Source organism: Anopheles maculipalpis, chromosome 3RL, assembly GCF_943734695.1.
Source record: "Anopheles maculipalpis chromosome 3RL, idAnoMacuDA_375_x, whole genome shotgun sequence".
Lineage (NCBI taxonomy): Eukaryota > Metazoa > Arthropoda > Insecta > Diptera > Culicidae > Anopheles > Anopheles maculipalpis.
Genome location: NC_064872.1, coordinates 90408006 through 90868255, shown reverse-complemented (window position 1 = coordinate 90868255; position 460250 = coordinate 90408006). Strand labels below are relative to the sequence as shown.

The 460250-nt window shown below is 46.1% G+C and overlaps 29 protein-coding genes and 4 non-coding genes across 41 annotated transcripts; 11 read left to right on the top strand and 22 right to left on the bottom strand.

Annotated features, from left to right (window-relative positions):
• Nucleotides 1–347: 347 nt before the first annotated feature.
• Nucleotides 348–22766, bottom strand: LOC126561698 (lysophospholipid acyltransferase 6). The gene is made up of 5 exons (XM_050218002.1): nucleotides 22483–22766; nucleotides 2523–2746; nucleotides 2104–2443; nucleotides 1892–2030; nucleotides 348–1822 (listed from the first exon to the last, which is right to left on the bottom strand). Exons 1-5 carry the CDS (start codon nucleotides 22579–22581, stop codon nucleotides 348–350), a joined length of 2277 nt encoding a protein of 758 aa, XP_050073959.1. The 5' UTR covers nucleotides 22582–22766.
• A 1860-nt stretch (nucleotides 22767–24626) lies between these two features.
• On the top strand, nucleotides 24627–25606 carry LOC126562775 (DNA repair protein complementing XP-A cells homolog). Its single transcript, XM_050219357.1, has one exon. It carries the CDS (start codon nucleotides 24630–24632, stop codon nucleotides 25467–25469), a length of 840 nt encoding a protein of 279 aa, XP_050075314.1. The 5' UTR covers nucleotides 24627–24629; the 3' UTR covers nucleotides 25470–25606.
• A 461-nt stretch (nucleotides 25607–26067) lies between these two features.
• LOC126563601 (protein tumorous imaginal discs, mitochondrial) lies at nucleotides 26068–28233 on the bottom strand. The gene is made up of 5 exons (XM_050220246.1): nucleotides 27932–28233; nucleotides 27617–27828; nucleotides 26926–27533; nucleotides 26570–26849; nucleotides 26068–26493 (listed from the first exon to the last, which is right to left on the bottom strand). The coding sequence occupies exons 1-5, from the start codon at nucleotides 28161–28163 to the stop codon at nucleotides 26068–26070; spliced, it is 1758 nt and encodes a 585-aa protein (XP_050076203.1). The 5' UTR covers nucleotides 28164–28233.
• A 1985-nt stretch (nucleotides 28234–30218) lies between these two features.
• LOC126563091 (uncharacterized) lies at nucleotides 30219–33998 on the bottom strand. Its single transcript, XM_050219706.1, has 3 exons — nucleotides 33756–33998; nucleotides 30451–30652; nucleotides 30219–30366 (listed from the first exon to the last, which is right to left on the bottom strand). Exons 1-3 carry the CDS (start codon nucleotides 33961–33963, stop codon nucleotides 30219–30221), a joined length of 558 nt encoding a protein of 185 aa, XP_050075663.1. The 5' UTR covers nucleotides 33964–33998.
• Nucleotides 33999–38648: 4650 nt separating this feature from the next.
• Nucleotides 38649–175487, bottom strand: LOC126563475 (titin). The gene is given in 45 exon segments (XM_050220120.1): nucleotides 38649–38874; nucleotides 38945–39250; nucleotides 39425–39724; nucleotides 40165–41492; nucleotides 41570–41711; nucleotides 41777–44560; nucleotides 44639–44731; nucleotides 44799–44828; nucleotides 45734–50854; nucleotides 51172–55944; nucleotides 56138–56338; nucleotides 56427–61706; nucleotides 61900–62100; nucleotides 62189–68627; nucleotides 69843–71749; nucleotides 72035–79489; nucleotides 84074–84148; nucleotides 84770–85094; nucleotides 85164–90913; nucleotides 98816–98945; nucleotides 99599–100971; nucleotides 100974–101336; nucleotides 102669–102855; nucleotides 102919–103090; nucleotides 103170–103404; nucleotides 103481–109327; nucleotides 109396–112194; nucleotides 112270–113646; nucleotides 113718–113947; nucleotides 114021–115782; nucleotides 128737–128889; nucleotides 141050–142601; nucleotides 143446–145209; nucleotides 145831–146400; nucleotides 146974–147353; nucleotides 147729–149586; nucleotides 151633–151793; nucleotides 153101–154682; nucleotides 154752–154943; nucleotides 157101–157865; nucleotides 157960–158124; nucleotides 159330–159680; nucleotides 160287–161606; nucleotides 161685–161807; nucleotides 175248–175487. Coding segments are annotated over 45 exon segments (68334 nt in total). The 5' UTR covers nucleotides 175476–175487; the 3' UTR covers nucleotides 38649–38689.
• LOC126562391 (titin-like) lies at nucleotides 80831–83550 on the bottom strand. Its single transcript, XM_050218895.1, has 5 exons — nucleotides 83362–83550; nucleotides 83050–83154; nucleotides 81528–82582; nucleotides 81314–81362; nucleotides 80831–81129 (listed from the first exon to the last, which is right to left on the bottom strand). The coding sequence occupies exons 2-5, from the start codon at nucleotides 83102–83104 to the stop codon at nucleotides 81077–81079; spliced, it is 1212 nt and encodes a 403-aa protein (XP_050074852.1). The 5' UTR covers nucleotides 83105–83154; nucleotides 83362–83550; the 3' UTR covers nucleotides 80831–81076.
• Nucleotides 175488–177647: 2160 nt separating the features above from the next.
• Nucleotides 177648–187775, bottom strand: LOC126561534 (SEC14 domain and spectrin repeat-containing protein 1-B). The gene is made up of 8 exons (XM_050217742.1): nucleotides 187540–187775; nucleotides 187270–187465; nucleotides 183434–183547; nucleotides 182473–182647; nucleotides 180160–180798; nucleotides 179328–180087; nucleotides 178576–178792; nucleotides 177648–178486 (listed from the first exon to the last, which is right to left on the bottom strand). The coding sequence occupies exons 1-8, from the start codon at nucleotides 187707–187709 to the stop codon at nucleotides 177767–177769; spliced, it is 2991 nt and encodes a 996-aa protein (XP_050073699.1). The 5' UTR covers nucleotides 187710–187775; the 3' UTR covers nucleotides 177648–177766.
• On the bottom strand, nucleotides 183872–183944 carry Trnar-ccu (transfer RNA arginine (anticodon CCU)). Its single transcript has one exon. It is a non-coding gene; the product is annotated as a tRNA-Arg (tRNA).
• A 6401-nt stretch (nucleotides 187776–194176) lies between the features above and the next one.
• On the bottom strand, nucleotides 194177–194963 carry LOC126563043 (protein G12-like). The gene is made up of 2 exons (XM_050219652.1): nucleotides 194887–194963; nucleotides 194177–194814 (listed from the first exon to the last, which is right to left on the bottom strand). Exons 1-2 carry the CDS (start codon nucleotides 194887–194889, stop codon nucleotides 194218–194220), a joined length of 600 nt encoding a protein of 199 aa, XP_050075609.1. The 5' UTR covers nucleotides 194890–194963; the 3' UTR covers nucleotides 194177–194217.
• Nucleotides 194964–195379: 416 nt separating this feature from the next.
• Trnal-aag (transfer RNA leucine (anticodon AAG)) lies at nucleotides 195380–195461 on the top strand. Its single transcript has one exon. It is a non-coding gene; the product is annotated as a tRNA-Leu (tRNA).
• Nucleotides 195462–196329: 868 nt separating this feature from the next.
• LOC126563046 (protein G12-like) lies at nucleotides 196330–197012 on the top strand. The gene has a single exon (XM_050219654.1). The coding sequence runs from the start codon at nucleotides 196380–196382 to the stop codon at nucleotides 196977–196979; it is 600 nt and encodes a 199-aa protein (XP_050075611.1). The 5' UTR covers nucleotides 196330–196379; the 3' UTR covers nucleotides 196980–197012.
• Nucleotides 197013–197739: 727 nt separating this feature from the next.
• LOC126561384 (titin-like) lies at nucleotides 197740–203375 on the top strand. The gene is made up of 4 exons (XM_050217495.1): nucleotides 197740–197807; nucleotides 198217–199971; nucleotides 200843–201073; nucleotides 201376–203375. Exons 1-4 carry the CDS (start codon nucleotides 197741–197743, stop codon nucleotides 203373–203375), a joined length of 4053 nt encoding a protein of 1350 aa, XP_050073452.1. The 5' UTR covers nucleotide 197740.
• A 1081-nt stretch (nucleotides 203376–204456) lies between these two features.
• On the bottom strand, nucleotides 204457–204528 carry Trnae-uuc (transfer RNA glutamic acid (anticodon UUC)). The gene has a single exon. It is a non-coding gene; the product is annotated as a tRNA-Glu (tRNA).
• Nucleotides 204529–205604: 1076 nt separating this feature from the next.
• On the bottom strand, nucleotides 205605–209641 carry LOC126561193 (uncharacterized). Its single transcript, XM_050217140.1, has 3 exons — nucleotides 209598–209641; nucleotides 205974–206035; nucleotides 205605–205888 (listed from the first exon to the last, which is right to left on the bottom strand). The coding sequence occupies exons 1-3, from the start codon at nucleotides 209639–209641 to the stop codon at nucleotides 205605–205607; spliced, it is 390 nt and encodes a 129-aa protein (XP_050073097.1).
• Trnae-cuc (transfer RNA glutamic acid (anticodon CUC)) lies at nucleotides 207642–207713 on the top strand. Its single transcript has one exon. It is a non-coding gene; the product is annotated as a tRNA-Glu (tRNA).
• A 3113-nt stretch (nucleotides 209642–212754) lies between the features above and the next one.
• LOC126562755 (leucine-rich melanocyte differentiation-associated protein-like) lies at nucleotides 212755–215039 on the bottom strand. Of its 2 annotated transcripts, none has more exons than XM_050219332.1 (4): nucleotides 215009–215039; nucleotides 213645–213743; nucleotides 213416–213559; nucleotides 212755–213343 (listed from the first exon to the last, which is right to left on the bottom strand). In XM_050219332.1, the coding sequence occupies exons 1-4, from the start codon at nucleotides 215032–215034 to the stop codon at nucleotides 212755–212757; spliced, it is 858 nt and encodes a 285-aa protein (XP_050075289.1). In that variant the 5' UTR covers nucleotides 215035–215039. The 2 variants fall into 2 exon arrangements, with proteins under 2 accessions (XP_050075289.1, XP_050075290.1); XM_050219333.1 differs by lacking the exon at nucleotides 215009–215039 and adding an exon at nucleotides 214019–214118.
• A 1227-nt stretch (nucleotides 215040–216266) lies between these two features.
• Nucleotides 216267–217640, top strand: LOC126562499 (germinal-center associated nuclear protein). Of its 3 annotated transcripts, none has more exons than XM_050219020.1 (4): nucleotides 216267–216328; nucleotides 216403–216599; nucleotides 216661–217411; nucleotides 217545–217640. In XM_050219020.1, the coding sequence occupies exons 2-4, from the start codon at nucleotides 216532–216534 to the stop codon at nucleotides 217632–217634; spliced, it is 909 nt and encodes a 302-aa protein (XP_050074977.1). In that variant the 5' UTR covers nucleotides 216267–216328; nucleotides 216403–216531; the 3' UTR covers nucleotides 217635–217640. The 3 variants fall into 3 exon arrangements, with proteins under 3 accessions (XP_050074977.1, XP_050074975.1, XP_050074976.1); XM_050219018.1 differs by having other exon boundaries at nucleotides 216267–216332; nucleotides 216403–216588; XM_050219019.1 differs by having other exon boundaries at nucleotides 216270–216328; nucleotides 216403–216588; nucleotides 217545–217634.
• Nucleotides 217641–218008: 368 nt separating this feature from the next.
• Nucleotides 218009–357711, bottom strand: LOC126562462 (carbonic anhydrase 7). 3 transcript variants are annotated; one of them, XM_050218974.1, is made up of 7 exons: nucleotides 357708–357711; nucleotides 227278–227318; nucleotides 221165–221209; nucleotides 219992–220156; nucleotides 219174–219312; nucleotides 218758–219091; nucleotides 218009–218408 (listed from the first exon to the last, which is right to left on the bottom strand). In XM_050218974.1, the coding sequence occupies exons 2-7, from the start codon at nucleotides 227306–227308 to the stop codon at nucleotides 218064–218066; spliced, it is 1059 nt and encodes a 352-aa protein (XP_050074931.1). In that variant the 5' UTR covers nucleotides 227309–227318; nucleotides 357708–357711; the 3' UTR covers nucleotides 218009–218063. The 3 variants fall into 3 exon arrangements, with proteins under 3 accessions (XP_050074931.1, XP_050074932.1, XP_050074930.1); XM_050218975.1 differs by lacking the exon at nucleotides 357708–357711 and adding an exon at nucleotides 335601–335604; XM_050218973.1 differs by lacking the exon at nucleotides 357708–357711 and having other exon boundaries at nucleotides 227278–227394.
• On the bottom strand, nucleotides 242798–244417 carry LOC126562090 (protein yellow-like). Its single transcript, XM_050218507.1, has 2 exons — nucleotides 244014–244417; nucleotides 242798–243941 (listed from the first exon to the last, which is right to left on the bottom strand). The coding sequence occupies exons 1-2, from the start codon at nucleotides 244385–244387 to the stop codon at nucleotides 242798–242800; spliced, it is 1518 nt and encodes a 505-aa protein (XP_050074464.1). The 5' UTR covers nucleotides 244388–244417.
• Nucleotides 253040–268849, top strand: LOC126561989 (opsin-2). Its single transcript, XM_050218390.1, has 5 exons — nucleotides 253040–253252; nucleotides 253335–253494; nucleotides 255023–255208; nucleotides 267566–267696; nucleotides 267772–268849. Exons 1-5 carry the CDS (start codon nucleotides 253048–253050, stop codon nucleotides 268728–268730), a joined length of 1641 nt encoding a protein of 546 aa, XP_050074347.1. The 5' UTR covers nucleotides 253040–253047; the 3' UTR covers nucleotides 268731–268849.
• Nucleotides 257196–258627, bottom strand: LOC126562173 (filaggrin-like). Its single transcript, XM_050218607.1, has one exon. It carries the CDS (start codon nucleotides 258621–258623, stop codon nucleotides 257196–257198), a length of 1428 nt encoding a protein of 475 aa, XP_050074564.1. The 5' UTR covers nucleotides 258624–258627.
• LOC126562923 (uncharacterized) lies at nucleotides 262802–263522 on the bottom strand. The gene has a single exon (XM_050219524.1). The coding sequence runs from the start codon at nucleotides 263511–263513 to the stop codon at nucleotides 262803–262805; it is 711 nt and encodes a 236-aa protein (XP_050075481.1). The 5' UTR covers nucleotides 263514–263522; the 3' UTR covers nucleotide 262802.
• Nucleotides 280264–281462, top strand: LOC126562809 (uncharacterized). Its single transcript, XM_050219391.1, has 4 exons — nucleotides 280264–280434; nucleotides 280520–280794; nucleotides 280979–281149; nucleotides 281223–281462. Exons 1-4 carry the CDS (start codon nucleotides 280269–280271, stop codon nucleotides 281409–281411), a joined length of 801 nt encoding a protein of 266 aa, XP_050075348.1. The 5' UTR covers nucleotides 280264–280268; the 3' UTR covers nucleotides 281412–281462.
• LOC126561405 (neurexin-4) lies at nucleotides 285808–305609 on the bottom strand. Of its 3 annotated transcripts, none has more exons than XM_050217528.1 (9): nucleotides 305522–305609; nucleotides 300134–300253; nucleotides 292285–292481; nucleotides 290431–290572; nucleotides 289995–290365; nucleotides 289408–289928; nucleotides 286956–288505; nucleotides 286137–286796; nucleotides 285808–286066 (listed from the first exon to the last, which is right to left on the bottom strand). In XM_050217528.1, exons 1-9 carry the CDS (start codon nucleotides 305601–305603, stop codon nucleotides 285876–285878), a joined length of 3834 nt encoding a protein of 1277 aa, XP_050073485.1. In that variant the 5' UTR covers nucleotides 305604–305609; the 3' UTR covers nucleotides 285808–285875. The 3 variants fall into 3 exon arrangements, with proteins under 3 accessions (XP_050073485.1, XP_050073486.1, XP_050073487.1); XM_050217529.1 differs by lacking the exon at nucleotides 292285–292481 and adding an exon at nucleotides 291113–291309; XM_050217530.1 differs by lacking the exons at nucleotides 292285–292481; nucleotides 305522–305609 and having other exon boundaries at nucleotides 300134–300208.
• LOC126562711 (L-aminoadipate-semialdehyde dehydrogenase-phosphopantetheinyl transferase) lies at nucleotides 295142–296070 on the bottom strand. Its single transcript, XM_050219278.1, has one exon. It carries the CDS (start codon nucleotides 296068–296070, stop codon nucleotides 295180–295182), a length of 891 nt encoding a protein of 296 aa, XP_050075235.1. The 3' UTR covers nucleotides 295142–295179.
• On the bottom strand, nucleotides 306954–309152 carry LOC126561827 (chromatin assembly factor 1 subunit B). The gene is made up of 4 exons (XM_050218159.1): nucleotides 309005–309152; nucleotides 308722–308914; nucleotides 308143–308656; nucleotides 306954–308069 (listed from the first exon to the last, which is right to left on the bottom strand). The coding sequence occupies exons 1-4, from the start codon at nucleotides 309137–309139 to the stop codon at nucleotides 306968–306970; spliced, it is 1944 nt and encodes a 647-aa protein (XP_050074116.1). The 5' UTR covers nucleotides 309140–309152; the 3' UTR covers nucleotides 306954–306967.
• Nucleotides 309706–313540, bottom strand: LOC126561817 (uncharacterized). Of its 2 annotated transcripts, none has more exons than XM_050218145.1 (4): nucleotides 312236–313540; nucleotides 310150–310628; nucleotides 309907–310072; nucleotides 309706–309827 (listed from the first exon to the last, which is right to left on the bottom strand). In XM_050218145.1, exons 1-4 carry the CDS (start codon nucleotides 313523–313525, stop codon nucleotides 309777–309779), a joined length of 1986 nt encoding a protein of 661 aa, XP_050074102.1. In that variant the 5' UTR covers nucleotides 313526–313540; the 3' UTR covers nucleotides 309706–309776. The 2 variants fall into 2 exon arrangements, with proteins under 2 accessions (XP_050074102.1, XP_050074103.1); XM_050218146.1 differs by having other exon boundaries at nucleotides 312245–313540.
• Nucleotides 311118–312243, top strand: LOC126562670 (vacuolar protein sorting-associated protein VTA1 homolog). The gene has a single exon (XM_050219233.1). It carries the CDS (start codon nucleotides 311183–311185, stop codon nucleotides 312113–312115), a length of 933 nt encoding a protein of 310 aa, XP_050075190.1. The 5' UTR covers nucleotides 311118–311182; the 3' UTR covers nucleotides 312116–312243.
• Nucleotides 313800–319244, top strand: LOC126561864 (integrator complex subunit 14). Its single transcript, XM_050218213.1, has 2 exons — nucleotides 313800–314042; nucleotides 317586–319244. Exons 1-2 carry the CDS (start codon nucleotides 313845–313847, stop codon nucleotides 319242–319244), a joined length of 1857 nt encoding a protein of 618 aa, XP_050074170.1. The 5' UTR covers nucleotides 313800–313844.
• Nucleotides 314851–317424, top strand: LOC126561708 (dnaJ homolog subfamily C member 2). The gene is made up of 2 exons (XM_050218014.1): nucleotides 314851–315221; nucleotides 315309–317424. The coding sequence occupies exons 1-2, from the start codon at nucleotides 314857–314859 to the stop codon at nucleotides 317176–317178; spliced, it is 2235 nt and encodes a 744-aa protein (XP_050073971.1). The 5' UTR covers nucleotides 314851–314856; the 3' UTR covers nucleotides 317179–317424.
• Nucleotides 324648–328457, bottom strand: LOC126562060 (homeobox protein homothorax-like). The gene is made up of 7 exons (XM_050218472.1): nucleotides 328160–328457; nucleotides 326160–326310; nucleotides 325821–326090; nucleotides 325670–325754; nucleotides 324994–325607; nucleotides 324814–324879; nucleotides 324648–324728 (listed from the first exon to the last, which is right to left on the bottom strand). Exons 1-7 carry the CDS (start codon nucleotides 328444–328446, stop codon nucleotides 324648–324650), a joined length of 1554 nt encoding a protein of 517 aa, XP_050074429.1. The 5' UTR covers nucleotides 328447–328457.
• Nucleotides 357712–380704: 22993 nt separating the features above from the next.
• Nucleotides 380705–394708, bottom strand: LOC126561645 (E3 ubiquitin-protein ligase AMFR-like). The gene is made up of 9 exons (XM_050217922.1): nucleotides 394131–394708; nucleotides 391169–391261; nucleotides 389837–389920; nucleotides 389577–389657; nucleotides 385968–386123; nucleotides 382326–382416; nucleotides 381916–382261; nucleotides 381042–381839; nucleotides 380705–380980 (listed from the first exon to the last, which is right to left on the bottom strand). The coding sequence occupies exons 1-9, from the start codon at nucleotides 394674–394676 to the stop codon at nucleotides 380707–380709; spliced, it is 2469 nt and encodes an 822-aa protein (XP_050073879.1). The 5' UTR covers nucleotides 394677–394708; the 3' UTR covers nucleotides 380705–380706.
• Nucleotides 394709–405610: 10902 nt separating this feature from the next.
• On the bottom strand, nucleotides 405611–417678 carry LOC126561238 (mucin-12-like). The gene is made up of 4 exons (XM_050217189.1): nucleotides 406968–417678; nucleotides 406514–406901; nucleotides 405880–406445; nucleotides 405611–405814 (listed from the first exon to the last, which is right to left on the bottom strand). Exons 1-4 carry the CDS (start codon nucleotides 417669–417671, stop codon nucleotides 405611–405613), a joined length of 11862 nt encoding a protein of 3953 aa, XP_050073146.1. The 5' UTR covers nucleotides 417672–417678.
• Nucleotides 417679–460250: the final 42572 nt, after the last annotated feature.

Below are 460250 nucleotides of genomic sequence, written 5' to 3'. Positions count from 1 at the left end.
GCTTTGGAAAGCTCTGCTTGTATGACGATTCCATGATTCGTTAATCGCTGTTTTGTGCATGTCCGTCCAGAAGCTGAACAGCTGAACCTCTCCATAGGGATTAAATTCCCAAAGGGACCAAATACCGGAACACACACACATACACCACCACCACTACCACAAATCGTGCGTCCAATGTACGTGCGTGTGCGTGTGTACGAGCGATTGAATGTTGTTGTCTAGGAACTCACTTTACAGTTGAAAATCGATCCGTCAATGGGGCTGGTGATGGGGATGTAGATGGGAAGAGTATTTGGCTGCTGTTTCGTTGGTTGGTAGGTTGATCTGTTTTTGGCTGGCCATTTAGTTTACTTCGCATGCCCATTGCTCAACACAGCCGGCAATACGTTCGCTTGCTGGACGGCCGCATTCAGCGCATCGATTTCCTTCTTCAGGAACGCATTGCTGCTGCTGGTGTTGGTGGTGGTTATGGTCGTGGTGATCGGGTGGCCATTTCCGGCATTAATGTTGCTATTGCCATCGGCCGCATTGCCATTCAGCCCCGCAGTAGAACCGTGCGCCTTCCGTGGAATGTACAGACCACCGTTCGTTTCGTCCGGCATGCGCATCAGATCATCCTTTAGCTCGACGAACCCCGTCACCGTCTTGTCGATAAAGTCCTCGATGTTGCGCGTCTCCTGCTCGAACTTCTCCTTGATACGTTCGCGCGTCAGCTTCGAACCGCTCTTACCGTTGGCGGTCGTCGAGGTGGCGCTGTTGAAGGTGTTGTTGTTGTTGTTGGTGGTAAAGATGGTGGCACTGTTGTTGTTATCCTCTTCGGACAGGAAATTGTCAGTCTTTTTGTGGTTGCCATTGATGGTGGTGGTGGTGCTGGTGGTTAGACAGAACGGGTCCACTACGTCGTGGATCACCTGTTGCTGCTGCTGCTGGGAGGTGGAGTCAACGGAACTCGGATCACTTCGGCGGCCATTTTCGCCACCCCGAAATCGAATCCCCCCAGTACCATTGCTACTTTCCATCGATTCTACGGGTACGACGGTGGTAGTGGTGGCCCCGATCGGTTTTAGCAAACTGCGGCCTACCGATTCATCCGACCGCCGACTGCCGGCGCTGGCCGTCTGTTCGTCCGTGTCGGCTTTAAGCTTGGTGCGCGAACGGGCACTCGCCGACTGCCGGCTACCCTCGCCCCGCGGTACGTATTTCGATAAAATAAACACAGTGATCAGAGCGACTAGATGAAGGCACATAAACACATTCAGGTACATACGAAGACTAGCCTTAAACTCGAGCAGCACGAACGGAAAGGTGGCGTAGCCCATGAAGACGCGCGTTACCAGACACGTCAGCACGTCGTAAAACACGCGTGACCCGGCCGTACCCTGGAACGCTGGCCGGAACAATTTGCGGGCGATGCGTGCCGCCATTACGATCAGCGCCCCGGTTGCGAACGTCATGTAGTAGCCGGGATAGAACCCGTGCCACAGTGCGCTCAGACTGAAGGTGAGCACCGTGCCGTAGCGCTTGGGCACACGCTCAAACACGACCATGCGCAGCCAGCGGTTGGTGCCGGCATTCCACGCATTGATGCAGTTGCGGAAGTTGGTACCGAACTCGAACTCCAGCACCTGAATGTTGGACAGCATGTCCCAGCGGGGCGTAACGCCATCCCGCTCGTCGTACCCGTTGAAGCCGAGCCCGGAATTGTTGCAGATCGCGTCGGCCATCAGCCAGGCGAAGTAGTACTTGAAGCGGACCGCAGTTGTGGCCATCATCATGTACCACAGGGAGTAGAAAAAGCCGGAACTTGCGATAAAGCCGTCATCTGGAAGTGGGAAAACATCTCATATGAGCCGGGAATTGTGCATTCAGGATGGAAAATTCTTCTACAAACCTTTCATCGTTTTGATCGGGTATATAGTGGCGAACTTCACGAAGATCAGTGCACACACCAAACTTGCAATCACCTTCTTTACGACCGCTTTCACTGGCGATGGTTCGTGAACGATCTTTTTCTCGATATCGTACTTTGCCTGCAAATTAAAGAATAAACGATCGAAAATCAATCTCTGTCTGCTAATTCCCGTCGTTACAAAAGCCACTCACATTCGCCGATGTCTGCTTCATGATGTGACAACCCTCGATAAAGTCGATGTAATCCTTGTAAAACACCAACGGACCCGCCATCAGCCCCTGGAAGTGTAGCGTGTAGGAGAAAAATTCGAGCGGCGACGGTAGCTTCCGGATCGCGTGCTGCTGCTGGCTCTGCGTTAGATCCTTCATTTCGCGAGTAAAGCCATCATGAATGCTGAACGCCAGGCTGGTCACCTTCTGCGTGATGATCATCAGCGGACCGGTAATGTCGAGCGAGTACGATCCATAATCGTAGTACTGCCGGTGTAGATGAATGCAGGATAGATAGAACAGTGCCACGACCATGACGAGTCTGAAAAGTATGGCAAAATAAGTTAGAGGATCGGTTGGCGGTTATGACCGGCAGGTGCGAGGGAACCGTACGCTCTTACCGTTGGACGATCTGTGGGTTCTGTGTGCGTATGACGACATAGCAGACGGCTGGCAGACCGGCAATGTGGATTGCTTGCTGACCGAAGCAGAAGTAACCGAAAAACAGACCGATCACTAGCCCGATTGCGTGTCGGGTGCTGGCTGACACCTTGGACGGGTGTAGGTAGGAGCGGAACGCTGACGCGAGAATCAGCGCCAGAAACTGTGTGATGAGGAAATTAACCTGCAATTGAAGAGAAAAAAGGATATTGTAAGGATAAGTGATTGCCACAAGCATACTTTACTATTTACCATGAAACAAAGTTTACCGGGTGAAAAGACAAACAAATCGAACTATAAATCAATAAACGATCGTAAATCCTCTTACATAAGATCAGCTATAATCAGTTAACGATCATCAATATTATCGAAAAAAAAAAATAGTAAACATATTTGTGCGCACCAACAAACCGTTGCCTGCTACAGTAATTACGATGAAGAACCTGCGTTCAAACATATCCGTAAACAACAGCAACAAAAAATCCAAAAGGAGGTCCCCGCTTATCAAATTCGCCAGTCGCGACCGGTTTTTATCAGTGTCCAACCAACATGCACCAGACACAAACAAACTGATTGCATGTGTCCCGGGCTTTCATTAATACCCGTCACCCGGAGATAGTGTCCGTGTCTCGCGCGATGGGTTCAACGAGAGTACGCGAATCGATGGTTTGCAAGCCAATCACGGCAAGCGCATGATAATCCGCGTGATCTCGTCTTGCCGAGCGACCAAAGGTGGAGCACAATCAAGCTTGATGAGGATGGATGGGATGTACAAAGAGATGGCATCTATCAGACCGGTCAGACAAGCGTATATAATCCAATTGTGAGGGATTAAGCCAATTCAAGTAGTGGAATTATGTTGTTAGTGTACCCGGTTTGATCCAGCACCTCTTCTCGGCAGGCAGTGTTGATATATCAAGCTCTAAATAACCAAAAACCAAGATGTTCTCTATTATGCTTTAATTTGTAGCTAAAGCTATGCATGACCTAGATTGGCTAATTCCTAGCACCAGAACTTTGGCTGGCTCGATATCACCAACCGATTGGCCAGTTTAAAAAGCGCTCTTGGCATCAGCAAACAGAAACAAAAATCCTTACTACTCTCGGGGTACCATCTGGGTGAAATTGGCAAGCGATGAAAACAAAACTCTAATCAAAAGCTTAAGGCTGGGTTTTGGGACGTGAATCCGGGTCAAGGATTTAACGCTGAACACGTGTGTATGTGTGTGTGTGTGTGTGTTGGTGTATATTTTTCATGCTCTCGGAGGAGTTTCGGTTGCGTGGTTTTAGTTGCAGGTTTTTACTAGTGTGTTAAATAATTGGGTCATCCAGAAGGAGGGTAGGACATTGTGGTTGAAAAATTGGTTGCTCAATCAGTATTTTGAAGATGCCGGGAGTCGGTTGTTTGAGGAACAGTTTATTTGCCACCAATGATCAGAAGTTTTTTGGTTAGGATTTCCAACAGCTTTTCGAAAGCAAAACTTGTAGCTTTACACCTTTGTGGGAAGTAAACAGCAACTACTTCCATTTATGTAACTGCCTTAATGTTGGAGCATCATCGTAATGCATTTTGAGATGTTGCACAAATCCAGTTCTAGTGCTGCTTACGAGTACGTGTGCAACTCGAAAGAGAGAGCAGATGTGCTCCAAGTGCACCGCCTCCCCGTCACGTAATAGTGGATTAGATTTCTCCTCACAAGTCTGTCTGCCGGTATCGACCTTGACCATGAACCATGTGGATGGTACACGATCGGTAAAACGAGTTTAGAGAGATCCCTATTAGACGTAGGCCGATCCAACCACCATACACACACTTGCTCCCTAGATGTGATAATGATGTAAAGGGCCAGTTTTCCAAAACGGATGACGGCAGCTATCTCCAGAGTGCAGCAATTTGGCATGCGCGATCTGGAGAGAGACCTTGGACGGTTCGGTGCGCACATATAAGTAAGCACGTGCCTGAAAGCGTGTTTTCCTACCAGCTGCTTGCTTCATAATGCATTGGACGCGTGCTCGGGGGAAGGTTGACCGGTGCGCGATTTGCCACCGACACCTTGAGCCAGTGTTGCAAGTGCTTCGGAAGCAAGCGGTTTCACCTGAACAGAAATGATTCATTTAGTGTGCATAATTCATTCTTTTAGTGCTTTTTCTTTGTTTTTGTTTTAGCAAAAGAGATGACTTTACGGTCCAATTAAGTAGTAAAGAACGAACCAAGGTCATTGCTTTTGCTCCTCGCTTCTAACAAGGATACAGAGCAAGCTGTCATATCCTTTAATTGATCGTCTCGGCGTTAAAACTTACCCGGCTAGCCAACTTACATATTTTATGACACCTAGCTCGACGAGATAGCCTCGTGTCCGTTGGAGCAGATCACCTTCACCGGACTGGTGGTCATCTAAGCCCTCCATAACGATGGGGATATGATGGATGAGGTGTTCTCACCTAAGAATGTGACTACACACGTCACCCAACACGCTTAACACTATCACTTGTAAACGCTACAACCGATTAGCTTAACACGCGCACTTTACCGGCTTACACCGAACGGCAGCCGAAAACATTATTGGACAAACTTTTCCATGATCGATTCGAGACCAAGCTAGTGCGCAAGCGGAAGCTAGGAAACTGTACGAGAAGCAGAGGCTCTAGTGTTTGGTACACACACGGTGTGATTTATTTGACATTTATAGAGCGACAAAGCGGCAATAAGGTCGAGGAGCAGTAAGTATTAAGAAGCAAAGTTTTCCATTTCCAGGATCCGGATAATCTTTCGGGGTAGGTAGGGGAGCTAGAGATCAACAGGGGATTGGATCTGCTCGACGAGATGGGAGAAGGTTTCGTAATCGACACCGAACAGTAGTACGAAAACAAGCGGCAAGCTAAAATCCGAAAAAAGAGCTTCATAAAGGGAGAAGCAAAACAAAAAATGCGTACTGGAAAAGTTAAACAAACAAACTACAACACGGCGTGATAGGCGAGAAGGAGTAGAAGAATGTTGGAATGCTGGAAAGTTGGGAACGTTGTTTGCCAAACTGGCTCGATCCGGAAATTCGATCCGAAGATAGGGCACAAAGACTAGCTTCAATAAACTTCCCTTTTTCTCCTGGTGGCCGTTTCACAGGGTGGTGGCAGCAGCAGCATTAACAATCGGTATTCATACACCGAACATGACTTTCTCGCTATGCCGTTTGCTGGTGTTATCGTTTCATCTCGTATCTGTCATTAAATTTTGGAACTGGGACATGATTTATCGTGCTCAACTCCAGAGAGACAAACCGAGTAATTGTAATTAAATATCCATTAGTGGTTGCAAAACAACGCAGAGTCTGAAGCAAATAAACCTTACAGAGATTTGAACCGGAACCGTTTTTTTTTTATAGGTAGATGCATATTATTTTAAAACCATCATCCCATTGCGCATCGTTTCCCCCGATCTAAACCACAACCCCTCAAGGTGAACAGGCATGTTGGCAAGCAAGCGATGCTAGGATGGCGCGCCAGACAGGTGAAACATTTCCCAATCACCCATCGACATAAATCTCCTCCGGGGGTATTATTGACGGCTCACAAAACTAACCCTCGCCACCGAAAGGCAACGAAATAAACGCCACTCGAAATGTGTATTGCATTTTTAAGTGTATCGACACGACCCGATCGGGGACGATTGGGGGGGGGGGGGGGGGGTTCGGTGGGAGCCGTCATCATTAAAATGATGTGGAAATACGTACCAACGCCAAAAAATATCGCAGCGGTGGTAAAATAAAACATTTTGCCGCCTTGTAGAGCGCGCGCCTAAACACCACCGATACTACCGATACCACACACCACCACCACTGCCTGATACTGTCGAGGGCACGTATTCGACCAAAATTGTAAAGTGCAAAAATAGCAGAACAAAAACGGAGAAGAACGGCACAAGAACTTTCCAACGAAAGGGGTTCGACCGTTTCGTCCCATTCGTTGGAAGGGCGTGGGTACCAAAAACGCCGTACCAACCAAAAATCATGAAACACACTTACGCCGGGGTCCAATAAAAATCGAAACCAAATCATACACAACCACCCACAGCCCAAACGGTACACATATAATGTCGATTGCGGATCAACTTTCGATGAAAGGTTAAGCTGCATTATTATTATTGGTCCGATATGGGAGAGAGGGTGCACGGTACAACAGCGAACTTCCTCATGTCGATCAACGGATCGGTGCGCCCTGTGCCTGATGGGAATGAATTATTGGCGCTCGTAGAAAACGAAATTTATAACCTGCTACGCCCTAAAAAAGAGGACCTAAAAGACGAGCGGAAGGGGATGACGTGGGGCGAGATGATGTAGAATTCACATACACTAGCAACAAAGAGAAGAGAAGAGAGAGACTTGGAAAACAAATTATACGCGAACGTGTTTAAATTATTGGGTCTAAATCCTGGTCACGGCATCAAGCAATTCTCCCCTTAAATGCTTGTGCTCTAAGCTGTCCTATAGCTGGATGTTTGAATCATTTAAATGATGCTTATCAAACGTATGAATCCTGGTCATTGCACCAACACCCTTTAAAACAAAGAACATTTTGGATCATAGACAATGCCTCAGATTTGTGAACCTTCAAATTTGTTCAAAATTCAAAATTGTTCAAGAAACACTTTACTAACTTACTGTTACTTGAACTCCTTTGCAGGTATTTAAGATTCTAGACGATAGTAAATAAAAATTGCTTTATTCATAAACACTTTCCTAAGCAATTGGGATGAAAACACGGTAATAAAACGGAAGCAAAATAAAATAGGGAAAAATAAACAAACAAAAAGCTTCTTTTCCTTCACACTTCCTGCCAACATCAACATTCCGTTTTATTGCGCAAATAAAACCACTATAAACTAATACACAATAGCTACTGCTTTGCTTCAATAAGGAACCACCAACACCCACCCACCCTTGAAGGAAATGGGAAAATAGTCGTCGAGTAGAGAGGGGTTTTTTTTAATACAAGAAGAAATTTAGGCCATTCCGTCCAACGATTCTGCTCGGCATAAAAATAGAAGCTTCGGCAGCGCAACACACACCCAAAGGCGCCTGTTGTCACAAAACACGGAAAACACGGCCACCAGAACACATTGAATAACTATAATGATAAATAATTTCACGCGAAACAATTTGCGAAAACAAGCGCAGAATCGATTTTCTCGCAAAGCAAGGTGTTATATCAATTTTACCCGTACTTTTTCCTCTGGCAGCCGCTGGGTGTGTGCGGGAGTGAAGGCAGCCGCTTTTTTGCACAATTTCTACCAAGTGGGAAATTGAATTTAAGCTTTTCCTTCACGTACACATTTTCCCTGGAGAACACGTACACATTTTCCCTGGAGAACACACACACAGTGAACGACCGAAGAAGGTCCTTGGCACTGGTTTGTGTGTATGCTCGAAGTAGTCATATAAAGCCACGCAATAATTGCGAAACTAACCGATCCACAACATCCTACAATCATCAACCGAACAAAACGTACCTCCTTTCGTACAATAAAAACCAATGAATGGAGCAAAAATAGAGTGTCTTATCCCCGGCCGTCATATCTGTGTTGCGGATGTTATCGAGCGTGTCCCAATTGCAGGGCTACACGGGAGGACACGAGAGAACCAGACCAAGGATCTTAATTACTTTTGTTAATCTAATCGTAGCCCTCGCCTCCCTCGCCACACAATTCTCGTTCCCAAATTTCGCCAATTTCGCGTGCACAGTGCGAACCCTTAAAAGGCGAAACGAGTATAGCGAGTATGACCCACATACACACACACACACATACAATTAAACACACCCACCCACCTCAGAAAATGCGTCAGAACGGCAAGGATAACGTTTGCTTCTGTTTGTGAGCCGGTGGTGGTGGTGTATCACGTTCGTTTCATCTATCTGTTGCTCTCGGTTCTGCACCACTCCACTGCCATCTGACGCTTGGAATCGGGTGCCAAAATGGCGCGCGGGAAAACCATCGTAACAGTGTCGCCATGTCGGAAAGCTTGACCGAGAGACTGACATGCTAGCAGCCATTTACAGTGTGGTCTCACATTTTAAGGACGTCAAACGACACCGTGCTACTACGGAATTCTGTAAACAGAACGTAACCAACCAAGAAAGACACTCCTGCACAGTATGGAAGCCAGCAGGACCCAGGACAGAACACGCTTGCAACTGCCAAACAATCGCCATAAAAGTCACAACTTTAAAAAAAGAACAAACCATGCCAATGACGAACGTCCGGACGGAGAAAACGCCCCGACGGATGACGATGATGACGATTACACACTTGCCACAGTCAAAAAGTCAACAGTTCAAATCATGAGGATGGTTTTAGTTCCAGGACACGAGGACACGCTCGTCCCCTCGCTCGTCCTCGTGCATATCGTTCGAGTGAGCAAATAAAAATATGAAATGACAATAAACCACCCGCACCCGGGATCGTTCTGCCCACTAAAGCACCAATAACCATATAAATGTAAACGACATCATTTGTAATATGCTGCGAGCTGTGTATATCACTGCACAGTTATACTGTTTCGGTGTGTCGTTTGTGGCACATGTGGAATGACATTTTCCGACCAATTAATGTTTGATGCGAGGACCATTGGATGGGATATTTTCTCCACAACGAAGCACACAATTCAAACATTCGTCCAAAAGCTCCAAAAAGTGGACCAAAAAATGTAGAACATTGCATTCGGCCATAAAGTATTCAACAGGTGTTAACAGCGGCCCACCATTAACTCCTTATCCATTTCAGTTCGAACACGGTCCCTCCACCATCACCCGGTGGTCTCCGGTGGGACCAATTTCGGGGCCTCAATTAAACCTATCTCTTATCGAGCACACGGCAAAAAAATCGGGCCGAAAGCAAGACAGAAATATGGGAAGTATTTAGATGCCACTTTTCGAATTAACATTCACCCATAACATCGCACTTGTAGGACCTCTCTCTACTGTCCGCCCGAAAATTGCGTGCCATATGGTCGTAAAAGTTCATCCGAATCGAGCCAAAAAAACGCCACACCGAATGATAATTAAGTTGCGAATGGCAGCAAGAACACGAGGCCGATACCGTCTGGTTTTGGTCTGCTAGCACGGCACCTCACCTCGCACCACACATCGCCACAAAGTGCTTTCGGGTGCGGATCTTCGAACTGTGTGTGTGTCTTCGGGGTGTCAAACGTAATGACATGTTGCTTTCAAACATCGAACAAATTACTATTCATGGAATGGAGTTAGGCTGATAGGAGTCGTTTCAAAGGGATTTCGGAGGGGGGGGGGGGGGATATAATTCATTAGCTTGAAGAGTCGATGAAGGGGGAGGGACATGCTACGAATAGCCCGGGTTAAGTTAAATGGACTGTTTTTGACCCGTCTTCTTCGCCCTTGAGATAGCGGGAAAAAAAGGGAAAAGGGTTTCCCTTCCCTTCCGAACGCCTAAAACACATTGGTGGTGGTTGTGGTATTATGCAATCTTTCATACGTCCAGCGAACCGAGAAAGAGACGGTTTGACTTTGCACAGTATCAGGAGTTCAAGGATTAACTCGAGCTTTTCCATCTCTCTAGTTTATAAAAGAAAAAGCTTTATTTTTTTGGGAAAAAGTTCTCCATAAAAGGAGATAGAGCTCCACAAGTAGAGCTGGAGGAGATTTTGGCAGGATGAGTTTGGGGGTTTTCACCGTTCGCGGAGGTCAAAGATGTCTGCCATTATCAGACGTACATCAACAGAAAACAGAGACGCGCTTCTAGCATTTTAGATCTTTCACTTTTCCAGAGAAAAAAAAAAGCGAACCGCTTCATCGTTTGTCCTCTGTGAAGTAGCGTTCGTTTTACTCACTCTGAAATTAAACTTGTGCTTTAATTGTCGCAATTCCAGCTCGCGCCTGAGATAAGGCGAGATGAGACTGACTGACACAGAGAAACGAGCGACACATTAGGTATTCCAGTGCTGCCAGCAGTTAGCGTTATAAAAGATTCTATATGATGCGTATAATTTCGCGACTAAAGTCTCCGACTGCTGGCTAGGTTTCAAGCTCATTCAACAGATGCAGACAGGCAACAGTCCCGTGAAAGTCACCACAAACTTGAGCAAGTTGCTCGCCAGAGTTACCCGGCGAGAGCATGGGAGCAAATATGGACCGAACCGAACGCAATCGGTCTAGCGCGGCCCTTGTATAAAGAGGAAAGTTTCATTTGAATTTTCTTCACGTCTCCGTACACCCAGCAATGCGTTTTCCCACCGCAACGTGCGAGCGCCCGTCTCGAAACCATCAACGTATCGTACCGACCAAGTCCATTTCCAATTTTCCATTGGAAGTTCTTGCGTTGTGAGTTGGCCACAGAAGCAAAAAGGACGACGCAAAACAACAAACCAGCCAAAGAGTTCGGTACACTCAGACAAACAACGGTGGCTTTTCCTAGGAAGGAGTCTTTCGGTGAAGTGTAAGCGAGCTGAAGGGATGATAAACAGAGCGCCCGGGCACAAGAGCTCACACAAAACCGGGGCATACCGGTGTGTGTGCCCGGTAAGTGAAGATGAACCGTAATAAACGCAATAATGAAGATTAATCCGGTGACTGAAGGCGCGGTAAGGCCGCAGTTTCCTTGTACACGTGTTGATTATTGCCGTGCATGAAATAGCTACCACACACCTGCAAAAGGGACGAGAAACTCTATCCATAGAGCGGTGGCCTCCCAAATGGTGGTGCGGTTGCTAAATGAAATCCTCCAAAGGATCAACCTCCGGGGTGAAAGTTTTTTTCGTACTACTTCTGGTAGAGCTACGATGTCCCAAAACTTCACAAAAGAGGGAGAGAGAGCGAGAGAAAGAGTGTCGAATTCCATGGTCCCACGGTCATCTATCATCAGCAGACGGAGTCCTGATTGATAGCGAGTGGCAAGGATTCTTATTTGATAGGTTTGATAAACTTTTGGAACCTTCTTTCTAGGAGATAGGAAGCGAGCGTGGGGAAACATAAACTTTGGGTATTTAATTTACCCGTTCTGGAAACAGATAGGGTCCAAAGTTTTAAAATGATCCGATGGCAATCACACTCACTTAAATCACTGCTCCATGCATTGAGAGCCAAACGCCTGGGGGGGAGAATTGTTTTAAATTGATTTTCTTGTCACGTGACCTTCAACTTCAAGTAAGGACTCTCCTTCAAACAAACATTGGGCTAAGGAGGTTGAGATCTTGTGTCCTCACAAACCAAGCACAAAAGCGAGGTGTGTGTGTGTGTGTTTTTTTTTTTTTCATTTCAAAAAAGGCTTTTCTCCCCCAGGATGTGAGGAGGCAATCCCTCACTTTGGATGCAAATCGATTGACCTATTTTAACAATCGATAGTCCTCCTCGGTGCAGAAGGCTCTCTCAGGCTGGTCTCTGGTTGAAATGTGCTTTTACTGTGAGCACCAGCACGAAGCACGAAGTGGACGGTAACAATCGTTCCCAAGTGGATGGGAAGGTCACAGGGTTTTGATTTGAATCGTATTTAAATAAATACGACTCTCGGGCTGCAATGAAGGACGTTCGAAGCTTAACGTAGCTGGAAAACACACGCGGTCGTGTTAAATGGTGCTTATCATCAGAAGCACAACGGCCAGATTGTGAAACACTTGAAATTTAATATACTTAAATGTGCTTTTTTCAACGAAACATCGCAACCAAACACCAGAGAACACGCTCATTTGCACCTTTCCTCACCAACGTCAAGTCACGGAGGCGCAATCGCTTCTTGCTTTACTTCATTTTCCGGCGCGGCCTAGAAGCCCATTAATTCATCGTTTCTACTCAATCCCATATCCGTCCATCCATCTGCGAAGGACACCGGCAGTTACACGGAAGAGCCCATCAACAGTTTTGTTTTCCAGCACCGCACCATTCGTCATCAGCGGACTCCCCAACGTTTGTCCTGCTCGCTGTGTTTTTGCCCGCCTTGGATTTGATTTCCTTTCCATCCACCGTTCTACTCTTAGGGCGCAGAGAAACACGCTTTTGCTTCGACATTTCCCGTGTGTACACACCATCGGCCCATCAGCATTTAATCGGGTGACATTGATGAGGTTGAGGTTAGAAGGTTAACGAACAACATTAGACTGTGCGCGCCTGTGAGCGTTTTTCCTTCCATTTCGAGATGAGATTCCACGGCAAAGAGGAACAAAAAGGAAGGAGCGGGCGGGTGTATGCGAGTGGGCATGGGAAAAAAGTGGGCATAAATTTGATTATGTCATATGCTACAACACATATCCCTGTACTCCGTTCACGTCGATGTGGTGGAGGAGGATTGGCTGAAAATGCATTCCCTCTTTTTCCGAACGATGATATTTCATTACGCGAAGAATTTTAACGGGGAACGTTGTTGGAGGAACCACACACAAAAAAGGGAGAGAGAGAAATAGCCCCAACGAAAAGGTCAAAAGTTAACCGATTTTCCATAACACCTTCAAACTGTACACACGAACGTCCATAACGAATGTGTCAATGTGGAGAGTGAGTGTGTTTAGATTGGCCCTGACCAAGAACTCGGGGAGAGATGGAACCTTATGCCAAGCACAAGATTTCACAGAGAGGCGAAAAATCAGGGATGGAAGGAAAAACATGCCGCTGGTAACGTTGGCCTGGCCTTGGCTTTTGCTTTTTACACGAACTCCGATGGATGGATGGACGCTGTGAGACGTCCTTCCGTTCTGAAACATTTGCACTGCTGCTGTGTGTACTAATTATACGTCGTCGTCGTCGGACATTAGGGAAACGAAAATTCCTGAGGAAGTACAGATAATAAAACAAAAAACGAGACTTAGCCCTAACACTAGACCTCGGCTAGACTTCGAAGCGTCCAAAATAGAAGGTTCAGTTCCGCCCATGAATAGTCAACTCGACGGCTAGAGTGATATCGTCAGTGACCGGAGTACAGCACAATCGATGTACAAACTTGCTCTTTGCTCAACTATAGTTCCTTTTTTTACCAAAGGTACTCCCCCCAAAAAGGTGTCGGGACGCTGTCCCTCGTCCAGTGTTTCGTCCAACAAAAAAGCATATGACGTTAGCAGCTTTTCCAATGGCAATAAAAATGATCCTTTGAAGAACGGAGAACAAAATAACGACCCAAAAACCAAAACCCCAAAAATAAATCCTTTTTGTTTAATATGGGGTGTGGCACACACTCACAGACATCACTCAACACTCAAAAATGCTGCTTCTCGCGGCTGGCCCACCCGAAAAATTGCAGTTGTTGTCATTCAAAGGCACCAACCGAAAAGCAAAGGAAAACACGTCGATCAATCGCACATACACACCACAGATATAAAAGTGCCGCAATTCGGCGGATTGCTTTTTTTTGCCTTGCCCTTGCAGTTTTCCGGAGTCTTTTTCTGCTTTTTATTTCAAATTTGGGGTTTCCCCACAAACCGTACTACTATGCGCTTTTTGCAGCTTGTTTTTTTTTGTGTTAGTGTTGGAGTTGGTGCTTTTTTGTGGGGGTAGTTTTTTTTTTAAGACGACATCTCTTTTATCGTGAAGGACACTCACACACAAACACAATATCAAAGAAGGACGAGTTGGAGTGGAGTAAATTTTTAATCATATTCTTCAGCATCCGCAGCGCAAGGTTTTTTTTCCTTCGGTAGGAGCACACACCCGCATTTCTAGGGATATAAAATGACACATTTTAAACCCCTCCGCGTACGATTACCCGTTACGGCTGCGGCCGTCTAGAAGAAGGAATAGTTTGCTGGTTCAAAAAAAAAACCTCCATGTAAGATAGTGTGTTTGCTCCATTCCAAGATGAATCATAAAATAAACCGATGAGTTAGGTTTGCTTTTTTTTTTTTGGGGGTTGAAGAAAAACCTAAATAAAGAAATTTCCATCTCCAAGAAACCTGCTCGCTGACGTCAAAAAGCCGGCAATTTTCCGGCTTAGGGCAAATTTTCCAAGCAACAGCAGCCAGCAGCTTGCTACTGGAGAGTTTATTGACCAAAAAACAACCATTAAAAGCTCGAATGGCATTAAACAGTATCAGGAAACCAAGAAAGGGCGACAGAGGGTGAGAGAGAGAGAGAGAAAGGCCTTTTAAATGTCGCCGACTCGGGTGGCTCAGCCCAACCGACTAGCGAGCGGTTGAGACGTCTTGATGAATATTTAACGACGACTGGAGAGGTACTGCTGCTGTTGGCGGAGTGCGGCACGCCAATGTCAATAAAACATCGATTTGGTGGCACGTTTAAACACATTCCACTAAGCAAAGCGTCCCACAGTATCATCTGCACACATTATCTTCTACCACCGTTTGGAGAGCGGGAAGCAGAAAGTAGCTGGGCAATCGCCGGGTGATCGTTAGGAGGATACGACGACTGCACTCAGGCACAGGAAATTAAACAAAATGCTTAAAGCAGAGGGACAACACACGAAACTCGAAAATTGCTCCACTGCATTAGAGGACGCTTCTCACACCGTCACAAAACAAGCGAAAATCGCCAAAGAACATAAAATAGACTAAACATCCTAAGCTAGAGCACAAAGCGCCAGGGCACATGGGCTCAGTTTTTCCTTCTGCTTTGGGATCTTTTCCGATCCCCTTTCCACAAGGGCACAAAACGGTAGCGAGCGCGCTGCTGGGTGGCTTTTTCTTTCGCTCGAACGAAGCGATTTAGACAGCTTATCTACTTGAAAAAGCCGGTCAATCCAAGCCGGACATGGTGATTAGCCAGGGCCTGGCTGACATTGATTGACGGAACGCTAAAAGGGATGGTAGGGGGAAGGGGAAGGGGAGGGGGGAAACGATTTGTTACGAAAGAGAGGAGGCATTTAGATTAGGTCCGATAACGTATGTTTCCGACTAATTATTTGTTGCGCCTAACCAACCAACTAAGCCCACCATTCGAATCAATCGGAAGAGTAGCAGCTTCTATCGAGAGGCAACCTTTGGCTGATAGTGTTTTTACCGAAGTGTTAATGAATCAGATAATGAATACACATATTTTTAGCGCCGCTTTGTGCTGTGACAAAGGCGGCAAAATAAGTCACAGGAAGCACCGGGAATGGTATGGAAGGCGAAGAGCTAAAACACACCGGAAAGAATTGGGTTGGAAAATTTCATGTATGACGACGCATGCTAAAATCAACACATCATACACACACAAACACACACACACAACCATCCCGGGTGTGTGTGTCGTTTTGGGGGCGAAGCGGTCCGGAACAGTGCGTGTGAAATTTGGCAGCTGGATTGCAGTTTTCCGAAGAAGCTTTGGAGGGGTGGAGAGCACCCCGAATTTGGGTGAAATTGTGCAGCGAATAGTTGACGATCGTGTATTAGTTTTACGGGTTTTGCGCCCGAGGGATTTGGTTGGGTTGGTTTCGCAAGATTTTAGGTGGAGGGCGCACGTTACAAAACAAACACGTGACTCGCGGTTTCGAAGCGGAGAGTAGACGACACGCGTCACACGTGTATCGGTTTCTTTGTTGTAATTAAAGGGTAGCCGTTTAAATTTATTAAATGCGTGCTGGAATTGAACACAACTTCGGCAGGCAATTTTCGAAGGGGGCCTGTTGTTTAATTAATTGAAAAAAGGTCGTAAGTATTGAGCTCTAAGCATTGGTAAAGTAAGCTCTAAGGTCATGATTGCTTTACATTGACTTACTAATCAGCTCTAGCTTGGGTGGCCCACTTGAGAAAAGGGTTTAGCAACATGACTCGATCTAGGTTCAATTTTCGACCTGGCAAAGCACATATGCACAGAAGTTTTCATACTATTCGGCTATGAAATATTCACGAAACAGAGAGCAGCTTTCAGAATGCAAGCTAAAAAGGAAGCAAAACAATACAAAATTTTGGTTTGTTTTGTCGCAAATAAAATATGTCTGTCTGGCCATCTGCTTCGAGTTCGAAAACACTAATCCAAAGAGTCAGATTTTGCACAATTAGCAACAACTCATTTTCCAAAAATCACGCCTAAAGGTTGCGTGCGTCTATTTACTTCACCACAGCCAACGACAACCCAACAGTTCACGTGGAAACGTTCTCTGTCCTCCTTTTCCATCCAAAAGCATCCATACATGGGGCACGTGCAGACCACTAAACAACTAGTTTGGCACCAGAAAACGCCGAAAACGAGTGAAAAAGCGTTTGAAAAAAATATAAATAAAATACCTTCCACTGGGAAGGTGTGTTACGACGACAGTTTTCGGTTCGTTACGCAAAATTCAAACACTCGTTGACATTCAAAACGTTGTGACCGTCGCCCGCCCCAAAGAGGGACTCCTTATTGCCGCCGCTTGTTTTTTAGCGGATGATGTCATCGATTAAATTGCGCCTCACACAGCACACACACACACACACGATGAATCAAAACACCGAAATCCAAACCCCAATTCCCCCCAACCTGGTTGGTGACACCGTTTTTGATAGTCTGTGTATTAGTGGTAGGTCCCCACTGGAAATGCAAACCAAAAAACGCAATCACGCCGCTATCTTCCAGGGTCCACTTGAGCAAATTGAAGCAAATCAAAGACGTTTGTTGGGGAGGAACTGCACATCAGAGTACAAACTGGCACGCTTATCATAGAGAAGGCAATTGAGTGCACTGTTGTATTGTGAATGCACTCATTGGCCCGCCAGTTTCAGCCAGATTGAGTGCGTATCTACGATCAACAATTTGTAAGAATTGATTGTTTCCTCATTTACTCAAAACTTCCCGTCCACTGTCTAAAGACGAACCAAACACTAAACCTCGCCACGCGTCCCTAAACTATTATTCTCTAATTTCCGCGAAGAAATAAGTACACAAACCGTAAACTAAACCTGGACCGATTAATTCGACGTCGATGACTTCCACGCGTATACTAAACGCTTTTTCGATGAGTTGACCGCACCAGCAGCACACACCTTTTCATTCCAGGGGGTGGTGGCCCTGAGTATGTTGGTGGTGGGGGTGAGATCGTTGCGTTTGGAAGCAAAAAGCAACCAAACCCATACCAACCCCCACAAAATCCTGTGTGTGTATGTGTGAGACTGGGGGTTAGCGCTTTGTTTTGGAACGCGAGATCGGGTGGCGCGCACGCTGACGGCCTACACAACACACCGGCCAACCCCTTTCGGAAATCGCGCGCCCAATGCCTCCCCATCGTTCTGAGTCAAGTCTTACTGCGGCTCACTACTGTTGACCTATTCTCCGGTGGGTTTTGCTGGTGTATTGGTGGTGTCGCCGCTGCCACTGCCGATCGAGTATTTGTCATCAGTGCACTGTTTTGGAGTGCGTCGGTGATTGTAGTACAATTTTAAATAAATTAATCGGTTACATTTGGACCAAATGGTGAACGATGGTGCATCCGGTTCCTCAAAGCAACCGAGTTGCATTGTAATGCAGTGGACCATCAACCGTAAACAATTAGTCAGAATATTAAAAGCAACAACCTTCTTGCTGCAAAAGAAGCAGGAGCTTGACAAAGTCCAAGGTGACATTGGCAATAAAGTTCACAGCAGCAGCAGCAGCAGCAGCAGCAGCAGCAGCAGCAGCAGTGCATTTGTTTTGTTTACCTTCGTGAAGAAAAATAGATCCATAAAATCGCACTTAACTTCACTCACCATCGCTACAAAATGACGATCTTACCGTTAATGTGTTAATGAAACATCCTCCATTTGTCTCTCCGATTTAAAATGATCGTAAGGTATGGGAGGATCAAGCTTCAAGGGAAGATCAGCAGGAACAGTAATGGAGTTCACATTCCATGACATCAGAGCTCGCGTAAAGCAGCTATCTTCACGTGCCAACCATTGGCCTCCTCTAACACCCTGCACAAATCCACGTGCACGGGAGAATGCAAACCTCCCCACCAGCCGCTACTGCTGTGCTTACGCATATATCAGTAACGTGTGAGCATAAACAGAGGGGTGAGATGCTGATGACGAAGCATCAGTAACAAACACAAAATCAGCTGACCACTAACAGGGCCCGCGCTAAAGTGGCCTGATGTTTTTGTTTAAGCGAAAACTTGCAAGGCCTTTAAAGCGAGCGCTGCTGAAGCAGAAGAAGGTGAATCCCCGTACTGATGAACTGTTATTTTTAATTCAATGCCACCACAAAAAAGCGTACCACGCACAGTCGAGGTTCACAAACTCAGCAAATACTAAAAAAATGAGCTCCTCAGCTTGGTTCTCTCTCTCTCTCTCTCTCTCTCTCTCTCTCTGTATTTCTCGCAACTCTTTGTGGACGATAATATCCGAGGCTGCTCCTAGCAGCCAGCCACGTGAATGTAACGTGGTGTTCATGGTAATGTAGTCACTGCTGAGAGAATGGTATTGAAGTGAATGATGAATGGTGATGATGCTTTTTTTGGTGATGTAATTTGATCTCGCTGTAACGTAAGAACGGATTGTCAAGCGAGTGACCCCATCGTCATCGCGTGGCGTGAGGCGAATAGATGACTAAATTATTTTTCACAAGCGGGCTGGTAAGTGCAAGTGATCGTGCAACAAATGAATCAGAGGAAAAAAAATCGCTAAGTGGTTAATAAAAATCTCCACAAAGTCACACATTAGCGTATGTCTTCTGAAGAAAGCCGTAGTAAACATGCAACTGTAGAACAAAAACTAGACATAACGATCATCCAATTAAAAATATAGGGTTATAATCGAGATTATTATAATTTATCTCGTGAGGTCATTTGAAAAGCGACAAAACAAAAACGTCGGTCGTTTGTAAACATTATTATTATTTCAAGGTTAATCAAGCGGATGAATTAATCTTTTTTGACATCGCAAATTTGAGAGGTTCATCACAACGACTTTGCAAGACGCAAATCCTTTCCCTGGGTGTAAGATTTTGGCGCTATCCTTATAGCTTACTTGGGTTAATTCTCTCCTATCTGGATAGATTAGCCATGGATACGTGGGACGATGGAGCGGCCCGATGGTGTAGGCGACAGCGGCGCTGGTCTTCATACGGCAGAGGACCGGGGTTCAAATCCCATCCAGACCGTCCCGTGGCAAGTCGAGTAAGCCATTCGATGGCCGGCGAGACCTTATAATTCGTTAAACCAAGGAGAAGAATACAAATCGATATTTATCTTATCGCGTATAAGCTTCCGACCCCATTATCGATAGGACTTCGGGACACCCCATCATTACCCTAGTACACCCAGCACTTACAGAACTTTAGTCTAGCTATTGTAAAGTTTATTGCTTAACAAATTCGATCAGACGTTATCTATCCGTGTTTATTTTTACATTTTTAACGCTACATGCCTCGCTTGTCAATTTGGACAACTTCAAAACCCTGATCACAAATCGGGCGAGCAGAACAGTAGTTACAACGCACTCTATAAAACTGTGGCGCCACTTGTTTGTCCCTGCCCGCATGCGAATTTATGTGGCGCTCGGGAGAGCTTGTGGAAAGTGTGTGTGTTCTCCCTCCAACCACAAGCCGGTTTTAAATCGGCCAAAGGAGTGCAAGAAATAGAAGGGGTAACTGAAGTTCGTTTTACTTTAAATTCAGTGTTGGCCCACATTTTGGGCTGGCCTTTTTTGTTGCCGAACAACCGAACGTAAATGAAGTACCATCACTGTTTTTCAGATATTGCCAACTAGGTGTGTCAATGTCGGCAAAAATCGAGAGTAATTCCTTGGCCCCTCCAGAAGAAAAAAGGTCACGGGAGGAATAGGCAAACAACCCCAAGGAATGCACAACAACAAAGTAAGCGTGCTATCGAAAGCGTTTCACCGGAAGCTTTGTGAAGACGGGCGCTGATGGCAAGGGCTAAACAGATTAATCATGACCACATGCGAATGCCATCGATGGGAAAGAAGCAATTCCCAATCAATCCTTTCCTTCGTTCGTTCCTTTGTTGGCGGCGTTTTGTAACGCTTTCGAAAGGGAAATTTCTCATCTACAAGATCTCGGTTTGGATGTTTGGAGTTAATTATAAATTGCCACTCTACAGCAACACAGTGAGAGCGTTCATTGTGTGGCAGCATGTTTTTTTTTCTTTCGCTGTTAATTCTAGCTCTTCATCAGAACAGGATGTGCTGGGTGGTAGCGTATCATCATGACGGTTGCGTGTGAGATTTGGTGGAGAAAAAAAAATGGAAGAAATCATCCAACACCACCGCCGCCGCGCGTTGGGAAATATTCAAAATGAAATCGAAAGCATGACGAGTTTTAGGGTTTTTAGGGGTGGGTTTGGGAAGATGTCTTCGCACGATCCTTCTTGTAAGTCGTCGTTGTCAGAACTTTGCTGCAGATCTCGAATGCAAACAAAACAGAAAGGTCACAGACAATTCCACTCGTTCGCGCGGGTGGACGCATTGCAGTGGCGGATCTGCGATGACTGGTTCTTTTGTTGCCAGCACAAAAGCAGGGGAAACAGAACAGAACAGACGACAGTGACAGACAAAATGGTAAGCGGCTGAAACGCACTAGCGTGTGGGACGATAAAAACGCGAGCGCTTTTCATTCGTCTTGGGGCGATGAAAGGACACACGATTCCCTTAAGAGGCTTATCGTTGCAGAAACTACTGCTTGCGCGGGGGTGCTTGTCTTGTAGTGTGTGTGTGCTTGATGCTCCTGCAATTTCGTTATTCGTCGTAGAGGGATTAGCGTGATGCATAAATTATTCGATTAGTATATATAAGTATATGCTTCTTACTCTCTGAGTTGGTTACCTCCTCGTAGGAGGTGGATCGCGCGGTCAAGAAGGTCATTTTTATCAACCCATTTTTGACGGAACGATCACAACTGAATCGCTACTTTTTCACACATACGTTGACTACTACACTACTACCAATAAACAACTTTTGACATTCTTCTTTATCACTGTGGGGTAGGCTTTTTTTGGGGATGGAATGATTAGCGTATAAAACATTCACACCGAGGGCATGATTTTTCGCTTATCACGAGAGGGCTTTGGCGCAGTAAATACGTTACTCTTCATTTCTGTACTCTCACTTATTCCCTTTTTAGCTACACACAATCGCACAATTTTAGCAAGGTCATTGTCCCTAAAATAAAAAGGGGAAGAAAAAGAAATGGCGTACAAAAAGCATGATAAACTTATCAGTCGTTGATTAATTTATGACAGTTGATAAACTTGTCGCGAATAATAAATGGCGCAACCTATTTCGCTAGCAGAACCCCAATTCGGGGCACGACCCTAAGGGGATTGCAAAGTCATTTATCTCGAAAAAAGGGAACGATTAGATATAGTAAGACAAATTTGTCACATCTTTGTGTGCGTTTGTTTTTAGCGAGCAAGGATCGTGATGAATATTTTCCAACCGAAAAAATTAAAGCAAAGAGGTGTGAAGATAGGCGCCCTTGTAAGGCAGCTGCGCTAGTAGGAAAATGACGATCTGTGCAACGGAAAATCAATGTCAATTTTTCGTCCTCTTCATTCCGTGATGAGCATTCGAACACCGGAATTTCCACTGACCAAACCACGGGTGAACAGAGCAGCAGAATGGCATCATCAGTGTCACACACCGCCCCGACTATTGGGAAAAAATCGATGCCGGTCAAGTAAGCAACACCCTAAAGATAGCAATCCCCGGATCGGGAAAAAGGGGGGAAAATAGAAGATGTGATGCAAGTGGTGTGTACAGCGGGAGTCAGAGAGCAAAGTGAAAATGACACCCCATTGGGAAACCGTCCCACACACACACACACACACAGACACCGGGGGAGAAAAAAATGTTTCCGAATTCGTGTTGCTCTTCTGATCGCAAACGTAGAAGAAAACTCGCGCGCCATCCTCATCAGGTCACCCCAGCCGAACCGAGGCGAAAGACGGTTTAATTATTTCAACTGTACAGTGACGTCCACTAACACACACATTGACACCGTGCGGCGCGCTTTTCCTTTCGTGGCTCACTATGATTAGGGAAAACTCTAAAAGCTACAGACACTTACCAAATCCACCGACAGGCCGCACATGTCGGCAAGCCAGGTGAACACGCGACTTCCATCGTAGTAGGCGTTCGCCCCAATAATGGTGGCTATTTGTTGCATCTTTTTGCTTCGGTGCCTTTCCTGTGCGTGGCTTCTGTTGTTGCTGTTGTCGTCGCCGTCTTGGCCGTGGTTGAAAGAATGCTCGCTGCCGTCAGCGAGTCTAGGCCGGATGCCCACGTACCGACGGACCACCTTCACTGGCCGACTGTTTCTTTCCTTCTGGGTCTGTTGGGCCGTCTATCGACTTCACTACCGGGGGATGTATTGCTTTGGGTGGGGAGAGAGGGGGGTTTCGTGGCGGGGGATGGCGAGCTGGACAATGACGACGGTTGGGTGGGTGGTACGATAATGCACACCCCCCGGTTCACCCGTTTTCGCGTTTGACACACACACACACGCACCAAAACCGGCTCAGCGAGATCGGATGATTTCCGATGACAAGCAGCGATGAATAACACCGCACCGCGCTGTACCCTCCTGCCTTTCTTACTCTCTCTCTTTCTCACTCTCACTCACTCCTTCGCTCTTGCACTACGGCCGCTAATCTCGCGAAAAGAGTACCGACTGCGGTGCTCTATTTATCTTCGCTTCGTTCCGTTCTCTCCCGCGCGCGACTCAGAAAGCAGGTAGGTAAATGGCCCCTCGCGACTACCTCGAGGACACAACAATGGAACAAAGCCTTCCGCAAACAACAGGAAACTCTTTTTCACACACACACGCACGCACTCATACACACACGTTGGTCACCTGTGCAACCCAATTACGCTGGGTGTAGGAAGAATTCTTTTTCCAGATTCACAGAATCTTTTTTATATAATAATGCACACATCAGCCAAACCACCCTTCTTGTGGTTGATCTCTCTTTACACACATACACATACACGTGCGCACCTGCTGCTTTTGTTGCTCCAAACTCCAAACTCGCGAAGGATGATTTGTTGGGGGGCTTTGAACCTCGCGCGGACGTCTTGTGAAAGCAGCACAGACTCCTTATTCTGCTGGCTGTCTGCTCTATCTGCACGCACACACGCACTCACTCCCCCACAATCACCATCCCAATGAGGGGGAGAATAATTTGTCACTCTTTGCTGTGTGTCGCCGCGGTTCGTCGCGGGCCGTCCTGGTCTCGGGGTAGATCTGGCAAATTTGGCCGTGACACATGCGCTTACTACGAGATGCTGCAGAACTGCTGTTGCTGTTGCCGAGCTTAAACGACGATGGACGCTGATGGAAGAAAGAGGAGCGATACAGGGGGAGGTGGCCGGTGCAAATTGACCGCGCTCTCGAGTACGGTGGATAAATAATGCCGGAACGCCCGCAACACTACTACCACCGTTCACGGTATTCTGGCTCTGTTTTCACGTGCGGTGCCGTTGTTCGTACATTAAACTACCGAAAATAGTTCATGATTTCAGCCACTGACGATTGGAAGCGGAGAACGTTTACAGGTTTACACCCGTCTCACAGTACTCACTGATGTTTGTACTTTGGCTGTTGTGTTGTTTGCTCGGTTCCGATTGTTTCTGAGGCGCTGGCTACAACTCGCACCAGCATTTGGTATCGCTCGATCTCTCTCTCTCTCCTTCTCTCTCTCTCTTTCATCGGTTTGACAGTTCAGTTGACAGCACTGTGGTTTCGCGATGTCGCAAAAAATCGTTTTTATTGTTTCTTAGATGGGCTGCTTTATTAAATGCTTGTGGCACAAAAATACAGCAATTTAATTTTGATGTAACGGCGTTGCCTCTAGATTTTTTTAAATTTACGCACAAACATTAAAAACTACAGTGAGTGGAATTGTATCACGCACAACTTTTGACGTTTTCCGTTCGTCGATTAGTTTGACAGCTCAATACGACCACGGACAAAAGCGCACAAAATTAACAACGTACCGCACGTGTGGGCGATTTTATTTGTTATATTAAAGTTTTCATACATTCCAGATCTTTTTGTCTATTTTGTACGATTCCCGGGTCTTTTCGTGTGTACCAATTCAAGTAAATCAACCGGCGATTACCAGCTTTTGCTTGGCAGTGTAGTTGAGCGAAGTTTGTTTATGCGTGTTTCGCAGTACTACTGATGCCTGCCGCTCGTTCCGACACCAAACAAAAATGAACGAAACGAAAACCTTTTCCTCGAAGGAGGAGAAGAACTTGTCCGACTATCAACGCCGCCGCATCGAGGAAAACCGTCAAAAAGCGATCAATCTCCGGCAGGCCCGGCTCCTAACGCACCCATACAATTCCGACAAGAAAACGGCGGAAACGGCCGTCTCGGTAAACAACGTGATTAAAGTATCCGGCACAAAGTACGTCGACAGTGGCGGTGGTTTTCTGATTGAACAACGAGCTAATCCGGTAGAGAAAGAAACTGACGAGGAAACTGGACCCGTCCCGGAATCGGATGCCGTTCCAGTACCGGTGGAATACGATGAATGTTTGGAGTGTGGTGATCGGTTTGCCGATTCCTATCTACTGAGCACATTCGACTATTCTGTGTGCGATGCGTGTCGAGAACCGGACGGTCAACATTCGCTCATCACGCGTACCGAGGCGAAACAGGAATATCTGCTGAAGGATTGCGATTTGGACCGGCGTGAGCCAGTGTTGAAATACATTAGCCGTAAAAATCCGCACAATGTGCGATGGGGCGAGATGAAGCTGTACTTGCACCTGCAGATCGAAAAGCGCGCGCTGGAAGTTTGGGGCACCGAGGAGAATCTTATGAAGGAGAAGGAAGAACGGGAGGAAAAGCGCGAAGTGGCGAAAGTGAAGAAGTACAACAAACGGTTGAAAGAGCTGCGGATGGACGTGAGAAGCAGTTTGTATGATAAAACAGTTCAGGCACATGTTCATTCGTACGGCGAGTCGGAGGTGTACAACGAGGTGGACGATACATACACACGAACCTGCGAGTCTTGTGGACATTCGGAAACGTACGAGAAAATGTAGACAGGTGCTCCGATCTCCAATCATCTAATGTTTAAAGCTACTAGCGCCTATGGGATTAGATTTACGCTCTTGAAAATTTGTATTGTTAACGTTTCTCTTGAAATTATCATTAAAACAGATAATTTTAGTTCCTCCGGAAGAAAATAAGCTCTTTAAACTGACTCAATTTACTCGCAGCTTTCTTCTCCCATTGGTTTACTTTCCCACCTTAAAGGCTAACCTAATTGCTGCTACGCGTCTTGGCCGCTTCCTCCTCGTCTTTTGTCTTTGGCGTGGCGATGTCCTCACCACCGGACGACGTTGGAAGCGGTTTACGATCTTTCAGCGCTTCACGCACTATATCCGTTAGCTCTTGCGGTTCCGAATAGCACACCTTACCACCTGGAACGGTCCGATTGATATGGAAAGATTAAATTAAACACGAACAACCATCGGTAGAAGAGAAAGAATCAAACAACGATCGTTAAGGGTGGTTGTTGTTGGTTGTTTATTGATTCAAATTTCAACGTCTTTTTTGGTTGGATTTTTTAATCTATCACCAATAACACCCCTTAACACCGCTTAACAATCGTTGTTTGACGAAGGCTGCGGCGGCGGTTTAGGCCTCATCGAGCGGGCTTGTCACATCCTTGTAGCCTCCCCGAGCTACTCTTTGCCGTTCGAGTGCTTCCAGCCGTTCTCGTTCGTAACGGGCGTTCGTCTGCTGGTTCGTGTAGTACACAAACCAACCCATCACAAGCAGTGCCCCAAGGGCGTAGTAAAAGCGTGAATCCAACCGCTCCTTACGATATTCATGCGTATCGGTTGGATCGTGCGGTTTGTATGTATCGTAACCTTCTTCATCACGAGCGCCCTGCGTATGTTTGTCGGATACGTTCGATGAGGACCATGAAGAGGATGACCGAGAGGAGGATGTGGATGAACTGCTGCTAGAATCTGAACCGGAAGTGGATGACTTACCGTCCGTTTTAAACGTTACGCCCATGATCTGTCCTGGTGTATCATCTTCGAGTTCTGCATATGCCTGTAAATGGGAGCAAAAAACAGTTTTCCAACGTTAAGAACGAGCGACAATACATCCTCCCGGCCCGATCACGTACCTGTATAAGCGCCTTTTGCTTAGGCGTAAGCTTAGTTGGAATTTGAATTTTCAAATGTACATAATGATTGCCGCTGCCGTAACTGTTCACCCGCTTCAAACCCTTCCCAGTAAGTGTGATTCGAGCGTGCGACGAGGTTCCGGGCGTAATTTGAATCGTCTGATCCTCGTACACACCCTGGACGCGTATCGTGCCACCGAGTATCGCCTGTGAGAGTGAAATGTTCGCGTCCGTGTGCACATCAGCTCCATCCCTTCGGAAGTAGCGGCTTTTTTCAACTCTATTTGGACAGGGGAAAAACCAAATCTGGATTACTTTTCCACGTCCGAAATTTTTTTTTCCACTGTTACACGTACCTAAATGTAATGAAAATCTCCTTGCTTCCAACGTTCATCCGAACCGTCTGTCCATCCTCGATTCCGGCCGGCACCGGCACAGTTACCCGCTTTCTCTGTACAGTCTGTCCCTTGCCGCCACACTCCAGGCAAGGGTACTTGATGTACATCCTCGTGCCCTGACAGTAGCGACAGGTCGAGCGCATCACAAACGGTCCCGTTGAAATCGTTTCCATACCGGTACCGTTACAGTACTGACACTTGCCTGGCTTGGTGCCCGGTTCGCACCGTGAGCCCGTACACTTTGGGCACGTATCGACCACATTCACATCGATGTCCTTGTTAACACCCCGTGCCGCCTGGGCAAAGGTAAGATTCATCATGACCTCCTGTGCACCGCCGAACCCAAACTTGGAATCGCTAAAATCGTCAAAGCCCGTCTGAAAGCCACCGTCGCCAAAAATCTTCCGGAACAGTTCCTCCGGATCGATTGTCGAACGGAACTGCCAGTTTTGGGAGAATCCTTGCGGTCCCGCACCCGGGCCGGGACCAGCACCCGACCGACCCATCTGTTCGGAAGTTTGTCCGAATGTGTCATACTCACGGCGCTTCGTTTCATCGCTCAGAACCTACAAAGAAATCGAGTCACATTAGGTTTTCTGTTTCATTATGTAATACGCCTTGCGGATACGTCGCGGACTCGCTAGCTCACCTCATACGCTTCGGAAACTTCTTGAAATTTCTTCCCCGCATTCGGATCGTCCTTGTTTGTGTCGGGATGGTACTTTTTCGCCAGCTGATAGTACGCCTTTTTTATTTCCTTCGGTGACGCGTTTTTTGTCACCCCGAGCGTACTGTAATAGTCCTTTTTGTGCAGAATGTTAGAAGTGTAGAACGACCGCGTGCTCTGCAGTGCTGTACTGTCTGGAAGAGGGAGTGTGGTAATGGTTGTGGTTAGAAAAGAAGCATTTCAGACAGGTGCTCTTCGGAGAATGATGTAATAGGGATGCAATTTGCCGCAACTTACATCTGGAGGAACTCGGCGACGGTCGCTGGAGACGATGGTTGCTGGTGGTCGCCGGTGTGAACAAGTGTCGGCTGATGATGGGTTGCTGGTTCGCGATGATGCAATTGCACGCACCCACCGCGGCAACCGCTGGAATGGCCACACCAATCGATGTAGATCGGGCCGGGAATCTGTTGTTTAGAAAGCCAAAACCTTTCGGTGAGAAAATTTGCAGTATTCCACGCGAACCCATTTTCTCCCGGAAGGTTCGATATTTTTTCGGTGTGTTTTTGTCTGTCGGAAGGAACTGTCAAATTGGATTTGCTCATTTTGACAGGAAAGCACGAAGTTTTCCGAACGGAGGGATGTATGAGAATGGGAATCCTTTTTGTACAATAAGCAACAGTTTGCTTCCAGTTGGTGATTGTTTTGGTGTTTTTGAAAAAAAAAACTGATGAAAAACTTTATTCAAAGTCTTTTTTTGGTATAAGTACTAATCATTTAACGAACATAATGAATAAATTGAAATGTCGATAAATAACGAACGCCCATAGTGCAAAGTTATATGTCTACATTGGATAGTTGAAAGGCTCAGTTTTTTCAACAAACAAAGAATTTTAAATTTTTTATGCATTTCCCCGAGGCTGTGATGCAAATTACTATTTGCAGTGCAATATCTGACAATCTTTTACGATGTTAGACAGGAACCTGGAGCCAAATGCTCGGCTGTTGAGCCGCCGGTTTGAATTTAAAAACCGCAACAGCACCAGGATGCTTGACGTTGTGATAACAAGGATAACGATGCATACCAAAGTTTTTTGAATGTGTTTAGTATTCTATGCAGCACGGCGTCATTCATTCGAGCGCAGGAGACTGATCAGTCGTCGTGGTAGTACTGAAGCGTCATAATTGTTCGCCTTTTTTCGATAATTTAGTCTAGTAACGAGGGATTGTGCTACGCTGTGAACGTGTGAAAACATAACAGGCCTGCCTATTGTGGGTATAAAAACCAAATACCTCTTGGTTCGGAAAAAGCTATAGTTAAAATCACTTGTGTTAATCCTGCTTAGTCATTGTGGTGGAAGTGCTAATCGTTGTCCCTTGTAATAAACAGGAGCTACAGGCTGGTTATCTTGATAGCAGATATTCTAAACGCCCGAAAGCTGTAGCAGCGAAAGAACATGTGTACCATTTTCCGAAACAAAATGGTGAACAGGTAACATCAAGTTGAGTGCCGATTCTGCCAACAACGTGTGGGTGGGCGATTATTGTTTCCGTATGGCCATTCTTATCGGTGAACGGGGAAGGAGATGAATACATCGCTAGATGTGAACAAGTGTGAGTGAAAGTGATTCTAGATGGCATGTAGATAAGGATTTGCTTAATGCATGTACCAATTCGTTTGATGCGCGCTGTGATTTTGGACGGTCAATGGTTGGATTACGCTCATTAAATTAGTTGTTTCGGTATGGTTAGAAGAAAAAAATTAATCGGCGATAAACAGCGATCTTAAGGCGCCCTGCTGATTAATCAGTGCGTGTGATAAGTGAGCATTTGTGCTATGGTCGAAAATGCGTGCGAAAAAGAAATCTCCCCGAACCACGTGGTTTGGTATATCTCTCGGAGGGTCAGTGGCCTGTTTTGTTGAAATGGAAGAGAAAAAGAAAAGTCCTGAGACCACGTGGTCTCGGTTTTCCAGGCACGCCGGGTTTGTTCAAATGCGTGAAAAAGTAATCTCCTGTAACCACGAGGATTGGAGACAAAATTCGGTTCTTTAGCGTCAGTGTGGTGAAATTGGTTTTAAGCTGTGGCACGTATGCGTGAGTGTTTTAGTTTTAGCTAGTAATTATGTGCAATTAGTGAAGTAGTGTTTTTTTAATTAGTGTGAGTGAGTGTGATGTAAATAAAAGTGTCTTTTTTTGTCCATTCTCTGTCCCTCCCTCGAGATGGGATTGGTTAGTGTTTGTGTATATTTGTATATAGTTTATGTGTGTCGATAACCGAGCTGCAAGTTTTGCAAAATATGAGCTCCTATCAAACCTTAACCTTTATTCTTCTTATCAACTTACGCGCATCCTTTGCCAGCGGCCAATCTGCAAAACATACAGAGAGCAACATATCATCAGTTTCAGTAAAAGGTATTTATTCCTTTTATTTGATTTCCTATACACTTAAAACCTAAACGATTCCTCTTTATTGGTCGATTGCTTTCGGACTATGTACAAGGCAATAATTTACAACTAAACACCGGGGTAATTCCCGCTTATCGTTTCCTCCCCCCTCAAATACGAATACGCAATTTAGGGATTCAGTCTCGCAGGAACGGCCGTTGGTATCGATTGCAGTCTAATCGCTTGGCCAGTTGCTTGCAGAACTGCACGTCCCGCAAGTAATCGCCAAGGAACACGGACAGCAGGTACCACTGTTTCATGCCACTCGATTGCGATTTGTAGTTTCTATGAAATGGAAAGGAAATGCTCTAGTTAATAACCGTATCATGTGCGAAATGTTATCAAAATTCGCATTCATCGTTAAATTACTTCAAAATGTCCTCCCAGTCCGGTTGGTAGTTGTCTAGACGAGCACTGCTGACGGCATGAATACGGCACGGTTCCTCCTCGATACATGCTTTCGGTCCGAACTCGTGAAGAATTTTCCTTTCGGCCTGTACCACATCGATCGCTAGTCGTGACAGTTCCTCTGGATGCAGAGTCTCTCGGCGGCTGCGAGATTGGTAGGTTTCTGTGGGGAGAATGACAAAGATGAGAAACAAGTTGATGAAAAGTTCAAAGGCCTGTAGACATTTCCGTTAAGCTATGCTAGGTTGATCGAACCAGTTTTGGATTGATTTCTTCCTAAACCGGTAAGAAATTCTACATTTTTCTCATCTCCCCGCTTATTCCCCGCGTGTATTCACTTTCATTTTCCGCTGCATGTATTGCGTTTTAGCCACCCAAACGATGGAAAAAAGCCCAATTTGGAATTGACTCCGAAACCAATGCTGCTGTTCCTAATGTCGTGCCACACTCACACAGTTTAGTTCGAGCATCGAGTTTAAAGCATATTTATGCAATGCGCTTTTATTTTGATGCGATTACGTGATGCTTTTCGGTTGAGCAGCGTTGCCAGCTGTTGTCGCTTGCGTTTGCTCTTGGTCTTCGAAGATTCGATGCAAACGGTTTTAATGAGCAGCAAAATACGCCACATAGGGTAGGCCGGGTTGCAGTAGGAACAAAGCCCACCACCAGGAATGGAGAAATTAGTGCTGGCTAGTTAAAACGCCTCGAAGCGCGCTGAGTAGTGAAGCGCTGTTAGATTTACTTTCTTTTACAAAACAAAAAAAGGCCATTTTTGTGCGCCAATAAGGAAATGACAACTGATTTTTTTCCACATTATTACACTTTTCCTTTACCTTAGCCCTTCTTAAAGTCACGTGTGCGAAACCAATTCAATGACGATCGGAAGATCGGTAATGCTCGGCGATGTGGATTTCGTTTAGTTTTCAACGGGTGAATTAATGAATAGCGAGAGAGAGAGAGAGAGAGAGAGAGAGAGAGAGAGAGCGAGAGAGAGAGAGAGAGAGAGAGAGCGAGAGAGAGAGAGAGAGAGAGAGAGTAGGAAAGAGAGGCTTCCTGTAGTGAGCCACCTGTGCGCCTTAATGGGTGACGATAATTGACAGATCGACAGCGAAGGCATTAGGAGAATGTAAAAAAAATGTTGCAAAAACCACCGGCGGTAGCACGATTAATGGATCCAATTTTTTACTCTGCCTCCAGGGAATGGAATTTCAACTCCAGTGAGTGTCCGATGAAAAGGAGATACTATTGTCCCCGTAATCGATCCGGAATGTTCGGTATAAACTTTAGCTATCTTAAGTAGAGAAGTCTTCATTCAAGTCGCATCGCAAGTATGTGTAAACCATGCCAAGTCATCAACTCCGATTGGGGGATTCGTCTTGATATAGTACTAACCGAACTGATCTTTCATGCATAATAACTTAGCTATCAAAACTCATTTGGATCGTTATCCCTTGTATTAAACCAACAATTGAAGTAAGTCATAGAAGCCAGAAAGGTCGGACGAAGACCTTCTGGTGTAGTAGTCCTTTAGTGCCCTACCTTCAACCCACCTTGAAGCTTTTAAAGACCCTGACATGGCGGTCTTAGCTCCTCCAATGAAAAATAAAACATCCCATTAAGCTTCCTCCTACTTATGGCTGTCAACTGACCGTGAGTTGCAGAAGGACACACTCCACCACAAACGAGACTTCACAAAAATTCGTTCTCCTACCCTTATTTGCTCCATTCCAGGAATCCGTTTCCCTGTGCTGAGTAATTGGGCCCACAAATAAAAGAAAAGCAAATTGCCCAACTACCGGACGACCTTCCGTTACTTTCGGCTGTGGACTCTCGACAGGGGTTCAATTCACACCCTTGGGAACTCTCGGGATCATTACACAGGGTGTTGTGTGCCGATTTACAGTTATTACTCCTCACAACTGGTCAGTGAAATATTTTAACGAGTTTTTTGTTCCACTCTTGCGCGGAACCATGTCTCAGTATGAGGCATACAAACACACATCCAAACAGAGTATGCACATGTTTCATCGGTTTTCATCATCGCTCTCGACAAGGGGCAAAATAAGGCCACGCAGTCGGGTCATATCAGAGGCTGGCTGACCGAAATGGCTCGCTTCCTGCGTACGGTACGAAAATAAAAAAAATTTACGGTAAAATGTTTCGAACCATCAACGACCGCTCTCCAGTTTGCACGGACGAAGGTGAGTTTCAAAATATGGCTTCGAAAAAAAAAAACCCGGCACACGCCCAGCTCACTGGCAACGGTTCGTGGAGCACGCGGAATCGATGCATCATTATCGCGATCTACCGCATGTCATTTCGCTGCAACGGGACTCGAAGTTTCGTCCACGAACCGAAACTCCCCTCCTGCAGGCGGCGCGACCAACCGCAAACAAATCGCCTTTTTGTTGTTGTAGCTGCTGTTTAAATTTACCACGATGCGCCGTATGTACCGCGAAGAAAAGCGTAAGTAAGTGAGATGAGCGATCGTTTTTGTGTGTGCGTGTGTGGTTTTTTTTTGCTTGTGCGCATCTTGTGAAGCCATCAAAATGTGGGTCAAGTGGTCAACCTCGGTTGGGCTCCTTCGGCGCAGTAAGTCAGTGAGGCAAACACGAAACCCCCAAAATAGTTTCTTGCTTCTCCTGAACGCTGTTGCTATTTATAATGGCCGGTAAAAGTTCAAAATAAAGCTAATATATAAGAGCAGAGTGGACAGAAGACTGTGCGCTTTAAAACTGGAAATGTGAAGTGGACGATGATAGAGAGATTCGACTATTGAATAAGCCATCATCGGCGATATGAGATGCGTATCGAGGATCGCCGGTTTACCTTGAGGACAAGGTGAGATGTCAGAAATTGTTTGATCGATTGTAGCATCTGCTGATGCAATGCCCAAGATACCGAAAGTGGTTCTGAACATGATTAGTGCTTGTTTTGGTGCTAGTTTATACACAAAAAGGGCACCACTGGCAACTTCAAGGAAAAGCTGGTCTTTTTCAGCTCGTCCCTAAGGCCGCGTTTGATTAGATTTCTATTTTCAACAAGCTGTTCGTGCTTAATTAGTGCTAACCTTACAGCGCTTAAATTTGGCGTGCACTACTGACACGGTGCGTTAACAAAAAATGTCCTTACAAGAGTCTGAAATGCGAACCTCTAACCTCAGGGGCAATTACACGACCGCAGGCGAGGCATCGAAGCGTGTAGATCACGCTGTCTATTGTTCTATCGCGTGCGATGACCTTCCGTGGCGGAGTGGCGTTACTTACTTGGGTTTAGTGAGTAGGCAAGTTTTTTAGCAAAGTTTGCCAATCGAACGGAGAGAATGATCACGGGGAAGCCGATCAGCTGAACCGGCAGCTCGAACAGTGGCTCCTGAGCTTGCACCAATGATCTTCGCTCGTTGAAGTCGCTTGAGGAGAGTAGAACGAAGAGGAAAAAGTAGGCAGCGACCGGTAGTATGTTGAGCAGCTTCATCGTTAATGGCAACACGGGATGTATTTGTCTACGAATACGCACAAGAACACTACTGGCGCCACCAATCAGCACTGGTTTAAACAAAAAAAAAAAAAGGCACACTGAGGTTTTGGGTGACAGGAAATAACGCAATCCCGGCTGATGAGATCACTGGTGGGTTTTGTTTGGTTTCTGCACGAGTTTGTTTTCCTTCACCTTTCGCTCCACGCAGATGCAAATATCTGTCACTAGTTTATGTAAGCATTGGCTGCGTCGTCGTCATTACCGGCTGCAAAATAATGCAATCCCACTTATCAGGTCAGGTTATCTGATTCGCGGCACTAACTCTCGCACACATACACACACACACAAGCACGTTAAAAAAACCCACTTGCTTAAAAGCAGAAAGATAAAGCAGCAGGATCGTCGTTTGCACCACTGTCCGCGTCTAAATCGTCGTTATGCGAAGGGAAAATGCGCCTTAAAGTTTGACCGTTCGCGCTTATGCGTTTATGCGTCTGGTGGCACCGTTGGCCAAGTGGATACTGACTACGGTACGGTGCCGCTGTGTGCCCCGAAACCAGCGCAACGAAACCGAAAACAGAGTAAAAGCAACGCAGTAAGAAGAAGCGGGAAAGGTTCGTCGCTTTGCTCTCTCGCGCAAGTCTTTTGATGTAATGCTGCTGCCCATTGAAACGCTGTTGCTGCTGCTGGAAGGGGAGAAACCGAGGCGTTTGGAGCGGAGAGCTTTTATGAGAGGCTTGTTTTGTTGTTGCCTGCCTTTTCTTCTTCTTCTTCCTCTTCTATTCGGTGGGGCTTGTTCCCACATCAGCCAACCGCAGCAATAGTGCATATGGGGGGGACGCCTATCGCCAAGGTATGCTCGCATGCACTCCATGTGCAGCCGCAGCCACCTTCGATGGCGACTGTGGATGAAAGTGTAAGTACAGTGGTGGATAAAACATTTGGTGCACTAGTGTTAGTTTGCGCATGTGTGATCGTTTGTTTAATAATTTGGCACATTCTAGAAGCGGGAAGTTAATTCGGGGATATTTTAAAAGCGCATAATGGAACTTAATCTTTCACCCTGCACTGTAAACGGTACGCATTGGGTTAGGGGTTACTGCTTCGATTGGGTGGGTGAGTTCATACTTCAAGTAATGGTTGGTCTTTCTCGCATATTCGCCCTACTGTTTTGGAGCCTTTTTTTTTCTTAGTTCAGTCAGTCGGTCGGTAGGTCTTGCTAGCACGTTTAGTCGTCCCCCTTTGTGAGCAACCTACGACACAGTTCGCTACAACCCTCCACATCTAGGTGGGAGAAGCCGGTTGAGTAACATGTGTACTTGCTTGCAGATTGAGCCAATCCTTCGGACCGGTCCAGCATGCCCGAGAGAGGTATCTTGGAGCGCTCCCTCGCAGACCTAACCAAGCTTTAAAGTAGCACCCAAACAAAACGACCTCGACGATGATGACGATCTGTTTTTTCCCTGTTTATTGTCGTTGTCTACACAAGTACTAGCGGTGTACTTTCGTGATCTCCAACAATCTCGTTCGAATTCACCAAACGAAATCTGGATCGTGTGAAAGAGCGCGAATGAGGGAATTTGTTTGCGCGCTCAGAATATAGCGCGCCTTCCCCATGTTGGCGGGTTGAGCAATTTGATGCGCCTAACGAGCGTGCTTTAAGGGGTGGCTTCAGTAAGAGAGTCAGGTTATCTAACTTCTAGGAAGTCTTGGGATGGAGGCAAAAATGTCACCCCTATTATGGTGGTAAATCATCTATTGATAATGGCAATTTAAGAGGCAGACTGTTGAATCATCAGTTAATTTCTTTTTTCTGTGCAGCAAGCACTTGTTTGTGTATGTCGTTAAGGAAGGTGGTTGCAGTCCTTTTTCTGTAATGTGTTACAGACGAATTTGTACACGCCTGAAGGTATGCAATATGTTTATTCAGCCTCTATGTATGGGATGGAACCTTGAAGAATAAGTAGTAATGAATATTTAATTTGTGGCATGAATTATCCATAAATATGAAACCCCTTCGAAACATAACACAAAAATAAAACAAAACACAACATAATAACAAGACAAGAAGAAGAAAAAAAGCAAAACAATCAATCAACGGTTTATCGAAAAGTGGGTTACAAGTGAAGCAATTGTAAGCATGTAAAAGAAGGAGTTGTTAAATCATTGCTTACCCGTTTACATCGCATCGTCTCCTAAACTGTACATCGACCTAAAACATTCGGTTGGGAAAGATGACGAAGAAGCGAAAAAACAAAAATCCTCACCACACCGTGTCGAACAAATTATGCATATAATAAACGCACTGTCTGAAGAGTGGCGAGTGTGGGGTGTCCTCCCCTGTACGACGTCGACGAATGGGGCCCTATCAGTTTAATACACGATTGGTCCGCGCATTATGACACAGATTATATTGTTGTTGTACGCCCGCTTATGTAATGGATTGGCTGACAAGTCTGAGCTATTTTTCGCCTTTCGCCAACACTCGTCTTCATGCGAACGATGTGCTTAAGTAGTTTTGTTTGGTGTTTAGTCAAAAGGTGGATTGATGCTACTACGCTTCAACGCTGCCCGTCTCGTGCGGGCACTCGCTATTAGATGGGACAATGAAGCAGCAAGAAGAATGCTAAAATTGAACCACTAGCGAGAGGGGAGCGAATGGGTCGATTTGGTGGGCAGGTTGTTGATTTAATTGAAAATTTTTCGATTAACCTTCTCCCCGTGCCTGTTTGCCTACGTGCACGTTCGATCGCGCGCTTCGGAGAAAGAGAGAGAGAGAGAGAGCGAGACGGTGTGTATGCATCTGTGGTTAGCTACCAAATACCGCACGCAAAAAAGCGGGCTGTGAACCAGCGCGCGAAGCATATTATGCAATAATTGCCACACTATTAGCGCGCCGCATAACCACGAGCATGAGCATGATGCACACCGGTGCCCAGGACCAAAACCAAAGGTGATAATGTGCTGTACAAATAGTGCAACAACACCAACTATCAATCCGTATCGGTACATCGCTGTGTGGGCGAGGAATTTTGCTCGATTTTCGTGCGTGACATTGAACTTCTTCGATTTGGGTCACACGCCTCCGTGGGTTTGTGGTTGTGTGTGTGTGTGTGCGGTTGCGCAACAGGTGGATAAGCAGTCAAGTAGTACGATATCGTTGGGCGGGTGGGTCGATGTGTCGGAGTAGGTTAGTGGTGCAAGTCACGTAAGCTAGCAATTGCCGGTTGAATGTTTACCACTTTGACGAACCTGGTGTTGGGCGTGTGGGAAATCCCTCTTCGGCATGAACTCTTCGTCATGTGTCATGTCATCACGACCTTCTGTGATTGTAGTGAGACGAAGCGAATGGATTGTAATATGATGAGTAAAGAGAAGTTTTTAACTGCGCTCTCGTAGCGTTAAATGATGGTCAAGAAGATTACTGATCGCCTGAAATTATGCAATCTACCCGATTCGGTGACTCTTTCTTATGAACGCGTTAAAATCAGGACAACCTCCTTTGAATAATAGTTTAAAAAAATATTTTATTCAACACACAGTGTAAAAATCGTTTCAACATGCTATAATAGCGTTTTGCTTTGGTTCTTCAACGAAAATATAAACATGACAGAAATAGAAAACATTCGTTTCAAATAAACCATCTCTCTCCCGTTCCTGCTTTCTGTGTTTCCTTTGTTCAATGTTTCCCCCTTACTGTGGTCGTTTAAGAATTCAACATTAGATCAGATAGATAAATTTGATAAAGAAAGTAGAGTTGTTCTCGTCTCGGATTTTATGCTTTTCCGTATTGATTCGTTAGTTTTGTTTTTTTGTTTTGCTCTCGCTTAGCCCCTGGCCTAATTCCAAACCCGGCCCGATGAGGGATAACATTCGCACCAATGTTATCCCCCTTCGGACGCGAGAAATTGAATTCGATGGGACCATGCAGTCCAGTGGAGTAGCAGTAGCAGTACGAAGCAGTACAAATGTGTTCCAACGCAGCCAGGCAGCAGATAGGTCCTGCTCGTTGCCCTGTCGTGTTGCTGCGTTGTCGTTGCCGGCGCATTATACCGGCGAAAATTAGTCGAGTGTTGTGTTGTTTTCCTCTAATCATCTATACATTTATACGATTATAGTAAGCGTCTAATCACTCCCCCCCCCCCCCCACTCCATGCACAAGGAGCTTCACCTCCGGGGATAGTGGATAAGGTGATGCTGTGTGCACAGTAGTGTGAGAGTGTGCCTTCGCCTTACCATTTTTCGCTTCATCTCAAGTTTCTACATATGTCGTGCAATAGTACGGCCTGTCCTCCGTTGGGACAGATTCACTGCTGTTGCTTTAATTTGCTCTTGTATCACAGTTCCATGAAGATTCTTACAGTTTTTCCCCGACCTATTGTTGAGTTTCTTTTATTTTGGGACAGGTTGGGACGCAAGGGTAGCATAGGACGTTCGTATATAGACATCTTCGGGTTTGAGCAACATTTATACACACATGCACATAGCGTTTAATAACGGTTGAACGGTCCCACCAGTATGATCTGGGTTGAGAAGCATGGAACGTGTGTTCATCACATCCGGATGAACAAAATTGTAAGGTTAATTGAAGGGTTGCGTCTATCGTGTCACCACTTCTCCTCATCTAATCATTAGCAGCAATATACATCTACGTCAGCGCCGTCTAATATGTAGCGGCTGACGATAGTTTTTATGGGAAAGTTGTAACTGGGGTGCGCTCTCTTTACTTGAAGAGATTCTTCGCGTTGACCCATAGTTTGAAGAAATATTCACTTCGCCTCAGAAGCTTATGGCGAGCGTAGCTGTTAATGTCTGCCGTCATGTTGTGTTCCCGTAGCCAGGACGAAGTGTTGGTGCCGGTCGGTTCTGAGAAGTCTCGCGTTGTTTCATCATGTACATCATCCGGAGCTGTAACGATTGGGACGATCGGCATCATGAACAAGGACCATCTCGGACAAGAACACAAGTCGATACTCACCAGCACCGAGCTGTACAGTGTACGGTTCCTCCGATTCTAGCGGATCACTGATGCCGACCTCGTTGCGAGCCATGATGCGGATCAGGTAGTCTTCGCTTTCCTGCAGATCCTTAATGTTGAAGGATTGACAGTCAGCCGCAACGCGCCCAACTTCCATCCACATCGTTTTCTTCGCGTTGCGGATGGCGATATTGTAGCCCTCGATCGGTGCACCACCGTCCGACTCTGGAATGCCCCACTCTACGATGTTGATGTTAGGTCCCAGGTAGCGTACCTCTAGTGGACCAGTTGGTGGAGACGGAACAGCTACGGGCGAGGAAAAAAAGAGATCGTCAGTTCAATTCCATTTCGAAGTCGGTTTAAAGAAAGAGGACAGTCAAGAAAATTAAGAACAGAAACGTATGCAAGATGAGATAGCATATAGAACATAGAGACAAAGAGAAAGGTAGTATATAAAATGTGGATAGGTTGGTATCTTACTGGCATGTGTCTTTAACACAACGCTCTCCGACACGGTGGGCGAACTTAGTCCGACCGCATTCTCCGCAAATATCCTAAACACCAGCTGAGTCTTTTCCTTCATATTATCCACACAGTACGACAAACAGTTGGACTCGAGCGTCTTGATCTTGGTCCACTGCTGTGCAGTTGTCAGTCGCTTCTCGATTATGTATCCAGTCACGTCGGAACCTCCGTTCGTTTCCGGTTGTTGCCATTCGAGCTTCACGCTCTTGCTGGTGACGTTTGTGATGCGCAGATTTCTTGGTGCAGATGGTGGAGCTGTAGTTGTAGTGTTGTTGACACACGTGGCACATGAGGACAAGTTCGATGTGGACGATTTGAATCGTGTGAAAGTGTTGAGAATAAAGTTAGAAACTTTGTGGTTTCAGATGTCTTAAGTTCGGAGTAAATTTTGAATTGTGAGTAATTTTAGTTGCATTTGCTTGTTTTTGTTGAGTGTCAGTGGGTCAGTGGGTCAAAGAGGTTTACATTTTGTGGTTTAGAGTCGGCTAGAGAGGTGGTCAGTAGGTTCAAATTTCTGATAGAATGATGTATACGATGTTTCTTGTTTAATTTCTTTAGATGAAATGATTCTAATGGTTGTTCTAATTTAAGGACATTGTACGTGGGACAATTGTTACAAACAAGCCAAGGCCACTAGACAATCATTAGCACACAATGCATAAGATCTCTGGTATTCGTTAGTTCATCATACTTACTGATTTCCTTTCCGGCCACAATGGATTCCACCGTCTGAAGTGGTTCACTCGCGCCAACCTTGTTATGGGCGGTAATCTTAAAGTCGTACGCCTTGTTCATTGCAAGATTCTCGATCAGTAGTGAAGTATCGGAGGAGTTGGTTGATCCAGCCACCTTCCATACCTTCTTCTTCGCTTCCTTTACCTCGACAACATACTCAGTGATCTTGCTGCCACCGTTCGATTCCGATGGTTGCCACATAAGCGTGAATGAGTTGCTTGTCATGCCCGATGTCTCAATGGGGCCACGCGGTTGCGATGGCGCTTCGATCGTTTGCTGGATCTTTACCGTCGCACTCTCCAGCGGTTCAGAACAACCGACCGGGTTCTGGGCAATGACGCGGAAGTGGTACTGTGTGCTATCGAGTAGCTTCTGGATGCAGTAAGACTTGATGTTACGCTGTACATCCGCCACCTTGATCCAGGCGTTCTTGTTCGCATCGTCACACTTCTCGATGGTGAATTGCGAAATTTCCAAACCACCATCATCGGATGGTGGTTTCCACTCGATGACCACTGCCTCGGGGCTAAGTTCGCGCACCACGATTGGTCCCTCCGGTTTGCTCGGCTTGTCGATCACCTTCAGCGTTAGCTCGACCGTTGCCGAACCGGCAGAATTACGCGCCTCCACTGTGTACTTGCCCGTGTGTGAGCGATCCAACGAACCGATTACAATGGTCGACGATTGACCAACGGTGACGAACGTGTGCTCGGCAGTGGAAGTCAGCTGCTCCTCCTCCCGATACCAGATCAGCTCCGGTGCCGGATAGCCGGTAAATTCGGCCACAACCTTCCACTCATCGCCTACACGCAGCTTCTGCACGATCTGCTTCTTCTCTACGGTTAGCGTCGGTTTTTCCTCGATCACAACTTGACAGCTGCTCTCAACACTGCCCACCTCGTTGGTAGCACGGCACGTGTACATGGCGCCACTCTCAATGGTGGTCGATTTAATCTGATATTTTGCAGAACCGTTCTCGTACGATACAACGTCCTGCTTGAGCGGTTGTCCATTGCGGAACCAGGCGACATCCGGTACGGGTACACCCGTCACGATGCAGTTCAGTGTGACGGACTGGCCAAGACCGACGTGCACATCCTTCAGGTGCTCGCTTACCGTTGGAGCTTCCTTCTGAATCGGTGCCACAATCTTGTAGTAGGGCGAGTTCGGCGATGCCGGACCCTTGCCCACCTCGTTGACGGCTGTGACACGGAATGTGTACTCGGAATTCTTTGTCAGCTTCGTCACGGTTGTAGTCGTTTCGGTAATGTTTGTAATCTCGGTCCATCTGGAAAAGAAAGAAAGAAATATCCAAAATTTTAGATATTGTAGTACAACTCCCTTTCAGTAACTGCTGGCACTTACTTCTGCTGGTTGTTTTGCTGGTACTCAAGCACGTACTGCGTGATTGGGCTGTTTCCATCGTCGCTCGGTGCCTTCCAGAACAGTGTAATGGAATCGTCCGTAATGAGCGTCGCTTCCGGTGTTTCTGGAGCTCCCGGTTGTTCTGAAAACGGTTCAATACATTGTTAGTTTTACTGGCAACGCAAACGTACTGGGTCAAAAACTCACTTTTGATGACAAGCGTAAAGATAGCGCTGGCATCACCGCACTCATTCGTCAGCTTCAGCATGAACTCTCCAGCATCGACCTCAGCCGCACGCTTTATCGTCAAGCTAGCGGTCTCCTCGGTAACGGTCGAGACGAATTTGACCGAAGGAATGATGACTCGCTTGTTGACGCGCCATTCCGCTTCAGGCTTTGGTGTGGCGTTAAACTTCACACTGAACGTAACGTCTTCATCCTTGCGAATGACAAACGCTCGTGGACCGTCCTCGAAGATTGTCGGAGCAACCTTGATGATTTCGACCTTCAGCTTGGAAGAAGTTTTAGCATTCGATACGGTACACGTGTACTCATCCTCATCCTCCTCGACGGTGTTCTTGACGATTAGCTTGCGAATGTTTTTCTCCACAATGAGCTCGTACTTGCTGGAGGCAGTTATGATCTTGCTGTGGCGATACCACACCACATCGGCTGACTCGGAAAGTTCCACACTGAACACGGCGTCATTGTCGCGCGTGGTGAGGGTAACCTCTGGCAGGCGGCGTACAAAATCGACGACCGGCTTCTCTACAGTGAGCCGAGCCTTGGCACGCTGTTCACCTACCACGCACGTATACTCGCCGGCGTCCGCATCGACCGTCTTGTTAATCTTGAGCGTCTGTCGCTTACCGTCGATCGTTAACTGCACGTGTCCATTGAACGACAGTTCATCCTCGTTGCGGTACCAACGAACCAGTGCATCACCCTTGGTAAGCTCCAGCTCGAAGATGGCGTCTTCGCCACGAGCTACGGTAACATCGCGTGGTGCACTGATGATCTCCGGTGGAAGCTCAATTACCGACACCTCGGCCGAACATTCCTGATCAGCCAGCGCACAGGTGTATTCGCCTTCGTCGTGCACTGAAGTGTTACGTACGAAGAGCACACGCGATTTACCCTTCTTCGAGAACTCATACTTGCCGGTGGTTTCGACCAGCTTGCGGCCTTCCTTATACCACGTGACGTCTGCAGTCTCGGAGGTAATTTCAACCTCCAACACGGCGTGCTCTTTCTCCTTCGTTTCGACATCCTCAAGTTTACGCAGGAACTCGGGCTTGGCCTCAATGACGGTAAGAGTACATTCGGTCTGTTGATCCTTAACCGTACAGCGGTACACACCCGTGTCGTTGATTGTTGGGTTCTTAATGTTAAGTTTGTGCACCTTACCCTCCTGCACGATCATACGATGATCCATTCCACTGAGCTCTTTGCCGTTGTGGAACCATTTGGTGGAAACGGTATGTGAAGTTTCACACTCCAGTGTAACCGCCTTACTTTCCTCCACCGTGATTGTCTTCTTGAGCTTCTTCGTGAATGTAACCTTGTCGACCTCCACAGTAACGCGTGCACCATGCGATGCCTTACCGATCGTATTGGAAGCGATACACTTGTAGTTACCAGAGTCCTGTTCGGAATCTGCGTTGTTGATCAACAACTCAATGCTTTCGCCGTCGTACGCCTGCTTGACGCGTTTGGACGGTAGCAGCGTATTATTGTTGCGCAGCCAAAGGATCTCCGGCACTGGATTACCCGTCACTCTTGCCGGCAGCTTGATCGTAGCACCTTGTGGTACACTCTGCTCTTCGAAACGTTCCAAGAAGAGTGGCGCCTGTGGATTACCAACGTTGGACTCGTCCACCGTAAGGAAGGCACTCGTTTCGACGCTTCCAGCAGGGTTCTTTGCCTTAACCGTGTACTCGCCAGCATTGTCGTGTGTTGGTGCCACTAGCGTTACGGTGTACATGTTACGATCGGCTTGCGTAGGTACGTCCAATGCAACACCATTCTTGAACCACTGTACTTCCGGTGCTGGATTGCCGACGATCTGCGTGGACAGAATTACTGTCTCGCCCTGGCGGATCGTCATGCTCTTGAGCGGTTCCAAAATCTGAGGCGGCTCTTGCACTCCCGTCTTCACCTTGACCATGATGTCCAGGGACGACTCACCTTCACGGTTACGTGCGACCACCTGGTACGAACCTTCCTGTACCTTGTCGATGCCTTTGATGTGAACCACCGTGCAGTACATGTGCATATCCGACTCGACAACAACCTGCACATTGTCCTTGCTCTCTATCTCCACCCCGTTGTAGTACCAGAGAATATCCGGTTCTGGTACCGCCACGAGACGACACTCTAGCAGCACATCAGTGCCCGCATCGACGTACTGTGCCTTCGGTTTGCGTGAGAAAGTCGGCGGGATGCCTTCGAGAATGTCGGCTAGCGATGACTCACGAGACATGCTCTTGCGCGATAGCGTGGCAACGTCCGATCCGTGATCCGAGCTGAACGAATCAACGACCAGTTCGGTTGCACTAGAAGCAAAGCCAGCTATGTTCTTCGCGACACACGTGAATGTACCAGCATCTTCTGGGAAAACTTCGCGGATGATCAGCGTGGCCACGTTATCATCGTCGTAGTAGATCTGGAAGTCTTGCGACGGTTTAATGACGGCCGTCTGACGGAACCAGGTGATGGAGGGTCTCGGGAATCCTTCGACCTTGCACTCGAACTGCACCGTATAACCATCCTGAGTGGTGATCGGTTGCAGCTTCTCGATAATCTTCGGAGCGAGCGGCTTCTCACCAGGGCCTGGTTTCTCGAACACCGGCAGCTTGTCGATCTTCTCGTTCAACGTTTTCTGTACGTACTGTGGATAGGTGACTGCGTCCATCAGGTACTCCCGGCGGACGAAACCGCGCTCCTCGCACCAAGACCGTTTAACGTACCACCATTCAGAGTTACTGTGCTCTGTAGAATTGATAATAGAGAATTGTTTCAGAATTATTACAATTCAAGACAACTTTACATGCACCCCACAATACTAACCAATCACATAGACCTTCTCGCCTTCGACGATGTGAAGTGCTTCCTCGTTTTCGGCTTCCACGGCCTGGATACAGTACATATCATTGGCGTCTTCTGCAAATGACACACGGGAAAACAAGTGAGATAAAAACGCTTCAAAGAAGCAAGCCAGATAACTTACCTTCGCGTACAATTTTCAGCGATGCCGTTTCTAATGCAGCCATACAATGATGAGATGAGACAGAAATTATGAAACGAAATAATTACATTAATTTGCGAAAAAGACACATTTTATGCAATTTAAAAATGCAAACTGTAAATCGGAGAAGTAAAACTGTCAGTATCAATGCAAGAAAACTCAGGTTTTAGTGTACAGGTGAAGTAGGAATGGTAATAGTAGTAGAAGTAATAGTAGCAGTATTGTGAATAGTGAGCAATAGTTGCAGTCGTTTCTAGTCTACCAGGAACGCTGGGAGAGAGAATTAATCCAAAACCAATCACCACACGATAGGATTCACTCCGAAAGGATAGAGATAGAGTTGGAAGTAATAGATATAGAGTATAGGTATTGTAACAGGAAGAAGAGTAGAGAGTAGCCAATAGAGCAATAGTAGTAGCTGAAATCGAGCGTAATTATACAGTTGTGTTATGCGTGGTAGCTGTGCATAGTGCTGATGTGTATTTGCTTTGTACAATAGCTTGTGTTGTGCAAGATCCGAGTGCAGGTTTTGCTCAGTGTATGCTGAAAAGTAGAGTAGAAGTAGCGTTAGGCAGGCTGTAGACAGACTGGTGATGGTCGTTCACCGTGGTGCCACAAGTGAAAGATATCTAAATAAAAGTTTGCCTTGTGAAAGAAAGTGTTCCAGCTGGATGGAGAGTCGTTCAGTTTGCTAATATTTATAAATAAGCTTGTAAAGGACAGCATAGGAGCATAAGAGCTGGTAGCGATAGAAAAAGAAATGCTTTCACTTCCAAACCATTTGCCAGCAAGGAAAGAAAGTGTAAAGTGGAAATAATATAAGAAGAATAAAGACAGAGAGAGAGAGAGAGAGAGAGAGAGAGAGAGAAGGAGAAAGTGTCAAACGTCATAACGAAGTAATAGGAATTGATAAAAACCTTCAGAGTATGTTGGTAGGACTTTCTTGGGCTGTTTCAGTGTGAATGATTCTTCTTCGTGTGTTGTGGTGGTGAACTGTGATCTGTTGCGTTGCGTCAGATCGAGAGAGATTTCCTCTTCGTGGTGCATGATCAGGTTCTCGAGCTTTTCGCGCCGTCTGCGCAGCTCGAACACTACGTTTTCGGTGTCTTCGTCTTCGTAGCGATAGTCTTCCTCCACGTCCTGCTCACTATCGTCGTAGATCACCTCATACACAACCTCGTCATCCTCATCCACCTGCTTGATGATCGTGATGTGAGCCTCGCCAGTTTCCTCACCGTAACTGTACGGCGCTGGCAGCTTCACCCGGCCGGACATGGAAATTTCTTCGCGCGCGTACGAATCGAGCTGTATCTTGAACTCTTGCTCAATGTCCTCGATGTGCTTAGTGCGCTTCGGACGGAACGTAACATTTTCGGGCTCAATGTCCTTGAATACTGGACGCGGTTGGCGTACCTTTTTGATTTTCTTGATGCGAACCTCCTCTTCGTCGAGGACTTCGCGACGGAAGGCAGGCTTTGGACGGGGGCGCTGTTTGCGCACCACGACGTGCTCGGTGATTTCTTCCTCTGCTGGTACTTCCTCCTCTTTCGTGATCGTGATCGAAGCCTCAACGTCTTCGGGCTGCTGTGGTACGGACGGTTTTCGGGCCACCTTGAAGGTAGCTTCAGCCTCCTCTGGTTCTGTAATGGACGGTGTCTTGCGGGGCAGGGACAACTTCGTTTCTACTTCTTCCTCTTCCTCGACGGAAGGTTTTGCTTTTGGTTTGCGTTTAACCATCGTTATCTCGTCGACTGTTTCTTTGGTCGGTTTTACGATGTCCAGATCGATCTTTTCGTACTTTTCAAGCTCCGTTTTAGGCACGTCCATCTCGAGAAGTTTCTTGGTAATCTCATCAATATCGTCGTCCTTCTTTTTCTTCGGAACTACCTTCTTTTTTGGCTTTTCCGACTTCTTTTGCTCCACCTTAACCGGTTCCGGTTGAACTGGTTCCGGCTGCACTGCTTCCGGCGCGGCGGGTTGTTCCGCTTCCCGTACAATCTTGAGAGATGCTTCAGCTTCATCGGTAGTGTATGGGGCCGGTTTTGGTTTCAGTTTGATTGATTCCTCCACATCTTCTACCTCTTCCGGTTGTGGAACGGCCGGTTTCAACAGCACAACCTCTTCGGTAGCCGTTTCCTCCACAACTGGAGTTGGTTTCTTGGGTTTCTTCAGCGATACTGTTGCTTCCTGTACCGTCTCTTCCCCGGTCGGCTGCTTCTTAGGCTTGATCTTAAACTCTACCTCAGTTTCTTCAATGGCTTCGACCTTCGGTTTGCTCTTCTTACGGGGCAGTTTCACCTGTGCACTGTCTTCTGGTTCGATCGTCGATTCAACGGCTTGCTGCGGTTGTGGCTGATCTTCAACCATCACCTTTTCGCGCTTGCGAAGATCGACATCCACACGTTCGTACTGCTCAAGCTCGGTTTTCTCGATCTCCAAATTCAGCAACCGCTGTAGCTCGGCATCATCGTCAATGCTCGCTTTCTTCTTCTTCACAACAACCACCTTCTTCTTTGGCTTCTCTGCCGGCTTTTTCTCCACCGTTTCTGGCTGAGGCTCGACCGGTTTGAGCGACACTTTCCGAAGTGGCATCACCGGTTGAGGTTCCTCCACGATGGGTTGTATCGGTACCGATTCCACTACCGTTGGCAGTTCCTCAGACGGTGCTTCAATGACAGCGTCTTCTATGATCGGCTGCACATCGTGCACTTCTTCGACCAAAGGTTGTACTGGTACGATCTCTTCTTCGGGAGCTTCCGCTTCTATTGGTTCCTCAACCACAGGCTCTACGGTTTCTACATCTTCGATTGGCTGTGGTTCATCGTCGACTACTTCTTCAATGGTCGGTTGCTCTACTGGTTCCGGTTGTTCTACCTCAATCTTAATGATTCGCTCTACACTTACGGTTTCTTCCGGTTTCTGTGGTGTCGGTTTCAGAATGATTTGCTCCTCCACTTCTTGTGGGGCTTCGGGCAATCGTGGCTTCTTCGCAATCTTAAACTCAGCCTCAACTGGTTCCGGTTCCACCGGTTTCTTGACGATCTTCTTTGGCTTCAATGTGACCTCAATCGGTTCCGGTTCTTCAACCTCTGACACTTGAGCTGTTCGATGTTCTTCAACTGTTTCAACCGTTTTCTCTGGCTTCTTGATGTCCACATCGACTTTCTCGTACTTTTCAAGCTCAGTTTTTTCAATCTCCAGATTCAATAGACGCTGCAACTGTTCATCGTCCTCAATAGAAGCCTTCTTGGGTTTCTTCACGACCTTTTTCTTGATCACCGGTTTCTTTTCTTCAATCTTTTCCGGCTCTATCGGTTGTTCCACCGGCTGTTGTGATTCCACAGGAATGGGCTTTGGCTCGTCTGTTTTAACAACAACTGGCGGTTCCTGTACGGCTGTAACAACTTCCTCCGGTACTGGTTTTGATACCGGTTCGGTTGGCTTCGTAGGCTCAGCAGCTGCAATAACAGTTACTTCCTCAGGTACAAGTACTTCTTCCACCATTTTGGCTTTTTCAACAACTGTGGCTGGCTTTGCATCGACCGGTTCTTCAACCTTAGCCGGCTCTTCGGCTGGCTCGGGTATAGCTGCCGGTATATCTTTCAGCTTTGGCTCAAGGTCAATCTTTTCATATGTCTCCAGCTCTGTCTTTTCGACCTCCAAGTTCAGCAAACGTTCCAGCTCTGCATCTTCTTCCGGCTTTTTCTTCGGTTTTTTCACAACCTTCTTCTTGACGATCTTCTCCTTTTGCTCCTGTACTTCTACCGGGGCTTCCTGTTTAATCTCCGGTGCGGGTTCCTGTACCGTTTCGATCGGTTTCTCTTCTGGCGCTTGTGGCACTGGGAGAACCTCGGTCTGCTCCACTACCGGTTGCGGAAGAACCAACTCTTTTGGTTGTTCCACTTGCACTTCCTTGGGTTTCTCGACTTCCTTGACAGGTTCTGGAACAATTTTCTCCACTACAGGAGTTGGTACTTCGACCGGCACTGGAGCTTCTGGTACTTGCACAGGCTCCTCAGGTTTAGTCTCTTCCTCGGCAGGCGTCTTTGGTTTTTTGATAACCTTCTTTATGACCTTTTTCTTGGCTGCTTCTGTGTCTGCACTATCTGGCACATCTGTTGGAACCGGCAAAGCCATATCACGATCACCTTCACGATCTTTGGGCTCGGTGTCCGGCGTTGGCTTGGTGAAAGGTTTCAGCTTGATCTCTTCCTTTTCTTCTTCCGGTTTCGTAGGAACCGGCTTACGGAACTTGAATTCATCTTCCGGTTCCGGTTCCGGCTTCTTACCCTTTCCTAGAACAATCTTATGCTCAGGCTCTTCTGGAACCTCAGGTACCTTAGGTTCTTTGGGAATCTTCGGTTTATCTGGTTCCTGCACAGGTTTTTCTTCCGGTTCCGGTTCTGGCTTAACGTATGGCTCGAGTGGCGTTTCATAGTCTGGAATATCGGTCGGGGTAAATTTCGGCTTTTCAACGCTTCGTTTTTTGGTGTCCAGCTCTTCTTCTTTTGGTTTTTCTTCCGGTTTTTTCTTTGGTTTAACTTCTTCCACAGTTTCCTCCTTCGGTTTGGTTGGCGTTTTCTTCAGCTTAACCTCTTCGTGATGTTCCTCGTCCGTTTTCAACTTACCCTTACCCATCTGCAATGTACGCTCTTCCGGTTCATCCTTTGGCGCTTCCTTCGGCTGCCGTTGGTATTGTGACTTTTCTTCGTCCTTCGGCACCTCTTCCTTCGGTTCCTTTTCGTACTTCTCAATGTCCAGCGTTTCCAGCCCGGGTTTTTCCTTCTTAATAACCTTAATCTTCTTAACTATCTTCTTGGTACGCTCCACCTCGTCCTCTTCAATGCGCGACAACGTGCCCACGCCCGGTCGGGTGTCTAGCTCCACAATCTCAGGCTGCTGTCCCTGGACGGTGAATTCCACCTGTTCGATTCGGCTCTTGAGCAGCACCTTCGGTACGGCGACTTCTTCGACTTCTCGCTTCTCTGGTATGACGGTTTTGCGCAGTTTAACTGTTTGTGGTTCTTGTGTGTCAGTGATTTCTGGTTTAATCGGTTTCTGTTCCTTACGTTCGATCTTAATAGGCTCTAGCTTAACAATCTCACCCTTCTCCGGCTTAACCTTCGGCTTGCCATCCACGTCCACTTTCTCGTACTGCTCCAGCTCCGTTTTCTCAACCTCCAGATTCAGCAAGCGTTGCAGCTCTTCATCATCGTCGATCGACTTCTTAGCTTTCTTCGTCACCTTCGTCACCTTCTTAACCACCTTCTTCGGAGCTTCGGCCGGAGCAGTTTCAACGGTCGCCGCCGGCTGGATCTGTGCTTCTTCCGTTGGTTCGACACGCAGCTCTTCCACTGGTACTAGCTTCTCTGTTTCCAGCTGTGGTTCCTGTACTGCGGCGGTCTCCTCCACGGGTTGCTCCAGAAGTGATTCGGCTGGGGCTGCTGCAACCGTCGGTTTGCTCTGTATGGCAGGCAGTTCGGTTGCTCCCTCGGCTACATCCACCGGTGTCAGTTGTTCCTCGTTCAATGTCAGCGATGCAACTGTATCGGCTTCCTCTACGGAGACGTCAAATTGATCATCCACCGGGGCCGCTTCAAGCAGAGGCTTTCCCTGCACCGTAGGAACTTCCGTTGCATGTTCGGATACATCGCTTGGTGTTACCTGGACGGTGTCTAGCGCCAGTGACGGCACATTGTCTGTCTCTTCAACCTGTTGTTCAAGAACTTCTTGGATAGGAGCTGCTTCAAGAATAGGTTTACTCACGATTGGTGTTTCCGTTACGACGGAAGGTATTTCGGAGGAAGCTGCTTGTTCTTTCTGCGGAAGCTCAGCTGCTACGGCGTCTGTCTGTTCCACCGTATCTTCCAGAACTTGTTCGATAGGGGCAGCCGTAAGTTGAGGCTTCAGTGATACCTCGGGCTTCTCAAGAGCAGCTTCGGGTACGTCGACCGGCTCCACAACATCTCCAAGTGTTTCAGTTTCGACAAATTCATTCGTTTCGAAGGTGTCTTCCTGTAAATCAACAGTGTCTGCACCTACGGTGGTTAATAAGAAAAGAAGTTATTGGTATATGATAAGAGTCTGGCGAAGATGGACAGAAATAAAACCAAAGAAACCATTAATCAATAATCAGTTGGCATTAGAATAATAAAGTAATGCCCTGATGATGACACTTGATTGATGGTTTTCTTTATCTTTGTTTTTTAACAAACTCACAACTTAATTAAAAGCTCGTAAAACGTTAGAAAAAAAGCAAACTTAATCTACACAAACGTTCTATAAACATTAAACTCTATCCATTGTAAATCGGCTGCATAGTGCAGTGCTTACGATGGTCAGGTTGAATACTTACTGACTGGTCGCCTGTCTTCAGTGTGTGTGGTTTCGAGTGTCTGTTGGGTAGCTTCGTGTCCAATGGCTGGTTCGAGTGGCGCTAATGATTCTGTAGGTATTTCTTGTAATGAGGTGATTTGGTGTTGTTTCTTAGCTTTGCTCTTAATCTTTGTCTTCTGCGGTACAGAAGGTGTCGGCACTTCCAGCTCAGCTGTTTCAGGTACAGGTTTTTCCACAGGCTGTTCCTTCACGTGCTTAGTTGGCTCAAACTCTGTCTTCTCGTAAACCTCAAGTTCGGTTTTCGAAATTTCCTGATTCAGCAGTCGCTCGATGTCAGCGTCAAGTGTGTCCGGTTTAACAATCTTCTTGATGCGAACCTTTTGCTTCACACTTTCCGGTTGCACGTTACTGTCTTCTGGGGTCACTTGAGTCACTGTAACTGTTGCCTCTGGAAGCTCGTCACCCTTTTGTATGGTGACTATCTCGATGAGCTCTTCCTTGTTATCTTTCTTCTTTTTTATGATACGCTTTTTCACTGTTTGCTGCTCGATCGCACCAGTTTTCGTTTTGATCTCTGTTACTTTGACCTCCGCGGGAAGCTGTTCGATAACGAAGTCTACTTGCGGCTGTGGAGAGAGATCCAGCTCTTCCGGCTTTTGGAACTCATCATCCATCATCGTTTTCGGCACGACGGCGTGTACGATGTCGGAAACGTCTTCTGTAACATCAGCCACAGTTCGAGGAATTTCTTCCTCAATCGGTTCATCTGTACGATCCTCACTGTCTGGTTTTGGTTTCGATTTAAGTTTTTTAATAATTTTCTTTGACTTTTGAGGGAAACTCAGTTCCGTGTCTGGCTGATCGGGAATTTCCGTACTAGCTGGTAACGCCATGTCTCTGTCAGCTTCTTTACCAGGTTCATCTTCTTTCGACACTGATTTTTTGAATGGTTTTAGCTTGATTTCTGCTGGTTCTTCATTCTCTTTCTTGCCAGTCGGAATTTGGAACTTGACATCATCTTCCGGAACTTCAGGTTTGGGCTTACCCTTACCCATAACCAAAGGCTTCTGTTCGTCTTCCGTATCCTCTGGTGTTTTCGGCTTACGTTTGGGTTTGGGCTTTTTCTTCGCTTCTTCTTCCGGTTCATCCGGTATCGGTTCAGGCGCGATGTATTCTTCCTTTTCTGTACCAAATTCCGGTATCTCAGTCGGTTTATACTCTGGTTTTTCAACGTGGCGCTGTTTATCATCCTTATCCAGCTCGGTTGGCTTCTGCTTTGGTTTAATAACGGATCTTTGCTCCTCCGGTTCGTCTTCTTTCTGTTTTTTTGGCGTTTTCTTTAGTTTAATTTGCTCGATGTCATCGTCCTCCTTCTTGAGTTTACCCTTTCCAAGCTTCAGCATTTTCTCTTCCGGGTTTTCATCCGACGTTTCCTTCGGTTTTCGTTGATATTTGTGAGCTTCCTGGTCAAACTCTTCTTTGTCGGGCTTTTCCTCCTCGTAGTCCATGGATTCCGGTGCTTCCAGTTGAAGCTTATTGCCTTTGGTTGTTTTGATTTTTTTCAGTTTCTTAAGCCTGTCTGTTGTCTCTTCCTCTTCTATCCTCGACATTAGACCAATGGCTTTGACTGGTGTCAGATCAGTGATACCTGGCTGCATCGCTCCTGGTGGGTACTGCACCTCGACTATGCGACTCTTGAGCAAAACCTTCGGTACTACCATTTCCTCTATTTCTTTACGATCTGGCACCTTCACTTTTCGAAGTCTTACCATTTGTGGGTGCTCTTCAGGCTCTGATATAAGCATCTTCTGAGGCTTTTGTTCTTTACGTTCAATTTTTTGAGGTACCAATGTGGGTTTGGGCTTTTCTGGTTTGGGTTTGTCATCGAGCTCAATTTTCTCGTATTGCTCAAGTTGCGTCTTTTCGACCTCCAAATTCAACAAGCGTTGAAGCTGTTCGTCTTCCTCAGGTCGTTGCTCCTTTTTAGGTTTTTTCTTCACCTTCTTTTCTACCTTTTTTAGCTCGGCTTGTGTTTCTGGAGCTGGTTTAGGCTGTTGTTCTTGCAGTTTCTTTAGCGATTTTTCCTCATAAGTTAAGAATGATTTATCCAGCTGTTCAAGCAATGCTTCTTGAAGTTGAGGTTCAGTTACTGTTACTTCACGAGCTATATTAGATTCCGTAAGCTCATCATCGAACATTTCTACCGTTTCAGGAATGCTCGTTTCTTCAGACGGTTCTGCAGTTGATAAAGCGGAGGCGATATTTGGTTGCTCGTTGCCCATGGATTTTCTACTGATTTTCTTTTTAGTGGTCGCTACAGTCGGTTCCGCTTGTTGTTTGGTAAGGGTATCGTCCAGTATTACAGCTTCTTCCGGAACAACAGTTTCCTCCACCGACTCAATCGTTTTTGGTACAAGAGCTTCTGCTACTTGATCGACGGCTGAAGGTGTTGACTTCTTTTTCTTAATAGTTTTCTTCGGTGTTTCAGTTTCTTGTGGCTGTGTAATCGAAGATTTACGAACAGTTTCAGGTTTGGGTAGCTCTATCATTTCTAAAATAGCCATCTCCGCTTCGGGTCTCTGTAAAGTTTCTTCGATCAGTGATTTGTGACGTTTTTTAAGTTCCACCTCAATTCGTTCGTACCGCTCTAGTTCGGTCTTCTTGACTTCTAGATTAAGCAACCGTTCAATGATATCATCAACTTCATCTGTAGTTTTGATAGTTTTAACCTTTTTCTTTTTTAACTTGCGAGGCTCTTTCGGTTGGATAAATGCTTCTGTGTCCAATCGCTCAACAACAGCAGGCAGTTCTGGTTGTACTTCCGATTCAGTAATTGTGATAGTTGTTTCGGGTTGTTGGCCCTCTTCTTCGACCGTAATCACTTCTACAAGCTCTTGTTTGTCTCCAACAGTTTTCTTGACCGTGCGTTTCTTCGTGGTTTGTTTCTTTACCTTGCCACTAATTGTTACCACTTCATTGACCATGATTTCTTCAGGTAGCTCCTCAACAACAGGGCGTTGCGCTTCCGGGATCTCGGAATCAAATTCATCAGCTTGTTCGTATGGTACGACAAGTTCATCAATTGATTTGGGAAGCTCTGAAATTTCTTCCACTAGATGTTGCTCGTCCATAGCTTCCACTGGAGATTTTTGTGTTTCTTCTAGTGGTTTTTTGGGTTTTACAGGTTTGATTTTAGTCATTTTCTTTACCACACTCTGTGATGAAACTTCTGAAAGTTCGGCAACGTCTGGTTGCTCTTCAACAATGTATTCTTCAGTTTGTTTAGTTTTACTCTTGAACTCAACATCAACCTTTTCATATTTCTCCAACTCAGTTTTCTTTACTTCTAAATTCAGAAGTTTTTGAATAATGTCATCCGTGTCGTCACCCTTCTTTTTGATGGTCTTAACCTTCTTTTTCTTAGGTTTGACCACTTCGACAGTAGGAGTCTCATCGGATGTGGTTATTGTTGTTTCAGGAACAGTTTCCTCTTCTGTCATCGTAACCGTGGTCTCTGGTACCTGGTCATCCTCTTGTACAGTGACAATTTTTACCTCCTCGACCTTGCCAGCCGTCTTCTTCTTGATGACCTTAGTTTTGGTGACTTGTTTCTTGGGTTTTCCTTCCTTGGTGACGGTTTCAACAACCTCGACATGTTCTGGAAGCTCTTCAATAACTGGCTGTTCCAATGGAGCCTGTTCAAACGTCAATTCGGTCACCTCTTCCTGAGGCACATCTTCGCTAGTGGACTCACCCTGCTTGAGCTTCTTGACCTTTTTCTTGATAACCTTGGTAGTCTTCGTTCTGAGAGTAGCCTCCAACGGTTCCGGATACTCATCCACAACGGCTTCGAGAGGCTTCAACTCCTCTTCGGAAGGCTCAGTAAGTTCGTAAGGTACTTCATGCTCGCTGACGGTGACGGTTGTTTCTGGCTGCTTGCCATCTTCCTGAATAGTAACTTCCTCGGTCACCTCTTCCTTGGGTCCGACGCGTTTTTTGATAACCTTCTTTTTGACGATCTTCTTCTTGACTACGCCTGAATCAGATCGGACTTCTTCGACGACGTCAGGATGCTCCTCGATAGTCGTTTCCTCTACAGGACGCATTCGCTTTGGCAAGTCAACGTCGATCTTCTCGTACTGTTCGAGCTCGGTTTTATGAACCTCCAGATTAAGGAGTCGCTCAATGATATCGTCAGAGTCATCGGTGGTCTTGATAGTCTTGACCTTCTTCTTTTTGAGCTTGGGTGTCGCATCTGTAGGCTTTGAATCGGGAACATCCTCCTCGGTGACAGTGATGGTAGTTTCTGGAGCCATGTCGTCTTGCTGAACAGTGATAACTTCGATGTGTTCCTCCTTCTGACCAACGCGTTTCTTGATGGTTTTCTTTTTTGTGATCTGCTTCTTTGTTTCTCCAGCCATAGTGGTTACTTCTTGTACGGAGACTTGTTCAGGGAGCTCAGAAACAATAACTGCTTGTTCATGAGTAGGTACAACATGTGCTTCCACCGGAAGTTCATCATCCTCTTCAGCAACAACAGATTCAGTGACCCCTTGAATAACAGTAACTTTAGTCTTTTTAGATTTAGTTTTCTTTGAGACTACTGTACTTATTTCAGCCGTGTGATCCGTTTCTTCCGGAATCAATTGTACTTGTTCGACTGCTAAAGTCTCTGATTGTTCGTTTGCTCGTGTTTGTGTTTGTTTCTTCTTAGGTTTATGTTTTGTGACGACTTCCTGTACGTTTTGAGGTGTTTCTTCAAGTTGTGTGGTGTGGAGTGATGGTGCAGATTCTGTGAGACAAGTAGATAAATTAGTAATGGTGGTAAAATAATTGGTGTGTTGTTGGATTGGAAATGTAATGAAGAATGTTATGGAATGTGTAAAATACTGTGAAATGTTTTGTAATAAAAATGTAACAAAGACAGTGTTGAAATCCATACAAACTAAAAAATATTAGCGTTGTTTTTATTGAATTATTGTTACCTTCTATTTCCTCTATCAGAACTTCCGATGGCATGTGAGCAATTGTATGAGTGTCACTTTCATCGAATGTTTCTTCGATTACTGCACCGTGTTCCTTAATGATCTTAATGTTTCGGGACTTAATGAATGTCTGGTTGTCGTCTGTACATGTTTCAAATGTAGTGATGTATTCAGGAGAAGTGTGTTCTTGCGTGTCGGCATCTAAAATAATATTTAAATTGTTGTAAAATGTGTAATGGCGTAAATGGAATAAAATTTGATGCAAAAACTAGTGTAAGTATTCTCTTACCCTGTGTATGAGGTAGAATAAGTGATAGTGAGTGTATGTCTTGTGTGTCAAGCTGTGAAGTGGTAATGTGTGTCTGCTTCTTAGATTTTGCTTTTTGTGTGGATTTGATGTCTTTCAGGAGTTCACTAAAAGTTGATACAGGCTCTTGAATCTCTTCGATCAAAGGCTGATTTAATGGTTCAGTTACAGATATCAAATCGTTTGAATCGAGAAGTTCTTGAACTATGTTATCAGTGTCTGCACCCTTCCTTTTGATGGTCTTAACCTTCTTTTTCTTAGGTTTGGCCACCTCGACAGTAGGAACATCATCGGATGTTTCAGGAACCGTTTCCTCTTCTGTAATCGTAACTGTGGTCTCTGGTACCTGGTCATCCTCTTGTACAGTGACAATTTTTACCTCCTCGACCTTGCCAGCCGTCTTCTTCTTGATGACCTTGGTTTTGGTGACTTGTTTCTTGGGTTTTCCTTCGTTGGTGACGGTTTCAACAACCTCGACATGTTCTGGAAGCTCTTCAATAACTGGCTGTTCCAATGGAGCCTGTTCAAGCGTTAATTCGGTCACCTCTTCCTGAGGCACATCTTCGCTAGTGGGCTCACCCTGCTTGAGCTTCTTGACCTTTTTCTTGATAACCTTGGTAGTCTTCGTTCTGAGAGTAACCTCCAACGGTTCCAGATACTCATCCACAACGGCTTCGAGAGGCTTCAACTCCTCTTCAAAAGGCTCAGTAACTTCGTAAGGTACTTCATGCTCGCTGACGGTGACGGTTGTTTCTGGTTGCTTGCCATCTTCCTGAATAGTAACTTCCTCGGTCACCTCTTCCTTGGGTCCGACGCGTTTTTTGATAACCTTCTTTTTGACGGTCTTCTTCGTGACTACGCCTGTATCAGATCGAACTTCTCCGACGACGTCAGGATGCTCCTCGATAGTTGTTTCCTCTACAGGACGCATGCGCTTTGGCAAGTCAACGTCGATCTTCTCGTACTGTTCGAGCTCGGTTTTATGAACCTCCAGATTAAGGAGTCGCTCAATGATATCGTCAGAGTCATCGGTGGTCTTGATAGTCTTGATCTTCTTCTTTTTGGGCTTGAGTGTCGCTTCTGTAGGCTTTGAATCGGGAACATCCTCCTCGGTGACAGTGAGGGTAGTTTCTGGAGCCATGTCGTCTTGCTGAACAGTGACAACTTCGATGAGTTCCTCCTTCTGGCCAACGCGTTTCTTGATGGTTTTCTTTTTTGTGATCTGCTTCTTGGCTTGACCAGTTCTAGTGATGACTTCAGTCACTTTCACCTCTTCAGGAAGCTCTTCAATTTCCAGAGCTTCCACGATAGGTGAAGGCACAATGGGTAGAATGGAGGCTTCCTCATCGAGCTGTGGATATTGTTCTGGCTCAGTGCTCATGATTTCCAGGTTCAGGAGCTTCTGTACAATATGGTCAGTATCTTCACCCTTCTTTTTGATGGTCTTAACCTTCTTTTTCTTAGGTTTGACCAGTTCGACAGTAGGAGTCTCATCGGATGTGGTTATTGTTGTTTCAGGAACCGTTTCCTCTTCTGTCATCGTAACCGTGGTCTCTGGTACCTGGTCATCCTCTTGTACAGTGACAATTTTTACCTCCTCGACCTTGCCAGCCGTCTTCTTCTTGATGACTTTAGTTTTGGTGACTTGTTTCTTGGGTTTTCCTTCTTTGGTGACGGTTTCAACAACCTCGACATGTTCTGGAAGCTCTTCAATAACTGGCTGTTCCAATGGAGCCTGTTCAAGCGTTAACTCGGTCACCTCTTCCTGAGGCACATCTTCGCTAGTGGGCTCACCCTGCTTGAGCTTCTTGACCTTTTTCTTGATAACCTTGGTAGTCTTCGTTCTGAGAGTAGCCTCCAACGGTTCCGGATACTCATCCACAACGGCTTCGAGAGGCTTCAACTCCTCTTCAAAAGGCTCAGTAACTTCGTAAGGTACTTCATGCTCGCTGATGGTGACGGTTGTTTCTGGCTGCTTGCCATCTTCCTGAATAGTAACTTCCTCGGTCACCTCTTCCTTGTGTCCGACGCGTTTTTTGATAACCTTCTTTTTGACGATCTTCTTCTTGACTACGCCTGAATCAGATCGAACTTCTTCGACGACGTCAGGATGCTCCTCGATAGTCGTTTCCTCTACAGGACGCATGCGCTTTGGCAAGTCAACGTCGATCTTCTCGTACTGTTCGAGCTCGGTTTTATGAACCTCCAGATTAAGGAGTCGCTCAATGATATCGTCAGAGTCATCGGTGGTCTTGATAGTCTTGATCTTCTTCTTTTTGGGCTTGAGTGTCGCTTCTGTAGGCTTTGAATCGGGAACATCCTCCTCGGTGACAGTAATGGTAGTTTCTGGAGCCATGTCGTCTTGCTGAAGAGTGACAACTTCGATGAGTTCCTCCTTTTGGCCAATGCGTTTCTTGATGGTTTTCTTTTTTGTGATCTGCTTCTTAGCTTGACCAGTTCTAGTGATGACTTCAGTCACTTTCACCTCTTCAGGAAGCTCTTCAATTTCCAGAGCTTCCACGATAGGTGAAGGCACAATGGGTAGAATGGAGGCTTCCTCATCGAGCTGTGGATATTGTTCTGGCTCAGTGCTCATGATTTCCAGGTTCAGGAGCTTCTGGACAATATGGTCAGTATCTTCACCCTTCTTTTTGATGGTCTTAACCTTCTTTTTCTTAGGTTTGACCAGTTCGACAGTAGGAGTCTCATCGGATGTGGTTATTGTTGTTTCAGGAACCGTTTCCTCTTCTGTCATCGTAACCGTGGTCTCTGGTACCTGGTCATCCTCTTGTACAGTGACAATTTTTACCTCCTCGACCTTGCCAGCCGTCTTCTTCTTGATGACCTTAGTTTTGGTGACTTGTTTCTTTGGCTTTCCTTCCTTGGTGACGGTTTCAACAACCTCGACATGTTCTGGAAGCTCTTCAATAACTGGTTGTTCCAATGGAGCCTGTTCAAACGTCAATTCGGTCACCTCTTCCTGAGGCACATCTTCGCTAGTGGGCTCACCCTGCTTGAGCTTCTTGACCTTTTTCTTGATAACCTTGGTAGTCTTCGTTCTGAGAGTAGCCTCCAACGGTTCCGGATACTCATCCACAACGGCTTCGAGAGGCTTGAGCTCCTCTTCAAAAGGCTCAGTAAGTTCGTAAGGTACTTCATGCTCGCTGACGGTGACGGTTGTTTCTGGCTGCTTGCCATCTTCCTGAATAGTAACTTCCTCGGTCACCTCTCCCTTGGGTCCGACGCGTTTTTTGATAACCTTCTTTTTGACGATCTTCTTCTTGACTACGCCTGAATCAGATCGAACTTCTTCGACGACGTCAGGATGCTCCTCGATAGTCGTTTCCTCTACAGGACGCATGCGCTTTGGCAAGTCAACGTCGATCTTCTCGTACTGTTCGAGCTCGGTTTTATGAACCTCCAGATTAAGGAGTCGCTCAATGATATCGTCAGAGTCATCGGTGGTCTTGATAGTCTTGATCTTCTTCTTTTTGGGCTTGAGTGTCGCTTCTGTAGGCTTTGAATCGGGAACATCCTCCTCGGTGACAGTGATGGTAGTTTCTGGAGCCATGTCGTCTTGCTGAAGAGTGACAACTTCGATGAGTTCCTCCTTTTGGCCAACGCGTTTCTTGATGGTTTTCTTTTTTGTGATCTGCTTCTTAGCTTGACCAGTTCTAGTGATGACTTCAGTCACTTTCACCTCTTCAGGAAGCTCTTCAATTTCCAGAGCTTCCACGATAGGTGAAGGCACAATGGGTAGAATGGAGGCTTCCTCATCGAGCTGTGGATATTGTTCTGGCTCAGTGCTCATGATTTCCAGGTTCAGGAGCTTCTGGACAATATGGTCAGTATCTTCACCCTTCTTTTTGATGGTCTTAACCTTCTTTTTCTTAGGTTTGACCAGTTCGACAGTAGGAGTCTCATCGGATGTGGTTATTGTTGTTTCAGGAACCGTTTCCTCTTCTGTCATCGTAACCGTGGTCTCTGGTACCTGGTCATCCTCTTGTACAGTGACAATTTTTACCTCCTCGACCTTGCCAGCCGTCTTCTTCTTGATGACCTTAGTTTTGGTGACTTGTTTCTTGGGCTTTCCTTCTTTGGTGACGGTTTCAACAACCTCGACATGTTCTGGAAGCTCTTCAATAACTGGTTGTTCCAATGGAGCCTGTTCAAACGTCAATTCGGTCACCTCTTCCTGAGGCACATCTTCGCTAGTGGGCTCACCCTGCTTGAGCTTCTTGACCTTTTTCTTGATAACCTTGGTAGTCTTCGTTCTGAGAGTAGCCTCCAACGGTTCCGGATACTCATCCACAACGGCTTCGAGAGGCTTCAACTCCTCTTCAAAAGGCTCAGTAACTTCGTAAGGTACTTCATGCTCGCTGATGGTGACGGTTGTTTCTGGCTGCTTGCCATCTTCCTGAATAGTAACTTCCTCGGTCACCTCTTCCTTGTGTCCGACGCGTTTTTTGATAACCTTCTTTTTGACGATCTTCTTCTTGACTACGCCTGAATCAGATCGGACTTCTTCGACGACGTCAGGATGCTCCTCGATAGTCGTTTCCTCTACAGGACGCATTCGCTTTGGCAAGTCAACGTCGATCTTCTCGTACTGTTCGAGCTCGGTTTTATGAACCTCCAGATTAAGGAGTCGCTCAATGATATCGTCAGAGTCATCGGTGGTCTTGATAGTCTTGACCTTCTTCTTTTTGAGCTTGGGTGTCGCATCTGTAGGCTTTGAATCGGGAACATCCTCCTCGGTGACAGTGATGGTAGTTTCTGGAGCCATGTCGTCTTGCTGAACAGTGATAACTTCGATGTGTTCCTCCTTCTGACCAACGCGTTTCTTGATGGTTTTCTTTTTTGTGATCTGCTTCTTTGTTTCTCCAGCCATAGTGGTTACTTCTTGTACGGAGACTTGTTCAGGGAGCTCAGAAACAATAACTGGTTGTTCATGAGTAGGTACAACATGTGCTTCCACCGGAAGTTCATCATCCTCTTCAGCAACAACAGATTCAGTGACCCCTTGAATAACAGTAACTTTAGTCTTTTTAGATTTAGTTTTCTTTGAGACTACTGTACTTATTTCAGCCGTGTGATCCGTTTCTTCCGGAATCAATTGTACTTGTTCGACTGCTAAAGTCTCTGATTGTTCGTTTGCTCGTGTTTGTGTTTGTTTCTTCTTAGGTTTATGTTTTGTGACGACTTCCTGTACGTTTTGAGGTGTTTCTTCAAGTTGTGTGGTGTGGAGTGATGGTGCAGATTCTGTGAGACAAGTAGATAAATTAGTAATGGTGGTAAAATAATTGGTGTGTTGTTGGATTGGAAATGTAATGAAGAATGTTATGGAATGTGTAAAATACTGTGAAATGTTTTGTAATAAAAATGTAACAAAGACAGTGTTGAAATCCATACAAACTAAAAAATATTAGCGTTGTTTTTATTGAATTATTGTTACCTTCTATTTCCTCTATCAGAACTTCCGATGGCATGTGAGCAATTGTATGAGTGTCACTTTCATCGAATGTTTCTTCGATTACTGCACCGTGTTCCTTAATGATCTTAATGTTTCGGGACTTAATGAATGTCTGGTTGTCGTCTGTACATGTTTCAAATGTAGTGATGTATTCAGGAGAAGTGTGTTCTTGCGTGTCGGCATCTAAAATAATATTTAAATTGTTGTAAAATGTGTAATGGCGTAAATGGAATAAAATTTGATGCAAAAACTAGTGTAAGTATTCTCTTACCCTGTGTATGAGGTAGAATAAGTGATAGTGAGTGTATGTCTTGTGTGTCAAGCTGTGAAGTGGTAATGTGTGTCTGCTTCTTAGATTTTGCTTTTTGTGTGGATTTGATGTCTTTCAGGAGTTCACTAAAAGTTGATACAGGCTCTTGAATCTCTTCGATCAAAGGCTGATTTAATGGTTCAGTTACAGATATCAAATCGTTTGAATCGAGAAGTTCTTGAACTATGTTATCAGTGTCTGCACCCTTCCTTTTGATGGTCTTAACCTTCTTTTTCTTAGGTTTGGCCACCTCGACAGTAGGAACATCATCGGATGTTTCAGGAACCGTTTCCTCTTCTGTAATCGTAACTGTGGTCTCTGGTACCTGGTCATCCTCTTGTACAGTGACAATTTTTACCTCCTCGACCTTGCCAGCCGTCTTCTTCTTGATGACCTTGGTTTTGGTGACTTGTTTCTTGGGTTTTCCTTCGTTGGTGACGGTTTCAACAACCTCGACATGTTCTGGAAGCTCTTCAATAACTGGCTGTTCCAATGGAGCCTGTTCAAGCGTTAATTCGGTCACCTCTTCCTGAGGCACATCTTCGCTAGTGGGCTCACCCTGCTTGAGCTTCTTGACCTTTTTCTTGATAACCTTGGTAGTCTTCGTTCTGAGAGTAGCCTCCAACGGTTCCGGATACTCATCCACAACGGCTTCGAGAGGCTTCAACTCCTCTTCAAAAGGCTCAGTAACTTCGTAAGGTACTTCATGTTCGCTGACGGTGACGGTTGTTTCTGGTTGCTTGCCATCTTCCTGAATAGTAACTTCCTCGGTCACCTCTTCCTTGGGTCCGACGCGTTTTTTGATAACCTTCTTTTTGACGATCTTCTTCGTGACTACGCCTGAATCAGATCGAACTTCTTCGACGACGTCAGGATGCTCCTCGATAGTTGTTTCCTCTACAGGACGCATGCGCTTTGGCAAGTCAACGTCGACCTTCTCGTACTGTTCGAGCTCGGTTTTATGAACCTCCAGATTAAGGAGTCGCTCAATGATATCGTCAGAGTCATCGGTGGTCTTGATTGTCTTGACCTTCTTCTTTTTGGGCTTGAGTGTCGCTTCTGTAGGCTTTGAATCGGGAACATCCTCCTCGGTGACAGTGATGGTAGTTTCTGGAGCCATGTCGTCTTGCTGAAGAGTGACAACTTCGATGAGTTCCTCCTTTTGGCCAATGCGTTTCTTGATGGTTTTCTTTTTTGTGATCTGCTTCTTAGCTTGACCAGTTCTAGTGATGACTTCAGTCACTTTCACCTCTTCAGGAAGCTCTTCAATTTCCAGAGCTTCCACGATAGGTGAAGGCACAATGGGTAGAATGGAGGCTTCCTCATCGAGCTGTGGATATTGTTCTGGCTCAGTGCTCATGATTTCCAGGTTCAGGAGCTTCTGGACAATATGGTCAGTATCTTCACCCTTCTTTTTGATGGTCTTAACCTTCTTTTTCTTAGGTTTGACCAGTTCGACAGTAGGAGTCTCATCGGATGTGGTTATTGTTGTTTCAGGAACAGTTTCCTCTTCTGTCATCGTAACCGTGGTCTCTGGTACCTGTTCATCCTCTTGTACGGTGACAATTTTTACCTCCTCGACCTTGCCAGCCGTCTTCTTCTTGATGACTTTGGTTTTGGTGACTTGTTTCTTGGGCTTTCCTTCCTTGGTGATGGTTTCAACAACCTCGACATGTTCTGGAAGCTCTTCAATAACTGGCTGTTCCAATGGAGCCTGTTCAAGCGTTAATTCGGTCACCTCTTCCTGAGGCACATCTTCGCTAGTGGGCTCACCCTGCTTGAGCTTCTTGACCTTTTTCTTGATAACCTTGGTAGTTTTCGTTCTGAAAGTAGCCTCCAACGGTTCCGGATACTCATCCACAACGGCTTCGAGAGGCTTCAACTCCTCTTCGAAAGGCTCAGTAACTTCGTAAGGTACTTCATGCTCGCTGACGATGACGGTTGTTTCTGGCTGCTTGCCATCTTCCTGAATAGTAACTTCCTCGGTCACCTCTTCCTTGGGTCCGACGCGTTTTTTGATAACCTTCTTTTTGACGATCTTCTTCGTGACTACGCCTGAATCAGATCGAACTTCTTCGACGACGTCAGGATGCTCCTCGATAGTTGTTTCCTCTACAGGACGCATTCGCTTTGGCAAGTCAACGTCGACCTTCTCGTACTGTTCGAGCTCGGTTTTATGAACCTCCAGATTAAGGAGTCGCTCAATGATATCGTCAGAGTCATCGGTGGTCTTGATTGTCTTGACCTTCTTCTTTTTGGGCTTGAGTGTCGCTTCTGTAGGCTTTGAATCGGGAACATCCTCCTCGGTGACAGTGATGGTAGTTTCTGGAGCCATGTCGTCTTGCTGAAGAGTGACAACTTCGATGAGTTCCTCCTTCTGGCCAACGCGTTTCTTGATGGTTTTCTTTTTTGTGATCTGCTTCTTGGCTTGACCAGTTCTAGTGATGACTTCAGTCACTTTCACCTCTTCAGGAAGCTCTTCAATTTCCAGAGCTTCCACGATAGGTGAAGGCACAATGGGTAGAATGGAGGCTTCCTCATCGAGCTGTGGATATTGTTCTGGCTCAGTGCTCTTGATTTCCAGGTTCAGGAGCTTCTGGACAATATGGTCAGTATCTTCACCCTTCTTTTTGATGGTCTTAACCTTCTTTTTCTTAGGTTTGACCAGTTCGACAGTAGGAGTCTCATCGGATGTGGTTATTGTTGTTTCAGGAACCGTTTCCTCTTCTGTCATCGTAACCGTGGTCTCTGGTACCTGGTCATCCTCTTGTACAGTGACAATTTTTACCTCCTCGACCTTGCCAGCCGTCTTCTTCTTGATGACCTTAGTTTTGGTGACTTGTTTCTTGGGTTTTCCTTCGTTGGTGACGGTTTCCACAACCTCGACATGTTCTGGAAGCTCTTCAATAACTGGTTGTTCCAATGGAGCCTGTTCAAACGTCAATTCGGTCACCTCAACCTGAGGCACATCTTCGCTAGTGGGCTCACCCTGCTTGAGCTTCTTGACCTTTTTCTTGATAACCTTGGTAGTTTTGGTTCTGAAAGTAGCCTCCAACGGTTCCGGATACTCATCCACAACGGCTTCGAGAGGCTTCAACTCCTCTTCGAAAGGCTCAGTAACTTCGTAAGGTACTTCATGCTCGCTGACGGTGACGGTTGTTTCTGGCTGCTTGCCATCTTTCTGAATAGTAACTTCCTCGGTTACCTCTTCCTTGGGTCCGACACGTTTTTTGATAACCTTCTTTTTGACGATTTTCTTCTTGACTACGCCTGTATCAGATCGAACTTCTTCGACGACGTCAGGATGTTCCTCGATAGTTGTTTCCTCTACAGGACGCATGCGCTTTGGCAAGTCAACGTCGATCTTCTCGTACTGTTCGAGCTCGGTTTTATGAACCTCCAGATTAAGGAGTCGCTCAATGATATCGTCAGAGTCATCGGTGGTCTTGATAGTCTTGATCTTCTTCTTTTTGGGCTTGAGTGTCGCATCTGTAGGCTTTGAATCGGGAACATCCTCCTCGGTGACAGTGATGGTGGTTTCTGGAGCCATGTCGTCTTGCTGAACAGTGACAACTTCGATGAGTTCCTCCTTTTGGCCAATGCGTTTCTTGATGGTTTTCTTTTTTATGATCTGCTTCTTGGCTTGACCATTTCTAGTGATGACTTCAGTCATTTTCACCTCTTCAGGAAGCTCTTCAATTTCCAGATCTTCCACGATAGGTGAAGGCACAATGGGTAGAATGGAGGCTTCCTCATCGAGCTGTGGATATTGTTCTGGCTCAGTGCTCTTGATTTCCAGGTTCAGTAGCTTCTGGACAATATGGTCAGTATCTTCACCCTTCTTTTTGATGGTCTTAACCTTCTTTTTCTTAGGTTTGACCAGTTCGACAGTAGGAGTCTCATCGGATGTGGTTATTGTTGTTTCAGGAACCGTTTCCTCTTCTGTCATCGTAACTGTGGTCTCTGGTACCTGGTCATCCTCTTGTACAGTGACAATTTTTACCTCCTCGACCTTGCCAGCCGTCTTCTTCTTGATGACCTTAGTTTTGGTAACTTGTTTCTTGGGTTTTCCTTCCTTGGTGACGGTTTCAACAACCTCGACATGTTCTGGAAGCTCTTCAATAACTGGCTGTTCCAATGGAGCCTGTTCAAGCGTTAATTCGGTCACCTCTTCCTGAGGCACATCTTCGCTAGTGGGCTCACCCTGCTTGAGCTTCTTGACCTTTTTCTTGATAACCTTGGTAGTCTTCGTTCTGAGAGTAGCCTCCAACGGTTCCGGATACTCATCCACAACGGCTTCGAGAGGGTTCAACTCCTCTTCGAAAGGCTCAGTAACTTCGTAAGGTACTTCATGCTCGCTGACGATGACGGTTGTTTCTGGCTGCTTGCCATCTTCCTGAATAGTAACTTCCTCGGTCACCTCTTCCTTGGGTCCGACGCGTTTTTTGATAACCTTCTTTTTGACGATCTTCTTCTTCACTACGCCTGAATCAGATCTGACTTCTTCGACGACGTCAGGATGCTCCTCGATAGTTGTTTCCTCTACAGGACGCATGCGCTTTGGCAAGTCAACGTCGACCTTCTCGTACTGTTCGAGCTCGGTTTTATGAACCTCCAGATTAAGGAGTCGCTCAATGATATCGTCAGAGTCATCGGTGGTCTTGATTGTCTTGACCTTCTTCTTTTTGGGCTTGAGTGTCGCATCTGTAGGCTTTGAATCGGGAACATCCTCCTCGGTGACAGTGATGGTAGTTTCTGGAGCCATGTCGTCTTGCTGAACAGTGACAACTTCGATGAGTTCCTCCTTCTGGCCAACGCGTTTCTTGATGGTTTTCTTTTTTGTGATCTGCTTCTTGGCTTGACCAGTTCTAGTGATGACTTCAGTCACTTTCACCTCTTCAGGAAGCTCTTCAATTTCCAGATCTTCCACGATAGGTGAAGGCACAATGGGTAGAATGGAGGCTTCCTCATCGAGCTGTGGATATTGTTCTGGCTCAGTGCTCTTGATTTCCAGGTTCAGGAGCTTCTGGACAATATGGTCAGTATCTTCACCCTTCTTTTTGATGGTCTTAACCTTCTTTTTCTTAGGTTTGACCACTTCGACAGTAGGAGTCTCATCGGATGTGGTTATTGTTGTTTCAGGAACCGTTTCCTCTTCTGTCATCGTAACCGTGGTCTCTGGTACCTGGTCATCCTCTTGTACAGTGACAATTTTTACCTCCTCGACCTTGCCAGCCGTCTTCTTCTTGATGACCTTAGTTTTGGTAACTTGTTTCTTGGGTTTTCCTTCGTTGGTGACGGTTTCAACAACCTCGACATGTTCTGGAAGCTCTTCAATAACTGGCTGTTCCAATGGAGCCTGTTCAAGCGTTAATTCGGTCACCTCTTCCTGAGGCACATCTTCGCTAGTGGGCTCACCCTGCTTGAGCTTCTTGACCTTTTTCTTGATAACCTTGGTAGTCTTCGTTCTGAGAGTAGCCTCCAACGGTTCCGGATACTCATCCACAACGGCTTCGAGAGGGTTCAACTCCTCTTCGAAAGGCTCAGTAACTTCGTAAGGTACTTCATGTTCGCTGACGGTGACGGTTGTTTCTGGTTGCTTGCCATCTTCCTGAATAGTAACTTCCTCGATCACCTCTTCCTTGGGTCCGACGCGTTTTTTGATAACCTTCTTTTTGACGATCTTCTTCTTGACTACGCCTGTATCAGATCGAACTTCTTCGACGACGTCAGGATGCTCCTCGATAGTTGTTTCCTCTACAGGACGCATGCGCTTTGGCAAGTCAACGTCGACCTTCTCGTACTGTTCGAGCTCGGTTTTATGAACCTCCAGATTAAGGAGTCGCTCAATGATATCGTCAGAGTCATGGGTGGTCTTGATAGTCTTGATCTTCTTCTTTTTGGGCTTGAGTGTCGCATCTGTAGGCTTTGAATCGGGAACATCCTCCTCGGTGACAGTGATGGTGGTTTCTGGAGCCATGTCGTCTTGCTGAACAGTGACAACTTCGATGAGTTCCTCCTTCTGGCCAATGCGTTTCTTAATGGTTTTCTTTTTTGTGATCTGCTTCTTGGCTTGACCAGTTCTAGTGATGACTTCAGTCATTTTCACCTCTTCAGGAAGCTCTTCAATTTCTAGAGCTTCCACGATAGGTGAAGGCACAATGGGTAGAATGGAGGCTTCCTCATCGAGCTGTGGATATTGTTCTGGCTCAGTGCTCATGATTTCCAGGTTCAGGAGCTTCTGGACAATATGGTCAGTATCTTCACCCTTCTTTTTGATGGTCTTAACCTTCTTTTTCTTAGGTTTGACCAGTTCGACAGTAGGAGTCTCATCGGATGTGGTTATTGTTGTTTCAGGAACAGTTTCCTCTTCTGTCATCGTAACCGTGGTCTCTGGTACCTGTTCATCCTCTTGTACGGTGACAATTTTTACCTCCTCGACCTTGCCAGCCGTCTTCTTCTTGATGACTTTAGTTTTGGTGACTTGTTTCTTGGGCTTTCCTTCCTTGGTGATGGTTTCAACAACCTCGACATGTGCTGGAAGCTCTTCAATAACTGGCTGTTCCAATGGAGCCTGTTCAAGAGTCAATTCGGTCACCTCTTCCTGAGGCACATCTTCGCTAGTGGACTCACCCTGCTTGAGCTTCTTGACCTTTTTCTTGATAACCTTGGTAGTCTTCGTTCTGCGAGTAGCCTCCAACGGTTCCGGATACTCATCCACAACGGCTTCGAGAGGCTTCAACTCCTCTTCGAAAGGCTCAGTAACTTCGTAAGGTACTTCATGTTCGCTGACGGTGACGGTTGTTTCTGGCTGCTTGCCATCTTCCTGAATAGTAACTTCCTCGGTCACCTCTTCCTTGGGTCCGACACGTTTTTTGATAACCTTCTTTTTGACGATCTTCTTCTTGACTACGCCTGAATCAGATCGAACTTCTTCGACGACGTCAGGATGTTCCTCGATAGTTGTTTCCTCTACAGGACGCATGCGCTTTGGCAAGTCAACGTCGACCTTCTCGTACTGTTCGAGCTCGGTTTTATGAACCTCCAGATCAAGGAGTCGCTCAATGATATCGTCAGAGTCGTCGGTGGTCTTGATAGTCTTGATCTTCTTCTTTTTGGGCTTGAGTGTCGCTTCTGTAGGCTTTGAATCGGGAACATCCTCCTCGGTGACAGTGATGGTAGTTTCTGGAGCCATGTCGTCTTGCTGAAGAGTGACAACTTCGATGAGTTCCTCCTTCTGGCCAACGCGTTTCTTGATGGTTTTCTTTTTTGTGATCTGCTTCTTGGCTTGACCAGTTCTAGTGATGACTTCAGTCATTTTCACCTCTTCAGGAAGCTCTTCAATTTCCAGAGCTTCCACGACAGGTGAAGGCACAATGGGTAAAATGGAGGCTTCCTCATCGAGCTGTGGATATTGTTCTAGCTCAGTGCTCATGATTTCCAGGTTCAGGAGCTTCTGGACAATATGGTCAGTATCTTCACCCTTCTTTTTGATGGTCTTAACCTTCTTTTTCTTAAGTTTGACCGCTTCGACAGTAGGAGTCTCATCGGATGTGGTTATTGTTGTTTCAGGAACCGTTTCCTCTTCTGTCATCGTAACCGTGGTCTCTGGTACCTGGTCATCCTCTTGTACGGTGACAATTTTTACCTCCTCGACCTTGCCAGCCGTCTTCTTCTTGATGACCTTAGTTTTGGTGACTTGTTTCTTGGGCTTTCCTTCTTTGGTGACAGTTTCAACAACCTCGACATGTTCTGGAAGCTCTTCAATAACTGGCTGTTCCAATGGAGCCTGTTCAAGCGTTAACTCGGTCACCTCTTCCTGAGGCACATCTTCGCTAGTGGGCTCACCCTGCTTGAGCTTCTTGACCTTTTTCTTGATAACCTTGGTAGTCTTCGTTCTGAAAGTAGCCTCCAACGGTTCCGGATACTCATCCACAACGGCTTCGAGAGGCTTCAACTCCTCTTCGAAAGGCTCAGTAACTTCGTAAGGTACTTCATGTTCGCTGACGGTGACGGTTGTTTCTGGCTGCTTGCCATCTTCCTGAATAGTAACTTCCTCGGTTACCTCTTCCTTGGGTCCGACACGTTTTTTGATAACCTTCTTTTTGACGATTTTCTTCTTGACTACGCCTGTATCAGATCGAACTTCTTCGACGACGTCAGGATGCTCCTCGATAGTTGTTTCCTCTACAGGACGCATTCGCTTGAGCAAGTCAACGTCGACCTTCTCGTACTGTTCGAGCTCGGTTTTATGAACCTCCAGATCAAGGAGTCGCTCAATGATATCGTCAGAGTCGTCGGTGGTCTTGATAGTCTTGATTTTCTTCTTTTTGGGCTTGAGTGTCGCTTCTGTAGGCTTTGAATCGGGAACATCCTCCTCGGTGACAGTGAGGGTAGTTTCTGGAGCCATGTCGTCTTGCTGAACAGTGACAACTTCGATGAGTTCCTCCTTCTGGCCAACGCGTTTCTTGATGGTTTTCTTTTTTGTGATCTGCTTCTTGGCTTGACCAGTTCTAGTGATGACTTCAGTCACTTTCACCTCTTCAGGAAGCTCTTCAATTTCCAGAGCTTCCCCGATAGATGAAGGCACAATGGGTAGAATGGAGGCTTCCTCATCGAGCTGTGGATATTGTTCTGGCTCAGTGCTCTTGATTTCCAGGTTCAGGAGCTTCTGGACAATATGGTCAGTATCTTCACCCTTCTTTTTGATGGTCTTAACCTTCTTTTTCTTAGGTTTGACCAGTTCGACAGTAGGAGTCTCATCGGATGTGGTTATTGTTGTTTCAGGAACAGTTTCCTCTTCTGTCATCGTAACCGTGGTCTCTGGTACCTGGTCATCCTCTTGTACGGTGACAATTTTTACCTCCTCGACCTTGCCAGCCGTCTTCTTCTTGATGACCTTAGTTTTGGTGACTTGTTTCTTGGGCTTTCCTTCTTTGGTGACGGTTTCAACAACCTCGACATGTTCTGGAAGCTCTTCAATAACTGGCTGTTCCAATGGAGCCTGTTCAAGAGTCAATTCGGTCACCTCTTCCTGAGGCACATCTTCGCTAGTGGACTCACCCTGCTTGAGCTTCTTGACCTTTTTCTTGATAACCTTGGTAGTCTTCGTTCTGAGAGTAGCCTCCAACGGTTCCGGATACTCATCCACAACGGCTTCGAGAGGCTTCAATCCCTCTTGATCAACATTTACAGTTTGATGGTCGTTTTTGGATATGGTCACCGTTGTCATTGGTGCCTTTCCGTTTTCTTGAATAGATTCGGTTATTTGCTCTTTGTCATCGACAGTTTTTTCGATAACACGCCTTTTCATTTCTGTTTTTTTTATGTGTCCGTCATCAATAACTTCCTGAGTTATTTTCACTTCGACTGGTGTTGTTTGTAGTGTTTGCTTTTGCTGTGTAATATGTGTGTTTTGTGTTGTTTCAGTGAGTGAAATTTGTTCTTCTTGTTCTGTGGTTGCTTGACTTGTGATCTGTCTGCTCTGTGATGTAATGGTGCGTGTTTTGTGGCCAGTGTGATCTGTTGAAATAGTGATAAAGTAGTGTAACGTAAGTTAACAGTGGGAATGTACCAATATTTGTATAAGAGATAAATTTTATAGTTAGATACGGTTCATATTCATGATGGATTGTGTACATTTGAAGCCTTTTGTGTGTACGTGTAGGTATATTTACATCAAGAAATATCATTGATAACAGTTTATGCTTACAACAAAGGTTACGGTTGTAGGAATGTGTACATGAGCACAATGGTAAATGTGCTAAATAATAAATAATAAATGTGTTTTTACCACCCAGTACTTACCCTCTGTTATCACAGGACGACACTCCTCGTACGTGAGCAGAGCAGATTCCGTCAATCTTGCGAACCGTTGTTCTGGCTCTTGGGCAAGCTCGATCCGATCTGTGCACTCGCCGAGAGTCGTTTCGGAAACATTGACCGTTTGGTTAGTGATAAAGGTAACAGACGCCCGTCTGCCAGACGCTTCAAAGTCCACGGCAACGTCGTTCTGTTCATTACTAGCTACTTCTAAACATTCAGGTGCCCTCAAACCTTCCTCCATCGTCTCGAAGGCAAACTTACGTGGCTGCACGGTTTCTTCGAGTAGCTGTGCCGTATCGGATGTGAGTGGTTCAGATTGCAGGGGTACAACTGTCATATCGGTAAATTTCATAGACGCAGTTTGGGTCTCTGACTGTAGACTGAAATCGGACCTATCTAGACCCTCGCCTAGCACTGTTTCGGTTGTAGTCGATACAAACAAATTAGATACGGTACGTGTTGCCTGTTGAGCGGTGGTTTCCTTCGGTGTGAATAGTTTACTGCACGAGTCTTGGCTCACGGTTTCCGTAGTGAATGCCGCAGGAAGCTGTTCTGTGAGGCTCGGCTTTACATTAGCCACGTTCTCTTGATTTAGCGCTAAGTTACTCAAAGCAACCGATACATCGACTGTACTTTGAACGGGTAGCTCAAGTGCTTGCATGTCGAGTCTGGGATACTTTTTATCCATAGGCAGTGTTGCTGTCAGCTGCTCTGCTCCCTCGAATACGGTTATTTGTTCCACGGTAGTTTGGAGATTTTGTTCTGATGAGAAGTGGGCTTCCGTAGGTTTAGCATAATCAGACAAAAGCGAATTCGGTTCTTGTAATGTTAATACCTGCTCCACAAGAAGAGATCTCTTAATTGTTTCGTCTGACAGCGTCTTTGCCGTTTGCTCATTGAGTTCAAGATTCTGTTTGTACTCGGTTATGTTCTCCAAAACTAATGTCTCAATGATAGTCGTTTCATCGATGGTGTCGCTCTTGATAAGTGCCTTTGATTTTCGTGTTTGATCTCGTTGTACATCAGTTGCACTTTGCAGCGTCTCCACTTGTTCCACTGTGAGAGACTTCAAAGCGTCACTCGGCACAAGTTTCGCTGTGTGACTCTCAATTGCAGTGACATCAACGCCTTCCTTCGCTTTCTGTTCTGTGATAACTTCGGTTATAGTTACTCCAGTTACTGCGTCCAAGCTCGTAGCCGCGCGGTGTTCTTCCGGAGCTAGTAGTTCCTGCTGCTGTGCTAAATCTTCGTAAACCAACGTTTCACTTACGATAGTTTGTTCGTACTGATCTTTGATCGTAGTAGCCTCTTGCTTTTGGCCAGATTTCGTAGTCATGTGTGGCGTGTCATGGCTCACATGCACTTCTTCTACTATAATGGACCTCATCGGTTCAGCGCCCGAAAGGGCTTGAGCATGGAAATCTTTCGTGATGGCTTTCAAGTCGTACCCTTCCTTTTCTCGCTGTTCAACAACAACCTCAGTTATCTGCAATTCTGCATTCGGCAAAACGGCTGTTGTTGCCGTTTTTCCAGTCGGGCGATCGTCTGGCATCCAATTGGCGATGCCTTCGAGTATTGTAGTTTCCGACTTGATCGTTTCTTGCAAGCTGTCCGTTTGTGGAGTAGCCGTAGCTGTGGGCATAGCTGTACGCAGTTCATCGAGGGCATCCGATGAATGCACCTCTTCGATTGCAACGGATTTCAATAAACCGGCTGTAGTAAGAAGTGCCGTGTAGTCCTTCGCAATTTCTTGCATATCGAAACCTTCTCTTTCCTTGTGTTCGGCAACTACCTCGGTGACCACTAGTTCCTGCACCGGTTGCACATCAACGTTAGCAAGCTTTCGTTCTGGCGCCTGATCAGTTGGTTTCTCCGATGCCATCTCGTAAACCATGGTCTCTTGCACGGTTTTTTGCTCATGCTCCAATTTATTTACCAAAGCACGACTCTCAGCAGTTGATACGTCCTTTATCTCACCAGGCATCTCAACTAGTTGAACCTGCTCCACCGCAAGCGACTTGAGGATCTGCGATGGAACAAGGTGCGCCGAGTAACCGCTAGCAATTTCATGCACATCGAAGCCTTCCGACTCTTTCTGCTCACATACCACCTCCGTAACAATCAACTCTTCGCGAGGCTGCATCGAGGAGAGTGCAGTTTTTTCTTCTGGTCGCGTTTGCTGCTCGAAACGAGCAGTTGCTTCTAACACGACCTGTTCGGAAATGGTGGTTTCTTGACGTTCATCACTGCGCACGGTTGCAAGCGTGGTGGATATTATTTCTTTGGCCTCAATATTGCCGGTACCACTAGAAAGAAACACTTCTTCTACCGTGATTGATTTAAACGGCTCGGTGGACACCGTTTTTGCCGACTGTTGTTCCAGTAGGTCTGCCACGCTATATCCTTCTTTTTCCTTCTGTTCCGAAATCACTTCCGTCACCAGCAACTCGGTCTGGTACGGCACAACAGCTTCAGCATGCTTCATCGCCGGCTGTATCATTTGTTCAAGAGTGTCCACATTCTCCAGCACGACTGTTTCCGCTATGACACGTTCCTCTCTCTCGTCCGTCAGCGGTTTTGCGTGGGACGTGAAGGGAGTTTCAAGGAACTGCTTGACATCGTCTATCGGCAGAGTTTCTTCGATGAGTGCCGATCGTAGCGTGTGCGATGGAACTTCCTTTGCGTTGTAATTGCTCGCGATCTGCTGTACATCGTAACCTTCTTGTTCTTTCTGTTCGGTAACGACTTCCGTGACGAGGAGCTCACTGATGGCTTCAATATTGGAAGTGGCGGACTTGTGAGTAGGTTTCTGTTGTTCATCAAGCTTCTCGATACCCTCGAGTACGAGCTGTTCCGTGGTAGTTTGCGATTCTAGCTGTTCCTTGCGTACGTTCGCTGTGAGATGTATCGATCGTAGCTCCTCAACATCTCCAACAACGTCCGATGTCTGCACCTCTTCCACGATGACCGATTTGAGAGTGTGTGATGGAAGCATTTTAACAACGTGCTCTTGTGCTATATCCTGCACCGAGTAGCCTTCCTTTTCCTTCTGTTCCACCACTACCTCCGTCACAAGCAGCTCACTCATTGGTGTAACATTCGGAAGTGCTTGCTTTTCGGACGGCGTGAAGTCCATCGTGTAGTTGTCGATAGATTCCAGCACAAGTGGCTCGCGCACTACTGTCTCCTCCAGCTTGTCGTCCGTGTAATTAGCGGATGTAACTTCAACCGTTTGATCGTCTTGTAGCTTGTCAACATGTTCTTCTATCAGCGTTTCCTGAACCGTTACGGATTTGAGTGAGTGTGACGTTACGGTCTTTGTTGCCATATGATCTCTTGCCAGTTCAGCCACGTTGTAGCCTTCACGCTCTTTTTGTTCGCTTACAATTTCTGTTACGATCAGTTCGGCATTAGGTACGAAGGAACGATCGGCAGACTTCGCTGTTGGTATCTCATCCACCGGCAAGTGCTCCGATCCTTCGTAGACAGTCGTTTCCTGCACCGTTGTCTGTTCGTACTGTTCGCTACGCACGGAAGCTGAACTGAGCATTTGCTGAGCAGACTTGAACTGATCGATTGTGTCGGAAACGGATACTTCTTCGATCGTTACCGTCTTGAGCGCATGTCCAGCAACTGGCGTTGCCGTGTGATCTTGGGCAAGCTCGGCCACATTGTAACCTTCGCGCTCTTTTTGTCCCGTGTTGATTTCTGTCACGATCACTCCGATCTGTGGTTCGTATAGAGACTCAGCCGATTTGGGCGTTGGCTTAGGAGTCACTTCCAACACTGGCGTTTCTTCAAACGCAATCGTTTCAGACACGGTAGTTTGTTCCTGCTCGTCGCTTTGTGCTATTGCCCTGGTCACATTGGCAGTCAGTTGGCTAAGTTGTGATGCATCTTCATTAGCAATAGTTTCCTCAACGAGCACCGACTTGAGTGAATGTGACGGTACCTGTTTGGCAACGTAATCTTGAGCAATTTCTGCCACACTGAACCCTTCTTTTTCCTTCTGTTCAGGCACAGTTTCACTAATGAGTAATTCATTTATTGGAATCACTGTTAAATCTGCCAGCTTCTCCGTCGGTTTAACCACTTCCGCCATGCCAGCTGTCGCTTCGTACGCGATAGTTTCCGAAACCATCGTTTGCTCGAGCTGATCGCTGCGCACGTTTGCCATGCTTTCAACTGACACGGGCTGGTCCATCTTGTCCAGACTTTCGACCGTTTCAACCTGTACCACTGTAACCGATTTTAGCGTATGTGTTGGTATGGACTGAGCGTGTGCATCTATGGCGACCATTTGTTCAACCTTGTCTTGTTCCTTCTGTTCGATCATCACTTCAGTAACGGTTATTGGTGTGTTAGGTTCAAGTGCTGGAACAGCTTGACGCATGGAGACAGTTTCATGTTCGTACTGGTTCACTGCTTCTAGAACGAGCTGCTCACTAACAATCTTTTCCTCTAGTTGATCACGTTGCAATACAGCAAGCGACTCTGTGATTACAGGTGCAACAATGCTGTCCACAGAATCGACCGTTTCAGTCGTCTGCACCTGTATGGATTTAAGTGTATGTGTTGGTACGGAACGTGCAGTGTGATCTTTTGCTATTTCAGCCACATCGAAACCTTCCCGTTCGCGATCTTCAGCGATCACCTCCGTGATGGTGAGCTCCGTGCAAGGCTGCAAAAGTGTTTCGGCTTGCTTTTGTTCGGGTTTCATATCTTTTTTAAGCCTGCTAACGTCTTCCAGGACTAGTTGCTCCTGTACCAAAGTCTGCTCCAGCGAATCTCCAATCTTGACAATTGCTTCGGAAATTTGCATTTTGGAGGTTTCCAGTGTTTCAGCACGGCTCGATATCTGCACCTCTTCGATGAGCACGGATTTGAGCGATTCAGCTGGAACAGCCTTCGCCGAGCGATCTTTAGCAGGTTTTATGGTATCTTCCTGCTCACGCTGCTCCGAAATGACTTCCGTCACAGTTAGCCCTTCGACGGGACGCTCAACGTTTGTAATGGCGGTCTTCTGTGCGGGTATTTCAGGTGCCGTATATTGAAGTGTACCTTCAAGTATAATCGTTTCTGATACAATGGTTTCCTCGAGTTCGTCACCCTTCAAGCTAGCCTGGCTGGTGCCTTGTGGTTGCTGTACATCTAAACGGTCCACTCCTTCACTGGTTACCGTTTCCTCAACAAGAACCGTCTTAAGCGAGTGGGTTGGAATTGGTTTAAGCGTTTGATTCTTTGCCAACTCCTGCAATTTGATTTCATCACTCGCCATTTGGCCACTGATAACCTCAGTCACAATAAGTTCACTTGCCAAACTGGGCAGTTGCAGTTCTGCTGTCTTCGCCTCCGGCTTTACCATTTCCTCCTGTGATCGGAGTGTTTCATAGATGGTAGTTTCGGACACTATTTTCTCCTCGTGCTCACCGGAACGTATTACACGTGCCAGCTGGGACGATGGAGTGACATGCTGTAGCTCAGTTGTAGACACGTTGGCAATTGTTTCCTGCACTAGCACTGACTTCAAACTATCAGGAGCAGTTGGTTTTAACACCTGATCACCTGGCATTGGCTGTGGCTGGAAAGCGAACTCTCGCTCTTCTGTTTCGTGTTGCACAACCTCGAGCTGGTGTTGTAGATTAAGCTGTGTCTCAGCAACGGCCGAAGGTATTTGCATTTTGGTCGGTAGCTCAGCTTCCTTTTCATTCGTATCTACCGTCGCGACAGTGTGCGACTGCACGGGTACAAAGCTGGCGGACGCTTGCTCTGAACGATCCACAGCTTCCGGCGAAAACCGACCGTGAGTATCGGCTGTCTCTATTTCAGTTACTGCAAGGTTCTCGATAGGCTCGAGAAGCGTGGCAGCAATAGCTTCGTTTGGCCGAGGAGCTCCCTGGTGTAGAGTTTCCTTCTCGTGAATAAACTGTAGAGTTGATTCGCTTACAGGTTTGAGGGCGGTTAGGGTAGTATATGCCATTGCAGAATCTGTCAATTCGAACGGAGCTAGAGATGCTTCTGCTTCATTGCTCAGTACCTTCGACACAGACACACTCGTACGCTCGAGGAACTCCACATTTGCCCGCTTGGACTCAAACGGTTGAGCCTCGAAATCTAGGGCAGTGAGATTGTCGTTAACCAGTTGCGTTGTGAGTTGGTTCTCGAACATTGCAACGGAATCGGTTGCTTGGTAGGAATTTATCTTCGGTGCAGCTGAAAACTCAACCTCGGACTCTTCAATTTGTTGTGCTGTTACAGACAGCGGCTCTTTAGTAAGGAGCTGTACATCGGCCCATTGCTGGGGCGGTAAACGTCCCGGTTGATATGTGTCCTCTTTTTCCGGTGCGTTCATGACCTCGGTTGTGTAGGACTTTTGCTCGACGATCGCAGGACGGGCACTTTCGGTCGGTACGACTAGCTCCGGATAGTAACGGCTTGGTGCATCCTGCGTTATGGTCTCTTCGGTCTGTATGGATTCCGAAGGAAGTATCTGGTAGTGTGGTTGTACGGAGGGAAGTTTTATATGCCCGTCGAATGTTTCTTCCTTATCAATACGGCTTACTTCCGTTACTTGAAGGGATTCCTTCGACAGTATGTTCGAGGAGGCGTGGCTAGGCGTTGGACGTTGCAGAACCGGTAATATCCGCTCCGACTGAGCCGATACGGTTTCTTGCACAATCGTAGCATCGTGTGTCAAAAGCCGCAACGTAGCACTGCTAACATTCTCGACTATTTTCTCCAACACTGCTGTAGAATCTTGCGGTGTAGACTCGCTTACAACGAGCGGTTGCACGGGCACGAAATCAGCTGTAGCTAAAGCCTCCTGTGGCATTGCAGCCGAGCTCTGGTCTAGCGAACTTTCCTGCAGACTCACCTCGGAAACCTGAACCGGCTCATTCAAACCGAACAGCTTGTAGTGCGGACTAGTCGCCAGGCGTGTACTGTCCAACAGCATCGTGTCAGACTCACGCTCGGACAAAAAGATCTCCTCAGTAACCAAGGCCGTTTCCGGCACGACCTTTACCGTAGCACTAGTGCCGGCGGCAGTCTCAGGCTCGATCAGATTCGACACCTGACTCAACACGGTCGACTCGCTCGTTACGGAAGCTACCTCGAGCGGGAGGCTGTGCGCTTCTCGTAAGGGGGAGCTAAGAAAATCGGGAGCAAACTCTTCCACGACTTGCTCCTCGCCGGGCAACAGAGGCCGCAGTGGGTGCAGGGGTTGTTTGCGACGTTGTTGCGACAGGCGCCTGCGTTCCTCGATAGACTCTTCGCTGTCGACAATCTCTGTCTCTTCTTCGTGTTTGTGCTGTTGCCTCCTGTCGGAGCGAAGTTTCTTGTGTTTTTTCTTCGTGACAGTGGTGTTGTTCGTGGTGATGGTTGTAATCGCAGTGTTGCTGCTGGTGCTACGAACGTCTTCTCTGAGATCAGGTGTTTCTGTGGAATCATGCGAAGTTGGAACAATAGGATTCAGTGGAATGTGTGCAGCATAGCCGCGCAATTTATCGAACAATAATTTTATGTGGACTATTATATACCGAAAAAAGGTGTAATACAGTTGAGCGTGCAATACGAATAAGTGGGTGTTTTTTGGTATCCGAAAAAAAAAGTATGATGTGTAAGAGTAGAAGAGTTTGCTGTGTTGGTGCAAAACAGTGTGTTCAATTGAAGCCTACCGAGAGTAGGGAAATAATTTTTGAAACGTGAAGTAAAGACAGAGTTTGTGAAAGATAGCTTATCATAGAGACAGAAACGAAAGTGGACAGACGGAGAAGAAACAAGAAAAGATTTAATTTCGTGCAGTGCAAATAACACTACCAAGTTCGATTCCAATTCAAGAGAGAGAGAAAAAGACAGAGCGACAGAGAAATAGTGAAGAGGGTTTGCATCTAACTCATTCACATTATCACTAGACAGACAGGCAGGACAGAGCAGCCATTCCGGTGATCCTAACGAATCGGATGCGCAGGCTTCAAACAGCTCGTACAGTACTAGAAACTAGTTATAAAGACTATATGGCGAACAGGCATTTTGCTGATCAACTAGCATCGGCGTACGTAAGGTTGGCATTTGGGCCACCCTTGCAATGCAAAACTAGAACAGGGTAGAACAGGCAGATGTATAGACGGTAGCTTAGAAAGTAAAACGATAGACGATGAAACAAACATTCCAAAACATTCCATCAACAACACTATTCTACTATGGCCCGAGGAGAGACAGATTCTACAGGTACGTAGGCATTCCGAACTAGTTGGCATCGACAGAGATACAGATTTCTAATCGTTTCTAATCGTAGGATGCAATCAATTTTTCAGAGGTATTGAAAGTGCTAGTAAATATAAATTATTGATTGTACTTACCAGTTGCGGTAAAGATGACAGTTTCCCTGTGTTCCTTTCGAAGCAGGACATTTACTACTGAATCAACGCTATAATGGAAGCCAATGCGTTAAAGAGAAAGCTAAAACAAAACTCAATAAAACGGTCAGTTTGCACACGCTGAAGCATAGTTAGAGTTGTAGAAGACGGTGTTGATATAACGACGTGTTGTACTTTATTATATCCGTTATGTTGCCGCTCTTTCTGTGTGACGAGATTTGTCTACGTTTTAGGAGAGGTACTAGCAGCGAATCCATCCACGCAACGCACAATCCCTCACAGCTCTCTCGAAAGCAAATCACACATCGCAGTATGGCTAACTACTAAGTAGGTTCTGTATGGAATCTAATCTATTCGTGTGTGAACAATAATCATCTGTTCCGTTTATTTAACAATTAAAAAAGTGTAACGAAAATAAACTTTCACTACCAATATACTAGCATTCTACGAGCTAACTCAAACCAGGGAAGAAAAGGTATACGAAAAGTAGATAGACGGAGATAGAGCAGGCAATGGCACGGATGGGCCACAAGTTCAGCAAAGCAAGCGGGCACACAGGCAGGGCGGTTGGCATCACACACAACATAATACAAGTGAGGAAAGAAGAGCAGGGCGTGCACAGATAAGGGGGTAGGCGTATGGGACGTTAAGATTGCAAACCTTTGATGTCCAGTTCCTTCATCGTTCGGACGGTGGTTTCTGCGGGGCATAAAGGGCGTTGTAGATAGATCATGCGACAATTGCAAGAGCAGGTGGTTAGATTTGTCGCAAAAGAAAGATGGCGTCCGTTGGTTTCAGTGATAGATTTAGAAGAAGAAAAAATAGAAGACCAGTTATTACAAAAAACTGTACGGCGGAAGCTGACGTGGGCATCATCAATTACCAGTTGTGCGCACTTCACTGGATGAAATCAAACGCGATTCTTCGTGTCTCTAGAATTGCAAAAAGATATTATAAGCAGAGCAGTTCGCAAGATTAGAATAGGGATGTTGCGAAAGGGAATGGATTTGAAAGGGCTTTGGAATCAAGTGTTTGCTCCAAAAGTTGGACCATTATGAGAAGGGCAAAAAGAAAGAATCTAGCGTCGTTTAGCGCACCTCGAATGCCGTCTCCGTTTTCCATTCCTGCACAACAAAATCGTCCGGAGAGAAGTGTGCGATGATCTCCTCCACACTCGCGTGGTTCACCTCGATCATACGCATAAACGCACGGAAACCGGCCGTAGCTGCTAGTTGCGTCTCGTCCATGTCCGTCTCGGTGAGGATCTCCGTGACGATGTTAGCATATCCTTCGCGCTCGAGCAACAGTACCATTGCGGACTGTGATTCAGGTTTCTGCAAAGCAGGGAAGTGGTTTGCCTGGTAGAAGCTGGTGATCTCACTGACCGTTACACCGTGCTTCACCATGAACGCGATCGTGGCAAGTTCGCGAAGTGGTGCCTCGCCCGGCCCAAATTCACTGGCCTTCAAGTTGGTGAGGATTTCCTTCACTTCGATAGAATTCTTCACACTCTCCACATCGGAGACGTCGAGCTTCTCGTGAATGACCATCCGTTCGATCTCCTGTACCGTTTCGGTGGTGACAATCTCCTCTACCAGCGTTTCTACGTGCTCCTTAAACTTTACCGTCGCACGGTCTTTGCTGAGCTTCACGTCCTGCGTCATCTCGGAGGTCGTGCTCGTGGTTAGCGTGGTAGTCGATTCCGAGCTAAACTTGATTTTTTCCTTCAAGGATGCTTCCATCTCCTGCTTGACAATCTCATCGATCAGTTGGGTTTCTTTCTGTTTTCGCTTCTCCTCCCGCTTCTTGCGCTTTTCGGCCTTCGCACGGCGCTCTTCCTCAGTCTCCTCGACAACCAACTCGATTTTGTCAATCGCCTTGCCGTTCTTGATACCGGCACGGCTACCACGTTTTGGACTGCGTGCTGCATCGAGCTCTGCCTTCTCGTCGTCGGTCAACGTAGGCACAATGCTTTCGATCAGCTTGGCGATGGATTCGGTAGTGCCAGCCTCGTTCATGGCTTTGCACTTGTAGAACCCAAAGTCGGATACCTCCACAGGGTAAATGGTCAGTGTGGAGGTGTTTTCACTCGTGCGAATCTTTGTTCGATCGTTCGCTATGATGATCTTTCCATTACGGTACCAGAGTATATCTAGAATATTAGAAAACAGTGAGTTTCGAGTAACACTCTGTCTGTTTTCCTATGTGTTGATCGAGTGGTGTTTTCGTTCAACGAAATGATTTCTGGTGTTGCCGTGGTGTGCATTTATGTGTCACTGTGTTCTTTTTTCAGATGTGATGTGATGATGTGAATTAATCTAATCAGCTTCGTTCTTTTTCAAAACAAACCTGCCAGTAAAAGGATCACATAATGCAAAGGATGTCGAAATGTTTTCTTTGGACCTGTGACTGGAGATGGTCACGCAGATATCCTGCGTGATTTCAGTATTGACTGGTATCGATCGATGAAAGTCTAAGTTGTTTCGAGTAAATGTCTTGCTGTCTGCTCAGCTGCTTGTTTGGCGGCATATAAATGTTTCGATTCTATGCTGGTACTGTTGTTTTTCGTGTTATTTTGTCCGGTATCAACTGAGTGTCATAGAGAAACGATTGTCCTACCTGGCTTAGGATTGCCCGCGAAGTGACACTCGAAGTAACCCTTCTCACCAAGCATGGCGCGCGAATCTTTGATCTCAACCGAGTACGATGGCGTAGAGTAGGAGGCTAAAACGTTGTTTGTTACGCAATTTGCATAGCACAGTCAAGAGGCAAGAAATGCAGAGTAGGAAAGATTCTCATTAATAACTAGAAGCATACACTGCAACATAGTTTGGAGTTGTTAAGAACGAAGGCGCGCGTTGGCTATGGATGTGCGAAGCACTAAAATTCATGCCTAGTGCAACTGGAAAGTGTACTCTGTGCTATACTCACCTAGCAGTGTATGCCTTGATGAATAGTGTATACGCTCATGGACGATGAAGATGAACTAGAGTTCTTGTTGGTGAGTGAACACTTCTAACTACGTTTACTATTTACACAACGATTTACATTATCACACTAAGTATGGCATGCATGAACATGAAAACAAGCTAAACACACGTGTAGGACAGGATGCATGCATCTTTGGCCTGGTCTCATCTTGTAGGTGGACTGTCACGACAGTACGCTTCCAACTGCAGAAACTCATCCAACTCTTCAGTGCTACTTTCTGCGTGAGAAGAAAGTTACGTGATGTTAGTAGACAGAACAACATGAAAACAACAACATTGTTAGAAAACGTCTTAAAGATGTTCAATGAACAAACATTGGATAGTAAGGTGTTGGAGTGTTAGACAAACGAAAGAAGCACATATCTATTCAGCCGAACAGGACAACAATAAAAACAGATAACAAGAGGGCTTTTAACACCCAACTACATGCAGTCTACTTGAAGCATAGTTGAAGCAAACAGTAATAGTTTATGGTGGCCACAACTGATAGATTGTGGTGATCGCTATTCGTTCGATGACGAACGTGAGCTTGTGAAATTGAAAATGTGCATGATAGTGAAGGTGAGAAATAAATTTTGAACTGTTCCAAGTATACCGCGACGGAACGAGGTGGTACCAACGGACATGTTGGTATCGAAAGGGTGATGTTTTACCTTGCAATGCTTCCTTCAGTTCCTCCATATGTTGCACCCATTCCGGTTTACGATACGCTTTGGTTCCGACAATTTCTGGAAGCGTACAAGGGAAGTAAAGATTAGGAAATTGCAGTACTGGGCACCGTCATGCATTAGGTGTACTAGGTGTATTAGGTTAGGTGGTTGAGCTGTTGACTTTCATGAAGTACTGTTTTATTGATCTGGGCAGTTGAGTGAGTGCGTTTTTTGAGGGTGAGTTCTTACATACTGTTTCTAGAACATGGCGCATGTAAGTAGTAAGTGATTGATATAGTTCGGTAGTGTTTTATTTGATTATATTGAGAGGTAAGAAGGTTTTTTCGGGAATAAAAGGAATAATAGGAGGAGGAATAAAAGAGGGTTATCGAAAAGAAATAAAGAGAGAAAATAGAAATTATTGCATTCAGTCCATACATATGTACTACTCTACAAGCTGTAAGGGAAGAGATAGAGAAACAGATCAGATACCATTAGAGCATGTTAGAGAAGACAAAGCATCCTACAGAATACCAGAATACAGAACTGTTATCTACAAAGTCTACTAGAACCATAAAAAAGAAAAAAGCAATATTAGTGAAGCATATCTACAGTAGCCATCATCCCCACCGTCCAGTGATGATGGCGCTTTCCCCGGAGTGTGTGTCACACTCGAGGTTAAATCTGCGAGATAAGTACCTTCGACTACCAATTCGGCAGTTGTCATCGCCACTCCTAGCGCGTTGTGTGCTTCGAACGTAATTTCTCCCGAGTCATCTGGATAGATGTCATTGATGATGAGTATGGAGGTGCCATCGTCAAAGTTCTCAATTTGGAACTCCTCCGATGGGATAATCTCCTCGCCTGCCTTTAGCCAGCGAATCTGTGGCTTCGGATGGGCGAGTACCTTCACCTCGAGCTTGGTCAACTCGCGTTCCTGGGTCTGTATGATCGTGGGCAGTTTCTTGACAATCTGCGGCGCATACTCGATCGGTTCCGCGTACTCTTCGAGTGTTGAAATAGACTGAGAGTAACAGTAAACATTGGAGAGTTAATTATTAGAGGCTTAATTAATGGTGACATCGGTACCCACCTTATCTGTCAACAAATCTTCTTCTGAGCTGCGGAACTGCTCCGAGTCGGGCACATACTCGAACGGCTCCACGTTGACTGTAGCACGACATATGGCCTCGCCGATCTTATTGCTGGCCACGCACGTATACTCACCCTTATCCTCCGGGAATACTTCACTAATTGTCAGCACACAGCGTCCAGTGGAGTCTTGCTGTACCTGTTTGTCCTTCGTTTCTCGGATCAGCTGCGCGTTGTGGTACCAGTGAACCTTGGGCAGCGGCATCGCCACCACCTGGCACTCGAGCGTTAATCGTTCTCCATCCATAACACGCGTCGGTTTGATTGTCTCCAAAAACCGCGGTGATATGTATTCGGTAATCTCCTCAGTTTCGATGGTGTCCAGCGTTTGGACGGTTGCAGTGGAGGTTACCGAACCGGCCACATTCTCCGCCCGGCACGTGTACGCGGCCGTGTCTCTGCGGGTGAACGACTCAATAATCAGAATCGAGCGATTCTCCTTCGTGACGATGCGTTGTTCATTGGTTGATTGGATCGCGGTACCCTCTTTGAACCACTGGAACGTTGAGGTAGGATAGCTTTCGACCGAAGCTTCCAATATGCAAACCTCCGCTTCGGCAATCAGCTTCGGCACTAACGGTTCGATGAACCGCGGCGCCTTGGCTTCTTCAGTATCGGTGGCATCAGAGATGGCAACGGACGCAGATGACTTCGCCTGTCCGGCCTCGTTTGTGACGGTGATCTCGTACTTGCCACCTCTTTGTCGTGTCACACGACGAATTTCCAGTCGGCTGTAGTACTCCTCGGTGACGATGATGACTTCCTCCTCTTCTTCAACGATTTCTTTGCTATTACGGAACCACTTAACTGTGGGCTTTGGAAGCCCGGTGTATCGACATTCGAACACAAGCGTGCTGCCCGTCCGTACAACCTGTGCCTCCAATGGTTGCACGATCTGTGGTGCAACTGCGGATGGTTTTACCCGCTCCAACACTACCGACTGAATGTAGACATTAGCCTTACCCACGGCTTTACCGAATTTGTTCTCCGCCACCACGGTAAATACGACCGGTACGTTCTGCTTGGGTCGGTTCACCGTTAGCCGGACGTGCCCAGTGCGTTCTTCGTAATATGTTTCGATCTCTACTTCTTCCTCCTCGATGATCTCGACGTCATCACGTAGCCAGCGTACTTTCGGCGTGGGAATACCCGCTACTTGGCACGTCACTGTCGCGACTGTTTTCTGTTCATTCAGCTCGATCTTCAGCGGAGCTACAAAGCGTGGTGCCTCACCATGCTCTGGTTTCTCCTGTACGACGATGTTGGCCTTGCTGATTGCCACACCAGCCACATTCTTGGCCTCGCAGGTGTAGATCCCTACGTGATATGTTTGCACGGTGGCGATCTCCAAGGTGGCCACATCCTCCACCACGTTCATGCAGTACTCAGAGTTGGCAAACAGAACCGTATCGTTGAAGTACCACTTCACCGTTGGGAATGGAATACCCTCGATACGGCAACGCAGCTGAACTGGTTTATCCGGCTCGCAGATCTGTGGTTGCAATTTCTCCACAATATTAGGAGGCTGCACTTTCGGTTTAGTAATCTTCACCGTTCGCTCCTGAATCTTTGTCTCTGCGACTTGCTGTTGGGTTGTTTCGATAAGCTGACGTTCCTCACGGATTTCTTCCTCGGCAATCTTATCCGTTACTTCTTGGATACGCTTTTGGGAAATTATTTCTAGCTCCGGTAATGGCTGACTATCATCGATGAAAACTCGACGCTGGCGTTCCTTTTTGACGATATTAGATTGTACGCGAACTTCCAGCTCTTTGCGGAACTCAGTTTGTTCCTCCATCTTAACTTCTTCGATGGGCGTCGGTACTGGTTTGCTCTCTGGAACAGGACGCACAAGCGTAATGCTTGATCTAGAAATCTCCTGCACTTGCTCTTCCTCTTCCTCGTCCTCTTCCTCTTCATCCTCGGGCTCCATCGCAAAAGTGCTGAGTTCTTCCTTGAACACAACGTGCTTCTTGTTGCGTGACTTTCGCTTCTTAGCCGTTTCACGCGGAGCTAACTCAGGGATAAGGTCCAGCACTTCCTCTGGCACAATGTCGACGATTGTCTCGGCCACCTGTGCCGGTTCTTCGGGCTCCTCGAATGTTATCGATTCTTCTACCTCGGCAATACCCGACTCTGCGGGGAACTTGGGTTTAATAATTTGTTTCTTTATGCGTTTCGTCTTCTTCATGACGGTTTCCTCGATCTTCACATCACGAATGGGTTGTAGTTCGTGAGGAGCTGGCACCTCTTCTACCAGTGCTTGTTGTGCGGAGACAGGCTTCAACACGACTTCCTCCTGCACCGTTTGCTCTGGTTCAGCACGTTTCGGAATTGGTTTCAGTGTAACTTCTTCCTTGGGAACTTCCTCCTTGGGAAGTGGTTTCTGTCCACGACGCCAAGGTGCTGGTTTCGGTTGTTCAGGCTCCGGAAGCTGAGGTTCTCGTTGAATAATTGTTGGTTCTTCGCTAGGTTTTGGAGTTTCTTCTTTCGATGGTTTAGGAATTGGTTTGAGTACTACCTCCTCCTGTGGAGTTTCCAGCAGAGGCTTTCGCTTGCCTTTAGGCCATTCCTTAGGCTCCTCTTCTTCGGTTGGTGGTTTATCTTTCTTTCCGCGACGCCATGGAGTTGCTTCAGCCACCTCCTCCTTTGGTGCAGATTCCGGTTTCTTCGGTTTGAATGTAACTTGTTGTTCTGGTTCTGGTTCAACCTCTTTAGTGGGTTTTGGAATAGGTTTCAACAGTACCTCTTCCTTAGGTTCTTCTGCTGGAGGACGTCGTTTACCCGTGGGCCATTTCTTTTCTAGCTCTTCCGTTTCAGCTGGCTTCGGTTTAGGAGTTCTTCTCCAAGGTGGTTGCTCAGGAGCAGTTTCCGGTCCTTTGGTCAACTGTTCAGGGATGTGCTCCGTTGTTTCTAGTTGAACAACCTCTTGCTCCGGAATTTCAGGATAAACTGACTTTTCTAAAGATTCTGCTTCATCAACTCGTTTGGGTTTTTTAACCTTCTTTGGAACAATTTCCTTCACTGCAGCAACGGACAACGTGTCGGACGGAATATTTTCGATTTCCGACTTTTGTGGCACAGGTTTCAATGATATCTCTTCCAATGATTCTTGTGGCAGTTCTTTAGCCCTCTTTGGAGTTGGCTTAAGTGTAACCGTTTCCAAAGCCGTTGGTTCAGGAGCAGGAATTTCTCGTTTGGGTGTTGGCTTCTTACCACGACGCCATGGTGGAAGGTTGGAGTCTTCTTCTGGCAAAATAGGCTTTTCCAGTTCTAGTGCAGGTTCAGGTTTGTCGTCAATCTCTGGGATTGGTTTCGGTTTAATGGTAGGCTCCTCTGTTAGCTTAGGCTCTTCCTCTTTCGTTGGTCGAGGAATAGGCTTGAGAACCACTTCTTCCTTCGGCTCCTCTGGAAGTGGACGCCTCTTACCGGTGGGCCATTGTTTTTCCTCAGGAACTTCTTCCTGTGGCTTTGGCTTTTGTTGTCTACGCCAGCTTGGCTTTTCCGGCTCTTGTTCAGGTTGTTTGGGCTTAACATCATCCATTTTTTCAGGAAGCGTCATCTTTTCAGCTTCGGGAACTTCTGTTGGAGTGAATTCCAGCTTCTCGAACGACTCTTGTTCTTGAGGCACAGACTTCGGTTTTTTCTTCTTAACGATCTTAATCGTTTTTTCTTCTATTTCCTCGGGTTCAATCGGAGTTATTTCCTCAACTACCGGTTTCTTTGGAACTGGCTTCAGAGAAACTTCCTCGACAGCTTCTTTGGGAAGCTCCTTCTTCTGACGCGGTGTAGGCTTCAGCATAATCTGTTCAACCTTTTCCGGTTCTGCTGGAGAAGGAATAGACTTCTTCTCTAGTGGCTTCTTACCACGGCGCCATGGTGGAAGGTTGGAGTCTTCTTCTGGCAAAATAGGCTTTTCTAGTTCTAGTGCGGGTTCAGGTTTATCGTCAATCTCTGGGATTGGTTTCGGTTTAATGGTAGGCTCCTCTGTTAGCTTAGGCTCTTCCTCTTTCGTTGGTCGAGGAATAGGCTTGAGAACCACTTCTTCCTTTGGCTCCACTGGAAGTGGACGCCTCTTACCAGTGGGCCATTGTTTTTCCTCAGGAACTCCTTCCTGTGGCTTTGGCTTTTGTTGTCTACGCCAGCTTGGCTTTTCCGGCTCTTGTTCAGGTTGTTTGGGCTTAACATCATCCATTTTTTCAGGAAGCGCCATCTTTTCAGCTTCGGGAACTTCTGTTGGAGTGAATTCCAGTTTCTCAAATGACTCTTGTTCTTGAGGCACAGACTTCGGTTTTTGTTTCTTGACAATCTTGACCGTGTTTTCTTCGACTTCCTCAGGTTCTGTTACTGGAACTTCTTCTATAACAGGTTTCTTGGGAATAGGTTTCAGAGAAACTTCCTCGACAGTTTCCTTCGGGAGCTCCTTCTTTTGGCGCGGTGTAGACTTTAGCATAACCTGTTCAACCTTCTCAGGTTCTGGTGGTTTTGGCAACTCCCGTTTCGGTCCCGGTTTGCGTCCTCTCATCCATGGTGGAAGTTGCGTCTCGGGCTGTTCTTCCACGACTGTTTGAGGCTCTTCCAGTGCTGGTTCCGATACAGGTTTCCTCTCTTTGGGTCCTCTTCGCCATGCTACGGGCTGTTCGTTGGGTTTCGTATCTTGTTGAAGCTCTTGTTCTGTTTGCACTACTTTGAGCAGGGCACTATCTTCCTGTTCTACTATCTGTACAGGTTGAGAAGGAACTTCTTTTGGTCCTCTTCGCCAGGGAACTGGCTGTAGCTCGGCTTGTTGCTGTGGTGTCTTAGCTTCTTGCTCTTCTGAACGATCCACACTTAGCATGGCAGAACCTTCAACCTGTGCATAAGGTACACGTTCTGGCTCGGGGCGTTTTCCTCGTCTCCAAGCTACACCGGCTCCCTGGTCAAGGGTAAGTTTTTGTTGCTCTTGCTCTATCGTTGTTTCGTCTCTTTCTACCTTAAGCATAGCGCTTTCGGTGCTCTCTACGTAATGTTCCTTCCGGGGTCCTTCTTTTTGCCGAATTTTTTCATCTACTTGCTGTTGAATTTCGAGGATGGAAATGTCCTCGTCGTGTTGAAATTTTTGAGTATGGTAGTCCACATGATCAATGTCTTCCTGCTCTCCGATAATCGCTTGAACCATCTCTTCCATGTGATGCTCGGTGATTTCTTGCTGTTCGCGTTTCACCGTTTTCAGTTCGATCTTTTCCAGCTGTTCCCGCTTCACCTGTGGCTTCTGAATTTGGGTCGGCTTAAGCTGCACCGTTTCTAGCTTTTCTTTTTCGATTTTCTTACGCTCCTTGGTGGTTTTCTTCAGCTTCACCACCTCGGCCGTCCATGGTTTAATATCTTCACGCTTGTCGATCGAAAGCGATCGGTCACGCGATGTACGTCTATCCTGCGATGCACGTCGCCAGGGAGCAACAGTGGAGGTCGGACCTCGGGATAAGCTTCGAGACCGTCTCCAGGGCAGACTCTCATCACCTTGCGGGACGAACTCGGTGTCCACCACCTCGCTCACCCCGGTACTACTATCGTACGATCCATCACTTAATTCTTGGGCCGCTGCGGTAGTAGCGGTGTATGACGAAAACTGTTGCGCCTGTTGCACATCCTGTTGCTGTTGAAGCAGTACGCCATCGGCACCGTGCACCTGTCGCAGCTGCTTGCGGCGCTCTGAACGGAAGGAGGAAAAAGTACGAAAAAGTTGACGGTTTAGCAAGCGGATCAACGCTGTTCGATCGCATCGAGGACAACGTTAGTCAATGCTTAGACTTTACCAAAGCAAAGGAAAAACGCACCCACTAGCACGGGCAGTTGACCGGTAGTGGGGACGTAAAGTGTGTTTTTGGAGGGATTCAAAATTTATGAAGCCAACAACGCACCGATGCCAAGCAAGGATGGAATGCTAAGCGTAAACAGATGGCGTTCGGAACACGGTACTGTGTTTGCCGCCATCCATTCTGCGTGGAGTGTCTTACTGCAGTTTGTTATTTTGCACTTTGCGTAGCATCCGAAGGTGTAGCAAAAGGTGAGATGGTAGGCTATTTTTAGTGGCAGGAATTTCTGGATTAGATCATCAAGGGGTTGGCGCAGATCGTGGTGGGAAATATGGCCGCGTTTGCAGTGAAGCGGGTTCGTCATGGCTGATGGAATTTAATGGTTCAGGCTTTATTGTACCTGTACGCGCTATGAATTCTCGGTCATGTGAGGACAACGTAGAAGAAAATAAACGCTAGCTCATGTCTGACTCAATCAACATGCCGTAAGTGTTGAGGGCTGTTCTACAGTGGAATGCATCATGGGTCTGACTTGGTTTGGGAAAAAGTAAAAATGCGTGGGATTACTTTTAATGCTCTTCCCCTTACTTAGTAAAAGAAAACAATCCTTAAATTAACGTTCTGTTCTTGCCAAGGCAAATGAGACTAGATCAAGTTGATGGCCTTTTAGCAACGAGAAGCTATTAGTCATGGTCCACAAATGGCGGTAGCCTTGGAAAATGAACAAACTAGTTGACGACATTGACGGAGGCTAGTTTGTGTGTCATTTGTTTTGTTTACCTCGTTGACGACACAACAACAGCCGCAATGATTCACTGGTCCACCGAGTGTAGGAAGCATTCTGTGAGCAATGCTTAGTAATCGTAACAAATCCGGACACCCTTCTAGATACTATTTATGTCCTTAACCTCGAACTTTGTCACAAATCATGGTAGTAACATGTTGTTGAAGTCACGTGCAACCTTTTCGATGACTCTCTGTGCTACTGAAACTTGTACCATCTCACACTCACATAGCCAGACTCGAAACTATTGTAGCTTGAGCTATCGGCGCTTTAGTTATCAATTTTTCAGGTTATTAAATCCCTGTGAAATTCGAAACTATGAATGAACCATTCAAGATTCTTGTACGCCTCTGTATCGTTTGTCAACGAGAGAGAAACACACACACACACACACACACACACACACACACACACACACACGTCTTGTGGGCGGATTAGTTTGATGACAGGGAGCCATATAAATAATTTTTCATTTCAACAAATTATCCCCGCCACGCCAAAGATCGGCTTGGACTTTCCCACTCAACTCATAGATGGCCGTCAGCGGCTGCTCGCACACATTCTTCGCCTCAATTAAAGCTAATCTTGTAAATTTTGTTAGACATTTATCACTCCTCGAGCGGACCAAACTTCCTGTCTAGTGAAAGTACCCAAAGAATACCACAAAAACAAGACAAAATCAAGTGCGACACGAGTCTGTTTCATATTGCATCAAAAATAAGTTGCGTTTAAACGGTATCGTGTGGGGATCCTCGGATAACGCGGATATGCGGGGATTCGCCCACAAACTCTGCATGTTATCAAATGTTTGCGCAATTGAAAGTGAGTGACAAGAAGATGTGTACTAGAAGCATGTACCGGTGATTGGTTGTGTTCTTGTTGCTAGAGCACGGCAAGAGTGCACCCAACTGCGAGAAATGAGGTCATAAATCGTCCCACTGTGCAGACAATCGGGTGTTGAAGGCGACGCATCCGTGATACAGTGGTACGCACGACACAAAGTTGACAAGCTCTGACAGCATCCGAAATACCCGGGTTAAACCGTAAGAACCGGTTCGCATAAAAAAAACAAAATCGAGGGAGAATTAGCCACAATGGCTGTCGAACCGTTTCGAAAGTAACCGGGGCGAATGCGGTGTGTTTAATTTTAGATACTAGCTCCCGCTTAGTGGCCACTCTCACGAACCGTTCTGTGCTCACCGGAGCAGATTATTCCGCGCCACGATCGCGCCATCGGGGTTTGAGCGTGAGTGACCCTTATTAATTATTTTCGGCATTTCTTAAAATATCTCACTATAACTCTGGCACAGTGTGAGCGACCGGATGAGTTGCACGGTTTCTGCAGGAGCGCTTGCGCAGAGCGGGACAACATTAGGCTTCAGTGGGCGAATGCCAGGCGCTCTCTTTTCAACCGATCGGACACTTTTAGTCGACTTGGTGTGGTTAGCTCGGTTGGACGGGTTTGTGCAACCGGTTCGGTCCAGGCAGGGGCCAAGGGCTTTGAAACGCTGGATCGAACATTTAGAAGATTAGGACCCGGGGCAGACACAGCGGGCCCGAGTGTGTAGAATTAATCAGAGTCTCGGAGAGCTGCTACTAATCGCGTGACGTTTACAGATTCGTTTATCTGGCGTCGTGTGTACTCAGTGTGTGCTAGCGTATTGGCTGTGTAGGCGGAGGTGACGCGAATGACATGTTTGTCAACACCGTTGTCCTGTGAAAATGTGAATTGTTTCCTAAACCCCAAAATTCTGTGTCACCGCAAAAGCCGGGTTTAGGATTTCCTGTTTGGGAGTTATTAGTGTACACAAGCGAGGAACGTAGCAAAAGGTGAAAGGCATTCACAAAATACTGAAATGAAGTGAGCGCGAGTGTTTGTTTTTGTGTCAATTGTTTTGTTATAAATGTATTACTCTCCAGTTCGATTTTATTGCTTACTTACAAACGTATAAAAACATACAATAATTAGTTATTCGATCGCGCGCAGTATAGTGATACAATGGAGGATTGGAGGAGAAATATCTTAGTGTTAATGCGCGATGAAACCGTCCTTAAAGTGAAAAACACCGTGAGCGTTTTATGATTAATTTGTTAATAAATAAATCTTAACACTAGCTAAGTAACACGGCAAGCTGTAACAACAAGGGGGGAAAAAGCGTTGGAACCAATCGAACCCGAACATCGAATTCTGGTCCACGAGACTAAGCCTAATAAGCCTATTTTGTTCGTTGTGAATTCGACCTCAGAACTTTAGCGACAAGATCACACACATCATCTGGTTGGTAGCGTAGCAACGAGCAAAAAAAAACAAAACAAAGAAGCAGCAGTAAAAATGATCGCGGCAGTAGCAGCAGTAGCTGCATACAGCTGTCAGAAGATGCAGCGGCAATGGCGGTAATGGCGGAACAAGATTCGCCATGTCTGCCACAAGTTGACAAGATAAGTATTTCGTTACAGAAGCATTCGTATTTGTTACCAAACAATTTGCTGCAGCGTTAATTTATTGTCCTGCCTCGTTTGAAACGCACAAAAAACAGCACACAAGATCTATTACATTTCCCGGATGGGGGCGCCAGGTTTTGTAACCCATGCACAAAAAGCTTTGACTTTCGTAGAACATTCGGGGTCATTCGCCCGGTTTGTACGCGCGGTCACGTCAGCGCAGCAGAGGCTGTAAAGGAGCGGGTTAAAGGACGTCGAAATTTTGTAAGAAAAACACACACACTCACACACACACAGACACACACACGCATCAGAAAGCATAACGAAACAAAGCGGCAAGACTATTTTTAGCAATTTTTTTTAATACAAAAGAAATTTTGGCAGTTTGCGTGCGTGTGTGTGCGTGTGTTTGTTGATGCCATTGTTGATGGCATAAACAAGTGCAAGAACGCATTCAAACTGCAACCATCTTGAGGACGCTGCAGCAAATTGTGGTAAAGTGGTACCTGTTACCCTTAAGATCATCCTTATTAATGCTAGAATTTTGTTTCTTTTTTGAACAGGATACAGGTGATGGCGAGTTGGCGCCAACCGAACGTAAGGAGGCCCTATTGGAGGCTAAAGATTGCAAATTGTTCTACTATTTTACTGCTTAATCAACATTTGAAACTTGAATTGGAAGTAAGGCTCATCTCGTCAGGGCAAGTGCATACATCAGTGCGTTCATCGCAATTCTACGAACAACGGTCGTCCTAAGCAAGGGGTGGGCAGGTGTGACAACAATAGCGCACGGCACATCATCGTCCAAAAACAAACCAACTGAGTTAGCTCTAAAGGAGACGCGCGCGCGTGGGTTGGTAGCATCATCATTGTTTGCTCCGATGGAATGATTCAACCGGCTGAGACATCCCTCGGGACAATCCTCATTAAGTAACACGATGATTCAGATACGAATTCGTCTACAGCTACCGGAAACCCGGAGAATATTCTAGAATATTTTCAGCTCCCTGCTCACGAGCTCACGATCGAAGTCTAAACAAATCGAACATCGAAAATTGATTGCTAACGCTTTGAAGTTCAAATCCCCTGCTTTCCCTTAGATCTCTTTACTTGAAGGCTATGGAAGATATCTATCTTTCATTGCCACGCTCCATACTACTTCAATTTCCAACATCTCGCATTTCGTTTCTTCCCTCCCTTGCTATGCTCAGTACCCGGATTCGAACGATCATTCTCACGGACGTGCAGCACTTGTTGGCGTCCCTCCCTTTTGTCAGTACCCGGTTTCGGGATTCGTTTTGGTGAGGGGTAGGTTGTGTGCTAACGAAATCTATTTTAGTAATGAAATCTTTATTGCTAATTATTCAGCTCGAAGAAGCACTAGAACGCCGCACAAAGTTTGAAGCATTTTGGGGTGTTTTGTGTTTTCCTTTTGCTTGTTGGGAGGCAGAGTTACATAAGTTGTTTCCTGCGCGCGCTATCCTTCTTCATCCTGTCCTAGAGTTTTACTCCACATTTCCTCATCCTCAACTGCTTCTGTGCGCTGTTTGGTGCGACTTTGATGTTTGGTGAAGGAGTACTCTTTACCTCTCTATTTTGCAAACTTCCTTAAAATGTATCTTCCACCGAAAAAAGATATCGATCAGTCTACGCTTCAAGGTAAGTAGGAACGCGTAATAAATCCTGTATAGTTCTGGGTTTATTTTCGTTTCATACGCAGTAACGTAAATTAATGAACCGTGAAAATACATTTCCAATACATTCCAACCGAAAAGAAACCGAAAGCAATCGTTAATTATTGTCTATCTTCACTCATCATCCGAAAATCAATCGAAAGAATTCTTGGAAAACAAAAAAAAACACATGAGTCTTGCAGTAAAACAAACAGATTAAACACCTCCTAGCTTCAAACCTCGAAGGTCAGCATGATTCAACGCTCCAGAAGCGGACCCAAAATCTGCGGCAGTCTTCCGGGACGCGATCGCTTTTCCGTGTGCAAACATGCTTACCACATGTGGTGGCCATCACCACCGGCAGCAGAAGGTGATGTGGCCGTTAAACAGAACGCCACACGAAGCACACGGCGACCTATAATTAGAACGATCTGCCGTGTTCGTTTGCCGTGTGGAAAAAAAACAACAAGTCTCACGCTCGGCGTGGGGTGCAGCCAAAAAACCAAAATCTCATCAGGTTTGTCATCAGCATCCGCTCACCTTACGATGGTGGTAGCGCAAACGCACCATTGGGATGTGCAGGAGATGTGGCAAGCGTGGCGTACCGTGAGATGCTGACTCAACTCCTAGCTGTTGGAATATTCCAAACGCGTGTTGTGCCTCACACCTTTACAACGCGCGGAATCGCATCCGAAACTGCACACGGCACGCATCAGTATCTGACCACCGACTCTCCAAGAAGAGGCACGGCACGGTGGCCATGTATAATTAGGGTACGGTATCGCATATTTTTCTACTGCTCTTGATGTCGCGATTCGCCATTTTGCGATGCATAACAACGCCGTCCCTCAGGGACGTTGCAAAATTCTTCATCCAAAAGTCAAAATGCACCTTCACGCCAGGCGCGCGGCCATGAGCATGTGACGTCGGTCGTTCTTCTCCCCACTGAATGCTGCATGTTTGCGAGACATTGTGATGGACGCTGGCTATTAATCTTAGCGAGCGCAAACGCATGGTTTACGGTGGAAGATACTGAGGATATTCTGGGGGATTTTTTTTTATTTGGTTTAATTTTTACGCCCTCACACCACACACAGAACGAACGAGCGAGCGATTGATGGGTCGACGACATGTGAATATGCAGAATGATCGTGTATCCGTGTAGGTGGTTCTAAGGAAAATGGGAAAATCGTGTACACATTGCAAGTGTGAACGTGTGTATATGAATATTTTTTTGTTAGAAAAACGTTATAGTTTGATCGATTAGAAAGCAGAAGAATTGATTATTTAATCAATGAATTTTCAATGGAAACCGAACCAAATAATTCCGGACTTTGCTATACTTGATATGCCAATCTCGCAACGGATGGTGTACAGGGATGGATTCGTACACTGTCGGGGTAGAATTTTGTTTTTTTGGCGCTGTTCACCAATTAAACGGAGAAGTTAGGCAGACCGGGTTGGAGAAGGCGTTTACTATTGGAATTTGGAAATGGCCACTGAGTCGAAACCGGTGCCGGCTCACAAAACGATTCCTCGCTGTGTAGAACGCATGTATGCGTCCATGTGTGTCATTCGATCTATCTTCATTTGCTAAAAATAGTGAAGACACTGGGTTGGGAAGAAATGCCCTCCCCCCAGGGGGCGGGATCTCGTTCCCCATTTCGTATCGTATGTGCTCGTGTGTGTTTGAATGTCTGTGGTTTGTTGTGCATGTGTAATGCTTGATTATTGGGGTGAAGACGAGGTTACAAGAACTTTCAAGCCCTCTTATCAATATTCGTTCGTTTGTTTTGTGGCTGGTGTGATGTGACGTTACGGCTTTATCCTTGGGCGCCATATTGACCAAAACGCTTCCTATTGGCGTTTCCCTCTTTTTTTATTGTGTTAATGTTATCCTCAAGCTACAAAAAACTAAGCTGGCCTAATTATGTGCGGTGTATATAATGTGTCAGTTAACTCGATCATTAAAATCAGCAAAGCTTATATATCATGTAGGAAGAGGACACTGCCTCCGTAAGACGTATAAAAAACAGCATCAAAAAAACATGGCGCGGTATTATAAATATGTAAATAGCTATTCTCTGCAACTCTTTGGCCTTCTTTCTCTCTTTTCCAACCGAACAAACGTTTTTCTTCCTATATCTGAATGTTTTCATATTATAACTCATGTTTGCACGAACTTTTATCCTCTGATGTATGCACTTGCACTTCTTGTCCGTGTATCATATTCGTTAGAATTCTAAGCTTTTGGATTTTATCATTAAGCTCTCTAAGTGATTTGTTGGTAAATAACGACAAAAAAAATAAATCGACGAAGCCTCAAAATAGAAATAAATTTGTAGGAAAAGTTGTTAGAACAATCACTGCATCCTTTTGGTTTCCTTTGCCGGCAATGCTCGCTACTAGTCCACAAGATGGTATCACTTTGTCGCGATGTCTACCTTGTAGAACGTTTTTTTCTTTTTTTTTTTTTGGGTAATAATGGTCTCAGCTAGGAGCGGCTCCAGAGAACTCCAGAGCTTCCACTGTTACCACCGCATAGTAAAGCGCAAATGCCCAAACACGTATATTTTGGGGGGAAACAGTAAAGGCTAGGCTATAACAAAAAACAGGGTAGCACAACAGCAAAACAACAATCTGATATCCGTCCACTTAAATCGTTATCGTTGAGACAGGGATCTACTGACGGTTAAATAGGGACATTTATGGAGATTAAAGTGTTCAAGAGGCTTGTATAAAATAATGTCAGAGAGAATGGGATGTTATCAGCTTGGAGCTCTTGCAGCTTGCGCGTGACAGGACTAAATTATTTACTGATGGTGTTTTGCTGTTTCTGTTTTTTTTTTTTTTTTGCAGGTTGGTTGGTTTTTGTTTTGGTTCTACTGAGTATTCTTACTTTTGACTATTAGTTTGGCGGACGTTTCGACCTGCCCGGCGGATGTGGTCACACGGCAGGTGAAGGTACCGGAGTCTTCCTCGTAGGTCGTCCCGATCAGCAGCACGGCATTGTTGCCCTCGTTGATCATCTGTGGATGATTGGATGGAAAGGAACATCGGAGGATCATTAGGAACAAGTCACATAAAACGGTAAGATACAGACACACACAGAGGGAGACAGACAGGCAGTTATGGAAGATCAATTAGCAATCACGGATCATGGTTCATGAAATTTGATTGAAACATCTTTTGGTAATGATTGGCATTGGGACGTTTGCCAAGGATCGTTTCGAATTTCAGCAACCTTTTACACGAACACGCGTAGGAGTGTTGACGGACAAACATAAGTCATAAGTTGTCTGCCAAGGTAATTAAATGGCGACTAGCTGCTGCTTGGCAGGGTTCCCATCAACAGCTGTCCCGGTTAGTTACCAGAACAGGTCGACGAAAAGCGTGAAAAATTTAATTCATATGGAAAGTGAGGCCAGTCGTAACGAGAAGGCTGTGACTCTCTGATTTGGTGGGTGTGACATTTAACAAGATCATCAAACACGTGCGCCAACAACATCTGATCGATGAGCGCTATGGTTCCAGCATGGAACGCTCCCAAAGACGTTAATTAAGACATATCATTCACGCTGTCTATTCTGCTACTAAGTCTACTAACGAACGGTCATTAGATGCGCTGTTGTAGCGCCCACTTGCTCGATAAATCAACGTAATGAATATCACTGGGGCTTACCTGAAAATCGGGAGACTCCGGAATCAGTAGACCCTCGCGCAACCACTGGACGGTCATTTTGGTAGGTTTGCCGACGATCGTTGTCTTGAACTGGGCCGGCGAACCCTCGTCAACGATGCAATCCTTCATCTCGCTCAGCTTCGGCCCGGCGTCGGGCATCTCCGGTGCGACCACCTTCAGCGTGGCGGTCGTGTGAACCTCACCACCCGGATTCGATGCAATGCACAGGTACTGACCCTCATCCTCGGGGAACGCCTCAGTAACGATCAGCGTGAACGCATCCCGATCCTTGCCCATCTGGAAGTACTTCGAAGGCTTAATCTGCTTGTCGCCCTTGAACCACTGTGCGGTAGGTGTCGGTTTGCCGGTAACTCTCGTACGGAACTCGACCGATTGTCCCTCGGGCACGGTTTTATCCTTGAGTGGTTCCACCAACGTTGGAGGACGCTCTGTACCAGGCGTGGCCGGTTTCTCAATGATGGGCGTAACCGGGGTGTCCACGGTACAGACCGCATCACATCGTGCTTCACCGGCACCATTGATGGCCACACACTCGTACTTCGCCCCGTCCTCTGCGTACGCCTCAATAATCAGCAGCGTGTAGTTGTTGTCCTCCTCGAGCATCTTGTACTTGATGTTCGGCGTCAGCTTCTGGCCATTCTTCAACCAGTACACATCGAGTGGCTTTGTGCCGGTAACTTTTGCATCAAACCGGGCCAACTGTCCAGCCGTGACCGTCGTGTCACTAATAGTGCTTACGAAACTCGGCGGAATCACACCACCACGACCCTGCTGACGACGCTGTTCAACCACCAGATTGGCGCTACACTTCGCTGTACCTCCACGGTTCTCCGCAATGACGGCGAACACGGCCGAATCTTCCAGGAACACCTGTCGAATGATCAACACCGACTTCGTACCGAACGTGTGGATCTGGAAGTCGGCTGAGTTGTTAATCTGGAAGTTTTCGCGGAACCATCGCACCGTCGGCATGGGTTCACCGTCGAACTCCACCTCAAACCTAGCCTGCTCATTTTCGAACGCACGGCACGGCTGAATTTTGCGCGTGAACACTGGTGGCTTGGTCGGCTGCACCGGTCCTTCCACTACGCGTTCCTGCGTCGTACCCTTGTGCTCCATTTCGGTCGTCTCGGTGGCGGTGATTTTGCGGATGATTTCCTTATCATCGTGCACCTCCTTCTGGATTTGCTTCTGCTGGGAGATGTGCACTTCCTTGCCCTGGACGGACGTTTCTGTCGGCTCCGGGATCAGCTTTTTCTTGGGCGCCTCAATCAGTTCCACATTTTCACTTTCCTTTGTTTCCTCCCTGAAAGGTGCAACAGACAAAAAAATGAAGGGTATGAAGAGCATTTGTCAAGATTTTCCCACCATATCTTATATACTTACAGCGTCTGCTCGTATGCACTAGCCATGCCCTTTGCGAGCGATTGGCTCACAACCTTCTCGCCAGGGATCGCAAACTGATGCTTCTCTTCGCGCATCTTCTGCTCCTTGGTAAGCTGCTCAGTCTCAAGCTCAGCCAGCTTGCTGTAGTACTCCTCGCCCTTCTTCTGCTTGACCGTCTTTTGCCATTCGGTCTCGCCGTCCTTCTTGGACTTCGCCTTCTGCACTACCTTGGTGACGCGCTTCTTCTTCGCCTTCTCTTCCTGCAGCGTCGTTTCCAGATCCGTCTCATTGCGTTCCTTCTGATAAGCGACTAGATCGTAGTCGTACCATGCTGTTAATCAGATAATTAGGGTTGGAAAAACGGATTGGGTGATGGTGATAACAGAACACGCATTTGGCGAACAGAGACCGCACACGGACGGGAACATCCTGCCTGAACAGCAGGAAGAACCCGACCGTGTGACGTTTCGTTGACATCGATAACGTAGATATTATACAGTACAGAAACACCGTGCCACATGATCGCTGCTTTGGAAAGGAAATGGGAATTGAAGATCCAAACGCGGGAGGAAGATTGCGTGCATGCAAACATGCCTTCAGAAAGAGGGAGTTTACCGCAGTTAATATTCGGTTAATGGAAGAGTTGGGAAATAGTTACCAACAAGTTAGAGACTCGGGTGATATTAGACGTTCAAACACCTTGTCGTTGTTCTCGGTTCGCCCCTTGTGGCCCTTACCTAGCAGCTTTACCTCAGTGAACGAGAACAACCCAGATCGAACAGATGTGACAGATAAAACCAAATAGTCAGTCAATAGCAAGCGAGAAATGCAAGGTGGACGACTCTTACTCACAAGGGTGCCAGGTATGTACAAAACAAGCAGAAGTAAAGATAGAAATAAAATTAGTTCGATACGTCGGCGGAAAAGAAGCACAGCACAGTGCAAACGCGTGATAGAGCTGAGGCCTTTTGTATTTTTTGGTATCCGATGAGCATCTTCCGCACGGAAGTCAGCGACCAGTAGTGCACCCGCAGCCACGTTGTGAGTTCCACGGAATCTTCTTGCATTCATGTAAAACGTCTGGATCCGGAAGCTGCTTTATGCTAGATCTGCTGATCATTAAGGGAAAGATTGGGAGCCATGGTTCTTCGGGAGGAAGCTCCCAAGAAAGGAAGTTTGGGAAAAGGGATCGGGTGCTTGAAGGAGTATATTGTTTGAAATGGAGTAGATTTGCTGTTGCTGGTTCGTATCGTACGTGGAATGTTGTACGTGGAATCTGTGCTCGTTGTTGCCCGGTAGAAGGCCTTCCTTACAGGTTTGACGTAAGAAAAAGGGAGGCACAGTGCTTGTAACCTCTGTGTTAGTGTAGTAGTATGGAGTTTTCGCGCTAAAAGTCAAACTCCCATTCAGTAGTAGAGAGTGACCTCTACCTCTAAAGCAAAAGCACCAGTCTTCTGTGATCGATCTTTCAAGTGACCAGAGTGAGTAGTAGAGAGTAAGTGTGTGAGTGATAGAAGTGGTAAGTGGCAAAGTAGTAAGTAAAGATAGAGTAGAGTAGGCGATAGGTGTCTCTTTTATGGCTGACAATGGCCGCGAGTGAGGAAGTAGTTCGGTGTTTTGGTGCAGTGAGATCGTTTCAATGGCCGTGTCGGTGTATACTTACGTCGTGGCGAATTCTTCAGTACACCGCGGTAGTCATCGCGACGAGGAGTAATCTTCAGCTCGCAGCTAGCAACGGCCTCACCGACGGAGCTGCGGGCGATCACCTCAATCTTGCCGGTATCATACTGACGCGTCTTCGGAATATCGAAGTGATACATGCCATCATAGGTGAGCTTGTAACGTTGACCCTGCAAGCAAGCATTGTGTGAGATTGGTACTGTGAAGTAGAGTGATAAACTTCGAAACCTTACATTAACGACAGTGTGTCCATTGATGAGCCACATCACGCGCGGCTTTGGATGTCCTGTAACACGACAGCAGAATCGAGCCCATTCACCTTCCTCTACCTCAATCGACTCTGGACGACTGACAAAGGCTGGTTCCTTCTTCGGTTTTTGAGTTTCGTCGATCACCTCTGGGATACTGTAAGAAAAAAAAATGGATAAAATTAGTCTTGACGACTATTGATTGTTGTGTGCAAACATTTCCTTGAAAGGCTTACTTCAAGTTCCACAAGGCTTCCATTTCGCGAATCTTCTGGATACTCTTCATGCCCTTTGGCAGCTGAGAATCGTAGACGATGCCTGGCTTGCCGGTAGTCTTAATGATTGCACGCGTTTCGTCCATGCCGTACAAGTTCGTGGCACGGCAAAGATATTCGCCGCTGTCCTCCGGGTAGATCCATCCGAAGTTCATCGCAACGTATCCAAAGTCGTAGATCGGCGTGAAACGGTTCTCTGTACAGCAAAACAAACAGCAAACATTTAATCAACACTTGTTTCATTTGATGTTATCAATGTTATCAATACTAACTGTACGGCAAAGGTTTGCCATTGTAGAACCATTCCACCTTCATGTCCGGATCGCCGACCGGTGCCAGCTGGCACTCGAACTTGGTGGCCTGCATCTCGACCAGGTTGGTCTGATCCTTGATCTGCACAACAAAACGAGGCGGCTGCTTGCGGTCCGGATCGAACAGATCGTCCTCGGTGAGGAAGATTTCCTCGGTGTACTTCTTGATCGTTGCTTCCATCTGCATGAGCGTTTCCGACTTCTGCATGCCCTTCGGGATCTGGTTCTGGAGCACAATCGACGGCAGCTTCTTGCAGCTGATGTGGGCCTTCGTTACATCTTCGCCATGCTCGTTGAAAGCGCGGCAAGTGTAATCACCTGCATCCTCCGTGTACACCGATAGAATGTCCAGCGACACGAAACCCATATCGTAGATCGTACGGTAACGGTGACCGCTTGGCAGTGGTTTGCCGTTGCGGAACCATTCCACACGCAGTTTTGGATCTTCCTTAGGCTCAACGCGGCACTCGAAGCGAATAGTTTCACCCTCATCGATCGTAGCCGACTGGATCTGTGACACAAACTTCGGTGGTCCGAAGGTACGCTCTTCTTGCGTTGCCAACGTTACCTTTCCACGTTCTAGCTCCTTCAGCTTGGAAGCGGTCATGCCTTCGGGCAGCTGCGAGTCCAGCACGATACCACCACGGGCTACCACAGTCACCTTAGCGGTGGTGGATGCAGTTCCCCACTTGTTGGTGGCACGGCACTCATACACGCCAGAATCTCGCACATACGCGTAGTCCATATCGAGCGCAATGAATCCGAAATCGTTCAGCATGTGCACACGAGAACCGGTTGCAAATGGCTTGCCATTATGATACCAATCAATACGGAGCGATGAGTCGCCTACTGGTTCAACGCGACAGTCGAAGTGAACTGGACCACCCTCGGGTATGTCCACGTTGTCCTTGATTTCGACGACGAACTTCGGTGGGCGACCTTCTTCTTCGTCAGCCAGCAGCTCTTCGCGCTTGTGCAACTGCTCTTCCAACTTCTGGATGCTTTCCGTACCAGTGCGGAAGTTCGAAGGGAGCTGCGGCTCCATAATGATACCCTGTCGGCCACGCACGGTTAACTTACACGAGACGGTAGCCTCTCCGTGGCGGTTAGTAGCCTTGCACGTGTACAATCCCGAATCACGCTGGTAGCATCCAGCAATCTCCAGGATAACAAAACCAAAGTCGTTGATCGTTTTGATGCGCGATCCAGCCCACAGGGCCTTTCCGTTGTGGTACCACTCGACACGCATGCTCGGATCGTTGATCGGTGTCAGGCGACACTCGAAGTGGGCCAGAGAATTCTCGGTCAGCGTCATGTCCGAAGGTGTGGTGATGAACTCTGGCGGCTTACCCGTATCGTCGTCGGGCGAACCAAGTCCACCATGCGGAATGCCGAGACCTTCCAGCTCAGCGATACGCTCGATTGTTCCCTCCATGCCCTTGGGCAACTGTGATTCAAGAATGATGCTACGCTTGCCCTGTACACGCATGGTCGAAGTAGTGACGGCCTCACCATACTCGTTCGTCGCACGGCACGAGTACTCACCCGAGTCCTCGGGATACACTGGAGAGATTTCCAGAATAACAAATCCAAAGTCGCAGAACGTCCGGAACCGCGAGCCAGTCTTCAATGGCTTGCCGTTCCAGAACCATTCCACCTTCAGTTTTGGATCGTCGGTTGGTGTCAGCTTCGCCTCGAAGTGAGCACTTTCACCTTCACGCAGCGAATCGATGTTAGACAGTGGTGTTGTGAAGACTGGAGCACGACCGCCCTCAGTACGCTCACGCTCGTCACGCGTACGGATTAACGAGTCCTCCAGCGTCTGGATCTTCTCCAGTCCACCCTCCATTCCACGCGGCAGTTGCGAGTCCAGGATAAGGTTAGCCTTCGAGATACAGCGCAACGTAGCCTTGGTGCTGTCCGAACCATACTTGTTCGTAGCACGGCACTCGAACTCACCCGAGTTTTCTTCGTAGCAGTACAGAATATCCAGTATGACGATTCCGAAATCGTGGAAAGTGCGGTAGCGATGACCATGTGGCAGCTTCTGACCATTCCAGTACCATTCTACCACCAGCTCAGGATCGTTGATCGGCGTCAAACGAGCCTCAAAGTGAGCGCTCTGTCCCTCGACCAGCTTCGTAATGTCAGTGATCTTGGTGGTGAAACGTGGTGCCTCGCCAACTGGCGATCCGGCAGCAGTCTGCTTCACGCCCGACTGGCTTTCGAGCTCGCGAATTCTTGCCAGCGAGTCCGGTTGGAGCGATTCCAGATACACGCCACCCTTTCCGAAGCACTTGAGCGTGGCGCGGGTGGTGTCTTCACCGTATTTGTTCGACGCACGGCACACGTACTCGCCCGAATCATGACTCTGCACGTACGCAATGTCCAGTAGCACGTAGCCAAAGTCCGACACAGGCTTGATACGGTTCGAGTGGCGCATCGGCTTACCGTTATGGAACCATTCCACCTTCAGGTCCGGATCGTTCACCGGCACAAGCGTACACTCGAAGTGAGCCGACTGTCCATCCTTCAAGCCCTCCAGCGATTGGAGCTGAGTGGTGAAGCGCGGCTTTTGTCCAGCCGATTTGTCAACACATTCCAAATCAACGCTGATTTCAGCCGTTCCCCAACGGTTCGTAGCGCGGCATGTGTAGCTACCCGAGTCCTCAATCTTCGTGCCAAGGATCTCAAGCACCACCATTCCGAAGGCGTACACCGTGCGCACACGGTGGCTAGCCTCGAGCTGCTTGCCATTGTACAACCACTCAATGGTCATCGACTGATCGCCGGTCGGAATGAGAGTAGCATCGAAGTGCGCAATCTCACCCTCGCCGACGTTCTTCAGCGTCACGAATTCCGAGGTGAAGCGCGGTGCATGTCCAGCGTCCGATTCAGCCTCTCCACCTTCCGGACGACGGAGTGAATCCTCCAGATCCTGGATCTTTTCCAGACCCTCCGTGCCCTTCGGATGCTGAGTACGCTCGATCAGGCTCTCCTTCGTGGTGCAGTAGACGGTCGACGAGGTGAATGCCTCTCCGGACAGGTTGTACGCCTTGCAGGTGTAAATACCCTGATCGCGTTCGTACACCTCCGTAAGGTCGAGCGTGACGAAACCAAAGTCACTCGTCATCTTAAACCGTGATCCATGCTCCAGCACCTTGCCGTTGAAGTACCATTCAATCTTCAGGTTAGGATCGTCCTTCGGTTCGACTTGGCCTTCCAGATGAAGTGCTTCTGCCTCGTTCAACCGGAACTCGGACTGCAACTGTACCGTCCACTGTGGTTTCGGGAAGGCAGATTCCGGCTTCGATTCCTGGCGACGGTAACGGTTGGCCAAAGATGCTTCCGTATCTTGAACAGCTTCCAGTCCTGCCTTGCCCTGAGGGTGTTGCGTGTCCAAGTACATTGTAGTGGTACTGGTACAACGCAACGAACCCGAAGTCGATGCCGATCCCTTGCTATTGGTCGCCTTGCAAGTGTAGATACCGGAATCCTCAGCGTACGCACCGGTCAGATCCAGTGAGACAAATCCGAAGTCGTATGTTGTCTTGAAACGAGCTCCCGTTGGTAGAGGCTTGCCATTGACGAACCATTCGATCTGCATCGTAGGATCCTTGGAAGGTTCCACACGGCACTCGAAGTGTGCATTTTCGCCCTCCTTGATCTCCACATTGTTCAGATGACTAACAAAGACTGGCGATTCGAACTGATCCTCTGGTACATCGCGCAGGTTGATACGCGGTGCCTCCAGATCCTGGATCTTCTGCACGGACGACGGATGCATGGTGTCACCGAGCAGCCAATGGCTGGCGTCGATCTTGAGCGTTGCCGTAGACACAGCTTCACCGAGATTGTTCGTAGCCTTGCATGTGTAGATGGCCGAGTCGTCCGCGCGCAGTCCGTTGATCGAAAGCGTAACAAGTCCGAAATCGAACGTGCTGCGGATACGTGCTCCGGTAGTGATGGCGATACCATTTTTGAACCATTCGATGCGCAGGTTTGGATCGGCACGCGGTTCCACCTGAGCTTCCAAATAGACATGTTGTCCTTCCTGCAGCTTGTCGTGGCTTTCCAGGTGAGTGGTGAATACTGGCGCCTGCTGTGGCGTCGTGTCGACAAACATATCCGGTACACGGTTCATGGCGGCTTCCTTCAGCTGAATCTTCTCCCAGGCTTCCGGCAGTAGCGGCTCTCCCGCGATCGATGCCTTCGACTTGATCTTCATCGTTGTGGACGAAACGGCTTCACCTGCGCGATTGATTGCCTTGCACATGTACACGCCCGAGTCTTCCGCCACGACCGAATTGATGTCCAACGTGACGAATCCAAAGTCGTTCGTAGTCCGGAAGCGCGATCCCATCTTCAGCTCAACACCGTTCACGTACCATTCGTACTTCATGCTAGCATCACCCACCGGCACAACGCGTGCCTCGAAGTGTGCATGCTGACCCTCCCAAAGATCTGACGGGCCGGTCAGCAACTGTGTGAATATCGGCTTTTCAAATGCTGCCTCCTGATCCTCGGAACGCTGCTGGTGCGGTTGCTCCAATGCAATAATCTTCTTCATGCCCTCCGGATGCTGCGAATCCATCTGAATGCTTGCCTTCGTGCGGACACGCATGGAAGCGGTCGTGACAGCCTCACCCAACGGGTTGATGGCGCGGCACATGTACACGCCCTCATCCTCTTCGCGCACGTGTTGCAAATCCATCGAGACAAAGCCGAAATCGTGCTGTTTCGTGATGCGCGAGCTGTCCTCGAGCGCCTGCTCGTTGCGGAACCATTCTACGCGCAAGTTCGGATCACCCACCGGGATCAAGCGGCACTCAAAGTGTGCCGTTTGTCCTTCAGCAACAAAATCGATGTTCTGCAGTGGTTGCGTAAATACTGGACGTTGCTTGGTGACCGCATCCTGTACCTCCGGACGACGGAATGGACTAGCGCCCTCGAGCTGCTTGATCTTGTCCAAACCTTCCGGATGCTGCGTATCGGAGATGATCGCTCCCTTGGCAGTAACCTGCATCTTGATCGTCGACTTACACTGGCCCTTGGCATTGATGGCCTTAACCATGTACTCGCCTGCATCCTCAGCAACAACATGCTGGATGTCCAGTGCGACGTAACCAAAGTCGAACGTAATGTGGAAGCGTGAAGCGGACTGTAGTGGCTTGCCGTTGTGGTAGAACTCGATGCGCAAGTTCGGATCGTGGATCGGTTCAACCTGCGCCTCGAAGTGGGCCGTCTGTCCTTCGTGAATCTCCGTTGTGCCACGCAGCTCGGTAACGAAGCGTGGTGCAGTGACTTCCGGTTCGTCCAACTCCAGACGCGAGGGGCGAACGTGCGCCTCCAGCTTCTGGATCTTCTCCAAACCATCCGGATGCTGCGAGTCGAAAATGATGTTGCGCTTGTTCGTGACGCGAATGTTGCACGTACTGACCGCCTCACCGACCTGATTGGTGGCTTTGCACATGTACGTTCCACTGTCCTCGCCATATACGTACAAAATGTCGAGCGCCACATAGCCAAAGTCGTGCGTCGTACGGAAGCGATGTCCGGCGCGGATTGCCTTACCGTTGATGAACCATTCAATCTTGAGGTTCGGATCGTTGATCGGTTCCACGCGACACTCCAGGTGGGCGTAATCGCCTTCCTTCAGATTCTCCAAGCTAGTCAGCGGAGTGAGGAAGACAGGTTTCTGCTTCGCCGGTTCAACATCTGGGGTGTGCGGTTTCTGGTAGCTCTCCAATTCCTTAATCTTTTGCAGTCGCTGTTCATCAAGCGTCTCCAAATATAATCCGGCATTTGCTGCAGGGATAGATAAAAGGAACGCATTACTATTTCAAGCATACATTTAATCGCATGATGGTGCTTACCTGTGACTTTAACAGCGCATGTCGTAACAGCCTCTCCAATTGCATTCTTAGCCTTACACATGTAAGTTCCCGTGTCCTCAGCGTGCGCATAAAGGATGTCGAGAGCTACGAAACCGAAATCGTACGTCGTTTTGAACCGGTGGCCCTGCTGAATCGGGCGTCCATTGCAGTACCATTCCACCTTCATCGTTGGATCGTTGACCGGTGTCAACGTCGCCTCCAAATGTACCGGCAGTCCCTCACCAACACTCGCATTCTTGAGTGGTCGGCCAAATTGGGGCTTCTCGGCCACATACATCTCATCTTCTCCCTTGCGACCGTAACGGGCGTCACATTCCAAGTACTGGATCTTTTCCAGTGCACCTTCGTGCTGCGTGTCACGCACAATTCCAGCCTTCGGCGTCACATTTAGCGCAATGGAAGACGTTTCCGATCCGAGATGGTTCGTTGCACGGCACGTGTACTCACCTGAGTCCTCGGCGTACACCGTCAACACATCGAGAGCAGCAAATCCAAAGTCGTAAGTCGTACGGAATCTGTGACCGGTGGTGAGCGGTTGTCCATTGTGGAACCACTCAACCTTCAGGCTCGAATCCGGATACGGCTCGATGCGGCATTCGTAGTGAGCGCTCTGTCCCTCAACCAGATTTGTCGGGCCATGAAGCTTGGTGGTGAACTTGGGTGGCTGAGTAACGGCCACCTCTTCCTCTTCACGACGTTGGAAGCGGATAGCGTCCTCGAGCTGATGGATCTTCTCCAGTGCACTCTCGTTCTGAGTTTCCAGATCCAGCGATGCCTTCGATTGGACGACCAACTTCGCAGACGTAACAGCTTGACCAAGGTCGTTGGTTGCACGGCACGTGTAAGTGCCCGAGTCCTCTGGATTAACGTACTTCATGTTCAGAGCAACGTAACCGAAGTCATGCATGGTCGTGGTGCGGTTCGATGCCTCAATCGGGACACCATTGCGCAACCATTCTACGCGCATCTTTGGATCACCGACCGGTACGAGACGCGCTTCAAAGTGAACAGCCTGGTTCTCTGCCGCTTTAACATCCTTCACAGGCAGCGTGAACACTGGAGCCTGGGTGATAACCTCATCGACCTCAGTATCACGCTGGTAGCGTGAGTTGTCCTCCAGATAGCGCAAGCTGGTCAGAGCATGTTCGTGTTGCGATTCCGAGTAGATGCTCTTGCGCGTATGCACCACACAAGTAGCCGAAGTAACGGCTTCACCCAGTGCGTTCACCGCACGGCAAGTATAGGTGCCGGAGTCATCAGCCAGACAGCCCATGATGTCGAGCGCTACGAAGCCAAAGTTGTTCGTTTCGGTGAACCGAGAACCAGTCTTGACCGGTGCCTCATTATGGTACCATTCGACACGCAGTGTAGGATCGGAAACAGGAATCAAACGACACTCAAAGTGAGCTCGCTGTCCTTCCTTGATTTCGATGTGCTTCAGCGAAGTCGTGAACGTAGGCGCTTGGGTCGTCATCTCGTCAAGATAATCCGACCGCTGCTGACGTGCCTTCTCCTCCAGATACTGGATCTGCTCCAGACCCATCTCGTTCTGGGTGTTGGTAAGAATCTGCTGCGATCCACGGCACACCAGCTGCACGGCGATTTCATCAACACCGACCAAGTTGACGGCACGGCACATGTAGGTACCGGTATCTTCCGCGATCAGGTCGATGATGTCCAGAGCAACGTAGCCAAAGTCATGGATCGGGCGGAAACGGTGACCCACCGTGATGGGCATACCGTTCTTGTACCATTCCACCTTCAGATTTGGATCCGTGACCGGTTCCAGCTTGCACTCGAAATGAGCATGTCCACCTTCCTGCGCTCGGTCAATGTTCTTTGGTTTGGTAAGGAAGCGTGGCTTGACGTTTACAATCTCATCGACGTACTCGGTCTTGCGGTAACGAGCAATATCCTCCAGGTACTGCAACTTCTCCAGTCCGGCAGGGTATTGCGTTTCCAAAATCAAATCCTTCTTAGCCATAATACGCACGGAGCAAGAGGTGACAGCCTCACCAAGCGAGTTTCGCGCTTGGCAAGTGTACACACCAGAATCAGCCGCATATACACCGAGCAGATCTAGCGCGACGTAATCGAACTCGTATGCCGGTCGGAAACGATGCCCAATCTTAACCGGCATTCCGTTTACGAACCATTCGACACGCATAGTCGGATCGCCAACGGGTTGCAGACGGCACTCGAGGTGAATGTTGGTTCCCTCAAACGTTTCAATGTTGTGCAGGGAACGAGCAAACTGTGGCGGCGACATCACCGTAATGTCCTCAAGCACATCACGACGCATACGCGATGCGTCCTCTAGATACTGCATCTGCTCGACGGACATCTCACTCTGCGCCTCAGTGATGACATCGGAACGGGTAATGACACGTACACAAGCAGACGTGTGGGCCGATCCGAGCTGGTTGGTAGCACGCACGGTGTACTCGCCAGAGTCAACCGCGGTCGAATGCAGAATGTCCAGGGCAACGAAACCAAAGTCGTAGTAAGTCTTGAATCGGGAACCGACCGTAATCGGGCGTCCATTATGGTACCATTCTACGCGCATAGTTGGATCGCCGAGCGGTTCCAGCTTGCACTCCAAATGAATGTTACGTCCCTCGCCGACAGGTTGTGGATCCGACAAAGGCTGAGTGAAAATCGGTTTCGACTTGCACAGCTCCTCAACTTGGTACTGTGGTTCAACGAACTGCTTATCTACCTTCTGTTGCGATCGTTCGACTACATGATGCATGCTCGTTGTGTCGATAGCAGCGCGAGCTGAAAATAGAGAGAGAAAATAAATAATGTAGGGAACTATTTCTTCACTCAAACACAACCAAGGTTGACACTCACTTTCAACCACCATGGTAGCTTCAACCTGCGCCTGTCCCGAACTGTTCGCAGCGACCAGTGTGTAAGTTCCAGAGTCTTCCGCACGAACGTCCAAGATATCCAACGCTACGTATCCAAAGTCATGATACGTCTGGATGCGGTTAGCACTCATCAATGGACGACCGTTGTGGTACCATTCAACACGCATCGTCAGGTCCGACTGTGGTTCCAGACGAGCTTCAAAGTGAGCACGTTGTCCCTCGACAATGCGGTTCGTACCCTTGAGCGGTCCAAGGAATCGTGGCTGAGGTTGGACGACCTGTTGTTCGACCTGTTCCTGGGTGGTGCGCATATAGCGTGAGGAATCCTCCAGATATTGGATCTTCTCCATGCCCATGTGGCTTGTCTGTGAATCGACAATGATGTCCTGGCGGGTCACTACCGTCAAACGAGCGGAAACGTGCGCCTCACCAAGAGAATTGTAAGCACGGCACGTGTAGGTACCGACGTCGTGCACGGTAACTTGTTTGATCGTAAGCGCAACATAGCCAAAGTTACAGAACGAAGTAATGCGCGAACTTGCCTCCACTGGATGTCCATCCTTAAGCCATTCGACGCGCAACGTTGCGTCGCCGACCGGTTCCAGGCGGGCTTCGAAGTGTGCAAAGCCACCTTCGCGCACATTGAGCTGGTCCGTGATGGGGCTCTTGAACTCCGGCCGCTGAGTGCTCTCCGGAGTTTCCTCGTAGAACTTCATGTTCTGGTACTTTTGGTACTGTTCCATTTCTTCGATTTTCTGGATATAGTTACGCTGCTCTGAGATGCCCAAGTCACCGGTAACGGGCGCCTTGCTCACTACAGTAATCTTCGATGTGCTGATAGCTTCGCCAATGCGATTTACTGCACGCACCGTGTATGTGCCGGCATCTTCCGCTCGCAAATGCATAATGTTCAACGAGACGTAGCCAAAGTTGAAGATGGCAGTAATACGCGAACTAGCCGTAATGGGACGTCCGTCCTTGTACCACTCAACGCGCATCGTAGGATCGCTGACCGGAGTGATCTGAGCTTCGAAATGAGCATTGCGGCCTTCCTCAAGCTCACCCAAATCTTGCAGCGGTCTGGTGAATCCTGGCTTCTGGTTGACCACTTCTTCGATGCTCTCGGTGCGCACGTACCTCGAGTAGTCCTCAAGGTGCTGAATCTGATCCAACGATGACGGATGCTGTGGTTGCTGCTCGATTGGTGGGCGCGGCTGCACGCTAAGCATGGCACGCGATTCTGCCACACCAGTCGAGCTGGACAAACGGCACAGATATTCACCGCTGTCTTCCATTACAATCGTCAGCAGATCTAGAGCCACGAAACCGAACTGGAACGTCGTGTTTGCTCGAGAGCCTATAAATGAGAAAGATGAGTAAAATTAACCAAATTGTTTTCACCAGTTTTTAAAGCTTCACAATACATACTTGCTTGAATAAGATTGCCGTTCAAGAACCACTGAACGCGCATCGAAGGATCAGATACGGGCTCAATACGAGCCTCGAAGTGAACTTTTCCACCCTCAACTTGCGCAACGTCGTTCAGCGGGACGATGAACTTTGGTGGTGGATAGGTGCGTTCCTCCTCCTTGGGTGGTGCATGCGGAGCAGCTCGCTCCACATGACGCAAGTAGATGATTTCTGGTTCGGGAACAGCTCTATAGCATAGAATAATGGTCAAAATATGAAAATGTTTTTCTTTTGCTCGCATTTCCATTTTGAAATACTTACTCCGGCTGAATCACTTTCGTTGGTCGTGGTAGATTGAGACGTTTCTGCTCTGGCGCCGGTCCCTTCGGAGCTTCGACGAAGAGACGGGCGCGGGTCGCCGTGGTACCGGCCACGTTTTGTGCCGTGCACTGGTACCACGCGGCGTCCGACGCCTTCGCTCTCGGGATGTCCACGGTAGTGCAACCGTTCTCGTCGTTGCAGATCTGCACTTCCGGTCCTGGCACGAGCGGAATTCCATCCTTCTGCCAGGTAATGCGCGGTAACGGTGTTCCGATGGCACGTGCAAACAGGCGCACCGGTTCACCCTCCTTCACGTTCACCGTGGTGAAGCGCTCGACGAACTTCGGTGCAACCACCTGTTCACGTTCACACACGACCAGTTTAGCCTGAGCCGCTACCTCGCCACTCTTGTTACGTGCCACACACGTTACAATGCCATGATCGAAGCGATTGGTGCTGGTGATCATTAGCGAATGATTGCCAGCCTCGTTGACGAGAATCTTGTGCGTTGCATCGTCCGTTACCAGGTTGCCGTTAATGTACCAAGCCACCTCAGGGTACGGCCGACCAGTCACGCGACAGTCGAATCTTACCATTTTACCCTCGGTCGTTTCGGCGTCCTGGATCAGCGTCACAAACGATGGCGACAATGCCTTAGTTGCCTCGGTCGAGGTCTCAATGACCTGCTGCTGTTGCTGCTGCTGGTAGTGCTGCTGCTCCGAGAACGAGGTAGCACGTTCAACTGCCACCTGTTCCTGGGCGGCTTCGACAGCCAGCACAGCGGACGATACCTGGCAACCCTGTGGGTTTTCGGCCAACAGTGTGTAGTGCCCAGAGTCGCGTGCATTGACGTTCTTGATGCGCAGAGTTGCCTGTTGATTGGAGTAACCCATTTCGTACTTATCCGCCGACGGGATAAGGCGCTGACCGTCCTTAAACCAGGACAGACGCGGACGTGGATTAGCCAGAACACGCGTACTGAATACTGCATCCGAACCCTCGGAAAGCTTCGAGTTGCGCGGCTTCTGGCCAATCTGAGGAGCCGAAGCGGGACCCAGAGCATGATCAAGCGTCGTGATTAGCTGCGCGTCTGTTTCACCGGCATAACGCCTTGTGATCGATTCCCTGTAAGATGTCTCACGCAGCAACCGATACTCGAACGTGTCCACCTTGAATTCCTCCTCCATGTGAGAATATCCATTGGTGTACTGTTGTTGCTGCTGCTGCTTCGTAATGCTAGTTTGCTGCTGTTCGCGACGTACCTGCTGAAACTGCGGAGTCGGCATGCCCTCCGGCTGAATAAACACCGAGCAGATCGCTTCTCCGACAGTGTTGCGTGCCTTGCACGTGTATTCGCCCTCATCGCCCGGTCCGATCTGGTTGATCAGCAGCGAGACGGCTCCGGTCGCCGGATTGTAACTCAAGCGATGTTTCGTAGAATCGAGAAGGGGTGCGCCTTTTCGAGTCCACGAAACTTCCGGCTTGGGATTACCCTTTAGCTTGCCCTCGAACAGAGCGTTGCCGCCCTGGGCGAAGCGAGAGTTCTTGAAGATTTGTTCAAAGACCGGCGGTGAGTAATCACCTGGCCCGGCGCCGACCGGAGTTGGAACCGCCATACCGTATGTTGGCTGCGGTTGCAATGGTACTTGCTGCTGTGGTTGCTGCTGGAACGGAGCACCTCCAGTTGGTGTCTGGAGACTGGGCTTTATCGATGCCAGCGGTGTAGTACTCTGCTGAATATAGCCACCATGTTGCTGTTGCACTGTAGAGGAGAAATGAGGGGAGGTAATCCAGTTAGAAGACGTGGAAAAAATCCATTTTACTAGCATCTGTCACTGCAATAAAAAGATCCCCTAGATAAGGAAAGTATCACCACCAAAAGCAACCGAAACCCCTGGCCCCTGTGGAGCGTCTTTGGTTTGCGCATATGTTTAGAGCTATATCTGCAATCTCAGGTGTGCCATCGCACAGAAGATCGCAAGGTGTGCCAACTAGGTCGTTCAAGTTCACGTACATTCACCTTAAGTTCGACACACCCGGTCATGAATGAAAAAGAACACCACTCGCAGTGTGACAGGATCTTGTTGACTCTCTTGTCACAGTTTGTGGGTCAAGGTCACACCACCTGTAGAACATGTTGCCTTACAGTAATTGGCATCGGATAATTATTACTCCTTATCGTCACACTCCACGATCTGACTCCCGGATTTGTTGTTTTTACTTTCGCGCAGTCTCTTCAACCCGGATGAAGAATGGCCCGTGTGACAGAGGTTCATCACACTGAAACGTTTTTCACCACCAAGAACAGCTGCAGTCGGTTCGGCTTCACATAAATTACACTGTACAGACCGGGAAACAGACCATCTGTGTGATGTAATTTTAGGCAGATCTGGCAACGCGTCGGGAAATGAGATTACGCAATGCGAAAACCCGTGTTGCCGTTTGACTATTTTTAACCTGCAGCGCGACCCTTTTTCCTTGGTCGATTCGTCCGAGTGCGTACGTTCGACGGGTTGCGCCAACCCCCGGATGTGATGACTTGGCGTTGGTTCGTGCCAGCGGACAATCCGGACCGGTAGCCGTTTTTGTGCGAGAGAGGCACTGTCCGAGCAAAATTATTTACATACGAAGTAACATTCTTGTTTTCTTTTCAAACAGTAACACATTAAAGATTGCTACGATCAGATAAATGATATCGATTGACAGTAGTTAGTGCGAGAATATCCAGAAGAGCGAGTTACGAGAACACTTATACGGTTGACCTTATTTACACAAATAAAAAAACGATCCCTGACAGCGGTCTCCCATTTCGAGATCCACATTTTCCTCTACCGTTCACTGAGTACAGCTTACGCAATTATATCTCTTATTCATGAGCGCACGTTGTGTCACCTTTTCCCTACCGTTCTATCGCGATAAGTTAATTTCTTGCACTGAAGCAGAATGCACAAATATTATTCCGATTGTCTACCATACGATGCAGATAAGATGACGAAGGTACACCGTAATAATGACAGAACGGTGCCAACTGGTGCTAGAAGTGACTACAAACTAACAGTATCCGATCCAACCGCTCTGCTGCTGCTGCTTCTGCTGCTAATGACCGATTAAACATAGCTTTGCCCCGGCTCGGTAAAGATCTACTCCGGATAGTTTTGCGCTAAAACGGATAGATAGCGTGTGAGCACCTGAGCGATACAGTTACTGATCTTTATGGCACGAAATAATCAGTGCAGCGTGAAATCAGCTACCTCCAGAAGATCTTTGAGGAAGGTTTTCTGGAGGCAAAGAAAACGAAGCTATCTAAATAAACTTACTCGTGATGCATCAGCAAGCTCAGCACCGAAGCGGACGGTAAAGGCGTGCGCTTGATCTGCGCAGCGCAGCTTCGAAACCCATCCCTTTCTGTAAGGTTCTAGTGTAAGTCGGATTTATTTGTTTATTGCATTTGGATTTTTTTCTCGTTCTGTTCCTTCTTCGTAATCAATGTTTGGCTTTTCCATTTCCGGACGTTGAACAACTTGGCAAGGCACTAAGGCCTCAAGTCACTCGTGCGTCACTTTCGATGCGTACCATCACGAACGGACGTCACTAAATAGGAGCTCGAATGCACCAGCGTTTAGTATACACGGTCAGTTGCAACCAACATTAAAGCCAGATGAACGCTTCGAACAACGATGAACACAAAAAAACTGACAGTTCTAGTTAGCTAGTTCTAGCCGCAACGCTTACACACCGGAGAAGCTTCCAAATAGGGGTCTGTCTTGTTTGTCAATGTGTCTCGGCTGGACGAAAATGGATACTGCGGACAAGTAGAGTTGCATTCTATTCGAATGTCATCACACCACATAGGGTAGTGGAAAATTTGTTCTAAATCATGTTTGGTACGGAAATAGGTTTACACTTTCTGTATGAATTAATGTTAATGATTGGGGGTGAATGGGGTGAATAAGATGTCGATTTTACTTTCTTCGTGTCGTTGAATATCCGATGAACGATAGGAAATAGTATTATCATAACATCGATCAATTATTTCCAGTCGAATGATAAATCAACAACCTCTTCGCGCATCAGTCGATCTAATCCCATTCGTACCGATTTCATTACGAAATCAGTTTTCGTTTTCATTTCAACTGGCCCAAAGTGCTTGCGATGGATTAATTTAATGAATTCTTGGTGAGGTGCATATTAGTAACCAGTGGACCGTTTGCTGTGGCCACGGTTTTACGGATATCCATCCATTTTCCACTCGTTCCGAAGGGGTTCCGGAAAGGGAATAAGAACCCTCCTATAAACGAAGGAACATGCAATTGGAAGGAGGTCATTCGGAAGGGCACAATAAGTTTCGGACGCAAATATGCACTCATTCACGCACGCTCGCCACAAAAACCTCAAGACGCTTCAGCGCCTTTCACTGGGTGATCATATGGGTTTGTGCAGCAGTCTTCAGTTTGCGCACAACTGATGAGTAGCGGAGTGTACAACATCCGTTAAAGTCTGCATTAATTTTCTACTCGCATGGATGGCTGCCGGACGGTGCGAGACCTAGTGTGCTCCCTATGCCCTTTTGGATTGTGGCTCATTATTGTTCGCTTTCATCCATTTTCTTTAACTTGTGGCTTCTTTTAAAATCGATCATTGAGGGTGGTTCATTCACTCTGCATGACTGATAACCGCAAATCGGGTTTCATGAAGGTTTGCAACAAAAAAATGGATACGCTTATGCAGCGTATCATGTGGATATTTCAGATGTCCAGAGCTTCCGATGCTCTTAATACATAAAACTTAAATTAAAACTTCTAAATTGATTGTTACTGCAACTTCCAGTACAAACTGGGAGAAACGCTTAAGTGAGGCAAATTGTTGACTAGCATGAACAATCAATCACACGTCCATAACCTTAACGATCTTTGGACAACGTTTGCCATGTCCATGCCCAGCATCCATGTCAATAAGGCGAGAACAATAATCTGTTCGCCGTATGCACGCCAGAACACGCTGCAGCAGCATCGTTACAACATGTCGAAGTTCGTCAAAATGATAGCCGGGCTTCGGGTTCACCCTTCTCGGTGTCCGGTCCGTAGCTCGCCACCGCTCTAGGGAGCAATTAAGCAGCCCGGTCTCGTGCACCATGATGACGGACGCACGATCAAAACGATCTCTAATCAACAGTTCTAGTCAAAACGAGGCCGTTAGCGCGTTACTGCTGACACGTTTGCTGACGATTGCCAAATATGGCCGAACCGGTCGAGGGCAACGCCAGCGAAGGCATGTCGCGTCCGTAAGAAATTGGAGTCACGGATGGGCATAAGTGAAAAAAGGGTTTTTTCCCTCTTTCGCTCTCGCTTGATGTTGCCCACCTGCTACCAGTCTTGACCTAGAACTGGGAGCGAAAACTTGGACATCCGTGATCAGGGCGGCCGCCATCTCAATGGTATCGTTTGGATTGATTAGTGGCAATCGGCAGTATTATCAGTGGGGGAGTCTTATTTTGCCATGTTGGTAAGAGTCGATAATTGTGCTATAATAATACTCTCCGAGGAAGAAAGGGAGCAGTCTGACATTCCAACTGAAGGTAAACAATTATATTAAATCATTAGTAAAACCCACAGCTGGCAGATGCTTTAAATTCTACAGAATAGTACAACTAGAAAGGGAACACAGTTGAGTTGGCATTGTTACAATTCTAATTTGACTCGATTAGTGTATCTGCACTCTCTGCTATTCTTAACTATGGCGTCATTTGTCAAAAGTGTCAGCAGGCTTTACGTCTAAACCTGCTACCGGTGTTTAGTGCGAGGAGCAAGATCATCTCAAAATGTTATGCCTAATAATTTGATCAAGTTGTTTTGCTCCAAAATCTGTCAGAATGAAATCATTACGGAGAATTTCCTAGTCGAACATTAGCCCAGAGCGCTGAGTGGGTGAGTTATTCATCATACGGAAATGAATTCCTCCACGTCCTCCACAGCAGTGGAATTTGTCGGGATCGAGCATTCTGCAGGGAGGCACAGGCGGGAAGAATCGTTTGCCCCCGGTTGTCTTAAAAATAATCTTAATTTTTTGTTCATGTTTTACTGTACGAGGTGAAAGTGCCTTCGTGAGAAGAGGATATGATTTTATTATTCGCCTTCGCAATTCTTTTTATTTGTTTCCACCATCCTCTACCGCCAACATTCCTCCACGTTTCGATCAGACCACGCAACGCCCACGCATACTTGTATTCAAAATACCGACAACGGCGGTGCGATAGAAAAGAGAGAGAGACAGAGAGAGAGAGAGAGAGAGAGAGAGAGAGAGAGAGAGAGAGAGAGCGCGCGCGAACCTGGTGGGACATATCATTCAACTTGGACGGTAGTGCGGGCAGCGAAATTCCTGATCCTGCGCGTACGGTGGCTTGTGATCTTTATGTGTGTGTGCAGTTTTCGTGTGTGCACTAAAAATAACGTTTTTCAGCGGAGGCATATTTTTAGCACATTCGCGGCCGTGCACAAGGCAGCCCCAGTGTGCTCAGTCGCCTCAGTCTCACTGTCACAGCACGACTGGGCAATAGCGCTGCGGGCAGTGACAGATTCCTGAACCGGGACATGAGGCGTTGTACTAGATTGTCCCCACATTCGAGCAACTTTCCCCATTGGAGGCAAGAATCTCATCAGCATCTCCAGACAAGGTCTACGCTTGGCAGGATTTCTCACAACAACTGCACGATCACAAGACTTCGTCGCAAGTTTGATGAATGAAAGAGGATACTTCTAATCCGCACCTTCATCACGCACATACGCACACACGGTACACGGGGGCATTGTAAGCACGTTATGTAATCCTCGACTAGCACCCTATCGATCGTTGAAGAGGATCCATTCAACTAACCTCGCTGCTGAGTGACTTGATGGCTTTGCTGCTGCAACACCTGCTGCTGCTGCTGATGTTGCTGCTGCACGGAGTGTTGCTCCGTGCGGCTGGTAATCCGCTGCTGCGAGCTGCTAAATTGCTGCTGCTGGGAAAATTCCTGTCGCTGCACAAACTGCTGCTGCTGCTGGCGCACCGTCGTCGATGATTGTTGCATCATCATCGACGACTGCTGCTGCTGCTGATGTTGCTGCATCAGCTGCTGCTGCGGTTGCAGCTGGAACGGTGGCTGATTCGGATTGGGTCGTTGCATCCTTCAGAATGCACGAGAGTCGCTATCACGCGAGCACGATAAAGATTGGACGGGATTTTCGAAGGGGTTTGTTTTTTTTTCTGGGTTTCTCTCGGTTTTTCTTCTTCTTTGTACAAAAACACACACACACACAAAAGCGAATCAAACTTAACGAAACTCGTAAAACTCAAAACTTATGCAACTAAATCCTCTTCGTTTTGGGCAAAGGCTTTCTGTTTTCCTTAAACTACTCTCAGTGCCTTCCCAAACAAGCAATCAATCACATAAATTTCACACCAGAACCACCGCCAACAATAGTAACACTTTCTTCTTTTTTTTCTTTTCGTTTGTGCCTTTCGCTATTGGGCACCACTTGGCTTGTGTTGGGGCTGCTTTATTGAATTGGGCAAAGGGAGAGTAAGGTCGGAGGCTTCACTTGTTTTGCTCTGCGTACGTATTTATCACTAAATTTCGCTTGCCTCCCGTTTTTTTCTTCTACGATCAAGACGTGCTCTTGATGATCAGACTCAAGTTATAAGTCCGCTGAATTCCACTGACTCAAACTGCTGCGAAAAAAAAAAACATCATTTAAAAGAAGACATACATTTTTGGTACCCAAATGTGATGAAATAAGAACTCTCACGATTCAATTTCACAAAAATAATCACAAAACACACTAAAATTAAAAGGGCAGCTCGAAAAGACTCCTCAACCGATCACTTGTTGCTATCCGCAACCAAAAGGACCAGAAAGTCCTAAGAAATTATGTTTCAATAAAAAAAAAAATCATAACTCGTATTTTTGGCCACACTTTGCACAATTTCCTTTTTAATCATAAGAACAAATTCATCTTCTTGCATCTCCACCCATATCAGTGGGCCATATAGCACCAGTCACCAGTCACTACGGTCGCGGTGCGAAAATTTCTCTAACACCCGTTAGCAAATGGGACTTAGAAGAATTTTCACACTCGGCCCACTTTACATAGGCGCGCGCGCACGGCCCGTCACACAAACACCCAACACGAAGGTCCGCGGGAACGGGCACCCCGGACAAAATACGCCGTTCCACCACCGGGCAGGGGTACGTACGATTTTTCTTTCCCGCACACACGCACAATCACTTTTCCACACACAGGCGTAGAACCGTAGCTGGGTAGGAAGGAAAAACGGTTCAAGTCATCCCCGAGACGAATAACTGAAGACGTCGGTCGTTTTTGAAGAGCGAGCGAAGAGTGAAGCTTAACGCTGCAAAAATCGTCGCCACAGCCCCGGGACAGGATCCGAACGGTGGCCGTCCGGTGTGTTGCGCATGTTCCGCGCACAGACCGATCCTTGTGCGCCGGCGCAGAATCTTCCGAAGGGTGCGCCGAACGGTGGGATCGATGCCAAAAATAATGACACTTTTTCACGGATGTTTTGTGTTTCTTCTTCGCGTGCTTCGTTGTTCTTTTGGTAATGGTTTGGTGATGGAAAAAAAATCCCTGGTGGCCAGGAATGTGCCGCCAAATAAACGGAGCGAACGACACATTTTCAACCCAACCAACATTGGGAAAAGAAGATCGAAAAACGCAACACTCACGGAGACGCGATGTATTACCCAGTTTTCCAACGCTGTGTCCCCATCGGCCAGGGGTGGGTAGGGCCGAACGAAGGGGTAAAGGAGCCGTGCGAAAGGAGGAAGGATGTGTAGAGAAAGAAGTGTTCTATGTGCGCCACACGCCACACCTCAGCGCGCTCGAACGTCGAGCATGGGAATGATGCTGACGGATGAGCCACGATCGCTCCGAGCTACGCATGCGCGGCCGTATCGTACTCAGCAGCTCCAAAACACTCCCGGAGAAGCGGAGAGAGAGCGCTTTAAGGCGTTAAGCAATGGAGAAACAGCCCTTTGAGAGATAGGGAGATAGAGCGAGAGCGAGTGTGTAATGGTTGATGAAAATTCCTCCCCAATACTCTTCGTCCAGGGAGGGAGGTGTTCGCTTTTCCCGGAGACGCACTAACACTAAAAGAGGGTGGTTTGTTTTTACTTTTTTATTTGTTGCTCTTTCCAAACGTAGGAAGGAAGCGTGGGCAAAATAAGGCGAGGAGAGACGAGGACGAAGAGTTTGAATAATTCATCGCACACTTATCGTGCGTGTCCGTTTGCCTGGGACGTGGCCGTGCATCGTTAAACTAAAACACACCGCGCTGCTAAATGAAAAACACGAACACATGCCATGGAAAAATGGGAAAAGCCAACAACAGCGAAACAGAAAAAAACAACAACCACCCGTTATCCTAAAGGTGCGGCTTGAGATGGCTTTTTTGTTCACGAGAATCGTTTGTCCGAAAGACCAATCAGCACCGCGAGAAGCCGGTTGGTCATTTTTTTAACACCTGCCGCCACACGGACACGCTCAATTGATAATGATCCGGGCGGCTAGTGGGCTGTAAAATGATGGCTTACGGAGGATTAGGATGCATTTTAAAGTCGGAATCATTGTTGCGGACCGATTGATATCCTCCTCCGTGGGTGGGGTATTCAACCTGTCCGACGCGGGGAGCGGGGGGTTGGGGGCGTATCAAGTGTCGCCACAAAAAATGATATGATAAATGGGTGAAAATGAGCATTCTCGCACCACGCAAATGATTGTGCATTTCACAATGTGGATTGAAAGGGAAGAAAAATCAAATGGATGCTCAAAGATAGATGAAGATTGTTCATATCCTATTCGAACACTTTGGGGACATTGTACTCCTCCTCAGATAATTCAAGAGTTCTAGGTCAAGATTGCTCCAGAGCACCCTTCTCTAAACTACAGCTAGAAGATGTACAACTTGGCGACAACAATTTGATGCTTATCGATAGGTCAGGGTGGTTCAATTCCCATTCCCAGAGTACCAGAGAAGTTGTATATTGGGCATAGTATACACATATTTTCAAACTCTAATATCTGAGCATGACTATTAGGACAACTCCTCCATAGTCATCCCGCACATTTTAGGCCAAGAATTCTTCTGAGCTCCATTATCTAGGGTTCAACTAGGAGATCCTAGTCTGTTTTGGTTACAGACGGGATACGTTGATGCTCCAATAGGCCTTTTTTGATTTTTTGGAGGATTATTTGACTGTTAGCTATGAAAACTATCCAGTCTCTTGTTTAAGTGTAAGATTTCTTTAGCTGACATCTCATAGAACATTTATGTAGTGCTGGAATAAAGCTCGACTTAAGCAAATACATTATTACTTTGGAAGGTTTTAAGTGAAGTGATGAAATTCTATTTCCCATATCAAAAACCATCATCTTCTCTTGTGAGCTCGGAAAAAACCCGGTGAAGGACGTCTTATGGACAACCTGCGCAGCGCGCTCTCTCGCACGTAATACTAACAATATTTTATGTTATTAATAAACGTGACACGATCCCGCTGAAGAATCTGCTGCAGCAACTTCGTTGACCACTTTTTTTTTTGCAAACATGCAACGTGCAAAAAACCAAATTAGCAAACCAGGCGTGGAAATATTTGGAAACCAAAATACCTTACACCTTCATCAGCGTGTGCTCCACCGTGTTTGGATGGAAGATTTATTCTCCCACCTCGATCGGTGGTTATTCCTTCACCTTTAAGGTGTGGCAGTGCAAGAAGACGATGATGATACCTGTTAGTCTGTGGTTGGTGTGTTGTGAAATTTTCCTCCCATGGCACACACGCACACCAGCAAGAGAACAAAACTCCAAACATACACAACGATCCGTATTGCGAATGTGGTGTTGCGCGAATCATTCAAGAACAGGTGAAAATCATCGTGACCGAGGTTGGCTGTTGTTGTTTGCTTTTCCTTGGAGAGAGGCATTCCTGCGAGATGACTTCACAGCCACAGTCACGAAAGGTCTAATGAGTCAGCAGCTGCAGTGGCCACTACCGCCACCGAATATCGGTACGGTGCGAGGATGCTCCGCGAGGATCATGATTCGTTGCGCTGTCAAAACATGGTGTCAACGAGTGGGCCTCTCCGTTCTTTGCTTCACAGTCGTGCAAGAGACAACGCTTAGTCAGTCGGATCGTCGGGGATGGGAAAACAGAATGGGTCGGATCGAAGAGCCGGTAGTGATGGGGTAATATTTTTAGCCAGTTGCATGTCATACACATGCTGACACAATCTCTACACTATATAGGGGAGATGTTGATGATGACGGTGAACGCCTTGTACGATGGTAAAGTCTCACGAACGCTGCTAGGAACGACAACCTGTGGTACGGGTTTCCACCTACGAAGCGTACCCTTTAGAGCGGTTGGGAAAATTGGTTTGGACCGGTGTCTTGAGATGAGTCAACCGAGTCGGAACGTTTCCTTCTGATTTAAGACACTGCATTGAGGAAATTTTACGCTGAGTAGAACAGACGTTTCTGGTTCATTAAGACCAGAAGGTTGTATATTAAATTAGGATATTCTTTTGGCAGTCGAGCACCGACTAAATGTCAGCACCGCAATTCGACTTCCGTTGCTACTATTTAGTCTAATTTGCCCTTTGTTTACAAAATAAAACAACTTTGCTAGTTTTTATTTTTCCAAAATCCTTGATGCGCTTTTTTTCCACTCTCGCCGCTCGGAACGGACACTGAAATATGACTCGAAACGTATAAACAACAATCGCTTCTATGTCAATTCCTTGGCTCCGGTCCACGAGCTGATCTTTCAAGGTCCGCTACTCCTCCCATCTCGTTTTAGGTGGGCGGACAGTTGTACTAACCACATCGAGAGGAATACTGGCGAATTTCACAATCGTTGTTATATTCTCGGTGTTGTACCCCATCGCTAATTCGCTCCAAAACATTTCCACGCTAGAAGCTCCTGGCGCGCAACGCGTGTGTAGATGATTTCATCGCTCCCCCGATCGTAGCGATGCTCTGCACAAAGTGTGGCATATTTATGGTGAAATGTGTAGCCATTTTGCCCAGTGCATCCTGTCCGCGCCAGCAATCGTTTCATGTTGGCAATCGTTTTGCGAAACTGCACGCAAACACGATCCCACGAACGATCGTTTACGGCAGTTTAAGCACACTGATGGATGTTCCTTTTGTTGATGCGGGTGCAAGTCTTCTTACCAGCAAAACCCCATTATCCGCACATTGGTTGAGAGATGCGGCCAAACGCTATCATTGCAAAACACATCACACGTACTTGATAGCTGTGTATTTAATGGACAGTGATACTTGGCCAAACAAAACGGTTCGACACTGACACTTTTCAGAGGGAAGCAGGAAGCAGAGGTATCAGGTTTAATGGAAGCGCATGCTACCGAGGCATCGATCATCGTCATCGGCTTTCTTTCAGGCGGTCGAGCTAGGCTTCAAATGACTGCGCACTAGTGTCATGTAGGCTGTCAGAGTTTCCGTTTGAAAAGATCATCAAAGCAAGTGTGAAAAAATAGATTCAGTTTGTTGGGAAGATATTTATGTACACGATATTTTATTATTCCACCCTATCCAGAAGCTGGAAAGGCTTGGAAACTCTTAATTTTAGCTGTTCCACGTTACCACGCTGGAGTTCCAATGTTGCAGAGAAAATGACAGATGACATGGAGAGGAACATTGCATTGGATACCTGAACAGAACAGGTGGCTAACACCTGACGTTGTATTTTACGCAGATCATAAATAGTTTGACTTACAGCTAGGAGGATGTTGGATTGAATCATCGGTGTGACTGTGAATGGTGAAGAATCACAGTTTAATCTAGGACGAGACACGTCAGTTCGGTGAAAGAAGGAATGAGAAAACATCTCTTAATTCAATCATGATATAATGATTCATTTCTACGTTATTCTCATGACGTGACTATGCCAAAGAATGCTTTTTTATTTCAATACGTATTGTGTGGCTTTAAATTTACTTCACGTAATCTAATGATACGAAAGAGAACTTCAAGAAAATTGTATCTTACCCGTTTCATTGTTTCGTATTCGATTTTCAACTCACATCAAGCTCATATAAATCAATCACAAATTAATCTCCCTCCCAATCGTATATAAAAAGAAACATTCAACAAGAAAGACGATCGCTGATTGAAGCTGCTGCCTCAGTAAACATGTTACAGATCACCCAGATCATCCGCCACATCCCGTTCGGTTGTTCGGCAAAACTGTAACCATAAAATCAAGCAACCAAAACACTGCCCAAAACACGAGCCAACAAACATCCAGAAGACTGCTTACTTTCTTTCGAGCCCGAGGTCTGCGAAAGCAAGGCCAATGAAAACAAAATCAACAAAAATAATTCACAAAAAATGGGTAACAACTTGCGTGACACAGTTTCGTGCCATCTTTCCCGGTGCGTACCACGACGGATCATGCTCGCACGCCACAAAATCAACAGCCCGATACGATGTGTGGTATATAAATATTAAACAGGCGCAAATAAAATTACACTACGCGGAGAAAGGTATCAGGCAAAAGGTGGCCACCGGCTTGTTGATCTGTACCGCACCAGGGCACAGTGGATCCGAGGATTTTTAGGGGTTAAGGTCTAATTGTTGTGGTACGCTATGCTTTATGGTGGGAGTGTACCAGTAAGGTATGTCCAGTGAGACAAGGTATAGGGTGAAAACGACTACTTGTGGCTCTGATTTATGGCGACACGTTACGGGGCGCTGACTTTTGAGTGTGGGCGTGTGGAAATTAGGCTTCACTACCGAAGGAGGAGAGTTCGAAGGTATTGAGAGGGCGAGTGCATTTTCGTCTATTTTCTCTAAACTCAACTATCGAGATGTGTCTATGTATGTGCTGTTTTGTGAGAGGGAGCGTTTTATTATCATCCATTTTGTGCGACAGCGGTTTAAGCGGGTCTGTACAACAATTGCTACGATTTGCGGAAAGTGATACGATTGGTTCCACCATTTGCCACTGCAATGAGAAGACATAAGAGAAAAACAATCGTCGTTTGATATTTCCCATCCGGACATTGCTAGATTCTAAAAGGACGAAACGGAATGATGGATGGCAAAAAGATGGCTCCGAAAAGACGATTTCCCTTTTTATGAGGACAAGAAGGAAGTTTTGAACCTAGATGACATAGAACAGATCATGCAGAGAGACTCGAAAACGATGAATCATGCACATGCAAGAGGAAAGCTTTTTTGTGTAGAAGATCCGAAACATTGACACACTCACACGACACCGCACCCAAAGTCCTCCCCCAAGTATGAAAGCAAACAAAGGATGCAAAACCGAAGAAGACATTTTCTCCACGAATATGTATGCAACAGAAAGAAGGTTGCGAAGTGTGAAAAAGAAATATGTAAATGAACACCAATTTTGACGTTTTCTTTGCGTTGATGGAATTGGATCGGGTCGGGATATGCTTTTGCTCGAGTTGTGCTGCCTCAATTTTAAATGAAATGAATGATTCCGCACTCGGTTGGCACAGCAGCAAAACTTCAAAACGCATTAGTTTGCAAATGGTTCAATGGTTCCGTGAGGCGTTAGTGGCGACATGTGATTTTCTTTTTCGTTGGCAAAGTTAGTGTTTTTCACCACCTTTCAGTGGATGGGTTTTTGAAAATTAAATTACATTCCAATCCCCCTGTCAACACTTACCTTCGCACGTCTGTATTAAGCAGATCGACCGGTACGTCTTCTCGATCGTGTCCGTTTCCTCCAGCATCGTCGGAACCGGACCGTTCGTTTCGCGATGGTTTGGTTCCGAGTGGCCGTTCGGTTTAAGCTCCTTGTAGCACAGAAATGATGCTTCTACACGGATCGGAAAACAAGAAAGAAAAGCAAAAACACAAATGAATTAGAGAAAAGCAAGACGACTCGCGACAACTACAGACACACATTCTGCTGTGAAAATGTTGTGTGGGGGGGAAATTTCACAACTTCACGAAAACTCTAGACGAAAAGACATTTTTACACATGATTGTGATAAAGAAGGAGGTGGGAGATGGTTGAATTATTTCACTACAGGCAAAAGACATCGCTCCGGACCCACCCAATTTTCCCACCCGCAATGGGTAGACTCATAAGTTCTAAGTGATGAAAATATTTAAATAACTCTTAATTAAGATAACAGTGCACTCTGTCTTATAATTCTTATTTAAGAGCGCTGTTTAATGAGCATAATTTACTACATTATTGTATTTAATTATTTAAACTGATATAACATTTTATTCCTGGTCACGGCACCCAATTTGCTTTCATCTTATACAAACACAATTACATACAGCACCTATTCTTTATTTTTCGTTTCAGTGGAGCATTGTGCCGTGGGAAGAAACGCCTTAAGGTATGCAACATGCTTTCAATTCGACAAGATGGAACATTATTTGAAGTCTTATTCTTTGTTCACCTTTAAGCAAAATATGTTTCTTTTAAATATATTGATCCTATGCCCGCTTTTCCATCAACCTACTTGGTGGCGCCCTCACAAGCGGAGCGAATTTTATTCTGATCACTTTCAGTACACTTTTTCGCGTTTTGGGATGTTTCACCGCATAAAGTGTCAATTTATGGCTCCCTTTGCACGTTCTTACGAATGGGGTCGGGTAGAAGCCCAAGGGGAGGGAGAGCGGGGCAACCGAAAAGGGAGGAAAAACATTACCGTAGCACAGTAAAACGGATGCTGCTGCGTTGTTGGAAAATCCGTCAACCAGGAGAAGCAAACGAAAAGAGCTAATTTTAGAACTGGTTTGTGTTCTCGTGCCGTTTTTCCTGCACGATTTTTCGGTAGGTGCACGGTAAGGTGTGTGGTAGTGATGGTAACGGACGGTGATCGTTTGCGTACGAGAGCCGTACGTGCGTAGTGGTGCAAGTGTGCATGTTTTACGCTAATCCGGTCGGTAGGTTTTGTTTGCTGTGTAAAAGTTGGCCGACCTAAAACTACTTCCCAAAAGCAAAAGCACAATACACACTATTTCCATCCGGATCGACTAGCGTGTTGGGTGGTTAGCGTGCAGTTTTGCAGTGATGATGCTTGAGAATCTCGAGGCTTACTGGCAATCGAACGGCGACAACGACAATCGGTGGAAATAAAAATAGAAAAGCCATCTCTCTTTCCAACTCTCGTGATTCGTAGCAAGGTTTTCCTCTTTTTTTTGTTGCTTTTCTCCCTTGCCGCCATTGCGTGTACGATCAAGCAAATGTTTTTGTGTTGATCGAGGAGACACCAATTTTCAAGACACCAATGAACTAATTAAGAGCCATTCCGCTCAGAAGCATGCGTGATCAAGTTACGCATGACAATGTTATGAAATAACCATTTATCAAGTAGGGTCGATGATTGGGGCGAAATAGATAGAGCAAAGCAGACATGACACATTAGGCAACAATAAGTGATAATGGATATTTTATTGGTTAGAGACCTTTAAGTATCGAATTAAAATGTCTTCTTGAGGTTGCTGAGAGAAAAAGCAGAGTGGTACTGCTTCTCGTAGACCATCATCAGAATGGAAACATCAACAGGTGGGCTCACGGGAGGAATCTCTATCAACATTTTTTTTTTGTCTTTAAGTTCTACAAGTATCCACAAGATTAAGACATTTAAACCACGTGCTACAAGCTCTTGTTAGCTTGTTCCCTCAGATAAAATGATCTTCTGAAAATCTTGTACATCTCAGGATGTACAGCTAAGAGACTCAAAAATAAAAATCTAGAACAACCAATTAGGAACTATTTCAATGACGTACTTTCGTACAGAGTCATAAATATCGACGTGCTGGAAGACATAGCTACCAACGTCAACTTTACTATAACTAACGTCAATTGAATTTTCAAACCTGACCAGCTTCTAGCGCTTTTTTTGCGCTAAAGATTGCTTTTTGCAACTTACTCTCATCGATCAAGCAGTGACCCTAGCGCTGTCGGCGATCCTCTGACAGTAATTTGTCAACATACACATGGCATGGCATCGACACTTGCTAACGGATCGACAATCAACAACAAACCGACAAAGCAAAAGCACCTTTGCTACCGTTAAAGTTTCCCCACGGACGAGTTGAAATTCCTTCTTGTAACGACATTTCCTATTTCTCGAAATGATAATTGCCATCAGTGACATAATCATTCTTTCCGCACACTGTGCGTGTATGTCGGGTAAGATTTTCATGATCGAGTGTAACTTGAGCCTGGCGTAGCATGTGAGCTAGTTCTGCATTTTGTGTTCTGGTGGAAGTTTTTTTTTTGCATCAAAACGGACACACAACACTTTATTTATACGACTCCTCTAGGCTACAAGTTTTCTCTTTTTTGTTGAACAGCAAGACTCGAGAGGCGTCCCATTGATAGGTTGCCATCAAGACTTTTGTCACTTTATCGCAGCCGGTGGCGGGGCACAAACCATCGGGTGCCTTTGTTGCCTGGGGACGCCTGTACAGCGTTTAATGGGTGAAAAGCACCGACATGCGAATAATTAATTCACGCAACTGATCTCACCTCCAAACCACCCAGATCGAAACCACCGTGAGGCATGTTTTTTGCAGGATTCCATCTTACTTCCTAGATTTGCCGGGCTTGCCCAAGCATCTGTTTTATTTGAAAGATTAAAGAAATCCTAAATCATTTTGGGCGATTATTTTACGATCGTCGTCGGTCGTGAGATTCGCGGTATGACATTCGAGGAACGTATGCCGCTTCTTTGTACGTACAGCAAAGCAACAGCACAGACGACTTTCCTATAATCCCAAACGAGAGCAGTGAAAGATTTATATTCACTGTAAGAAACTTCTCGTGACCAAAGAGTATAAATGGGCAAATGGTTTCGATGATCACCACCTAGAGGGCGCCACATTACGGTGATCTTTACAAAGTTTGATCGAAGATGCTGCTCACGCGCACATGTACATACGCAGTAGCTAGCATGATCAGCACAATAGGTGGCCAATATGTTTTAAAAATAAACCCTTCTTGCCAACTTCCTCACAATTATCGGGTTCCTCACCGATAATCCCACGCGCTTGTACAACCAACACAGACATACGCACGCACTCTTTTTAAATGTCCCTGCCAAGAGCGGAATTTGTCAACTTGCCAAATCGAAACAGAAATCAACTCGAGGGAAGAAAAAAACACACACACACACACACACACACACACACTTCATATATTGTGGCTATTTAATTAATGTGTTTTTGTTTTACCACCCTGACCTCCAGACCAGAGGTTTCGACATTCGGGGCCTCGCAAAGTCCCATTTTTCATAATTAACCTACCGAGAGGGCGTCATCGTCAGAATGCGCGTCTGTGTGCCCATTGCGATATCTGTTGGACTTTGCGTTCGCACTTTCCTTAATTGAACGCAACTCAATTTACGCCGGATGGGGGAAAAATTGGCTAACTGCGGCGAAAAAACTTGCCGCCAACGTTTGTACACATTCCAACTGACAACAGTTTGACAGGCGGTTGTCACGCATGAATTGTGCTCCAATATTGACCTTAAATTGGTTCATCGCTCTTACCTTTTGCGTTAGCAAAGGGTAAAAGGAAAGATTAAAGGGAAACGGTGTGCGCACACCCACATATCCACCGCTTCAACCCAAACATGAATGATCAATGGCGCCGGTGCAATCCACCCTGTGACGGGGGATTACGGTAATCGCATTGTAGGATGTCAAGGTAAAGGAAATTGCAAGATCGGACGAGGTGTGGCAAGAAATGTGTGACGCAGGCTCGGGGTAATCGGCTTTCCACAGGGGGGGTTGAAAGGTAGTGTCAACGAAGGGAAGATGGCAACGATACTGATCACCTAGTGCGCAGGATTAAACGAAGTATCTACGAAGATTCTCGAACATGCGACGAAGCGACATGTGCCGATTTACTCTCTTTCGCTCTCTTTCGAGAACTGGAATTGCCTAAGATTGCGGCAGAAAACAACTTGTTATTGTTGTCATCTTGAATGTAAACAAACATGGCGGTAACCGGGTGTCAGGTTGTCCTAGTGTTGTTTGTACACAATTGCGAATTCTTCAAAACGCCGGCTAGACACTAAACACTAGCCACGCATGCGTCTAGAGCAATTCTATTCAGAGTCTGCGCGTGTACAGATCGTGAAAGATCTTACCAACATTAGCATGCCACGGTAGAGCGATGTCTCTCTGTGGACACTAAACAGCTGATGTGTGCTGTGTTGATCTTTTGCCAGCTCAAGTTGTTCTCTCTTTTACGTCTTGCGAGCGCTGATGACTAACACACTTTGTTGTTCTCCAACACTCTTCGGCTGGTGGATTCCTTTTGCATTTTCTTGCGAGTATTGTGGTTTTCTTGTGCTGTTTTTCCTTTTCGTGCAAGATTTTCCTGTCCCACTGCCAAAAATAGCTCTATTGGAGTTAGATGCGTGGCATCCGGATCGCATTTTCACCAGCGACTTAAGAGCTTCTAGTGCGAATTGGACGTGTCTGGCTGGTGACTAATGCAGATCGGAATGCGAGTTAGATTGAGTCTGGAGAGAATCGAAAGCCGAATTTCAAACCAAACGAAATCTATACAAATTTCATTCAAATATGGCAAGGTTTTCAAGCCAATAAATGCAACTGGAGAGAGATCCACCTGGGAACCACAGACAAATTTCTCCACCAAAACAAAACAATTATCGTCGTTAAAGCTGACGAGTTGCTTAGGCGGCAAGTCTTATCACGATCATCACAACACGAAGGCATAAGTTTAAGCGACTACCACTCTTACCCCCGTACCCCGTCTATTCGACGATCCATTGACACGCATCACATTACACTTTCCGCAGTCTAATGATACGCATGTATATTTGCAAACGCAAAATGTAAATCGATGCACCGGGGACTGGGGGTTTTCCTCTGCTTCTTTCCTATTAATTAGAGCGGCTTATCACCGGACATTGCACGGCAAAGAAATCGCAATGCTGTATGCAGCTAAATGGAAAATCGCGCAGTCGATGTGCGCGCATTTACAATTTTCCAGCTCGCACCCCCAGGCTGGCTCGTCATAAATCAATCACACGGATGATTCACCTCCCTGGCCGAGCTGGGGATATGCATAAAAAATGACTTCCTTACTTTAAATAGCATTTTTGCTTTTGCTGTTATTGCTTCTGTTTTCCTCCGTACCGAAACGGCATTATCATGATGATGATGGTCGTGCAGGAATGAGGTGTTAAGTTGATTATGCCAAGCGAGGGAAGTCGATTTCTTAAACGAGTTTTTTTCGTATTTTATCTTAGAAGAAAAACTGAAAAGAAGCTTTTCATCCAGAGACTGTGCATGCTGCTGCTTGTCAATCAACATGTCGTGATGAAAAATAGTATCAGAATGTAAGGCTCGTGAATCAGAGAGGTATCTAGACACATCACCTGTACCCAGCAATTGGTCACTTCTCGAAAAAGGTGTCAATGAGTAATTGTTTCTATTTCAGGTTTTGTTTATCGAAGTTCCGTTGTAAATCGCGCGATGAATCAAAGGATCAAAGACCATGATGCCATGCGCCAAGTTCTAGAATGTGCTCACGGGTATTATCTTTTTTAGCTCATCTAAGATTATTCGTTTACTCAGACTCAGATCAAAGCATCCTTCAAAGAGTACGACTCAAGATCACGCCAAAACTGGATTCAAATCCGATTACGCGTTCCATACGCAGCAGTTTCTACTTTTAAGACTAATGGTCTTTTAAATTATTTTCAAGCAATATTTAGGCATGTCAAGTGTAAAAGTTTTTTTTAATTTTTTTTATAAAAATAAGTTTCTTACTAGGTATGAAAATGGTAGCGCAAACAAATCTGTTCCCAAGACCGATAATCATTTCCCATTGTGTATAGTTGATAAAATGTAAGTGCCCCTAGCGGAGGCTAGCTAAACTGATCGCTTGCTTTTCCGACCGCACAGTAGCTTGCAGGCCGGTAGTGCTTCGTTTTGGCTCTTATTTTCATAATTCAACTCAAAAGTTTTAAAAGAGAAGAGAAGATTTTCAAAGTAATCATTTCATTGATCTTTAAGTGATCTTTTCACAAAGAAACTGTACAAATATTAATGTGCAAGCATTTAGTAGTATTTTACACTTTCGCTGGCGAGACCTTTAACTCGTTTAGCTTGGTGCAGAGCTCTTCTATTGCCATTTCTATTTTTATACGCAATAAAGCTGTTCAATGGCACAAGCTTCCGGACGCTCGCGTCTACTAAGCTCGATTAACTAGCGCTTCGCGATGCAGATGTCACTAGAATATTCAAAGAGAAACGCCAAAACGTATGCTCTGACGAGCTGCAAAACAAATGATTGATGAGCACATAAGCTCATAAATCATGCTTTCCCACATTGCACAACATCATGTCTGGTGCGCATCGATCAAACTATCGTTGTTTATCGACAGCTAGACGAAAATCATTATTCATTGCTATAAGAAAAAAAAAAAAAAACATTGCCATTGGTTTGTTTCAAATTCATTATTTATTTCCTGTTCATTTCGTACATTTCAATTTATGTTGCGTTGTGTTTTACATAATATAAAAAAAAACAACCTGTATTTACTTTCACATTCGTTACGGTATATCGTGCTCCAATGATAATGTGGCAAATCCTTTAGCGATGGCAGGGATAAAGATGATAATGGGATGAGGGATAACAATGGGAGGAAGGCTGGGATATGATTTGATTCGAGTTAAATACAGTTGAAACATAAACATCAAACACGATTTTCGATTGGTGAGAAGAACAAAAACTGGTACAATAACACCACTCGCATCCAATCGAAACGAAAGTTTCGACAATTCGTAATTATTAAACAGTTGCTTCCTTAACACAAATTTCTTAAAGCCTTCCTGCCAACGAACGTCACGCATCGCTGCGGGACAGAACACGGCCACGGCATATATCGTTCAAACAGTTCGGGATTGTTATCATTTCAAACATTTTTTTTTACTATTTTTTTGTTAAAAGCGTGTAGCCTTCCGAGTGAGGAAAGCACAGCAGCAACGACGGCTAAAACATAAACAGAACAGTGTGTGGTGCTGAAGCAAACAGACACGATCACACGTTCTCACAGAAAGAACAGCTCTGTTCGGCGGGCGTTCTTTTGAATCGTAACAAACCCGTTAAACAGATAAACAAAAAAATAAATAGAAAACCCTATACATATAAAGATATAGAAAGCAAGACAGGTGATCAATAAAAGCAACACAGCGTTTACGACTACATGATCGAGTAATTGCCCCGTGTCCACCTAATTGCGATTAGGTTACAATTTCAAAAACTCAAAATTGCACTTCTTATCATTGAAGCGTGATCATTCGATTCGAGCTGTTGTGTTCGCGTAAAGGTGTCTCGCGAGAAATCGCCCTCTTTTTTTCGACCATGAAGACGTGATGATAGTGCCCGCCTCCCCATCTACTGGGATGAATCCTTTCGAGAGGCTGAAATTCTATCCGATTCGGTCGATTTACTGATTCGCTCTCCAATCGCTGTTTGCCACCGACAGCTCGGCACAGGTGGCCGCGTAGCCGAGATGATTCTCGGCCAGGCAGCAGTACCGGCCTGCGTCACCTGGGAAAAGAAATCGTTCTTTTAAAGACATTTATGTCGTAAAGCTTCTCCCCGGCTGTTGGAACATTTGGTCAAACCTTCATAGGCCACCGGCAACGATAGACGGCAGACGCCGTTGCGATACTCGGGCACAAACTTGTAGCCCTCCTCGATCGGTGCCTCGTTCTTCGTCCAGCGAATCGATGGTGCTGCATCGCATGCTACGATGCACTCGAAACGCGCCGGTTGTCCACTGACAACTGCGATGTCTTTCAATGGCTGCAACAGGATGTGGAAAATCAATGCGATTAAAAGCAATGGCTATAATTTTTGGAACATAAATGCCGGATACTTACAGCGACGAACAAGGGTGTTTTGGTAGGAACTCCTTCCTCCTGGTGCTTCACGTTCGGCGTGCTAGTCGTGGATCGATTAAAGCCCTGAGCTGTTGGATCTGGATGCACGCAAAAGTGTGGTACGTACGGGATTAGCTCATTGCAGGAGGTTGGAGGTGAAAATATCGAGCGATGGCTTACAGAGCGCGTAGCAAATACACACACACACACTCACACACTGTTATATATGCACACACACACACATGGGTAAACTCTTAAGTTAACAGGTGGCAGTACGGAAGCAACATGATCATGCGCAATAGCTTGTGGATCGATTGGGGACGATCGGGCATATACAGTGTGTTCCAGATCAACTCATACTCGCGTTTGGTAGTGGAATCGAGATTCATTAGAAACTACTAACTCGCAGCACTGTATCGTTTGGCAGTTACTATCGGTTTTGACAGCTAAAAGCATAAAGTACGGCACTTACCTTATCATCCATATTGGCCCTTGGGATTTGCAAACAAAAACACACGTCAATTTCAAAATTTGCGTACATAAACATAGCAATAAAAATCATGCAAATCCTTGCCCAGATCGGCGCAGATACCAATGTTGAAATCCTAAGAATGAATATCCGAACGAAACACGCGCTGGGAATAGTGGATGATTTCGCGGAACCGATACATCATTCCCCATCGCACGCTGCGTCTTCTCGGCCTGAAGCAAATCTTCTTGTGTGGTTTCAGTTCAGAACAATAAAAGCAACCTCTCGCACACGGTCTTTGCTTGGCGTGTAGTTCAGGCGGAAAATGCTCATGTCCCAACAATTGTGCCAATAAATTATCATGATTTTCCCTGGCGCAGTTCTGATAGGGAAGAAGGAGAAGACGTGGATGTTGACGCTGTCGCGCCTTTCGAACGTTTTGTGAACAGCACCACTCTGGTCCCATTTCTCGCCCGACTTCTTCGTGTCGCTAGGTGTTTTTTAAATGGAGGAAGGGAAGCGTTTGGCCGAGAAAACACTAGCGCACGGGTGGTATAGGATGCTGAAAATACTTTCCGACCGATTTTTCCGACCCTAGTTGCCAGCAGCTGCTAGCCGGAGGGTTTTCTAGCGATGTTGTTGTTCGGTGTGACTGTTTCCTTATTGCTTAATGTGCAACCGTACCATCATATCATGTTTCTATTACCAGCGATTCGTTCGACAAACAAGAAAAAAACCTCGTGATGGCGCGCTGGCTCAAATTTACCAAGCGAATTAGAGGTAAAGCAAATGAATATCAACTCTACTTCTACCTCTACCTTCAAGATTGAGTCTTGGGAGATATACCCAAAACCCCCCAAAAAACCTTCTTTTTAATTGTCGTTATGTAAGTGTTTTAGGAGTGAGAGCATCAAGGCATCACAAGTCCCGTACGTCACACAATTTGCGACACTAGACACCGACGCTGGCGACGCATCTGGCAACCGTTGTGACAATTTGGTCGATTCTCGGCGCCCGTCAGTAAGCTGATTTACGCAAAAGATCGTCCCCGTCGTTCGTTGCAAGTTGTCGTTTACGGCTATTGTTATGCTGTGGCTTCTTCCTGCTATTTTACCCTCTCCTTCCGAACCTTTCACGGCTGTCGACAGTGTGATTAGTTAAGAGGAATCCACTTGACAGCCCGCTTCCCGTCCGACGACGACCCGAGAACCGAGGGTGAAAGAGTTGAATGATCTGCCAGAATTCCAATTCGCAATCCATCTCTGCTTTAAGTTGCCATGTATTTTGGGGGTCACAAGATAGGATTCCTTCGATTCCACATAATGTCCACCGGCAGGCTAACTTTTGGCGAGTGTGATAGTAACGTATTAGTTGGACGACATTAAACATGCTCACAGTGATAAGCATTGGAGGGAAAGCAACCATTTTCCTTCCAACATTCACATATCCTAAGCGGACCTGCATCTGCAATGCACATAGAGCCATTACGGTAGTAACGGTGGTAAAATTCGACATTCAAAGCGCTATTCATTTACGGCACGCTTGTGGCATCAGCAGTGGTGCGACAACCGTGTACTATTATAGGAGGCACATCAGCAGCACAGTCTGGGACAATATTGAGATAACTTTAGTTGGAGCAAACTACCTGGTGTGGCGCAATAGCTGTTCCGGTTGCTAAGCCCGCGAGACGGTGTCGACCGACCACTACCTCCTCCGTGGAACGCTGGCTCAGGCGTAGCAAACGGAACCGGTCCATATCGTGCACTGGCGTGCATTTCTGTTGCCGGAACTGACGCTGATCGTACGCCGTAGTACGGTGTCGGTCCAGTTGGAGGACCGCCGCGACTACTGGGACGATAGTAGTCTCTTGTGCGCTCGTGCTGTACCGGCACCTCGATGTCACCTGCCGCGAACTGGGCCGTGTTTTGGGTGTAGCGCGGATGCTTTTTACCATTACCACCACCGGCACGGCCGGCCACAATGCGGTGACCCTCTCCCGGAAATATGATGCCGAACTCGTACCCGAAATCGTACTTGAAGTAGATGATTCCGGTATCCGGATCGACGTGTTTCGTGCCTGATCGAGCACCGGTGATTGATACAAAGAAATTTCACACAGTTTAAATTAAACACGTCCCACATTCCATGTATAGCACGAATAGGGAAAATAAGTTGTCAACGATAAGGTTATATAATTCGAAACGCTTCAGAAAAAGTTAAGGTTGAATTAGTTGGCAAACGTAAGAGTCAGAAGAGACAAGGCGACAAATCATAAAAATCAAAAATAAAACTCAGAATCAAAACGAGCAAAACAATGCATTATTAATGGGAAAAAGAATGAAACAAAACTGAAAAAAAACACAAGCCCCCTACCATTTGCTATAGCTAATCGATGAGACGAGCATATAAAAACACACGAAAAAAGGCAAACTCAACGGACGAAAATAAAAACAATCACTTCGAATGAAAGAAGTGATTCTGATGTTCATCGAGCGAACAGTAGTGGGGCCTGGTAGTGATTGTAGTAGTGGCGAAGGTAGTAATAGTTATGCAGTAAAGACAACAAAATTGAGCAGAACACTCTGATGTAATGGCTAATGGATGTAGCTACGATGAGAAAAGAGGCTAAGAAGAGGCAGAATTATATAGCAGTAGTTAAGGCAAGCGCAAGCAAAGGACATCACACCGATGCGGATGGGTTGGATGGATGGATGGGACCCCCGAACCCGTCCCCTTTCCTTACCATTCCATCCTAACGCAACGGGGCGAGATGAGATGAGGCAAAATATGATTTTTCTCGGCGGGCAGAGCACGTTAAAAATAGATGCTGCCTCTCTCTACACTCAGACACACACGCACACGAGAAGCTAGTCGCCGGCTGCTATCCAACGGCTGACGGTTGGAGGAGTCTTGGAGGAGGCATTCGATTCGGAGCTTCTTACTGTCCCTCCGCCGCTCTCGAGCGGAGAAAATGTATAGCAAAACAACACAACCCTACTGCTGCTGCTGTACGCCGTGATCTAGAGCGTAGAGCAGTAGAATGGGTGCGATCTTCTTCCTCTTCTTCGTCTTAACGCTGTCGAACACATCCCTGTGGGACGTACGGCAAGCAAGAGAACGGAACAGAACATGACTTTTGGGAAGAGGGGACGCATGAGTCGACGAGTGGACAAACATTCAAATCCGTCTGCCACTGTTAACCGCCAACCTCGATTACACGTCTGTTGTTTGCATTGCGCCATCGACGATCCACCGGTCCACACGGAAGTTGCGAGAAGAGGGTTTCTATTATTTTTGTGACGATGGCCTCAAGTTTTATAATCGTTTCTTAACCTGTGCGCTCAGAGCCATTATGCAAGCGAGCGAGCGACGTATACAAGTCTGCTTTTGAAACTGGGGAGAACTTGACAAAAAACAATTTGCACAAAACTTTGCCTCGAATCGAACAACATCCTCCACCGTTCCTGTCAACGCAGAGCTGCCAAACAGCTGCCTGCAGAATCAGGTGTGTGTGTCTGTGCTGCAGAATATTTACGTAGGTAACCCAATAAAGTTTGGAAAACTGGATGCAAATGGATGGAAATATGTATCGGCGAGGATGGGAGGTACTCACCATATTGCGATACTCGTGACTCCTCCCGGTAGACCTGTGGTGGGGCAGCAGTAGCCTGGGGTGGTGTCATCTGTTGCTGGGGCAGTTGTTGGGGCAGTTGCTGGGGCGGTTGCTGCACCATCGGAGCAGCGTACGCGTTCTTCAGGATCGGCTTGATCGGCGTCTTCTTGATGTCCGTCATTACCTCATTGTTGAAGTGGTACGCCTTCGTTTTGAACGTCTGCGCCATACCGTCCGCCTGCTTCTGGATGTAGTTGATGGGCGCGACCCGGTGCGCCTTCACCGCCATATCGTCGCGCGTATTCGGCACCGGAGTGGTGGCCAATCGCTTCGACGCGTACCGGTCCAGTGTTTGCGTCTTGAGCGTTTCCGTCGTCGTTGTGGTTGTCGTTTCAATCTGCGTGCTCTGGCGGGAGAGCGAACTGCTGCGCTGATGCTGACTAGTCTCCAGCCCAGCGGACAGCTCGATCTTGGTCGGCATCTGCACCGGCAGCGTATCGAACTCCATCGGCGTTTGGATGCGTTCGTACTGGCGTGGAAGACTGGTCGAGCGCGATTGCTGGAAGTTTGGTCGCACGCTACGATAGTGCGGCTCATCGCTGTCGGAAGGATTCGGTGTCCACAGGGGACGGATGCGTGTACCGTCGCTATCGTAACCATCGCTGTCACGATACTCTCCTGGTGTGAAGCGACCCGGTTTCTGCATGAACATAGACGACTGTTGCTGTTGCGATTGCTGCTGTTGCTCCAAGCTGACGACACGTTTCGTTTGCTGCATATTCAGCACACGGTTGCTGCTTTCGGTCATCTCCTTCAGGTGCAGCGAGTTGGACGTCTCGGTAGCGATCGTGTTGTGCACTGGCTGAGCCGTCACCGATGTGTAGTATTGTGCTGGCATTGGTTGTGCTACCGGCGGGAACGATTGCTGCTGCTGCTGCTGCTGCTGGTAAGACTGCTGTTGATAGGTTTGCTGCTGGAAGGATGAGGTCTGCTGTTGCTGGTACGACTGGTACTGTTGCTGCTGTTGCTGCTGTACGTAGCTGATCGGTTTTGGTTTCTCAATCTTTGGTGCATCGCTCGGTACATTGACTTGGCTCGCTTGAATCTTGTCGATAGGGTCGAATACTGACGGTGGTGGTGCAGCCGGACCCGACGCGAACTCCTGTTTCGGTGGCGCAAACACCGGATGGACCGGTTTGTAACCCGCCAGCGGTGGAGCGGTGGCGTCACTCTCATAGTCCGACAGGAATGGCTGGGCCGGACTGGGCGTTGGATATCCGTTCTGCTGCACCGGAGTCTGAGCAATCGGTTCGGGTTGTTGCGGTTGCGGTTGCGGCTGCTGTAGGGGCTGCTGCAAAGTCTGCTGAGGCTCCACCACGAGCTGCGGTTCTGGAGCTGGCTGCTGCTCCGGTACCGGTTGTACGGCGGCCGGAACTGGAACATGCTTCAGCGTTGGCAGCGGTTCCTCGGTTGGCAGTACCTTCACCGGCTGCAAGTCCTCGGGCAGATCGTTGTTCACCAAGAAGCTGCTCTTGCTCTCCTCAACCGTTTCCTACAGTACGAGCGAAAGATGGTCCAATTCAACGTTACGTAGGGGAAAGATTGTGAAAGACACACAAGGATACAATGTAACGATGCACAGGCAACATACGGAAGAAGGGATAGAAACGACAGATAGGGAAGCAAAAATGTAGAATAAAAATAAAATAAAAAAAACAGAAAGAGAAAAAAACGAGACAAGAGATTAGTAAATAGCGAGCAACGTTGTGCCGAGCAAGCCAATTAAAATAAAGCTACACAGCAGCAACAACAGTTCGGAACGAAAGGAATTTCACATTGACACACAAATTTCGCACAACGTGGCGCGCGCAACACCACCGACGGACGCCATGTTGCGTTTGTGTCGTTCGTTTGGTTAAGGGCGAGGAAGCAGCAGCTCAACTGCCTGGTCTTTTGACGGTCGATCGTGAAATCGAAAAACAGAAAGAATAAAAACGCTAAAATAAACATTGACATAGATCGATTAGCTCGTAGTCACAGAGTAACACGCAACACGCACACACAGAGTATCGCCATTGTGACGGTCATGGTCCTTTGCAGAGATGAGGCTTTTGAGGGACACATCTCACGGGCAATGGTACCGCCTATACGACCGTCCTAGTTGGGGATTAAACATTAGACGACACTTACACTCACACTAAAGTGCACCTAAGAGAAACAATGTTAATCAATTAAGGAAATCACACAAAACTTCACGAATTTCGTCTAAAAACAGGTGACACTGAATAAGGTGAGCTCTGGTCAACAAGAAGCATTTAGGAATGGAACAGAATAAGAAACTGTCACAAACACACACAAAGACACACTTAATACAACATGCGGTTTTTTTTGCGAACCTTTTGAACGGTTTCCGACGAGGAGATGATCACTTCCTCGGATTGTTGCTGCGACTCCTGTTGCTGTACCTGTTCTTCTGCAGCTGCCGGTGGTTGAGACACCTCCTGGAACACCTGTTGCTGCTGTTCTTGGATGGTCTGCTGTTGCTGCTGCTGCTGTTCAACCTTCTGCTCCTGTACCTGTACCGACTGTTGCTGGACGACCTCACTGACAATCGACGACGAGTGAGACTCTACCTTGCTCGAGCTGCTGAAGCTTTCGATCGTCTGCTGCTGCTGTTGTTCGAATGAAACAGCCGCCGTCTTTTGCACAACCTCCTCCGTGTCGGCCAGATAACCGTTCTGGCGCCGGGCTCCGGTACCGTCCAGGTCACTCTCGTACTCGCTCTCGGTGGCGGTGAACGGACTCTTGGTCTTGGCACCCTGGCCCTGCTGCGGCTCTGTCGGCTGCTCGAGCGGCGCAGGCGCTCCTCCTGCGGTGTCCGATTGTCCCGACGATTGTTTCGACTTCTTGCGCGGACTGGGCGGGATAATCTTGACACCGCCGGCCGGGACACGCTCCGGCTCCTTGTCCATGCTCTCCAGCAAGGACTGCTCAATCTGCTCCCGGTAGTAGGAGCTCTTGCGCTCGCTCGAGGCCTTCGGAGCGTAGCCCATCGTTGGCTGGGGCCCTGGCTCGAGACCTAGCTCCGCGATTGCACCGTACCCGAAGTCTGGCGGTAGTGGGGCTGCCACGGGCAAACGGACGCCCTGGACCATACGCGGTGCCTTCAGTTCGCCATACGCAGCCTGCTGCTGCAGGAGAGATTCTTCGAAGATTTTCTTCGTTTCCTTCACCGATTTCTTCTTGTACACCTCTTCCTCCTGCTGCTGCTCCATGTAGAACTGTTGTTGCTGCTGCTGCTGCGACTGCTGTTGGTACATCTGTTGCTGCTGCTGTTGATATACCTGTTGCTGCTGCTGCTGTTGATACAACTGCTGCTGCTGTTCCACCTGTTGCTGGTATTGTTGAGGGGGCTGCTGAGCTGGCTGTTGATAGCCCAACTGACCAGGATACAGTGGCTCGACCGATGGTTTAGACGAGAACGAGAGCGGCTCCTGGTAAGGAGGCAACGAAATCGGACCAGTAGGTTCCGGTGCTGGCGGTGCAAAGTTCTGCGGCTGCGGCTGTGCCGGAGCGTACGATTGCTGAGCAAGCGTAGTAGTATCCAGTAGTGGAGCAGCAGCTGGAGCAGGGGCACCAAGCGAACTGGGCGTAATGGTCGGTGGTGGCAACGGCTTGAACGGTTGTGGCGTCTGGTTGTAGGACGGTCCGGCCAAGAAAGCTGGAGTAGCTCCAGCAATCGGCGTCAAGGTGCAACCAGGTGCTGCATTTAGCGGCTGAACAGCAGCTGGAACCGGTGCAGCCATTGTTGCGGGTGCTGGTGCTGGTGCCGGAGCTGGAGTGAACATCGACGGTGCAGCAGACGGAGCTACTGGAGTAGGCTTGAAGGGAGTTATCTTCGGCGGGAAGCTCTGGGTCGGTGGCGGAGCTGCCTGACTAGGTACGAATGTCGGCACCGGGGCTGGGGAAGGCGCGCGGACTGGTGCATCCACCGCTAGGGAAGGCTTGAACGGTTGGTACTGCATCGATGACTGCGAGTACTGCTGCTGTGCCAGCGTCGATGACGCTTGGAACTGCTGCGTCGAGGAGAAGGATGAGTACATCTGGGTCGGGGTTGGTGCGTTGGCGACAGCGAATGGCGCTGGCTGCTGGTAGATCGGCTGAAAATCGGATCGAATTGAATCGGAACGAGCTTTAGCGGTGTTGTGCTCTGGGTGCGTTTTCGTTTGCTTGCGTGCGAACGGAAGTGTCGAGTAGTGGTGTTGTTGCGGTTGTTGTTGTGGTTGCTGTTGTTCAGTGGTGGTGGTAGTGGTGGATGTATGCTTGGTGAAAGAGGATGAGGATGAAAAGACAGTCGGCGGAGGTCGATACTGTCGGTACACTTGCACCACCGGCTCTTCAGCCGCCCTTCCACCAAACGACCCGAACGCTCTTGGAGTTGACCACAACCGTTCCATTGCGATCGCGTCGGCCGACGGCCGGGGAGAGGTACTTCGGGCACGTCCTTCCGGCAGGCTCGTCGGTCTTGGCCGGTACTTCGGTGTCGATACGATTGTCGGAGGTTTAGGGAATCTCGGTGGTGCCGAGCCATCCCCATCCGACTGAAACATCGTCCCAATCGGGGGCGTTGGGATCGTTTCCGGCTGTGGCTTCAAAAAGTCCACCCGCTGCTTACCCTCCACAGCCGGCGGATAGCTCTTCATACCTTGACCGGCAGTGGGGGGCGAGGGCGGCGAGGGCGGCGGCTGCGGAAGATTACAAGAAGATCCCTCTGCACCTACCAACTGTGCCGTGAGATCACCGTTGGCCGGCGTTGGCGACGGCGGCTGCGGCTGCTGTTGCTGCAACAGTGGTTCGAAAGACTTCGGACGATCGCGCACAACGGTGGTACTGCTGCTGATGCTGATGCTGCTACTCTCCCGTTTCGATTCGGACTGAGCTGGGAGCCGAACGCTCGGTGTCGTCGGTGGCTGAGCCGGTGCCGGTGCGTGTTGCGCCAGTGTTAGTGTGATCGGTACGTCGACCGTCGTCGCAGTCTGCGTTGCGTCCGAGCGGGTCGCGACATGCTCGGTGTTAGTGCCCATGTTCTGGTGCGCCGACGGGTCAGCCATCGGACTCGTGCCCTCGGTCACCGTCGGTACCGTGGGCGTTTGCGTACGCTGCGAGAAACGCACCGGCAGATCGGGGAAGCTGATCTTGTGCTCCATCCGCATCGTTGCCTCTGTCGTACGGCGCGTCTCCGTTACGATCGTCGATTCCGTCGTCGGGCCGTTCAGCTTCGCCTCACTCGCGTACTCCTGTCGGGCACTGAAACCACCGCCCTCGCCTTCGAATGCCTCGTCCGAACGGGGCTGGCGGGTGCGATGGCCACGACAGCACGAGCGATGTGCGCGAATGCGACGACGAACGTGGACGATTGCGAGTGAGGTGACATTTTGCGATTGCGAAGTGCGTGTTTTATTATTATTATTTTGGTCGCCCGAGAGAGTGTATGTTTTGATTTGTCGAGATATGTGCAGAAGGTGTCGAGGTGGAATGGCGCGATAACGATGAAATTGATACACGAGAACGGTTCGCAGATGAGCAAACGCAACGATAGCATAGGAAGATCAGAACAGAATAGAAAAAGAAAGAGATATATGTAGATGATCGATTATGAAAGGATCCAACCGCTCGTCAGCGTTTGCTGGTGCTTTTGTATCGAGGATTGCTGGGAAGTCTTCACATGAATGGCGTATCGACTACTACTTGCTAATGGATTTGGCATTTTGGAAGGATGGCAATGATCTATCACGGCAACGTGATCCTAAGCAAAGCATACACACACACGCGCGTACCCCCACGCTACTAATGCACTAAGAAAGCACACACAATCACACTTCCACACAGTGGTACACCGTCTAGGGCGGGTGTCCTGTATTTACCTGTTGCTGTTGAACCATGTCCACAAACGAAACATGCTTCTGGGGCGCGGGCTGTGGCGCCGGCTGTGGTGCACTTTCACACTGCAGCACGGCAATGTCGGCCGTGCTTTGCGCTTCACCGCCGGCATTGTTCGCCACCACCATGTATTTGCCCGTGTCGGCCATATTGATCTGCTCGAAGATCAGCTTGAAGCAGGAGCCCACCTGCTGCAGTGCATAGCTGCCTGGGGCGAGCGTTTCCTGCACTGGGCGGCCATCCTTAAACCACGTGACTGTTGGCTCGGGTGTACCGGACACTTCGACGTCGAGCACGACCCGATCTCCGTTGCGGGCAGTTTGGGCCTGCAGACGTCTGCCAAACACTGGCGGAAAGATGGATTCTGGGAAATCGGAGGGTTGGACACGAAATGTACACCGCAAGGGAAAAGCACCGTGGAACACCAAAGAAAGGGAAACAAAAGGGTAAAAATATGAAAACGGAAATATGGGACGTGACAACGAGAGAGATATACCGACAAGCTTCCTGTGCCTCAGTGATCAGATCCTTTTTTGCAGAACTTTTGGATAATTGGGTCCAAAATGCATTCATTCCACACAAGGTTTGAACGACCGTTAGGAAAGATTCAGAAAATATTTGAGGTCTTTCTAATTCTCGACAAAGGTGGCATTTGAAATAGCCGTTTGCAACAACAGGAAACCTTTCAGACTCTCCGGACATAGTGATCGTTTGGAGTAAATGACTCTGGGGGGCTTACTTTTAACTACGAGATCCGCCGTAGTAGTAGAAGCTCCAGCCGCATTCGAAGCAGTGGCCGTATAGCGGCCCGCATCGAGCGGCGACACATTCCGAAGTTCGACGACGATCTTGTTCAGCGAATAGGACACCTGGATTCGTTCGCCATCCGGCTGCAGTTCGACATCGTTCTTCGTGACGTGCACTTCGGGCGTCGGGTATCCATCGACAATACCCTCAATGACGACGTCAGCACCCTGATCGACGATCTTGCCATTGAACGGCGTCACAAATCTTGGCGCCATGTTGCGTCTCGCCGGCTTGCCCGTGCTGATTTGGCCAGAGTTTGCAATGATCGTTTCGAGGTTTGGAGCGACACCCACGTACGAGGACGCCTCGTGCTGTACGGTCGGTGGTTGGTCGTTCACCTTATCGTAGCGCTGGTGTTCCGACGCTTCGGCAACTTGTGGTGCCTGGTTACCTTCCTGGTGGAACGAACGGTCCAGTTTCGCCGATTCGGCATGCACCTCCGAGTGTGTGTGAGCCACACCGTTCTGTTGTACGGTGGCCATCGAAGAAGCCGAGTAGGAAGAGGACGAGCTGGTCGTCACATGCTTCTGAAGTGTCACACAAGACGAACCGGTCGTGTCGATCTGCTGCATCGATTCGACCAGCGGCAGAACGGGCACCGGCATTGGATTTGGACCGTATGAACCAAGCTGCTCGAGAAGTTGCACGATCGCAACACACTGGGCATTGCCTGCTTCGTTCTCCGCGTAACAGGTGATCTTACCAGTCAGCTCCGGGCGTACCTCGGGGATGGTGAGCACCTGTCGGTCGCCACTGGTCGACACAAGAAAATCGTGTCCCTGCACTGGCTGATCATTGAAGAACCAGCGAATCTTTGGCTGCGGTTTACCAATCACAATGCACTCGAACTTGGTCGGTTCGTGCTGTCGCACGACACGATCGGCAAACAGCTCCCGGAACGTCGGACATACCTGACTCTCGGTAAGGAAGGCGGGCGTGCTCACCGCCTCAAATTCGGGTGCATTGATCGTCTTCACAATCAGGTTGGAGAAACACTTTGCCTCACCGGACACGTTTGCGGCCTTCACCGTGTACACGCCCTTATCGTCCGGTAGTACCCGTTCGATGATCAGCTTCACTACACCATCGTCTCGCACCACACAGTGTACGCGCGGTGACACGGTCACATCAGTCGGGATCTCGCGGTTGTTCACGAACCACCGGATAGACGGGCGCGGATCTCCACTAACCGCACACTCAAATTGCACCCGTTCACCTTCGTCCGCGAGGATGTCGCTGAGCAGCCGCTCAAAGCGCGGCGGAGCACCGACAACCGGTAACACCCGCTCGGCCGGCTGACGTACTGCCGGTTCGGCCGTGTTCAGCGGCGTAACCAAAACCGAGCTTTGGCTCGACGCCTCACCCGCGCTATTAATAGCGACCACCCGGTACACGCCCGCGTCCTCGAGGAAGGCCTCGCGGATCACCAGCGAGCAACGGTCGCCCTGGAACAGTAGCTGAAAGTCGTTCGACTCTTTGACCGGTCGCTCACCGTGATACCAGATCACTTCCGGCTCCGGTTGGCCCACAATCACGCAGTCCAGCCGGACCGGTTTCCCTTCGAACACTGACACATCCCGCAACGGTAGCTGTACGGCGGGCTTCACTGGCTCCATATCGCTTGCTAGTTCCGAGTCGCTGGTTTCGTTCGGTAGCCGACCCTTCACCACCACATTACACGAGCAGCACTTTTCACCGGCGATATTCTTGGCGGTCAGCGTGTAGACACCAGCATCCTTCAGGAATGCCTCGTCTATGACCAATTGCGCTCGGCCGTTTTCGTAGAAGAACTAAAATGAAGAACGGGACACATTCAGTAGCGAACTCTCTACTGCCCCAGGGGCAACCATCATCATCATCATTGATCGTCGCTGTGGTCGTAGCAGATCGGTGTAGTGGTCGTAGTCACACATCGTTGCGCCTGTCGTCGTAATACATGTTGGTGGTCGAGTGTGTTCTTCGGAAGCATACCCGGCAAGTCCCAACGAGCTACAAGGAGGAGGGGGGGGGGGGAGGAGGAGGACTCGAAATGTTCCCGTCTCACTCGCCCAGCAGCTCTATGCGAGTTTAAACCGAAGGCTAATCCTCCTTCAAGACGATTACATACAGATTTATAACTGTGTACAAACGCACACCCATGAACACGAACCTCCCCATTTGGATCATGTGGAATGAAAAGATCCCAAACCCCTCGGCGGCAGATGAAAGATGAGCCGAGGCAGCCGAACGCGCGGTGTAAATGAACGAAAGAGGGAAGACTCAGAGGAGTATTTTCGAACCGTTTTTCACATTTCCACCATCCACACTACGGGACACTTATTTTCATGTTCAGGTTTGGAAAAAATAAATCCTCATTCCCTGGATGACTGGATGGATGCGATGGGCCGAGTTCATTCAACCGACCGATCTCATTTTTTAAAATCTGCACTGCACTCAGTTACAACGCCACGTAGGTTGTGCGAAATTTATGTGGACAAAAATTTGTTTTCAGTCTGGCGGAACAGGGCGGCCCTTAAGAAAAAAAGTGTTTTCGCGACTATTTGAGGATCACAAGAAAGGCAAGCTGAATAGCGCCAAGAAATCAAGGACACGCACGGGTGATCGTGCAATTGTTGAAGCAGTAATTGCATATCTTGAAGTTCAAGGTGCTTTAAGTTCATCAGGATATCTCCAACAAATTGTAAAGTGTCCAACGAAAACTGCATCTCTCATTCAAGTGATGCGCGCCTCAACATAGTGCACCGACACAAAAACAAACCTGGAACTGATCTCGTGAGGTTCCCTCGCTTTTTTTTTAATCTCTGCAAACTTCACGACTGCGCAGACAACACACCCTTCGATTCAATACCAGTCGGTGTCATAACATCGCTCAGTGCCACACTAAAGCAGTAGTCTACTCCTGCGTGTATTGGTTCACAACTTGCCTCCCCCCATCTAACACTGTACTGTTTCGACAGTTTGTCACCAGTTCAATCTGCGCCAGTATTTGCCAGCCTATACCCGGGAGCATGCGCAAACACATGTACACGCTTACACTCGCACACGATCGAGTCCCGTCCGGCATCTCCGGCTAGACTGAGAGGGCAAATTATCTATTTTTAACCATTATAATTAAAATCTACAGAATTGGAACATATTGTGGAATAAATCAGGATAAAAACTCGCTTGTTGTGGGTACCTTGATGTGAATGATGTTGGAGTAACGAGCCACCAGCAGTCAGCAAGAATTGTACATTACAAAACATCAATAGACGGAGCGCAAGAAAAAAAGGGAATTGTAGATAGGGAAAGCTGTCAAACTTATGCAGGGATGACTGGCTAAGAAGAAATGCTCTATGTACAGCTAGCAGCTAAGAAGTATCACACCAACACACACACAAACGCACAGACGGTAGGAATCGGTACAGTTGCAAGAAAAGGGCAAGAGAAAATTGGTGGGAAATGCGCGCGGGAAATGTGACGCGAATGCGCTAATTCGTTTGACAACCCGAAACGATGTCCGAGCTGGATGACTTAATTGAGGCGCAGGCGGCGAATCCCGCACAGGAATAATGTACACACACGCTTACACACACTCTCCGTGTACACTGTCATGGAATGGGAATGGAGTTTCACAACATGGTCTGGGTAATTGCGCTATTAAAATGCATTTACGTGTTTTCCTCCAAGTGTGTGTGTGTGTGTGTATATGGGCGTGTGTATTGGAATATTCCACAAAACATTTTCTTTTTACATCTGAAACTACAACACTGTTAAAACCCCAAACCTAATAGAAATAGATTTATTGTGACATTTAACGAGTTCCTCCCAACCCAGCCCACTGTCATGATACTTACTTTAACCTCACGGTTGGTGAAGTGTTTGCCATCGTGCGTCCACATAAGCTCCGGTTGCGGTGTACCACTGACTTTAGCTTCGAGCCGTATCTTCTGTCCCACACGCGCCATCACATTGGACAACGGTTCCGGGAAGTCAGGAAATTCGGTCGGTTCCAGCGCTGTTCCAGGGGAAGGAGGAAAATGGAATCATAAGCTTAGCATACGGGATTAATGAGCCAACATTTCACGCGTTGTGTCGGGCTTTGAGGGCGGCTTTTGACCAACAGGTGCGTGCAGCTGATCATGCTGTGTACTAACGCCATTTTATCTTCGACACGCCACCACCTACAAGATGGGAGAATGGTTTTGTACTGTCCTAGCGGAAAATATTAGCACAAACGGGCGTGTACTTTTTAGTCCTCAAAAATAGCTCCAAGTGTTCGCGTACATTAACGTTCGCTTCGTTCTGATCGCTTAGAAAAATGGTTCGAAAGGGATTTCTATTTCTCGAATCAGACAAAACACCCTCGAAACCCCTTTTCCTGTTATCGCGCGGAAAATTATATTCTTCCACACACAGTGCATCACACGGTCGGTGACCGTGGCTTATGGCTTAGACGGCTACAATGTTGCGACCCAAGTGCAGCTAAACTTCGCCGACGGCCCCTTGAGCACACCGCGCTCGCACGGGTATAGGAATGCGATCGAGCGTGTAATTTCAAATGAAACCGAGAGGATCGGTTCGTGCAAGAAGCTACCGACGCTTGGTGCGTGGTACGAGCTAGCTCTTAAGCACGCACCGCTAAGTAGCTTCCCATTTACCTCATCTGTCTTCTTCAATTGAGTGCAGAGAATTATTGCAAAAGATTAACGCACCATTAGCCGCGATGCGTGTAATTTGTTTGACGGAGCATCGCTAACGAGGCGGGTGGTATGCTCTTCTCGTTCCTTTACTGTTGCCTAGGATCTCAGCAGGATTTGCGGTGGATTAAGAATTTTAAGTGGATAAACTAGACGCAAGTCAAGTGCTAATGCGTCTCCAAGGGTGCCACTTTGTTTCCACTTTTGGATCACTTGATGCAACATGACGGTATTTTCTACGGAAATGATATTATTTGCAAAAACATGATTGAATTTAATTAACGGATAAAAAAATATATGAAAATATCATACAATGGAGCCACATGGTCATTTGTACGTAAAACACTAGGCGTCTCCATCGCCACTTCTCTAAATATTTTCTACCTATCGTAACCATGGAAAAAAAATCTGAGTAATGATCACTTCGCACTAAACACACAAGATTGCACACGTACTTTCTGAATCCTTCTTTCCCACTGTCCCCATACATCGCTTAATCGAAGCAAAACACATTCTCACGCAATACCAACTGCTGGCACCGTTATCCACCAGCGCACACTCGAAGCTTGATCAACAATCTGATCGAGCACACCGATGAGTCAATTCGGCACATTTCAATACTTACGCTTGACCGTGAGGAACGCACTCGTTTCATCCGATCCGCAATCGTTCACCGCCCGGCAGGTGTAGTGCGTTTGATCCTCGAGGTAGACCTGCTCGATACGCAAGGACGCCACACCCGAAGCCGGATCGTACGTCTGACGATAGTCGGGTGAACCATCAATGCACTGATCACCCTTGTACCAGTGCACGGTCGGCGTGGGTTGACCACCAACAACACAATCGTATTGGAACGGTTGTCCCTCCTGTGCAACACCGCCATCAAGCAGTCGCATCGTGAACGCGGGGGCCGTACCGGCGGGCTTTGGTGGTGGTGGAGGAGCTTCCGTTACGAGTAGACGTGCGGTAGTGTCAGCGATTCCGGCTTCATTTGCAGCACGGCATAGTATGTCAGCACTATCCGCAGTGACGGTTTCGTCAATCATCAGCGTACACACACCACTAGCTGGATCGAAGCTGGTCCTATAGTCCGGATTACCCTGTACGCTGATGCCGTTCTTGTACCACTCGATCGTTGGATCGGGAACACCCGCTACTACACATTGCAAACGTACGCGTTGACCTTCCTGTACGCTAACGTCAGCCAGAGGTTGAATCACACGTAAGCTCGCTTGTGGCTCGCTTCTGGACAGTGTCGATGTGGTTATGACTTCATGAATTTGTTCGTGCACCTGCTCCTCAACGGTTTGTATGACCAGTGGAACTTGTGGCTCCTGGAGATACTGTTCTTCGTCGATCGTTTGCACATCGAAAGACTGTTGCTGGTGTGGCAGCCCGGTATGCGAAGTTGTGGTGGTAATTTTCACATCCTCCACTACCGTTGCTTCTCGCTCCTTTTGCAGCGCCAGTTCCTTTTCTCGCTGGAGCTGCTCCATTCGTAGCTGCTCCTGCTCCTGTTCGCGTCTCAACTGCTCCAGACGTTGCTGCTCTTGCTCTTGCTCGCGCTTCAACCGCTCCAGACGTTGCTGTTCCTGTTCCTGCTCTCGCTTCAAAAACTCAAGTCGCTGTTGCTCATCCTCTTGTTCTCTCTTGAGCTGCTCCAAACGTTGTTGCTCCTGTTCCTGCTCCCTTTGAAGCTGTGCAAGCCGTTCCTGCTCCTGCTCTTGTTCCCTCTGCAACTGCTCCAAGCGTAGCTGCTCTTGCTCTTGTTCTCTCTGCAACTGCTCCAAACGTCGTTGTTCCTGTTCCTGCTCCTTTTGCAACTGTTCCTGTTCGCGCTGCAGCTGGTCCAAACGTTGCTGTTCTAGCTCGCGTTGCAACTGCTCCTGACGCTGTTGCTCTTCGCGCCGTGCCTGCTGCTCTGCCAGTTCCTTCGAACGCTCGTACACTTCCGTTTTGATCTTGTAGAACGTTTGGAACAGCTTCGTATTTTCCGTATACAACGTGACGGTCTTGTCGGATCCGTATAACTGGATCGATAGGTCAGCGATTTTCTTCAACGCATCTAGCTGGCGTGTCTCATGGGTACGAATCGTGTTGTCCACCTGTGCAACTAGATCGTTAGCCACGTCCACGTTGTTCAGTATAGTGAGCTTGTTGTTAGCATTGATGAGTTCCGCGTTCAGTGTGCGATAGTGGTCCTCAATCTGAGAAGGAAGGTAGCGTGTATTAGTATTGCAGAAAGGGTTTACTAGCGATGTAGCTAAGGTACTAACCGTGGTAATAATCTCGAAATACTCGATCGCGATACTATACAGTTGACGATGATCCTCGAGCTTTCGAAGTAGATCAGTCCATTCGTTGCGTATTTTGTGCGTTTCCGATTCGATGTAGGGGCTTGTCTCAGGATATTGGCGTACCAATTCCGTGCCTGAGTTGATAAATGCATTGATTCGTTGCTCAAGATCCTAATTAAATCAGACGAAGATATAGATTAAAGGTTAGTAGACGATAAAGGATCAAACGTTGATATATTTTGCAGAGAAAAAAAAATCTTTTACGAACGACTATTTTATGCAACATTCTCAAAATTCAATAATTCTCCCTAATTAACATCTTTCATACTATAAAGGCTTTTAAAATACTGCCAATTCATCATCTAATAAGTCATCCAACAGATTGCATTGACAAGACGTGGCTACCCTCGAACTATCATTTTTCGATTTTGGCAAGCATCCCTCCAACCTCATCCACCCTTCAACTCATTCGCTCACGAAATCCGACACCCAGCAGCCTCCCTTCAAAAGGGGTGGGCGTAGTAATTAAATGTCACGCATGATCACGCGACGCAAGAGGGAACCTCGCACGTGGAAACCCGCAACAGGTGCGCCGATCGCTAATTGTTAGTGACAGAGAAATGAGCGCTTGATGGTGTGCCCGCGACCCTAGGCGGCGACTCATTCGTCATTCACAGATCGCGCACCGCCGAATACGTCCAACTGTCTCATGCAGCCCATGTGGGTCGTCCCAGAACAAACAAATCTTTCGATTCTATAAATATTTACATAGCTCCGGTTGTACACGTCGCCGTACACTGTCCCTGTCATCGGGCGACGATCGTAGCAAAACACATGCGCGCATCACCGAAACGTTGGTTTGGGCGCGCTGCTGCATCGTGCGTTGCTGGGAAACGTTTCGGGATGAATGTTTGTGGTGGCGTTTTGGGCGTTACCGGAACATCGCGCGTGTTGGGATTTCAATTTTGAGACTGTTGGAAAACCAAAACATTGTTGCGTGTCGTACGGTTGTGAGTAGATGTTGTACGCCCGTGTCTAAATAATACAACACTTCTCCATCAACACCGGGTGGGTGGGTGTTTTTGATTTCCAATCAAAAGTAGCTTTTATTTTTTGGCAGATCTCCCGATTTTATGCCCGTGGTTGTAACGATACAAGTGCTCGAGATGTTCGGCTTTAGTGCATATGTATGGGGAAGGTTATAAAATTGCTTTTTCTTCCCTAAACAATGATGAAAGGCGTACGTTCTCGGTACTGTAAACATAACACGCAAGTCTGCTTTGTACTTTGACCCGGCACAACCATAACATAACCTCAGCTGTCCCGAGAGACGTAACAAAAACAAACGCCACCCAATTTGCGCAATGTTGTTGCGCTCGGATCGTATTGCAGTGCAATTCTGTCGAGAGTGTACCATCATCCTACTAAAGTAGACAACATATTTTGCATAACCCTTGTGCGACTATCGCCGTATTTGTGTGTCTGTGTGTGACTTTAGCGCCAACCATTTGCTCCGATCGCCTTTATTTTATTCGTTGCTATCTTTAGCGGAATAAAATGTACTTGCCCTGCTTCTGAGCTATCGATTGCTTCATCCACGGCGATCACTACGTTTCGTGTTCTTAAAAATAGGCAACCATGCCAAGGAAAGCGTCGCCGGGCCGTGCCCATCAATAATTGGTCCAATCAACAGCTGTGCGCCGATCAGGAGAACATCCTTCATCGGAACCGTGAACCGTGGTTCTCCATCTATTTCTAACCCTACCCCGTGTCCGTTTACACCTACGCGCCAGCAGGCTACGAGCGGGTGGGAATACAATTTATGACATCCAAAACATGCGAGGGCAAAGTGTTGGAGGTTTTGTTTTCTTTGCTACTGTTCTGCCGAGATGTTCCGTGGGTCGTTATTTTTTTGCTCCCTTCCCTTTCCTTGGTGGAAAAATCAAAAACATTAAAGCAACTCCCTGGTTCAACACACTCGACCGTCTGCACCCGGTAGGTTTTACTTTTGCCACCGTTGGTTGGTGTCGGCAATTAGTGTCACCGAGAGCGCAATTCGACTGCAAATTTGCGGCTATACGATCAAAGGGAAGTGGATGGGAAGATACTACAGACATGTGGCTGGCGCCTGCCTTGGTTGGCAAATGCAATCTGCGAGATAAATTTGCACAATTAATCGCGGTCAAATGCGACCTTGTCCTCAGGAATTGCACACTGTTGGTACATCACCTTGAATGTTTGTTTGTGTTCTCTAACGTTACATCAGTAAAAATCATTGAAAATCTCTTCACTCGTTATGTTATGTAGCCACACTGCTATTGAACTCACCTGCAAAGCCGTTGCCTGTTCCTCAAAAGCAATCCTGGATCGCTGAGCATCAGCCAAACTTTCACCATACTGGCCACGTCCACGCTCCAACCGATCGCACTGCGCCCGGATCGCGGCACGCACTTCACCTAACTCACGATCAAACGACAACACACTGTGCTGCTTCTTCAGCTCACAATTTTCCGACTCCGTTTGCGACTCAAAGTACGTGCGCAAGTTCTCCAGCAGCGTAATGATCTTGTCCGTATCGAGCTCGCGTGCACCCGGTGGCTCCAACGCTTTCACACGCTCAATGATCTGTTCACTCTGTTGCAGCAACCCGCGGAAATATTCCATCGTCGCCTGCTTAAACTGTTCGTAGCCCTCTGCTATCGCTTCCACACTGCCCGGATCGGTTACCGTGTGCTTTGTACCGAAGTACTCCCGGATACTATCCCGGCACTGCATAATCGACCGTAGAAAATGTTCGGTCGCATCGGACAGCTCACCAAAATCGGCCTCAAGTGAGAAAAGCTTTGTCTTGATAGAGTTAAGATTGTTCTTCACTGACACAATGTCCTGCTCGGTACCGGCATCAGCACCGGCCAGCTCCAGCTGGGCGATTGTGTCAAAGCGCTGCGTCAAATCGGCCTCAGCAATACGGACATCCTGCTGCAGCTGAGCCCGCTTGCGACCGATGAACTCGATCAGATCGGACGGGTTATCGAGCGCGGTACTAAAGATTGGATACAGCTGCTCCTCCAGCTTGGATGCCACAGCCAATGTCTACCGGAAGAACAGGAAGTAGTGGAAACAATCGAGAAAAAAATGATGAAGATTAAATGTTCAAGAACTCTTGCCATGCGCTGCCGTGACTTACCTCCATGTTGGCAGCCATGATTTCCTTCAATGTTGTCTCCGTGCGTCGTCGACTGTTCCAGCTTTCCCACTCATTACTGACGGCCGACTGACGGTCGGCAAATTCGGCGAGTGTCCGCTCGACGCACTGCGCTGCGCGAGTTTTCTGCAAGTATGCGTCCCCGATCTTAGTACGGACCACAGACCGAGGGAAAGAGAGACAAATAAACACCGTTAACTGTACGTGAGTGTAATGGAGCGTAAGCAGGAAAGCCGAACCACCCAGAGTAGCCAGGAATAACGATATTATGTTCGCTTTCTCTCGTGCTCTCCTATGAATGGGTTTTGCGGCTGCTGACACCCGTCACCCGACACCCGGCCACCCGCAATAGTGCGGGTGGCCGTACCGGAATGATAGACCACCAAGCAAATGGCCGATAGTGTGCGATACAACGTACCGAACAGAAGGAAACCGCGTCAACTGACGCACTGAACACGAAATTCAGAGTGTTCGACAATTTTCTGGAGCAGCAAAATCTGGGCTAAAGCAACAATGCGCAGAGCAGCAATGCAAAAAAACGCTTAATGCGTATTCGTATTCGAGAAGGTATCACTTGCAGCAACTAATTGGGTTGCTTGTAGATTTCTAATATCTGGAGACTTTAATTAATTCAGCCAGCTAATTTTAGCTCAATAATTCTCCAACATTCATACACCTCACAAATAGTAACGGACACGTACAGATCGTTTAGCACCTTTTTCCTGTGCATCTAATGCCAAAGTTCGTGCCCGAACACACACCTTACATGATACCCGGGTAGTACACGAGATGTAGTGTGTTATACTACCGAAACATGAGACTACCCTGCTGACATCCATTCCTATTTGTACGCGATCGAATTACAAGCGCAACCAGCGTAAGAATAAGCAAGAAAACGTCATGCAAAGAGAAGTAGAAACCGCCTCAAACATTAATTTTGCTACATTTCCCATCCCATCGCTTCGCCGTGCCCGATGAGAAGGAAAGCATTTAATTTATTTTTACTAACTACTCGGCTGCGATATTTTCCACGACTTTGCCCGCGTTTGGCTCATTATTCAACGGCAGTCATCCGTTAAAACCGCAAGACCACCATGACCGTTTCGAACCCCACAAACACACCACACACACATGCACATGCACAAACGAAGCAGCAAGAAAATCCACCATCGAGCTTCTCCAATCGAGCAATCACTGCCGGTCGGTTTGGCAATGTTCCAACAACTCCCATCTTTTCCTTCGCACCGAAAATCATTATTTAGTATCGTTTTGTTGTCATTATTTTTCCCCATGCACTGGGATGACAGGTGTTGATCCTGTTTTGTGTCACCCAGCCCCACAAACACACTTACCTGCTGCAACTGATCGAGACACTGTGCGCCTAGCGGGCGTAGGCTTTCCAGCGTCTGGCGGATGTTCGCGATCGCGGCCAGGATGAGCGAATGATCCGCCGGGTTGTCCTTGAACGTGGCGAACTGGATGGCGTGGGCATCGAACTGGTTGCGCAACGTTTCCGCTTCCTGGTGGAAGCGGATGTACAGCTTCAGCAGGTCAACCCGCTCGATGACGCAGTTCTTTAGCGCGATCCAATGCTGGCGAAGCAGATCGATCTTGTGTTGCACGTCATCACGCTGACCATCGGCAAGATGCTCCAGGCTGGGCGTCAATCGTACGAGCAAGTTATTAATAGCGTTTCCTTTGATCTGGAAGGCAAAGGCATACAGGAGAAGGGAATGAAAAGCAGTCGGATTAATGAACAGTTGTCAAGTTTTTCAATGTGCTGTGTCTCGTCGCCAAAATTTCTCTGAAAAGTCTTCTAACAGTCATGTTCACAGCTATATCAACATCTGCTGGGGCGATGATTGGTTCCACCATATGTACATTTCCTTTTGCCGTTTAAACTTCCTATTTTGTTCTTGAATGCGTTGTCAGATGATGACAGTAATTTATAACGAACATATGGACCAATATATTTGATCAATGTTTTTAAGCAAACAGTAGATAAGATTGCGAAGATGTTCCATGGTGTAACAAGTCGTGACATTAAAATTATGTCTTATCTGTTTCAATTCTCTAGTCCCCAATGACATGCTTCTCAATAAAATAAGGCCCAATCCAATGAAATATGCGTAGAAAAAGTGAATGCAGCTGACACCGCATTCGTAGCAGCTGTCATCCGCTATCGACTGTTCACTATAGCCTGCACTAACACCCTATTCATTAACTAAAATTTCAAACTATAACTACATCTGTTTTGTACTGATCGTCATCAACTTTTTATGCGCCTTACACGTCACCAACAAACCCACCTCGAGATCATTCAGAAACTGGTGATGAAGCAAAAGACAGTCCTTCGCTTCGCCCAAATTCTCGCCCATCCGATGAATCGCACTGCCCCGTACAATGCGCTCTTCACGCGCTTCCTCCAGCCACGCAAACAGTTGTCCATAACGCTCCAAGAACTCGTTCAGTGCCTGTGCCGTCCGTACGTTTCTTTCGCTTTCCTCATTGCAATAACGTTCGAAGTGTAGTTTCCTCTGCTCGATGCGTTCGATCATGGCCTGTACACCGGCCACCTCGGGTTTAGTACGACCAACATCATCCACCAGCGAGTATCCCATTTGCAGCACTTCCCCAATCGTCTCGCGAATATCCTGCAGCAGTTTCTGATGAGCCGGCAGGTCATTGGATGACGCGGGTCGCATGGTTGCTTCGGCCACTTCTAGCTCAACCTGATCCAGCCGCTTAAGAATTGCACTCGCACGGGTAAAGAAATTACGCGACTGACCCAGCAGAGACTCCCGATGATCGATCTCTTCCAGATGCTCCGAACATGCATTCAGTACGGAGTACGCTTTGGCGCACGCTTCGTCACCAGCGAAACATCCGCTCGTAAGCAGCTCCTCTGTAGTTTTTGTTATCTTGAGCGCCTTGTCGCGAAGCAATGCCGCTTCTGGTTTGAGGTTTTGGTATGTTTCTAGCAGATGGTCTGCCTGCTCGGCCGAATCGCCGAGCGTAAACGAACTCAGCGTTTGGCTGCGTACGCGCGCAAGACATTGTTCGATCTCGTCTAGCTGTTTCGCGAGAATTGCTAGCGTGAGACACTGTTCTAGCTGTGTCTTGCGTGAAATCCACGCCTGTTCGAGTTGATTGCGCCGATTAGAAAGATCTTCTAGCCACGATTCCACCTGACCGATCGCTTGTACAGCATCCAGCTTGATGTGATTCGGGCGGGAATCGAGTGTTCCAATCTCTGACAACACTCGCAATCTGTCCAACATCTGCTGACCTGCCTTAAGTGTTGTCGCTACCGCACCGAGCATGTCACCGCGCAAATCGCGGAACGATTCTAGGAACTCTCGCACTGCGTCGATTTCGATTGGGATCATCGTGTCGTTGCAGGCCACCTCTAGCGAGGACATTTTGCCGTACGCTTCGCCCAATCGCTCAAAGAAGGCCACGTTAAGAACGACGATCTCTCGGCGTTCGGCCAGCATCTGCTTTATGTCGTGCCAGACGGCATTCAGCGAGGAAGCCATCTCCTCAATCAGTGTCGGATTGGGTCTTTCGTTGGATGCAATCTTTTCCTGTATTTTTCGATAAAATTCTTCCAGTGGTGTCGGCATGTTCTAAAATGGGAGAACACAAACAAAACCGGTTAATAAACACAATCAGTTCCCTCGATGCAAACGGCTTCTGATACTGACCTGTATCTGTCGTAACAGTTCATCATGTTGATTCTGAAGCTTTAGTGCATCATCCAGACTCGGGCCGAGAAAGGTGAACTTTGGCAGCAAATCTGCAACCTTTATGTACAATTTTTCTCCACTCTGTAACGGCAAGATAAAAGAACGAATTAGTATAGCTGCATATAATACTCATATTAATTAACCTGTCCATGACCATCAATGCGCAGTAGTGGCAAGCGCTTCCCACATGAATGTGTCTTAGCGATTGACAGGTTCCTCCTTCGCAAAAAGAAAGAGGTTAATTAATGCACAGACCGATTTCAATGCATTCTGATTTCATCGCCAGCAAACAGTTCTCATTGCACAAAGACAGGCAACGCAGTTATGCAACCATCTGAGAAACGTGAGTCTGTGACGCGCAAAAAATGTGCTTTTGGGGGCCATTTTTTGCGGTGCCAACGATCGGAGGCAACAGCGTGTAATCCGATCCGAATTGGTCCTATCTTTACAACGATTCGCCTTGACCAAACAGCGAACCCAAGGCACCCAAGCGGATGCGCCCCATACGGATAAGGTTGCCAATGCACTTCCCCGTGTGCCGTCGTTTGACAGCGATTTGTTTGTCACCCGCAGAGTGGCCCTAGTGGCGACGATGCTGACACACAATCCCTCTCCGGGCAGATCGTATTGCGGTACACCTGATGAGAGCGCCAGCCACATCCGATCGGCAGTGGGCTTGACGAGACGGGTGAACAAAAAACCGTCCCAAACGCCCTAGAGCGACGACATTTGCGTTTCCTTCCGAAATATTGGATGTTAAGACAGCAAAATTGTGGAGATTGTTCCGCGCAGAGTTTACTGCAACCATAACTCATAAGCATCTCCCGAAAGCACTCAGTAGGTGAAAGGCGGAGCAAAAATAATTGCCCAGCTCTAAAACCTTCCCTGGGCGACATAGACCTTCGGCAGGTCGGGACATTCCGTCGTTAATAGTTTTGTCCGCTCGGCGAATGCAGGTCAGCACGCACGGCCAACGAGCGGGATAATTTGTCGCTCTCCCCATAGTCTATCAATTTTGCAGTTCCATTTCACCGATTTGCACCGCTCGATTTCCACCTTTAGGCCACCGAGCCCTCACTAGTATGAGTTGTTGACTTTTCGTCGCGGAACGTTGGTCACGCTCAATCAGGGCAAAAGCTAACGCTTCGAAAGAAAAAAAAACCTTACGAGCACCAATAATTTGACACAAACGTTTCTATGCTAGTTTGATACGGAAAATTGAAAGGGAGGAGAGGGGATGGGGAAGATACATACTAGCTGAGAAGAAAGTGTGTCTGAGATGTGAAAGCCTACCGAACTGTTTTCTCCAGCGCCCTCGGAGGTTATGATCTCGTAAAACATGTTGTCGTCAACTAACGTCGTCATGGTTGGTTTAAGAGTCCCGAAAAACGACTAGAAAATGAAAAGAAAAGACCCAACGCTACCTTAACTAGTGCCAGATGATTCCTCCGGGGGCTTCCCCGTGGAGTCATCGAAGCTTCCTAAACATATGGAGCGGATACGTTGTCTGTCGGCTTCTGTAACTTCGGCCCCCAACAACGACTGCATAACAACAACAATTCACACACTGTTCTATGCTCACCGTTAAAGCATGTGTTTATAATTATCTGTCTTCAACGAGGCCCGCCCACACGCAGTGACTGTTCATTCACAAAGACCAGAAAGTAAAGCGCAACGACTCGCCGCTCGTTCGTTCTTGCTTTGCTGCAATCTTTATCGATTCTCTCAAACATCACTTCTTTTCTAAACATGTTTAGAAGCTTCTGGTGGAGGTTTAAAGGGTTTGTGGGGGACGTGTAAACGAACCAAATGTTGAATACTGATGGAATGCTTCAGCACAATAGACGGTGAAAAGCCAAAATTGAAAGTCTTTATCTGTTTCACTTTCTAAGCCGGGCGCATCCTTTCAAAGGCCACCTCGGTTGGTGGTCGGGCAAATCAATCACAACGATTGAAAGACAAAATAAATTCCCGGCCCAGCGCGCACACAGGGAGCCGCATGCGAGTGTTATGCAAACCACGTCCGGCACTCCTCGGACAGCTTTGGTTTAGGCCTTTTTTGTTTTTTCATTTAGCTCGAACGGTATTTCTTCGGTAACTTACAAACCGATCCAAAGGCACGATTAAACGAACACCACCCAGCAGGGTGCTTCAAGCATCCACTGGGCCGGTGCCCACGGTCACGGTTGATCCCGCTATCCAAACGGCGTGAGGAACCAGCTCTTGCGGCAGTTGATAAGGTGTAATGGGGCATTACAAGATGTTTACTTCATAGTAGCTTTTTTCATTTCTGCTCACTCTTTTCTCCCCATTTCAGTCGCAAGTAATGTCTTTGCTTTGGTTGGGCCCCGTTGGGCTACAAAATATGTTTCCAGAGCGTCGACCTTAAAAAACTTGAACGATAAAAAGTGAGTCTAAATTGCGCAATTACAAACACCGGCTGTTTGTGTATGTGTGGAGATGATTTTCGAAGCAGTAGTTTATCGGTAAAGTTTAATAATTGAACCATCTCGTTAACGAATCAATTAAATGTTCAATTTACTGTTGTTCAAGATATTCTGTTACATGCTCTTTAGTTCCGGTGTTTTTATCCCATTTTGGCAGGAAATTGGATTCCATAGGCCATATACTAATTTTTGTTTGATAATGTCAAGCGAACCTCAAGACTTCTCATGTGAACGAACGCTCAAGTTAAACGACATGATCCAGAGCAAGATACAGGTAGGATTTATTCGCCATCTTAAAAAAACTGGATCTATAAACTTCGCTTCTTCGTGCAAATTTATCCGGGATCTTGTACCACTGCTTGCACCTCGATTCCACGATACTTAATGCCCTTAAGTTAAAACAGCGCAAAGGAATGCACCACATGGAAATATTTATTGCTCCGATTACATTTCCGATAGGAATTAATGGGATAATTACGGGTTTCGGAGTAATGGAAAACCGGAAAGCTATCTCTTTGGTGAGTTGAAAAAGAGATCCAACGCTGCTCTGCCAGTGTCCCCATCGGGATTCCCATCACACTGCGAACACCCGGTTGCAAAAGGTCAGGACACCTCACAGATCAAATGCCAAGCCTCCCCGTGGCTTTTTAGTGATCCTTGAAATTCTACGCAAGCAATTTAAATTTGTAGAACAACGCCACGAAGGAATCCCTCGGCAGTCAGGCCAAGAATTCTCGGCACTCGTGAGTCGCCCCGTTCCCAATTACCGTTAAACATGCTTCCAAGTTGTACAGCAGCACGTACAGCAACAAACCCGTTTACATCCGATCGGTGTAGATGAATTAAAATTAGATCCACTGAACAGGAGAAGGCGAGCGACCGGCGGGAGCTGTGCAGTGGCAAGCGGGGCTCGAGACTCGCGGGATCACTCGAGAAGCGCTGATCATCCACCCATTGCGGGACGTCATTCTTATGCTAAGCGCGAATCTACATCGGAACGAGGATCGTGTACGATCGCGGTTCGAGAGAAAGTGTAGAGTTACTGATCTCACCGTGGTTGGTGGAGGATATATTGAAGAATGAAGGTTATTTTTACGCCCGTACCCTCACGGTATGGTGATGGCGATGAAAAATTACAAACGCGAAACAAAACCCTGGAGCAGGTAGGAGGAGAGTAGGAATTTTCCAGCGTTCGAAAATGAAATTCTAGAGCGGCTTTCACATGAACAAGATGGTGCAATTCGTATGTGAGGATTGCCGTGCTTAATAGGGCAAGGTCGCACCTGACTGACGAGATGTTTGGCGTTGGGAGATCGAATTCATCTTTGCCGTTGGAGGGCCGCATTTTCTCATTTTCTCACCAAGTGTTAGGTGAAGGTGATGTAATCCGCCAATGATAGCATCATTGAATTGGAAATAATAGTTGTGTTTCCCAAGCGCTATGGTAGTGACTCTCCTTTAAAGCAATACTTGTCACTGACCAGATTGAGGTAGTCGTTGATTAGAAAACAGCATTAAGCCATAACTACAACCGAGTATAACCATAAAAAAGCGCTTTGAATCGATTATGATTTAAAGTCAGGCTTGAGGCGATCGTGTCTTCCAACAGTGCCTGAAGCGACACCATCCTCCAGATCTTCGGCACGGTAGCCGTCTTGGGAGAAACGTTGATGAATCCGTTGATTCGCAGCTATACCAAATCAATCATGTTCTCTCACCTCTCATCCCAAGTACTGCTACACTCAACCTGCAACAGCCATTTGCCAATCAGGCGGCTTTTTTGTGTCCGTCAACAGCTGCACGTTTTGTTGTTGCCACCATTTCGCGGCTAGGTGGCGAGGTGTTGCTGAGCATTAAAAGTAGAAAGCACTGCCACTGATCGTGCCCTCAGCGCATATGTTTTTACACTTTCAGGTTCGAATACACGATCGTCGAACCCGGGTGAAAGAAGCGTTGCGTATGTGTGTGTGTTTTTATGTTAAAATTGTGAAATAAGAAGATTTAGATGATTTGATCGTTTTTTGGGTGCACGAATCCCATATGATGTTCCGTTGGTTCGGTATATGCAGCCAATATGTCGCGTCTTGCGGGCCCTAACTCGCATAATTCATTACGAAAACTTCCACTTCATCCCGATTCGCTAGTTACCATGGTGCATTGTGGTGGCCTTTTCTACAGCAGATTTACATACGGAACACATGGGAGCATCACGCAGCTGAACAATTCCCATCACACGGAATCTGGTTCCGATCACAGTGGCGAAGCAACAGCAGCCATTCGGCGCTCTCGGCTGGTGTAAGCGGACGGTAAAACGTAAAGATTAATTTTAGAACGTTGCAACACTTTTGCCACGAAGGAAGCGTGTAAAACGGCCACCATGACGTCATTTGCCAAACGGTGGCCAAACAGTGGCCAAAGCAATGGCTTCAGAAATTGCACGCATCGCTGCTGTATACAAAGCACACATCCACACAGAAATGGGTGGATTTAGGAGTTTATGGAGCATTACAAAGTAAGTTAAACGAATGCCTCGCTTAAGGAGCCCGATTTAAAACAAACAAAACGCCGGCAATAATATACGAGGTCACGGCACAGCTACGAAATTGGGACAGTTCCTTTTAACCGCGCGGCTTTGCATACAACTCGTGACTTGCGAAAGAGTCTGCATTTAAACACACATACAGCGAGAGGCTCCAGATCAGCTGCCACACACACATATATATATACATTTACCACCCCCAAAGCCAGCTGGAAGAGCCTCGGCTTGACTTGAGATTGCTTACCCAAATATGGGCAACGCCGAATGGATGGCAAGCAAAAGACAAAACGAGCCTGTTTACCCGAAAACCACGACCTCGGATGGTTGATACACTTGGTATGTGGTGTGGTGTACAGTATGAATGAACACGTGGAGGGAGAAGCTGTTCTCCCTTACTCTGATCGCAGGTATCGTGTGTCAAAGCGCCAAGACTCTGGTACCACCACCTGTAAAGTCATCGCTTGTACGGCACGAAAGAGCAAGAGTGAAAGGGTTCGAGAACAGGTTCAACCGATAACGACCTTTGTTTACAAACACACACTTTTTTCGGCGTCTGAGCCAACGAGCGCTACCTACTGCGGATTATTTGCGGTCGGCGGTTCAAAATGTCACAGATCCCGCATTAGATGCGCCATCTGTTGTATTTGCCCAGCGTTGTCCGTCAAACTGTTTGTGACCTTCATCCTTTCTCCATAACTCAAAGCATGGTTTTTTTGATTAATGAACACCTTTAGTGCAAAGACAACATCATAGAGCGCTTTCCCGGGTACGATCGATCGGTGTGACATGTAAGCTTGCACGATCATCTGCATAAACCTAGGACTTGTCGAATGCAAACTTCCATTTCTCCGTTTTCTTCCACAGTTGGTGGACATTGCCAGCATTAGTTTTCGCACCCTCAACTCTCTAGATAGCAAGCCTGGACGAAGAGGACGTGCCGTCATAGACTCACGATACTACTTGGAGATCATAGGCACACACAAAAAGCGCCATGTTTGGTAGGGTGCTGTGGTGACTAACACGAGAATACACTACACGCTTTAACAAGATGCTCCATCCTCCAATGCCTGGAGTGGATAAGTCTGGACACCCTTGGCCCTCGGGTATGGTCAAACGGAGCGCGCGAGGGTGGTGTGAATTAATGCCTGTGCGCTATTCTTGCACAAGACAACACGATGGGTAACGCAAATGAACCCTTATGTTATTTTTGTGCCTCCTTTTACCGTACATGTGACGCGCTGTGTTATGTTTTGCGATAGCTACGTACAAGCAGCCATTATTTATGAGCTACACGCATTGTGGTGTCTCGCCTGTCGATTATTTATAACCGCTTGCGGAGAAAGAGCGCACGTATATGACCGGAACAGCGGTGTACTTACTGTTGGGCCATTTATATTTATGAGTCGAACGCTCCTTCGCCCTGTCAAACATCGTCTTCATTGCAGGCAAACAGAGCGCTGCGCTTATTAAATTTTAGCTCTCGTAAAGAAGCGTAAATTGACATTCGATTAGCATCGGAGTGTTAACCAACTTCACCACCAGCCCTGTCGAAACCAACAACCATCCTCTGAATGATACATTTAAACTTCAAAACCCTCGCATTGCACAACAGCTGACCTATTACCAAGTGCGAGCATTAGGCCAGCTTAAAATAACAAACACACATTTGATGATCAATTACTGTGCCGATCCACATGGCCACTTGTTACCGGCATGTGCTCCACTCCATTCAATCTAAACTCCAGCAACCGCTCCTAAACTCCTCCAACACCAAAATTCGGCCTCCACAAATCTGCAATTGGTTCACCAACCAACAACAACAAAAAAAAAACCGTTTCCTCCACTGATCTAGCTGTCTGGAGCTGGGCCTCCGGGCCGGAAACGGTACATTCTTGCCGTCATAATTATAAGCAAGAAAGAGATTGAGCACAAACCTTCCACCGCCACGGCCAGGCAAAACTATTGGAGCACAAAAACGCACTCCGTTACGGGGTATTGGTGCTGCCCGATCATCCGAACAGGCGTGATCATGAATTTGGGACATTGGGTTTCGGGCGGGAAAATCGACGAAAACCTGCTGAAGTTTTCTTCTAAAGAGTGACCTCAAAAATTAAGTCCCAGAACGCATGGAAATTTGTACGTCTCGCTTGGAGGGGGGTACGGCTCGCGGGGAGGGGAGAAGGTTTCCAAGATACCGGACAGTGGTGGGGTAATCGCTCAACTGTCGATCGGTTTGAAACGATTTACAAAACTTCCTTCCCCACAGCGTAACCAGACTTTTGCCACAGCGTTTTTACTGACACATTTCACCGTGGCAGGTACTGTCAGCATTTGTTTTTGTTTAGTTCCGTATTCAGGCGCAAAATAAACACATTTAATGCGTTCCTATTGCCGGTCATGGCTGCCAGTATCCGAGTCGAATGCTAACCCGATTTCTATGGGCACGGATGCAAACGATTCGAGTGCGGTGCGGTTTTTTTTTTTGTTGTAGCGTAGGAGAATTGGCCCTAATCCTGAATTTAATGTCACGGGTTTAACAAATTTTACGGTTGTTTTGGTCCCACGGATAATTTTATGCTCGTACATCGAGTTCGAGCGGACATGTTTATTTTACAAACTCCACAACTGCAACACGGTACAATTTATTGTACAATAAAGCAACAATTTCTGCAACAAGTTTCCCTGCTCGTCCGCGACCACTGGAAACAGGGAAATTTAATGAGACTAGGAGCAGGAACAATTTCGTCTACCGCTTTCGATCGCACGCACCGCAGTTGTGCGTGCCAGAGGGCCAGAAAACCGTCACGACTCCGTGGGCTGCTGTGTTGTAGCATGCAACGGGATTTTATTTTGGGAAAAATCCTATGGAAAACCACCAACGGTACCAACCGGGGTGACATCAGCATCGTCTCCGGATGGTTGGGTGGAAAAATAGCTTCAGGGTGCTCTTGAGATTGCGTTTCTGTGCGATGGATGTCTGTTTTGCAGCTGGAAAGATGAAAACATTATTTGTTTCTGCTGCTTTCAAGTCGTAGGAGGAGCGCATACATTGTTTCCTTTATTTTACTTTAGTTTATTAACTTCTTGATGGTGGTGGTTCGGTCTGTGGTACCGTATGAAAAATTGCAATAATTTGAAACGCGCCCAGAATTGAGGCCCGTTAAGTAATTTGGTGGCTTGATAAAGCAGCTTGCAAATATTGCAGAACAATCATCTTGGCTATCATTATTATCTAGCTCATAATTCGGCGAAAAACGATTCGTAACCAGTTATACACACATTTGCTTGTAGTAATAGGGTGCTGCTACTGACTGTTTTCCGACCCACCTCCCGAAATAACGTCTTCACCCCGCAGTAGCTAATGGCCAAATCCATCTGGCCAATGCAAGTAAATTAGCAAAACATTCGCAAACCCACCACACGGGCACCTATGGCTTCCCGATGCTTGAAAATGGAAAACCGAGGATTGATCTTAGCGGATCGCTCGAACCACAGGGGCGAGCGGGCAGCAAGAAGTATGCGAAAATCCTCTACCATTAATAACAAATAATACCCAGCCAAGCTAAACAGTTGGTCGAGGTCTCTACAATGTTTACGCAAACGTTTGACTGCCTACGCGCTTGCCTTACCTCAAAGTCCGAACAGCTCAAAGAAATGTCGAAGAAAATGGGAAATTTATCGTTACACATCTGGGCGACAATCCTTTGCCACCCGCCCTCATCTCACTAGGAATGCTGGCGGGTGATCTGGTGTGCCGAATTGAACCGCATGGAATAAAATTAGATCCATCCATTGTAAATTGTTTCACCACAAATATAAATTCAACTAAATTCCACATTCTTTCCAACGGGCAATGGGGCTGACTTCATCCTCATGTAAAATAAAATCAGCACCGATGGAATCTCTTTTTTGTAAATAAATTTTGCTTTCTCAACCAGAAACGTGACAATCGAGCAGAGGTGTAATCGGAATGCGTGATTTAATTAATTTATAGCAATAATCAGCTAACGTAACCCCGGGGGAAGTGGTAAAATCCTTTGAAGCGGAACAAAATTTTTGTGAGTCGTAGAGACAGATAGAGAGAGAGAGAGAGAGAGAGAAAGAGAGAGAGATGACTTTCTATGACTTTGGAACATAATTTACCTTTTCCTTTTAATGTGCATATTTTTACTGAATTTTATTTACATTTACAAGTATCAATCGTACCGAAAATGGTACAAGGTGTTTACAGCGTGGTGAGTGCCATGATGGCGGTAACCATCTTGGCAAGCAGATACCAAGAGAAATTTTGGAAAATATTTACTTACGGAATTCGTGTGGATGATCTGATAAGGAACTTATCATTAATATTGATCATAAAATACCATAGCATAGCCGGTAATGTAATTCTAAGCTGAGTCAACAACTTGTCCGGTCTGAGTTGAAATCTTGACTTGGCAAAGTCGGTGAGAAAGCAAAGAAAGGTGAAATGAAAATTTGCAGATCTCTTTCATAGTACAATAGAACACTTTCCCCAAGTATTAGTAACACAGAAGCTTTTTGCACTAAATTGTATGCAAAATATTGCCAAAATAAATCATCATCCACCATCAACAATCATCATCTCCAACAGTGAACTATACTATTAACGATTTCTATTTGAAAATTTCTCACCCTAATGTGTATTTGCATCCAACATTTGTTAGCCATTTTTCGCATTAAATCCCTTTCTCCTGCCTTTGGTGGAACGCTGACGTCAAGCGCGAGTGTACCCTATCGGAAGTCAACGCTTCGAATCGCTTCTGGCCTGATTTTTGCATCCCCAAATCTGAACTGCGGAGCATGATAATTCCAGAGGAGCGATTATTCCTCGAGCCCTGGTACAATTGCAGTCGATCGCTTTTCTTCACTATCTCTCGACGAAGCAGCAGTAACGAGTCGAAATCTGCGCAGAAAACCTTACACCACATCTGAGCATAGTGGTCCAGACTGTGGTGAAGCTGTTGGGGCAAATGTGGCAACATTGTTTACATTCTCTTTCTCCCGATTACCCTGCCGAGTTTTGCGGTGCCCCGTATGCTGTGTTTAAGGGTAGTTTTATGTGCAGAAGTAAAACGAATCGAGAACCCATGGGCCCAACGCCCAGACAACATGACCATAAATTATGCCCCGCGTCGGTTCGGGGGAGGATGCCTCAATTTCATTCGCGAATCTTTCGCCATTTTTGTTCCATGGTCTGCAAGGCCTCTTGGAGCTGGAATAGGCAAAGTATAGAGGAGCAAGAACAGAAGTAGCGGGAAAATTATGATTTCAAACACACTAAACAATGATCTTTCGTTGTGCCCAGCTTCTCCAAGAATTAAGAGTTTAGCATTGGGGAACCTTTGGCAAACCCAAACCGATGCGATCTTTGCTCTCCGTTTTGTGGTTTTCGGTTAACCACGAACTGTGAAGAGTCTTTCCTCCAGAAAAGGGCCAAAATCTCGTCAATGTGCACAAAAACTTGGCCATCCTCAGGCACTATCAGCACAGCTTCCACATGAGAACTCATCGCTCCGTTACAGAACCCTTCCTTGACACCCGATTTCTCCTGCTCGGCGAAATATCTCCTTCTCGTTCGCCTTTCGCCTGAACATTAAACTAATAATACCACACCGAAAAACCGGCTTCTAGACTTGGCCACACTCACAAACACAAACACACAGGGTCAGAAATCTTGAAACCCTTCCACCGATTCGGATTGATTCCGTTTCGCGATCATGTCTATGTGTGTTTATGCACACGGTATATATGCATATTCGCGATTAAGAAAACAGCACAAAAAAGGGGCCAAACCCATGCCGAAGGAACGAGTTCTTTCGCTAGTGGTGCCGGCTGGGCTTTTAGCGATTAATGGAGTGTTCATGTTAACTTCCGACGAACCTTTACCTGTTGGCAGAGTGAACAGCCTGATCGGGTGGGATGTGTTATAAATGAGCATATTAGGGTCTGCATTTTGTTGAAGAAATCTTCAAATAGACTCATCACACTCCCTACACTATCGCTTAAAGGGCACACATTAGAGTGATAAAGTTGGACTTCATCAACGAACAAATTAACCATTCCGAAGCACAAACTTTTCCTTTGATTGCGTCGTAAAATTATAATTTATCGAACTTAATGCCTTGCCTGCTTGCTGTGATCGGGCAGATCGTTCGTCCAATTAGTCGGAAGTGGTTCATTGCAACGGGTGGTTAGTGCGGTGTAAAGCTTTTACTGCCACTAGTTAAGCCACAGGAGAGCGCCCAAGACTTGGCCCTCTTTTTTCCGAAAAGGTAGAATTCAGGTTCACCTGGCTGCGAAGAGCATAAACTGGTAAACCAAGGCATGCTTCGGCTTATCATAAAACCTGGTGCAATTCATCTTTCCAATCGTCACCCAGCTAAACACGGTACAGTGTTCCTTTTTTCAACCCTTTATTTTTAACAAATAAATACGATCATTACGGAGGAGCTCGGATCTCTCAAGCGAACATAAAAACCGAAGAGCACGTACCGGATCACGTTTGAGGTGATAAAATTAAAAGAAGTTCTTGCTCTAATTTTAATTATGCCAGCTGTTTTACGAGCACAGTACCGCTTTATTACACGCTTTCTAGGAATGAACAGCATGAGCTTGTCCCCCCATGGTGTGCGTTCGTTGAATGATGAAGCTATTCTAATCGAGCAACGGTAGATTTAATTCAAGTCCAGATAGTGTGTATTAGATATTTATTCTCTTTTTTGTCCCTCTGTTGCTCGCGATTTGTGTCTTCGATAAGACCTCCAACATCTGATTTTAAACGCCGGCGCCAATGTTGTTGCTTCTTTTTTGCATGCCATCCTAGCTCTAATTCCATCGATCCGCGGGCCTTGCGCTCATGTGTTCGAAGATGCAATTAAAACGTCCGCTTTAATAACAACCCGATCTAGAAGAGGACGCATTAGTATGCAACGCACCCGTGTCAGTCCACCGCACACAAACACACGCCGTACGTCGGATGAAGGTTTGTTCATGCGCACGGTTTAATAACTCGTTCACAAACATCGCAACCGTGGCGTCATCCACGCTTCCGAGAATGTGGGCCAGAAGGGATGAACGATTAATCGCGCACGGAATGCGAAACACACGAAATTCGCACTCAGTTTTTAAACCCGATGGCCAAATATGTTAGATTGTATGCAAACAATGAGACATAATTGACACGCACGCTGTATGGCTGTCAACATGTACGACAATTATTTGAATTGAATCCGGTGATAAAATTGAATTTCTCGGTATTGTTTGATGATATTTTTAAAGCATGTTTGACACATCATTTGTATTAATCCTAGCTTCGTTTGGAACTTTGGATACTTTAGAGAAGATAAGGGAAAGGGGTATAACTCCGCTGACCAGAGTTTTGGAAGACTAAAAGAGGACTCACCCAACACTACTGGAATAAGACTAATATTTCGACCAAAAGATCTCCAACCCCACTCTGAATATTTCGATGAGCATAGTTAGTACTGCCGATGTTTATTCATATAATCTCATGATTTTCTTAAAACGTACATGAAATGAAGACTTTAGTACACGAAAATCCCAAGCACCGATTTATTGTTTTTTAGCAGTAAAAAAAATACCACAGCCAAGGTATTTGCACTTTCCTTACATTAACATGCGTATCAGCAATCAGCAATGCAACCGAGAAAAGTAAGTTGTCGTTTGTCAAATCCGGTCATTTCATCCGGCCGCAATTGAGCCGCAAACCGTCGCATCAAAACCTAACCCCAACGTGGTCAGAATTCGAATTCCATCCACAAACAAACCACACTGTTGACGACCTTGACGGGGCGAGTTCCATTAACATACCGGGTGTGAGTCTATGCCGTTTGTTTGGAGTCTTGTTTGTACTCTTTTGCTGGCTTCTCATACAATGTCTGCCGTAGGTAGACTTCGGTAAATCTCGTACACCCGTTGCATGATGAGAAAGCATTACACTTTTCCTACATCACACGCTAGACTGCGTACGCAAGGGTGCGAATCTGCAACGTCGGGAACCGAACGAAAGAACACACAAACCAATTATCAGCGAAAGAATTAAGCAATAGGCAGCATCGACGAGCTACTCCCCATAGATCACTAATTGATTGTAGCGTTGGAACGAACGAACGATCAAGATCCAAAGAGAAAAAAACGTTGAAAATCTGATGAAGGTATCAGGCATGTTCTTCTGTGCGGCACGCGATGCATCCTCAAGATGGGTATTCTTCATGCTAGTAATTCTGCACGTTACCTCAACCATGTCCACAGCTTTACGATACTTTAGGGTAATTCGCTAGATATCCTATCTTACTTCTCCAGCAGGGGAATAGTTCGCAGCAAGTGCGAAGCAAGCAAACCGAATGATTGATGATGCCTGCCGCTATGATCTTCGATCTTGTGCGCTTGCGTACACTGGCCTCGATGTGAACTTTTCCTTCTCCATCAGAAATCTACCCCCACCTTTACGGTACTCTTGGACCTGGGTCAGAGTTCTACACAAAGCTACCCTACCTTAAGAATCGCCACCACCAGCTGCAGTGGACCACCCTGGAGCACGATGGTGCTGATGGTAGTCGCGATCGTTGCACTCGCTCCAGATGCTGATGATGTTGCTTCGGTGGCCATGTGCTGAGGTGAAGTCATCGGTCCGAGCGTTTGAGCGAAATCTTCGTTCAGCTGTCGCTGCAGCTCATCGAGCGAGGAGTACTGCCCGTCTCCACCCGGTGGCCTCTGCTCCATGCTTATCGTTATCTGCTCTTGTATGAAGGTTGCACAAATAATGCTAGGGCACCCCACGCACTGATGACTACAGTTTACAACAATTTCAACAAATTTGCCACCAAAATCAGAACTTTCGCTTTTGTTTGCTTGTCGTATTTTTTTTTTTTTACACACCAGAACGGAAATTCCTCAATATATGAGAACTTTTTCGCACTCACATTGCATACATTTTAACACACACAAGCACGCGCGTAAAGCTACGAATACAGTTGGTATTATATGTCGGAAGGGATCTTCTATAAACTAAATTCTTTCGCCGAAAACTAAAATTATTCAAATGCAACGCTGCAAGGAAGCAAAAAGGTAATCAAAAGTTAACACTTTAAAAAAAAGAAACAAAGAAAAATATCAAATCGAGCGGAAGTAGCAGCACCGCAAACACCCGCTGTACACATCTAAGCTAAACACGCACAAACATTCGGACCGCGACAGGACGGGATGCGCACGCGCATCTTAAAGATCCGTCGGATCGCACCTCTGAAGTACACGGATGTTGTTCCCGGGCGTCTATCTTTTTTCTCGTCGGAACACATTTGCGTTGAGTTGAAAATTGAGAAAACTAATCTTCTTTCCACCAAGCCCTTGTATTTCATACTTTTTCACCCGCTATGTTCAAATAACCGGCTGGGAGTTGTCGACGACGCCACAGGCGCTTCCACATTTCATTCACACTGGTCGTCCGTCTTCGGGTTGTGCGTAACACTTCCACCTCCGACCATAACAAGCTTCAACAAGGGATAGCTAGAACGTTTGGTCGAATTTTTGGAGATTGCTGAACGATACGTCATTGGGCAAGAATGCATCCAGCGTCCTGGGTTGGTCAACCGGTCACAGAACGATCGAAGTTGCACACACGTTCTTCACCAGAAATCACTTTCCCGCACGATACCGGTTAATGTAATCGATTCGAATATTCATCTCAGCGTCATCACTCTAGACCGAGCATAGCTTTAGAACATCACTTTCACTCGTCCCCAGCCAGCATCCCCACGCACACACAAACACGCTCACACCCGGCACCTTTACCTGTATGGTGTATGCTGGTCTTTTAGCTAGATCTTCTACCGTGGCATTCAGTGCGATCCTCACTGGTCGATTGCATCCGAGAGACTGTGCGTCCCCTTGGTGTTGCTGCGTTGGGAGAGCTGCTCAACATGGAAGGAGTTGGCGCGCGCGATCATACAACGCGCCATCAACATGTATTCTCTCCTCCTCGGTTTTTATTTTTTAATTTTTCGCTCCCGCACCTTTTCTTTCGCGCCACAAACGCGTTACTATGTGCGCGTTCTCTTCGGTGAATGTTTTCCGAGGTTCTCTTGCGAGAAACGTTGTGAGAATGGAGAAAATAAAACATTATTTTGCTGGTCAGTCGGGGCACTTTTTTGCTCTCTGTTTTCTTTCCTTTTCTTGTTTTGTGTGAGATTTTCTTTATCCAAGATGCTGGTGTAAACAGACGAAATAATAGAGCAGATTAAAAAGTCATCTTAAAAAACAGATGAAAAGTACTTATCTGATTCTGGAGATAGCTGCAATAAGGTAGATTAATTTGAAAATTTAAAATATGCGAAGAAACATTTGATGCTTTTAAGATTATTTAAATCGATAGTGATTTCCTTATCATTTCTTATCACAAACATTACTATGACCAAGCTATGATGAGTCATAAAAAATCATTAAAAAAGATTCACCCTTCCCATTGTGTTTTTTTAAAGCAACATAAGTTTGACCATTACCTTGCATATCTTTAGGCGAATTCATCATATGCTACGATCATTGCAGCCTCACAGGCGTAATCGATTGCTCTGGTTGAAAGGAAAGAAATGTAATGGAACGTTTTTTTTTTTTCGTTTGACGTACATCCAGATGGAAAAAGCATTAAATTATGCTTCAAATGTTAAAAAGCAAACACAAAACCACGCATTATTAACATGCAATTTCAAACGAGACACTTTTATTTCACGGCCAAAAACACAACAAATCAACATGCGCTTAACAGAATTATCAAACTTAACTGCTACACTGCTACACTAACTTACTGTTAGCAAACGCACAAACACCACACATTGCTTCATGCATTCTTCTTTTATGTCACAAGCAATGCATCTTCCCCGCATTCCTCACATTTGCTGAATAAAAACCTAACCAACCTAACTAATTCTTGGTTGTCTCTGGCAAGCTGCAATTGTTGCAATACCGGCAAGTTATGGAATGGCTTTTAACATCAAACAATAGACGATCGGTTTCCTTCTTCAGAGACAACTCTTCACCGTATGCTTGGTGATGATGTTCTGATAGTAGTACGTTAACCCAGAAATGTCTGTCGGGCCCTTAACCGGCTCGAAACGGGTAGAATCGTCTGCTTCCAGCTTAACGCTACTGGTACTCACATTCCCGCTGTCCTCGCTGGTCGGTGTCACCTGAGTGCTCTGGAGCTCCTTCCCCACTATATCCACGCTGCCTACCGACGCCAACAGGTTATTGTTGCGGATGTCATTTTCAATCTGCTCCAGTTCTTCTGGTGTCAGCGAAAGGGCCAGATTCTCCCGTCGATTGATGGAGTTCAGTGCGGAGCTTGAGGCCGAGCTAGTTGCAATCGGACTAGGCTGAGAACAAACCGTCGGTACCGTGTCGTCTGAGTCGGGATGGGAATCAACACTAGCCGAACCGTGCGAAATGCCCGGAGTAGGGAAGCTGTGCTCCGACTCATCGAACGACAGGTTCGCGCTCGAAGTCATCACCACACCCGAAAGTAACTTGATCGATGGGAATGCTTCCGGATCGGGATCCTCCGCCGAATCGTTTTCCAACGAGCTTTGCCGCTCAATCGATTCTACACCCCACCACGGTGAGGCACGACACTCCGAAGCGGTATGGTAGGACGAGGACCTTGACTGTGGCGTACAGATACAATCCGATCCGGCCGTCACAAACGATCCATCATCGGTTGACTTTACACTTGAGCTCCAATCCTGAAGATGACCGAAGAAAAAAACCGGGAAGGAAACAAGCATATAAATATTTCTCTCATGATAGCTCACAAGTAAGACCATTCACTCACATCACTTTGATTTCCACTGTCGTTGCGTTTGCTGGCCGCGTCCGGTGCATCCGCACTGGTCAGCTCTTCCACCTCGTCGTCAAATCCACCCTGCACATCGCTTAGCACACTGTCTAGCGCTTCAGCCACCTGGGCAACCTCCGCGAGACGGGTCGAGATCGCTTCACACGCCATTATGTTATCACTTTCGGTAATGATGTTCTCCGGGCTGGCCATCCTGATTGGAAAGACAATTTGACAGTGTTAGGCTAATTTCTATCTAAATATACACGACAAATTGCCCGGCTAACTAACGTTCACGAAATGGAAACAAGTTCAGTGATAGCGCGACGAACAACAACTGAGCAACGCAACATCCAAAACATGTGCCGCTGCTCACCGGTAATATGCTGGGTTACATAAAGCATGAACCATGGAAGAGTGCGAATTTAGAATTGGCTAAAATTATACCACACATTATTGTGCACGACTTTTAGCGGCAATTTGAAGATAAAATGACTTCTGCGAGAAATATTCTACTAAGACATAGTCTCCAAATTCTAGCCTATTGTGTTGATTTCGCAGACAGAATAAACAGGCAACTTTAGGTCCCAAAATAGGCGTTAAGCTGTACTACCTATCGCGGTCGCAAGGAGTCTTTTAAACCACTATCCCTGCATGTACCAGCCCACTGTCTTAGCTCATTAGCTCGCGGCAGAAGATGCGACGTTTTATTAATAAATCACCGTCTTCACCTTACACTACACACTTACGCATCGAGCCGGTCGTCCAGGAGAAATGGTTCCCTCAGTCTCGTCTTGAGCAGTCGTCCGAGTCGCACCATCCGACCCACCTCGAGCAGAAGACGCTCGCGCGTGGCTAGGTACTTGCGCAGCCGTACCCGGCGTCTGCCCTGCTCGGTGATCTCCCCAATCCGCAGCACGCACTCGTGCAGCTCACGCAACTTCACGCACTGCTCTTCGACGCTCCGGTGAAAGACGGCCGATACGCGCAGTCGCGTCATCTGTTCCTGTGCGACGGCCTGGAACGATCGCCAGGTGCGCTGCAACGATTTGGTCATGGCGATGTTTTGCGACGTTTCCAGCTTGCACGATTGGCGCAGGGCGAGCGAAGCGTTCAGCAGCTGACAGCCGTAGTTGTACGTGCCCTTGGCCGTCTCCTGAAGTGTTTGATGTTCATCTTTCTGCGATTGAATCTCACGCACACTAGCACCCACGTGTGCGTGCGATCGTAGCATCACCTGATGCAGATCACCCATCCACTTGACGGCGGTACGAGCGTCCTGTTCGTACTTGAAGATATGCGTGATCTGGTCCAGGGTAAGCTTTTGCAGCTCGACACTGTCGGCGAAGATGCGCGACCGGGAGCGAGTCGCATCGAGGATGTCTCTCACATTGCTGATATCCTCGCTATAGTCCACATCAATGTCTCGCCCAACAGCATCCTTTACCGGCATCAGCAGAACGTCGCTCAGTTTTTCGCCCTCCTTAATGATCTCTTTTTCCATCATTTCTAGAAGCAAGAAAACGATAATGTTATTGCTTGTTGTTGTCAAGGCTATACCAACTCCACACATGCGCTTACCAAGCATTCGTTGGTTTTCGTTAAGCTTCTGCAGATTAGCACTAGCAAGAGCATAATCCTCGACACGCTCCCCCATAATCAGCGATTGAAAAACCTCACTCGTGCGATCGAAATACTCAGCCACCAAACGGAAGAACCGTAGCGACGTTATCAGCACGTTCCTTCGCCGTTCCAATCGCTGCGCAAAGCTGCGACACACAAAGTCCATCCACTCACGCTGCGACTGTAAATCACGGTACGCCGCTGTGTCCTTGCGACGGGGAAAGTGATCAATCTTGTGCAGCAGCTCCGCATAACAGCCATATGTCTGCCAACACTGTAGCTCCAGAATCTCATGCTCCAGGCGAAGCTGATCGGCCGTACTAACATCGTGACCGACCCGGAGCTGCGCATTAAGCATCGATTCAGCCGTAGTAAGTATCCAACTGGTCACGTGTGACACGCCTTCCTCCAGTGTGGCCAACTCCTGCAACACTTCCACCGTCCGCTCAAGCTCCGTCCAGGCCTGGTTGGTGGCGGTTTGCTTGCGATCGAGTGTGTTCAGCAACCGTTCGATCTGTGTCTTCCCATCGGTTAGGTCCTGCGGTACTGCTGACTTCGCACTATGGAGATCACTTAAGTGGGCCAGCAGCTTTTTGCCTACACGGTTGGGCACCCCGTGTGTGCGCACACAGGTGAATAAACGGAAGCGAAACAAAAAAGAAGGAAAGCGATTTTATGATTATTCATTCAAATTGCTGGAGGTTTTAATTTTCCCACTCTAATGCTTCGATGTTGATGTGTATTACTCGCATTTGATGTGTCTGTGATACTTTATAAATCTCGGGATGGAGTATTTTCTGTCCCAATAAAATCCGACAGTACAATCAAAGGCCTACGTTCAGAAGCGTTCAGAAGCATGGTGTATATTTAATTATATAATTTATAATTTTATCAGCCACTTCAACCCATTGCTTCCGTCCACACCCATAAACCCACTCCCCCATTTCACTTTAAACTGCTCCATTTGATGAGGTGCGATTTATTACAACTATTGTCTAAACTGCTGTTCAACTTAAGAGAGAAAAAGAAAAACCAATTTTGTTCTCTGCTTTTCTCCATTGGCCACACTGGATAGAAAGCAAACAGTGAACTTGCAAAGTGTTTCGGGTTCAAAATTAGATAAAGCTTTAATCTCACTGCTATGATACAAATGCAGAAATTGTTGGAATTCCAATGAAATAATTTACTTATTATTGTTTCAAACATTTTCTCTTAAGCAATTAGCTATCAACCTGTCCAAAAAAGACCCATTGTTTGACCCCATACACAGGCTATCTCTCACACACACACACACGCAGGGTCAGATTGACCATTAGCATGCTACCCCTCCGTTATGGAAATTCTTCATGCGCGGGCACCACACGAAACTGACCCAGATCTTGGCACGGCTCAGAGGCGGTTGTGTAAACTCCCCACACAACTTCAACCGCACCGCAGTTTGTTTTGGGAAGGCACGTCATTTGCTAAGTGGTCGTTTTATTTGATAGGGAAAGCAGAATTTCATGTGAACCTTTCCTAAACCTGCAGCCATTTATTGGAGCTCGAAAAGGTAGTTCCACCGGGAGAGGTTCCCTTGCTACCAGGTGTTTGGGAAACGATTCCATTGCCACCACCGATTAAGCAACTTCGTAGCATTAACGATGTGCTAGAGAGTGCTCAACACTCCTTCAGCCCAACAGCCCAACATTAGTTGCTGGAGTTACTTCATCATAACATGATACGCGCGAGGCACTCCTTGCGGAAGCAGAAGATGTCTACCTTTGTGACATGTATGGCTGGTTGCTAATGATGGTAACGTTACACACAGAGCAGCAGAAGCAGCAACCTCTCGCAAACGAGCGGAAATGATAGATCAGTCGATCGACGATCGGTGCTTTCGCGCACAGCTGCCTACTTCCGGTGGGTACGGCCCCCCTGTCATCAGTGACGCGAGAGAAATTAAGCCTTCATCGACGCATCTCTCGCATCGATTGTGTTCAATTAACAAAACATGGCTACGGGGAAACGCTCAACAATGCGTCCGCTCCTCTCTGCTGGGTTTCGGTAAGCAATACGGGAAGCCCTTCTGCCTGAGCATATCAATCTTCTCGGGGAGAAACTTATGAATATGCGTCCCAGTGTTACTTCCCTTTCGTCTCGTTTTCTCGTTACACAAAGCTGCTTACTCACGCCAGCTCCACAAACCGGTGATTCCGGTGTTGAAGTTTGAGAAGATGCCGGGATGAAAAACCTCAAACCAAAACAGGATCCTCAGACCCCCTAGACACTTACCGCCGTCCATCACGAGGGAGAGAAATTTTTGCACATCCACGTTAAGCTGCTGGCAAGATTTGAGGGCCGCCGTCGATTCGCTTGCCCGCACGGTCCGGTTGTCCAGCAGGATGAGGTGCAGGTTTTCTAGGTCGCCCATAGCTTTGTCGTAGGATTTTCGAAATTCTTCGATACGCTGTTGTGCGGTGTGCGAGTGGGCGGGCAGCAATAGGGATGACCCGGCCCGGCGAAGTACGAACAGATGAAAGTCAAGGAATGAAAGAAATACAACAGCAAAATAACAGTGAACATTAGTTAAACCGCATGACAAGAACCATCAAAACCGATCGGTCAAGTGGAAGATGAGACGAACACATACATACATACGAACACACACATACGCGGAGCCATATAAAATATACACACTTGCGATCGTCAATAGAGTGAGAAGCTTTTTTATGATGCCTCGTTTGAAGCCGGATTGAAAATGGGAATTTTATCACCGATCGGGTGTTGGAGATTAGGGGGTTAGGCTTATGGATGGGCTGAAGAACCCGAAACGCTCGACTTGCTATTGACAGCGATCGGAATCGGTATAGAAAGTTCTGCGCAGGAAGAGACAGGAAGTCGGACACCTAATCTCCACAAGAATCTTACTCAATTAGCATCGGAATGGTTATATTAAGGGCATTCGAAATTTTTCGTTAACGTTAAGCTTGTTTCATTGGTGATCATTGAAAGGCAAAGAAGTAACCCTGCATTATAAAAATTTAAATACGTTACGGTAATTAACTATAAACTCTTTATAAAATAATTCCATCATGCGATCATCAACCGTAAAGTACTGGGTCCCTTCACTCTCCGAACGCAGCGTAATTTAATAATTGGGTGAAGATTATTTATTACTATGACACGCGGATTCAAAAAAGGAGTGTTCATGGACAGCATGGTTCATGGGTTCGCTGTCCCCAATTTGACTTACCTCACGGGACTGTATCCACTGCTCGTGATTGTACGCGATGATGCCGCCAAGTTCCTCCGGTAGCTCACTCGTGTCGAAGTACTTCACCAACCGAGACTTTGAGATGATGGTTGGCTGGGAAGAGAAAACATACAATTAGCCAACAAGCAAACAGTAATCAACAGCAAAGCAAAATGAGACAAACAATGGCAGATCGCAATCAGCAAAAAAACAAAAAAAAGGATACAGATGGAGAGGAGAGAGAACTTTTCAGAAGAATAAACGTCATTTAAGTGGGGTAAAAACAAACACATAAATCGCGCGCGCATAAAACTGTATTTTTTAGACGTTAACTGTATTTTTTAGACGTTCTCCTTTCCTCGTTAAGAACCCCTGCAACATTCATATGTGCTGGAAAAGTTTAAAAGTGTCTCTCCCTCTCTCTTCCTCTTTTCTGCCTACCCCAGGTGGGACTCGAACCCACAATCCCCGGCTTAGGAGGCCGGTGCCTTCTCCATTAGGCCACTGGGGCGTGTTGAAGGACGATCATTCCGAGTGTGTTTGATGCGGCATTCAAACTCCTCATTACGACTCCTGCCCATAAACGACCGCGACTAGGTAAAGATGAGCCTCCATGGCATGGGCAATTTCGAGCAAATTGCACACCCATTCAGCGCGCAGATTAGCACACATTAAAATTATCCACTTTTCTCCTCAAAAACACCACGTGCCTTAATAGCTCACAACGTGTCTTGCTCAAACGCCCATTGAGAATCGCTAATTTTCGCTCAATCGATGGGCAATTATTTCAATTCGATCAAATACCGCTCTGCACGCTTTGTTTTGTTTTTCTCTTTTTGTGTATGAGTGTTGTGTTTTTTGTTTCTTTCCTCTTGCATCAGGGAAAGAAAAAAATCGATTACGAAATTTGCAACAAACGTGAGCCGCTATCCTTTCCATCGTGCTGCGAAAGGAAAAAAAAACCTCTGAACCAACAAAAGCAACACTTTCCGTTTCAAGTTGAGCCAACAGGCAGGCGTGTTTAGTATTGCAATTGCTTTCTCCCGCGCACTTGTTTTGTCTCCTCACGGTAAAAGCTCGTTTGACTGAGAGACAGGCTAAACAGTTCCTCGTTTATTGATTGCCCTCGGTACGAAAAACCAATGCCGTGCACTTAAAAAATGCAGGTTAGCTTTGGCGTTTGTGCAGCGAAGAAAACCACCATGCAAGCGACTGCTCTGGCGACTCTGAGAGGCTCTTTAGTTCAGCGTGTGTACGATTTCCCGCGCCATAAGAAGCCTAAAACTAATCACCACACACCACACACAAGACTGTTTAAGAGTCCCGCTGGAAACGCCTAGGAAATGATTTGCTTTCCCGCAAAGCTTTTGTACACAGAACGGGAGAAAGTGCAACGGATTTGGAGGATCTTTTTCAGCGTTATTTACGTTTGGTCGCTTTTGACGTATGCGGCACGCTGGAACCGGGCGAAGAAAATCGGCTTACCGGAACCAATTTCCAAGTGGCTGGAAGGGCACGGGAGCAGCTATGGGAGCTCGTCCATAGTTCCAACAGTAATTGGCCGCATGTGGATAATAATGTCTATTGAAAGACAACAAACAGCAGATAAAAGAGCAATTGCTGGCCGAGTGTTTTGAAAAGGAGGAAGCCGCTGTTGGAAAATAGGCGAAAGCAAACGAAATATGATTTTATTGCCTTTAAAAGATCTTTCAAACTAATATTGAAGCCATCAAACTGCTCATTTCTTCTGTTGCTGAAATGTTTTTCTGCAAGCTTCACTATAAATACAAGATCATAAGAAGCTTTGGAGTAGAAACCGTGACCTGAATAAGTCACAAATGTATCATCCACAAGTATCAGTGTAAAAACTCCGAATAATGATATGCTAGCAGAAAGCAGTCATTAATGTATTCACTCTGTCAATCATTAAAAGCATGAGAGTCCCCCTTTTTTGCCGCAAATGCTTGGAATGCTTCAGATGACTTAGTTCTCTATCATTCTCTCATCGTTAACCCGCAAGGCTACATGTTTCCGTCAACACACTGCTCTACCGCTTAATGAAGCTCGAGAAAAGAGCAAAAAGAAACAAGCTCACCATGGTTAAGCTAAGGCAAATGAAAACATCACCGTGAGCATTTCACGCATTAGCCACTGTATGTAAATGCTAAAAAGGGAAAAGGCATGCAATTATTATGCGACACTCACGCCAGCCAGCGTCGTATGAGTAGAATCCGTCGTAAGCAGCGCAAAAACCAAAAACAAAACCAAAGTCCAATATCTTCTGGATTGAGTTGGGGCGTAATAAAGCTGAGACGCCTTTTAACGCCTTCCGACGCGTTTTAAGAAAGGGGAAAAACCACTGCAATCGGCACGTACGGGTCACCATTCCCTGATGCGGTTTCAGGTCAGGCGTCAGGTGAAGGGGGGGCAAGAGAGAGAAAAACACTCGTGAAGGGAAAATGGAAATTATCTATCACCCCACACACATCGTACGTGTGTGAGCCTTCGCGTCAATTGCAGACCTAATGGGAGGCCTAATTAGACTGGCAGTTCGATGCACCTGTGAAATGTGGCACCCACAGGGAGTGGGGTTAATCTGTACGAGACCGTGGGTAAAAAAATCCACCCAAAAACGGAAACCGAGGTGTTGAAGACGATTCGCCCCAATCGACACTTCTTGCAGTGACTGTCTCTATGCATCCAACCCATGCATGTGCACCCACAGTATCAGCACATAGCGCGTGCTTATCGAGGTGCATTGCTGCGGCCTTGGGTTTTTGGGCATGGGAACATAAACAGTGCACGTGTTGATAGCACTATTTCAAGCATCAGCTGCTAAGCTGATCTCCCGTGCGACACAGCCATTATAACATCCCAAATCCAGTACTACCTCCGGTAGCTCTACGTCTCGATAAGATATTAGTACCCCCGCTAGGGAGTTTCGATAAGAAGACCGATTATTGCGCTACAACCGGTGCAATAATCTGCACAATCTGAGGCACACACAATTAATTACCTGCCCGCCATTACGAGCTACCTTTGATTGGTGTACACAGTGGTCGTATTACCGCACCGGGTGCAATATGAGCAGGAAACAGTGCCCCGCCTGAAAGAAGACCTAAACGAACACTCTGGAAAGTGACATTACCGGACCGTACAATGCGCCACCGTAATTGCGTGTTTCGCTAACCTCAGGTCAACAGGTATGGAACGACCGATAAGAGCAGATCCTTGTCAACCGCGACCGCTGATCATTGACGATCGATCGAACGCGAAAACACGGTATCGTGCTTTCAATCGCCAAACAAACACATTATGTCATACAAGCGCACACCCTCTGGGTGAAGTTGTAACTCCGCTCCGGGACACACCCCACATTCGGTGCGCTGACAGGTACCAGTTGTCACACTAGAGCCGTTTTTTGGGTGGCAAATGGCTAGAGTTCAATGTCACACTGGAAGCTCGGCACCACGCAAAGAGAGATGTTCTGCGTGGGCCTACAACACACTCGAACAAGCGTGTGCCCCGGTCCAACCCGGCCAATGATAACCGCTATCTTTACGATGCATGCAAAAGATCGCACACCATATTGACAACTACACGGTGCAAAATGAGTTTATAATTGCCGACGCGATTTTGGCACCCCAAACCTAGATCTCTGCAGAGAAGGGCACGTGCAATCAATCACATACGATCGGTCGATGTTACGATTCGTCAATGTCAACGAACGTCAACGTTACCTTCCTCCCTATGGTGGGGAAGATGTGCCAGTTGTTAGCGTTATACTGGAAGAGGTACTAATAAGATGCACGAATATCCCGTATCGATCCACCTACCTCACCCTTCCGATGTTGTCGGGCACAGTTTTCCACCCGGTTCTTGTCCCAGAAGGCGTCCGGACGTATTACGAGAAAGCTGTTCATCTGCTCGCTCAACAGCTGCTGGACGTGCCGTATGTACTGGCGAGTGGAGCGCCAAGAACACTTTTGAGCGTCGAGAATTATCGCCAGTCCACTGCTGACCGTTTCGGGGCTATGAAATAGAACCATCAATCAGCACAAAAGCTCCCCTTTGGTTGTTGAGAGCGATGCTCTAAGGACACGTACCTTAAGCTGGCCAGCAGATACTTAATCGTCGTCTCAAGAAATCCCTTCATCCACGGCAGATTGTCGTAAAACGGCACCGGTATCACGACTAGCGGATGTCCATCCCGATCCCGTCCACCCGGCATGTACGCTGTTTGCGTATTGAGCGCGTTCAGTACGTCCGCCTCCATATTGACTCCGTCGGAAGGGCTCGTCAATGCTGTGGCCGCTTTCACCTGCGAGCCCGGAGTGTACACGTTCACGATCCCGCACCAGTGCACGCGTCCACCACCTATATCCTAACACCTAACCAAACACTGTCACTTTCGAGCACACAGGCAGGCGGCACACGTTGCTGTGTGAGCACAAACGGTCGTAGCAGACTAATGCTGGACCACCATCACCCTTAGCCACCACTCATTCACTCACACAACCGTGAAACATGATCGCGTTGCGTTTCTCTTACTGCATTCTTCAAACTGTACACATTCCACTCGGTTCTCCTACGCAGCACCACTTCGATAGCTTCGTTCTCTGCACGCCTGGAGAAGCTTTCAAATCGCAACACAACAGACTTGGGACACCATCACTAAATGGGACTGGCTGCGGCATCTGAGGCCGGAAAGAGCGGCCAGGTGGGAGTTATGGAGAGATCCGTTATGTTGCAAATCACTGGCACGCTAAAGCCTTCCAATGGTGGTTTTGTGGTCGTATGTAGATGATTTCACTGTGTTTCGTTGCGTTGTACATGCTGTTGGCCCAGGGGAATTTGTTTTTTGTTGTCACTGCTTTTGCTCCTTCAGCTTTCGGCTCGGCTATTTTGTACAAACGGAACAATTCACGCTATTGTTGTGCGCTTGTTGCTGCACATTCATGTTTGTCACCATGCTATACAACTATGTCAACACACTGCAAACGAAAACAAACGAGGCGCTTTGTGAGTTATGGAGCCCTTACATTCTCCTCGTGCACGTTTGTGGTAGGGCGAGCCTAACCGAAAGCCACAACCACCTGACAACTTTCAACCATTCACTTCCAGCCAACGAACTACACCTTAACGGATATTCAATAAAACCCCGATCCTTCTTAATCGTCAGAAGCAGAGCCTACTTATGACTTCGACTGGCAGGCTCACAGACACGCTTCCTCAAAAACATACCCGTGATCGATCGTCGATTTCCTGCGAGACTCCTATCCACTGCCCCACCAAGAGGGACTGTTCTTTCCCTTAGACTCTCTACAAATTTCTGTTTCGCCTTGTCCAAGTTTTGCCGTTTCACTCGCTTCCTGTTTTTTAGGTCATGCATGCAGAAACATTCTGCTTGATTGCTGCTGTTTCTCTGGCGCACAGAGGAAACCATGGCTCGGCGGACAGTCGAATTTCCCACCGGGGGGATCGTTGCAACAAAAAAAAAACCTGAAAATTAAACCCCAGCGAAAGGAATGGCAAAACGCACACACTAGGGAGTTTACTTTAAAATCACCCCGTTGTCATAGTAACCGGCAGTGTGAGATGTGGTACGGACCGTACGACAGACAGGCATTTAATTATAGCCAAATGTGAAAATTCTACCCAACAACGAATGGGAGGATATGTCTGTGCGGGTAATTGAGACCTTGCCGTTGTTGTTGGCTTGATCTCCCCGTGCGATAACTTTCTCTTTCGTAGTGATTGTACTTATTATTAAACCGTTTATGTGTATTATCAGCTGGCAGAAGATAGTTTTAAAATCCACTATTCTCTTGGCTAACATAATTCGAATAACGCTTGAACACGTTGCGCAGGAAGATCATTTAATTAATTCTATCATGAAATAAGACGCTTTATATGGTCAAAACCCGTTATGGCGGATGCTTCCATAACGCGATTTCTTCCCGTTGGCGACAAAATAGCTTTTTTTTTGCGTAATGCAGAATACGCTCCGGCAGCAAATGCGGTCACTTCCAGTGTACGGCGAAGAACCGTTTGCCGGAACGTCAATTCTTAGCATTCAGCCCAACCCTGCCCATGGACACTGACTTCCGTGGCAAGTGCAATCAGATCGGGGAAATTATTACCCACCTAGCCGTGTTGCAAACGACCAGTGCGACTGGACACAAGGGAGAGTCGGCAAGTGGAGCTCCTTTTTCATCAGCAACTCTCCATCTTGTTGCTACAATATCAAGAATTGCATTATAAACAGTAAGGGTTGGTCGCAGAAAAAGGAAAGAAACTCATTATTCCTCTTTCACCGGGAAAAGTGTGTCAGAGCTCTCGCTGCACGGACTTCCTGGACGCACTCCGGACAAAACCGGGTGGGAGATCGCATGGGGGACTCCACTGTCAACTTGTCGAGAATTCATAAATCAATCGAATTTTCTTGCGGAGCTAAAGGAAGTGCGAAATTACGTTAAAACGTATCTTGCTTTGTGGAGTCAGATAGGCTGGATACCCAGCGGCGTTCAGATATTGGAACCAGAAATCGAATGTCCTGCGTGTCCTCAATATGCCACTTATGGGTACGGGAACTCTGCACCCTCCATATCCATGACTTGTTTTGCCAAATGTATTAATTTATCATACATTTCAAAGGTAAAAGGTGTCCTTCCATACCCCAGGCACACCGCTGAGTGCCATGATGACTTGCCCCTTTTTTCGGAGGGAGGAAGCGCATAAAAGAAATCATGAAAGTTCATCTCCTCGACCTCTTTCGACGATGCACTCGATGGGTTGCCATCTCTTCTGCCGATTGGAATTCCTCGGTGACACCATCAACACCCCACGATAAAACATTCCAATAACGACACGAATGCGCTTCAAAATCCGAACGTAGAGGGTAGCATATTCGCAACTACACGGCTGCTCGGGCTGAGGCAAAGAAAAATATCCCCAACGAACCAAATCAATCGTTGAGATGGCTACAACAAAAAAATGCAAATCGTGAATCACAAGCCCAAAAATCCCAAAAAGGTCATGTTCATGAGGTTTGCTTGCTGAGACCGTCGAATTGATGAGCACTGGTATTTCTTCCCTTTTATTTTATATGTTTTTTTTTTTTTGTTTTGGCAATAAGGTACCATACCGTTACATTCAAGATGTGTCTACGAGTCTTCAAGATGTCTGATTTGTGATCCTAACATACGAATGCCTTCCTCTATTCGTTGCTTTTTATGCAAATGAGTGAACTTGCATTTGAGGTCTCGGACAGCGTCGTATAAACGCGCGCATATCGTAAAGAAAATATTTTGTTTGCTTTCGACATTGACACCACTATAGGAAATGGGAGATGGTGCCTCTTCGCACCCTTAAGTAATGCTTGCCCACCGATTCATTGGGCTCTAGCGATACGTCTAACGCGTGCAGGCGCATTTCAGTGTCAGATTACGTGACAAAGTGTCCGTGACTCAAGACGGCGTGCAGCGACGAGGGAAGTTAAGTGGGTACGCCTAGGCGGAAACCGTTCAGAACCTGTTGGCCATCAGGCAAATCCATTTCCCTTCTAAATGTATCACCTTGGATCGATTCATTTAGATACTCAGCCAGGCGAACAAAGCGTCACTTGTGTAGCTCCAAAAGCTTATTCTGATCCAAAGCTGTCTAATTACTAATGGCCCATTTCACAGAACGGAAGAATAGTCACTTATCTGACTTCAGAGCGTCCGTAAAAACAAACGAAACCATTCTGGGGTGTTGTTTTTGTGTGCAAGAGTGTTATCAAATCGTTGAGATGCTAAAGTTTTTCATCGCACTGTCTCCTACATTACCGTTCCCATCCGAATGCTGAGTGTTTTCGAGGTCTTCTGTGGGGCGTTTTATCACTGTTTTACAGCACATTTAGACAAACGATAGAAACACATATTTCAACACCACTTTCTGTGTCACTTTTATCGTGTACTGTGTTTAAGGTTGGCACGCTTCCTTCACCAGGGGAGTGCAGCTTTTTGTCTCGAGCGTTGGTTAGGCTAATTGAGTAGATAGATATGGGAAAAGGGGTTGTATGCACACTGGAAGCCGTTTAGGCAATGGTGTATTCTGGAAGTAAACAAGCAGATAAGCTTGAGCCATCCAATCAGCTCATGCTCATTGCTCGTCTCTAGTATTTTGATTTATGAAGCAGGTTTCTATTCCTCTCAAAGTTTATTGTCCCCTAAGCAAACCTACAGAAGGAGAACTCATCCCTCACTCATGAAAAAAGAGGAACGCATCTACTATCAAATGAAGCCATCTAATGTAACAACGCCCGCCCAAACTGTATCACTACCGGATGACGATCATCTTTTCCCCTCGCAAACGGTCTGCCATCTGCCCGATCAGTGAATTCAGCTCAAAGGGAAGTGTCCAGCTGTGGTCGGTGAAATGTGATGAAAAGAACTAGACCACACTTCATTATGCTTCCTCCATGTTGTTTTTGCGCTTCGTAACTGTTCTGCGCTCTTTCGATTCCTTTCGGTTTTGGCCAAACGTCAAACAAGCAACAGGCATGCATGGGGTAGTGTTCCACATTAAAAGCATGGATCGTCGCGGTCAGAAACAGGTTAAACAACCCCCAGCGCCGCCCGGTGGTTATGCGGCATGTTATCTCAATGCTCTCGACGCTGGTGACGCTGCTGCTGATGACGCTCCACTTTGATCGTAACTGTAAAAACCTGTACCAACCTCTTGACAACCTTATAGCACACAAAGCCCCTCTTGTCGGAAAGGAGCCAGGGAACAATGCACGCCAAAAGGGCACGTCCGAGCGTTTTCCTCGAACCGTGCCGTTGGGAGATACAGTAATTAATTCTTCATCGTATTTCGGTGTAAGTGTGGCAATACACGCGATCGTGTGAGGCGATAGAAGAGCTAGTCGGGATCACTACAAAAAAGATCCTCAGGGATGAGATCCCTCACAGCAGAACGGAACACGGCGTTCTCGTCTAACCAGTTATGCATTCAATAGTTTGCGATCTAAGCGATCCGACGAAAGAATAGCTTGTCAATTAAGGTTGTGTCTGTCTGCGGTTCGAGGATCGTTTGGAAAGCTTCTCCGGGAACTCCAAAAGAACCACTTGATTTTGGACAAGCATTAAGTGGCTTTGTGGCATGGTACAGGAAATGGCGTTTGGGCGATTATGCTAAAAATTCGATCCACTACAACGGACCGCGATGATCGATGGGAAAATCGTGTCGGCGCAGTCTACACGCCATCTTGGGCAAGCTAATTTTATGCTAAACATAATCATTTCCCTTCGGAGATTTTATTTTTGCTTGCTCCCGCACAGTAGCAATAGTGGGAACGATTGCGCTGCCTATGATATCTCTCCCCGGGCTTTTTAATCCCCTTTCGGGATCAGCAGAACTCACTTGTTCTCGGCACGCCATTTCGCTCGAACGCAATTAATTGTAGAAAGTTTGCGTTCGGTTCGTCCATAATCTCTTCAGCGATGGTGACCTCAACACACAACCCGGCCCCGAAGAACTCTAACGAGATCGAATTTGCATTCCTGCTTCACCCGGTGCGAAGGGTGGCGCGAAGGACTGCGGGTCGGTCGACGCAGACCTAACGGTCAATGATCGCGGGAGCTTGTTGCCGCTACGATAAGGCGCTCTCTTTCCTCCGCAACCGGTTTATCAAATTAGCCACGCCTGTCACTGCAAACACCCCGCTAGCCGTGGTCCGTTGGATATCCTGCAGTATACTCTACGATCTTTCGTCGCGGATCTGCGATCTCATTTTACGATCGGCGTCGGGAATGCAAAAACCATCATAAAAAAGCAAACTTGATTCGTGTAGACCAAGGTGCGAGTGACGAGTTGGGAAGGGATAAAACTGCAGCAGACATTCTGAAATGGAGCAATCTAAGGCGCACCCGGTCTTGGTGGATCAAATCACACACGCCACAGCACAGTCACATACACACACACGTACGTGCAAACACAACCAGATCGCTTAGGTTGACACGCATCGATCACTTACAGTATGCCACATGGTACGGGGCACTCCCTAAAGCGCACAGGAATTTCTTGGATCAAAGTTGAACAGCTCACGTACTGCGCAAGATGTGAGGTCATAAACCGCAATCGCGATCGTACACAACCTCAACTCCGCTCAATTTGACTGCTGTTACACGTACACAACCGTACACACCTTTTTCCTTTTTTTTTGTTGCACCACATTTGCGAAACTAAGTGCCGCGATCGAGTTAGGAAACAACGATCAACACGAGACACCACCGTCACGCGACCGTCGGAGATCGCGGTTGCCGAGCTTTTGTTTTGAGTGGAGCAATGCGTACAACCCGCAAGCCTCGATCTCCAGCCGAATGAAAGGGCCTCTCCACGTACTGTTGCTGGCAAGCTGGCTAGCTGTCTCTTGTGCACTGCCTCAACTGATCGCTTTCTCTCGTGAGAGCCTCTGGAACTCTGGTGCGTGAGTGCTTGGGTTCGCGTCTGGCATAGCCTGTGCGGGCCCACTTTAGTTCTCTGAAACCTGTTCTCTGTTTGCCTTTCGAATTTTGTTCCTAAGAAGCGTTGGAAAAAGTAAGACGAGCGAATGACGAGTGCGACCTTGCGGACAGCAAGGATGTCCGGCAGATGACACAAGTGCACCGGCGCTCTGCACCTGCTCAAGGACGTTAACGGTTTTGCATCCCTAATATGGGGGTTAAAAACAGTACACCTTGCGTTTTAAGGGGTTTGATCACATAACAACATTTATTCGACAGCCTACAGACAACGCCTTAGTTCCAGCCGAAGAAAGCCTGGAAGCGGCTGATGATCTGATCAACGTCGACGCCGAAGGCGCGCAGCTGAGCGGAGAAACGGGTGACGTCCGGGTGCTGGATGACGGCGGTGAATCCGGCACGACGGGCCTGGGTCATGCGGTACAGCTCTCCGAACTCGCTGGCTGGGTTGGCGATGAAGGTGCGGGCCAGAGCCTCGGCTCCAGGCAGATCGGTGACGGCACGGATCTCGTCCATCATGGCGTTCCACGAGCGGGAGGCCGGCGACTTGGCGTTGACCGAGCGGGTGATCGGGGTCAGACCGAGCATGGCGGCGATGCCGTTCAGGTAGTCGCGGATGCTCACGCCACGGACCTCGGTCCAGGCGCTGATCTCCTGCAGCTCCGGGGTGCTGATCAGCACGCGCCAGGCAGCATCGGTCTCATCCGACTGCAGGAAGCTCCAGATCTCGCCGACCTGGGCGTCGGTCTGCACGTAGCGTTGGTAGATCGTACGCACCTCATCCATGTTCAGGAAGGGGAGCAGCTGATCGACCTCAGCGCGCAGGTTCTGCCCGAAGGCAGCACCGAACAGGGCCAGCAGGATGAAGAATTTCTGTCAAAGAGTATTGCACTGTTTGTTAGCCTGTTTAACCCCGAAAAGGAAACGCCGGTCGCCCGCACTTACCATTTTGTTAGACAAGCGAGCTCAAGGACTACTCTGAATGCAAGCGCAAATGAAAGGTGACCTTAGGATAGACAACTCACCCTTTTATACCTGACCAGGATCGTACCAGCCTGTGTGACGCTTGGTGATAAGAACGCTAGCAGAGAACGCTACCGTATTGCAAATATCGTTTGATAACATCGTGTTACGATAACCGACGACAAGGGGGCCCGTTTTTTTGGGTGAGTTGAATAACATGAGCAGAAACAGCAAAGAAACAAAAGCAATCGAATGGGCAAACAAGAGAAATCCATTCAGGTTTCGCGATTGTTAACATCAGGACGATCTAACGCAGGTTGAAAGTTTCTAATTTGTTGTTTACTGCAGCTCTGCTGAGCGCATGGTAATATTTTGAATAAGTGAACAATTTTCATGCGTGCCGTTTGTTGCTAATTGTGTATTCGGCTATGATTAACCCAACCCCCACGCAATTTGTACGCACATTCTTCACAAGGGTAGCGTGGCCGAGCGGTCTAAGGCGCTGGTTTAAGGCACCAGTCACTTCGGTGGCGTGGGTTCGAATCCCACCGCTGCCAAGCTTGCAAATAATGTTTTTTGCACCTTTATTACTAATTATGAAGTGTAAACAAAATAATTTTCAGATCTATGCTCCTAAAACCGTGTAATAATATTATCATGCAGTTGGATGGATGTCATTCTCGTTTATTCTTCGATGATCGTTTTGCTCTTAACCATTCTTAGGAGATCGGTTGCTAAGTGTTATCATCAATTCTATTTCTTTGTATTGCTGGGTAGTCGAGCATAGAAGAGAATAGTCGCTCGCAAGATCGCAAGAAATGACGCCAAAATATTATTCAAATTCTGATTCAAATGCTGAATTTGTTAAGTACTTACACATCTTACACGTAATGTCATCTTTATGGTCGTTGCTGTAATCCGCTTAACAACCGTTATAAAAGGTCAAAGTACTTTGTGAATAATTTGTCATTAACAGAACTTTCTTCGTACTTTTGATCGGTGCATACGTCCCCTTTAACCTTGGACTTTACAACCACCTGATTGCAGGCCGGGGGTGCACTCTTATGACGTAGATGCGATTTGATTAATCAAATAAGCCAATGTTTTATTCTTAGAACCCGATTAAAGACCTCCTCGAAGTGTGTCGTCAAACGCAACACTCTAACGCATATACTGCGGTAATGATTGCTGTAACAAGCAACTCCGCGATAACGTACCGCTATGATTGATGGGCACCGCAGTCGGATAGCCAAGGCGACGTGCTGCTAGCATCCCAACAGCCCAGGACCAACAGCAGCACTTGTGAAGCCACCCCTAAAGAAGGGAATGATATCGTTACTTATCAATGTAATCGACGACAGCGATCGTTGTCGTATCGGTTATCAGTAGCGCAAGTGTGGTATATAAGCCACCCCGTGGGCAGTAGTCAAGCAGATTCAGTTGACTTCCGAGTGCTTCCTGAGACTGTTGCGACAATGAAATTCTTCATCCTGCTGGCCCTGTTCGGTGCTGCCTTCGGGCAGAACCTGCGCGCTGAGGTCGATCAGCTGCTCCCCTTCCTGAACATGGATGAGGTGCGTACGATCTACCAACGCTACGTGCAGACCGACGCCCAGGTCGGCGAGATCTGGAGCTTCCTGCAGTCGGATGAGACCGATGCTGCCTGGCGCGTGCTGATCAGCACCCCGGAGCTGCAGGAGATCAGCGCCTGGACCGAGGTCCGTGGCGTGAGCATCCGCGACTACCTGAACGGCATCGCCGCCATGCTCGGTCTGACCCCGATCACCCGCTCGGTCAACGCCAAGTCGCCGGCCTCCCGCTCGTGGAACGCCATGATGGACGAGATCCGTGCCGTCACCGATCTGCCTGGAGCCGAGGCTCTGGCCCGCACCTTCATCGCCAACCCAGCCAGCGAGTTCGGAGAGCTGTACCGCATGACCCAGGCCCGTCGTGCCGGATTCACCGCCGTCATCCAGCACCCGGACGTCACCCGTTTCTCCGCTCAGCTGCGCGCCTTCGGCGTCGACGTTGATCAGATCATCAGCCGCTTCCAGGCTTTCTTCGGCTGGAACTAAGGCTCACGATAACCGGACTAATAAATGAATCAGCTTTGATATAAAAAATGCTCCTCTTCTGTGTCCATTATTTTGATATTGTTGGCCTTCGTGGAAGAAAAAACGGATTCCGTTCCGAAGCACATGTAAACAAACAATCGTTTTGACAACTGTCGTCGTCTCACGAAGCGCAAAGTGGTCGTCTCGGATCTTTTCGGATCTATTGACAGATGCGCAGGATCCGACGCGATGGTGAATTGCCGGCGCATAGCCAGGGCGCAGCGTATATTTAGAGTTCCCCTCCGTTAAGCGAGACGATCGAGAACGAGCGCTGTTCTTGCCGCAGTTTTCGACCAGCTTGCGCTGCGGCGGTATCGAGCGTGGATCCGCGATCAGGTTCGCTTTGTCCGCGCCTGGCTGCGTGCGTGTGTATGTGTGTGTGTGTGTGTTAGGGAGCGCACCCATTCACGGTTGCGTACAGTAAAGCGACGACGACAACGACGACCAAGACAAACGAAAATGTGTGTGATATACAAGTTCTGACGCTTACAAAAAGTGAAAATTCCTTACCGATTTCGATACCACGCTCTCGTGCTCACACACGCACTGTGATTTAACGCCAAAGAATTCTGCCCCAAAAGTGATCGAAGTGTTTTAGTGAGCTAGCACAACGCGCGATAGTGGTTCGATGCAAATCAAACGATCGTGCATGTATACGTGAGCAACGGAGATCATCAATTCTTTGTCGATCGAGTCTCTACAAGTTCAGTCTCTTATTCACGATGGGAAATCAGCCCACCAAGCACACTGCAGCAAAGCCCAAGAAGGCAGTGCACTGGAAATCGGCAGGTAGGTCTCCTATAAGCAAGTGAGCCACGACGAGCCTTTCCCTGCTTTGATATAAGCTTGATCCGTCATCTCGAACGCAACTGAACGGGGTTTGGATTTTCAGTTGGGCGTCTATTTTTAGCGAGTTCGTTCTTCGAGCAACGAGATACGCGACCATTCATCCGCCCTTTTCCTTACTCCTCCCCCGTTTTCGTCGTGTCCTATCGGCTATGGTTGCGGTTCTTATTTCTCTCCCTGCCAAACCGTTGACCTCACTGACACAGAACGTGTAATTCGAATAATTTGCCTGGTTTTCTCTTCTCTTCTCGCTTTTCGCGATATCTCTGCGAATTATCTCAGTCTGGCGATTGTTTCCACTCATTCATCTGTTCTTAATTTCGTTCCCTCGTTCGATCTCGCTTGATTCTAGAACCACCGGCGCCACCTGGAAAGCCGGCACTTGTTCCAGGCTCACCATCTTCGGCACCTGACATCGTAACCATCCGCTGGAGTCGTCCTGCCACCGATGGAGGCTCACCAATACTCGGATACGTGGTGGAACAGAGGCGGACCGGTTCACCACACTGGGTCCGCACCTGTCCATCGCTCGTGCAGCAGACAGAACTGTCACTGAGCGGGCTGGAACCTGGCTGGCGGTATCAGTTCCGTGTGATGGCCGAAAACATTGTCGGACGGTCGGAAAGCAGTGAACTGTCCGATCCGCTAACTGTCACCCTGCAAAGGAATGCCATCTCGGCGCCCCGCTTCGTCCACGAGCTGTTCGATGGGACCGCCGTCGAGAACGAGAAGGTAGAGTTCCGTGTGCAGGTGGTTGGTACACCAGCACCCCAAATCAGCTGGTTTAAGGATGGATTCGAAATCTACAGCAGTCGGCGGGCGAGGATCGTCACCGAGGCCGACGTCAGCGTACTCGTCATCCATCAAGCAGCACTAACGGACGAGGGTGAGATCAAGTGTGCGGCCACGAACCGTGCCGGGCATACGGTAACCCGTTGTCATCTCACTATCGACGCGTATCCGAAAATACGCTTGCCACGTCAGTACGAAGATGGTCTGCTTATCGAGGCGGAGGAGGTCGTGCGTATGAAGGTGGGTCTGGCAGGACGTCCGCCACCTTCCGTCGAGTGGAGCCACAACGGTGAGCCGTTGGAGAATGATGACCGACATGAGATTGTCACCACGGATAAGAACTCAACGCTCAAGATAACCAGCACAAAGCGTGCCGATCGTGGAGAATATCACATCCGCGCACTCAACAAGTTGGGGGAAGATAATGCATCCTTCCTGGTGACAGTAACAGCTCGCCCAGAGCCTCCCGGACGTGTAACGGTGGCAATCTCGTACGGGAAAACTGCCACACTCAGCTGGTCCGCACCGGAAGACGATGGTGGATGCAAGATAGGGAACTACATCGTTGAGTACTATCGGGTCGGTTGGGACGTGTGGCTTAAGGCGGCCACCTGCCGTCAGCTCACCGCCACCCTGAGTGATCTGATCGAAGGCTCACAGTATCGGTTTCGTGTGAAGGCAGAGAATCCGTACGGATTGAGTGATCCTAGTGAGGAATCGGACATTCTGTTTGTGCCTGATCCGAAGCGTGGTATTACAGACGCCTCAAAAATGCAACACCAACCATCCACTTTGCCACGCAAGCGACGCGATAATTCTCAATCACCGCTTCGGGAAACAACCTCTAGACCCAAGAAAGCTTTTACGCCGGAACCTTACGGACGGGATGAAATTATGCGCGAGATGTCGTATGGCACTCCGCTCGATCTGGGAATTGGTCATGGCTACGCTAGTAACGCGTCACCTGTTCCAGCTTTGGTCGTTACGGAACCAGCCCCACTAGCCGAACCAGAATCAGAGTCGGAATCCATTGGTCCCGCAACGACGAATGTGGGTCGTACCTCAACCGTTAGCACACAGCAATCGTCCCTGAAGGCGATGCAAAAGTTCTCCAAAGAACCTAGCCCACTCTCGTTGAAGCTATCGGATCGAGATCTGTCGTCGAACGGTAATAGCTCCGATCAGATGGGATCTGGCTCGGTAAGCGGCGCCGAAGCTCAATCCAACCAGCAGCCAAGCCAAAAAGCGGCCATCCACAACAGCTCGGAGTTCATGTTGGTCCTCTACAACGAGCAAGAAGCGAAGAAATCCACACGTAAGTATAATCATCATCGCGGGTGTTCTAGAGATTCGATTGTTTATTTTCTCCAGATGCTACTGGTTTTGCGTTTGTATTTTGTGTATTTCGGCAATCAACCCTTATTGCGCTGCCCGTCCAAAGATCAGCGTTACCAACTGAAGGCAACGTCGATGATGGTGGGAAAATTTCAATTGCAACACATTCCAAATACTATTTCGGTTTCGCTCATGGTTATGGTCTACTGATGCTAATAAGCTTTGGGATTGTTGTATGGTGCAGATGAAAATTTCTTCTCTGTTGGAGGATTTCTTTATTTATCAAAAATTTTATTTTGTTTAAAAAAATGGCTTTAAAAATCGACTGCTAAAGACCGGAAATGTAATAATAATCCAAATGAAAGCCGTTTGAAAGGTGGCGTTACGTTGAACGAAACCAAAAACAATGGAATCGTTTTCAGTTCTACTCGTTTGGCAATTGGTTCAACTACTTGCACTAGTGCGAAATAGAATTAATATTTATTGCCCATTCTACAAGTAAAATTACCTTCAAAAAACACCTCCACAAACCTTTTTGTCATTGGAGATCGTGGTGTTTGGTGGCTGCATGGGAACTTTAAAAAAAACCCCGTCACAAAACAATGGGGCGCTTAGCTTAGACAAGGCGATTGTGTGGCCTTTATTGAATAGAGATATTTCCATAAAAAGATCATCAAAATCGACACCTTACAGTAGTGCAGTTTGTACAATGATACTGTTTTGTCGGCTTCTTTTTTGTCACAGTTTTGCTTTTTGTGTTGTACACCATTTGTAGCTCTGTGTGCACTGTCGGTTTTCATTGCTCCCCCCGTTACAAGCGACACGTTGTATAGCAAATTTATTTGTTACAGCAAGCAACAGCACCGCCGATGGGTTAGCAACTACTGGATCCGTACCATCGGGTGCAGTGAAATCGCCTTGGTTTCGTTGGAGGTTTCAGAAAGATAGGTACTTCCTCGAAAAACTTCTTACACGACGAGGTTACCCGGGTGTGGTATCACGCATGTCGTTGCGATGCTCGCGAACCGGGCCCGGTAAGCAGTTCATCCCTGGCCGTAGAGAAGTCTTCAGCATACTGCTAGGTGGTAGAAAGATGTTTTAATAACGAAATGCTCCGCACGCTGCATGGATCGATTCGAAGCGAGTTTACGAGTTGGACACGTGTTGACTATGTCTATTACATATCCCAAAGCAACCTGTCCACTTAGTTCCTCCACAGTTCTTTCAATCATTCATCTATTTTATGCCTAATTCTACATTGCAAGGAGTTTGTACTTGTTTGCCGCGCACTCATTTTGCACCTTCAATAATGTTACTTAACCAAATGGAAGTCGTTGCTATTCCACATATGAATAACATGTTGGATCTCTACAACCTACAACAGGTAATTCTACCTTCGACTTTGAGCTGGATGAGCTGGTGGCTCCTCCACCGCCCCTATCACTATCTGCACCGGAGCTTAACGTGGAACCTCCGCCTGCACCAACCATGCGTGTTGGTGTTAGTTCGACGGAACTGCTCTACGAACGTGCTATGGCACGTTTCTATCAAGCCGTGGCTTACGAAGAATCAGAAAACCAGCGTAAAGAAGCAGAACAGGAACAGGCCATCCGACGCCGCCAAGCCGCTGTCCAAGAGCAAACGCAAGAAGAGAAGAGTAATGTCACAACCACAACCGTCAGCAACAGATTGGCCGATCGTAGAAGTAGCCTCCGGAAGCGTCTCTCGGGGGATAAGGATTCGATCGTAAAGCAGTCCAGCTTCGAGCAGGACCAAGTTCTATCACAGCCGCAGAACCAATCTCAACAACAGCAGCAGCTTTCACATTCCACCCTAGCTGAGGACACGATCGATGAAGAACCGGCGCAAGGTGTGGATCAGACCGAATCATTTACGTCTCAGCCTGTCGGATACTCCGAAGAGGAAGAGTCCGCTTCATCCTCGATGAGCTCAATGATTGAGGAGCTGAAGAGACGTGAACAGCAGCAGAAATTGCTCGAACAGCAGGTTCTCGTGCTGCCGAAACGACGCGGCTTTATGGATGATGATGAAACAGACGAAGAACCGTACCATCCCGGTGGCGAACGCATGAGATCACCGTATCGTAATCCAGATCCAAGTCAGGCGATTGAGATCCTCACCAAACCGATGCCCCTGCCGGATCCCAACTTTGTACCGAAACCTATCCTCAAACGACCTTCGACGGAGGTACTGGCAAAGGCAGAACAAGTCGCTAGTAAACAATCGAACAGTAATCTCCAAATCGGTCCACCGCAAGCTCCAAAGCAACCAACTCCGGAGCGAGAGAAATCTCCTGCAAAAACACCTACTCCACCTCGCAAGATAGAAGAAGCGCCACAACCGGTAGAGCCGAAGCAGGAATCCAAACCGGAAATAGAGTATCCTCTTTCCCAGAAGCAAGCACCAGAGGGACAAGAGATCGAGCGAGCGATCGTCTCCGAAGCAGCTCGTCAGCGACGTCTCGAGTCACGTCAGAACTCCATCGAAGAGTCACGTGCGGTGGCCGATTTTTATAGCGATATGGTACAACAGATCGAAAGCTCAAAGAAACCTCGCAAACTGCCGCTCTACATGAGCCCTGATGAGGTACGCCGGCTGAATGAGCGTGAATACTCACGAAACTCTTCACGAGCCGGTTCGCGATCACCACTCCCACCGGAAGATGCGCATCTAATGCGTGGCCGTACTTCAAGATCACCCTCGCTATCTTCCGACCATCCGATGGTTGTACAGCGCGGCAGTAGACCAGCCCGGGAGAGCAAGATCTTGAGACAACGATCGGCTTCAATTGAAAGTGACGCCACCCCTAGACCACCTTCCGTCACGAGAGACACTGTCGGCAGTCCGGTGCAGGTGCGGGACGAAGAAAATGGACGTGTCAGTAGACCGACCGACAAGAAACGAGGTACGGGAGTAACTGGCGCAGCGGTTAGAAATCGATCACGATCAAATTCAGCCATTAGAGCCGGGGCACAGAATACAGCAGCGCCATCTAAAGTGCCATCAACAGTGGCTGCTGCTCCTTTGGCGAATATAAATGCCCGCAGCCTCTCCAAACAGCAACCTACTCCAGAACCTGCCGAACCGGAGTTACCAAAATCCAATCCCACCATCCAACCCGCTTCCGATGCCGCCGAACCGGAGCCAAAGGTTCCGATCGTCAAGGAGGAGGAAGATATGAAGCCTACCATATCTTACCTGACAGATGTGGCTCTGTTTGTGATTGCTTGCTGGTTGTATTTGTTCAAGAATCCCAAACTAGCCATCCCTGTCATCCTGCTGATCATGTATCGACACATCCGGGAGGCGGTCAAGGACAAGATTCCTGCCTGGATGCGACGAACAGAGGCGACGACCAGCTGAGAAAGCTGTTGCAATATCCTTACCGATAAAGACATTGTTTCCATTGGCCCAAGGATCGCGTCCTCGTTTCGGGCACATGTTTTTGTTTCTTAGTGTTCCGTGTAGCCAGCACTACCAGTTGGGGACCAGCCAAGTAGTCATGGGTGACGCTTTTACGATGCCGGTTCCGTGTTCCGCACCGTGTTTCCGTTAATTTGCTGCACCAGCTCACTTGGGTAACTATACTTATGCTACACTTGCTAGTGCCTCTTCCACAGGGAATTGCACATAGCGACAAAAAAGAAGGTCAGAGACCACACCCTCCGTCGACGATAAGGAATCTCGGTCTCTGTCACTCAACTGTCCCAAAAAAAAACATTTACGCTTAACTTAATATTACTCGACATTAGACGACGTGCTTTCGTTGCACGCTCACATCACGCACGCATACACAGACAGCCAAGTACTACACCGGGTTTACTATTATGTTGTTTTGCACTTGGAAAGAGCGAACAAGCTGACCAGGATCGTGTGCATTCCCAGATGCAACCGGTCTCGGTCGAGTGCACCGAGTGTCCCGATTATGCTCACAAAGGCACGCACACATTCACACAATCACACTCCACATGATTATTTTTGTTACCTCAAATTGTTGCACTTTCGCATGGCATGGGAACCCGCGTTTTGATTCACCGTGAACCACCACGGGCTCATGTTTTTCTTTGGTTTTGTTCTGTTCGGTCGACATTACAACAATTGCGCTGTTGCGCTGTTGTTAGGTTGAGGAAATAACGACGACCAACAAGATTCCCATTACTAGCCGGCCACTAGCTGTTTTACCATACGTGTATTTGTACTTTGTTTACGTTTAGAATGGATGTGTATGTATATACGTTTATGAAAAAGCAAATCGATAGAAAATCGGTTAAAATAAACATAACAAAAAAAGGATCGTTCACATAAAAATTCCCATAAAAAATATCTTTTTTACATTATAAAAATATTGAATGAGAATGTTTTTGGGATAGTATGTTTCTTCAAAAGACGCACCAACGTCCTGAATGAGCAACTCGAATAAAAAAAGAGAAAAAAAAAGAAACTCTTCCCATACCGGGAATCGAACCCGGGCCTTCTGGGTGAAAGCCAGATATCCTAGCCACTAGACCATATGGGATGTATGAGAGAGAAGCTTTATGGTTCAAACAGAATTGCTATCATACGTGCTAAAATCATTTTATATGTAGAATTACCCACTTAATGCTCAAGACCTTCAGTCAGCATCTTTAAAAATGCATATAAATGCAACACCCACCCAGTATTCCACCCAATATCCATTGCATTAGTAAAAGATGAAATCGGAAAAGGAAAACTCCGCCTAAATGTAGGCAACACAGCAAGCCAAAAAGCTGCACGGCATCTTTACGCTGCTACTGAAAAGCTTTCTTCGTAAGCTTTTACAAACGTATCCTCCTAGAGCGAAAACTAATAATTTCTTTTCACGTGCAAAATACTATCAAACATCCAAAACACAACAGCCTTTAATTGATTTACTTCGATATATTTGTAATAGTACTACAACCTTTGTTCGTTGTAAAATTATTGCCTTTCCCTAAAACCATCAAATCGATCTGCGTGTTAATGCAACATTTCAAGAGCAAAACTTAAAAATATCTACCAAGTGCATGTCGTATTAGATACGAACAATGTTTGTTTTTCTGAATGCTTGTGTGGTTTATGAATTAATTCACATATTTCGCTAAGCTTTAATACATTGCCTATCTTCACTCGGTGCGTTTGGTCTGCTTTAAGCTGACGGTGTTGATGTGCCTTTCTTTCCATCGTCACCAATTTGCTTATCGTTTTGTTTTGGTGACTCATCTTCTTATTTACACTTCTACCGGACATTTCACCATATTGAGAGCAGTAACAAATCGTTCCCAGTGGACGAGCTGTTGTCTAGTGGTGCAGTTAGTACACACGGACTCATCTATCTTACGGGCTAGTAAAAATTGTTTTGGAGAAAAAAATGTCCCTAACACCTTGCGCACGGCTAGGGACAGCTATCACAATCGGGTTGCTCGCGGGTGCTTTAAGACATCCGTTTCGAGCTATTCACATGTTTTTTTTTTTGCAGGTGCTCACAACCCACGTAACTATGTGTTTGTCACATTTCGCGTAACCATGACATAGCGGGGTGTGTGCTGTTTCAATTCCAAATAGTCTCTTCTTCGGATCGGATCGGCGAACGTTCTAAGCCGATCCGATCAGGAACCACGGTAACACTACCGTAACGGCAATGGCCGCAACACAGGTAACACAAACAACGATCATGTTGGACACGGCTCCGGCCTGCTGTTGCTTCGTTCGATTTAGCTCACTGTCTGTGATGAGTAGCTGATCTTCGTACGGGTCTTTGGTAAACTCCAGTACCTCCACATCGTATCGGAACTTCACCTTCGACGACTCTCGGCGCCAGAATAGATGGCCCGAGTCCCGTCGATCCAAACACCAGACGGGTTCGGGGGGTGGAATTGCTATCAAAGAAAGCGAAAAACAAAACACATTGATTAGCTTTTCTTGGAGAATGGAACCCGAGGGTCACATAAAGTGGTCCCTTACCTGAGATAGTCATGCTTTCCTTGCGCGCCTTTGCAGCACTCTGCGCGTCAGTGAAGTACTCGCTGCCGGACGCCGAAAATTCCGCGTACAACACACGGGCTGCCTCTAATCACGATAGCGCGATGTTATCGATTCCGGTGCTTCCAGCCTAATGATGGTTCGTGACGGTTCTACCCCAGTACTCGATCGACCTTTGCACGCGTGAGGCTCGCGGAAACCGAAAAAATCCACCCCCGTCAGTACACTTGACGCGCGCTGAATTTCCTACCACTTCACGCCGTCTGACGTCTGTGACGTGTTGAGGAGTTGATGGGTTCACGAAATCGAAATCCGTGGGGTCGATAAATCCAGCCCGTTCGGCAACTCACAAATTGCAATTTCTGCTGATAGTGACGATAGTGTGGGGGCACACAACTCACAAATTTGGTACAGTGATTTGCTGTACCTGTAAGGGTACGAGGAAGATGGAGAGAGATAGTGTGCGCTCGATCGCGGTCACTCTTTTGGGCCCAAGACGTACTAGATGGCTTTCAACTTCAGGGCCGCGTCCGTTGATGTATCTGCTGTAAATGAGGGACATAAAACGATAGAGAAAGAGAGAGAGAGAAAAAAGACACAAATTAATATGCGTCGTAATCTCGATGTAAAGCGTTTGTTTTTGTTTGATTCCATAAGACCGATTCCGATTTTCATCAGTGGTTTCTTCCCGCACAAGGGAGAGAGTTTTCTTTAAAGCCCAATCGCATGTCACTCCATGTTTATCACAAGTGGTTTCGAAAGTAATTCGCTCATGAATTCCAACCCCAGCAGGAAAGATCTGTTTATTTTCTTCTCGTCAAGAGTCATTTGCATGCTACTGGGAAATGAAAACTGGGCAAACCCTCTCAAATGCTGAGCTTTACTTCGAGACGCAGACAAAATAAACAAACCATTCACAAAAAAAAACGTACTAAAATGCATCAAAAATTCAACTGAGACTCAGTGTTTATACTAAGGTCGTTCCAAGTTCTTGATTGATGATCCTTTCTACTAGCAGTACTTCATAATGAATTTTAATGATGTGTAGAATGATAATACAACATTTAGCAGGAAGTTGGGACTGTCTGGAGCTCCAAAATATCCCTCGATATCTCCGCATCTGTTCAAATAAACAACCATGCGTCACCTCCATTTTCCAAACGACACAAACAGACCACATCTTTCAGCTCAGACCATATTCGTATAAGCGCGCTCTAGCTTTGTCTCTCACTTCCGGCATGGCGTCTACAATGGCGAAGCACTCAGCGCAGGATGTGATAAAACCGTGCAAATAACCTAACCTTTGGCGCAACAATAATAGATTGCGCAGCAGAATCTGCAAAGGGGAAGCTGTAAAGACGCAATATGTGACCCCGAATATTGTTCCTCGGTTGTCCACATGTGTTCATGTCAAAAATGAAACGTCTATGACAGGTTTGTAGTTATCGTTATCGAGCTATTTATAGCGTAAAAGATGTTATTGGCGCTTGTGATGAAGGTTGGCGTATTTCCCGAGGGCGTTGTGTTAAATATTGTTTTCAGATGCATTACTTACACCAAATACTTCTTTTTTTAGATAAGAGGATGTACGTTGAGAAGATCACAAATTGGTTCTGGTGCGTTGCAATATGTGTGTTTGCCAAGTGTAATTCCCATATTGTCTAGTGGTTAGGATATCCGGCTCTCACCCGGAAGGCCCGGGTTCGATTCCCGGTATGGGAAAAGCTCTTTTTTTATTCTCTTTTGCTCTTTTTTGTGTAAGAACCTGTCACGTCCTCCACACGCTGTTTACAAGCAACCGAACGCATCAAATGGCTGCCTTTTAACTCAAATAATCCCATTGGATCGAGGTCACTTGGAAACAAAACAACAACGATTGCCACAAATAACAACACTTCAAGTGGGTTACGTTATTCCCCATGCTCATACAGAGACACTCCACGTTCCTCCGCTAATCGAACATCGATGGGAGGAACAGAAATGCGCGGTGCATTTTCAGTTATTGCATTTTCATTGTCACGACTTATCGCGTCGCTCGTCGATAAAGAGCTTGATACTGTGTGTGTTTGAAGAAAGCAACAGAAAAGAAAACGAACCCAAGAAATGCGCCTCCAGTTTTTTGCTACATTTTTGTTTTAGACAGCAAAAGCCTTTCATCCACCTGCCAGCTGTTCGTTTTAGAGGGTGCGCTTTCTTTTTGGAGGTAACTTGTAGCGAAGGCTTGTTTAGGCGATAAACGTACACTTGTGTTGGACACATTCGTGCAGGTCAGGGTTGAATTCGCACGTTTAGGCGTCGATAGAGGGATGGATTTAGTGATCACGCTGGACGGACTCTCGGTGTTCGTTGTAAATTCGAAAACCCCGGTTTCCGTTGCGTTTCGGTTTTGTGTACGCGAGGGCAGGTCAAGTGAAGTCATCGAACGGGTAAACTAATGCGGGTTTTTTTAGTTCAAACGCGTTCGCGCTTTGGTGCATTTTTTGCTACCGCTGCCAGGCCCCCTCGGTTCGAACATATTCAGCAGGTCAGCCGAGCGGCGGTCGTTGGAAATCGCTTCGGTCAGCGTAATTGAGCTCAATTGGTTCGTTGATGGCCGGCACATGGTACGGCACGTTACCCGGCGTTTTATGTGCCCTTCAGATCCTCAACAACCGGATCGATCGACCGTTTGGCGATCGGTGATGGTCGGTTCCGATTAATTTTGCGTTGTGCGCTAGTTTGACCCAGATCGCGCTGAGCTAGCAGAGTGCCAATTCGAATGAGATATGAGAAAGGGTTTGATAAGAGGTTTGTAAATAGTCCAGCGATCTGTTTTGGAACCCTAGTTGATGTGACATTTCGCACAAAACACCCTACACCACGTGCTAGACAAGGGGGGAGAACCTTTTAGTAAGCATAATACAGAAGGAAAGCACCCCAGCATCTTCCACATCATCAACAAGTTGAAGCGTTGAGTTGAGGCATGTGATTTATGCCGCGCATTCCGGTCTCTGGACCGTATCATCTGCGCCAGCTGTTTATTCAACACTTGTGGTCCAGTGGTCAACGAGATCACACGCTCGTAACACAACAATTCACGATGAGCCCGGGGTTCCAGCGGTCACCAGGGTGCCCCCTGTGTCCCAATACCGCACACAAGCGGACGTTGTTAATTACGAATTGCAAACGCGTGCGTGTGCCGGAGACTCAGGGCATGTAGGTTGATAAAAATGTCCATAAACACACTAAAGCCTGCTCGCGCACTCTTGATACTCGCGTTACGCAAATACGCACACACGTAGTGGGCAACGTGATAAGCTTACAGCAGTCCATACACAGCACAGGATCTATTTAATTGCTTAGATTATTTTACTGATTCCACTATGTGGTCTATGGTGCGCGAAGAGGGCAGGGCTGTGGTTTTTATCACTCGCGTAGGAAGGTCACAAGATTTACTGTAACGCAAATGTCGCCTTCACAATTCTGACGCCTCAGAGTGACGTTTTTATGGTTGCCTAGTAACTAACACCTCGGATAAAGCACGCGTTACTGTGGGATCAGATCAATGATTGATCACAATAACGAATCCAGAGCTTTACATGATCTACAAATTAAACACCCACCAACAATAGCTTGAAGCTCACCGAGAACTGCTCCGACGAGTTCCCCATCACTAAGGTGGCTTCAAGTCTCCTCACCCTTCCACCACTTCCTGCCCTCACTTACATTTTGATCAATCTCCTGCAGAAAGTAAATTTCCCGACACCTTCGCGTTCGCTCGTCGTACGACCTCACCACACACCATACGGGATGATACTGGCCCAGCTCTTAGGTCAAACGCGTCGAACTTGGACGAAGTTTATCAATGACACCGAGCAAATGCACGGGAACTTTACACCTGATCCACCGTACACCAGACCAAACCCTTCCAAGAGCGAGAGCCGCCGCGCTCAACGACGCGTCGTACAGTTTTGCGCGCGGTTTGCTTCAACGTAGAGCGCCCCGCGAACGGGGTTTGATGATTGCCGGAGTTACGGCGCTTACGTCACGCCAACCGTTGCGTGTCCCACAGACACACACACACACACACACACACTACAAAAGGGAAGCGGGCTTTATTTACCTTCTGTTGGTAATTTTGCGCCAATGGAGGGAGCTGTTCGAGACCCCCGCGGCAAACCTTAAAATGTGCGTTTGTTTGTGTGTGTATGTTCGCACTCGTTCGTTGGATTTGTTTGTTTGTTTGTTGCGTGGTGTTGGGTGGAGTTTTTAAGAGGGAGGGGGATAATTTTTTGGGGTTGAATTCACCACTTTGCAGTCTCGTTTGTTTTCTTGTTGCACGCTAATGACTGCGGTTCGTCAGCTGGAATATGAAAACTGATGCGCACAGACACTACACGAGGGGAAAGATCACATTACGCGGAACCGTCCAGGTTTCGACCGCCAGTACGGTTTCGAAGCACTTCTTGAACCAAACCTACCGGTTGCTTGGATTTGCTGAAAACCGGTTTTCCAACTCGCTGGGCCGGTAATCACCCACTCTGGTTGAATTTTCTTTCCCAACTGGCCAACTGGACGCCTAATATTTCAACCCGCTGTTCCTGTATTTCGTGTTTCTGCAAGCGTGTGTAGGCACACCAAACCCAGGGTAGGTCACGCTGTCAAGCCTCGTGCAACTCTTTCTATCGTATTACAACGGACACTCTTGGACGGCGAAAAGGGCATGCAGTTTCAAATTTGCATTTACAGACACGCACTTGCACTCCCGGTTCGATAGGTCACGGTGGTTTTCCGTTTGTCGCGGCTATTACTTTCATCACGGGTTACGGGAAGTTTAAAAATCGATTAGCAGTTAATCGATCACAGTTTTTACGTTCCATCCCTTATTTTCCTTCAAATTTTCAAAAACTACGCACTTGTCTACACTCCAGAGATACGGAATCGCACGGCACACAGTTATACACGCTGCTGTCCCAACGGCCTCACAAACCGAAATGTCCGACCCGATTACGTCCGAGTCGCTGGGGAGCTTGTGATGTGATGTTCGCGAGCGTGTCACTGTGAGCGTGCGTATTTTTTCCGCGCATTCTTCTCTTCTCGGCCCCGTAATGCCACCCATGCATCGGGACGCGCAATCATAGCCACCACCCAACCACCTAACATCGTGATCGTGAGTGTGAGGTATTCGATCGATCGATCGATTCGCGTTGCAACCGTTGGCAGCAGACAAAGAAGGCGGCTGCATGCGAATTGATACATCGCATGAAGGGCACGTGAGCATCGAACGCGAAGGGCAACTGACAACGGCAACGATACGATCCAGCCCCGAGTGTGTCATCTGTGAGCGGTGATCGCTTTTGGAAAGTTGATGCTATCACGCCAGAACGTGGTGGTGGGATATGGTCAGACAATCAGGTGGCTACTTTGTAATTTAAATTGGCAACACTGCCAACCAACCCGAGGTGTTTGGTTTTTTAGTGGTTGAACAATTTATACAGACAGTGCTGGTCATAATTGTACAAATGGAGGGCTACATTTCCACTATACATTTCCTGGTGTTTTTTTTCCACTTCCGAATTTAGCTTTCTTTGTATGTTTGATCCCAAAGTAGTAAGTGATCATTAGCATCAAATTATTGACAGTCGAAGGCACCCATTTTTGATACTAATTCACCGTAGTAGATAATCATTGCCAAAGAATTATATCGTGAACTCAAATTGGATGCTACGGAAGCAACAACATACACTTTACTCACCTCTTATTAGCACCTAGCCGAGAATTGAAGCCACGCTTTGGAAATATTCGAGATTTTCAGCGACAGAAAACGTATTTGGTCTACTCAATCATCATGAACAGAGTGAATCCCAGACCGGATGATATCAACACCCGGATGACAATTATTTACCGGTGTGAATCGGAAAAATCCACCTCTATTCGGATGCCACACGTCGAACCTATAGCCGGCTCAAGTCTATTCCACAGTGCCAACCATACATCACGGCCACACGTGAGCACGTCTTGCATAATTGCCCTCCGTCGCTGTCATTGCCGACGAAGTTAGCGAATGCGGAATAAAGCATGCACTACGTATATGCACATCACGACCTTAAAAATAGCATTAGCTGGATGGAATAGAACCTCCTCAACTCCTTTTTGCGGTACTTGCGAACGAACTGCGTTCCATACACGAGCACGTGCCTACCGTTCTATAGCACCTGTGGATCGATGTAACGTTTTCCCGATGGAACGCACGAGGCCACCTTCCCTCTAGAGGAAACGGATTCGATTACACCATCCACGGGGATGGCTAGATGCGATGAAATATCAGCCACAGTCAATTCTTCAGTATCAGGAGCGAACCACGGTCAACACACAATCAGCAGCCACCCGATTGACGTCACTTACATCAAGAACTTTCTTACAATAATGCACATCAGAGGCAGGACATTGACCGGGTCCGCAAATCGTTCTAATCGATCGAATCCAAAACATTACCATCTTCAACTAATGGGAAAGACAGCTGGAGATGGTAATGGGCAAATAGGTCATGCTGGTGTTGTTCATGTGTGTTTAAAAAAATATATATATTCCTTTAAATAATCTGCACGCAGCTCTAGGTTTGGGTGATTTGGTGTGCGTAAAGCATTCTGTATGCCTGAGGTCAATTATTTATTACAAATCTTAGCTGCCTCGTTTGTCCAAGGCCTCTCTGTGTGTTCTTGCCTATTACGTGCTACGCGTAGGACTGAAAACATTACAACATAATTTGTCCGCGAGGTGCGTGTTAGGAATTTTCCGATTGTGTGCCACCATTCCGACGCTTCCGATTTTTCTTCTGTGTGGTGGCCAGCTTTGGTGCAGGTCTAGTCATCGTCGTTGTTGCGGTTGTTGTCACCGTCGCAGGAGAGGGGGGAACGTTTTCCGTTGGAGGGACTGGTGCAGCTGGGAGCAGTACTGGCTGTTGACGGCGTCCCACAGTCTCGAAGATGTTGTACGGTCCTTGGTTGAGGTTGTAAGTCTGTTTGAAGGTTTTGGCCTGTGTGCGCTGTGCTGCCGTTACTTCGCTATCGTCCAGATGGCGCAACTGTGGCAAAATACTGATCACGAACAGCCGGTAGTCGTTGTGTTCGAGGGTAGAGTTACCGTTGAAGGAGGAGGTCGCACCCGGGTTACCCATCAGCGATAGGTACTTTAGCGATGGACAGCATTCTCGGATGCGGTAGATCCAGTTCTGCAGGTTATTGATATCACAGTGGTTGAGCCATAGCAGCTCCAGGTTGGGAAGTGTGGGCAACGTCCGCTCGTCCGGCTGTACGTTCTTGTCCAATATGAGCGTGTTCAACTGTCGGAAGTGCGTCAGAAAGGATAGGTCTCTGTAGGTGGGTAAAAAAGGGGAGCAGTAAGTTACGTATTCCAGCTGACTTCTTATCTCTAGCTTATCTTACTTGATTTCGTTGTAGCTCAAATCCAAAATAGTAGTTGTGCGGGAGAATTTCTCTGCGATTTTGCGCGGGATCTGGGACAAACGTTCATACGCCAGCGAGAGTCGTTCTCCATTCTGATCACAATCCTCGGATCGGCTTGAATCACTGCAACAGAGATGAAAGAAATAAGAATTAGCATTAGCCACCTTTGCGTCCCCATTTCTCTCGTCCCCACCGAACAAAAACCCACCTTCCTGCGCTTTTGATCGACATCGCGTCCGATGACCAGTCATAGCTCAGATACAGCTCATCGTCCTCGTCCATAGTGGAGTAATTGTCGACGAAAAATCTGGAAACAAAACGCACGGAAGGTCTTTCTATCAGTCCGCCAGTCGCAAGGCACAGTGGTTCCACGCTTTGTACGGTAGGAACGGGACAATTTGTTTTCTGATAACAGCACATTCAGGCACACGAGCTACACAAATTTGATGCTTCAACGCGCCATTCGGTGCGGGAAACGGGGTTAGTCAAATTGATCAACAAACAAACTGTTTGGACACAATATTGTTTAGGGTTGAATGATCTTAAACATCACTCGTGTACGGTTGAAACGTGTAACTTTACATCATTTTGGGGCGTAGGTAGATGACCCTTTCAGTTAACTTTTGGGCAAAATTTGCGCAACAACTTCATCTACACACTCGGTCCCGGTTCACGGTTGAAAGGCGACTGAAGAACTACTTCATCCTCACGCTTTTTCGAGTCATCTTCTAACGTGACTGGTGAAGAGATGTCACAAAACAAACAATATAAAAACGAGAAAACGACCCTCTCTCGATTGAAGATAACGTCGCGGTTCGTCACATTGTCGACGGGCTTCAGGTTGGTTAAGCCGGTACTGCATCCTACCACGAGTGGCCGGGAGCGATGAAAAGCGCATGTGAAAGTACTTCAAAAATGATCACGAAAAAACAAGAACTCGATGAGGCCGGTGCGTGGTGGCGTTGTGTTGTAATCTTAGTAGAGTTCTTAGCATTGGGATGTACCGATTAGACATCCTTTCAAAAGCATAGAAGCAAAAAAACTAATGTGACTTTGATGATGGTGGCGATGATAAGAAGCTGCTCTGGGTCAGCTTTTTCTCACGAGTATTACGGAAGGACTTTGGTTGTGTACAATAAAACCCACCAAGAAGTACACAACGAGAATTGGTACAAGCTTTACGAGCAATGTAATACGATTTAGTTTTAGATCACCTACACACCTAACACCATGCACGTAACCACACTCCAATCTAACAACATCTGAGGTGTGGATGCTGTACCACCTCTCTAAACCTTCCGGTTGCATTACCCGTCTTTACAGACTTGCAATTAGCTCCACCCTCCACAGGTCATCGTTGCATATTACAACGCTTGGAAAACTCCAACAAAAGCGTCGATTGAAATTAAGCAAAACGCATTCGATTAATGTGACGCACAATATGTTCCCTCCCGCACACAAAGAAGCCGCCTGTTTGCGACTTAAAAATGGCCTCGTGCTCCATTTTTCCCCCGTTTCTAATACAAGCACTTGCACAAAATGATTCCCACATCTATGGCTCCTCTAACTTACCGCTCATTGTAACCGATGGCCTGCATTTTTAACACGGTTAAATGATTTTTTTCTATTTTACTAAACAACGATTTATGTAGCACGAACGTTACACTAGTTATTTTTATCGATCTTTATCAGAAAAACTACCACACTTTGCTCAGCTTAGAAAACGCACCGTTAGTCGTCAGAATATCTTGAAAGTAGTCAAACGATCGTTTCCCAAGCATAACTACACAGAACACTCTAAACGACGTATAATCTGAAACCACAATTGTAATCGGTAATTGGGTTGTGCCCGATTGGTTCCAATAGTTTTGCCGCGATAAGCGCTCCGCGGGCCAGTTCTGTCGCGTGCTACCACTCTGACTTGATGCCACAGGCTAAGTGACGCAGTGCAGAGAACTCTAGAGCTCAATCTTTGCATACGGACGATGTTTACTACTGTTTGTGTGAGAGTAGCTATTTCCTGCTCCCGAATCCCCATTTTCTCCTTCTGCAAGGAGCTCCCGAAGGAGGAGCACGCGGACCGATCGATACAACGACAGCCTTGATCCTCGATTTGCTTTGGTGTTTTCCTTTCGTTTTCAATATTTATTGACAACGTTTTTTTTTTAAGTTTTGATAAACCGTATTGGAACCCATAGTATTGCCGTTCCCAACGTTAATCTACTAGAGTCTCTGCTAAAAGCTTCTGATCTGTATGTGTATTAGAATGGTGAATGTATAGTTGCAATCAGTGTGGAAAATGTGGAGTGAAGGCTAGGAACTATAACTAAAGCTAGCGATTAAATGGCAAATGCAACATTAATTCAAATAGAATCAAATATTTATCATATTTAAAAAAATCCCTTCGAAACGTGGAAACAGTTTAAACCGACCAACTTATGGCAGCTCTACTTAAAAAAAGAAGGTTTTTTTTAATAAATCCTGACCGTTTTTTAAAGATTTTTGTGACTCTTCGTTACATCAAACGAAACAGTTTAAAAATTACCTGTATGTAATGGAATTTTTGTCGCTGTACGAATCTCGATCTATTGTGAAGCACTCAACCGCTGCGTATAAACACAGCACAAGCCAACAGGTTGTTTACATTACTTCTATCAAAACAAAACGAGCGTCGCGTGTTTTATTTGCAATAAAATTCTGCTTGTAATATCTTTAAAAATTGTGTATAATTTAGACTTTAATATAATTCACAGCGTTCATATTAGTAATGCTTTGCTAGTTCTCAAAGAAAATAGTTTCCTTAGCCTTGCATAGTCAATAAAACGGTCTAAAAATGAATGTTTTCATCCGTGGGACTTGCCAAGAAATGTGTACCAAAGCGGAGATCGACCTGTCGGTATTGTTTGGTCGATACCTTAGTTATGTTAGTACTCGACTCTATAATGTTACAAATCTAATGATTACAGGCGAATCCGCGAAAAGCTGGTGCATTTCTTCGAAACTGATCCCGATGCGGGACGTCCCGGCGTACCGGATCGGCATCGAATGGTGAAGGAGTTTTCCCGATCTGCTGCCGACCGGCGACAACCAAAACCATGGGAAATACGCACACCAAGCATGCTACTAGAAACCGTCCACTATTTGCTTACAATGTATTACAGCTGTACAAACGCGTTCATGTTGCTAGACTTTTAATTAATACTCCTTTCTTTCTTTTTTTCCAGTGTGCTTACTGACACCCGGCGTCCGTACTACCAGCGGTTTGAATTTATTTTCGACCGAATGCGTGCCATCCGACAGGAGATGGTCATACAGAATCTCCCCGCGATGGAAACGCTACCGATACTGGAACCGATTGTACGATTCCTCGCCTATAGCGCCTACCATCTTTGTGAAGTTCCGATAGCAGAGTTCGATCCAAAAATATGCTCCCAGCATTTACAGGAGTGTTTAAAAAAAGTGCTCCGTTGCTACGAAGAACTTGACCAAGCATCCATTACCGCCTCCAATTCGAACCGCTTTGAAATGGAACGCCTGTATCTTTCGTTCAACATCGGTAGCACGGAAGCAACACAATCGGCCATTACACGATACGGTGCAAGTGAACCAAAGCTACGGCTTCACATTACCACACAGCTGGAGTGCCATCGGGGCAACTATTTCGCCGTAATGCAAAACATGTTTCAGTACGCTCCGCTAGAAGCGGCCCTCGCATCATTACAGCTTCCCCAGTTCCGGCGACAGATTCTGCACCAATTCTCGATCGCGTACCAAAGCCGCGTGCAAACGGTACCGCTCGAATGGTTGGAAAGCATACTGCATTACGAGGGCCGCGAGCGCACGTGCCTACTGGACGACTGCCGCCACTATAACCTTCAGCTGGTGGCGAGAGACAATGGACAGCGGTCCGCCGACGGTAACCGTAACTGGGCGGTGAAATTCGAGAAGGCAACGTTTGATGGTCAACGATGCGCGGTAAGTTGTTTTACGATCATTTCTACCTCGTCTAATCAATTGAGTTGAGCTCCGCCACCGATGCTGGAGACAGTGTTTTGTGTGATCGCGTTCTGTACCGCTATTCCCTTGTTCCGCACAATTGTTTTTTTAGATTCCACCACGAAAAGTTACTCCAATCGAAGATGCATTAGAAAATTGTGGAAATATTTCGAGGATGTTGCTTGACGGGTTTAACGACTAGTACGGGTACCATGGTGGGGAATTATTGTCGATAAAGTGTTGATACGGCTTAAATCGTCGTATTGGTGACGCGTGGTGTGATATTTGTAATAAACAAAACACAGTACTAACCCTTTCTTAATTTTGGTCCGATGACCATTTAAAAAGGTAGGCTTTTTTCTCTTCAATTCCTTCAATCGTTTTAGGCTAATTGTCCTAAGCATTGTGTCTATTCTATAATGTCCTTAATTGCGAGCTGAATGTGTAGAATATTTTGTAGGTTTAAAATTTGCTCCCTTTTTGTTAATCATATCACGGTTCAATTGCAGCTCTGGTAACGGTGAATCGAACTTCGTTTATTTTTCGGAACTAACACCAACGATTTCGCTGGCCTTTTACGTGCTTGTGACGGTCTATTCACTATATTTACAACAATTGATGATCGCATTATCTAGCAGTATCGATCCGAGCAACAAAACACGATCCATGTCAACGCTAGTGAAGCACCTAATACTGACCATTGCGTTGTGAACGGTGACGAAGCTGTATTTCGAGGATGTTTCCTTGAGTTAGGATCCTTCGGAGAGCTTATCGCTTCATCAGACTTTGGTGTATCGATCTTGTTAGTGTCGACACCTTCCGGTTCTTCTGGTGGATGTTCCTCGTCCAGATCAACCTCCTTGATCATCTCGTCCGTGTTGTAGAGCACCACTCGATCGCCTAACGGCTGTACTGGACGGAAGTTGTGAGTCAGTGGGTGACCCTCCTCGTTTTCTAACGCACGGAATGCTTGCACCTAGACGAGAGATCAAATTGTTGTGTAAGCTCGCATTCTTTCACCTTACAATTGCTAAATTGTTATCCCATGGATACCGATCGTCATTTAATTATGTGTAACGTAAGAAGTGATCGTGACCTGATGATACTATGACGAGGTAAAAATAGGATATAGCGCTAATTACGGCGTCACAGTTACATCGTAGTCATAGGACCACCACGACCCAAACAGACAATCTTGATTTGAATCTTTTTATAGCTAAATGCTTGTTGATAGACTGGGCGTAATTTAATTAACAGCGTGCTACTAAGCAAACTGTTGGCGCTTGCCGTGCGTTCGATTTCGCACGATCGACCAACCGACTTACCTGTGCGTGAGACAACAGAATCGGTTCCTTAAAGTCGATCCATGTGACCACCTCACTGCAGGGCGGTGTCGTCAGCGAACCATCGTACGTGTAGTAGTGCAGCAGATCCTCCGCGATCAGTTCCTTGAGCGAGGGTGGTGTTTCGAAACGCGCCGACAGATGGCTTCCGGTGACGTTACCAAGCAGTTCGATAAATTCCTGATACATCGGATTGTCTTCTGGTGCAATTTCGTAGAAAAATGCCAGCACAGTTAATCCGTCGGGATAGTTGAGTGCTGTGCGGGCGTTCTTGTAATTCTGCTTGTAAAACACAATGTGTAGCTCCATGGGAAAGCTGTTGAAGGAATTAGTGAACACTTAGATAGAATAATATCCGAAGTAGTGTAGTAAACCACGAAAAAGTAACTCCCACTTACCGATGGTTATCGATCATGTCCTCGCTGCCGAAGGTATCATTATCGCCCCAGTGGAAATGAAGCTGCGAATATTCGTACACCCCGGAAAGCGGTCCACCGGACACGGTCGGCGTCACCTCCGACTCCATCGTGACGACAACTGCAACCGTAGAGAAGAGTAGACAAAAAGTCGAACCCGTTTTAGTGATGTGTCGGTTGTGTTTGGAAAAAGCTAATGATGCTAATTCGAAGCACATCACGCTAGGCGTGACCGTCATTCTGCACAATGGCACGTGGCGCGATCGCAGACGCCATCAAAGATCGGCGAAGGATGTGTCGGATTGTGGTGGGTTCGTGGTTTGACATATTGATTAGCAATTTCAGGGTTGACAACTTCATACTTCAATCGTACCGATCCGCATCGGACATTGCTACTACATGCTCCATTTTGAAGTTAGATTCGCAAATTAAACACTTCATAAATCGCATTTACGGTGTATGATAACACTACACGCTATCATCTTTCCCTGACGATCGTCACACTAACCTTCGTTGGCCAACTGGTAGCACACAACACACTTGGCGCGTACTAATTAACCTTCAGCATATTGGTTTCCGCGACAAGGCACACCTTTTAAAAATGACTAATTTAGGCTGGGTTCTAATTAGTTTTGGAAGTTAACAAAGAAGGTCTTTCGTTGTAAAATAGTGAAAATATTTCACATAAAGGTGAAGTTGCCTTCGGAATGTATATCGTCTCGACCACGGGCGATTGTTCCGCTAACGAAGAAACGAATTCACTACTTCGTAACTTCGTACCACACTCTTAAGCCCCTTACCGGTATGGCCGTTGTTGGTGAGGTTCGTTTCCCGTGGTGCGACATCGAAACCCTGAAACACTAGCGGTGGTAGGTTGACCTTCTTCACGTCCAGCGAGTTGATGTTGATAGGACTCTGGTGTTTACCGGTGCAGGTATTGTACTGTTCACCCCAGTGGGACGGTCCTGATGGAAGATGGCAGAAGATAAGAATTTCTATTAGAGAACGGGATACAATTTTGTTCGGAAAAATGCATTGCAATGGTCTTTTGTCACCAGGACCCACGTCATAGGAGTGACCACCTCTCACGTGAAGCACGTGGAACTAACGTTAGCTACAAAAATAGTTTAACGTGATTGGTCTAAGCTTCTGTTTTCCATTAATCATTTTATACTCTTTGTAGCATTCTCGCACTGATCCACAGCGATGCGCAAGAGCCTAAGTAAACGACCTGTGCAATATGGACCGGGCCGAGAGTGGGCAACTCGAATCAATTATTCATAACTCGTACGCGACACAACATCGACAAGTGTACAATTCAATTATCCCACGCAAATGGAGCACATGTGGTTGGCAGTGGCCGCACATCAGCGGGAAAAGACGCGCCGTTGGTCCGATTGATCCGATTGTGAAAGCAGTACAGTTGCAGCCGGGGCAGGTGCATGACAATGCAGTCGGAGGACTTGGTGTGGGCAATATTTGTACTACCTGTGCACAATCGCACATCCCTCTTCCGGCGATGGTGTTGTGTGGATCGAATCCATTTATCTGATGATCATTTCACGTGAGTGAGACCTTGGATGAAATATACTGGTAATGGTGTATGTACCAGTAGCGTGTGCCTCAGCGCCAGTCCTACGGGAAACGGGGAAGGCTCCCACCAGACTCTCCAGGGCGCTCTAATGGACGCGCGTTTGTTTCCTGGTGGCGTTGTTCCACCGCACAGATAGTATTATGTCAACTGGGTGGAATTAGATTTTAATGAAATAATTGAGCATGGCCGCGGAATTGCTAACTGTAATGCATTTTTTATACTGTCACACCATTCTCTGTACCGTGCGTGTTACGATGGGAAATGATTCCAATCGGGTGTGGGCACTCGCTTTAAGATGATTATCGGCCAGGGGACAGTCATTTAATCGCGCGAAAACGTCAAATTTGTAGGCAAATTGTTTATCCGTGTTAAGGCTTACCTTTATCGCCATCGTATCCAAAATCCTGTGCATGACCATAACGGACTGTAACAGAGAAATGAAGAAGGAAAAGCAAACGATTACAAAAGGATCAAGAAGATGGAAAATTGATGCCCAAGAACACGCCATCTGCGTGATGGTACTCTCTGTTCGCATAGAAAAATGAGCCGCAGTTTATGACGAATGGTGATGGTTTCTGCATGATCGATGTTCACTTCTTTTTTACTATTATTACACGTGTTACGTCCAGCTAACACAAAGCGGTTTCGGTTCCGACAGTGGTCATGGATTTATGGCATGGCCACATCCAATCTCGCTTAAAAGCCGTGACGTCGTATCCCTTGTGGTCGTACACAAAGATATTGCATACTTTTGCAGCACTTGCATTGCATTGGAGCAGAGGGCATGCATAGTTCGCTTCGCCTCATACCACGATTCCAGGGTCGGTTAAGAAGCGAGACATCCGGAGATTTTGTGGAGCTTAGCTTAGCACCTAAGAAGTAGTAACTATTAAAGTTGAGGCTTTCTTTGGTAGCTGGTACAACCATGCTCCGGCACCTAGTTCCCCAGTTTGGCGCTCCCTCCCCCCGGTCCCTCCAGTTAGCACCGTATTACGTCGGTCGCTGCAGCGTGTGGAAATTGTGTTTACCCGACGCGCGCTCTCGGTGCAAAACGCGCGTATTGGAAAAATCAATTTGACTTCCTGATTCGTGCCGCTCCCGTGAGTGTCGTGATCATCGTGTCTCTGCTGAATTTGGCTCACATGCACTGCCAACTGTTTGTGGTAACAATTTTCATGTACAAAACCTGCAAACCACAATCAGCGTGCGCGCTGCCGCATGTGATGAAATTACCACCGCACATGAGCGTAGTTTTTTCGGCCAGCTAGCTGCCGCGTGCATGACGTGGCTCGTGATCGTCGGCATAAACATGAGTCGTGCTGATGGAACACTTGGATCCGTGCACTAAATCTCGCGTCATTTGACCTCGGCAACACTGGCCACTAGAGGTTATTGATTAACCCTGAACTTGTGTGCGGAACATCCGATCCGATCCGTGTGTATGAGGCTACTTCTATTGCAGACCTCGGGATAATAAAGCCATCCGGTACATTGATAACACGCCACTATGTGCTGGGCAGTGATATTGATCCCTTTTCTGCTCGTTACCCTGCTTTATTGATTTAATTGAAAGCGAACCATGAGAAGCTGGGGCACGTTCCGGCAAGACACTTGATATCCTGATAGGGTTGGGACGCTGAAATCCGAAAACGGAACTACAGAACCGTGCTCGTTGATGATGATCACCTCCAACAGTGGTTAGGGAATAGAATGGATCACACTGTCCCATGCAGAGGAACCGTGGAAGGTTCAAAGTCAATGCACGCGCTTAAATATTGCCCGCAGATATGCTGGCCTTTCTCTGGCCGTTTGCAGTAGTTGTTGCAACGCAAGATCAAGTGCAAGTGCAAACGTCTCCCTGGACGTGGCAATCCCAACGCCACTAATTGACAAGGGCCACCCAATCAGCCGCTTGTTTTATGGACGTTTCGATGTTAAACATTACCGTAGGCGTTTGATTGCATTTTGTGACCATTCCGCACAATTCCGCGCGGAAAAACGACACTCGTTGTGCTTCCGAGCAAGCGGAGACAAAGTCCGCCAGCGAAAGGGAACCACCGCCCTCACTACGCTGATACAATTGCTTCTAATGACGAATTATTAGCGCAATTGACACTCCATCGCTGGCTTATTGGGGCGTTCGCGAGCGTGATGCGGGTTGGATCTTAATGACCGTTACAAACGTTTACTTTCTTATACGGCCTTTCTTTCCTGAGTCATAAATCAACGCGTCGATCATTGCGGTGTGATGAGTTTTCTGCCCAAGTGCTGGACAATCCACAGCGATGTCACACGTTGATTCCGTTGTGACGAAAGCTAAGCAAACAAAGTAAAGAACCTCAAAGTTTTGGCACGGATGTAGGCGGTTTTGTGTGTCGGTCGTTAGGGCCCTAGAGTCAACAAAGGCCCACCTACTCCATCGTATCAATGGTGCATCGATAATGCATCGTTTAGGAAGTATCCGGGAAGGGCGGTCAACTTGTAGCGCTACTTATGGAGGAAGTTGAATAATTTATTCATACGAACTCGGGTGTACAACAGCTACACAGAGTGCTACAACAAATGATATTCGAAATTTAGATGCAATCACGCGGCAGTAATTTGATATGCAATCTCTTTTATAACGTCACCACTCTTCTGTATGGCTATCTTAAATGATTTATTTATTGGCTTAGAAATAGTAATTTGATAGTGAAATCAATAATTTTGCATCGGGTGAGTTCTCGCTTCTAATAGACTAAGTTTATGTCACGGGATCAGGAGAATCATTATGTCATCTTGGATCCTAAATAAAGAACTAAAGAATTCGATAAAAATCCATATGTTTGATCAGAATACTTGACAATGCCCTTGATGCTTCAGGTACTTGCTGATAGCATTGTGACACCCTGTTAGCTTACTTTGATAGTGTAGTTGAGTTAAGTCAACTTAAAACACTGTTCTCCTTAGCTAGGTTATGTCATTGTTGACTCTAACGCTCAACAACTTATTGCTGAGAAAAATTTATACATTTTAATATCACATCTGCCTATATTATGTCATTCTCCACCATTTGCTACTACTACTTGGAGTACTGAGTGCGTATCGTGTAAACTTTTCCAACCTTGAAGTACAGCTTTAAGATGCAACCAGTTTACTTTTCTTGGGATGCAATCGAAAAAGTGCAGCTCTTCTTCAGTTCTCAGCAATTCGCCGGATGATGATGGCGCAATAAATCTACGTTCGCAAGCCAAGAGGATTGTGCATTTTTATCCCACATAAATTTTATCAACAACAAATAGTTGATGACTGGAAGTTTCGCAATGTTATTATTTTCTCAACCTCCTGAGAGGTGTCAAAGTGTCAACCCGATTGGTGCATTTTCCAGTGGGAATGCTAAATCATAAGTCTCTCCCCTGCTTTAACTTGAAAGGGCTTCTGTGGACCCCGTAAGCCTCAATGTGATCAGCTCACAAACAATGCCTTCATACCAGATGGAGAGCGCGCCGGGCTTGAAACGAGGGAAAATAGCCAAATGATTTAATGTGGAAAACGTCGCTTAACCTTCCGCGGCCTCAGGTTCAATGTCAACGGTGCAATCGTTTAACGTCCATCCATGTACGGTGGATAGAGGTTATCGAAACGTCACGCGCCAAGAGGATTTGCAAATGCTGTAAGTCACGCGAGAAAGATGAAAAATTGCATCAAAAACAACGTCTTCGTAATGATGCGCTAAAATCCGGAAGTTGGCAGTACGATCCGTATATCTTAGAAGCAAAGAAAAACAGCTGACCGCATATCCACTGCTGGACTGAGGAATTATCAGTGTCCCTTTTCGGGGCCGGTGTGGGGAATCACCGGTAATTGTCGACAAATGTGCGTCATCAGTCAACATCTCAGCGCCGGTTGTGTCGGTTTAATGGGCTCTGATTTGGATATTGGTTGCGGATAATATTTTTTTTTTGTTTATCTTCTTCATTTATTTATTCAGCGTCCTTTTACGATGAGTTGTGGCCCTCGTTGGTTGATTGAAAAATATTCCCGATCCAGTAGCAACTGGTCGAAACTGATAGCATCTGAATGCATCTCAGCTCGTGGGAGGTACAAGCTCTTGTCGGTCGTTATGTCGTCCTACATATTACGTTGCGTTTGCTTTTGTAGCTTTAAATCAACCGAACTCTTCTCATTACACACCGAAGCTTTGGATAAGACACTGCATGGGAAATTGAATTCTATTCCAATATTTTTTCTAGCATCCCTTATCCATTGGTAATGGCATTCTCTAGTTCAAGTTCAAGTTCAAATTTTCAATTCACTACATAATCGTTTTTCTTCCTGCCTAACTTTGTTCATCGCACTTTACATTCCCCAAAAAAAATATTATGTCACGGTTTCTGGCATCAGATGAGAGCAAAAACTCGTCTCCGATTCTAACAACATGTGATGGAATCGAACCACACAGCTGGTTCTGATGACGGTAGGTGGACTGTTGCCCAGTGCGATAGTGTGTTCTAAGTGCCGACCTGCAATCATTGTACGCGATGAATATTCACATGTGCTATCATCGGCAGGAAATGAACGGTGCGGTGAAATAAAATGCTAAACGGGTGATTTTTATCCAATGCAACACAAATGAAGCAAATTTTGAATAGTGATCAGCTGACGATCATGTGATTGACACACGCATTTGTCTCATATGGATGGGTTGGTTTATAATTATTACAAATTTTTAATGGTTAAAGTTTTGTTGAGATCGTTAGAGCTTATGGTCTTGATGCATGTGATCACTATTTTAGCAGACGATTTGGTGTCAAAGCGACCTGAGCAAGGCTAATGGCGCTTTGATAGTAAACTGTCACGGAGATAATCACCAGAATTCACACAAATTGTTTAATTATGAGTAAATGTATCATCCTGCTTGGTCACCTTCTGTAAGAATATCCACAGAAAACATTTAGTAAATATTACTACATTCAGGCCCTAAAAGATCACACACGATCTTTACTTTGAATTCTCAAGTGATCGCGAAATTTAACAGTCTCTTCGATACTGCAGTAATATTTGTAGAACGATAGCGTGATCCAAAATCAGCTGTCGCACGAGAATTTCATTCAAGGAAATTCCTATTTTTCGTTCGCGTTCGTGTGACTCACCTTGGAAAATTTTGTCTTCAAATAGCGTAGCGCTTTTCTGAGCTTGCTTGGGACAAATGAACTTCAGAAAATTCGAAAGGAAAACACTTGGTTTTCATTTGTCCCGAACGTTTCAACCGGCCATTAAGAGCAATGCTCACTTTAAAACGATGTTTTACTACCGTGTGCCAGCAGTTTCGTGCGGCTCATGTTTCGCATTATTATTTGTAAATCGCTGACCGGTTGCTCGGCTTGCCCAAGTGGCCCAGTGTACGGTAGGTAGGCCAAACCTTCACTCAAAGTCTCGATCGAGTCTGTTGACAAAACCCTCCCCACAAAACAAAAACCTGAAACAACCAGAATAAAGCAAAACCATCTCGCAGTTGATTCTTGACGCTTCTTTGGTGCAAATTATTTCTGGGTGCGGTATACACCGAGTACTCCTCGAGTTGCCGAAGCCTATTTATAGGAAAAGTATCGTAAATAATTAAAGCTGTCAGCATTTGAGACACCAACACAGTGATGGCTTCGTCGCACAGTTTGGTACGGTCGGCGCATCGATCAGTGATCGTGATGCGCCTGTCAGGGTGGTGATTATGTTTAAATACTGCTCAATTTCCTTTGGGATAAGCCGCGACGGTATCAGCTGTTTGTGGTGGCAGTATGCTGTGGGGGTCCCGTAGAAACCAGTGGAATTATGTAAAAGCGAGCATCCACCTCCTCGTGGTTCGAGGTGATCCGAGCTTCGACCACTAGATCACCTCATGCGTTGTCAAGAGCGTGCATAATCCCCGTGCGTTTATTATCCCAATCGTATTATTTGCAAACTTCCTCTCCATTCTCTGGTCAGACACTCGCGGACGCGGTGTAACCACCAGTCAACTAGCTTCAATTGAATGAAATTTTTGCAAGGCCTCCAAATCCGGCCTGGTTCGTGTGGCGTGGCGCGGTACTGTCTGTGGCTTCTATTTCGGTTGCACGTTTAGATGCGTTATGTGAGGTTAGATCTCTTTTTGGGACCAAGCACACACACGCGTGAAGGTACGGAAGAATTTAAAGTTTCCGAGTGTCCAGCTACGGAAGATCTTCTTCCAAACAACAAAGGTCACACAAGTGTACGTGCACAATCGGTAGCAGCTATTTGTTTTGCATATGGACGACATTTTTCCGGTTCGTTTACTGTTTACCTCCACTCCCCTTGGTAAACTCTCTCCAACTGATCCAACACAATGGATTCGTGAAATAAAAATAAAATTTAAAACTCCGACATCAGATGTTTCGGTTCTCGTCCACCAGACTACTACACCCTGGTGGACCTTCCCAATAAGCAGGAACGGAGTGCGACAGAAGCCCGGAGTGTGGTGTTAAATTGGAAAATTACCTGATAATACCAAAATTGATGCGATTAGCATAACACCACCGCTACTACTGCAGCCACTAATGCCTCTTCTTCGGTGGCTTCTACTACAATGGTTGACACTGGCCGTTGCCATCGTGTTCGTCGTTGCCGCACCAACCATCATCATCATGCTGTGTTGTCTGAGATATGATGCGGGTTGTGTGTGTGCCGTTTGTATGGAGATCTTCCTTTAGGATCTTTAGTCACGATCACGAGCTAGTGCTATGAAGCCGTGATCACACACTCCAGAAATCAGTTGAATCTTCACTCTGCAATGACAACAATGAGATCCATCAAAACAATATCAACATTCACTCACTCGTTTGAAGTTCACTTGAGTCATTTCCTCCTGTTTTAAGTGATGAAATGTACGTCTTTTTTCGATTCCGCCACTGTAAATCGTTGGCAAAATAGGTGGTTGGACGATGATTCGCGATACGATTAATCAATAAAATCAATTTATTTCTTGCCGTCACAACCATTCCGTACAGACTCGCACGTGTGGTCGAGTCGCAAGGTGGTGGCCCCTCAAGTTCCTGCCTAATGGCGAAGACGCAAGTGATGCACCCCACCCACATGCAATTGAGGGAGAATACATATAATCGCACGCACATCGCACACTTTCACTCACTTCGGAAGTCAATTCGCACAATTCACCGTTACACATACAAGCACACACACACACACAGGCACACAAACTCTTTGCACAATTGAACCATGCACGAGTTCTGGAGGAATTGGTAATATAGCGGTCAATTTTGAAGCTCCAATCGTTTGCAAAATGCAATTTTCAACCTCATTATGTATGCCTGCCAGACTAAGCTGCACGTATCGCGAATGTCCGCCTTTCGCCTGGTAGCGTATTTTTCCTTCAAACAAACACAAACTAATCGGGCGAGAGGGAAATCACACTGTCCAATCACACATATCCCTTCACTAAAAGTGCAATTCTATTTTGCATGCCCACCTGTAGAGTACTAAGCGCTGATCACCGAACAAGAGATCAAGAAGTTGCGGGAATGTCCCCTGTGTCGCGATGTGTCCTAGCTCTGCGAAGTCCAGTGAAGAACTGAGCCGTGTCTAGCGGGACACTGTCACTGATAAAGTGTCACACGCTGCTGCGCGTTCGAGCTCCCGCTTGCTTTTCCAGCGAACGAATCTGATTTTTCTCGCGAGATGTCCGCCGTCTTCTCTTTCGCTCGCTATCGCTGCAAACAAACAGAACAATGTACGTTTGCCGTCTGGATTGAATGAAGCTGTCACCGCGCGCTGCAGAATAGGTCTTCGGCTGCGCGCTAACGGGGGACGATCGTTGGCCGAATGACCGACTGCGAGTCCCCGTCCGGTACAGTGGGCCGGCACGCAATGGATTCGCCATACGAAGCGATTTGAGAAACACTGCCAGCGGTTCTTATCGTGCCTTGCACAGGAAGAAGCATTGTAATCTTCCTACAAAGGAACAACATTTTTGACATAGTTCACCAAACAGGTTCTGTGCTTATCTGTCAAACATTCTTACCTCCGGATGTGCGATAGCAACTTAAATTTCCGTCCCATTTTTATACAAGCATTTTATACAGCATGATGATGTATTCTATCCCAAATGGATCCACGATCAGTTATCTTTAGGGGATCGGGGATCGTCATAAGCAGCTGTGACATCGCAATGCTCTCTACGTTGGCCGTTAACGGCCTCGGCGAAGCTTCAACACACGGCAGCAAAAATTGGAGTATCCGGAAAGCTGATAATGTATTTGTGGATTGTTGCAATTATCACGTTTGACGTATTTTCGCACGAAGCGAAAGCATGAGCGTTGAAGTTTTTTTGATTGTATGTTACCAAAATACCTGTCGTCTGCCTGTTCAGATCGAACTTCCAAAGTAGTAAGAGTTGCTTACACTGGAACACCCATGAAAGCACTAATCAGGGACTGTTAGCGTGACTCATACCGTACTCTGGTCTAAATGTAGCTTCAGTCTTTCCTTTTACTTCAAGATTTTTTATCGTGAGGTAGCAATGTGGTAAATTAATCTTCAAACTGGGTGTTCCATTTCAAATCGGTTCTCTTTTCTTCCTGCTCATGACTCCACACAACCCACAATCCATTGATGGTGCTAATTTTCAAATATATTATTCTCCATTACCTCTGATAACTGATGAAGATGTATCTTCCGCTGGTTCGATACATCCGGTTAACAACAAACTTCAATACGCATTACATATTGCCCATTGCAAAGCAAATTCTCCCTCGCAGGTGGATTGGACCGTAAGTGCGATTGCTTTTACTAGCTGCGTCAGCTGTTGCATTCGACCCGTACGCTCGTGTACGTTCGGTTAAATGCTCTTCGCGGCCTACGGTGATTTATATTGTTTTCGTTGCATCTCTTTCACCCACAAACCCGGTCGGTTTACGGCTTGTCTCACAAAGACACATGCGTCACCCAACAAAGTGCTACATTTCCCACTCTTGGGAAACTAACGTGGTCGCTTCTTCGACTACATCCGCGCCAACATTGTCCCCAGCCTGTGTCCGGTGGGAGGTTGTTGTGTCCATCGGCACATTAACAACGTCACACAAGCGGGAAACGGATGACCCCTCCGAGGGGATCCTCTTTGGGGAGGGAGGCTAAGAACGTTAAAAATGCAACATGCAGCACCTCTGCCACCCCCAGTTCTCTACGCCTTTTACGCAAATAGATGAGCGTGCACGTGGAAATGCAAACAGGACGACTCCGGGATACTAGCTTATATGCCACGATGTCAATTCCTCGCTGTCTTCCACTGCCCCTTTGCAGCACAATTGAGGAAGAGCAATTTAATGCAAGTCCACTGGAAAATTGGACGGAACTGTCCTATATGAATAAATGAAATGTATGTCCTGGTTTGTTTGTGGCACCGGGAAGGTCAAGGGTATGGTTATATCCACTAACTATCAGTGAAAATTAATGCAAATGGGTTCTTTGCAGTTCTTTGCAATCAATGAATTTTCATTATGACTAGGAAGGACGTATCATGGAAAACTTCTCGCTCTGTTTGAATATTGTTTTAAAATAAAACTTAATTATTTAATTTCGTTTTAGGGTTAGGAAAATATTTTTGTTTCTATTAATTTGAATTTTTGAACAACCCTGTTCCGATTGCTTTTGCGATAGTGTTGCATAACAGATTGCATGCAAACGTTGTACGCAAGAAAATCGCTTCGATGCAACAGAATTTGAAAAATCTGAACTTGTGGCTCCGTTCATCATGGAAATGGACTTATTTATTTTGCTATTCGGGAAGGATGATCTGGTCATATTGATTAAATTCATGCAATATGGAATTCTTTAAAACCGTTTGACTCTCAGCTCCCATGCTCTTTGATTGTAAGTAGCGCTTTCCCAATATTGTGAACATGATTTCTTTACATTCTAGAGAAGTTTTTTCATGTTTTCCCACGAAAACGTAGCTACATACTTTTTATGTAGCTACTAGCATGCTGGTTGCGTATAGAGAATTTGCTCGACCAATTTTTCCCCGAATTTTCACCACCAACTCTCTCAACTAAAGTCTGAAGAACTGAAAGGGTTCCTTGTTCTCTTTTTGTTCTCTTGTTGTCCAAATTCGTGTTCTTCAGCAACGCGTAGAATTCATCCTAAAGAAGCTTGTACGAACATCAAGGCGACAAGCCTTAGTACGAAACCTAACACGGGTATCACAGTATCTGATTACTTGTAGCTTATATTCATTTAAGCAATGCTTAAACAGTTTAAACTAGTCGCTATTGCACATTGAGCGACACCGAAAAGTGCTTCGGTTGGATCGTACACAGCAGTGCACACATTTTTGATGTTTTTCTTTAATGGCAAACCAGCGTTGCAGATTGATTTCCTCGAAGTACCAATCCTCAGCTTGCCGGAACTGCTATAACGCACTGTACAGGATACAGAATTTGTTTGCCATCTCGTTGGTTCTGGGAAGCCACTAGCAAGCACAACACCACCAATCCAATCGGAAAGTGGCTTTGCTCATTAAAATCGTTCAGAATAACCATTTAAAAGTAGAATTCCGTGGTCCATCTTTTCGCTGTACCTTTTTAAGTGCAATACAAATCCCGCTGAAGCAGCCCGAAGCCCGAACCGAAACCTTAGGATTCCCGGCAAAGCGTTCGAGAAGGCGCGTTTCCGAGCCGACCGGTGTACTTCTGTCAGATGATTGTCTGCTAGAATACGGCTTGACTCAAATTAATTATCAATAGTATTTGTCTTTGAGTCACTGCGCCAAAATGATGGAAGAAAATGAGGCATAAAGTCACGGGAAGGAGCAGCCAGATGAAAGTTTTCGGTTTTTTCCAATTTGTTTTCTGTATCATTAGCCTCGGTTCTACTTTCCCTAGGCCTCTCCGTCCAACATCGCCCGCCTTATTATCGTTTGTCCACCCATCCAATCATCAAGCTACAATAACTTGATGTTCGATTTGTTGCGTCAAGGGATATGTTCCTGCCGGACGACTTCTTGTCTTCGCTCCGGGGACGTTAAAGTTTCGAGCATGTCTTTCGAACTCGCACGTCGACGACACATTCGTTACGTTCGAGAATGGGAGCAAAAAAGCACAATCACCACCACCGTGGGAATCGGAATGGAAATTAGACGCAACAGATAGCCACCTCCTCGCCACCGTCTGTCTCGTTGTGGGTCAGGAAATCGTCCATTTCCTATCCGTTTCCCGGTGTATGGTGGTATACTGTTTATGTTTGTGTTTGGCCGAGTAATGGACTAAGCTGACGAGTAGGTTATGCAAGTCCAGTGTGTGTGTGTGTGTGTGTGTGTGTGTGTGTGTAACGACATGAAGCCATGATAGGAGGAAGTTATTTAGTAAATACGTACCTCTCCGGAGACGTTTGTACACATGGAGACAGCAGATGAAGCACTGGGGATGCATTCGTTTGATTTACTGAACCATAAATCATTTAAAAGTGATCAAACGTAATATGATTAAGTCCAATCGGGAAATTGATGGATAATACTAGAAAATGCTTCAATCAAGACTTACAGTTCCTAGAACTATTGCCAAGAACTCTGTTGCCATTATTTGGTAGAAAATTTTCTACAACAAATCTTGCAACATATAAAAAAAAATGATCACAAAATGATTGCAGCTAAGTGAAATGCTGAATAGTTTCTCAAGTGCTCACCACTTTACCGTATTTACTTTCCTAGCGCACATAAAACGTGTTCAATTTTTAATGAACCATTGGTAGTACACACTTGTTTGCCACCACGCCTTCCCTCGCTAGAGGATTGGTGAGGATGTGGATGCGCCAAAATTAAATTATCCAACATTTTCAACACCAACCACATTCTTTTTCCCGCTTTTTCACCGTCCAACCCCTGTAAGTGGAGGTAGCGAATGTAGTCAACTACTCTTTAACCCAATCGGAGTGTAAGGGCGTGTGTGAGAGGCGGCGAGAAGCGATCGATCTATTTACATCCTCCATCCCTTTGGTAGCTTCTTCGGCGGGTAAAGCTTCTCCCACGTTTCCAAGGCAACCAGGGCACGCCAGATCCGCCAGAGGGCGAAAGATTGTTTTCTAAAATGTGATCGATTGGAAAGCATTAACTTTACTTGCTCGGGAAACTAACTTTTCCCCTTTCCCCCCAACTAAACCCGTTGCAGACGAGGACTTTTTGGGACACAAGAATTACGACGCGAGTTTAGTCAACCGGCGCACCGAAGCAAACTTTCAACCCAATGCAAGAATCGTTGGTCGTTTGCGATTCATTTGTGGATTTACGTTTTTCTCAATAAAAATCTTACGTTTTACCCTTCGGTTTCCTTTTCTAATCCCCCTTTTTTGTAATCCATTTTAGAGCCGGCCAGCAGTCTAGTGGCGTCGCTTTACTTTTCCCATTTACACTTTCGCTCGTTATCAGCATTTGTATTAGCTAGCTTAGCGCCATGATACGTGATTTCATTTTCTTTACTATCTGACCTTCGCACTCCTTTTTTTCTTTTTTTGTTTCCAATTTGATATTTGGGTTTGTTTTTACCAATTTGTTTCATTTTCGGTACATTCGTACGAGTCGACTTTTGCATTTCTCCCTTCAAATACTGTTTTAATGAATTAATATGCTTCCTTTCCCTATTTTCCACTACCCTTTTGTGTGGTTTAACCTAATCCAATCTCTTTGGAATTGGATTTCTTTTCTTTTTTCGTTGCTCCTCTTACCCAATTCAATTCCTCTCCTGAATACTTTTCATTTCACTTCACCGATTGTGGTTACGGGGGGCTGTTGGGGTGTTCTACATCCGTGTAGTCATTTCCGTCTCGATCCATCATAAAGGTGATTTCTTGAATATTTTCCTTTCCATTCCACCGTGCTCCGTGATTGTCTTGCTTCGATAAAAACACCCACACGCATTCGGTATTCCGAAGTTCTGTGCCATTTTCTCATCTACCGCGGATGTTGCGCCTGTAACGGCATCACCACGGTGGCTTTCTCCTCCAAGAACTCGCTCTATTGCTGGGCAAATGTTGCAAAATTTGCTTTGATTCCCACCCAGTGTTTACCTTGGAGTATGCTAATCACGAAAGATGTTAGCATCTCTTACCTTACCTTACCTTCTTCCTTCCGAGCGTTATGGTTCGTTTCGGTTTGAAGAAAAAGTGAGAAATATGTTTGAGAAGAAGTTACATCAGTTTCAAGAAGAGACACAGGGCCCTAAAACTCACAATCGGAATAAGGATAACCTTTTCGATCGATTCTGCACGGCACATTAAGAGACAACAGGTGGCGAGGCTGCCTGTGTGAAGAAGCGAGCGAAGAAAACAGCTGAGACGGTTTTTCCGATTTAGGCAAACAGTTGGCAAACTCCTTGTGGCATAGTGATTGTCTGAAAGAATCTTACACAATCCTCCGTACGAGCTGTTTGCACATCTCTTGTGCCACCTTCGCTCTGACCCGGTTGCCCTGGACGATGACCTGAAGCATTTCAGGATGCGAAACACGGAGGAGGAAACCGTAATGCAAGCAGGGTGGGAAACATGGTAATGAAATTTGTGCCAATGCCAATGTCAAATGGCGGAGTACCCATCATTGATACCGGAGCCCACTAAACGATTGATCTTTATTTCCTTTCGGTGTTTGTGTTGTAGGGTTTGTCGACAGTCAGAATGACAGGCGAATTCTTAAGCAGTACGAAACCCTCGGGACCGTTTCCTAGCTCACCCGACCCCATTTCGGTGGAGCTATCCGGCAGATCATCCATTCACCCGGGTGTACCGCTTATTCAAATTGACGTCCCAGTAGAGTGTCCCGCGCTCGGCGAATAATACAAAAATGCGCTCGTCCGCAACAACGCAACATGACAGCTTCTTCGGTTCGCAAGGTTTTTGAAGCATTTCCTTTCGGAGGCAAAGAATTCGAAACCAGCAAACCCCACAGTAGCTTCTTTAACCGACTTCTGCTTGTTGCTTCCTATCAATGGACGGGACGGGAGGGGACTTTGAGTGAGTCTAGAAGCTCTTGAAGCAAATCTAAGCAAAGAATCCTTCAGCATCCTTTCCAATGCCAAGGCGAATAAGGGTTGATGCGTTTTCCGAAGCTAGTGACCAGCTACTTCCGGCTGCCGTAGCTTACCTTCACGCCGGTAAGTGTTCAGGAGGACTTCGCTTCGTAGCTCCCAATTTTCTTTGCACGAGTTTGTCTTGGAACAAGGACACTCGAGCGATTGATAGCGTGTTATCACGATACAATGCTGGGAGAGCAGGCAACTCGAGAGACTCGGGAGAGAGCGCACAAAAAAAAAGGACGAACCAAACCAGAGATCCTTGGGCGAGCGAATGCGATGGAGCAGCATCCACCGTTCGCTCTTTTGCTGCACCGGTATGGCGCTACGAAGCGAAGGATATCCGTCGGAGTAATTTACTCTCTCGTGCGGTCCCGCTTGCACACACTCGCCGGGTGGATCAGCCGAGTCGGAAAAGCGTGGAAAAGTGCCGTGAAGGATGGACGGACGCTTCCGACCAGCAAGAGTCTGCAAATGCTTGACTATCGCTGCTGCTTCTGGTGCTAGATATTCGCTGACGTTGGACATCATGCAGTCAGTTCGCAGTCACGCTTTCGCGCGCAAGGATCACACTTGCCTGACGCGTTGTGGAAGGATCGCCTTTATTACCGTTTGTGTTATGCGGTAACGTGGTGCATTAATCTTAAGCACATAAGCTCGGTCGTGAAGTGAGCACTGATTTCGAGACGGTAACCCGAACCGCGTGTTTAATCTGTGGCGTGGTAACAGCTGCTAGTTACTGCACACAATGGATTCCTAACCTTTCAAAGGATGCGTGGCGTAACGAAAATTAATATTCAAAAATGTCATCATCGTGTAGAGCGTAGTAAGTGAGGCAAAGGTGTCGACAGGGTAAAGGTGAAATTGGTGAAATCGGCAGAAAGTGGCCAACCGCAAAGACGTGAGCTAAAAATTGAGAGCTTTCACATGCCGCCACTTCACACGTGGATTTAAACGCTTTGGTCTTCGTCGATTAAGCTCTCGGTGATAAAGGCGCACGTAGGTAGTAGGTCGTAGCGTACGTGGTTGCCGTTGAAGTGTCAAACGATCGTGTTCTCAACGTATCCGGCTCGTCAGCGGAACAAGAAGGAGTTCTTCAAGTTGACACCCCATCCTAACAAAGTGTGGTGAAGTAGCAGACAAGGCTAAGGTTTACCCTCCGCAACAAGGTGAGAGGAACATCATTCATTCTGGCTGGCTGACTAGGACAAGAGTGGGGCACCCGTCAGCCCTCCCTCCCAATGCTGACCAGGGTAATTCTTTAGCCACAAGTTTAATTTTGCTGTTCGGTGCTAAAAATTGCTAGGCTCAATTTTCGGCAAACTCGATTCGAACCTCCAACCTCTCAAGCATGTGTCAACGCAAGACCGTTCATGTGCCTTTTTGGCTTGAAGTCTTGAAGTGGAAGATTCGGTCCAGATTCGTTTGTTCTTTCCGGCACGGTGGCAAGCGATGATGCTCGAATGAACTGCCCTCGGTTACTATGTGACTTTCGTGGAAATGGATACATTTGATAACGATCGTACCGTTGTGTTTACGCCAAACAGCTTCACTTACAGAATGTGACATTATTGACAGTTATTGGACGGACATACGCTCATACGCACACCTCCACGGGCAATCACTTCCTGCTGCCAGTCCTTTCTGGAAATAGGCATTCCGGCAGTAGTGTCAATATTACTCCACACTGTTTTTTCATTCATTCGCCTTTTTTAATGCCCAAACGTTAATTCTAATGTCCGCTAAATAAATCAACAGAAATCCTGGAATCATCGGGGGCCCTTTTAGCTAAACCGACCAGCAACTTTACACAATAAACGTGTTTCAATTGCAAGCCTCAACGCTTAATCCCATAAAGCGTAACGTGCTGCGCGCCACACTAATATTTCTTGTCCCGAGTGGCGAGAACTTGGAGCAAACTCCTACGTTCATTGTTCTTTTAGTAATCAACAGGTTGTGAAGGTTGTCGGAGGTATAGATTGCGCTGCTGTCGGTGATGATCAGTTTAATTATTTTTACATTTTATCGACATCGACACGGAGTTTTTTTCTCTTCTTCTTTTGATGCTTAAAGCATTCGCCCTCGGTGCTTGCTCGTTAAACTTTCGCCGAGGGCTCGTTAGGCATACAGCCAGCCAAGCAGCAATGGTCGAGACGTTGTGTTAGTGTGTCGTTTGAAGATCGCTTGCAGTCTCCTTCTTCCCTGCAAATTAAATCTCTTTCGGTACATCGGAGACGTGATGTCACGGCTGTATACCCTGCGAAGGCAGCGACGTATCTCCGACATCGCTCGTCATCTTGCTTGGGCAGTTCGGGTTAAAAAAGTTTGTACTTCTTGCGGGATAAAGTGATAAACGGTAGGTTGTTGTAGGTTTTTGAGCTCGACAAAAACCATTTCCAACCCTTTAAGCTAACCCTCTTGAAGTATTTTGACGCCAATGCATGCTCAAATCGATTGTCAAGTGTTTCGACATCACATCAAAGCGGCGTCTTTTGCTGCATATTCTCTCAGCGTTATCGGTTGAATTGTGAAATTGGGTACCAGAAAGGAAGGTTACCACTAAAAAACAATTTTAAATCATGATTCCTTTGACGAGGAAAAACACACATTCGTTAACTTTGACACGATTGGATGCTGTCGATGATATTTGAAGTGCTCGCCCGTTGGAAACTATCAGCTGGAAAGAAGCAATACACAATCGTTTGAATTTGCTCAAACACACATAATGTTCGCTTAGCAGAAGGAAAAACCAACAAAAAAAAAGATACTACCAGCCCCAAACAAGTCAAAACTACAGCAAACAAGCCGCAACATGAAATAGGAAACTTCAGCAATCATATCGCGTTTTATTGCACAGAAAATAATGAAAATAAGTGCCAAAAACAACGACACATTGAAAGTTTCGTGTGCCTTCCAGCTCCAACTTCCCTATTAGAGGGTAGTAGAAGCAGATTGTTTCCCTTCATTTATCATTTTTAAATTGGAAAGTGATTCGAAGCAGTTTTCTAACAAAACCCTAGCAAACCTACTCATGACTGTCCTGCGGCGTTCGAGGAACTCTGGCGTTGCATTTCTAGAAGCAGAATCCGTTCCCTTATCGCATCGTTTTCTCGCTACTTACAAGTGTTTCACAGCTATGTTGTTTATATTTTTCATATTCTATAAGAAGATTTTCTAAACATCTCGCTAATCTCCCCTCGGTACGTTAACCTCACACCCACCAAGCGCAGTCGTTCTCGCTTGCAGATAAAATTGGACGCCACTTTGTTCTCGGAAGTGATATTTTAAAATGAAATGCTTCTCATGTCGTCCTTTAACGGTGTGTTTGGAAATTTAAAAAAAAACGGGAAAGTTTCTCCCGCTCTCCCTTGGTAGTTGCTGGTTCCCCCCCCCCCCCGCCCTCCCAAAAAAAACAACAATAAAACCATTTGAATTGCCCTTTTTTACGTTGCTCGACTTGCTGTTTTTGCGAGATCGAATCTATTTTTACGACTCTAAGTGAAACAGAGTCGTTTGTGGTGAGTAGGTCGGTAGGTCGGACTGTTACGTCCATTTTGCCCGAAAGTCCTGATTTTTTTTTTGTTCATTACCCGAAAGGCACCTCGAAAGGGTTTATAGAATTAATCTTTTCGCTCTAGTGCTGCAGAACGAGAAATCTTTCGCTGTCATTCTTGATGCTTCGGTCTTATTAAATTCTCTACCGTTTTTTTTTTTATTACTCCTATTGCAATTTGTACTTCTCCACCAGAGCTTACAGCTTCATTTATGGTTGTTGTTTCCTTCTTTCAACCAATATTTTATCATACTTTTTACGTTTTATTTGCGATGAACAATTGATTGCTGCACATCAGCGTCCAGGATGTTGGCGTTTTTTTTATACATTTTTATTACTAAATGAATAAAATAAAAATATCACAAAAGCAAAAGTGTCCCAAGCGAAACCAATCGCCTTATCATTCATCATGCTAGATTGAATCATTGGTGATTGTCCTCAATTTTTATTCCAACCCCAAATGCAGCCCGAAACAATGACGCTGCTGTGGCGAGGGTTGTCGAAAAAAATTGGGGGCACGATTATGTTTCGTCCCGTACACACGACAGACACGTTTTTCGCTCGTAATGTTTTTTATCGGTTATTTCCTCCTCCGCCTCACGATAAGCCTACTCCGGATGGACAAAATCAAACTTCAGAGTCCAATAGGATAGCACAACAAGTCTAAGCTGTGATGTAGTGTGGCGTAAGCTGAACAGCAGCTTCTCGTATGCTCTGCCAGCCCTTGGAGGACTTGCTTTTCTTGCTTTGGCGAGAAAATTTCGAACAGCTTTCCAAGGACTCAGCAACTGCTTTGAGCCCTGCTGGCAAAGTTCAACCACACCACAACTAGCTTCCAGCAACGCCCGAACAAACGAGACTTTCGTTTGCCTCCGTGTTCTATTGAAAGTCATAGTATAAATCATACGCCAAAGGAGAGGAGTTCTATGAAAACTCTACCCTTAGTCAAGCCACAGAAATAGACGGCATAACCTATAAGAAAGCCCCGAACACAGCAGCCTGGTGGGAAGAGCAAACGCTGCTGCTTTTTCTCTGTCCCGTGTTTTTATGCAGCACGAACTTTGGCTCTCCGTTGCTTCTTTATCTTTCTTGGAGCGACAAAACCGACCCAAAAGTAAGTAAAAGAATATGTGTAATGGCGTTCCGTCCATCCTTCTTCGCGTACGTGTGGTATCCTTGTTGGCATTTAGAGGCAGAGAGTGTGTATACACTCGCATAGGATTCATTTTCATATGCACTTTCTTTTACGCACGCTACGATCACGCAATGATAGCACCGATAGCGCTAGTACAACGTCACTGTCACTTTGAAGATGGATTTAAGTCGCTATGCTGCTTTGCAGCAAGGTCGTGCTGTGGTTTAGAGGGTTTTGCTCTGGAGCACGTTTCCTAAAACCGCTTTTCGGTGTTACCTGGTTCTTGGAAAAAAGGTTCTCCATCCCTCCAACCCGTATGCGGAACGGTAAACGATACAAGGATAACTTTGACACTACGATTGTTGTCCTCGAAACAACCCCGCCAAGGTTAATATATTTCGTATGAAATAAATTATTCAATTACGATATCAAAATACCAGATAATTCATCCTATCTCCGCATCCGCACCATCCGCAATACTATTCGCTACACGCTTTATTATAGATGAAAATTCAATCTTCTTCCCGGAAACGTAACGCCTCCGCCCGGCTAACCCTTAAAAACTTAGTGGGTGTTTGTAAATACCTTCAAAAATGGAGGAGCTTCTACAGCGAAGTACCAAGCATTTCCGGAAATAAATCTTAAAGAAACAGCAAGGTTTCATTACACGCTCATGTTCGTCAAATTCGCTACACCAAAACAAAACTCTAAAACTGACAACTGTGGTGTAGTACCACCGGATCAGGTTCAGAAATAAGGCTCTTTTTCTTCATGCCCAAATCCCCGGAATGATACCGAGTGAAGATGATATGACATATTATCTTTCAAAGCCAAAAGATTAATGAAACATAAAAGGATGTGGAAATGTATGCGCCCTTCGCACTTCTTTTTGTTGTCTTTGTTCGAGAAAACGCGCTTTATTTGAACTCAATTTCTTCTGGGGGTTTCGAATTCGACAAAACGGCGGGAAGCGGGATTGGCTTGCTAACCGCAAATATTTCTCAACTAATGAGTTTTTTTTTGTTGTAGGAAAATTGCATTCCTGGACAATGCAATGCAATAGACGAAAGCAAATGAAAAATTGTACTGCATTTTAAAAACTTTCCTACAGGTCATCCATTATTTCCGTAAACCACTCGAAGCAACGTTATGGCATAAAATTTTGCGAACCGAACCCAAGGTTGGTGATCAATCAAAAAGCTTATGCCAGTGTAAGTGTGTGTATGTGCGTGTGTGGTGAGGTGCAATGAAGGACTTTCATTTTATGACCAGAAACCACAACCAATTCAAGCATTTATTTCACATTGCGACCACAGCAGAATGCCGATGCCTGCGGACTATTGGAGCAATCGTACTAAAGTAATTGCAGTAATGGCTTAATGTAAATTTTAATCGATCAAATAGTGTGCAGTCGTGTTTGTCTGTAGCTCCAATTGCACAGGTTCACGCTCATCTTCAATTGTCTCCTTAAAAAGCTCATCACCGAGTTACGAACCGGTGCAATGTTTCAAAAGCTTACCCTCGAGGGATAGCTATTAAACTTACCCGAAAAGTTTGATTGCATGTTATCCATATCACCGTGAATCCGCTAATTGCTTTGCACTCTAAACTGCAACCCGCGCTACCTTTATCGCATTAACAAACGTTTCTATCGTGCGATGATTTGCAAAACTGCATGGTCTCTGCATCTTCCCGTCTCGTCAGAATCGTCTGCTCAAGTGCTGTTCGCTCGCTCGCGGCAGTAGAATCAAAAATTTAAATTAACAAAAAAACACTCAAGTACTGTAAAGCGGGAAATTTTGAACGGGGACGGTGATAGTAACCACAGGCAGCCGAGTCGCAGAGCGTAAACTACACGGAGTCCATATTTTGGACGACACCAGCGTGGAGTGATGCACTTGACAAACTCCACAACGCTAAAGACCTGCAATAATGCGCATAAACTGCATATCTGCATAGTAAGCAACCTTCATTTCCGCAACAAGGTCGTCAACAACATACCTCGTGGTCCGCGAAACCCGGTGGGAAGCTGTGTATAATTCAGCACAGTGAAGAGAAGAGATTTTTGTTGAGTTGAAAATTGGATTTTTCTCGTTCCCGATGGACCGACCTGATGGGTTCAATGGTTTTCCGAAGGATGGAAAAGGTATTAACTGAATCAACGCCACTTCCACCCACAAAGCTGCTTTGCCGAAATGGATGAATTTCACTATCCGATTGTGTAGTATGCGAACCAACGATAACAATCCATTCGTGTGGAGTGTGTGGCGTATAGGACTATGAAGGTTTCTTTACGTCCAGCGTTCGATCAGTGTCGGAGAAAAAAACGCATGTCGAAATGCATGATTTGCTGTGCAATCCCAGACACAAACACACGTGCACCAGAAGAGGGAATTTTCCGCCTGTTTTCTTATTGCGGATTTACTTCCAATCTCGCCTCCAATATGTGCCAGATGGAAGGTGGAACATCTTTGTCCATTCTGACAGTTTACGCTGTCGTTTGTAGCACGCAATAATGTCTTCCTGATTGCACCCTGACATGAACCATCGTGTACCCGTTTGGAAAACGATACACATTCTCCATTTCCTTCCCATTGCCCCGATGCTTCTGACCGTCACCGAATTTCTCAATTTGAAACGAATGCAACTCCTCCTCGAAATGATTAACGTTTGCGAGCCCCGCCACCACCAGCAAACTTTCGGTCCAATGAACTGCTGCTACGATACGAAGAGAGCAATAAGAACCATACATTGTTCGCTGCATTCACAAGTCCTGATTAAATCCCCGTCCTCCGTCTGGACTTTATCTCCTATCCTGGTTATAACTCCTGCACACTAAGGGGAATATGTAGCTACGAGTCCCTGTTGGGAAAGTTTTTCCGTCCATTATATCCCTTTTGTTAAAGAATGTTTCGGATGTTTCCTTGGTTTGTCCTTAAAGCGGCAAGATAAGAAAAGTGTTCCATTTTAATCCTTAAGTAGTGGAATGTATTACACCAAAAAATAATGGCTAGCCACGGTCGATTGCGCTCCGATAGTTCGATTGGGTTTTTGGGGGAGGAGGATGGGTGATAAAGTTTTGGAAGCCCCCGTAGGTAGATAAATAAGGATCAGTTCGGGGATTGGCCCTCGTGTCGAAGTAATGATTGTTTTGGCTTCACACCCGTCCAGGTCTGGAAAGCTTGTGCACGAACTTTCGTAGTCAGTGGACAAAAGGGATTGACAAAATAAAAAAAGGGGCATTCAGCGTCTGTTTGCCTGCCTTTACAGCTCCAACTCACACTCGAGCTGGGCGGCATCGAACGCCAAACTTGGCGGTACGCGCGGATCGCACACGGTGTTCTCGATAGCCTTCCGTGCGTCTGCCATCAGCACGCGGAAGTTAGTCTGCGTGTAGTCGAGTTTGTCGTACAGGAAGACGGGCAGTTTGTTGCTCATCACCCACAGCGATTGTTGTGGTTCGCGGTCAACCTTCAGATCGTTCGGGAAGGTCAGCTTCTGTGCGTTCTTCTCCACTACGCCGAGGTTATTGCGGTTGTAAGGCTTGCCAAGATCCCAGCAACCGACACCGGACTGCTGGACGAGCGTAAAGAACTGCACATTGTTCTTTCCGACACCGGCCGTAGATGATTGGCCCATGCGGCCACGGGTACCGACCGGTTGGAATGCCTTCGCTGCCAGTCCGAATCCTTCCCAGACCGTTTCGTTGCGCAGGATGGAGGCCGGAACCTGGAACTCCATGAAGCTGGACATGGGGTGGAAGAGTAGCATGCGATCTCCCGAACGATGGACCGGAGCGAGTGACATACCGAACACACCATCCGACCACTGGAAGTTGAGCTCCTGATAGTTGTAGTCGCTGGCCAACGGGTTCGGGTTGTAGAGATGGTTCGTCGTACGCCAGCTCTTGAACTTGCGCATATCGAACACGGTAATACCGTTGCGCCACACATCAGCGACGTACGCGAACGCATCGTCACACTGGCCATCTCGTACGTCCACCACGATGTTCGTGTGAAGCGAGTCCTCCTTCACCTGTTCCGCTGGCAGTACGTACGTGAAGAGAAGTTCATCGTTTTGCAAATCGAATGCCATAATCTTCGGTGGGCAGACCTGCTGCAGGTTGGTCAGAGTGTCGGTAACACCCGCATCCAGCACCCAAAGGCGATCGCACTCATCCACCTGGATGCGATAGACGGACATCATCTTGGAGCAGTCTGGGTTGCGTGGTGACGTATGGTAAGTCCAGTCCGGGTATGGCATCAACGGTTGGCTACGATCTTGGGCGGGCAGTGGAAGATAGGACAGAGTAGCCGGCACACCAGGATTCCAGCGTGGTGTGGTTATGAACAACCGATCGCGGAATCGATCCACTCCGAGCGGTAGATTGTTCTCCGGGATGAATTCTCTGCGTGGAGAGAAGCAACACATCAGTTCAATCGTGTAGACTACAATGTACCCCACAAAGATCGTTACTTACCGTGTCCGAATGGCGTTATTACGCAACTGCAGCGACGGGTACATGAAGTCGATCACCTTCCAGTGATACACGGTGTCGAAAACGTTCTTACCGACATCCTCGAGGAAGTCGTTGGCTGCCCGGTTGCCACCACCTTCCAGTCCCACCAGCGGACCTACGTACGGTGTTGCCAATCGTTCCTGCTGCTCGCGTTCCCGCTCACGTTCACGCTCCCGTACCGTGCCACGTTCTCCATTAGCTGGCGATGTACGGGTAAACGAACCATGCTGTGGTCCCTTCTTAAACGGTGAATAGCTATCAACCGGACCGGTTATCACGGCCAGCACTAGCAGCACCCCAGCCAGCGCCAACCACAAGCGGCTCCCGGACGTCATCTCCTTGCTCTTCTTTCCAACAGACCAGGGCTGTAGATGAAGAAAGAATAAGAAAGTAATTTATTTCGTAAGATTTCCAACGAAGAAAAGCGCTTGACGACGTGGGAAAAACTTTAAGTTCTGTCGATCCACGATACTCATTAGCTGAAAGTGACGGTACTGTTTGAACGTGACAGGAGACAGCAATATCTGCGGGAGGTTTTGAGATAAATGACCGTACAATTTTGCACGTGCTTCCAATATTTATCATCGTCTTTCAGGGAAAAGGGACCATTCACCTGTTTACCGTACAACAGCTGTGACAATCAATTTGAACTAAAAATACCTATTTGCTGTTCTCTGGCACCTGGCTAACTTGCCAATGCTACAACTCAAGGGAAAACATAGTGTCAAATTTTATGACCTAAGCTCTGCATTCTTTCGCGTCCTCCTAGTGAAATGAGTTGCCGGAGGTGATTGATTCCGCTTAGATGGCTCGGGATGTTGTTAAAGATTTATTAAATTGGCAAATTTTAAACTTCCATCAACGTTCGGCGGGGTGATGAACCCTTTTTTTACCATCCTTGCCATCATAACGTGACCCAAAATAAGGCTAAAATAGCATCGGACCATTCCGGTATCCTTTTTGTGTGGGGATTTTAGGGAACCCTTGAATGGGTCGACTCCAACTGGAAGGTTATATTGCTGCAACCCCGTTGAGTGAGCACAGATCATATGTAAGCCACACGCCTCTTATACACCCCCTGGAGCTTCAACTGCACGGCGATATGGTAGACGCGCTCCATTTTTCACTGCCAGGATTTAATTTCCAGCCAGGTTCCACCCGACGACATCGGTTTATGACTTTCGCTGGGAAGAAATCATCACCATTCGTCTGAGATGGCCAGCTTTTACATCCTTTTCGGGGTTGAACAGAAGAGTATAAAAGCTATAATTACCTTCCGAAAATATGCGGGGATGGCTTTTTTATCGTTTGCCAGCAACTAGCGAGACATTTGCCCAGCAGCCGGCCCCCTGACTAATTCATACCGCCGGCGTGTTGTGGTTTGATGCTGCAGCATTCCACCCATGGATCGTTCGACGCATTTTTCGACCGTCATTTTAAACGCGGTAATGACGACGCCCCCGTCTATCGTCCGACGCTTTGACATCGAGTTGAGGTGAGTTTGATGAAGCGCTGGCGGGGCATACGCTTCAGAAACGTGTTAGCTCTAGTCATGATCCTGTCGATCGACTTGACTTGAGGTTGAAATTTAATAAATTAACACCATTACAACGGGAGAGTAAATAATGGCGGCGCACTTTTGGTAATAAAAAAAGCGCACCATGGCGACTACGCCACCGATACCGCAAGGAATTCTGGAACTGGACAGGCTTCGTTTGGCTGCCTGAAAGTTTGCACTCATAAAGATTCAATTTTGATTAATAATTTGTTTCGAAATAGAAACAATTTTCATTGCATTTTTGGTGCTTGCTTGCCGCGAAACGCTCATGCATGGTAGTGGTGTAGGAATGTTTGTTTGTTTGTTTTGTGTCCACATGTAGCAGAGAGCTCGCAGCAACTGTGTTGCTGAACTTGTTCGGGTCTCATTAAATATTGCAATCTCAAAAACGGCTCTCTAGCTGAAGGTCGAATGAGAAGAAAAGAAGGACACCCCTGGGAGTCCCGTTTCTTGCCATCAAGCGAACCAGAAAAGTGCTGTTATGGAGAAACATGTCAACGACATAAACAGTCTCTCCGCCCGAAACTCGCCCGTTACAAAGGACTTAACAGGCTTTTGGGAAGTTGAATTACACGGTCGGTAACTACGCAAAATTCCATGAAAATATACACACCGAGGAAATGCGGGCTGGCGCGTTTGCCTTTTTGGGATATCCAAAATGCAAGTTGTGTTTTTTAGTTGTTTTGTTATCCTTACTGGCAGATTTGCATGCAGTTCAGGCAACTTCCCGTTCCTTCGCACCCATCCACACAACATGGGCGACTGGTTTGTTTGGACAAAGATGTAAGATGTTGTTTTGTTGGCATTTATTTGAGCAAATGGAAGATTTTTTTGTTTGTTTGCTTCAACAAATGCTCGGTCTGTAGAGTGATTGTTGGGCCTGGAAGCTCTACTGAGCACAGACCATCCCACAATGCCAGTCGGGAAAGAAATCAAAACGCCGAGAATCGCCGCAACAACGACCGGCAAAGGTTGATTCGGTTGTGCGATGTTCAGCATACTGGAATATTTTCGGGTAACCATCCTCGCAAGGCCGATGATCCAACGGTAAACACTGCGGCAGTTACGGCGAACGCTGACTGATAGTGTATTTATTCAACGGAACATACGCTATGGAGCAGTAGCCAGAGTTGAATACCGGATGTGTGCTGGATGTGATCTTCCTGCGACCACCCATCATGTGGACCAACCATGGGGTGGAGTACATCGTGGTTGGATATAATCATTGGGGTTCGGCGAGATAGTGAAACATGAAATTCTGACACAACACGCCTGGATACTTGATAGGCGACCGGTGCCGAGCGAACGATGCTTGGTCGGAAATGGAAAACCTTCCGGAGTTGAAATTAAGCATTATGCTGTGCACCATTACTTTCCCATAATTACACGGCCCTCGGTTGCAGGGTATGGGAGAGATAGCCTGTCCTTCTTCTTTTTTGCGAAGCACTAGACTCGTCGGGCCGTACGTTAACCAGCTGTAAGATTACTTACAATTTGGTGTCGTTAAATTTGCGTTCATTAGGGGGCGCTTGTTGCTAGCGAGCTCTACGCCAAGAACAGGACGGTGTTCGCACCATCGTTGCGCTTCATAACTCCCGATAGCCATTTATCCGTCCGGCCACAAAAGTACGATTCTAATGGCATCCATTAGAACCGGTCTTGGGTACGGCTGGACAAAAGGCGAGAGCTAAGAAAAGTTTAATTTGAAAGTAAAATCTTCCTCTGAATGAAAAGCAACACCAAAAACCCGATTTTTGGGAAAGCAAAGAGGCGATAAGGTGTTGGGAGCAGTGCATATTTTACTGTACCATGCTGCATACGAAATTCCCTCCCGGGCTACGGTGCACAGCTGTGTGTAAATTCGTGCAAATTACTGCAGCTTGGCAGAGTTTGACCAGTAGATGCATACCATTTTTTCGCTAGTTTCATGCTTATTTTAAAGTCTACTAAGCGGTGGCCTTGTGACGTGGAAGAACCCGCGCTCAACCTGATCAAAGTTTTACCTCCCCAAACCGTGCTAGAAGCAGAAACAGACGAAGGAAAAGCAGCACAAACTTCTTTAACGCTCCATGTACCACGCACGCACGAACGCGTTCTACGCTCGGTGTAGCCGAACTAGGTGGCCTTGCGCCCAGATATTGGCGGCCGTTTTTTGGACTAAACGCTTCGATGTGGTTGTTGGTGGTGGTGTGCCGTTTGATAGGGAAACAGGTCGGTCGCCGGTACCACTTCAAAAACACGTCAGTCCGTCAGGCACACCGAAATGTCTTGAGTAAGGTCGTGACTCTAATATTCGGGGCATGAGTAGCGGCCGACCACGTCTACTTAATCTTCTAGCATCTAGTGAAGTTTCTTTTATTTTTCTATGGTGGATTAAATCCGAAGCTTTTAACGCATTTACCCAGCAAACGGATCCGTTGAAAGTGTCCCCCTTTGCAAACTCTCGGAACGCTGGTACAACGAAAGCACAACCTCAAGCAATTAGTCGTGCCACAGGTACTATTTCGCGTCTTTAAGGTGTGGTGGCACATTTCAAGGTGTGCAATAAAATCAAAGACTTGTGTCGGAATCTAAATCCAACAGTCGGCAGGCTCCTATTGCACACATGAATCCGTTCACTTTATACATGTGCTTGACACGGGGGTGGTGAGGGCCACAGTGACATAAGTGTGGTAGAGTGTCAAAATGATACACAACCTGCGCCCCCACAATGATGATGCTCCTGCACAATGAAGTTTCGGTCCAATTAATCCTGTGCGTGGTTGAGCAGTTTCGGGTTGACAATGGTGAGCGCCACCGACACCTAGGTATTGTTTATAATGTCACGGGAAAATGCACCCGTGTCACAATTCTTCTCGCCGCAGTAAGCATCAGCAATCGCTGCCAGGATGGCAAATGCTTTTATGTTTTTACTTTATGCAAACACACGTGCTTCTACAATCCTGTGCGCAGGTGCTCCGGGAAAGCCACCGAATAAAGAATCCAACAAAAAAATTAACTCTTTTTTGCATTAATAATCCAGCTGTTGCACCTGCATCTAACGGGTAGTCTGTACCGGACCTAAACAACACTCTTCCGTAACACGGCACCGGATTACGCTTCCGACGGGAAACATATCTGAACCCCGCCAAAACATTATGTCGCCAACGTGTGTGTGTTGACTTAGCAATTAGAAACTACCGCATCAAGTTCATTTCTCACAGTGTGGGTGAAAAACGAAACCCCCCGTTGTGCCCTCCGAACGCGCCAAAGTCCTAAAACGGAACGACAAACATGGCAGTAAACCGTCGAAACTGGTTTTGTGCATACATAATGTCTGATGCACTTAGTTCCTGCATCGCGTGTCTGGCTTTTTGCAGGTTTTAGTTCCGTTTTGATCGTCTCCTTCAACTACTGCACAAGCACTCACACACACATGCACACACTTGTTGAACAGTTCCGGATGATTCTTTAGGAAGAGTTGCTGCTATGTTCCGGTCGTATTTTCCATCCTTTGCGAAGAACATGTTAGGGGGATTACTTTTTTAAAGAAAACTTCTTCATTCTTGGAGGACGTAATATCACTTTTCGAGTAAAAATAGGGGTCCCTGCACACAAAATGGTGTCTTTTTTTTGCAAAACTGGTTCCCAATACCCATACACGCGAAAACGATTATTCTTGCCACACGCAACTTACGCTGATATGGTTTTTTCTCTAACCCGGTCAACCTATCCGCTTGTCTAGTACTAGTTTACTATTTCTCTATGGTCCCACGAAAGTGAGAGCCTTTATACACACACACTCACACGCACGTGTTTTACACACACACAAGATCTGTCTGCGGATCGTGTGACCGATCGCGTTCACAACGCACCTCCAAATGATGCAGCCAGACCAGTTGGGCTTCGGTTTTAAGCTCGTTTGACCGAAACGAGTAGCCTCTCGTGGTGCGTGCGTTTGCAGATATTCCCCCCGCTCGTACCTTCCCTTCATGGCTAGCGCCGACCTATGACGCCATCGAACAATCTTGCAGCCGTAGATCTACTAAGCATGAAACCCGCCGGCCGAATATATCGGCGTTGTGATCGCTCACTTTCGTTGGACCAATTTGCTACAGTAGGTGCCATAATGGTAAGGTTCTGCTGAGCGCGGGAAGTACTGTATTGGAGCTAGGAATTAAAGCATACCCCCCACACACACGTTTAGCAACAGGGTAGTCTTGTTTGTTTTGTCAAAAAGGAAGGAGGTTTCAGTTGCTTGAGAAATCTCTTGCTAAGATTGCCTCTGGAAGTTAACCGTTGGCCGTAACTTAATTATTTTCTCAGCTGACTTCGTTTTTCGTAGTTTTGTAGTCGATTTGCTGACCAATTATTGGGCCGTCTTGCCGGTGGAAATGCTAACTACCCACGGCGATGGTCAGTAAGTAATCTGTGTGTCAAAGCCACCACCCCGGTACAGACGGCGATGACGGTGCGCAACTGTCAATCGGGTCTTGTCAGCGTCAACGATCGCAACATGCTGCTTTAGGGTAATAATCTGCGTACCGCAATCTCTAGCCCTGTTGGGGGCAAATATTGGGAAACCATTCTTTATGATGCCTTACCAAAAATTCATAACCTGTTGCCTCTCTGCTCTCTGCTCTGTTCTGCTAATCGGTCGCTTTAAGAAAGATCTCGGAGCAATTTCGCTTCCGAAAGAGCTCGCTGTTCATTTTTCATCCCCTTGACTATGCGTCGATTTTGATGTATCTCCCCTTCAAACCCCCGTGCCTCTTGAAGGGAAGCTGAAAGTGAGACAAAACGATATCAAAACTAATCAATCACCAGCAAAGTTCGTTCGTTACACCTACACTGTGCGGGTTTGTTGGTCTAAATGCTGTATTGCTTTCGTAGAACACTCTTGTCGTCGGGGTTATTATCTTTTCACCTTTTTCAAAGTGCCATAGTTATGACAACCCCGAACCCCGGAGGCCGAAGGGTCATGGCTCTGGTGGGTTAGACGTCAGTAGACTAGCGGTCTGTTTGACAAGGGGTTAATAAGACTACAAACTATCCGAGACGAGACGGGTCACGAAAGAATTTAACCACCGTGAAGCAATGATAAATTGTTACCCTCAAGCAGAAGGCCACCGGCTACAACTAGAACATGGCTTGTTAGCCGTCCGGTGCGTTAGACGTGCCACAACTTCCCCCTTCCGTATGGCTGTGAAGTGTTCTGATTTATATCCAACAACATTTTATTGGCTTTACGCTATCGAAGCACATGCTAAAGCGACTTCCTATTGTTTTGCGTATTATGTTAACAAGTAGCATTTCTCCTTGCTCTGCTGTCTATTAAATCTGCTCCAATATTGTCCTGCACCCACCAGTTTTATGTGCCATTTTTGGTAGCTCTCCTGCCACTGCGCACACGTGGTGAAGATTTTAATGAGGCGTCTGTACTAGCGAGTTTCTTCCGTTTGCTAAACCATCACTTTGCGGTTGCCCACCGGTTCATTATACCCCACGGACTTACTTTTTGCCGGTGGAGGAAAGTTTGCCCGGAAATCATACGGCACGCATTTAAATATCGGAGCATCGAAGCTTGCACAGCAGAAAGCAGGGAAAGTAGTAGTGTGTCGATTTACGTCAACTGAAACGTCAGTCCTCCGATGTGGTCAACCGAATATAACTACTGCAACGCTGATGAGTAACCGATGCAGAAAGTGCAACAACATAATGATGATGACGGGTATAGCACAACTTTTCGAACCAGCTCGAGTCTCTTGAGAGAAAATTGTAGTTCCGAAAAAATGTCGAGAAACAGATTTTACCCCATTACACCCAAACCCGGATGTAGCGGAAGTTAATTCAATCCTCCACGAATTGGACGTCAAAAACCGAATATGGCATACAAACAGAATTAATAACAAACGAAAAGGGATTAGCGAACGGAGGAGATTGGTAACGGCCAGAGAAGCTAGGGGGTAAAGTTTCGAATGATGCGAGCTTTTCAAACAAAAGCTCTACTTTGCTCTTATCACTCCCACAAGGAGGGGGAATCCTCCAGCGAATCCTCCCATTTGGTTTGAATGCTGCTGTGTGATTTAAATCTTCCCTTGATGTCCCTTTTAAACGACGAAACGCCTGTCACACGACCGTTATCTGGGTGGTTCTGCCCCTGTGAGCATAGCTGAGCTATTATCTCGTTGAATGAGCTCTCTCTCTGGTCCGTCGAGTGGATGCCGTTACGGTACCGGCGTCTTTCTTTTCCCGACGATTAGTTTTTTCCCTCGTGTCCCCTCCACTGTGCAAACTATTTCCATCAGCAGCTGATGTATGGCAACAAAAGGAATGTACACGACCGGTTGTAATTGACTGACAACGTGAAGCATAAAGTAATGGGAAAGTTAATTCATTCTTTATCAACAAAGTCTCCCGGCAAGGAGGATTAGTAGCAGGAAAATATGAGAACAAGGAAAATCTTTTCACTAATTCAAAAAAGTTAATTGAAAGTACATTCAACAAATTGCTTTAAGCTTTTTCGAAGTCCTCAGGACTCAGCAAGTTCAGCGCAAAAAAATCAAAATCAGGATTTCTAGTCATGCTTCTCTCAATAATTGTTTCCAACGAAGGCATTTTCATGGTTCATTATCTTTAATCATAAAACAATAAAATGATGATTCTGACTCACTGATCCGATGAATTGTGATACGTACCGACGAAATCCATCCACATTCACATCTAATTCAACCAATGTTCCTGTGGCCCCCATATGTGGAAACTGGAGAAGCGTTGTGGTTGTTGGTATTCAGTAAAAAGCTCGCCAACGAATCCTGAAAAGAGTAGGCAAAAGGAATCTGTCTGAATGTGTGGTTTTATTCTTCTGCCTCTTTAATCATCTTATTAAATCAGTTTTAAGAAGCGTCAGCAAAATGAATACCTGCACCTGGTTTGGTCTTATTTCATCGGAAACCAACGAGGATTATGTTATAAATGTAACAAATATGCTAATGGGTGTTACGGGTGTAACCGATTATTATCCTGTTGCGTGTTGCATGTCTGAAGCACAATTAGTAACTTTTACATTTTGTCGTTTTTTCTTTTTTTTTTAGGAGCTTTGAAGCAAACTCATCGGCAAAACTGGGCTAGAACATTATGGATGCTCAGCTTCGTTAATCCTTCCACCGGGAAGCCAAATAAATGCTTGGATCCTTTCGGACGAGCATCCGCTGTATGGAGCAGTGCGACGTAGAGGAGAGTCTAAGCAGAAGAAGCGCATCAGCAATTGACACCTTCACCGTACGCTCTTCGCCAAACGCCTTCCAAGTGTGGTGGTAATGTTGGTGTAATTAAAAGAGTTTTTACGTGAAAGATTACCACACGGACGAACGAGAGCGCGCGCGTGCTTGGGAGGAAAAATTAGCAAAGGCATTACTAACAATTCCCAAGTCCCCCTATCCACACGCCTTCCGGATAATGAACAGTCAACTGTTCAGAATGTCAACCAGCGTATGGACCGTTGTCGTTGTGCTGTTGGTGATTGGAATTGCGTTTGCCAGTAGCAGTGCCAGCTACAGCATGGTGGATCCTCAGCGTGTCCTCAGCAGCGCTGGCATAAGTCTCGGGGCAAACGTCGGCGGTGGCGGTACGGTCGGTGGCAGTGCGCTCAACGAGCTCGTCGGTAAGAACGCTGCAGGGAGTGCCTGCATTCATCAGAGTTGCTTTACAAACGCTCAACGAAACGTCCTTCCGTTCTTTTGCAGACACGACGCTACCGAAACCGACGGAACTTTTGCGAAATATAGTCGCCATACCATCCGTAAGCGTAACACGTGAAGATACCGCTGCTGACCTAACGTCAACGACACCATCCGTGTACAATGAAACCAGCGGCAACGCCACTGACAGCAGCATCCTTTGGAGGTGAGCTGAAGCCTGAATACTTTGAAACACGGTGGCGAAACAAGGGAGTCACGGATCTTTAGCTTGCAATACGGGAAAATGGGAATTTAGCTAGTCCTTTCACTAATTGCATGAGATACCGGGAGGGACTTATGGCGCTTCCGTGAAGTCGTCGGTTCAAAGTCCACGCTTCGCAACCGCCGATTTCGGAAGAGTTTTCAAACCGGTCCTTATCGAATTGATGCTATCTTCTAGGTAACAACAGTCGCTATCGACCGCTCCGCCTACGACGGAGACATACCGTTCAAAGTTATCCCTGTGTAATGCGATGCCTTCGCTCGAAACCCCGCCAACAAGAAATTATGCGTTTATTGGTTTAATTTGGCACCGATGCTTTGGAAAAAGTTTAGCAACAATCTAACCATCCTTCGTCAATAGTGAGAAAAACGGGAAAGTTTTTCAAAAGATTTCGTTTTCTGATACTTTGACACAAACCAATAGCCGCTCGCCGGAACAGGTGTGGCGTTACATTGGATGTAGTTTCGTGAGACGAAAAAAAAAGTCCTGAAAGAGCTGCTGTATATTGCTAGCCCACAACAAATCGGACCAAGATTTGTGCAAAACAAATTAACAACTTGCACAGATACCGGAGTTACCCACGAATTGGGCTTCAACCTTTTTTTTATAAAACCAAAACATGTTACATGACGTCGTGGGAAGGATATTGGGCAGGCGGTCCGTCCCAAGGACGATTAAAGTTTTTTGTTACATCGCAGCGCATATTTCCCATTAGGGTAAAGAAAACCACCTAAAACAAAGGTACCGCAATAACGATGTGAAACACCAGCTTTTGCGTGAAGGGATTGTTGTTGCACATTTAATATTTTATGATGGTAGGATCTTCGGCACCAACCGATGCGGTGTGTGCACCATTAGTAGTGGTGGTGGTGGGTCGTGCAACCCAGGGGGAGAGGTGGACGTTGGAGGTATTTATTTTTAGATAGTACGGGCGTTGTTACGTTTCCATTCCATTAATCTCTCGAATGTCCTTCCGACGCTTGCCAACCATCCGTACACGAGTTGCGATATTGCGATTCGTTTTGCAATGTCTATAATTCGCCACTATAATCCCCTTCACCTGTTCCATTGTCCATTTTCATCTTTTCTTTTGTGTGTTGTGCCGACACAGAAACAATTTCAAGAGACATCTCAGCGAATGGCGACGGAGCAAGGATGAATTCTTGTGAAACACAATCAACGCACTAGCATTACCAAATCAACGCCGCAAACACGTCGAATAGTCGAATGGTGACAGAAGTAACTCCTCTGCTGCCACCTTCTAGTCTCTTGTCCCGATTGTCGTTTGCCTCTTGTAATCAAAATTTATTCCTAAACCGAATCCTTCCTGTTCGTCGTCCGATTTCGTCCTCAATCACGGAACAGGCAGGAAATGTGGTACCAATTTGGTGGAACGCCCGCGACATATTTTTCATCAAACGCTCTCGTGTTATTTTCTTCTTTTCCTTCCTTATATCCTTCCCTCGCACAGCAAATACATCGCCCGTTCCGGATACGCGCTACCGGTGGATCCACTGTTTGTGGCCAAAATCAATCCCTTCTGGCTTCAGTTCGAACCACCGTCCGCCGGTGAACATTACGGGCTGGCCGTGTTCTACTTCCTGATGATGCTGTTCGGTGTGATCGGGAACGCGCTGGTGGTCTTCATGTTCTACAGGTAAGTGGCCAAAGACTCTCCACCTTCATTCGTGCATCTATCTTATCATCCTTGTCAACGTGCGTGCCCCGTCGCTTGGTCCCTTTGGCGACGGTTCGTTTTATTGCAATGAAGACAAATTCACCTACAACCGATTGGTGGTGGTGGCCGGTTTTGATGATTGTCGTCGCTACGCAGAAAACGCGCCTGATGTAACGGATACAGATGTTGTGATGAATATTTATGTAATGGTCGCAGGACGACGCCACTGGGCAAACACAACGCGTCCGTTACAGTGTGCAGTGTTTTTTTTTATGCTTTCATTACAATTTGTGCTGCGGTGGCAGTGGCCAGACAAGGGGACTGTTTATTCGCGGGTGTCTGTTTATTTAAAGTGGTTGCTCGTGATTGCAGGCTGGCAATTATATGAATTTTTGAAGAACATTACCGAATGCAGTGCAAGCTTAAGCAAACACATTTTAGATTGCAATCCAACAACAGTCCAACTGGCACAGTTAGATGCAGTTGTGTGAGAGTCGGGACAAACAGGAAACAATGATCATTGCCAAATGTAAATGTTCTATGCAATATGGATGGTTCTGATGTTTGCAATCAGTAGTATGCATTAACACACCCTGTTTACTTTCCCGGAACTATTTATAAAAAGGTTCTGCTTGATATTGATACACGTTTTGCCCGGAACATGCCAGGAAAGCGCTTTCCAACGATGGAAAGTAATAAAGGGCTCCTCCTTGAAAAAGTTATTTTCTTAAACGCCTGAAAGTAGGCAAGTACTCGTCTTGGTGTGAAATATTTCAATTGAAAAATATTTCTCTTTCTCTCTCTTTATCACAATACTCCAATTATGAGTAAATTCAAGTGCAAAAGCAAATGAATAAAACTGAATTTTCTCCTGTTTGTTAGTCTGTTGTAAATTTGCATTCTTCATCTGCTTCTTCTCTACCACCCATCCATCTATCTAATAATCTGTTGATCATAACAATCCCATGGATTAAGTTCCGTTTTACGGACAACATATCATGCCGACAAGCGGGGGCCCATTGCAGAGAGAAAGAAAATGCTCGCCTGGAAAAGTTAGTCTGGAAAAATAAATTTTCCATACAAGTATAAATCTGCACCGAACACGGAAAGCACGACAAACACGTTTCGCTTGCGGCACCGTTGAAAGGCTTCAGACAGCAGCAGCACCACACCAGGCAAATGAATGAACTGCTCAATGAAGTGTGGAAAATTTTTCATTCCTTTGTCCGTGCTTTTTATAGATCCTCAATTTGTAAACTTTTGCATAAGCCGCCCGCCAACAAAACCTGTGCAAGCCAACAACCCACCCGTCCTGGACGTCCCCTCCCCCCTATAACGAAGCGAATGCGAACTTCTCTCGAACGAGTGAAAAAGTGAACACGAACAAACTTCTTGGCAAAGGATCTCCCGAACAAACAAACAAATTTCATATTTGCTCACTTCGTGTATTCTGCTGCTGCTGGACCGAGGGAAAAGAACGGTCAGAATTTAGTCCTTATTCCCACACACGCACGCGCTTTCCGCCGGCTTCCCTTGCTTCCACCAAGTTACAATCAATCAAATCGATTTTGAGGCTCGGAAAATGGTCACCGGTCAGCAGCGCTTGTAACAGCACAAAGCCCTCGATATGTCTTTCGACTACAATTTTATCTTAATTTCTTTCTCCAATTTCACGCCCGTAATGAAATGTTTTGTGCGATTTCATTTCATTTTTGTATGCTTTTTTATCTTTTTTCTTTTGTTTTTGCCATCTTTTTTTATTTTTCATTATTTTTTTTTTTTGCTGTGGTCTATATACATTCACACTTTGAACTTTTGTTCTTTTTTTTTTTGGTTGATGGCTTGATTAGTAGTAACTTAGTAGTAATCCATTAGGTCCCAATAACACCGGGTATGTGGTTGTGTAGAGATGAGATAAATTATATGTGTGTATAGAAAATTTGGTGTGTCAGCTACGAAGCAGAATTCACTCGATCAGCTCCGGATCCGTCGTCGGATCGTTGAGTGAAACTTCCTCCACTTGGGCTGGCGCACTCGGTTCATCTTGCTGCTTGCGATTTCTTCGGCAACCACGCTTTCCATGTTCACCCATTTGTTGAGTATCTTCTTCGTGATGATGGTGCCGATGATGGTGATGATGTCGTCCACGGCCACCATGTCGCTTGAGGAAGTACGGGTTCAACTTACGACGTAGATACTTTCGTACCTGTTTCTCCATCTCCTCATCTGTTGGGGCTTCTGAATCGGAGTTCGACGGTGAACTAGATGAGCTTGTGCTGGAATCACTGCTAGTGCCGCTGCTCGAAGATGAGCTTCGACGATGATGATGTCGCTTGCGCCACTTTCCACATGGGCGCCCTTGACGACCCAAGCCTTCCATCATACCGGCGGGACAGCCAGGTACACTGAATGGGTGACCTTTTCCAATGCGTCCACCCATCCATGGTGCGGCCATCGGTCCAAAGTGACGGGCCGATAGTTCGCGCCTATGGTGAGCAGCACTCCACGGCCCCGGTCCAAAGGCTGGTGGTCCGAAAAAACCACCCGGGTGCTTCATATGTCCATGATGTCCATGATGTCCATGGTGTCCATGGTGTCCATGGTGTCCATGATGTCCATGATGCCCATGAGGTCCACGGTGTCCATGATGATGTTCCGGGGCAGAATCCGAATCCGACTGGTGATGCCGATGGCGTCCATGTCGATGATGACGGTGACGATCATGTCGACCATGCCCAACCTTCCATCCATGCTCTCGCTCGAGCTGATGCAAATGCTTTCTGTATCGCCGATATCGTTTACCGCAATGTCTCGCATCATCAATCGCCAAACCAGCGAAACCTTGGACTATATCCTCACCACCACCATTCTCCACCGTTAGGTCCGCTTCCTTCGATGCTGCCAGCGTAACCACGTCGTCAATATTCGTTAGCTTTTCCGCCGGCTCCTCGTGCAGCCGATTCTTCACCGGTCCAGGCAGCAGCCCTATCACGAACCGATCGATCATCAACGGTTCCAGCAGGGCGGAATCAAACTTACACTCCATCGACAACGACTTTAGACGGGCATACCACTCCTTCACACTTTCGCCACGCTGTTGCTCGGCCCGATAAAACTGTGCCCGGTGCCGAAAGATGGCAATCTCCGGTATAAACTGACGAGCCAGCGCACTGCACAGCTCCTCGTAGCTCATGTCTTTGGCTGCCTTCGGATGGCAGAGACTGCGCAGCGTTCCGTACGTCGACTTACCGATCACACTGATCAGCACCGGAACACGATCCTTTCCTGCGATCCCATTGGCCCGGAAGAACTCGTCCAGTATCTCTTGATACACATTCCAGTCGTCCGTCTCGCCGTGAAACTCGGGCAGGATAGTAGGCGTCTTTTTAGCCATGATTCTGTTCGTTGCAGACACTTCTCTTCACTAGTAGCGCTTGAAGGCGACTGTCTCGGGGGTTAACTTCTTGCACGTTGTGTGTTGTGTTGAGACTCTGGGGATTGTTTTCCTTCCTCACGTATTTGCGTATTTGCGTCGGCTGTTTGTTGCAACAATCGAATGTTAACGCTTCTCTGATGCAGTGGCTGCCCTTCCAGTCGGCTTATATACTCCTCCGGTGGTGGGGGCCACTTACAGCGGTCTCCTATCTATTTTGTTTTTGTTTCTCGATTCTACCGGCAAAACAAATACAATCACATGATTGCGTGCCCTGCGCACCACCACCCACCCATCCCACCAACTCCAACCTTGGCAGCGATAGTTGATGAGTCATCGTGTCCAATTTCACCACACACATACACAGGTTGCGTCACTCGGTCAGTGTGTGCATTAGTGTTTAATCTCATTTCCTGAAATCAACCCCAACTCGGAAAATAGTGGCGTTTCGAGGGGGGAGGTAGATGATGCTATTAGTAGAGGGGGAGCTTAGATAATAACCGGCTTTCTGATGTCATAATGAGGTGGTCAAGGGCGACGGGGGGGGGGGGGGGGGGGGGAGGTCAAAGCGTGATCACTCAAGTAGGAGTGCTGGCAAATCGCGATCGTTCAAGTTTTCTCGCAACACTTGCAGTGCAGTAGTAGTAACTCAAGCTTGTCCTAACATGTTTCAACTTGTCGAGACTATAGTGCCGGCTTATCGCAAGCTGGACGTCATATGCACTTCCCATTGGAGCGTGCAAACCTATCGTATGAGTCATTCAATTATCAGTAGTGGACAAACGTTCAATACGTTTTTTTACAAAAAATGCTTATGACAACATGAACAATATTAAAATACATTACCGTTATGACTCATCATCGAAAAAATACACACGACAAACAAATTCCTTCATGCGTAAACACAATGATGTATAGAAGATTGAATAAGTTCTGCACATTTAAAGCAACCAACAAACGGATCATCATCCATCATTACACCAATTCCAATTCGTGCCATTATTTCCCCCGGTTTAGAGAGTAAAGTAAAGAAATTTTATGGCAACTACATACTACAGCTTAGGGTAAATGACATTAGCTCATCATCATGCTGACAGTCGTCTATGGAACAGGGGAAGGGCATATGGGAAGGGCACAACATAACACATACACATACACATAAACGTTTTCGTCAGTCAGTGAGGCATCAAATAGTCTTCTCACACCATTCTTCGCACGAAGTGTCACGCCATTTGATCATGTTATATTTAAGGCAGAGATTAAATCGTCACCAGCATAATTGTCATAAAACTTCCCCGTGGAGAAGTCATCTCCCTGGGAGTGGTTTGTTCATTAGATTTGTTCTGCTTAGTTGAAGATCATTTTTGGGAAAATGAAGATTTTAAGGACACAGTCCGCATTGGCAAACAGCTTCACGTACACCAACCGTCATCCCTCATCACGTAAAGCACATTTTCTTTCACCAATTTACATTGAAAGCGCCTCCAACTCCCCCCCACCCCCCCCAAACTCCGTCAAAAATTTAACACAAATTATTTTTATCGTTTCACACACTTGCTGCTGACCCCCCCGATCATCCTGTAGGTGATCGTTGGGCGCTTTTATTAACGTATTTGCTTAGACTACATATTAAGTAACTTATAATTGAATACATTATGGTTATTTTTGTTTGCATCGATTCCACACCTAAACCACACTTTGCGCATGCATTCACAGAACCATCTCACAGTGGGGCCTCCTACAGAGGGCTCATCAACGTTGCTTTAACGCAACAGTACAATATCAAAACATTATCAGTCCTCGGTCGACTGGACCTTCAGTGCACACTCCTTATTCACGGCCAGCTCCAGCGCCAGCTCGAGCGTTAAGCCCTCGTTCTCTTCACACAACCGATCCATGATCATGCCACTACGTAATCCGGTCACGAACTTATCCAGCAGCACCGCTTCCAGATTCTCGCCGAACCGGCAATCGACCGACAGCTTTTTCAACCGCCCATACCACGAGGTCACCGATTCGAGCGGTTCCTGGCGCGAATTGTAAAACACGGTACGCTCGCGGAACACGGCCACCTGGGGCGAGTACTGTTTGCGCAGCAACTCACACAACTCCTCGAACGTTTTCGTCTTGGGCAGTGCCGGATGGCACAGATCTCGCAGCGTTTTGTACGAATCACTACCAACGACCGAGATGAGCAGCGCCGTACGCTTCGTCTCCGGTATTTCGTTCACCTCGAAGAACTGTTCCAACCGTTCCTGGTACACGTTCCAATCGTCGTACCGTCCGCAAAACTCCGGAATCGAACCGACCATTGCCTGCATCTTGAGCGGCTTCTAAAATTTCCTGAATAGACGTGTACGTTCAAGCGCGTGCAGCTGTCGTACTAAACAGTTCCGGACGAGTGTGAAATACGTTTATAAACCGACTTGTATGCGGACCTCTCCCCCTCCCAGCTATGTGACTATGTTGCGTGGCTATAGGTGTGTATGTGTGTGTGTGTGGCGCCATGTCCCAACTGGCATCGGATGCATGCTCCACATACACACAGGATGGTGGCCAGTGTGAGTGCGTACGACCTTATGTAGGAAACAGCGAAAATGACATCATCTCACGGTTTGAACTTGAAGCAAAATCGATGCTTTGTCGCGACGTGTAGCCCATTACACACATACCAATGTCGATTCCGGCCGGCATTCGGGGAATTCTTAAAAAAAAAAACACAATTTGACTCAACTGACTCACAAGCCAAGGAAAATAGGGTTTTGCCAACCTTTTTCCGACGACTGCTGTGCGGAGTTTTACAGTAAACTATATCTTATCTTATCAAGGGATGGATTATTCTTCCCTTAAAAAAAGTCTGTAAAAGCAAACCTCTGTACAGGTTGATGCTCTAAAGGTTTTTCACGAAACTGTACCGAAACCGTTCCGAAATTATTGTTACACATAGGAAACGGAAAATAGTTGCATTTGATAGTTGTCATTGCAACTAATAATAGACTTTGACGATGTGCATCGATGAGATCAACCTGATGTTGATGATCAACCATGCAATGAGTCAGTGTGCAAATTGCACAACTAGTCTTAATTCTTCTAAAAAGTCCACTCTCCATAACTGTATCGAAAGTAGTTGGCGTTCTAGCGAATAATGACGAAATTTCTCCATCATTCATTACCATGTCCAGCTTATCGTGTTCGTGATACGTGTTCCTGGGGTACTTTTACTTGTAAATAATTAATTATAATAATGATTAATTTTATCATTCTTCTGTCGTTCTGTTTAATGTCATAGCTCAACCACCTTCAATAGGTCTGGCGATTCAGTGGTGAGGTCTAGCATAACAAACTTGTTGCTGATACCACGAAATTGGATGCTACGGGAAAACGGTCTGGAAGGGATTTGAACCCTGATCCTATCGTGTGAAGCCCGATGCTGTTGTCACAACTGGGACCCCCCCCCCCCCCCCTCCCATATTACTAACGTATGAAATGAGAAAGCGTCGTATTTGTTTAGCATTATTTAGTAGCCTATGGGAAAAATATGCAGCACACTAGATGACTATTTGGGTTTATGGATTGGAAAACCATTTTTGACGCTTTGCTAGTCGGTTACATATGGGACAATTAAAAAGCTAGCCAGAAAAAGCGTTTTTCTCTGAACTTGCTACAAAAGACAAGTCCCCACACCACCAAATGTCGGGGCTACTTTCTAAAGGCAAATTGCGATTTTTATGACCTTCGCTAATTGCGTATTTTCCCAGTATGTCGGTATTCAACTGGGTCCAAGTAGCTCTACAGGTACTGAATTGTATGAGACTGCGCCGAACTCATACCACCTCTAATCCATCCCTTTGCAGTGCAGGAATCTCTGCTAACGTGTGCGTGAACTTCGCTTCAAACCTGTTTGCGGGTGGGTGATCGTTGAAAATGTTTGTCGGTTTCTTTCTGTCGTTAAATTGGCGAAGAAAAATGCTAAGCTAAGACGAGCTAAGAAACGAGAAATGTGCGTGTGTTTGTAAAAATAATTCTTATAAGCATTTATTAAATACTCTCGCGTGATTTTTTCTTACACATCTATTCGAACAGTTGTTTTCTTTTCTTTATCCTTAAAACCCCCCTCCAATCCCCTTTCTCTCACTCTCTCTAGTCCCCACCCTCATCTTCGTGGTCATCCGCATTACGTTTGGCTGCATTCTTTCCTCGTCTTCGGTTCCGTGTTCGTCCCTTCTTCTGCGAACCATCCTCACTCGGTGCGTCATTTCTACCGCCGCAAGCACACTTGCAACAGTTTCCACCGCTTACCACTGCAGGGTGAGCAGGGGCCGGATTGATGTAGGCCGATTCCCGTACGGCACACTCCTTGTTGATCGCAATGTCAAGCGCCTGTTCCAGCTGCAGCGTTTCATTCTCTTCACACAACCGATCTAAAACCTGTCCCGGCCGGAGTCCGGTGATGAATTTGTCCAGCAAAATCGCTTCCAGGTTGGAACCGAACTTACAATCCACGGACAGCTTCTTCAGCCGGCCGTACCATTGCGTCACGTTCTCGTCCGGGTTCTGGGTGGCGTTGTAGAAGTGTGTCCGCTCGCGGAAAATGGCCACCTGAGGACTGAACTGTTTGCGTAGCAGCTCACACAGCTCCTCGAATGGGCGATTCTTGGGCAGCACCGGGTGACACAGATCGCGTAAATTTCGGTACGAGTAGCTGCCGATGCAACTGATCAGGAAGGCACTGCGCTTTTCGGGCGGCACATCGTTCACTTCGAAGAACTGCTCCAATCGCTCGTAGTACACGTTCCAATCGTCATACTCGCCGTTAAACTCTGGTATGGAACCAATCATCTGTCCCGCCATGATGAATATTACGACGCCGCTTGCTCGTCGGCAGTGACCGTATTGCTGTGCTTTCACGATTCGACCGAGAATGAAATGGAACAAACGTGCGACGATGTTTCCTGGTATATCTTTATACCCGTCGACAGCAGCCTAGTGTGCGTGTACAGTAGAAAGACCATTTTACATCCACAATGAAACATTCAAAAGCCGGCAATCGCTATTTTGTATCCGAGCAAACTCACGCACACATACTCGCGCGCTTGCTGACTTCGTAAGAAGTAGGCAGTAGCCGTATTTTGATGATTCATGTCGTGTGATGTCATTTTCATGCATTTTTGTTGCTCTGACTGCTCTGACGCATATCGAAATGTGATAAAAGGCGATAGCAAAACATAGCACGACAAAAATGATATTATTATTGCGTTGTAATAGCCTCAGTTGTACAATAAGGCAATCGGAAATGCAGATGCAAATGAGCGCGTATTAATCAATGAGCTTAGTTAGCTGAGCTCAGAGGCAACAATGCCACAAGTCTTCACACGGCAGGACCGGGCTTCAAATCCCATCCGGACCATACCACCGTAGTAAGGACCATAATTATCCAACTACGTAGTATCTGAACAAGAAGAATCATTTTCTCTACTCTAATGTGCTCAATTACTTCACCTGCACTACTCATAATGGACACATAATGGGCGGCATAGCCTTTTTTCCCGCATAACATCGGGAAAGGGTAGTTCGATTGATCCGTCTATTTATCTATCATCACCTCATCTCATCCTATTACTTGATTGGGCCACCCCCAAGATTATGTATCGTACCATACGCTTCCCCTTCCGATTTTGCTTAGAGAAAGAGGGTAAGGCTAATTGTTATCATGCATTGCGCTTTCTTGTTTTGTATCGTGTTCTCAGGTATTATATTCGTAGGGGATGGGTGTTGGTAATGTTCTCTTGCAGTTTAGTTGATTTCAACATACCTTAAGTGGTAGTTCGTGCGAACGGAGAATCCCCCCCGGTTTTCGCTTGTGATTAGTTTCCGAAAGGTGGCCAATATAGCTCAAGTGTTAGTACGTGACACATCAGAATGGCATATCCGGTGATTGCTATCAAACTGTGGCGGATGGTGCAGGCGGAGGGATTTAACATTCCGATACAGCTGATTGCTAGCATGGCTATTGCGCTCGGGCTGATTAACTGTTGGCAACAACCGAAGGGTATAATTCTACCGAAATCGGCTAAATAATGTGTTTGAAAAGTGTGTGTTTTTTTTATTGGAAAAATTGGATTAAACTAAAAATTATTTCTTAATTGAAAAAAGACATAAAAGAATAACGTGTATTCGTGTTCGTGCGTCACCCATTTATGGACAATTTATTTTTGCCAGTGCAAAATGAGCTTATCTCAACGCGAGACATTCCACGAATTTGCAAACTAAAGATGGTCGGGTTCTCTTCAGTGCCCAACAGAAGGAAACGTGTTTATTCTTGTTTTGTTCTGCAAATTCGCTTTCGAGCATCGAGCAGCAACCACAGATGTGTGGAGTGAGTGTTGCTACACCAACACTGTTGAACATGCACTAGCGCACTAATACACAACGCGCGCGCATCGATTGATTGAGTTGGTGTTAGTGTATGGCGGCAGTATCACACCACTGTAAGTTGAGTGTATAAAAGAAGCAACCATATCTGCGGCGAAACCAGTTCGACTGAAACATTCCACCAGAAGAGTGCTGCCGCGTGCAAATTGCACCTTTGTCGGGACACCCCAGGCCTGGGGCTACCCGTTCGGGCTGTGCCGGTATAGCCCTGGGCCATGGTTGATCCCCCCGGGTGTGAGGGACAGCTGCCTGTGAACTGCACCAGTGTGAGAATAGTGGAACATCCGGGTGGAATCCCGTAATCTTCCCGCCCCATTATGGAGCACGTGACATCATCGGAAATGTGATCTCGTGTGACCGTTGACTGCCGGCAACGCTCGCATGTGCCCCACGCGCCCCTCGTTACCGTTTACCAAGACGTCGGTTGTGTAGGAACGTCCATTCCTCCTCCGGCTTCTTGTGCGTGGTGTGTGCCGTGCCGAGAAGAAGACATCGTTACCGTTTTGCCTCGTGATTGAGCGTGTGCTGCGTGAGGAAGAAGTTACAGAAGGTCCGCGGGATGATGCCCGCACGCAGAAAAGCCCAAAGTGCATTCATCATCGTGACCCAGACGTCGTGTATCGGTGGAACACAAGATGGACGGGGCGTCCTTTTCGTCCGGAGTAACTAGTAAATCGGTTTCATGGATGAGTGAAAGATGGCTTCCATTTTCCATCTTGTCAGCCTGCAACAGTACATGTGTGTCTGTGTGTGTATGTGTGTGGACGACTTGGCATCATCATACCTTGTGCCTGGTGAACTCTACACAACCAACAGCACCTCCTGGTGTGTGGTGTTATAACCACTGTGGAACAACGAGCCTGACGCGTCATGGAGATAATGCTGCTGCGTCAATGTATAAGCTGTGGCCTGCCCCGCAGCAGACCTTCCTTCTACACTCCCCGCGTTCATCCTGCCGGTTAATGAGTGCCTCAAGTTCCGGAATTAGTGTCAGATGGGGCGTTACATTACGTTTGCCTTGGTGTGCGTGCCTGCGCACACTAGCAAACACGGGAACAGTTGACAGTTCTTTCGGGGACTGCCAACAATCAACGCTTCTGATGAAGTTCGCTCGCGTGAACTGTGTTTAGAAGCAGGCGTGCCACGGGGACACGCACTACAAAATTTCCCCCAACATGCGGAATTTCGCCACTGCGCGGAGTTCTTCACCTTTATGCTAACCGAAATGTTGGCAACAAACCCCAACGGTCATCGCGCCTCCGGGAGCGTATGTACCTAGAAGAAGAAGAAGAAGAAAACGCATTGGGAGCTGCTGATGGATGGCGAAGTTAATGGCTGAGAACATCAATCAGGACCATACGGCATGTTCAATTCTCCTCCGTGTGTGTCGTGCAGAAACGATCGAGGTCGTCATCCGTGTGTTGCGGCGCGCACCCGTCGATGGAACTACCAACAACCTCCGGAGAATATAGCTGCCATTCCTATCCACCCTTTGGCGGCTTAGAAGTTTCTGCTGCGCAACGTGACGCCTGTGAAGGGAACATGACGAACTATGCCTCCCCGTCGGTTGGCTGACCATTTGCAACTACTACACTGTGTACCGTTCGCCGAGACAACGCTTGCTGTGGACGCACGTGTGTGTGTGCGAGTTTGATTCCCCGTTCGATGTTGACGCTGCTGGACTGACGTAGTTGGTGTGTATTGGTTGCGGATGTCCGTCTGGAGTGGGTCGAATCCTCCACCATCTCACCACCGTGTTTCTCAAAATTCCGCGGCATGTGCGGCCTCCAAGAGTGCGTCAAACAACGACTTTTATGACAAGTGCGTTACTTCGAGGCAAAATAATTCTAGAATTGGGTAGAGCGTACTCTTGGAGGGTGCCGTTTTGGATGCAAGCAGTGTAGAGAACCCTCGAAGTCCTTATAACATATCGTTCCAGGGTACGCCCTTGGGACGTCACTTAGAAAAGAGCAAATAAATATTTGTTCGCCAAAAAAAAGATCAGTGGTTTATATTGTGTACGAAATGATGACATGGATTTGTTGATTCTTCGTTTCATTTTGGCTTATGAGGTAATGGAACAAATAGGAACCTTGGCATTACTGGTTGAATGAATTTTTTTTCTAATGAAGTTGTATTAAAACTCTTTCTATTGTAATTTCGTTGGGATAAGGTTATGTTTGGGGTTGTTCTTAAATTGAATAAGATACCTTTATTCCTTATTTTAACGTTTACAACCGGTTCACATTTTGCTACGATTCTCGTTATTTCTTTGTCATCTGTGTGGCTATAGCGCAACTCGCTCGAGCATGTGAATTTCCCTTACAGTAGCGCCATCTAGTGGAAAGTAGCATTTCTATGTTCTTTTCAAATATTTCGCAGAGAATGCTTATTCACAGCATCTTCGATTGTTTTGTTCCTCATCTGGTTTTAATCCAATCTTTTCGGACACATATTTTCCTCCTTCTCAGATACCGCTCGCTGCGTACACCAGCGAACTATCTGGTGATCAATCTAGCTGTGGCGGATTTCATCATCATGATGGAGGCGCCCATGTTCATCTACAACAGCATCCACCAGGGTCCGGCTCTTGGCTCGGTTGGTAAGTATCCTGGAGCAAGAAGAGCAAACAGCGTTTTTCACTAATTCTGCAACCTTTCCATCAACACTCTACCAGGTTGTACGGTGTACGCGTTGATGGGAGCACTTGGTGGAACGGTAGCAATAGCCACACTAACAGTCATCTCGATCGATCGCTACAACGTGGTCGTTTATCCGCTCAACCCGAACCGATCAACGACCAAGCTAAAGTGTTACATCCTGATCGCATTCACCTGGGCGTACGGACTACTCTTTGCCGGCTTTCCAGCCCTAGAGATTGGACTGAGTCGCTACTCGGCCGAGGGTTATCTGACGGCGTGCAGCTTCGACTATCTCGATCGCACGTACAAGGCGCGTGTGTTCATGTTCGTTTACTTCGTGTTCGCCTGGCTACTGCCGTTCATGATCATCAGCTACTGTTACGCCCGTATCCTTATCGCCGTCATCAACGCAAACGCCATCCAGTCGAGCAAGAGCAAGAACAAGACGGAGGTTAAGCTGGCAGGGGTTGTCGTCGGCATTATTGGGCTGTGGTTTGCCGCGTGGACACCGTACGCGGTGGTCGCGATGATGGGTGTGTTTGGGTACGAGAAGCATCTGACGCCACTCAATTCGATGATACCGGCAGTGTTTGCTAAGATAGCGGCCTCTATCGATCCGTACTTTTACGCGATGAACCATCCCCGCTACCGGCAGATGTTGGAGCGCATGTTCTGCAATCGTGGTGCCGACCAGGGCAACTCGCAGTACCAAACGTCCCACTACACACGGGGTGCTTCCCGTGCTGGCGATTCGGATGGTGGCGGCGGCGGGGGCGAAGAGTCGGGTGGCGTTGGACGTGCACCGGGTGGTAATACTGCTTCGATACGGGGTGGCACCGGAAGAAGCGGACGATTGATCTCGGCCAAGGGTATGGCAGGGATCAATGCGTGTAGCGGAAACGGTGGCGGTGGTGGTGGTGGCGGCGTCAAGGCGCTCAAGAAGCAGCTCTCGAACGGCGACGAAACGTCGCTCGAGGTATCGCTTGAGATGTAACAGTGCTGCCGGCGAGGAGTTCAGCTCCTTCGCGTGACGGACGACTACGAAAACAGTGCCTTCGTGTAGAGTAGCGGTAGCAACAGAAGAAGAGAAAAAAATTCGACGACGGGTGGTAGTTATGGTGGCTGGTGGACGGAAACGAGGCGATGCTGTAGAGGGCATCGTAATCACAGCAAATTACCGGAATCTGAGGGAACCGCCGCCTCATTAGGGTGCGAAGAAATGCAAGAGTCCTTGAACGACCTCAACATTGCGGAGGTGGTGTGGAGCAGCAAACGAAGGATAAAAAAGCGGGATAAATGAATGGCATCATTTTTCGCTTAAGAAAGACGCGTAAGTTTTATCATAACGTGTCCCATACGTACGAGTAAACAAAGTGTCAGTAAATGGCAGCAGCAGCAAAAAAAAAAAACTGACAACGATACGTGTAGCCAGGGATGAAGAAAAAAAGCGAGAACTCAAGTCTGAACGTAAACGCCGAAATGATTTATAGAAGAAATGTATCGACAGTCGCCATGGGCGAAAACAAGTGGGAACTATAGTTGTGAAATTGCAACTTGTTTTTCAACAATCCCGAACCGAGTATTAATGTATAACGCGGAAAAAGCGCGTCAGTAAGAGATGAAAATACCGGAGAAGGTATCTTCCATTGTGGCGCCGTCGCCGCGGCTTCCGGTGATGGATGTGCTTTATTGAGAAATCACTAAAACCATAAGCTCACCCAACGTTCGAGTGAATGGGTCAAGCAAAATTGGTCATAAAATTGGCCATTGCTTTTTTGGCACCCATCGTACGTGGTCGCGGGAGACTTTTTCCCCCCAAAGATAAACTTTTCCCGCTTACACACAGATTGATTGTTAGTTGCAGTGTGCCGCTACCTACGTTATGCCGCTTGTGATAGGTTCTGGTTTCGGAGGACCAAACAGTGAAGGAGAGCAGAAGTCGAAAAAACGAAGAAGAACGTAGAAAAGACACACAATAGAATGTTTGTGAATCTATTACGCGTGTTCCCTCCCCCCGTGTCCTTTCTCATCGGCGTAATTTATCGTCAGTTGCCAGATAAGAGCGGGAAAGATACATGGCCAATCTTGGGTGAAGTGTAACGGAAAAAGATGGCGCTTCGCAGTTACCAAAAAAAAAAAAAGAAAGTGTAAAAGAAACACGCCAACTCCCCCTTAACACAGTACCAGTGTTGGGCCAGTGAGTCGGGGGGCTTTTGAAACGAGCGACAGCCACCCTTGGCGGGAGGTGACGTGGGTTCAAAACATGATTAAGTGGTTGTTTTTGCTACCGTGCAAAGTTCAGCCGGAAGTTATCATGCTAAGTGACATCCTACTCGGCTCGGCTGTACCGCAAGGCTCTCGGGTTACCGCGGGTTAAGTGTGGTGCAAAGTTCAGCTAAAAATCTTGCCTAGTTTCCTACTCCCTCTCCCACCGATAATAATTTCTTCCTACACCCGTCGATTAAACCATCGCAATAATGTTGAAATGGTTTGCTTCTGTTGCTAGTGGAGAAAAACACTTCTCTTCTCTTCTTTGCCGGTCATTCACGCAACCAGAAATGCGGAGGGACCGTTACTGGTCGTAAATTTTGATGCCATCGTACTATTTGTTCGGAAATATGGTACCTACGCATGATGGTTCTCGGAATTCCGACCGACCGACCCGCCGTGATCTCTGAGGCTCGACTGCTGTTTTGGGGATGAATATTCATTCCCTAGAGTTCGCTTATCGATTAAAGGGAGACGCCATATGATCCTGTCTCGTTGTCGTGCGTCATGCGTGTGTGTGTCTGTGTGTGTTCAGTGTAAGTTGCTACTTTTCACGTTGCGATATTAGTTAAAATTCTAGAGATCACCCATTAGAACAAACACACTAGAAACACACGAGCAACTAGATTGTTAGCAAGAGCAAGGTGGTGTTAACCGCCATTAATATAGGTGTTATATTTTCCCCACGCAAGATCAATTATAGAACAAGGTTAAGACAAAGGTTTTAAATGTCCAAACACAAATGTTCAGCAACATGCAAATGTGCACAACGTTCGTTACTCAACCCGATATCTCTGTTAGTAGAATCTCACTAAACACAGAAAAACACATGCCAGGAAAGAGAGACTTCCTGACTGGATCGTTGCCCAGACAACAATCCATGTAAGCTTTAATCTGTAGCTTATAATGAAGCTTTTAGCGTAAGTAAAAGCTTCCCGCTGAAAGTTCGAGTGCTTACTCTCGCGCACACACACACACCGATACAGCTGGAAAATCGAAAATGGCGCAAGCTTTCAGCGGAGGAAGGCTTTGGAGAGAAATTTTTTGTTTTCATTGAAATGTTTCCTTCCATCCGGAGGTGGTACGGTGGAAAATAAAATTTTACAACCCCCATTTCCTCGCGATTATAATGGGGTAGTTTTGGAAGGAAGGAAAGGAGAAAAACACGTTACTGAAAAAATTGTGCCTTAATTTTACCCAATTGGCTGAACCTTTTTTAAACAACCGGTAGGCTAGACAAATGACGAATGATGTATGTTGTTCGAACTACACAGCAGAACCACCATAACTACAGCAACCGATACCAATCTTTTATGTTTTTGGCTGCATTACACACTGTCCTATGTAACAGATACATTTCTTGTAGAGACGCTATTGAGGGACGGGAAAAGAGAATGCAAGTAAACGAGCTTAGTGATGCGAGAATGGAATCGAAAGTATAAAATTGTGGCAAAAGAAAGTACAAAGCGATGGTTCGTGTGTGCGTGTGTTATGGCGTTGAGGGTGTCAAAGAAACTGTTTCACCGCACTGTTCTATCATCAAATCCAGACCTATAATAGCAAAGCAAATAGTATAAAATAGTAACCAAACATATAGAAGCTATTTTTATGTTTACGAAATGAAACACAATTCTTCCATATACATGACATAATAATGATGGTACATAACAGAGTCAAACAAACCAAAAAATAATAATACCAGCAAACTGTGTAACTGTGTTAGACGAGACAAGAGAAGTTATGGCAAGCAAGACACGTGTTTTGCTGACTTTGTTAAAACAAATATGAATGTATTGTTAGTATCTAGTGCAGTCTAGCTGAGAAAGTCAATGATATATTTTGAAAAACAGTTAAAAGTGGTCATTCACAATGCACTAAGCAAAGACCGTTTAATCGTCCAAGTTTCATTGTAAAGCCCGAAATTTTTTATCAGTTTAGTTTAATTTTATTGAGATATTTTTTAAATTTAATTGAGTTCGAGTAGTGTTGCTCTTTTTTACCGATTAATTTGATAATAATCTCAACTTGCTGATAGTTTCTACAAGCGACCAGGCGCCTCCATTTAGTTTTGCCTCGCTTTATTGGTACCATTTAGCGTGGAATTTTCGCTATCACCTCCTCCAACCAATCCGACACGAATCCCTTCCCCTAAAAAACCTAATCTTGATGATAGTCCTTGTTAAGGAAGGCGAAAATTAGCGTCAAAATATTTCATCCAATTATCGAATGCACGCCACAAACAGCAAACCGCACGCGCTCGTGTTCAGGTGCAAGTTGTAAAGAAAATGATAGCAACTTCACACCTTCCTCGAAGCAAACCACAGGACCCCTTGCTTAATAAGGAGTACGTGCCACGTCAAGTCACGACATGCAACAACATCACGACATCCTTCTGCGCTCTAGGCAACCGAAGCGCCAACAGCGTTTGACGGCGTTTGACTCCAAATACCGGTGTATGCACGAAATTATTAGCATACGATGGCCAAGTGGTGACGTAGTGACGCAGGTCACAGACTGGCCAGTGTTAAAATTCAAACCCTACTGGCATCCTCAAGCATTGTGTATACAATGCTAAATGTGTGTGTTGTATACGCCGTCGATTTTGACACGTAGGCACACGCGCTCGCCACACACCATCTGTTTTTCATTTCCGCACAACGGAGACCGTGTTTCGTTCTCTTCAACTCATTGTCACGGTAAAGAAGTGATATGAGCGAGCAACGTGAGCAGAAAATCGCTCCCGTTTACTCACACACAAACACTGACAAAGCACGCGTTAGTAGAATACATCATGACAGTTCAGAAAACATGAACATCGACGGGCGCGTTACTTTCCAGCTAAAAACGTAAACAAATGCTGTTCGCTCTCTATCCTTCTTCACACACGCTCTCGCGTGCTCGCTCTCACGCGTGCTTATCTCTCTCTCATCGATCGCCGTACTAAGAAGAGTGCGTTGGTTCTCTTAGTAGGCGTGCAGCCAGTCTCACTCTGCAAACGTCGCGCAACCGAGAAGGACGCCATCGCTCGCAGGCAGGCATCATCAGCCAGGACAGCGCTAGAAGAGTGAAAGCAACTTTTGTCCCCCCGGGGGTAGGTTAATGCCACCAGGAACCAGCTATTACGAGCCGCATCACCGGTTAGTGTACTGTTGAAGTGCTTCCATGTTGTGGGGAGGAGGCACTTGAAAAAAGTCGTCCGCCAGCTTTCACAAGAGTAGCTTGCCCGTAGTAGGCTGTGTTTGCATGGTTAGTAAGTGTGTGTATGTGTGTTACGAAATGCGAATAATGGCTTGACAGACACGAGCAACAAAAGCGGAGGAAGCCGTTCACTTACTCGGCAACTAACTTGTGTTCGTCCGTGTTTGTTAGCTGTTCGTGCGTAAATCGTAACATCTTTTTTCGAGTGCCAAAACACCCTCGGCCCTTCGTGATACACGGTGTTTTGTAAGTGGTGGTTGTCAATCGCTTCCTGCCATTCCCTTCGGCAAGAAAAGGGGGTGTGTGTTTTGTAAAAGTGCAAAAATTTGCCCATCCTCTCACTGTGTGTGAGCAGCAGCGGTGAGCCCCGAGCGCACGCAGCAGCCGTGAGATGTGAGAGCGTGAGATTGTGTCGTATTGGATGCGTGGCTAGTGTGTGTGTTTGTTTGGTGGAGAAAATGCAATCGCAACGTCAACGCAACCGCGTCTTCTGAAAGGGAGCATATGGAATGATGCTGCGTGCAGGAATCCTAGTAACGCGACGCCAGCTTGACCGCTTTACGGCTTCCAACTGGCGTTGCTGCTACCAAGGCTGTGAATACAACCCGGCCGGCCATCAGTGAGGGGGTGTAGTGTTTGTGTGCGTGTGTGTCTTCAGGGTGTAAAACATCTTGCAAAGGAGAGCTCTCCAACCACCGATCAACAAAAGGCAAACGGAACTGGTGGACACTGGAATGCCCACCATTCGCTGCAACTGGACATAAGGATACAAACACTCCGGACCATAGTGTGTGATTCCATCTGGGAGCAAACATCCTCACATCAGCAACTTCAGGTTAGTAGTAGTACATACACAATACCGCCTTCTAGATCGCTTTTTACACACAAAAGCAGTTCACCTACTTGGCATCACGGCGGCTGTGCTGGGTCGTTATGACAATAAATTGTCTGATGACAGTTGTCGTCCACTCCCTCCCCCCATACCCACAAGTCCTTGAGCCAATTCGACCGTACTGTAAAGCTTAAAGTTTTCCCACTGAACCTCCCAAAAACTCGATGCCAAATCGACCTTACGCTGCTCGAACGTCGACAGACGGCAAGGGGCGATTCCGGTGACCTGTTTGCATTTCAATTAGATTCCTTTTGTTGACGCCTCCGGAAGGACAGTGCCGAAAAAAAGAAATCGGCCAAAAATCGGTTGTCCCCACACACGCCCACCAAAAGTTCGGTATTTGCAAAAGACTTGTCGGCGACTGTTTTGTCGTTTGGGGGGATTTTTTAAAAATATTTCTAAAAGCAAAGGTTCCTCAGTAGGAGGTACTTTCGTCGGACTGCGTGCAATAGGACTGTAAAGTCCAGTCGAGAAGGACCCATTTACTGGGTTTTCTCGTTTAGGTGGAAAATGTATCTCGCCATTCGACAATTTCATTCCATTTCCCACACGAGAGAATCGAGAATCGTGCCTGAGCAAAACGGAAATGAAATTAGAGCTTGAAAACAGCATGTTGTAATCGATTGGCTGAATTGTGTTCTGTTGGAACAAGTGGAACAAGATCGTTCCGGATTTATTGCTAACTGCATACGGTCTCTGACCGTGGCAGGTTGGTGCGTTCATGCATATTTAAAATTTAATTTAAAGCTAACACAGAACATGGCATCACATTCACATCCTTCCTGTACGGGAAAACGTCCTCCAGAGAGGAGCGAATTGTGGATCGATGATTTGATTAGTTATGATAAATTTCCTTTCCCTTGATTGATTGTGTTTATTTGCTATTCCCTGTTCCCCCAACAAAGCGGGAAATTTTCAATAATTTACTATTTCTACTTGATGGTTCGATATCTTGTTCTTGCGGCTAGCGGATGAAGTGTGTTTGTATGGAAAACTATTGAAACTTTGGCACTTATTTAATACCTTTCTTGATGAAAAATGCTTTGCCCACGGGCTATCCAACTCTGGGTGAATGTTTCGCTGAACTTTTCCGGCAAACGTTTGATCAACCGTGCTGTGCTGGCCGCCGATCCTCATCGTCGGCAGGCCTGACCGGCAAACAAACCGAGCGAATATTTACAAAACAGGCGCAATAAACAGTGTTGTTTGGACCTCTGTTCCGTGCTGGACCTTCCTCATGTCCCCGGCCGGTCTGATACAGAAAATTAAGCAATCGCCCACTATTTCTGCCCTGCTGCCTTATTTCACATGGCGAAGGTTGTGGATGTACGTTTGTTGATCCCGACCGTTCTCTGCCCGTTCCATCCTAAACTCACAGCAAAACCACAAAAACACCCCAAAGCAAGGTGCTAGATAAATCTTTCATGCTGATAAAAATAAACTCCAAAGCGAAACGAACGGAGGAACACAATCCGCGGTTCGCTCCGGTTCCATACCATTCGGTCATTTGCGGGATGGCCATTTTAATCCACCGACAGCCGTCTGCTTTATGGCTTACTGACTGACTCACTGCTTTTGGTGGCCACAGCCGACGCATTTTTCATCTCATCTGCGCCATCAGTTTTATGGGTCCACTGGCCACTGTGTGAACGTGCTGGGAGTTTTTAATTTTGATACTGAAAAACTGGATGATCGTCGGCGGTGATCGTGCGGTTGCTTTCAGCTAAGTAGCAGCAGCAGCAGCAGCAGCAGTTCGTCATAATTTATCATGCCCCCGTAGATAAATGTATCAAACGGAGATCTGTGTGCGAGCTGGGAAAATGGAATAAAGGGGGTGGGTATGGAGCTCCAACTCTTTGCGGGAGAGAATTCGTTTTTAATTAATATCAATTATGTTACATCCCACCATGTGTTGATGAAGACTTTGTTTTAGGATCAGGAATTAGATGAGAATTTCTATTGGATGCGCTGTCTCTCCCTTTTTAACCTTCTTCTTTGGCACAAAAAAAAAAAAACTCAAAAGATTGTGTGTCTGCAATTTTCGGTCACTTGACTTGAGACATCGCTAGTCCTACGTACGAAGAGATGGTTCAGATGGCATTCCAGAGCAGGTTGCACGATTCCATAAAAAAAAACAACTTCAAAAACTTCATGAGTCCTTGTATAGTTATATAAATTCCACAAAGCAAAATGTTCGGATGCTCTTTAGTGAAATTATTTTCTAGTTCATCAATTAAAACAACTCTTAGTAGGCCTGAGGCCATTAAATGGCTATTAAGTCTAGTAGACTTATTGCTGCGGCAGCTACGTGGTATCAGCAAGCTTAACAAGTTATTAGATGGTCCGGATGGGATGTGAACTACCGAATAGCTTCTATACGAACCTGAGAGATTGAAGGGTGACAGTACTTAGAAGGAATGTTGGTTGGTTGAGGAGTTGATGAAGTCAGTTGTCGAGCTCTACGATCGGTAATGGATGAAGATCACAGAACTGAATACTGTAGGCACATCTAGGTTACGTGGGTTGGTCATGTTATGTGAATAATATCAGACAAATCAAGTCATCGTGAGGACATGGTCTCATGGCTAGAGAAGAAATGTTAGAATGCATTGCGGTGAAATGTATGTTTTAATTTGAAGGTAAATACTCTTAAAGGAATGAAATGCCGCATCCTTCTCCACGTCTCCAGAAATTTCATTCCAATTCGATGTGATTGACTTTAGGCTCGAATTAACTGTACTCAGTCGATAGTTACCATCCTGTGCCCGTTCAATGCCTACACCTTTCACTCCCGGCAGCAACATTGTTGTGGCTACGACTTTGTTGTTTAATCGATAGTCGTCAAACCGAACGAGGGCGCCTTTCGATTCCGAACACACTCTCTCTCTCTGAACCAAACCACCTACCTTCTTGGTGGCAAAATGTGCAAAAATAAGACAAAACAGCAACTTCACCAGGTGCAGTGGCCCCAAACACTGCATGATGCACCTGCAAGGGGACGGATGGATTGGATGAACCTGGAGGTGGCAGAGCCGACCTCGTCATCATTGTCGGCGTATGTCACATGCGTGTACGGTGGTAACTACGACAGTGCAAGACAGTGATGCCACCGGAGAGATGGCACACTATAATTAGCCGCTGCCAAAATACCATGACCTATCCCATTCATCGGTCGCACGGGCCTTGATGCTGCTGCTGCGGTGACGTACTTTTACTCTAGATTAGTCTTCACGCGCGCGGCTGTCTCGCGCTGATTTTAACGCGGCACAACAAAGTTCAAGCCGTGGCCGCCGTGGGTGGTCCGAAGGGGTGGCAGGGTGTCGACAGGAGGAGGAGGAGGGAAAATGTTTCGAAAATAAATCCACTTTAAACCATTTGTCGTAATTAAGTGTCGCACGGAAGACAAAAATGCTACGGAGAGAGAGAGAGAGAGAGGGACATCGACACGAGAGACGATGCTGCGGGGGAAAGACGGGACGGGGTATGGCGAATTATTTGCGCACCATTTGCGTGCCGAGCGTGGTGCAAACTTGCCAAGGAATTACACACACGCACAACACACCCCGCTTCTTCGAAAAGGATGATGGCCCGGTGTCACAGATGGCTTTCTTTTAAAGGTTGCGATAGCAAGAAGGATCGGAAGCAATAATCTAATCATCTGGGGGAAACCATCCCAGTTGAGGGAAGGTGCTTTTGTGTGTGTGTTTGATGCTGACGTTTTACGACGGAGGACCTCATCGATCACTGTCGTTCGAACATGGACAGATTCCCCTCGTCCTCAATGTACTTCGATGTAAGTAGAGAAATCAAGAATTCTGTTTGTGAGATAAGTCTTACTTCTTCTTCGCTTGCGACCTATCAGGTCGGATGTCTTACTAGTTGTATCATCTGTCCTCATTACAAAGCCCTTGCCAGAGTCCTTAAACTGGATTCTTAAAGAAATGCTTGAAGGATTCAATTTGTCGTGTAAATTACATGGTTTTGTACGTCTCCAATCGCCTAAATGTGTCACATTTCGATTGACAAAACTCTTTGCAATGTATCTAATGCTCTTCCCTTTTGAATATTAAACGGAAATTCGGAAATCCCTTTGTTTCTGTTCGTAGGAAAATCGCAATGAAATTTAATTCATGAATGAATTATTAATATTTATCCGCGAATTCTGAGGGTAAACCCGTTTACACCAGCGAAATTTAATTTCCTCCCGTTGCAAATTAATGCAACAGAGCACCACAAACACGCACTGGCACGGTTAATGAAATTTCGTTTTGCAATTCTGCTGCAACCGGTGGGGTGGGAGTGCATGCAGAATTATTATTTTTGGCCAGCATACCGCTACCAGCGTGCAGCGAATGTTTGACCCCAAAAGGCACTCGTCACTAAATTTGGTTGTGGCTTGGTGTTTGCGTACCGTCCGCCATGGAAGGGGATGGAACTTTGCAAACGGCAGTGGGGAAACTGATATAGCTATGGGCGGCAAACGGCGCTATTTATAAACCGTACTTGCATTCCATAGGGTATCGGAGTTTGCTGTAATTTGGGTGGATGTGGGCGCGGCTACATTACATGTGAGCGGCCTGGAGGATTTTCCACTGCAAAACTATGCACACAGATAATAGTTTTTGAGCTTCATCAAACCCAATGAAGCTAAAGAAGCGTGTTATGTCTCATTTACTTTGATAAATTTTAAACAACACGCCAGCACAGCACACTGTGGGCAGTGTAGCGCCACCAGTTGCAATTGCACGTACAAACCGTTTTGTCGTATAAATTGTATTTCTTTCATTTTGGGGGTTTTTTTTCTTTGCTGGCCCTTTCGTTTATGCATTCCGTGCGGATATTCGGAAAGTGCATCATCAGCGAATCGGTTTACGTTCCATTGAATAATGGGGCTTTGTAGTTTGTGTTGTGCACGGACGTGCAGTCCACAGAGATCCAGAAATAAGAACCTCATTGCTACAAATGGTGGCCTGGATCTGGGAGTAAAGCGAATGGTTCTCAGCCGTTGCCAGCCATAGGTAAATTGATCATGTCCTGTTGCACATTTTTCAATTCAATTTACAATGCTTCTTCTTCGGTGGTGGATTTTTAGTCTTTGTGAGGCCCTCTATCACATTAAAAGTAAGTTCGGTAAGTTTCCTATTTTTGCTACCCATGTGAAGTCATTTAATCAGATTTATAACTAACTTTTCCTACAGTTACGATTTGAATGATCGTTGAACATTGATCTAAAAAAGACAAAAATGGTGGAGAAATTGAGACGAAGGGAAGGGCTTAAGTTGTTGCACAAAAAGATGCGTGGCCCAAAGAAGCATTCAACGGTATGCAGCGCGCCCCCGATCGGACCAAAAAAGCGAGCGAGTGATCGCCGGGATGGGGTATTCCACAAAAAGATGTGTCACCCAAAGATGCATTAAATGGAGCATGCAGCACGCCCTGATCGGACAAAAATTTTGTGAGTTATCGTCGATTATGGTCCCAGAAACTTCCAGAAAATTCTACCAGCAGCATACCGGTGAAAAACCAGCGATAAACTTGTTCATTCCTGCTCCGATCGGGACGTTCCACATACCCTTTGGATGCTTCTTTAGACCGCGCATCTTTTTGTCTGACACCTTTTCCCGATCCTTCCACACCCGGCCGAATTATTCTGCAATAACTGGGCGGAGAATTGGAGGAAATGGGGTGCTAATATGGTCCCAGAAATCCCGGAAAATTTTGCGATAATTCGCTCATTTTTGGTCCGATCGGGGCGTTCCGCATATCGTTATACTGCTTGAAACATTTTGGCACGGGGATTGCATAGTTTCAGGCGATGAACGGAAACAATCGCTTGAATATAGCAACTGCAAGTTTTATGGCCGTAAAGGGGTGCCACGGAAGGCCGGTCACGTAACTCTCAAGTCACGTAGCGTCTGGTGTCGCGCTCTTGACGGTTTAATTTGCTATGATGCCCGACCTTCCGGAGCGTGGGAAGTAATTATGATGTGTGACTAATCTTCATATCCCTAGAGCGAGCTGTACCTTGGGAAGATGAGTTTCCTTTGTCCAACTAAAATCTACAATTTGAAAATACATCAAATGTCTGATTATAATGCTCCTTGTTCGTTGCATGTCTTAATTCATTATCGCACTTTCATTGCAGGTATACACCAGCTCCTTAACGGCATTAAGATGAGGATGGACGTGTTTCGATGGTTGCCCGGTGCCTGCGGAAGTCTTGGACCGGCCCTTATACCACCGGCCCACATTGCCGTGCTGTGGTACTTCTGGCAGAATTACTCCCGGTTCGTGGACAAGCGCTTCTGTTCCTGCTCTTGCTGGGATACTGTTTTTAAGGGTAAGATTTTCAAAGCTTTTCTATCTAAAAAAAAAATATTTTTCCTCTGTGAACTCTGTGTGCATCTTCCCATCCATCTCTGCAGGAACGTACGAATCGGGCATCGCTTCCTATAAGCACATGTACTTCAATGCGACGCAAAACACGATGAAGATGTGGCTGCTGATCGTGGTCGGTGTGATCGCACTGTACGAGTGTACGAAACATTTGATTCAGCTGCTGCTACAGTGCAAGGTGCGCTACACGATGATTGTGCTGTTTCTGCTGTCGATTTTTTCGCACTATTACGCGTGGTGGGCGTATCTGAATTACTACAACGACGAGTATTACCATCAGTGGAACCATCAGTTATTCTTTACTGTGAGTATCGCATATAGCATGTGCAAGGAGAAACTTCCGCCTCTCTTAAGTATGAAGCAATATAGTTTTTATTTTGCAGAACTCAATCAGAGGATCTGTTGCATAAATTAAGACGTTTTGGGTCAAAAATAAGCATTTCACAATAAATTTTCTGATTGATTTTCTTGCTCTCCTCCTTTTACAGATTACCGAGCTCATATCAACCAGCGTCGTGCTGCATTTAGCAAACGTTGAAAATCAGGTGACCGCCCGCAAAACGCTTAGTATCGTCGGCATAGCGCTGCTACACATCCTGGCAAGCGGTGTCGATCAGTTCATATCAAACGTGTTTCGCGGGGAAGGTTATCCCCATCAGGTAAGGAGCTCTTTCGCCGCGAGTGATTCAGATTGATTAATACCTTCCCTCCCCCTCGCTTCCTTCGTTCCAGGTCGTACGGGATCTTGGCTTCATGATACCGGACGTGTTGCATCTGTTGCTTCCACTGTGGCTGCTACGTCAAACACGCCTCGAAAGCTTCAGCACGCGACCATTCTACCGGGACCGCAATCTGCGCCGGGACGTTGTGCTGATGTTTTTCGTCGTTACAGTATTATTCACGATCTGTTCGTTTCTCTAGAAGGAGGAGAAAAATGGGACCGAGCAGGGATAGAAGGCGGTGTTTGGCTAAGTAGCGGTGTAATTTCTTCCCACCATATATATGTGCGCGCGAAGCATTTTATCATCCACATCATCACATCACCCACACTACACGTCACCACTTATCAACGAACCACCGTCCTCGAGATAAGGAAACTTTAAGCCAAATCAAAATCAAAAAAACGTAATCGTGTAAACCATAACCGAACTCTCCCTGCTAGAAAGGATGAGACGATCGAATCGAATTGTTTTCTTTGACTGGCTTTCACGGATTATCGCGTTCGCCCGCCACCACCACCGCCCAAGCTCAATTCGTTCGGTGCAAATGCTCTCTTTTGCACAGCAAAAAAACAGGCTTCCAAGGCATAGGCGCATCTCACATCGCGGGTGTGTGTTATTAGGAGAAAGTAAGGGAACACATATCCAGACAAGGGTAGACGCGCAGCAGTAGTGTAGTAATAGATGTAGTAGTATAAGCGGTAATCAAACGAGCACACGGCATCATCATGTGGAAACTCTTATGGAAGGCAGGGTGCGCGTGTGTGTGTGTGTGGAAGCAATTGGAAAAACCAAGGCTGATTTTTAGTGCACCAGTGCACGTGGAATTTAGCAGGAGAGTTCCCGTGTGTGAGCTTTTAATGTGTGCGGTGGGAAAAGTTGCCACCACCGATCGCCCGCCTACGCCAATCCGTTGCTCCAGTAAAATGCCATATCAGAGTATGTGTTTGTGGGGCGTTTTATCCGTTGCAGTGGGCCATCGCAGCATCGCCCAGCTAGGTGTGGTGCGAGCCATGCGTATCGTGCGTATTGCATGCATTTACGGGCGTTGTTTTGTGTGTTTTGCGAGTTGCTCGCAGTTTGCCGTTAAAAGGACAGTTAAGGGCTTGTTTTACTTAACAAGACTGTTTGCTTGTTGGAGGAAAGAGAAGCGTACGAGATCAAGCCAAGCGACCAGTTTTAGTGTAAAAGATAGCGAAAGTAGTGCTTCTCGCTCAGTAACGTCGACAGGAAAGCAGGATGTCGCGTGCTATAAAGTATAATGGCGCAGCTAAATCGTACTAGAATGTAGACAATAAATAACAAAAACTACAAGAAGATTTATAAAAGTAAGTATGTAAGCTAGGAAAAACCCCGTTAGGATAATCCAAAACGAAACAAACCAAGTACCGCCTACATTTAATCGCAGATATGGGAGCGATGAGGGGAATTCTCTAGAGAAGCAGAGAGGAGTAGGGGTAGTAGTAAGGAAACAGAGCCCACGTTTAGATTAGCCCACGAGATTAACCCAGTAAGAGAGAAGGTGTGAAGCCCACAAAAAACAAAAAGATGTATAAAAAAAAAACGTATATATACATATATTTATTATTATTATTTATACACCACTTCCAGGACAGGTTAAATGAGGCTCTAAAAGTAGATAATGCAAGAGAGAAAGGAAAATTATCGTTAAATGCGTATATTTACTGCGTGATTTACTTTAATAATGCGTTAATGCGTTATTTACTTTAAAAGTAGAAACGCAAAATAAGTAATTAACCCAAAAATTGGTAGGAAACAATAAGAAATGGTCACAAAACATGTTAAAAGAGAGAAATCTCCTGCTAACAGCGCCGGAAGGGTAATTGTGTTTCTGAATGATTGTATAAATTAAGGCGGTTTAAGGTTTTTGATTTATAAGCGTCTAAAGTTATGCAACTGACGTACCAATTCCTTTTCCTTGCGGTATTTTTGGCATTTTATTGATCTTTTTTATGTGTTTTGTGGCTGTGTGTGTGTGTGTGTGTGTGTGTGAGAGAGAGAGAGAGAGTGAAGAAGGAAAATTTGTAGTTAATGGAGGAAAAAATCCAAATCGTGATCGTTTATGTACTTCCTTGCTGGCAATCCATGCTCGAGCAGCCCTTTTTATGTTGTTTGTTTCATCTACTTGGTTCTGTTAGTGTGATAAAGGTGTATTAGTAGGTCTCACGTACATATACATTAAGTAACAACCTTACTATTATTACTAAAGCAAAAACCGATGGTGAAAATGCTAAAGAAATAGTAGGACAAAATAAAATGCGGAAAATGTGGGTTAATATAGAGAGCGGAGGAGGAAGGAGTCGTTTGAATAGTCGATAGGCAACAAATCAATCGAAAACCTATATGTTTTTCTTTCTGTTACATGGAAAATGCGAAAAAATTGTTAATTTGTTCATATTCTTGGTCCTTTTCCACGGAGGAGTTGAAGAAAAATGGTAGAAAAACTATGTTAAAATATACTCCGACTTTAGTTTGTTATTTCCCGGGTGATTGTGATTGATAACTGTACTTGTTTCAGTAGTGGTAGTAAAAATAGCAAGAAAAAAACTTACCGTTTTCATTTTTGTACAAACTTTAATAAAAACCCCGAAAAAAGCGAAAAATTCGATGAAAAAAATATTTGCGTACCGTTGTTTTGAATTTTTCCCCATCCGAAATGCTTTATTTTCCATGAAAACGAAAAATAACACATCGGTGTAACAGGAGAACATGCGGCGGAAGAGGTAGCATCAACTAAACGGCGGCACCAAAAATTTCCGAATTTTTGTGGCAAAATTTGATTTTTCGATACCAGGGTCGAAGGAAATTCAGGAGGTAGCATCGACTGAACGGCGGCACCAAAAATTTCGGGATTTTTGTGGCAAAATTCGATTTTCGATACCAGGGTCGAAGGAAATTCAGGAGGTAGCATCGTCTGAACGGCGGCACCAAAAATTTCCGGATTTTTGTGGCAAAATTCGATTTTCGATACCAGGGTCGAAGGAAATTCAAGAGGTAGCATCGTCTGAACGGCGGCACCAAAAATTTCCGGATTTTTGTGGCAAAATTCGATTTTCGATACCAGGGTCGAAGGAAATTCAGGAGGTAGCATCGACTGAACGGCGGCACCAAAAATTTCCGGATTTTTGTGGCAAAATTCGATTTTCGATACCAGGGTCGAAGGAAATTCAAGAGGTAGCATCGTCTGAACGGCGGTACCAAAAATTTCCGGATTTTTGTGGCAAAATTCGATTTTCGATACCAGGGTCGAAGGAAATTCAGGAGGTAGCATCGACTGAACGGCGGCACCAAAAATTTCCGGATTTTTGTGGCAAAATTTGGTTTTCGATACCAGGGTCGAAGGAAATTCAAGAGGTGACACTGGAAATGGTGATGCAGGGTTTTTCGGACTACTTTTGTGATATTAATTTTTTTTTTGATAAAATTTTATATTTTGACAATAATAATTATTTGTTAAACAACTTTTTTTCTTTTTCTTTTAGTACCGGTTGCAGGGTTTTTCGGGTGGGTTTTTGAGTGAAATTAAATATGCAAAACAATTGTTTTTTCAAATGTATGTCCCGTTTTAACATGATTATTTAGCTGTCGTTGCAGGGTTCGTCAAACGGATTTTCAGTAATTGTTTTTTAAGTGATTTTAAATATAAAAATGCAGCATTTTTGCTTCTTTTAACGCTCACCACGAGTTCAATTTTTTTTCAATGATGCAGGGTTCTTCCGACGATTTTTATTTTCTTGTTTTTAAACAATAATCAATTATTTTCGCTTTTCTATCGTTGCAGAGTTCTCGGGCTGGTTTTTAAACAAAATTAAAAATAAAACGCAACATTTTCGCTTTTCCAAACGCATTTTCTTTCGCCTTTTATTCGTATCTACTTTTCGCTTCGCATTTTAACCCTTTTCTATCATCTTTATCCCTCCCTATTGGTTCGTTCTCAGAGCTAGATTAGCTGTGAATGATTGTTGTGTTGTTTTGTGTGTGTTTTCGAGCAGTTCGTTCGTTACTTTACGCGTATGTATATAAAAAAACAAAAATATGAAACTAAAAGTACAATAATGGGACGGATTAAATGAAAAAGAAATTTTCTAAGCAAACTAAACGTTCGGCGTTCAATCCCTTAAAGGTACGATCTTTGTTTTAAAATTCGAGATTCGTTATTAACACCATTTCTGCTCCGGGACATTTCTATTTCCCCTTTTTCCGATCAAACACCTTATTTTGATCGTTTCTTGTTCACGGAACTGAAAAAAAACGACAAATGCTACAAATTAAAGCCTTAACTAAGGTAGCAACGAATGAAAAACAAATCGAATGGATCTTCTTCGTCCAGTTTTCGCATTCCTGCTTCGTTTCGAAGTACCTTTTCTTAATGGACGGGTCTCTGTGTGTTTGAGTCAAATCATATTTTGTAAGAAAAAATACTAATCTAAAATCATAATGTGCATCGTAAAATGGCGAGCGCCGAAGCGAAAAAATGCAACACCGCGTAGTACGACAACAACAACAGCAGCGTTCGAGAGAACACGGAATGGCCATTCTGGTTAGTTTTGTGTGTTTCGGTTCGATTTTCTCCACTCTTTTTACCCCGAGAAACGCGATTTTAACAGTATTTACAGCGGGGGCGCCGGACAACGCGTTCGGCTCTCTAGATGAAGAACTCCTTTCGCTTCGTCACCTGGTGGCCCGTGGTCGACTGGACGACCGCCTCGTCCGGATCGAGAGCCGCCTCAGCACCCTTGTCCTCCTGCGTCAAATATTCGCCCTTGTGCCGGTTCATGTAGCGGCCGATCAGTATCGCCATCAGTATTAGAAGCAGGAGAATAATCGCCAAAACACCTAGAAAGCAAAGCATTTGTTGATAAATATGTTCTAGTCCTTCAGAACCAAAAAAAAAATTAATCTTTACTTCCAAGAATGGCCGTATCGGGCCCATAAGCATCGCGCAGCTTATCCTCATCGATCAGCGGCGGTGGACGGGTTTCGATCTCGATCGGTGGATGCGTTACCGGTTCCACACCGCAAAAGTCCTCCGTCAGCGGTGTACCGAGGGATCGTACGTTCGGCGGTGGGCTCTCCTGGAACAGGAACTTCAGCGGATAGATGTCGTCAAACTCGACGCGCGAAATGCACCCCACAAACCCGTCCTTCATTGACTCGTTCTTGCCAATGTACATGTACTCGACGTTGTTGAACTGTGCGTCGGCCGAATCTTTGATGTCGAAACTATACTCCTGCGGTTCGTAATTGTCCACCGTTAGCACCACCGTCGAGCCAGAGTTTTTCCTCGAAAAGCGTACATCGTGGTACTGGCCAAGGCCGAAATGTTTCACAGGATATATTAACTCTTGCCGTTCGAACCCGAAATCAAACACCACCTTCAGATGGCCCGAGTTGGACACACTGAGGGTAAGATATTCTTGCGTAATGTTGGAGAACAGACCGAGCAGGAAGCCCTTCGGATTGGTGGTGGTGAAACCGACGCGAATGTGTTCGGATAACGTCGAACGGAAGGCACCTTGGAAGTCGTACTTGATCATCGACGAGGATCGCATATTTACACCGATTTCTATAATGGAAAAATGGCAGAGAGAGAGAGAGAGAGTGAGAGAGAGAGAGAGAGAGCACAGAGGGAATTAAATAATTGTGGTAATAAATTCCACAATTGCTTGTTTCTGCACAAACTGCACAAAACTGCAAGTCCATCACCTACACAGCAGACACTTACCATCAGCACAGATCGGTCCCTTGAACGAACTCCAGCGGCAATCGCACGAGAACCCATCGTATCGCTCTGTACACGTTCCATTGTTGAGGCACGGGTTCGATTCACACCGTCCAACACATCCTGGCGATACACCGTACAGTCCCCGTTCGGCGTACGATCGCAAATCGACTGCCACACCGTTCAACAGCAACGCCCTTATACAGCCCACATACCCATCTCGATAGTCCAACCGTGCTCCGATCGTTAGCGTCGAGTTGAGATGCAGGGCTCGCACTGGACCCGGTGGTTCACGTACTTCCGCCTTCGTCGAGCCATCCACCACAAGCCGGGCCTCCTTCCGATTGCGCTCCACGCTGACTGAATGCCACCGATCGTCGTTCAGCTTGTTGCTCATCTCCACGTACACCTTCTGCGTGCCCGTACCGGCCTGATACTCGAACAGCAGCTTCGTACCACCGACAATGTCCAGTCGGATAAAGTCGGTCGGACCGCGAGCGTGCAGCAGTACCGCGTTTTCGATCGTCGTCTTAAACTCGAAGTAAATGTCGCCCGAATGGCCCATATCGAACGGTGGCAGATCGATCGTTGCATCCGCAATGCGGAACGTTACCTCGTTGTTGAACAAGCTGTCCCCGCTGCAACGTAACGGACCGAGCGTGTACCTTCCGAGCTTCTCATCTACCGGTGTGCCCGTGTCACCGAAGCGGAGTCCACGCACTGGCAGGTATTCCTTCTCGCGAATATCGCCACCATCTTCCTGCCACTCGAGACTGTTCGAGTCGCAGTTGCACCACTTGGTCGGATCGATACAATTGCCCACCACACCACACTGACACTTGCGCGAACCGGGCAGCGCTCCAGCCCAATAGTCCATCGGTTGGTTGTGGCGCGATACCCACCAAGCGTACGGTCGGAAGTTATCCGCATCGGACGGTGAGTTGAACAGTCGCGACGAGCGACACGCGTACGTGAGCGTTTGCCAGCATTCGGACGATCGATTCAACAGCGCTTCAATCTGTGGCAGATCGGCCTCATAAATGATGTTCTGCTCGAACGAACCTGGTTCCGCAAATCCATCGACACGCGTCGTATGCTCCGAACTGTGGCTCAACACCGTCACAACCTGACCGTCCGAATAGAACTCACACGTCACCGGGAATGGGGCAAGTGGTCCACTTCCATCCACATCGATCTCGATCCGTTGCTTTTGCTTCACATCGTGTACATTCTTAAATGCCTGACAGGAAAGTGCATTCATCGGTGTGTGGCAAACGGCTCCAGCGTATCCCGTACCCGCACAATCGCACGTGAATTCCATCGAGTTTTGCTTGCAGATACCATTATGCTTGCACGGGTTAGGATTGCAGCGATCGACCATGTGACACGCGTCGAACAGAATCTCTCCTTTGCAGCAATACTCTTCTTCCTTCCAATCGGTCGGGATGCGATAGTTTCCATCGATCGCAAACGATCGCATGCAGCCCACGAAACCGTCCTTTGTTTTTCCGCCACCGATGTAATACAGCGTTCCGGTTGTGATGTCGATCAGTCTGTTTTGTTTTGGGGAAAAATAAACGAAAAAAAAACGGATTAGAATAGGATGGTGGAAGTGTTTTAGTGATTTTAATTCCATATTCGCTCAGGATTCATGTCCTTTTGTGGCTCATACAGGATAAGAATTAACACAAACACACACACACACACAAACAACTTCATAAAATGCAAGAACAAAAATCACATAAGCAAATCATGCCTTGTTGACATATGGTTTAAAAAAGCGATCTTTTTGAGAAATATGGTAAAATTAGGCAATCAAATTATGTCTTTGATTTAGGTAGAATATATCCAATCTATGCCTCATCATGCTCCGGCCTTTTGCCGGCACTTAAGCCATAAGCGTCATAAAGAGAATTTGTTGACCTTTTTTCTGTAAAAAGCTCGCCTATCTCATCAATTCATCCCTGACTTTGACCATGCAGTTATTTAAATAGATTTTCCCTGTCATATTGATGTGCAAAATTGCGATTGGACAGTACTGGCGCACACTTAGGTTGATCACTTGGAATCCCCAGAATCCCCAAACGATTAAGAGATCGAACGAACCCCCAATTAAGAGATAATGCTCTCAAATGTTGGCAGTATGTATGGCAGTAACTAGTACACAATGAGCACTGACCGGTGGACCAACCACCAGGTGACAGCGTAAGCGCATGAAAAAACGGAACATTTGTGGCCCTTTTTAATGCAGAGGTTACCTGGAACTATCCGTCGTGCTATTTGACTCATTCTCGCCACTCGATAACCTAAGACGGGAATTGTTCGAATTTTCTCTTATCGATCAGATCAACAATCTAATCAGACAATAGAGAAATGGCTTCCCTGCGTACTGAGCTAATCTACCTTTAAAAAATCATTGCGATTGAAGTTAACCTAATATGTACAAAACACTTACTTGGTCGTCTCCATCGGTCGATCGTCGATGCTCAGCACTAGACTGTTCTTCTTGATCGTCAGCATCATGTGGTGCCAGTTACCATCGTTAAACTGTTCCTCATAGTTGTCTAGGATCGTGCCTGGGTTGTGCTCGTAGTTGTCCTCCTTTAGACGCACCTTCACCTTACCATCCTCAAGGAACACCTGCACCGAACCTTGCAGGAAGTCGTGGTGCAGCATCAAACCCTTCTCTTCGTACGTCCGGAAGGCAAAGCTAACGTTAAACTGCTTTGAGCTGTAGTATCCCTTTAGTTTCGCGTGTGACGAACGCGTCAAAAAGGTAACCGGATTGATCGGCGGTTCGGGACAGTTGTACGTAACGTGATTCATTTTGTAGCGCAAATGTTCCCCATCGTAGAACGCGTCCTTCATTTCGCGTATGAAGTTGGTTGCGTTGAAATGCAAATTCTCGATGCAGCCGGTAAAGTTGTGCTGGATGACGAGCCCTTCCTGAAGGTTCGGAACACCGCCGATATAAAACTGAAAGGAAACCGATTGATTATGCGGAATTTTTTACACCTAGAGAGATTTGAGGCTTGGGCTTACCTCTCGATTTAGGTTCAGCTTATCAAACTCGCCCTTAATGCGTCGCTGCACGATTACACGATCGACGCTGAAGATGATGTCACGCCGGTTGCGCGATATTACCACATCGTGCCAGATGTTGTCGTCCAGCAGACTACCCACCGACAGCGATGTCATAATCTTCGCACCCAGATCCACATTCAGTACCATCCGATTGTCCTTAATCTGAAGCGCAAAATAATCGCCCTGAGTTCCACGGGAGTAGAGCAACACACCGTTTGGGTGAGCCGTTTTGAAGCGGAACCGGATCGATTCGCGGGTTGCTGCGATCGGATCACGCAGTAGATCGTACCGCACGAGACCGGTACCGTTGAAGTAGATGCTTTCCGATTCTAAAATGCAAAGAGAAACATTGAGAAATTCTCTTGAAAAGCTAGAAAGAATCACTGCGACTTACCGTATCGACATCCGTATAGTTCCGCACGCAGGGAGATTCGGTTCTGCCAGCGTGTAGGATTGATCCTAACCCACTGTGCGATGATGGGCACCTCGAATGAATTCATACGAATGGAATCACCATCCCGATTACCCTTAAACAGCTGGATCGAAGAATAAAAAAAAGACATATTAACAAGGGTTCCCACACGGGTCGTGTTTTGGGACAACTCAGGAAGAACGAAGAACATTGAACGGCGTTTTTTTGCGATCGTGAAGGATGTGGTGTCCTTTAGATAATGGGATTAATAACGTTAAAGAAGCTGTCTTATCGAACCTTTTTTGTTTCAAATATTAATGTTAATACATTCACTTAATATTACTATTAGCACACTACAATCCGTCCATGCTGTTGGGAGTTGGTTAAAGGAATTCTACTGTTAGTTACTGCACTAAATGGCCAAGAAGTTCTTCTAGCACTAGCAGAAAATTAGATTCTACAGTAATTTCCGGTATCTCAACTCTTTTTAGTCCACTTCAAGGAAAGGGATGATAACACATTCAAAATTTGTTTGTAAAGAAGGAAGAGGGACATAATTGAGTTGCTCGTCGGGTTCTCTTGCTTTCGTACACACAGCTTCCGGGGAGTGTGCTGCCGCCTGTTTCGGTAACAGACCCCCTCCTTCCCTTCTGTCGTGCTTTACCTGTTCCTCGCCATTACTGTCGGTGACGGATTTCCACAGCTCGCCATCGTCCGAGTACTGGACGATATATTCCGTGACGCATTCGCTCGTCGTTGCACGACCAGCCGTCGCTACCTTGCGGACCATCTTCCGCTCACCCATATCGATGGTGAGGAAGTGGAAGTACGTATTCTCAATCGGAGTCCATGCTGACCGGCCTGTGGTCCGTAGTTTTGTTGTTGTTTGTGGGAAGCGTATTAGTAATCACCGCAAGAAAGTGCAGTCCACACACACGTATTTCATGGATTGCATATTTTACGATTAGTGCGCGATTGTGTGCGAAGACACACACACACCCAGATCATGCCAACCCAGTACAAAATGGGGGATGAGAGTTGATAATTGTTAGTTGTTGTGGCGCAATAGAGCAATCCAAGTGTTGCAACAGTGTTGAGTGTCGATGTCCCGCAGGGTCCATTCCAGGCATTCCAGTGTGTTATATGACCGACGTACCAAAAAAAAACCCATCATCATTGTCACATGCCCACATTCGTAAAATAACGCAGCAGTGTGTAAGAAATAGAAAAGAAATATGTTATCTAATTAGTTTTAGCTGTCTTTAGAATGTTTTACCGTGTAGTGTTTTGTAAATATCTGAAAGTAATCTGAATAATGTAAGTTAAGCTTACAAATGTTAAATCATCCATTAAACCACAATTGAGCATAAAACAACTATACATCAACCAACACAATCATCAAACAGCGAAGAAAGAAAGACCGTTTTTTTATCGTACTGCACCCAACACCAGAAGTAAAGTAGTAGAAGGAAAAGCAGAGTAGAAGATAGAAGCGTTTGTGAGAAGAACTATGGGGCCCCGCCAGCAACAAGAGGGGCCGGATATGAGTAGCAGGAAGTGATTTTTACAACTAGAATGAGTTAGAATTCTAAACAACGATCATCGCAACGGACATATACAGAGACACAACCCATTGTTCCCGGAAGCTATAGTCCCAGTGAGGCGTGCCAATCGGTGTGAACTAAGCATTAGATGAGGGGGGGGGGGGGGGGGTTTCCAGCAGACTCGGACAAATCGGACTCCAGAATCGGAAGCATTATGGATCGCACGCACACACACACATGTTCTTCGCACCACGCTTTCTGAGGACTAATCGAGGGCTGGTGGTGGAATTACCTTGGTGTTGCCACCCGGCTCCCGGTAGTCGATGTAGTCGAGCCCGTTGAAGCCGTAGCTGATGCTGTACTCGGTCAGATACTCGTTGCTGTGCGGACGGCCCTGCGTTTCGATGCGGGTTATGTTGCGCACGTCGCCCAGATCGATTATGAACTGCTGGTCGAAGTCGGACTGCTGGGCGGTCCAGGAGTAGCCACCTTTAGGAAGTGATGCGTTGGACGGGGGGAGTTGTGTTTTAGTACGAGATACAATGATACATTTGAAGAACAGTGGATGAACCAGCGATGAGGAACATGCGGTAAACAACGAACGCAAGAAGTCATGGATTTAGCAAGCGTTTTTTTTGCGGAATGACTTTTACAGATTACACACACACACACACACACACACACACACACACACACACACACACACACACACACACACACACACACACACACACACACACACACACACACACACAGACACTTGAACTCAATTCTAACGAATTCTCACGGTTAATTGTCTCTTGCTTTGGTGTGTCGTTAAAGATACCACCAGCAGGCGGGGAAAAAGACTCAACAGACTCGGCAGACTTGCAGTCGACAGCAGTATTTAATTTCATCATCCTTTTTTTTTTCCTAGAAGAATTGATTTACCCCTTCAAGGGAAGAACTCACTAAAAATTGTTGTTCATCGCAATACGTTTTAAGGGTGGAGCTTTCTTCTTTTATGATCGAATAAACAATAAACCATTCGTAATAAAGCGACGCAGTCTTCGCGGTCGCAGATGTCTGCACTGCAATGGCACAAGGAACCTTATTATGCCTCTAGTGCTAGGTTCCAACCCCTTTCCAAAAAGCCGACCCCAGGTATGGCTCGACGACATCATGCGACAGGCGCGCACATTTGGAGCTGTGCATCTTTGTTTGAAACTGGGACCCTGGTGGTTCGATATTTTCCCTGGTCGTCCCAAAACAGAAGTGTGTAATAAAATTCAGTTCATTATAGAAAAAAAAAAAACATATATTCCAGGACAGGCCCTTCTCGAACTCGATCAGGTATCAATAACGGGGCAAGTGTTGAAGGTTTGAGGAGAGGACACACACACACATCGTTCTGATGGTGTGAATTGAAACATACACAAGAGCACTCAACCGTGGCAGCAACTAATCGTAACTCGGAAGCAAACATAATTTGTGGCGTCAACACACAAGAGAGTTTGCACCGAAAACTGTTTCCAATTTTCGGAGGTTTCGCTTTATTGTTGAAGGGTGAAACTGCACCGAAAGGGAAAAATGCATGAATAATAATCCACACGGGTCCGTTTTGATGAAACCGGAACGAGCTTTAATTTATGTTCCTACGATAAACGATTCCAAATTGACCCCTTTTTTGCTCGCTCTCTCGCTTTTCTAATAAAAAATTCTCCAAAGGACTCAATTTCAACGTCCGTTTTGGTTTCTAATTCAAACCCGTTTTTACTTCTATACAGGCTTTAAAATATCCAATTGTGGCCGATCCTTGTTACGCCTCATCGAATAAATGGCTTTAAGCAAACCACTTAAGAGGACACTCTCGAGACCGGGTGGTGTGTACATGAAACGGCTGATCTTGTTGGTGGAAAACAACTACATCGTCCCACGCACATATCGGGTAAAAATAATCAATAGGCGCCACTGGACTGAAGAAGTCACATCGGATGACCTCCCAACACCAACGATGGGTGGCACACTGCCAGATGTTAGTGATAGAGAGTTTGCCTCCTTTATTATTCATATCATCTCGAAAGCCTAAACCTCGATCAATATGAATGCGGCAAAGTCATGCAGGGTTTTTTCCAACGCTTGGGAAAAATTAAATATGTGAGTTTTTTCCCCCTTTATTTGTTACCTCGATGATGAGTAAAAAACATAAACTAAATACATCTGGCCCGTTCATGCAAACAAAGTCATGTAAGGCACTACATGCCAGCAGGCAGCACGCGCCATTCCGCGATCGTTCTCACCTGATAGGAACCGGTGCATTCTTCTTGCGAAAGTATTTAAATGCACATCACCGGCTCATTTCCCAGGCTTCCCCCGTGCTTGCGGGGAGGGGATAGATACAGATCTACCTGCCACCTGCCATAAGCAAAACGAAAGAAGAGTAATGTGCGCTTCTTCCCACGACGGATTCAAGCAACGACTTTGTGCAAAAGCTAGTCACTATTTGCGTGACGTATACGTATCGAATTAACTTTTGCCTACAGCAGAGTTTGTTTAGCAAAACCTTTAAACGGGGTCTTTGTAGTTGAAGGGGACCAAACAGACAGTAACGACAGCCCATGTCATATAGTCTCCGACTCGGCCACAACATGCTTCAGTTCGGTTGTCATGCTAAAAAGGACACGATTCCAGTATGGATCCAACAATGGAAGTCGCGAAAAAAAAGGACGAAATTCCTTACTTAGACAGGAAGATAAAGCACCCACTAAGGAATGGTTCTGGCGTTGGTGGTGGTAACGCTGATATCTTCAAGCTACGTTCCAATGCGACGCTCTGGCCTCTGGTTGGCTTTCGTTACCATCCTCACGTGATGTTACTGTCAGACTGGGTTGAAATTTATTGCCAGAATTGCCCAAACAACCTGCCCTTTTTTACTGCAGCTCCGCTTCTCCACGAACAACACATTTCTTTCTGGGTCATGCTGAGTTACCAAGGCGGAAAAGTTCATTTACCTTCTTCTTACAAACCTAAAATCGTGTATTTTTCTGTACCATCCAAAATAAACTTTCCCTATGTTAATGCTAGCAGTAGTAAAATGGCCACAAACTGGTTAATTTCGCTCCTTGCCCGTGTATCGACAAAATACCTTTCGTAAATCGCGCTCTGCTTTACTACCCATCACCAATAGTATGTGCATAAAATCTTGGCTTTACTTCGACTTCTTGTACTCCTTGCTGATAATACCCTCGCAATAATTTTCATCGATCGCCAGCAGCGGTCTATGACCCTCGACAAGCGCCTTAAAATCGATCAGCTCGAAACAGTTGCCACTCAGATCTTCTGCCGCGGGAACATTCTCCAACGATACCGCCACACAATGGTCACGATCGATCAGCGATTCCTCAAACCGCCAGTTGCCCATCGGTTCCGAATTGACGCGTAGCGTCGTATCGCTCACGACGCGATCCCGCGCAAGCAACTCCGTCTGTATCCGGAAGCTAATTTTCCTCAGATCAACCGTAATGCCCACACCGACATTCTTCACGTAGCTTTCCTTCAGACACCAGTTGCGCATGAACGCTTCCAGCTGTGCATTTTCGTCGCTTCGGCCGCGTATGTACCGCCACTCGTCGTCGGAGAAGTTGCGCGTCATCAGGCGGAAAAACTCGTCCAAAGGCTTGCCTCCACCGTACTCGATCTTCATCACATCGACCCCTATTTTGGGTGAGGATTTAGTGCTACTATTCGACTGCTGTTTAGTGCCGCTGGTGGCCATACCGGCCAGCACCGCATACCGTCCTTGATGCGATACGTTAAAATCAACCGCCACGCCCTCGTTCTTCAGAAACGGTTTGCCTTTCGAATCGCGCTCGAACTTGATCTCGTCGTACGCCAAATCCGTGGCCAGCTGGACAAACCGGCGCATCATCAACCGTCCAATTAGCGATGCATTGAAATCGTCACGAAACACGAACCGCTGCAGCGTGTTCTTTTCCTCGGGCTGAATGCAGGACGTCGCTAGCAGCAGATCCGCCAAACTAGGTCGCCAGCCAGCGAGGTCAAATGCCCAGCGAACGTGACCCCCATTCCGGAGTGACATGCTTTTGCAGTGGAGTAGGAGTGAAATGGATGGATGACGTACCAAGTACACACACTTCACTATTACACGCGGAAAGGCGATAGCCAAAAACACAGCCACAGAGATTCACGGACGCACACAGTACTCAGATTCTTACACACAGCCTCCGACGGTCAGCATCGTTTGCATCTTTCGGTCAGCTCGTTTTTAATCTGTTTAATGCATTTTTTCTAACAACAAAACGCAGCCTCGGACGTGTTGTTTTTGTTTATTTTTCTACACATTCTGGCTTCGTTCAGTTCAGGCGGGCGTGTTTGACGTTTCGATTTCGTTCAAAGTCGTTGTGTCAGCCATTTTCGCCCGGTTTCGCCTGATTTCGCTCGATGTGTTTGTTTGTGAAAAATATTGTATTTTTGTTGTTGATATTTTTATGATAAGATTATTTTAAACTTTTTCTCACGAATGATAAATATTCGTGTAGCAAAATCAAAATGCTTTTAACACGGTTCTTTTTTTTGGAATAGCACTATTATTTACGCACAATCTGTTATGCCTGCCTTACAGTGCGTCTCACACTCAACGACAACAAATAAATCATTACGACCAGCATGTTTTCAACTCCAAATTACCACAAACACGTGATTCGGCAATTTTAACCATTTTTCGTGTGGTTTTCTCACACCCTTCGCGTTGATAGTAAATGAAGCACATTTAACACGCATGGTCAAACCGTAAAAGTGCATTCTCGCGTAGGCCAAACCATCCATATACGGGCAGGAAGGAAAAATACATTATCATCCTCCCGTTGACCCCTATTTGCGTTTCAATTTTGTGAAGCGCTATTACCAAATGCTTAAGGTTAAGTTAAAGCAACTTCTTAAAGCCATGTCCCCCAGAGCCTGACCTGACCTTAATCTCATGAGAAGATTTAAAGGATAGCGACAGGACGACACGATCGGTTTTGTTTTCTTTGCCTTTGCCGCGCCGCACGTTATTATGTGGGGATATGTCTTTTGTTAATTAATTCACCTACACCAGCTAAGGGGTGGGAAGGATGTGTAAGTGGGGAGGAGTTGTCGTAGAAATAGATACACTTGACTAGGCCCGCAATCATGGCATTATAGCGGCCCGCACGAGCATAACGTCTAATGGGGGACCGCGCTGTTACTTCCACACCGCCCACTTTGGGTGCTTCAATGTATCATTTTCATCCGATCCCGAACACCTCGAGCATTCAGCCGTAAAAATGGCCATTAGGATGGGAGGACATGTTTACACGCAGGATACGAACGTACCGTTCGAAGCCATCCTCCCGACTCGAAAAGTACACATTCTCATTCTCGGGAAGGCAGTAGTGTGCGAGAAAAGGAAGGAAAAGCAAATTTTCCACCAGCTCAAACATGACTCACTTTTTGTACTACATTTATGACAAATTTACATAATAACCTGTGCCTGTCTGTCGGGCGCTAAACTTTCTTCTTTCTTTCTTCGCACGGGCAAGGAGGAGTGGTAACACAGGTTGTTTGTTCGTTCGGTGGAAAATTGTGCTAATTTAAGGGCAAAACAGCACACGCACCACACCACACGACTGTGGCAATGTTTTATCAATCGAAACAAACGCGGGGTGTTTGCTCCAACTCTAACCCACTTTTTTCCGTAGTAAAATTCGGCTATCTTTCCTAAGGTTTTCCTCCTACCTTCGGTAAACAGTGCAGATAAACGAATCGAAGAACCGCAACGTTTAGTGTAAGAAAAGCGCGACTAATGTTACATCCGATCCGACACAGAAGGAGAAATGGTGCATTTTCGGTACGATGGTAGTTCTATTTTTGTTTGCCAGTGTGGCACACACTGAAACATCCCTGAGGAGTTCATGTCGTGGGGGCGTAAGTTTGAAACGTTTGTCACTTAATAGTTATGCGCCTTTGTTTGGCGAAATGTGGACTTTGCTAGACATTTTTCTTCCAGCAAATGAAGTTTTGAAATTGGACACAAAACACAAAACAGAACAGCAAATGTAGAAGTGTAGAAGAGATTCTAAAAATCAAGTCTCCAATAAACGCATCCACGGATCGGATAAAGCAGATTGAACCCACTTAAGGCTACAATTTCATATCTAGAATAGATCTCTCAATCGCACCCTAACAAAGTAGATACACTTTCATTCGTTCCTTCCTTCCTTCCCAATCCGAAACGCCACGCTGAGGCAATTAGATGATCTAATCAAGATTCGTCGAATGAACCATTGCCGAGCACAAGCTTGCCTCACCGTCTGTCTCGACTTCGCCCGACATTCTCATTAGCATATGGACGAGAAATTTGGAACCGTCGCATCTTTGGCAAACACATCTCTCGTCAACGGAACCGACATTTACATTCGCACGATCGTCTGTTTTCCCTGCATTTCCCGGCAGCTATATCGTAGTGGTGTACCGGTTGAAACAAGCGCTTCCCCTTTTGTGGCCTTCTCCAGTTGATGGTGCAAAAGCAGTGACGCGATGATGAACTACGGGTGACACATCCAATCATTGACGGTGGTGGTGACGCATTCGTATAGCCCTTCTTCCATCGCCGGTGTCGTACCATTTGTGTACCGATAATTATAACCCAACAAGACACGCTGAGGTGGTCACTCTAGTGGAACTCAAAAGCGGATCAACGCGACAGACTGCGCGCTCCTGCAGTTGCATGATGTGGGCGATAATGAGACGCCGCCGCCTGGTGGGTTGTGCAATTGCAGTTGCAACTACAACTCTCCCCCCTATCAATCACACAAACGTAAATTGCAATCGAGTGTGTGTGTATGTGTCCAGCTGTGCCGACGACAGTAGTTGCAGTTTGCAATCATCCAAAAGAGAAGGAGAAAAATGCATTTTAAGGGCAACCATATGGCAAAAGCGATAAGAGACAGTTCACAGAGAAAAATATATTCCTGTCACCGGGATGGGAAGATTACGTGTGCGTGAAGAGATTCTATTCAATCATAGTTATATACAGTTTTATTTATTTTTCAACAAATTTACACTCCAACAGGACGGGACGCTGCTGCATATGAAAATGAACAGTTGGACGATGTTCAATCGCTTTAACAAGCATAAACGCGGCAATAAAAAGTAATTTGCCGGAAAGAGGAGACCAACTTTTACACAATGTGCCGGTTCGCCGGGTCGAATTCATTTCCTTACAAACAGAAGGAAGGAGGGCTTTAAAAATAAAACACGTTAAGATTTTTTATTCAAATCACTAGCTTACCAAGGATGACCTCCAATGTAATGCATATGTGTGTGTGTGTGTGTTTATTCTCCCATTTTTATATTATTTCTTGACGTGTTTAGTACGAACTGCACGTCATGTAAATATTCTTCCAAACAAAAACACACACAGACCGGAAGGAAAAAAGATTGCAAAAGAGAAAAGAGAGAAGAACATAGCAGAACACTGGGTGTTAAATAAAACACTGGCAATTTTACAAGAAACATACCAAGTGTTTGGGGTGGTATAGATGAATGCAAATGAAAACAAAACACTCACACACTCACATTTACAGGATATTTGGGGAAGAAATTCGGAAAATTGGGAACTAACACAGAAAAATGGGAAGAAGTGTTAGGGAGGTATGTATCTTAAATGGGGGGGAGGCAAAGCAAACAGCACATAAATCATACGGATATGCAACGCACTGGTTCGAACTGGGAATTTATAGTATTCCCGATTCCGGTTTTTCTAATTTCATGGTTTTGAGTTGGGAAACTTTAGCAGCGAGAAAATGCCAAGGTTATCTCGATTCTGTTTCAAAATTATCGAGAGGGTATACGTGTAATTAGATCAAATAAAAATGAGGAAGCAAGTGTGAGTAGAAGATCTGTAAAACCAACGAAATGAGAGCAGAAACGAGTGACGAAAGAAAACTTTATCGACGACGGATGGACAACAACCAGAGAACGGGGAAAACAGTATCAAAATCAACCGCTTTCATCGATCATTATACCGACAGGAGCATGAGGTATGATCGAGAAATTGCGTCAAACATTTCAAGGCGATTCGTCGATGAATTTCAACATAAATTTCAACGGCGTGTACTTACCGTTTAGTCGGGCATTTTCCGGTCCTCGTTCACGCAGCTGCGAGGTAGCGGAAAGGATAGCGTGCTCCAGTAGTGGTTCATTGCAGTCGTACTCGGAATACGACTCTTTTTGATAATATTCTGTAATTAGAAAATAAGTAAAAAACGTGGCATTAGTATCAAGTGCAGTACAGGTTACAAATTGCCTGGTAATATTAAAACACTAAGGGTTAGCATTGACTTATTTTACAGTAGCGACGTCAGACATTTATACACCAGGTATGTCACAAAAGACAATGTCGCAATGACAAAAGAAGTCAGAAATTTCTGGCTTAGACCTCACTTGGCTTCCATCCAGTTCTTGGTTCGATTTTAAGGCCCTCTTCATCTCAGAAATTGGCCAGCAACCAATGCTTGTGTCATAAAATGAAATATATGATGATTTCGTGGCGCCACATCTTGCAAGAACGACTAATGGGACCAGAATTAAACAACAAACCTTCAGGTACTTTGGTATGAAAAATTTCAAAAAAATATATATAATTTTTCTTCTAATGCAATGCTAATTCTTTTGCTACAACTCTTTGTCAGTTTTAGATTTTTCCTGTTCCAATTTGAACATAAAAGAAGCTAATCTTATCGAAGAATTATGCTACGACCTGATCCTGTTGATTTTCCTACGCTTGGAATTCCTTGTTGATCTAGTAAAAGCCCGCATATTGTTGCTCACTTAGCCTAAACAAATGCATTAACCTTCAACCGAGCTAATGGACAAACACACCAAACGTCTAAAAGCCATCGAATAGAGCCATCCTAATGCCCAGGCTTCCTGTTCCATAACGCAACTTCCGTCGACATCCTTTTAATCGCTTCCTTCAACGCTGTCACACAGACGCCACAATGATGGACATAGCGATCAACTATATCAGGCGGAAAATGCAATGCGACAACAATCTCATCTCTCTTGTTGCTCGTGTTTCACTGTAATTAAAAGTAGATTGTAATTTTCCACCCGATCAAGGGAGTAGAGTGAAATTCAATCATCCCATCCGCTTCCGATCGTAATCGTAAAGTGAGTTTATTAAATTTCAACCTTGCTTTGGAATAGTTCGACAGCGATGTGTATTAGGGGAAAATGGAGCTTAATCAATTGTACGGTTATTGTGTTTGTCTCCCTTTTTTTTTGCTATATTTTCTAAGTGGGTTTTGATGGTTTATCCGGGAAACTAGCATTCGATGTTGTGTGTGCGTGCGTTGAGAAAAGATCGCTCATGATAGTAGGGGAAGACACGAAGAAGCATGCGCTTCGGGGTGTTATCTGTTTTGTTTTTGCTGCTTAAGAAAAAAGGAACATCAATTCCCTTTCGGTGGTCGATCGATTGGAAGCCGTACAAAAACAAGATGCAACCCATTTCGCAGCAATAATGGGGCGAAAACGAAATCCTCACCAGAGGCACGGGACATTCCCTACGGTCGAGTGGTTCTGGGTGAGTATTTTTCTTTAAACGGAATAGTGTAGCAGTTCGCTATCGTCCTTGTCGACGACAATGTGCGAATTGAGCTTATGGCGTTAGGCTAAAACAACCATCCCTCCCAGTGAGGTGATAGTTACAAAAAACCCTCGAAGTTGTGCGTTTTCTGACCCTTCTTTTTTCTTCTCGCACTGCGGGAAATATCACAAATAAATCACTATGCTGCTGTTGCTGCTGTTTCTGTCATGGGATGGATGGTTGGTCACCGGCTATTACTAGCTGCGAGAACCGTCATATAGGTGTCGATGCAACCATGGAACGTAGAATGCTTCCCTATGTACCAGCAATTCGAACCCCGTCTGGACTCTGGGGTAGTGTGAGCGTATACACGTAATACCCGTGGGCTAGTTTTAGTGGCCACAGAAGCGCAAACAGCCACGGCCAGCGACCGTTACCTTCTTTAGGGCAGGGAAAAAAGGGTCGCTGGCTTCGTAAGGGAAATTGCACAACAAATATGCCCCTTAGTGCCAAGAGCTGCATTGGAAAGTATGTGTAATGAGGGAGAGAAATGGGCCACTTGAAGTGATTTTATTGTCATGAAAGCAATCGTTCCCTTTTAACTAAAGAAAGCTTTTTAAAATTCTAATACATCTTGAAGCTAATCGAATAATTTTCCACAAAGCACAAGGAATTCTTCGTTTCTTGACACAAATATCATTCCACTGCACCAAGAAAAGGGCTGTTCCGCAATACTATCGTAATGAATATTAAATTCCTACCCCAAAAAACCATGACCAAAGCCAACGAGACAGTGTGTGGTTTTCTGCAGCATTTGCAACAAATCAAACAGTCCTAAGTAGGACAGGAAGCTTCCTTAAAGTTCCGCCGGACGACAACTTGCCGACAATTTCATTTGTCCCTTGTTGTACCCCAAGCCAACAGCGATGGTGTGTTGTGTAAGGGTTGAGAGAGAGAGAAAGAGAGAGAGGGTTCGGAGCCTTCATTTTAAGTCTAATGTTTGCTTTAGAAACACAAAGGGACCGGAACCACCAGCTGAGGCTGATAGGGCATAACCGGGTATGCTTTGGCTGAGATAGTATTTCTGCCAAACTACACAAGGGGGTTGTTTCCCAATCCCCTTCCGCTCTTTGGGAAATCGAAGCTGCAGCCGTAAACCGATGTGTGTTGGCAATCGATTTAGGCTAAAGGCTTATGTGATTCGGCAGCTTGTGAGGTGACAAATTGATTGGAATCTTAAATTTAAAACATGTTTGCTGACAGGATCGGCAGCCAATGCGCGCTTACAGTTGGCACCCTCTGAGGTTATTTTTGCTCATTGCTGCATTGAGGAACAATCCAAGGATTATTCTAAGCATTTTCTGTTGAGTATTAATATGCATGCTTAATGCTTACTCTCGATAAAAAAGAACATTTAACTTTAACATATTACTAAACTAATAAATCACAAGCTATCAATACGATTACTATCAAGCTATCAATACAATTAATTCTACTATTTGGTGTTAAGTGGAGAGGTTTTTTTTACCAACAATTATGTTTGTTTTCAGCTTCTTTACTAAACCAACCTGTCACAGGACTGACGTGTCAAATAGATATATTTATTGACAGTTTTGCAAATGGTTACTCGATGATTAATCCTACACCGGACAGCTAACAGCTGTTTCCATTCTCAGCTACCACACACCGGCTCTAGGAAACTTAACCGCGAATGATGTCCGTGTTCTCTTCTGCGGGCAATGGTGATTAATATGCGTCTCATTTGAAAGAACAAATGCAAAACATCATGTTTTCCGTCAATGCGGATTTCGTTGAATTTGTGTTTCTTTTCGTAGCGTTTTTTTCCCACTACTGACGCGTGTCAAACATCGATTTTGGACGGTGCAACGTGGCAAAAGGAGAAATTTATACTCTACACAGAACAGAGAAACACACATCGAACCAGGTTGGTTTTACTGCATTTTTATTAACCTAAACCAGCGTGACTATCACACGTCCGCCATGCAGTCTCTTTCCGGATTCCGAATGACTTTAGAATCAAATCAGATAATAAAAAACAAAACCCCAAACATCATAAGGGACACGTGCGACAGATTAATTCACGTGCGACCGCTTGCGCCACCACACTTCGCTCCCTTCGAAGAAGTAGCCTTTTTTTTTGTAACGCAAAATCGTGCCGTTTGTGTGCAGATGATGATGCTCACGATGAAAGATATTATTGATTTTCCACGTTCGCCGACAAAACAGGGAAAACTCATCTCTACTATTACTACTACCAACCATCAACTCTCCAGGCAGGGATGGCAGGGATTTTCTACCCTTTGCTCTTTTCGCCGGACGATGGCCGGGTGCCGGCCGGATTCGGTTGCCGGTATATCTGTTCTACTTTCTCGCAAGTGTTCTCTCTCCACGGGCACACGTAGAACGCTCCGTGTGACCGTTTTGCTGCTTGTTGGAACATGCGCTATCCGAACAGAACGCGGTGCGAAAACATAAATGAATGAAGAACACACAAAACCAGCAGCCATCAATGCGCAGCATCCGTGTCGAAGTTTTGACAGCTAGCAGACGCCTCTTTCGGGAAGCGAAGCTGGTGCTTTGGTGTAAGGCGCAGTGGGAAGCAGCGCAAGAGTCATTTCCAACACGTGCTTTACTGCTTGGCGAAGGAGACCACGCGTCTGGACGGGACACGACTGTGTGTGATCTAACCGCATTCGATTGGATGATTCAGAACGGAATATATCGTAGTACGAAGGTGGGTAGCGGACACTGTGGCCCATCATCCTGCAAATTGACAAGCGTCTTTGCCATTTAAAAACAATTAAGAAAATATCTTTGTGTGTGTGTGTGTGTGTGTGTGTGTGTGTGTGTGTGTGTGTGTGTGTATGGGATTGTCTACGTCGCGACTACTTTTGAACGCATCATTATGAGTAAACGACTTTTTGCGACAAACTGGTCAACTTGGTGAGGACAAAACTCTCGCACAAAAGGGTGAAGAAAACGTGGGACAACATTTCATTTGCTATTTTAAGCTTTTCCATCACAAAAAGTTGTTTTTGTGTTGCTTTGTGTTTTTACTTTGACCACGATTCCCTTGCTCTCTACCCATGTGTTCTAAATTCGTAAAAATTGTTTGTTCTTTTCAACCATTCACAATTTACCAGCATTGTTCCAGCAAAACGCCGCCCGTGTGGATGATCCCACAATTGAATTAACCTGTTGTCAGTGTTGATGGCCACATCTAGCAGCCCTACGCGAGGCACGCGAGATACACGCCCATAAAAGACACACAACGACTACTACGATCGACGAGCCTGATACACACATAACAACAACACAACACACCGTCGACAGGCTGTGAGTCATCCATTGACTAAGCGTTTTGGATTCTCGCGCGCGCAACTTAAACAATGCGCACACACACACCTTTCGCGTGCATTGCATTGCGATAAGTGATAAGCGGCAGGTGGGAATCGCCGACCAAAACTGCACAGCGCACATGTTTGCTTTATTTACAAACATTACGCACTGTCAAGAGGAATATGTTTCTGTCGAATCAAAATGATCTTAGCTGGCAAGTTGTAAATAGTGTGGATTGTGGAAGCAGGTGTTGGTGCGGTCGTAAGACGACCGTTATTTTGTTCGCTCGATTCAGTACACGCACACACACGCACATCTTACTGAGCGAAGACACCTCGCTTGCCGTACAGTGCTATTAAACGCGCAACAGAGTAAAGAGCGTGTGGTGGAGTATGGGTGCGTAACGAATGGACGCGCTCGCTACCAGCCAGGTGTCGGTTTGTGGACAGCGCCTCCACCAACACCAGTGTAAAACGTTGGTGGCTCGTCGGACCAACTCCCAAAAAACGGTTCCCAGATTGAGAAAAACACAAATCATCATAATTTTCAGATACTTTACCTGCGGAGGTTATGCTGACAGTGATGAAAAGTGACCAAACGAGCGGGCCAAGCAGCGGCAAGCCGCCTAATGATTTTGTCATTTTTAGCTCGTTTCTTCGCGTTCGGCGGGGGTTGTCGTGATTTGCTTAATAGACCGCTGTTACACACCGAGACATTAGGAATGTGTTAAATGCCACACACTACACGCCAAACAATGATTTGCTCCACACACTTGGCTTTCTTGCTCACTTGCTCGAAGGGTGTGATTTTTTGTACCTTCTGCACTTCTCACTGCCACACACACACTCACACACAACGCAACGCGTGTCGCACGGGAAAACGGGTTTCAGTTTTCTCCGGGAAAAACAATATTTCACTGAAAAACCGGTCACAATGCTGCACAATGCAAAGTTAGAACGACCCTTAACTCACGCACACACCTACGTGGAACAGGTTTCGGGGAAAACAACGGTTGGCAATGTTGCACAATGGCGTGAAACACACAGTCACACGCACTTTTACTTGCTTGGAAAAATAGAACAATAGATTGGAGTTTTTTTCTATTCTTTCACTTTTACTTTGGTTGTGAACCAATAATTGCTTCAGCTAGGGCTACTCTGACACAAACGCCACACACAACTGCAGCACAACGCTCGCATACACGCGAGATCACGATCAGCGCACGTCCGTACGCCTCGAAGAGTGAGCAAGGAATAACGAAGTTGTTATTGCGCTCGATGGACGCACCTTGTTTTAGCCCGATGAAGTGAAGTTTTGTGTTTGACATAAAATGTTATGTTATTAAAAATTTATCCATCTATATTCTAGTATTGAAATTAACATTTTTTTGATAAAAAAATATTTACAATAAAACGTAATTTGAGTAGAATTGTTCGTTTGTATTTTTCACACATAATATGTACGTGTACTATCCACTGTGCGTCACACTGTTTTGGGAGTTATTCTGTACACAACGAACAATCGTTCGTGTATTTTTACCGTACGGTGAAGCAAGCGTGTACGTTAATAACATTTCATCGATTCGAGTGAGATGTTTCTAAAATCGATTTGAGCGAATTGTTCGATCCAAGCGAATCGACTCTTCGATGGTTATTTAAAATATAATTTACAACTCTATCTTTCTCAGGTAATAATTTAAAATAGATTTCGAAAAATTTGTGAACTATTTATGGGGGAATGGTAGGTTTTTGGTTACGCGTCTCACAGGGCTCCTCGGTGTGCACGCTTCAGCTTCCGGTTTCGGATCCTACTCCGCTGTTTTATGGATAAAATAACCAAATTTGTACGCTCCCCCTCTTATTGTTTACTAGTGACTATTGTAAAATTGTAATAGGTTATAATAATAAATCATAATAGCACAATTGCTTACATTTACACAAACCCTGACTACCTTTCTTCCACGTGAGAATGTGTGTCTGCTGCTACCGACCTTACAAAGATACGCTCATAAAAGTTTCTTTTTCGATTTCGGCGTCGATATCGTGCGAAACTCTACCCTTCGCGGTGTTTTCGGTGCATCGGAATCTGGTTCCTGCATGGGCTCATTCGTAGGAGCAACGGGAACCGCTTCATCTTCACCGTCGGACTCAACCATCAGTACAATGTCTTCCGTTTGGTCCGTTTCCATCGGGCAGGGCAGTGGCTGCACCGATTGTTTCTCAACACCATTGGCGGTGCCCGGTTGCGGTTGATCAATTGGCCATGTATCGTTAGCATCTTCCTCGGCAGTCGGTTCGGTGGTCAGTTTCACCGAAGCGGTTTCCAGTGTTCGTGGATGTCGACGGATAGCGATGGGTTTGGGAGAGTTCTTTCCTACCGATGAAGCCGACGAGCCGGACAGCGCTGGTGTTGCATCTTTCTTTTTGTCCGACGGTGTTCTTGGGTGCCGCCGCACAGCAATTGGCGTAACTGGGCGATCCTTTTTCGAAGGACTTTCAAACTTTTCTTCGCTGCTGATTATTTTATCCTTTTCGATGACAAATTCCACCGGCTGCGCGGGCTTTTCATCGGAAGGTGGCGTCTGGGGCGGATCGGTTTCGTTCGGTTGATTTTCCTCTGGTTTGGGTTTTCTTCTAAACGCGATAGGTTGGGCCGGTTTTTCATCCTTTCCCTTTTCCTTCGGTGGTGATGGTGTTTTTATATTTCCATCGTTGGTGGGCTCGGTTGTTTTTGGAGGTGTGCTAGGATTGTCAGCAGTGGACAGTTCATTTGCTGGGGCTTCATATACTGTTCCAAGCTCACCTTCAGCGAAGAAAATCAGCGAACAGAAGCCATCCGTGCTAGACACTATAAGAATCTTGCCATCGGATGACCACGCAATATCCGTAAGCCGGGTGTAGTGGATGTTGGATATCAGCGCGAATGGGGCGGCCTGTTGCGTATCGTACAGATAGACGGAACTTTTCGTAGCCACCGCAAATACCATTCTGTACGGGAGTGGCATAAGCGGCGGTTTGTCTTCTGCGTGTGACCGATGCTGGAAGTACACTGGGCAGAAGCGCACAGCCACCGAGTACTGGTCAGGGGAAGGAAGTGTAAAACAGGGCCTAGAAAATTTCAAACGTGTTATACATTGCTTGTTCATGGAGTGATCCTGCAGCTCTGCAACTTCAAACTTACTGCCGGAAAGAGTTCCGCGTGAAAATGTAGGTCGTGTTCAGTGGCTTTGGAACACCTTCGATTTCGGCAACCCCGGACGGTGTTACGACCAGATTCCCATCGGGACTGAAGCACAAACGCCGGAAGAATGTCTGGAGCGTATCGTCGTGAAACAGCCGAACGGTTTTGTCCCTCAGCGGATGCGATTGCGGTACGGGCAGAACACATTTATTGCACCTCGAAACGACACGCTTCGTTTTAATGTCGTACACGCGAAACGTGCGATCCGTGCTTAGCGTGGCCAGGTACTTGTTTTGTGGATCCCAGGCAACACCTTGTACAAAGCCCTTTTGATCTTGCAGAATTGCCTGATTTTTACCACGCTGCACATCCCACACGATCGCCGTATTATCAACTGAGCCGCTGATGAGAAACTGCGAGTTGGCCGACCAGGATAGGTCGTACACGTCTTCCATGTGGCCTCGCAGAATCTTCAGTGTTAGCCACGTTTCCTTGTCCTGATCGTTGGTGGTATCTGCAACCGGTAAACAATGGCGCCAGTAAGATCAAGAAAAAGCTTGAAGCTTGTACATTACTCACCAAGAATGTTCACTGTTTCCGACTCTCCTTTTTGCTTCCAAATGAATATGACACTTTCATCATCGCCGGATGCTAGCAGTTCTCCCGATGGAGACCATCGTACCGCATTGACCGCACGCTGATGTCGCGTAAGATCAGCCGCTAGTTCCAAATTGATCGTACCACAGTCAGGGTTTTGTACCATGTACCAGATCTAGCGGCGGGAATTTCGACAATTATTGATTATGCGGTCCCTCCTCCCCCTACAATCTTGCAGGCATCATCATCCCCAGCATACACTCACCAGCACATGCGAATCAGTCCCACCGGATGCCAGCCGATATTGATGATCACGATCGTTCGCTCCTTTCGGTTGAATGTCAACGCTCAGCACCGGATCACGGTTGTGCCATGATATTTCCGGAATTTGGCACTTCATTGCTGCTGCACGCTTTGTTGTCGATCGTTTGTTGCGAATGTTAAATAGCTAAAATAAACTTTGTTTGATCACCACCAACCGATGAAGAAAACAACAAATTGAGCGCGCAAACTTGTCAACTGACAGGCCCGCAAGCGGTGACAGCCGTTTGTCAACAAACAATATGGCGCCAAGGTTATTACAGAAAAACGTTTTATGAACAGGTGGAAAATTTTGACCTAATATAAGCGCTTCCCTTTTTACGGGAAAGTACATCCCGAAGAATAGATTTCAAATGAGCTTATTTAACTCTTATTTAGAATGAGTAAACGCTAAAGCAAATTTTCATTCCAATTAGTTTTATAAATTCCTTCCTTATCACATTCTCTATGCTTGCGGTGTAATTACAATCTTCTCCGGACGCTAGTAATAATGTGTGTACGTGTAAGGTTGTTTTTCTTCGATAAATAATGTCAATCGTTTACATTAAGTTTTAAAAAATCTTTATTCTCTTTTTTGTTTGTTACAATATCCGTTAAGATCGCTCTGTAATCAATCCACCGGGTTTATAATTTTTCTTGGCAACATACGAGCTTTTTCCTTACAGCAATTAGCAAAAATAAAAACCAAATGTTTATTAAATGCATTCCCCCTACTGTCAATGATTTTTCTCAAAATACTTAATTTTTGCTTCCGGGTTCGGTACAATCTGCAATAGAAATATATGTTTAGTTTATAATGTAATGCGGAAGATAATAGCTTCTTTTCGCTTTTTAGGAGTATTTTACCGTATCTTGGCCTGGTTTCCATCCGGCTGGGCAAACTTCTCCATGCTTATCCGTGTACTGGAATGCTTGTACTAATCGCAGCGTCTCATCGACGGATCGGCCGACCGGAAGATCGTTCATCGTAATTTGCCTCAACACACCGCGATCGTCGATGATAAACAAACCACTAAAAGGACCACAGTAAACATTTTAGTGGAGACCTTTCTCAGCTAAAAAATACTACAATTAAGCAAAAATTCTTACCGCAGAGTGTGACCCAGATCATCCAAAAAGACGCCGTAATCCTTCGAGATGCTGTGCGTAATGTCGCTCACCAGTGGAATGTTGATCCGGCCGAGCCCACCTTCTTTTCGCGGCGTATTGATCCACGCAAGATGGGTGAAGTGGGAATCGATACTGGCCGCAATCACCTCCGTGTTTAGTTTCTTGAACTCATTCACCCGGTCGGAGAAGGCAAGAATTTCCGTCGGGCACACGAACGTGAAATCAAGCGGATAGAAGAAAAACACCAAATATTTGCCACGGTAGTCCGACAGTTTGATCTTCTTGAAGGCTCCCTCCACTACGGCTGTGGCTTCAAACTCCGGTGCTGGTCGTGAGATGACCGCCTTCGTGTACTGGAGCTTGTGGTCAACGAATCGGGGTGCTTCCTGCGGATACACATGGCCACCGCCGAACGAATGGCAGGATCCTTGCTCTTCCGGCCCAGCAGCATCACTTTCCTGCGTAATGATGGCGAACGAAAGCAATAAACAACAGGCGGCAATACCGGGCGTAATGATGATCGCGGAAAGTTTTTTCATTTCTAAAGCGCTTCAATTAAAAGTCAAAGAGCGCTCCACAGGTCACTGGGGAAAACCTCCAGGTGTCACCACGATTAGCCACGCGTACAAGTTTCCCTATCAACCGCTTCAATCGCAGCAACAGCAGCAGAAGGCGTCAACACTTTAGATGCCGCTTTCTGATTCTATTTCTTCCTGCAGCCAGTCTACTATCTCTTATCGCAGGACGTGAAAAAGCAAGCTCGCAGTCGCTGTCCCGCTTTTACACACGCTAATTTGTGATAAAAATCCGTACACGAGCAGAAACGAGAAGGGACACACAACTACCGATTGTAAACAAAGCGCGAACTGTCACACCAATATTTTCACAAACGTCAAATCGATGCAATATTATTACTCATCACTGTAGAAGCCAATTATTATTGCCTTTGCTATTGTGTGTGCTGTTCTGTGCTCGTTTTGCGTATTAACCCGGAGGCCAAACGGAACCCACGATGGCCGCGAATTTTCCACCCGTACCGCCCGCGTTGAAGTCCATCCAGCATTATCTGAAGACCGCACAGGAACATGATTCGCGCGATCCAATTGTAGCCTACTGGTGCCGTCTGTACGGGCTGCAGCTTGGTCTGAAAGTTTCCAACCAGGGAGTGGAAGAACGGAAACTGCTGCTAGCTATAATGGACTGGCTGGAAACGACCAAGGGACAGATGGCGGACAACGAATCCATTACGAACGATGTGGCCGCGCAGGCTTATCTGGAAAATTACGCCCTCAAGCTGTTCCTGTACGCAGACAAGCAAGACCGTGCGAGCAACTTCGGGAAGAACGTAGTGAAAGCGTTCTATACGGCCGGGATGATCTACGATGTGTGTCAGATATTTGGCGACCTAACGGAAGAAGTAACACAGAATCGAAAGTATGCAAAGTGGAAGGCATCATACATTCATAACTGTCTGAAAAACGGGGAAACACCCGTTGCGGGCCCTATGCCTACCGAGGACGACAAAGAATTTGACCACGATGCCTTTCTGCCGAACGCGGATCCACAGCCGGGACCTAGCAATACTCCTGCACCGCAACAACCTCCCCCAGTATCATCGCAACCACCGCCGGCTGGTCCGACCAACTTCATCACCTCGGACCCGTTCAGCAACGTGAAAGCTCCGACACCGCCGAGTGAACCGGAAAAACCACCGGGAGGCTTCCAACCGTACATGGGAGGTCCGGTAGCGGGTGTTGTCGGTGCTCCAGTGGAAACGAACCGTTTGGTCTCACCTACTGGCGTGCAGCTGCGGCCGGACCAACTTACCAAAGCACAGAAATACTGCCGATGGGCAGAAAGTGCACTCAACTACGAGGATTTGAAAACGTCGATCGATAATCTCCAGAAGGCGCTACGTCTGCTGCAAACCGGACAGGACGGCTAGGCTCGATGGGAATGCCAAGCATTTCTTTGTTGTTTAAATACTTTTTTATCCTAGTATTCGCGCTTGTATCTGTACCATGTACTCAGAGAACTAATCAACATTTTGCTTAATAAAGGAAACAACACGTACCTGCCGAGGGGTATTACGAAGAGATGTTGAAGTTGCTGCTATGGCATCTTTTGGCTGTGAAACGGTTCTAACGCTGGCAGCCGTTTTCTGAGGCGGTGATGGTGGACTTTCATCCTGCTCGTCATTCGTTTGCAGCGATTCCTGATGATTCCTTCCGCGAGGAGATGATTGACCAGTATTTGCCTCTTTCTTCTTCAATAGCTTGCTCTTTTCAAAAGCTTGCTTAATGATCGGAGTGCTGGAAGCCGACAAACCCGTTCTAAACTTCCTCACTTGATGCTGGACTCTCCGGTTTTGCTGATTCAATGAGTGTAATACTTTCACCGTTGCAGTTCTTGCCAATTTGTTATCGTTTTGAACATCCTGTTTTTCCATTTTTATTTTTTTGATGCAGTTCTGTTCATCCGCGAGCTGGGACAGTCGCTCTCGTCCGTTACGTTTGTTGATAGTATAGTATCTGTCCGGAACTTTGGCCAACCGGGTGACTACACTTTTAGTGATCGTTGCAAGCGTTTCGTCTTCGCTTGCATTTTCGCCGTCTACAATTTCAATCTCCGTCTCGTTATCGATTTGATTCAAGATTTCCAGATTATCTTCCTCCTCCAGTTGACCCGGCGTTTCCTCCATTTCCTCCACTTCGTTCCCGTCGTAGTACACGTCTTCCTGATTATCGAAAACTTCCGCCTCGAGAACCACCTCCTGAACCAGGGCAGTGTCGGTATGCTCCAGCGAGTTGCTCGATACTAGCTTCAGCCCTTTTCGATCGCCATCGTTCACGTTCACAATGCAGTACGTGTCGCACTGTGAATCCGAATCAGTGTGTTCCTGTTTCATGAAGCTTTGCCGGATTTCCGGCGGCACGTAGTTACACATCTGCAGGATGTGATAGCGCATCCGCGTCAGGTTCAGCACGGTGGTCCATCGGCAGAACACACACTGGCGCTTCCGATCGTCGTCGACGGATTTGAAAAACTCATGCACGGCCTTTTTGTTGTGCGATGTGTAGAACGATTGCATCTCCCGCTCTTCTGCGTCCATCAACGATGCCGATATTTCGTCCCGTGCTGCCTCGGACGCTTCGTTACACCGTTGCACGATGTGCTGCACCATTCGCGTCGCATTTTCACGCGTTTCCCACCCGCAAAAGGTGCATATTTGCTTCGTTTCACCAGTGGGCCGAAAGTACTTACGCACCTGGTGCGCATTTTTACGCTTTTGCTTTACTTTTCCCGGGTCCCGCTTGTTGTTATTTACCGTTTGCTCTTGGCTTTGTTTCGACATCTTATCTACTACGTTGGGTGAATTACAAATTTGCTGAAATATTTCACTTTCAAATGCCTACAGGCAGCTGCGGCACAGTCGCGAGTACAATCAACACAATGCAAAACAACGCATGAAAAATGGCGGCGACAGGACGTCTTGCTATTGCTTGGACATTTTTGACAGCTCCAGTTTGACACAGCATCTTTACAGGAAGGAATGCGAGTGTAAACATCGAATCGCACCCAAGATAATAGGCACCCTTTTTATGGTTTTTGAAGTGTGCTGTGAATGGTGGATGTAATTATTTAGCTCGCCGACCAATCCACCAATTAACGCCATGCCTACAATCATCGCGCTGGACGTGTCGCTGTCGATGTCGCGCCCCATTCTGAACCAACCATCGAGCACCGGTGGATCTGGTGGCAGTAGTACAGAACCGGAGAATGTGTTGACCTACCACCAACTAGCAGTGGAGGGCATAAATTACATATTGGATTATCTCACCAAACATGCCCGTTTGGAGTATGTATCGCTGGTAAGTAGAATAATAGCAGGCTTTTGGAAAAAAGCCTAACGCTTTGTTTACATCAGTTTGTTTGCGTGCGTGCGAGCAAGCAAGCAAGCAACACACCACACACGAAAGGAGAAAGGGATAGAGAGATGAATTTCGAACATGTCTCAGAACAGGCATGTTCGAAATGGTGTATCATTTGCCAACTTGAACTCGCGCGTATAAACATACGCATGTGTGCCGATTTTGTACGAGAACCGTGCCGCGCTAGCTGTGTGTGAAGTTTTCCGCGCTATGTCAAGTAAATTCAGTGTGTGAAAAATTCCTTCGCTCTGGTACGGAAGAAAAACCCGGGGATTCGTGATATTTCCCATCGCCGAAAAGCGTCGCAGGAAGGCGACCAGAGAACCGTTGCACCAAGCAGCGCGCACCACTAAACGTGAGGAAATGTGCAGCAAACAGTCCGATCCGTCGCCGTAGTTGCAGCTGTCTTCTGGTGGTGTCGTTTACATCGAGGCGATTGCCCCCCACGTGTTTGAGGTTAGGTATTGGTGCTGCCCGATTGTGGGTTTGCGGCAGTGAAAAAGTGAGACGAACGTTCGTCCACCGTCCTCTAAGTTGGTTATCGCTGGTATCCACACACCAGAAAAAGGAAAAAGAATCACTACTTCGCCTGTAAAAGCGTTGCCACCATTAGCCGTCTCTGCACCGATTCGCCTCGCTTGTGTGTGTATTACATAAAGGAACTTGTGGGAGCAAAAGAAGATCGACACATTTTACACACGGAGAAAGAGAGAAGAGGGACTTCCGTGTTCATCACAAGCAACAAGCCAGCACCATGGCAGCCACCACAAGTGACAAAAGCAAACGACCTTCTCCGGCCGTCCTTACCGTTGCACTGCGGACAAAGTATGATCTGCGTCGTTCGTTGGCGGGCGCCAAATGGGACGAGGGCCTAGAGTACGTACAGTATCTGCACGAAACGAAACCGATTACACCGAAATGTCCACCGACAAAGGATGAACTGATCGCGTCCGGTGTGTTGCCGGCGGATGGAGCACAAGACATGACAACCGGCGCGGTAGATCCGGAAGCGTTGTTCGATGAGTTGTTCGAAGTTGACATCGACTATCTGAAGAGTTTGGATCCGAAGGATTGGAAAAATCAGGATCACTACGCCGTACTTGGGCTGAAGAAGATGCGGTGAGTAAGCACCATCAGTCTTTTGCGATGAGTAATAGGTTCTTCTAATGCGCTTTTTTTTGTTTTTCCGCGTTCTATGTTGTGCAGGTTTGAGGCAACCGATGAGGACATTAAGCGTGCATACCGTAAGATAGTGTTGAAGCACCATCCAGACAAACGGAAAGCGCTGGGTGAAAATGTAAAGCAGGATGACGATTACTTCCATTGCATCACGATGGCGTACGAAACGCTGGGCACGCTGAAGAACCGTCGCGCCTTCGACTCGATCGATCCTGAATTTGACGATGCACTTCCGTCCCAATCCGAGGTTGAGAAAGACTTCTTCGGCTCGCTGCGTGACGTGTTTCGGCGCAACGCACGTTGGAACGAATCACGCAAAGCGGCACCGCAGCTCGGCGACGACAGTACGCCCCGCGAGGCGGTGGAACACTTTTACGACTTTTGGTACAACTTTCAGAGTTGGCGTGAGTTTAGCTATCTCGACGAGGAGGATAAGGAAAAGGGCCAGGACCGGGAGGAACGTCGTTGGATCGAAAAACAGAACAAAGCAATCCGGTTGAAGCGCAAGAAGGAAGAATCGGCACGCATCCGTTCGTTGGTCGATTTGGCGTACAATAACGATCCGCGTGTGGTTCGGTTTAAGCGCGAAGAAAAGGAACGCAAACTGGCAGCTAAGCGTGCCAAACAGAACGCCTACCAGGTACAGAAGGCGGAGGAGGAACGTGCAGCGAAAGAGGCTGCCGAAGCGAAACAGCGCGCAGAAGAAGCGGAACAGAAGCGTATCGAGCAGATACAGATCGAGCGCGAGCGGACCAAGCGTATACTGAAGAAGGAGCGGAAGCTTTTGCGTGATACGGCCAAGGGAAAGGATTACTACGCAGCGAACGATAAGGAGCGGCTTAAGCATCTGGAAGGACTGGAGAAGCTGATCGAATCGTTCAAGCTGCTCGAGCTGCAAGAGTTCAACAAGGAGCTGGCAGCGGGAGGTCGTGACGTGTTTGTCAAAGCGCTCGGTGAGCTAGAGGCTAAGCTGGAGCAGGAACGGATGGCCTCCCAGCAGACGGCACAGATACCGAACAATGCCGGGCTGAAGGTGGTCAACCGGAAGGCCATGTGGACGCACGATAACGTGCAGCTGCTGATTAAGGCGGTGAATCTGTTCCCGGCTGGCACGATCTCCCGCTGGGAGGTGATAGCAAACTATCTGAACCAGCACGGTACTGAGCTGGGTGATATGCGGTTCTACGCGAAGGACGCACTGAACAAGGCGAAAGAGCTACAGGCGGGTGATTTCTCCAAGAGTGACCTTAAGACGGTAGTTAACCAGCAGGCGTACGAATCGTTCGAGCGCAGCAAAAAGGATCTCAAGATCATCGACAACTCCGAGATCAGCATGAAGGAATCGTCGGATGCGGCGGCGGCCAAAGAGAAGGCTCAACAAAATGGCGGTAAGGCTAAGTCACCAGCACAGGTGGCCGCCACGGTCGTGGTCGAGAAGAAAGCGGGGATCGCTGCCCCAGTGGTAAATGGAGGCACTAAAGGACACGAAGTAGAGAATGGTGCAGCCGAGGGCAAGGAAAATCGCAGCAGCAAGCAACCGAAACAACAACAGGCTGTGAAAGAGGATAAACCGCTGCTGGTGAACGGAACGACGACGGACGATAGCAATAATAAACTTAACGCTACTACTACTACTGCTGCCGCAGCAACGGAAGGAAAAGTGAAGCCAGCGACCACGGCCAAAAAGGAGAAGGAAGCCAACCGGGTCTGGAGCAAGGAGGAACAGGCGCTGCTCGAGCAGGCGATCAAGACGTACCCGGTGTCATGCGGTCCGGACCGCTGGGACAGGATAGCGGAGTGTATACCGAACAGGACGAAAAAGGATTGCATGCGGCGCGTCAAGGAGCTAGTAGATCTGGTTAACGCGAAGCGCGAGGCACAACAGAGCGTCAAGTAGAGGTGGAGTGGATGGGTGGCGAGCAGGAGGAAGAGCTTGTGTAACATCTTCCCGCTTCCAACAATAGCAACGCCGCGTCGAACAGACTGTGTACATACTGCTAATAATATCTGGTTCTACCCTAGCAACACTAACATAAACCACCACAACACACAACACACACCTTCATACCAGAGCACAGAGAGACAGAGAGGACAAACGGAAATACATCTATTCTTATTAAAAATTATGACCAACAGAAGAAAAGGAAGAAAGTCTCGTAAGAAGTTTGCAAATAATTGAAGTAAAGAACGAAAATCAATCATCCTGTTTAGCTCTTTCTCCTTGGCGTGTTTGGGGTGAAAGATAATTTTTCTCCTCGTTTTCTCCTATATATAAATGTCTGACCTTGTACTTCTTCCCACCAGATCGTCTATTCTTCGCTGTACGAGGTGGTGGTGGATTTCACGCGCGACTACGAATCGATCCGGCACGCGCTGCACAAGATCGAGCACTATGACAAGACCTGTCTGGAGAATGTTCTGGTGGCGGTTAACAATGCGTTTAAGGCACACTGGGGCAGCCAGAACTACTGTCAAATCATCTTCGTCACGGACTGTGGCGTTGGAATGGGGCCAAGTTCACTGAAGAATACGATCATCAACTTACAAACGTACAAGGCGGCTTGTGTGGCGGCCGCCGCCGCTGCTGCATCCGCTTCGTCTGATGGCTCAAAAACAGCCGCGTCGCTCGGTACTAGTAGCAACGGTGCGGCCATTCCGACACCTTCCGAAAACCAGTGGGTCGGATTTTCCTACCCGAGCAAGGTGTCGTTTATGTGTCTTGGTAGCCTGTCAACGGATTCTGCCTTTCGATGTGGCACCAAGCTCTATCTGCAGCTGTTGGAAGTAAGCGGCCAAAAGGGGCAGCTGTTTATACCACGCCTGAAGATAAAACATGAAGAAGCGACCAGGGAGGAATCGTCCCCAAGCACCACCGGTGATGATAGCGAGGATGGTATGAGACAATTGACGCGATCGTCTGCTTTGGAATGCTTTGCCACAATGTGCGATGTTAACTATCGACAGTTTGAGGCAACACTGCGCTGTGGTGGATATTTTCGGCTGGAGGAACCAGTCACGGTTTGGCCAGCACCGCTGCCGTATACTGCGCGTGATGTGTTGGGTGCTGAGACGACCAAGCTCATGTCACGCCGGCTGGAGGTTTGTGGTTTTATCCGAATGTCGGACATTGGTTCTCCGATGTCTGTTAGCAGGCATTTGATACTACCTCGCAGTCCTGCAGCTGGTGTCGTCGAACGTGAAAATGACAGTGGGAAAGCATCCACTAACGCAGGGTTGAAAAACGGACATGGCCACTCTTCCGCCGAAGAGCGGCTTGAAGCCGATATTAAAGCGTTCTACGCCAAATCGGACGCCGGTGAGCATCATCAACACGACGATCACACACCGGACGGTGGTGCGGATGTTAACAAAGAGTCCGTCTGTGTGCTTCTGCACGGTTCGCTTAAGGTAGAGAACATGGCCGCCCTGGTGCTTGTGGGTGATAATTGGTACGGGTTCATCTACTCCTACGCAGATGGTAAGAAGAAATGGAACCTCATGCTGAACGTGCTTCCGCCCGGGAGTGACGTAGTACCGTGGTTGGGCGATCTACGCTATCTCGGCACAATGGAAGACGCTTTCCAAGGTGAAAATCCGTCGTTCCCGATAAAGGCAGACAAGCGCAGCTACTCGCAAACGATCGTCGTCTGGATCCGGCACGCAAGCCTACAGTCCGACATACAGAAGGTGTTGAGGCATGCGAAAAAATTGCCCGAAAAGACGCAACACTTCTACAAGGAACTGAACCGTATCCGGCGGGCGGCACTTTCGCTCGGTTTTGTCGAACTGCTCGAAGGATTGGCACACATTTTCGATCGCGAGATTAGTACGCTGCCAATGAACGCGTCGCCGGACTGTTCCATGCAGCTGACCCATGCAGCCATCGAATTGCGGAAGACAAACAACCGCGATCTGAAGTCCGTTATTCACGCCCTGCCCACACAATACAATCAGCTCGGATAGTAGATATCTGATTTTAGGGGATTTAGTTTTGACAGTTAAATATGAGTTAATTTACAATAAAACAGATAAGTTATTTGCAAACAAATAATAACAGAGTGGCATAGACTAGTTTTTTTCTTTTCACCATCGTAAAGGGCTTTTCCATTGCGTTGGTTTAAGAAGACGCACAATTTGTAGATTTCTCAAATAGTTTTATTTTTCAGCTGTCATTTCGGTTAAAATGAGGCAGCTTCTGTGTTCGCGGCTACCCGGTTTCGGCTAAGTTTGGTTGGTTGCCATTGATTTCTTCAATCAATTGATCAGTTTATAATATAATAGTATACATTTTCTTTTCGTTTCGTTTGTTTGTTTGTAGGGTAACCGTTTTCTTCTGGCATTAGAACTTTCTCATCTAGCTTTCTTCTTTACTTTCTCCTTTTTTCACATTAATGATCGAGCCCTCTGCTGTTTTCTTATTGCATTTCTGCTACTGGGTTTTTCTGCTTTACTTTAGTTTTGTTTTTTGCCGAAATAGAGAGTTAAGCTAAACAGGTTGTTCCGATTCTCTAAATGTTATGTTCTAATTTTGTTTAAATTGTTTTTCGTTTTGTTTTTTTTTGCAAACAAAAATAAAATTGTCACATTGGTGATGTGTGGTGTGTTGGTAATTGTTTCTTTTCATTGACCCCATGCACGTGTTAATAAAGCGCAAAAAAGTAATCATAGCCTTAGCGAGCTATTCCTGCGAAAAAGGAAGCACGCGCGTTTTTGTGTGCTTTCTTTGCTTTGTTTTGTTTCTAGGTTCGTTTTTACTTTACGTTATTCTATGCGGTATACTTTTTTGTTGTTGTTTCTAAGATCTAAAGTTATGTTTTTTACGTACGTTTAACTGAAGGTAGTTCTGTGTTGCTGTCATCTCATTCTCAAGCATTCTTGTCTCCCTCGCACGCTATTTCTACACTAGATTCAATGTTTTTTTCTCCTTCTTATTTATCATATCTCCCTTCACTTTTCTCTTAATGGCACGGACGTTAAGTTGTGTGTTTTGCATTTGCATGGCTTTAAAAAAACGTATTCATCTATTAAAAAAAACTTTAAGAAATTCTATGGTACACGATCGAATCCGGAAATGTACACGATATGAAGGATTAATATTAAATGCTGCAACTCTTTCAACAAAATCTCAAATTCTAATATCCGGAAGGATTTAAGGAAAGCAGTGCGTGCTTGGTAAGTGTGTTAATCAGCCGAAGAAATCAACAGGATAATTTTTAAATAATTAGATTAGTGATTAACAGAACAAACAAACTTTGGAATATTGAGTAAAAGCGTATATTCGTGTAAAAACTGTTGCGTTAACTCTATCGGTAAATGATGTGTATATATAGTGGTGAAAGTAAATATAAAAAAGGAAACTTCATTTCTATGGCTATTATGAAATTGACTTAAAAAGAAAGGGGATAAAATCATGTTTCAAGGACCCATTAATCATTCCCCGTACTGGCTGGCTTCATGTCACGCGATACCTCTATGCGTTCTCTCGTCATGAGACTAAACGTAAGGACGTAATGAAAACGAAAGTAGCATACAGTCACACAGTTAGGAAAGGAAATGAAGCATGGGAAATGAGTATCCTTATACCTCAACGCATACTACCTTCCATCCTTCAACAAACAAAACAAAAGCAACAACTTTCTCCTCATACACACACACACACATACACGTGGTTCGAACCTTACTATAGCCTAACGTAACATGGTAACATCTTTGTTGTTCGATTGGAAGAATCCACCACCGACTTTCATAGCGATATATGTGTGTGTAGGGTTAAGGAAAAAGAAATTTGTAAGAAAGTTTTTGCGTTTTTTTGCACAAACGTTTCACCGTTTGACTGTAGCGTTTGGACGGTGCGCGGTTTGTAATGAGTTCTTTTTTTTACATCATTTTACTATTTGGCTAAAAGTGGTTGCAGTTAGTATACACATTTGTTAGTTCTGAGTGGAGTGGCCATTTAAGAAAAAGGGGAAAACAAAAGAAGGAAAGGATATAGAAAGTTTGTGATTCCTTCCCAATCTCTCTGCCTCTCGTTCTCTTTCCATGCTCTTAACGATATTAGGAAATATTAATAAAAACCTTACACTACTAGGAATATACTCATGTATGTATATATATATATAGATATATATGTTAATTGTAGAAAATAATAACGAAAATTTGTTATCTTCTATTATTTCGTTTGCCTCACTCACAATATGAATTCTTTGTTCTTTGTTTCCTATTTACGTATACAAGGTTCGCAGCAGAGCCGATGGTATTTTGTAGTTTCACTTCCTTATCTTCTTCTCAGCAGTTGTATCATTTCCTCACCTTCGTAGTAACAACCAGTAGTCTGGACTTTCACTAGTTTTTAAACAGAAAAGCTTAACACACTTGGCATTCTTGCACATATCCTTTTCCGTGTTGCATTTTGTTGTTTGTAGTTTTTTGCTGCTCAGCTTCCCTCTTTCCTGTCCTTTCTCTCTTTTCTGTATACTGGTCGCTCTTTGCTGGTTTACTTATTTCAAATATGGTATACTTCAGTTACGTTCTTTCGATGACTGGGTTTTGTTTTCGTTTAGTACTTCTTCCCACGAGCTTGAAAGATTCTTTCGTATCATTTATCGTATAAGAGGGTTTTCTTCAGTAGTTCAGCACTTTCACTTTTTTACAATGAACGCTTCAAGAACAATGTTACATGAATCGAGATGATCGACATGAACAATGTTCGAGAATGTTACAAAAAGGACAACGGAAGCAAATTTTGTATGTATGCTTGTTTTGTGAAGATTGAAGATTCAAATGCAAAAGAATCATATAAAGAATATCTATTCGCGAATGGTATTGGTACAGAGATTTTTTCTTTGTTCTTTATATATTGCTGATGGGAGCATAGGTTTTTCAACATTCTTCCGTTTCTCGCGTTCGTTTCTCTCATTTCATGGCGATATGGAAATCAAATAAATCTATTATCACAGACTTCACTCTCGTCCTTCCTCTCTCTGGGTTACTACAGAACATATTATCAGCGTGTTTTACGTTTTGTTTGTTAATTTTCAAGCCATTTAGCATTTTTTGTTAGCCCCTATTTAGCTTGAGAATGAACCGGTGAGAAAGTATTTTCCGGTTTGTAGTTTTGTTTTATTGTGTGCGCATGTCGTTTTCTAATGCTGCTTACTATTTACGACCATTGAAACGCGCCCAATGCCCGATTAGGATTCAACCATTCTTGCTATATTATTTTAATTTGCTTAGTTTTTGTTTTTCATATTTTTTTCTTCCATTTTCCATATGCTCTTAGTATACTAGTGTACGTATATCTGTTGCTTTGTTTCATTCTTTCACAGTAGTTTCATGTTACGATCAATCTTTAACTTAAAGAACGGAACTGAATATGACACTTAAAAGTAACTTTGTTTTACGCTTCTCTTGTAGCGCGTTTGAGAGTGCGTTAGTGTTTTTTGCAACAATTGTTGCAATTTTATGCTAAATACAAGAGCGCTCCAATTCGTGCGCGCCCGCTTTTCTTTTCCTAGCAGGATTGAGTGGTTCTTGCATTTTACGTATACTTGGCTTGTTTTTTTTTGTTTGTTTTGTTTCGTATGAGCTTTGTTCGCTTTTGCTGATTCTGAGTATATCTCCAAGTCTCTTTTGGAAGTATTGTTTCTTGTTTCTTCTATTCTTTTTTGTCCAGGAAGCTATTTAGGGGTTCGTTTTCCCATTTTTATTTTCATTATGCGTTCCACGTGTGAAATGTAAAACTGTTTGTAATCTTTACCAGCGCCCTTCAGCGTTTACTGTGCTTTAAGTGCATCATTCGTAATCATGCAGCCATCATCATCGTCGTCGAGGGATTTCAATCGAACAGTCCACTTACCCAGCCGTTGTTGAATTTCTGCCTTCCACCGAGTGTGCACTACTGCACGTCTCGAAATGTATGTAAATGGTATTTATTTATGTAATCGTCATCCGATTACATCCACCAACACCACTGTGCGGTGGGTCGTGTCGCCACAGCCGCTAAGTATAATCGTTCGCAGCCGAAACGCGCACAAATCCATTTCAATTCCGGCTTCTCAACACCGGCACACGCACACGCTCGCCGCGCATAATTGAGTTACCTTTTCCGCGGCCCGTATTCGAAGACTTCCCAGTTGCGCGTGGCGAAAACGGAAAAATATAAAACCCGCGGCTCTCTCTCTATCCGGAACAGTCGCCCTTCCCATCGACGAAAAGGTGGCTCATTACGAAGGTAATAAATATTAATCAATTCAGACCTCATCATAGCACACCGGCACGCACGAGTAATATTCCCGCAGGTCCTGTCGGGCTATTTCTCGTGCCTTTTTTTCACGTGTTTCTCACACGTTCACCTTCACCAATAATAGCATTAACCGATGAAAGGATACAGCGAAGCAGCTTGTCGCACGCAGGTTAATTAATAACCTACTTCAGCGACGGTTACGGCAGGAGCTAGGGCCCAGGCCCATTCGATGGAATCTGTGCTGTGACCGAAATACGGGTAACTTCCGCCCTTTCTCTCACACACCCTGATTGGGATGAATTTGTTTGTAAATTGCATTTCTATTCAAATCGGATAGCACGGTACCACAAGTACACAAGGCGCTCTTCCGCACGCCAGCACATTGTTTACCCACATTGATTGGAGCAATTACTCGGCCACTAGGTTCACTTTTTCTGCTCCTTGAATATTGGGATTTTTTTTTGGTGGTGAAGTGAGAAAAAGAGGGCTTTTGTTTGTTTGACAGGCAAGTTGACAAGTTGATTAAAACGGATCGGAAGGATTTGATTTAGAAATAGGGCACAAACACATACAATTGTTTCTAATTAATGCTTCTAATCAATCCAAAAATAGAATTTGAAGTGATGCAGTTCAACAACGGTCGAGTAATTACGGGTTGGATTGTTGTTGTTGTGCATTCCCAACGCCGCTTAATGAATCGTAAAACAACGATTACGGTGACACTGTTTGTAAACACATAACCTTGGGCAAACCGGGGATTGTTACAGTCTAGCGCTAGAAAACCTTGATAAGGCGCCTGCCCTTTGGGATTTGCCGGACAATCGAGACTTATTGTTTTTGTAGAAAACTTATTTCTGTTCCGATTAACTAAATCAATAAATCGTTCGGTCTAGACTTGATCGTTCAAATGATCGGTCAACGACAATGGCATGTTACGAATTGCGTTATTGTAGATCAGGAACGCATCCTTGCCCTTTAGCTTGGTACGGTGGACATCTTTTTGCAGGTTTGCAGTTTGTGCAGCCTGAGGTTGACACATTATTGTAGAAACTAGCGTAAATTTACACTGGTAGTGGGATCTTTGGTGGACTAGGTTTGTGTTAGTAAGACGTAGGGGGTTAGTCTTACTCCCCGGAATTGTCAGAGACATTCTCCAGCATTGGCAGCAAGATACGTCGACGGGCATTAATGAACCAATTGTTTACCTGTAAAAGACAAATGAAACAAAACAAAAATGCAATGTCCATGAAACGCTTCAAGCTAGTTCTAATTGTTCTGTAAAACACTTACCTGAAGCAATGTGAGATTGGTTTGTGCTGCTATCGCACGCTTCTCGTCCTCAGTAGGATAGGGATGCTGCATCGTCCCGAGCAGTTACGCAGCACCAGTAGGAGAAAAGAGGAGAAACAAAGCAGAAAAGATCAAAATTAGTTGAAAACATTGCAATCGGCACGTTGGATTCATACTAACGACTAGATGCTGAAACAACCAAGCGCGCATAACGCTGGTGGCATGCTTGGGCAAGATGCCCCGCTTGTGTCGTTTGCCCGAACCCGAATCACCGTCCCCGGGTGAGTCGAGTTCGGAGTCTAGCTCATCGGAGCTCCCGCACGGTGACAGCTGACCGGCGTAGATGTCATGCGGTGAGGTAAGCGCAATCGCCGACGGTGGACATCCGATCGAGTTGAGAGGAATCGTGCCAGCATTGGGATGGATTGGTAGGTGATATTGTTGCTGCTGTTGGAATGCCATAGCGACGGCAGCTGCCGTTGCTGTGGTGATATCGGTTGGAAGTAGTGCTCCCGTTGCACCGTCGTGCAATGAAGGCAACCCGGCAAATCCAGGGAGCCCAACAACACCTACAGACGGTGGCATGGAGTGTCCTGTGTGCGACAAGTCTTCGAGAGCCGATGAGTTTTCCAAGATGGTGGCACTGTTTGGTGATTGCATTGCTGCTGATATTGGCACATGCTGGTGATGGTGAAGCTGCTGTTGCAATGCTGGATGGGGAAGCGAATGCTGTGGAGCTGCTGCCTGAATACCCGGACCACAGGGGCTACTGCAGCTCCGTAAGCCTCCCTTTGCTTGGAAAGTTATAAAGGCAATAGAACTAATTTCTAGATCATGCTTCCTGCAAATAACTTACCTTGCATATTGCTGTACTCGCTTGTGTCGCTTCCCTGCAGGTAATCCGTATTCTGGTAATAGCCCTGGGCACTGCCGGACAGATCCTGTAAAAGCATTTCAACAGAAGCTTTAGTTTTCTGTTGGACACGTCCTGTTACAGTCCTACCAACCTGTTCTGGACTGTTGATGGGACTGTTGGAGTTGGACAGATTGTTGTTGTGCTCGAGTGCGTAGTCCGATCGCAGCAAGTTTTCCGACTGCATCTTACTACGCAGGCAGGCGATGTAGCGTGTGCAGAAATCCCGACACAACTCTTGTACCTTCTCTAGCTCGAGCAGGTGTATTCGCAACACTTGCAACGCTTTAATCATTAGTCCATCCAGCTCACTGTTGTTCGTTAGCAGGGGACGCTTTTCTTTCTCCAGCAGCTGTACGAAGGCCTATGCAACCAAACGATAAGGTGTTAGCAATGTCAGCCAGGTTTTGCGCGTTAAAGCGTTACCAGGTACCTGAATATCTCGGGAGAAACTATCTCCATCACTGGTGCCATTGTTGGATGACCCGTTTGGACTAGACGCGGAAGACGAGGAAGGAATGTAGCCTTGGGTGGCCTGTTCACATTTTTCTAGCAGTAACGCTAACAGAGAAAACAGTGGATGTCTGCAAAAGGAGAGCAGTGGTTGGAATCAATATTGGAGGCCGAGGGTAAGCGACAGAGTTAACATCCATTTAGGAAATGTTTATCCGGACCGTTTTTGTTACTAAGCACTGTGTTGTACACTAAGCTCGTAATTATTACAAGGATATCAAACATCGTGCCTTATCGCACCCCGGAGATATTGAGAGGATATCCTTCCTCCGTGTAATAAAGCCATTACTCGTACCCATAACGCTCCGTAGCAGCGTCATATACTTTACAATTTTCTCTCAAGTTCGTGACAATGACAGACATGAGGTTGCTGCTAAGCAGTGGCAGATCTGCAAGCGGAACCGGAAAGCAAAGACGATTATCCTTTCGTTTCTTCCTTGTGTTCAAACGTCAAAGATCCATTTCTAGCTGACAACAAGCCATTCGCCATCGTTTGCAGTTACCATTGCTTCACCGCTCGTGTTCTTTTTAGAGTTTTTTTTTTATTATTTTGCAATGGAAATTTCTTTATCGTTTCGATTGCACCGCCCCGGAACATCTTCCACCCCTAGGATGCGTCGATGCACTTTTGCTTATTATATATCCCGTAAAATCTCCTCTTTCTTGCATGTTCCATTTCTTCGGTATCCTGCACTGGATAGAGTCGACAGGGAAAACTCTGTCAGCGTGTCATTTGTGGCCATTTTCCGTTCGATGAAGTGATGCAAAACGAGCAGCAACCGACCGGGACAGTTTTACAATGTGCATAATACATTGTACGGGCGAAGGCGGACCTCCAACTCTCCCTCTATCCTTCCCTCGCAATCGTATCCATATGCAAATCGTGCTACTTCGAAAAAGGGATGCATTCAAATGTCAGTTCGCTCCCGGATCGAATGGTACGGGAATGTATATATCAGGAGGAATATAGATCCGAGACAAGACAAAGTGTGGAGGAAATGGTAAACTGTGCATGTATGACGGTGTGTGTGTATGTGTATTCTTTTCCTCTGGATTTGACTCTCAAGTGCCGGTCATCGGATCGCTCACGTACCAACGGTGGTCGATCACGTCTTCGAGATGCATTTTCACAAAACCATATGTGTGTAACAGCTCGGCCCCAAGTTGGTAGAGGATGGCAGTGGAATACAGTACGGTCGGTACACGGAGGAAACGACCCCGATTGTCTTGCTCTATTAGCATTTCCATCTGTGTACGACTTTTTCCACCCTCTTCTGTGCCTTGAAAAGGGTTGTTTCAGGCATTTGTTTCGCGTTAGCTGCATTTGATTATTTTTGGTATTTTGACGAATGTGCCAGGTGGAGGGACGATGGTAGTCGCTGAAAGTTTTTACTTTATGTGTTAGTTCCACTGTTCCCTAATACCAGACCATTGTATCAATCGCCATTTACGAAAACGTTCTATAATTTGCTGTTTGAATTGAAGCGTTGAGTTCAAGAGGCTTCACGCTGTATCGATGGCGTTATCGGAACAGAAATTAAAGGCGAAACACAGCGTCAAAAGTTTTGAGGAAACAACATGTTTTGTACGATAAATCTCTAGTCTAACCAAAGAAGTCTTTGATGTGGTGCGATCCGACTTTTTTGGGAGCTTTGATGTTTAGAAAATGTACGAGACATTACATCAAACTTTGGTTTAAAAGTTTGATTTAAAGAATTGTTTGATTTATGGCATTTTTTCATCCACCGTTACCAAGAAATCATCGTCTTTGATGACGGTGAGAGCCCGATGTGCGTGACGTCATGCCAACTTATTGGTAAGATTCACCAGACCATCCAACTATTCAAGTCAGAGTCCTCTTCAAACGTAGCCTAAGAACAGTAGAGAGGTTTTTTCGTTCCGTATCGGCGCGGTACTCACTTGTAAACTGCCCGTTTGTCCGCTTCGAACTGTGCCTGATCGATGTCGCTGAGGCCATGTGGTGAGATGGTCGCCGAGCTGCCGGAGCCCCCCGTTATTGGACCACTGCCAGGACCGTTGTTGCTTGTGCTGCCGGTACTGCTGCCATTGCTGTTGCTGTTGCCAGTGTTGCTGACCGTGTTTCCGACCACGCCAGTACCGGTGCTTCCGGCACCGGTGCCGATGCTGCTCAATCCGGTTGCCGTCACCGCCGAAACCGGAACCGCCGTTACGCTATTTTCTTGCATTGTTGTGGCACTATGTGGTGCAGCTAGCTATTGAAGCTTGACGAGGAAGGAACTATGGCACACCACGTCCGTTCGAACCAGGATTTTGGATATCCTGTCCTTTTTTTTTTGGAAATACGTTTATCACAATATACTCTTTTACTGCAGGACGGTGTGTGGTGTGTGCGAGTTTTTTTTTTGGGAAGAATGATTTGGGACTCGTGCAGCTTTTATCACCAGAATCAGCTTGATTTGGATGTGTTCAAAGGCTCATCCTAAAGATAGATCCATTTTTTTGCTTACGTTCTTTTAACTCCAGTTCCAGTGAGTAAATTTGTGTGTGTGTGTCCTCTCTGCATTAAAATTTCTGAATCGTCCAGCGATTGTTACTTCACATACTAGTTAACAACATCATGCACATTATAGTGGTATCTGCAATTGAGAAAAATAAAACAAATCAGTTAAATCCTGTCATAAAGTTGATATCGAACACAAAGTTGGAACGAAATCTAATCTCCATTTGAATTTTCATTCAAATTGACCTCATTTGAATACACAAACACAGGCTCTTCTATCGCACTGCGCATCTCGTTCGTTTTATTGTTTATTTCTAATCAATTGATCTCTAAACTAGCAATGCATGTCTATTTAATGTCCCTTTTTACGATCGTTTCATCCCTGTTCACTTTGGGGAGAGAGCACGCTTATCGCTGCTGCTGCAGCACGTTGCGATTGAAACAAATCATTTACTACTACTCGATTGGAGACCGCAAATCCATACATAACGAGTATGACATGACATTCTCCGCCAAAAAAGCAGATTTCCGCAACTAGCAGATTTCCCCCCGGCTAACGGTTCGGGTAGGAGCATCAAATCAACCGAAATAAATTGTTATCGATGCACCACCAAAAAGCAAGTGGTTTTTTGCTTTTGGGTGGACACACCAACTCCAGAAAAAAAGAAAGCGCCAAAACTCAATTCCGCAGCGGTCGACAACCGTCGATAAATCTAATCCTAAAATCAGGAACCAGGAAAGAAAAAAAAAACAGTACAGAGTGCTCGCCCACTTTCCAATGCCAATGCTCCCCGTTCTCGCCTGCAAACGATAAACGATTCGCGAACAAATCGAGAACCAAAACGCGGTGAGTGAGTTCTCGGTTTCCGGCACACCAATCAACAACAAAATGCTGAAAGTAAAAATCCTAGGCACGCACGAGCGCCAGTAAATCATTCTAAAAATCATTCACATTCGAAAAGAAGGACACACAGCGAAAGGGGGAGGAGAGTCAAGAACGCGGGGTTGATGTCTCATAAATAAACACTGTACAAGCTATCAAATTCAAATCAATATCCGAAGCCCATGACTTTCCGCCTGTGACGTTTTGAGGGATCCTCGAGAATTGCGCATGAAGTTTTTTTTCCCTTTTTTTGGCTAGTTTTCGAGTTTTATTTCTTTCAATTCTGTTTGACTGCAACTCGAAAGGATAGTTTTGCTCTGCCATGCAAACACATGTAGCGAATAGACTGTTTGGCTCGTGCTTCACCAAATAAGATGTTCCTCTAACAGTAAAATCGATTTGCCAAACCAAACTTTACAAAAAGGTAATGGATATAAATTCTCACTGAGCTTGAAGTTTGGGGCGAAAAAAAAAAAACTACACAGTCACGATCAATTCCTTTTTTTCTATCGGCAATGCTTTAGTTCTCTTGGGCCAAGAATTTGGGTAGGAAGTTATTGTTTTTTCCCCCGTTTTTTGTACACGAAATATACTCCAAATGCCTTTGAATCGCAAGCAGGCATTCGCCCTTCATTTGATGCGCACGAAGCATAATCGGCAATGGTTGATTTAGAAATTTTATTCGATGAAGAGCGAGTTACTGCCAATTTAGATTGTGGGCGGGCAGGGCGCACAGTTACGAACTTAAAACACGATTTACGGCCTACTGAAAGTCGACGATTGGGCAGCGAAATTGGATTTGGGCGGTGTGGAGACGACATCGTGAGCTTTTAATGCACATCAGGATGAAGTTTGACAATTGTTTATTCGCTTGCATTCTCTCTCTCTCTCTCTCTCTCTCTCTCTCTCTCTCTCTATCTCTCTCTCTTTGTCTCCCTGGTCCTGGATGCTTTGATGGTCCTGTCCTGTTAGAATAAATGTTGGTCCAATGTTTGGACCGACTGTTTCCACCGTCTCCCCACAAACACAATTATCTACCCCACCGAGTGGAGAGATTGGGCAAATCCGTTTGTGCTTTATCATCCCACCCGTCCGCCCGTTGCTGGGTTTGGTAAAATGCAGTACAGCAATAAACAATCATCGTTGTTATTATGACAAATGCAACAGTGAACGATGGACGGGACACCGAAAGATAGTAAAAGGGTTAGTAATGGCCAGAGGTTTTTTGATAGATCCTGTGCGATTTGATTCAGTGCTGGTTCGATATAAATTGTCGTCGTGTTCGTTGGCTGCTCGCTCGTTGGATATCCTCTAATCTCTTCGAACGATTGCTAGGAAAAATCAACCCTTTGGAGACAAAGTTGTTGCTGTGAATTGCGAGGCGAAGACACAGAACAGAGCTTTTGACAATACCTGAGATATTGATAATGTGTTATTGTTCTGAAAGGGATTTTGAGTGATCGTTTAAATGATCATCAATCGAGGTTTAGGATGAGGATTCTCAGAACCTCAATTGTCTCGTAAAATCAAAGATGTTATGTAGCATGGCAAGTCCGAAAAAATAATGATGCTCAGAAATGTGTAGAGCATCATCTGGTTTCCTGGAGAATACTTTCAATTGTATTCTTCATGGTCATAGGATGCTTATTTCAGCAAGTGAATCGTCTTATACTTAATTTAAAGATAAAGGCTTACATGTCTTGCTGATACCACGTAGTTGGATAGTCAGTCCTCATCATGGGGGAACGGTTCGGATGGTTATTGTGTTCCCGGACCTGTCATGTGAAGATCGGGGTCCTTGTTGCCTCGGCCAAGAAGCCGTTAAATTCGATAAGTAATTAAGAATTGTCAATCAACACGTCAAGTATGGTTGGTCCCTTCTACGCTACAAATTGTTTAAAATAAAAGCAATGCATATCGCTTATTAATCACATTTTTCCAACATCTGTATCTGGTTCTGGTCAACATACTCTACTGGAGTTCGACCCGTAAGGGTTAACTTACCAACAACTGGCAACCAGTCCTAATTTGGTCCGTAACCAACCGAAAATGGTGGCCCAAAAAAACACATTCAAACGACACATTCGCTCCTACCGCAGGCGGCAACATATCGTGATGTTTAGTGGGTGGTATAGTACACACTCCGTCCTGCGCCTGCCTCCACTCCCTAATTCGCCACCTCGACGGCACCCAACAAGTGTGCCACACACGCATCGCGACCACAAGAGCGAGCAACAATTTTGAAGAGGTTGATTGTGATTTGAATAATTTCGGCTAAATTATGAGTCCCCGGGTTGCCGGACCGGGTCGGATCATTCATCATCGAACCGCACCGTGGTTCAGTGTTCATGTTGGAGGGAACCATTAACGGAGTACGCGACACTCCGAATTTCATCAGATAATATTTTCGCAAACGCGCTTCGTAAACGCGAGAATAATACGGGGACGGGTAGGACATCATCGTTGTGTCGTGTTGCCTTTACAACTGCAGTTGATGGAGCACATTTTGCTTTAATTATCATTTATTGCTTATCGTAAATCACGTATCGGCGACCGATTGGAGTAGTTTTGTGCGATGCGGATTTGTGTATCCATTTTTACTGATAGTGAATCGGATAAGCGTTTATCAGAATTCCATTTCTGTTTGATGAAGGACATTTTATCGCTCAGTAATGGAGAGCTATTTTGGGAGTTGCGTTTTATGCTGTTCCAATTACCAATTTCAAGAACTCCAATAACGATCAAGAATTAATCTGCGGGTACCTTTTCACATTTGCTGTATTCACTATTGTACTGTTGTACATTAATTCGAGGTAAACTCCCATTCCATCTACAAATCGTCTCCGCTAAAAACACCAACAATCATTCCTGCCCACAGTGACGGTTTCAAAATCGTCCACTCGAAACGACTTACTTACGTGACTGAAGAATCAAATCGAGAGAAAGAAAAAAACAAAACCAAACCAAAACATCCTCTATCATCAAGCGTTAGCTGAAGCGAAAAAATAAATAAATAAATACATCAAATCGCCACCAACGTAGACATTAATGGATGCCACTTAGACCTGTGACGTGGACCACTCCACCGTTCTACCGTTGCATCTCCCTTTGCCCGTCAGAAATGAAGCCGATAATTGTATCTATTAAATCAATGCTCAGCTGTACAAATTATCTCACTCCGGTTGTGAGGTTTTATTTATGGCCAATCAAAACGCGTCGTAAAGTAAGGTTTGGAAGGTACGGCCAGCCAACCGGTCCTTCGGGAGTTGGTAAAGTTTTTGCCTAATGGATCGCCGATAGTGAGCTATGGTAGTCTCTTTTGCCCTCTTATTTATAGCTGGAATTTGAAGTAAAGCGAAGCAAAGTATTTCGGGTATGTGTGGCCTGTTGATAGTACAAATGGTGCATAGTTAAACTAATGACATACAATTTACCGACCGTGTTCGCGTGCTTGACGGCTAAGTAAACGTCTCTCACGTTGGTTCTTTTACTCTCCCACAAATGCCATTTGTCCTAGTGGGCAGTCCGGTCGGTTCACTGCCACTGGTTGCTTTCGGTTCGCTTAACAATGCCAGGTGAAGAAGCCATGATGCGAGGAAAGACTCTCCTCGAAGAATTTCGGACTTTCGGTATTTCCAACTGGGACTTTGCATCTTGCCGTGTGGTCTAGTTATGGAGTGATTTATTTGACATTCATTTTGCGGCCGACTTAACCGGCGTTGTGCCTTTTGATTAAGTTAAAGCGACTGCCTTCTTATCGTACGACACTCAATTCTATGTGTAATGTGCTGTGTGTCCCTGACCGTTCCAATCACTCAGAAATCACTGTCTCGCGAAAGCTGAAGGAGCTGAAGGTCTGCCAGGAGCTTATCAAATTCTAATGACTGCTTCGACTGCACAAACCGAGACAATCAATTTGGCCTATAAGTTATGAGGGTTTACTATCAGCAACAGTTATTGTAGTCACCCCAACAAGTTTTTGCTGTGGTGCGAAAAATATTTGTCTACCGAAATTCAATGATGCGCGTTGAAGTTAGGTGAAGCGAGAAAGAGAGATTAATTTCATGCATGCAAAATAAACACAAGCTTGCATAATCTTCACAGTAAAAAAAAAAGACCCGTAGCCCGAGAACCCGACATAATTTAGCACCATCTGGTGCGCAGGGCGAGGAGCATGATTAAAGTAAAGCCAAATTTAATGTTGTCGCACTCGCTGCTGCTTGCTGTGACGGGAGAGAAGGGGCCAACCAGATCGAGAGCATCTAATGCTTGTTTTTATTTTTGCTGACATCTGCAACACGTTTGCTACATTCATATGTGTATATGGTTTTCAATTAAGAATAAATGTGTTGCAAAGTGGAGTCACGGAAAAGAATGATCACATGCTCTCTCCACGGGGAAGTGGGGAAAGAATTACACCACAGATACAGCTTGTTGTGGTGCGCATCTTCTTAGCGTGTGTCTTGGAGGAATGCAGATAGGAAAGAACTCCAACATCTTTCACCGAATAAAGCTTCTTCGGTACAGCTGCATAAATGCGTATTTGAGTTAGGTACTTACTTAAGATTCTAATTATTGTTTCTTCAGAGTGAGTTGAATGCTTTTAAGTAATTTTTTGTCACCACCTTTCACGTGCTTTTAACACCGTCTTAAACGACCTCCAAAATCTTCACCTTTCCAAGCACACTTGCGAAATTTCAAGCGGGTTCAGTGTCCGTAAACAAGCGCTCACATAATGCACAACTTCCAGCATAATTCCTACGTCAAAGAGCGGCAAAGAGCATGCCGCCTCACTGTTTTACCGTCTAGAAAATAAGCTGCAAAAGCGTGTAATTTATTCTAAAATTTTAGCGCCGAAAACTTTTGCACCGGGACACGCTGCTGCTGCTGCTGCTGCTGAGGAGCTGTGCGATGGACGAGCAAGGATGTCTAGAATTGGGCAAACTTGCATCGTTCCATCTTGCCAATGGTGCTAAATTTATCGGCACCGCAAAGCCGCAAAGGACGACATATGTGTGCGTGTGTGTTTAAAAAAAGATCCGTCGGCCCTTCCGCAGAGGAAAGAGAGTCTTATGGAGCAGGCCGGCACATGTGGTATTTATTGGAAGTGAAAGCATTTAACAAGGCATGCTGTTGCTTAAATGAATTTTGGAACAAACTCGAACGATTAGTCCTAAGATGGATCAAGGGCTCATAATGCTTGGTTTGTTTGGGATCTTTGCGTGAATTTCCGTAGGTACAAATATGGAGTTTGACGTTTTAAATGTTTGGTAATGTTATGAGTATACTCTTCAGCGCCATCTGTGTGCAAAAAATAAAACTTATCTACGTCAAACGGTGTCACGAAGACAGGAAAAAGTCGTAGTCACCCCCAGGCGCATTACAAATCGTCTTCAACGAACCACAATTCTTTAACCCCCGTTGAACTCCTTTTTAATGGCAGTGAAATCAGAAATATAACACCAATTAAAAGGACATTCGAAGGCCCATCAATGTCACGGCGAAAGCTATTCGAAAACATTCCCAGAGATGTACGCGCAAGAACCATGGCGATTGTCTCTCGGTCGCGGTTTGCAGTTTATTGATAAGCACAACAGTGATATTGCCACCATCAAGCAAGCCAGGAGGAGGTCGCATTGAAGCAGCGTAACCTTTCGCGAGGGCACGCGAGATTGTGTGTCGTGCAATGCGATCTAAATACAATAAAACTTGGGCCCGCGCCCGGTTTTTCTCCCTTCGCGTGGCCCATTTGCTTGTGGCGGCATGCTTTGAAGTTTTCTCGGTTTTTGGTTATCTTCGAGACGCAATGTACGAGGGCAAGGGGCGAGAGTGTGAAGCACACGTTTGTTACAGTTTAAACTGCAACTGCGGGTTTTCCACGTTCAGGCCGAGCTACAGAGAGTCCCACAAACAAGCGTCATGAAACGCGTCGAGTAATCTCTTCTTAAACAAACGGTCACTTTGAGCTGAGCCGCATATACAGTCACCGTAGTCACACACTACTGCCAGAAGTTGCCACACATAATCCCTCCCCGTCAACAATCCCACCCGGTCACCCTGGGCGGGGGGAGGGTAAAACTTGCCGTTTGTGATATACCGCCACAATTAGGCTCAATTAAACTCGCCAAACTCGTGGGTTGGCGTGCTGTATTTGAATATTTTATCGCGATAAGTGTAACGCACGCATCTTGGGGAACGAACTGCGAAGATATGGGTACCATAATGGTGTCATAAAGGGCGCACTGCTCATTGTGCCACCGTCGTCCGCCTGTCTTTCGGCTGTAATAAATCGCTCCAAATTGCGGAAGAGTCTATGTTTGAAAAGCACACAATCACACTAGTATCCAACTCTTTGGCAGTACATTCTACCAAAAAGGATAAGATATATGAGCCAAAAACACCACTTTATTCATCGGAACTCCATCACTAAAAGGCGCATTTATCGCAAAGAATCGCCCATCATACAAAAGCTGTCCAATAAACAGTAGCACACCAATAAACTTTAACGAAATCGCACTGGAACGTAAACATTGTTGTTCGGGCAAATCCAGACAAAACACGGTGCAACAGTAAAGATAACAACTCATGTTTACTATTTCTTTGCACTTTGTACTAGCACGGATCGTAAAGTGACGATGGTGGCGATTGTGGTAGACGGTTGCCAGGAACCTAGCAATAAAGCGCCAGCGTCATTCCTTTTATATGAGCGATTATAGTGCTTTTCAATGGTATTTATTGCATCAGGGATAGTATAGCCTAGTGGACCTCATATGGGAGGAATGCAGACAAAAGTTTCAAGATTTCGATCATTGAAGAGTAAAAGAAAAACTCTGTACAAGAAGCTCGCCAAAATTTGGCAAACATATAATTAAAACTAGAATGAGAATATATTGTAGAAAGATGGCCTATCAGGAGCGAGAGAATGAGTTCAAAACTCTGAACCAAAACGTGACCAAAGCCAACATAATTCTCACTCAAAAATTGTATTACTATACCCAGACTGTGTTATCTTTTAAAATATCAACCTTGTCTCTGATGTTCTCATGCTACATTGAGCGAACTGTAGAGAAACAATGCACACACTGGTAGTAGCTACCAGTTCTTCGATTTAATGCGAATTCCTCAACAACAGCCAAAAAAAAACTCTTAAACGAAAATCTGACTGCTAGGAGATGCTAGGAGATGCTTCACCAGAGGTCCAGCTCTTGATCGAGTAAGAAGCTGAGTCCTCGCACGTTTGTGATGAGACTCCATATGTGTGTTCTGCATCGTCCGTGTGTGGTTCTTTCTCCAACAAGCACCAGCACCCTAGCCATTGGAAGAAGCAGCTGAAACTGCTCCCAGGGCTGCATAGAAATGGGCAAAAGAACCGCTTCTTTGCCACAACCTAAATTTCCATTTGAATTTTCTACTCCTTGCCCGGGGAAACGTGAATGAAGCCACCCATCCTATCCACTATTTCCCTCCTCAAATACAGTTTATGTGTGTGTGAGATGCGGTAATGTGTGAGTATGCGGCGCTCATACATAATACATTCAGCGCTAGAAAGAGGGAGGAATTTCCAAAACCAAAAAAAAAAAACGCGCCAAACCATCGACATTTGGCGCTTCCTCGTTCAGGATTTGGTTTTGACAGTGGCTATAGCACACTTTCTTCTTTATGGGACTTTTTATAATTTACGTCAAGTTTTGGGATGAATATTTATTCATTGACTCGCCACCCGCCCTTGCCATTAAAAATGGAGAGATGCATTTTTGGCTCATTTCGTTTACGCTTCGTCTCGTAAATGATGCTTCTTCGCACGAGTTTTCACTTACATTCAAGTCATGCATTTTGCCGGTTTGTGTCGGGAAGAGAGAGAGAGAGAGAGAGAGAGAGAGAGAGAGAGAGAGAGAAAAAAAAAGCAAGCTTATCATTAAACTCCCCAATCTTCATGCCGGGCACAAACAAACAAGAAAAATCGCCTGATCACCAGCCAGAAAACCACAAATAACAATGCTCCGAAAGCGAAAGATAACATTGTGCGGAGGTGCGGAATCATAATGCAACCAAAACCGTTCGCCTATCTTGCGTCCGTCCGTCCGGAAAACGTGATGATGCTCGTGCTTTCCATTTGCCCGCCGAAGCCAAAGAGAGCGCCATGCCATGCCAGGCAAACGGTTTTGATGAAAGAACTTCCACCAGTCCAGGCCAGATCTCTTTGCAGCTTGAGCAAAGATGACGGAAGGAAGAACCAACAAAAAAAGGAAAAGACCCCAGTACACCACGCTCCTATTTTTACCGAAACGAGCGCAAGAATAGGACAGGATTGAAAACCACCAAAGGAAGGGGAAAAGCGAGAAGATTTGGCCACTGTGTCCAGAATGAAAAGCAGAATTCACCCTCGATCGCACCGGAGTGACGCAAAGCGCAGGGCGCGCGCTCAGCCCGATTGAAGGCAAGGAGACAGAAAGAAATTGCTGTTGAGGGCAAAAACCCGAAGAAAAACTGCAATAAAACGCAAATGTTACCTTTAATATAGAAAATATTCCCGCCACCACCATCGCGCCGACGACACACGGGGAATCGGGAAAACAGCATTGGGCGGGCGAGAAGTGTAAGTGTAAGGGACGAAACAATCTACGCGAGCCAAAAGGACTTTCGTGAATGATTTCCTAACCACGAGTTTTTGAACCGATATGTTCGTCAATCTGATGGTTTTGACGGTCTGATCTCGTACCTTTGCTTCGATCAATGGCCACCAACAACTATGCCAAGCAACCTATTGAATAATGTAAGAGAAATTGCGAGACCTGCTCTAAATTATTCGCAAACCAATTGGCATACACTCAATCATACTTTCACACAGAATTTGTATCGTCTAAATTAACCTTCAAAGCAATCGGAACCCCAGAACCATGATCTGCAAAAAAGCTCACACACTCTTTTCCCTCATATTCCAATCGACCTAATGAGCTGAAATCTCTTTATGCAAACGTTAAAGGCAAAAGGGCAGCAGCATCTAGTCCATTTGGACGATAATATGGACAACAAAAACAACGCAAAACCCCCTAAACAAGTAGCGAACCTAACCAAAAAACTACCCAAACCTGTCCTGTGTGTTTTCCCAACTGTGTAACAATCCTACCGTAGAGCTTCGTCACGCAATCGGAACTTAGTAGCTACGAAACCGAAAATTGGCTCCAAAACGTAAGCGAAAAGCTAAAACCAACGCCAGTTTCCTGCTGCCGGTCTGTTGGGGGGAGGTGAAGCCTAACATAAAAGGAAAAACTATTTTCTCTGCTCACGCAAAAATACAATCTCATTATCCTTACCAATTCGGGCACACAACCAGCCGATTGGTAGACGATTTCTTCTTCCCTTTTTTGTGGGGGTTTGTTCTTTAGTACACACGCCAAGAGAAGGGACAGAGTGACCAAATTATCGTTACCCCACACGAGCACGACACGACCCCAACCAGCACACAAAAAATAACAACAAGCAAAATCGGAATATTCAATTATTTATAAAGATTCAGATTATCCAATTAAGGGATCCGGAGCAGGTTCTCGCATGGACGAATTGAGCTCTGGAGCTTACACCGGCCGGTTCTACGCCGGTCTGCTAATAACTGACGAGAGAGAGAGCCTTGGTGAACTGTGATGCGTGCGGCCAAGCGTCCTTCTGGATAAAACACTAGCCGAAGTCTTTTGGTGGACTCTTTACAACCAACAGCATAGCTGATAGGCAAGGAACATTGCTAATACCGTACTATGCTTTGTTTCTCGATACCTCATACTACTTATTGATACACCTAATACCTACTGCGTACACAACAATCAGTCCTTAACCTCCTGGTCGAATCCTGGAAGGGAGATTTGCTTGCGTGTCATTTTAACTTCTTTTCATTCTTCCCTACTAATAGCGAGCGGTTTATGTTACCTCCCCAAGGTACCGGGGTAAATTAACCGAAGCCTAGCCAAATGAAAACTCAACCGGTCAGAAAATAGACCAATCTGAAACAGTTTTTGACCATCAGATCTCGTTTTTCTTTTTGGAAAGGGATAGTAAAGCAAGAGAAACACAGGCCTCGTTGGTATGTTCACTTGGACATGGGGGGATTAAAATCCAACTAAAACTCTTTTGCGTTTAGGTAGATATCCCATAGCACAGCGGCCTCGAAGCGCTACGATCAGCTTAGCTAACCCTCAGCTCAGTAAAGGGAACTTTTTTTTCGGGAATTTGTTTGTCGAACGGGTAAAGGGGTTTCGGTTTGGGTGAGGTGATTGTTGATGAGCTTCTTAGCCAGTGGGGAAGACTGTTGGTAGAGATTACTGGCCGTCTTAACTCGCTTGCGTACTGCTGCAGAATTCCCAGAGAGTGCGAGTAACCGACACCGGTAATAACAAGCCATACCCATACAACCGTGTACATTGGACAAGTAAATTGAATGACTACAAATGAAATGAAGCCCAAATCCCTAAGAGCACGTCACATTTACTCCCCGAAAACCGGACCGACCGGCTAATGCTCAGGAGATACCCTCTTCGGTGCTTCGGACTTTTTGCCGTTAATGCCCATCGCAATTTCCACCGACGCCTCAGTCTGGCCCGAAACTAAGCAGGACGACGTAGTTTTATGTGGGCTAAGGACTCATTGCAACCATATCGTGCCGAGGTGATCTTGATTCTCGACCAAAGCGAACGTCCAGAGAGGGTGAAGGGAATAGCAGGGCCCACGCACACATACACACACACCTCTGGATGAGCAAGAAGATATTGAAAGTCCTGATAATCCTTGACCCAACACCGTCCCCTGAGGCGACGAATCTGACGATGCTCGTTCATAACTAAATAGGAGAGTATCGAATTTTATCGAAAAGCGACAGCACGAAGAATGAGAATGTCCCTCTATGTCTGCCCATACCCCCCCCCCTCCCTCTTCTTCCCTTAAGAACCTAATGCCCATTACAAGGTTTTTACCCTTTTGTGACTCCTGCTCCTCCTTCCACCTGGTGCACTCTATCCGATAATACTCCCAGGTTTCCCAACGACTAAAGTGGGTTTTACAGAATGGCACAAAAAAAAAAAAAGAATCAAACTACATTGATGACACAACAATGTGGTAGCTTTTTGGGAGAAACGCCTTTACTGAAGGCAACTTGGCGTCGATTCCCCCTGATGCTGCTCCCCACGTTTCTTTTTCCATCTGGGAGGGAAATTGGGGGACAGAGAAAAGCGGGACCAATTGATTATGGAAAGTTTTGCCTAGCGCACAAGAGCGAGATATTGTTCAAAGTCGACTACTTTGCATATAAATGACGGGCTAGTTTTTTTGGGCTACTTTCCTGCCAGATAGAGAGAAAGAAAGAGAGAGGGGAGAACGATTGGAACTTTTGTGTAAAATTAATGTGGAAAAATTACAACAACCAACCAAATGTTGTATCCCTTTCGTTTTTCGGTTGATTTTAATCAACGCACCAAACTAATGTTAAAACCGCCCGTCCTCTATACTTTACTTACACTGTGAGCTTTTATTAGTTCGAAAATCAAACAGTTTATGGGGAAAAGGCAACCCTTGCTGTATTTCTCAACTGGCACTTTCAGAATAATGAAGGCATCTCGAGAAATTCTGCAAACGAACCAGAAGCTTAACTTCCATTACACGAGAGAGAAGTCCAGTGCAGAGTCGTCGTCCTCCCTTTGCGTTTTACAATTGGTGAAAATGAATTCTGAATTCCAGCAAAGTACACCTTACCCGTCCGGGATCTCGTCGGGGAGGGTGGGTGGTTTCTGGATTATGCCGGAAGTCATCAGGTTATTAAAACCTCACTCAACTCCTAAAAGTGTTCGCCGCTTCGATATAAACTAATTAACGTGGTGCGAGATATGAAAAAAGTCCCTCCAACTTCCAACAGTAGTAAAGCCGAGAACAAAGTGATTTTCTGTGTTTGGTTAGAACGGAATGACACGAAAGCACTCCGACAGGACGTTTGTCGTGGTACCCCGCGCACGGATGGGCAGATGGTTCCTTGTACTGGCACATGTTTTACATTAAAATGTCGCTTTACAGCTTGTACAAGGCCACGTGGTTGTTGCGCTGTTTTTCTTGGACGAATTCATCAGATAAAATGTTATGTTTTAAGAGCCAAAATGGAAGATAGTTTCGAAATGTTACTTGTGATGTCCTATCGGATAATAAAAATTAAATTAATTTTCTTACATGGCAGCCGAAGCTTATGTTTTCTTTAACTTCTTTTTATTTGGGGGTGACAGCTGCACCGGATTTTACACGTCATCGCAGGGATTCAAGTCCCATTCGAATCGTTCCCTCGTAGTGAGGACTGGCTCTCCAAATACGTGATATAAATCAGTCTAGTAAGCCATTAGATGGCCGCCATGACCTCAAAGATCGTTAAGCCAAGAAGAAGAGGAAGTAGAATTCTCTGTAGAATTTTTTATATTAATTTCTCCATCAAAATGAATCCTAATAAATTATTTAAAGTACAATTAGTTCCAAAGAAACACTTTCGACATACACTTTCGATTCGATTGCTGACTTAGTATTAGTCAGCAATCGAATAGAATTATTCAAAAATTTACTATCACATTGTTTAACTTCTAAAAAATAAAATAACTCAGCCTAATCTACACACCACACCAAATCCATCCCACACGGTACTTAATATTACGCCTTCCCTTCGTATCCTTCGAAAACCCCAACAGACAAACCCGCACACCGAGGGTGATGTTGGATATGATTTATGTACCAATAACCCACCAATTGACATCGAAATCACCCTGTTGGTGTCGTCCTGTCGAATGCCAACGACCCTTCCCGTTCCTCCCTTCCCAAAAAAAGGGCTGGGTGAGGGTGAGTAGCATATCCTTTCACCCAGAAGAAAGGTCATTAAATACATCAAACCATCGTGTCTCGTGTGGAACGTCCAAGCCGTGCAAATTATGGAAGAGTGGGAAATATTTTTCCTTGTCCAGCACAATTAAGCCTTAAATGTTCTCGCAGACGGGCAGACCAACAGCAGGAACAGCATAGAAAGGAGGTCAAAAAAGGGACCAGAAGAACAAGCTTCCTCTCGTCTTCCTGTTTCCCTGCCACTCTTCACCACTGCACAAGATGGGAAGGATGTGGTTCCATGTGTAAATTATGAGCGTCGAACATAACGGGAGAAACAAACCTACCATCGCGACCAAAAACAACCCCAAAAACGTCATGTTCTTCAAGGTTGACCATTAGTTTCCGTCCCAGTTCAAGTTCGGCCAAATGGAAGATCATGCAGCAAACTAATGGCAGAGAATGCGAATTGTTCCACCCGGCCACAACAACAAAGGATACCACGTTCCGCGTCGGAAGAAGTTCAGCCAAAACCACAAAGAATTCGACACTTATCCGCTGCAAGAAGTCGTGCCAAATGAAGAAAGTACTGCGCAAAGCACCAAGTCCATGGTTTCTGGCGGTTGGGGTAAGGGCGATGGATGAAAAGAAAGTTGTACAAGTGCCAGTAAATCATATTTTTGTGTAAAAATCACATTAAAACCACATGCTACTCATACTGCTGCTGCTTGCCGCTTCTTGTAGGACTCGATTGCCGCAGCGCGCGCGCCATCATCATCCGCCATCACACAACATCGTTCATATATTAGTGTGATGCCGTCGGTTTTATTGCCTTTTTGTCCACACACACCCACCTGCCCCACCCTTCGCGGTCTGGTGTCTTTTTTAGTGCGCGGGAAAGAGGGAAACAACTCCTCCCAAGGATCTCCACATGTTTGCAAAGGGTAAAGGAGTGACAGCGAAACGAGTATGTATGGTCACATTTCCACTTGATATACCTTGGCTTCCCTCACGCTGAGGAGCGGCAAAGAGATCCGGATGGCGGGCAAAACCGCATTTTATTCTCCTCCTTTCGTTAAACAAAGCCGAAACCCCATCGGTAAATGTGTCGCCCGGAAAAAATCGTCATTTAAATGTTGCGAGTCAAAAACTTTTCCTCTGATCCTCGACGAGCAAAACCTCTTGTGATCCGATTCCCCTTGACGTCGGAGGGCACAGAAAAAGCGCATAAATATATGCTACACTGTGTGGGGGTATCGAGATGGAGAGAGCATATCTTTCCAGTTACGAAAGCCCTTACTGGACAGATTACACGTCAGCATCCAAGCCGGGCGCCCGAGGGTGATCTAAAGCGATACACCAGCTGAAAACGTGAACCGAACAATAGTATGCAAACGTGTGTCATCCTTTTTGATGTCATCTTTGGCCGTGCTTTGGTCAGCTTGGGTTTGAAAACAAAAAACAAAAAACCCCTTCCCAAAAGCACTGAACGGAAACCGAAATGTTAACCAAACTTATGTTTCCATTATTTACGGGTGTACGTGTGCCGTTTGATGCCGTTTGAGGGAAAAAGTTTGGTTTCGCAGGGAAATGTTCCAAACTGTTCGGGCAGTGGGACAAACTCGCTGAGATACTGAAATGGTACTTTTCAAACTTTTGCTCCATTCGCAGATACCAACTGAGATTGTGCCATATTTACGGGAGCTTACTGGTTTTAGAGAAATTTTATACAAACAAAAGTCATTTAAAATCAACACGTTCAATCGACTCGAAGCTACAAGAATCTTTCAAGGGAACTTGATCGTACAGTGTCATTCTTATGATGTATTCAAGGGAGTTAGTAGGACCTAGTAGGTCCTTGAGCCATGAAGAACCTGAATAAAAGCCATGACACAACTACTAGAATCGGATTTTCTTGAAAGTCTATTGAGAATTGAGGTCTCGCACTAGTGAACATCGGTATTGCCTTTTCGCAGGTAATACCAGGACTCTAAAATAATTGCTGGCAATTATTCTACTAAACCTTCTTTTTCAAGCACGGCCTTCAGACTAGTAAATTACCTCAGATTCGCTATTCCCAGTTTAAAAATTACAAGCTTATTCGTTAACTAATTTTCTCCATTCCGGCATTTATTTATCAGCTTCACATCTCAATTTCTATTCATTGTAACTTTGTAACTAAATACCAAAAGCTTATCTACACAAGAAAGCACAAACCAGTACCAGAATGAAAAATCCTAATTAATTAAAATTAAGTCATAACAAACTCCCGCTTTATAAGCTTCTCCACATTCCGGGGGGGCTTTGACTTCATCAGTGGACAGATTCCAAAAATGGACACGTCTTCGCGAAGCAAGACGCCGCCGTCCTTACCAGCAAGGACCGAGAATGGGATTTGTCTGGTCAATCGACTTCAAAGATAAACCCCCACGAGCCCCATTATATCTCCCTAAGCGTAGCAGCGATCCTGGGCGTTGGAAAATGACAATAATCCGATGGAAACTCGTTGTGCAAATGGAATCAACGCGACGCGCCACGATCCGCCACGTTTGGCGACGCTCCATTACCTCCGAGCGATTCTTGGTGAGACATTTTCTCATGCTTTGCTTTAAAAATGCTTTAATTAATGTTGCAAAATGTGCCCCAGCAAGATGGGGGCTCTAGGGCGGACTGTAAGCGTACGAAAGGGTAACAAACACAGAAAAAACTAACAAAACCCTTTCAAAGAACGATCCTTAATCGCTAAGCATGGCCTGGTGGTGGGGTCTGGTGGATTGTGTGGAAGACTAAGACCAGCTAGAAAGAATGGTAAGTAAAGTGAGTTAATCTAACATCAGGCAACGCCTGCATTACGAAGCGGGCAGAATTCTATCACGTCCGGAATGTGTGCGCTTTTTTTTTTGTTAGGTTCTTACTCTCTTTCTCTGTCCGAAAAATAATTAACTTAATTACGGAGAGTAACCAAGCCAGCCAGCGCACCCGAAACCGAACCTGTAGACAACATGCAAACTATGCGGAATAGAAGGAGTGTAAAAAATCACAGCAAAAAAGAGAAACCATGCCGTAAGTGTGTATGGTTTTACTACTAAATATCCTTCCAGCGGATATGCGATGAGAAGCAACGATTTTTCACAAGCCCTTGCCGTCGAAGAAATTGCTTACTCTTTCAGTAATGTGAACATCGTGGATCTAAATACTTCATACAAAACAGCTCCATTAGACGAGCCCCTTCAAAAGGAGTCACCCGCCCGCCTTTAATCGGTCGCCCGAAAGGTTGAAGGGTCTGGTCCACTTGAGATTTACCACTCAATTAAATTTGACAAATTTCCTATCCATCGGCAAGGTGCGAACCAGACAGAGGGCACAGCGCATCAGAGCAGAGATGGTGGTGGAAATTTTCCTAAAACGAAAAGATCGGGAATGTGTCTTTATTCGACGAGATTACGGCTAAGGGAGAAGAAGTGTTCATTAAATCACAGTCTAAAGGCAGGGCCCTAGACATCCTAAGAAGAGTGTTATAATGACAGTTCTCGACAGAGTTTTCGGGAGAGATACTTGAAGATGACGTTTGAAGCGACTATTGTGGATCTTTTAAGAATAATCAATCGTGAGATGAATTCTCACTACTTTCGGACAAAGAAATTGAAACAAAAAACATTCATCTTCACTTTATAGTGACGCCACAATGTCAACAGAACTAAGAACTTCGTCTTCGGGTGTCCACCAAAAAAGGCACTTGACACATGAGTAATGGCCTTTCATTTTCCATTTTTCATAACCCAAAAGCGAACAAACAAGCACGCAAAAGTATGCACGCGGCAAAGTAATAATCATAAACCAATAACCACAACTGCCCAACAACACGGGCACTCCACAGTTCCACATTCTCGCCCGCAACACAGCGAACACCAGACGCGCCATTTAGATAAGAAAAGAAATGCAACCCAAAGTGACGTTGAAGAACATTGGTCGTTTGCTGTGTTTGTTGCCTCAATTCGTTTTGTTTCCCATTTAATATCGCCTCCCAGCAAGATGAACTGTCAAAACGATGTTTTTGTACTTTGCTTTCGCGATATCTGCTCTGGCCGCTCTATTTAAAGCAAATAAACACACAACAGTCCAACCCACCCGTCATCGCACACTCACTCGGAATGGAGCCGGAAAATGGCATGGTTCAGAGACAGATTTGGCACCGACTCCGAGCAACGATCCATGCGTGATGATCCGTACTCAATGTTTGGCTGGCGAGTTTAAGAATTATTAAGTTTTCACCAAACGAAAGCTTGTTAAATCTTGCCTCGCAGTTGTCTTGCTCCTCTGGCTGTACAGTACAGTCCCGATGTTGCCACGATACAAATCCAACCCAGAATCGCATTATAGCTGCGAGAGCGCGCGCGAAGGAAATTCGTGATGCCATGACGTGCATTTTTAATCGACATTCGTGGCTGAGTGTGTGTGCGGGAACGGGATATAGAATGGGTTTGAAAAGTTGAAACGTTTATTAAAGCACCCAAAACTAAAGTGTCCGAAGACCCTGCTTGAGGTGAAGAATTTCTTCAGCTTCTTTTGGAAGTACAATTCTCCATTGTTCACGCTGAAGGCTTCATATTGTTATCCGTCTAGAGAAAGTGTAAAAAGAGCGATGCACTTGTGAAGGAAATATTTCAAAATAAGTGTCAAAATAAAGTATCTCTTACCCATTCAAGGGTTAAGCGTCCAATGGTGGTGCATTGCGTGTCCTGCTCTTGAAAGAACCCTAACCACACTAGTCGAAAGTCCTACAGAATATGGGCATTCTACATAGAACCTGGGTCCCCCGCTATTGAGGTTATTGTCAAACGGTTCCCCATCATCCCCTCCAAAGTCCAAGTAGGGTTTTAAGCGAAGAGTTTTCGGGTTGGATTGCAACGCGTACCCTTCAAGAATCGTCATAATCATCGGACGCCGCATCGCGCAGATTGGAACAGCACAGTCGCGGGCTCAAGATGTGGCTCGAAGGGGGCTTTGGTGGATTGTTTCATTCGCTGCGGCACCGTCGCACAAGAAGAAGTCTCGTCGCGCGGTGATGGCGCTAAAACGGTTTTCGAAAAACTATTAACGGTAGTAAACATTCCGGACACGTTTTACATGGATTTCGTTCGCTTCTCGCGCGGCGTTCCTGCTCTTTTGCTCTGTCATCCATCTCACCGGGGGCATTGCAAGGCGCACGGTGGCAAGCCCTACAAATCTCTCCCGAGTGCTGCTGCTCGCCGTCGTCGTTCGGTTGCCCGGTTTGCTGCCATGACGTTCATAATGCGGGGTATTTTGGTATATTGGCCGCCACACCACACACACACACACTCCCGTCCCAACACAACTCATCTTGCCTGGTCCGAGATCCATTTCGATAGGCTGCCGGCACGATGAGAAGAACACATATCCCACCGTTGGCATCTGCCTAAGCGCTATGCTTTCCTGAACCCATCAAAAGATTTCCGCGCGGATCGGATGTACGAACTAAATTACGGACGCAACGAGAGATGCCATCCTCCAGCTGCCTGCTTGGATGATGCGTACAGTACGTTAGTCATACTGGCGACATAATTTCCAGCTCAGCCTACCTCTAGGGCAAGAGTCGAGGCAGCAGCAGCAGCAGCAGCAGGTCGAGAAGAGACGCGTGGAACGAGGATGATAATTTGACGAAATGAGACACTGTCCGTTCGCTCGTTTGCATATCTAAACGAAGCGATGCTCCGAGTGCTGGCAGTGACGCTGAAGATATGGACGTGTCTGAAAACGAATCACGCAAAACGTACCAGTCAGGGAGGAGCTAAATAATTAGTTTAACTCGTCCCAGCAACAGGGTGCAATAGAGCTGAAGGAAGACCAGGAACAAAGCGTTGGTTTGACATTTTGCCGCGACTTCTTTATCTCGGTTGCGATAAGTTACAATACAAAGTAGCGCCTCACGGGAAATTCAAAGTTTCTCCGAGATGTATTCTGTAACCCGAAGTAAAAAGGCCACTTTTTCTGTTCTCACAAAACCTGCCAACACCTAACCTGGAGCACGGTTTGGGTGACTCTGGATGTGATAGTTGCCTATAACTACTGTACGTCAAACAATTTGCTGCCAGTTTAAACAAATCATTATCCCTCCGGAGTCAAGTTTTCCACATGCGCGTTTAGACATTCATCCCAAAAATACCTGTTTGAGGCATTGACACAACCATTTACCATCCTCGGTGCGTCCTCGTACCGAAATGCCCGGTAGCAGCTTCCCATGCCAAATTCGACACTGTTTAACAACACATTAAACAAGGCGCTAAGCAGCTGTGTCAGCAAACGAAATCAACTTGGTCCCCGCCGAAGCTTGCCCAACAGTTCAGCAGGTCGACGAAGCACGGAATCGTGTGATGAATTTGAGTAAGACGTTTTTTATCCAATCGACAAGAAACGGAAAACATCCCAATTAGTACCCGACTTTGCCTATTTTCGGGCACTGCAAACAGATGGGTGGAGTTGATATTTTTAGAGAAACTTCTCGCAGTCTATTTCACTCGCCTTTACTCATGGGAAGGCGTTTCTGTTGACCACAGTACTTAGCGAGCAGCGCCATGGGACCAACAACTCGTTACTCGCTACCGAGCTTTTCGGACTATCACTTTTGCGGGTTTGCGCGTTGAAATCTTACGCAACGTTAGCGAGCGCAGAGATTCGATCCTAAATAAATGTCTCGTTCGTACAAGAAACCTCCTCCGAAAAATAGAAAAAATAGAGCAAACAAAAAACAAAGCTTACTCATTAAAACAACAAAGTCACATAAAGAGGGAAAGAAAAGTTTTTTAAGACAGTCCACAACAACCAACCAACCAACCTTTTCTAATGCCAAACACTGTACTGCATCGATAAAACTGAACAAAACGAAACTTCAGCTTCGTTAAGGTCACGTAATCTAGATGCAAAAAGAACGACACACAAAAATCAAAATAAAAGATATGAAACGAAAAACACACACACACCGGTAAACTGTGTCGATGATAGTGTCTAGCTTAGCCAATTTAAATTACAATAAGAAAACGTAGAAATGGGGAAGAAATAAAAGCGAAAATCTCGCACAAAACCACTCAACGGAAGGGACAACGAAAAAAGGAAAAAAGTGGTGGAAAGTGTTGAGATTTTGCTCATCATCCTTTCCATTTTTCCCTTTTTACTTCTTTTCTGCCCTTTCTGCTTATTTTTCTTCTCTTGATGTTGAGTTTCTGTATAGTAAAGGGAGCACGGGAGGTTCCAAAAGTCATCAAGATGCCGATGGCAGATAAACATCTTATCTACCAATGACCAGTCAGCAAGCTTTCGGGCACTGATAGGAGAACACGATAGTTTGTTTCTTTTAAATAATTTCTAACAGCACAGCAGAGCAGAATGTAGGAGCCGAGTAATGATGGGAAAAATGTCTCCGATCGGCTCCAGAAATAAGAGGAACCGATTTTGGAGCCGTCTCCGTGTACCCACGACTTCGAGCTGTGGATGCGGATTTCGGAGTCATCTCCGTGTACCCACGATTTCGAGCTGTAGGTTCAGGGTCGATTCCGGAGCGCTCATGACTAGTGTCGTGTCTCAGGATAATATTGGCAAGCCTAAATTCTCTTCAGAATATTGTTGTGTTTTCGCTTAAATTTTAGCACGATCTTTCCTTTTCTTTTTGCTCATGATTTTCCAACCCCCCGGAGGGAAAATTGTCCCGTGCATTTCACATGCGTGCACATGTGTTTGCATTTTTCTGAGCTGTGAATTTTGCTTTCGGAATGCGTTCTCGTCCATTTTCTTCACCACCGCCGGCTTTTTTTTCTATCGCTCGCTCGTCGACAACCACATTTGGGATGTGCGTTCATTTTCACAATTCATAAATTTTTCCCGATGCTGTACCCTATTAAAAAAACAAAAACACACACACACACACACAAAACATAACTTCACTCTGCGAAAAGAGTTTTTGTTAGCCTTTTCCAACCGGCGTTTCTTTCCCCCGTCTTTGTGCCGTATTTATTGCGCGTGTAAAAGAAAATCGTCTCAGGGTTTTCCCTTTCGATGGAAGATACACAATTTCTCCCGATTCAAATACGAACCGCAAGAAAAAGGAAAATTCTTCCCCTCCCACAGCCACCGGCATTCCCACCAAGCACCAGTGTTTGGTGGAGCGAGTTGTGAAAATTAGGAAAATAGGAAAAAAACTGAAATACAAACGCGGATGGTGTGGCAAAGAAACTCATAATGGCCAATCGGAGCGATAAGACGGAGGGTCGGGTATAGCCGACCGGTGGGACGAGGCGGCATGTTATGACAAAAACCCAACGGAGGAGCTTCGTGTTAGCTTCGAAACGCTACAAGACGCGTCTCACAGTGCCAAGAACGCAAGAAGAGAAATCATCAGTTCTTCCGTCACCGATGGAAGCTGGAGAGGACAGAGTTGCCAACCATTGTGACATTGCTCCACACACAAGCTAACGGAGCGTGTAGTGCAAGGAAATCACACCGGGGAAGGCAAGCTGGCGAAGACGAAGGCGAACATCGACGTTGTTGTTCCAACTTTCGGTTCCGTTGCAGAAAGAAATTCAAATTCAAATCGTTCGTAAATAATTAAATAAGAACAGTTTTTGGGCATCGCCAGAAAAATAGCCGGAGACACGGCACGGAAAGTGGGAAAAACAAGGAAAATCTCATCTTTTTTTTATTGTTGCTCGCCTTTAAGAAAACTCGATAGGGGCACTTTTCTACCAAAAAGGAAATGTTTGCTCAACTGGCACAAGAGATCATTCCGTGTGTTGAGGCTTGAGCTTAGTTTTCCTTTTCTTATTTTCCTAGTTCGAATTCATTCCCGTCCAAAAGCAAACATCGAAGGGAAGCGAGGCCAAGACTTTGGGGATCCGAATTTTCCCAAGTGAGACACAAAAGTAGGATAAACAAAAACAGACACACACGGAAACGACGACACCGGTCAGGCCAAAGAGAAGAGGGCTTCTTTTTTCGTTGCCCGGCGAAAATTGTGAAACCGTTGCAGGCACTATTGCCGAAGGCTTTCCAACTTCTCTCTTCCTTCCGTGATGCCGTTTTGTGGGGCGCAGATGATGATTTTGGCAGTGTCTGTTCTTCGGTAGAATGCAGATATCACCGTTAGTAGCGAACGGTTGAACGATTGCGGTTCTCGTTTTGTGCTCGAGAACCCCATTTGTTCTGGGCCCGTGAACCTTCCCAAGAGCTGGCTGGGCCTGTGTAACGCTTTAAATGAAATGTTTCATTGCCACATTTCATCGCTTTGACAAACACAACATCTCAACGGAGGTAGTAGCAGCAGCAGCATGAGTTAGTAAAACTTTAAATGTCTTTTTGTGTTGTGTACTTTTCCGTCTCTTCTGTTTCAATTATTACGCACTCAGCTGTGAAGTTTTTACTGTACCACTTTCAGTCTGCAAACAGTCATTGAGTCGACTGTTTTTGAAACATTTCATCATTTATTGGTGCCGTGACCAGGAGACCAGGAGATAAGTTCAAAACATTTCACCACGTCGTGGAACTCAACGCTCTACCAGTATTCATACTTCTCGAAACTCTTCCGATTCCGAAAACATTCCAGACACTTCCGAGAGAGTTCGGCGACGACCTAGGATCCGGGCGAAATGTTTGTTTGTTTTTTTTCTGTTTCTACTTTCTTTTGGAATTTTGGTGAAGACGCTCCGAGCCACCACCGAGCCCCAAAACACTCGCATTGAGAATTCAATTCCCAAGGGATCTATTTTCCCCTACCGTGGCCATCGAGCTTTTCTTTCCCCCCAACATCCGGGGGGCAAGTGGTCGCGTAGAGTATCTGGCTGGGAGGCACACAATGTCACACAGATCAACCCCCCAAAGACACACACACAGGGAGACGCACTCCGACACAACACCCATAATGTTTGCACTGCCGTTTGTAGCCTTTGGGGGGAGCAAAGGAAGGCAAATGAAACTTGCCACTACGATGGTTCATGGTGCGTTTTGTCGTTTGCAACCGGAGCCTTGATTTGAAGAAATTACTGGCCAAGAAAACGCAAACTAACAAAAAGACAACCCGAATTTTAACGACTTCCGGACGCCATTCCGGAGGCTCCATATTGCGTCAACAAACAAACGAAACAAAAATACTGCTCTAGTAGGAATATATAAACATAGCGACACAAGCGCAGAAGAAATGCGTCTACAATAAATGGCCAAACAGAGGCAATATGAAAATGTTACAGAATTTCCGGACGAAAGTGGTAAAAAGTAACACAACAACACACTGTCTCTCACTGCGTTATCTGAGCTGCGGTCGAGCGGAAAACTGTGTAGCAACTTCTTGCGCGTTGTGCGTTTCTTTTTCTAGACCGTTGGATGATGGTACTTTGATGAAAAAAGCGACTGAAAATTTTGCTACAAAAAGGGAAAGAAAGAAATACGAAACAAAATATTGGCAACTGATGTCTTAGTATACTTCTCCGTCCAAAACAAAAAGAAAAAGTCGGCCAATCAACGCCGGTAGGGGAACGCCGGTATAATCAATCCCATTAAATTATCATGCTTTTGCACGTCATCGCATCAGGGATGCGCGGTTACCCACCCCATCGAACCGACAAAACCGTTTAAAATATTATCGACACAAAAGCCATCGTTCGCTAAATCTGCCCCAGCTCAGCCACCTAATGACATCCTTCATTGGCATCATACCGCAGGACCGTGGTGTTGTTGCACGTTGATTAACCGAAAAGCAGCATTTCTTTTGCAGAAAGAAATTGGGGGAAAACCCACCAGAAAAAGCTGAAGAAACGACTTCCGGTAGCCTGCAGTCGAGGGCCGATAGAGTACGATGATGTGCAGTGTCTCTGTAGTTTAAAAGAACATCATTAAGCAAGGAACGACGACGACGAGGGCGGCTGTGCTCTTTGACGTGAGGAAGCGATCGTTGGACATTAGCGCCATTGGAGTGTTGTAGTGTTGGTCTTTTGATGAAGAGGTTAAATTATACAATATTTTTCGTAAAATGAAACTTTTATATTTGACAGTATCAATCCAATGGATGACTCCTTATATTTACTGTCCTCAGAAAATCTCAATCCCTAATCCATGTAAGGATGTCTGCAATTTTTGCCAACAACCAAAGATACAATCTCCCTTCCGAGGCTTTGTTGTGTCATTCGCCATCAGCTGCTGGCTTAAGCTCATTTTCTTCGGTTAAAAATAATTAAGAATTCTTAAAATGCTAAACAAATGTGTGGTACACACAAACACACGTACTTTTCACTTGTGGATTGATTTTCTAGCTGCTTTCTGTCGATTCGTTTCCATATTATATGCGTCCCAAACAGCCAGTTACGAGTCAAAATTGCGCCAAACGAAGCACCGAGGCAAAATATAATTAAAACAACACGTTTTTGATTCCACCGATACCACACACACACCTTGCCAGCCTGGCGTTTCGTGCTCGAATTGGGAAAAATAATGCTCCAACTAACGCTGCTTTGGCTACACTTCCTCAAGAACTTGCCCGACCCCCCCCCCCCCCCACTCCACAAAAAAAAAACACGAGCAGATTTAGCATTTTCCCTAGAGCGGGTGAAATAAAATTGGAATTAATTTCTGTACCAACACGGGCGAAACTCACGCGTCCGACCATCGACGACGAGAGTTTGGGACTGTTTGCCTGGGCGCGCCTCGAGACAGCAGCCGCTCGAGAAAATTGATAAAGAATGGCAAACGAAACACACGGCTGGGTTTTAATTTGTCGTCGAAGAAATGTCGGGTATGAGGCTGGTTTAACGAGAAGCGCCCAAACGCCTAGGAATCAGTTTTGCTGGTTGTTGCGATGGAAATTGTATCGACGAAATGGAAATTGTTCGCATAGAGAATAAATGGGTTGGTGTGCCTTGGGTGTCTTCGTAATGGAAATTGTGTCCACGGGAAGGGTGACAAGGGGGAGGATAAAGTGTCAACTTCGATCCTTAAGTCTGATGATGTGTCACAGCAAAAAAGGAACCCAACACAACAACTCACAGTTGTAAATTCATTCCGTTGGTTCTTGAATATCATCCTCCAAACAAATGAATCCCGAAATGCCTGTATAATTGAATAGAATGTTTAATTAAGAAGATACCTTTCGAATTTATGAGCGTGTTTGTGTTTTGATGTCATTTTGGCTGATGTTCACATTTTTGTTGTACTGTACTTAACATCAATTTAAACTTTAATTAAAAGGTCCTTTGAATGTAGTTTCGAACTCTCGACCTTTGGCTCACCATAGCAAAACATGTTAGTTTTCAATAAAAGCCTGCAACATCTATTCTATTTTCCAATTACCTAGCCTACCTTTATGCGGGGCGGCCCGGTGGTTTCGGCGACAGCGGCGGCGGTCTTCAAACGGCAGCACCGAGGTTCAAATTCCATTCGGTGCGTCGCCCCGTAGTGAGAACTGACGTTCCAGCAACCTGGTATCGGCAAGCCTAGTAAGCCGTTTGGATGACCGGCGTGACCTTAGAAATCGTTAAGCTAATAAGAAGAAGCCTACCTTTAGAGATTACTAAACCGAGCTCTTTTCTAAGGAATTCTTTTTCTCGACCATATTCCTTCATTGCACTAATTATCCTTTAGAGTAGTTAATAAATAAACTCTAAGCTTCAAAAAAGTCTATCAGTTAAGATCCGATCCACCGAGTTAAGACACACAATTTTCAGATTTGAACATGTAGACTTTCGGACCTTTTGTATCGCAGATTTTCGTCCAAAATTTACTTATCACCATTATCAAATTCTCCCTCTTTGCTCACTTTCTTATCCATTCATCTATGATAAATAGATAAAGAGAAAACAAAATACACACGAAGAGTAGCGTATCAATTTGGAATATTTTAAGGTTCAATCTAACCACTCCAAGGAAGGATGGGGAGAAGCTGAATGTCGGAAGTTGTGCGTCGTCGGCCACCAAACTCCAACCGTAGCCAGCTTTTCCACGTTGCCATACATTTGCATAACAACAACGCATATCAGCTACGATAAACTAACCTTCTCCGTTCTGCTTGCCCTCCCCCTCTCGCCAAATTGCGTTTTCCTCGCTCCCCGAGAAAGGGAGCATGGAAATGGTCTTTAATCTACCCGTACCGAGGAAGGGCCGGCCGATGCTGATACGCGCTGATGCTGCCTTTTCCGGCAGTTTTGTGGAGTGGATTTTGCTGTTCGTCGATGTTCGACGCTTCTAGCGTTCTCGCTTGGAATAAGAAATAGGAGGGAGGGGGGACACACGGCAAACCGGGCACGAAATGAGCTGGGCGGGCTGGGCTGGGCCTGCCTGGTTTCCGAGAGAGATGGCGAGAAAATGATTTTTCCAAACCCAAAAGAACGAAGGGCGTTTGAGCGAACTTCAACCAAACTCGACGCATTCGAAGGCGTTTCGTTGGGGGCCTTCTTTTTGCCTTCGGTTGGCTCGATTATCGAGTGGGATGATTTTCAAAAACCTCCGCGCCCTCCACCGTGTTGCCGGCACGTCCTGCGACCTGCTATTACTCCGAGGGAATGTAACGTCTCGCTGGGGAATGCTCTTTGCTCGTTGTACGAGGGGGATAAGTTAATTTAGTTGTGGGAAAACTCTCGCCCTACACACACATTCCCTTACGATTCGGGTGGAGGAGAAGGGTGGATAGAGAAGAAGGCAAGGGGGACAAAATTTGTTTATCAACCAGCGTCCAAGCATGCGAGCCACGTACGAAAAAGCCATGCCAAAGCCGTCGTCCAGCTGGGACGCAAACTAAATGCTACAAATTTATGTCCTCTTCGGTAAACCAAGAGTGTGATGGGATGTTATAGGCACTCGAAGGTTGGTAGAAAATCCAATTAAATCAAATATTATCGATGAATGGATGTCGTATTGTATGTGATTCACGCGAAAGATAGCGCTCCAAAGGGGTTTGGGGCATCTTATAAAATTGGATGTATCACTCACCAAGGCAAAGTGACAGGAATTATAATAATAAGGCGAGATAAACGTTGAGAAGTGATTGAAGTTAACGTGTCACTCAAGAAGACTCGACATTTGAGTACTTTCGCTTCAAATAGGATTGATAAGGACCACAATTTACGTGCTATCTATCGCTATCTCTTCGTAAGAATATTTGCTACTAAGATTCATGCATCCCTAAGATATGCTCTGACATCGAAATGCTGCTTTCTAAAGTATTTTAAAACAATGTACTAAACAAGATTACTAAAAGAATGCACAAAAACACCACACCGAAGCGCGCAGCTTGTTTATATAACATACCCATACAAACTTTCTGCTAAAATGGGTTAAACTTTTAAATCCAATAATCCTTCCACAACTCTTGCCCTCTTTCAAGTCCACAACTGTACACCGCACGACAATATTGTGCTCTCTTGCACAATGACTTTTCCTGTGCTTCATTTCACATCGAACCGGGATGGCGAAGACGATGAAGACACGGTAAATTCTCCTCAGAAGTCATCACCGAACCAAGTCGCCCGGTAGTTTGTTCGAAGAAAAGGATACCCAAACGGACGGAGGGTGGATGTAGAGAGAAGCAGCAACATAAAAATGGATTAAAAATTAAAATTCTATGTTATTCAAAACAATTCCCCGGGCGGAAAGGGCGGCGAAGTCGAACCTAGCATATTCTTTGTACCCAGTAGAAGGTGTCGCCGTTGGGGAAAGTTTTTTGTTGGCAGAAGAAGGATGCGATCAGGGTGCGAAGGACGAACAAGCTCTTCTTGAAGCGAAGAGGCGCCACTTTTCTTCTTTTTTTTCCCAACATTATACACACATACAATAATGGAGAAAGAACTGGAACTCTTGTCCAGCAGGGTGTTTGCAAATCTTCACGCCTACGAGATGACGTTTAGCACCTTGAAGAGGACAGAGATATCGACCGAAGCACTAGAAACGCATATCATCACGAGTGGTCACTTCGGATTCTGTGTTTGAAGCATCGAAACTACTCAACGTAGGGTGCAAGAGTGTCCTCTTTCATTATCGAGTTGCGCGTCCCTCACAATTCAACACACTCGGGGACTCGCTCGGACGAAAAAGGATACGCCCCACAGTCCTTGCGAATCCTATTGATCGCAGGTCCTTCGTCAATAAGTAGCACTCACCGTAGTACCTCTACAGAGCACACAGGGACGCGCAACATCCATCATTACCCATCCGCGATCCGAATGTTTATGAATGTAAATAAACAACGTCCGAATGCGAGACATTCCACGGAAAGTCCCCGAACGGACACACTACTGCCAACAATTGTGTCCAGAGCCGTTTCCACTCGAAAAAAAAAAAACCCCATCGGCTAGTCTAACAGCAGGGGCTGACGATCTCCAAGGATCTCTCGTCTTTCCACTTATGTCTCCCCGCAGCTTTTGCCCTCTTATTTATTCTGCCCTTCCGTCAGCAGGCGTCAGGTCCCCGTCCACGTCAGCCAATCTTCAACGAAACAACAAAAAGGCGGTAACGGAGGTGGACAAGCGTTCGGTCGAGATGAAAGGACGACACTCATCCACCTACTCTTCTGCTCTTCGATTCACTCATCATCAGTGTAGGCACCACCACACACCGTGCTACCGGCTCAGTCATTGTGTTATGTTTCGTGCTCCGTTCCTGGTGGAGAAACACAGGGAGAATTTTATTTCTGTTATCTGCTCTACTCTCGTTGCTGTTTTAAGCTTCTTTTATAACATATTTATGCAAATTTGTTTGTTTTTACCACTGCCACTACTACTACTACTACTACTGCTGCTGCTTCCTTTCCAGCATCTACCAAAAATACAACCAGCAGCACTATGGCGAAGCACAACGTCGTCTCGTCTTTTGTTCCTCGCTCCTCGTGCTCTTCTCCCTCGCCCGAATGGAAATGAGCGCACAGTAAAAAGTCGCCGTTCACCCAGAAGCAGCGATCATGACCGAAAAGGATACAGTGTGGAGGGATTGGGAGAAACAAAAAAATATGGTCCACCGGGCAAGACAAGAAGGGATGCCGGGTGTCACTGTTTCAAGTGTCGAAATGAAATCCTCCACCAAGTGGAGGCAAAAGAATGAGAAGTTTCACTCCAACACCAACAGAGTTTGCTAGACGGAAAAACAGCCGGCTCAGGCTAAAGGCGTACATCGAGGACCTTTCTCCTTTACCCCCCATATCATGCAGAGAGAGAGAGAGAGGGAGAGAGCAGGGTGGAAAAACAAAACACAGAACCGATGGAAAAAAGCTTCAGCAGTGTCGGGACACTTTGCTGAGCTAATTTAAATTTTTGTTTAATTTAAAACTCTCTGAACGCCTTCTGTTCTATTGAGGCTTTGTGTAGGAGACTGTTGCTGATGCTGAAACGCCTCGACGTACTCAAGGTTTTGGACGTATACGTGTCGATGCAACTAATCGATTCTTATCCAAATGTACTGAGCTTTTGGATAAGCCAAGATGGAAGCAAGGTGCCGGGTACTAGGCGGAAAAGAATCAATTACTGGTATCCGGAGTTTTGGATTTTGGTTTAAAATTTGTGGACGCTTCTATGGAACATTGCGTTACCTGATTAGGTTCACTAATTAATCCCATTTCTATCCGGCATGGTGCAATCTATTAATTTGAATTAGAAAGACAAAAGAACTGCTGCTGTCGTATTACCGTTCCCATTTGTTGATCCAATTTAATCCAATGGCACAAGATATGGAGCATAACTGTTTCTACGTCATACCAACGATTCGAGTCATTATGGAATTGAGTAACTCACTATATCTCGCTCCCAAGTCTTCTTGAACAAACCCGCTAGCTTTCCAACAAAATTTTTCATCAACTTTAAACACTGTAATTTTGACGATTCGCCCAACTTGTTTCCTTCTGCCAACTTCCGGACACGTCCATCCGCGACAAGAGGTCCGGCGTCTGAAAAATTACGTCCAGTCTCCATGACCAAAGATCTCATCTTTCAGAGGCCAACTGAGAGGGCAAAGGCATTTCCGCACACGGATGTTGAATGAGCCAAAAGTTGCTAAAGTTACACAGAAAGGAAAGCACAAGCAGAACGAACCAATTCGGTTCCAACTAAGGGACATCTTCGTCCACGACATTTCTCTTGTCAAAAGTAGGAAGCACCGATATGGGCCGGGAGGGAAGATCCGGAGAGATAATCATGGTTTCAATTCACGCCTTTAAGACACAATCTTCCAAACCTAACGTCTGTTCCGAACCACATCGATTGGATGACGTCTAATGTAATGACGTGACGTGTATGAGGGTGGGATTTTTTTATGTGCTTCCTGTGGTCCATTTCGAATAAAAAGCAAAGAAAACAGAAGCGTCCAACATAAGAGGGTAGGATTAGCGATTAAATTGGGAACCATGTGTCTCTGGGTGTGTGTCTGTGTGTGTTACTCCAAAAGTTTTCCAAAAATCTATGGAAAGCTATCCATCCTCCACGGAGGATCCTTGCGAATTTTGTCAGGACACGGTATCATTTCCTCAAACACAGGGAAGTCCTATCGAAGCCCGACCTTGTGTGTGCCACCGTCTCGTGTACATGGTCGTCACGAAGCGAAACTAACACGTATCTTATCTGCTATTCGATGTTAATGACACTGTTCAAAGGAGGAGCACACAGAGAATCCCACACACACACACGCGGATGTCACAGACAGTACACGTCCAATACGTCTTCCGGCTTCCAATCGCACAAACACCCAGAAACACACCGGCTAACGTGTCGCTGATCCAATGTCCATTTCCGGTCCCGCGGGTCTTCCTGCCGCAGGCCCGCTAGACATCGCCGGATTCGAATGAGAATTGGATGCCATTTTCCTAGCACACACACACACACACACACACTGGTGGCGCTTTGAAAAGATCTCGTGTTTCCTTGTTTGCCAGCCGTTCACAGATATTCTTTTCTCTTCGGTTTTGAAGCTTACCGAAGAGCACCAGCTATTCCAGCAGATGAAACCATCAAAGAGAATCACAAGAGGATTTCTTGCTTTTGATGAGTTGTTGCTTGATACCATAAAGCTGGAGTAGTGGAAAGAAAAATGGTTGGTAGTTGAATAGATAAAGAGAATACAAGATTCTGTAAGTACGAGTATCATTTACACAGGGGGACATACAATTCCGGACAACAAATTTGGGAATAGGGCTGTCGGCAAATTCCACACCGAATTCCAATTTGTTACTCATCGGCACTGCACCTTGGCAAACGTTGTTTAATTTACCGACACTCATTGTGTGGTGTTGCATTGATGGATGGCTTAACCGTTTTGCGTTGAGATGTCATAGACGATAAACCGATGCTCAGTATGCCCGGTGCTTGTGCTGTGTCACGCAGCATGTGTCTCCTCTCCCGAAGCACTCGGAGTCTGATAACAAATGCATCCGCTTTCAAAACGTACGTTGATGGATGGATCAAAACTAAATGTAGATAAATCCTCCCCAAAAGCCCGTGACACAGCAATGGATTCAGGTTTCTCGATTCCCAGTTCCAGGTGCAATAGAATTCTTCATCTTCATCAAATAAATACCCACACACCGTCTGCATGTCTGTACGCACACATGTTCTGGCGATAGTCCACATTTTCGTCCTTTGACAAGCACGTTGAACACCCGATTAAAACCGATACTCGAACCGGACCTCGTGTGTGACAAGAGCACGATTGCAACTGAGCAAATACAACCTTTAACCTGTGCTGGCCACGCTTTGCCAATCACTGCCCCGTGGTTAAACTGATACCTAAACCTGGCGGGCCTGGCCTTCTTCACCGTGCCACCAATTGATTGATGTTATGGTGTTGTTTTCAACACGTTTTGCAAATGTCCAAGCCCAACAATGCCGGCTGAAGTCACCGTTTCTGTTAGTTACCGGTCACCACGGGCAAGTCCGTACCGTGCGGCGTTGTGCAAGTAGTGTTGCTGCTGCTTGAACACGGTGCGGATCAAATTTATGACCTACCATTTAGCGAGAAGGCCGGTGGTTCGTCGACATTCGGGAGGCACAGGTTCCCTTCTTGACCTGCACAAATAATCAAGCAAAGCTGGATTTATAACGCCAGACTACGGGATTTTTTTTTTTTTTGCTCACTCGCTTCTCACCTGAGTATGACTACCTCATACTCATATTCAACATTGTTTTTCACCTACCAACAATTGGTAGGTGAAAAACCCCAATTGATTTTCATCCACAAGCAATTTGTTATCCACTTCAGCGCGCTGAGTCACATCTGTGCCGCGGGGGAAAGAGCGGGGGGGGGGGGGAGTGAATGACGTCCACTAAACGTTTGACACTAAACGCCCAAATGTAGGCCACCCCATTAACTAAAAGCAAACGATAATTGAAGTTTTGCCTCATAACATGGCACAGTTTAATGTTTATTAATTCCAATCTCCAACAGGGAAATCACATGGGTGATAAAAACAAGGTTTTTTTGGCATTTGGAAAAGCCTCCATTCAGTCAACTAATCCTTCACTGCCCGAGTTCTTCCCGTTTTTTGGTTATTAATTTGTTAGTATGGCAATTCTAAATCTGAAATTGAAATATAAACTACCTCGGAGATCAAGGATGAGGACCCAGCAGTCCCTCGTACTGCTTTATGTGCTTGGTGATATGTCGTCCTGCATCTGCAGGACTCCTGGTCCTGGTCAGCTAACGATGATGGGTGATGTTAAAATTCAATCAACAAACAATAGCTGAATAATTTAGTGCATTTCCCTACCATTTGTCGTCCATTGAGTTGACACAGTCGACCAACGGAATCTCTCTCTCTCTCTCTATCTTACTCTACTAGATAGAAGGTGTAATGTACGAGGAACTGTGCTTGCAGACAGTTCCCAAGCCCGATAAGAGGGATAATAAATGTCACACGCTTGATCTCAGTCTCTTCCTGCAATCTGTACCCATCAAACATATAGACGTCTTTTAGAGGGGATGATCTCATCTACACGATCTCAATCTTCGCTCCAATAGGAAAAGAAGCCTAACCCCGAACTGAGGAAGAGCAAAAAAAAACGATGTTTTTGAGACATCTTTTTCGCAATTTCCTTTCGTAAGGTTAACCACCCTCCATCAAGTGTCGGTTGTTTGCATAGGCATGTCTTGATGCGTATACACGTGGCCACCTCTTTAACGCCTAATGATGATGGGAGTGAGCCAAAATCGGTCCCTCATTGCACGCCGGTTCGATACCCGATATTATCTCATCGACTTCCGGTCGCTTCTTCCCAACCCTGAAAGCATGACGTTGCCGCAAACGCAGGAATCTTCTTATCACGCGCGGATGAAAGCATGTACGTACGTAGTACCAAGAATTCCCTTCAGGACATTCCTAGGAACTTTGCGCCCGACTTGATACTGAAATCAAACCATTGGAATGGTGTAGTTGCTGTGCGTTCAACGTCTCTTCTGTTCCAGTTTCTCTCGTACACAGCAGCTTTATCGATGAAGGGCCAAAATGGATGCAAGCACCTGATAACCTACCCACCTCCCTCAGGTCCTCTATGGTTCTTGCTCGTCTGGTCTGTGAAAGGGGAATGCATTCAATGGCACAAGAATTGATCCCAATTTTGCGCCCTCCACGTAATCGTCTTTAACGCGAGAGGGAGAGATTTGAGAATGAAAGCCTACGCAGTACTACACCGAACATCATAAACAAATACCCTAAGGGAGGCGAATGAAAGCGCGCGAAGCGTATAAACGCATTCCAAATCAAAAAGTCGAGCCAAGTGGTGGTCGTTGTTTGTGTATGTGGTTTTCACGAGGATGGTAGGAGTACCGAATCAAAATAGGGATGAAGTTCCACAGACTTTTCCCTCATCAGAAAATACACATTTAACCCACTCGATTCGAAATATGCCAATTCAGAAAAAGGGGTTGAGAAATCGAGAAGAAAAGAAAATTTCGAAGGCGACGAAAAGTCAATTTTCTGCCAACCCTGAGTCACCCTTCCAAAAGGCCTCTAGAGCAACGAGGACCTAACAATATCTTGTGCTCTCTATGAGGGGGGAAAAACTGGAACGAGATACGAGATACGTAAACTCTATCTAGCTGTCGTCAAGTTTCTGACTGCTGCGCTCCTCTCGATTACTTCAGATAATAAGCGAAATGAAAATCTTCTTTCGCCCTTCCTCAATCTGCAGCAGCAGCAACAGCACACACGACCAGGCCGGGCATTTGTGATGGCCAACCCCTACAAGGATAATTCAAACTTCCTGAGCACTCCTACCACACACTGACGCACACAGCAAAAAGGGGTTGATTCGATTAGAATGCACCCGAGAGCAGGGGAGAAATTGACATCATTTAACACACACGCACACGGAAGGATTATTTTCCGGTATCCGGGTAGGACGATCTCGAGGACCTTTCGTTTTTCCATCCGTAACGTTAAAAGACTTAAAGTTGAAGTTCTTGCGGCACAGGAAATGAAGTTAGCCACGTCGTCTTTCCGGAATCTTCATAAATGGCAGGAGATTAACAAATTCTTTTCACACGTGTGACGCAAAACATCATCATCTCTTGGAGACATTCATAAATTCGTTTTTAAATTACTTCTGCCGCGTTCTAATCCTCCATTCGGAAGACAGAGGGTTCCGCCGTAAATGAGGTAAACGCGGTCACACACATACATATGCTCAGCACACTGGTTTATGGTGTCTCTGTCTCTTATGTGAGAAAATGTTCCCAGTTCTTGAGTGTAAAAACCCTCTGTCTTGGTTCCCAAAAACGACACCACCAAGAAGAGGGACGATGATTTGGACGTTTAAATATGGCGCGTATTGTAATAAAGCAGGATAATAGCTGTTCTTAAACATAAGGGCAGGATACAAAATGCCTCATGGTGATGCATATTTTAAGGTGGTGAGTTCCATCATGTCGTCGTCCAAGAAAATCCTCCACTAATTTCTTTTTTTCGCTACTAATCTGGTAAAGAATGGCACGATGGTACGTTATACCGGAGCAACTTCGAAGTTCCTGAACAAATTCATTCCACCATCTCATAGTGCACTCTTCTTGCTTTACGTATCGGGGGGATTGTTATGGCGCAATTCGCGTACGCCATAAACCGATCATTGACATCATGCCTGCTTGCCGGATCAGTGCGGGCCCGGAGCACGCAAAACCAGAGGTCTCTCTGGTCTCGTTGATGTTGCTGCAGTCGAAGAACCACCGGGAAGCAACCACCGGGTGTAAAGCCAATAGGATAACGACGAGGTAACCATCGTGGCATCTTGGCATGGCAAGAAACGGACTTTCAACCTCGAAGACATCGACATCATCTCGAGCCATCGTTTCGCCCGATGATGTTGATGATGATGATGATTAATTTCCCCCGAGGCAACCCGCCCAAGCACAAGCAGAGGGCACATTAGGCGAACCAACATGACACAAGACGAAGCCGACGTACCGATCCCAACCACTCGCAGCCATTCCAATAACTATAAACTCCAGTTGCTCGGTGCGTCCTTGCGTTCTCGATACACTTCCCAAGAAAGGTGTTTCCAGTGCTATCGAACCATTCGGCAACGACATCCTTTCGGGCATTCTCCCAGCCAGCGATCTCGTTCATCAAACATCGTCACACAAGGGTAAAACATATAGCAGCAGTTCGCGATTGTGTCCTGTGTGCGTCGTCGTCGTCCTCGGCCAGCTTTGGATTGACGCAAAACACAAGAGGGAGCGAGCATGAGAGGAACACGATTCTGTCGTTTGTCGCGCAAAGTGTCACACACAAACTGCAACCACACGTGTTGTGTTTGTTGTGCGCCTCCATTTGCGTGTGTCGAATGTATTCGCGCGTCTCATTTTACGCCTGGAAGGGCTAGAGTTGGAAGACCAACTCTAGCCCTAAGCTGGCTCTATCTATTCTGCACTTACTGCTCTGGAGTAAATTGAATCTTAAATCGTGGCACACACACACACATGGTCGTCCTTACCGAAATTGATTGAGAATTTTCGACTGTTTATTTGACTCTTCAACTGCTGTCGAGTAGCTGTAGCAAAGTTTCCTAAGTGATATTTATATATAAAAATTGCAACAAATTCTAAGGTTGAACACAAGCTATGAAAACTCAGACGGAAAGTCTAACATCGTATGCTAAGCCTTCGTATGTTTGCCTTTGATATCGTCCTTAAGGACAAGAACTACTATCGTTACCGGCAATATATTTCTCAAGCATTGAGAAGTTTTTTTTTTGTAAAAATTTTCATTGAAAATTTCTAACTAGATAGGCATCGGAAGAGCATGGCAGCAAGAACCGTACGATGACAACAACCGTGAGGCTCTTCTGTACTAAGCCCACCTTAAATTTCCCGCCCGATTTTTTGGCCGGTGGTAGTTTCCCACACAAAACTTCACAAAACAGCCAGCTGCCACACCAAGCAAATGTTTAAATTTAATCAGATTTTTATCTCAACTTCCCATCTCACAACACGCCAGAACATGGCGCTCCTTCTTCTCGGTAACTATACCGTTTTTTTCCTTTTTTTTTTTTGGTTGGCGTTGTTTGCCGCCTTCTCCACAAAACGGCGACCCATTTACCCCACCAAAATTGTGGGGGAGGATTTGCTGTTGCCAAAAATCTCTCTACCGGACGCGGCGTGGATGTGGCGTGTTCACATATTAAATTAAAATGTTGTTCCCTTACAACGGAGCGCTCTGTGTGGTGGTTGTGTGCTGCGAATGGATGGAGTATTTGAGGACAACAACTTCTTCTTCTCAAGGCAAGACTAGAGGTAGGGGTAAGGATTGACGGCATAAGATGAGCAACCATGTCGATTAAATTTACCTCCACCAGTACGAGAACGCTTCGAAAGGACGAGAAATGTCTTTTCCTTTACCGGAAGAAGTGGAGCAAACGCTGTACAATCGCTTTTGTACAGGCAGTTTCTCTTTTTTCTTCTTAAAATGTTGGAATATTTGGCCGCTGCAATTGAGTTGCGTGAGGCGAAACTCTCGATCTCGTACAAAGCCGAAGAAGTTACCATCTTCGATACTAATTTGATTACGGTATTCTTCGTCAAGCCTCCGTTGCCGGACTCATCCCCATCTTTGCTTACTTCTCAAGACGACTCTCTAGTACAGCTGATGTCAACATTTGGCACATTCTTGACGATGAACATTCATAAGAAGAGGACGAAATATTGGAAGCAATGCCCTGCAAAAACCTCACCTCCAACTTCGTTCTGATGCGAATAGAGAGCAAGCAATGAATCTAATCTCATGCATATGAATTACATCATTATCCGTCCACTTAGAGGAGACAAAAAGGGGAGTTGTGATGCGTAAGGATAGGATTAGCAAAAGCATCCTGATTGGTGATGTTTGATGATTCCAAACCGCCAGACTGAACACAGCGGATAAACATTGAAGCAGTTCAACCATCCCTCAGGAAGAATTCTTTATGACTACGAAAAATGAGTAACTCTATTACAAGATGGATTGAACTAGTTTTCCTGAGAGTTAAAGCCTCGTAAACATATAAGCAAAATACGCCCAAATTTATGCAAACTATCGAACAAAATTTGGATTTTCTTGACTAATCATGCGGCTTACCTTAATTTTGAGAGCAACAATTTAAGCTGAACAACAGCAGAAGACCTGAACATTTGAACATCTGCAGAGCAAAAGTATATACAAACAAAAGCTTGTGTTAATGGCATTCAACATATTGGAACGTTCTTGAAACTAAAAATCGTACATTATACTACTGTACTACATCAAGGAAAGGAACCCAAAGCGGAGGCTACGTATAAATAATATAATATTGGGCAATTTCTGCCGAATAAGCATACCTACATTAGCATTCCCTGGGAAAGGAGGACCTTCCCTAACGACAGACTTTCATCTGTTAGTTTAGCATCACTGTCCCGAGAAAATTCCCACCACGCTATGGAAGGATATCCACGGTACCACAAAGACGTTCCACAAAAATGCAACTAAATCACAAATCACTCGCCTCCCGTCTAATGTTTGCTTGACATGACGAACATGACGAATCCTGAACGTCCGAACGGGCCAAAGGTTTAGCGTCGAATTCGAAAAAGGAGTGTATCTTTTGGTTGAGACAAGGACGAATCAATACATCGTTCCCAATAAAAAAGGGGGAAAAATACAATCTGCAAGCATGACTATTTATTACACACACACATACACACACACTTAAGCGAACCTGGGCTAGATCAGAAGATGAATGCTGAGTCTGAAAAATGTGTGCACTGACCGGCCATCCCATGTCCATTCCCCTTGTATCTACATGTGTCTGTGCAACGAGCCGGCAAACATGAGCTCAAGAAAGCAAAATTGCACGGAAATCTGTTCACAGATCTTTCATCTTCATCCTATCCACCGAGCTCGAACGTTCGCGCTGACGCTAGCCCATTTCTCCAAGAGTTTTTTGGGGATGGCACCACCTTTTGGAAGGCACGGAAAAGAGAGAGAGCGAGGGAGAGAAGAACACGACGATCATTGTTTACCGATGATTGTCAATCAGCAGCGGAACCAAACGGACAGACTACTGATCAGGCTCGAAGCCGATTCGGACCAATGTCCCGGGTCGAAATCGATCGAAACTGCAACACAGACGGAGGAAAATGGAGGAAAACGTTCATCTTCTACTCTTGCACCAATCCTTCAGCATATCCTCTATTCTGGAGAGACTCGAGGAAGGTTGGAAAAATTAAAAATCTCCACAGAATCGACATCCGGCCTCCATTCGAGTGGTGGTTGTCTCGTTCGACCATTGGCGATGTCTTTTTTTTTTTCGCTTCTTCCTATCGTCTGTCAATGATGCTCAACAGAAAAAGCAATCCACAAAACCGATGCAATCAGACATTCTTTCCGATCAGTTTCCTTTCACTGTGTGAGTTATAGAACGTGGCGCATATAGCGAAGGGAGGTCAGTAGTTCAGTTTATCAAAAGTTTTGTAGAATACAGACAATCAACTATATGACTTTTCGCTTTTTCTGTTTTTTTTTTGCTGTTTGAGGAATTTACGATAATTCTTTATCTTGCCTTTTTCGTTGTTCAAGATTTCAGGAAGAGAACTGAACTTAAGTAAATTAATTAATTCCAATTCTGATCGAGTAGAGAAATTCGTATGTTTATACCATCCAACACTTACAGTATTGGACAAAACAAGTGCAACTCAAATAGGGCAATCATAAAAAGGATCAGTAAATTTCATTTTTTTTAAATAGAAAACGGGACACTTACTGCGGTTGACGGTTCAGGAGTCTAGACGTTTTCTACATGTTTATTGCAACTATCAGCTGTCAAACTGACAGCTCACAGCGAGTGTTTTGTAAACAAGAACCATTTTGTGCCAGTCAAAACAACTGCAATTTTGCGGATCTTTGAACTATTCTTTCTACCAGCATGGTTTAAGAAGAGTGTTGGAAAAAGATTCGTTTCATAAAAAAGTATTTTTTTTTGCATTATTGTAACATTACAAGCTAAATACATGTTGATAATTATTGAGGAAGGTCAGTACTGATGCTTTCTTTATATTTTTGCTACTAGACACCAAAATGACACCCGACAGCCTTGGAGTGAAACTAAGAAAGAAAATAATCGATGACTTCAAGAGTGGAATGTCATAAAAAACAATTCGTGATGCGACCGTATCTAGACTGTGCTCGAATTTTCGTACAACCGGAAAGAGTTTTGAGGACAAGAGAGGTGGAAGACCACCGTCCAGTACGCCAAGAGAGGACACTTTGATCGTACGAAGCACGGAAAAGGAAGAGTTTCAAATCTTCTTTCAAGGTACGAATGGATATGTCGGCTTGTTCTCTCGATATGCTGCGATAAAATCCTCTGATTTCACTTAGGAACCGGAATAAAATATTTGTTTGATCAATCTCATATTGACTGGGATGTGCAGAAATGGCGGACGGTTCTGTTCAATGATGAGTCGAAGATCAACATCTTCGGAAGGGCCCGGTATTTGCCGTGTACGTCAACCAACTGGAAAACGCTTAGTTTCACGTTGCTCTCACAAGACGTTGTGAAGCATGGCGGTCTGGGTCTGGGTCTAATGGTCTGGGGATGTTTTTCTGCGAACGGTCTTAGTCTAGTTCATCAAAACGATGGAATAATGGACCGTTCCATGTAGATTTACATTCTTAAAAATGTTATTTGCCTTATGCTGAATGCAACATGCCTTTGAAATGAATTTTCGAACAAGACAACGATCCTAAGCACACCGCCAAAGTGGTCGGACAGTGGTTTAAGGATAATGAAGCCATGGTGATAAACTGGCCACCTCCATTCTCCAAATCTGAACCCATAGAGAACCTGTGGCAGATCGTGAATCAGCGAATTGATCTTCAAGGTGCTCACGGTAATTGAAAACAAAGGATTTGCAACGAACTGTTGAAAGAATATTTAAAAATTGGCAAACAACATGCGAAGTTGCCCTTATTTTATCCAAGAGGAAAACGTTGAATTTTTATTTATTTTTTATTTTTTCATGAATTGTTATGTATACATAATGAAGTATTTGTTATAACAAAGACGAACAGTGCTGTTTCAATCAACTTAAGACACCTTTCACACAATCGACTTATTATGAACCATTAATGTAGGGTTTCATGATTGGGATTGATTGGTGGGGCACTTGTCTTGTACAATACTGTAGCTCAACTATGCCTCAACAGCAAATAGACCAAACTAAAATCCAATTTTTTTCTGGCACAGCTAGCCAATGTGTCCCGAAAACCCCTTTCTCAGATAAACGTGAAAATTGCACGCTCGCTTATCAACACAATTCGACCACAAGCGAGCAGAATCTAAATGGAATGGTGCCACTCCTATTATGACATCGAAACCCACGTGCCATGACGTCGTCGCAGGATGTGTCATTCGCGCTATCGTCAACCTTGCGTTGGTGGTACGGTAGACAAATGGTTTGCTGAATACTGCTCGCACGATCCCGCCTTATCTTAGGGGTCTGACGAACCCCAAGCCCCATAATTTACAGTTTGCAACAACCGCCAAAAATGGAGCGATCGGAAGCGTACAATAAACGAACGCCTGAAAGTATGCAATCGGATTGAATGGGCCATCCTTTAAAAAAGAAACCAGCGTCCAGCGTCTATCGGAGGAGGTATAAAGTGGACCTAATTTACATCTACTGCAAGCGAACGACAGGCGAGTCCTTATTCCTAGCTCGTCGCCCTTAGGTTTGTTGGTCCGTTCGCACCGGACCAACCGTTCCAAATGATCCTTTACTAGCGTGCAATGCAAAACATTAGCCAACGCAAGTCAACGGGCACATAAAACAGCGGAAATTCGCCCAACGGTCAACTAATTTATGGCTCAACCCAGATGCGTTCGCTGGGCCCATTTCCATCAGAAGCTGTAATGCGCATTGCCTACCTTTCAGGCGCAGTGATTTTAAACATGCACCAACGCGACCAAACGAGAATTAGCTGATGGATGTTGGGGACATTCGAACGTTTGTAGATACAAAAGGAAGGACGCAAAACCTCGGGCAAACCGATGCATAATTACCATCCTTCCCTCCGGGGGGGCAAAAAAAGGGGTACAAAACAACTCAAAACCTGACGACTTAACAGGAGAGAGCAAACGATGTGCGACGAATCTGCGCCTTTTTCCTTCGTTAAACGCGGCACTCGGCCAAACGCGGCGACTGCTGCTTTTTTGAACCGTCAAAGTGGCTGTGTGTCCCAGACGAGTGTTAGCGTGTGCCAGCGAACTGAAACATTTTGATTGATTTCGTTGAATATGGACCGTAACGAAAGTGAATCGCACTCATCACCATCATCACACTCCTCTCTAGACGGCGCGGTTTGACGTTTGCACGGGCACATTGTCACAGATAAAGTCAGCTTAATCTTAATGATGTACTACCCGGGCGCGCGAGCGGGGGCCACAAGTGTAATAGTTTCGCGGCAAATCTTGGTTGGTAGGACCTCCCAAAAACCGAAGACATTCACTGTATACGGTACGAAACGGTGCAGTGCAGCATCATCAAACGAATCTGCCGCCATCTTCCCGAGAACTCGATGCGCCAGATGACGAAAACGTTGATGATGATCTCGTTGTTTTTAAACCCGTCCCGTTTCCTTCCCGTACACTACGTAGGTACAGTACCTTCGAGCGAGTCATTCGAATTTGCTTTGTTGTTCCAGTTGTGTGATGACGCGAGGCCTACCACAACGTTTTCCTTACTGTCTTCGGGCTGAGCAACAAACCCCCCGGCACAACTCGAAGCAAAAATGGGGGAGCAGCAACGGGAAAATGAGGTTTTCCCAAGAAGATTTATTATCTTGTGGGAGCATATTCGACCTTCGTCTGACCGGTCGCCACGAATGTAATGTCTGGCAGTTTGGCGGTCTCTGCGCGGAAAGGCAACAAGTACCACCACCAGAAGTAGAACCTTTCCTTGCGAAAATGTGTCTGGAACACGTCCACAACCTTGGGCAACGAGGGATGTTGATGACGAGAAGAAAGGGAATCCCTTTTTCATTAAATCAAACACCGTGTGGTGGTACAAAGCAGCAGTAGGGAAATGTTTTTGCTTTCAACAGCTTAAAGACTTCACCGGTGTGTATTTCTTGAGAATTCTACGCTACGCTCTAACGGAGCAGTAGTGATGTACGTAATATAGCATTCATGTAGCAACTTTAAGTTGTGCTCTACGAGGAACCCCCTTCGTTTATTGAAGGTTTCTGGACTCTGAAAATACTCAAAAATGAGCATAAAAAAAGTTGCTTGTCCCCCTGGCAAAACAAAACTTTACAAATATTGAACGATTTTCCCATTTACGCGTGTGTGTAAACTGACATCATATCCAAGCGTTTGCCCACATTAAACGTCACGTTTTGGAAGGAAAGTTTTCTGCAACCCGATTCTAAAGTCGCATTAACTTCGCTATCGAAATTCACCGACACAACACCACCATCATCCCTAGGAAGACACACCGAAAGTGGAAGAAGAAGAGGACCAACAAAAAAAATCATTTACCGAACCAAACTTCGAGGCGTCGAGGTGGCCATTGAGACAAACGATTCCGACAAACTGTCATCAAACTGGCAGCGTCCCTTGGGGGGAATACTCGCACTGCAGCAACCATTTCCCATTTCGACCTATGGACGGCCTTCGCGACGTCCCTGTTCCACCGCTCTTTCGGTTTTGTTAAGGAAAATACTGCGAAGCATCGTCCGTTCGGTGTGGTAAAACTTTTGCTACCGGTTTGGAAAATTCGACGGGAGTCCTCCCCGGAAGCGTCACGTCAGCAAATCGCTGGACGAAAATGATGATTGGCTTTGCTAACGAACGTTGACGGGTCGATGGCGATGGCAACAACGAAACGTTACGCCAAATCGGGGGCATCAACACAATTTTAGAATTAACCCTTTTTTTGTCGGAACTATGGACTCGCCGCCACTCCAACGCCACATTCTCTTAAAGATCGGCTTTCATTTAAAGCGTACGCGGGGGTTTTTGTTATAAATAATCCCGCACTGAACTGCACACCTTCCACCGGCCGCTCAAAATCGAAAAACCCTTGGAACGGATGGTAAACTTCGGTTTCAAGGGGAAAGGGGGAGTGAGAAATGACCAAAACAACCAACACACGGAGCGCGTGTGCGTTCGATGATGGAAATACTGGCACACATGCGATGCGATAATGTGAAACATGTGGTGCTGAATGCTCCTCATATGGTTTGAGGTTGAGCAGAAGAGGAAACAGTACGTGAGGAAGAAGGAAAGGCCACGTTGGGGCCGCATATAACAGCAACCTTTACAGTAAAAATTATCACTCAAAATTATATTTTTGGGGTTTTTCTGTTTACAATCTGCTCAAACCGAAATAGAAAGTGCCAAATCAATGAAACCCAACACCAAAAACCTCTTCAATTTTTTTTAGCTATGTACCATCAGTCCTTTCCCCTAATTGATAACGAACAATTCAACAAATAGAAATATTGGAACGAGGATATCAAAATTGCATTCACTACTCACTTGAATTCGCCGTGTCGGCCGTTTGGTGGAATTTTGCTTCGTCGTCGCTCTCTCCCTCTCTACCTCTTGGTACGGTTTCCTTTTTTTGTGTCACAAATCACAACTCAACACATGATCACCACACCTTGGGCTCCGGACCACTCGCGGCACTTTCGAACTCCGGACCACGCGATTACTACACTTTCACCGCAACGACAAAAACGTAAAATTTGCTCGCCACACACCATACACGCCTTAATGTATGCAATTTTCGTTACAAATCAAAGTAAACCACCGCACCGCACATACGGTTCTCCTAGTGACAGCTCACTGTTTTACTACGTGTTGTACACCATTCGTCGCATTCCGTATTATCAAACGCAGTAGGTTTGTTGTTTGTGTTGGGGCGCCTCTAAGGGGCGAATCACTAGCTGTCAAAAGTTGTGTCGTCGGCAGCAGCTTGTCAAGCAGGAAAAAAGGGCGAAAAAAAGAACCTCGAAACCGGAACCCCAAAAAAAAACGCCAATTATTTGATCCTTCTGTTGGCCTGTTTTAGTGTTTGGTAGACGCAAAACGCGCACACACTGAACGCAGAAACTCTCAAACTCTCGCTTTCGGCAATGGAGCCGTAGGAGTGTGTTGTGCGGTTTTCCCCGGTCAGCTCTTTAATGCACCACCGTGGCCTTGTCGCACACACACAGCGGTTAAAGGTGGTTTGCCGGTTATCAGCGGTGATCAATCTCGACCGGAAGTAATAGAAGGTGTAGCAGAACTAGTCCGTGTTCCGACCACGTCACGCCGTAATCGTTTTCTCCAGCAAGCCACTCCTCTAGGGTTTGTGTGTAGGGTCGTCCTGTTGCGACCAGATCTGTCCAGCGAGAGTGTGGAAGAGAAAGAAGTAATCAGTCATAAATTGAAGGATACTTTAGTTCGCGTGCACTGGGTACAGGAGTGACACGGGAAGGATGCCGAAAGGTAAACAAACACAAAAATGCCGTCAATGAAGCGCTGCCGTCTAATGAGCGTACACACGCATAGCACTAACCCGTGGTGTGAAGGAATTTCGTGGTGATTTAAATGGAATTTGTTCCACAAAATAAGGTGACGGAAGTAATTTTCACACACATAAACACACACACTAGTCGAAACAGGCACGGTGCACACAAACTCACCTCAAGCTGATTAAACACTGAGCTGGCAAAGATGAAGATGGGATCACTATCACCATCAAGAACCAATACTAACTTCTCAAGAAGCGTATTTACTGCATCCTGTGCTCCTTTCCTCTCGTATACGTGTTTTAGTTGTGTTTGGCAAGGGCAACTGCTGCCCCGATTGCTTCGATTGTAGAATTGTAAGTATACTTTGATGGTGTGTCAACGAAAATCACGCAAGGAAGAAACGATGATGCTCCACATCACTCTATTCTTCAACACTGTCGACACCTGCCGCAACAGTAGTAAAGGTCGAGGCCCCCGGTGTGCGAGATGAGTTGTGCTGCTGCTGTTCTTGCTGCTGCTGCTGCTGGTGATGTTGTGTTGTTGAGACACGGCTGATAGCGTGGTATTCGTCAGACGTCGGACCAAACACAACACTCTCCACTATATAAGCTCTAACTCATCTGGCACGGAGAGCGGAGCGGTGTCGCTCTCTCGAACAACAACAACCAACAACAAAAGTACGACACCCGAAAAAATCAACCCCCATGCACACAACCACACACACACACACCAGACGCAGATAACGAACGACATGTTGACACGATGGAGACGCCGTATCCTCGACGCGTTTTCCTAGGCAACCACCGCCACGGTATGCAGCACTGTGTGAGTGTGTGTGTGAGTGAGACGGCACGCAAACCGAGCGCACGGAAAATACGAGCACATTTTCGTGCGCTCTGAAGCGCGCGCATTCGCCTTACGCGTGTGTGATATATGTGTGTGGGGGGGGATGGTTTTTTCTTTCGGCTGTTGTTTTGCTTCACCCCTTATTTATGTGTATGCGTGCCGGGTTGGGAAATCTTTGCGAGAACGCAAAAATCGAGAGAATAAAATCTCGACTCGCGAGAAATACACAAATCTTCTTCCCACCCACTCTTACGCTCTCTCCTTCTCACTCTTTCCGGCGAGCATGACAGGTTGCGTCACACACAAAAGCACACAAATACTGTCAAGAGCTACGAGCAGCATTAAAATAGCGTACCGTGGGCGACGAAGAACATAATAAATGTGGGAGAAAAATGGGAGAGCAACCAAAAGGAAGAGCCGGGCGGCGTTCCGGAGCGAACCCGAGAAATGACAATGTGTGTGCCAATGGTGGTTGCGTCCGTTGCGAGAGCAAAACGGACGGTTTGTTTATGGATTTCCCATTAAGCGGAACGATCCGCTGCATCTTCTGTTTCCTTCTCCACCCCTCCGCCCCCCCCCCCCTCCCCCTGGCAACAATTCCTTCCTTTCATCGGATTTTCCGAACCCATCCATCCCCTTTCTCGCCCCATCAATCTTGCGTCAACTCATACACGTGCACATGGGGAGCAACGGTTCAAAAGAAACATTCCCAAACTGCAAGCAAACGACGCAACGGAATTTACTGCACGGAAGTCCTTCGTTTTATTCTTTAAAACTCAACTCAGGTGTCATGCAAGCCTTTAAAAAAATTAGCGAAAAAATGGTAGATCATAACGTCAGGAAGATAACTTTGTCATGCGGATTGCATACTTTAGGGAGTTTTTTCTCTAATTTTAAGAATTTCTCTTTAAAAAGCAAGAAAACTTCTTCAGTGCAAAAAGAACTGAACCATTTCATATCTGAACACTCACTCACTCTGCCGACCTTGCCATATCTCTCGGAGGAGATGCTTTTCAACCTCCCATCCGCATTCCAGCATCCAAAATATACTGGTGCGGCAGCTGCTTCCTTGTCTATTATGTATTCTCTAACCAAAAAGGTTGGCTTTTCCACTTTCCACGTGAAAGCAGTAGACAAAAACGCTAGAATTAGCTTCATGGAGGCGCTGTTGCCGCGGGATAGCACAATCGTGCTATTCGTTTAATTAAGATTTATCAAGCCGAGCGAGACCAATGATGTGGAATTTCTAATGACAACCTGATCGTTTGGGGTTTTCTTTTTCTCCGGCTTTGAGTTGGACATTTTGCAGCAGCACAAACCCCCGGTCTGGGACAAATTCTTTGCGAAAGTTAGTATCAATCTGACGTGTGTCTTTGAAGTATATACTGCCAATGTTGTTGCGCACCAGCAGGCGCCTGGATGGAGAGGTGTGATAATTTTGCTAAAATCCTTCTTCTCCTGTGAAATTGGATGTGGAAGTGCCGACCGGCCGACCCAAAAAAAAAAATCCATACCCAACAAAACCAACTGTCTCCGGGAATATTCCTCTGAATGTCACGACGACGATGTTGACACCGACGAAACGGGTTTTTTGAGAAAAACCGTGTCATAAGCTGTTGAATTATTTAATTTCCAATTTCGAGCCGCGTTAACTATTCAGCCGGCGGATAGAAAGGGAGTTTCGTTCCTTTTGTTTTTCCTCCGTAGGTTAGTCCTTACTCCAAGTACCTCGCGCCGTGTTCTAAGAGGAAAGATTTTCCAAAACACAGTCTCCTTCCCTCGCTTTTCGAACCGTTTTGTGTGCGATGCGAAGGGAAGGGATAATCGCAGAACCTGTCGAATTTTGCTGTTCCATCTGAGCGCCGGGACCAAAAATTGGAAAGATGACAACACACTCTTGACAATGTCGCGGGAATAACGCGCAATTGCTCTTTTTTTGGTGCTACTCTGCTGCCACGAGATGAGAGTGCGAAGTCATCGACACATGGTTATCAGCAAAGCGCCTAGGGTAGTAAATTTATTATTTACGGCCTCTTAAACCTACTCTCTTGCAATGCTAGTCCTTTTTTTGGTGAGCTGCTACTGCTTTGACTGGTTTCATGGTTTCAAATTTTCTACGCCCCGCCAACGAAATCCGCGAGATGACAAAGACGAGATTGCCGAGTGGATTAATGAGAGAGAAGGCTGATTATTACTACGGGGAACCATTCACGCTAATCAATATTTGAATGCACAGTTAACCGTGATCTGCAAAAGCAAGAGGAAACAGAATTCTGTGTTTGTACTTCAGAGTCGTGTTTTGTGGTTTGAATTTTCCAAAACGATCGCGACGCTGGTGGCATCTTGCACTTGGATCGAGAGGTTTTACTTATCTTAAGACTGACGCAACAACAACACTACCAGGAGATATTCGAAAAACTCGTTGAACCGGCTCCAAGAGCCATCGACCGGAGCAAACGGACGGATAACTCTAACGCCAAATGGAGATCGGGCCCAGAAACATCGGGCATAACGCACAGCAGGGGACTTAGATCCGTCAAGACGACCCTCGTTGGCCTGTCTCGCGCATATATGCAAAGAGACATCAGCCGACAGAAATCCATCACCAAACCTTGTCTACTTGATTCGTTTCGTTCTTTTCCCCCTTACCTTGCAGAAGAACTCTTCCACGGTTCGGGAAGTTCTTGAAGAGCTTGAAAGGCTAAGAAACAAGGGTCCCAAGTGTGTCTGGCACTGGAAGAACTCTTGAGGGAGCCTCCAAAACGCTTTAGAAGAACCGCTTCAAAGCAGAGAGGAAACAGAATGTACCAAAGTCACGATCGTGTGCTGTCGTCGATGGATCTGCTTCGGTCACTACGGTAACCAGCAACTAGCGGTGGAAGGTATTAGAATAGTGACGGAGGGGGAATTTAATCATTCCATCCACGTGCCCATGGTAACGATCATCGGTGTCTATAATGATCCCGTTCACATTCAAAACTAAATCGATCCATTTTGTCTCTTTTTCCTACGACAACGAAGGAGGAATATTCGGCCAGTTAATTGGTAGGGTCGGATCAGAGAAAATGTTTTCCGGCGATTCGTTTCAATACGTGTACTGCGATAGGATGTTGAACTCGCACAACACCGGTAAATGATGATGATATGTCCAAACATTACATTAAATCATCCTCCAACACTGAGGCAAGAGTTTTAAAATAAGAAAAATCTTTTTTCTGAACAGCATTGGAGAATTCCTCCTTTCAGAACGCGCACACATAACCTAATCATTCGCAATCACATCCTGTTTTCTAAACCACATGCTTGCGACGCACGAAAATAGAAGGAAGCCTATCACTTTTGTTTATTTACCTACCTGTTTCTGCCTTTCGCGCCGTCTCGCTCTCCCACACGCACTTGCAGCCTTGCTCACTAGCAAACAGGTACCATTTTTTTCAACTCATCACAATAGAGGAGCGCATTTCGACTGACTTTTCCCGGCTAGAACCGGCACAAACTTTATGTAACTTTACGGCACTGAATTCATAGCCAATTTGGGCGGTATTTGATCACAGTCACAACATTTTTGCACTCGAACTACACCGAAAAAAACGCAAACGAACTGGAAGGACACGCGCGCGCGAACCTGCCTCCAGCTTTGTGCAATCAAAACAAAAACATGTGTTGCTCGTTCAACGCACTCTGTACGATTTTGATTAGTGCAGGGTTCTTCAAGCGGATTGAGCGATTCGTGAAACACATTCTTTTGCAAAAGGGGTGGCTTTTGGTGGAGATTTGGAACGTGAAATTTGTTGTACCGAAAAGTAAAATCGTTTTTGAATGCCTTTAGAGTAGTTTTATGTAAAAATGAAAAGAAAATTATAAAACAAAACATACTAATGCAACACATCAAAGCAGTCACCCTGTAGTGCAGACGCAAGTTTACAGTGGCGAGTTGGAAGCTCACTCGGCGTTTTTTACTGCAGTTTGAATTGCACGTTTGATTCAAATATCAGATGTGATTGGTTTTCTTCCTAATTATCGCTTTTTGAGCTACAAAACGTACAGGACAACACAATTTTAATGAAAAAAATCAATCTACTGTCATCAAACGATGGGCACACTTCCTTAAAACGAAATCCACAACGAACGTTACTTTTATTGTTTGCGTTTTGCTTATTATTCAGCATTTTTTGTTTTTTCATCGTTACTCGTGACGCTAAGTGTTGATTTTACTTGCAAATATTGACTACTGCATTTCCATCCACACAATCGACGGATCTGGAGCGACCGAGCATGACTCTTTGCAGCGCTTAGCGAAGTTTCTTTTACGATGATCTGTTCCACACGCACAATCAATCATCGAACGCGTTGCGCCAAACAATCTTTAGTCCTTACCCGCTCTGTAGTCCAGCTAAGTTGCGTTGAGCAAAAGGGAAGCCACCAGGCTGTTGCTTCCACCACTAGTATTGATTTGTTTGTCACTTGTTGGTTGGTAAATCGAATGATTGATTTGTTTGTTTTTTGTTCCTAGAAAATAAATATCATCACAACTGTATTTTTGTTTGTTTTAGGTTCATTTGTTGTCTATCCTTCTGTGGTTTTTCTTTACGTCTTTCGTTCTTCAAGCAGAATACGGAGAAAAAAATCTGCTGGAGGTAAAAGTTCATGATGCGCGGTCTTTTTACACCCACTTTTTTTCTCACCACAAGCATCAAAACCAACCTGATCGCCCGACTAATTTCTGATTCTCTTGGCGAGTTTCTATCAAAGCTCATCCTTGATGATTTCTTCTGCTGCTCGCTTTTTTGTAGTTTGGCTAAATATCAACTCGTTCTTCTGCGGTTTTGTGTTACAAAATTCCAAATGAAATTGAATACTACATTAACCCAAAATGACACATTGTGATCTGCATTTCGATCCATTTCGTTTTCCACCTCAGTTTTTGTAACATTTTTTTCCACTTTCTTCTACTTGTGTGACTTCTTCAATGGAAACAGATCTTACTACGACTGACACGGATCATCCCGAACTAACGAACTAAATTACTGCTGACAGATTTAAGCTAAAAGATATATGATGCGCGAGAAAATCGTCTAATTAAGATATAAAAATTAATAATTGATACATACTTAAAACTTCACAGCACCGTCGCCGCCACAAGGAACAGTTCTTCTTCATTACATTCTTCTTTTCTTACGGGTGGTGTGTGTGTGTAAGGCTTCTTTACGAAGGAAAGGTGCATAGTGGCCTCATCCGAGAAATTACTCTGGTACCACACAAGCACACAATCTCTCGCACGCACCCACACACACACACACAATCATTCCACCCTTTAGGAGATACTTGTTTTGGTCACAATTTAACCTTTTGTTACCTCTCTCACTCTCTCGCGCCCTTTTCCTTGCGAAAGATTTTGTTGGATGGATGGTTTTAGCTTATATGGGGGGCGTTTTTCGGGTTTAAAAACTGCTATCCGAATGTTGCTCCTGTTGCTGCAGCTGTGCCGGCTGCTGTTCCGTAGGAAGCCGCTGCTGAAGGTAGCTAGATGATAGGGACGGAGCGCTAAGCATTGGCAGATTACTTCCTCCACTGCCACTAGTACTGTCGACGCTGGGTGGGGTCGTCTCCATACAGCTTTTGTTTCGATGCCTAACACTGCTGGAGGAGGACGAACATCCACCCGTCGACGAGGATGCTTGATGGTTGAGCTCGGATTTATTCTTTTCCAAGTATCTACAAAACAAAACAAAACCGTTTAGGTTCAATTCTCATTTTCGATAAAAAAAGTCCTCACTTTCTTCGAGCAACAGCCAATAACTGCTCTTTGCGACGCTGCAATATCTTTTCCCGCTCTTCAGGACTCTTGGAGAAACGATCACCAAGCGGCACGGCCGTCGACGATGTAGATTCCTCAATAGTATCATCACGCAGGAGCGTGTCATAGCTGCCGAAAATGTTGGTGCCACGTTCCACCTCATAACCAGGCGGAGTAGACAGTGACGATAAGGAGGATCCGGAAGATGAGTTTGGAAGTGACAACTCATCATCACCATTGTCCTCATCCATTCCGCTGCTCAACGTCAACGAACCGGCACTGCCACTGCCCACCCCTCCTACCGTGTCCTCATCCTCGGGTGTGTTTGCCGGGACCTGCAGCCGCCCCTCGAGAATGTTGTCGATCGTTACCTCGATCGAGCGTGAAATTTGTAGATCACCGATCAGCACAGACAGCGGATACCGTGGGAACATCTCCTGCACGTGACGTGCCATATTGCGCACCTGCGACGTATGATTACCAACAGCGGCAGCCGCGATCGGGAGCGTTTCCGACGGGCGAAGCATATTGTTGATGTGTGTCACCTCGACGGAAAAGTTCGGTAGCCAGGACACGTATCGCGAGCCGTTAAAGTGGAAGAAATGATTATTGGCCGTACGGCCACCACCTCCACCAACTGCTCCATCCTGATCGTCGATATGAATGTCATCCGGAATGAGTGGACTTCCGCGAGGACCACCGTTTTGATGAACGCTTAGCCCCAGACGACAGGTAGGACAGGATGTGTCCTGTTCCAGCCAGGACTGTAGACAAGAGCTAAATTGAAGTGAAGAAAAAGAAAGAACGTTAATCGTTCCGATCACTCCTCATAAGCAGTGCATTGAGCTCATACTTGTGGAACAGATGCGCGCATGGAAGCTTTCGAGCCGTTTCCATCTTCTCCCAGCAGATGGCACAGTTGTCCGAGTTTTGCTTCAAATCGTCGCTCGTTGCCAACGGGTAGCTCTTCTCCATGTGGTTCAACACCCACAGATAATTGCGATGCTTCTTGATCTTGCGCTGAATCTCGTTTAACAGGTAGCGTACCTGCATCAGTATCACCAAACTGGCCATCGAAAGGAAGATATTGCTCCATAGCATCATGTGGAAATAGTGTACCAGCTCCACCAGCAGAGCGGTCACCTCGAACGAGAGTTCAATGTAGTACGCTACTGGACCGCGTTTATCCCACGAGATGGCTATGAAAGAAAGGGCAAGAAGATAGTGAGTTACAGGCGGATAAAATGTGGGTAAAGTTCTTACATTCATTCGCGATTCCACCCTGACGCATGTCGTGCAAGAACATTCCGTATCGAATCAGTACGTGCAGCGTACGTATGCCGAGCAAGATACACTGAAAAAACAAAAGAAATTGAAAGCGTAAATATTTATTAAATGTTGAAAAGAGAAAGGATCAGTAGAAAAGAGAAAGGATCGTTAAGAAATTCCAATTGAGATCATGCGACGTCCTTTCCTGACCAGTTGGATCCAGAGTCACATTGTTATCAGACTTCAAATAACGTCCAGAGGTCCTACGGAGTCGCGGAACCAGCGAGGCGAAAGACACTATTTGCTCTTGCCGTTTTTTAAGCGGCTGGTGACAAGAACTAGTTTTTGATAGTCTTTTTTAAAGTAAGACATTTTTCTTCTTCTTCATGGCTTAACGACCTACTAGGGATCACGCCGGTCACCTAATGGCTTACTCAATCCTCCTCTAACTATGGGTGACCAGTCCGGAAGTATCTAGATTTGAATTCAGGTTCTTCTGTGTGAAAACTAGCTCCGCTGTCGCCTCTACTACCGACGCTGAGGTTCTGAGATTTTGGCCGTTGAATCTCAGCACAATCTCATCAACTATGAGCGAGCCAACAAGAGGACTCTTAACTCTTCCGCTTTTTTTTTGTCCTGTATTCGCCTAATAAAATCAAACTCATGTTTACTTACTCTTGTTTAGTTTAGAAGACTTTATCATACACATTTCCACCCTATAAAACAAGAAAAAAAGGCAAAACAAATGAACTTTCTGACATTGAAACACAATCTCCCTATCTTAACGTAAACAAACTAATCATCATTGACTGACATTTACGTACTTTTATGGCACAATTGGGTGATTGTGTGGCGCGCGATTTACGCGTGACACCCACCACGAATTCGTCATAAGGTGACCAAAAGTCCGATACGCAATTGATACACCAGCGCGTCGTACGCTTATTGTCACCCCGATCCATCGATGTACTGTAATGTGAGGGTGGTTGAGTGACATGGAGGTTCATGCAAGAGCTCATTGTTTCTTGTGCTCTTTGGTACACCTCATACACGCTTAGCTCGTCGGGCGGGTTGTTGGGATGTTGTTCAATATTTTGAAAACTTTTTTTTAAAACACGCACACCAAAACGTGCGCTAGCAGACAACACAACACACCACCTTCGCGATTCTGGTCGGTGTCGCGTGAGAGGAATTTTCGTTTACGTTGAACCGGACGGTTTACCACGGTAATGTAAAAGGGGTGCTCCGCATCCGATGACGAACGACACGTGAGAGTAAAAAAGCGTGGAACCAACCGATCGATCCCCGATCGTCGGAAGGGCAACAGAGACAAGTACAAAATACCCTCCCGCCGGGGGTGGGAGAGAACTCACATTGCAATAACCACCGCGTGAGTAATTCACGGTACAACAGGGGGGTCGCACCGGGTAAAAACATTACCAGCTCATTCCATGCCCGTGTACGACGAGCTTCGCCGATCGTTTGTGCCGAAAATGGTGCTTTAGAACTGATCGTAACAATAAAAAGTTAACCGATCGGAACCGATCGACGTGCCGCTTTTAGAAAGTGCATTAAATTTGCTAGTTGCTGTACGAAACTCATGAAATGGGAAGATGTGGACATAAACGTTGCAGAGAGTAATTAGTAAAATTTCAACAAGGCAAGAGAACGCACAACTATCCGTCAGTATTCGTGCGCAGCTCCCATATGTCCTTAAACCGATTGACTCACCGAAAGCGTCCAACCTCATCCATATGCATTCGGATAAGTACAACCTTCCCTCTTGTGTGGAGCACGCAATGCGCGCAATCCGCTTTAGTGGGTGATTTCGTTTTCATTTTTACAAAGAAAAACAGCTTACAGTACACTCAACTACTTAGCAAGGTAATAAACACAGGCGCACGTCATGGGGAGACCGAGAACTGTATCCAATTTTCATTCTTGTCTAACCTTTAGGCCATGTTCTAATTGCATACTGGAGCAAAATTGTCGGTGCAATGGCGCTGCCCATGATACCTATCATACACCGATACCCGAACACGCACCGATCTGATGTTCCGAAGGCAGACAACCGGCAGAGAGAAGGCAGAGAACTTGAGCTATTTTTAGACGATCGTGGGGGGAATGGGGGGTAGAGCACGGTGGTACCTTTCGGAAGGACACATCCGTTTTAGACGAGTCGTCGGGAGCCGTGATTCACGCGACACATCCGCCCGGTGTTTGCCGCACAGCGCAACCAAACCAACCACGACCACGCGCAATCGGAATAAATTGAACAATTTGATTCGTGTGGATAATCGAATGTAATGTGCAAACGTGGAGCCGCTACATGTACGGGGTCTCGTACCCTTTGGCCCCCGGTGTTAGACAATGAGGTGTACGCCTTGTAAAATATTATGCCTAACGAATTCATTTTCGTTCTCCATTCTGCTCTGACCCTCCCGGTGTAGATGAGGGTCGAGAAACTATTACTACGGTTCACATGTTGCTTGAGGAGTTCCCGGGCCTAGCCATTTGCTTCTTCAATTCCGCGCATAGACAGTGTCACATTGTAAAAGACCTTCAATTAGCGCACCATGCACTTATAGCGACACCCAGCCAGTCGTGCTGAAGGCCATTCGTTTCAGCTTATTGGTATGTTAGTGGTTCTCTCCTTTTGTCACACCGCGCTCGTGTATTTCGACGACATGCTTAGTAGGGCACCCCAAAGAGCCGGTCAAATGAAACAGAGAAGAGATATGTTGAATACATAATTTTTGCAGAGTGAATTTTGAGTAAATTTTGCATTGTCCAAGACACCTGCAGTGAGTGATGGTCATCTGCAATTTACGGTGAGAAGATGTATAGAATGCAACCACCATCCTTCATCCTTTCCATGGGAACGCTTTCAAATGCATACATCCCGTGGCAGCAGGTTAGTTGCCAAAATCGGAAGACTCTATGCAAAAAAAGACACAAAAATCTTCACAATAAACACACAATAAAATACTGTAACGTCTTGTGAAACCCTGACTGTGGTGGTAGCAACTGTGGGTGGATAATGGGAAAAGAAACTTTACCACCCATTTCTTATCGAATCGCTGATCTTCTCTTGGCAGTTGAAGTTCGTCGTTTAAACACATCGCCAAGGGTTGATCGCGATCGAAAGCTTCAAGCACGAGAAGCTTGCCTTCCAATGGGGTCATGACAAACGCCGACCATTGAGCCTTGTGCGACAAGGTGTGAATGCATAATATCCACATCCTATTCAACCACTGCGACCGTGCGTGCATGTGTCTGCTTCATATCTTGTCTGTCTGGGATGGCATCTTGTCTCGTTGTCTGAAGGTTCCCCTTTTTTCTTCTTTTTGTGTCATAAAACTTCCGCATGCAAACACACACACACACACACACAAATCATCCCTGACAAGTAGCGCGCTCTGTAGTCATGATACACCATTGTTCGTGATGAGCGAAAGCTCCACTAACCCAGTAACCTATCTGTACTGTTCGGGTTGCCCCCAGACCGACCAGCCTCAGCATCGTCAGGGTAAGAGAGAGATACACGCGGCTCGAGTGCAGAAGGTTTTACCTTCTGGTTCAAGGTTCTCTGGATGCTGTAATTACATTCATTCCAACCGTAACATCTCAACTCACCTCAGCCGCCATGAACGCGAACGTGTTGAATCCTCCAAAGAATACACCGACACCGATCGAGATCATCACCATCAGGCCGGACAGCGTGAGGATAGCGACGAGCAGCGAGATCAACCGGAAGTGGGACCATCCTGGAGTGGTTGGCGAAAAGGACAGCTACGAAAGATAAGCAAACAGAGAAGGAAATTAATATCTTGCACATGCCCGACCATAAAAGGGCAACGATCTTCATACGTTGAACGGTTGGCTGGATCTTCCAGAATCGTGGGTTGTGCTAACTAGATTGGCCACCGCGCACAGAGCAACTACATCGGCACATAAACACGGGAAAAGGTTCAATGGTCGCCTTCATGTTCAAGTGCAACGTACAAGGCCAACAACACCAGATATTCCAGTCGAACTTTAAGAAGCTCGAAACTGGTTGCACAGCTTGTGCCTAGAAATTCTAGCCACGCCGGAAATGAAAGGCCAACCATCCGAATGGAACGATCTTTAGCTAGTAGAGTTTTCCTCACGCACACACGTTCTGGGTGACTGGATCACTTCTACTTGGCAGCTTCATCGCCAGTGCCTAGAATTCTTCAACCGTATGCCATTGCTGCTAGTACTCAACCATACCTTCTTGAGCGAGAACAACCCTGCACAAAGAAGGCTAGCTGCGATTCCCCATTCGATGGCTGTGTAATAGGAGCTTGAAAGCTAGAGCTAGTTTATTGCATTGCAAAACCGGTATAGTGTGGCTACAGCAACGTCATCCGCACAAGACGCGGTACGATCGAGTAAAATGTAATTAATGCTCCGGTTGAGATTGAGAATTGAATATCATCAACCTTTCCAAAGCATAATTCAACTGATTCTTCGTGTGTGTGTCTCTATTTCGCTTCAGATATTCCTAGTACTTGTCATGTTCTCCAGAAGTGCTTTTCTAGAAGTAATCTCCAGTCACATCTGCTTACGCTAGACATCAGTGACAGTGATCAATTGATCGGAACACTCTCTTGCGCACGATGCAAAATTAGCTGCCTTATAAACGGTCGGCTCATTATTAATAGAGCCCACTACTGGTGGTGTACAACTATGCTTGACGTCGTTAAGGTGCGCTTTAGAACGCGCCTAACCTTGCACCAAGGCTAATAATGGCGACGGCGAAGGGACACGCAGGAGTGACTAAACGATGAAGATACACACATCAGCGTACGACCGTACCGGGCAGGTATTACTTCTAATCGATAAGCCACTTCCATGCAACAGAACCTCCCCTTTACCGCCAATATATGTGGAGAGCGCGTTAGAGCGCCGTCACTGTTATGACTCCACCATCACCACCTCCACCTGCTACCAGTGTCAACTATGTCAATTTCGTTATTGAGCTTGTTATGTCACACAGCAGCGAACCTTTTTTCTATCAACATTGATCGATTCCACCAGGTAAAAGGTTCTTTGGGTTTTCTAATCGGACTTTGCTATCCGTGAAGGTTCTTTGGTGAGCAAGTCATCTAAAGTTCATGTCAAGATATGACGAACAAGTACGAACGATGCGCTACTTGTTGCGGATATCAGCATATCTGTTTTGTTAATTCGTCCCCAAGTTCGTTGTCTTTCGGGTCACAGCAAGCGAGCTACAGCGACTTTATATTTAGAATGCCGTCTACTGGTGGTGGTGGAGGAGTTTACGCTACCACGATAAAACCTAGACCATACCGTAACTGATACCTGGTTCATCCAAAAAAGGCCTACAGGAAAACCTGCTGCGCCACGTAACGGCGCAACGGTGAAGGTTCTGGAAAGCGACCGAAAAAAGTGCCGCCACAAGCACACAACACAGCAAACACTCTGTCAATCAAATAAACGAGATAGGTTCATCAAATGCAATTAGACAAAAATAACTCCATTTCCTGCATGCCATGGGACAGATGTGTGGACCATTCTTGCATCAGCAAAACGTACGCACGTCAGAAAACCCCTCGGAGTTAGTTCCCTCTTCTGAAGTCAATTTGTCAAAGGGGTTATTTTTAGCCAAAGTTTCCTGCAAACGGTGTAATCAACACCCGGCTGCTAATAAGCTAACTGCCAGTAATTCCGTACGATTAACTGCAACGATTAGCTTCTACATGTTTGTTCGGCATTTCCATCCAACTTCTCAGGGCATACGGTGCGCTTTTTATTGGACCGAAATGCGTTGAACGCTGGAGCGCATTGTGTCAAGTGCAGGCATGCAAGATGTGTGCAGTATTGTATGCTAATGCTGCAAAACACCAAACCACCCAGTTTCACACGATTCGGACGTCATCAGCCGCTAACCGACGATGTGAAGTGCCGTGTGTGGTTTAGGTTCTAATGACCATATGTAGCGCATTGTTTATCTCATGCCGTTCACATTTTGTCAACTACGCTGACGTTAAAATAATATTTTCCTACAACTATCAGCCTGCAAAAAGAAAGCTACTAGCTTTACGACCCTTAACCTCATTCACCCAGGAAGGACACAACAGTATTTCCTCACTTAACACGAGTGCGAGATGAAAGTGAAAGTATCCTCCCGCCTTCGTAATGCGTTTTGTATGGTTAAAATTGCATGGTAAAAAAATATCATTATCAGCGTGAGTTATGCATAAAAAAGCAAGACACTCACTTAACGGAGTTAACGACACGCAAGCACTTGTTTCCTTTCAGGACACAGAAAAACAACCTTCATCGTCTCCGCTGCTATCCCCAATCAACGTAACCGGGCGGGAGACGATGTCGAGAAAAAAGATTACTTAACACTAATAATACACTCTCTTCCCCATTGCGCGAAAGTACGCTTCGATCCTTCCAGAAAGGCAGACACAGTGTTTGCCGTGGGCACTGCGGACAAGTCAAACCAAGTACTCGATCAACTTTGCGCACTTTCTTCTGACTATGCGTAGTGTGGTGGTGGTCCTGCTGCGTGCTTTTGCTCTGACCACGAGATGAGATTACGTAAAAAAATCGTTGCGCTGCTCTGCTTGATCGGTGCAACGAAGTAGTTATTTAACGTGCAAAATTGAAGTACCTACAAAGGTTGCACTATATTATAGGGATCTACTTGGACTTTCTAATCGTTAAGTATGTCGCAACGAATCTTGAAAAGATTAGTCACTCCTAAGCAAAAATCCCAAGCCCTACGCAAGAAACTTTCGCTTGAACAGTTAATTTTTAACGGTGTTTTTTTTTCGACTCAAAACGAAACTTCATCATCATCATCATTCTCCAGAAGGTTTCAGGAAGCTTAATTGAGACGATCATATAATAAATAACCTTGCCACAGACGTTTGTCGTCTTAAACAAAAAGCAAATTTCCCTCCTACAAGCATGGGGAACCTATTTTTGTTTACAATAAAAAGGTAAAGCACACCAAAAGTGTGACATTCGCATCCCTTATAAGTAAATATTTAGGAAGTGATTCTTATCGGCCACCCAACCACCACCACCACAAGTCACAACCAGTTGGGTCGGCATCTTGAAGCTTTGTCGCGGTGATTAATCGTCGACGCATAAACACGACGCGTCATTCGGTATTGTGTTGAAGAGCTGCGGCAACAATCCCCCATTAACCTCTATAGGCTCGCTGAATAAGCCGGTACTTACATACTCGAACCGATCTTTACTGAGCTGTGACAGCAGGTGTAGGAATCCGAGTGCCGAGAACCACGACACCCACAGTATGACCTGGCAATAGAATAGAAAATAGAGTCGGAATTAGCAAGCGCATATCATTTACTTCAAGCAACAACGAAGGACCAACCACTCGTAAGGTCGTATGTCAGGGACCAAAAAGGGTCGACCGAGAGATCCCCTTCCTTGTCACTGCGACACACACACACACACGATACGATCACGGTACTTACCTCGTACAAATACTGCACATTCACAACGCCAAAGACGAAAATGAACTTGTAGAAGATAAAGTTCCAAAACTTGTCCTTCATGTGCTGCAATGAAGCAAACAAAAACAAATATTAATCAAACAAGAAAATAATGAATCACACGGTGAGAATTTTCTAGAGGCTAAACACGACCGTTACCCGTCGCCGGGCAGCCGTTTTGTCAATGAAAACGAGGTTGCTAAAGACTAAAACAAACTTTCTCGCTCCCTCGGACGACGGAACGCTTCCTCGATCGGACGAACGAGACATGAAAGCGAACGCAACTAAAAAAAATGGCAAAACGATCTCACTGACGATGGATGACGGAGCGCCAGTACCGTTTGATATTTAAAACAAATTTTTGTTTGGGCATTAAGATTGCGGAATGGACTGCAGATGGATACATGTTTCATCTAAATCCTATAGCCTTTCCAAATATTTTCCTCTCCCCAATTCTTATTCTTGGATCACCACAAAAGACATGGATGGCGTAATCGTTTCTAAAACTCCTGTAGCAAGACGTTCGTTCTTATTTTATGTCCATCGCGCTAAAACAACCGGTTTGGCCATTACTATTTTAATCTGATTAACAGCTGTAAAGCATCATTTCCGTTTTATCCCACTTAATCTGGTCGCTAACTCCAAGCTTAAATTGAGATCTTTGGCAGCAGTTGGACTATATGGAGACTTCCTTAAGACTCTGTCGAAATCAAATCTTTCGACACATACACAAACGAAAGCGATCACTTTCGAAGTTACAGAGCATTGACTCTCAAGAGTGCCCAGAGTCTGACTCGCTCACAAGGTCAACTCCAAAGAATGTTCACCTTTGTGCTTAACAATTTAAGAACAGAAAAAGGGCCCTAACACCTCTCCACGTCATACTTGTGGTGGAGATAATTTTAACCCTTACCGCGTGTTACCGATTACATTATCCTTCGATCAGGCGGAGGGTCGGTATGTTCTCTCTCTCTCTCTCTCTCTCTCTCTCTCTCTCTCTCTCTCTCTCTCTCTATGTATCATGTATGCAGAGAAAAACAGAGGTTGATGTAGGCTAATTGTAGGTCTTGTGTACCGCTCACCGAACATACCGAGTCGAAGAACCTGCCTGCCTGTCCCTTGACGTGTGGCTCAAGATATTACCGACGTTATGTGATCGAACTACACCTGGGTAGGCGAGCCTAAGCGGTTTCTGCCCTCCTAATCATAATTCGCATAATTATGCTTTCCTCCGTTAGCGAACCCTTTCGAAGGTCACGCGGTGTGTAAGCAAACATCCTGCCACTTCTCTAGCACAGGCCCAACCCGTCTTACCTGCTGTTCGGATATCCGCAGCTCGCCGAAGACGAATTTCTGTATCGATTTACCGAGCAGTATCAGGCAGCAGTACGCGGTATTGATTAACGTCTGCAGTGATTCGATCCGGTTCCGAAGCCACAAAGTTCCATCGATGAAGCGTGAAAGAGAAACCCCACAAGAGAGAGAAAAGTTAGTTAGAACAATTATCTGTCAAGGCAAAAATGTAATCAAAGCAATAATGTTGGGTTAGAATAGAAACCGTTGACACAGAGAATCACGACGCACTACCTTGAGTTGTTAAGCGCGTTAGCATGCGCGTCTATTCCACTGAGGACAAAGTCAAAGTCGCCGTTTCCAGCCTCCAATCATCGGTCGACGTCGACGTACGAACAGGAAAGTGAAAGCCGTTGCGAAAGTTTTTTTTTAAATTAATTTTTTCTCCCCCAAAAAAACCAGGTGGACGACGCGTTATAGGTTTGCTAATTTGCTGATGACGCCTTTTTTCGTTGATCCGCTTTCCACTATTTTTCTCCCGCCTTTCACCAGGAAGCGACACATCAGAGGGATGTGATCGAAGGGGAGAAGCCATCCAGCTGTTCCATCATCTTATGGACCAGTTCCGCAGTGAATAAGGCAGCCAAATAGAATAAACAACTCGAGCTGAACTGGGGATTGGTTCCGCGACTGGTGTACCATACCGAAAGCGGATCATCACGTAACACCCTCGGGAGGAATCGAATCCAGTCCCTGCTGGCTTGAACTTATGTATATTTTTGGTGCATAATTTTGTCAGTTGCGTAAGTCACATCGGATGCGACTATCGAGTCGACCGGGCGATGAACTCGAGGAACCCGCATACTAGATATTGTCAGTGACGGATCGTTGTACAGGACTTTACGGAACAACTTCAACGAAATACTCTGGAAGTTTGAAGTTGACTGGATTCCGTTGTCTAACGGATTCTTTGAAGCGGAAATCAGAATATTTATGCGAAAGCATATACTGCTAAAAAAAAAAAGCGGCGGCGAAGCACGTTTAATTCTTCTTTATTTCAGTGTATAGTTCATTATGTTGCTTTTTCACGAGAAAAGAAGATAACCAGAGCTCTTGGTATCGCTTTAAAGCGTGCATTAAACTTCCAGAATCGATAGCAAACTGTGCTACATCGAAAACAAGGCCAATGCAACAATACGAACAACGCACGAATCCAAAACTCGATACGCTCTAATGCACACCCTAACCTCACCTAATGACAGGAACGAAACAGCGTACATAGCGCGAGCTCCACCTTCAATGTTACCTCCTAAACAATAATTCACATTCAGACACGCTCACAGACGATAAATAAGCTCCAAATTCTTGTGGTTCTCCCTAACACACTTTTGCCGTCCGAGCGTGTTCCAGTGGGTAGTGCCGATCTCTGTGTGTCAAGGCTGAGTGGCTCTGTCAGTGTGCTGTAGAACTGAGGTGATGAAATCTGACCACAGGCATTAGAACAACGGATGCTGGAGAGTGCTTTTTTAGCGGTCGAACATACAAAGGTGTATTTGCGGTTTGGGAAACAATTTTGAAGCTGCACAGATCACTCTTATCGGATCATTAATCTGGACGGCAATAATACTTCAGTTGAGTTGAGAGCTTGAAACGTATCTCAAAAACATCTTGTCCCGGAAGGGATGTTTTTAGCACTCAAAGAGCACCCGAAGAATTCTCTTCCCTATTCTCGTTCAAGTTTATGTATTTTTCTATTGATCCTAATTATACCCTCGAGCGACAAAAGCCCAACAAGATCACTTAAAGTCCCTGACGGACATAAACTCCATGACTACAGTCTAAACACATACTAACTGGCTACTGCTTCACCACCAATTCTTCGTACCACATTCTAGGTGAGTTTGGAGGTCGAACTAGATTCAACAAAAGGCTCGAATATCATGCATAAAACATGCCCCGAGCAAAATTTTCGTCTCCTCCAAATGTCCAAAATGTCACGAACTCTCTCTCTCTCTTTCTATCTCTCTCTCTCTCTCTTTTTCTCTCTCTCTCTCTCTCTCTCTCTCGCTTGCAACAGGTTACTCCTTTGAACCTTGCCTACAGAGCCTTGAGATCATCTGCACAGCGGCTGCAGCTGTTTTGTTTCGAGACACCCACCAAGATGATGTACACGTTGAACTTGACAGTGAAATGATAATTTACCCTCTCTCGGAGCCGATCGAGACACTGTGCGTTCGACAGTGAGATACAAAGACAATGAGCGTTCGTTGCGAGACATAATCCGACCTCGTGTACCTTGTGCATTGTGTAGCGTGACAGGAAGTTCTTTCGATGATCCAATTAGACGAGACCTAAGTACGCGTCGTGTCCGTTCACCTGCACATGGCCATGGATAAGTGATGTCAATTGAATCCCGTGTAGTAGCACGGCCCCTTCACTGAAAACGAACTACACAGTCATTTGCAGTCAACTTTTCCCGGTACTTTGTATTATCGATTACTACTCTTACAGGTCGGTCTACTCAAGCAAGGAGGAGCAAAAATCTATAATTCAGTCTTCGAAAAAGTACTCTCCTCTTCTATTTTTGCGGACAACGACGGCCAGTGTGTACCCGGAGAGCCTGCGCGCATCAAGGTCATCAGAACTACTTCACTTTTTGCTAGCACTGTTGTTAAAGTCCCCTTCGCAGTCAAACACACATACACACATGAGCCAAAAAACAAACTCGTTTGCTCCATGGATTGCGGAAATCGGATTCCGTTCGGCCAGTTCGGAGGCTCTCCGTGCTCTGCGCTCTACCTCTGCCCAGGCGCTTCTTCTTGTATGCTAAAGTTAAACACACCGGGCAGACCGGTGTGTCATCTCAGAACCAACTCATTCTTTGCAGTCCCGGCTGCTATATCAACGGATCACTCTACAAATAAAGGCTCGCAACACAGCAACGGTGAACAGTCAAACATAGCAATGGCTCATTTTTACTCACCCAAATGCAGAATGGTTCCGTCGCCATAAACGACACCGTATCCTTCAGGTACGCACTAAGCGTTCGCGTATCGTTACCACTCGTAATCAACCACCGCTCGTCGTCGTCGTCCTCTGCCTCCTGTGACCCACGACCACCTTCTTCCGTTCCATCGGACCCACCGCCACCGCGCAACATTTGCCGCAGGTCCGACAGATCGGCAGCGGCCAATATTTTCTCCTCCAGCGTGTCGATTTCCTTCACCGACAGCAACGATGCACCGGCACCCACTTCCAGCTTCCCACTGGCACCCTCCACCGCACCGTCTATCACACTGGCCGGGCCTCCGGCAGTGGCAGTGTTGGTGGGTGTGTTGGAGGCTGTGGTTGTTGCCGTAGTGGGTGTCCCCGATGTGATGGCGCTCGTCATGTTTGTGTGCTGCCTCCAGTTAGGATCACTGGTCATGATCAGTGCATAGTAGAGACAGGCAGACATCAGCAGCACGGTGACGCTGGTGTAGACGCGTACTGACGGCAACGGTACGGATCCGTTCAATGCTACTGGCATTTTGATAGGGTTGTATATGAGATCTTGAGATAACGATTGTAATGTCCTTTAGGGTCCACTTCTTCAGTTCTTCGTTTGAAGTAAATGGCTACTATTAGCCCGTTCTTCATTCAGTCCATTTATACACGATCCTCTTCACCTGGCCAGCAAATCGACGATGCAGTTAATGTGTTTCGGACCTAAAGTAAAAGAGAGAAAAGCAGGAGAAAAATCATTAGTAAAACTGTTTCATAGAAAAAGGGAAAAACAGAAGAGTAGAGACACAATAAATTGATGAGATTGACAGACAGGTGGCGCCCGAGGGATTTGTGGACATTGATTTATTGGAAATTGATAATTGGACGAGCATAAACGCCAACAGACAACAGCCAGACAGCATCACCACCTGGGAGAATTGAATGCAGCGTTTGCATTCGATTGACAATCGCGTTGATAAATCGTCTCACCCGAGAACAAGGTCGCGTCCGGTGTTCACAAGGACGAACCGGCAGACTTTCGGATGGCATTTCGACGGATGGAAATCAACCGGTTTGAAATTTGCGGCACCCGAACAAATAAAACAAACGATAACGTTTTACTTTGCTTTTCAATAATGATAATAATTTATCAAAATGTCAGCGACCATTTTGGTCGAGGAACGAACTCTGGCCTATCATCATTAGGACAAGAATGTTTGTCAATTTTTCCCCTCTCATTGCTTGTACGTCAAAAACTGACTGTGGTGTGATTTATGAAAATTGATTTACCAAAGCAAACTTTCTCACGGGCACGATCGGTGACAGGGTCAAAATGTTTGTCCTGATTTTGTCCTGTCTTATGACTTTTTAGGTACTAAAATAAAGTAAGTTTAGTCCAATAGACGGGCAGAGTACAGAGAGCGATGTGAATGTCCATAAACTTCGACCATTTAAAGACAATTTATTACCTTTAATTATATATCTTTGAAAGCTCTGAAATTCTGTGTCCAACAGTGCATCACCGGGCAGGTTGGAATAAGATTCGATTCCCAGTCTTACCATGAGAAAGATCGACAACGCTATCACAACGCCACCGAGCCGCCTCACAAAGTCCACACTATTCGTCCAATATTAGAGATAATTTCTGGCCTGATTAGTTTATTCTTTTTTTGAGCGTTTGAGTCTTATGTTTGGTTTACTAACTTCGCAAATTGGCCCTTGCCAGGAACGAAAATGCGGCACTAAACTGGGCACTTCAGGTAATCTGCTGCAATCTTCTTCTTTTTATTGGCCTGCTCTGGATTGAGCACGTCGCGACCACGATGGCCAGGACGCCAATCAGTTTCCAGGAAACTCGCTCTAGGGCTGCATTCTTCCATCCACGGCTGCATCCGATCTCCGGACAGGTTCGACTCCTCTTAATCCAGCCAACGGGCTCGCTTCGACACTTCTTAAAGGGCATCACAGGCTCTCCATACTCTACTGCGACTCAATACGTCCACGACGTACAGAATGGTAACATATCTGTATATCTCCAAATATCTGAGCTTGAGTACAAGAGGAAACCCAACCCCTTGCGAGGATGGGTTGTATGGTCAAATTGAGCCCGGCGTCTGTTCTACATGTTAGGCGCGGCTGGTTGTCCCTTCTGTCCTGGCATCCTACGAGACTTTAATCAGCTAGGATGCGTAGGCCCTCCGACGAGACAGGGTGTTGGGGGAGAGAACTTGCAATCCACCCCAAATACCATTGCAACGAAATGTTTAAATAATGCTTCGAACCCATGTTACGGAACAAGGAAAACGATTGAAATCCCGGGACATGGTACTGCAGAAAAACTACAATCTTTCATATCCATCGTTGGTTGTTGTTTTGTAGTCTTGGCTAATTAATTGACTCATAGAGTGCTGCATAGAGTCGACAACAACACGATTAGAAGAGATAAGTCCATACGGCGCGCACATTGTTAGTCAAATACGGGCACAATCCTAACGTAAATACCGGAAGATTAGAGAAGCGTTTGATACGTAATTCTAGAAAAAGCAAAACACAATCCCTACTGCGCTCGCAGACGCTTCTCCTGCCGTTTTTGGGAGTAGTTCCATCGATTACAAAGTAAATATTTTCTAAACAACACACGCACGCCACCAACCACGCCAACGCACGCACGTATGGTGGTACCCCGCGCGGGGGCGACAGCCAGTTGCTGTTGTTCGACCATTGGCTAGAAATATGTGTGGTTCCTGTTTACCGTGTGTATCATCTACCCTCAATCAAACAGCTGCGAGTTGCGGAGTAGTGCCGCCAAAATCGACCACAACGTGATGGTTTAAGTTTGTCCCGATTTGAGACCCATTAGAGGAGCGCAGGTGGTGTCGTGTGTACGACGGGGGTATTGATTTGATAAACAAATCCACATCGCTCGTCTCAAGAGCCTTCCACACACTTGATCGTTTAAATCAATTCGCCACTGCACTCCGAATGACCACGTTGCATCAAAATGTGACACGTGAAGAAAATGGTGGATGGCACGTACCCCGTCGTCGTGCTGTGCTCAATTGTTGCGAGGAATAAAACAAATTGAAAAGCTCTTGTTTATAAATGGAACGCCACACAAGTTTTTGTGGACCATCATCATCTAAACCTACAAACCACACCACAATCCAAGAGCTGTGTTTTCCCCCCTTTCGACTCAATGGCAAAGGAGATCGTGCGATCGTGCGCTCCTGCAGAGGTGAATGAAATTTGACCGAAAACAACCGTTTCGTCGCGTTTCTGGCTCGCGTCTTGCTGCGCGCATACTAAATTTAGCACATCTGTTCTGAGCTGCTGCTGCTTCTAGTGGTACGCGGCGCAAAATTGCGCATAATTTTTCCGTTTACCCGGCGATCTCGTTTTGGGGAAGAAAGCAAACAAAACACAACCAGGGATAGCAGCCTAGTTCGGTGGACACCTGTGGACGGGGATGGTAAACGGCTTTCGTAAATTGTTTCGGGGCAAAACAACTATCTCTAGCTAGCAGTATTTCAAGGTGAGTCTTTGAATATTCTGCAGCAAAGTATGTAGAACGAAGATCGCTGTATCGCTGATGCGTCATGTTCACTCCAAAACATGACTATTCGAGGGCTAGATTTTTGAATATATATACCAGAATAACTTGTAGTGATAGAGACAAGCATTGCTCCAGTGAGTAGTAAAGAATTATCAAGAAGTTTTATACATTTTTTTATTTTTTTATTTTATACATAGTTCATCGCAGAATGTCCTTCTCACTGTGTCCTAAAGAACTGTGTTGACGTCCTTGCTCCTATCTGGTGTAAGTTGTTTTGTCTCTATGTGCGTACTTCGTTGTTTCCTTCACTTTGGAAATTATCGTCGCTGTTGCCTATCTTTAAAAAAGGTGAGCGCAATGACGTCTCTAACTATCGTGGTATTCCTCTGTCCCTGATCCAATGTGTTTGAGTCTTTTGTTCAGACAATTATCCTTTCGTGTGCCCGCAACTCCATTATCCCACAACAACATCACTTTAAAGACTTTAATGCAGCTTTTGGGACCGTCTAACTCATAGTCTTCTGCTTAGCATGCTTGAGTCTTTTGGGATTGGTTATCCGCGTAAGGGTAGGTGTCCCTAACCATTCCATCCCCTGCTTTCCAGGCTCCGGTTTCCCTCAAAGGTTTGGCTTCAGATTGTTTATTTGAGTTTAATCATAAGTTTCACGTATGGGAGACGTCCACAATTACCCAACGATTACAGACATGTTCCAGGATTACCCATAAGACTGCTGATGGTAGATGTCCTCAATTGGATAATTTGATTGATCAACAAGCTGTGTTTGTATAAAACATTACCGTGAAACACCCCACAAGACTATTTACTTTAGATAACACCAGAAGTCTCTTCAATTTGTTTTTCCAATTGTTGCTCTCGCGTACAAGGAAGTATGCCTGCATGTAGCATTTGAAGCTGACTGAACCGATACTGACCGCACTGGTGACTGTTTCACATTTTAGCACGTCCGTCAGTTATCGTCCTCCACGTTCCCATTGCAATGCCTTTCACTATCAGCAGGTGGAAAAACGCTTCCGGAGCCTTGTGTCACCTTGGCGGTGGGATGAGCGCGCGTAAACACACACAGCTCAGCACAATTTCTTATCGCGTCATGTTCCCGTAAGAAACGCTGGCCGGGAAATCTTGCCATATGGCCGTGTGCGTGTGTGTGCGCGTTGTTATGCGCAACAAATGAACGGTCTTATCAGTGGGATGTGTGGGGGTTGGCCTGATAAGAAGTGTTGTTTACATGTTGTGCGCGGTCACAACACTGCTACGGTCAAGAGGATGAAGAGGATGGAATAGTCTCTAATTGACCTGGTTGAGTTTATCTTATCTCCTAAAGAGAGAGTGGTATTTAACGGGCATGATGGTGATGTCCTTGTCGCGAAGGAAATCGTCCTTTTACTCATCGTTTCGCTCGGTTTGAATACTCCATTCGTAACTGAGCATATTTCGATCGTGTGCAAAAATGTCGACAAGACCAGTGCTCCTTCTCGAAGCTAAAACCGGTTTGTCGTGTACCGGTTGTCCTGTTGGACTACGAAGGGCCACGCAATTATGTCCCCATTTCCGTCTTGTCTCGTCTGGTGGCTCGATACTGCCGCCAAGTCTTCAATCCCGGAAGAAAATCAACCATACACAAGTGGGGGCCGTTGAAGGAGTTACGTAATCATTATGCCAAGTCGCCTTGATCACGTTGCTTTTCTCCTTTCTTCTATCAGAGTTTGGAAAATGAAGCTTAATCTTTGTCCCTATTTTTTGGATCAATTTGTGCAATTGGTGGTATTTCTCAGTTCTGTACTCATTTCAACACTTTATTCATCCACCGAATTGTGTGGCACATCACAACTCCTCTCCCCTGATGATCTCTATTGGATCTCAGACAATTGTTTTATGTGCATCCAGTGTAAACAAAAAAATGAACCATCTTCATCACCCCATTTAAGCAGTTTTTGCGTGTATGCGTGTGTGTGCGTTTGGCTATGACTTCAATAGGTTTCCCTTTGCTTGAGCGTGCGGAAAATGGCGCACTTTAACGGATCACAAGACAGATTACGGTACGCTGTTTTCTGGTGTTTGCCTCTGTGATCGGTGCAGTCACCAATTATGTCACCGCTAGTGTGTGGAGATAGTCTGTCTACGTCCGTCTGTTGAACCGTTTTAGGTGTTTCGCTAACCGCTGAACCTGACCTTCACTTGAATTTGGTATACGATTTGGAGGGTTTTTAATGAAATGGTTGTTAGATTATTTGGTAAAAAGAGCTATTTGTAATTGTGGAAATGCGTCAGAAGAGATGATAATGCAAGCTGAAAGATTCTGAGAAGTTTGGATGCAATCTTGAAAATAAAGATCCCTTTCTAGTATACTTCTACTCTATAAATGATAATACTTCTAATATGACGCTTTCATAAATGGTTTAATTTTTTAAAATAAAAACCACATCAATTCCTGCCATTTGGAAGACCTCAGAAGACTTCAGTAGGGTCTCCCTCTGGACTCAAACTCTTCTACGGATACAAGTCCTGGACTTTGTCAAGTCCTAATCAAGTGGACTTAATCAAGGGATATTTTTTAGATTTTCCAGATTTTATTCTTTTCGGCTTAACCACCTTCTTTTGATCACGCCGGCCATCGAATGGCTTACTAGACTTGCCGATACCAGGTAGTTGGAACGTCAGATTCTCGCGGTTCTGCCGTGACGGTTCGGATTGGATTCGAATGGGATTTGAACGCCGGTCCTTCCGTTTGAAAACCGGCGCCGTTGTCGTAAGATCTATGATATGATCTATGATCTAGGAACCGACGACGACTACAATATCAAGGACTCTGCAAACGTATTAATTCGGAAAATATTGTTATTTAAACTTGATTTCTTAGTTTTCTTTAAGTTTGACTTATAACATAATACATTCTGTACCTTTATTTTCGAACTGAATTTGGCTACAAATTAATTGAAATAAATCAAGATCTTTAAACGATACTTTTGGATGAAAACTGTAACTTTCGTCAGGAACATCGTACCAAGTATGCTTTTGATCACCAATCAAGCCCTTAGAACTTTAGAAGAACCCTCTTGGAGAACCTTATATGTAAGTACTAGGATTTCGTTGCTACCTTTTTGTCTGAACTGGGAAAATAAAGTATCGGAGGGATTCTGTCAATATCCTCTTGTCTGATTCATCTTCATCTTTTGTTGTGTTTGGTCGCTTACCATTGTCCGACCAGCTATAACCAGAGCTTTGACCTGATAGCACAGACAAGTCTTCAACCTCATTGGAGCTGGGATTTGAACGTCACGCCAGCTATCCCTTAAGACACTTGCAACAATATCAGACAGCACCACCAAGTACCTTTAAAGCCCTTTACAGCCACCGTCCTGATCATCCATCATCTTGACCTCATTCAACTACGGAGCTCCCACCAAACACCCGATAACCGATAAGAAATTGCTGCTTTCATCGCAAGCTGCTATGTACCTACCCTGCTGAGCCACTCTCCGTCCGTCCGTTGTTTGATGAGACACCGCAACAGCAACAACACCGCACAGGACGGCCAGCTGTAAACCGAACAATTCACGGTGTTCCCGGCTTCCTTTTTAACCGCTACGACGACGGAATAACCTACTTTTTTTGAGTCAAACACACACACTCACACAAACGCACACAATTTACCACACTTTCTCACCGGCGCCTACTTCGATTCCGTAATGTGAAGATATAAAAATACCAAACAACAACAAAAAAGAACGCAATTTTCCCCCGTTTTGACAGTTAGTTTCTGCACCTGCTACTACTCCGATCCGTTTCTAGCTACTCTCGAGCTATTTTACCGCTTGTGGGATGGAAAGCCTCAAAGAAACACACTTACAGGAGGTATATTTTCCATTCAACCCTTTTTTTCTGGTTGTGGGGGAGACTTTCTTCCTGTTTTACACAACCACACACGCGTTCTTTTTCTTGCTCTTAATTGTGGATTCTGGCAACTTTCACTGCACTGCGCACCGGAGTAGTTGTTGTTCGCGCTGTTGATGACACAATGATGCACCCATTTTCATCTGGCCCGTCGTGCAAGACCAACGACCAACCAACGAACACACACTAACAAAATCCACACAAACACGCAAGATGTGAGGCTGCAAAACGAAAAGATTTAAGTTAAAGAAGTGAACGGAGGAGGAATTAATCGAGAAAACAACGGAAACACTTTTTCTTCACATTTTCTATCCCAAATACTCAGCTACTACCCCCCCCCCCCCCCCCTTGTAGCTGATTCTTCCCTTTTCAAGTGACACTTTTATCACGATCGAACTCTTTTGCATTGGAGGAGATTTTGTTGCACCACCAACATACACAATTGGCCCATTCATTCATGCCTTTCTTCTTTTACTTCTTCTTGGCCAATTCTTTCTACACCGGGGATTCTTTTTTTTTAACAAGCACACAATCAATATCGAATCACCACATTCACACCCGCGCACACACAAACAACCCTGCCGACCTGCTGCGGCAGGTGGTGCAAGACAAACAAAAATGCGAACGATCAAAAAAGGACAGTAAAAAGGCGATTCGTCCTCGAACAGAAATAGAACCTCGAAGCCAGTATTATGCTACTGCCGAATATACACTACCATCACACCACTTCATCTAGCTAGAGCTTTTACGTCAGCTTCGCTAGACAAACGGGGCGACAACACAGAGAGACATTTGCACCGATGGAAAATACCCGAAATCGAACACGCTCCCCTTTCTATTCATTGCCTACTAGATTGAACGAAAACTGCACTAATAACGGCAAGTGCATCGAAAATGGTTGCAGCTTTGCCATTTTCTAATCGATCCACCCTCGACGACGAGGACGGAGGCAACAAAAATAAAGATCATATGACTCCTCCGCACACACAGCGACACACACTACTCACTTCCGATTACGATTGCGGCAAGCTGTGTAAATTGTGGTTCACTTGTACAACCGCACACGCTGCTACTGAACGAACACACTTCTTCAACCGTTCGTCAACAAAAGAGCAAACGCACTGCAATATGTTACCGGCAAGTGTACCACGGGACACCGAGTGAAAGAATAATCGCGTGTCGCGAACTGTGCTGTTCCGAGGAAACAATCACAACAATGCGCGAGCCAGCAAGCGAAAAGGTAACGGTATCGCGACGTGTTCATGTAGGCGAGGCACGATCAGCGCGGTGCAGTTTGACAGCACAACAATCGGTTGTCAGTTACGGAACGCAACGATCAAACAAGATTCAATTCGTAATTTTACGCTTTGAAAGGAGAAATTCTAGTTATTTTAGCATCGGCATATGACAAGTAAAATTATTTAATACCATAAAAAGGTGACGAAACCAAGTTTTCACGCTATTTCTCTCATAACTCATTCGTGTTTCGTGTGTTTTTAGACCATGGCCTAAGCTCATGCTCTTTTTGACATTTCAGCAGCGAACAAATCTGTTTACAAGGCACGATTCTGTGCTTCAAATGTTTTGGCGCTGCGTTGATTGATAAGTTTCTCTGCGCGTGTTCCATTGTTTCGTATAAATTAACACGCCTTAACTCCAAATTTGTCATCATTTCAATGGTACAACAAAAACTACACATATAGCACCTCACATTTACGACCGCATTATTTTTGCATACATTTGCTACTGTTCTTGAATTTAAGAACACCAACATGAATGTTGCACACCCATATGACTGCACTACCAACCAATTGTATCCTGCAGTAACGCACGCCAGTTCCTCGTAAATCAACGAATGTGTCGCTGTTTTGCATTTTTTTTTAATAGTACCATATTACATATAATAATAATTGTATAATGTTATTCTGTTTTTTCTCTATCCATTACCACCTTTCATTTAATCTCTCTCTCTCTCTCTCTCTCTCTCTCTCTCTCTCTCTCTCTCTCTCTCTCTCTCTCTTCTCTATCCATTACCACCTTTCATTTAATCTCTCTCTCTCTCTCTCTCTCTCTCTCTCTCTTTCGTTTGCTTTCATCTATACTTTCTCCATCGTTTTATTTCTTATTTATAGTAAACTGTTCCGCCGTTTTGTTTTTACTTTTCTTTATCGTTTCGAAAATCATCACATGTGTTGCTGTTGCTGTTGCTTTTGCCATTCTAATAACTCTACCAGCACTGCTCAATACCCCACTGCTCAATTGTATATATATATATTCGTTTACGAAACATCCCTTTTTTATAAAACATTACACATTGCCTTCTGCTGATGCTGCACACTTGATGTACAACCTGCATTCTGGTTCCTGCTTTTCTTAACACTCTCTTTTCTGCTAGCTACTCACTCACACACACACACACACAGCATCAGTGTCCGTTTTGCGTTAAAATTTGCAAATCTATGATTGCACTTGATACAATTCAAACACTCAACCAAACCCATTGGGACTTTGCGTCCCCGGGGTCCGCTGATCCTGAATCCCTTCATCCCGCGTTCGACACACGCACACACGTGAAACCTTCAAATTGTCGTTTTTCTTATCATTAGCCTTTAGAACATTCGTTTAAGAACACCTTCTCATTCATTTGCCTAGGCACCTTCCCATTTCAATACCTAATTTTTGCACAATCCTCGATTTAGGCTCTTCTTTTAGGCGGTACTACTTTTTTGTTGTTGTTACAAAATGAAATATTAAACACAATCATCAGTCAATGAGTTACCTGTTCTGCTTTCCCGTGCCTTTCATCACCATTCTTTTCCTCTTTATACCTCTTTCTATGCGTTCAACTGCACACACAACGTAATATATTCGAGTATCTCATTATCGTTTACTAACTTTCCTTCTAACAAGCTTTTTAAATTAGTTTTTTGAGTCTGGAAAGATCTTCGGCTACCGTTTGTATCAGTGAGCATCATCAAAACACTTAATAAAACATTAGCATGCTCTCAAGACAACAAGAAACGTTCTTCTGAACGGCTTTACCTGGCATAAACTACCTACAAAACGCAACAAAATTAATTTAAAAAAGAAAACATACTCCACAAATACGCACACACATACATAATGAAACGATGCCTAGAACTGATGCACTCTCCTTACAAAGAAAAAAAAAGGCTAACGGACAATTATGCTAGAGAAACGATAATAAACAGAAAACGGAACAAAATTTAGCCACATCTAACTAAAACTACACTAAAACATTAAAAATTACATACTTAACAAAAAGACTTAACCGCGAAAAAAAAAAACAAAACAAGACGCACGGGAGGAGAGTATGGATACGAGTTTGGAGTTTTTGAGCGTGATAGCAAATTAAAAAATAAATACCTAAATCGCACTAGCTACCCTTACGAACTCGAAGACTCGTTGTAATAACTAAAAATTGATGCTATACCTATCACCCTAAATCCAGGACCATATTGTCCAGTCCGTGGGGAGTCACATTAATTAGGCAACTTTCTTATTAACTAGCAGCGCGGGATCGCTTTTTGCTAAATATCTCCTGGAGGATCACTCACTGTGATCTACTCCAACATTTCCCATTTTGCTAGATATATGTTCCTATATGTTCACATTCACACAAAGATACGTAACACACGCACATAAAGAGATACTTTACACAACAAATAAATCGGGGAACAGGGAAGCATGGGAAAGAAAGTAACATAATTACACAATAAAACAGCTAAAACCTTATAACTAGGGTTGAATCGTTCAAACTGCGGGACATGAGATCCCTTTAGAGCACAGCTACTCCCCCTCCCCCCCCCCCCCTCTCTCTCTCTCTCTCTCTCTCTCTCGTTCTTTCTCGCTCACTCTCTCTCACTCTCTTCATATACACAGTTAGGTCGTTATGGTCGGTCAACTAAAGTCTGTTCTGAAAGCTTGAGTTCAGTCTTGCACTACGGCCTCGTTCCTTTTCCATTTACCAATCAATCGCCTACTAGATAGCCTAGATGCGTGTGATGAAGCTTTGTACTCGCAGCAGGCTCTTGACGCTATCGTTGTACTTCACCAACATCACCTTCGAGGCGTGAATGTTGAGCTTTTCACCAGCGCACAACAGCTGCAAACAGTTGGCTCGGGTCAGGAAGTCTTCGATCTTCATCTCACGTATCAACTCACGCTGACTCATGGCCGAATTGTTGGAACATATCTAAAACATTTCAAAAGAGAATTAGTAAGAACTTCGTTTTAGATAATCCATTGTGGTGTGTCTACCTGTCTTAGCACGGCCTCCTTCGATTTGAACTTGAGAAAACTGCACAGATCACTCATTAGCATCCACCGTTCGTTGTACTCATCCTTCAGGATATACAGCGGTGGCAACGGACGATCCGCTTCCTCATATTCGAATAGTATCTCACCATCCTCACCATCATCACTGCCAATGTCATGCATCTCTAAATCCTGTTGTTCCGCATTGGTTCGATTTTCGTCGTTGCTCAACTTTGTCGTCAATCGTGGAACAGTTGCTCCATTTGGTGGACGCTCTTCCTGCTGCTTTGGAAGGCCACGTTTGATTTTTCCATTTCTTAAGCCAACGGGAAGATTTTTGTTGGTGATACCGTTCCGCTTCGGGGTAGAATCGCACGTACCGGTGTTGGTAACACTTTCACCCACCTCGTAGTGCATTATGTTGGAGTTTGAATCGCACCGTTTGCTGGAGGCGGACGAGATCGCACCGGTGCTACTACTGGTACCGCTGGTATTGAGTGATGTTAGACCACCGGTTCCATCGAATCCCGGAATGCTCGAGAATATATTGCAACCACTTTCTTCTGGATCTAAGGGTACAAAGGCATAACATTAGTAGAACAAACGACTGGGGATATCCTACCGCCTTCAAACTTACCATGTATCTTCCAAGGTCCATCAAATTTCCACCCAATCTTGTTCGGTGCCATACTCTGCACATCGTTTAGGTGATGCTCAAGAAAAAGCGTCATATCATCGCTTTCGGCCAACTCCATTGGTGTCATACCACGGTACGTCGCCAGCATAGGATCGGCACCGAAAGCGAGCAACAGTCGAACGATTTCTACAAACGAGTTTTCCACTGCTTCGTGCAGTGGTCGCATTCCTGACTGAGCCGGCTCCGAATGACTTGCGCCATACTGCAGCAGATAGTTGGCAATGTCCAGATGACCTTTGGCACACGCTTCATGTAGTGGCGTGTAGCCCGCATTATCCTTGAGATCCGGATCCATGTCCAAACGCTCCAGACAATACACGATCACGTCCTACAAGAATAAAATTTTCGCTATAATGCAACGCTGTGACCTTCTTTTAATCTCACTTTATCTTACCGTGTAGCCCAAACGTGCCGCTTTGTGCATAACGCTCTCACCAGCACCTTTGTTCAGCACCCAGCTACGGATCTCCTTGCTGATGTGCGTCTCATCCTTTCCCTCGATGTTCTCGAATATCGTCACCTTTCGCACACCGAACGAACCGTTCAGCCCGTTTGCACCGGCAGCTCCATGGTGTTGCTGATGGTTGCCATGGTGATGCTGCTGCGAGGGTTTCTTTTTCTTGCGAATGTAATCAAACCCCGAACTACCTTTGCGACGTGAGGTACGATGGCCTCGGCCACGTTTTTTGGGCGCGGCTGGCACTACCAAAGCCGCACTGCCCGACGCAGACGCGCTCGCACTCAGAATCGCCGAACCACCATTAAAGGAGAGAGGCGTACTGGGCAGTTGATGATCACGGTCACCTCGCTCGGAAGCGATCGATGGTGTGTCGCGCTCGGAATCTTTCATCCGTACGCTACCATCCTGCGTATCATCGTCTTCTTCCTCGTCCTCCGGTTCTTCCTCCTCATCATCTTCTTCCTCATCCGGGGGTTCCTGTTTGACAGTAGCTGTTGCCACAGCTCCACCACCATCAAGCTCCCCAACAATCCGATCGATGTTACGCATCAACTGGTTGTATCTCTCGTCGTACGTTATATTCTGAAGGCCTTCCTCAAACAGTGGAGGTGGCTCCGGACGGCAGCTGAGCGGTGGTGCCGACTGTGGTCTCTCTTCATCGCCTCCAAACACTTCACGGATCATCTCCTTGCTTTGCATCGCTTTTTGTTCGGTGCGTGTGCGTGACTTCAGGATGGCCGTATCGAACAGAGATTTTTTCTTTTTGCTATTCTTGCTGAACAGTGACTCCGATTCGGCACCCGGTGTAGGTAACAGTTCAAACTCTTGCTTGGGTTTGGAGTTCTCGGTGCTGGTCGCGCTATTGTTTCCTTTCCCAATACTTTTTGGACCTTTGCCTCGACCTGAAGTGGATGGCGTGGGTTTAGCTCCTTGCGCTGCGATACACCGACGATGTAATATCTCTATGATCGACCTAAACTTTTTATCGTCGTCAATTTTCTTACGCTCCTTTTGGCTATGCTCATCCTCCTTTGCTCGCGTAGTTCCTGACGACAAGGAGGTTGACCCAGCAGTAGCTTGCTGTTGCTGTTGCTTGGCCGCTGCCTTCGTTTTGAAGCGTTTCGGTGGTGCTGATCCAACGTCTCGCTGGTTCAGTTTCTTCACAATCTCCGAGAACGTTTCCGATCCGTCGCTGTGATGGGGCGAATCCAGATCGGGCAGTGAAGACGATATCCGATGCATGTATCCATCAATTGTAATCAATTCCGGAGGCACCTTGATCGATCGCTTGTATTCGTACAGTTCCTTCTCCCAACCGGGATAGAAATGGTCCGGAGGTTCAACCGGCATTGGTGTTTGGTTGAGCTCTTTCAATGATTTCTTCACCCCGGCCAATGCAGAACTGGAAGATGGACCGGTGCCATTACCCCTCTTCTTGGTGGAGGATTCACTTCCTCGCGCTGAGGTGGTACTTTCGCGACGTGATCCACTTTTAGTAACACCAGCAGTTGACTGCTTCCGGGCAGGTTCCTCGGTCAGTTTCTTTGCAACCTTCCGGGAACGCAAACGCTCCGATAGATCCATCTGACCCCCTCCATCCTCACTCGAACTGGTCGCCGACTCGCCTGAACCAGCCGACGAATTTGGCGCGTTTTTTGAAGCCTGTCTAGTACGTTTGCGCGGAACAGTGTTACCACTAGCACCCGCTTTGGGACCATCCGAATCCGACTCAACCACACGTGACTTTGACCGCTTAGGCGTCGGTTCTCCGACGGATAGTTTGCGAGCCTTACCCTTCTTCGTTGGGGTACGCTCACTTTCAGCGCGGTTCCGAGCTAAACGCTGGTTCGGGCAGTTTTCTACGATCTTATCATTGCGCAGAACTTTGCTATTTGATCGTCGACGTTCAGCTTCCCGTTTGCTGCGTGATCGCGTCATTGTCTCTTCCGCTTCTTCCTCCTGTTCCTCCTCCTCCTCTGCTTCGGACGACGAGGAAGACGAACTATCAGAAGACGAATCCGATGACGATTCTGCCTTCGACCGGGAATTTGTGCGTGTTTTCACTGACTTCTTCTTTGCTCCGGATGCGATGTGTTTCTCCTTCTGACTCCCGTCGTTGCATACCGATCCTTCGCTCACCTTACTCCCCTGCTGTGCTTTACCTCCCGCACAATTACCACTGCCGGAAGAGCCACCCGTACTACCACCACCGCCAGTAGCCGTTCCACCTTCACGTTTCTTTGCAGAGTCAGCATTCGTCGCGGTGGATCCATTCTTGTGTGGTGTACGCACGGCACGAGATTCTTCATCCGAACTGAGATCACTTTTCTCATTCGTTTCCTGCTTGTTTGTACCGGTCTGACAGCGGTTGCTGCCCGTTTGTTGAGCACGCTTACCACCAGCTCCCGTTCCCTTTGGGCGTCCTCGTTTTCTGGGCATCTCATTCTCCGGCTTCTTTACCACCACCGGAGCACTATTCTCCGACGAAGATGAGGACGACGAACAGGAGGACGATCGTGAACCTGGACCACGGATACGCTTCCGTTTCGCACTGTTCTCCAGCGCATGTGGCACACGCTTCTGTCCCGGTTTGCCACGATCGTCTTCTGCACCGTCCGCTGTCACGTCACCGTCCCCATCGGACGACTTGAGCGAAAGGGTCGCGGCGACACTCGACCGGTGACGTAGCTTACGAACGCGTGCTTTCGCACGCTGGGCTGCTACAAACGCAAGCCGTGCCGTTTCGCTATCGGTACTACTTGAACGGCCTAGTTTAGCTTCGTGTTTCTGCTGCAACTCAAATCGCTGCTTTTCGCGCAGATTGCGGGCCGCCTTTTCCGTTTGTACAATAGCAGCGAGCGCTTTGCAGTCCACCTGGCGCTGTTCCTCTTGATCCTTTTGCTGCTGCTGGGATTGTTGGCGAAGTAACAGCAGTGGTTTGTCTTCATCGCTCGAGCTCTCACTTCCGTCTCGAGCAGCTTTAAGACGCAGCGGGGACCGAGCAGAGTTAAGTACTTCCTTGGGGACCGCCGACAAGTCCGTCGTTGAGCATTCGGGGACCGTAATCGCCGTTTCGGTTGAATCAATAACTGGCCAACTACGACCACCAGCCGATCCAGCCGATACCGTCCCTGGCGTTCGTTTCCGTCGGCCACGCTTTTTACCCGTCTGCAGTTGTTCAACAAATTCATTGCAGGCGCTGCCCCAGTCCAATATATCCAGTGCCGATGCACCATCTATATCTACCGGTGGAACAATCGGTCTTTTCCCTTCTTCCCCGTCTTCCTTATCTTCTTCACCACCGAGCCCTCCTCTCTTCAAAGACAGTGGAGGAGAATCAGCCATGGATCGGGCCGCTTTGGTGACAACACTTGGAGTTGGCAACGGTGTGTATCCTTTAAGTTCTCCCTTCGTGCGAAAGCGGGATGATGGCGATGGAGAATCGTGCATCGAAGGAATGACACCGGTCGGTGCTGGAGCTGGCGATGGCAGCACAGTTTTCTGGGAACGATCTTCATCGCCCAATTCCGTACACGGCTGCTTACGCAACTGATTGATACGTTGCTTCTCGTATTCCTTCATTTCGAGACTGGTGCGAAGTTTTGAAATCACCGACTGATCCACTCCACGATGATGTGACGGTGGTCCATAGTTAGGATGTACGTTTGGAGGATGCTGAGGGACGGCTATGGATTCAGCAGATTGTGAGGAGTGATGTTGCTGCTGCTGCTGCTGAACATGTGGCTGTAGTGACTGCTGATGTTGATGAACAGTCCTGTGACCAACCTTCGGGATAGCTCCAGCACTTGCACCCGTGTAGTGAATGTGTGACTGCATATGATGTACAGCGGTATGTTCTAGAGGCGGTGGTGGTGCCTTCAATGAATCCCCATATCGAAATGGCGGAACAGCACCCGGTGGTCCTTTATGATACGCCATCGGATCGGAATTATGCAAAGGGTAGGGAGGATGAGCATTGGGTTCGTCCTTCGGGTAGGCATACGCATGAGGTGACGAGTACGATGCAGCACTTCCACCTCTCAGATGCGGTGGATGGTAGACGGGCATTATATGATCCTCACGAGATTTCACCGGAACAGTCGGATGATGTGGATAATTACGAGCATCTGGAGTGTACTGATGTGGCTGCTGTTGCTGCAACACGGTTTGCGGATGATGATGGTAGTTGGTAGTTATCACGGATGGATGTACAGCAGGGCCGTTAGACAGCTCGGGTGCTGTTGGACGCTTGTCAGACATTGGATAATGATGTCCAGCTGGGCCGTAGCTAGGATACGGTCCTTCTCGAGAAGACAGTTGAGTATGATTTGGATAGCGGCCATCATACGCCGGAGCTCCTTGAGAAGGCGGACCCTGTGGCGGTGGAACAGGCCCATGTATTGATTCTCCTGGGGCACGATTTACTAACAATTCTTCGTATTTGGCTACCTTTGCAGGAGAAGGAACTGTTGGCGAACATGTTCCAGGTTGAATAACAGGAGCCTTTGTCATAGCCGCTTCAGCAGCGGCAGCTGCTGCTGCGGCCGCAGCTGCTCTCTTTTTTGGTGCCAAAGTTTGCGGAATGCGTGTTGGAAACTTGCCAGCCTGTAGGTCCGCCATTACATCGGAAGATGGTGATGTTTTCTTCTTTAGCATACTCTCCACGAATTTGCGATCCTCGATGCGATCGTTTAAATGTGCTTGCGAGACAGCTGGTGAGATTGTTGGTGCAACTTGCGAGGTTGGGTTGGAGCGTGAATTCGTTGGTCCAGCGGGAGCGGCTTGTCCAGTTACGATGCTTCCAGAGCCTGATTTTCCAGCAGTACGACCATAGTCTTGTCCCGTTGGAGGGTAGTATACACTTTTGCTACTTGCCGAGGCCATTGAAGAAGTGGCAGCCGTTGACGAACCATCATATCCAGACGATAATCGCGCTTGACCAGCAGAGTATTGATATGCTGGAGTCACCATTGGTCCACCGACAGCACGATAGTTCGCAGACATGTACGCATCCGTTTTCTTATCATACCCGGGCGGTATTGCTGGACTGATGACAGAAACGTGACGCGATGGTGCAGGCGTTGGATGCTGTGGTGGTTCCTGTGGTTGCCTAACATCTACCGCTGGTAGACCAACGCCTGGCGTACCATTAGGGCCAGGATTTCTCGGTGGAATGTGTTTTTGAAAGTTAGGGCTAAAGTCCACCTTGGGCACCACTTCACGAGGCCTTCCATTTCCACCACTGCTGCTACTGCTGCTACTGCTGCTGATACTACTGTTGCTGGCACTCATTGCGTAATCATCACATCCTGTTGAATCGGCTTTCGTTTTGACGGTTTTAACTGAAAGATCCAGCGGAGATTCTCGTTTGACAGGAGCGATGATTACCGGCGTCATTGCAGCAACGGCTCCCGGTTGCGATGATGAAGTTGCAGATGAAGACTGGCCTGATGATCGAGATGTTCCTTGTGATTGGACGGTAGGTACAGCGTTAGGTAGAGATGCGACGCTAGCGACAGAAGCAGCCGCCGGTGGGGCCGTGGCAATTACACGGACGGGAATGTTTTTACTTCCCGTCAAAGGAGGTTGTATTACTGGTTGCGACTGTCCAGTCACCGATGATGGTGGAGCAGGTTGCAATGGTGGAGGTCCTTGAAGTCGTCCCGCTGCAGGGTATGGAAGTGATGGTTTGGAGTGATGCGTTTGTTGTTGTTGTTGCAGCTGCTGCTGCTGCTGCCCTCCGGATGCGGGGTGAGATTGCCCACCAGTAGCGTATGCATGGACGTAGCGATCATACGGATTACCGCTTATCACAGACTGTTGTGCAGGATTGGGATGATTCGGGCTCAGAACGGCACCAGTATGGTTAGAACGATTTGAGAACGTAGTGGTTACACTGGAATAGGACGACGACGACGAAGAGCATGGCTGACTTTGATAGTAGGACGCAGGGGGAATAGGTTGTAATACGGCTCCTTGCTCGACTGATTTTGGAGTTCCCGAATGAACGTACATTGCCGGAGGACCGCCAGGAGGCACGTGATACAGTGCTTCACTTGATCCACCGTATCGATGATGTTGATGCGATTGCTGCGATTGCTGTCCCTGTGGCGAAGGATCCCTGGACGGTGGGCCACTATACTTTCTATGCAGCGGGGAAGGCACTGGTGATGGCGTGGATGTTGGAGATGGTGTAGCTTGCGAGTGTTGGTAGTAAGCATGATACTGTTCATAGCCATACGGAGTAGGTCCCTTTGAAGATGATCCTGGGGTCGATGAAATTCCAGGACTACCACCCGCAGCACCAGGCCCTGGACGAGATCCTTGCCTTGCCGAGCTGGACGCAGCGGCTTCTGCAGCTGCCTGTTTCTCCTTGGCTTGATGTGCCTGGTAAACCTCCGCAAACTTTTGCTCCATATTGTAGTCCAGACCTTTGTAGTTGCCTGAACCCACACCAGTCCGATCTACCACCTCGAGTCTTCGATCGGAAGCAACGGTTCCACCAGGATAATGTTGTTGTTGTTGTTGTTGTTGTTGTTGTTGGGGAGTATATTTACTACCAGATCCTTGTGGTTGAGCAGGCGATGAGTTTGTACCATATGTCGAGCCCGATACAGGACTAGGTGCGTTTTTGTATTGCCCATAGTATGGACCTTGGTGCGGATGAGAATGATAATGATGTTGACCTGCTGCTACTGGTGCAGGCGATGACACCGGACTTGCACCATTATCCTGCGGGCTGCTGCGTGCACCCGGTCCGACAGCTCCCCTAGACATTTGATGCGGAGGAAGATGTTGCGCTGGTCCAGGCCAGTTTGGTGGTGGTGGATGCATCATGCCACTTCCTTGAGGAGGTATTATAGGAGGTCTATGATGATGCATCGACTGAGAGTAATATGCAGCAGGATCGTACGGCGATCGACGATCGACCGGGTTCTGTGAAGGCCCAGCAGGTCTTGTATTACTACTTCCCGAAATCACAGAACTGGTAGGCTTTTTGTGTTGCTTAAAATCTCGATACAGTATATCTTGTGAATTTTGCATCATCTGAGCTTCGCGTCTCTCGGCGGACGGTGAACGGACGTTCGTCGGAGGCGGAAGCTGCCCGCGTCCTGAGGTGTGATTCGAGTACGGTTGTTTCACCGTAACAATAGTTCCCTCCTGCAGTAATAGTTGCTCTTTATTTTGATCCAATCGGAACTCGGGATCTTTCACCTTCGGCAACGAAGGATACGACGAGGAGGACGTACCGGAAGGTGGTATAGATGCCGATGCAGGTGGAACCGACGCCTCTGGATAATACGTTCTCACGTTGTTGACGATGATTCTTTCCGACCCGACCACCGAGGAGGGTCCAGTGTGAGAGGTTTTGCCTGCATAGTTAACCAACCCACCAGGATGTTGTCCGTACGAAGGTTGATGTGGCGAGGAAGACGACGAAGCAGGTGATGGATCTCGCGATGAGGGTGACGTAGACGATGGTCCTGCTCCATTAGAACCCGCCGGACGACTGTGGTTCGGAGGTCCATGGGTAAAGTGTTTACTGCTGAACTCGGGAGGGTTCCACGTTTTTGGCGCATGATGACCGCCGGTGGATTGTGAAGGCGGCGCAGGTGGTGGTTGTGGTGGTGCTGAAGAACCGCCTGAAGGTTTATTTATCACATGAGCCTTCGGTTCCTGCTCCATTCCGTTCTCAATCGACGAAGTTCGACGGTACTGACTGATAGGAGTGGAACTAGCATGTCCATAAGGTGCAGTACCGCCAGGTGCAGCTGAGGTGGTGTCTACCACAACTCTTCTGGACGACGGATAATCATTCTGCGATTCAGTACTTTTGGCAACTGGTTGATCGTCAGCTGAGCCTTGCTGGGAACGTGGTGGATTCTTCAACTGCAAGTCAGCGATGTAGTTGCGCTCCTTGATAAGCTTACTAAACGTATCCGGCGTAACATACTGAGAGCTGCTGCTACCACTTCCTGGCTGTTCTTGAGCAGACGGGTAGCTTGCGCCGTGCGCTGAAGAACTGTAATGCGAATGGTGTTGCGCACCGAATCCTTTCGTAAAGTCGGGATTCGAAATTTTCAACTCGCTCGTTGTCCGCACATTCGACGAAGCCACGGTGGAGATAGCAGAGTTTGTCGTCGTGGAAGACGGCGATGTTTGACTGGACGGCACCGTACCCGACACTAGACGACTAAAATCGGGCGTCTTCATGTGTAGCTGAGCGAGACTTTTCGCGCTCGTTGTCGTCGAGGTTGACACGGTAGACATAGACGCGGCCGAGGAAAACTGTTGCTTTGAAAAATCCGGAATACTGGCGTAGTACTGTGGTTTGCGTGCTTTCACAGGCAGATGCTCGTTATTGTTGGTTTGGGCGGGCTGAGTGGATACCGGGTCCCGTGTGGAAGAGCTTCGGCTCGATGATGCCTCCTGGCTGGATGCTGGTGATGCAGCTTCCTGTGCCTGTGCTGACGGTGATCTTTCCTCCTCTCGAAAATCTAACGAACTGTTACTACTGCTCCGAACCGTACAATCCAGTTCTCCGGAGGGACTGCTGCTTACGGTAGTATCACTTGAATGACGTATTCTTCCCCCAATCGGTGCAGTTGGATGATTTTGTGAGTCTGCTGCCTCCTTCGTAGTGCTTGCTATTTCTGTTACAACAACTGGAGCGCTTTCCACGCCGTTTCCAGCTGCGCCATTGGCCACAAGAGCGGGAGGTGTGGTTTTGTGTTCCTCCATCAACCGCAAACCTGCGGCGGCGCTCTTTGCTTTGCTCAGCGAAGAAGTTGTTGCTAGTGTAGCCTCTCCATTCGCTCCCTCGGCGATGCTAGCTCCTGCACCGGATATGATCAGGCTACTCTTTGCCAAACGCTTTCCACTGTCTTGCAGTCCTTTTAGGAGCGAAAGTTTAATAACACGATCAAGCAAATGACCACTGTCCACTTTAAGCTCAACCTCGTCATTCGCCACCTCCGTGAATTGCAGGGGATTCCGCGCCGAAACCGGAGGAGTTTGTTGTTGCTGATGATAGTGATCAGTTCTACCGGTGGTAACTCCTGTGCTGAGCTGAGTATTGATCGTTCGACCATCGACACTACCGTTCAGGTTTTCGTTTTGTGAAGATTCAACTTCCATGCTTTGTGAAGCTCGTAGCGAATTGCAATGTTCCTCCCCGGAAGATGCAATACCATTGGCTGCAACATTTTCTTTAAGACTGTTACAGCTTTCGGCACTTTTGGTATCGACCGAATGAAGCTTTTTCTCCACAGGTGGACCAGTATCGGGATCCGGTGGCATCGCCGAAGATGGACGATGCTCGTGACAGGCTTCCTCTCGCTTCTCTTGCCCATTTGCATCATATGCGCTGTTGGGAACCGTTTTCATTTCGTCGTTCTTTTGATCGTTGGAAAGATCGCTACCTTGCTGCTTCGAGTCTTCATGTCCATTAGCTCGATCCTTTTCCGAATTGTGACTCAAGGAGTTCTTCTCATCAGATTCCTCCTGCGACTCATTCAAACGTGCCAACGAGCCAGCCGACTGCTTCTCATTTCCGGGTGTTGTGTCTACGTTGTTTGCCAATGTATCCTTTTCTATCACAGCATTCGCAGCTTCCTCGATCGTGGACGGTGGGACGATCGCAGAAGAAAGTGTTCGTGCACGATCACTCGCATCCATTGTGGTCGTATTCGCTTCGAGACTCGTGGAGCCATTTTCTGTGGCAGTCGGTTGAGATTCTGCCTCTTTACTGTTCCCGATACTGCTACTACAACTACTGCTGCTGCTGCAGTCATTGCTAATACTATTTACAATATCACTACCATTACTGTTAGGACCTTTGTCGGTTTCAACGTTGCTGTCACCAGTTTTATCACCACTCCCGCTGCTGCTACTACTATCCACGGTGGATGTTGTTGTATATATCGGTACATCCTTGGGAGTTGTTGCAGGTGAATCATCCACGAGTGGAGCAGCCTTTTCCGGCGAGGCTGTGGAAGATTCCACTAACGGTGGTGGGGTGCTCGTGGGGGGGATTCTGCTTGCACAACTCTGTTCCTCAACCGTACTACTGCTGCTCATTTCCGGATTCTCACCAGGAGAAGATGTTGACGTTGGAATAGATTCGGACACTTCGGAAGACTTGCCCACGCAAATGCTTTCACCCTTCACAGCTGCAGGTTGAGCGGATGTCGATGGTTTGAGTACTTCTTCAGACGTCCTCAGCTCCTCGTGCGAAGCACCAGCAAGCGGATCTTGCTCCACTGCTTGTTCGGTATCTTTTATCGTACTTTCTATTACTTCCGTTGATTTTATTTCTGGTTCAACGGAAGTTGTACTAATTTCTGGTGACTCTTCTGGCACTGCAAGCGGATCCACTGGTTCCTGCATGCCGACCGGCGTTGGTGGAGTTTGTGGTTCCATGTCGGCCGGTGTAACTTGTTCGATTTTTGGTTCTGAGTCATCGACCGTGCCGGTATTGTCGGTTGTTACCGCTGTGGGATCTTCTTTATCATGGTCCGGCGCAGTCGACACGGAAGTTGCTGCTTCTGGTGAACTAACTGTTGTCGGTGACGGAGTTGCCACTTCTGATGCACTAGCTACCGTTGCAGTTTTGGCTGCATTTGATGACTCCATCATTCATTGGTTTGTTTTCTATAAAAGAAAAGATTAAAAGAAACCATTAGTCATCAAACCACGGGCTGAAGATGCTTCTAAGTACTAATAAGAAACAAACTTGAATCAGCCAACTCCAATGTCCATTCCGGTTGACCAAGCCTTTTTTTACAATTTAAATACATAGCAATTAAGCGTATGAACGATGTGCATTCAGTTGTACACGATTCCGGTCAACTCTCTCCAGCGCCGCCCTGCGCAGATCATCGAGGCGTATGATATCGGAGGTTTTGCAATTAAATTAGTCTCGCTGCGACGCGATATATACGTTTTGCGTTAATGAAATTTTGAGGTTTTGCTAGCATGTTACCCAATAAGCCGAACTTCTACTTCTACCGATATACGGAACAGCAAAATATAGATTATCAGCATTATCGGGACGAAATTATTGGTGTGTGTTCTAGGTGAAAGGCAGGTTTTCTCCAACGACGTTAGTAAATTTGTTGAATAATAAAAAAAATAAAGGTCATGGCAAGGTACACGCAAATTGTCATATGAATTTGAAGGTGTTACTCGCTTTAACCCAATCCGAAATCAAATCACCTTTCTCTTCAGTTCGCCATTACCGCATCTTCTCTTTCTTCCCAAAAAGCACATGATGAAATATGAAATTCAGGAACATCATTCCCAGCAAGATACCCGGCATCGAATCATTCAATTTTCCATCCCATGGCGCCCGTTTTCCGAACGTCCATTAGTAGCCAGTTCCTGGCTGGTCGCCACGCTCGTTTGTAGCTGTGTTGGTAAAGGTGGAGAAAGCGCCCAGAGATGACGATACCAAACCAAAACGTTGTGTTGTTGGTGACCGGGGAGAAGCCCCTCCTCCGTCTTAAACAACGGAGCGATTATTAATGGCCGAAGGTGAAGGTGAGCTTTGCGGAACAACTGGACACGGATGGATGAAATGTAAATTTTATGCTACCATGTGATCGTTTCTAGGCTTTTGTGAGAAGCAAACGTCGTTCGCTGTACTGCCTTGTCGATTTCCCACAAACGCTTCACTCACTCACTTCGCTCTATCTCACCCTGATATGCTGATATGTTGGACTTGTGAACAGTTTAATTGTTTATGCACGTATCACAACCAACACAGGGATTGCAAGCATCGAAACCCTTCCCCAGCTCTGCATTTGAATGTTCTTACACTAAACACCGGGGTACATGTGCATGGCCCTGAACCGGTTCCCTACAATATGCAACATATCTTCTTCATCCTCCATGACACAGCAAAGTCCTGGAAGAAAAATAAAGTTGCGGCAGTCAAAATTGTGACCAAAAAGCTGACGGCACTGGTATGCACACGACAACAATGTAATGCACATAAAAACCCATCACCATGCGATGTTGTCTCGTCCGTTTCATTATTGCGTTATGAAGTTGTGTGATGAAGTGGCCGATCCGCCGAGAAGCGAAATGCGGCAGGAGCGGGGGGTAGCGGGGGCTACAACAGACGGAATCTTTTGCTTGCAACAAATTGAGCGCATCAACAAATTGGCGTGTGTATAAACAACGGAATGAAAATAACGAGCAAAAGGCGCGCAGAAGCAGCAACACGCCAGGCCAGAGTGAGCAATACCAAAACCACACCAACTTATGGCCACCACCGTCGTTCTCGTCGCTGTTGTGGGACAGCATATTTAGGTCAACGACCTTGACAAGTTCGATGTGGTACTTTATTTTGTCTGCATGTAAAAGAGGGCCCTTGGGAGTTTTCTTTTTTTTTTTGGGAAGGATTTGAGAATATTATAGTATATAGTTAACAGAACAACAACTTTGGCATACAATTTACCACAATAAGCCTTAAATTTGGTTTAAATATTAACCAAACTTGTTCTTCTTTACTCGACGACCTCTTAAGCCATGATGGGTATACCACATTGTTGGATAGTCAATCCTCACTACGGAGGAAACGCTCCGGATGGGATTTGATCACCGGTCTTGTCGTATGAAGACTGGCACTGCTGTCCCCCTTAACCTAACTTAAAGAAAGAAAGAACCAAATAATCATCTCAGCAGTGAGACTTTAATGTTTTCAAAAGAATTAAATTTTACCTTTAATTAAATACGATTTAAAGGACCCATACTCAGACAAACCATGCCTACCCCAAGATCCTTGGACGCAGCCGAACGGTCGAAAGGTAAAGGTTGCATCGGCGGACGATTCGATACCGTGGGGTGGGGGATGGACAGGAGTACCCCTAACTGCATCTGGTAGCGATGCCAAATGGCGAAGGCCAAACAGCCGGCGCACGCCAATCGGACCATAAAAAATTACCACCTCCACCAAAATGCCTCCCCTATCTTCCTTTACCTTCCTCTGCCTTGATAATCACACAACAAATAGTGCAAGTAAGTACCCTTCTTCTTCTTCTCCGTCTTTCCGGCCACTCAATCGAGACACGAACTGCAACGCAGTAACAAGCCGAGCGTGCGGTAAAGCGCTGCAAGCTCCCAAAGGGAAGGTATGATTATTTTTATGACTACCATTGCCTCCCGCGAGTTACGAGGGCATGAACGCGCGCAACCACGCACAAAGACGGTGATGGATTGGGGGGAGAGAGAGGTAGCTAACCGCTAGAGGACGCACACGGCCGAGTGCAGAGCAACGAAGCTGCGCAGCAAAACCAGGTGTGGTTGTGCGGTTTCGGTTGTTCGTCGGTGCAGTTCGTCTCAGGCTCTCTTCATCCCGTAACCCCCGTGTGTAGGGGAGCTGTGTAATTTGCATTGCAAATGACGGAACTGATATCGGGCTCTGGGTACTCTGCCGGCCGGGATATCGATAGACGTAGGAGGCGAGACGCAAAGTGAGTGCATTTTAACCGAGCAGACGCGATCGATTGTGGTGGCTACGTGACTGTTCATCAGCAAGACGTTTGCTTGGAAAAAAAGGGAATAGGTGGCAATGAGGGAAGATAATAAACCCTTAGCTTCATTCAAGTCCGCTGCTGCAAACTGTTGTGCGAATCGTGGCGAGGACTGGAGGGCTGCGGTAGTTGGGGTCGGGGAGTTATGTTCGTTGCGATGAATTTAATGACACTTGACACTCTTTACCATCACTCAATCGCTCATCATTGTTTCGTCGGATCTTACCGAAAGATGCTCTTCAGTTTGCGACGATTAAACTGCCTTTGGTAGAACAGCGGGGAACAGCAACTCTTCAAATGTTTTTTTTTTCTGTACCAAAAAGCTACAATCTAAACATATCCTCCCGAAAAATAGTTACATCTGATATAGTGCGTGTTGGCATTCCTTCTTTTTTTTGATCGAATCTTCGAAAAACAAAACGCCCGGAGCAAATCACGTGCACAATATGTAGAAGCGTTTATGCAAATAGGTGTATACCAGTGTATACAGCATTGGTCAAAGGTGTGCAACACATTCACAAGAAAAGAGATTGTAAAACTAGATCTATATGTATCTAACGAATAATCCTTAACAGGCAAATTTAACATAATGTTAATATTTATTTGCTTAGATTTTTTTTTTGCATAAGATATCTTTCCATAAGAACCTTTTTAAATCTCAATTTGTGTCTTTTGGAAGCTTTTATGGGATACCAAAACATCACACTCAATCTTCATCAGCCAGCTGCCATACGTCGGCACTGTGAGAGTTTTCCTCTAAAGAGCCAAACCCCATCATCTTTGCTGCGGGTTTTCACCGATCCAAACGCAAACTTTCTTCCCCTACAGCATAACTCGATACATATATACATATACTAGCCCACAACAATTCACCTGTTGCAACCGAAACCATCCTTCCTGCAGGCACGGAAAACACTTCCGTCCCGCGAATCATCTCATTATAACTTTAGTAGAAAATAAAGGAAGAGAAGTACCTCTTGCATTGCGGTTGAGTTCCGTTTCATTATATTTATTTCATTTCTTTCCTACCCCACTCCTTCTCCTATACTCACCACTCTGCAGGGCAAATTCCCATGCTCTCGTGCTGCTCGAAGAATCGACAGCAGACAGCAGACATACGCACAGCCACACAAACTCTTGAGGAGAAATACCCAAAGGCACACCACAAAAAAACGAACGGTACTTTTTTTTCTTTCTTTCTTCTCAAGCGTTACAGTTTCTCCAGTGTGGTAACCGGGCGAGAGAAAACGACAATGTGCAAAGACGAAGGTTGGTGGGCGACGAAACGGCAGGCAACAAGACAAAACACCGTTTCTTCCACTTTCTTAAGATGGTTTGGGGAGTTTGCGTTTGCGAGCGTCAACATTCCTTGCTTTCCCATTGCTTTTGGGGACAAAGGTTTCAAACCTTCATGCCGTATGGAAATCTTACAGAAAATAGGACGAGATGGAGGTATTTTTTGTCGTGCTGCATTTCAATTTCAAATAGAGTTCTAACACTCGTTGGCAGTCTCAACGGGATGGCTTAAGATGAAACATATCCGGTGCTAGGATGTTTGGCTACCCAATTTGACCCACCCGGCGGTAAAAAGCTGAAAATGCTGAGCTTTGTACCGCCACATGAGCAGAACACTATGGATTCCTTCATAATATTCGATTTAAATTATCTTTCCATTAAGTGCAGTAGCATTTATGAGCAGAAAACTATCAATGAAACAAACATTTTGCTACATCAACGAAAAACGTTCGACACCCTTGATAAAGTTGCCAAGACTTGGCGTGAATCGGTGGGATGTTTTCTAACTTGATTTATTTTGTTCGCTTCTTTGTAACACGCGCTCGCACACTTACATCAAATCGAGCTTGCTTCCCACCAACCCACCGGCTGACTGATTAGGGCGCTGCAGCAAGCTTGAGGTAGTTTAAGAGCAAGAATTAGAGAACAACTTCTTCCATCGAGATGCTCTCTTGCAGCCATTTCCATTTAAACCGCCTTCAACTTTGGCGTTTCAGTTTGCGTTTTTTGAGAATTATTAGCAACAAATCCTCTTAATGCCTCTTTAAAGTAGGATGCTCAGTTTTTCTTATGCGGTACTAGTGCGAGCAGGTGCTGCCATCTGGTGGTAACTAACTGTATTTCTTTCGCGATCACTCCGTTTTTTCATTCATTTCGCGCTTCACACTTATCGGCATTAGTGAGTCAACACGTGGTCATTTGCGTGAAGAATTATTTAAGTTCATCGATTTCCTTCCTGGACTAAAAGTAAGATCTTAACTCTCATGAATCGCAGCCAAAGTCTCCAACGGATTGTCTCCAAGCGGACACAGACAAACACAGCGATCAGGCGAACACGTGGTAACACACACAGCAAGCAGGCACGCAACAATCATCGGTGGTGGTATAAAAATACAGCTGGTTCATTATTCCAACCCCACACAGATGACGATGCCTCTCTGTGGGCATAGGGAGGAGTTTGCTCCCCCATCAGGAGCCATAAGCAGTAGCACACACAACAACAAAAAAAAGCATGCGAACAGATGTTCCAACGAACCACCAGCCCGGTTTCGCATTTTGTACACAATTACACGCCTCGGTATGAAAAAGGAAAAATCCCACATCTTGTGCCCTGCTTCTACTTCTACACTGTTCTTGTGTCGGGGAATACCACACACACACACACACACACACACACGCTGACTTCTTTCAACTAACCTATTACCCGTGTAAGCGTAACTGATTGTATGCTAATGCAGACGCAACATAATGATCTTCACTAGAACACACGTCCATCATTGACATGGATGCGTAGGCTTCTCAGACGTTGGCTTAAGAAGCAGCTCCTTCTTCATCGCAAGAAAAAGTTTGAGATTTGAGAAGCAAACTTCTTCCTTGCAATGCTTGCCCCCCCGTCACATGGCTGACCTATTCTTTCGTGACCTCGTTTCGTGAGTTTTGGGGGTTACAACTCCAACAGAAATATTTGTACGTTTAACAGCAGTATAATAAATTGTGAGCCACGTAAATAATCCCTCCCAAGACATCAGTCATCTTTCACCCTTAAGCCGGCGGAGATGATCCTTCCGAAATCTTTCCTCCAACGCGTTCAACACGCCGAACAACACCTTCTTGATGATTTAGGCAACGAGTTTCTACTAAATAAACAGATCATAACCTCGCTCGCTTGTAGCTTCAGCCCCATCGGCATCTTTTTCGCCGGTTAATAAGAAAAAAGTCACATACAGTTATGCCCTCTCCCACGCAGCCATCAAAATTGCTGCCGAAACGAGTAAAGTTTCCTATTATTTCGTCTCACCTCGCATTCGGGGGTTTCAACTTTCATCCCATGGAATTACGACGTCGGCAATATAAGGGCAGACGAAAAGAAACAGACGTACGCGAGCTACCAATTTCCAATCGCAAAATATTCGATTGCTTTCTTTCGGCACTCGGGGGCTTCCCTGGCATGGTGAAGGGAGACTTGTTGCGCAATCGAGCAGAAAACACGATCAAAGGTTTTTGTAGAAGGTATCATTAGAAGGGTTAAGTAATGGCGGTAGTTAGAAATATTAGGTTCAATATCTGAAGATGTCGATGGGGAAATCATAATTCTTTTTTGAAGTTGGTGCTGATGTAACAAAATCATGATCTCTTCTAGTCCATCTTTCCAACTAAGCTCCAACCCCAATCGAAAATCGATGTTCAAAGATTCTTTCGCTCCAGTAGCAGCCACTTAGCAACTCTGTTTGGTCAATGACACTTCCAAAAATCAATGCAATAGCGACCGAAAAGTAGGTCACAACTAGCCGCGTCAAGAGCACCCAGCTGATAACATTTACACCGCTCACTACCATAACCTCCACGTATCGGTCGGTCGAACAACACCAACACAAAAATCAGGTTAGATTGTTACACGCCCGGTACCCCGACTCCAGAGGGGTCCAGTGCGATTCGCGATTCTGGCGCGATTCGAAAAGGAAAGTTAAAGTTTACCATTGCCATCGTAAATATCAACGAGCAAAACTGGTTGCCAAAACTGGCGGTAAGCAAAAGCATAAAGGGAATGTTGAGGAAACGCGATTTGAATAACGAATTGCCGACATGCCGATAAGAGGCAGTAGCAGCATCAGGACACGTGCTAACGCGGTTAGAAAACTTGGATGAAGATAAAGTTGGAAGAAATACTTCGGCGTTAGCGGGAAGCGAAGTGCAAATGCTAGATTTTATTTAGTTTACTTTCAAAAGAAAATAATCACAACCAAATCAATTTACATACATTTTTGGCATAGAAATCTACACTCTTCTAAGGGAGAAAAAATCTAAATATCTAAGGGGGTAATACACTAAAAAAGGTCCTTCAGTTGACGAGGACCTAAACGAAATATCGCCAGAGTTTGTGCAACATCATACGTCCATCAGCAGTCAGTATGTTTGAGTTGTTGAGATCGTTGTTTTAGATAAAATTGCAAACTTATTTGTCCACCTATTAGTCTCGCTGACTCCACAAGCTGCTCGGGGCGCACCACATCACATCATCATCACCGGCGTCGTCTCGTGTAGTCATCAGGATTTCTTTGTTCCCAACAACAACAACAACCGTGCTGCGCCACGAGACAATCGCAGGCGTCACACACTTCCGATGGTTTGGGTTGAGGTTTGCCGAAGCTGACTGGCTGTCAGCAGGAGGTGGTGGCCACTGAAGCACAACACATAAAATCACCCATCACAACGAGAGCCTAGGTCTGCAGAGGGTGGTGCAGCAAAGCTTAGAAAAGCTTACCCAGCGCTCTAACAACTAGCACCGGCTAGACACTACGACTAGCACCCAGACGATGAAAACGCGAAAGATTGCCTAAAGCGACATCCAATGATTCAAATGGATGAACGGGCAGAAACCGGAAAGAAAGTTGGAGGAGCATGAGGATGAGGTTGTGAAGGGAAAAGGAGGATCGCTCGGTTTCAGTTTCGCCCAGCCAACACACAGCTCATCCTCTTCCCGAACAGAGCGCGCGCGTGTTGTATGAAATCAACTTTTCGACGACCTTGACCCTACCCCACCAGTAGTACTCGTTTCACGTCGTTCCGTCTGATAACCTTTTTTCTTTCTCGTTCGCTAGGAGCTCCTCGCCGTCGTTCATCCAACAATTTTGGTCTGTCACTTTATTTTCCAACCTCCTGCCGACGCGCGTTGCCCGAACACAACGTCAGACTGTGGGGAAGACAGACCAGACAAACGTAAACAACATCACCATGCAGCGCAAGGATAAATGAATAAAGCCTTCCACGGGTTCTCTCCGCTTTCTTGTCCAACCGTCACAACCCCCTTGATCACCCGTCAGCTGACTCTGCGGGGCTGGAAACAAAGAAAGCCACGGCTAAGGATGGCGTCTGCAATGCGAAATGGGGATTTATATCGCTAATTGGAGCTTGGTGTTTAATGTCATGTTTTGCAGTTTTTAAAGACACTTATGGGACACTTACATTCCGAGGGATGTTGAAGACTATGGTTGTGATTCGGCGTGATTTTAAAAGATTGGAACTTTATTTCGAACATAAGAACCTTAATCTCAAGGACATCTTAGTCTTGTGCCCTTAACCTCGTCACGCTTTGCTGGATTATCGCAAGAAATCCTAACATGATTAATGGCTTCTCTACTCATCGAATAAAGGGAAGCGCTCCAAGGCTCAGAATTCATGCATTATTTTCTATTTTTTTGTGATCAACTCTACCACATCTCCCTTATCATTCGTACTTTAATTTTAGAGCCTGCCAAACAAAAAAAACGCGACCTTATCTTCGCGGAACCGCACACCATCCCCAATGGTAATGGCAACGACTTCCCTATCGTCTTATCGTGTCGGCTTCGATCCTGTTGCGATGGTTCCCAAGTGCGAAAGGAATCCCCCCCCCCCCCCCCCCCTATACTCGGGTGCGAATATTCTCACCATTCGTGGCGCGGTGGTGACGCAGCCGAAAAATTCTGCCACGAACGCAGCGGGAGGTCGTCGACCGTCCACAATGTCCCTCCCCAAATGGGAGCGTTAAATCAACCCCTTCGCCGGCTTCACGGCATCCACTTTTAGACACATCCCCGTGACTTTTCGGGTGGGTAGGAATTCGTAGCATCGTCCGAATTGGTCGAGACGGGCAGATGGAAGAGTTCAACAACTTCCACACCACTTAAGTAGGGCTCGAAACACAAACACAAACCGATTTGTAAAACAGTCTAACGTGGGGCGGGACAAAAAAATCGCAAATAAATAAATTAAGCACCCATCTGTGAGTTACTCGCCTCTCGAGACTACGACTTACGCAAAGAGGTTTTATCTGTCACCCGACAAGAACAACCAAAAATGGCACCACCCCTTTGGTATGCAACGATTTTCGATTTGTTTTCATGCCAATTCTTGTAGACGATTTGATGCAACTCTACTCTCTGCAAATGTTCGCGACGACGGTGACAACGATGGCGGCCGACCGAGGTGAAAATGTTGCAAATGTTACCGTTGCTCCTCTCGTTCGTAAAACCTTATGTTGCGTTGGCCATGATAAACATAGCCGTCGGCAAGCGCATTCGCCCCGCGGGAGGAATGCGACTCGAAGAACAAGACCAGGCACCAATGAAAAAACGTACCATCCCCATCCGTCCGTCTGGCAGAGTCGTGCGGATCGATCTCGCATCCCGTGCGCTTCTCTCGCGTGTGTGTATGTGTCCTTTTGATTACTTAATTTCTTGAAGTTCAACCAACCGCATCATCCGTTTCCCACCCCCCCCCCCCCCCCATCCTCGCATGCAAACTAATTTCTGGCCGGCAGTATTTGGAGCTATTTTTGAGTACACTTTGCCGTCAAAGCCGTCATGGCGTCATTTTGTTTGCACAGCCTCACTTACTCGCACGGCACATTATACAACACCGCCGATCCGCCCGCAACAAGCAGCAAGTTGGCATGTGTCTTCAAACGAGAAGAAGGAGGAAGTGGGTGGGTATGTGTGTAGGCAATTTATTCACATCAATGAAGTAGAGCGAGTTGTTCTAGCACAATTTCATAGCAAATGCGCAAACAAAATGTTTTACCGATCGCGAAACGGAAACAAATGTGCGGAAGGCGCAATTCTTGTCGATGCAAACGTAAACAAATCGCACTACGCACTACTAAATCGGAAGCGATTTAGGTTGTCAAACATTAAGAAGCGTAAGTTGAAAGGCTGGCAGGTACGTTTGTAAGTTTTATTATAGCATATTACTACAACCGAATTCCTCACAAGAGCGCGGCGAAGTGTGGCAAGGAAGTGCGCCAATTAACAATAGCTGATGCTGATAAATTGAGGCGTTATTACTATAAGTGCATTGTTTTGGTTTCGAGCGATGACGTCACTAGCGTATAGTACTGGCAATAAAATGATAGCGCGCCGAGGAGGAGCGCCACTTCATGTTGCTGCTAATCGTTGGTGTATTTCAGCCCTATTTCATCTGTCAATTATCACCCGGGAGTGGTTAAACACTTGCACACAAGAGACTGTATCCACTTGCACAATCCCAAACACATAAAATAACCAATAAAATAGATTTGTGTAGCTACTGAATTTTGCCATAAATATTTCTTTTAAACCAAATGGCTTGATGGCAGTAGTTTCAAGAGTTTAAAGCTCTAATTGATTTTAAATTTCTAAGAAAATTGCTTCTTTTGCTAATAAATTGTGTATTTTGCTTCTTTTTCCTTTGCTTAACGTATCTGCTCGGTCGGTCCGGATGGGATTTGTTTCCCGTTCTCCGAACCACCCGTATAACTTTGCTATAAATTATGAAATCCCCTACTTCCGGGACACGAACGATTTGTAGCAACTCTGTTATACTACTGCAACTACTACTTTCTGACGCTTATTATATTTCTATTACTTTGCTCTGGTTTGCAGACGATGTGAGACTATAAAAAGTACAATTTGGAGTAAAACGAATCTGTTGCTGCTGCTTATCGCTAAACACGGTGCGGCGAAGGCTCTTAGTTTAGTTTCTTCAACAATTACATAAACCCACACACGCACATAAATGCGCACTTTACATGATAACACGAAAAAATCCCTCCACCACCACGGAACCAACACACTTCCCTCCCTGGGTGTTGGGAGGGAGCGAACGAGAAATGTAAACAAATGTCTCCACCACCACTTGCAGCCAACACTCGAATAGAAGATTTCTCACAGCCGGCCTAATCTTATCATATGTGCGCGAGAACGTGAAGAACGCGACTCTGTGTACTGTGTGTTACATCCCTCGGTCCTTCCCCCTTTCATCCATTCTCTGTCCACTAGCTGTCACCTTACAGACAGAGAAGCGTCTTCTTCACCGCACTTGTAAATTTTTCAGCCTCCTCCGCAGAATTACAACGACGAAGAGACGACCGTGCAAAATGTAAAAGACGCGGCGCGCACGGCGCTTTTATTATCATCATCGTCCTCCCCATGAACAGGCCACTCATCTTACACACACACACATACAAACGTTCACGCGGAAGTGAAGATTGGAGGGCTCCGTCGTGTGAGGAGAGTTGTTTTTGCTCAAATTGTGTTGCGCTTGGTTTGTTTGTTTGTTGATTTTCACCCCTATTTGTGACACGTAATTTTGTGTTTTTGTGCTTAGTAAGTGAGTTTTTACATTGGTTTCGTTGAAGTTGCAAGGCCAGCAATAAACAGGCAAACGGTTATGCAGAGGGGAGTAATTTCTAAGGGAAAGTGATGTAAAGTTATACAACACCGCTACAGCATGGTAGTTGTAGCTGCAGTGCTATTCTCTAACGGAAATCTCGCTGTTAAGTACTCTGTCCACAGCTTACGGATATCCTAAAGGGGAATATGCACACGAAAGATGCTTTAAAATTGCTGCTGCTTCAGAAAAGCATCAAAATTACGGACCATTATTATGCCTAGTCAATATCTCATTAATATTCGCCAAGGATTTTCTATTCATTTCCCAAAACAAAACTGACGCATCAAATAATGGTGAGAAATTGAACGTAAATGGCTAACAAAACAAAAGATTTTGCAAATAAATTTCACCCTTCCGGCCGCTACAAAACCAGTGTTTGGCATCGTCTGCGCGTTCACTACACTAATTTTGCGACGTGGATCTACATTATGCTATGAAAAGAACCATTAATCTTCATTTGGCGCTACCGAAAACTCAACGCGGGCACACGGAGCGAAGAATTTACCGGTCGCAACCGTTTTTTTTCCCACACTTGAATCAATTTTACTACGGAATAGTTCTACACCTACTCTCTCTTTCTTTCTCTATAGCCTCAGGCTTAGTTAGTTGATTCCTCAACCCTCTAGCTGCCTCGACAATTATCGAAACAAATAAGCAAAAAAAAAAAACATGACGTCCTTGGGAAATCTTTACCATCACACCGTGTAATGGCGGCAAACCAATCCCAAGTTGTCTTCGCTTAACGAGCATGTTGGACAGGAGCATGGAAAGAGAGAGAGAGAGAGAAGAGAGAGCAGACCTCACAAGTCCATTACTTTCCTTTTCGAACCGTTTTATGACTCTTTTATTCCATGCTGCACTCTGCAAGGCTTTGGCTGGGAAACGATCTGTCCATATGATGAAGATATTGGTGGAAAAATAAAGGCAAACGGATAAGTCAGTTGTTCCAGTTTTGGTTCGTTTTCGGCTACCATTTTTAAAGGTTCTTCTCCTGAGCAAATCTTGTAAATTAGCTCTTAAACCCTACATCAATGGAAGGCGAACGTTTATTTGAAATTGATAGCAACCAACTAGCAGCGGGAGTTGTATTTTCTGGAGCATAATTACGAGACTCTTTAGCATAGTAACACGTAGTTATGCTCGAAATTGCAGTCTACCAGTTTTGATTTGAAAAAAGGAGATAAGTGCCCACATACAGACAGTAGCATTCTAGCAGAGTTTGGCAAAAACCAGGAAAATTGAGGCCTTGAACCTTGGTCTCGAAAGGCTCTCGTGTGGACACGCAGTCCTAAAGCAGTCTTCTTGTACTACGCTAAAGAGTTTCCAGTACTCTTCGATTCTTCTGCAATGGAATGCAATGCAATGTGATTCTGGACATTCCATTGATTTCGTCTACTGTGACTGTAAGCTTCCAAATTTCACCAAAACGACCAATATCGATCAATCACTGAGCGTTTGCCCTTTGACAAAGCATGGTTACCTTAGGTCCAAAGTCAGACATGATGATGTAACACGCGGGGGGACCGTATTGTCACCAAGAGGTCGAAAAAGAGAGAGTTGAATGACTCATGACTCTCTGAGGAGCTTCTGAGGAGCTTTAGGCGATTTGGAATGCTTTTTTTTGCTTAACCACACTCCAAACACTAAAACAAACAAAAAATCAATTCTCGTTCCAAATTTTGCACTTGACCTAAGGAGAAGCAAAATTCCACATGTTTGGTGCCTCATCCCTCGACCTCAAGCCGCCTCTATCACCGAGCGCTACAACGTTACGGGGTCGCGGATTGCCCCCTTTTGCGGTAGAAAGAAAAGGCACAAACAGTCGCTACCATCAGACATCGACCTGGGACCTGGCGAACGTGACTAGACAACCTTGTGTGCCTGCCTAACTCGCAGTAAACCGAAAGAAAATGGAAAGAAAAGAAACGTAAAACAACGACCTGCGCCACGATCGGTGGTTTTCCTTTTCTCTATCTAAATCATAACGGACATGTGAAGGCATGGGTTAGCCGGAGAGACTTGAGGATGGCGCGAAGGTGGCTCGCGTGTGCGGACGATTATTGCACTAATCTGCTGCCTGGACAAAGTCGTATGTTAGATAATGAGCTGATAAGAGGATTGTTTTGAATGACTTCTACTCGTTCCAAGATCTGGATCTCGTACAATAGCTTCTAGGGAATAGTTGACTTGCTTTAGACTTGCAGAATCAACATGCTTTTACTCTCTAGTTGTTCCGGTTCCGGTTCACCGATCGATCGCTTTTGTGACTTTACTACAAAAGTTTGTTCCTCCCCAAACAAGAACCCGGAAGAATTGAAGAACAAAAAAAAACACCTCCAAGGGGGAAGGGAGTGTAAGGAAATGAAAAGGCAAAAAGCGAACACAACCAAACATATCAACACGATTTGCATGACTAACGCTCAAAACACACCTTTTGCCTCGGGAACCAGGATTGCAGCGTTGGCCCGCTGCAAGGTGGCTGGTGTGGTTCGGGGGTTTTTCGTTCCAGCAGGCGCAAGGTGAATAACACCAACACACGGTGGGGCCGTGTTGTTTTCCTTTCTCTCCCACTTCATTCCTCTTCTTCCCTCCCTCCTCTCCCTCGGCCCTACTGCAACAATGTACGATGAATGGTCATGTGCGCACGTACACATTCAAACACATTTCCCAGCACACAAATCTGAGCACACTGACCTTTCCCTTTTTTTCCGTGGGTTTTCCACCCAGTTTTTCCCTTCAATTTCACTTCTTGCTGCTGCTCACGCTCCATTGGTTCCCTGCCAACTTGCCTGCTGGTTAATACCATTAAAATGCACAACAGCAAGTGTGTGTGTGTTTGAGTGGTGCACCGTTGGTCGTGCGTTTTTTTTTTTTCTCCATTGCATGCACAATCCAATCCGAGAGGCTCTTAGAAAATAAAATATCTCCAGCAATTGGCTTCAAGATCGATAATCGTTTGATGACCGATTATACATCCGGAGACCGACAGAATACTGGGAGGAAAACAATGTTTGCCAAACAAGTCGTGAGCTATGGGAAATTAAAACAAACAACTCTTCCGTTTTGCAATAAGCAAACAGCAAAAAACAAAAACGGTAGAAAAAAGGGAAAATTATATGATTGATTTCACCGCACAAATGGAAATTGAGACGCAACTGGACGCAAGAACGCAAGTAAACGTTGCTTCTTGCTTCGGTCAACAGAGAATGGCTTCTTCGAGCGAGTTTTGCTTGGGCTTCTCGTCTTCAACGTTCCTATCATAACCTCGAGCTAATATTAAATCAATCGTGCTCCACATCATTCCGTTTTATCACATTTTCCGACAAAAACCAGGTCGATCATGTAGGCAGCAGCAGTGGAAATAGACTTTCAACATTAAAAACGGTCCGGCAGCAGCTTGAGTTACCCAAGACCCGCTCACCAACCCGCGGCAGGAGATGGTTATCTTCGATGGAGCGAATGCACTATTTTTATCACGATGGAAAAACGCTTCCATTCTTCCATTTTCATCCGGGATGCGGGCCCACCCTATAAATAGTGTGCTCCGCTTTCGGAAGAACACGGGCGCCATCAGTTCTGCCCTGTTCCAATGCCCCGTTTTGCGATTTGCAAATGTTCCGAACGAATCCATGCACCCAGCAGTACTGTTGTGGTGCCACTTACCGATGCACAGGGCCACTAAGGATGAGTGTTTTTGTAAACATCGACGATAGAGAAGAGCTGATGATAGCGAACTTTTAATGATTTGTACCATCTTGGGATGGGAAGTTTTAATACACATACCTAAAAGAAAAAACGAGAGATACAAGAAAACAAAGTTAGTAATCAAATCAAAGTAAAGCCAGAATTGCGGGTGGGACTGGTGGGAAAATTGTGTACTATGAGCTACACAAACACACGATAATCAACCACTTCCGAAATATACGCTTAGAAATCGCATTAATCTAGCCCGATCTACGCTTTAGCACATTAAATCCTTCAAACACAGTTTTGCAACATCAATCCTACATTGCTTCACGACAAACCACGTTCGTCTCCACGTCTATCAATACATAGACACCGGACCACAGTATAGTCCCGCCTGTGTGTTTGTGTGTGGTACACCTTTAAATGATTCTTAACTATGCTTGATGCAATCCCCCCGATTCCCCACTGTTTACACTTCTAAAAATAGCTTCAAAACACGACAACTCGCCAACTTCCCAAAACAAGAGCTTGTCACAATTTTTCATTTGCGGCGCGTCACACACGAAAGAGAGAAGGGAAAAAAGCGTTTACTAACACGCACATCGGTTCTCGTTTTGCTAAACTTGTTTCCTTCCTTCTTGGGGCGACGCTTTCGTAACTGCAATTAACATTGTTGATATGTGTGTGCAATTGTCGATGATATTTAAGTATCAATTTACTAACAGATATTGCCTTTTTTGCGAATAAGTTCGTAATATTGCAGAACAACTCCCAAAGAAATGCATCCAATTGCTGCAATCGATGTGGTGTGTGGTGTGTAAAACATTATATCTACCCGAGCTGTGAGCACTTTCTAATGCCAACGAAACGAAGTACAGCCATTCCCCCCTTTAGAACAACTGCCTGTGTCCAACATCTGCACACAGTGCGCTTTTACGCGTTAATGAAAATAAACCTTCGACAAGTTTCCGACCGGGATGGAGGATGCAAAAAAAAACCGCACCCGACGCGGCTGCAGGTCCCATAGGGACAAAGAGCATTGCAACGCATTTATATATACGTGCGAGGCAGGAAAATAGAACCAGATGTTGACGATGTTGTTGGCGATTCACAAACCTCCCAAACGAGTACCTTCTTCTTTTGTGTGGACCTACGCTATTGGTGGATGGGTGGATGGATGGATAGGTGGGTGGCCAGTTCTGTTAGTAGTTTCGCCTTTCAACACAGGCTGGTAACACGTGCAGGGAGTTAAAATTTATTTTTAAACTTACTTTTCTCCACTTCAACGCACGCTACTCCGGCAATGCTCATTTGGTAAGCGTTTTAGATCGGAAAATAGTTCTAGCAATTTATTATAGATTTATCTGGCAATTTTTTGAAAAGAAAAATAGCTGTTTGAGACTTTAAAACTAATGTCTGTATCTTACAAACACACAAAACAAAAGCCACGATTATGCTCTATCGGCACTAAGCACTTTGAGTTATCTCCTCCGCACAAAAAATTCCCCGCTTCTTGTCAAGGAAGGCCCATCACCCTCAATCATCCCAAGAAACTATCAGCAAAAAGTACGGAAGTTGCATCTCGGCTTTCATACATCAGGCCCCAAACCCGTGCCCGGATGCATTTCTCTCTTACTCCATCCTCACATCGCCAATTAGCTTCAGTAGTCTTGCCACCATGTCTTGTCACTTCCGGAAAGAGCTACTACCTTCATGAGCGTAAAAAATTGCACCAAAAACGGTGTAAAAAAGCAACAACACAGAAGCCACTATGACCGAGGCCACCAAACCACCGCCACCGGATCATTGCTTATGCTGATTGCGTTAGATAAACCGGTTCCAATGCACAAAACCCACAGATCTTGTAATAGTCGGGCGTGGAGCGTCTAGTTGAAGGGTGGTGGTTTAGTTTTCCCACCCCTAAATGCTCCCTCTTCCACCGCGAAAACAATGGGGGAGGTTGTGTGTTGCATTGCCATTAACCTCCTTCGAGATCCAGTTCGTTCGAAACGGACCAGTTCAGTTGGTGTCCGCCAGGGTCTTCCATCTTCCGATAATAATCATCTCACCATCACCTTTCAGTTTTTCGTGTCCATCTCTCTTTCGATGGGCGGGCGGGGCCAGGGTTTGCACTTTCTTTCCTTCGAGATGTGCGGCCCCAACAGTTGTTAAGGAGATGAACCCGAACTTCGGAATGTCTCACTTGGAATCTTGGAACCACCACCACATCAGGAAAGCAGCTCCATCTGAGAGTCTTCATTCGGTCGAGGAGAGGGGGGGAGGCATTTAAAACCAGGAAGCTAAGGCACGCCGTAACCAACCAACCACAAAATGGCTACGGAGCCACTAGAGCGCATAACAGGGGAGAAGGGTAATGCGAGAAAATGGCAACTAGCATGAAGCGGAAATCGGACGGTAAGTGAGGGCGAATACTACCCACCCAACCAGCAAGCGTTGAGCGGGAATGGGGGAAGATATATTCTAGCAACGGTTACCGTTAGATGGGTGCAAACGGATGATGATGTTTACGTAATGATGATGATGGGGAAATGGAAAATAATATTCGCCCATACTTCTGCTGATCCCAAGACATCTCGGCTGGAGAACGGGGGGAAGAGAGCATAAAACACACTCAAATTGTTTTGTTGAAGTTTAATTTAAGTTATCGCATTGAGTCAGTAACCTCTTCCAGATTTCCGATAAAATGGAGATAAACTTAGTTACATTAAAACATCAGATGTTGAATAAAAAGATTGTTTGATTGTTTGGCGCAACACGGCATTCAACCCAGCTATCCGCAAGGAACTCTGTCAAAGTGACAGCTGACACTTACCAATGGATTGATTGACTAGGAAATTAAAACAATCATTTCTTTGACGTGTCGACGACACTAGCCCTTACATGTTTCACTATCTTCCTAACTTCAAGGACATCTTCGAAAGATCGTCCCCACACGGTAAAGAGCAATAATCTGATTCTGATTCTTTTTAAAAACGATTCACACTGCATGTTCCGCACCGTCAAGCCAGTCACTTACGAAACTAGAACGGACAAGCAATGTCTGTTCGCAAGCCATTTCCGAAAAATCGTTCCTGCTCCGAGAACCTGACGACGGCCATGAAAAAGGTTTTTGACAGATGAAGCAGCTGACTAACTGGTTTGGCGCGCTTCCGCATCACCGCTTCTCCCAACACCCGGTCCTGATGAGTCCACCCCGTGGCATGGACGACAGCAGCAGCTCGTCGCTCAGAATAGAACAGGCTGCGAACATTGACCATTCCATTCTGGGTGCGGGGACGGTGCACACACACACATGCACAGCGAGAAGCATAAAAACACATAAACAGCGAACATTATCATTCTGCTGCTCTCTCCACTTAGCCTTTAGGGGGCTAGCGTGTGACTGATGAGCTCGAAAGATCACTGACATACCCATACGCACACACACACACATATACAGTCTTTCTCGCTCATCTCGCAAGATGCACTACTTGCGAGGGTTCATGTGTCGTAATGTCCCGGACGTTCCGGTTCAAGTCAGCCGTTTCGGGTGGAAAGAGGCTGCAAAAAAATGCACAAAAACAAACGACCACGGCGGAGGGCGCGCGCGCGCTCGTTGACGGGTTAAACCGACAGAACGATAAGCAGCGGGGCCGTCGTCATTCGCTTATCGTTCATTCGCTCGCTAAACGGTGCAGAACATAGGAGTGAAGTAGCGAAGTTTGCAAAAACGCAGCAGAGAAGATGAAAAATCAACACGCACACCGTCCCCGTACCAGGCAGAATCGAGATCGCAGAACGTGAACCGGGGTAGAACGCTCTGACGGGGAAAAGATGCAACAAGCGTAAAGGCTAACTACTCATCGACGCGAGATGAAACGAGTTAGATGAGTTGACGAGAAAGTATGTATTTGTCATGTGTTGTGGTGATGGTGAAAATACTCACAGGGGGCGCCGTTTTACATTTATCTGCCCACTTGTTGCACTTGTTTGGTAGGGACGTGTGATGAAGGTTTACCTTCACGGAGGTAAAATTATCCAAGTCTCTAGTTTGCTTATTGGCTTGCTAAGGTCATACAAGCCATCTCATAGCTTGCGAGACTTACTTGGTAGTCGCGTGAAGACTGTCTCGCAAAGAACCAACTCAAACCTAACAAACTATTTACTAAATAAAATCATTATAACCCTCAATCAGACATTTTGCCTCTGATACGGTACCAAAAGTAGCATCACAATCAGGACCAACTCCCCAGTAAAGTTGTTAGCTGTATGGTATGTCGATTTTGGACAATTTTATCTACGTGTTCTTCTTCATTCCTTAGCGACCTACGAGGTCATCATGCTGGTCCTCTAATAATGGCTTTTTAGACATATTGATACCACGTAGTTGAGATATTCATCCTCACTACGGGGGGAACCGTATGGGATTTTCGGACCCCTGTCCAGTCCTGTCACGAGACGATCTTGGCCTACTATATCTGTTTTCTGACGCCAATTCCACTATGGCACTGGGAGATCCTGAAAAATGACTTATTAAAGCGAAAAAGTCAAAGACAAAATTTGTAACTCACAGGAACAACAACGCTTAAAGGAATCATAGCAAGAAAATGGGCAATTTTTTTGATATCCAAGGATAGTCCAAGATGTCTTCACTTCAACATTACTTGGTCAACTATCATCAAGCAAAAAAAAGTCATTCGAAAGCAATGATTAACAAAAGCATTCCTCCCTCAGCCAACGCATCTAAACGGTTTTTTTTTTGCCGTTTTCGATAGACGAAACCGTGTCCTCCGCGCTTCTCTGCATTGGTCGGGTGCATACACACAGACATCGACACACTCGCCAAGCACTACTAGTAGCAGGCGAGCGAGGAAAATCCGCTGACGCGCTAACTGCTGGCAAAGAACCACAGACGGGGGGTTTGTACTAATTTTAGACAGCAAGGGCACGTGTTTTCCGCCAGCGCCAATTCCCTGCGACTGCTGGTTCTTCCGCTGACCGTCTATTACAGTGGGACGCATCGAACGGGATGGTTGGAAGTTGGAGGTTGGCCGGTCATCACTCGCTTGGTACAGAGAGTGAGCGAGTGCCGACTTCGAGGCTGGGTTTTTCGGCTTTAACAACGGCACAACGGTGGAATGTGTTTCGCTCGTTCCGCTTGACACGCACCCACACGACACTGGCAGCTATTCCCTGTTTTGCCCCGTGGGATTGAATGTTGTACGCAATCTCACACCAACACTCCTCAACACTGGCACGTGGACAACGACGATACTTGGACAGTGCCGGACGGCTTTGACAGCCTGCGACCGTTGAATGCTATAATAGCGAGTAGATAAAGCAGAAACCAACGAGGCAAAAACTCTGGTGCACCAGAGAAGGGGATGATGATATTTGCGAGTGTACGTGCAATTGCGTTGGATTGATACAGAGTGATACCCCACCGTGTTTCGACCATCGTCCAGCTATGTATGTTGCACTGAGCAGTTGGTGAACTGTTGTCGTTGACGTAATAGGTTTGCCTCCATCGGAGCTGATGCGTTTTTCTTATGCTCCTTTTTTTTCCTTTTTTTGCGTCATTTCGAAAACAATAACAGATAGGACCCTCCCATCGCAGATTATTTGGAACACAAATAACTGTGAAAACAAGTAAACATATTATTTGTGTGCGTACCCGAAAGTTGGTAAATGTAGGACGCTTTATGTCTATACTTTTAACGTTATTAAAATCGGATTTATTGAATAAGTTATTCTTTTCAGTGAATTCTAAATTCACAGATAAAGGAAGGGCAAGAAATCTACAGAATCTTCCCAAAACCGAAATACATGTCTAGAGACGAAATTGGGAGCATTTTTGCCAAGCGCCTTTAAGGGTTTTTCTTTTCTTCCTTCACGAATTGAAACAAATTCGAAAGACGCTCACGAAAACTCCGTTGAACTCAAAAAGGTTGAAGGCAGTATGCAGCAACAACAGCAACAAAAAACTACACGCATGTAAGCAAGTTAACGAACGAAGTTTAACTTAAATCCAGCAGAAGATGAAAAAAAAACCTCCAACATCTTTGCGAAGGACAAACCGGTTTGTGTGTATATGGAGGGGGCTCGCAGCCCGGTCTTCGATCACTCGATCTCGCACAATCATGCCCTCGCGCTATAACACCCGCTTCTCACCCAACGGACACCCTTACCCTGCCCTCTGCTGGGGGGAACCAGTTCATCCGTTCACAGTTGCTCGTTCATGAACTCCAATCGCCGTCGTCGTCGTCAAGATCGCGCGCGTGTGTCCACGTACCAAGCAGCACCGATCGCGTTCGTGCCTTCCTTCTCACGCCTTCCGGTTTGGCTTTTTGTTTTTGGAACACGTTCGGGGTTTTTTACTATACTTTACAAAACCTTCGTAACGGCCGGGATAATCTGCGGGTCCGTTCCGTCGGTTCGACTCGATGGCATTGTACTCTAGCTGGAATGTGTTGAATTTCGTAGCGTGGTTATCGTTCTCATATTCGCAATGACTGTACCAAGAGATCCACCGCGATTTATGCTTAACAGTTTTACGCAAAACGTTGCAAAAAACAGCAGAGAACTTCCGTTCGGGAAGCGTAAAATGTGTCTTGTTGCTTTCAGAAACGCGATGTCCCACTTATTCAGGGCCACCCAGAGCAGAAGTGCGTACAGCCTTTTCAAGTTTCGTCCAAGTTCTCAAGGTCTCGTAATTTACCTCTTTTCCTACGATCGTGCGGTGCCCACACTCTCTCTAATGATGCTAACCAATGGAACAGGTTCTAGACAGGGTGCGTCAATAGACTTGTTGCCTTAATTTCCGCAACAAAACGATAAACGAGTTCATGTTTATGCCAAGAATATGTTGTCCAAACTATCATGCTGCATGATAGACTCTCCAAGAGGAGAGCATAAGACACTAATCCCTAACATTTTATTCTGAAGACTGGATTGTCAGGACCATGGACAGTATGGTTCTCTTATGTAGGTGAACCTACCCACATTATTAAACAGTAAGCATCTTACAACATATGCTGACTATGTGAACAGATCGAGGATTAAAATGTCTTGAAAACTATGATATAATTATCGGCAGCGCAGCGTGCCGGTCTTCACACGGTAGGACCAGGCTTGAAATCCCACCCGAACGGTCCTCCCGTAGTCAGAAATGACTGTCCAACTACCTGGTATCAATAAATCTCAAAAAGACCTAACAGTTTAATAAACCAAGACGAATAAAGAAGAAACTATCAGAAGATCCAATGAGAACTGAACCAACTGGTTGTCTCTAATAACCATACAAAATCATATTGGTAGACCATTAAAATTCCAATTAACCTCGTGCTGGTAAGTTATGGAAATTTTTCCCAAAATGAAGGAAAACTAAGAAAGCAATGCATATTGATCTATCTAAATTAGCAAACCCTTCAATCACATCAACAATCCTATATCATATTTCGACATGAAGAGAAATTCCAGACATTCTTTCCCTTTGGTAGCTGTTTATTGTCAAAATCTGTAGCCCAAACACGTGGTTTATTGCTACGCAGATTTTACAGCACGAAACCAATTCTCGCATCAACCATTTACAAAAAGTCAAACAACGAGCGGGTAAAGTATGTGTGTGTGTGCCTGGCGTTTAGCAATTGCCCGGCGGTTTCAGTACAAAGTTGCACCAACATTTGCTTGCTGATAAAGCACATGCCGCGTGACGAATCGTTCCCTTTTAGCGTCCGTAGATAAGAGACGATCAGTAATCAAATTGTTAGAGTGTACATGGTGCATACCAGCGAATCAAGACCAGCTAGTCAGTATTATGCTAATGCTTAGTTACGTAATTCCTTATTAGAAAATATTTATTTATTTATTAGAAAATAACATCACAATAAAGCCATCGCAGTACAGTTGGAAACGACAAAAGGAACAAGAAAAAAAACGAACTACGCGACAGCTTGTTCGTCCTAATAAATCAAACTTCATTGATAACCCTAATGTTAGGTTTATCACTGTACGCGAACCATTGCAACCGCGTGTTGCGGAAGCATTGAGCTGAATTTTTTTTTATATAAATATTCATAACGTTCGAAGTACAGAAGTGGAACCGGCTTGCAAGAATGGACGCACGAGCGAAATAGAAGGCAACACTCTAGCACACCCACCCCATTCGCACGATTCATTGACCGCGAATGAACAGGAACGTAACCTGGGCTTTTCCCTGGTATCGGGAAGCACCATATGGATTTGCTGGTTTAACCCAAAATAATCATAAAAACTACTGCAAGAAAATACAACATTTTTGCTTAACGAAATTTCAAAATGTGAGATAAGCTCTTCTGAAGTTGTAAAATTTAAGCATAACGAGAAGAAAAAAACGCACACACAAATTCCTCACCGTAAAAGCTGCCCGCGACCTTTCGCAAAGGAAATTCCAAAACACATAAAAAGACAGCAAGACATCCGCGCACATAGGAAATGCTGCTGCCTACCTGTGCCAATGTCCTTGACATTTTGGTACAAGAAAATGGAGAGGTTAGTATCCAGGGGACAACGAGTTCCGATGGAACAGATTTTCAGTGTAGCGTGTAAAAAGGCGCTCTTTTTATCAGTTAAGACCGTTTTGTAGCACACCTCTCCTCTATCTAGCTGTTAAATTGTGACCAACCGAGATTTTCCAGGAATGAATGCTCCCTTAAGATCATCACTTTATATTTGATATCAGAGCAGCATCTGCCACGAGCGATCAAACAGCAACCAGTTAGACGTTGTGGGTTCAAATCTCAATTGGGTAGTTCCCCCTTGTGGTTAAGATAAAAGTAAGAGTCCACTATAACATAAGTGTTCATCTCATATCAAATTCTTACGGACCGAGCAAACGAAACCCTTAAACCAAACAAACACACATAGTTGTCAACGGATCAACGGTGGTAATGTTTAATGTGCATAAGAAATATGTGTTAAATATTAGCAGCAGCCGCGCGCGCAACCCTTTTTCTTTGCGTCATCATTTGTTGTGCGCTGTGTGCCATGGCGCGTTCGTCAACAAGTAGGCAAACAAATGCCCCCCCCCCCCCCCCTCTCACCTCTTCACATCTTCCTCCTCCTCACCGGAAAAGCAATCGGGCCCCATTTGTATGTGTGTGTGTGTGTGTGTGTGTGTGTGTATATGAGGAGGAACGCATTCACTTCGTCATTGAACCTGAGGATGGATGGCCTTGAATGACATGTACACGCACTCCAGCATTTATTGCAGCCAGCCCGGCTAACAGCAATGCAAACGCAATGAAGATCTTTTTGTTGCTGTTCCGCAGGCCGAGATCCCTTCGTCTTGCTGCAGACGGATGGGTTATTTGATTAATAGCTTCTTACACGTCACTTTCAACCGACAGCAACCAACCACACGTTCACAGGTGACGGACACGAGCTTATCTTGCGCCGTCTCGCCGCGAGAGAACATAACTGAACGGCCAAATCCTCACACGAATGTTACCCGGTCTTGAACTTGTTCCGCCCGCCCAAACACGTTCCCAAAAATCGATGACTCACACATGAGACACGGGGGGGGATCCTTGTTTTCTTCTGCTCTTTTACGATCTTTCTGCGATCGCGCACGAAGTTGAATGCCGTGCACCAAATAAAATCCCTACTAACAATAGTAAAAATCGCGGTGGTGGCGTGCGTCATTAACCCACAAGTGTCACTCACCTTTCCCGACACAAATGAACAAGACACATTTGGTTGCCACTCCGCCAAAAGGTTCGCTTTAAACCTCTCTTTGTATCTTTTCTGTGTGTTTTGTGTCGAATGAAACAATAAACCTATGCAACGACGACACCCCAAGACAAGACGACATCATACAATACATACACAGTAGACCGATAGAAATCATTTATGTTGTCGGAGCACAACTGCTTTTCCGGAAAATACACATTTTCCGGTCTTTATTCTAGTGTTCAAAGCGGAACGAACTTCGGTTAGTGCAAGATTCACACCCACCAGATGCCATTTTTATCGCTGCTAATCCTCACACTGGACCACCGGATCATTCGCAAAAAGGCATGAAGTCTGCTGAACAGACTTTAAATCGATGTCATTCACTTCACACACGGCATCACTCTCGTCTCGGTGCAATAATATACGCGGCGCGGCTCGTAATTTCGCCACACGAAAATAGATCACCCGACAGCGGACGAGAGCGGCCAAAGAGATTATTTTGCTTTGCGTGGTTTACTGGTAAATCCGATAATATTGCATTCTCGACAAATTGGAAGCTAAACACAGCTTCTTCAAAGGTTGTTTAGCTGTCCTGTAGTCAAAGTCTTATAGCTTTCTTGCGTTTGCTCCTTCACAAGACACCAAAACGATGCGACACAACACTTGGAATGGGTGGAAAAACTTTCACCACGCACCGCGCACACGACTTTGCCATTCAATCTCACACACATACACAAGCGCACACCCTCCACGGTCCGGATCGTGCACACACGAGCACAAGCGAACGCATCGGTTTGAAGCTCTCACATCATCAGAGCGCCGCTCCACTTGAGTTGGCGCGCGTAGCAGCAGCAAGTAGAAGGAAAATGCACCATACCACGATTGCGTACTCCGATTAAAAAGGGGGCAAGCCAAGAGCGGCGGGGAAAGAAAGTGCAATCAAGCGGTTAATTCTCACGCACACCGCTTGAACGCAAGAGCAGCCTCGTATGGTAGAGATAGCAGTAATAGTAGTAGTGGTGTTGGTGAATGGTTGTTGTACGGATGCATTTCCTTTTGCCCCTTTTCTTCACCACGTCGACAAAACCATGAAGGTGAAGAAAATCTGTGAAAACCTCCCCGCGGAGGTAGGGAAACACATTGTTCATCCACTGCGCAAGTAGTTGAACTCGTCCGGGAGGTAAATGATCGCAGGCAAGCAGCAGCATCATTATATCTTAAGTGATCTTATATTTATGAACAACTTTTTTGTTGCTTTTCTTCATTTAAAAAAAAAACCCTCTCGTATCGTTTGCCCATCATCTGCCCAAAAGAATCGTTTGATCATGCACACCCCATTTTTCGGACAGTGAGAAGACAAAAAAGAAGCCACCAGCAAAAGCGTTTGGAAGCGGAATTGCACCAGACAAGAAACTGAAAAAAGAAAGATCGCGACGAAGTGGCAAACATCGAAAGTGAAACCTTACGAAACACGATAAAGTGAACATGCGAAATTGTGACGACGTGACCCGTAGGCTTCTTCAAACTTTACCAAGTGTCGCACTATCATAGGAAGACGGTAGCAGAGCAGCTCTTTCGAACAAAAAAAAAAATATACTTTCAATGTCTATTTTTATGGGCACGTTTCTATGCAAATATGTTAACATTGCACCCTGCATCCACACGAGACACAACACCGCCAGTAACACCATCAACAACAACCTAGAGGTTTTGCGTTAATTGGGTTATTTTTAAGAACCAAAAAAATAATGTTCCAGGAAATGTTGTCACATCGTCCGGAGAGAAATTCAAATTCAGTAGCAAACAGCATATCCTCCAGGGACCCCGTATGGTTCCGCGCGTTCATCCTTGTGCCACTGCTTGCCGCTGCTGCTGCTGCTGCTGTCGGTGAACTTGACAGTGAAAGCTATGCAGAAGGATACGCAGCATTGTGCTTTCTCTCCCTGTCGGTAAATCTATTTCTGCTCGCACAGGGGGATGGTGTAGTAATGTGATCCAGAGCGCATCGTATCGAAAGGACGACGACTTTGAGAATGGCACACCGCTTCGTTCCGCGAAAGCAACGCACGCTTTCACTCTTGCACAATTGAAACATCGACGGACACAACAATTGAAACCATTCAAGCGCGGGGAAGTTACGTGGAAAAGTTAATCCAAACAAACACAGAGAAAGATGAGTGAGCTTCACGCAGAGATGTGCTGTCGAAAGAGGGAAAAAGCCAAAAGGAACTGTTATCTTGTTAAGCTGCTGTTAGTGTCTAGTGTCAAACGTGTGACATCCGAACAAGTATTTCGAATTTATCAACCTCCAATTATCGTAGATGTTTCATTTATTGTCCGGAGAAAGACTCGATGTAGAGGAGTTCAAAGTACCAGATACAGAGCTCTATGAAAGAGCCAACTTTTTTAGCGGATGTCAGAAATTAATTTTTACCACAATGTTTCCTGCTTATGACTCGTTGCTGTAAACAATATGTCAAATTAATGCATCAAATGCCAACCGATACCTGTTTCGGATTCACTGCTTATGATTGCTTCACTGTTTGACAGAAATCTGCCCAAATTTTCCAATTTTCAGGCTGAATTCATCAGAGACCCTATAGTCCTGCCAACGCTAAGAGTTCTCCAATTGTGTCATCTGGTGTCTAGCATTACGATGGCTGGATGCCAACACCTTAAAGGCGAAATCTTAAAATGTCTGTAGTCCTGCCCTCAAATGACAACTTCAACCTGATACTGACTGGAAAAAAATCTTGATATATGTTTATTTGTGCTTGCAAACAAACATTCGCAGTTCAATTTATCTGGTAATCAGATTAGATTTTGCATTAGTGCTGGCTGACTTTATTTTGCGATTGGCAATACCTAGATATACCCCATATACCATGCCCTACGCCAGTGCGATGGCGTCATTAGTTTAAGAAACTTCTAAAACAAGACTCATAAACGCTTAGTTTTGATAAGTCTGCAAGTCTGGCTGATGCAAAAACAGCATATTATACCTTTTTACTCACTAAAACCAAACTGTCGGAAGTAATGAAAGTGTAAAAAAAGTTTAATCTACCGAAACGAAGCACTCGCATCACGGGTGCCCGAACGAGTCCATAAACTTTTTCCCTTATTTTCCCACGGGATCGTAGGTGCGCAGGGAATGTTTCCCGCTAGGACATAAAAACAAACTTTTCTTAGCTCTCCCTCCCACTCCCTCACCGCGGGTGTGCAACTTCGGGGATCAAGGAAAAGGACGAACGAAAGCTCTTTCTTTGTGAACAATCCTTGAAAACGAGAACCTGGATGCCTTCCTCTGAGGAATCCTTCCCAAGGAGATCCTTCGTTTACATGGTAAATGAGACAACAAAATAGAAAGCACGGCAGGAACTATGCTATGAAGCTTGCTATCCTCGCTGTAAATGGAGCACGATATAAGCGCTGCCGGGAGCGCACAAAGCACATCAAATTGTGCCAAAGAAAAACCGATTCGATCCTTGTGGCTGTCCTTGGAGTTTCGCCCTCGCTATTCCGTCGTTTGATTGATGATGGAAATTCTACTCGCATCTTTGAACGGTTTTTTTTTTTTGGTATGCGGACAAAACGCTACACCGACCCCGATCGAGAGGATTCCGCCAGGATGTTTGCAAATGGATGGATGCATTTTCCTTTTTGTGTTCCAGCTGCCTCTGCAGGCGAGGGCATTGTGTTTTCATTGAGCAGTAAAAATACACATGTGACACAATCGTTGGCTCGACGAGGACTCGAGAACTGAAGGTAGCAAGGAAATTGCAACCACAAATAATACAGCCAAGACATTCAAGAAAATCGTTCGGAACATTAAAGTTCATAAAAAGATCATAAGAAGATTTTGGTAGAAGACATTATCTGCTGCTGTGTGCACTGCTCTCTCTCTCTCTCTCTCTCTCTCTCTCTCTCTCTCTCTCTCTCTCTCTCTCTCTCTCTCTCTCGCTCTCTCTCTCTCTCTCTCTCTCTCTCTCTCTCTCTCTCTCTGCAGATGCAATTCAATCCCTCCGTGGGATGCTTCCCTTATCATGATATGATGCCAATACCAGACAACTTATCACCTCACACACACACAAACACAAACGCACGCGTGTACACAACAGTAGCATCAACAGCAGAGCAGACCCCGTAGCGTATCGCATCGACAAACAATTGGGTCAATTACTTTGGCATTGAAAATGCTCCAAAAAACCCTCCGTCCTACAAACTATAACCCAGACAGAACGCGTCACTGGAGGAAACCATGGTGTGGGGGGGTTGTGTGTACACAGTCAGCACACACACACACAGCTACTTATACAACAGACTCGACAGCCTTATGCGATTATGCTAGGAAAAACGAATAAAATGCGCCTGGCATGTAGGAGAAGGAGTCGATGGTTTTGCAAACATTTTCTGCCGGGTTGTAATGGGCTCTGGGGTTTGTGTGGGTTCGGTTTATGTGTATGTGCGATGTTGCCCGCCCTCATCCTATCGTTCTCTTAATCGTAGACAGGTGCTACTAGGGGTGAGGGCATGTGTACTCGGCTGTCTCGTTGTTCGATTTCGTCATTGCAGTTTTGTGCTGGGCCAAACACACACACAAACACACATCATCACCACTCGAGACGAAACAATTGCGCTGCATGGTGCAGCATGGTGGCATTATCAGTGGTCGTATAACGCCGTACGTAACGCAGATTTTGATTGCTACACATAACGTGGTTATTGTTTCGTTACAATACGATGTGCAGCATTAATCCGGCAGTAACAAAATTCTTTATGAATTTACTTACATTATATCTTATCTCCACATCATAAACAACACAGTAAAATGTTATACAACAATAATAATAATAAATATCGCTAATATCAGCTTTTTTCGAACAACTTAGTACAAATCATAGTATTACTCCCACCGAACAGAAGATGGATTAGTAAGTGCGATTTAACCCTTTGCACTCGAGCAGCGTCGGTCCAGCGCCCGACCGATTTCCAGTGTGAACTCCCTCAAATGGTGGCGTAAGTTTTTCTTCTGGCTTTTGGAAATTTCCCTGCTAAATTCATACCTTTTATATAAAAAAGAAAAGACCAAAAAAGGGGAAAAGCCGCTGAGCCATCTGCGATTCCTAAAGACAGTTGTCGAACAATTGAGAGGCTCACCTCGACAGCAACGGGAATTTCGTCGGAAGCAACTACGTCGCATTCCGACGAAATTCGACTGAATGGAAAGCTGTGCACGTAGTACTAAAAGGGGCAAAAAGGGTCTGCAAAATTTGTTCTGAATGTAGCATGCCTGGAGGAAGCCGGGAAGTTACATGTTAATGTGACACGAGTCCAGACAAGCCTATTGTTTTGTCAAGGCTGTTGTTTTATATATAAAACACACAAAAAAATATCACAAAAAAACTATTTACAGATTGTAATAAAGTCGTGTAAAGACCAGTGCCACTGTCGCCTACACGACCGGGCTGCCCAATCTGGATTAAATAGTGTAATTTAAGCTTGGATATATGTGCGTTTTTTCATTATATCAGATTTGCACTTCATCCCCAATAAAACCACCTATTAAACGCCTAATAAACGAACGATCCCCAGGTATATGATTTCTTTAAACTCTATCGCATTAACGAACGCTTTCTCACCCCGCCAGGTTCTACGATATGATGCAGCATGTAATTAAATATACAGTACAAAACTCATTATGTGACCTACTTAAGGCCATCACAGCAAAAGGACAACATAAAGCCACTGTTAAAGCCACAGCTCTAGGGTCCGTCGAAGGGGTCTCGTTTGCTCGTTTGTGTGTACGAAAACTATCTCTTCTTCTCCTTGTTTTGGTTGGCTTTTCTTTCTCTCGGTCTGCTTCTCACGTTCCAAACGTCACGAAACGACGTCTTTTCTCTTTGTGACATAGACAACTTTACTTTCCAGCTCATTCCAACAAGCAGGGAACGTCGTTTGCTAGGGCTTTTCTTTGGGTTAAGCTACGGATGTCCTGCTCGTTGAAAAAAAGCAGCTTTCCTTTTTCATGCTTCTGACGCCCGAAAAAGTGTTTTCTTTCTTTTTCAGATAATGCTTTAAGCAATGAACACAATTCACCTTCACGTCCCTTGCGCCGGAAAGTAAAAAGGCCGCTCTCTCTCTCTCAACAAAACTCAGATTCATGCGTGATCGGTAGAAGCCTACGCAAGGCACACACACACACACACACACACACACACACACGGATGAAATGACAAAAAAGTGTGTACAATAAAACAAACACAAACCCCGCTGGTACACACGGTACGAAAAGAGCCAGTGGAATTTGGGTCACTAACAAGTGGCTACGTGGTACGGGGCCCGCCGGTACCAAGGAGCTCGTTGTAACGAAGGACAAGCATAAAAGCGGCACGCAATACGCAACAACAATGTCGTTTGGGTGTTGTTGGGTGAAGATCAAGCGGCTCGAGCGTCCGAAATTGATGAAATGGCAAAAAGTCGACAGAAAATGACAAACACACCGGGGCCACCACGGATGAAAAAAAGAAAAGCAAAGCGGGAAAACGCAGCAAACGAGCAACACGAGCGGGGTGTGGTGTGAGCATGAAAAAAGAATTTCGAGCACAAGAGGCTCGACACACGCGGACGGTGTAAGAGGTGGTAATGTAACCTACATAATGCGAGAAGAGACCTGCACAAAACCGCAAAAACGAATCATTCGAGGTGGTAAATATTTGCAGCACGGTTTCATTAATATCCTTCCGTTTGAATTGAACCGTCGTCTCCTGGTTCTTGGCTCACGGAAAGATGGAAATTTTCTCTTCCATGATGCTCAGAACACTCGTTACTTTGCAACATTAAACACAGGAAATGATTTGCTTTGAGAGCCAAACAACAACAAAAAACACAGCTAAAGATAGCCTTTTTTGAGAGTATCAATTCCAAATTCGCGCCGTGATAGCTTTTATTCGGCAAAAGACATTGAAACCGACGAACAACAAAAACCGAAACGACAAACGGATAGGGCACGCAATCGTTCAGTTCATTCTTCCAGATGGTCCACCGGTCTAAAGCGACCAACGAAGAGATACTGACGCTTAACAACTATATCCAAGTTACTGCGAAAACAATGAACAAAAAAAAACAAAAGCTCTGTGACAAAGAATAAAAAAACCTCTCCATCGAACGTGATCTGTTTTGTAAATCGCGCGCATTCACATTAAGACGACCAAAGTCGCATAAAGTTTGTCTTCCTCACTAGACTTTCCCGTTGGGTTTTTTGTGGAACGGGGGGGGGGGGGGGGGGGGGGGCGAAGGGGATCAAGATTAAATCGATTCTCACGGTAGGTTGGTTGATTTTATCCCTTTTACCTTGTTATTGCAATCGTTTAACGGAGAGTCACATACTGTGGCAAGGAACAGAGGCGTCATATCAATACAAAATGTGCCTTGATCACGTCATGAAAACGGTACCGATCAACCAGAAGAGCTTTCACGCTTTCTAGAATAACAAAGAAGACAATGCTAGAAGCTTGATGGTGTTGGTGGATTACTGAAACTGAGGCCACAAAATGAGATCAAAAAATCAATCCCACACACACACACACACACACGAACAATCTACCACAAAGCCAATTATTCGGTTACCCTGGGCAACGGGTTTTGCGTCACACGCACGCTCTACATGTGGGTCACTCGTCAGCATCGTCAACATCGACGAAAAACCGCAAACACACCGCCCTACACTCGGCGCTGGAAATTTTCAACATTCAAATTACTAGGTTTTGTTGTTGTTGTTGTATCAGAAAAATCCCATTTTTCTATTGCACCAGGCTGACAAACACATCTACTTGAAACAAAACGTTCCGAAAAAAAGCACACATGCGTCATGCGTCACAGTTAACACGAGACACCCACACCACGAATCGCGCGCGTCCTTTTGCATGGTTTTCTGTCATGCCAAGAGGTGCAAAGATAGTCACGCAGGATGGTAACCATAGCAACTGTGTACGCTAACGCACAGTGTGAGCATTCTCTCCTAGGGCCACCAGCACCTTTCTTTTCCCACCGATCTAAGTATGGATTTTTATTTTTATCTACCTTCCCCGGACATGAACATCGCGATGCTTCCCACCACGCAGGTTCCGTTTCCTGGGGCAACGGGAAGCTTATATACATGCAGCCCCCTAACGAACAAAAAGCTCAACCGAGCCCTGTTCGGTTAAACAAACAAAAACGGAGGAAAAAACTAATTTCACATCGAGCAACATAACGGACAGAGGAACAAAACAAAAAAACAAGCGTACCGAACACACCAAAAAACCGATATCAAACTGCAACGCGAACAAACGAATGCGCGCCTGTTGATGGACGCCGTTTGACGTCTCTAACAGGCTCGGACCGGATATCCGGCAAACGAGATGTGTCCTCGTAACGAAGGGGTTGCGACGAGGCAGGCAAATCGGGAAACAATTTGTAGGCAAATTTGCCAAACGCTAGTAAGCAATCCGGTTGGAAAATTTGTTTGCAGAAATTGTTGCGAAAAAATAAAGCGCCTCCTCCCTAAAGCTGTCACACATTTTACATCAGTTGTCAGTAATTCAATCGCAACTTATCGATGTGAAAGCGAAGCCATGGATATTGTATGATTTTTTTTCTATACAGCCTGCGTTAATGTAATATTTGCCAAATTAAATTCCCTTAATGTTTAGTTGGATTCTGTGTCGTCCAAATTCTGTAACTGGTTGTTTGCAAGAGCTTCATGCTATAAGACACGTTTTATAGAACACGTTAAACTGCTTTAAATTTACACTAGTCTCGCGAAAGTATTATTCGTACCGAATGACTTCCACTAAATTTATTTACTTACCTTAAACTACTGGTAGAAGGTTGAGCACGATAGTTTTGTTTATCATAAAAATCTGCAACAAAGGAAAAAGACACAATTTCAATATGTTTCATATGAAGCACGATTTCTAAATGACGTTTCTAGCAAACGGATGACGTAAAACAGCTGTTTCTTGATATGCTTGTTTGTATACATTCAAATGTTACTGGGCTAGTGCACTGAAACTATTATTTTTTTCAATAGCGTCTGTTAAAATGCGACGCATTTTCGTCGAAAGGAGCAAAAGCATTATGCACAAATGGTGCTCGACTCCTTACAATTCGCTAAGTCAATTAGCGAAATCGGAAGGTGTGAGAATACGAACCATTTGTTGGAGTACGAACCATTGGAGCCGTACGAACCGTTATTCGAAAGTTTCGGGAGGAGTCCAGCTTCAAGGATGCGCCGAAAAGTGGCCGAAATCCTGGTCCTGGTCGATCAACAGTTGAACCGGGAAATAGCAAAAGCGTGTACGCAAAAAAAAAGGAAAGTTCCGTTCGAACCGTTTCGAGAAACCGAAACGGAGTACAGAGCAGACCGCATGCGTTAAATATCGGGCTCGGAAGATGTACGGACAACCTGCTGAATGACAAATCCTCATGCATCGTGATGAATAATAGTGAATTTGAGTCCCGTTCTTGCTGTTTGAAGATCGGCGCCGCTTTCGCCTATAGAAATAGGAAAAGTATTAGAATTATAAAGATGAGCAACAATAACAACGAGGATCAGCACGCAGGAAAAGCTTCCCAACGAATCCCACAAAAGAAGAATGTTTGAAGGTCAGACACCCGTTTTGGATGAATAGTTTAACCAGAAATCCAGCGCCAATGTCTAGCCAAATAATAAACCAACCACCCTAGCAGTAACTTTTAGCAGCAAAAGTGCTTTCGGCTGCTTTGCTTCAACTGTTCCTCACAATCGAAACAAAACACGTGATGCCTTGGTAAAAGCTCTGTGTCTCTCGCACACCAGCAGCAAAGGAGTCGTCCCCACCCCTCCTCCATCGAGGTGATGTTGGTACGCTGCCAAACGGATGAATCACAAACACGTACAAACACACCCTCCCCTCCCCTCAAGCATCGAAACAGAAACTCTCAACAACCCCGTCGCTCTGTGGTGGCACCGTGCCCTTAGGCCCCCTTGAACGTATGGCACACACGGCGGCAAATTGACACGTGCAATTGGGGGTTAGTGTAGCCGATCAACTATCGCAAACATCGTTTATCTTTGTAACTTAATTTCTTCAACAAAACCATTGCGTTAGAGAAGTTTGGAAATAATTTTGAGGCACAACTAAGGTTAAAGAAGAAGTAACAAAGAAGGAAAGCGAATTAAATACGGTGACCTTCCTGTGCTTTCCAGCTCATCGTTAACAATCGACACAAAAAGCACGTGCAAAATTTATCACAAATTCAAGGCCACCACCAGTAGTAGCACACTTGCATGATGGCCTAGCCACTATCGGAGGGCTGAATAAACATGTTCACAACACTGTTGAGCACAGCAGAACATCCTCTCCCAGCGTGAAGCCAGCTTCAACATGACCGGTGATACACGAGCCGATGGAGTCATGGTGATGATGATTCATCCGAAAAGCGCTCCATGCTCATGCTTACATCGGAGATTCCGCCAGTCTCAGTAAATTCCAACATCCTTCCTAGGCGGTCTCGGAGCCTCTCCAGGAAGTAATTAGAATTCCATTAGAATAAAGCCAGTATATTCCCAATATTGATCATACTTTCCATATGAACAACATTTACCGCTTTAAATAGAACACAACGGCGACACTATATGGATCTTCGAAACTTCGTATATCCCTCTGGGACAACAAGCGCCAACACAACACAAAGCTACGGGGTGAAAAAGTTTGCAAAAGCCACCTAAAAGCTAACAACGATGCAGGTTAGGTTTTGCGGGAGTGTTGTGTGTTCTATGCCTCAGGTCAGCATAAAAACAGACGACCCCACATGCCATCCCCTTCTAGCCTTGGCCCGGCTCCAAGCAGGCCTTCCGCCTCTGGACACGTTCGTATTGTTTGTGAATGGAGAACGACGTTGACACAGCGAAAGCAACACCACCTTCAATGCCATTCCCGAGCGGACGGACGACTCCACTCTCCGGCGGCCACAGATTGTAACGACGACATTGAGACAAGCGCACAACCTTCTGCAACATTAAAGTTGTGTTGATCGATTCGAATTAGATGGTAATATTCGACGCTTATATAGAGAGACATCAGAGACGGGAGGTAGAACGATTCCCTCCTCCTCTGCTGTCGATTGGGACAAAAGCTGGAACTTTCGGCAGTAATAAAATCGAAATCAAAACTACATCCACCCCGGGAGGTTTGCAAAAGCTTTCCCCAAACTCGCGCTCTTTCCAACTCATTTGCCCAAGTAAAGTCCTCTGTACGGTGGTGCAATAATAACTTTGTCCCCTATAGCTGACCTTCTTCGGGTTGCCTCTCCTTCCGCTCACAGGCACACACACACACACACTTGATACGTAACATTTTCCAAACCTACCCCAACAAAAAAAGGCTCTTTCGGGAGGGGGAAAATGAGCAAGGACTTTGGGGGTTCTTTCTTGGAAACGCACGACGAACGGCGACGACTACCACAACAAACAATAAAAAGGGAAAACACTGCCTTAAAAGCACAAAAAGCACAACAGGCACAACGGTTCGTTGAAACTTGAGGTTTTACTCCGTATAACCGAGCTACAGCTCTGTGTCAGCAAAAGCCCGGTGTGACATACATCATGGGAATGGCACGGACTTGGAAAACGAGTAACGAGCAACAATGAGGAAATATTGTGCGGGGATTGGGGAGGGAGAGAGTGGACCAGTTGAGGAAGAAGAAACAGATTCAATGTTATGTAACGATCCATCCCCCGAGGAGGAGACCGGCCACACAGTAAAATGACGCGAATTTATGCGAGCTGAAATAATACGCCATTAGTCGAACGGACCCGCGGCCTGGTGGTAAAGGGTGAGGCAAGGAAGACTTGTCATGAACTTATAGGCCACACGAGTGAGCCACGGGTTTGCCTCGATATGACCAAATGAAGGAAAGAAAAAGTTAAATAAGAAAGTAATTTTGAGTTGCGAAGTAGACAAAATCGAAAATTGTGCCTTAATTTTCCCTACAAATCGATCACAGTGAGCGCAAAATCATCAAAACAAATTATAACTCGAACAATCGCACAAATCCATAAACAAACCATTCAGCAAAACAACACAATTCGGCACAATAGACACTTCACATCGTGTCGCAGAATCGTTTGTTTATTCCAATCTTCCAATCTCTTATTCCAGTGAATAATTTAACGAGCATATAACACCAAGAACGCGTTCTTCGTGTACAGGGAAAACGACATAACCAACGCAATGTCATTAGTTCTACACAAAACAAAATCGCTTTGCCATGCACGATTCTGTGCGACTCTCCGGAGGCTATGCAATTATCCACTTCCGATCCACTGTGGATGAGGCACAACACACAACAAATAGCAAGAAGTAAACAGTTGCATGGCCGCGTTGTCATGGGCCATGGGAACAACATAATCGGAATCAGAACGAACGAATGCTGCTTTACTACTTCCTACGCAATCGATCGGCCATCAACGAACTGTACTAATTGAATTGTTCTCTGCATCTTCCGCAGCATTCAGAGGTACGGACGAATAATGGATTTTCAATCGAATAAAATTAAAAAAAAAAAGGAAAACAACCCTCGTTAACGACAATATTTAGCAAATAAAAATGGCAAAACATGGAAATAACAAACCGTCCGGCTAGTGTCCTCGCTGGCCATCCCATCTCTGAAGCTAGATATGCATCTAATTAATTCTCTAGCAGGACAGGAAAAACTCAAATGCCAAAGAAGAACAAAAAAACATAAAATAATGATCTGCAGTAGAATGGCATTAAACAACAAGCGAATGTTGCGCTTCCTTGTTCCCGGGTATCTGATTCTAACGATACAAACAAACTGCAGCGAATACCAAATACAAATACCCGCGAGGATAGGTGAGGGAAAAACTTTCCAGAGCAAAAAACGGAGAAAAATTTTTTTCCACACCGGTTGAAACGATACAACAAATCGTTTTTCTGTAGGGAGTTTTCTAAGAAAATCGGTCCTTAAACGGGGAATTGCATCAAGATTATTCACAAAAATAGAGCTCCCACATCCGTTCGTGCCCATTCGGGCGACCCAGTGGCCGGCGTGTACTTACGATCGTTAAGCCAAGAAGAAGACACTCGTTCGTGCGTTCCCCAAACATTGATACCGTTGTGCTGCTGTTCATGAGCGCTAATCGGTGGCATTCACGATAAAAACACCATTATTCACACCTGCTAATTGTTGTCAATTTAGTGATGCTCAAATTGATCGTGATCTTGCAGGTAGATACCGCCGTGTACAGCACAGTTCACGATAATTGTATACGAACCGATATGGACAAAAATGATAATAATGACAGCAATGCTTTTAAGAGGATTTTAATGCATTAATAGCAACATCTATTTGGTGATTAAAACAAATAACGCTATTTAAACAACCACATCATTGACACCACAAAACGATGGAAATTACAGCCTGAACTGATACAAAAAGGTGCGCAGCGTGGGGACATTAATTTTATTCCTTTGTTACATAGGTGTGTGACATCGTCTATTCGTTGAGGCTTTGTCCCTAAGATCGACTTCATCCCATTATGGGAACGACACAATTGAAATATGGCGAGTTTCAGAAACAAAAAGTATAAAGCTGGCAGGATCTTCACCAGCAGTTTGAGTCCTATGATCTTTTCAAGGATTTAAAAGGCTTATAGGGCGAGATGGCCGTAGTGAAACTGTAAGGCACAACGCGTTCGCCGGACACGGCAAGCTGGCAAAGATCAACGACAAATGTTAGTAGAATCTGCAATGGATGGCACTCTCTAGGCCCTGTGCAATTACCAACGACCGGTGCCATGGAGATGAACTTCTCTACGTTCCGTTCAACTTATAGAGCTAATGAGAGTCTATCCAAGAATTGATGAGATAGAAACTGAAGCGACTCTGATATCATTGGCGTAAGACTTTCCTAAATAACAAAAGCTTACCAAATCGCACAAAACTTTGGGATCAGGCCCAAAGGCGGAGTGGTATTTGGGGGTCCCTATCCGATTGAATCTGCTGAAGGGGGGGAGGGGGGGGGTTTTGTGCCTCGTTCTTTGTTAGCTCGAGGACCCCCGCGGTTGCTCAGGTCGCGTACCATTAAACCAGCCAAACTCGGGAGAGGAAGGATATTCGAAGAACGTGTCCCTGTAGGCTGATCATGTCATGAGAATGATACTTAGACAGACTGTACTAAGTATCATTATCATCATGTACTAAGTATCATCTGTTAGGTGAGTGCAAGAGGTTGTCAGGACCTCTCTCTCCCCCCCTCTCTCTCTCTCTCTCTCTCTCTCTCTCTCTCTCTCTCTCTCTCTCTCTCTCACTCGAACTAATTGTAACGCCTGACCAGTGGCGGATTTTTTTCTAAGTGGAATGGAGGGTCTTCTGGACCCGGGGGAAAGTGACAGTTTATGAAAGGTCAATCCCTTACCTCGCGTTGTGTAGAACAAAAAAAACAACAAAAGTCAGCTTGGATTTACTCCAAACGGTGTGCTGCCTTGCCGTTGATACCGACTGTACAACGTCACGTCATCCGGTGAAGATGTGTAGACAGGTAGTTATAGCAGGCTGGTGATGCGTTGTTATTGTGCCCTTCGCTCGTAGTGGTCGCCGTTGCCATCGCACTCTGATTGCCCCACGTGGTGCCACCAAGCGTTTGCAGTGGAAGTATAGTACGACTTATCGTGGTCGCTGCTACTACTACGAACCGTGGTTGCAATTCCATCATCACTCTACAGATCACTTATACAGACACACACACATACGCAACCACACATCTTCGCACATACGTATACACACGCGCACACACATACAGGCGGCGCACACACACGTGCACACAAATCGAGCCTGAATTGCGCGGAATTGAATTATATTTCTATTTTAACACTCGCACTGATGTCACTCGCGTACGGGGGAAAAAAAATGCGACCATCGACGGACCAGCACGGGGACATACATATATATATTGCACTGTTTGCACTCAAAATAACAACAAAAAGATACAACGAGTGCAGCGAACGCACTATTAGAGCCTGTTGAGCCCTTTTTTTTTTGCACACTTAGCTCACAGACGGCCTTCACGGCACAGCTACCACTAATAAATAACAGCCTCTTTCTTTTTGTTGTAGGCCTACTTGGATTTTCTTTTCCTCTTATCCACACACACACGCGATCACACACGCTTCTCCGATTTTCTTTTCTTCAACGCACAAACACTAACAACACAGCAATTGCATTACACAAGACGAACTCGCGCACAGAGCAAATGATGCGATACTGATAACGCAGCAGGCTCCGCGCACCCGTGGCAAACACTGACTACCCTTTTGCCTTATGATGTGCACTGGAAAATCACACGATCACACACGCACTTGGTGTCACCTACTGTGTGGCTTCTCAAAAGTGCACGCACGAATAGGCACCGTCGTCGCCAGGGAACGATCGATGATCTTCACACTACCCCTCGTAAGTGATCTACTTTCGTTCCAAGAATGGAACAGGCAGGGTGTGGGAGGAGGGCTGAGTGGTTAGGTGAGAAGGTAGCAATTATCAAAACGCTCCCCTTTTACTACCAAACACATACACACACACACACAGTTACGCAGCAGTTTGTTTTTTCTTCTTCTGATTGATGGGGTCCCCGCAGAAATGACGATTTCACCGCTTTCGTGAATGAAAGCAGCGTGAGCGATCACCTTCTCACTTCACGCACACACACACACACGCAAACACCAGACGCGCGCACACACAGTCAAGTGTGCGCATTGCTCAATCAGGTTCTATTGCTTTGCGCTGCTTACCACCACGCACACATACACCAACGATTCCGTTGTCGCTCCTTCTTGCCAACCTCTTTTTTCTCCCCCTCGACACACACACAAACACAAGCACGTTGGCACACGCACAGTATCGCGGAAGGTTGCAAATGAATGGGCGACGGTTTGGCAATTGACAATTAATTAGCTGCCAAAAGCACACACACAAACACACACACCGCAGCCGTCAAGTCATAATGACTCTTGAACTCGGCCTGATTCACAAACCCCCGGGGTTTTGTGTTATGATCACATTTGTGCATCGCCTGCTGCGCCTGTATGCACAAGGAGGCGCGATGCAGGGATAAAACTTGTCTTCTACCGTGTTCTAATAACAAAACCAAAAAGGAGGCTTGCACACACACATACACACACACACACACTGGTACGTTTTGTGTCTCGACTCGTCGCGGAAATTATTGGCAGTGCATTTCGTTGTTCTTGCACTGGAAAACAAAGCGAAAAGTCCCAACCTCCACTAGCATTAAAAGCTGCTGGTGGATTCCTTCGCTTTTCCTCCCGTACTTGCCACTCTCTCTCTCTCGCTCTCTCACTCCTCCTTCTCGCTCTCTCACACACTCACCACGCAAACACGGTGTGCGAGGCGTGTAATGTGTGTGGAACCGTCTTCTAACTGTACTTTATGTTCACTTCGATGCTCCGTCTTCTTCTTGGTGCTGGTGAGTGCGTTTTTTCATTATATTTTTTCGTGCTGTTGCACCTTCCTTCACTTTACATCGCGCACTTGCTGCACACACCGCGTACACTATACACAATACACACACACGCATACACTTTACTCTGCCAAATTTACATCCGTTTACCCGCTGTCGATACTGTTGTGTGGCTCTACTTGACTTTTGTTAGCTAATGTTCTTCTTCTTCCTCTTGTTCACGGCCGCAAATTCCATTGGACTTTTTTGGCTGGGTTGAGAGCGAGAATGCGCAGCCCAAAGCAGCGTCGACCAACCTCACGCGACCGCGGTTTCACACGAAGTGCGTAACAAGCGCGAACGCGCTTGTTGAAACGCTCGTGCCGACCATGGCACCGACACCCGAACGTTACCCGAACAGAACCGGACGAAGCAGGCTGGTTAGCGATTGGGCAAAGCGAAAGAAATTGTGCGGAGGAATTACCTCACATTTGAAGCTTTTTTTTAAAGCATCGGGAGGTTTTCATAATATTTGAAAATATTTTGAGAAATAAACGCGGCTCTCGGTTGCCGAAATTGCTGCAAAATTCAGTTATTTACCTTACGATTCGTAAAATAATTTATACGTCGCCGAGACCAGTGTTCGAGTCGCTATACCGCCTAACCGTGCCGAACACCAACACTAACGCACATTCTCACACGCATACCACCGCACCCACACTGCTTCGGGAAACACGAACTGCTCCTCCCAACAGCAGTCGTCGATACTGGTACGTTTAGTACTTGAAGTTTTCACACAGCCGTTCACAAAGCAACGGGAGGGGGGAATGGATTATGGACAGATTTGTTTTCGCGACTTCTTATTTCCACCTGATTTCAATGTCTCTTGAATGACTCTCTTTTTCATAGCCAGAACCACAATTTGCATGTCTTTTTAAAGGCGTATCGTTGTGACTCTTTTTTCACAGTCGAGTCAGAGGTTTCGTCAGTATTTACCCATCTACTGGTTGAATGCGTACAATCGCAAAACGATGTTATTGTTTTCTATCAACACCCTCCCCCCCCAACCCCCTTCCCCCCT

What these genes read in the sequence shown, in the direction of transcription:
- LOC126561698 (XM_050218002.1), bottom strand. Translation starts at nt 22,581, where the DNA reads ATGCAACAAATAGCCACCATTATTGGGGCGAACGCCTACTACGATGGA. An exon ending in AACCCACAGATCGTCCAACG is followed by an intron (nt 2,444 to 2,522) that starts GTAAGAGCGTAC and finishes CATACTTTTCAG; the next exon opens with ACTCGTCATGGTCGTGGCAC. An exon ending in TGAAGCAGACATCGGCGAAT is followed by an intron (nt 2,031 to 2,103) that starts GTGAGTGGCTTT and finishes TTTAATTTGCAG; the next exon opens with GCAAAGTACGATATCGAGAA.
- LOC126562775 (XM_050219357.1), top strand. Translation starts at nt 24,630, where the DNA reads ATGAACGAAACGAAAACCTTTTCCTCGAAGGAGGAGAAGAACTTGTCC.
- LOC126563601 (XM_050220246.1), bottom strand. Translation starts at nt 28,163, where the DNA reads ATGGGTTCGCGTGGAATACTGCAAATTTTCTCACCGAAAGGTTTTGGC. An exon ending in GTCGCCGAGTTCCTCCAGAT is followed by an intron (nt 27,829 to 27,931) that starts GTAAGTTGCGGC and finishes TCCCTCTTCCAG; the next exon opens with ACAGTACAGCACTGCAGAGC. An exon ending in AGCAAAAGGCGCTTATACAG is followed by an intron (nt 26,494 to 26,569) that starts GTACGTGATCGG and finishes TCCCATTTACAG; the next exon opens with GCATATGCAGAACTCGAAGA.
- LOC126563091 (XM_050219706.1), bottom strand. Translation starts at nt 33,963, where the DNA reads ATGAAGCTGCTCAACATACTACCGGTCGCTGCCTACTTTTTCCTCTTC. An exon ending in TGCCTACTCACTAAACCCAA is followed by an intron (nt 30,653 to 33,755) that starts GTAAGTAACGCC and finishes TTCTCCCCACAG; the next exon opens with AAACCTACCAATCTCGCAGC. An exon ending in GACTGGGAGGACATTTTGAA is followed by an intron (nt 30,367 to 30,450) that starts GTAATTTAACGA and finishes TCCATTTCATAG; the next exon opens with AAACTACAAATCGCAATCGA.
- LOC126562391 (XM_050218895.1), bottom strand. Translation starts at nt 83,104, where the DNA reads ATGCTTGGTGAGAAGGGTTACTTCGAGTGTCACTTCGCGGGCAATCCT. An exon ending in AAACGGAGACGGCATTCGAG is followed by an intron (nt 81,363 to 81,527) that starts GTGCGCTAAACG and finishes TTGCAATTCTAG; the next exon opens with AGACACGAAGAATCGCGTTT. An exon ending in CAGTGAAGTGCGCACAACTG is followed by an intron (nt 81,130 to 81,313) that starts GTAATTGATGAT and finishes TATGCCCCGCAG; the next exon opens with AAACCACCGTCCGAACGATG.
- LOC126561534 (XM_050217742.1), bottom strand. Translation starts at nt 187,709, where the DNA reads ATGGAGGCGGACGTACTGAACGCGCTCAATACGCAAACAGCGTACATG. An exon ending in CTGGACGACCGGCTCGATGC is followed by an intron (nt 178,793 to 179,327) that starts GTAAGTGTGTAG and finishes CTTTCCAATCAG; the next exon opens with GATGGCCAGCCCGGAGAACA. An exon ending in ACAGTGGAAATCAAAGTGAT is followed by an intron (nt 178,487 to 178,575) that starts GTGAGTGAATGG and finishes GGTCATCTTCAG; the next exon opens with GATTGGAGCTCAAGTGTAAA.
- LOC126563046 (XM_050219654.1), top strand. Translation starts at nt 196,380, where the DNA reads ATGAAATTCTTCATCCTGCTGGCCCTGTTCGGTGCTGCCTTCGGGCAG.
- LOC126561384 (XM_050217495.1), top strand. Translation starts at nt 197,741, where the DNA reads ATGGGAAATCAGCCCACCAAGCACACTGCAGCAAAGCCCAAGAAGGCA. An exon ending in AGTGCACTGGAAATCGGCAG is followed by an intron (nt 197,808 to 198,216) that starts GTAGGTCTCCTA and finishes GCTTGATTCTAG; the next exon opens with AACCACCGGCGCCACCTGGA. An exon ending in AGAAGCGAAGAAATCCACAC is followed by an intron (nt 199,972 to 200,842) that starts GTAAGTATAATC and finishes TATTTGTTACAG; the next exon opens with CAAGCAACAGCACCGCCGAT.
- LOC126561193 (XM_050217140.1), bottom strand. Translation starts at nt 209,641, where the DNA reads ATGGGGAACTCGTCGGAGCAGTTCTCGGTGAGCTTCAAGCTATT. An exon ending in TCGGTGAGCTTCAAGCTATT is followed by an intron (nt 206,036 to 209,597) that starts GTTGGTGGGTGT and finishes GGCGTCCGGCAG; the next exon opens with CGAGTACTTCACTGACGCGC. An exon ending in GGAAAGCATGACTATCTCAG is followed by an intron (nt 205,889 to 205,973) that starts GTAAGGGACCAC and finishes TTTCTTTGATAG; the next exon opens with CAATTCCACCCCCCGAACCC.
- LOC126562755 (XM_050219332.1), bottom strand. Translation starts at nt 215,034, where the DNA reads ATGCAGGCCATCGGTTACAATGAGCG. An exon ending in TCGATCAAAAGCGCAGGAAG is followed by an intron (nt 213,560 to 213,644) that starts GTGGGTTTTTGT and finishes TCTCTGTTGCAG; the next exon opens with TGATTCAAGCCGATCCGAGG. An exon ending in TTGAGCTACAACGAAATCAA is followed by an intron (nt 213,344 to 213,415) that starts GTAAGATAAGCT and finishes ACCCACCTACAG; the next exon opens with AGACCTATCCTTTCTGACGC.
- LOC126562499 (XM_050219018.1), top strand. Translation starts at nt 216,274, where the DNA reads ATGTTTTCATCCGTGGGACTTGCCAAGAAATGTGTACCAAAGCGGAGA. An exon ending in GTCCACTATTTGCTTACAAT is followed by an intron (nt 216,589 to 216,660) that starts GTATTACAGCTG and finishes CTTTTTTTCCAG; the next exon opens with TGTGCTTACTGACACCCGGC. An exon ending in TTGATGGTCAACGATGCGCG is followed by an intron (nt 217,412 to 217,544) that starts GTAAGTTGTTTT and finishes TTGTTTTTTTAG; the next exon opens with ATTCCACCACGAAAAGTTAC.
- LOC126562462 (XM_050218973.1), bottom strand. Translation starts at nt 227,389, where the DNA reads ATGGCAACGGCCAGTGTCAACCATTGTAGTAGAAGCCACCGAAGAAGA. An exon ending in CACCAACAACGGCCATACCG is followed by an intron (nt 219,313 to 219,991) that starts GTAAGGGGCTTA and finishes CTACGGTTGCAG; the next exon opens with TTGTCGTCACGATGGAGTCG. An exon ending in GACATGATCGATAACCATCG is followed by an intron (nt 219,092 to 219,173) that starts GTAAGTGGGAGT and finishes TTCCTTCAACAG; the next exon opens with CTTTCCCATGGAGCTACACA.
- LOC126562090 (XM_050218507.1), bottom strand. Translation starts at nt 244,387, where the DNA reads ATGACGTCCGGGAGCCGCTTGTGGTTGGCGCTGGCTGGGGTGCTGCTA. An exon ending in AATAACGCCATTCGGACACG is followed by an intron (nt 243,942 to 244,013) that starts GTAAGTAACGAT and finishes CTCTCCACGCAG; the next exon opens with AGAATTCATCCCGGAGAACA.
- LOC126561989 (XM_050218390.1), top strand. Translation starts at nt 253,048, where the DNA reads ATGAACAGTCAACTGTTCAGAATGTCAACCAGCGTATGGACCGTTGTC. An exon ending in TGCGCTCAACGAGCTCGTCG is followed by an intron (nt 253,253 to 253,334) that starts GTAAGAACGCTG and finishes GTTCTTTTGCAG; the next exon opens with ACACGACGCTACCGAAACCG. An exon ending in GTGGTCTTCATGTTCTACAG is followed by an intron (nt 255,209 to 267,565) that starts GTAAGTGGCCAA and finishes CCTCCTTCTCAG; the next exon opens with ATACCGCTCGCTGCGTACAC.
- LOC126562173 (XM_050218607.1), bottom strand. Translation starts at nt 258,623, where the DNA reads ATGGCTAAAAAGACGCCTACTATCCTGCCCGAGTTTCACGGCGAGACG.
- LOC126562923 (XM_050219524.1), bottom strand. Translation starts at nt 263,513, where the DNA reads ATGGCGGGACAGATGATTGGTTCCATACCAGAGTTTAACGGCGAGTAT.
- LOC126562809 (XM_050219391.1), top strand. Translation starts at nt 280,269, where the DNA reads ATGAGGATGGACGTGTTTCGATGGTTGCCCGGTGCCTGCGGAAGTCTT. An exon ending in CTGGGATACTGTTTTTAAGG is followed by an intron (nt 280,435 to 280,519) that starts GTAAGATTTTCA and finishes CCATCTCTGCAG; the next exon opens with GAACGTACGAATCGGGCATC. An exon ending in ACCATCAGTTATTCTTTACT is followed by an intron (nt 280,795 to 280,978) that starts GTGAGTATCGCA and finishes CTCCTTTTACAG; the next exon opens with ATTACCGAGCTCATATCAAC.
- LOC126562711 (XM_050219278.1), bottom strand. Translation starts at nt 296,070, where the DNA reads ATGTCACTCCGGAATGGGGGTCACGTTCGCTGGGCATTTGACCTCGCT.
- LOC126561405 (XM_050217528.1), bottom strand. Translation starts at nt 305,603, where the DNA reads ATGACAAAATCATTAGGCGGCTTGCCGCTGCTTGGCCCGCTCGTTTGG. An exon ending in AGCTGAACCTAAATCGAGAG is followed by an intron (nt 289,929 to 289,994) that starts GTAAGCCCAAGC and finishes GTTTCCTTTCAG; the next exon opens with TTTTATATCGGCGGTGTTCC. An exon ending in CGATACGGCCATTCTTGGAA is followed by an intron (nt 286,067 to 286,136) that starts GTAAAGATTAAT and finishes TTTGCTTTCTAG; the next exon opens with GTGTTTTGGCGATTATTCTC.
- LOC126561827 (XM_050218159.1), bottom strand. Translation starts at nt 309,139, where the DNA reads ATGAAGTGCCAAATTCCGGAAATATCATGGCACAACCGTGATCCGGTG. An exon ending in GGACTGATTCGCATGTGCTG is followed by an intron (nt 308,915 to 309,004) that starts GTGAGTGTATGC and finishes TCCCGCCGCTAG; the next exon opens with ATCTGGTACATGGTACAAAA. An exon ending in ACGCGGAACTCTTTCCGGCA is followed by an intron (nt 308,070 to 308,142) that starts GTAAGTTTGAAG and finishes GAAATTTTCTAG; the next exon opens with GCCCTGTTTTACACTTCCTT.
- LOC126562670 (XM_050219233.1), top strand. Translation starts at nt 311,183, where the DNA reads ATGGCCGCGAATTTTCCACCCGTACCGCCCGCGTTGAAGTCCATCCAG.
- LOC126561817 (XM_050218145.1), bottom strand. Translation starts at nt 313,525, where the DNA reads ATGTCGAAACAAAGCCAAGAGCAAACGGTAAATAACAACAAGCGGGAC. An exon ending in CCCCTCGGCAGGTACGTGTT is followed by an intron (nt 310,629 to 312,235) that starts GTTTCCTTTATT and finishes ATCATTACGCAG; the next exon opens with GAAAGTGATGCTGCTGGGCC. An exon ending in GGAAACCAGGCCAAGATACG is followed by an intron (nt 309,828 to 309,906) that starts GTAAAATACTCC and finishes TTTCTATTGCAG; the next exon opens with ATTGTACCGAACCCGGAAGC.
- LOC126561864 (XM_050218213.1), top strand. Translation starts at nt 313,845, where the DNA reads ATGCCTACAATCATCGCGCTGGACGTGTCGCTGTCGATGTCGCGCCCC. An exon ending in GTTTGGAGTATGTATCGCTG is followed by an intron (nt 314,043 to 317,585) that starts GTAAGTAGAATA and finishes TCTTCCCACCAG; the next exon opens with ATCGTCTATTCTTCGCTGTA.
- LOC126561708 (XM_050218014.1), top strand. Translation starts at nt 314,857, where the DNA reads ATGGCAGCCACCACAAGTGACAAAAGCAAACGACCTTCTCCGGCCGTC. An exon ending in CTTGGGCTGAAGAAGATGCG is followed by an intron (nt 315,222 to 315,308) that starts GTGAGTAAGCAC and finishes TATGTTGTGCAG; the next exon opens with GTTTGAGGCAACCGATGAGG.
- LOC126562060 (XM_050218472.1), bottom strand. Translation starts at nt 328,446, where the DNA reads ATGCAAGAAAATAGCGTAACGGCGGTTCCGGTTTCGGCGGTGACGGCA. An exon ending in CCATCAACAGTCCAGAACAG is followed by an intron (nt 325,755 to 325,820) that starts GTTGGTAGGACT and finishes ATGCTTTTACAG; the next exon opens with GATCTGTCCGGCAGTGCCCA. An exon ending in CGAGTACAGCAATATGCAAG is followed by an intron (nt 325,608 to 325,669) that starts GTAAGTTATTTG and finishes TAACTTTCCAAG; the next exon opens with CAAAGGGAGGCTTACGGAGC.
- LOC126561645 (XM_050217922.1), bottom strand. Translation starts at nt 394,676, where the DNA reads ATGCCAGTAGCATTGAACGGATCCGTACCGTTGCCGTCAGTACGCGTC. An exon ending in TGCGCGCATCTGTTCCACAA is followed by an intron (nt 381,840 to 381,915) that starts GTATGAGCTCAA and finishes ACTTCAATTTAG; the next exon opens with CTCTTGTCTACAGTCCTGGC. An exon ending in TTGGCTGTTGCTCGAAGAAA is followed by an intron (nt 380,981 to 381,041) that starts GTGAGGACTTTT and finishes TTTGTTTTGTAG; the next exon opens with ATACTTGGAAAAGAATAAAT.
- LOC126561238 (XM_050217189.1), bottom strand. Translation starts at nt 417,671, where the DNA reads ATGATGGAGTCATCAAATGCAGCCAAAACTGCAACGGTAGCTAGTGCA. An exon ending in CGGCACGTTTGGGCTACACG is followed by an intron (nt 406,902 to 406,967) that starts GTAAGATAAAGT and finishes TTATTCTTGTAG; the next exon opens with GACGTGATCGTGTATTGTCT. An exon ending in AGGAGGCCGTGCTAAGACAG is followed by an intron (nt 405,815 to 405,879) that starts GTAGACACACCA and finishes GAAATGTTTTAG; the next exon opens with ATATGTTCCAACAATTCGGC.